Genomic DNA, 576,716 nt, shown 5'->3' on the forward strand with positions numbered 1-576,716 from the left:
GTTATAACACAAGGAACTGTTACACCCAATACCTATAAAAAGTATTACATGTAGCTACTTTCCCTATAACCGAGACTAGTTAACCGCTTGCCGACCAGCCGCCATCATACTGCGGCAGGTTGGCACGGCTGCGCAAATCGCCGCAGGTGTACATTGGCCGCTTTAAGAGCAATAGCCGGCGCGCCTGCCGCGTGACACCAGAGCCGATGCACGTGACCCGCGATGTCTGCAGGACACCCGCGATCGCTCCACAGAGAACCAGAACGGGATCTGTCAATGTAAACAAACAAATCCCTGTTCTGACAGCAGTAGAGAGATTGTGTCTGTTCCTAGTGATCAGGAACAGTGATCTCTCTCCTCCTCCAGTCAGTACACTCCCCCCACAGTTAGAAACACCTCCCTAGGGAACGCTTAACCCCTTGATCGCCCCCTAGTGTTAACCCCTTCCCTGCCATTGACATTTATACAGTATTCAGTGGATATTTTTTTTAGCTCTGATCGCTGTAGAAATGTCACTGGTCCCAAAAAAAGTGTCCGATCTGTCCGCCGCAGTCCCGCTAAAAATCGCTGATCACCGCTATTACTAGTGAAAAAAAAAAAAAATTAATAATAAAAATGCCATAAATATATCCCTTATTTTGTAGACGCTATAACTTTTGCGCAAACCAATCACTATACGCTTATTGCGTTTTTTTTTTTGTTTTTTGTTTTTTACCTAAACTGATAAAGAATTTTAAAAATTTTGGGGAATATTTATTACAGCAAAAGTAAAAAATATTGTTTTTTTTTTTTCAAAATTGTTGGTCTTTTTTTGTTTTTAGCGCAAAAAATAAAAACCGCAGAGGTGATCAAATACCACCAAACGAAAGCTCTATTTGTATGAAAAAAAGGACATCAATTTTGTTTCTGTACCGTCGCATGACCGCGCAAGTTAAAGGGACGCAGTGCCGTATTGCAATAAATGGCGCGGCCATTAAGGGGGTAAATCCTTCTGGGGCTGAAGTGGGTAAAAAAAAAAATTAAAGGTCAGCTACAAATACTGTAGCTGCTGACTTTTAATATAAGGATGCTTACCTGTCCAGGTATCCCGCAGTGTCGGCACCCCTAGCCGATTCGTCCATCGGCTGTGGGTGCAGGCGCCGACATCTTCACTAAGGTAAACAGGAAGTGAAGACTTCCAGCTTCACTAGCCGGTTTCCTACTGCGCATGTGTGAGTCGCGCTGCACTTTCTGAATGGTCCCGCTGTCTTCTGGGATCCATGTGTCTCCCAGAAGGCAGCAGAGGGGAAGGAGGAGCTGGACATTTCGTAGATCGCCGCGATTGTTGTGCGGCGATCTTACCCAGCAGTGGGAGCGGGTACCTGGTATGCGAACAAAGGTAGCTTCCCTTTTTGGGTGGTCCAGGGCTAGACACCATGAAAAATCCTTCTTCACATCGTTGGCTGACAGCAGAGATTATACAGAGAAGACTAGAGGCAGAGCCAATGTCATCATACAAATTAAGATCTGATGGCGGAGACCCGCTCAACAATGACATGCTACGGCAGAGTGACCACACGGGTACATACTTATACCGAGTGAAAGATGTGCAGCACAAGGAGCCAATCAAGTGTGCTGCAGTGCTCATGTGCCAATAAGGAACACGCTCATAGGATGGGAGAGCAGAGTGACAGAGAGAACTCATCAGTCTAATGCTTCTCCTTCACTGTCCATTTACAGGTGGGGGAAGGGACAAGACCCATAAGTGCAGGTTCACACAGGGGCAACTTGTCAGGCGACCTAGCCGCCTGACAAGTCACCTCCCGTTCTGTACAATGGAACCATTCTAATAGGAGCGACGCAAGTCGCTCCGACTTAGAAAAAGGTTCCTGTATTACTTTGGGGGCGACTTGCATAGACTTCTATACAGAAGTCGTTTTGCAAGTCGCCGTGGCAGTCGTGTGCAGGTCGCCTCGGTGAGCCGACCTGCAAGTCGTGCCTCCCTTGTGTGAACCGGGACTAAGTGTTACTGAACTGAGGTCACAGACAGGACTTTGCTGTGTGGCAGAGCTGTGTAAATCTGTGAACTAGATGGGCAGAAATACAAATCATTTGGCAGGTAAAACGGCTCCCATATACGCATTGCCTCTGTGTATTCAGCTGTTTGCCTGGAAATCAGTGCTAAATTGAATAAGCAGCGGACACTTGTATTGTGCCAAAGGAAGAAGATTTGATCCAGTTTCAAATTTTTTTCTAAACAGAATGGGCACAAAATCTGTGCTTCAGGGTGCCATAAAATGCCATTACCGAATGCCATCAGTTGAGATGCAGATAACCCTTATCTTTTGGGGGTTTTGATGTGACATATCTTTATTCATTAGGACTTGCAGATGTTCTGGGAACATCTGGGAACACCCAGGTGATGGGGGGATTGTGAGTCCCCTTGAGGAATTGCAGGTAAAAGGCTGGCAGTGGTCACAATCGGGTAAACTCTCTTCTCCATGGATGGTCTTACTGATGGCTCTGCCATCCTCCAGGATTTTATGGCTCCTTGGTCTTTAAGAACGCACGCCTGCTATGTGATTGAGAAGAAATAAATGATAAGATTATATGTCATTTAAGCTGATGAAACTCTGCCAAGCAAACAAACCTGAGCTGGCAAAAAGCTGGCAGAGCTCGGGCACTGCAGGGACGCCCTCCGGCACCAGGCACCTTGCCGAGAAAAGAAAACGCTTCTTATGTACATCAGACTATTTTAACCCTCCCACCTTCAAATAATCAGCCTGTGCCCACAGCAATCCCCACATACCTATCTACCTGCATTGTTATCTTCAGGCGCTGTGCCAGTCCTGCTGTCACTCCTTGGCATCTCCCATGCATTCCAGCATGAGAAAATACAATGCACGTTTTATGCCTTACAGGTCATAGCCATTCTTATTGGGAGCGGCAAGCCAAGAGCGATCATTACAGATAATCCCTAGAGTTTTACAGAAGAGGCCCACACCCTCTACTTGGAAAGAAATTCTTGGCTTGTGCCCATCCGCTGGGTAGAAAGTCATTAGTTGGTGATCTGCCGCCTCTATCCAACCGCAAGCTTGGTGCCACAAGTCGGACATCAACCATGAAGTAGTAAATAGGTGTCCACAAGCCACCAACCGTGAAATCTTGAGAAAAGAAGAAATGGCTGCACATCCAAAGGTTCCAAAACAAAATGCCTTTTATTGAACACGACCAGGATACACCAGGCACACCAGGTATTAGTCACAGAGACGCGTTTTACACATCTGACTTGTGCTTAATCATTACAAAGACTATACTGAATGCTAAAGCTTATATAGGACCGCCCTGACATCAACGGGTGCTCATTAGGCGGTCGAAATAAGCAGCAGCTACACAACATGATTGATAAATACATATAATGTTAAAAAAAAACTATCCTCCAAAACAACAACTGTGTGTAAAAAGTGTACAAAAATATTAGTGTGTGTGTATTTATATGTGTATATATATATACTGTACATACATGACTACATACACCAATATAACACACATACCTATAAGAAAAAATCAACACAGATACATGTATACACAATAAACATATTGATAAATAAAATGGAAATTGTATGTTGTTACTACTAATTGGTGCATAAATAAATAGAAAAATGAAATGGAATAAAATGAAATAAAGTAAAATAAATCTCACAGGGCGCACTATATTTATTATCCCATATCAAATGTAGACACCATGTCTCTCATTAAAGTGCATGTATCGATGAAGGTATTCGAACACCAAAAAGAGGGAGAACATATGAGAACAAAAGAAAACAAAATAGAATAAAAAAGGGGGCAGAGACGAAACCCTATATGTAAAAAGACTGCCATGAAAAAAGTGGGCACGATGCCCAAATATAAACATGGACTATATAATAAAAAGAAAATATGCAAAAAATGTATGTGAATATATATGTGTAATATAAATTACGTGTATGAATATAAAAATACATAAAATTAAAAAGCAAAGTGCATCAAAAATCTTAAAATTCTATATTTGTCTCAATTCAACATGGAAACACAAGCTGGTATCTCAACTCACACGTATCAATGTGTCTACAGTGACATGCCATATATGATATATACATTCATTAATATGGGCAGCCTAAATGAACACACAAAGACGTGTATACTTACAACCTTTCTAATGTCAAGAAAGGCACATGTGAATCACATGTGCCTAAAATAAACAAAATGAAAGGGTGGAATATATGCGTAAAAATGTCCAAAAATGGACAAATCAAAAATGCCAATGCCTAAATGTCTATATAGATAAATATAGACATAATATAACATCCAAATAAAGGCATAGAAAAATACAGTCATAGTCAATTCTCAAATTCCTGAGAAGAAAACACCAAAAAGACCCACGTCTTAGAGGCGATAAATCTATGGGGAACATGTCAAAACACATGTATAACCCCACACTGACCCCTCCATAAAGTGCTACCTCCATAAAAGGAGTAAGGGAAAAATAAAATACACATGCATATATAATACCTGTATATGGGAACTCGTGTCATGCATGTGTATTTTATTTTCATTTTATATATGTTTATATTCATACACGTATATTATATTACACATATTTATCCACATACATTATTTGCATATTTTCTTTTTATTATATAGTCCATGTTTATATTTGGGCATCTTTCATTGTGCCCACTTTTTTCCATGGCAGTCTTTTCACATAAAGGGTTTTGTCTCTCCCACCTTTTTTATTCTATTTTGTTTTCTTTTGTTCTCATATGTTCTCCCTCTTTTTTGGCGTTCCAATACCTTCATCGATACATGCACTTTAATGAGCGACATGGTGTCTAAATTTGATATGGGATAATAAATATAGTGCGCCCTATGAGCTTTATTTTAATTTTTTTTTCATTTTATTCCATTTGTTTTTTCAATTTATTTATTCACCAATTAGTAGTAACAACAACATACAATTTTCATTTTATTTATCAATATGTTTATTGTGTATACATGTATCTGTGTTGATTTTTTTTCTTATAGGTTGTGTGTTTATATTGGTGTATGTATTCATGTATGTACAGTCTTTATATATATATATATATATATATTCATATATTTGTGTACACTTTTTATACACAGTTGTTGTTTTGGAGGATAGAGTTGTTTTTTAACATACGTATTTATCAATCAGGTTGTGTAGCTGATGCCTCTTTCGACCGCCTAATGAGCACCCGTTGATGTCAGAGCGGTCCTATATAAGCTTTAGCATTCAGTATAGTCTTTGTAATGATTAAGCACAGGTCAGATGTGTGAAACGCGTATACGTGACTAATACCTGGTGTCCCTGGTGTATCCTGGTCGTGTTCAATAAAAGGCATTTTGTTTTAGAACCTTTGGATGTGCAGCCATTTCTTCTTTTCTTAAGTTTTCACTGTGGCGGGCTGGGGTTAGCACTCTTACCAGGTTCCAATTGAGGTATTGCACACACCTGGAGCAGCGGATTCCTTTTCTCTTAACCGTGAAATCTTGATCGTCTATGAAGTGAAGAGTGAGACGTGATATGCACTGCCATGACAGCAAATGATGTAAGAGAGCAAACGTGATGTACATAAATCTACCATATAAAGTGCCTTCCTCACATAAATACATTCCCAAATGTGGAAGGAGATCCAGGCTTAAAGAGGTTCAACATCCTATCACTAAATCTCATGTAACCTTTAACATGTTCATATCAATTTAAAAGTCATTCTTAAACTTTTTTTGTTAAAGTAATCTTTGGTATTTCTGCCAAAAAAGTCCTTGCTCAGGTACTCCCTCTTCCAGGTTGACAATGCTCTGTCCTTGTTTCCCAGTTGTGCTCCTGTGTTGTCACACTGGCTTTTGATGAAGACTGCAAGAGGTTGTTTCAACACATATAACGTAGGCATGGTAGGACTGTTGTCACCATCAAAAAACCCATTCTGAGCCATGCACCCACAGCTGGAATACATGTAGACAAGAAGTTGCCGCATAGAGGCTGCAGGAGATGGGGAAATAAAGATATGTTGTGGCGTGCTGCTGTGTTTGTGCATTGCACTCTATTGTACAGTGTCTTGGGGTACCTTTCACAATGAATGACACTGCAACACACAATACATAGGGGCAGTGTGATGCCATGCATTTTAGGCCCCTTTCATGTGGGGGCGGCATCGCCGGTAAAGCGCCGCTATTGTTAGCGGCGCTTTACCGTCGATATTCGTCCGCTAGCGGCCAAGAAAGGGTTAAAAACCACCACAAAGCGCCTCTGCAGAGGTGCTTTGCTGGCGGTATAGCCGCGCTGTCCCATTGATTTCAATGGGCAGGAGTGGGGAAGGAGTGCTGTATACACCGCTCCTTCCCCGCTCCAAACATGCTGCTGGCAGGACTTTTTTTCCCATCCTGCCAGCGCACCGCTCCAGTGTCAGTGTCAGACAAAGCAGCGGCACTTTCGAGTCGGTTTGCAGGCACTATTATTAGCGCAATAGCGCCTGCAAACCGCCCCAGTGTGAAGGAGCCCTTAGTGCACATTGCAGCAACACTGTTGTATTACTCGCAGGATCCCTGTTGGGTCTTCCAGGATTTCCAGGGTTCCTAGATTCCCCCCCGTATTCACAGGATCCATGTTGGATCTTCCAGGATTCCTAGGATCTCCACCACCTCCTGGACTTCCAGAGCTTTCACGTCACGTTGGGTGACTCTCTAACCAAGAAACTGCTGCCCGCTTACAGTAGATATAGGTGGCAGAGCCAGGCACTGCAACGTAGCCGTACTTCCTGGTTTGGCTGTGCACATACATGCAGACCCATGCTGTGATTGGACCCAGCATGTGTTTGGCTGTGGCCAATCACAGCACAGAGTTCTTTGTTGACAAACACACAGAACTCTGTACACAGACCGTGATCTGTCTGTTTCTTCTCCCTGAAATCAACTCTGAATTCAGGGCGAAAAGGCAGCCAGATCTGTTAGTAAAAGCAGCACACATTATGCCTGTTAGGCACACAGTTAACCCCTTGATTTCTCCTAAATGTTAACCCAATGTACAGTATTATCACTGTATTAGTGTCACTAGCGACATCAGTGTCAGTCCAATAGTGACCCAGCTAGTGTCTGTTAGCTCCATATTGCCCGCAACCCTATCACAGTCACACTATAAGTTGCTGATCACCGCCATTACTAATATGGTGTCTGTACTGATCAGTAGCTTAATCATGAACTATCGTCAGAACTATACTAGTGTTCATAATAGTATAGTGTATTTTTTTTTTTTAACAAAGACATGTAGCAGAATACATTTTGGCCTAAGTGTATGAAGAAATTTGATTTTATTGGATATGTATTTTAACAGAAATTAGAAAATCTATTTTTTGGGTTTTTTTTCACAATTTTCAGTCTTTTTTCGTTTATATAATAAAAAATCCAGTGGCGATCAAATACCACAAATAGAATGCTCTATTTGTGTGAAATAAGAATGATCTAAATTTCATTTGCGCACAGCTTTGAATGACCGCACAATTGCCAGTTAAAGTAGCACAGTGCAGAATAGCAAAAAAAAAAATGCCCTGATCCTGAAGGGGTAAAACCTTCTGAAGGTTAGGTGATTAAAGCAAATCTAAAGGCACAGATGTTTACCTTTGTCCCAAAGGTCCGACACCTGTAAGGTCCTTCTTCAGTGCCGGCATCTTCTCGGGTCCCTCCGGGTGCCAGGCTTTGACTGTTTTGATTGGCCAGCATGGAATGATGTATGTGCCAGAAAATGTAAACTGAACTGTGCATGTGCAACACAGTGTACATTCCCAGGGGGGACTGCAAACAGGCAGGTAATTTTATTTAGTTGCAGAAGAGACATTGCCTGTTGGAGAAAACAAAATAGAAACTGCATATAGTTCTGCTTTAGGCATCAACTTTTAAAGTGGCTGGTATTGTGTTTTACTACAAAATACCTGAGAACTGAAAGCTCTATACCTGCCAGTTTGCTGCTGACCCAGATTACTTTTTTTTTTTTTGCTTGATGCCTGCTTTGACCTGACTACTTTCTTGTCCGAAGGCCTGTTCACAGTCCCTGCACTAAAGATGATCTGTTTCAGCCACGACCTTGTCTGTTTCCAACAACGTAAACCAGGTCAACAAGGGTTTCTGGCCCATCTCCACCATCAGGCCCTCCGGTAAAGACCAACTACCAATTAGATTCCACACCTGAGGAGAGCTCAGAGCACCTGCAAGGGGGCACCGTAACAAATGTACCAGTGTAAATGGACCATACTTTTTTTTTTTTTTTTTTTATGGTGATTTGCAGTGATACATTTCCTTTAGAAACCTGGTTGGTCCTATTGATCATAGTCCTTGTGTTGAAATGTCAGCGGTTTGCACATTGCACTGTGTGTTATTGGGAGGTCTGGGTTTGCTCCATCTGCACTTAGGAAGTAGATTTATCACAGTCCTCGTGCCCATAAAACGATTATTCACTGGTTTGCAGCACTGAACTGTGCACAGTGTTGGGTTGCGGCCGAGCATCACCGACTTTGCACAGGGGAACGTATTGGCTTTGTAAAAAGCTGCACCTGCCTGACACTTGTAGCCTCCACATCTGTAGGAAAAGACTCCGACTTCAGCCAATAGCATCACCGTGCTTCTTCAGTGGAAATTTACACTCCGTTCCAAGCCACTTCCAGCATCAGTGGAAAATCTACAGAGATACGAATGGAAAATGCACATTTAATGGAAAAACGGTTCTCTATTCTTCTAAGGTTAATGCGGAACGTGTTCTGTTGACTTTGAAATGTAACTCCGGTGTGTGTGTATGGTGTAGTGGAGCGATAGTCCCGGGTCTCTGTGCCAGCACCACGCGTTGTCACACCTCAGTCTGGGAGAGTGAAAAATGAGCATGTGACAATATTTCCTGCCAGGAAGCTTCTCCCACCAAGCGGTGAAGCTGAATTTTCCTCATCGCACTGATGGACGCAGAAATGTGTAAGTGAAGTTTAGCTTTTCCCTTCAGTCTTGCACAGTTGTACCGGCTCCTCTCCTGGACTAAAATCGCTTACTCTGATTTCACTGCATACTGTGAGCTTCTTCCAATGTGCATTAGAAGCTGTAGCGAGATGGACAGTGCCCACCTCATTTTCTGGCTGGAGGACGCCCAGTATCATCTAGTTCTTTGTTTCCCAGCTTGACTGTCCCTGACTCTCCCCTTTCATTCTTTAAATTTTAGCTCTTTTAATCATGGATGTTCAGCATGACATATGGGCATTACCTAGGGCAGAATACAAAATCCCGGCAGACGAGTGGGGGGATTCTTCCATTCACCTTGTTTGTGTGGATGGAGGAATCTGATCATTTTATTTTCTATGACCAGCTTAAAGGAGAAGTACCACCAGATCCCTGGACTGACACCCGGCTCAAGCTCTCAGCGAGCCGCTGAGAGCCTGAGCCGGCCGCCCCCCCCCCATCCCCTCCACAGCCCAGCAACCCAATGAGCGAAGAAGGGGGCAGAGCAGAGAGCTCTGACTGACAGTCTGCTGCTCTCTGCACAGGGAGCTGTCAGAACCGAGCGATCGGCTGTGTTCAATCGCTCGGTTCTCAGTTTAGAGGCGTCGGGGGGACAGATGCAGCATCCATCTAGGTAAGTATAATTCTTAATAAAAAAAATTACAAAAAAAACATACTTCTCTTTTAAGACTTCATGCACAAAGGGAATTTGCTTTTCTCCTCTGAATGCCTCTGCATTTCCTGGCTGGAGAAAAGCTGCTTAAAAAAAACCTACCTAAAGCCATGTATTTCATTCAGACATGTTTAGGCACGTCAAGCTTTTGAGCGTTATCGGATTCCATTTGCCAGAATATAATTTATTCTGGTCATTCGAATGCACAAACGTTTGAACGCGTCTAGCGTTTTGTCTGCTCTTTAGCTCATCTCCCGAATGCGCGTTTTGATGTTTGTCTTTTTTTTTTCAGCCATGCAAATTCTCTTTTATTATGTCTATAAATGCCTATTCATACATGATCACATAGGCTAACATAGAGGTGCTTTTACAGGCTAGAAAAAAATGCCAAACGCCTGTAAAAGTGACATTTTTTAATCACAGCGTGCATGAGGCCTTAGGTGATCATTGTAATTTTTAAGGAGCCTTGGTTATCTGGCTCCTGTGATTTGTCCAGCTGTGCTTAAATGGGATTTTGGAATACTACAAATTTTGGTTTCTTTTATTAAAATGATCATACAGATACTCTAAGGCATTACTGAATGGTATCTTTCTAAAGACATCTCTTGTCTCTTAGTGCCTGTTTGTGTACCAACTGCTGTATAAATACTTATCCTTCTGCTCCCTTTAGTATCAGTGTGTATTACTGGGGTAAAGATATTAACACTCTTTATTAATACAGTGATGGCATAGGACTGGATATTTTCTTTTTAGTTTTATTCAAGGCTTGATAGCCATGTTTTTACATTTAACCAAAACCCTGAGAAATCAATCCTCAGATGTACCGAGAACCAGATACATTTATTCACCAGTGATGTCATGACCTTACGCATATTGTACTTATCAGTATTTGTCAGTTTTCTATCATTGGAAAGTTAATCCTCCAATAAGCTGCCTGTCCTCCCATGTACTAGTCTTTATATGAAGAAACTAGGACAGAATTTCTCAACTTTTTTTTTTGCCCGTGGCCCTTTATTTCCTGTTGCACTCCTGCCTGGGTCCCATTACTGGTTAAAACTGATCACTGCTTACATGCTTGGCTTGTAAATCATTTTCTTGTTTTTCTTTTTAACAATGATAATAATGCAGTTTACAAAACACAATTGCATACAAAATGTCTCTTAATTTATTAATTGGTTAAAATTGATCTTTTATCCACTTTATATTATTTCCCTTTTTTTTTCTTTTTTTTTTTTGTTAATACCTTTTGTTCTAACAAACTCCACTACCAAGTTTCTTGCCTAGGTGAAAATGATGTCCCTTGTCTGCTCTCAGCCTCCTGGGATACTTACATTGTGCATCCCAGGGGGCTTCGGGGCATTCTACAGCACATGAGCCATGGCGCCTCATCAGGGAGCCAGCTTTCGCTTCACGGTTTTTGCAGCCAGCTCCCTGATGTAGTTCTGTGGTGCATGCACGTCATCGGGGCTCCAGCTGAAAGAATCAGGAAGAGACAACCACTTTTCAGATAATACCAGAGAGGAAGGTCGCAATGTGGGACTAAGTGGGCAGTAGCAAAATGGCAAGTACTGCAGAGAAATGGTGGATTTAATGAATGTGTGAGTATATTTATGAAGGACGACCCAGCAAAAAGGGTAAGAGGGGATTTAAAAAAAAAAAATGATGGGGGGTAGAAGTTTTTTTCTTTTTAATTTGATCTTTTTTAACCTCCTCACGCCCACGCCATAGCCAAAAGACAGCAACAGCTTGGGCCTAAATTGCCAGGAGAGTGTCCATGTACGTCCTCACGTGCTTGAGCTTCCTGCACGCCCCCTGAGGGGGGGGGGAAACAACGCACTCTGATCAGCGAGTCAATGAGACTCAGCTGATCACAGATTGCAGTAAGGAGCCGATCCCAGCCCCTTACCACGTTATCAGCTGTCAGCCAATGACAGCTGATCACATGGTGCGAACAGAAGCCCATAAATCGGTAAAAACAATTACCAGCTTCTGTCAGAGGGACATCGGTTCCGCACACAGACACCCACTGCTGCTAAGCAATGCTCACCAGTGCCACCTACCAGTACATATCAGTTCTGCCTATCAGTGCCCACCAGCGCCAAAATCACCTGTTTGCTAAATTTTATGAAATTTTATTTATTTTCAAAATTTTTTTTTTAGCAAAATAAAAAAAAAAAAAAAACAGCAGTGATTAAATACCCCAAAAAGAAAGCTCTATTTGTGTGAAAAAATTATAAAAATTTCATTTGGGTACAGTGTTGCATGACCGCGCAATTATCATTCAAAGAGTGACAGCGCTGAAAGCTGAAAATTGGCATGGGCAGGAAAGGGTTGAAAGCGCCCAGTAAGCAAGTGGTTAAGTGACTTAGTAAACCAGTGTAAGATTTCGATCCAGTCCCATTGCAGTAAGTTACGGATGAAACGACATCGAAGTATGCAAGCCGTAATAATAATTTTATAATTTGGAACGGTCCAGTTGACTTACTACAGTAATACATCTCCAATATGAACTCAAACGACTTCGATCTGAAGGTTACCGTGACATTTGATTTTAACCAAATTACTTTTTTAGATGTTCAAATTTAAAGACACTTGAGGATTTCCTGGCTAGTGGGCCAAATCGCAAGCCCACAGCTGGGAACTCCCTCTTACATGCAATTCTATCCCCTTCAGTCAATACCTCATAATTTGCTGGAACTACTTAGATGATATGATATTGAAACAAGAGGCAGACAAACTGAGGACCAAACTACATTAGATCAGGGATATTCCAACAATTGTTTAAAGAAAGCCTACAGTAGAGTGAGGACTAGATCTATAAATGCTCTACTCAATGGCCCAAATAAACGTAATTTGGACGAGCAAATGAGAATTATTACACTATTCTCAAATCAACATGGAAAATTGAGGCGTATCCTTAACAAGTACTGGCATCTTTTACAGATAGACTTTTTAGTCGGTCAGTTTGTATCTGATTTACCACTACTGATGTATAGATGTGTTACATTGATTAGAGATATGATGGTACAAAGTGAGTACAGGGGCAAAAAAAGAGATGTAGATATAGGGGCACCTCTTCCTGTGGTTCCTGTTTGTATTGCAGATATTTGGATACAACCAAAGTTACTGATTGGGCAAATGTTCTACACCACACATTGTATCAACTGTAGGACGGTTGGTGTTGTGTATATGTTAACATGCCAATGTGTTTCGTTCTACATAGGGAAAAACCAAACAAGTACTGTGCAGGCACATCTATTGGGGAACCATTACTCTTACTGACATAAACAATGGGGCATGTTTCCTTCCACTGACACCAATGATGGAAAACTATTCCTCCCTTTAATACTAATGATTGGGTACTATTCCTCCTTCTATTGACTACAGGCACTATGTCATTGTTTTACTGACACTGGGGCATTTTCTACTTCCCCTTGCCACTCTGGCCCCCCTGTAGTCTGAAGGACAGTAAACCGGCCTTTTGTTTGGAAAGTTTGGAGACCCCTGATTTAGAGGATGAACACACCAAGTTTTTGGGATATATTTTATCTTTTATATGTTCCCCCTTTAGGTACTTTGTGTTCATTGTGAATCCAAGATCTTACATAGTTATATTAGGTGAGGTTGAAAAAAGACACAAGTCCATTAAGTCCAACCTATATGTGTGATTTTATGTCAGTATTACATTGTATATCTCTGTATGTTGCAGTCATTCAGGTGCTTATCTAATAGTTTCTTGAAACTATCAATGCCCCCCGCTGAGATCATTGCCTGTGGAAGGGAATTCCACATCCTTGCTGCTCTTGCAGTAAAGAACCCTCTACGTAGTTTAAGGTTAAACCTCTTTTCTTCTAATTTTAATGAATGGCCACGAGTCTTGTTAAACTCTCTTCTGCAGAAAAGTTTTATTCCTATTGTGAGGTCACCAGTACGGTATTTGTATATTGAAATCATATCCCCTCTCAAGTGTCTCTTCTCCAGAGAGAATAAGTTCAGTGCTCACAACCTTTCCTCATAACTAATATCCTCCAGACCCTTTATTAGCTTTGTTGTCCTTCTTTGTACTCGCTCCATTTCCAGTACATCCTTCCTGAGGACTGGTGCCCAGAACTGGACAGCATACTCCAGGTGCGGCCGAACCAGAGTCTTGTAGAGTGGGAGAATTATTGTTTTATCTCTGGAGTTGATCCCCTTTTTAATGCATGCCAATATTCTGTTTGCTTTGTTAGCAGCAGCTTGGCATTGCCTGCCATTGCTGAGCCTATCATCTACTAGGACCCCCAGATCCTTTTCCATCCTAGATTCCCCCAGAGGTTCTCCCCCCAGTGTATAGATTGCCTTCATATTTTTGCCACCCAAATGCATTATTTTACATTTTTCTACATTGAACCTCATTTGCCATGTAGTTGCCCACCCCATTAATTTGTTCAGATCTTTTTGCAAGGTTTCCACATCCTGCTGAGAAGTTATTGCCCTGCTTAACTTAGTATCATCTGCAAATACAGAGATTGAACTGTTTATCCCATCCTCCAGGTCGTTTATGAACAAATTAAACAGGATTGGTCTCAGCACAGAACCCTGGGGGACCCCACTACCCACCCCTGACCATTCTGAGTACTCCCAATTTGTCACCACCCTCTGAACTCGCCCTTGTAGCCAGTTTTCAATCCATGTACTCACCCTATGGTCCATGCCAACGGACCTTATTTTGTACAATAAACGTTTATGGGGAACTGTGTCAAATGCTTTTGCAAAATCCAGATACACCACGTCTACGGGTGTAATTGCGGCAAAATCACGCAACTTTGAAGTCGCAGTAGTGTGAAAGGGGCCTTAATCACTTTGTTGTATTTGATATTTTTGTTTTACACACAGAGATTGCATAAACAGTTTGGCAATAAAAAATGTGGTACTAGGATATTTCCTAATGGAAAAAACTTGGATGGTTTTTCCGACAGAATTCCGCTCAAGCTTGCCTTGCATACACACAGTTCTCTGAACTTTCGACCGCCAAGAACACGGTGATGTACAACACTACGAAGAGCCGAGAAAATGAAGTTCAATGCTTCAGAGCATGCGTCAAATTGTTTCCGAGCATGCGTAGGAATTTTGCGCGTCGGAATTTGTACAGACGATCGCATTTTTGGATAGGAACTTTTCCCGACCGAAAAATAGAGAACATGCTCCCAATCTTTTGCTGGCTGCAATCCTGCCAGCAAAAGACCAATGGAGCATACACACGGTCGCATTTTCCAACAAAAAGCTCTCATCGGAGTTTTGCTGGCGGAATTTCCGATCGTGTGTACGCGGCATTACAGTAGTGTTTACCTCTGCGGTGTCCGTGCTGAAGATGCATCTTTTATTGTTGCATTGGAAGTCAAAGTGTGGAATGGCAGGGGTTAAAGTGTTGAGGGTTAACTCAACACTTAATATTCCTGACATGTGCCTCTTTGTATTGCTTCTTTTGTGTGAAATCCCTTGTGTTCCTGCCATTCCCTCTGCTTTCCTATTAAAAAGTGACCACACTAGGTATGAGAGCACAGCGTGGTCAGTTCTTTATCTATACACTCATTGTTTGCCCTATTTCTATTTTAAACTGAATGGATTGTTTACAAAGTGTGGATTTACATACACTTTTTAATTACTCTTGTCAAATAGAAATGATCAGGTCACGTTCTGATGCTGTTACAGGAAGTCCCCGAGTTACGAACACAATAGGGACTGTAGGTTTGTTTGTAAGTTGAACTTGTTCGTGAGTTGCAACACTGCATTTGTAAGTGTAACTTCGGGTCGGAAACACTGCATTCGTAAGTGTAACGTCTGCCTGTGCATGGATGTGGGATATTGCGGGTATCCAGGACCAGCGTGGAGCACAAGTGGCCGGCATTTGAGGCCGTTCGTAAGTAGGAGTCGTTCGTAACTCGGGTGTTCGTAACTCGGGGACTGTCTGCATTACTGTAAAGCAGCTTTAATATAATAAGTAGAGGATTCACAACATATAGCATTGCTTGTCCACCTCCCACTGCAATGCGTTTTCAGCCCTTAAAGGGCTTAATCATGGTCTCCTTGATTGTGCTTCCTGTTAATTTCTGCTTGACAAGCGGAACAGTTGAGCGGCGATTAACTCCTGGGCGTGCACCTGATTAGAGCTGGAGGTACAGGGAAAGAAGCGGGAGCAGCAAAGCTTCTATTTATTCCACAAACGGGTTAATCAGTGTTTGGTTTGGCCAATTCTATTCATTTGCTACTGAGAAACGTAAATTATTTTTGCCTCTCAGTTGCAGCATATTAGTTTCAATCTGATTGTACAATCCTCTTTACCAAGAACTTCATGTACAAGGCTTAGGAAGTATTTTCATATAAGCGGGACAAGGTTTAACCACTTCGCCTCGGACACCTGTTCACCTCCTATGGACCAGAACAATCTTTACATTTCTGCTATGAACCTGTTTATTCTGCAAGAACCTTGTCTTTACTTAAAGAGGGGGTTCACTCTCAAAAATAACTAAAAGTCAGCAGCTACAAATCCTGTAGCTGCCGAATTTTAATAGGACACAAAGAAGTTTGTTTGAAATCTTTGCAAATTTATTAAAACAAAAAAAAAAAAAAAAAATCCCATGTACATAAGTATCACAGCCTTTGCTCAATACTTTGTTGAAGCCCCTTTAGCACCAATTACAGCCTCAAGTCTTTCTGAGTATTGATGCTACAAGTTTGGCACACCTATTTTTGGGCAGTTTCTCCCATTCTTCTTTGCAGGACCTCTCAAGCTTCATCAGGTCAGATGGGGAGCGTCGGTGCACAGCCATTTTCAGATCTTTCCAGAGATGTTCAATTGAGTTCAAGTCTGGGCTCTGGCTGGGTCTCTCAAGGACATTCACAGAGTTGTCCCATAGCCTCTCCGAACTGAAATGGGACCAGGTACCTGTCAAAACTAGGTACCCCCTCCCCCCCCCATGCCAAAAGAGGCAGGGGAGGAGGACTTAAAGCAGAACTTCCCCTTTTGGGTGGAGTTCTGCTGTAACCACTTCATTATAGGGCACTTTTTACCTCCTTCCTACCCAGGCCAATTATCAGCGCTCTCACATTTTGAATGACAATGGTGCGGTCATGCAACACTTTACTCAAACAAAATTTTTAATCATTTTGTTCACACATCTAGAGCTTTCTTTTGGTGGTATTTAATCCCCACTGGGTTTTTATTTTTTTTGCTAAATAAATGAAAGAAGACAACAAAGACATTTTGAAAAAAAACACGTTTTTCTTTGTTTCTGTAAAAAAATTTTGCAAATCCCCCTTTTTGGAATTTGGACAGTCCAAGGTATTTAGTAAGAGGCATGGTGAGTTTTTTGTCTTAATTTTTTGAAAACGTAAGAAATTTGATTTTTTTTTTTTTTCCTTACATACTGTCACCAGTGGAGTACAGCGTTGTCATATAACTGGTGTGGTAGTGATCAGGGACTGGTGACAGTATGAAAAAAGAAAAATGTAATATTTTTGTTTTACTTTGTATCTTTTTTTTAAAATACATAATATATAAAATCCTGAAGATTATCTTGTACCTCATCGAAATGAAACCTTCATTGTGCTCTTTCAAGACCCGTGAATGCCGCTCTCTTTTGGAAAATAAATAATATATATATATATTTTTTTCAACACTCTACCAGAGCAATATAATGTTACCATAGTAACATTGTACTACTCTGGGGAAGTGATAGGTATTTTATTTTTTTTTTATATATACACATTATCCTTGCTTATAGCAATGAATCTCGGATTGGCGAGAGTCCTGCCCAGCCGTCATCATGCTATAGGCTGTGCGTGAAATGTTTAAGACAACAAATATATTGTTTTTTTTAAGGACAAACAAGGCTTTCTTTTTATGAAACTGTCTTTTTTTTGCAAGCATTAGACAGTAGAACTAAACAAAACTCACTTTTTTTTTTTTTTTTGACCAGTGTCAGTTTAACCACTTCAGCAAGGAAGATTTGCCTGCTCAATGACCAGGTAATGTTTTACCTGTCGCTTTAACTGATAATTGCACGGTCGTGCAACGCTGTACCCAAACAAAATTGACGTCCTTTTTTTCCCACAAATAGAGCTTTCTTTTGGTTGTATTCAATCACCTCTGTGGTTTTTATTTTTTGCGCTATAAACAAAAAAGAGCAACAATTTTGAAAAAAACACAATATTTTGTACTTTTTGTTATAATAAATTTCCCAAGTTTATTTTTTAAAAGCAAATTTTATGTATTCTTCTACATATTTTTGGTAATAAAAATCGCAATAAGCGTATATTGATTGGTTTGCGCAAAAGTTATAGCATCTACAAAATAGGGGAAAGATTTTTGGATTTTTTATTATCTTTTTTTTTTTTTTTTTTTACTCGTAATGGCAGTGATCAGCGATTTTTATCGGGATTATGGCAGACAGATCAGACACTTTTGGCACATTTTTGGGACCCTTGGCATTTATACAGCGATCAGTGCTAAAAAAATGCACTGATTACTGTGTAAATGTCACTGGCAGGGAAGGGGTTAACACTAGGGGGCGATCAAGGGGTTAATTGTGTGTCCTAGGGAGTGATTCTAACGGGGGGGATGGGACTGCCTGAGTGAGGAGAGCGATCGTTGTTCATACTTAGTATGAACAACAGATTGCTCTCCTCACCCCTGACAGCACGGAGAGCTGTCTGTTTACATTGACACATCTCCGTTCTGTCTCTGTGTGGCACAATCGTGGGTGCCCGCCAGTCATCGCGACCGCTGGGCACGCGCATCAGCTCCGGCGTCACGGTGCGCACGCGCCCCCTAGTATCCAAAAGGCAAGCTGACTCAAGGTACGTAAGGGATAGTAGCCCTTGGTGGGCTACTATCCCTGTAAGAGGTGTATTGTTTGTCAACACAATTTACGTGGGAGATCTAAAACTACTGAATTTAAAATCAATGTTACTAACCGAGTTTACCCCATTAAACCTTTCTGTACATACACTACTAAATACGTTGTGTATATGATCACCTGTCCTTGTGGCAGGCAATATGTGGGTAGGACTATATGCACATTTGCCACTAGGGTTGGAGAACATATTGCTAAGATCAAAAGTGGTGATACTAAGCATAATGTACTGAGACATTACAGAAATCACCACAATTGTAACCCACAGGGTTCAGAGTTTATTATTATCAACAAATATATCCCCCCATAGAGAGGGGGTGCCATGACTAGAGGCGTCTCATGTCTGGAAATGTATTGAATATATGAATTAGTCCTACTTTCCGCGTGACTTGAACATCGAGTGGGACATTAACACCTTTATTAATAAGGGTTGTTTATTATTTTCTCATTGGAGTGCAATGGATGTTGAGTTCTCTCTAAATTATATTTTATAACATGTTTGTTTTTGTTTTGATTATTATGTATCTTTAGGGCTATATGTATATTTTATATGGAATATTGTATAGCCGGGTGACTCTGTGTCATGGATCCCACCTCATGGTGTCACCCTATGCATAATTTACAAATTTAAATTTATTTCACTTATCCCCGTTTAAGGATTTTGTCTGTCCTGAGATGGGGTAGTTTTTTAGTTTATTTTTGGGTTTAGTCAGATCATCCCTTTATCTTTATCTTCTTTGTTTATGCATTCATCCTTGAGATGTGATTGGTGTTATTTTGTGCCAATGTCATTTCAGGCCTTTAGAAACGAGGCTTGCTTCACACATGGTTGTGATCTTTGTGGTTAGGGTCATTTCCGGTTTTGCGGTCCATGTCATCATTTATTTCATTCCCTGTTTAACATATGGTTCCGTTTTACCTAGTGGCGCTGTTTTTGTTCCCAACCTCTTCATATTGAGGCTTGGAGAGCATGTGGCAGCGCTATTTTGCTTAATCCCAAAAGTGATGTCACTTCCGGCTCCAGCACCTTCAGAACGAGGCTTGGAGCGCACACGGTGACGCCATTTTGTTTGTTCCCGGAAGTGGATGTTAATCCACACAATTGACACCATGAGGCTGTGGCTCATTACCCAGGTACATTTTTATTTTTTAAGTACAGTGCCTACAGCAGATGAGCACCCCAGATGATGTCTTGTTAGACAAAACGCGTCGGAACGCTCTGCTGAAGTCACTGGTTTATTTTAAAGCGCTTTTTATCAACCAAAATGTGAGTGTATTTCCTCCTTTTTTATCAATACATTCTGATTCAAACGGGATTACACTATGTGCCTACTTCTTCTTCCTTTTCATAAACTTGTCCCATTGGAGCAACTATCCATGCGGTTCTCATTGAGGTCTATTGTTGGAGTTGGTCTTATGGTTGGAGGTTGTGTCCCTTGTGACAGTTCCCCTTGAGTGTATAGCCCTACAAGTCTGATTGACCCATTGGGTGTACACCCATTTGGGTTCAATAGTTCCAGTAAGCCTTTTTGACTCTCTGGTGGTGGATCACTTATCAAGCTTGGGCACGTTTTTCTATGTCACATCGTTATCCAGTTCAAGCGTCTGTTATTTTTAACCAAGTTTTGGATATTTATTATTTATTGTTTGGTTTACCTTTCCAAACATTAAGGGCTTGTATTTTTTCCTTGGATATTTTTCACATAAATTCCATTTTCACATTTGTGGTTGTGACCTTTAGTATATTAATTTCATTTTAGGTTTACTGCACACGTACATTTTAGTGTATACTTATACATCTATATGCTGTTTGTATTATTTTGAGTTTATTCTCAGATCATTTATGTGCACTTTTCTATATATATGTACACTATTTTTTCAGTTCATTCTGAGATTTATTTTGAGCGCTGCACTTATTTTCCACATGAACGGACGTGAGGTAACGTTGTTTCGTCCAGGGGAGCCAACCTGCCACAGTACAACTGCGGCGGCTGGTCGAGAAGGGGTTAAAGGTGATGTTTATTCCACTTATATTTTTGCCTTTTGTAGTTATTCCTTTTCCCCTCACTGCCATGCTAATTACATTTTTGAATAAAAACTTACTGTTTTCATGTCATACCTTATTTTGCACCCAGTGATGTCATCCCAGGAACTCTGTGCATTGCAGGCAGGCCATTTCTGGTGGGAGGGGCTGGCAGGGAGTTGCGATGTTTTTAGGAAGCTATGTACAGCACCCCGCCCGCCCCTCCCACCAGTGCCTCCGTACTCCTCTTCTCAAAGCGAAAACAGGGCCAGCTACTGGGTGGAAATATGCAAATATGAAAATGCCTTGATGGATGGGTGTCAGTCTAAAGAAGTGGGTGTTCTAGGCAGGCTGTATTTGCATGCAGAACACCCTAGTTAATGCCCACGTGGTGCTGATCCTCCTTAATTGAAAGAACTGAAATAATATGAATGAATGAGGCAGGCAAGGGAAATTTTCCATCTACTCTCTGTATAGTGAATTGAGCTATAAGGGAAAAAGCTCCTAAACCTGTGTTAGTAAAATGGATTAGTACACTCTTTATTGACACTTAATCAATGCTTTCAGTTGGGGGTATTCTAGGTCAGCGGTCGCCAACCAGTGGTCTGTGGATCACTTATGGTCCATGAGAAAATTTTGGTGGTCCCCGGGGGTTTCTACTGCAAATCAACATTGTGGTGGATGTATACGGCCCAAAATAGTTTCCATTGTTCTCAATGCCTGCTAACAGTCAATACTGTTAGCGCGCAGTGATACCTGATGCCCATTCTGTAGTTCCGGCTCCTGTGAACTCAGAGAGAGGCATGAGGAGTAGTGCAAAGAGTGAGAGGTGAAGGAGGAGACTTCCAATGACAGTGCTGATCAGACTGTAGGAGGAAGCATGGAACTAAAGCATATGGCTGGATAAGGAGGTGAAACCCAATGATGAGTCTGTGTAAGACAGCAGTGAGATGCCGAGGGGTATAGGGAGCCAGAGTATTGTGTGTATAAGACAGCAGTGTGACCCAGGGGTAGGGGGCCATAAGGCATGTAAAATTAATGTTAGTGGTCTGTGGGATTCAAAACTGTTAGCTTAGTGGTCTGTGAGTTCTGAAAGATTGGTGACCACTGTTCTAGGTTATTGCACCTCCTTGGATTGGTTTAGTAAATGATGACATTGTGGCAGATCACCTCTCGATCTGGCCCGCCTGAAGTAAGGTTCTGTCCTGCACAGATGATATCTTGTAATACACCAGGATTCAACCTGGATCACTGCTGACAGTCTAAGCCAAAATTGTACAACATATCATTTTTTATTATTACACAGAATTTGTATAGAACCAATAGATTGCAGAGCACTTTAAAAAATAAAGGTAGACATTATAGTTAAAATAAAAATCAATACTAGAGGGCCCAGCTCATAAGATCTTATCTTCTAAATGTAGAGGTAAGTGATGCAGAAGGTTATTGCTGTGATGGAAGAGCTAATGGAGAAAGTAAATGTTCAGTTTATTAGGTATAGATGGGATAGAATTTTCAAAAAAGACGAGTTTACAGGTATCGCCTAGAGAAGACAGAGTAGGAGAAAGCGATATAGACTGGGGTAGGGAGTTCCAGTAGATTGGAGAGGCTCTGGAGAAGTCCTGCAGACTTGCATGGGAGGATGTGACGAGGGAGCTAGAGAGCAGGAGGTCTTACGAAGAGCAAAGAGGACGGTTTGGTTGATATTTTGAAACAAGGTTGGGGTTGTAGCTCTGGGCAGAGTGGTGGATGGCTTTATATTTTGTTAGCATTTTGAGTTTTATTTGTGGGATGTCAGAAGCCTGTGGAGGAGTTGGCACAGAGGGGTGGCTGACAATGAGAGGTTGGTGAGGTGAGGTTTGGCAGCAGCATTCATGATGGGCTGAAGGAGGGATAGCCTGTATAGAGGTAAGCCAACAAGGAGGGGAGCTGTAGTAGGCTCAGCTTTTGGATTATCAGCGTCTTTTTCCTTAACTCCACGATTTTCCACTAAAGTACTTAATTAAAACAGAAGAGCCATCCAATCTGAAAGCGCGGAAAACCCCCCGCAGAGGGATCAGAGAGAGGCAGTGGGAATTAGGGATTCTGAATGAGCTAATTAGGCCCACTTGAGCCGATAGATATTAAGTAGAGCTACGGACAGGTTATGGGATCTTGGCACCTCATGGTACAGGCAGATAATCTTGAGAACAGCTCATACAGGGCATACAATGTATAAAATCCTATTTTCCTAAGGGGAAGCGGGCCTCTTTTGCAGTGTCTTCTGTGCCATTTGCAAGGACGCCACTTTAGATTCTTGGATTTATATCATCAAGGCAGCGGCGGTCCATTGGGTGAAGGTGGCTCCTTCCCAGGAACATGGAATTCTCATTGGCTTAATGGGGCTTAGTTTAACTTTTTCTGAATCAACAACACTGTTAAAATGTTTTCAGCCTGGCCCTATACAAGTTAAAAAAAAATTTGGAAGGACAAAGTTGACCAAATTCAGTTGTAATTTTTATAGGATGTTTTAGATAAGGCAAAGCCTTAGTGTGTTTTTTGTCAAGAAACTATTTAGCATTTCTGCCAGTGCCATTTGCTTAAATGAGTCAATGTGAGTTACCACACACTAGCTGAAAGTTAAAATTGGGCTTGTAATTGAAGTGGCTGCTTTATATGTTGAAGGACAGGAGTGGGAGACACTTGGGTGGGTTTTTACAGGAAGGAAAGGATGGGGCTTCCTCAATATGGTGATGCCACTAATAACCCAGAAGAAAGGAGGTAGGGCAGTGGCAAAGACTCTGTGCAAAAGGATTTCTTACCAGATGTAATGGTTCCTGTATATTCACTTAGAGCTAACCTGATTGTTTTAGTAATTTTTAGTATTACATATGTAACTAACTAACCAGCAGTTGTTTTCACAACTCTACACTGAAGTGGGATACAGAGGGTCTCGTTTAACAAAATGCCAGACGAAGGTTCAATCTCAGAAAGTTTCTGTAGTCCATTGAGAAATGTTATGTCAACCTTTTTTTCTACTAGAGCTGCATAATGGTGGTATGAAAGGAACAATCTAGTTAGTTGTTGTATAAGAAGTGAGCGTGCAGAACGTCTAAGTTACTCAGCGTCCTTTTGGGTTGGGCGACCATTTCTTATTTTCCCACAAATTATAGCTTTATTAAAATTCTCGAAATACATATCCAATATAGCCTGAAATAATAATAATAAAAAAAAATGATATCACTTGTGTCCTTGGTAGCTAGAGTGGAGAGAAAGTCGATGCTTGGCAGGTCCTGCTGTATACGTTGTGACTGTAAGCAATGGCCAGTTCCACCAAAGAAAAATAATAAACCGACAGGTATAGTTGAGGGGAAACCAATACCAAGAAGATTCATAATGGTAGGGCAGTTAGGTGATGGGAATATTAAATGATGGAGTTATTAAGAGGTGGCGGTATAAAGAGGTATTTGGTGGTGTAGGTATTGGGAGGTGGAAGTGAATAATAATAATGGGGTACTGGAAGGTGGAGGTATTAGGTGAGGTATTAGAGTGTTCAGTGGTGGGTGTATAAAATGATGGGGAAATAGGTAATGGAAGTATTTGGCAGTGAGGGTTGTAGGTGAAGAATGTATTATGTGATGGGGATATTAGGTGGTGGAAGTATTAGGTTACAAGAGTATAGGTGGTGGGGGTAACAGAAGGAGGGGATAGTATTGGGTGATGGGAGTGGTTGAGGTTTTAGATGATGGGGGTATTGGGGAGGTGGAAGTAATAAGGTATGGGGTAATTGCAGGTGGAGTTCTTAGGTGATGGGGTTATTGGAAGGTGGAGGTATTGGGTAATAAGTGTATTAGGTGGTGGGTGTATAAGATGACGAGGTAGTAGGTGATGGAAGTGTTAGGTGGTGAGGTGTTGAAAAGAGGGGATGGCATTAGGTAGTGGAGGTTTTGGGAGGTGGGAGTATTAGAAAGAGGGGATGGTATTATTAAGTACTGAGGGTATTAGGCAATGGTGGTATTAAGAAGAGGGGGTTGTATTGGGTGGAGGTTATTAGGAGGTGGGGATAATGCGATATTAGGTGATGGGGATTAGGTGATCCAGCCAGGAGCAAGTAGGCCTGGATCATATATTCACTTATCTTCATTTTTACCATCAGTCATGATGCAGCCAAGAAAAAGTTTATTTGGAATATGCATAGCATTCTAACAATGCAGTGTTGCGGATTGGCCAAATGTTGGTTCTGTGTGCTTCCATACGTTCCTCACTGGACACCAGTATTTGTATCTGCATCCCAATTAGCACAGTTAAAAATAAAGTCTACCCTAGCCTTTAAGACGTGTGTATTTTAGTATTAAAAATCTTGAAAAGTGTAATAACACATAACTCCCATCCCGAGCAGTGCACAATCATAAAACCTTCTGCCTTGTTGCGCTGAGAGGAGATGTTAGACACAAAACCTGCCATCTTTATGGTAAAATGTGAGAGTTCCTAATATTTGGGTATAGTTACATTGGTTTGGTTTTATGATGCATAAAGAATCAGTATTTAGTGTCTATGAATATCAGAAAAACAGCTGGGACCATTATTCTTTCTGGTGGATCAATAATTCATAACTGGACACAGTTACTGTATACATTTTTGAAGATTGTAAATGTATAAAATCCTACTTGTGCTAAATATCTGATCTGAAGTAATATTACAGGTCAGGTTTCTGCCTTGGCTGGCCTCTTTCAACACCCTCTGGCTGGTCACCCCCTGGTTTGTACTTTCCTACAAGGTGTTAGGTTGTTTCCCAAATGTAAACGTAGTTGACCTATTTGGACTTGAATTTGGTACTGTCAGCTCTTAAAAGCCATTTGAGTGGTCTTTTTGGTGGCTATCACTTTGGCATGCAGGATGGCCCGAGCTGTCAGTGCTGTCTTTTCAAGCAGCCTGTTTTGGTTCTATACAGAAGTAAGGTTGTATTCCATCCTTGCCTTCCTTCTTGCCAAAGGTGGTGTCATCCTTTTTACCTGAATGAGGACATTGTTCTGCCTTCTTTGTTCCAGTCCTTCTCGCGTGAAGTAGCTCATCATGGTCTGGATTTGGTTAGGGTTTACCTGAATGCTGTCGCTTCTATACGAAATAATGGCCTTTTTCTTCTTTTTTTTTTTTTTTTTTATTAGGGGAAGGCCACCTTGTCATCCATCATTTCCCAGTGAGTTTGTCTGAGGGTGATTCAGGCTTTTGCCAGTAAAGGTCAGGAAACCCCTTCCCCTGTTACTGTTAACTCTAGCAGGGATTTCAATGCTTCCTGGGTTTTTCATCACCATGCCTGTTTCTCAAGCTTGCAAGCCAGCTACCCGTTTGTAGAATCTAGTAAAGGTGTGAACAGATAAAGTGTGTGTGTGTGTGGGGTGGGGGTTATGGGTGCCCCTAGACCTCTGAAGCTATGCTGTGGTTTCTGGCACCAAGCTGTTAGTAGCAGATCCTTTAAGTCCTGTAAGTTGCTAGGTGGACCTCCATGGATCAGCCTTGTTTTGCCAGCACTTGATTTTAGTTTGTTGCTTGCACAAGGGCAATGTTTGTTTGTAATTTGGGCATGCTGTTTGAAGCCCTCCTGCATTACAAATGTGTTTACTGTCTTGCTATATAAGTGCAGGACAAACCTGCTTGGACTGTTTCTGGTGTCTGTCTCATGTGTAACTTGGACTGTGCTAACTGCTACGGAACATCTTCCTTTGTTGCTGTTGCATTATCCTTCTGTAGTGTGGACAGGGTTAAACTGAATATGCAGAAGTGCAGTAGCCATCTTTAAGGAGACCACTATGCTTGGCCTAATAAATTCTTTAAAATATATTAGGGCGTGTGAGTGAGGTGTGTCATCTTCAGTTGAGCAGAGAGATCACAAAAGAATGGGGTCTCCAATTATTTTTTTTTGGCCTGCAGCTTTATTTTGCACCTGCCAGTGTGACTTCTAGTGTATTTTTTGGTTAAGGCACTGATTGACAAGAAGAACGACAAGTCTCAGCATAGTTGGTTAGTCTGGGAGCAAGCACTTGTTGGGGATTTAGTTCCCTCTTAGTACTCAATATTGTGGAAATATATAGAAGCTATGTGGAGGTATCAAGGAGACCGATATTTATATATCAAAATACAAAGCTACTGACCGTTAAGGCTGGTACACACAGGCCAAAATATCAGCCGGTTCAACAAACCAGCTGCCGTTCGGCCCATGTGTACAGTAGCCTGTCCGACAGAAGCCAGTCAAATGGCCGGCTTTTATAGAAAGCGCATGCTGGAAAATTAGCATATGATCAGCGATTGCAGCCAGTGGTTATGAGCGCTGATCAGTGTATTCTGTACCTTATTCTGATCAGTGTATTAGTACATAGCAACCTCTGTTTGTTTTTTTCCTGTTTAGCCCACTGGGTTGAACAAAAAAAATAACCTCCCCATGTGTACCGCACATTAGTCCTTTTAATTGTATTATTTTTCATGGCCTGCCGAGTAGAGCCAGACAAATGCCATGGGTGAGGTCACCAGCATGGTTGTCTATGTATACTGACTGTTCCTTGTAATATGCTGCTGGCTCTAAATTCTACCTAAAGATACTTTTTATTTATAATTGATCTTGCTGAGAGAAATAAGAAATATGACCAAGTACTTTTTTTTTTAGGGAACTGTAGAAATCACAAATGTGTAAGCATTAATTTGTAAATGGGCTTTACATAGCAATGATCGCCGGAAGCATCACCCCAGTCTCCAGCAGCTCCTATAACGTGTTTACAGTCTCTGACCATTTTTTGGAGCATGCCGTTGTCTTTGTCCATCTTCGGTTGCATATCTGCTGTCTCTGATTCGTTTTCTGTAGCATTACAATCACTGAATATTATATGTAGCTCATTGTTCATGTCAGGGGATGCACTCAAGGCTCCCTGCACCAAGAACATTGACCATCACTGGTGTAGCTCCTCAACTTAATAGCAGGAGCAACTGAGTTGCTATGAAATTTCAGTCAGCACCTATCATCCTGCTCCCAGTGGGGCAGGAATCAGATCACATACAGATATTGGTGCCTTTGTGACATCTGGGAACATGCAATGTCCCTTCATCCCTGAAGCACAATGCCCGCAAAGGCAGTCACAAGCCAACTGTCCATCATCTCAAAAACAAACTTCTGTTTTACAAGGTCCAGTCCTGCCACAGTGATTGAACAAGGCATTCTTTCCCCTGATGCCAGCAGTGGCAGGATCTCTGTGGGTGATCTTCCCGGCATACTCCTGTGCAGGGGTGGAAGTAGGCAGCTTTATAAAGATTGAGACAACTATTGGCCTTCATTGCACTGCTCTGGCTCCTAGGGTTGGTCAAACCAATTCATTTTGATTGTAATAAAGAATGGTTATCCCTTTAAGTGTGTTGGTGCACCTCTGCGTGTTTTTAAGTACAATTTATTACAAATTCTAATAAAAAAATGTCCAATATGTTTGTATGGGGATGAAAAAGGAACACACAGAGATTTACAATTTAGAAAACAAATTGATTTAATTTAAAAAAAAAAAAAAAGCAGCATGGCAGATAGAGATATTAAAAAGACAAGCGGAACGGTAAGGAAATAAACAGCTGAAATCCTCTGAAAATAAAATCTAGCAATTGTATTAAACGGCTGAGATTACAGGTGAGTCAGTCAGTTTGCTGCAAATCCCCCCCCCCCTTCAATCATCTGCAAGATATTCAGAAGACAGTATATGTTTTGGCACTTAACACATGCATAATGTGGGGGTACACACTAGGTTTTTATTATTATTTTTTTTTTTTCATTTAACCTAGCAGGCTTAACCAAAAAAAAAACAACACACCATACAGATCGCTGTTCTAACATATCCGTCATTAGTGCGGCAATCTCCCCACTAAGCTATTGTGGTCTGTAAGGGGGCCTCCCCCCCCCCCCCCCCCCAAGACAGTGATTAGTGCTCGCAGCAAGCGCTAATTGGATGCAGCCAGTCAGTAGACCGGCTTCTGTCACACAAAGCTGTACGCATGGGCCGAAAGTCAGCCGATTCCTGCCAAACCAACCGTTTGCAGCCCTTGCGTACTCCGCTTAAGACTGGAATTTAGTGGTGAGGGTTCACCTCAACTTGGGGAGAAGTCAAAGCCCAACATTCCCGGAACCCCCAAAAGATCAATTTAAAGCTTAGCACTTGCAGGATTACTCTAAAGTGTACCTATCAATGTAAAGGTTGAAGCCACCTATCAGGAGCCACTCCATTTTAGATGCCAGGTTCCACATTTCCTGATAGTGGCAAAGGCCATTCTATCCTATTATGTATGAATCTATTGGCCAGTAAATTGACCTATTCAATAAGAACAACTTTGTGATGTTCAGCCAGCTTCCACATCCACTAGGAAGGCACCTTACAAGGGCCAGGGGCAGCACTCTTACCCACAATCTACTGCTAAATTAGTATCTGTATTGTAACATTGTGATCAATGGAAAACCTTACTATATACATTCCTGTAATTATCTAGGCCCTGACACTTGTTTTGTAGACAGGTTCTCATGCAGCCCTTGCTGAGTAGTCCATTCTATTCCAGCTTTTTTGTTGGCTTGAATATTAATCATTTTTTTGACAGTGTCATCTGATCCTGGTGCCTACACATCTTGCAGTGCCTTAAAATGGATGTAAACCCTCTCCTATACCCAGTGAAATGAACAACCTCAGATGATACACAGAGATGAAACAAATCTCCCTACGTACGTTTTACATGTATATCTGATGTCTTTCCCTTTCTATATTCTTTAGAAAGTGAACATCATGTTAGAATTTTAACTTCCTCTTTCAGCTGTGGAAGGGGATTCTTGGCATACACTGTGTGACAGCTGATTGGAGGAAAGCCCCCCCCCCCCCCCCCCCCACATAGGCAGGGGAAGAAAGAAACTTGCAGAGCTGTACTGTGAATAGATCAGCTCTCTAATAGATTTATAGAACTGGGCACAGTTCCCTTGTGGTCTGCTTTGCTGCAGTGTGAATGCAAACTACTGTATGCTGGAGTATAGTTCTCTCTGTAATAAAACAGGGATCATTGGTCCAGTTAGCAGAGGATTGTGCATGGGAACACTTCTTTGCAAACCAGTGGGGGAGGGTGGAGAATCGGACTTGGGTGCAGTTCAGTTTAACTGGCTCAAGTGTGAGTACATCCTAAGCACAGCTCACCCTCTTGGTTCTGTTGATTTGTGTAGGGCGAGTGCTCTGATCTGTGCTTTTGGGAACAGTTAAGTGTACTGTGCCTGGGACCTACCTCTTGGAATAGGTAGTCCTGAGCACAGTTCACTTGTGGTCCATAACAGTTTGCTTCAGTGGCAGTGCAAACCATGCTTTGGCACAAAACTTTCCCTAGATCACTGAGCACAGAAGCACGGATGACACAAGTGTGCCAGAGAACACTTATTTTAAAGCACAGTGTGATTGATGACCAGCAGGGTGTGGAGGAACAATCAAACTAGGGCATGGTTCAGTTCAACCATGCCCAGTGTGAACACCCCCAAGCTGTATGTAGCCGCCATTCAACTTCAGATGCGTGTTGTGTGTCCCATAGGGCATGCTTTTTTTGTGCAATGAGCCATGTTGTGACAGCCCTTTTATTTTTGAATGGGCTGGCATATGGTATGTGAGCATTGGGTGCCATTCTATGTGTACAGGACGGGTTTATCATGCACATTTAACTGCCAGCCTGTAATCAACGCAGGCTCATTTATAAAGATCAACAGAATATCCAACTTGAAGCCAGTATCACCAACCATATATGATGATTGCCCTGTGAGTGGGAACTTATTTCTACTGTATGATGGAACAGTGGGGTCATTTAAGATTACAGGGGGAGAGGTCTTCAAACTTTATATTCCGTACTTTAAAAATGGCCTGCATTGTTTTCCTCTAGTCCTGAAACTCTGTAGCAGGTCACTTATACTGTTCTACCAAAACTGAGCCACAGGGAGGACATTCCTCCTAGTACATAGGATTAGGCAGGAGGGAAAACATTCCTGGTTTGAATGCAGTTTTTTTTTTTTTTTTTTTTTTTTTTTTGTAGTCAGGAGGGAAGACATTGAGTGTACAGCAGATTAGGGAGGAGGGAAGATGTTTCACTGTGTGTACAGGATTAGTGAAGAGGGAAGAAGTTCTTTGATGTACATAGGATTAGTCAGGAGGGAAGGCACGTCTAGATATACACAGGAGTTGAAAAATGTTCTTTGATGTACACAAGGGTGGAAGGACTTCGTGTAGGTTTTTCGGCATTGCAGATTGATGCTAAACGTTTTGTGGATTTTTAGAACCTCCAAGAAGTTAGGACAATGTAAAAGTCTCTGCTGGGAGATTTTAACTTCATTGAAGTCCTTCCTTTTACAGTGCGGGACTTCTAGGCAATGGTGTTTTGGACGCAAGTTGTTTAATTAATTAGGTGTTGATACCGTTATGGATGATGAATAAATCACGTTGCCTGACCCACATTGCTGGTTGTATGAATCACACATGCATTGACAGAACTATGCGGAGCCGTGTGAAGGAGGACAGATTCTTTTCATTAACGTTTGTCATTTTTACAACATACTTTATTGAGGCCATTAATAAAGATTCATGATTTTAATATATGTACACTAGACTCCAAGACCATCGTAATAATTTGTGAGATATTTGACCTCCCTGTTGAGCCACCTTGTAGCATGTTTTGGCTTCATTGTTTTAGATAATAATTTGGTGAAGTCGTTTCTCTCTACATGAAACCTGCCGGAGAGAGTGCCGGCCGAAGTTTAGTTGGGAAATTTCTCTCTAGTGTGAGTGCTCCCTGTTCACTGCAGGGTTATGGTGAAATTCTTCAGGGGTTGCACTTCCTGCTCCTCTGGAGGGTGATTGAGATATTCTCTAATGTGAGTGCTCCCAGTCTGATTGCAAGATGAGTTTAGAAGAAGTTTTGGCACCTGGTGCAGGTGAGAAGGATGGGGCAGCTGAATGTACATATATTTAGGTGATGGCAGCCAGTGCAGCATTATTCAAGATTTATGACATATTGGCACATTTTGTGTAATTCCACAATCTGGTTACCATGGAGAGTCACAGGATATGGTGGGTATATATATATATATATATATATCTATATATCTATATATGGGTATATATAGATATATATATATATATAAATAAATAAAACATCCTGTTCCTAAACCATGTCCATTAGCATAGTTAGTTACTCCCTTCTTTGGGGGGGTGTAACATTATTCACAATTTTAGGAAGGCTTTCCACAAAATTTTGGAGTGTTTCTGTGGGAATATGTGGTCATTTGTGAGGGCAGGTGCTAATGTTGGCTTAGAAGACCTGGCTCACACTCAGCATTCCAGTTCATCCCAATGGTTGGGTTGAGGTTCAAGGCTTTGTGCAGGACATTCAAGTTCTTCCATGCCTAAATGGTCAAACCATGTCTTTACGGAGCTAATTTTGTACACAGAGGCATATTGGGGGGGAGGGGGTGGTTGTTTATTTACTAAAACTGGAGAGTGCAAAATCTGGTGCACCTCTGCATAGAAACCAATCAGCTTCCAGGTTTTAGTACCAAAGCTTAGTTGAACAAGCTGCAATTAGAATCCAATGTGGCTATGCATGGTAGCCAATCCGCTTCTGAGTGCTCTTGTTTTAGTAAATCAACCCCGCAGTCATATTGGAGCAGCAGAGGGCCTTCCCCAAGCTGTTACTGCAAGGTTGGTAGAGCACAAATTTCTAATATGTATTGTTATGTTGTAATTTTGACCGTACACTTCACTGGATACACCTGAATGCTTTCATTTGTAGGGGGGTCCACATACTTTTAGCCATAGAGAGTAGCTGTACACCAGGGGCTGTCAGCATTTAGAATATTCATACGTCTGCCTTATTATCCAGAACAGAGACCTCCGTAACCATCGGAACACTTTGGCTAGATAGGTGATCTTTGGAGGATACTTGCATCAGTTAAAAAAAAAACCAAACATTTGTACTGATTTACAGTATCTGAAATATTAAAAAAAAACACTTTGAAAAATTAGGTTACTTATAAATGATTTACAATAAAATATTATTATATAAAATCCATATATATACATAAATAGATTTCAGTGGTTATTCTCACACAGGGACAAGACTGGATCCAGCAGTCAGGGATGTGCCTAATATTGCTGTATATCACCATTTTTTTAGGACGTCGCTCCATTCAGGTTGAGGCTCCTAGTGGAATCTTTGAGGCCCTCAGAATAAGGCGGAGTTCCTCTCTTTATTGGCGCTGAAATAAACATCAAGAAGGTGAGTGCCTGGTGCTTGTCAAAATACAAATTGTAATCTTTCCTTCTCTTACTATTTGCGGCATTGGAAATCTTTGAAATTGTATTATTCATTTTTTTTATTTTCTTTTTCTTAGTCCATTCACACTTCTATGCTTATACCATTAAACCATGTACTCAGGCAGGTTTGCTATTGCTTTATATGGTGCATCTGTATGAGACACATTTAAGAGTCTAGTGATGACAATGTAAGCACACAGAAAGGTGTGAATCCAGCCTTAAACATGAAGTTTAATTGGTATATAATTTTACCTTCCCTTGTTTCCCCTCTCCCCCTTTGTCAATATGCTCATAAACTTTAACTACTTGCTGACTGGACAACAGTAATTTTACTGCTGGCCGGCGGCGGCGGCTTCCCCAAAAACAGTGATATACCAGTACATTGTGGCGCACATGCATCAACGCGATCTGCAACCAGATTGCGGTGCTCAGTATCGGGCCGCTGTGAGCAGCCCAGATACCATGTAGTCACCTGAAACCTAGTAAACAAGCGTAATAAATGGAATCCATTCATGACATCATAGTATACTACTTCGTGTGTGTTCTGATCACCAGTCATCACATGGTACCTGAGCCAATAACAGCACCCTGTACTCTGTAATAGCTGTGGGCCAATCAAAGCATCAAAATAGTAAACAATGAGTCATGAATCAAAGTCATTAATGACTGTTAAAACGATTGCCATTACAGTATTTAATACTGTAACAAGCAATTTTACCACCCCCCCAAAAGTGTGTGTGTAAAATATATATACATACACACACACACAGCTGTGCTCATAAGTTTACATACACTGGCAGAATTTAGGATTTCTTGGCAATTTTTCAGAGAATATAAATGATGACACAAAAACCGGTTAGTGTTTGGTTGAAGCCATTTATTATCAATCAACTGTGTTTACTCTTTTTAAATCATAATGACAAAAGAAACTACCCAAATGACACTGATCAAAAGTTTACATACTCCAGTTCTTAATACCGTGTATTGCCCCCTTTAACATTGACAGCTTGAAGTCTTTTGTGGTATTTGTGGATGAGGCTCTTTATCTTCTCAGATGGTAAAGCTGCCCATTCCTCTTGGCAAAAAGCCTCCAGTTCCTGTAAATTCTTGGACTGTCTTGCATGAACTGCACGTTTGAGATCTCCCCAAAGTGGCCCAATGATATTGAGGTCAGGAGACTGAGATGGCCACTCCAGAACCTTCACTTTATTCTTCTGCTGCCAACAACAGGTCGACTTGGCCTTGTGTATTGGATCATTGTCATGTTGGAATGTCCAAGTACATCCCATGCGCAGCTTCCTGGCTGATGAAAGCAAATGTTCCTCCAGTATTTTTTGATAACATACTGCATTCATCTTGCCATCAATGTTGACCAAATTTCCTGTGCCTTTGTAGCTCACATGTCCCCAAAACATCAGCGATCCACCTCCGTGTTTCACAGTAGGAATGGTGTACCTTTCATCATAGGCCTTGTTGACTCCTCTCCAAATGTAGCGTTTATGGTTGTGGTTAAAAAGCTCAATTTTGGTCTCATCACTCCAAATGACTTTGTGCCAGAAGGTTTGATGCTTATCGCTGTGCTGTTTGGCGTATTGTAAGCGGGATACTTTGTGGCATTTGGTAGTAATGGCTTTCTTCTGGCAACTCGACCATGCAGTCCATCTTTCTTCAAGTGCCTCTTTATTGTGCATCTTGAAACAGCCACACCACATGTTTTCAGAGAGTCCTGTATTTCACCTGAAGTTATTTGTGGGTTTTTCTTTGCATGACAAACAGTATTCCTGGCAGTTGTGGCTGAAATTTTAGTTGGTCTACCTGACTGTGGTTTGGTTTCAGCAGAATCCCTCATTTTCCACTTTTTGATTAGAGCTTGGCATTCTCAATTCCTTGGATATCCTTTTACATCCCTTTTCTGTTTTATACAGTACAACTACTTTTTCCCGCAGATCCTTTTGACAATTCTTTTGCTTTCCCCATGACTCAGAAACGTCAGTGCAGCACCGGATGAAAGATGCAACGGTCTGTCAGGAGTCCAAAACTCATTGACCTTTTATACAAAGGACACTAATTACAAGCAAACAGATCACAGGTGAGGATTGTTACCTTTTAATAGACATTCAAACCCCTTTGACACTGGGGCATTGGAGGCGTCGGTGGTAAAGCACCTCTATTTTTAGCGGCACTTTACCGTTGTTTTTGCGACCCTTTTCACCCCCGCTAACGGCCGAAAAAGGGTTAAAAGCGCTTTGCTGGCACTTCGGCAGCGCTGCCCATTGATTTCAATGAGCAGGGGCACTGTATACACTGCTCCTACAGAACCTCAAGGATGCGGCTTTCGGGGCTTTTTTGTCATCCTGCCAGCGCACCCCTCCAGTGTGAAAGCACTCGAGCTTTCACACTGGAGTGAGAGGAGATGCTCTTTACAGGCGCTATAGCGCCTGTAAAGCGCCTCAGTGTGAAAGCAGCCTTTATGTCAACTTGTCTGCATGTTATCAGGCCCAAATCACCAGAGTATGTAAACTTTTCATCAGGGTAATTTGGGTAGTTTCTGTTGTGATTATGATTTAAAAATAGGATTACCTATAAAATCCTTTTCTTTTGAAGTACATCACGGGACACAGAGCCATAGTAATTACTATGTTGGTTATAGTCCACCTTCATGTGCTGGACACTGGCACACCCTAAACCTGAAGTTGCCTCCCTATATATCCCCTCCTATACCGGGAGCATCTCAGTTTTGTAGCAAAGCAATACACGTGTATACTAGAAAGAGGGGGGTGGGACCTCTGTGTCCCGTGATGTACTTTAAAAGAAAAGGATTTTCAGGTAAGCTGTTATAAAAATCCTATTTTCTTTAATTGTACATCATGGGACACGGTGCCATAGTAATTACTATGAGGGATGCCAACTGAGGGGAGGGAGACACAACAAAAGTAGGGCACTATGAAATCAGAGGACCTATACTGCTGCCTGCAGTACACTGCGCCCAAAGGCGACATCCTCATGTCTTTTACATCCACCTGATAGAATCTGGTAAATGTATGGATCGAAGACCAAGTTGCGGCCTTGCAGATTTGAGCCATGGAAGCTTGGTGATGCACCGCTCAAGAAGCACTAACAGCCCTAGAGGAGTGCGTTTTGATTTGAGAGGCTAGAAACTACCTCTTTAAACCATAAGCTAGAACGATTACTTGTCGAATGTATTTAGAATAGCAGATTTCCATGCTGCCTGTCTTCTTTTAGGACCTTCAGGCAATATGAACAAAACATCAGTTTTCCGAATCTGAGCCGTCGTCTTTAAGTAGACTGCTCTCATCACATCAAGAGAATGTAGTGATTTTTCTTCCACAGAAAAGGGTTCTGGAAAAAATGAAGATAGAACAATATCCTGGTTTAGATAAAAACCTGATACTACCTTCGGTAAAAAGTTAGGATGAGGACGCAATACTACCTTATCCTTGAACAATAATAATATGGCTCTTTACAAAAAAAAGCAGCCAATTCTGATACCCTGCTGGGGGCCACAAGAATCACAGGCTTCCCTTCCTGCATGATCCTGCGAAGAAGTCGTGGACACAGGTAGAATAGGAGGGAATGCATAAATCAGTGAGAACCGATTCCACGGGAATAGCAAGGCATCTGTTTTTGACACAAAGTTGTCGATTTCTTTGTTGAACCTGGACGTAAACAGATCTATATCTGGGATCCCCCATCTTTGACATATTGACAGGAAGATATCAGGGTAAAGGAACCATTCTCCCGGGAACAGCTGCTGGCGACTCAAGTAGTCTGCCTGCCAATTTTCTATTCCTCGAATGAAGACCGCAGATAGGCAAAGTACATTGTTTTCTGCCCAAGATAGGATATGATTCACCTTTCTCTGGGCTGCACAACTCCTTGTGCCCCCTTGGTGATTAATATAGTCCATTGCTGTGGCATAGTCAGATTGAATCCTGGCAGGACAATACTGTAAACTGAACATTCAGGCCCTCAGAACCAAGTGCTCTGCCTGAATTTCTAGAATGATAATGGGCAAGGTCATTTCTGATCTGGGCCACTTCCGTAGTAACTGAAGGATTTTCCCCTTGCAAATTTTTGGATATTAACCGGTTCCCGACCAGCTCCTGTAGATATGTCGGCAGAATGGCACGGCTGCGCAAAGTAACGTACCTGTTACCCGATCTCCGTGAGTCGGGTCCCGCGGACTCGATCGCCTCACGGAGAGGACGAGTGACAAGTGTCACTCGATCTCAGCTCCCTGTCATCGGAGCAGAGATCAGTGACGTCACATACACTGCCCATCCCCCTGACAGTTAGAATCACTCCCCTAGGACATACTTAACCCCTCCCCGCCCCCTAGTGGTTAACCCCTTCACTGCCAGTGTCATTTACACAGGAATCAGTGCATTTTTATAGCACTGATTGCTGTATAAATGACAATGGTCCCAAAAATGTCCGATGTGTCCGCCATAATGTCGCAGTCAAAAAAAAAAAAAAAAAAAATCGCTGATCACCGCCAAAACTAGTAAAAAAAAAATTATTAATAAAAATGCCATAAAACTAGCCCCTATTTTGTAAACACTATAACTTTTGCGCAAACCAATCAATAAATGCTTATTGTGATTTTTTTTTTTTTTTACCAAAAATATATAGAATACGTATTGGCCTAAACTGAGGAAAAAAAATGTTTTTTAATATATTTTTTGGGGATATTTATTATAACAAAAAGTAAAAAATAATGCGTTTTTTTCAAAATTGTCGCTCTTATTTTGTTTATAGCGCAAAAAATAAAAATCGCAGAGGTGATCAAATACCACCAAAAGAAAGCTCTATTTGTGGGGAAAAAAATGACGTCAATTTTGTTTCGGCGCCACGTTGCATGACCGCGCAATTGTCAGTTAAAACGACGCAGTGCCGAATCGCAAAAAGTGCTCTGGTCAGGAAGGGGGTAAATCTTTCCGGGGCTGAAGTGGTTAACCATAAACTGAGGCTCCGGCGTACCCAGCCTACAGTACCTGGTATTTCCAGGTGGTCCATCCGGGTACTAAATCAGGCCCGACCCTGCTTAGCCTCCAAGATCAGACAAGATCGGGTGCTTTCAGGGTGATATGGCCGTAGGCTTTGGAGTCAGACACATTGGGAAGCTAGAGCTTGAACCCTTTGTTCCAAACCGATAGGATAATGTTTTGCAGCAGTCTCGAATGAAACGGAGCATAAGGAACGGCCTTGATTGAAGCCACCATCTTTCCCAACAACCTCATGCCAAGTTGAATAGAAGAATTCATCTTGCTTCGACCACCTAAATCAGTTCCTTTATGGCACTCATCTTTGCCTGGGGCAAGAATACCCTTTTCTGGGTGTACCTATGATCAGACCCAAGTATCTTAGCCCTTTTCATGGTTTTAAAGAAGATTTCTCCTAGGCTGAGAATCCGACCTAGATATTCCAGGTAGTTGAATGTGGTGACCATACTTTGGTCTAAGCGGGCTACCGACTGGACTATCAAGAACAGATCGTCCAGGTAAACCATAATCGTTATACCTTGGGCCCTTAATCTGGCTAGAAGAGGGGCCAGAACCTTTGTAAACACTCAAGGTGCAGTAGCTAGACCAGAAAGCAGAGCTACACACTGAAAATGAAGATTAGTCGTGAGCGAGGAAATAGGCATATGGAGCTAAGCATCTTTGAGGGCAGAAGTTCTTCTACTTGTAGGATGGCGATAACGGATTAGATTGACTCCATGCGAAAAAAGTGGCTATATTCAGAAATTGAATTTAGATTTTTGAGATCCAGAATGTCCATTTGGATTTAACCAAACCCCAACTTTTGCTCTTACATGGGGGCCACCATGATCACTTTTTGCCAAAAGATGGTCCAGTGCCTGAGAGAAAGACTTCTTTTTCTCTGGATCCTTAGGAACGTTTGATCTGAGAAAACGAGGAGACGGGAACTTTTAGGACTCAACTCCAGTTGTACCTTGGAGCTATTGAAGAAGTCCAACATTCGTCTTGACACTCTTCCTGCCAGATCCTTGAGAACTGCAGAAGAATTCCCTCTATTGAGCGAGCAGGGGCACCTCCTCATAAGAAAGCTTCAGTATCTTGTAGATTTCTTTCCCCCAAGACCTCTTTTGTCCCTGAGGTTAACCCTGAGGATTACCTTTTGAATCCGACGGCGGAAGCCGTCGTGACTGCCTGGAGGCTGATGCCCCTGGCACAGAAGAAGGAGCTTTAAAACGAAAATACATTTACTCCTTTCCTTAAACGGCAAAAGGGGTACTTTTTCCACTAAAATTTCTTTGGATGTGTTATCAAAAAAATCCCCAAATAGCTGTTTCACCGCAAAAAGGAAGACTAGCCAGGAGCTTCTGCATGGTGCATAGCGAAGGGCGCAAGGCCTGAAGGATAGAATCTCGCATAGCAACTATTGCAAACAAAGCTGCCAGATCCTGGGCCTGCTGAGCAGGATAACCTTGAACACCTGTTTAAATTGGTCTCTCAACGATTAAGCAATTACTGTCAGCGCAGGCTGAGACACTCAATCTGCCAGAGAAAAAAAGTGTTTTTTTTTTTTTTAATAGGAATTCCAACTTGTTATCCGTTGGATCCCTAAGCATTTGAGCATTTTCTGCCGGACAAGTCAAACTCTTATTCACAGAGGATATAGCAGCGTTAATTGCTGGTATACCCTACTTAATGAATTTTCTCCACCATAGGATAAAGTGTAAAAACTTTTCAGGAGGGAAAATAATGCTTATCTGGGTGATCCTCTCAGATACAAAAAAGCTTTTCCATTAAGGAAAAGGCATGCACAGCTTAGGGAGACTTTAGCGAACCCAAACACTCAGGGTACATAAATGTGGAGCGGACCATTCAGCAAGAAATTGCACCATCAATCTTAAGATTGAAACAGCTGATTCTCCCACATTTGACACCACAGAAGAGGAGTCATCAGCCTCACCACAGTCCCCTGAACCTGTCACATTTTGACCCACACTGGGATGCGATTAAAGTCCTTAGGTTTAAAAAAAAAAAAGTTATGGCTGAGGAAAAAAGATATTTTTAGTAAAATAAACAGGGGCTCTGCAGTGTTGAAAACAGTTGCAAACGTTTCATGGCCCCGATGCTCACTCTGACCAGCCACCCCCTCTCAGGGGAGGATGCCATTTGTAGAGATGAGTAGGCTTTCCAGAGCTTGAGGGAGACCCTTTTAGCTATTTTTTGGGGGTGTTTCAACCCCCCCTTCTGACCTTAGCCTCATGCACAAAGCAGAGGTACTACCAGAAGAAATCACTTGAGCAATAGTCCAGCCACTGCCATTACTGCTCAGCCTGATGCAAATAGTAAATGTTTCAAATAGGAAATGCCTGTGTCACCAAAACCTCATTCATGCTCCTCTTTGCGCTTATGTCTCTCCGACAATTTTGCAGCCAGCACAAATGTAGGTTTTTTTTTTTTTTTTTTAAACACACACCTGTGGAGGACGCCAGCGCCACGCTAAGCCCCGCCCCCACCTCACATCACGCCCCCCCCCCCCCCTCCTTTCTTTCAAGAAAAAAAAAGTTTTCTCGCGCAAGTACGGGCCTCCGATCCGACGGGATCAGCTTGTGAGGGAGGGATGGCGTGGAGGAGACCTGGAAGCCACCGCCGAGTAGGGGCGGTGAAAGAAAACGGCATGATTGTTTTTAGTTCTCCCTTATACTCAGCCTCATAAAGAGGGGAAGAGTTCAGCCCAGGTGGGGGTGTCTGGAAGAAGCAAAACCCCCCAAACTTACCGGAGGTCTGCCTGCTAGCTGGAGGAAAAAAAAAGTCTGCTGCTTCTGTGACACAGCGTGATCTCTGAGCAAAGCATGAGAAGGTACCATTCAATTAGGCCTAAAAGAGACACTTTGAATGGATCCAACTACATAGCTAGCCCCAGCAAGGATTGCTCCAGTGGAGCTCAGCACAGCACATCTTCACTCGTGACCAACACTTTAGACACTGGGGAAACAACTGAGATACTCCTGGTATGGGAGGGGTTATATAGGGAGGCAACTTCCTGTTTAGGGTGTGCCAGTGTCCAGCACCTGAAGGTGGACTATAACCCACATAGTAATTACTATGGCTCTTTGTCCCGTGATGTACAATTAAAGAAAAGAGTAAATACAGTTGATTGATAATAAATGGCTTCAGCCAAACACCAACCATGAGTGAAAGAAAAGTTTTTGTGTCATTCATATTCTCTTAAAAATGGCCAAGAAATCATAAATTCTGCCAGGGTATGTAAACCTATGAGCACAACCATGTGTGTGTGTATATATGTCACCAGTCAGGACCCCAGATCACTGCCACACCAGCCATATGACGACGTTTTACTGCAGTGGTGACAGTATGTAAAAAAACGGGGAAAAAAATTGTAATTTAAACTTGTCATTTTTTTTTTGTCACAATTTTTTGGAAAATGAAAAAAATGAAGCAACTTCACAAAAACTTGCCATTCCTCTTACTAAATAAACCCAGACTCTCTACTTTCAACAAAAAGGGGTCATTTGGTGGGTATATGTACTGTCCTGGTATTTTAGGGACTCAAGAAATGAGATTGGTGCTCGGTACATCAGGATTAATGGATTTTCAAATCTATATATCATAGTTTGTAGACTCTCTATAACTTTCACACAGACTAATAATATACACTGATTCGGGTTGCTTTTTTAACAAAGAAATGTAGCAGTATATACATTTTGGCCAAAATTTATGAAAAAAGATTATTTCAGTGAAAACATTTTTTGACAGAAATAAGAAAAATGTGTGTTCTTTTTATACATTTTTTTCGTTTATATAGCAAAAAACAAAAATGATGGTGAGCAAATACCAGCAAAAGAAAGCTCTATTTGTGTGCAAAAAAATAATGGTTTAACCACTTGCCTATAGGGCACTTTGCCCCCCTTCCTGCCCAGGCCAATTTTCAGTTTTCAGCACTGTCGCACTTTGAATAACAATTGCGTGGTCATGCAACACTGTACCCAAATGAAATTTTTATAAATTTTTCACACAAATAGCTTTCTTTTGCTGGTATTTAATCACCTTTGGGTTTATTTTTTGCAAAACAAATAAAGAAAAAAAAAAAAGGTTTTCATAGTTTGTTAATAATGTTTGCAAAAAAGGTAATTTTTCTCCTTCACTGATGTGCGCCTACAGGTGACACTGATAGGTAGCATCAATAATCCGTGCCATTATTATCAGAGTAGATGTGTCTCTCACGCTTTCAGTGTGAGGAAAGGAATTCAGATAACCGGCTTGTGTTTAACATCGTGATCATCGGTCATTGGACACAGCTGATCACATGATTGGCCCTTTTCCCCCAGATCTGTGATCAGCTGTGTCCTAAGGATGCAGCGATCACAGAGCAAACCCCCGGGAATGGGGGCGCAGGCAGCGTGATGATGGGAGGACGTCCATGGACGCCCTCCTGGCAATGTAAGCCTGTGCTGTACATGAAAGTGAAAGTAAAATGTATAACACCTTCATGACCATGTAACACATCTATGCAGCTCCCAGTATTAAAGCCCAGTTCCTGGACACTGCATATATGTGTTACACTGTTTGTGCTGAAAGTGCACCTCCAGCACCGAGACCAGACTGTCTGACAGCTCCGGGTCTCCTACTAACTATTGGGACCTGGGGGAACTGGATCCCGACCACAGGCTTGCCTCTGATTTGCTATCACAGTGATCATTTATTCTGTAGCTTACCAAAGTTGTTCCTCCTCTGCGAAGAGGTGAAACAGACTGCTCTGCTAGGAAAGAGTAAAAGATGCATTATGGGAGATTTACTAAAACTGGAGCACAGAAAATCTTATGCAGCCGTTCATGGTAACCAATCAGCTTCTAGCTTCAGCTTGTTCAATGAAGCTTAGACTAAAAAACCTAGCAGCTGACTGGCTACTAAGCACAGCTGCACCAGTTTTAGTAAATCTTCCCCAGAGTATCTAATTGTCCTCCTCCCTGGACAAGATGTCTCCAACAGCCTTTGTTTTATTTTTGTTTTTTTGTTACAAAAAACAAAACTAGTTAGGTGCCTGACCTAGTTTAGGAGTGTTTAGCATCATCAGGAGCAGGCAAACTTATTTTGCAGGTTGTTCTCTGGTGGTGGGTCATGGTAGCAGCATGAAAATATAAAGCCCCATACACACTATTAGATTTTCTGCAGATTTTTGTCTTCAGATTTACCAAAACCATATAATATGAGGTCAAACCTTCAGAGTTTCAATTTGTATGCAGTCAGGCAGGCCCTTGCACTACATGGTTTTGGTAAATCTGAAGACAAAAATCTGCAGAAAATCTAATAGTGTGTATGAGGCTTAAGGCTAAATTTAAATTTTATTCATTTTTTTACCATTCTGGGCCAGTTTTCCTCGCAGAATAAAAAAAAAAAAAAAAAAAAATCAGGAGATCTCCATTACCAAATGAAAGCCCAATTTGTCCTGAAAAAAAATACTGTATAATTCACCTGGATACACTAAGTAGTTATATAATGATATGTAGTAGTCATATGATGATATGTACAGTTATACTAACACGTTAAAGTGGTTGTACATCCTGTACAACCACTTTTACCTACAGGTAAGTTTATATTATGGCTTACCTGTAGGTGCTGGAAATCTCTCCTAAACCTCCACAGTTTAGGAGATATTTACGAAAAAGCCGAGCGCCCATGACTACGGCGCATGCGCACTTTAGAAAGGGCATGCTGTGCCGTTTCTAATAGGGGTGGTGCTGTGACTGGCGGCTCCCACGCGCATGCGTGGGAGTGACGTCCATCGACTCCGGCCAGTCACAGAGCCCGAGTTTGCGGCTCCGGAAGGAAGAGGGGCGAAGATGGACGCTCCCTGGTAGTGGGGACAACCGTGACATTGCGGGCTTCGGTTTCAGGTAAGTGACACATAATGGGCTTCTATGCGATGCATAGTAGTAGCCCATTATGCTTTACCTTTGCAGGGAAATAAAGAGGAAGTAAAACCCACCAGGGTTTACTTCCTCTTTAAGGTTTGTTTTGACCTGGGGTCATGAAGGGGTTAAGCTTCCCAGTGGCATAAGGAACCTCATGTAAGATACACTTGGCCGGACACCTGAATCTTCCCCACAACTGGCTACCAAAGAAACAATTTTATTCAGGGTGAAGGCTCGCACCCTCATTTCCTCCTAAGCCCCTCCCTTTTTCCCACTGCATCATGGCTGCTGCCTTTCCACATTGAACAGTGGAAGGGGGACCAACAGTCCATACATACCACTGACAATGGCTTTGGACAGATCAAGTGACCACTGGTGTGTCTAGGGTTTCTTTGTCTCAGGGAATGCATTGGCTGTTTTTTCTAGAGACGAGGACCAATGTGAGCATTTACATCTATGGAGAAATCCTTAAAAAAGGAGGTTAAATGGTCAAAAATTGTACGCTCCCTCTGATGAACTGAAGGTAAGAAATAACATCCAGGCCTGTATTTTTACATGAAGATCAGAAGAAGATAATAATATTGACATCCTGAACCATAGTGGAGATTGGATCTGTAGTCTGCCCTTGCTCTTGGCATGATCGTCAGAGCCCCCCATGTATCAGCCTCCATCCTGATCTGCTTTCCACTTTTGTTTAAGAAGATTAAAGCTGACACGGCATATTTAATCTGCCAAACGGTACATGACAGGATATAAAGTGAGGAATGTCCTAACTCCTTACAATGTAATGTGTATCTGCGAGACCTCAGGGTCCACCGAGAGCCAAGGAACACAGCCCACCTAGAGCGGCTAACGCATACAATACTACTACTGGGCGAAGAGCCAGGAATGTGGCCTGGACCGATTATCTGTGCTCAGATGAATGTACTTCCCCGGCTCAAATGAACCACTTCACCAAGTTCCCGGGGTCACCTCACTGTTGAGTAAAAAGGAAATGGTTGTGTGTGTGCCCCAGTCACCTTCTGTGTGCAACACCGAGAGCCGCAAACAATTTGAGGACAATAGACAAGTTTTTACACACAGAGCGAGAGCTGCCCCCAAACACGACAATTATCCAGCGCACTCCAAATCCATCTTACTGTACACAGAGCCGTCCTGGCATTCACACCGCGCTGGAGCGCTTTTGACATAAGCTCCGTACAAAGTAATCAGAGCACTGCGCTTCATGCTTCAACACTTGTTGGAAATGTGGAATGTTGTCGGTTTTCATGAGGAAAACATTTGGTGGGTCTTTTTTTCATGCTATGTCTATCTTTTTTTTTTTTTTTTTTTTGGAGTTCCTGCTGGGAGCTAGAATGAAGCCCCCTCCATCCATCCTACACTTCACAGCTTCAGGTGTAAACTCCTAAGTCATTATTGACATGTGAATAGGATTTAGGATAAGATTCTATGTGATCAGCTTATAATATAAGGCAGCCTCTTTCAATCTTATTAACACGGAGAAACACTTGAAATACCTTTTATGTCTCAGGGCACCCTTGCTAATTTTTATTATCTGCAGCTCGTGGTACATTGGACTGAACGGTAAGTTAAGATAAAAGAATAAATAAAAGTATAAGGATATTGGTATTTAAGTGGTTGACACCCGGGACTACTCTATATAATATGGAAACAGAACAAATAATGGTCAGAAAAGCATAGAGTGAAAATTTCAGTGTTCCCTCACAGAGGTGGCCCATGCTGTTCCCAGCATTGGGGGTCAGTGAAGACCTCCATATACTAGTGGGCAAAGGGATGAATGCGGCTTATATTGTTGGTCAGTTGGATGAATTCCCCACTTACAGATAGCCAAAAAGGATTAATGGTGTCAGTGGTTACTTATATGAGAGGCTGAAATTGCTAAATTCTCAAGAAACCTCTGGCAGAATTCTAAAGCTCCATGGAACGCTGATTAAGAAAGGCTGACCTAAGGAGTAGAGGTCACTCTTGGATGTAACTAGAAACAGATTAAGGACACTGACCACATCACCAGTTAATAAAAAGGTAGGCAGGGGTGAGCACGGTAGAGCATTGGCAGGAAGTGTCAAAGCTTTGCTTGTCAGAACTTCCCAAGAAGGGTTAGGAGGTGCTACGTTATACCTGCAGCAGTCCTACTGTAACTTTTCGCCTATAATAGTACATACTGTTGTGGACAAGAGGCACTTTCTGCCATTGAGCAACACTGGTTTTTAATCAGCCACATCATTGGAGAGGAGGATGTGCCACTTCAAACACAAGCAAACTAGACCAAGCAGCATAAAGTGCTGTGTGAGTTCCACAAGACTGCAGATCAAAAGCCATTTCCCATCTATGTCAGTGCAGGATGGAGATCCAAACCACTTCCACACATCTCAATGTCAACCCAGGATGAAGGCCCACCACTTTCACACAGCTGTATGTCCGATAAGGATGGAGACCCCCCCCACATCTGTATGTCAACCCTGGATGAAAACCCACCACCTCCATATATATATGTATGTCAGTGCAGGATGGAGACCCAAGCCACTTCCACACATCTGTATGTCAGCTCAGGATGAAGACCTACCACTTTCACACATCTGCTCAAGTGTCATGTCTGAGGGAAAAATCTTCCCAGCCGGCCTGTATTGCCCAATGCCAATCAATCAGATTAATGCCATGATGCCATGGCTGTGCTGACCAATGAGTGCTTGTCATTGCAAGCATTATGGTGGATACTCTCTCTGAGACTGTATGGTCCACTACACTGGCAGCACAAGTGCAGTGGGGTCCGGAGGGGTGGCCAGGATAATTGGTTTTAGGTTACCTTTTCATTTTTCGTTAAAAGCTGCGCTTAAAGTGTATGTTAATCTTTTAATAAATTAAATAAGAACTTGGAAAGATTAGCTTTTTAATATTACATCCTAAGAAGATATTTACAATTAAAACTTACAGGTAACATCTGAACGCAGAGAGCTGGACAGGAAGCCGCTGTTTGCGCGCAGTGATGAGGACATCGCTAATAAGCGAGCGTTCTGGATGTCTGCTTTGAATTTTTCTTCCTGTAAAGAGAGAAATGTTTTTTGTTGACTAGAAAAAAAATAATTTATTTCACACCTAACTGTGCCAGTGATGCTCAATTTTTGCAGCACATGAACAAGTGCCAACCAGAAGTATTATATATTTTATATATATATATATATATATATATATATATATATATATATATATATATATATATATATGAGAGAGAGTGTTATGCTTTGTTCATATTTCATGTTTGATGTGTACAACCATTATTTTAAGGCATTTTCTGCATCAAAAACCCTCCATGATCAGTTCCCCCAAGCCCCTCTTATTTATTTACCTGGTTCCTCTTTCAATCCAGTGGTGTGCCCATCTACAGCAACACTTGTCTTCTCTCTCTTAGCACAGAGACCCCAAACAAAACCCATTAAGCTCCAGCCGCTGTCAGTTAAACACCGAGGAGGTTTCCTTGCCTCTAGCTGCGCCACACTGTTGAGTCACTAACCCAAAATCACACTCTCCAGAGAACCCTCACAGGCTGAGAATCCCTCTGTAAATCTTCAGTGACCACTAAAGGTGCACCATCCCTAATTTACATGTCCGTTTGAGGCCATGCAGTCTTACTGTACCCATAGAGAACGGGACCCTTCTAGAAGATTGGGCATCGATTTGGCAAGCCATTTAATAATTCTCTTGCAATTTCCACACCCTTGAAGACTCTTATAAAGTCCTCTCCAGATGGTATTTTACACAGGCACATATTGCTAAATATGTTCCTACCTATAAGCCCTTTTGTTTTCGCAGTTGTGGTGTTGATGGCAACATGCTCCACATATGGTGGTCCTGCCCAGTGGAGCGTCGCCTATGGATTAGGGTTGATAATATGGTATTGTTGCTTACGCAAATCAATATTAAGGAAAACCCCTGGGAAGCCTTTGCGGACCAATAAAAGACGTGCCATGGCAGTCTCACATCTTGATGTTCTTAATTTTTATAGAAAACTGAAGCCCACATGTGGAAGCTCCCTTCCTTTAGCTTTGAGGAGGTTAAATCTAGAATACAAAACATCTTAATTAACGAAAAGTTTACTGCAATTTTGGAGGACAAGCACTTTCCTAAAGGACTCCCCCCCACCCCACCTACATTTTGTCAGTGGTTTCCTCATAACATATGATTTGTTTTTATTTACTTATAATGTGTCTGTGTTGCACCATTTTTTAGCATGCACATATTGTTTTGGTTTATAATATTTTAAGCACTGCATTGTCACATTTTATATTTTGGATGCAAGGTTGGTTTTGTGCTAGCTGCTGGTTTTTAATAGCGAACGCTCACTCATACCGTTTTTGAATTGTTGATTACCAACCAGTCTCCCGTTTTACTATGTGGTTACTCCACTTGTGATCGGAGAGCTTATGCTTGTAGTCCCCCTATTTTTGCTTGCGTTTGGGAACAAAGGTTGTTGTCCCCCATGGCAAAGTCCCTCCCCTCTCTTCCCCCTGTCCTTTTTCTCTTGGCTCTAGGTGTCCCTTCCCCACTTTCCCCCTCTCGCTTGAGGGGCACTATTTTCCCCTTTTGCTTTTTTCTTACTGCAAATTTTGAGCCACCGGCCCCCTTACCCTTTTTACAATACCTCTTTGTCAACTGCCTGCTGGGCCTGTTAATGAAAGTTTCTTGTCTACCGCCTTTGATCGACCACAATGGGACATTGCCATAGATTTTTCTACATTATCCTTATTTTTCTGTTGATCAAGTCCCCCCCCCCCCCCCCCACATTGTATATGTTCATATTCTTATTCACTCCTGCATGGGTGTGTTATGCCTGTCTTTTGATCATCCAATTACATCATTGGTACGCTATGCGTATGGCTTTAGTCATGTACATGCCATGTTGGTAGAGACACACTGAGAATGGAGCAGCGGGCGGGGCAGAGCCAGGCTGTGTCCACAGACACACACAGCTTGGCTCAGGAGCGAGTCCGCATGAGTGCTCCCATAGCCAGCAGCTTACTATGAGGGTACTCAGAGAAGAGGAAGAGCAAACAGCGCCGGGGGGGGTTTATTGTTTTAATTTTAAAAATATATGGTACCTTTTTTTAACCAGCATAAAATGTATGTTACCCTAAATATTTTTTTTTTCCGCGTGTGTTCGCATACTTGTATTTTCTAATACACATCTATGGTGTCCTGCTGCAATGAATGGAATGACAACCTCAACCTGGACTCCGACCAGGACAGGACCCCACTGCATTTCACTCCGCCTCCGGAGCTTAGTATTGATCCCCATGACTAAGCTCTGGGGGGGCGGAGTGAAACAAGTTGGGGTCATTACCTGGTCGGAGTCCAGGCTGAGGTTGCCACTCCATTCATTGCAGCAGGACACCATAGCTGTGCGACTTCCAGGGGTCACCCTTCCTTTCTTGAACTTTTGCAGGAGTAAGGACAGGCTCCATCCCCTGTCAGCACTCTAGCAGCAGCTGCAGATGCGCGGTGTACATCCCCCCCTCCCTATTGAGCCTGAGCAGCACACACATTTTTCTCAGGTCACAGAGGTACAGGACACTGTGCAGACACACAGAATGCCTTGTGTAGTTTGTTCAGCCACCACACCCCCTTACCAATCACAGCCAAGGCCAAACATTCCAGAAGATGGAAACTTTTGATTAGGGTGATTTCTGTTATTCAGATTTTAAAAGGAGCCAAACTACTATGAGATAATAATTTAATATGATCACTATCCTTAAATAGAGGATCAGTCATATTTTCAATATCAATGGCAAAGTTTCATGATTTCTGCCAAGGGGATGCAACCTTTTGAGCACAACTTTATCCATTACTATTTGCCACCAAAAGAAAGCCCAATTTGTCCTGAAAAAAAGATACAATTTACCTGGATACACAAAGTCATTGCAATGATATATACAGTTATACTAGCACATGTCAAAGTTGCAAAATTGGGCTTGGGCGTTACAACTTGTTTTTTTATGTGTCCTTCGCTTTCAGAAAAAAATGTTTGAGATTAAGCACGTTTTAATATGTGTGTGTATATTTATGTAAAATGAAGGGGGAAAAAAGTTGGCGCTGGCAGTGGAAGGGTTAAAAGGGGGCCTGCATTGGTCATAGAACTGTTTGTGCGAAGGAGGTCACAGTGCCCTTGGTTTGGGGGGGTGGTCACACACTGGTTGATCTCAGTTTTGACGGCTTTGGAAAAATTTATTACCAAGCAGAATTTCCCTGCCTTGTTGACGTACAGGTGAGTGTGAAATGTATAGGACCAGGCCTCAACATTTCTGTGTACTATTCACCTCCCTACGCTGGCCACATGCATCAGGCTAGAGCACCACGGGTGAACTTAGGTCACGCAATCAAAATCTCATCATTGATCACGGGTAATTAACTCCATAGAAGTGAATGGGGCCCACCCACTGAGCAGATTGTTAGTGGCTGGGACACACATTACATGCTACGGCATTCCAGGAAGTCTCCATAGTTACACAGCGCGGGTGAGGAAAAAAAAAATAAGACATCCTACAGGTCTACATGGCTAACCTTGAAAGACGAACACCTTCAGGACCCTTCATTGATACAGGCAAATAACCCGCAATACCTTATCTGATTTCTCTATAATGGCACATCCACAATGAATCACTTCTACCTGGCGATGGGTAGCCAATAGTTCAAAAATCCCTCAGTAGTCTATGGAGGATTCTGATGGTGCAGCTTTGGGGTACACACACACACAGGCAATTCTTGATAGAGAGATTATTGCCCAATTAGCGACCAAGCAGTACGCATAGGAAACAGTGGACTGTAGTGATCAATTGCTAGTGGTGGCACGGTGCTCTAAATGTGTGCAATGGAGTGATACTACACGCACATGTAGCAATCGCTAGCTATTAATCACAGGATTGAATGGGCAACTTTAATAGTGTAATCGTTCTAGCAAAAAATCACCCCGTCTGTGCCCAATGTTAAGATGACCCTAGAAATAAGGTGATTGTTGTACAGTCTTGGAACTATAATGGATGACATGATTAATGTACACTCTGCACCTTTGTAGACATTTCTGACTAATTGATCCCAGAAGAACAGTCAAAGGACTGGCCTGAATTTCTGGCCAATTGTTATCCCCCCCCCCCCCCCCCACGTTAAGCCGAGGCAAGGAGTGTGTGCTATGCTTATACAAGATTTTAGGTTTATTTTATATTACTTATCCGGGGTGGTGCTATAGAACTAAAGCCGTTGTGAACAAAAAAACATGCATGTGAAACACACACTAAAAAGTGCACTTAAGGGGGGTGTGCCTTATCCGCCCCCCGAAGGGGTCGGACCTCTCCCTAATGCCCCAGGGCGCAAGGCTCCTGACAGGGACATAGGGTTTGACATGGTCTGGCTAGCCAGAAAGCTTGGTGGACCACTCTCCTTGTGGCCAGCCAAAGCCAACCACTGAGTACCAAGGTCAGAGGAGGAAGGAGCTTGAAGGTCAGACATCCTCCCCCTAGACATCAGGGCAAACCTGAGGCCTCAACCTCTATCCTGAGAAAAAAAAAAAACACACACACACAAAACAATGGAGAAAAATAAATATAAGTGACCATGCAATGTGCAGTGGCTAGGCCCTGAGGCCCGGTAACAAAAATTGCCCCAGACTTAGCTAAAAGGCGCAGTGCATAAAAAAGTACCATATTTATCAGCGTATAACACACATTTTTCCCCTGAAAACAGAGGGTAAACAGTGCCTGCGTGTTATACACCGATAATATGTTTTACCAAGAGGGGGCGGTCCGCCCTGGAAGACACCCATTGGGGGGGGGGGATGTCAGGCTGGCTGCCCCGTCTCTCCTGGCCCTAGGACAGCACTGCCTGCATAGTCTAGAGTTGAGAAAAAAAATCACTTGCCAGCCCCTTCTCATACACTGCTCCTCTGTCTGCCATTGTAAAACGAAGCTTCTAAATACCTCAATAGCTCTGTTTTTTTTTTCTGGTTGCTCTCCTCCTCCCAGTGTAACTTTAGATTGGAGGAGGAGAGCAGTCACATGAACATCTATGTAACTTTAGAGGAGAGCAGTCATGTGACCAGGTCTGTGAAAAAAAACTGAGCTATTGAGGTATATGGAAGCTTTGTTTTACAATATGAGTGACAGTTTTCTTAACTGTAGAGTATGCTGGCAGTGCTGTCCCACGAGACTGGGAGTCTCCTGGGAGTGTAGGGGGGCTCTATACTGTGCAGGGGGCTGTATACTGGACAAGGGGGGCTGTGTACTGTAAAGGGGGCAGTGAAAACTTTTTTCTTTAAACTTCCCTCTTAAAATTGGGGTGTGTGTTAAATACAGTATTTGGTGCTGTGACTGTGGGGTCCTACACCCAAGCTTTACTAAGAGCACCTCTATGGCGACCACTCCCAGGGGTCACAGATACCACAGACTCTCTTGCCTTCCCAGCCCATGGCCAGACAAAATAGATCCACTCAAATCCGGAGGAACTGGGCCTATCCAGTTTTTCCAAGGGAATTACTCCTGTGCCTCAACTGCCTGTGGGCATCCTGGTTTCTGTTCCAGCAAGTACTAGCCTTCAGAGCCCCCATCATTCCAGCAGGGATACTACCTAGCCAGAAAGACAGCATAGCACCCCTATTGGACACTGAAAAGAACAGATACTACCACTTGATCTTAGCCAAAAGTCAAGTTTTTACGTTTATACTCAAGTTGTTCTAATAGGGCACCGCTGTGATAATCTCACCCTGCCTCTCCCAAGGAGCGCTGTTATATTCTCACCCTGCCTCTCTCATGGAGCCCCACTGGGTTGTCTTACCCAACCTCCCCTGTGGAGCACTCATCCTTGATTTATCTCATCACATATCATTGACCATAGTTTCTTTCATCTCTTTAAAAATGCCAACCCCTGCTCCATAGAGTCTTCCGTTTTGAGTGGACTTACAATGTTTGCTATGTAGGTGTAATGAATAGATCACTTAAGATAGGCAGTGTGCAGACTCATCTGTAGTCTGAGAAACCAAAATGGGTAGCCCAGTGACCTAGATGTGGATAGGTCGGTTAAGACCTCTGTGAGGTTACCTGTAAGGAAGAATGGCATACCCTGTAATCCTGGATTCGTCGCTTTGAGTCTTCCAGCTGTTGCTGCAAGGAGCCGATGATCTCCCGATACTGCGCATACCTTTCCTCCATTACTTCACGCTGGAGGTGAGAGTCCTACACAGAACACAGATTATCGGATCAATACAGCTACAGGTATAAAAGTAGTCCAATGTCATTCTGTGTGATCTGCTATATACGGACAGCTCCGTGACCTTTGCCTTTTTTTTAAGCAAATTGGATTCATTAAAACATATATGGCATTTACAGAACTTGCTGAACCCCACTCAAACCACTAAATACACGCCAAATGCAGTACATACACTGGAGCGGTTTTATATACCAAAGACTTTGCATTCCTATCCACCCAGACCTGAGATTAAAGTATAACAAAATGGATTTTAGTTTTGGATAGAGTGGAGGGGGGATTAGAACACCTGTTAGGTTTTTATTGCTGTGTCCCCGTTAGGGAGATTCACCCTCTCTAGTTGACCAGTTTACTGTTATCGCCAAAACAGAAAAAAAATTTGGGTTGTCCCCAGCACCAGAATAGAGGGGAAATCTTCCAATGAGGACACTAGTTCTATTTTAACACAACTCTCCACAAGGGAGGAGGCAGGAGACCCAATTTTTCTCGCTGCACTTCAGTAACACTTACAGGTCTTGTGTGTCCCCCCCCCCCATCCTATGATTGGACAGTGAACGAAAAGCAGTAAACTCCCTCTGTCACACCCATTTCTTCCCCCATCACCCTGACCCTTGCACAGCAGAACAATTGACTGAATCTGTGTGCTTCTCCTACCTCTCATAACCTCAGCTTTACTGAGAACAGATTCAGGTGAAAAAAAAAAAAAAAACATTCAATGATGTATTGATGAATATGGAACTGTGTATTTGTTTATTACCTGCCTGGAGTTCAGCTTTAAACTGTACATATAGAAAAAAAATCTGACACTTCTTTCAAAACAACAAAAAAAAAAGTGTTCTGGCTACACAAAAACGTTCATGTACAATACTATAAATATATATTTTTTATTAAATGCACAAATTGCCCCACCAAAAAGCAGAATTTATTGGGAGGATATTCATTCCTGGGCATGCAACTGCAATGATGAATGTCCATATATTGGCCCCTGGCTCTCGTACAGTGACTGCATGCCAAGCCACGATCTGCTTGTAGTCGCAGTTAAATCTGTAGAAAGCGGCTTCGTTTCTGGCGATACACATGCGGTAACCATGACACCACACCTGTTTCCTATTTTCACCCCTCCACACACATACCAACATATGGGACAAACTTCTCTCTATTGTGCCGATAAAACAAATCCTCATAGAGTGATATTTCAGCTATATAGAAGCCGGAATAAAACTAAATCGGGCCCATCGCTCCCCCTTCCTTAGAAAAAAAAAAGCTAAAATCCATATATATAGTCGCAAAATCCCTGACCAGCCCGACATGAATGTGCAATCTGCCCATTCTGTGTGGACAGAAAACTTCCAAATCAGATCCAAGTCTCTGAACTCAATGTAAAGGGAACCCATCTCAAAGCAAAATACCTGTCTCAGTAGAGTCTGCTGGGATGATATTCCTAGAGTTATGACCACCAGTCCCTAAGATAGTAAAGTTGAACCTATGGACCTTCTCTGCCCCAAAACTAGGATAAAAGAGGCCTGTGTAGGCTTAAGTCTACAGACCCATACCTGAGCCACAAACCTGCAACCTTTTCACCAAGCAAGGCTCCATATAGAGAGATGGATCTAGACTGGCAACCAACAGTGTCACACAGGATGAAGCCCTGTGGGGAAGGGTAGTGCAGGCGTAGTGACAGACCTGTGTGTGGCATAGAGGACCCCCAGTTTAGCCCTCGACATCACCAAGGGTTTGCGGTCTAAAATTCAGCATGTACAGGGATGGTCTGAGGCTACAGATGAGGTTGTTCGATGTTCCTATTGTCACTAATTACTGCTTGGGTCTGAGGGCTGCACAAGAAGTATCAAAAGGGGTGAAGATTGAGCACCAGGGACATAGTAATCTTACCTATGTGGCTAAAGCTTAGCATGCTGCTCTCCAAAATCCAACCAGAGTGGGTTCAGTGGTTAATAGCAAACCTGCTCCATATGTTGGGTATCCGATAGGTACCCAAGCAATGACATGTTTTGCAACATAATCTGGACACAGACAGAGTAGATTAGGATGATCTCACAATGTCTGCTGTGCCAGATTCAGCCTGAAGAAAGAATACTAAGGTGGTTCAATGTTCCTGCTAAGGGCCTAATGAAAGGAGGAGGGGGGCTCACTTCCTATGGACAGTCATGATAGCACGGAGTCTGTCCTCAGTCCCCCTTTAGAGCACAGTTCCCCCCCCCCCCCCTTTATATCTGTGTCCTCAGCTCCCCTTTACATTACTGTGCAGTCCCTTTTACATTAATGGACAAGGGGTGGGAGGAGCTCTCCATTCCGATCTCCAGCTCCTCCCACCCCCTACCCTGCAGATTGGATGACATCGTTAGCCAGGAGGATGGAGGACCGGGAAGAGTACACACAGCAGGAGGTGAGCGGCAACCGCAGTCCATAATAGGCCTGTGTGGACCACAGTCACCACTCATCTCCTACTGTGCGGCTCGGTCATCAACAGGCCATGGCCCGGTGGTTGGGGACCCCTGCTCTAAACAGTTCTCCTCTAATACAACTGTAAACCTCTATGCATGCATGGCCACATAGGCTAACAAAGGTGTTCAGAGGCTGAAGAAAAAAAAAAGTAAAACGTGTGACCGCATGGAAATCACATGGAGCTTTTGAACCTTGCTTTCTGCACGTTGTAAACCGCACTGTGTTTTTCAGTGTGTGGGAGTGCCGTTAGGAGTTAATGGCACCCTTGTGCATTTTTTCTAAAGCACCGCGTTTTGAGTGTGGCTGCGGGATGCGTGCAATTTACACGCATTCCTGCACCCGCATAGATGTGAACCTTGCCTTTCCTTTTAATAAGAGAGCTGAGGGCTCTGTGAAATTTGAGCTCTTATCTGAAATCGGCTTTGTGCTTCCATAGTTACCTCTTTAGTTGTGTAAGGATGGCAATGCCAGGCTGCCCATGTCAGCAGCTGATTTCAGACCTCAGTACATGACCGTCCTGGGGGAAGCTAATAAGTTGAAGGCTGTAAATCACGAACAGCGTCCTCTGTAAGCTGAAGGTGTTCAACCCGTTTCAGGGGAAACCTTTAACTCTGAGCTATATTCTGCCAAACAATGGAAATACAGATGTGATTCATACGGTTTCCTGCAGAGCTTCCACAATGCCCTGATCACCCCCATGGCATCTGGGGATCCTGCTGTCTCCATGTCCCTCATTGTCTACGCGACCTGCAATGACCACAACACCAGAATACTAATCGGCTCCTACACTGTACATTATATCCAGCCACTGAGCAAGCATTGGTGGATCTTTCACTGTACAGGACTCTTTCTCCTTGAAAATAATTGTATGATTTGTTTGTTAAAAGTTTATGAAGAGCGGTGATGGTTATTTTAGATTTGGATAGAGTGGTGAGAGGTTAGAACATCAGTAATTTTTTTATTGCCGTTTTGTGTCCCCCTCCCCAATATGTGTTCTGATCACCAATCACAGGGGCTGAAGGTGAGGGCAAGTCCAAAACGATGTTGCTACCAACAGAACAAGCTGGGAAATCTTCAAATGGGGAACACTTGTTCTTGTGACAACTGTCTAAGATGGAATTTCTTTCATACTGGAAAGAGATCCTCTTGCTTCCTGTTGAGTCTACAAGACAGGATGTGAAGAGAAATCTCCCTAATCGGGCACAGATGACGAAAAAAAAAAGAATGCTTTTAATAATAGTCACAGGTGTCGTATATGGAGATAAGCAATGAGCATGTGGGGTTGGAGGAGTAACTGTAATGAGGTTTGGGGTGTATGAAAGGCCGAAAGCCATTGAGTTGCATGTGTGTGTGGTAATTGGGATTCACTTTTATGCTCTGGGCCATTTCTGTGCTTGCTTTTGCCATATTTCGTAAAATAAAATGATCTAGGAGTCTCTGCATCTGTTTCCTCAAAAACATACATGACCCTGGCCTGGGAGCCATGGAAAACTAAGTAGCCTGTGGTGTATATTGTGTATAATAAAAGTCTGACTCCTCTGTTCCATTGGTGTGATCCTTCCCGTCCTGCCCCTATAGATCTGTATATGGATGGCATCCTGTGTGTATCGGGTCCTCGGCCTCTCCCACAGCCATGGGCTTGAGGCTATTCAGCATTGACCAGGCCGTTGTTTTCCTCCTGTATATTATGGAGAATCGTGTACAATGATAATAAGCAAAGTCCTATAATGCGGCAGGTCTAATCCCAGTGAATAGAACAATAGCTTTCTCACAGCTGTGCGTTCCCATCAGCCTCCACAGGACCCGATTGTATCTGTAGGTCTGAGTGCTACTATAGCAGAGCACTGACACTGCAAGCTAAAGAATGGCTCTCATTCATGGCAGCCCCATTCAGATCATTTTCTCAAGGTCGTCCCATACTCGATTTCCCCCCTTTGTTCCCTCACACCGGAATACGAATGTCCTAGGGGCCCTATTCATTACAAATGAACATTGTGAGAATTGCTTGTGGTTTCTCAGCTCTCGGGGCGCAGAGATTAGAGGTAAGACCCCCACCACATTCCTGTGTCCCCCTTCTGGCTGCTGGAAGGGAGGCGGCCTGTCCTGGGAACGCACTCTGTGCACATGCAAGTTATTGTCTCGTACGGTGCTGGAGAGAAATGGAAGGGAGCAAACATTGCGCTGTCTGTGTCACCAACTCTCAACGTCACATCTATTATAAATCTTTCATCTCTCTGCAGGGAGCGCAATAATCAAGTGTCTCTCTAGGACCAGATTTGTGAGGGCACCTTTACTTCCTGTAGATATGTATGATGCAGCGCTCTGCGGACATGGATGACATTAGAAGTCTGTAATGCTCCAGCACTGTGCAGTGCAGCTTCGCCGAACATTACTTCTCTCACAGTCTGCAGTTATTGAACGCCAAGCTCCAGCCTTATCTCCAGTCTTGATAAGTTGTACAGACAGCAAAAAACAGCCAACAGAGGGTCTAATTCTTCTCTACTTCATGCAAAACTAAAAAAACAGTTTGTCATTTTGATGTCAGGTAGTGACTATATTAGGGCCAGGGAACTGTACTCCTGGTACTGGTCTAGCAGAGGGCTGTCACTGTGCTCATTGTGTTGTCAGGTTATGGTCATTATAGTCCTCTGTGCACTCCTGTACTAGTCGTGACAGAGGGCTGTCACTGATGAGATACTGGTCATGATGAAGGGGTGTCACTGTGGTCATTGTGTGTTCAGGTAGTGGTTATTAGAGGGCCGAGGGTTGTCACTGTGATCATTATATAGTCATGTAGTGGTCATTGTATGACCACGGTCACTGTGCACTCCTGTACTTGTCATGGTGGAGGTATGGTCATTGAGTGGTCATTATAGGACTGTGATCACTGTGCACTCCTGTACTAGCCATGGCGGAGGGCTGGTCATTGTGTGACTGGTTCATGGTCATTATAGAGCCACAACCACTATGCACTCCTGTACTAGTCATGGCGGAGGGCTGGTCATTGTGTGGCCACGGTCACTGTATACTCCTGTACAAGCCATGACGGAGGGCTGGTCATTGTGTGACTGGTTCATGGTCATTATAGGGCCACAACCACTATGCACTCCTTTTACTAGCCATGGTGGAGGGCTGGTCATTGTGTGACTGGTTCACAGTCATTATAGGGCCACAACCACTATGCACTCCTGTACTAGTCATGGCGGAGGGCTGGTCATTGTGTGACCACGGTCACTGTATACTCCTGTACTAGTCATGGCGGAGGGTTGGTCATTGTGTGACTGGTTCATGGTCATTATAGGGCCACAACCACTATGCACTCCTTTTACTAGCCATGGTGGAGGGCTGGTCATTGTGTGACTGGTTCACAGTCATTATAGGGCCACAACCACTATGCACTCCTGTACTAGTCATGGCGGAGGGCTGGTCATTGTGTGACCACGGTCACTGTATACTCCTGTACTAGTCATGGCGGAGGGCTGGTCATTGTGTGACTGGTTCATGGTCATTATAGGGCCACAACCACTATGCACTCCTGTACTAGCCATGGCAGAGGCCTGGTCATTGTGTGACCAGTTCGTAGTCATAGGGCCACGGTCACTATGCACTTCCATACTATTCACGGCAAAGGTCTGACCATAGAATGCATGGTCATATAGATGGACATAAAATCCAGTCAGTGTAGCTGGCAAGGAAGACACACAGGGAGGGAGGGAGATGTGGTTTGAGCTTTCCTTCCCAGACTGAGTGCTTTGCAGCATCACCCGTAAAACATTGTACAGGAATTCTACATGGTATCGGGAGCAATCATTAGCCATAGCGACGAGGAGAGGGTTAAGGTCTCTAAAGATGGACATCAAACCCTTTTTTGTCAGCAGACTAGAATGAGCCTCTGCTCACAAGGGACAAGGAAGTGTGAGAATTCACAATAACATTCGTTTTCTCAACCTAACACTTAAGCAGCTCCACCCATACCTGAAAATCAGTGAACGTTTGTGTAAATCTCCTGTACTCACATTTAGATCCTTCATGTCATCCAACAGACTGAGCTTCTCTGGGACAGACTCCAGGTGATCCAGAGCCATTCGTGTACTCTGAAATCACAAAGAGACAAGTCAGTACAAACTGGAATAAAAACACCGTCTACCTTTGTTACCTAAGATGTGGGTGTCTGCTCCGTACACAAGACATGGCCCGTGGCAGTCTATAGGTATACAGTTAACACTGTGCTTTGTGGAAATGTGCAATATTTGTATGAAATCATTTTAAGGTTTTCTCATATTGCCAGAACAAAGGCTGTATGTGGACTTTCAGGCCCCAGGATGAGGAAAAAAAATGTCTAAAAGCCAAACACAGATAATAGGTCACTATTGTTGTGGAAATTTTTATTAATGTATGTTGTCAGATGTCCCCCGGTATCAGTTTTGCTGTAATACGCTCATATGAGCGTATTCGCACATACAGACGTTGGTGGAAGACCATTGGCTGCAGAAACCTTCCCGAGGACACGGCAGATCTGTTTACTCTTTTAAGGATGTTTGTTTATGCCTCACCATGGGACTGGCCACTCCATGGCGACCACATCTAAGCTCCTAAGTAAGCAGAGCTGCGTATATGAGAACCATAGCATAACCATACAAAATAATGTCCCACTGAGCCTTGATAGAGTATGGCTCGCGTCATTGGTAGCAGTGGGAATGTGCACACGATCGCGTTCAGAGCCATGTAAGTAGTGTTCAAATTGTGAGACACTGTGTCTCACAAAGACGCTTGCCGCATGGCTCTGCACACGTCACTACTATATTTCTATTTGAATATATACATGTGTGTGATTGGTTCTTTTGAAAGAATACAAGTGTCGGATTAGCTAATTCTGAAGCCACCACCTTCCTTTGTTATTCATGTTTATAGTATAAATAAAAGGAGCTGGCTACTCTCTGAAGGATTCTGCTAAGCTCAAGGTGATACCAGTATCTGTGTTACTTGGAGACGTACAAGCGCTCTTTCCTGGCATTATATAAGAGAGCTGTTTTTTGTGCTTTTAAGCACAGAGAAATTATTTGCTTATAGGGAGAAGTTTAAAATTTCCCTAACACTATAACCCCTTCCAGCTGGACTTTTGAGATGATCTGAACGCCAGTTGTTTCCTGATCATGTGATTGGCCGTCACCGTAATGAAGTGATCAGGAATCTGTGCTACCACCTCCCAAGTATTGCTATGTGACTGGGAGCGGTTGGTCACAGTGCTGGGGGGGGGGGCACGCAATTAGGTATGTTCCCAGGACAAAACACATGGCAGAACTGCCACATACATGCGTACAACTGATGGGGAGGGAATTAAAAAAACTGCTAGCCAGCGATGAAGTCTGCTAGATGTTTCAAGAGCCAGCACTCCCATTATCATCTGTAATTAACCTCACCAAACTGGAGTTTTTACATAGCTGGCTGAAAGCTTCAACAATGTCATGTATGTAAAGGCTGCTTCACACACTTCCCTGTACTGAACCCTTTATGTACAAGGCCTAAGTGCTTTCCTGAGCAGGTACAAAAAAAACCTGCAGGTTTTTCCGGGTCCCACAGTACTTGGTTACAACTAGGGCAGGACATACACAATATTTTTTCTTTTGTTCAACCAGTGAATGAAAGAAAATGAATTGATTTCCCTATCCACACATTCAAGATTGATGGGGGAATTGATCTCATGGAGCTATTGTATGCTGACAGTAGGGAGGTTTCCCTGCTGTCAGAATACAGTCACCAGCACCGGCTTTAGCTGGCAGCACTTCTAGACAACTAGCCTGCCCATAGATGGATTGAAATCTGTCTGGTCCCTCCTGAACCAGCCGAATTTCAATCCATCTGTGGCCAGCATAACCACTTCCATACCGCAGGCCGTCATATGACGTCCTGGGCTTTCAGTGGTGATATCTGAATGATGGGTGCAGCTACAGGCATCATTCAGATACTGTTTTTATTCAGCTGTGATTCCCTTCACTGTAAAAACAATCATAGCGGCTATTCAGCCGCTTGATCATTCTTATAGACAGCGGGAAGGAACGCCCGCCGCCCTTCGGTGCGTCTCCCAGCTCGCCCGTGCAATTGGCGAATCGGAGAAGGAATCCACTGCCGACGGAAATTAACCATAGAGTTTTCTGAGAGACAGCTGGTCCCTGGCAGTCTCTATGACTCTCAGAGGCCTGGGCTTATAGACCCCACATCTCTCCATAAAGAGGACCTGTCACGCACTATTCCTATTACAGGGGATGTTTACATTCCTTGTAATAGGAATAAAAGTGATCACATTTTTTTTCTAAAGGGAATCTGTAAAAATTAAAAAAGCAAAATAAACAATAAAAATCACCCCCAATGTTAGAGCGAGAACAATAATTCTAGTTCAAGACCTGAGATTTTTAAGTACCAAAGTTTGGCGTCATTCCATGGGTGTGCGCAATTTTAAAACGTGACATGTTAGGTATCTATTTACTCGGCGTAACATCATCTGTCACATTATACAAAAAAATTGGGCAAACTTTTTTTTTTTTTTATTCAGGAAAGCGTTTTTTTTTCAAAATTTGAAAAATTGCTGCGCAAATACCGTGTGACATTAAAAGATGCAATGACCACCGTGTTATTCCCTAGGGACTCTGCTAAAAAAATATATATATTTATTTATTTATTTTATTTATTTCAGGTACTTATATAGCGCCGTCAATTTGCGCTTTACATATACATTGTACATTCACATCAGTCCCTACCCTCAAGGAGCTTACAATATATATATATATATATATATATATATATATATATATATATATATATATATATATAAATATAAAATATTTGGGGGTTCTTAGTAATTTTCTCGCAAAAAATGATGATTTTTACATGTAGGAGAGAAGTGCTGGAATTTGTGCAGTATGGAAGTGGTTAAGACTGCCTTTAAGGCTCCATTCACACTGGCGCGACTTGTCATGCGACTTTGAACACTAAAGTTGCATGACAAGACGCACCCCAATGTTTTTCAATGACAGCTGTTCAAATATGTGCGACTTAAAGTTGCAGCGGCTTTAAAAAGGTTCCTGCACTACTTTGGTCTGACTTGAGTGCCATGTAAACTGCAATGTAAACCCTCAAAAGTCAAATGAAAGTCACACTTGAATGTTATACATACGAAGTTGTGCAACAGTCATCCATTATCACCTATTTGGTCAAAGCCAAAGTCGCACCCATCCAAAGTTGCACTTGTACAAATGTGACCGAAGCTAAAATTTAGTTAAAGTATTTAAGAATTCTACTTTAACAAATCTTAAAAATGCTCCCTCTCCCCTTCTAACACCTATGCTGACACTAACCTGTGTCACAAAAAAATGATATATTTACCTATTTTCAGCCCACTCCAGTTCAGTAATGGGATTTCTTGTGACTGCCAGCACTGTCTGCAGGGGAAAGGAGAGCACTCAACAACGGCTGGTTATGCCTGGGAGCAGTGACATCATCCATAGGCTTCCTATGGCCCATTCGTTTATGGCGCTCCCTCATCTCCCCTGCAGCCACCGCTGACTGACACAGGTAAGCTGGACCGTGTGACCGGAGTGGTCTGAAAATAGTGAGCATAGGTGTTTTCTGATTAGTTTTGGCTTTGCCTGGAATTCTGCTTTAAGCCTGATAGCAGAATATGGGACACCACTGTTCTGCTCCAAAGTGAGATGGGAGAGGAAAATTTCCATTCTCGGGACCTGCAATGAGTGACAGGAAACACCAGGCAGTGTTGATGTATTGCAGAGACTGAGATGAAGACCATCTGCTCCGGCATTGCTCTATAATGCCAATTACGGCAGGTTTACAGTGCCGCATTTCACCCGAAATCCAATTTATCCCAAATTGCTGCAATTCAGGTACAGCTTCTCTATGATTCTACACTAATGTCTCTGAAATGCAATGCCAGCTAAGGAGAAGAATCTACTAAAATGAAGGATACATTATACAAGGTGATCTTATGTGCGTCACCATATGTAAAAACTGAGGGTGCGGGGAGTTCGTGGTCGCTGTTTTATGTGGGCTGGGCCTACACACTTTTCTCCAGTATATTTCTAGAAAGTGCTGCATGCAGCAGTTCATGCACACTGACTTCCACTAGGTTGAATGGCAATGGCTTAGTGGTCAGCACTTCTGTCTTGCAGCACTGGGGTCCTCAGTTCTGATCCCAGCCAAGACATAAGCTGCATGGAATGTGCATATTTTCCCCGTGCGTTCATGCTTTCCAGGACACTATCTGCATGGAGTCTGCATATTCTCCCTGTGCTTAAAAAGGTTCCAGGACACTATCTGCATATTCTCCCTGTGCTTACATGGGTTTCCAAGACACTACCTGTATGGAGTCTGCATATTCTCCCTGTGCTCGCACGAATTCTAGGACAATATCGGCATGGATTCTGCATATTCTCCCTGTGCTTACATGGGTTTCCAATACACTATATCTGCATGGAGTCTGCATATTCTTCCTGTGCTCGCATGAATTCCAGGACACTATCTGCATGGAGTCTGCATATTCTCCCCTGTGCTTGCATGGGTTTCTAAGACCATCTGCATGGAGTCTGCATATTCTCCCTGAGCTTGTGTGGGTTTCCTTTCGGTATTACAGTTTCCTCCCACCCCCCAATGAAATGCTGGTAGGCCAATTGGCCCTAGTATGTGTCGGAGAATGTGAAATAAGGATTGTAGAAGGGACAAAAGGGACTGATGTTTATGTGCAGTATGTAAAGCACTGTGTAAATAGTCGGCCCCATATAAGTATCTGTAAAACATACATAAATCGGTACTCTTGTAATGGAAATCTGGAGCCCAGAATGGTTGCACAGATTTTATTGGCTCTAGCTTGAACAAGGGCTTCTTGAGTCCCCCTGCTGGATTCCGATGGATGCTGCATCTTGTAGTGTGCACGCTGCTGAACACAGCGGAATGACATAACCTGGAGATGCTGCCGCTCAGGTGCTTTCCACTGACCTGAGGAAAACAGTGCAGTGCAGGCGTACGTATAATACATAGGAGGCTTCTTGTGCTGCCTTCTATCACATTGCTATGACAGGTTTACTTCAATGAATTAATTATGTTCTGTTTATTAGGCCTTTGGTGGACGGTTTTTGGTGCACGCGATCTTAGTATACCAGTCAGAGGTAAACAATTCCTTTCCACTAACCACCATAGATTAGGACTGACCTGTTACACCCTTGTATTTCAGGAATTTACATAAGACGGTGATGCGTTTTGGGGGTGTGATTGCTGCACACGCCCTGACCCCGCAGGGACTTTCTGTTTTACAGAGGATTGTGTAATAATGCAGATAAAGACAAGATTGACTTGTCCAATCTAGACTAAACTGGCATTCAGTGTTTTATCAATTCATTGCTTTTGGCAGGGCCTCCCCTGGAGGTCAGTCACTGCACAGTCTGTGGCCCCTGATCTAGCTGCATGAGAAGGCGGCTTGTGCCTCCCACCTCACCAGACTGCGGCCTCTCATCAGTGAAATAATATGACAACGCAGGCCGGCTCCAGACAGCCTCACCATCCACAAAAAGTACAATCCTCTTAGGAAACTGAGCCGAGATGGGAGATAAAGCACCCAATCAGAGAGCTGTCACTGCGGCGCACAGAGACTTTAATAATTCCCCGCCGCTCGTGTCCTTCCTGTAGATCAGATTTTTGTCAAGCAGTTTGTTACCAGAGATACACAGTGCCAAAACAATTTAACACTTAATCTGTCAGCTGCTTCCTGTTTGCCAATAAACCCGCAACAAAGTGGCCAAATAAAGGATGTTTTATTTAGGGGAAATAAAAGGATTGTTATTGCTTTATTCAGGTGCTTAACCCCAAGCACGTGATGATGTTTATGCTGGCACCCATTGCCATTAGCTGTGATTGACAGCCCACTAGGCTGTCAGTTACAAAGCCTAACCCCCCCCCCCCCCCGATATCACTGACAGACAGCCAGTGACTAAGGACAACAACCTGCTGTGCAGAAGAAGACCACCTCCACACCTATAGCAGTACCTGGAAGGTGCATGTATTGGGGCTGGTCAGAGGTTTAAAGTTCGTACATAAGGTCCAAAGCAAATGCATTGGGGGGGCTGATCTGAGGTCCAAAGCAAATGCATTGGGGGGCTGATCTGAGGTCCAAAGCAAATGCATTGCGGGGGCTGATCTGAGGTCCAAAGCAAATGCATTCGGGGGGGGGGCCTCATCTGAGGTCCAAAGCAAATGCATGGGAGGGGCTCATCTTAAGGTCCAGAGCAAATGCATTGGGGGGGGGGGGGGGTGCTCAGCTAAGGTCCAAAGAAAATGTATTGGGGGCTGATGTGAGAACTAAAATGCATACATTGGGACTGATCTAAGGGCCAAAGCAAATGCACTGGGGGTCTAATCTGAGGTCCAAAGCGAATGCATTGTGTGTGTGTGTGTGTGTGTGTGTGTGTGTGTGTGTGTGTGTGGGGGGGGGGGGGCCTCTTCTGAGGTCCAAAGAGAATGTATCGGGGGCTGATGTGAGAGATAAAATGCATGCATTGGGGGCTGATCTGTAATCTAAATTCCATACAGTCAAGTTGGTCTGAAGCACATGCGTTTGGGCTACGCTTTGTGTGTGCACCAGTATATCCATTTTTGCACACTTTGTACTGCAAATGGTAAGTTAAACTGACTAACCACTTTCTGCCAGCCATACGCATATATGCGGCTTCTCGGCAGGTGGGCTCTAATGCAGAGCGGAGATAGATATATACACACACACACACACACAGTATCTCACAAATGTGAGTACACCCCTCACATTTTTGTGAGTATTTTATTATATCTTTTCTTGTGACAACACTGAAGAAATTACACTTTGCTACAATGTAAAGTAGTGAGTGTACAGCTTGTATAACAGTGTAAATTTGCTGTCCCCTCAAAATAATTCAACACACAGCCAATATTATCTAAACCTCTGGCAACAAAAGTGAGTACACCCCTAAGTGAAAATGTCCAAATTGGTCACAATTAGCCATTTTCCCTCCCCGATTTCATGTGACTCATTAGTGTTACAAGGTCTCAGGTGTGAATGGGGAGCAGGTGTGTTAAATTTGGTGTCATTGCTCTCACTCTCTCATACTGGTCACTGGAAGTTCAACATGGCACCTCATAGTGAAGAACGCTCTGAGGATCTGAAAAAAAGAATTGTTGCTCTACATAAAGATGGCCTAGGCCAGTGATGGCGAACCTTGGCACCCCAGATGTTTTGGAACTACATTTCCCATGATGCTCAACTACACTGCAGAGTGCAGGAGCATCATGGGAAATGTAGTTCCTAAACATCTGGGGTGCCAAGATTCTCCATCACTGACCTAGGCTATAAGAAGATTGCAAAGACCCTGAAACTGAGCTGCAACATGGTGGCCAAGACCATACAGCGGTTTAACAGGAAAGGTTCTACTTGGAACAGGCCTTGCCATGGTCGACCACAGAAGATGAGTGCACGTGCTCGGCGTCATATCTAGATCTTGTCTTTTGGAAATAGACGTATTAGTGCTGCCAGCATTGCTACAGCGATTAAAGGGGTGGTGGAGGGGTCAGCCTGTCAGTGTTCAGACCATACACCGCACACTGCATCAAATTGGTCTGCATGGCTGTCGTCCCAGAAGTATGCCCCTTCTAAAGATGAGGCACAAGAAAACCCACAAACAGTTTGCTGAAGACAAGCAGACTAAGGACATGGATTACAGGAACTATGTCCTGTGGTCTGAGACCAAGATAAACTTATTTGGTTCAGATGGTGTCAAGCGTGTGTGGCAACAACCAGGTCAAGAGTACAAAGACAACTGTGTCTTACCTACAGTCAAGCATGGTGGTGGGAGTGTCATGGTCTGGGGCTGCATGAGTGCTGCCGACACTGAAGAGCTACAGTTCATTGAGGGAACCATGAATGGCAACATTGACTGTGACATACTAAAGCAGAGCATGAACCCCTCCCTTCGGAGACTGGGCCGCATGGCAGTATTCCAACATGATAACCCCAAACACACCTCCAAGACTACCACTGCCTTGCTAAAGAAGCTGAGGGTAAAGGTGATGGACTGGCCGAGCATGTCTCCAGACCTAAAAACTATTGAGCATCTGTGGGGCATCCTCAAAAGGAAGGTGGAGAAGTGCAAGGTCTCTAACATCCACCAGCCCCATGTTGTCGACATGGAGGAGTGGAAGAGGACAGTATTCCAACATGATAACGACCCCAAACACACTGGCCAAGCATGTCTCCAGACATAAACCCTATTGAGCATCTGTGGGGCATCCTCAAATGGAAGGTGGAAGAGCGCACGGTCTCTAACATCCATGGAGGTGTGGAAGAGGACTGCAGTGGCAACCTGTGAAGCTCTAGTGAACTCCATGCCAAAGAGGGTTAAGACATTGCTGGAAAATAATGGTGGCCACACAAAATATTAACACTTTGGGCCCAATTTGGACATTTCGACTTATGGGTGTACTCACTTTTGTTGCCAGCAGTTTAGACATGAATGGCTGTGTGGTGAGTTATTTTGAGGGGACAGCTAATTTATACTGTTATACAATCTGTACACTCACTACTTTACATTGTAGCAAAGTGTAATTTCTTCAGTGTTGTCACATGGAAAGATATAATAAAATATTTACAAAAATGTGAGGGGTGTACTCACTTTTGTGAAATACTATATATGTATATATATAGTATTTCACAAAAGTGTGTATGTATGTATATATATATATATATATATATATATATACACATACACACACATTGGTCTGACTTTCATGCAACTTGAGGTCCATAGACTTCAATGTTGACCCTCAGAATTTGCATGAAAGTCGTACCTGAATGTGCTACATTATATATATATATATATATATATATAAACACACGTTCCTATGTAAACACTTTATTGTGCTGGGAGCGCGCTCCCATCATGGGTACCAGAAAGCTCCCAATGCATACTTGCAATCGGGAGCTTTCTGATCATGTGACTGCCAATCACATGATCTGAATGCCTGCTTCCTGGCATTTAGAACCTTTTAAAGAGCGTGGAAGTGGTGGCAGGGGAAGGGGGTTAATGAATATAATATTTTGCCATTAGCTGTAAAACTGAGTGTAAAAACAAAACTAAGCCAACCACACTGGTGTTTATACTTGAAAAACATGAAAAGTAACCCCCTTGTCTACTGGGGCAATTTATTTTTTTAGAAATTACTGTGATTGGTAACCTGCAATATATTACATTTTTGGGTCAAAGCTGGGTCCAGGGTCCAATATGTGAAATGGATGCGGTTAACCACATCCAATTCGCATAACATGAATGGCTTTCATTGAAGCCGGTTCACGCTTGTCCAGGGAGGCTGCGGTGCGGTTTGAAAAAGAGTCCTGTGGGTTTGTGGGTCTGGTGCAGGTGCGACTTCAGGGAGAAATGTGTACCTGAGTCGCACCTGAACCGGTGAACAGAAACGCACAGGACGCCGTACTGCAAACGGTAGCCGGACATGTGTAAACTCAGGCTCCATGCACACTTGTACAACTCCAAAGTTGCATGACTTTTAAGTGCAATTTTGATGCAACTTTGGATGGGTGTAACTTTGATACGACTTTGGCTTTGACAAGTGGTAATGGACAACAGTTGCATTGTAGCACATTCAGGTACGACTTTCATGCAAATTCTGAGGGTTAACATTGAAGTCTATGGACCTCAAGTTGCATGAAAGTCAGACCAAAGTAGTGCATGAACTATTTTGAAGTTGTTGCAACTTTAATTTGCACATATATGAATGGTTATCATTGGAAAACATGTGGAACGACTCGTCATGTGACTTTGATGTCCAAAGTTGCATGACAAGTCGCCCAAGTGTGAATGGAGCCTTAATGCGAAAAAGGCTGCTGACCCCAGAAATGTACTGATTATAGAGGACAAATACAGAGATTGCACAGCTATAGGGCCACACGGGGTCAAAAATTAAGAGCAAAGACTTTGGCGAAGATACAGAGAGCCACCAACCACATGACAATGTGCTACTGGCCATATGGGAAATATCAGGGTTCCACTAACTGCAGAGCAAATTACAATTCATGAGAAAAACTGGGCTAAATGCTATAGAAGGATTGAAGAATTATGGAGACGAGATTGCCGTGCTACATTCTGAGCTTTGGGGTTTACGTGCTTTAGGACTAAACTACACAATGGCCTCAATTCACAAAACTAAAAACAAGAGGATAAGTAAACTTAATTTCAAATTAGTGACAGATATTTTTAGCAAAATCCAATAAGATTTGAAAATTACAGTCACATGACTAAACGAGAGAGCCTTATCCTTGTTTTAGAGTACAACTAAAAGGCAAACTTTTTATTTTTTTTTTTTTTTGTTTTGGCTAGAGTGGAGAGGGATTAGAACACCTGGCAGTTTGTATTGCTGTCTGTGCCCCCCATTAGGGAGATTCACCCTCTCTATTTGTCCCGTTTACCGTTACCACTGAGTGTGAAAGAAAATCCCAAATTTTGGGTTGTCACCAGACTAGGAGTAGAGGGGAAATGTTTACAATTGGCACACTAGTTCTGGTGACTTTGAAGGGACTAACTCCCATTTCATGTTTTGTCTGTGGGACAGAAATGTAAGATGAATCTCCTCAATGGGCAACAGAAAAAACTGACAGGGGTTATAACCCCCCCTTACTATATCCAAATTGAAAAAAAAGAAGTTTTGCCTTTAGTTCTACTTTAAACCTTAGCCAATTGAGCCTAATTCCAGTCTTGTGTTGCTGAGCAGATTAACCCCTTGCTGATTTTCTTATTTGCAGGAAATAGTCTTTACAAAGGTAAAGGCTCAAATTTAAACTTGTCAAAATAGTTTTGCTTAGCTAGAATAAAATGTTTAAAGCGATTGTAATGTCTCGTTTTTTGTTTTTTTTCCTAAAAAAGTAACAAGTATGTTATACTTACCTGCTCTGTTGTAGTGGATTTGCACAGAGCAGCCCAGATCCTCCTCTTCTCAGGTCCCTCGTCTGTGATCCTGGCACTTCCCTCCTGTTCAGCGCCCGCCCAGCAAGCAGCTTGCTATGGGGGTACCCGAGCCGAGTCACAGCTCCCTGTGTCCATTCAGACATTGAGCCCTGACCCGGCCCCACTCCCTCTCTCCCTTGATTGGTTAGCTGACTTTGATTGACAGCAGTGGGAGCCAATGGCACCGCTGCTGCGTCTCAGCCAATCAGGATGGAGAAATTGGGGCGGCTGAGACACCCGTGGACAGAGGGCGACCTCAGGTAGGTGTTAGGGGGGCTGAGGAGGGCTGCTGCACATAGAGAGCTTTTTAACTTAATGCACAGACTGCATTAAGATAAAAAGACCTTCTGCCTTTACAAACCCCTTTAAAGTGAACCTGATCAATCACAGGAACTGTCATCAATCAGATACAGCTGAGAGGTGAAACAAGGGATCTGGTCGGAAGACCAATGAAAAGGACAGCATAGGGAGGGTTTCTTTACAGTAAAAGTGTTGAAGATACAGTTCAGTCATGTAAATTGAAATATTTAGGCTGGGTTCACACTGAAGGCCGCCTATTCATTTTAAATGGGCTGCTAATGCACTTCAGAGCAACCAAAATCTGCACCTGGTCCTTATAAAAGGTATGCAATGGATGGTAGTATACCGCAGCACAGATGCGTTGCCTTGGTGTGTTTGGATGTTATTCAAAATTAAAGTCACTGCAACGCACTACGAGTATATAGTGCCATACCGCAAATTATCCAACCGCAATAGCTTGATCTCAGTTTTAAAGTGTTTGTACACCTTTTACAGAAAAAAAGGTAAATTAACACCCTCCCCACCCCAAGTCTCCACTGTATTTACCTCTGTTAATGCTGAGCGGTCAGTGCCCACACAACCCGTATGGTGGTCCAGGGATTTCAAACCTCCCCTCTTCTCCATGCAATGCTTCTGGGATGGATCAGAGGGAGTCTGATTGGTCAGCGCCTGTACAGTGAATCGTTCTGGTCTGTCCTGGAACCCCTGCACAGAGAAGAGGGAGAAGAGCAGGGATTTCAAATCACTGGACAGACTGCGTGGGCACTGACAGCTCAGCATCCCTGGAGGTAAGTACAGAAGGGGCGAGTGGTAGTGGAGGGCGTTTAGAGTGTACGGGGCTAGATCACCTTTTTATTTTATTTTTTTTATAAAAAAGGTGAACTAACGCTTTAAACACTCTTCACACCGGGCTGTTAAATGCAGCTAAGGCAGACTGTTCATTTAGAATGGGCAACAAAAGCAAAACTGCAAATCTGCACACTCGCAGGGGATACTAGAACCCATCGTAGTGCATGGGAATGCATGGGAATTTCTAGCGTGTGTAAAAATAGCGGTGTGGGAGAGAAGCCACGGGACAAGAACATCACAGCAGTGGAGTTTCTCTTTAAAGGCTTAGGGCCAGTTCACACCACATGCAGTCCAGTGCGTATTTTGTTTCTGCATCAAAAACGCATTGATAGTTGGTTATCTGGTTTTCAATGGCATAGTTCAGATCAGTGCGGTCAGGTCCAATGCGTTCCAGAAAAAAAAAAAAAAAAAAAAGTATAAAATGCTGCATTTTTTTCTGTACTGAAACGTGGTAAAACACACTGGAATGCACCAAAACCACACTGGGACCTGTCCTTATTTAAAGGTTTAAAAAAAAAAAAAAAGGGGGAAAAAATGCACTGGACTTCATCAAAAATGCGCATGCATAAAAGCATCCGGACTGCTTTTCTCACAGAAAACACACTCCAGAACCGTTGTGGATGCATTTTTGCATGCACTTTTTAAACATGTTTTTGGTGTGTTCCAGTGCAATTTTGATGCGTTTCTGGATGCATGCCAGATGCTTTCTCTTTTTTCCCTGTTTTTTTTTCCACTGTACTGGGGTCTGGTGCGTTTTTGATGCATTTCGGTGCCTTTTTGATGTGTTTTACTGCATTCCAGTGCAGGAAAAATGCAGAATGTTCTACTTTTTTTTGCCCTGGAACTGACTGCATTGGTGTGAACTATGCTATTGGAAACCATATAACCTACTTTCCACTGAATTGCATGTGGTGTGAACTGGCCCCAAGTCCACTTTTTGTACTACTTTTGAAAATTTAGTAAATGCAGCAGCAGCAGCATTGATCTCATGATCACTGTGCACGGTTACTAAAGCCTGGTACAGATGAGCCAAATATCGGTCCCCCTATCAGAACACAATAGCTCAGTAGGGGGATTGCTGTACATTAATACAGCAGCTCCTCATTTTTTTTTTCCATTCAGCCCGCTGGGTTGAACAAAAAATAAAAACCGGTTAGTGTGTACCGGGCTTAATTGTTTGCAGTGAAGTTGTTTGCACTTGTTAACACAAAAGTGTAGCTGAACAACAGAATGGTGAGGGAGAAAGCTCCTCTGCACATGTTATATTTGCTACAATGGCAACTGGGACATGTAAGAGTTGACAACAGACCTGAATGTTGCGGCTGTGTGGGCGGGGCCATGCACAGCTGCGCTAAGTTGAAACAATCGCAGGATTCCTCTGGAAGATGCGCGCCAACATTCAGGTAAAGAGGGGTGCAGTGTGGTTTTTGGGGATTGTGTATGCAACCACCGTATGTTGATATTATACCCTAAATATGAGTGTAACATTAAACAGTGGACTTGGCCTTTAAAGCAGAACTAAACCCTCCTATCGTTTTCAAGGAAGCTGCCATCTTGACCTCTGATCTTCAACTGCCATGATGCTGCACATGTGATCAGTTATGACAACAGCCATTTGATGTCCAGTTGAGAGTACATTTCGGGAATGTAACTGTTTTTTGAAACTGTTAAATTGATGGGTTTAGTTCTGCTATAAAGTAGGGCTGGGAGATTTTCTTAAAAAAAAAAAAAAAAAAAAAAAAAATCTTAATTCACGATTCGAATCGAGTTTTTTTTTTCCTTTGGAAACCGCGCCGGTCCTAAAGCGCTGCGGGCATGAGCTTTTAGGCAAGGCCGCGGCTTCGGCCTAGTCCGCAGCGTCCGGCCTCGCGGACTAGGCCGAAGTCGCGGCCTCGCCTAAAAACTCCTTGCCCGCAGCTCCTCAGGACCGGCGCGGTGTCAGCGCCGGTCCTGAGGCGCTGCGGGCATGAGTTTTTAGGCGAGGCAGCGGCTTCGGCCTAGTCCGCGGCGTCCGGTTGAAGCCGCGGCCTCGCCTAAAAAATCATGCCCGCAGCTCCTCAGGACGGGCGCGGTTAAAAAAAAAAAAAAATCTAAAAAAATCGATTTGCTTAGATTTTGAATCGACTTGACCTCTCAACTCGATTCAAGATTTAAATCGATTTTTTTCCCAGCCCTACTATAAAGTGATTGTTACCCCCCAAAAAAAAATCATGCTCCTGTCCATTTAAGGCACAAGTTATAGCATAGTGCTTTTGCCTAGTCAATTGCCTCTTTGTATCGCCTACAGTACCTGGTTGATTCTACCTGGTCCCCCCCCCCCCCCCAGTTAGCGGACCACATTTATCATGGCTGCTGAGCCATGAGATCGTGGTCAGGATAGGTGTCTCAGTCATTTAGCTTCTCTCCTGTGAGTCTCTGCAGCTCCCCACTCCCCTGTCAGCTCCGTAGTGTGTAGTGAGAACACAATCTCATGGCCCCTCCCCTATCCTCACAGCCCTGCCCCTATCCTCTTACAGCCCAGACCCTATCCTCTCCTCACAGCTCCGCCCCTCCCCACTCCTCCAGCCTTCATTTACTGATTATACTGTTTATCCAAAACAGGAGGGGAATCTCGGCCCCTCCCATTTGGTTCTTCTAGTTCGGGATACAGAGCAGAGAGAGGAGGTGACCACAAATGAACATATAGAAAAAAAAGGTATTTAGAAGTGATTAAAAAAAAAAAACAACAACAACACTGCACTGCCTAATGAACAAAACACATGGAGGCTAGTGTTTACAACCACTTTAAGTGCCACCTGTTACTGCAAAGCGGAGGTGAGAAGTCAAACGCTTGCTTTCATAGTTGCACATGCAAGAAAAAGTGAGAATTTTCAGCCAGGAATTACTCAAGACTGGCCTTGCGGGTTCAAAAATAACTTTTTTCACCCCCTGACACATAATTGGCCAGAGCTGCCCAGGGGAAGGGGCCAAAACTGGTGGCATGAAAAGAGCCCCCATAGACCACTTTCCTTTACTCCACAGTACTTTGTATTTGACGATACTGCTGTCCTCATTACACCTGCCGATTACGGTATTCACATAGTAGAGGCTCAGTGACCTGTTGCCTCCTCACCAATTAACACAATCATTTTTTGTATAGACTGAGCCCATACAGAGGCAGGCCTGGTCACTGGGACTACACAGCATTACATAATATAGAAATATGTCTCCATCCAGTTATGTAATCCATACAGTGACTAGCAGGCGGGCCCCGATGCGATCGTTACACCACAGAATGTAGATTTGGCCTGCGTTGTGTTTAACACACCAATCGGCACTTGTGTGAATAAACATTCTGGCTTCCTCCCAACGCTGAGCGCACCAATAGATTGATGTTTTAGGTTGGTGAATTGCAGGGTATCGGTTACACATCCCGCTCTCGGCACAGCGGTATAACGTTTCAGCCTTTACAGAAATGTTTTTCTTTTCACCCACTGACAAATCGAACGTTCTGCTTTGATACATTTTTCTGGCTCTACAGCAGACTTTTTTCACACATCAAATACCCTGGAGCCAAATAAAATCTTATTATAAATAAGACTCACCCGTTCCAGATCCATGATTCGGTCCTGCGAAAACAGAACACAAAGAGATTCACAAAGAGAAGGTGTTCGGATTTTACCAACATAGAAACAGCAACAGGCAGGTTCATTTATTACCATCCTGACATGGAATGATGAGACCGGTGTCTGGTGGGAACTCCGTGCTCCACATTTTCTTTTAAGGTGTGAAAATGCATGTGAAATGTGTTGGTGTGATGTGGTCATTGTGCCTGCTAACAAACGCATATCCATCTTTTTTTGGCAGTGCACTGCAACACGTTAGGCAGGTGAGTTGGGGTGCCATTTATCGCAGCAACACATTTAACATGCATTAATGCTGCACATTTACTGGTCTGTGCATGTACAACGTATTTCCCAAGTGAACACATTTCACACTAAGGAAATGCATTGTATGCGTATATACGGGTAAACGCCAATACACAGAAGTATTGGCTATTACATGATAATGGCTGCAAATATCCATTCTCTTGTATGGCAGGCACCTGCGGAATTTTATGCTGGACATTTGCAGTGTCTACCCATCTGTGGGCTGATTTTAGGAAAGGCACACCCCCTCCCCCTCCCCCCCCCCCCCCCCCCGATAGGTAGAGACTTTGAGCCGATTGTTGAATAGTTCAGCACGCTGCTAATCTATTACAACATTTTTTCATCGCTTCCCTGTAAAATAACCACACTCCTGGATCCATCATCACAATGGAATGATCTTTATTCCATGCAGTTGTTAATTGGTTATGTACAGTAGTTGTACTTTACCTTACATTTTATTTATGAATGTGGATTTTAAAATAAAGATCTTCAAGGTTTACAATAAAAATATATTTTTGTATAAACATTGTTTGGTTGTGCCTAAAAAGTCCAAACCGCTCTTCCAATTTTTTCTTCTCAATCTATTTATAGCATCCTCCCCAACACAAATCTCAGGCTGCTTTTATCTCAGTTGACAGAGAACTTGTCAGAAGTTATCAGACTGATAACAGAAGAAGGAGCAGGAGAAAGCCACAGGACTTAGTGCTTTGAAGAGAGATAAGGAAACATTGTAGGTATATGTGCCCAGCTCAAATTTCATGAATCGGGTTTACATCCACTTTAAGTAGTTCTAAAGGCAGGAGTTTCTTTACCTTAATGCATTCTATTCATTAGGGTAAAAACTCTGCATGCAGCTCTCTCAAGCCCCCCTCTACTTACCTGAGCCTGATCTCGATCTAGAGATGTGCATGAAAGCAGAGGATCCATCTGCTCTCTCCCTCCTCATTGGCTCAGAGACAGCAACTGGAACCATTGGCTCCTGCTGCTGTCAATCACAGCCAGTGACTAGGGGGCAGAGCCAAGTCTCGCGGTCTGTGTCAACAGATGCAGACAGCGAGGCTTAGGAGCGAGCATGCATGAGTGCTCCCATAGCAAGCAGCTTGCTATGGGGGCACTCAGCAGGGAGAGTCATGAGCGCCACCAGGGAAACCAAGAAGAGGATCAGGGCTGCGCTGTGCAAAACTATCTATTCTTTTGCCACGGGCAGCAGTATTTTGTGTGTACAAGGACTGCAGCATATGTGTGCAATGTTTATAGCAAAAAAGGCACAGGTTCTGTTTATCATCCATCCCCTTTATGTCAGTGCCACTTTTATGCACAATCTTGTCATACCATTTTCCATAGCGTGCCAAAGAGCTTTTATTTCTGAATTTTATCCCAGGGTGCCCCAGGCATTTTTAATTTTTTTTTACACCGTAATCATGCTCACATTTTGGCACATGGTTTTGCCTTCTGAGCTGTGAAGCCAAGGCAGATTATCCTTATGGGTATTGTTAACATTTACATATTTTTTTATGAAACAGTTTGATGAATATTCTTCAAAAGGAGTCTGAACATGGGAAGGTGGTTCTGCTTGCACACAAGACTACTCCATTTAGAAAATGCTCCTGCAGGAGACCGTTTTAACCCTTTGACATACACCTAAGTATGAGGGATAAACAATTTGGCAGTCAAAGAGTTAAAGGAATCGGCGTGTAGGAGGTGACACATTATGGTGGAGCAATGTCACTGTGCCCCCTCTGCTCTTCACACATGGACAGGAAGGACGGAGGTAATAAAAGGTGGTTCTAATGTCTGCCGTCTACAACATTTATAAAATGTAACATTCCGCCTCCTGTAATTTGCCTCCTAACTTCTCATTTTCTTCATTCTTTCCCGGGGTCACCACAACCCAGAAAATGGTCTGTGGGACACTCTGATCTCTGAGGAAGAAAGTGCGGAATCTTCTTCTGAGCAGAAGAAATACAATTATGTAAACATTCCAAATTACCATAGACCACAAAGACTTCAATATCCTGCTCTGCTGAATAGATTTCAGCATTTAACCATCTAGTTTTTTATTCTGTCTCTCAGGAACTCTATTGATAAGAACCCCTGTGCTGAGTTCCCGGGTCTGTACATCTGATGTGTCCATTATGGGGGGTTCCCACCATCCTTATGCTGAACTCCTGGGTCTCTACATCGGATATGCCCGTTATTTATTTATAGTAGTCACATAGCGCAGCCTTAAATAACTGTTACTAAACCCACAACGGTAAAATCAGTCTGTATATGCAGTAAAGCATGCTGGTTATACTTACCGTGGAACCTAATCCTGTATGCACAGATCTCACTGTCCCCTGCTAATTTCCTGATAACACAGAACCTATGGAGTCAGGCTACACATGCTCAGTTTGTTGTGTATTGCTAGAGAGGTTTTTTCTTGGGAGGGTGCATGTGATCAGCACAGGGCCAATCAGCCCTGTCCAGGCAGAGGGTCAGGGTACTTGCAGTTTCATAGGGCAGTCAGAAAAATCCTACAAGCTTAACCTGTGCTTGGCTGGACACTGATAGAAGTCACAAGACTGCTCTAACCGCTGATGAGAAAAGGGTATTTAGCAGTTTATATTTACTAAAATAATTGCATTTCCATGTTCTGTGTACTGTGTCAAACCAGATATAGTGCATGCAGGCTCCTGGGTTTAGTAACACTTTAAAGTAAAACTGTGCCCAGGCTGTGAACATTGTCATATTCCTAGCTAGTAGTAAAGGAGCTGAAAAGCAAGCCCTAAATAACCCCTGTAGCTGCAGGCATGTGAAGCAATTCATCCTCAAAATTCAAAGCAGCAGCTTCTTAGTTTTACTTTCACTTTCTCTCAACTGACTATCTCCCTCTTCTCCACCCTGTCAGCAGTGACGCAGCAGCTCAGGTCAATCTACCAGCGGGGACTTAGAGGCAAGAGGTTATACAAGGGAATAACCGTACACACAGGTAAGGATACATTACTATAACAGGTGGAGGGGTGGAGACTCTTACAGATTCCCACTTTAAAGTGGTTTTATAGAAAATAAAATTTGTTGTATGGAAACCTCTAGAGATTTACAAATCCTACTGGTAAAAACCCACTACTCTCCATCTGTAACTGAAATATCAAAATGATAAGAAAAAAAAAATCATCACCTGTAAAAGCCACATCTCATCGTCTCGTCTGCGCCCCTTTTCCATAAAGTCTACAAACAGAAGAGAGTCAAATAAAGTATTTCAACTGAATAATAATGCAAAACAAAAAACAAAAACTAATTCCTGCAACAGGTAAGGTGGAAGATTAACCACAGAGCCAGTGAACAGAGGATACTGTATTACAGTATCTGAAGTGTACATTTGATGGATTCTACTAATTTGTTTTTATTGCTCCATAAAAATGGCTCTACCTATAAAGAAATAGATACTATGCCCAATGCATGCACAAAAAACACCAGTCCGGTGTACAGCGCCCATCTCCAAACCATAACATTCCAGATGTAATATGCAGTATACGTGGCTTTGCTCTAATAAGTACAACTTATTTGATTCTTTTCAATCTCAGTCCGGCTTTCAAACAGTGACAAGAATGCTGTGATGGACTACAGGAGTCTTCTACTGACAGAAAACCATTCGGTACAATGTTGTTAGATGTGGATAATTGCAGATTGCCCTCTGCCTGTCAGACTGCAGAAAGGCTTTCTGTTGTGTACACAGATCAGGTCTACACAGCTTGATTTTTCCCTTGTAAAGCCGTTGGGCTGAATGACAGGAGATCAGTCAATTAATTCCTCATACACGCTAAACAGTGGAATTTCCACTGCCAGCTATTATTTTTAGGCAGCCGCAGTAGCTGCAGCAGCCTGAATACAATTCCACTACCGAACAGTGACAGCATCGGACTAGATGTAGTTCCTGTTCGGCTGAACATTTTCCACTGGCTTTGATTATTTGTAAATCATCTTTGAGCAATCTATGAGTGCCTTAAAACAGAACTGTACTCGTTCTTTCTCCAGTGCTGCAGCATCTCAGAGCTCCCCGCTGTCATCTTCGGCTAGATCAGCTTCTGGGTAATGATTGCCGTGATGACATCACTCCCAAGCATTATCAGGCAGCCTAGCTAGATCAGTGACCTCACTTTGCTTTGTTGCAGTTAACTAGTACAGCTTAGTCTAGGACCAGCCTTTCCAGTTGGGTAGCGAGGAGCAGCAGCACCTCTTCCAGACTGAGCTCTGCTATGCAAAAGACCACAGGAAGGTTTAAACACAGATCCAGGTACTTCTTTAAAGATGCATTTTTACATGAATATATAATGACAGAAAGGTATTTTATATGTGCTTGGATTCAGCTTTAAAGGGATATTAAAGGGTCACTTAAAAACAAAAGATAAACAAACAGTTTATACATACCTGCTTCCTACAGACCAAACAATAAACACTGATTTGGGTTATTTTCACCAAAGAAAATGTAGCAGAATACATTTTGAACTGATTTTATGAGGTATGGATTTAGTTTTGCATAGTTACGTTGGTCCAGATTGGACTGATGTAAGTATGCATATTACATACCTGGCTGATCTCTGTGGAAGTAGAGAATCACAGTAGTAGCCAATGCGGTCTTTCAGGTCCTGTGCTACACCATTCAGAGAACAATTTTTTCTCAGTGGATGCAAAGCATTCTCCGATTGAAAGAGGTGGAGAGATAGGATAGGTAAAATCAGGATCTCCATCTTCTCCAATCAGAGAATGCCTTGAGAAAAATGCCGTGTTTTCTGAATGGTGCCTGTGCCGAGCAAGCGACCCCTTGTGTTCACTATGCAGTAGGGCAACTGCTCAGCACAGGACCCAGAAGACAGCGAGAATCACTGTGGCAGCAGTGGCTCATATAGTGATTCTCCTCTTCCACAGGTATGTAACATGCATACTTATTATATTGGTCTAAGGTAGACCAATTTAACTTTGCACAAAAAGAAAACCTACATAGAGTTCAGCTTTTTAAACATAAACGTCCCCCTGGCAATATTTGTCTCCTGCACCGGCGTCTTTAAACATCCCATATGTGCCGTATATCTCTGCCAGGTATTCATGACCTGGTGGAGACCTGTGGCATGTCTGTGCACTGAAAGAGGCCAGACAAGGCTTGCAGAGACCTCTGTGTGCATGTGTGGGAAGTCTCATGGCACACCTGTGCCTCTGAGTAAATTTACCCGTCTTCCTGAGATGTGACTTGGCAATTCCAGGAGGCATCAGGACGTCCCTATGTAATTCTCACCTAGGTGGGGAAATCAGAAAGTGCTACGTTGCTGGTACTATTCTGTTCAAAAGTAATAAAATGTTTTCCCAATTCTGTAGGAGAGAAGAGGGAGGAAACGTAGATTCCAAATTATATTTTGAGTATAAAAACATTTTTGAACCCATTCAAGTTTGGTAAAGGTGCAAACTGAACTTTTTGTACACAATGTTGTGTTGTGAGGCTCTGCTGAAAGCTAGGTGATAATAATACCTATTTAGGGTTCCTTTGGACTCAGAAGCGCATCAAAAAATGTTTAAAACCCGCAATGTTGTGTTGTGATACTCAATAAAACACTCGCAATCAGAATGCATAGGTGCGACTTCCAGCTTGGTTTGTGTGAGAGCTATTTCAAGGAAACCCCCTGTGACTGTCTGTTGGCATACTTGCTCCCTACCTGTGCTGACTGTGGAGAAACTTGAGAGGTGGTGGGGTAATGGGACAGCCAATCTGAAAATTCTTCCCAAGTACTCCTTATATGCAATCTATGCTGCCAGATTAGAGTACACAGCTGTATATGTGTGAATATGATGAGATATTGTCAAATAAAAATGGGAGGACAGGAGTTCTAGACACAAAGCGGTGGTTCCTTTATACCATTGCAATGGTGATAGTTACAAGGAGACACGACCGTTTTTTAATTTTTTTTAAACAAGGTGCATGCAACTATAATACTGTGCATACAATCATAAGGTGGCCTGAGTGGTTGCGTATGCGGAGCAAATCAGCTCAGGTTCATACATTGCCAGAAGTGCAAAACATCCAACCACACAGCATAATCTATCCTGGAGCTCTCCAGCTGTTAAGAAACAAATCCCAGCATGTTCTTATAGGTCTATGGCAGCCTGAGAGCAGTGGGTGTAAAAAGACTCATGCAGAATACTATAGACATTCCAGCGGAGGACGTCTGAGTGTAAGATCGCTCTAAACTCCTGTGGCCCAAAGGCCACATTCTGCCCTTTGCAGGCCCCAGTAGTCGGTTGTGGGAGTGCTATCAATATTGATCTGTCATGAGGCTGTAATAGCAGTGATCTCCAGAAGTCTTGCGTAACATGTCCTCGGTCTCGATCTCTTACAGGATTTATACAGCCTGTGACCAACTCTTGTAGTAAGCAAACAGTCTCTGGCCATCTTCTCTAACATTACATATGTGGCCTCTTGATGTCGGGCCACAGTCAAAGCCCTCTCTAGACCTTGTGGGAGTGCTATTAATATTGATCTGTCATGAGGCTGTAATAGCAGTGATCTCCAGAAGTCTTGTGTAACATGTCCCCGGTCTCGATCTCTTACAGGATTTATACAGCCTGTGACCAACCCTTGTAGTAAGTAAACAGTCTCTGGCCATCTTCTCTAACATTACATATGTGGCCTCTTGATGTCAGGCCACAGTCGAAGCCCTCTCTAGACCTTGTAAGTTTATAACTACAGTGCCATGAAAAAGTATTCATACCCCTTGAAATTTTCCACATTTTGTCATGTTGCAACAGAAACATAAATGTATTTTATGTGGTAGGTAGACCAACACAAAGTGGCACATAATTGGAAAGTGGAAGGAAAATGATAAATGGTTTTCAAAATGTTTTACAAATAAATATGTCAAAAGTGTGGGGTACATTTGTATTCAGCCCCCCTGAGTCAATACTTTGTAGAACCACCTTCCGCTGAAATTATAGCTGCAAGTCTTTTTGGAGATGTCTCTACCAGCTTTGCACATCTAGAGAGTGACATTTTTTGCCCATTCTTCTTTGTAAAATAGCTCAAGCTCTGTCAGATTGGATGGAGAGCATCTGTGAACAGCAATTTTCAAGTCTTGCCACAGATTCTCGATTGAATTTAGGTCTGGACTTTGACAGGTTTTCTTCTAAGATTGCCCTGAATTTGGCTACATTCATCTTCCCATCAACTCTGACCAGCTTCCCTGTCCCTGCTGAAGAAAAGCATCCCCACAACATGATGCTGCCACCCCCATGTTTAATGGTGGGGATGGTGTGTTCAGAGTGATGTGCAGTGTTAGTTTTCCACCACAAATAGAGTTTTGCTTTTTGGCCAAAAAGTTCAATTTTGGTCTCATCTCACCAGAGCACCTTCTTCCACATGTTTACTGTGTCCCCCATATGGGTTCTCACAAACGGGACTTCTCATGGCTTTATTTAAAAAATTCCACTCTTCCATAAAGGCCAGATTTCTGGAGTGCACGATTAATAGTTGTCCTGTGGACAGATTCTCTCACCTGAGCTGTGGATCTCTGCAGCTTCTCCAGAGTTACCATGGGTCGCTTGGCTGCTTCTCTGATTAATGCTCTCCTTGCCCGGCCTGTCAGTTTTGTTGGACAGCCATGTCTTGGTAGGTTGGCAGTTGCCATACTCTTTGCATTTTCGGGTGATGTATTGAACACAGTGCTCTGTGGGATGTTCAAAGGTTGGGATATTTTTTTTTATAACTTGACCCTACCTTAAACTTCCCCACAACTTTATCCCTGACCTGTCTGATGTGTTCCTTGGCCTTCATGATGTCGTTTGTTCACTAATGTTCTCTAACAAACCTCTGAGGGCTTCACAAAACAGCTGTATTTATACGGAGATTAAATTACACACAGGTGGATCTATTTACTAATTTGTTGACTTCTGAAGGCAATTGGTTCCTCCAGATTTTAGTTAGGGGTATCAGCGTAAAGGGGCTGAATACAAATGCACACCACACTTTTCAGATATTTGTAAAAAAAAAAAAAAAAATGAAAACCATTTATCATTTTCCTTCCACTTCACAATTATATTCCACTTTGTGTTGGTCTATCACATAAAATCCCAATAATATACATTTACGTTTTTGGTTGTAACATGACAAAATGTGGAAAATTTCAAGGGGTGTGAATACTTTTTCAAGGCACTATACTGCGGTAGATAGTGGGGAGAGGTTGGACAAGCAAGGACAATCTGATTGCTATAAGGCACCAATGTCTGAAACCCCACATAAGAATTGTTAATTGGCCAAGGTTTGGAACGTTTCCAATTGCTATCCCCCCTAAGATAAGGGACTGAACTGGTGGTATTGGCGGATACTTTAAAGGCACAATGCAGTGAGAAAACACTGATTGTTGGGAGACACCACCAATCACAGGCCTGGCAAAATTCTCTTTTCAAATGCAAAAGCAATTGCGAGAAGTTACCTTTAAAGGCGTTAATTAAAATAAAGATTATTATTAACTGAAATGGGAAACCTTATGACTGGATTGTAACCTTGGGCACCACTTTAAATAAACTCAAATCTGATTATATGGGCAATATTACACCATCAGTATTTCACAGCACAGAATGTTTCAGTACAGGAGTTCATGCCTTGTATTGTGATATTATTAGTGTGGTGCGATTGTTCCCGCTTCAAAAACACACGGTGTTAATACACATTATGCTGCAGGCGGCATGGCTGTAAATGACCACCAAGGGGAATTAAAAGATTTTTTTTCCTCTGCAGAATTTAAACTGTACAATAAATCTATGGAAGGCCCCTTCGCTCCGTGACTTCCATCCAGGTCTAATCTGAGTCGGTGCGGGGACATTCTGCCTCCGATTTATCTGCATTAAATTGGCTCCAGTAAAATGAGTTTGTGCAGCCTTTGCTGGGAGCGCAGCACGCGGCCAGATATGGAAAGGAAATAATAAGCGCACAAACTGCAAGGCTTGGCACAAGTGTCACAGCAAGATATGGAGCAGGCGAAGGTTTATCTGCAAGTAAGGAAGGCTTGGCACACACTTTCACATCACCTACCAACCGGCTGCTTTGGAGCTGCGTGCTGCCATCATTTTGCCTTATGCAAAGGAATGTTCATTTGATTGCAAAATTGTCAAACAGGCAGTGGCAGAACCACTTGATGTTATTTACAAGACGAACGATTCCAAGCATCAGGCTAAAAGAAAAATCACAAATCTGTTACAATTCTGTCTCATGTCTGCAGACAATTTCCTATGAAAACCTGATTTTCCAATGCCAGTGAAACATTAATGAGCAAAACAGAGTTTATCCACAGAGATTAACGTGACACAATCCTGAAGGTTAATTATCTGATAAGGAAGCAGAACAGAGTATCAGGACCACAGGAATCACCATACTGATTCTCTCTGCCCCCATTTATCAACAAGCTGCCTTCACTAGCCCACAGCAAAATATGCAAACCTTCACCATCGAGCTGTCAACGCTTAGGAAAGCCTTGAGGACACATGGTGGCCAAGTGTCACATACAGCTCAGTGGATGAGTGGTGGCCAAGTGTCCTTATAGGTGGGTCAGATGATTAGTAGTGGCCATGTGTAGAGATGTAAAATTTCCGGAAATTTTGAAGCTCGGAAAAAAAACCTGTTTTTTTCTGTTTTTGGGGGGGAAAAACTGAGATTTTCGGAAAAATTGGAAAAAAATGCCACATTAGCACTTTTTTGTCTTTTTAAGATTGAAACTCATTCTGTTACTTTAGGAATATAAAATATGACTATGGACAATTTGACTTGGCATTAAATTATCACAACTAGCATATTAAAAATATAGTGCAGCCAAACAATTATCACAAACAGAATTTCCTTTTTATAATATTTATTTGTAACAAAGGGAGCAACAATCTCCTGAACTGCTTCCTAGTTTATGTGGAACAGCCAAAAAGCCTCCACAAAACAATTTTCAAAACCAAAAGTAACAATTTTTCATATTTCCTCTCCACAGTATTGAATAAAAATAAAAACCCCATTCTCATAAAAAGAATTGAAGATGGGGGAAGTGTTAAGAGAGTGGGACTAATTTTAAATGGACATTTAATCAGAATCATTTTCTGAGCTGAAATTGTCAGTATCCGTCTCTGCTTCTACAGCTACTCTTTTTTGTCCGTCATCACAATTAGGAACTTCTAAAAACGTAAGGTTTGACAAGACCGGTTCTTGTTACAATAGCAGCACAGCACTTCCTAAAGGAAGAAATGCATACTGTTCTTGCATTGGAGGGTTCAGTTTGTTACCTAGGACTTGCTTGTCCTCACTCAGTGCACAGAAATTAGAATAATCTGATATCATACATTTTTTTAGAAATGATTTGGAAAATATTTAATTCACCATGTTAAAATAAAATATTCCACAATTTTTTTTTCTTTTTTAAATTTTTCCAATTTTTTGGAAAAAAAAAACAAAAAAGCCTTCAGGGAAAAAAAACGTTTTTTTGTCCCGAATGTTTCCGTTTTTTTTTTCGGGCCTTCACATCTCTAGCCATGTGTCAGTAAAGACAGATAAGGAGTTTAAATGGTGAGTGGTGGCTGTGTCTGGAGATCTTAGGGGAGGAGTGGGGTCCATATGTTGATATAGATGGCACAGTAGATGGTCGCTTATTATTGGAGGGAGCTCAGAGCATGGATGAGCGTTGGCTGTATGTCATAAGGAGCTGCGAGGATGAGCGATGGCCATGTGTCACTTTTAGATGGCTTACAGAAGTGTTGGTGGCTGCATGTCATTATATACAGCTCAGAGTAGGAGTGATGGTCTATTGTCTTTATAGATGGCTCAGAAGAGGAGTAGCGGTCACTTGTCATCTTAAGGGAGCTCAGAGGAGTAGTAGTGACCGCTTGTCACTAAAAGGAAGCTCAAAGAATTAGAGTAGTGACCTCAAGTTTTTATTGACAGCTAAAAAGGAGCAATGGTGGTTGTGTGTCTTTATAGACAGCTCAGAAGTGGAGGGGTGGTCACGTGTCCTAGACAAGACACGTGGAGCCAGCATGTCATTAAAGGGGGGTGCTCAGAGAAGTGGTGGCCGCATGACATAGGGTGCTCAGAGGAGTGGTGGCCGCATGTCATTAAAGGGTGCTCAGAGGAGGAGTTGTGACTGCATGTCATTATGGGGTGCTCAGAGGAGGAGTGGTGACCACATTATAGGGTGCTCAGAAGAGTGGTGGCCACATTTTTAGACAGCTCCTATTCACAAGGACATCCATTCCTTTTCACCACAGAAAAGAAAAGTGCTGTGCTTCGGGGTAACAGGATCTTCATTTGAGATCACAGGCCTCGTACACATGAATAATTTACTTTTCAAGGTCTGAACAAATATTTTTAGATAAATATCACACTTTTCAGTGGAGGAGGATACAGCCGCAGGTATGTGGAAATTTCCATATATGTACTGAAGTTTGTGAAGGATTTAGAGCGCAAATATCAGATGGCAGAGGAGGAAACCTCTAACTCGACGGGGAGACCAGAGGTAGAAACTCAGGGAGGAGAGACTTGTTATCACAAATAAAGACATTTTTATATACAGCTCACTGTATGCTACCAGAGACCAAGTTATATCATATCAATAGGTACTGTGCTGCCAAGTGAAGATTAGGCAGTCATGTATGGTGGGGAGAGACAGGCTGTGGTGTGAAATAAGATACCCAATAAAGAACTTTATCTTAGACATTTTCTGTATACAAGTTCATTACAATGTGACCCGGAATCTCACTATTCTCCACCGCTCTCCTCAATGACTCCCACTCATCAACTCCTCTGATCCCCCATAATTCTTACATATTGTTGACCTCCAGCTCACTTTCTCCACACCTCCCAGACTTTGCTGCATTTTATCGATTTGTATCTCTCCTCATCTCTTTTCCAAAGAACAGAAAAACATGGAAAGGGGAGCAGTTTGCAAAATACCACCAGAAATAGTAGGATAATATATTTTATAAGAATACTTCTAAAACAAAATGAAAAAACACTGCTTGTTCAAATGGAAGAAGGACTAACTTCTGAGCTGCTGCAGAAGACAGCAATAGGATTCAGCTTAAACTGGCCACAATAGTAGCGAAACTGACAATAGCATAACCAGCTAGACTTTCTATCAGCCCATTCCAAGTCATTGTAGAACTCACAGACCAAAAGCTGCAGTGCCAGCCAAGCTTGGGATTCAGCAAATATCAGAACACAGACAGTATAGACGGAATGTAGCTAGAAGTAGTAGTCTTTAGTACTACCGAGTCCATGACCCTGAAAAAGCACGTAGCACATAAAAGCCAAGGTAAATTCAGATCTACTTTTTTGGGGGAGTTAATCAAAGTACTGAAAGCAAAGATCACCTAGGCAACTAGCATTCTCAGAAGAGGTGATCACTGGCAGCCTCCATATACCTTTCGTGACCAGCACACTTTATATGCCTGCATTCGTGTCCATCTCCCCAGGGCCAAAACATTAAAGCGGTCTTCATCCCCCAGGTCATCTACGGCTCTTCATGGCCGTTGCCCTCCACAGTATGAAACCACACTGTTTTTTTTTTACACTTTGGGTTTGGCTCCACCCGTCGCCATTCTCATCTGGACAAGAATGACATATCCCTGCTGCCTCAGCCCACTGGGATTCCACATCATATATCCCAGAAGGCTGCAGGAGTAGGGAATAAAGCTGGCCACAGGCTGTTTGAATCATGTATGGTTCAGGCTGAATGTACCCAAGTTGATAGATTGATCAACTTAGGTACAGGCAGCCTGCCAGATTTTACAAGCAATTATTGCTAACAGCTGTCATAGCTGCTAGCAATAAACACTGTGTTCTCCTGGCAGGGACAGTTTCTTCCACCCCCGGCTGCGAGAAAACAATGGCTCGGCGGGAGGGATTCCAACCATCAACACTGTGGTTGCAGGAAAGAAGTTTGCTCCATCTATGGCCGGCCTAACTTTAGGCAGAGCTGTGGTAGTCATCAGAGGCTGGCTGCCTGAAAACTGAAGAGGCAACTGGGTTCCTATAACTGAACAGGACCAAGATGGTGGTGCGGGACCCAGGCTGCTACTCCAAATCAGTGTTGGCAGCAGGACAATGCTGGATCCGCTGGGCAGGTGAGTATCTGACTCCAGGACAATGCAACATGACAGGTAAGTGGAGCCAAAAAAAAAAAAACAAAGGACCGATTGAATCTGCAAATCTGCAATAGACTTTTTGATAGGAAAACTGATAACAAATATACAGGTTGAAGTAGTATAAGTATACCTAAAGCTGGTCATAGATGGATAGAATTTTGAACAAAAATTCTGTGCAAAAGTCTTATAAAAATTCGTACAAACATTCTCAGAACATTTAAATGTCGTGTGAAAGATTTTGCTTGCTTTTAACATTTGATTTTGGAACGAATGCACTTTTTACCAAAGGAAAACTAAATACACTCTTCGAAATTTGTTCAAGAAAAAAATTTCCATCCTGTTCCTTTTCTCATTACTACAGTCAAAACGAACATTAATTTGACCCACTAATGACTAAAAAACTAATTTTCTTTGAACATTCTTTTCCTAAGAATTTTTGTTCAAAATTCTACACATCTATGGCCAGCTAAAGGCATCTCAAACACATAAATGGTAATGCTTACCCATTGCCACAGGCCATTTATCTGAAAATGTGAACGTATACAAATATGTTTTTAGTCACTTTGAGCAGTCACGTGACTGCTCTTGTATCCCTGCCTCTGAGGGCTGTGGGCACAGTCACATAACAATGCACAGCGCAAGGCACCAACATCACATTTCTGGAGCTCTTTAGTTCCATGGGGACAAAAACAACTGCCCCCAGGCTGTAGGCAGGGATACAGGGTAGATTGACATCCCTCGACACTCCTTGCCTACAGCCCTGTGCAATGTCCATAACAGAAGCCACTCAGTCCCCAGATAGGGGCAGGTTGGGAGGTGAGGCAGACTACTAGAACGTATAGGATGCTGTATGCACATACGACGGGGGGGGTGGCTTGACAACAATAGACCAGGAACTACCATGGGTCTAACGTTGTCATCATCAGGGAGCAAGTAGAAGCTGTTGGCAGGATCACCAGGTAACTGGGAAATAAGACAAGTTCATTAGAATAATAGGGATTCATTATTGCTAAAAAGTATCTATATTGGTAAAAATTTAACACTAAACTACAGAAAAAGTTAAAACTCCCTCCTTGTGGTGTTGAACTGCAAGTGTCGACTGCCCGTTTATGTCTAGGGAATTTTTCAAAAGCATTTCTTCCCCCACCTGATGCAGGCTTCTCCGTGTCATTGGAATTTACTCTGCAGCCTCTTCTGCCTTCTTCTAAGGTCCTCTACCGCCATCAAGACCAGTGCAGGGTTCATAGCTCAGGACTGAATGTGAACCCATCAGGGAACAGCCCACTGCTGGCAGCATAGGGGAGCGCCGTCTACCAGGGTAAGCTGAGAATTGGGTAAGTGAAATGCTTTTACCATCTACTAGACAGAAACAAGCATTTAACCCTTACAGTGCATGGGAGGACTTGTAGTTTTACTGGGGTTAGGCTTTAACCACATGCGGACTGCTCTGCGCCGGATCACGTACCTAGTACGTGATTCGACAGGTACCGCGGGCTCCATGTCCACCGGCACCCGCTGATCATTAGACAGAGAGTCAGAACAGCGATCTGCCTATGTAAACAAGGCAGATTGCCATTCTGTTAGAGAAGGCATTAACCCCGTGTTCCTGCAAAGCAGAGACATGGATCATCCATGCCTTCCCCTAGTAAAAGCACCCCCCACACAGTGCACAAACACCAGCTAGGCACACAGTTAACCCTCTGATTGCCCCTGATGTTTAACCCCTTCCCAGCCATTAGTACAGTGACCATGGATATTTTTAGCATTGATCACTGTATTAGCGTCAGTGGCTCGACTATGCGCCACAATATCGCATTCCCACTATAAGTCGCTGATCGCCATTAATAGTAAAAAAAAAATATCCCATAGTTTGTAGACGCTAGAACGTTTGCACAAACCAGTCGATATACACTTATTGGGATTTTTTTTTTACCAAAAATATGTAGCAGAATACATTTTGGCCTAAATTGATAAAGAAATTTGATTTTTTTAAATTTTTTTATTGTATATGTTTTATAGCAGAAAGTTTGTTTGTTTATAGCGCAAAAAATAAAAACCGCGGTGGTGATCAAATACTACCAAAAGAAAGCTCTATTTGTGGGGAAAAAAGGATATGCATCTTGTTTGGATACAGCATCGCACGATCACGCAATTGTGAGTTAAAGTAACGCAGTGCCGTATCGCAAAAAATGGCCTGGTCATGAAGGGGGTAAAATCTTCCGGAGGTCAAGTGGTTAATATGGGTTTACTAACACTTTAAGCGGAGATAAAATATACAAGGTCAACAAAGACAAAATCTGCTGATGCTCAGCACTGTGTGCAATGAAAAATAGGATTTTTTCCTCATAATTACCTGTAAAATCCTTTTCTTTGAGTACATCACGGGACACAGAGTGAGGCTATTTATTACTATACACCATCTCCAGGTGAATGGACACTGATAGACCAAAGGTCTTTAGACAGGAAGTGATCCCCTATATAAAACACCTCTTACAGGAAGTACTTCAGTTTTGTAGCAAGCACTGAATCCCACAAAAAGAGGGGAGGGACCTCTGTGTCCCGTGATGTACAAAAAAAAAAAAAAATTTTGCAGATAAGTATGACGAAAAAATCCTATTTTCTTTTTCATACATCATGGGACACAGAGTGAGGCTATTATTCATTATGTACTGGGACATCCCAGAGCAATAGCCTTGAGGGGAGGGAGGCACCCTGCCAAACAATAGCCATCAGACCTTATACGGCAGAAGGCAGTACATTGCGGTCGAAAGCAGAATCCTCAGCTGCTCGAACATACACTTGATAAAATTTTGTAAACGTATGCACTGAAGACCAGGTAGCAGTCTTACAAATCTGAGCCACAGATAACTGATGACGAAAAGCCCAGGCGGTTCCTAAACCCCTGGCAGAATGAGCTCTCATCCTGAAGGGAGGAGCTTTACGTTATAGATTGTAGGCCTGAATGACCAACTGACGGACCCAATGGGCAATGGAAGTCTTGGAAGCTGCCTGGCCTTTCTTGGGTCCTTCTGGTAAAACAAAAAAGGAGTCTGATCCCCAGATCTCCGCAGATCTAGACAAATAAACTGACTGCTCGCACTACATCTAAGGAGTGCAGTCGTCGCTCTTCCGCCAAACTAGGCTGAGAGAAAAAAGAAGGCAAAACAATGTCCTGATTCAAAATGAAAGGCTGACACCACTTTTGGCAAAAAGGATGGAACAGGTCGTAACACAACCCTGTCGTGGTGAAGGATCAAGTATGGTTCCCTGCATAAAAGGGCCGCCAACTTCGAAACCCTTCTAGCCAAGGTGATGGCCATCAGGAAGGCTAGCCTACGTGACAGCAAGACTAATGGAATTTCCTTGATAGGCTCAATCGGTTGTTTCTGTAACACAGACAGTACCAAGTTTAAGTTCCAAGGATACATAGGTGACCTAATGGGGGGAAGCCAATGAATTACCCCCTGCATAAAGGTTTGGATCAGTGAATGGGAGGTTAAGGGCCTTTGGAAGAATACTGACAAGGCCGAAATCTGACCCCTGATTGTACTCAAAGCCAATCTGATTTTCACAGCCGACTGTAGAAAAGAGAATTCTCCCAAACACTTATTTCCGAGGATGCCATTTTCTGGCTTCACACCAAGCAATATAGGCTTTCCAGATCCTATAATAGATCTTCCTAGTGACTGCTTTTCTGGCATTCACTAGGGTAGACACCACCAGTTCTGCGATGCCACAATCCTTTAACGCCCTGGCTTCAATAGCCATGCTGTCAAATTTAGAGACTGTAAATTGGGGTGAAATTTAGGACCTTGAGACAGTAGATCGGGGTGGCGTGGAAGCGTCCATGGCCCATCTATTGCCAATCTCATGATCTCTAGGAACTAGGGCCTCCTGGGCCAAGCTGGTGCCACCAAGGTGGCTGGAACCTCCTCTCTCCGAATCCTGTGCAACAAATGTGGAAGGAGAGTGATCGAGGGGGAAAGCATAGACCAGGGAGAACTGGTTCAATGGAACTACCAGAGCATCTGCTCAGATTGCCAGGGGATCCCTTGTTCAGGACACAAACTGCTGTAGCTTGTTGTTGAACCTGGATGCCAATAGATCGACCTCTGGCCATCCCCAATGCTGGTAGATTTCCGAAACATGTTCGGTGTATGAACCGTTCACCCCGGCAGATCTGCTGGTGGCTGAGATAATCTGCCCTCAAGTTCTCTACTCCCGGGATATAAACCTCTGATAAAACCGGCACATATCCTTCTGCCCAGGTTAATATGTGGTTCACCTCCTCCTGAGTTGAACTGCTCTTGGTACCACCCTGGTGGTCTATATAGGCCACTGCAGTGGCATTGTTGAACTGAACCCTGATGGGGCAGTCCTGAAGCTCCACCGTCCAGGACCGTAGGGCTTGACGTACAGCCTGTAACTCTAGGATGTTGATGGGCAGGCTCTGCCCCTGATCATCTCCCCTGAGCCCCTCTAGGGTCGCTCCCCAGCCCAAGAGACTGTCATCTGTGATCAGTACTCTCCAATACACCGGGAGGCAGGATCTTCCTATTTGCAGGATCCCATCCTGCAACCACCAGCTTAGGCTTAAGCGTGCCCAGGGAGATAAGGACATGGAGTAATCCAGGGCTTGTGCTCTCCTGTTCCAAGCCGACAAGATGTTTTGTTGTATAGGCCTGGAATGGAATTGAGCATAGGGAACTGCCTCGAAGGAGGACACCATTCTTCCCAGAAGACTCATACAGAGCCGAATGGAGGGTTGCCTGGTGCCCCTTACCTGACGCACCTGATTCTTTAGGGCACAGATCTTTACGGGTGGCAGAAACACTTTTGCCTGGACCGTATCCAGGATCAGACCTAGATACTTGAGACTGAGCTGGTCTCACGGCTGACTTATGACCCAGCTCGGGTTTTCTAAATACCACACTGTGCAGGCTACACTATGTTCCAGGGCCTGTAGTGAGTGATCTCTGAGCAGGAGGTCATTCAAGTATCCTAGCACCAAGATCCCCTGGGCCCTTAAAAGACCCAATACAGGTGCTAGGATCTTTATAAACAACTGAGATGCTGTGGCAAGCCCGAAGGGCAGTGCCACAAACTTGAAATGACGTTCCTCTACCGTAAATCGTAGGAACCTCTGATGAGGCTGAAAAATACGCGTCCTTGATAGCAATGGAGGATAAGAACTCTCCCATCTGGAGCGAGGCTACTACCGAGCAGACTGACTCCATCCTGAAGGATTGGATTAACAGATGTTGGTTCAGGGATCTTAGGTCTAAGATGGGCCTGATGTCCCCATTTGGTTTTAGAACTGTGAACAGGTTTGAATAAACCCCTGTGCCTCTTTGGGACACTGGAACCTGTATGATCACTCCCTGATGCACCAACTGCTCTAGTGGTTGAAACAATAGGTTTCTTTTTGGAGGATCCGCAGGAATGTTAGATCTTAGAAACCCCCGAGGAGGAAACCTTATTCCAGCTTGTAACCACAGGATACTGTTGAGGTGACCCACTTGTCCTGCACCACTGTTTTCCAAATGTCCGCAAATTGGAACAACCTTCCCCCCCACCCGCTAGAGTGGGGGCGCCCCCCCAAAAGGAGGGGTTGGTGCCAGGCTTAGAAGAGTTCTGGACCCAGTGTTTTTTCTGGCCCTGGGGCTTGCCCCTGGCTGTAGTGCCATGTTGGCGGGGGCACTGCCTTGGTGCTGAAATACCTGAGGAAGTCCCCAAGGTTTTAAAGGAGGGACGTCTGGTCCTTCTCTTTACGGAAATCTTTTAGATGTATTTGTTCAGATCATCACCAAACAAATGTTCCCCTTCCATGGGGAACCTGCCAATAACCTCTTACAGGGAAGCTCGACTGACCAGTTCTTAAGCCACACAAGTCTGCGCATGTGTACAGACAGGAGAGCCAACCGAGACACTTGCTGTATAGAATCCTTTAAGGCATCTACAGCAAAACACAGCACTCAAGGAATATCTGCCCTATTTTCAGCAAGACCATCTTTCTGGTTAGGCCTGTAAGGCCATCTGACCTGATCCTTTAAGGACTGGCAGACTCCAATTGCTGCAACAGGTGGCTGAATAGCTGAACTGGCCAAAGAAAAGGAAGCCCTTCATAATGACTCCAGTTTCTTGTCAACAACGTATTTCAAGCCCTGTGCGTTATCCACTGGACAAGTTAAGTTCTTGTTTAAGGAAGAGACTATGGATCTACGGCTGGCATGCTCCATTTCTAAACAAACTTTTCCTCCATGGGATATAAAATAGAAAACCTTTTAAGAGGAACAAAAATCCTGTCAGGATGTTCACAATCAGCATACACCGCCTGTTCCAACAGTGGTTGCAAGGGGAAAGCCTGTGCAGCCTGAGGAGGCTTCAGGGACCCCAAACTGTGATACCAACTGGACATCTTCTGGTCCAGATTCCTCAGAAGCAGGCGCATCTGCCGGGCCATCTCCTAAGTCCTTAGCCCTTTCTCTTTCTCAACCCATTCCTGCTCTAAATTAGGAGGCTCAGGGAGGGGGATCTGTCACGCTTCTTGCCACCGGCAACCACTGATCATTAGGCAGAGAGCCAGACCGGCGATCTGCCTATGTAAACAAGGCAGATTGCCATTCTGTCAGAGAAGGCATTGACCCTGTGTTCCTGCAAAACAGAGACATGGATCCATGCCTTCCCCTAGTAAAAGCACCTCCCAAGATTGCTGGCAATCATGCCAGCAATCTTGTGCTCTAACCCAGCTAGGGCTGAAGACAGTTCATCCCTGGTGATAAAGGGTGAAGCAGCAGCGTTGACTGTAGGCACAATACCAGACAGGCGAAGCGGCTCAGATTGCCCGGAAGCCTCTGGTCTCTCAGGGGATACACTGGGGTTTTGACTAGGCTCCTCGGGAGCGCCTGACAACATAGGTGTGCCTTTCCCTGTAGTGTTAACCCCACTCCTCTTTTTTGAAGACATTGCAAGCCACAAAAAAGGGAGTACCTGGGTTTAGTATTTGACCCCAGAAGGGAGACCCTTTATTAGGGTTCACCAAGCCCCTATGCAACAATCCTGCCAACACCTAGTGACTCACGTGACCCAGGTAAGGAGGAATAAGTTGCTTTAAAGTGAATGGTACAGAGCATACTCTGTGTCCCACAGCTGTCCCCTGGAAGTGCTGCACGTCAGCCATTAACTGTTTAAATAAGATGGCTCTGCGTATGCGCGCTCATGTGCGCGGTCACACGCGGCTGTATATGTGCAGGAAGTGAATCCTCGTGCGCCATCTTAAAGCTACAGCGCATGCGCAGTTCGGTGTACACACAACGTACTGCGTGGCAAGCTGTGTGTGCCATGGCCGCCCAGTAGCCATGAAGCGAACGCATGTGAGTCATGGTAAACCAGGCTGCGCAATGGCGCACCTCTGTGCGTGGACATAAGGTAACACAGCAAAAGACAACAGGAAGGGAGGTGTTATATAGGGGATCACTTCCTGTCTAAAGACCTTTGGTCTACCAGTGTGCATTCACCTGGAGATGGAGTATAACCCAGTAAGTAAAGAATAACTACTTCACTCTGTGTCCCGTGATGTATGAAAAAGAAAATGACAATCTCTGTACAGATATTTACGTACTTTTCATGGATGCCTTTCATGACATCACAGACACACTGCAGAAAATAAATACAAATATAAATAATGACTACGTAAAGCTGGACACAAAGTTGGACACAAGACTGAAAAGGACACGATAGTTTCTGTAATCCGCCTTCCTCCGAATGGAGGACTGTTAACGCTGTGAGTTTAATGGTGCAGAAAAGATAAACCCAGGAATCAATTTCCCTCTGTCTACATTTAGCGTGTGCATCCACAGGACCGCCGCATATAGAAATACCGCACACCCCTGGAGCCTCACAGCCTCCCACATTGGAAAGCTATGAAAATAAGCAGAACGTATCCCGATAATACAGATCCTCATTCCACGCTGTGTAAAATGAAATCAAAGTCACTCAGTTGTGCACAGTACAACACACACCTGATTGTTTACTGGTCCCAGCATTTCAATCTATTTTTTAAAAGCCTCTACTCCATTTAAGAGTGCAAAATACCAAACAAGTCTCTGAAATTAAAGAACCACTCCTCCCAGATTCGATATTTAGGTTTTGCATGGTTAACTTCTTACATGTCTCCATTGGAGAGATCTCCTCACCAAAATTTATGAGGATATCTAACCCAAATTATTGCCTCCCCCTACCACTATATGTTACCCATAATAGAGAGCCAACAAATAATTAAAGATTCACACCTTGTGAGAATTAAGTACATTCCTTTTACAGATCTTCAAACCCAGAGACAGACATCTGGACACAGTCATCATGTGAGAATTTCACCACTGTAACCATCCATGTCCCCCAACACTTACCTTCACTTTCACAGTAAACCCCATCCTATCCTCGCACCTCATTACTTGCCATCCCCCTAACACTAATCTGACCCTACCTTTCTCTAAAAATTAATCCTAAACCCCCCACACTCAGACTGAAACTATTGCATGAACCATCCAGGCCAATATTCACCTTACCCACTCCACTTCGTACTACATTCTGTGCTGAGTCTTTCTGACACCTAAGGCTCCTGTTCTGGAGGGCATGGCACCTTCATTATGGAACTGTCACCATTATGGGAGGAGCAGAGACAAGTTACTGCTGAGAAATCTCACCAATGGAATCTCCAAGGTTTTGCAACAAGTTGGTGGACAATTCAAACACTGTTGCTCGTCCGTAGCAGATATATCTGAATAATTTAAATTCTGTCTTTGGTGCTCACTGCTCACCAACCCCAACCACTTGGATGCCAAAAACAGAGGTTGATGGAGAAGGCTTGGAACATTATGGGTAATGCTGTGCTGCATGTTACTGGGACAGGTGTCCTTTGAATATATCACAGTTCAATGGAACGTCAGTTGAAATGAACTGACCCTTTAAACATTGTGAAAAAGCAAGCTTAGTAACAACTACCGGTATGGTGGATTTTGACACGATTTTGTTCATTCATTACCTTCTCTACAAATTTCTAACCACTGAAGATGACCAGCCAAGTCAAGGTATAAAACTTTCATCCGTACAGTCGGAGAACGTCACCTCGTTGTACAGATAAACAGACTGTAAAGGCAATGAATATTTAAATGTGGGACGAGGCATTCTCGAAAGGCTTCATTATGAGTTATTGCAATGACCCATCCAAATGTTTTTCTCAGGCCAGCATTGGGCAGGAGCTCTGTCAAGGGTTGTGAGTTGGAGACCGTCCCTCTGTCTGGGAATCCGACTTCTTTTTCCCACATGTGACCGGCTCTGATATTATTCTCACACAGCTCGATTCTGTTGGCAGCCAAGGGAATGTAAATCCTGTCTTAGCTGCTGAGGCCCCTTCAGATGGAGGAAGCTGCAACTTCAAGGGGAACGCTGAAAGTCTTTTGGATTAACCGCGGGAAAGTTTATACAGGTGGTGAGAGTAGCAGGAAATTAAAGCAAAGCGTAGCTTCTGTTTGGTTTTACATCTTTGCCAGCGCTCACCTCCCTGTACAGCCCCCAAACTTCACACTAAAAGAATCCAAATGGTATATTGTCAGCACAATATCTGCCCACTGAGGCTACTGGGATGGAATGATTGTGTTTGGGTTGGAAAGGTCAGTTTTTGTGGGGCCATTATTTATTGCCCTTGCAACCATTAAATTGCCCTTTGTGCACCGTGATTTATTCTGTGCGACACCGGGGCTGTGCGTTTTAGTGGGCACACTACGTGCATGCCAAGTGGAGGGGCCAATACAAGGCAGCTAGCAGGAGAGGGTCTTGCTTGCTATTCTCCTGGTGCAAAAATGAATGGGATGGCTAATATAAACTGCCTGACTAAACAGTTTTCTCTACGTCAAATGCCAACCCATTGAGAATCAGGTGCCATCGCTCATCTTTTCTATTGTCCTCATTCAACCTCCGCCAAGTGCACAGAGTGATCTGGTTGACCATTTGTTCCCTTGCTCCAGAGCAGGCTGCAGTGGCTGGAAGGTGACCCCAGCTATAACCCTGTGTCCCAATACTCGGTCAAATCTACCTTTTGTGTGGAAAGAACAACGCTAGAAGGCAGAACACAACATAACAAGCAAAACACAGCTGTTATTACTGGAGGAAGCAAGATCTGATCAGAGGAAAAGGCTTTTTCAGGTCACCCTGACTGAGCGAGTCAAGTCCAAGATTAGCAAACTGAGCAACTAAAGAAGCACATGAGAATTTGTAAAAGGAAAAAAAAAATGTTAGTAAGAGATTCATCTCCTCAGCACGCATCGTTTTTGTTTTATGAATCTGACACAAAGCAGACCTTGCTCATATGACCCGGAGTCCTGTGCACTGTTTCCAACACCCAGAAATAACAGCACGCTGTGGCCAAAAGAGAGACTGACTGCCATAATATGGCAATACATCCATCCATACTCACTGATGTCCACTACAACCCATACAGTTAACCTCTTCATGACAAAATACATAAACAGACAACAACCCCCACGCTAGTGATAGTACAAAAGCCTATGGCAGCCAGGCTTCCCTAAATGGGAGACATTATGGCAGGCGGCCAGGGAAGAGACTGATCTGGCGACTCATCAACTCCGTAGAAACGCGAGGTCAGGAACTTGTAAAGCAGCACATGTAAGTGTGTCTGTAGCCGTCAAAACTTAAACTCGAGTCACACTGACCGCTGCCGGCTTTTCATGATGTCTATTTATAGCTCCTCTTCCCAGAACAAAATAAGGAGAACAAAGTGTTTGAGCCATTTTCTACTCACAAAATGTGCAGCTAGGAGACCGAAAGGAAAATAGCAGGTTTATTGGCTCCCTGACCTTGTCTAGACTGGAAGCCATTGAGACCTCTTCAGGTCAAGTACTTAACAAATACTGAAATAAAATCAACGCAATAAATTGTTCCATCAGCAGGACATCTGCCATAACTATTCAGACCACATGCAACACCACCCATAATGCTCTATGCGTCTTTCAACAGTCACTGTACGTGGCCATCAGCCCTTTTGGTGACCATTTAGGCTATATCATACTCCACCTTAAATGCTTTGTACTCTTATAACGGCATATAAAAATAAGGAAAAGAGTTAAATTGTGATTTACGCTCAAATGTATGAAAAGCATAGAGGAAGAGTTAATGGACCACTCTGTGCCATGTTATGGCACAGAGCAGGTGAGTATAACATCATCTTTATTTTAAAAAGGAAAAAATAGCCTTTACAATCACTAATCAGTTGATCTCCAGAAGATTTATCTCCCGTTATGACCGGGCCATTTTTTTTTGTGCTATAAGCAAAAAAAAAAAAAAAGACAATTTTGGAAAAAATATTTTTTTTTTTACTTTCTGCTAGAAAGCATATCCAATAAAAACATCTAAAAAAAAAAAACAAATTTCTTTATAAATTTAGGCCAATATGAATCCTGCTACATATTTTTGGAAAAAAAATTGCCAATAAGCGTATATAGATTGATTTGTGCAAAATTTCTAGCGTCTACAAACTATGAGATATATACTGGAATTTTTTTTTTTTTTTATACTAGTAGTGCCAGCAATCAGCGGGACTGCTATATTGCGACAGACATTCTGACACTGAGGGAACCAGTGACACCAATACAGTGATCAGTGCTAAAAATATGCACTGTCACTGTACTAATGACACTGGCTGGAAAGGTGTTAAACATCTAGGGTGATTAAAGGGTCAACGGTGTTCCTTGCCAGCGTTTTTGTGTAAACTGTGTGCTGCTTTTATTCAGAGAAGTATTGGATTTTATTTCCTGATGAGTAATCATAGCAGAATCGGGCCGCCGCTGGCGCGTGCCTTCTAGGTGGAAGTGCATAATCACACACATTATATATATATATATATATATATATATATATATATATGTGTGTGTGTGTGTGTGTGTGTGTGTATGTGTAATTCTGCAAAGGAAGGCCACCCTGTAGCCATAAATGTTCTACGGGGGCTGTCCTTAAGCGGTTAATACAGAAGTAAAGTCAAATATGAAAAGCTTATAAAGCAGGCAGGCTATTTATTGCAAAAGGGACACGCAATTAAAATAAAATAACTACCTGCTCGCAGTGTTCTGTGAAATGTACACTGAGCTGCACATGCTCAGTTTTCATTTTCGACTCCTGCATGGCAGTGATTTCATCCTGCACTAGCCAATCAACCACCTGGAAGAAGCTGGGGAGGGGATTCTAATGCTGGTGAGAGACATTGCAGACATCAAACTGTTAGGAAAGAGGCAAACATTGTGGACTTTAGTACCGATTTAAGGAATAGGTCATGCTTTCTCTCCTGAGCTGACACCTCAGACTAAAGCTGGCTGTACATGTGCCAGTTTGATCGCGAAAGGAAACTGTTGGTTAAATGTTTTTGTGAAACATTCAAAGCAATCAAAAAACAAAAATAGTGGTTTTGATTGACTTTAAGGAGATGGGATTGTAATTGCCCTGATCAAACTGGACAAAAAAAGTCAGATACGTTCAACATAATTAACATTTTTTTCCCCATTTTTGACATGTTCTTTCAATAAACAGTACTGAAGCTTTCATTGTATTGCCCTGGTTCAACTTCACAAACAACCAAATGCTGTTGGTCAGTTGAACCCGTTGTTGGTAGACACACACTAACTTTAATGGCATCCCAGTCTTAGTCCGTAGGGTTCAATATCGAGTTGGCCCATACTTTGTAGCTACAACAGCTTCAACTCTTCTGGGAAGGCTGTCCACAAGATTTAGGAGTGTGTCTATGGGAACATTTGACCATTCTTCCAGAAAAGCATTTGTGAGGCCAGGCACTGATGTTGGACGAGAAGGGCTGGCTCGCAGTCCCAAAGGTGTTCTATTGGGTTGAGGTCAGGACTCTGTGCAGGCCAGTCAAGTTCCTCCACCCCAAACTCGATCATCCATATCTTTATGGACCTTGGTTTGTGCACTGGTCCAAATCATTTGGAGGAGGGGGGATTATGGCGTGGGGTTGTTTTTCAGGGGTTGGCTTGGCCCCTTAGTTCCAGTGAAGGGAACTCTTAAGGCGTCAGCATACCAAGACATATTGGACAATTTAATGCTTCCAACTGTGTGGGAACAGTTTGGGGATGGCCCCTTCCTGTTCCAACATGACTGCGCACCAGTGCACAAAGCAAGGTCCATAAAGACATGGATGAGCGAGTTTGGGTTGGAGGAACTTGACTGGCCTCCAGTCCTGACCTCAACCCGATAGAACAACTTTGGGATGAATTAGAGCAGAGACTGCGAGCCAGGTAATTCTTCCACAGGTATGGCCAGCTTTAAGGCTTCCTTTATGTCTTAAGTGGTTGCTGGCCAAACAGCTCCAGCAGGAAACATGCAGCGAACACAGAATCTGTCTTGCATATCTCTGTGCTACTGTACAGCGTGGTACAAAACCGGAGGTCTGTGTGAATTTTACTGCATCAACCAGCTCTTGTGGGGCCCATAGAAATAAAAGAAAGTGCAGTAATATACACATATGGTGTGCTTAAATCACATTTTAACACAATGCACTGTTCCACCAGAGAGCTTTATTTCTCTAGGAAAAGACATACAAAAATTATATAGGAAAAATATATTTATGGCCAAAAAAATAAAATGCCCCAATGTGTTAAAGAGCAAAACTGCTCCATATTTCCAAAGCAATGGCAAAATACAGCCAGATTCCATGACAGTGTTATGAGCAACATCAATCTTTTTGACCCAACTTGTCGGTGTCCCAGCACCTCTACAGGGCCCAGAACCAAATTCATCCAACTCAGTGGTGTCCTTTGACCTCTACAGCTCCAAAAATCAAATTCACCCAACATGACCTAAGTCACCCAACCTGGTGTTGTCCCTAGACCTCTACAGCCCCCAGAATCGAATTCACCTAACTTGGTGGTGCCCCTAAATCTCTACTCCCCCCAGGACCCAATTCATCCAACTTGGTGGTATCTCTGGACCTCTACAGGCCCAAGAACCTAATTCACCCAACTTGGTGGTGTCCCTGGACCTCTACAGGTCCCAGAACATGATTTATCCAACTTGTTTGTGTCCCTGGACCTCTACAGCCCCAGAATCTATTCACCAAACTTGGTAGTGACCCTGAACCTCTACAGCCCCTGAACCCAATTCATCCAACTTGGTGGTATTCCTGGACCTCTACAGAACCAGAACCTAATTCATCCAATTTGGTGGTGTCCCTGGACCTCTACAGCCCCGGGAAGCTAATTTACCCAACTTGGTAGTATCTCTAGACCTCTACAGGCTCCAGAACCCAATTCATCAATCTTGGTAGCTTAGGACCTCTACAGGCCCCATAACCCAATTCATCCAACTTGGGGTGTCCATGGACCTCTACAGCCCCAGAACCTATTTACCAAACTTGGTGGTATTCCTGAACCTCTACAGCTCCCCGCACCTAATTTACCCAACTTGGTGGTGTCCCTGGACCTCTACAGGCCTCAGAGCCAAATTCACCCAACTTGCTGGTGTCCTTAGATCTCTACTCCCTCCAGAACCAAATAACTATATGAAAAAAAATAAAATAAAATAAATAATAAAAAAAAAAAAACGGCTTCCACAGCAAATTCACATGACTGGGTCTGTAACTGTTTAGCTGTAAGGCAACTTTTGGGGGAATTCCCCCCTATAAATTTGCGGTGCCTGTGATGTGGATTAACAAGCAGGTATGTCTGAAATGCATTTTAGCTTAATAAATAACATGACAGCACAGCATTCACTGCAAAACACAAAACAAGAATGGAGATCACTGCGGCTGAAAGAAGAACAAACCGCTGAGGGAAAACCGTTCAGATAATCGTGTATTGATGTTTCATTCTTGATGTTATGAAACATTTTCTGGCGTTCCACATTTTTCTATCACCCTGCGGATAAACCGTCACGTGTTCAGTCAATATTTAGTTTTTATGTTACAGGCACAGCGGCCCTTTGTAACCCTTTCTTTATCACAGGAAAAAGTTTGGAGATATTTACGTAGCTTTAAATTACAGAACTGCACAGTATTTACTCTATAAAGATTGGTTTGTATAAAAGCTGCCTTTTAAAAACATTTAATACTTTTTCTTATCTTAAGAGCCGGTTCACACGGGGGCGACTTGTCAGGCGACCTAGCCGCCTGACAAGTCGCCTCCCGTTCTGTACAATGGAACCGTTCTAATCGGAGCAACGCAAGTCGCTCCGACTTAGAAGAAAGGTTCCTGTACTACTTTGGGGGCGACTTGCATAGACTTCTATACAGAAGTCGTCTTGCAAGTCGCCGCGGCAGTCGTGTGCAGGTTGCCTCGGTGATGCGACCTGCAAGTCGTGCCGCTTCTAATGTGAACCGGCGCTAAGAATGCAGACAAATAAAAGGTTAACACATTGAGGACCTATTTGCATTTTTGCAGTGCAAAAGGTAAAGCAGTCTATTGAAAATAATGGGCTACCAATGGACCAATATATCCCAAAAATGAGAGATGTTTGAAAATGTGAAATGCAGCATACGCTATAGTGCATTACAGTGTGTTGCAGCTGTGTTTGGTTGCCAATCAAAATGAATAGCGTAGCAACACATGCAGCGTTCTTTGTCACATTACCTCAGTGCAAAGATGTAAATGGCTCCTAAAGAAAAGCTGTAAACGCTCAACAAAAGTCAGATTTGAGATGCCACCAATGCATATCATCATTCTGCTGCCCCCCAATTAGTTGAGCTAAGTTTGCGTATGGTGGTATTCAGCCCCAGTGTACAGCTTCCAGGAGAAGTCTATGGGGCACTTATGGGCAGGCACGGCCAAGATTGTGAAGACTTATGGTGCTGGATGTAGACAAACAGTGGTATATCTGCAATCGAAACGAGGCAAGTATGCATCTGTGGAGGGGGGAGGGTAGATTAGGTAAGGTCAGGAGAACAGGGCAAAAAGCATAACTGCAATAGGAAACATAAGGGGAAAACAAAGACCCTGAATTTCAAAAGAGCCAACTTCCCTAAACTACGAACCTTGCTAGAAGATATTATTTGGGATAAAATCTTAGGAACAAAGAACACAGAGAACAGATGGGTTTGTGTTAAGAGCATATTAAATAAGGTCATTAGCCAGTGCATCCCATTGGGAAATAAACTTAAAAGAGCAAACAGAAGTCCTGGATGGCTTAACTCCAATGAAAAAATACATACAAAAGGAGAAGGCCTTCAAAAAATACAAGGCTGAGGGATCATCATCAGCATTCAGACTTTACAAAGAATGCAGCAAGAAATGTAACGGTGCAATTAGAGCGACTAAGATAGAACACGAAAGACACAGCGGAGAAGAGCAAAAAAAAAAAAAAAAAAACAAGAAATTCTTTAAGTATATAAACAGTAAAAGAGGGAGGACAGACCATATTGGCCCCATAAAGAATTAGGAAGGGACTCTTGTCACAAAGGATGGGGAGATGGCTAAGGTTTTGAATTTATTCTTCTCCTCAGTCTTCATGAGAGAATCGGGGGGGCTTCAGTAACCAAAACCGCAGTGTTGAACTTCATGACACATCACAGAAAGCACCCTCATGGCTAACAGAGGACAGAATTAGAAATAGACTTGAAAAACTTTAACATTAATAAGTCACCAGGACCAGATGGCTTGCACCCAAGGGTTCTTTGGGAACTCAGTCAAGTAATTGCCAGACCATTGTTCCTAATTTTTACTGACAGTCTACTGACTGGAATGGTACCAGCTGATTGGAGAAAAGCCAATGTAGAACCAATATTTATAAAAGGGCCAAAATACATACATTGAGAATTACAGACCAGTTAACCTAACATCAATAGTATGCAAGCTCTTGGGGGGGATGATAAGGAACTATATACAAGATTTTAGTAATAAGAACGATATCATTAGCAGTAATCAGCATGGATTCATGAAGAATCGTTCTTGCCAAACCAATCTATTAAACTTCTATGAGGAGGTGAGCTACCATCTAGATAAAGGAAGGCCGGTAGACGTGGTGTATCTGGATTCTGCAAAAGCATTTGACACAGTTCCCCATAAATGTTTGCTGAACAAAGTAAGGTCAGTTGGCATGGACTATGGGGTGAGTACATGGATTGAAAACTGGCTACAAGGGAGAGTTCAGGGGGTAGTGCTGTAGTACTCGGAATGGTCAGGGGTGGAAAGTGGGGTCCCCCAGGGTTCTGTCCTGGGACCAATCCTATTTATTTTATTCATAAAATGACCTGGAGGATGGGGTGAACAGCTCAATCTCTGAATTTGTGAACGATACTAAGCTAAGCAGGACAATAACTTCTCTGCAGGATGTGGAAACCTTGCAAGTAAATCTGAACAAATTAATTGGGTGGGCAACTACATGGTAAATGTGGTTTAATGTGGAAAAATGTAAAATAATGCATTTGGGTGGCAAAAATATGAATGCCATCTACTCACTGGGGGGGAGAACCTCTGGGGAAATCAAGGATGGAAAAGGACCTGGGGGGTCCTAGTAGATGATAGGCTCTACAAGCATGTGGTCTGGCTGCACCTGGAGAATGCTGTCTAGTTCTGGGCACCAGTCCTCAGAAAGGATGTGCTGCAAATGGAGCGAGTACAGAGAAGGGCAACAAAACTAATAAAGGAACTCGAGCATATTTGTTATGTAGAAAAGTTACGAGCACTGAACTTATTCTCTCTGGAGAAGAGACGCTTGAGAGGGGATATGATTTAAATTTACAAATACCATACTGGTGAACCCACAATAGGGATAAAACATTTCAGCGGAAGGGAGTTTAATAAGATACGTGGCCACTCGTTAAAATTAGAAGAAGAGAAGTTTAACCTTAAACTGCGTAGAGGGTTCTTTACTGTAAGAGCAGCAAGGATGTGGATTTCCCTTCCACGGCGGTGGTTTCAGCAGGAAAGGGGGGGGGATTTCGGACTTTGAATGGGGCACATATGTGGTGAACCTCCATCCCTGGTTCAAAGAATGCAGCGGGAAACTGGGACTTTAAACAAGGTCATAGACATTGTGGAGGTGGATTGAAAGGAATTACATATTTATTAATCATTAAAAATTGTATAAAACATATCAATAACAGAAAGAAACCACACAAAGAAAAAACATTGTAATAAATTATCATTTCATACGTATTCATACATATGTATGTGCGCATGCAACATGGGCATCAAGGGTACATGAATGTATAGTAGCCAGGAGCCACATAGTGGTCTGAATTGATGATAAATACATTTCAGAAAGTTGATATATGTACATGTATAATTGAACAGCACTTGCAAATATAAAAGTATCAAAGACAGTAAGACCATGATTGGTTGGAAAATAATATTCAAAATTGATGGTTTGGTAGAGGCATGAGTCTGCATCCCCAATGCCCAAAATTGATGGTTTAGTAAGGGCATGTATCTGCATCCCACAGATGCCCGATGCGTTTTGTGTATAAGACACTCATCAGGGGCGGATGCTCAAAGATTTCTATAAGGTATAATGAAATATAATCAATCGGTATGGTTGTAGTTGGGCACATAAAGGAAGGGGCAACTAAGCCTACCCTAAGTACTTACATGTAAACAAAGCGATATATGGTAAGTATGGAGCCAGGGCCAAAGAAGTCTGTCCCAGGATCTGAGGTAATAATGAAGCCGCTTGCTAGCAGGGCGCACCTACAGAACCTACCCAAGAAGCTGGTATTCGTAGTGAGACAGGGTGGTGAACCAATGGTGACTACCAGAGGGAGTCTAAAAAATATACAATATCCTTATGTCAACATTCACCAAGGAATAACAATTGAACAAAGGTAAGTAACTATCAAGGTAATGGGTAAATAACCCTGTAGTGGCTTACTTTTATTCCAGAGAAAAGACGGAATAATGTGGTGAAAAGTAGCGTCTATGGTTCACGGCAACACGACTGCGTCAGGGGAGGCCAAATATAGCTGCCCCGCACATGTGCACGCTGACTCCTACCAGCGTCATGCCGGAACGGCATAAGCGGGTAGGGGCTCCAACGCAGATGGTGAAACCGCACGTAATACCCAGCTACACCGGCTAAGATGGATGAACTCGTGCTTCACGTCATGACGCCAGGGCGTGACGTCACACATGAAGCAGGATGCGTGGCGCTGTGGGCACCCTCCACACATCCCCCTGACCTAAAGGGGCAGGTGGAAGGGCGATGGGGAGGGGGCATGCAGGGCGCATCGCAGCTCCCGGGTACCAGAAATGGGAAAGGCCCTGGATATACAAAAAAACACAGCTAAATCCCAGAGTTAAAACACTGAGCATATGTGCTGGATGATCTCGTGGACACAGAAAGGATTGTGTCCAGAGCATAAAAAAGCCCGGACATGGTACATTACCATGTAAAGCTTATAAACCTCACACATGGGTGGCAGGGGAGCACTGCCAACCCAGTCTATAGGCCTCCATCCCTAATGCGAAAAGAGGGGGGGGGAGATTTGGGACTTTGAATGAGGCACATATGTGGTGTGCCTCCATCCCTGGTTCAAAGAATGCAGCAAGAAATTGGGACTTTAAATGATTAATAAATATGTACTTCCTTTCAATCCACCTCCACAATGTCTATGACCTCATTTAAAGTCCCAATTTCCCGCTGCATTCTGTGGTTTCAGCAGGGAGCATTGATAGTTTCAAGAAACTATTAGATAAGCACCAGAACGACCACAATATACAATGTAATACTGACATAAAATCACACACATAGGTTGGACTTGTGTCTTTTTTCAACCTCACCTACTATGTAACTATGCACTTTGTTTAAAGTTCGTTTATGGGGCTGTGTCCCCTGAGGCTGGAGACAATCAGAGATGGTCTCATAGAAATCTATGGGGCACAAAGCCGCAGACGTGGCCAGGGCATTGAAGATGTGTGGTGCTGAATGTAAACAAAAAGCGGAACTGCATCCATCAGATCTATATAACGTAAGCATCTGTGGAGGAGGGAGGGTGGGTTAGGTAAGGTCAGGGGAAGGGGGCATAAAAGGATAAGTACACTTCGTTTTAAAAGTGTATTTATCCTTTAAGTAGGATTTATAAAAGCAGCATTCTATAAAGAACTGTACAACCCAAAACCAGTGGAGGGAAGGGCAGGCTGGGGCTCATTGTAAGCTGCTGTAATGGATGTATTACATATACTGCACAGAAGATGCTGGCTTTAGACTACCCTCAATATGCACACGTCAATTAGTTGCCAGAAGTCTGATGAATGCAGCTGCAAGCCAGTTGTGGGGCATCAGCTTTAGATACTGAATTGTGAATCATCCCACTAAATTACTAGCAGCATCGGCACATAACCAGAGAGGAAGGAAGCACTCCACACTGTTCCACAACATGTTCAAAGCATCCACATGGCCACATTCCACAGCCCCAGCTTATCAGGGGGAGGCGGAGGACTCTGTCCTTTTAATAACAATCAGAACCCATGTCAAGAGATTGAAGCAGTACAGAACAAGAAGGGATCATGTGTCCCCCATCCTTCACTCAGGTACACCTGGGCTGCCCTCCGTGCAGTTGGACTGAATCCAGTATTTGCACAATAGTATTAGAAGTGTTTTGGCACACAATGTTCGGCACACACTTCTACCCGCTGGAAGAAAAATGTTCATTTTTATCATTTTAAGATGTTTGAGAGGAGAAAGGTAAAACCAGGTTCCTTTGTCTTCAGATAATACAAAGACAAATCTAGGATTATGAAGCAGCTTTGTAATGGATCTAAACTGTATGGAGCTGTCAGTGGATACAGAGCATCTTCTGGACCCAATACACTCCAATATAAAAGTTAGGCAATGTGTAATCTGAACTGCTTTTTGGTTGGGGTTTGATCACACCAGAACACGAGTTGTGTCCACATGCAGTTTAGATGCACTGCACTGTCAAGATCTAATTTTGAAATTAAATGGCAATGGCACAGGTGTTGGTCTTTACTGCAGAGGAGCCTGGCACCAGTGCAGGAAGACCAACAAAAGCTTAAGGTCATATTAGAGAGCTTAGTATGAGGAGCATTCAATCTGGCATTATTCCCTTCCACAAAACCTACCAGATTGAGCTCCCAGAGCTGAAAGATAAGGTATCACCAAAATGCAGCTTGTGGGACTTTTCAAGAAAGCACGCGGATGGGGACAGGGCCTCCAAAGAATGTATTATCTCACGTCCGTGCATGGTGCCTTCAAAACAAAGCATCTGGTGTGAAAATTCTTGGTGAATGAAAAGCCAACATGAAGCAGCATAAATAACCTTTGTGGTCAAAGCAGCCTATAATGTCCCCTTCAACAGTGAAAGAATCAGTTTGAGGGATGCATTTTACCAATTTAACCTGTACACTTCTATAAGGCCCCTTTCACACTGGGGCGTCGGGGGTAAATCGCTGCTATTTTTAGCGGCGCTTTACCGTTGTTTTTGTGGGGGTTTTCGGCCACTAGTGGGGTGATTTTAAAACCCCACTAGTAGCCGAAAAAGAGTTAAAACGACCCGCGAAGTGCCACTGCAGCAGCACTTTGCCGGCGGTTCGGCAGCGGTGCCCATTCAGTTCAATGGGCAGGAGCGCTCCACAGATGCTTCTTGCAGGAGTTTTTTTTAATGTCCTGCCAGCTCATCGCCTCAGTGTGAATGCCCTCCAGCTTTCACACTGAGACTGCAGGGGAGCCATTTTTCAGGCGCTTTACAGGTGCTAATTTTAGCCCAAAAGCACCTGAAAAACATCTTAGTGTGAAAGGGGTCTAAATGTACACACATACACATGGTTTTCAACATTTTTTACAAATAAAGATCTGAAAAGTATGATGTGCTTTTGTATTCAGCCCCCTTTATGCGGATACCCCCAAATAAAATCTAGTGGAACCAATTGCCTTCAGAAGTCACTTAATTAGTAAATAGAGTCCACCTGTGTGTAATTTAATCTCTATATATACAGCTTTCCCATGAAGCCCTCAGAGGTTTTTTAGTGAACAAACAGCATCATGAAGGCCAAGGAACATGCCAGACAGGTCAGGGATAAAGTTGTGGAGAAGTTTAAAGCAGGGTTAGATTATGAGAAAACATTCCAAGCTTTGAACATCTCACGGAGCACTGTTCAATCCATCAAGCACAACTGCAAACCTACCAAGACATGGCCGTCAACCTAAACTGACAGGCTGGGCAAGGTGAGCATTAATCAGAGAAGCAGCCAAGAGGCCCATGGTAACTCTGCAGGAGCTGCAGAGATCCACATCTCAGGTGGGAGAATCTGTCCACAGGACAACTATTAGTCGTGCACTCCACAAATCTGGCCTTTATGGAAGAGTGGCAAGAAGAAAGACATTGGTGAAAGAAAGCCATAAGAAGCCCAGTTTGCAGGAAGCCATGTGGGGGACACAGCAAACATGTGAAAGAAGGTGCTCTGGTCAGATGAGACCAAAATTGAACTTTTTGATCTAAAAGAAAATGCTTTGTGTGGCAGAAAACTAGCACTGCACATCACCCTGAACACACCATCCCCACCGTGAAACGTGGTGGCAGCAACATGTTGTGGGGATGCTTTTCTTCAGCGGGGAAAGGGAAGCTGGTCAGAGTTGATTGAGTAGATTGATTGAGCCAAATATAGGGCAGTCCTAGAAGAAAACCTGTTAAGAGTCTGCAAAAGACTTGAGGACTGGGGCAGAGGTTCACCTTCCAGCAAGACAACAACCCTAAACATACAGCCAGAGCTACAATAAAATGGTTTAGATCAAAAGCATATTCATGTGTTAGAATGGCCCAATCTAAGTCCAGACCTAAATCCAATTGAGAATCTGTGGCAAGACTTGAAAATTGCTGATCAGACGCTCTTCATCCGATCTGACAGAGCTTGAGCAATTTTGCAAAGAAGAATGGGCAAAAGTTTCACTCTCTAGATGTGCAAAGCTGGTAGAGACAACCCCAAAAAGACTTGCAGCTGTTATTGCAGTGAAAGGTGATGCAGTTGAAAACCATTTATCATTTTCCTTCCACTGTATGTCTCTGCTGGCCTACTACATGTGCAATGCCATCTCTGACCAGTCCCTTCACCAGCTACAGGTAACAAAATACTTCATGTAGTACTTTACATACACACCATGGGCACCAATGCCAACCTTACCAGCCAGAGAAATGCTACAAACCAGGTCTAAGCAGTGGACTGTGGATCACAACTTGAACCAAGACTTTATGGTCATTATACAGAGCGTGAATATCCAGAAAAATGGCCATAACTGTGCTGTATACAGACATCTTCTCTATAGGTCATAAATATAACTTTCTTGGAGTTAGATGTTCCTAGCAGCTCCTGACATTGACCCTTCATTCTGGCCTGATGTATTGAGCAAAACATTGTGTTATCCTCTTCTACACAGAAGGTGAAGGATTGGCCCGCACAGATAGTTTCTAGAAAAGTGGAGCATCTGGGTGAGAGATTAGGCACTCCAATCCATCGACCTCTAATGTGCCAACTTTCAGTTAATTTCAACCATTTTACTGTTCACCGAGAAGTGCACATAACCAACAAAAAGGAAACTTCGACCCACGGACTTGATCGATAACCAGAATTGGGTAGTCTGAACGAAACTGTGGAAAAATTGAGAGCTTCAATACAATTTATAGAAAAAACGAATCATAAATGGAAAAACCAAAGGCAAGGTCTTCAGAAGCGATCCAATTTTTTGCACTGGGTTTGAACAATGCAATTTCAATTTTATGTCCTTGGGGGCCAATCAAACACACCATTTTTATGTCTTCTATTGCTATGCAATCTACACAACACCTGTATAAGGCCAGCCTACTAGATCAGAAACTTCAAAATGATCAAAAGAAAATTCTGGAAAATGGAAGCATCAATTGGCATGACTGAGCCATTTCTGGCCTGTCATCAAAAGATTAAAGCTGAACTCTGGGCAATTTTTTTCCCCCCATGCAGTGGGGCTGTGCCCGCACTGCACAGGTTAACTACTCATTTATGCCTAGGGCAGGGGTGTCAAACGCAATTTTACCGCGGGCCGCATCAGCATTATGGTTGGGCCGGTTGTATCTGTAATACTATATGCCCAGAGCACACCCCCTTCTTATATCAGATTCCAAGAGCCCCCAACCTTCAGAAGTCAGGAATCCCCCACCCTCCCAGCTGGGAAGCAGAAAGTGCAAGGTCTAGAGAAGGACCAGAGTACTGCTGGGGGGGGGGGGGGGGGTTGCTGCACAGAAAGGAGCAGGATCTGTAGGAAGGGTTCTGTCCTCTCTGCTGGGACACAAGGTGGGAGCAGAGATGAGAGGGGCGCCACAGCTGCAGGAGAGGTGCGAGGGCCACATGAAATGGCCTGGCAGGCCAGATTTGGCCCCCAGCCTTGTGTTTGACACATTCGGTCTAGGGGATTGTAAAGCGAAGATCTACTTACCTAATCCTCCAAAGCTCTCTGCACCTCTTGCCCTCTTTCCCTTGTGGTCTTGTGAGGTGGACTGTCTCTGATGTCATGATGCCCATAGGTCCACTCATGCCAGAACATTCCACTGTTGGATGGTGGAGGAGAGCCGTTTGCCGATAGAGCGGAGAATCGGATGAGTATACAGCTTTCTGGTCACTCCTTGACAAAACGAGCAGATAACCCATACAGTGCGGGCATAGCCCTACTGAATGGAGGAAAAAAATTGCCTGGAGTTCAGCTTTAAGAAAATGTATGAAAAAAAAAAAAAATAAACTAGGCGTTTGCTACAGACTGAAACTTAAATTGGAATACGAAGTGATAGGTGAAGTAATGTCAGTAATTTGTGTGGGGATTGCTGCCTTAGAAATAAATACAAAACTACTTCTGTGTAACACGTCGGACTTCTTCTCATTGTGTTTGTATTCCGTGTACGGAGTGTAAAACCCTTTATTTGACTTTCCTAGGGGCACCTGATTGATTTGGTTATCATCTAATGTGCCCTTTGGGGAAGTGTAAATCATTCTCGCACCTTTATTTTTGTGCCGCACAGTAAAAACATTTACCCTCCAGGGACTGAAATCTTATCGCACAGATAAACACACTCGCTGGAGACTCTGCGCTATCATCAGCATGACTCCAGACTGAGGGGCTCCGATCAGACCGCGCTGTGACTTGTTTACTAGCTAATAAAGACATAAGCTATTTATTCATCTTGTACAGTGTCACCATATTGTTATCAGTAAAAATGTACTAGTGGGGGCCTTAGGTCAGACGCTCTACAAAATATTAAGCATATGCAAAAGTAAGAGCCGTGACATTTTAAATCTAAATTGTTCTCATAGTTTGCAGCCGGCAATAAAGAAGTGTGCATACTGGAAGGTGTTTAATAAAAGGGAAAGGATGAGCTCCCCTAACATCAGCCACATGTGCCATCAAGACATCAGCAGTATGCAGCCTGGAAGTCTAGATTGGGAAGGGGGATGAGCTGGCGAACAGAAAAACAGACTAAAGTGGTCATAGACATTTGATGACAAATCTTCCAACCCAGCCGACAATCTACAGTATGTAAATTCTAGTATTGAAGGTATGTATTCCTTAAAACCAAGCCATGGCTTTTTTTTTTTTTGAACTGATAAACAGGTGAGAAAATCTTTATAGCCGTATACAGCCTAAATGTAAAACCATTTATCCATTCAAAGTTGCTGGTTTTTCAGACCAGATACAACCTAAATATAGAGATGTTTATCCGACTGTACATCCAGAGCTTCTGATTTATACACCAGATACATCCTAAATATGGAGCCATTTATCCAACTGTCCACCCAGTACCACTCGTTTATAGACCAGATACATCCTAAATATGGAGACATTTATCCGAATGTCCATCCAGGCTCCTGGTTTAGAGACTAGATACATCTTAAATATGGAGCCATTTATCCAACTGTCCATCCAGAGCCCCTGGTTTATAGCCCAGATACAGACTAAATATAGAGCCATTTATCCAACTGTCCACCCAGAACACCTCGTTTTTAAAGTAATTTATCCAACTGTCCATGCATAGCTTATGGTGTATAGCCCAGACACAGCCTAAATATAGAGCCATTTATTCAACTGTCCATCCAGGCTACTGGATTAGAGACTAGATACATCCTAAATATGGAGCCATTTATCCAACTGTGCATCAAGAACCTCTGGTTTATAGACCAGATACATCTTAAATATGGAGCCATTTATCCAACTGTCCACCCAGAACATCTGCTTTATAAAGTAATTTATCCAACTGTCAATCCAGAGCCTATGGTGTATAGCCCAGATACAGCCTAAATATAGAGCCATTTATCCAACTGTCCATACAGAGCCCCTGTTTTATAGCCCAGATAGAACCTAAATTTAGAGTAATTTATCCAACAATGTTTATAGCAGCCAAATTATTTAAGTGGCTAGGGCTTGGGGATATGGAAAGATCAGCATATCTAGTCACTTGCGCCAAAGGAAAGCACAGTGCACACCTTTAGATATACCACACCTTCTCTTTTATGGAACACATATTCACATATTGCTCATTCCATCATAAAGTAAAACATGGGATTTGTTGGTCAGGGGGATAGGGTACAGATTGTTCATCCTTTTTGCCCATGCTGTAGGTGCACAGGTAGCCACAAGGGGTAAGGAATGATTGGCATGTCCCTGGCCATATCCCAACTGGTTGAGGGTAACTCCTTGTTATTAGATTAGTAAAGGAGTCCATAACATAGTAAAACATCTCCTGCTGAAAGACAAATGTGCTTCACAGTGTCTACAGTGGATTACTGAACTGCCAAAAGGATGGTATGGAGTCACTTGGCACTAAATTAAATAACAATCCCCTCCCATCTCAGACTGACTTTATGGCACTTCCACATATCTGTAAGTAATAGAAAGATATAGCCAAAGGTTAAAATGGGAATCGGCTCTCATTACATTAGAAACATCTTTATTCTAAATATACAGATTAAAAGCACCTAAAACTCCAGACACGCACAAATTCAGAGGAGCAATCTGCAACCACTGAGAGACTAAATATACAGTTCCATAGCTATAAAAAAAATTACCATCTTTAGATATAGCCTGGTCCCTTACTGCTTCTCTAAATATGGGTGTGTTAGCAGTGATTGTAGTTGCTTTTAATCTTTATAGGCTTAGAATACAAAGATGTTTACAACGCAAAGAATGCAGTTTTCCCATACTAATAGGGTTATGTCATTTGCCAGGCATGTCAAATTTGCTGCCTGTAGGAAGCCGATATGTGGCAGACTGAAGACAATCAAGTCAACACTGAAAGAACTGGACAGGTGGGAGACGAAAATGGTCTGTGGCTCCATGCAGGTGGTAGGTAGACAAGACGCACTGCGATCTGGTCTCCAGAAGACACTAGAGTGGGCCAAAGCACTGAGAAGCAAGGAGGCTCTCTGAATGCATATACAAAGATTGTGTGAAGGTGGCAGGGGGATAGGGAGGGGATACAAGGCTGTCTGAAAGTGACAGGCATAAAATTTTTGCTCAGACTGAAGAAGATGGTGGGCAGCCTCAGCAGATTAGGCTGCACTGGAGCTCTCTAAGCTGCTCTCTTGGGCCTTTATAACCAGTTATTTTCCACCAATACGGACTGTCAAAGTGAAAAGGAAAGATGATCATAGACAGAGTTCCAGGATAAATGAAGCTGCAGTATTTTTACTCGCTAGTATTAAAAAAATCCAGTTTAATATCCAGTAACTGTGTAGCAATACCAGAATTTTAAGTGCAGCCCATAGGTGAAAGTATGACTGCCTTTGCAGCCTGTCCTTGGAGCCGAGTTTGCCATTCCCATGATATACAATAGATTATATTGTATAAGTACAGGTGTAGGAGAGTCCCAAAGGTCTGTGGAAATACTGGTGTAGCACCCTCTACCATAGGTAGGTGCTAGAGTGAGGATTTTGTAAAGGGAAAAGGTTGGTTCAGGTAAATTTGGGCAGGCCTATGCTTCAGGCTAGACCTGCTTGTTTGATCTGGGGGCAGGGAGTGGTTAGTGCAGCAGTGGGTGTGACCACCTGTGCTTTAGTTCTGAGGTGCCTCCCCTGCTTCCAGGGAGAATGTTCTGGAAGAGAGGCAGGGCCTAGGACTGGAGAGGCAAGCAGCTTATGTCAGGAGCCCTGACCAATCCCCGACTGGAATTGGCAGGGGGAAGGCTTCCCATATAAGCAGAGGTAACAGCCCGCTGGGGAGAAGCAGTCAGCCATGGAGAATGGAATATTAGGCAGCAGCAGGGGCCCCATCCCCATCTGGGGGGGTGCGAGGCCTAGCGGAGGAGCTGGGAAGGAGTTTCACCCTTAACACGGTCATAGATGAAGTATTCTGGAACAGAGAAGCAGGAGAAGCTGTCGGAAAGTACGTCCAGTTAAAGTTCTCCATCATGGGCTCGGGGCAGGAGAAGGTCGGTGTGTGGACCACAGTAGAGTTCTGGATGAGGCATGCCAGGGGAGCGGGGTGCGAGGCCAGAGGAAAGACTGGGGAAAGTGTCAAATCGCTTTGGCCGGAGGGCACAGGATTTGCAGGCCGGACTAGCTGGGAGCATAGTCCACCAATCAACACATGCTACTAAATTACTAGGCCGCCGGGGAGAGGTACTGCAGACCTCTGGTCTAGTAACAGTGCAACCAATTCTAGCCAGCAATTAAGACTGTTCAGAGTGGCCTCTTTTGTCAAGAGAGAATGATGTGACAGGAAGAGTAATGATCTACAGTGGAAGTTTGTGCAGGAGGGTGGAAGTCCTGGGAGCAAAAGTCTGCAGGAGATACGCAGAGGAGGAGAAATAGTCTGCATGGTGTTATGCAGGGGAAGTGACTGTAGATATTATGTGTACATCAGTACCTTAAGGCTCAATCTTCGTTCTAATTCTTAAATATGATGGCAAAGCAATTGTTCTATGGGCATCCCATATTTCCTTTCCCCCAACCAAGTTATATCCCTCAATAAACAAAACAAAACACAAATGACTGTTCATTGTCTCAGAAGTGATATATGGAGGTCTGTCAGAATGGTGACATGGTGGATGTTAGTTACTAGTAGCAACCAAGCGCTACACTGGATTGATCTGCAGTTAGTGCCTTCGGCCCAACACAGCATATTGTTAAAGTGGTTGTAAACCTCTAAAATAAAAAACAAAGCATATCCTTCTATAGTGTGTTTACTTGCTTTAATCCTAAGCACTAAATGTGAATTCTATCTGCGGTTTTCTTCCTTTGCTAGAGTCACTTCTAACAGGTTATATCGACACCAGACAATCTCAGGAGACGTTCCCCCCCAGCTGTCTCTATGTGTGTATGGGAGGTGTGTGTCCATTCCCTCAACTCAGGACTGATTACACCAAGCTCTCCTCTCTATCCTGTGCAGTGTGACATCAAAGCCCTGCCTTCTGGAGCTGAGAAAATGTTTTGTGTTTTTAAAGTGGAATTCCACCCAAAAGTGGAACCTCCGCTTAACTGACTGTTTTTCACAGGTACCTGTCCCCACTTCCGGAAGACGGCGCCGTCCCTCAGGAGTTCTGCCCCCCTCCTCCTTCCTTTGCCGTTGGGCCAATTAGAAGGGGCAGCGCACATGTGCAGCAGAGAACCGGCTGTAAAGTTGAAAGGCTTCACTGCCAGGTTCCCATACTACGAATGGTGGCAGCAGCACCTGAGAGCCGATCCGAAAATCGGCTAGGGGTGCCGACATCGCGGGAACACTGGACAGGTAAGCGTCCTAATATTTAAAGTCAGAAGCTACAGTATTTGTAGCTGCTGACTTATTTTTTTTTCATGGAGGCCCAGAACTCCTCTTTAAGGAGGCTGTAGAGGAGAGAGTGCAGCAGATAAATTGGAACAACTTATGTAGGAGGATGTTTCATCTCTGGGTATACGTAAGGGTTTACAGCCACTTTAATGGTCAGTCTATGCAGCATTTGTTGATTATTTTCTAATCAATCTGAAGAATAAAAATATCTAAAAAGAAGAGGGGAAAGGCAGGGAATTATCTGGAGCCCATGAACATGAAAAACCTTTTGGCAGTGTGTGAGTCAGGCAGCTTGTAATCCAGATCCCGTGACGAGAGTTGAATATGTGCCCATCACTACAGTTGGCAGTGCCTGGCAAGCACTGGGAGTTCCCTTCAGCTATAGAAACACAAGATAACAAAATGAAGATATGGCTCATGACTCTACTTGTGGAATTAGTCACAGAGAAGGTTGGAGGAGTGTGGAAACCTGCAGATTAACCCCCATTCAGCATAATATATCTTTAATAGGGGGATTCATTGTAAAGACACTCCATGTATGAATCCCCAACTTCAGGAAATAACGCTTTTCAAACAGGCATTTCTTCACAGTAAGGACTACATATGCTTACCAAGACTTGGAGTCAAAATCCCCTGATCACTATAAAACCACATGTAGATCTGTGTCCAGCAAGGACACCCTTTACAGCCAAAATGGGCTGAAATTCGCTATTATCACAAACTTCCAGAAAAAAAAAAAAATCACATTGGATGAAGACTAATGCCGTGTACACACGGGTGGCCTTTTCGGCATCAAAGGTCCGACGGTCTTTCCGATGGACTTTTGAATGAACGGACTTGCCTACACACGATCACACCAAAGTCCGACGGATTCGTACGCGATGATGTACAACCGGACTAAAATAAGGAAGTTGATAGCCGGTAGCCAATAGCTGCCCTAGCATCGTTTTTCGTCCGTCGGACTAGCATACAGACGAGCAGGTTTTTCGACCAGAATCGAGTCCGTCGGAAAGATTTGAAACATGTTTCAAATCTAAAATCCCTCTGATTTTCGCCCGAAAAAGTCTGCTGCAGGTCCAATGAAGCGTACACACGGTCAGATTGTCCGACCGATTCATCCCGTCGGACCAATCCGGACGAAAAGTCCGCCCGTGTGTACATGGCATTAGTCACTAACATCTCAAACAAGCATGATAATATAATTTAAAAAGTTGTCAAAAATTGGGGAACTAACAGGGAATTATTCTCTTATTTTAGCTAGAGGGAGCAATCCAAGCATATATAGTATAATGTGAAAAAAGATATATTAAAAAATAGATCCCAGGTAAATGCTTCAGTAACTGAAAGGCGTACTTCCTAAAAGCCTACTATATCCTCAATTTAAAGTGGAATTTAGGAGATAGCGAACGTGGGTGCAAATATCAAGCTGGTCAGGGACATAAAGGGCCTCACTAGGAGGGACAAAGAATACAACAGTGCTGGATCCATGGTTAGTTTAGTGCAGACCAAGTCCGTGCAGTAGACGGATCTCTACTACAACCAGCTGCTGCAGCTTGCTAATAGAGCAGAGGTCTCCAAACTTTTCAGTACGAGGGCCACATTGCATATTTTCCACATATTTGTGGGCTGGAAAAAAATCAGTTATTTGTAAATTTAAATAACTTCATTTGTTTTACATGGATTCGTTTTTTTGGATTCTGCATGATATGATTGAGAACAAGAGAAAGAACTTTAGTAAGACAAAGCAAAGACATTAATAATAAGCCCCTTATGTCAGAGTCCTCATCATAGTCCCTCTTACATCTGTCTCTTCCGCAAATTCCCCCTTTACATCTGTGCCCCCTAAGAGTCTCTCCATACTGCATCAGATTCTCCCTTATACCTGTGTCTCCTTTAGGATTTCATGGTACATCTGTGTCCCCCTTAGACCCCATGCACACTGAGTGTGTAGCCCCGATGCATGGGGCTCTGGCATTTAGGTTCAGGTGATGAATTTCTGGAATGCAGACCTCTTGCTTAGCGGGCACTTTTCCTCAAGTACATATGACCCTAAACTTAAGAACCACAGCAGCTCTTAGTCTTTTTTAGAATTTGACAGGATGCCTGCACCTGAACGCCAGAGCCTCCTCATTCATACACCAGGGCTGAACTTCCATGGTGCACGGGGCCTTACATCCGCGTCTCCGTCAGAGTCTCACCCACATCAGTGTCCCCATCAGAGTTTCCCCGCACATTATATGTCCAGTAGAGCTGCACGATTAATCGTTAAAGAATCAAGATCGCGCTTCAACTCTCCTCACGATCTTAAAATAGCTTTTTCCTCGATTCTATGTAACAAGTGCAGAGAGTTCTCTGCTCTCTTCTGACAAAAAAAAAAAAAATCCAGGCAGCCTGCCAGGGTTTTATCCCAACATCGCTTAGGCGGAGATAAAGAGAAACATCTAAGGTAGTTCTTTTAGATCAAAGGAATGAACTTCGGTATGTAAATGAGGTCAGTTTAACTACTTAAAGACTAAACCTTTTTCTGACACTTGTTGCTTAAAATCAGTATTTTTTGCTAGAAAATGACTTGGAACCGCCAAATATATATATATATATATATATATATATATATATATATATATATATATATTTTATTTTTTTATTTTTTTTAGCAGAGACCCTAGAGAATAAAATGGTAGTTGTTGCAATATTTTATGACACACTGTATTTGCTCAGCAGTCTTTCAAAACACATTTTTTGGGGGGGAAAAATACAAAAAAAACAGTAAAGTTAGCCCAATTTTTTTGTATAATGTGAAAGATGACGCTACGTCACGAGAATCATGAGAGAATCTTGATCTTTATTCTAAGCAAAAGAAATTGCGATTCTAATTTTAGCCAGAATCGTGCAGCTCTAATGTCCAGCATACATTTATCTCTTACGTTCGTGTCCGTCTACTGTACAGTGTACCTCTGTAACAGCATGGTACAGATCTGCTGCACCTCCTTGCTTCCACCTGGCTGTTACAAAAGCACGCTATATGCGGAAGGGACACCAATTTAAACAGTGGGTGGTGCAGCACTGAAGCATTTCATTGGTTGCTAGGATGCCAGCGGTCTTAGCAACCAACTCTACAATGAGGGGAGTTATGCAGGGACTTTCCCTGAAAACAGCCAGCCGGTGGTGAGTTAGCAGAAGTGCAGTGGCAAGTGGAGATTAGCAGTACAGTGAGTTAGGAGACTCTAGCTGCGGCCAGATAAGATGTGCTAACAGGCTGGATAAGACAAAGTCGGGTCAGTCACATTGTTTGCTTGTACCGACCCATGCTTGGGTAACCCTAAGCACCGACTGTTCTGTTCTTGGGTTGTTGACATTTAATTATGTCCACATTATCCGATCAGCTAATCATCTGCAGTCTAATGTTTGTGTCGGAGACACCAGTAGGGAGATTCACTCAACTGATAACAGCTGTTGACATCAAGATTGACTTCTTCAAGTTAAATACATCAACAAACGTACTTAGTATAAAAAGAACATTATGCACCCTCAGATGACCAATGCGGACATGGATACTGCTGCCAAACCCCAATCTATCCACCAGGATAAGTAATTGGGGGATCTCGGAGACAGGAGTAGCCTATATCTATATACACAGCATTCAGATGACTTCAGATGTCTGCTATGCAAAGAAAATAAAGTACAATGTGCTGCACAACTGCCTAAACACAAACTATGCAATCTGCCCAGACACAGATTTAAACTGCTCAATAAAAACATCCCCGACACCTTTAATACTAACACTTCTCTGGCAGCGAATGCTGTGGAAGGGTCAAGTAAATAGCTTGTGCAAGCTCCAATTATTTTTATATGTTGTAAAAATTATGAGTCAGTATCAGTCATTGAGGTTTTCCCCTTCGCCGAGCCTAGTCTTATTAAAAGCAGAGCTCTCTATACCTGGAAGAGGCGCAGCGCCGACATTTCACCTACTTCAAGGAAATGGCTTCCCATCCAATTGCTGGTGTTGAAGTTCGTGCGGTAGATTGGCAGCATTCACGCAAGGGAAAACAAGAATTGTGTGGTTCCTCTGACTAAAACCTCAACCAAACAGCATTCAGGGAATATGCATCAAACCCCTTTAAAGAGGACCTGTACTGTTGAAATTATGTACAAAAAGCAGCAGAAGTTTAATGACTAGTCATAATTATTGCCTTAGGTCTTCCTGCAGATGATGTTTCCACCCATTACTATTTTGCCATGCCTTATTCTGCACTGTGTCTCTGAGTGTAGGCAGCCATCTTGGTAGAGGCAAGGCATTGCATCCTCTTGTTCGAGAAGAGTGGGTAGCACAGGAGTGACATAAAAATTAGAGACTAGCAGTCAGTGGCAGCAGTGCCTTAGACAAGTGTTTCTGAATTGGCAGGCAGCGGCTTCCTATCTACTATAGTCTACAACCAGAATAACCCCCGAGTACTGCACAACATGCATGCGGCAGTCCAGTACAGGTGCTTCTTCACCTAAAACCTCTCTTCCAAGTGAACCTAACATTGGGGGTGCACACTCAGGAGATCTGAGCTGGGTGTCTTGTCAGGAGGTGCCAGTTTCTACCTGCAACGCCACAGAGACCCCTTGCCAATCACACACTACCCAAAAGATCTGTACAATTAAATGTACAAAATACATATTTTGCTTTCCCATACTTTATATTAACCACTTTCCAACCGCCCACGGTATATCTACTGCAGGTGGCCGGAACGGGCAAGCTGGATCATATGCATGTACATCATCCAGCCTGTTCCAAGTTAGGGGTGTGCAGCAGGTGGGTTGCAGAGCCCATCCCAGTACCCAGCTGCTTTTAGCCGCGGATCATGTGATCGCAATGTCAACAAAGCTGTTATGAATGAATTTCATTCATAACAGCTGTGCTTCCTATAGAGTGATGCTGTGATTGGTCCACAGCTATAACATGGTACCTGGGCCAATTACAGCACCCTGTACCATGTGATTAGCTGTATCCAATCACAGCTATTATTAATGTACCCATTAATGACAGATGAAAAGATTGTTGCTACAAGCGATTATCACTGTAACAGTAATCAAAGTGTAAAAAAAAAATCCTGATCACCCCTCAGAGTAGTACAGTGTTACTAAACTACTCTAAAAAAAAGTATGCAAAAAAAAAAAAAAAGTAGAAAAAGAAGGTTTAAAAATAGTTTTTTTTTTTTTTTTAAACATACTACTGTCACCAGTGTGTCTGATCACATGTAGTCATATGATGACGCTGTACTGCACTAGTAAGTAAAAAAAATAAAACGTGAAACAAATTATTTAATTTTCTTCATTTTCCAAAAAAATTGCAACTTCAACAACTCATCATGCCTCTTACTAAATAGCTCAGGCTAATTTCCAAAAAGGGGTCATTTGGGAGATATTTGTACTGCCCTGGCATTTTAAGGGCCTCAAGAAATGATAGGCCTGTCAGTACATTAGGATTTATCAGTTTTCAAATACATAAACCAGCAGTCATTAAATGGCGGCCCACGGACCGAGCGACGCTCTTGCCCGGACCGCCAGTGTAGTAGCAGTCACTGGTTTGCTGGGACTGCGGGTTTCTCAGCAACCAGTGAGTGTGTGCGCCCCGCCTCATGACCGCGGCTCTCGCTCCCAGTCTTCTGTCACAAGAGCACACAGCAAGGGCGTGACGTCGTGTGCATGCTCCGCCCCACTCACTGCTACTCGTGGTTCCCGGTGTTCTGCCATATAGTGTCCTCCTATCGGATAGTGTCCGCTCCGTACTGCGCAGGCGCAGCACGGAGCAGAAGGAGATGCCGAAAATGTCCGAAGTTGATCAGCTGACCATCAGCTGTACACGGCGCTTCGGCAGTTCTTAGCGATGGCAGTGTAAGAGGGCCCCTCGCGGGCTCGCTTCGCTCGCCACGCTTCGGGCACGGCCTCGCTGCGCTCGGCAACTATATATTCTCACTCTATGTCCACTTGGATAGTAGGGAATGATCGTGGACATAGGGTGAGAATAAAAGCGCAGGCGCCGTGTACAGCTGATGATCAGCTGTTAAACTTCGGAGACTTTCGGCGTCTCGTTTGTCCTCCGTACTGCGCCTGCGCAGTACAGGGAGGACACTATATGATAGGGGACTGTATTTGACAAGACACCGGTCTTCTGTCACAAGAGCGCCCGGCCAGGCGTGATCTCACGTGCGTGCTCCGCCCCGCCCCCCTTCTACTCGCGGCTTCTGGCTCCTGACTCTCACTTGCGAGATATATCTCGCAGCTTGTGCTGACTACTCCTGAGCTTAAGGTATGTGGGGCACATTTTTCCTAAGGTGCACACCGATGGCCATAATTTTTTAAGGGGCACTCTGATGGCCATATTTTGTTAGGGGGCACACTTATGGGCATAATTTGTTGTGCCCATCAGAGGGCCCCTTAACATAAAATGTGCTCATCAGCATTCTACTTATTTTATGTTAAGGGGGCTCTGATGGCCACATTCTATTTTAAGAGCAACACTGATAGGCACATTTTATGTAAGGGGCACGCAGATGGGCATATTTTGGTGTGCCCCTTAACATAAAATGTGCCCATCAGCATGCAAGCTTAGCTTATGTTAAGGGTCACGTTGATGGGCATATTTTATGTTAAGGGTCATGCTGATGGGCATACTTTATGTTAAGGGGGCTCTGATGGGTACAACTAAATATGGCCATCTGCGTGCCCCTTAACATAAAATATTCCCATCAGCATGACCCTTAACATAAAATAAGTAGCATGTTGATGGGCACATTTTATGTTAAGGGGCACTCTGATGGCCATATTTTATTTTAAGAGCAACACTGATGAGCACAATTTATGTTAAGGGGGAAACATATGGGGACATCTGATGTAAGGGGACACTGACATGAATGCCTGATGTAAGGGGACACTGACATGAATGCCTGATGTAAGGTGGCACTGTGATAGGGACAACTGATGGGCACACCTAATCTAAAGGGCACTCTGAAGGGCACACCTGATGTAAGAAGGCACACTTATGGTGAAAACTACTCTAAGGGGATACTCTGACGAGGACACCCTATGTAAGGAGGCACTGTGATTGGGACAAATGATTTGAGATTTGGACCTCGGCCCAAAGAAAATTTTAGCGACCGGACCTCCTTGAATTTTAATTCAAGACCCCTGAACTATACCATAGTTTGCAGGATGCTATAACTTTCACATAAACCAATATATACTCATTGGATTTTTGTTACTAAAGACATGCGGCAGAATACGTTTGCCCAAATTTTATGAAGAAATGTAATTTTATATGTTTTATAACAAAGTAGAAAATATTTTTTTTCTCAAATTTTCTATTTTCAAGTAAATAATAAAAAACCCAGTGGTGATCAAATACAACCAAAAGAAAGCTTGATTTCTGTGAAAAATGATAGAACTGTAATTTGCCTGCAGTGTTGCATGACGGCACAATTGGCAGTTACTAAAAAGTATAATAAAGGTGTGCTTGTCCGATGTGTAAGTGTATACGGTGTGTAAGTCACCAATAGTGGTCCACTTAGAGCATAAAACCCAAAAGCACCTAATGCTTCTACCTATCCATAATTCATCTCATCTATACAGTGGTGCTAAAGAAACTGAATAGCATACAATATGTGAACATACACAAAAAAATGAATAAATAAAAATGCAGCGGTGAAATCTTAAAAAGTCTAAATAATAAACATTTGATTTGAGCGGGTGTTCCTACTCAGGAGACCTGCTCTGACCCATTCCCGAATAGTGATAAAATATCCTCCACCAACCACCTCCAAGTAGATTGGCCGCTCACCTTAGAAGAAGGTGCCTTAGGTCTAATCATGCCTTGTGTACATATATAGATCCTCAACTACCAAGAGAAGAATGCTTTTTGTAGTCTGGAACGCCCGCAGTCCTGCCAGTTAAAGTAGCGCAGTGCTGAATAGCAAAAAAATGCCCTGGTCATGAAGGGGGTAAAACCTTCTGGAGCAGAGGTGATTAAACAAGTATAAGCTTTTTTTTTTAGAGACGGATTCAAATCTGTGCATTGGGGCATCTTTCATTTTAAATAGCACTTCAATGCACAAAGGTAACACACCTGCACTGCAGCATGCCCCAAAACATGGTAGTGCATTGCCGTGCGCTGCATTACAAAAAAAGCGTCATGTGCGATTTTAGGCACATTAGGGTGCATTAGCAGCCCATTAATTTTGATTGTGTGCCCTTAATGCAACACACATTAGCACACAACATAACATGAGTTAACAAAAGAATAAATGGCCTCTTAGTGTTGGGGCATGGAAGGTTGTGAAAGGATTTACCAGGCACTGGTCTCACTAAGGTTGACAACAAGTGCCTTAGATGATCTTACAGATCTACAGCTATAAGTCTACAGAACAGGAGTGCCTAGATGTAGGAAAGGTTCTCAGGATAAATTTAAGATAAAAAAAGGTAGCTTTTTCAGTTCATTACTTAAGAACAATTAGCATTCAAGATTCTGTTGTGTGCGGGGAAACCCATGAGCAGATGTGCTACAGGTCTCTACCAGGTTCCCAAAGACCCAGCAGAGGCCTTAGGCCAGCCATACGTGGAGCACATTTCTTTGCTGCAACCACGGGTTACAGGAAAGAAATTTGCTTGATTCCCCCATCAACACAAACTGTGTTGACAGGGGCATCCCTCCTGCTGGGCCATCGTCTTCTCTTGGCGGGAAAGCCGTCACCGCTGGGAGAAGACAGTGATTATCGCTAGCAGCTATAGCAGTCCCTAGCGATAATCGCAAGATAATCCGGTAGGCTGGTTGTACCCTAGTTGCGTGATCAACTTCATACATTGAGCCTGCCCATTAACGATTCGAATCTTGGTCAGTTCCTGCTGAACTGGCTGAGATTCGAACCGTGTATGGCCAGCCTTTGGCACATTTGTACATACGTGGAACACTCAAAGATGGCTGCATTGAGAGAGAAAGAACGAGGCAGAAGTAACAGGAACTTAAGTTCCTCTTTAAAGTATTGTAGAAGACAGAAAAGTATCTATTCTGGTTATCTGGTTGAAAGAAAAGAAAAAATGGTTTAATTTCCATTTGGGAAATGTTTCTATGCTGTAATAGTTGTGAGGAGCTATTGTTGGGCTGGGCTTTTTCCTAGAGGAAAAAAAAAAAAAAATATATATATATATATATATATATATATATATATATATATATATATATATATATATATATATATATATATATATATATATATATATATATATATATATATATATACATATATACACACACACATATATATATATATATATACATACACACACACAATAAATGTCATACAGTGCTGATCTGAGGTTTAACGATTGCCACTGGGGAGGCGAGTTCGATTTTCTTCAGATTTTGTGGAGTGCGACCTAGATGGGCATGTGTACACAACTAAGGGGGTTAACCAATTACACTGCCAAACCAGTTTACAACATGCCCAGAAACCTCACATCACAAATCATTGTTTAAGTGACAGAAGACTCCGGGCCCTGCTAGTAAAGTTCATGTCATACTTGTTTTATGGATAAAGTGCGCCACTCTATACAGCTTCATATTCTAGCCCATGTGCATGCCACATGCTGTGCCACAGAAAGGCAGAAGTTCGGGATTTGCTTCTTTCATCCTTACATAAGAAAATCATGTTATTTCTGCTCCTCTACAGGATGCAGACTTTCATGGAATCGAGGAGACGGGTAAAGAGCAATGTTTCCTGGGATTTACAGGCTCATGAACAGTGTGTGTACACAGCAAACATCAGCCATGCCAAGACACCGAGCAACAAGCAAAGGCCACGGCACAGCTAGAGCGACTACACTGTGAACTTCATTCACACCGGTGGAAAGGTCAATTGTCTCCAGCCCGACCAATCACAGCACAGCCTCCACCTGGAATAAGCCTGGAGACGCAGAAATAAATTTTAGCATAGTTACATCGGGGTAAACCTTAGGTAAAATCAGACTGCCCCTCAAAATGCAAATAAAACTGCCAACCACTACAACAACCCATACCAGTCCTATTACTAAACACAATATCATGTCAGATAATATTCTTCCAGCCCAATTGCTAACTTGACGGTTTGCATTTTAATGTAGTGGGAAGGCCTCCTCCAGGTTTCTGTATTACTTGAACATATAACATCTTTTAATCCCGTCAAAGCTTAAATGGCCATTACTGCACTGCACCCTGCTCCCTTCTGTCCGTAATCGGGGAACCCCCAACTTCTGCAGGCTCTCTTTCAGATGTAAACCGTCCAAGGCCCCTTACACATGGGGAGGGCTCCGTTGGAGTCCACCTGCTCAGTGGGAATCTGTTCACTAATCCCTGCTGAGCAGGCGGATGGCTGGTCCATGTCTGCTCCAATTATGCAGAGCAGATACAGACACAGCCTCGCTCTCCTCTATGGGCAGTCGGATGGAAACAAACCACCTGTCCATTTACATCCGACTGTCGAACGAATGGGAAACGGATCCCCATCCATTTGTTTTTAGCAAGCAGGATCGTGTGTCAATAAACACATGTTGACACTTGCCACCTCATAGGGGAGGGTCCACCTTAAAAACTGACAGGACAGATGGGTCCGCCCATATGAAAGGGTCTAAATGGTCAAGTTAATTTCATCCATCAATCAGACACCTGCCTTGGAGGTGTAAATCTGATTCACAATACATAAGAGAGAGACTTCCTTAAAGCCGAGTTCCACCCAAAAGTGGAAGTGCTTATCCGCTTCCTGTTTGTGACAGGTACCTTTCCCCACTTCCGGGAGACTGCGGCGTGGTCCCTCAGTTCGGCCCCCTCTCCCTTCCTCTGCCGCCAGGCCAGTTTAAAAAAAAAAAGCAGCACGCTTTGCGCACGCGCCGTAGGGAGCCAGCTGTGAAAGCTTCACTGCCGGTTCCCCTTATGAAGAATGGCGGCGGCAGCACCCGATCCAAAAATCGTCTGGGGTGTCAACATCACGGGCTCCCTGGACAGGTAAGTGTTCATATATTAAAAGTCAGCAGCTACATTATTTGTAGATGCTGACTTAATTTTTCTCCCTCCTCAGGCAGAACTCCTCTTTAACCGCTTCAGCCCGGAAGATTTTGCCCCCTTCCTGACCAGAGCACTTTTTGCGATTCGGCACTGCTTCGCTTTAACTGACAATTGCGCGTTTGTGCAAAGTTGCATCCAAACAAAACTGACGTCCTTTTTTCCCCACAAATAGAGCTTTCTTTTGGTGGTATTTGATCACCTCTGCGGTTTTTATTTTTTTTTTTGTGCTATAAACAAAAAAAGAGCGACAATTTTGAAAAAAACAAAAAACAATATTTTTTACATTTTGCTATAATAAATATCCCCAAAAACATAAAAAAAACTATTTTTTCCTCAGTTTAGGCCGATATGTATTCTTCTACATATTTTTGGTAAAAAAAAAAAAATCGCAATAAGCATATAATGACTGGTTTGCGCAAAAGTTATAGCATCTACAAAATAGGAGATATCTTTATGACATTTTTAATATTTTTTTTTTTCACTAGTAATAGCGGCGATCTGCGATTTTTATCAGGACTGTGACATTATGGCGGACACAGACAATTTTGACACATTTTTGGGACCATTGGTATTTTTACAGCGATTGGTGCTATAAAAATGCACTGATTACTGTAAAAATGTCACTGGGAGTGAAGGGGTTAACCACCAGGGGGCGATCAAGGGGTTAATGTGTTCCCTATTGTGTGTTTTAACTGAAGGGGAGAGGGGACTGTGTAGGGGAGATGACAGATCGCTGTTCATACGCTTTATGAACAGACGATCTGTCTGTTCCCTCCCCTCAGAGAACCGGGATCTGTGTGTTTACACACACAGATCTTGGTTCTCCGTGTGCCCCGAGCGATCGCGGGAGCCCGGCGGTGATCGCGACCGCCGGGCACTCGTGTCAGCTCCGTGGGCGAGCAGCCCTAGTGGCCAAATCTAGAAGCGACCTAACATGACGATGATTCGCGCAGCTGGGCCATGTTGCCGCGGTACAATTGCGGTGGCTGGTCGGCAAGCGGTTAAACACCTTAATGCAGCACCCCCCCCCCCCTTTTTCTTACCTGAACCCAATCGTTCCAGCGACGGGGAGGAGCACAGCAGCTCCAGCCGCTGTCTTGGGTCCTCATTGGATAGATTGATAGCAGCAGGAGCCAGTTACCCGGGGGTGGTGGGCAGGACACAGGAGCGCGCCCGCACGAGGTCCCAATGGAAAGCAGCTCTCCTTGGGAGCACTCAAGAAGAGGAGCGCCGCGGGGGCACCCCAAAAAAGGAGGATTGGGGCCACTCTGCTAATCCTTTGCACAAAGAAGGTATGTATAACATATTTGTTATTTAAAAAAAAAAAAAAAAAAATGAAGCTTTACAATCACTTTAACCACTTGACCTCTGGAAGATTTCCCTCCATCATGAGCATTTTTTGCAATTCAGCACTACGCTACGTTAACTGGCAATTGCACAGTCATGCAACACTGTACCCAAATGAAATTTATATAGTTTTTTTTCACAAAAATAGAGCTTTATTTTGGTGATATTCGATCACCACTGGGTTATTCTTTGCTATATAAACTAAAAAAAAATACCGAACATTTTGAAAAAAAATCTACATTTTTTTCTTAGTTACAATGATAAAATATTGTAAACAAATAACCTTTTAGGCCAAAATGTAGTATGCTACTTCCAGTCAAATCAGTGTATATGATTTAGGCCCCTTTCACACTTATACGACTTGTCCCACGATTTTGTACAGCAAAATCGTATGACAAGTCATTCTCCATGATTTTCAATGACTACCATTCAAAGTAGTCCCTGCACTACTTTGGTCCAACTTCCATACGATTTGTACTCCATAGACCTCAATGTTAAACCCTCAAGTAGCATGCAAATCGTACCTGAATAATATAGACACGATTTCAGCACTACTTTGTAAGCACAAGCTGAGAATGGTTAATGCCAAAGTTGTGGCAAAGTCGTACAAAGTAGTACTGCTCCAAATCGCGACAAAATTGCGGCTGCGAAATCGTGGTAAAATTGCGCGACTTTGAAGTGGTATAAGTGTGAAAGGGGCCTTAGTCAGTGTGCAAGTTATAAAGTCTGGTATACAGTATATATTTTAAAATGTATCGATCCTAATGTACTGATGGCCTCTCATTTCTTGAGGCCCTAAAATGCCAAGACAGTACAGTATACCCCCCAATAACAATAAACGGTTTTACACTATGGAAGCCTCCCATTGTATTTTTGCATGACATACCCACGGCTTGGATACCTTTTGGCTATGGAGAGCTGATCCATCCAGCGGCTGAGGAGCAGGTCAACCCTAAGAAAGTAATCACAGGCTATACTGATTATTGCCTCTGGTAAGCACATTTACTAAGGGGGTTCTCACGTGGTGATTCGGTGAAGGTATAGCGGCCCCCGTCTAGTGCACTTGGTCTGATTAGAAGCCCATCTTCACATCGCTGCCAGCTCCATACATGCAACTATCTATTGAAGGACTTTACTGATTTAGTTATGTCTTATGCATTCTATTGACTAAGTGTTTTATTTATTAATTTTGTCTGCTTTTGAGCGCTGGGATCAGAGCTCTATATTACCACTGATATTTATTTCAACTTTAACGGTAGGCCGTATAAGTATTTATTATATTAAGCGCTGTTAATATCTCCTTCTCCTAAAGAATATATTTATTGTTACATATACCCCCCCCCAAATGACCCCTTTTTGGAAAGTAAACAGTCCAAGGTACTTAGTAAGAGGCATGGCCGTTTTTTTGAAGTTGTAATTTTATGTCACAATTGTTTCGAAAATGGAGAATCTAAATAAAATTTGTATTTCACATTTTTTTTTACTTTGTCACAAGTGCAGTACAGCGTTATCATATGACTGGCATAGCGGTGATCAGGGATACTGATTGGTGAGAGTATGTAATAAAAGAAAACCATTTAAAATAATTTTTGTGCGTTTTGTATCTGAAGTATAATATACAATTGTGATTGTACCATCAGCCCTGGGAGCACCAAAAGTCTTGCTCTGTTATGAACCAGTCCACATTTATCATCAGCCCCCATATTCCGCGTTGCCTGCCCACATGTATTAAATGGTCTGGAAACCATGACATAAATGCTCTGTTTAAAATGCGTCTTTATGCATTGACATATCTCCTTAGACCCAGTCTGTCTGTGTCCGGACAGACTGCTGACTTGCACAGGTTAACTCTTCAATAAGACACAAGTTGAATCCAATGCCATCTTACTTCAGGTAACTGCAGTACAAATTATGTTTTTGTACTGCAGTCTTTTGAAGTGTAAGAAGACAATGACTTTCCTAAGCCCTCTGTGGAGGGAATATGGAAGAAATGGGAAGGGTCTAGGTAGGACTTACAGAGGAAGTAAACCCTGATGGGTTTTAATTCCCACCTTTGCCCCTGAAAAGTAAAAATATAATGTGCTAGTATGCATATAGCTAGTATATCATTATGTGACACTTGCCTACAAACGAAGCCCACGCGGTCCCCGCGGAAGGCCGCATCCATGTTTGCCCCTCTTCCTTCCTGGGCCATGGACTCCGGCTCTGTGACTGGCCGGAGCCACGCGACGTCACTCCTGCGCATGTGCATGGGAGCTGCTAGTCACAGTACTCGTTCGTGAAGAAATGGCGCAGGGGGAGCGCTTCTTCACAGCGCATACGCCAATGACATAATCGGTGCAAAACGCAGTAAATATCTCCTAAACGGCACACGTTTAGGAGATATTTACAATACCTATAGGTAATCCTTATTCTAGGCTTACCTATAGGTACAACAGAGAGGTTTACAGCCTCTTTAATTAATTAGCACTAAACAGGAGGGGAGGACAGAGGAAGAAACAAGTTGTAGTGGCTCAAAACCACCACAAGATGTCAACATTACTACAAAAAAACTTTAATAACTTGATGCAGTTCATTACAACACAGAAAACGTACACAAAAGTGGGACAGAATGATACATCCCCACTAAGTAAGGCTGCATTGGTACCTCTTTGAATGATCAGTCACCAATTTACAGTTCCCTTCCAGCTTCCACCCTCGCTGTCATCATTAAGCCTGCGGTTTCTTGCTTGTGAAATTCTTTCCTCCTTGCTCCAGTGGTTCTACTCACATGTGTTGCTGGCTTCTGTGGTCACCTAAGAGTGGAGCCTGATCTACTGTGGATTTATATCCCTTTCCCTTCCATCACATCCTGGTCCGCCTCTACATATGGTCTGCTTCTCTATATACAGACAAGCTCAGTGCATCTCACATTGCCTGAGCAACTTCTTAGCTTCTCTATTCTACTTTCCTGCTCATTACTTGTGTTCTGGGTCTGTACTAACCACAACTTCAGCTACCATGTTTGCCCACCTGCCACGTTCTCTGACCTGTCTGGCTCATTTCCTGGATCCTTCATTCCCAGATTGGTCTCCGCATCTTTAGCTAGGTCTACCTGGGAGCCCCTGACCTGGTTCCAGTCTGCTGTAAGCCCATCCCCACATCAGGGGCCCTGATGAAGAAGCAGGCTGGGGATTAGACTCGGAGTCCTAGGCAACCCCAAGTTGGCCTTCTACAAGGGCTCACTACCATAGGAACCTGGAACCCACCTTGCCTCACTGAGCAAGTTCCATTCTAAAGGTAGCCATGCAGCATGGATGGACAAACCTCCACTGCTGGTTACTGTATTAAGACAATAATGCAGCACCCGTGACGGTCTGAGAACCTGAACAATGACTGCATCTGACAGGATGCAGTGTATGTTTGCCCATCAATTTTCCACCAAGCTTAATTTTTGTTTCGGTTGGTGGTGCTAAAAGGGCCACCCACAACTCGAATTTCAGCCAATATAACAGTAATCGGTTAAAAATCAAGCTGTGTATGGTCAGCTTAACTGATCCATGTCCCCAATTTACAGTTTCCTGGCAATAACAGAGAAGATGATGGAAGAACCCATTCATAAAACTGGAGGATAGTCATTGTGTTGGGCGAGTGGCAAGTTTTAATTTGACTTCTGAACAGATGAGAGATCAGCTGTAAAAAGTAACATAGAAATTCAACCAAAAAGGAAATTTTATGACTTTTGAAGGAATACACAAGAGCTGCTTTTTATATAACTGGCTGGAATTTTCCTTCATGTTGCGGACGCCAAGTGACTGAGGCCCAATGCCAGAGGTTTTCCCTGGAAAGAGGCAGAGCGAGGAGGTTGATGTTGGCCATACACAGCGATTTTCAGCCAATTCCAACCAGCGGTCAGTCACAAATGACAGAAACAAAATCAACCAAAACCCAGCGATTTAGTTTCAATAGAAAAATAGCATTAGGTTTAATTTATTCTTTGGTCATTTTGGCATTTAAAAGGTGCTCGAATTTGGCTGAAAACGGACTTAGCCTTAATGATTACTGCTAAAGTCTGCTCCTCCAATGTCCGTACAATCCAGAATAGGCTAATGGAAAAAAACAGTTTTGTTTTTTTTTTTACTTGATCAAAAAAAAAAAAAAAAAAAAACTGCATGTGATTTGGAAGGCATGGGTGAGACTGAAAATAAAAAGCACATATAGGATTGTGCACAGTATCGTTGCCAGCTGTGGGAGCAGTGCCATCCCAGGGCTTGCATGGTCACACAGGATGCCAAGTAACCCAATTGGAAGTGCCGATGTCTGATGCTGGCTGGTACAGCTTACTGCCAAAGCCACTGACTCATCACCAACTGGATTATCAACCCGGTAAGCAAACACAAGATTAGCTGCCAGGCTGTACAAGCCAGACTACACTAATCAGGCTTGTCGGGGGCACAACCATAGATTTTACAGTACAACACAAATCATTGCACGACTAGAACTCTAAAAACACAATGGGCTGATGAATAAAAACCATATCGACCAACAAGATTACATCTCAATATCACATATCACTCCCCTATAACATAACTTACAACCCCAATTCCAAAAAAGTTGGGACACCGTGTAAAATCTACATAAAAACAGAATGCAATGATTTGCAAAGCTCATAAATCCATATTTTATACACAATATAAAATAGAAAACATATCAAATGTTTAAACTGAGAAAAAGTAGCATTTTAAGAAAAAAATAGTCCTTTTGAAATTGATGGCAGCAACCGGTCTCAAAAATGTTGGGACGGGGCAACAAAAAAGCTGGCATAGTAAGTGGTACTAACAAGGAAGAGCTGGAAGAACATTTTGCATATAATTAGGTTAATTGGCAACAGGTCAGTAACAGATTGGGTATAAAAAGAGCATCTAAAGCTGGATACACACTATACATCTTTTGTTGTTAGATTTCCTTTAGATTTACCTTCAACTATGTAGCGCAAAAGGCAGGCCTGATTACATACAAATTGAAAGTGTTTAGATTTACCAAAACCATATAATATGAGGTCAAACCCAAGAAAATAAATCTAAAGAAAATTGTATGGTGTGTATCCAGCTTAAGCCCTGGTTCACATTTGAGCGATTTTACATGTCGGCGCCGCACCGGTTTCACAAAGTAGTTTCTTACCTTTTGCGATTTCGGGGTGCGATTTCCATTGACATCTGTGCAAAACCCTGCACAGATGTCCGAAATCGGGACTGACATGCGGGAGTGAAATCGTGCATGTTCAGCTGAACTCGCGCGGCTTCATTCCCGCAGCTCAGTGTGAACCCGGGCTTAGAGAGTCAAAGCGTCTCAGAAGTAAAGCTGGGCAGTGGTTCACCAATCTGTGAAAAGCTGCATCTTAAAATTTCAGAATAACCTTCAACGTAAAATTGCAAAGAATTTACATATATAATCACCTACAGTGCATGTCATGAAAAAATTCTGAGAATCTGGAGAAATCTCTGTGCACAATGGACAAGGCTAAAACGTGATATTGGATGGCGGTGATCCTCGGGCCCTCAGACGGCACTGCATTAATAGCAGGCATGATTCTGTGATGGACGTCACTGCATGGGCTTATGAATACTTCCAAAAATCACTGTGAACACAGTTCGCCGTGCCGTTCAAAAATGAAAGGTAAGGCTCTATCATGCAAAGAAGAAGCCATGTCTGAACATGATCCATAAACACCACCGTCTTCTCTGGGCCAAAGATCATTTAAAAAGAGGAAGTAAATGCGGCCTTTTTTTTTTTTTTTTTTTTTTTTGCTGACATGCAAAGTAAAGGCATAATGTGCTAATATGCATAGTAAAGTAGCACATTATGTGAAACTTACCTGCAAACAAAGCCCTCGTTGTCACCTGGAGGCCACATCCATCTTTGCCCGTCTTCCTTCCGGTTCCGCAGACTTTGGCTGTGTGATTGGCCAGAGCCGCGTGACGTCACTCCCACGTATGCACGCCGGAGCTACCGGTCATGACACAGGGCTCTGAAGAAACGGCACAGGTGGCCATTTGTTCAGAGCACATGCGCCGATGACATCATCGGCGGCGTATACAGTAAATATCTCCTAAACGGTACACGTTTAGGAGATATTTACAGTACCAATAGGTAAGCCTTATTATAGGCCTACCTATAGATACAGACAATACAGCGAAGTTTATTTCTTTCTTCTTTAAAATGGTCTGTTGCAAAGTGGAAAACTGTTCTGCGGTCAGACAAATCAAAATATTACACTCTTTTCGACAACCATGGATGCCGCTTCCTCCGGACTAAAGGGGAGATGGACCTTCTGATTTATCAATGCTCAGTCAGAAACCGGCATCTCTGATGGTATGGGGGGGCATTAGTGTGTTTGGAATGGACAGCTTGCACATCTGGAAAGGCACCGTCAATGCTGAAAGATATATGCACGTTTTAGAGAAGCATATGCTCCCATCCAGACGACAGCTTTTTAATGGAAGACCTTGCATATTTCAGCTGGACAATGCTAAAGCGCATACTGCATCTATGACAACAGCATGAAGAGTAGAAGAGTCCGGGGTGCTTACCTGGCCTGTCTGCAGTCTAGACCTTCACCAATTGAAAATATTTGGCACATCTTGAAGCAAAAAAATTCAACAAAGATGACCCAGGACTGTTGAGCATTTGAAATCTTATATCAGGTAAGAATGGGACAACATTCCTCCTCCAAAGGGAAGGGAATGCTACACCATGTTAAACATGGCCCTGTCCCAACCTTTCTGAGACGTGTTGCTGCCATCAATTTTACAATTATTTTTTTCTTAAAGTGGTATATTTTCTCAGTTTAAACATTTTATATGTTTTCCATTGTGAATAAAATATGGGTTTATGAGATTTGCAAATCATTGCATTCTGTTTTCATGTAGATTTTACACAGCGTCCTGACTTTTTTGGAATTGGGGTTGTACAGTATATCCGGAGTGGTGATGTCACCCTTCTTCTATCCAGGGAGCAGTGATGTCACTCTTGTATAGTAGATCTGGAGAGATCTGGACTCCTGTGAATTATACCTAGGGTTTCCACCTGGGTTTTGAATCATGTGTCCAGGTTTCAGCACCCCCCCCCTCCTCCTCTTGCTGGCTGCGCTGCAGGGGAATTGATTGGGTCTGCAATCAGAGCCTCTGAACCTCTCTCCCCGCTTCTCTAATTTTCAGCCCTGTGTGTGTCCCCCCAAGCAAATGCGGCTTGCCTACTCTCAAGCCCCATTGGCAGCTGCTGCAGGCACACAGGGGGATCGGTTTCAGGATCAAGAGCAGTTGGTCGGTAAATATGTCGTATTTACTGGCCCTTCTTTTCCTGAATAAACATAGTGAGTGATCAGTGCTGATCGTTTTCGTGTCCATTCATCAATGAGGCATAGTAAACTGTTTACTATGCTTCAGTTTGTAAATAAACAGGAAGCTGCTCAGCACAGAGCACTTCCCATTCATTCACATTCACTGTCCAGTGCAGCTAAGACTACAGAGAGGGACTGGGGTCTCGAAAAAGTGAGACATCAGAGGTCTGTTTAGACCCCAGATATTTCACCAAAGCCCCCCAATAGGACTGTAAAAAAAAAATGTAAAATACATAATAAAACTAAAAAAAAATATTTAAAAAAAAAATAGAAAAACATTAAGGGCTCGTTAACATGTGCATTGCTCTCTGAAGAGCGGTCAGTAATTGGATCACTCTTCAGAGAGCATTTGACAGGAGGTGAGAAGGTGCTGTATATTGCCTCTTCACCGCCTGCTTACCACAACATGGCCGCAGGGCACTTGCAGAGCAGTGCTGAATGGGTCTTGTTCGACGGGGGCATAAATTCTGCCATGGCTGCAAAGCATAGCATCACAGCCTTGGCATGTGTACACCCCTAGCCACTGCCTTGTTTGCTAAAGGGGTTAGCGGTTGGTGATAAAAGTGCAACTCAACCATGGGGTTTTACACCCCCCCCCCCCCCCCGTGTTATTTTGGCTGTATGAATGAATGGATTGTTCATGAGGCTGAAGCTGCCTGCTACTAAGGGGACACAGTGGCTGTACGAACAAAGCTGCAGGTCCTAATTTGACAGGTGTGGGTGAGTGGCCCACTGTTTGTGTTCAGGGCCACACACCTGTGACTACACACCTGTCAAATTATGAGCTGCAGCTGTGTTTGTACAGCTGCTGTGTCCCCATAATGTAACATAGGCTGACTGCACACAGAGCTGATACATTGCGGATGAAAGGTGGCGGTGCCTGATCCTCCATCCTGGGGTGAGTGAGCTCAGCATCCACTGTCTGTAACTGAAGTCTCCTCCCTCCCTTCTCTCTCCTGCCTCCGAGTACACTAAGGAAAGGGGTTTTGGGAAACCTGATTTTAAGGGGGAATGCTGGGAACTCTGATGTAAGTGGGGGCTTTGGTAAGTACAAACCCCCTTACATCAGAGTTCCCCTTTATACTAGAGTCCACAGCTTTCCCCCTTTATAAAAATAAATAAACGTCCGCTGCTAAAGTGTTCAGGTTTGGCTTGAAGAAAAGGTGGCAACCCTAATTATAACATATCTACTTTCCATTGCCAAAGGACAGCACATACGTAATACCTGGCTTCTTATAGTAGCTAATGACTCTGATAGGGATGACGGAACCCCTGAATTCATTCGCCAATGTTTTAGGACTTGGGATGTGGGACTGGGAGAGGACACAGATAGCTGGAGAGCTCAGCTTTGTAAGACAAGTCTAATATTTATCGCCACATCTGCACAGGGTGTGATGGAGTATAACACTTCATACTCCCATCCTCTGGAGTACCATCACCTCATCTCACCCCTTCCATTCCTAGGGCTTTCCTTCTCCCCAAGCCAGGCAAGGGATACAGAGAGGGGACCTGCTATTTGCCGCTGTGTAGTTCACACTGGAGAGCCTCCTCTATTAGTGGAAGGCAGAGGAATGTAAGTGTTGTTATGAAGTCCGATTGAGAGGGAGCCAGGAGGCAATGTACAGCTTTGTATCACAGATGCACTGCTGAGATGAGGAGTGTGTAAATGGAACATTTATATATATATCTAGGATTCACAGTTAGTGCACTCCAGATAATTGACCTACATTGTCAGAGGCTGGAGGAGAGCGATCCACACAGCTGGGTAGAGGAAATGCCACTTGTTACCAGCAGGGGACAGTAGTGCACATTATTGACTGCAGACACAGCAGCAGGTACCCAGGATGGTATGGGATACTCTATCAGGTATGTTTAGCAATAAAAATAAACACCTTCAGTCTGCTATAAAGTAACCCGTGTTATAAAAACAGCTCAAAGCGACACTAAACTTAGGTTAAAAAGGTTTTTATTTAAATTATGCATTCTTAAAAAGGAGAAGCTTAGCCAAAGCTTTTTGGCAGTACTTCTCCAACAGATTACAGGAGTGCAGTTCGTTCTGATGTCACTGAGCCAGTCCAGGCTTTGGAAAGATCCTGATTTTATAGTCGGGATTCACCCAGATGCCTAGACTGGCAGCTTGCTCAGCCTTTCAGCAAGCTGTTGAGAGCCTGAACAAGTCACTCCCGCCCCCTCCACAGCCCAGCGCTCTAGTGAGCGCTGGAGGGGCAGAGCAGAGAGACTGTTAATGACAGTCAGCACTCATTGCTCAGAGTGGAGGGGAGAACTGAGTGATCAGTGATGTTTGATCGCTCAGTTCTTGGGATAGAGCCAGCAGGGGAAAGCTGCAACTGGGATCGGTGCTGCAGCCATCTAGGGGAGTACAATTTTTTTTTCTGCATTCCTGAACTTAACTCAAAAAGTTTCTTCTATTGCAGACAACCTTACCCACGTCTCCAAATTCCTAATGGCTACAAGTGCAGCGGGCCGGCAGACAAATGAGCGAGCCAGTGGGTGGGGCAGCAGAGAGATTACATAATCTCTCACTGCCCGTCCTCACTCTGACTAGCAACCAGTTTGAATGACCAAATCTTCCAGGAGTAGGGGTACATCCTGTACTCTTCTTCTTCCTTGCACATACTTGGGTCCACCATCATGTAGATATGTCTGCTTCTCTTCTCTTATTATATACTTTGTCTAGCATATCTATGTACTTTGTCTAGCATATCTCAGGTAAAAAAAAAAGTCAACCTGTACTTTGCCCATGTAAGTTGAAGTAGCAGGTTCACCCCCAACCCGACCCCTCCAATAAATGATCAAGTATCGTTTAAAAAAAAAATATTAAAACAAAACACATCTTTGGCTGCAAAACGCACATGCTCTCCAAGCGATGTCCCCTCAGCAGCGATTTCCAACCTTTTTGGCACCAGGGCGACGTGGAAAATGACAATCTGCATCTGGTGGTAGCCTATTTTGGTTCTCTCAGTACTTAAAGTGATTGTAAAGTCTCGTTTTAAAAAAAAAATACCAAACATGTTATACTTACCTGTTCTGAGCAGTTGGTTCTGCACAGAGCAGCCCAGATCCTCCTCTTCTTGGGTCCCTCTTTGCTGCTCCTGGCCCCTCTCTCTCCTATCGAGTGTCCCCACAATCAGCAGCTTCCTATGGGGGCACCCAAGCCGAGTCACAGCTCCAACGTGTCCATTCAGACACGGAGACCCGGCGCCGCCACCTCTCTCCCCTGACTGGCTGACTAACTTTGCTTGACAGCCGGGGGAGCCAATGGCACAGCTACTGTGTCTCAGCCAATCTGGAGTGTCTCGGACGGCTTAGAGATTCGTGGACATAGCTGGAGAGAGATGGGGCTCAAGTATTAGGGGGGCTGCTACATACTAAAGGTTTTTTTTATCTTAATGCATAGAATGCATTAAGATAAAAAAACCTTCTCCTTTACAACTCCTTTAACTCTGCTTAATACCAATGTATTTTATTTGATTAAATGTATTCGCCATTTGTATAGCAACCACTAGATGGAGTAATCTTATGTGGAGCACCTTTTGGTGTGTTCCCAGGTTTAGCCTCCTTTAGCATATTTACATATGGTTACTGGCTCTATCCAATCACCGCAGACTGTGCAAGACTATTTATTCTGATGATGCGTGATGCCCAACGTTCAGCCAGCCTTGGGAAGACGCCACTGATGAGACGCATCACGATTGGCCTGTTCTGACAACATCACTCCTGCTAAGCCGGAACTCACAGCTTTTCCTCTATACAAGCCGGCAGTCTGCTGGAATCCTACATGCTATTTGCTTGTTTGCAAATGTTTTAGGTACCTTTTTAAACTATAATAAAAAGGAATTCACATCCATACGGGCTTCACTAGGTTTGCTTATTCTTTTTATTCCTGATCCATTTGGAGCTGCTGCTGAGCAGCCATCGCCCACTACAGATGCCGGGTTAACACATGCCTATATGACTATTATAATTTGTGGTCCGAGCAATCTGGTAAGAGGCCGTATGCCAAGTGTTGGTGGTTAGTGGTGGAGTTCGTCAGTCAACTTTATCTACACCCTTTTTCACTATATGGACACTTGTATTTACCACTGAAAGGACTTTTTGCTTTTTTATTTTTGCACAGTCTTTTCAATAATCACATTGTATTTTTGATGGTTTCATATTTTCTGAATTCCGGCAATTCACTGTCTGGTCCACTTTTATTGCACAATCAATTTGCGATAATCACACAGCAACAGTATATGTATATATTTTTATATGGTTTACAGCTGGTATCTTAGCTTGTTGAGTGGCTGCTTATTTTATTACTTTTTTGATCCAGTGCGGATTCATTTTGATTTTTTTTAAAGCGACACGCTGCATCTGGTGGCAGGTGACGGTGGCAAGTGACATGCTCAGGGCTCCCAGAAATTCTGCATTATTTCATTTTATATTACAATGTAATAATAGAAATAATGCGCTTCAATCATCCTGACACCGTATCAACCATGGTGCCAAGTCGATTGAAGCGCTAACATCAGCCATTGCCAGAAAACAAATTGCCCACGAGAAACCGCATCACCCCCCACCCCTGTAAGTAGGAACATTGCCATTCTCTCTTGCTCACTTCTGAAATGGACTAGAACTATGGGATTGTGTAGTGTGCATAGAGCAGTGCACATAACCGCAAACGAATGTTCACTGCTTGTCCCAAACAGACAGAAGGGGGGAAAAAGAAGAGGTTTTGGAGCTCACTGAGGACATTACAAGGGGCCAGAAAAACACAGTAAGAAAATATTTCATGAAAAAGATTACAGGACCATTAAGTAGGATTAATGTGGGATGTGTATGGATTATTTTTGGAGAATAAGGATATCATTTAGAGTCTCTTTAAGACAGGATGGTCCCTAACTTCACTGCATGCCACCCCAATCCGTATGAGGCATGGATGTACACTCACTCCTTCCTTCCACAGTGCAGTGCTTGATGGCTATGCTATTCATCACGCACATTGTATTCAATTATCTCCACAATAGTACACCTGGTCAGATGATCAATAAACATTGGTCATGTGGTGGATGCCAATGCAGAGGATCATGGGATATTAATATTAGGAGACTGAGCCTCAATGGTAGTCAGCCAAGAATCTTCAGCAAAGCCATGACAAATTAAAAGTCTTTGCAGTGGTGGCTTATTTTGCCTCTACTAAAGAAATATATGAACTTGGAAATGGGGGGGGGGGGGGTTATATATTCTATTTCAAGAATAAAAACAAATATTGTCTTTTGAATATATTGCAAACATTTGTACTCTGCACAATCCCCTTCCATACTCTTCAATGCAGCACTTATCACCAGCTACAACCAAAGTGGAAAATGCAACAATGATTATTTCAGTTCATGGCCAACTTTTTTCATACTTGACGGTCAGGCACTAAATTCCGGAATTATTGGTAATCAACGTGTAATCAGTATATGCCCATTTGGGACAATCCTAGCTACCTAGCATTAGCTAAACAATGGAATGGAATGCATCAGTGGAAGAGAGCAGGCATAATATTTTTGCATCAACTGTATGATCGAGACACACTGCTGTCTTTCCAAACCCCATGTTCATCAATATCGGCTCGTACATAAATCGTTTTTTTCAATACATACAACTTCAACACGCATTGCACAATCATGTTCAGCCCTGATGGTTTACAATCCTTGCACAATTCTCGAAATGGTGGCTCCTCAGGGTATTATCAAGAGCGATCTGATAGGATGATAGGAGATATATACTCCTCTTTCTTAGTAGCCATGAGTTCTAAGGTTCTTCTGCGATGTGAAGGAGGCAGGATGTAGGTGACATAGTTAAGGACCAATGGACAGCAGCACTGGGAGCAGTACAAGACATACCTCTGCCTGCATCGCAGAGATTGACATAGCTATTTATCCTTCAAAAACTTTACTCATGGGGTAGGATTGACTTGCCATGTTGCCCCAGGTGCTTCAGCACCAATAGTACTTTCATTTCTATGCTCTGGCAATACCGCAAAATATTTAGATACTGATCATCCATTTATCAAATTGTTCAAGACCTGTGCTATACTGCATTGTGATTTGATCTCAAAATAGCACTCCTGAGTATTATTCCTGAAGACAAAGTCTCACCGTCATCCAAATTGTTATTGGTACCTTTCTTTTTCCTTGCTCGCAAACTCATAACAGAGATGTTCCAGAGATTTTTTTTTTTTTACACTCATTCTTGACATTACCTGTTTGAGTACCTTGATGTATACATGTCTCTGTACTTAAATTTACTTTTTGGGCTATCATCCAGTACTACAAATTGTGCTATGCAAGCTCTTATTTTCATGATTGTAAATTGTGCATAAAAAATAAATAAGATAATAAAAAAAAATTATTAAAATAAACACTAGTTGATTACAAAATTAAAAAGAATCAGTCACTTTTTTGGTTAAATTACATTTCTGAGGATGTAGAACATTTAATGATAAAAGATCAGAAATCTCCAATTAAACTTTCAAGCGGACTATCTCTTTTTATAGCTGTAATAATTACAATGACTCATTTCTGTTAAAATGTATTAACTTCACGTTATTGAAAGGTAATTTGGACCTGGGTTAAAGTGGACCTGAACTCAAAAAGTAAAGATCTGCTATCTTTTGGTGAATATCTGGAAATGTTAATTGATATCCTGAAAAAGTCTACCTTTGGAGTCTGGCGCACCTCCTGAAAAGTAGCAGTGCACTTCCTGCTCCTAGATCGGGGGTCTCAAACTGGCAACCCTCCAGCTCTTGCAAAACTACAAGTCCCATGAGGCACTGCAAGGCTGACAGTTACAAGCATGACTCCCACAGGCAGAGGCATGATGGGAGATGGGACTTGTAGCTTCGCAATAGCTGGAGGGCCGCCAGTTGAGACCCCTGCCCTAGATGCTCCTGTTCTGCAACCACCTAGCTGTAGATCTGCAGTGTGTGGTTATAAGGCAATGTTTCTCTACAACCAAGTTGTGGCACGCTGCTGAACCTGCAGTCAGCTAAGACCACCTAACCTTACATAGTGGACTGCAGGGGAAAGGATCTGCTGCAGTCAAACCACAGGCAAATACCAGGGACTAAACCTTCGTCCTCCACTTGCATTGATTAGGCACAGCTTCCACAGCACAGGTTTCCTTTAAGTCATAGATGCTGAATAACACAATTACATTTTTATTTTAGGTCTATTTCAAGGTCATAAAATGCAGAACAACTTTACAGAGCACACATCTGTTTGGATCATTTAAATTCCATCAACTGGCACAATTTTGTATTACATTAGTTCTGAAGGACAGTGCTTCTAAATACTAATTCCAGAGACATTTTACAGGCCCGATGGTAGATTTCTGGTTGGTGCTGAAGATGTTTAGTGACTTCTCAGGCGTGTATCAGAGGTACATTCATTTTTACACAGCTGTTTAGCCATTTTAGTTAATTTTTTAGTTCAGCCAACCTATCTCCCAGAAATCTGCCACTCAAAAGGCTTGCAGAGGAACTGGCTAGTCATAGTTTCATATTTGGTAAGGTTGAAAAAAGACTCCTATGCATCTAGGTGCATGCATCGCGTGTCACTTCCCATATCCCTGTATATTGTGTTCAGTAAGAAGCCCATCTAAAGACAGGCGTTAAAGTAAACTCCAAGTAGGGACATATTTAGTGACTCTACTAAGTTTTGGGAAGGTACTGACATAAGCAGGAAGGAGAGAGCTTAGTAATGGTATCACTACTGATGCCCAACCTATCATTCTCCAAAAAATGCAGGAAGTGGGACATTAATGCAGGAATTGTCACACACCTATGGGCAGCTACATAGAACAGGGGGTGGGGGACCACAGGAGTATGCACATTACCTTACAAATCTAGATATGTCCCTACCAGGAGTTTACTTTAACATCCAGGTATGGGAGTTTCAACATCCAGTTACCAAAGTCAATTTCGGAAATACGGATTGACGACCAAGCACACACACACACACTATATTATAGGATCTAGAATGATTATCTAAATAAATTACCAAAAGGCATTTAAATTCAGATATTTTTGGGGAAGTGATGCACAGATTACTGTCAGAAACTCAATAACCTAATTTGTCAGGAAGATCAAGCCAACCTGCACTGCCAGACTCCAGCACAGGCACCTGCACATAGTTCTGTTCACATCGGCACATCACGCCTTTGCATCTGTGCAAAGGCGTGGGTGCATTAGTGTGTGGGATTTACATGCATGTTCCTTGTATAGAGCTAGGTGGGCTATTTAAAGCTGAGACTTGCAAGACTCCAGTGCTGAGAGATCTGATTTGAGTCAAATCTGTCACAGATGTGATTCTGCATCCAATCTTTTTGTTACCAAACTGTCTTGCTTCCCAATTAATCTGTGGTTCTTCTTTCTCTATTGATGTGCTCTTATATTGACCTCTGCTTGCTACCAAACTATGATTTATGCCTGCTAGTGTGGCAATTTGTTGCCAACAAGCTGCTGATCCAGCCTGTTCCCAACTCAGTACCTGCCTGCTATATGGGTACCATCTTACTCAGGTGATGCTGATCCTGGCTTGCTCCTGTAATCTTCTCAACAGTGACCCTCATCTCCCATCACCTCCAGTCTTTTAAAGACAGCGATAATGAGTAACAATTGACATCACTATCTGCTGGAACTCTTGCCACTTCTTTCACCCCTTCTCTCATTGCCCCTTTACCCAGGGCTGCCTGGACTGAAACAATAAAAGAAGCCGTCCTCAATCTCAGGTTTTGGGATTTTCCAGGTTTGTCTGCAAAGTGCTCAAATCTGCAGAACAGGTCAAATTCCTTTCCTCTAGGCAGGGATTTCGAAACTACAGCCCTCCAGCTGTTTCGGAACACATCCCATGAGGCACTGTAAAACTGACAATCACAAACATGACTAGGCATAATGGGAATTGTAGTTCCTGAACAACTGGAGGGCCATAGTTTGGAGATTAAGGCAAGGCAGCGTGTCTTAGCTTTCTGGAGTCAGACACAGTTGAAATATACTCGTCAATCACTTCTCTTCATTATTTGCCTAAAGAATCAACTCTTAAGCTGGCTACACATTATACAATTATCTTGTACAATTTTCATTCCGATTTACAAAACCATATAATATGAAGTCAAACCTAAACACTTTCAACTTGTATAAGGTGTAGCCAGCCTAAGACAACATTGGTTTCAACCGGACAAAGACTGGGATGTCATATTGGATGTTCCAGCTCTGGTTTTACAAGTCAAAGATAATGTTTCAGCACATGTTAGAATGAAGCTTCTGCAGAACAATGTCAGACTAGTACAGTGAATACAGTGACTTTGTACAATAAATGTGTTGCGCTAATAACCTAGAAGAAAAAAACGTGCAAAAAAACAGTTCAAGTGTCACTAGCCTCTAGGGTAGACCACAAATTCCAAATGTGTCATAAGAAGTGAAAAATCTTGCATTCAAGATAAATTAGAATCCTTCCACCCGGTGAATTCGCTGACACCACAATTATAGATGGACTCTTACCAAAGAGCCTGGACCCTCTATTATGGAAGGTCATACAGGCTAAGAAGTTGAATTTCCTCCCCAGCCCTAGTCACAGATGGAAGACAGGGGGAAGTGATCCCAGACCTGCCACAGGGTGTTTCCAATCTTCTTTCCTCAGGCCGTTACTGGTAGTAATATCACCAATAAAATAGATAGTGTAAAACCTCTCACGGGTTAAATTTATTAAACAATATTGCACTTACATGTTTCCAAACAATCGGCATTAAACCTTAAAAAAATGGTGGCCACTAGAACATCCAGTTTACGCAATGACAGGAATGTGTAACTATCCCTGACCGGTTTCGTCACCAAAGGACTTCCTTCCAGGGGGCAGTGCCTGTCTCCCATCTGTGACTAGTGTTGGAAAGGAAATTCAACTTCTTAGCCTGTATGACCTTCCATATTAGAGGGTCCAGGCTCTTTGGTAAGTGGCCATCTATAATTGTGGTGTCTGTGAATTCACCTGGTGGTGGGATTCCAATTTATCTTGAATGCAAGATTTTTCACTTCATATGACACATTTGGATTTCATGGTGTACCCTAGAGACCATTGACTCTTTGACTGTTTTTTGCACATGATGTTTTTTTCTTATACAGTGGAACCTCGGTTTGCGAGTAACGCGGTTAACAAGCGTTTCGCAAACCGAGCACTGTATTTCTAAACATCCTAACTCGGTTTGCGAGTGTTGTCTCGCAAAACGAGCAGGATTCAGGCCAAAAGCTGTGTGCAGTACCGCTTTTGGCCTGAGGTGGGGGCGTCGGAGCCGAAAGTCGCCGATCGGCGCCGTTCGGAAATGCACGGAAAGGCCCAAGGACAGTTCGGGTGACCTCGGCAAACCTCGGAAAGGCTCCTAAACGGAGTCTTTCCAAGGTTTGCCGAGGTCAGCCAAAGTGTCCCTCGGGCCTTTTCGGCCGTTTCCGAGGCCCTCCGGCGCCCCCCGCCTCTGGCCGCATGCGGTATTGCATCCCATTGAAGTCAATGCGGAACGAATTACTTTCGTTTCCATTAACTTCAATGGGAAAACTCGCTTTGATATGCGAGTACATTGCATTACGAGCATACTCCTGGAACGGATTATGCTCGTAATGTTATTAGTACAACACATTTATTGTACATTATCTACTGTGAAAATATCTCACGTTAGTGGTGCACCTTTAAAAACACATTTTTTTTTTTTGTCTGTTGTTTTGTATCACAAGCATGATATTTTGTTAAGACCCCTTTCACACTGGAGTGCTTTTCAGGCGTTTTAGCTCTAAAAATAGCACCTGAAAGTTCCTCTCAAGCCACCCCAGTGTGAAAGCCCAAGTGCTTTCACACTGGGGTGGTGCGCTTGCAGGACAGGAAAAAAAAGTCCTCCAAGCAGCATCTTTTTGGGCGATGAGGGACTGGTGTATACACCGCTCCCAAAATGCCCTGCCCATTGAAATGAATGGGCAGCGCGGGTGAAGCGCCTGCAAAGCGATTCGGCAAGGCCGCAACACAGGCGCTTTAAACCTTTCTTTGGCCGCTAGTGGGGGTTAAAAAGCGCCACTAAAACTAGCGGCGCTTTACCGCCAACCTTGGCACTGTTCCAGTGAGAAAGGAGTCTTAGTGTTTTAGTTCAGTGACTTCAATACGCAAGTTCTGGGAACGCAGAGCTATACAGTACTGGTCTTCATGACCCAGAATGGATTACATTCATCAACCACATACTGACACTTAATCGCACTGAAGTTAAAACCGTCTGGTGAAATCTAAAAAAATAAAGCCCCCTGGACTATGAAGCCTATCCCCTAAACACCCCACCATGAACTGAATTGTTTACTTTGGCCTAATCTTCTGCATCCATGCATTATAAAAGAGCTTAAACGTGTGTGCTGGACAGGGGTCCCATAGGTTTCATCTTTAAACGTCTGCTTCCTCCTTCTCAAGCTGGTTAATGTGCCACTTCAACAAGATAATGTTAGAAATGTGCAATTGTTGTATATTCCGAATTCAATAAAATGTACCCGTTAAAGAGTAAAAAAAAAAAAGGGCATGAATTGTATCTAAAGTGATGGGTGGTTTGTTAGGGTGTAGATAGATACACCAAAATCGCGCTGCCCAATTCCCCCCGCTAAGCTTCGCTCAGCCGTAAAGCTGAGTTGATTGATTAGCCGAGGTGTCCTGCGTGCTTATTGTTCACAAACCACTGGCTCCCTTATTGCATTATCTATACTGCTATCGCAAGGTCTGGCCGTGCAGGAAGAATGCAGCAAATGATACTCACATATCACCAGTGACAGGTGCTGCAGATTGTGCGTCCTCCCAGAGAGAGCGCACACACCTCACCACCACACTGTAATATGGCCCAAATAAAGACAGACCTTGAGGAACGAAAAACCCTGGATACATAAATCACCGGCGCCCGTGTCACATATATCTGCCAAAATGTTAATTACAATGTACAGGACCATCTAAGCGAGTTTACAGTGTTAACCCCTTCCTTGCCATGGAGATTTTCAAAGTACATGTTGTCAGATGGGGCTGATGGAAAAGTACACGACGATGTAAAGAAAACCATTCCTGATAACAGTTTAAAGTGGACTGATGGTCTAATAATCATGCCAGCTTTTTTCCTTGTCGACTTTGCTGCTCTATAGCCTAAGTGGCTCACAAACGTTCTTTCCTGCTCGTCAATTCTCTGTAGGCTGCCTATAAGATCTGAAAACCCATCTTACTGGATCGGGTCTCCCGGTTGGATCTCTGCTCTGACATGGATTGGATGGGGGTTCTGCCTGAATGTCGCTCTTTGGACAGAAGTTACAGGACCCACCTCTGCGCAGCAACTGACAGGTAAGAAATAAAAGTTTTTGTAAGCAGCTTACACCACATGAATGAAAGGAAGCATACAGAGCTCTGAAAAAGTATTCATACCCCTTGAAATTTTCCACATTTTGTCATGTTACATCCAAAAACATAAATGTATTTTATTGGGATTTTATGTGATAGACCAACACAAAGTGGTACACAATTGTGAAGTGGAAGGAAAATGATAAATGCTTTTTCAAATTTTTTAACAATAAATATGTGAAAAGTGTGGCGTGTATTCAGCCCCCCTGAGTCACTACTTTGTAGAACCTCCTTTCGCTGCAATTACAGCTGCAAGTCTTTGGGGATGTCTCTACCAGCTTTGCACATCTAGAGAGTGACATTTTTGCTCATTCTTCTTTGCAAAATACAGTTGTGCTCATAAGTTTACATACTCTGGCAGACTTAAGGATTTCTTGGCCATTTTTCAGAGAATTTGAATAAATAACACAAAAAAACATTTTTCACCTGTGGTTAGTGTTTGGCTAAAGCCATTTATTATCAATCAACTGTGTTTACTCTTTAATTCATAAGGAAAACAGAAACTACCCAAATGACCCTGATCAAAAGTTTACATACCCTGATGATTTTGGCTTGATAACATGCACACAAGCTGACATAAAGGGGTTTGATTGGCTATTAAAAGGTAACCATCCTCACCTGTGATCTTTTTGCTTGTAATTAGTGTGTGTGTATAAAAGGTCAATGAGTTTCTGGACTCCTGACAGACCATTGCATCTTTCATCCAGTGCTGCACTGACATTTCTGGATTCTGAGTCATGGGGAAAGAAAAAGAATTGTCAAAAGGATCTGTGGGAAAAGGTAGTGGAACTGTATAAAACAGGAAAGGGATATAAAAAGATATCCAAGGAATTAAGAATGACAATCAGCAGTGTTCGAACTCTAATCAAGAAATGGAAAATGAGGGGCTCTGTTGAAACCAAACTTTCAGCTACAACTGCCAGGAAAATTGTTTGGGTTGCAAAGAAATACTCACAAATAACTTCAGGTGAAATACAGGACTCTCTACAATACGCCAAACAGCACAGTGACAAGCCTCAAACCTTCTGGGACAAAGTCATTTGGAGTGATGGGGCACAACCATAAACACTACATTTGGAGATGAGTCAACAAGGCCTATGATGAAAGGTACACCATTCCTACTGTGAAACATGGAGGTGGATCGTTAATGTTTTGGGGATGTGTGAGCTACAAAGGCAGAGGAAATTTGGTCAAAATTGATGGCAAGGTGAATGCAGTATGTTACCAAAAAATACTGGAGGAACATTTGCATTCATCAGCCAGGAAGCTGCGCATGGGACGTACTTGGACATTTCAACATGACAATGATCCAAAACACAAGGCCAAGTCGACCTGTCATTGGCTACAGCAGTATAAAGTGAAGATTCTGGAGTGGCCACCTCAGTCTCCCGACCTTAATATCATTGAGCCACTCTGGGGAGATCTCAAACGTGCAGTTCATGCAAGACAACCCAAGAATTTACAGGAAATGGAGGCTTTTTGCCAACAGGAATCGGCAGCTTTACTATCTGAGAAGATAAAGAGAGACTCATCCACAAATACCAAAAAGACTTCAAGCTGTCATTGATGTTAAAGGGGGCAATACACGGTATTAAGAATTGGGTTATGTAAACTTTTGATCAGGGTCATTTGGGTAGTTTCTGTTGCGATTATGATTTAAAAAGAGTAAACACAATTGATTAATAAATGGCTTCAGCCAAACACTAACCAAGAGTGAAAGAAAAGTTTTTGTGTCATCATTCATATTCTCGGAAAAATGGCCAGGAAATCATCAATTCTGCCAGGGTATGTAAACTTATGAGCACAACTGTAGCTCAAGCTCTGTCAGATTGGATGGAGAGCATCTGAACAGCAATTTTCAAGTCTTGCCACAGATTCTCAATTGGATTTAGGTCTGGACTTTGACTGGGCCATTCTAACACATGGATACGCTTTGATCTAAACCATTCCATTGTAGCTCTGGCTGTATGTTTAGGGCCACTGTCCTGCTGGAAGGTCAACCTCCACCCAGTCTCAAGTCTTTTGCAGACTCCAACAGGTTTTCTTCTAAGCTTGCTCTGTATTTGGTTTCATCCATCTTCTCATCAACTCTGACCAGCTTCCCTGTCCCTGCTGATGAAAAGCATTCTGACAACATGATGCTGCCACCACCATGTTTCACAGTGGGGATGGTGCGTTCAGGGTGATGTGCAGTGTTAGTTTTTCGCCACACATAGTGTTTTGCTTTTAGGCCAGAAAGTTACATTTTTGTGTCAGCTGACCAGAGCACCTTCTTCCACGTGTTTGCTGTGTCCCCCACATGGCTTCTCGCAAACTGCAAACGGGACTTCTTATAGCTTTCTTTTAACAATGCCTTTCTTCTTGCCACTTCCATTAAGGGCGGATTTGTAGAGTGCACAAATAGTTCTCCTGTGGACAGATTCTCCCACCTAAGCTGTGGATCTCTGCAGCTCCTCCAGAGTTGGCATGGGCCTCTTGGCTGCCTCTCTGATTAATGCTCTCCCCCCCGGCCTGTCAGTTTAGGTTGACAGCCATGTCTTGGTAGGTTTGCAGTTGCGCCATACTCTTTCTATTGGATTGAACAGTACTCCATGTTTAAAGGTTGGGATTTTTTTTATAACCTAACCCTGCTTCTACTGCTCCACAAATTTATCCATGACCTGTCTGGTGTGTTCCTTGGCCTTCATGAGGTAGTTTGTTCACAAAGGGCCTCTAACAAATCTATGAGAGCTTCACAGAACACACAGGTGGACTCTATTTACTAATTAGGTGACTTCTGAAGGCAATTGGTTCCACTAGACTTTAGTTAGAGGTATCGGAGTAAAGGGGGCTGAATACAAATGCACGCCACATGCGTTGAAAACCCATTTATCATTTTCCTTCCATTTTTATGTGCCACTTTGTGTTGGTCTATCACCTAAAATCCCAGTAAAATAAATTTACGTTTCTGGTTGTAATATGACAAATGTGGAAAATGTTAAGGGGTAGGAATATTTTTTCTAGGCACTGTAGGTTAGGATTACGTTTACATGGACAGGTCCACTTTAGGATCATTTACAGTGGAACTCTAGGATTCAGAAAGATTTCTGTGACCGATATGTAAATTAATGTCCCCTCTCCTGAGGAATAGAAGTGATCCTGACATTTATTGCAAGACCATAAAATCAATACTTTTGTTGCTTCCAGATAGTAAAGCTTCCGCTGTACTTCCAGCTCAGAATGGTTCACAGAATACACTGCATTCTGTGAATGGTCAAGGGAAGACAAGGGATGGTAAAACAACACTAGTGCTTCCATCTAAGACCCATGCTCTCATATTTAAGGCAGGATGGAAGTGAAGCGGGAGCTTTACTATCCAACAGAAACAAAACATATTGATTTTATGTACTGTAATAAATGGCCAGATGCTTCACAACTCAGGTGAGATTTTTCTAAATCCTGGAGTTCCGCTTTAAAGAAGAATGAAGAAGGAAGAAGATACTACTGCACTAAAGTAGTGAATCTGAATAGCAAAAATAATTTCACAGAGGCCCCACAGCCCCCAACATGGCCTAGTAGATAGATTATAAAATACTGAACTATTGAACTTTAAATTCTCCTATTATTGTATTTGTAATTAAGACTACTTGAATAATATTTAAAAACAAATAAAAAGACGCAGAAATGTAATTACAATAAAAAAATAAATAAATAAAATTCAATATCAGAAATATTTCAAAGTACGAAACCTTCCAGGACAAATCTCACACAGTCATGAAAACTCAAAGTGGATTTAGGAAAGTCTTCTAAACATAGCAGCTAATCAGATACCCCACATTTTCTACTCTACAATGCAGGAGACCCTTAAATGCGAATTGTTTAATAGAACAAGAACATTTTGCTGTTTGTAGGCTTTTCTTCAAAGAGGTATGGATTCCAGAAAGGGTGGCATCATTTTACCCCTGTACAAATCATAAGTAAGACCATAAGTAAGACCTCATCTGGATAATGAAGTTCAGTTTTGGGCACCAGTTCACAAAAAGGATATCGGAGAACTGGAGAAAGTGCAGAGGAAGGCAACGAAACTGATAAGAGGCATGGAGGAACTCTTTACATCTGGAGGAAAAGAGATTTAATCTCCAAATATGGAAAGGCTTCTTTAAAGTAAGAGCTGTAAGAACGTGGAATAGATTTCCCTCAATACCTGGTTCTGGCCAGCTCAGAAGATTTTTTTTTTTTTTTAAAGGCCTCCATGGTTTCCTAAATGCACAAAATATGACTGGATAATGTGTATAAGTAAGGTTGATTCAGGGAATATCCGATTGCCTCTTGGGGGAGGAATCTTTTTTTCCCCTGCTGGAGGAATTTGAATTATGCGTTGTTTTTGGCTTTTTTTGCCTTCCTCTGAATCAACTATGGGTAAAAGATTGTGTATATGGAGGTTTATGTGTTTTTTTTCCTTCTCTCGCTGTGGGTTGAACTGAATGCACTTGTGTCTTTTTCAACCAGACTATGTAACATCAACCGCTAAGTGTGGCAAATGGAAATAAAACGATAAGCATTCTCATCTGAAGTGGGATAGCAGCACTCAAAGACAAACATTGCAAAAAACTGAACAACCCAGAAATCAGTAATAAAAAGATTTCCCATATTTTCAACTCTGTATTGCAGAATACGGATGGATGTGAATTGGTTAATAGGAGCAACAAAATCCATTTGCTGTTCGCATTATTTTCTTACATGAACTGCTAAGTGTGGCCAATGGATAGAGAGAGACAAGAAGAAGCATCTGAAGTGGGAGAGCAGCACTCAAATGCAAACAATGCAAAAATCTGAACAACCCTTCAGAAAATTCCTGCTCTTAACTGATGCTAGTTGCACTTTCTATATTGAATAAGACTGTTGGTGTCACCAGTCTATACAAAGAGCAATGCAATGGGTCTGGGTTTCCAGACAATGGAAGTACAACTACAGAAGAGCCACAATCACCTCACAGACCTTCCCTGATTTGAATTCTACATAAAGAAGCACAGTGGGTGCCAAAGAACACGAGACCCCACTTCATGAAGTCAAAAGAAAAGCAGTCATAGTCTGGCAGGACAGAGGACCCCTGGCAGGAGTTTGTAACTTTTTAGGGTCACATACAGAGCAGATCAAAAATGGGAAACATTAAAAAAACAGACCACATAGAAAACAGAGAGACGTCAATAGGCTACACACGAAGGCTGTATTGTAAAATAGGATTTTTTACTTACTGTAAAATCAGTTTCTCCGAGTTCATTGACAGACACAGCCGTTTTTATTTAGAACGGTAGGGTTATATCATCTCCACAGGAGTAAGACTAGGCAGAACAAAAAAACAACCCCTGGCTATGCCAATGGGCTGTCCTCCATCATTATATAACCCTCTCCCTGCTCTAGGTATTCAGTTTAGTAGCAAGCAGTAATAGAAGTATCAAAAAACTCCATAGAGGGATGGGTGCTGCGTCTGTCAATGAACTCAGAGAAACTGATTTTACAGTAAGTAAAAAATCCTATTTTCTCATTTGTTCATTGACAGACACAGCCTTCTTTATTCAGAACGGTAGGGCCGTCCCAAAGCAGTGCTGAACATTAGGGGTGGGACAGCGAAAAATCCCAAAGCTAACAGGAGCTTCATACAGGACAAACTGAAACCCAACCTGAATGATACCCCTTCAAGAGGGATTAGACCCTCTTAAAAGCAGCCTGCAAAAAGCTTGCAGCCAAAAAAGGCACCCACAGATGCCAACCCATCCACTTCGTAGAACTTGTGAAAAATGTGCCACGAACGCCTGAAGACAGAAGGCCCAAGACGCACTAGGCGCCCGAGAAGAATGTGCCATAACAGGGAAAGCAGGAACCCAATTCCTGACAGAATAGCCCAGAGTCATCTGTCTGATCCATCCAGAAGAAGGTCGCAGAACAAGCAGACAGCCCCTTTCTTGGCCTGTCCATGAGTACAGAGAGCCTGACCTTGAAAAGACTCAGTGGCTGGCAAATACAACCGAATCCCCTAAACCACATCCCGGGCAGATAAGGCAAATTCCTTGGGATGTGTTGCCAGGGACACAAGAAAGGAAATACAATGTCCTTGTTCAAATGGAAACCCAGGGACGGAACTATAGAAAAGGGCAAAGCACAGCCTATACCTGGGTAAGGTGAACAAGAAGATAACGCCACCCTTTTCAACACCTCGTGAGCAGAGGTGAAAGCCACCAAGAGGCCACCTTCCGAGGCAGAGTAAGCAGTGGAATTTCCCGATATTTTGAGAGATATTTTGAGAGAGGGAGAGAGGGAGAGAGAGAGAGGGAGAGGTAGAGAGAGAGAGAGAGAGGAGAGAGAGGAGAGAGAGGAGAGAGAGAGAGAGAGAGAGAGAGAGAGAGAGAGAGAGGGGCTCCTGGAGAACTGAAAACACCAAGCTCAGATCCCACGGCGGTAGAAAAAAACGCACCAGTGGAAACAGACGTCTAACCCCATGAATAAAAGGTAGGCACCAGGGAGCTGCTGAAGACGACCACCCAGGCCGGCACATGGTACTCGAGGCACATTCCTGCTAAACCACCCGTAAATGGTGGTTGGAATTGGAGCCACCTAGAAAGAACAAGGATGAATGCCCGGTGCTTCACACCAGGATATATGCGCTCTCCACACCTGGAGGTTAAAACCTCCTAAAAGAAGGACTCCCTAGCCATCAACAGTGTTGGAACTGCCGCACCTGGCTCAACACAGCCAGGCCGTTAAAACCAGTGACTCTAAGGCAGGCTGGAGGAACGGCCCTGGGACCATAGATCTTTCCTGAGAGGCAATTGGCAAGGAACGCCGGCGCACCCAGACCTACTGGACCCATCCGGGGATAATAGAATGAACCCCCGCAGCCGTGATCCTGTGTAAAAGCCACAAACCCGAAGAAAAACGGCCCGATGAAGGGCCCATCTGTGGTCCAACCCTCGCCAACTGAGGTATCCGCCTGCTAGCATTCCACTCCTGGAATGCATACACCGGAAAAGGGCCGGACAAAACGTTCTGCCCACCGGGGAATACTGGCAACAACCAGGGCTGCCACAGCCTATTTGACCTGCCCTGGCGAAGGGCATAAGCCATCATGGTTGCCTTGTCCAACTAGAACTGTACCGGGAGCCCCCGAAGTCGATCCGTCCATGATCCATGACTTGGCATGATCGCTCGTAGTTCCAGGATATTACCTGGTAGTCTGGATTCCACCAGCGTACAATGACCCTGAGCAGAGCTCAGTCCCAGGACATCCTACCCAGAACGAGTGGCATTGGTGGTCACCCTGTTTAATACAAGGGGAGAAAGGATTTATCCCACCAAAGAACTGGAGAGCGAGCCACCAGACCAGGGAACCCTGGTTTCCTAAATCAGCCGAATCGAATTGTCCTGAGACCTCAGGCATTTGTCTCATGCCAGGATCTCCCCGAAGAGAGCTTGTATGGAACTGCGCAAATGGAATTGTTTCAAAAAGGTAGAAACTCTCAGACCCAACTCCCACATGCAAGTCTGCAGAGAGCCTACCTGCTGGACAGAAATATAAAAAAAATGCAGCATGCAACTTCAGGAGTTTGTCCAAGAGAAGAAAACACGCTGGACAGAGCTGAAGCTCGGGCTTAGATAATCCGACGTTCTGGAAGGGCCCAAGCAGACTTCAGATAGTATAGATGCCTACTGAAATCAATCAAGGTCTTTATAGAAACTACATTGCCCCTCGGGGAAGCCGAGAAGTGGCAGAAGAAGATCGTCCAGGCAGCCAGGACCGCAAACCCCCACAGATGCAATCACGCCCCATCCAGGGCCAACACCTCGCGAATACCCGAGAAGTGGTGACCAGACTGTGCTGATCATGCACCGCACCCACAGCAAAACAGAGGAAGTGCTGGAGTCGGGCACATAACAGAATGCGTAAACAAGCATTCATGATGTCGATAGAAACCAGAAGGTCCCCATGATGAAGGGGTGCTACCGCCGTGCTAACGGACTCCATCCTAACCTTCTGTACCCACACAAGACAGGTCAGGGCCTTAAACTGTCCCTGACACGGGAACCATGACAACCACACTCTGCAGCAACGAAGCTTGCACATCCTCCCCTGCGGAGAACAGCAAGCGGTCCGGCAGTAGACACCCACTGGAAGTATTGACATCCAGGGTAGCCCCCAAAATACCTGTCTAAGCATCACTGAGGAAACATTAGAAGCTCAGCAACCAGGGGGAACTACGGCCAAGAGGCGTAGCTGACATACTGCAGTGCCTAGACCATAGATCCGGCAACGCAGCAAAGGCAGGGGAATTCCCAAATGGGTACCTCACAACAAGTGTTTTTTTTTTTTTTTTTTTTTTTTTTAGAAACACAAATGCACTCTAGATCCTCCCAGTCTTCAAGGACAATATTGTCAAGATAAGAGGGAAAAGGGAACGCTTTTGCCGCGTATCGGCTCTCCGCCACAGCCACCACTGCATTCCCCATCTTGAAGGGTTCCTGCACAGATGTAATAAGTGCGATAACCAGTGCTTTTTCGTGCCCTACTGCAGTTATCCTCACACCCTGACAAGATAGGGAGCGTGGTCACCACCCCGCAAGGTGGGCCACGTCCTCAGAGCCAGATAGGAGACAGAGGGGGGAGGGCAGGGGTGCCATGGACAAGGCTATATGCCTAAGCGCTACCCCAAAAAACACAGGGGGAGGGGGGCCACCAACTGGAACAGACCATGGGGCACAGACCAAGGCCCCTTTACAGGGGGCACAAAACAGAGCCCCTAACAGGGGGCGCAGACTGGGGGCCCCTCACAGGGGGCTAATACCGGGGGCCCCTCACAGGGGGCGCAGACCGGGGGCCCCTCACAAGGGGCAAATACCGGGGGCCCTCACAGGGAGCAAATACCGGGGGCCCCCACACGGGGGGAAATACCGGGGCCCCTCACAGGGGGCAAATGTCGGGGCCCCTCACAGGGGGCAAATGTCGGGGCCCCTCACAGGGGGCAAATGTCGGGGCCCCTCACAGGAGGCAAATGTCGGGGGCCCTCACAGGGGGAAAATACCGGGGCCCCTCACAGGGGGAAAATACCGAGGCCCCTCACAGGGGGCACAGACCAGGGCTCCTCACTGAGGGCACATTCTGGGGCACCTGCCGGGGCCCCACACGAGGGCACAGTCCGGGGCCCCACACGAGGGCACAGTCCGGGGCCCCTCACAGGGGCACCAATCCAGGAGGCCACAGAAGCTGTGGCCCAATAGGTACAAAAACGAGGCCCAGTAGGCTGCAAATGGGCTACATTTTGGCCGCGAGCACGAGGCCCACGGTGGGACCAGACCACCCGACCAGACAGCCGGTCGGTAGGCCGCAGCCTAAACTTTCAGACCTCCAAGCAGGTAGGCCGAAAAGCCACGGCTTAAATTTTCGGCCGCCAGCTGCGAGTGCGGTAGGTCACAAAGCCTCGGCCTAAGTTTTTGACCGCGAGTGCGGTAGGCCGCAAAGCCGCAGCCTAAATCTTCGGTCGCGAGTGCGGTAGGCTGCAAAGCCACGGAGTAAATTTTCAGCCACTGGCCGCGAGAGCGGCCCCATAGCTGGTAGGCCACAAAGCCGCGTCCTAAATTACAGCAGCCACTCACCTCCCAGGCCCAACCCTAGATGCCCCCCCCCCAGTAACAACCCGAAGGTGGAAAAGGGGAACCATGTCCCAAAGCCCCTAGGCTGGGAGCCTGGGCCTCACCCGGGACAGGGGGGGAAGGAAGGGGGGAGGCGGAGAACCCTGGAGGGACCAACCACCCCAGGGAGTACACGCGCCCCACACCACTCTGGGGAAGGAGAGGAGGGGACCCCTTACGTACCTCTCCAGCGAAAAGCGCAGGTAACGCTCCCAGATAGATCCTTCTCGCCACCGAAGTGGGGGGGCTGTCGGCCATGAGAAACACTGCGACACAGGCCGAGACCTGGTCGTATGCGACCTCGTGAGACGTTTAACTCGTAGGGCCAGCCCCTGTCCAGTGGGGCTATGTCGTGGCCGACCTAGCGCCTAGCTGTGGTCTGTGCGCGCTAGCTGGCCAGACTGGGGTGACCGCTGGATCAAGCGTCCAGCCCGGCAGTTGATTGTAGATCTCACCAGAAGAAATCCAGGAAAAAAGAGAAAATAACAAACAAAAAAATTCCCAGAACTAGAGATCCTAGCAGGGAACTAGGTCCTTACTCCTGACTAGGCAGAAAAAACTGAATACCTAGAGAGCAGGAAGGGGGTTATATACTGACGGAGGACAGCCCATGGGTGTAGCCAGGGGTTGTTTTTTTTGTTCTGTCTAGTCCTACTCCTGCAGAGATGATATAACCCTACCGTTCTGAATAAAGAAGGTCGTGTCTGTCAATGAACGAATAAGAAAACAAGTTTAAAAAAAAAAGGAGTTTTCCTATAAATCTACAGGCGCTTTAAAAAGATTTTATACTGCTGTTCCTATCCTTCCTTTTATAGTTGAACTCAAGGAACAACAACTTTAGTTTAAAGGATAAGTTCAGTTTAAAAAAAAAAAAATGCACATTTTTTTTGCAGGTAATAAAAATCAGATCGCTGGTGCCATGCAGGTCTCCGGCAAACCTGTCAGTGTATCTGTGTGCCCGTACATCCTGTACAAGCAAGCAGATACACTGACAGGAAGAATCAATGACCTGCCACAGCAGTTCATTGAGAACTACAAGCCGACAGCTGCAAAAGGATGTTGGGGCTTGTAGTTCATTCACACAAAGAGTTATGTAAATCAATGAAGCGGCCGTGTGGGCGGAGCCCCGCACAGCCACACGGTTTTCAAAAAGTGACAGCTAGTACGGAGAACGTCTCCCCAGTACTGCTGTCATAGGGAGAGGAGGGAGCGGCGATCGGCTGCAGCATTGGGAACAAAGGTGAACTTATCCTGTAGGCTTGGTTCACATTGGTGAGATGTGAGAAACCTGCGAATCCACTGCGGGTTCCCACATTGCACCCAACTCTCAGGCAGTTCACACTGCCATATGTGAACTGCTGCGAGTGTCAAAGTCAATGACGCCCCCAAATCAGTTTGCATATCTCAGTGCGAACCATCAATTCAGACAGGAATCCGTTCGCATGGGTGTGAACACCCATGCAATCAGACTCTGGTGCGGACAAAAATAAGGGTCCTGTGCGAGCTTGGTCCGAATACGATGCAAATTCAGCCATACAATCTGTATGGCTGCGTTCGCATCGCACAGACGTCGCATGTGATCTGCAGTGCGGTGCGAATCACATCCGATGTCGGACAGCGCACTGATGTGAACCGAGCCTTAAACCTATTCCTGAATAGCCACAAAGAATATAAATCCACTTTGTGTGCACTAAACACAGATATTACCTTGTAAAAGTAGCAATGACATCATCGGTGTGCAGAACATAGCCTATGTAGGGAACAGAGCTGTGGGAGGGGCTCAACAGGCCCCACCCACTACAGATTGCCTGCAGAAAACTACAGGAGGGGCGGAGACAAGACCGGTCATCCCGCACAAAGAGAGAGAGCAGCAGAGAGCTGTCTAAAGTACACCGAGGTTCCAGGGGCAAGACACACGACAAATGTATTTAGTCATTATCATGGAAGTTCAGACTCAAAGTAGGTATATATAGGCAAACTTTTTTTCCCTATTTTGGATAGAGTAAGAGAGGGTCATGTTTGTTTATTTTTTGCGATTTGTGTCCCATTGGGGAGATTTCCCTTCCCTTCCTATCCCATAGCCGAACAGGAGGTCAGAGGAAATCCCTGCAAAAGAGAATCTCTTGGGGACCTCCCAGTCACCAGAACTAGTGTCCTCACTGGAAGATTTTCACTCTATTACTTTTTTGTGAACAACCCAAAATGTGGGCTTTTCTTTTATTTTCACTTTCAATTATAGAGTAAACAGGACAAATTGAGAGGGTGAATCTCCCTAAGGGGTGCACGGACAACCAATAATATCTGACAGGGGTTCTAATCGCTCTCCACTCTATCCAAAACTAAAAATAAAAAAAAAATAAAGTTTTGCCTTTAGTGGTAGTCGAACACCTGTTCATTAGCTTAGGTCTTACCAAGTAAGTTCTCTGACATTATATCTATTACTACCCAGTGAAATGTATATCAAGCTAAAGAAAGAAGACCTGGACCATTTACTGCTGAAAGTACACTATTTTTACGAGAAGTGTCACTTCTACCTGCTGCTGATATAGAGCTGTCCCTACATCTGCAGCCATGATGGAATAGCTCACGTATTCAATCCCTAAACCTACCTTTTAAAGCAACAACAGAAGTCGGTCTATTCCGGCATCTGTCACTTCTGCTCCTTTCAAAAGATCTCCTGTCTGCTTCTCAGTCCCCTCCTGCTGGTCCCATCATCTGGGAATACCCTTCAGATGCAATCATTCACTAACCCTCCAGATCGGTAGACATACTTTTTTTTGTATGAAAGGCATATAACCTTTTATATGCATAGTGGGGTTGCCAGTTGCAAGTTATAGCACCTTAACAAGAGTAAGCCATGTCTCTTGATTCAGTTTAAATGCAGACATCTTTTCTTAGACTGAAAGCAGTGGCAATAAAAAAAAAAAAAAAAAATGGTGAAAAAAGCACAAGGTATGTTATAAATGATTTGCAACTTCAAAATGTTTTCAGACAAACCCAGTCAGAATCCTTTGAAAGCATACTGATCTGCTCTTTGTAAATCACCTCTATGAGGCTTCATTTGGGTTAAAAATTGCACTAATTACACACCAGCAGTAGGCACCACAGAGCCTTCGGTAAACAAAAATTCTGCATTTGAGAAATACGCAACGGTTTCTTTCGTTACAGTTTTACCTGCAGATGCAGGCAGGATGGGAATATTTTCCGTCCGTTATCACTCCTCTCCCGGCAGCATAGAAAACCATCAACACCCTTCTTAGCAGCTCCGAGTCCCTCCGTGTCTTCCAGCTTCTCTGTAACCTGACAGTACCCCGTGGTTGTGACATCACTATAGCAGCTCTGGAGAGGATTGTGATGCTGGTAGAGGTAAAGTAAGGTCATGGATTTTACAAGAAAGTCCAAAACTAAACTGGAAACTAGGGAGAAGCAGCATGGAGACACAAGCAGGTCTCAACTGCAAGGGTGTGAAACAGCCACTACCGAAAAGATGAGACATGTGTGAAGTGTATGGAAGTGGAGGCCCTACTATGTAGACTTCAAATAATGTACAGAAGTGGAGGACCTCAATAATAGACTGTCTGAAGTGTCCATGCAGTGTACAAAATAGACGATCTTCCGTAATTGACTGTGGACTCCATGCAGTGTACAGGAGTGGAAGACCATAAGAGTCTGTCTGTGGACTCCATGCAGTGTATAGGAATGGGGTACCTCCATAATAGAATGCTTGTGGATTCCATGCAGTGTACAGGAGTAAAGGAACTTTATAACATTCTGCATTTGTAGACTTTATGCATTGGTCGGGAGTGTATGACCTCTATAAAGTACTGGGCCTCTATAATGGACTATGTCTGTGGACTCCATGTAGTGTAGGGGAGTGGGGAACCTCCATAAGGGACTATATGTCTGTGTACTCCATTAAGTTTAGGGGAGTGGGGGACCTTCATACTAAAATGTCTGTGGACTCCATGCAGTATAGGGAAGTGGAGGACCTCTATAATGTACTATGTTTGTCTGTGGACTTCATGCAGTGTAGGGGGGTGGGGGCCTCCCTAATAAACTATGTCTGTGGATTCCATGCAGTGTAGGGGAGCAGGGAACCTCCATAATGGACTTTGTGTTTGCACTTTATGCAATGTAGTGGAGGACCTCCATAATAGACTATGTCTGTGGAATCCATTAAGTGTGGGGGACCTTCATAATAAAATGTCTGTGGACTCCATGCAGTATAGGGGAGCAGGGGACCTCCATAATAGACTATGTCTGTGGACTCCATACAGTGCACAGGATTAGAAGACCTCCACACAAGCACTGGTGGATTCACGGTTCACTATGAAATGGGGCCAATACCACTCAAACCTATGTTTTAGGCTCTGTTCACACCTAGGTGTTTTATCTTCAGGCAGAAAGTTGTGCGGTTTTTGCCACGATTTTGTACAGGTCAAAAGGTCACCAATGTAAAAAAGCAGAAAACGCCTGTAATCTGCCAAAAAGAAGCTCCTGTACTTTTTGAGCTTCAGGCGTTTTGCTTCCGATAAAAAAATGCTCAGATGTGAACAGGGGCTTTTGAAATGAATGGGATTTGTCCTGTTGGGCGTGTTTTAGCAATGAGGCTTACAGCAGAAAAACGCCCAAAAACACCTAGGTGTGAACAGAGCCTAATTTACAACATTTCTACTGGATCAGGAGGCACAACTTATATGCTGAGCTTTATTATATGAAAACATGCATTTTTTTTTTTTTTTATGAATTCATTATATGCTTTACTTCACCAAGTAAACCATAGGCAAAACATAAGATATATATATATATATATATATATATAGATATATATATATATATATATATATATATATATATATATATATATATATATTTATATTTATATTCCTTTAATCCTTGCGTTATTAGCAGCAGTGCTGATCTTTCACACACACTGCCCTCATCGCTGATATATTAAATCATTGCTCCTCATGAGGACTATGGAAAAACATGTCTGTGTGTATGACATTACTACACAGATGAAATTATGTACATTATCCCTGTCCAACCTTCTGCATTTCATAAAATACTGGCTAATTTAGAGAAGCTGGACTTGTTTTAGGTAGCCAACACATAATACTAAATTGGTGTCTGACTTTCTATTGTTGTCAGGGGAGCTTGTATCCTCTAGGTCAGCCATTCTCTATTCCAGGATTCCACGGAACCTTGGGGTTCCTTCAGAGATTGCAAGGGGTTCCTTGATCAGTGGCAAACTTACCCTCTGATTTGATGGTGCCTCCATGGTTCTGGCGCCAACAAAACTTTGCAAAGGTGATTACCCTTACTATTTTTGGGAACTTTTTTAATGCCACTAAATACTACTCTAAAATATAAATCTAAATGTTACAATTTGCATGAACACATTGGCTAATATAGAGCTGAACTCTAAAAAAAATTCTTCTAAAATCAGTGTTTTTTTTTTCTTTATACCATGTGCATTGTATTCTTTCTACTGCCTTAAATTTTTCACATTGACCCCCAATGAATTGGTTTTATTAAGACCCGAGACCTCCAAAAATTAGTCTAGCTCAGGGGTAGGCAACTTTAAAGAGGTGGATATCTACCTGAACAACATGGGAGTTGTCAAAGATCACCAGGCACAGTGTTGCTTCCTCACACCTCTTTAAACCTCTAATTGCCATACTACTAGGTTTAAATCAAGTGGTGAGGAGGCAACACATCTCCTCCTCACCACCTGTCAAACACACTCAGATCGCTTTTTAAAGGAGCAGCAGTACTTGTGAATGAGCCCTTAGTGGCACTCTTAGGGCTTGTTCACACATGAAACCCTGTGGTTGAGTTGCAGTTTTACCACCCCGAACCCTGCACCCTTTAAGCTGCTGAGGCAGCAGCCAAAGGTGTACACATGCTGCAGCAGGCATTAAGCCCCCTGTTGCTTTTGGTGCGGCTCTTGCTCCCTACTACAGCTCCAACTTTACAAGTCGTCCCTCTGAATTGCATTATGTTTGATGCTCTGGAATGGCGGGTTAGCAAGGCCAGACCTCGATTTACCAGTCGCCTGTCTGCAATCTACAGGTTGCTGACCCCCCAGTCTAGCTGTTCCTCTGGGGGGGGGCAAAGGTTGACTACTAGCCCAGGCTGATTGGCTCCTGAATTCTGTCTTTCCCTGTAGGCAGGATCCTCAATCATTTTTGCAGTCAGCTCCATTGAAGGCTGACTTTTTGTAAACCAAATATTATTGTATAATAAAGCTGTTGCTTGAACACCTGAAGTGAATTGGAAAACATTTGTGTGACATTTACATTGAAATCAGATTAATAAGGAAACTTATGAACCTTATATCATATGCATTCATCAGTGTAACAAGGCTGACATCCCAGGATGCGCCCACACTGTTTACACTTCTATCCTTTCTCTTTATAGGGAAGGAATGGATTACTGGCTGTGTTGCACATATCAGTTAATTACCATTTAATGTACCTGGTGCCTTGTGGGATCATGAAACTATTGGATACAAGGAGAAAACAGCTGTCTTTTTTCCATTAGGCGAATATGGGTCTCCCTTGATGACAGATAATCAATTTACATTTTCTTCTTTCTTTGGCCCGGATGTCCCCATTCAGAGGGACAATGTGGAAATGAGGAGGCAGGCACACAGAAACCAGGCACAACACACCCGTTTAACCTTATACCATATGCATTCATCTGTGTAACATGGCTGACCTCCCAGGTGGTACTCACAGGGTTCACACCTCTATTCTGTCTTTGTGGGCAAGGAATGGATTAGAACCGCCCAAAGATCAGATAAAAATCTGTATCCAATAATGTGCACTTGTAATGTTAAGAAGAGTTTATGATTGCCCCATTGGCAGTGCTACAAAACCCAATGTTTACCAGATTATGACCGAAGAGGTTTGGTTTGTGCTGGAATTGGTCTGGGCATGAACACCTTGATTCACAACACTATATTATCCAGATACAGTTTGTATGTGGGGAGACAGACCAAGGATCCTGAATGATATAAATAGGGTATAGCAGGTATCTAGAAATTCATGGCACATTGCAGAACATGGCGTAACCCCAAGAACAGAACATCAAGTGCTATGAAAAGGGAAAGGTAGCACTATAGAAGGCAATAATAAGTTGTCAGAGAGAATGGATAATACCAGAATCTGGGATGTACTCTCACTCCAGAACCTGTGAGGACCGAACTAAGGTCATGCCCTAGCCTCAGTGGCAGGGATCATGGCAGGACACATAGGCCAAGTCAGGCCAGGATCCAGAGTGGCCTTTTTTCCAAGTTTACAAACTCTGCACGTCCGTCCCCAGCTTCCATGCGCCGGGGAGGCTGCTGGGGGATTCGGTTCACTGAGTCATTTCAGAAACCGCAGCGCTCTCCACAACAGAATGCCATTAACCCTCTCTTCACCACAGAAGCTGGGAATAGGTTCCAGCAACTGCAGCTCGGCCCCTCCAGGCACTCAACGGGTTCGGCTTAACGGCGATACGAAATAGCAGGGATCAGATGTACTTAGAGTGTTTAATGCAAGACAGACATGCCCTGGCATCGAGGGCTCTGGGCCATGCCCTTCCCAAAATTTAAACACCCCAGAAAGAGCAGCTGGGTCCAAAACCTCCTCATTACTCCAGTGGAAAACAGAACAGGAGGGTGTAGTGAGGGAAGAAGCACAAAGAACATTGTTAATGAGTTTAAGAATTTCCAATGTAGCCAGCTGGGAAGTGGAGAGACGGCAAATTGCAGATTGTCATGAACAGAGTTCATAAAGCCCTGAGGCTACAATTTCAAATCATTGTTATTTTTTTCCTTTCCAAACATACTAAACACAACCGTGCACACATTAATATTCCAGAACCACAAGTTTAATGCTGCAGGCCTCTGAATGTGACAGCAAAGAAATAATGCAGTAAACAACGGACTGGTCTGTATAACATTATCTCTACAAGATGGCAACTACCTGTCCCAAGTCTGAGCGACAAATACGGCAGCTAATAACAGACTTGATGAAACTCAATACGGCCAGTCCGCTATTGTCATGTATAATCGCATCTGATGGATAGATCAAAGCATTGAATTCAAAAGCTCCTAGACAGTGCCTGGGAAACCTCCAGTTCTGATGGGTGACAGAGCGCGGGGGGGGGGGGGTGCCACGGCGTGTGAAGAGGTGGCCGAGGGAGATTAGTAAGAAAGTTTGTGAGAAACGCACAAATCCTCAAAGGAATTTCACAAACCGTCGCCCTTTCAATCAAGTAACCGATAACATGGAATGGAACACAATGGAAACTGGCCCTGCGTTCTTGATGGTGTGGGGCGATTAAATTACTTCGGATTAAAGCAAAATTTATCACATTTCCATAGACCAGAAACATTAAAATTCTGAACCATGGCCGTTAATTCTCTTTACATGTATGCAGCGTTCACAAACATGGGTGCGGTGGATGTGTCGCCCCCTTACCTGCTAAACAAGAGCGCCTCCAGCAGTGCCCAATCCTGACAATGCAGATTCTTGGCCATTTTGGCACCAATTTATTCAACAAAATTTGTTTGACATACTGCACACTGTTTCATTGGATCTGAGGCTGTCAACCAACTCCTATCTGGAGATGCAAAACTTTGCTTTGGGAATGACGCGCCTTGTGGCAGACCGGGCCAGTCAGGTTCTAGAATGCTCATGGACAGCAGAGCGCAAGGAGATAAAGAGGCAGGCAGATATCTCACAGAGAACAAGGCAATTCATTGATATTCATCCTTAAACCAGATGCACTTGTCATTGTGACTTGGCCAACATCCCATCTGGCATTCACACAGGCCACACTTCTGTCTAGTCTCTTAGGGAATGGATGGATCAGAACCACAAAAAAAATTGTAAACAAGCTAGTATATACGATAGAGATATAGATTTTATAGATATAGATATATATATATATATCTAGATATAGAGATATAGATAGATATAATAGTTTGCTCTTGGTCCAGAAAGTTTGTTATTGCCCCCAAGGACAGACCTAAACAACCCAATATTTACAAGAAAAAGGAAAGAGATATTCAGCTTGGTCTGAGATTGGGCTGTAGGTGACCAGTCTAATGACAAACTCTATACCAGGAGTTCCATGGAACCCCAGGGTTCCCCCAGAGGTTGCTAGGGGTTCCTTAAGCAAGGAGCAATTCCTGCCTCTCAGATAAATTCCCACTGACACCACTGATCTTTAGCAATCTGTAAGGGGGTAATTCCCCCCCATTGACCACAAGTGTAAGGAGCATTCTTCCCACTTACCATCACACTAATGTATCATGAGTTACAGATATAGTAATTATCAGAGGTTCCCTGAGTACAGAAATTTATTTGAGAAAGGCTGCTCTATGCTATCCAAAGAGACTGTGTGTAGCCAAATAGGTAAATGGGGCACTGTAGGCAAACACTGAGGAATTCTAGGAAGGTGAACTGAAAAAAAAAAAAAAAAACAGCCATGCAGAACATGCCGTAATTCAGAGCTATGAAAGGCAAAGGAAGATTAAAATTGTTGTCTTGTAGAATGCTCATAAACAATAGACAAGGAGAGGTCTTATCTAGCACCAGGCTAAGTTACAAATGCAGCAACACATTCTCAGGTGGCCCCCTGTACCTCTAAACTAACTTTGCAGGTTACATGAATAAACATGATTTCTGCTGAGCCAAAAGTTCAAGACTCTGCTTCCCGGTGTGCCCAACAAAGTACTATTATAAAAAGGATATGGAACAGGCCAGTTGGGTGTTTTGCTTAGAACATGGCTTAAAGGGTTAGTTAACCTTTGTAACAAAATAGCCCATGCAGTCCTAAAGTAATAGGATTAATGCAGTTGCCATACTTGTCAGCCATTTGCACCCCCACTGAAGCTTACCCCAAAAAAAAAAACATTCTTTAGCGCGCATCTTGTTCTCTAGCCATGATGAACCAGGCATTGGACATTTGTCCACAGCATCATAGAAGTGAGTGCCATCCTTGTTCCAATCTCCACACATGCAAAAATGCACTCTCGTCACTCTCAGAGCCACTGAGCTTTTTATCTCAAAATGTAAACTACTGGGGCTTATAGACTACATAGGCTGTTTGGCTACAAAGGTGAACCAACTCTTTAGGGAGCCATACACATATTGTTTTGGAATCCATTTAGTTATAAGTGATCGCAACCATGTGATTCATCATCGAACAATGCAATATATACAACATCAACTAAGAGTACAATCTATCTTATAAGATTAATTCAAAATTATAATTTTTTCAATTTGTAGTAAGGGCCATTGTCCAACGCAGATATTCAAAGTGATCAATAAAATTCCACCCTGGCCAATGAACTTGCCAGCACCAAAAGCTCACTAAATTAACTGATTCTTACTCGGTTTGATAATTTTAGATGCATCATATCGATAGGCGTGTGGCCACGCTAAATCCACAGACTAGAAATTATAGCCAACTCCAGCCAAAGCTTTTTAGTTAGTTTTCAGAAAAACAGGTAAGGCTTAGACCCCCTGTGAGGTTTTTAATGCTGCCTGTATTTCCATTGAAGAGACTCATTTTTGGTCAGGACAGGAAATGATGAGGAACCGCTTTAAGACTGTAATGCCCCGTACACACGGTCAGACTTTGTTCGGACATTCCGACAACAAAATCCTAGGATTTTTTCCGATGGATGTTGCGTCAAACTTGTCTTGCATACACACGGTCACACAAAGTTGTCGGAAAATCCGATCGTTCTAAACGCGGTGACGTAAAACGCGTACGTCGGGACTATAAACGGGGCAGTGGCCAATAGCTTTCATCTCTTTATTTATTCTGAGCATGCGTGGCACAAATCTGTCGGATTTGTGTACACACGATCGGAAATTCCGACAACGGATTTTGTTGTCGGAAAATTTTATATCCTGCTCTCAAACTTTGTGTGTCGGAAAATCCGATGGAAAATGTGTGATGGAGCCCACACACGGTCGGAATTTCCAACAACAAGGTCCTATCACACATTTTCCGTCAGAAAATCCGACCGTGTGTACGGGGCATAAACCATTTAGTAGAGCTAAAAAGGATTTACATTTCATAAAATATTTAATTGCCGTCAGCACCCCCAATTCTTACAGGAGTCACATGGCCAGGGAGTGAGGAATAGACTCCCCAATAGAGTCACGGAAAAGTTAAAAAAACTGACAGAAAAAGTAAGGGTAGATTTAGACGTGTGTCTTAATTTCCCTTACCTTTGACTCCCGATCTGCGCTCGGATCACGCTGCAAGGGCTACCGACAGGCAGTGAAGAAGGGATGCGATACCAACTCACTGCCTGTTTTAACTCCATTTTTGCTGACAAACGTGGCACAACTGCATGCATTGCAAGCGGTTGCAGGGCAATTGTGGCTCTTTCCCATTGGCTTGATTATGTAGCATTCAGCATGCTTGCTGCCCGCCATCTGCTACAAGTCAAGTCAACTTTGCCTTGGGCATGTAAACACCCCCGTCCGCTACCTACTGCTGCTTAAGGAGGAGCGGTTGGCGCGCAACAAAAACTCACCTCCAATGCGCATTTGTGCCGCCCTCCAACCACAAGGCTAAATGAGGCATGACTCTTCTCCACTAAATCAAAAACTAGGTTTCTCCACAAAAATTAAAACAAAAAACAATGATTTAAAGGTGAAATATGGGGTTATGACCAAAAAAAAAAAAAAAAAAAACACACAAGTATCCATACTCACCTGTATGCTGCAGCATTGGCGTCAGCAGCGACTCAGACTGAGAATTGAGTGATCACATTACTCCTGCTCTCAGCTGGCTCGGAGTAGACAGCAGACTGTCAGACCCCAGGGCTGAGGATGGTGCAAGAGCAGCTGTCGATCAGGCAAGCCAGGTGGGTCCCAACAATATTGTCAGGATCCTTCCACAGCCTTGAGCGGCTGTGCCTCATTAGCTGATAGTGGGAAATAGCCTGCTATTAGCTGGGTCACAGGAAAACAAAGATTAGTGTACTCCTGTGACCCACAAGAGATGTATGACCAAAAAAACGCCTTTGGCCAAACTTCTCTTTTAAGATTACAAAAAGAAACTGAAGAAAACTTGTGCAGGACACACCCATGATCTGTCATGTGCATCCATTCCAGCGGTCATGCTGGCAGACCTCTGAGGATATGAAACACAGACCCTAAAATGGCCCATTTTCAAACTTTTTGCAAGAATTTTCCTTTGTATAGCTTTTTTACAGAAACCCTGAAGTGAAGGTAGAGCCAGAACTTTGTTCCAATAAATCTGAATATTCATGTATTACAAGTATCTTCTAAACACAGTACAGAATTTGGCTCAGTGAAGGACAGCTCACTGTTTGTAATCTGTGGCTCAGAAGAGAACAATCTGTGTATAAACATGTAAAGGGGTTAAAGAACAATACATTACTGATATAAATTACACTGGTGCATAAACAGCCTTCCACTCTCCGGTCAGGATTTTTTTTTAATTTTTTTATAGGAAGCAAAGCTGGTTTTAATAAATAATGAGGCAAAAGGACAAAAATCAATTACCAGGGCATAAAAGTTCTCTAGGAGGGATTGAAGTGAAGCTGCTTCAGCTGAAGAAAAGATAAGATACCTGATAATGTCATATATATCAGCCCAAAACTGCCATGAGCCTGGAAAAATTATGGGGGGGGGGGGGGGGGGGGTCTGGATGAACAGACCTTATGTACTGAGTCATGTAATAACCCGTAGCGGGATCTACATCCCATCCAAACATCTGCCCTCATCTGGTAGAAGCATGAGAGCGTGACATAACAGTGAGGAATTACCAGTAATGGTTGCTTGTGCTGATCATCAGATTATCCCTATAACCTGGCCAGGGGTCACCTAAGCTGAACATAGAGTCCCTCTAATGCAAAAGAGAATGTACAGAGTACAATACGTACAATGTCTTCTTGGCTCTCCACCATGTCGCACTGTACACTTAATATGCGTGTTTAGGAATCACAATGAGCAGATGTTGTTCTGGCTCTACGCCTTTCATATTAATGGTTTCATTTTATCTCGACCTGGCAAAGCTCCTTCTCACAGCCGCGGATGGCTCTTAACCAGGGAGTCTGTTGAGGAAATATGAAATAGATTCTATTCCTTATACAAACAGTCAATGGGAACATTATAAATGACACGAAACTGGCATCTGTTCCAAACCATGTCCCCACCAACTGCCCAGCAATGTCTCCAATGAATGAAGGCCATATTGTGCGAAAGGAACAAGCCAACGTTTCCCATTCAACGATGGAGAAAGGGGGGGCCATCCGAAGGCCTTTGCTCCCACTCTGACATAACATGGATTGCTGCAGCTACGCACTGACCAGGCAAGATGAAGCTAGAGGCTTTGTCAGATGGTTAACACCATCGTCAGTGCTGACATCAGCTCACAGCCAGCCATTGAGAGTTTGAGCACCCCACTGGGCTCCAGTGCACAACACCGTGGGGAACGGATGACCCCATTACAATCTATGTACACAATGATATATTCACACAGGGAGGGGGAAAAAAATAAACCTCTACCTTTAAAGAGGCTCTACAACCCATCTGTGGAGGATCTGCTATAGGAGATCAAGCTGTGAAGTCCATCCTGATCATACTGAAAAAATGAAAATGACGGCTATTACAGCACTGGACACACAGCGTACACAAGATTATCTGATGACAGTGTGTTAAAAAAAAAAAAAAAAAAAAGCAATGTCTTGCATTATTCTACCGACACTAAAACAGCAGGTGACTGCTGATAGCAAGGTGAACAATCTGAGCATAGCAAGCAATAACTGTAGGGGACACAAAGAACCGGGCCCATCTGTGTTATGGTCCTTATTGGCAGAAACTTGCTACTGGAGGATACACAATGGGGTTAATTTGCTAACGGCAAATAGGATGTTCACTATGTAAGGGAATTTCCACTTTGAATGATAAACATTTTTTTTGCATCATTCAATCATGTACAAGCAAAGATACATTTCCTCCCCCCCAAATGATTAAGTATTCTTTGCAAAATTTCACCACAGTAAAGCAACCCAATGACTTGGTTCCTAATTGGCTAATTAAAGCTAGTGCACACAACTGTTCTATGCATGTAAAAAGATACTCTAAGGCTGGCCATACATTATACAATTTTCTTGTAAAACTATCCTTTAGAATGATTTACCAAAACCATATAATATGAGGTCACACCTAAACACTTAAAATTTGTATACAATCACGTAGGTCCTTGCATTACAAAATTGAAGGTAAATGTAAAGAAAATTGTATAATGTATGGCCAGCTTAGAGAGGAGGTCCGCCCACCCCTGCAAAAATTAAAAGCCAGCAGCTACACATACTGCAGCTTCTGACTTTTAATAATAGGACACTTGCCTGTCCTGGAGTCCAGCGATGTCGGCACCACTGCTGATGTTGCCATCAGCTGTTGGGTGCTGCCGCTGTCATTGCGGGTAAGGGAACCCGGCAGTGTAGCACTACAGCTTCACGCTGGGTCTTTACTGCGCAAGCCAAGGCACTGTTGCGCTCTCCTACTGGCCCGGCAGCTGGGGAAGGAGGAGGAGGGAGCCAAGCTGTGACGTAATGCGCCGCGGACCAGACTCCCAGAAGTGGGGACAGGATACCCGTCAAAGACAGGTATCCCCGCCTGAAAGGTGCTAAATGTGGCACCGGGGGGGGGGGGGGGGAGACAAATGAGCAGAAGTTCCACTTTTGGGTGGAACTCCGCATTAAGGCTCCATTCACAACAGCTTTTTTTTTTTGCAGCTTTTTTTTTTTTTTAAAGCATTTTAGAAGAAGTGTATTACAAGCATTTTACAGCTTCAGGCATTTTTGTTTAGCCAACAGAAAGCACTAGGGGCAGGAGAGGGAGAGGAAATTATAGGTGGAGAGCTGCTATGAGTGTTTTACAATCGTTTTTCAGCTCAAGTCAGGCATTTCTATTGAAGTCTACGGGACCAAAAACATTTGTAATCTGCCAAAAAGAAGCTCATGTACTTACGAGCTTCAGGAGCTTTGCTTCAGGCGACAAAACACTCATTTGTGAACAGGGGTCATCAAAATAAATGGGATTTTGCTTGTTAGGCGTTTTGGAGCTTCAGAGCTGAGCGTTTTACAAGCTGAAAAATGCTCAGGTGTGAACAGGGCCTAAAGCGAATAGGTTAACAAAAACTCTGTCTATGCATGAATAACACCCCCAAAGTAAGACTAAATAAATGAACCTCATAGTGAGCTGCAGAAAACACACAGGGAGGTTGATTTACTAAAGGCAAATATACAGTTGCGTGAGATCTAAGGGGAAGCTCTGAAATGAGGGAAAGCTCTGCTGATTTCTATAATCCAATCATATGGAAGCAAAAATGTGTTTTATTTTCCTTGCATGTTCCCCTCAGACCTAGAGCAACTGCATTTGCAGTACACAGACTATTTGCCTTTAGCAAATCAACCTCCATGTGTTCCCACAGCAATAGCAACATAACATATAAATTGTGCTCTGCTACTCAATATTGTGAATATATCAACCTCCCAAACATGGAAAAAAATATATATATCAAATGACTTAATAACAAACAATAGTTTGTGTCATTCAATGTGAATCAAATTAAATTATTAACAAGTATCAACCAAAAAAGTCCCAATGGTATATACGCTGATCTATTGGATCAAAAAAAATAGTCCACTGTCATAAAAAACATTCAATAATTGACGTGAAGATCAGAATTCCTAAATGAAATAAATTAATAGATTACTCCATTCATAAAAGAGGGAGGTGGGTGGAGGAATGCCACCATCTTCACCACCCGCCAATAATCCACTTGAAGATCAAAATTCCTTCCCCAACATAAACAGAAGTGTTCCACCACCATTGGGAATGCCCGCTCATCTGAATCCTGTATCTATAAAAATTAATATATGGGTCACAAAGTACTCTTACAGATGATCTGTTGGTACATCCATCCACAAGCTCCCCAGGCCACTGGTGTAAAATGTAACAGCAGCAGGTCCCCTTTAAATGAACGGCATCAATCCACCCACCATTCAACAGCATTAGAAGCACAGACTTCTGGTTTTTGGCTCCAGACCGGAAGTGATGTCACTTGGCTCAATCCTACGCGTCACACCACTAACCCACATGGCTTCCTCAGGGTAGCTACCTGTTGAATGGGTGGAATGATGCCGTTTATTTCAAGGGGAACTGCTGCTGTTATTCAAGAATACCTTTTTCACCAGTGTTCTGGGGAGCTTGTGGATGGATGAATGTACCAACAGATCATCTGTGAGAGTGCTTTGTGACCTGTATATTAAATTTATATAGGTCCAGGATTCAGGTGAGTGGGTTTCCTAATGCTGGTGGAGCACTTCTGTTTATGGTGGAGAAGGAATTCTGATCTTCAAGTGGATTATTGGCGGGTGGTGAAGACAGGGGCATTCCTCCATCCACCTCTCTTGTATGAATGGAGTAACCTGTTAATTTATTTAATTTAGGCTGGCTGAATAAAAAAAACAAAAAAAGAGCACCACGCCCATGTATGGCCAATTTATCTCTGATAAAGCCATTCTTGTCTAGAGCCCACACACAGACCAATTGTTTGACGGTAGTGATATCAGATAATGAGAACAAGAAGTGCAGATTATTCTTATGATTTCAACACACACGCAAAATGGATAAGGCCAGTGTATGAAGAGTATAGACTGCTAAATCGTTTAGTATCCATCTGTTGCACATACTAATCATTCCGGCAGTGTAGGGGTTAACCTAAGAATTGCACCCCAGCTGAGCCTTTTTCCGTTCGTTCATTAGGCCGGTTATCTTTTTATGTTTTCTTTATTTGGCTAATACGCATTTTCATTACTTGGACTCCCCGGGGTAGGAACTAAATTGAGTGTTATGAGGCTGCATTTGCTGCATCGGCGGGATAATGCTTTATAATTAAAGGATCTGACAGGTTTTACAGCTAATGCAGATAGCCAAGATCGCTGACAGGAAAAGAGGACAGGAGGACAGACATAAATAATTGAAGTAACACGGGGACAGTCCTGTATAGAATTTTACAGATGCCCATACATTATCTGCCCCTAGCCATCACTGCTCACGTGGGGGGCAGAATCCTGGCTTTAGAAAGAAGGCAGAAGTAGACAAAGTACAAAGCAAAGCTCTGCCTGCCACTTTTCTTTCATCTTCTTTAAGTACAGAGAAGAGGAAAAGATTGTAGAGTGCAAGCACCACACAGGTCAGAGGGCAGCAACCTCCCACACTGCACATTTCACTACTCATAGCACATATCGCCGCCCACAGCCGATGAAAACCTCTATACAATTGTTTCACTCATGGACAACTTCTTTCTCAGTAGATGGTCAGGGTCTAACTTCCAGAATTCCTGCCAACGGGGTTTGTAATCTAGAATAAGTAACTTATTTGAAAATAAATGACATCTGACGACTTCTAATAATTAAAAATACAGTATCATGAATTCTCCAATTAAAAAAAAAAAACTTTTAAACTGAACTTATCTCTTAACCACTTCAGCCCCGGAAGATTTTACCCCCTTCCTGATAAGAGCACTTTTTACAATTTGGCATTACGTTGTTTAACTGATAATTGCACGGTCATGTGACGCTGTACCCAAACGAAATTTGCGGCCTTTTTTTCCCACAAATAGAGCTTTCTTTTGGTGGTATTTAATCACCTCTGCTGTTTTCATTTTTGGCGCTATAAACAAAAAAATTGTGGAAAAAAAAAAAAAAAAAACAATATTTTTTACATTTTGCTATGCTAAATAGCCTCAAATGAAAAAAAAATAATAATTTCTTTATCAGTTTAAGCCGTTATGTATTCTTCTACATATTTTTGGTAAATTAAAAAAATGTCAATAAGTGTATATTGATTGGTTTGTGCAAAAGTTATAGCGCCTACAAACTATGGGAAATAATTTTTGGCATTTTTATTATTTTTTACTAGTAATGACGGTAGTACTGCGGACAGACAGATCGGACACTTTTGACACATTTTTGGGACCATTGACATTTAGTGATCAGTGCTATAAATATGCACCGATTACTGTATAAATGCCACTGGCAGGGAAGGGGTTGAGACTATGGGGCGATCGAGTGGTTAAATGTGTGTTCCCTCAGTGTGTGCTAGCTGTATGAGGATAGGACTGAATGGGGGAGGAGACATATCGTCGTTCCTCCTTATTAGGAACAAACAATATGTCTCCTCTGCCCTGACAGCACAGGGATTTGTGTGTTTACACACACAAATCCCCCTGCTGGCTCTCGTGCATGCAATCGCGTGTGGACAGTGGGCAATCCTGACCTCTGTCCCCGCGCATCGGGTCGCCCGCTGCACTCTGGCCGCCCTCTGGTGGCTCTTAAGGGAACCCCCTACGGGGTTTTGCGCAGGGGTGCCATTCTGCCCCCGTAAAAAGACATGAGCCAGTCAGGAACTGGTTAATAGCAGTAACATTAAGGCCTGTTTCACATGGGTTTCAGCTTGTATAGGAGCAAGCTTTGACAAAACATTTGCACAGCTTCTACCATGCTTTGTTGAAGCTTTTAAAAGTACCATTCAACTTCAGTTTGTTAATGTTGAACACAGATTTAAATGGGAATGCGGATTTCCACTTTAAGCAAGCTGCTAGTAGGCTTTAGAAACTCTTGAAACGTGTTAAAAGCCTGCTAGCAGCTTGCTTAAAGCGGGGTTCCACCCAAATTTTGAACAATATCTGTATGTATTCTCTTCCTTGCCTAGATGCTGACGTGCCGTTTAAAAAAAATTTAAAATCGCCGTAATTACCTTTTATTTTTCTATTCTTCTTTGCACTTCCTGGTTCTTCTCCCGTGGGAGTAGGCGTGTTTCTAGCCTCTCCCAGACTCCTGGGAGCTAGTTTCTGGCTTCCCAGGATGCCACTGAGCATGTGCGGGAACGAGCAGTGAATGCTGGGAGCACAGCATTCACCACATCCAGGAAATAAATGCTTGTGGGCTTCAAATGCCCACAATGAAGATGGAAACCGCCTGCAGTGAATAATATAAGTTATTCTTTCCGACGAAATCTGACACAGGCGGACATATTACACACAATATGCGAGTATGTAATGCTGAGAAGAAAAGTTTGTGAATGAACTCAAAAAAAAAAAAAAACGATAGATAGGTGGACCCCCGCTTTAAAGTAGCAATTAGCACTACCTTTAGGATCTGTGTTTAACATTTGCAAACTGGGGATGAATGGTACTTTAACCACTTACCAACCGGCCCATAGCCGAATGACGGCTGCAGGGCGGTTGGATAACTCTGGGAGGACGTACTATGACGTCCTCCCAGAATTCCCCCCTCGCGCGCCCTCTGGGGCGCGCACCCGAACACATCCGTGACCGCCGGGTCCTCAGGACCCGGCGCATCATGGATCCCGGTAAATGGCCGCTGATCGCGGCCGTTTACCATGTGATCGCGCCATCAAATGACGGCGCGATCACATGTAAACAGACCGGCGTCATCTGATGACGCCGGTTCCTCCCCTCCCCTCCTGTGTACCGATCGGTACACTGTGAGCGGAGAGGGAGATGGATGGATGGCTGCAGCGCTGTGGGCTGGATGTGTAGTGCCCACAGCGCTGCACAGAGACATCCAGCCATCCATCCATGCTCAGCCATCCCTAACGCTCTGCAATGCTGTGCAATACTCTGCAATGCCCCACATTACTCTGCAATGCTGTGCACTACTCTGCAATGCCCCACATTACTCTGCAATACCCCCACATTACTCTGCAATGCCGTGCACTACTCTGCAATGCTGTGCACTACTCTGCAATACCCCCGCAGTACTCTGCCATACCCCCGCAGTACTCTGCCATACCCAACAGTACTCTGCCATACCCAACAGTACTCTGCCATACCCAACAGTACTCTGCCATACCCAACAGTACTCTGCCATACCCAACAGTACTCTGCCATACTTGGTGATACCCAGTCATACTCTGCAATACCCCGCCATACTCTGCAATACCCCGCCATACTCTGCAATACCCCGCCATACTCTGCAATACCCCGCCATACTCTGCAATACCCCGCCATACTCTGCAATACCCCGCCATACTCTGCAATACCCCGCCATACTCTGCAATACCCCGCCATACTCTGCAATACCCCGCCATACTCTGCAATACCCCGCCATACCCTGCCATGCTGAGCCATACTCGGCTGTACTCGGCCTCTCTATGTGGCCAGGCTGTGGAAGTCTCACACATGTGGTATCGCCGTACTCAGGAGGAGTAGGAGAATCTATTTTGGGGTGTAATTTTTGGTATGTACATGTTATGTGGTAGAAATATTGTATAAATGGATAACTTTGTGTTAAAAAAAAATAATGTGTTTTAACCACTTCCCGCCCACCGGCCGTCATACAACGTCCTTGACTTTGTGCAGTGATATCTGAATGATGCCTGCAGCTACAGGCATCATTCAGATATCAGCTTTTTCAGCCGGCGATTCCCTACACCATAAGAATGATCATAGCGGCTGTTCCACTGCTTGATCGTTCTTACGGGAGGCGAGAGGGGATGTCCCCCCCTCCCGCCGCCCTCCGGTGCTTCTACCGACTCACCGCTACGATTGAAGCCAGGATCGTTTTTTTTTTTTTTTTTAATTTCAGGCTTCCCAGCCTAGAGGTGAGATGTGGGGTCTTATTGACCCCATATCTCGCTGTAAAGAGGACCTGTCATGCCATATTCCTATTACAAGGGATGTTTACATTCCCTGTAATAGGAAAAAAAGTGGTCAAAAAAAATTTTTTGGGGAAAAAAGCATCAAACTAAAATAAATAAAGTAAAATGAACAATAAAAAAAAAAAAAAAAATTTTAAAGCGCCCCTGTCCCTGTGTGCTCGCATGCAGAAGCGAACGCATACGTAAGTCCCGCCCACATATGAAAACGGTGTTCAAACCACACATGTGAGGTATCGCTGCGATCGGTAGAGTGAGAGCAATAATTTTGGCCCTAGACCTCCTCTGTAACTCAAAACATGTAACCAGTAAAAAATTTTAAAGCGTCGCCTATGGGGATTTTTGAGTAGCAAAGTTTGGCGCCATTCCACAAGCGCGTGCAGTTTTGAAAGGTGACATGTTGGGTATCTATTTACTTGGCGTAACTACATCTTTCACATTATGCAAAAACATTGGGCTAACTTTACTGTTTTGGTTTTTGTAAAGCACAAAACTGTTTTTTTTTCCAAAAAAAACGCGTTAAAAAAATTGCTGCGCAAATACCGTGCGAGATAAAAAGTTGCAACGACCGCCATTGTATTCTCTAGGGTCTTTGCTAAAAAAACATATATAATGTTTTGGGGTTCTATGTAATTTTCTAGCTAATAAATGATATTTACATGTAGGAGAGAAATGTCAGAATTGGCCTGGGCACTCCAGAACGCCTGAAGGTGCTCCCCTGCATGTTGGGCCTCTGTATGTGGCCACGCTGTGTAAAAGTCTCACACATGTGGTATCGCCGTACTCGGGAGTAATAGCAAAATGTGTTTTGGGGTGTAATTTGTGGTATGCATATGCGGTGTGTGAGAAATAACCTGCTAATATGACAATTTTGTGAAAAAAAAAAAAAAAGTAAGAAAAAAAACTTGATTTTGCAAAGAATTGTGGGAAAAAATGACAACTTCATCACAAACTCATCATGCATCTTTCTAAATACCTTGGAATGTCTTCTTTCCAAAAAGGGGTAATTTGGGGGGTATTTGTACTTTTCTGGCATGTTAGGGTCTCAAGAAATTAGATAGGCCGTCAGTACTTCAGGTGTGATCAATTTTCAGATATTCGCACCATAGCTTTTGGACTCTATAACTTTCACAATGACCAAATAATATCCACCAATTTGGGTTATTTTTACCAAAGATATGTAGCGGTATAAATTTTGGCCAAAATATATGAAGAAAAATTAATAATTTGCAAAATTTTATAACAGAAATGAAGAAAAATGTATTTTTTTTACAGATTTTTCGGTCTTTTTTCTTTTATAGCGCAAAAAATAAAGAACCCAGCGGTGATTAAATACCACCAAAAGAAAGCTCTATTTGTGTGAAAAAAAGGACAAAAATTTCATATATATACAGTGTTGCATGACTGAGTAATTGTCATTCAAAATGTTAGAGCACCAAAAGCTGAAAATTGGTCTGGTTAGGAAGGGGGTTTAAGTGCCCAGTTGTCAAGTGGTTAAAAGCTTCAACAAAGCTTGCCGTTTGCTCTGCTGTTATGCAAGCTGAAGCTTGTGTGAAACAGGCTTTAATATATCCTATTTTCTGAAATAAATCTTCTCATCAACATAAAGTTATTCAAAAGTAAACTGGACCTGGGTCAAAGTGGACCTGAACTCAAAAACTAAGTATTTGTACAGTGCATCCGGAAAGTATTCACAGCGTTTCACTTTTTCCACATTTTACAGCCTTATTCCAAAATGGATTAAATTTATTACTTTCCTGAAAATTCTACAAACAATACCCCATAATGACAACGTGAAAAGTTTTTTTGAAATCTTTGCAAATTTATTAAAAATGAAAAAAATCCCATGTACCAAATTTGCCATGACACTCCAAACTGAGTTTAGGTGCTCAGGTGTTTCCACTGATCAGCCTTGAGATGTTTCTACAATTTAATTGGGGTCCACCTGTGGCAAATTCAGTTGGTTGGACAGGATTTGGAAAGGCACACACCTGTCTATATAAGCTGCCACAGTTACCAGTGCATGTTAGAGCACAAACCAAGCCATGAAGTCCAAGGAATTGTCTGTAGACCTCCAAGACAAGAGATTGTATCTAGGCACAGAAAAATGTCTGCAGCATTGAAGTTCCCAATGAGCACAGTGGCCTCTATCCTCTGTAAACGGAAGAAGTTTGGAACCTTCAGGACTCTTCCTAGAGCGGGCTGCCCAGACCAAACAGAGTGACGGTGGGAGAAGGGCCTTAGTCGGGGAGGTGACCAAGAACCCGATGGTCACTGACAGAGCTCCAGTGGAGAGAGGAGAACCTTCCAGAAGAACAATAATCTCTGCAGCATGCCACCAATCAGGCCTGTATGGTAGAGTGGCCAGACAAAAGCCACTCCTCAGGAAAAGGCACACAACAGTCCGCCTGGAGTTTGTTGAAAGGCACCTGAAGAACTCTCAGACCATGAGAAACAAAATTCTCTTCTCTGAGGAAACAAAGATTGAACTCTTTGGCCTGAATGGCAAGCATCATATCTGGAGGAAACCAGGCACCGCTCATCACCGGACAATACCATCCCTACAGTGAAGAATGGTGGTGTGAGGATGTTTTACAGCGGCAGGAACTAGGAGACTAGACAGGATCGAGGGAAAGATGAATGCAGCAATGTACAGAGACATCTTTGATGAAAACCTGCTCCAGAGTGCTCTGGACCTCAGGCTGGGGCAAAGGTTCATCTTCCAACAGGACAACGACCCTAAGCACACAGCCAAGATAACAAAAGAAGTGGCTACGGGACAACTCTGTGAATGTCCTTGAATGGCCCAGCCAGAGCTCAGACTTGAACCTGATTGAACATCTCTGGAGAAATCTGAAAATGGCTAGGCACCAACGCTCTCTATTCCATCTGATGGAGCTTGAGAGGTCCTGCAAAGAGGAATGTGAGAAACTGCCCAACAATATGTGTGCCAAGCTTGTAGCATCATACTCAAAAAGACTTGGGGCTGTAATTGGTGCCAAAGGTGCTTCAACAAAGTAATGAGCAAAGGCTGTAAATACTTATGTACGTGGGATTTTTTTTTCATTTTTTATTTTTAATAAATTTGCAAAGATTTCACATAAACTTCTTTCAATCATTATGGGGTATTGTTTGTAGAATTTTGAGTAAAATAATGAATTTAATCCATTTTGGAATAAGGCTATAACATAACAAAATGTGGAAAAAGTAAAGCGCTGTGAATACTTTCTGGATGCAATGTATCTTACATCTAGAATGTTAATTGTGCCTAAACAATACCCTGAAAATTATACCTTTTGTCTTGAATTCCTCCTAAAAAATAGCAGAGCACTTTCGGTGCCCAGACATTCCTGAGCTGTATATCTGCAGTGTAACATAATTTAAAGGGGTTGTAAAGGTTTTTTTTTTTTTTTAAATAACAAACATGTTATACTTACCTCCTCTGTGCAAGGGTTTTGCACAGAGTGGCCCTGACCCTCCTCTTCTGGGGTCCTGACTCCTCCCCTCATCAAAATCCCCCCTCGGAGACCCGCACTCCAAGGGGGCACTCTCTGAGTCCTGCAATCGGCCCCGCCCCCCGGCTCCTGTGTCACTGGATTTGATTGACAGCAGAAGGAGCCAATGGCTGCTATCAATCTATCCAATCAGGACCCGAGACAGCGGCTGGAGCTGCTGGGCGTGCTCTCATCGCTGGAAAGAAACCCCTTTAAGGCAATGCTGCCCGAGTGCTAGTTTCACCAGATTTGATGTGAGATTTGGTGATCTCACAACTTTGCTGATCAATGTTCTTGCTGGAGAAGAAGCTGTACCCAAGGACCTGCAATACAAAAATCTCCCTGCTTCTGCTTTTTCTATTCTGTGTATAAATCATTAAAGTGGTTCTAAAGGCAGAAGGTTTTTTTTTTACCTTAATACATAATGCATTTGGGTAAAAAAAACCTAGGTGACTGACTCACTGGTTGGGGCAAATGATTTTGATTCACAGAAACGCAGCTTGGGTGCTGGGGCACTCAGCTGGGAGGAGGAGCCAGGACCACCGGTGGGGGACCCAAAAAGAAGAGGATCCCGTTGTCGTTAATCGAAGTCAGTGAGCCAATGAGGAGAGAGAGGGGGCAGGGCCAGGCCAAGGCTCCATGTCTGAATGGACACGCTGAGCAACAGCTCGGGTGTCCCCATAGTAAGCGGCTTGTTGTGGGGGCAGGAGGGAGGGGCCAGAAACACCAGCGAGGGACCCAAGGAGGAGGATCTGGGCTGCTCTGGGAAACACCATAACACAGAGCAAGTAAGTATAACATGTTTCGTTTTAATGACAACCTTTTCAATCACTTTAAGCAGCCAGCTCTGTAAGGAGGAAGCAAAGTCCTGTCCCTACAAAGATGGGAGCCTTCACACAGAGGCATAGTGCAGAACACAAGCATAGTAAGTCAATAGAGGAAGAAGCAGGGAGACCAAAGACAATACTGGCAACTAGTCCTATGTCCACTGCTTGCCTCTTTTTGAACACAGCTTTATTTAGAAACAAACAATTAACATCCTGAAGTAATTTCCCATAAAACTGGCTATATCTTGGAAAAACACAGTACTATGCAAAAGTGTTCAGCTATACAAATGCTGGTAAAATGCTTAAAAAAAATTGCCAAACTTGGTTATCAAAAAACATCCTATAAAAACTGAAAAAAATAAATAAAAACAAAATAGGTAAAAAGAATATTTGGTTAGACCACCTGTAGCCTTTGACAGAGCAGCAATTCTCTCAAAGCTCAACTCTGGGAACATTTTTTAAAAATCCACCCTTGCAGTGCAGCTTCCACCATTCCCCTGCAGCTGCCCTATAGGAGCAGTGACTAGTGTTAGTTTTTACGTCAAATGTCGATTTAGTTTTAGTCATAGTCTTTTAACTAAAATGCCATTTTAGTTTTTGTCATATTTTAGTTACCTGAATTGTTTTAGCTTTAGTCGTATTTTAGTTGACTAAAATAGTGTTAATTTCATCAATAAAATTAACATTGGCTGTGACTACCTCCGGTCGCACTCCACCATGTTCAGCATACCATACAAGGTTAATGTTCCTGCATGGTACGTGTTGATATCAAGGCTCCACCCACAGGTCAGAAGTTCAATCACAGAAGGCGAGCACTTGAACGAGGAATCGGGTAAGTGAAACAGCTTCTTCATCTCTTCCCTAGACATAACAAGCAAATAATCTTTGCAATACGAAGGGCTCAATGCAAGGGGGGGGGTTATTTCTGGAATTGGGCTTTAAGTAGACTTCCATGCAGTTCCTGAAGGCCCTCACTGGGTCGGCTGTTTGAGCATTCTAAGCAACTTTCCTGCAGGTCTATGGCAGATTGTCTTAATTCCTTTTGTTGCTGCAAGTGATTCCAAAATGTCTTGATGTGAGATTTAGGCTCTGTGAGGGGTCTTGCCATCTGTTGCAGGATTTTCTGGTAATCTTTTCATTGCAGATAGTTCATTATGATTTTAGCTGTGTATTCATGGTTGCTGTTATGCTGTACAATAAAGCTGGGTCCATAAGGCACCTCCTTGATGGTACTACATGACAGATAAGGGTCTGCCTGTATTCCTCAGTAGTGAGGAAGCCAGCAATCCTGACCAAATTAGCAACTCCATTTGTAGAAATGCAACTCTAAACTAGCGTTGGGCTCGGGCGTGTTTGGATCGAGCCCGCCAGGAAGCCGGCACTGCACACCGCCAATCATAGGCAGCATGTGTATGTGCAGCTGCCGGTCAGGAAATGCCTCACTGCCTATGATTGGCGGTGTGCAGTGACAGCTTCCTGGCAGGTTTGATCCGAACACGCCCAAGCCCATCACTACTCCAAACCCTTTTGGAGCTTCCACCATGCTTTACTATTCCCAGCAGACAATCAAACTATAGTTTTCTTCAAGCCCTTCGGCCAACCAACTTCCTTGTTTTTCTGCACCATGAGCAGAGCCTTGTGAAACCATGCTGGTGCTACACAAATATGGGAAATATTGTATAGAGCCATGGGCTTCAGGGTATCATGCCTAGCCTAGGTGGTAGGAGGTGCTAAAAAGGCAAGAAGGCCACACACATGAAGAGATTTGGCACCAATATAGGGGGAATGGACCAGGAGTTCGTCAAAAAAAGTCCATAACTGCTAGAGATAGCCCTAGGAAGGGGGAATAAAAAAAAAAAAAACACCACCTAAAAAAATCTCTATGTGAGCACTTAGAACTCTGATATGTATCCGCGCACTGATTATTGAATTGCATTTCTAGTTGCGTGTCAATTTAGAATCCACTGGAGTCTGAATGTTATAAACAGCAAAAATGTATTGAATCATGAAAGCCATATTGGTCACAATAGGCAAGAAGACTTCAACTGGCCTCCATATAAAAAGACACCATGTTGTGTGAATATACATAGATTTCTGGTGCTGTCAAAAAAAATGGATGCACTAAAGCAGACATTAGGGCCCACTAATACTGCAAGCAGTTGACCTGGTTGTCTTGTAGTACTAGAGTCCTTGACACAATTCTCACCAGGAGAACTATCTCTTTGGTGTTTAAATGGTTCATTAGCATTAGCGTGTGTATGCTTGCATGCCTGCGGAAGATATCAGAGACTGTAACCTTAGAGCAGAGCCTCGTGATATTTTCTTGCAAAGCAAGAAAATGCTGGTGCTACACAAATATGGGAAATATTGTATAAAGCTGTGGGCTTCAGGGTATCATCCTGGGCCCAGGTGGTAGGAGGTGCTGAAAAACGCAAGAACTACCACCAAGTGGCCCGTTCTGATTTTCTTGTATACAGGTTCATGGACAGCTAGTAACAGAATGGTAATTTCAAACAGGCTGGACTTTAAATTCCAGCAATGTACATGGAAGTTTAATACATACCCATTACTAGGCTACATTACAAAATCTGGAATTTAGGCGTTTACAGGGTTCCCTTTAAAACAAATTTGAAATTAAAAAAAAATAATTATAATTAGGATATTTTTCCCAGACAATCTAATCTGTTTCTAATTATAGCTGTAAAATCTCTATGCTGAACATTGCCATAAATGTAAAATAAAAGTGTTTATACTATTAATAAAAATCAAAATCTGGAAAGGTTACAAAAAGGAGAAAAGAAAAAAACATTAAAAATGTTATTTTGTCCACTTAGCAATGTCTAGAAGCTGTGGTGTTGCAGCTCGAACACACGTGTTTGTTAGATCATATAGCAAAAATCTGCTGACCAGGAAAATATCATTGGTGTAATAATAGAGAAAACAGGTCACCATCTTCCACAGACACAGCCTGCCCACAGCTAGAAATGATTTGTATAGACCGTATACTCAGCAGTGTAGAAGTTGGACTGACAGTGAGGGTGGCGGAGCTCAGGAGTGCCTTGTTGCACATGGATGTATTCTCCAGAAAAAACATTCAAGAGGTGCCGGGACTTCAAAATGTATTTGTTTAAACAAAGAAAAATCAAACAAATTTCAATAAACTCACTGGCTCACATACAGCAAGGCTCTCTTTGGTGGGTACCAGGTACCAATTTAAAGCATAGAAATACAGGAAGGAGCGCCAAACCAAAATGATGAAAGAGTCCAAGTTTCTTTTAATTGTTTGTAATATGATCACGTACGCCAGAATGAAATAAGTGATCAAATGGACTTAATCTGTATTAAATCTGATTTGTTCTTATTGTATCAATATTACTAGTGCTTTCTGCTGGGAACACTGGTAGATCAATATTCCATGATAACAGCATAGCAGATTTAATACAGATCTGATTTTAAAATGTTTTCCTTGAGTCCATTCAAGCCCTCATTTCATTCTTAGGCCCCTTTCACACTGGGGCGGTGGGGGCGTCGGCGGTACAACAGCGCTATTTTTAGCGCTGCTGTACCGTCGTTCTTGCAGCGGTATTCGGCCGCTAGCGGTGCGGTTTTAACCCCCGCTGGCGGCCGAAAAAGGGTTAAAATCCCTCGTACAGCGCGGCTATAGCCGCGGTATAGCCGCGCTGTCCCATTGATTTCAATGGGCAGGAGCGGTGAAGGAGCGGTGAATACACCGCTCCTTCACCGCTCCAAAAAAGCGGTTTGCAGGACTTTTTTCACCGCCCTGCCTGCGCACCGCTTCAGTGTGAAAGCCCTCGGGCTTTCACACTGAACAGCGGAGGCTGTTTAGGGGCGGTTTTCAGGCGGTATTTTTAGCGCAATACCGCCTGAAAACCGCTCCAGTGTGAAAGGGGCCTAAAAGCAGAACTTCACTTTAAGTCTGTCACCCTGGCTCCATACCCCCACCACAATCTGAAAAACACCCCCCTCCCCCCATTCACTTTTTTTGTATGGTCCTTCCAAACCCCTTCCCCCAGCTGCCATTCATGTCTAGATGGCTTTTCCGGGAGGCTGCCTGAGTAGGACTAACCGCTCCGGTGGAGCTACCGTGTGTCATGGTGGGCCAGCTGATTGGACACGGAAGAGGCAAAAAGATGGACCCTGCCTAACTTCCTTCCAAACCCTTTCCCCCCAGCTGCCATTCACACCTACATGGCTATGCCAGGAGGCAGCAGGAGTAGGGCAAACAGCGGATGCCAGTGGGTGGAGCTGCCGCGTGTCATCGTGGGCTAGCGGCCTGAACCCGGAAGAGGCAGTCGGCTCACAATAACAAAGGTGGGCCAAGATGAGGGCATGGAATCTGGACTGTTACACCCAAGTAGCTCATATCAGCTAGGCAGAGATGTGAACTCGATGACAATGAGGGAGTACAAAAAAAAAAAAAAAATATGTGAAGTTCCTCTTTAAGCCCTGATAGGAGAGGGGATTGGGGGGTGTATTGGCATCCAAAACACATTGGCTGCTTTATGTGATCATATTACAAAAAATTAACAGCCATTTGGACTCTCTCATCATTTGGTTTGGCGCTCCTTTCTGAATATCTATGCTATGGATGTATTCTGACATGTTGGAAAGCAGGGAGCGGAATGTTTATTATCTATTCTTTGTGTGGAAACCGTGCTTTCAAATAGTGTGAGCAATTTATTGGCCAAATTATGAAAAAAAAAAAAAAAAAAAGACTATGACATGTCCTGGCAGACTGCAGACCCAGTAAGTATGGTCAGATGTGTCTTACTACCTCCTTGTACATGAGGGTCAGTAATTGAAAGAGCAGCCAGCTTTTACCATTTTTGGAAACATTTTAGCAAACTTCAAGTGTCTTTGCAGAAAGCTTCAAAAACTTGACTTTCAGTATGGGGAAGTTATACATAGAAAATAATGGAAGAGTTGACTCGCTGTTATTTTAACCACTTTACCTCTGGAAGGTTTTTCCCCCTTCATGACCGGAGCATTTGTTTTGCTATTCAGCACTGCACTGCTTTAACTGACAATTGCCTGGTCATGCAACAATGAAATGTACCGCATTTCACACAAAAAGAGCTTTCTTTTGGTGAGGTTTGATCACAACTGAGCTTTTTCATTATATAAATGGAAACAAAACATTTTGAAAATTAAATAAAACAGATCCAATAAAAAAAAAATTAATAAATACATTTCTCCATAAATTTAGTCCAAAATGTATTCTGCTAAAAGCCCTTGGTAAAAAAAAAAAAATCCCAACAAGTGTATATTAATTGGTTTGTGTGAAAGTTATACCGTCTACAAACTATGGTGTTTATATACACACTGGAATTTACGCAGCTATAGACACTTTACTGTAATAGCGGTAATCAGCGACACAGTGCGACTGATAGGGTGGCTAACAAACACACTGGCTGGAAGGCTCACTAACTGACACTCTTGTCACTAGTGACACTTTTACAATGATCATACTGTACTAATGACACTGGCTGGGAAGGGGTTAACTTCTAGGACAGCACCCTGGGAAAAGGTCTAAAAATTGCCCAAAAATTGTATACAAGCCAGCAAGTGGGTCAAGCCTGCCTTCGTTACACAAAGCTACGGGTTTTCATTGTGCACCATTACAACCTTCTAGCCACTAGTGTCCTAACAACCGATAAGGAAGACGTCGGCCACCTGCACAGCCTCCTTGTTTGCCCCTCTCCATCAGCAATGAGATCACACTAGCTCAATGGAAAAGAGGAATACGAGTCAGTACCAGTGTGCCAAGGTGTGTTTGCTTCGAAAGAATAAATCGCCTCGAATGTTGGGTGCCTACATGTGTGTATGTTGCTGCCTTATGTAAAACAGTTTTTACATTATAGAATGAGTTGCCTCAAGATTGTGCAGGATTTTAAAGGGTGACTCGACTTAAAAAAAAGGTTTAAAAACACTAATCTAGGGCAATCAAGGGATTAACTGTGTGCCTAACAAGTGTAATGAGTGCGGCTTTTACTTACTAAACTGACAGTTTTTTCTCCTTGCTTTTCAAGGAGAAGAAACGGTCAGATTGCTGTTCACTGCACACAGAGATCCCATGTGTTTGTAAACACAGACCGGTGTGTGTGATTGGACACAGCCCATCAGAAGGTATTAGCCGAAAGTACTGGCTGAAATATGCTGGCAAACTCGTGTTGCGTCTAATCACAGCATGGGTCGGCAGGGGGCATGCACATGCACGCCCCAAAACCGGAAGCAAGCTGGTAACATACATGTACGTTGCCGTGCCTGCCACTGCCGCCAGCAGTATACTTAGTGTGAGCAGTCGGCATGAGGTTAAGCAAGCTTCTAGCAGAAGTCAGCTAGTTTCCAACAAGCCTGAAACAGTGCTGGTTTACTAAAGCCTGCTACAAGCTTGTTTAAAGTGACAGATCCATTAAGATCTGTGTTTAAAATCCCCAAAGTAGAAATTGAGTTTTCTTTATATGTTTCGGCAAAGCTCTTTGAACCTGGCTTAGGGCATTGCAAATTCTTTGTAAAATCTTGCTGTACACACAGTTCTTATACAAGCTGAAGCCTATACCCAAGGCCTGCTCACTGGTATGCAGGTATCACAGAAGTGTTAGAGTAAAAACTGTACATTATGATTTTTGTACTGCTGATCCTTTGAATTTGCATAACCTGCAATATACCAGTATATTAGGGAGGCATAGAGTGCTTGACAAACCTGGCTGTCCATCAGCTTCTGCCGTCACTGATAGGCAGGACAGACTGGAAAATTGTGCAGCCAGGGCCCTCCTGCAATAAGTGGCAATGTATGTCATCGCTCATAAAAGAAAACTAAAGAGGGCACCATGGGGAAGAAGGGGCATAATGGCAATTGTTCTCCTAAAACAGAAATAGGGGATGATGTGCCCACATTCAGTAGGATTCATTGTGGAATTTTACAGTGGCTGGTTAATTTTATTGAAAAACACAGAAAGATTTCTTGGGAGATAAGAAATTACCTATCCAAAAGTGATTAAAAAAAATGTCTCCCCTGAGGTCAGCTTTAAAGTGTTAGTTCACCCTTGCAGAAAAAGTAAAAAAGTGAACTCCATTCGCCTTCTCCACCCCCCAATCCCCACAGCACATGCTTCCGGGGATGCTGAGCTGTCAGTGCGCATGCAGCTAATCCAGTGGTCCAGGGATCTCTTCTCCCTCTTCTCTGTGCAACATTTCTGATTGGTCAATGCCATCACATGGAGTTGCTCTGGTCTGTCCCAGATGCGCTGCACAGAAAAGAAGGAGAACAGTGAGGATCCCAACTCCTCAGATTGCTGCATCGGTTGCATGAGCACTGACAGCTCACCATCCCTGGAGGCAAGTACAATGGGGACTGGGGGACGAGAAGGGTGTATGGCAGGGGTGCTCAACCTGTGGCCCACGGGCTACATGTGGCCCTAAGAGCCCTCTCATGTGGCCCTCAAGCCAGGGAAGCGATGGCACGGGGTCAGCATCCTGTTGATCACGATCTGGACTTGCCACCTGCCATCCCAGAACATCAGAGTGCATCGAGCCTCCTCTGCAATTCCTGTCCCAGGAGGTAGCAAGTGCACGTCGCTCGGGTCCTTTCTAACAGCCTGGAGAGCAATGCCAGCAGAAGCTGGAAGAGGAAAAGAGCAGCATATTAAACAACATACACTGCACTTTTGTAATGGGCATATTAGCACTTTTATAAAAGAGTTAACAAATATTGGGCTGCTTTCACACTGATCCACAGGTGCAGCTCAGTGCACCTGTGGTTTTCCTGTGGGTTAGCTGTGCTTTGCCATGGACTTCTAATATATCTTTCTGAAAGTGCACCACACCTGGGTAAACTGCAACACATCAGTGTGAAAGCAGCTTTATAGGGGGCTCAGAACAGTAATAGCTCGTTAACATGTGGAGTTTGGGGGGGGGGGGGGAGGCAGTAAAACCCCATAGTTGAGATGTGTTTTACCACACACCCCCCCAACCACTGGTGTTGAGTCAGAGGTTACAATGGCGACCCCACCCCATGCTCCAGGGGGCCGGTGCGGCTTCTCTGTCACATTATATTTTACACTTGGACAGGAGAGGCAGCATATACAGGAACCAATCCTCTCCATTTTCCTTCTCCAACCACTGAAAGCCGGCAGCTTCACCTCCTTTTCCTCCAGTCGGCATTCAGCAGCTGCAGGAGGAAAATGTTCATTATGCCCTTTTGAACAGAAAGTTAGAAATTATTTTCATTACAACGTGGCTTGTGACTGGAAACCAAATCACTTAAGTGGCCCTCGCTATTCAAAAGGTTAAGACCCCGATGTACAGTGTTTATTCATCTTTTCATTTTTTTGGAAAGGTGAACACAACTAATATATAAAGTCAGGGCTCAAAATTTAAAGTCCTGAGCTACTAGCCAGGCCTCAAGGGTTACTCGCCACCGGTTGCCCCACCCAACCCCTACCCTGCGCCTAATCCCGCCCCTAATTCCACCCCTAAACACGCCCTAATAAATTATCTCATGAATTTCAGGGCAGAACAGTGGTGTAGTGGTTAGCACTTTCACCTAGCAGCAATAGGGTCGCTGGTTCAAATCCCAACCAGGACACCATCTGCCTGGAGTTTGCATGTTCTCCCTGTGCCTGCGTGGGTTTCCTCTGGGTACTCTGGTTTCCTCCCACACTCCAAAGACATGCTGGTAAGTAAATTAGATCCTGTCGAAACAATTGGCCAAATATGCGTATGTTACATGTGTATGTGTTTGTAAGCACGTCGGGACCCCATGGGGCAAAGGACCACGCTATACCGCAGATGGACACCGGCGACAAAAAGTGCTCTGAGGCGATTCAGTTTGCATAGGTAATGTTATACAAGTCATTCATTCATTCAAATGACACTTAAATGTTTTATGCAGAATTAATTTACAAAAATAAATATTAACAACAATTTTATCAGTGCCCAACAATGCAGCCTCACCTATGCCCATATCAATGCGGCCTACCAGTGCCCATATCAATGCAGCCTACCTGTGCCCATATCAATGCGGCTCCCATTCAACCCTGCATGCCAGCAGTGCCCCCCCCCCTGTTCTGAGGCAGCCTACGCTTGCCAGCCATCATTTTCCACTCACAAAATGAAAGTAGAAAATGAGGGCTGCAAAAGTCACAATCCCAACCCAACCCAACCTGTTAGAAATAAAAGAGGACACCCAAAGCCTCTTACTGCAGGTATTTCAGGCACGAGTTAGCTATTTATCTAGCCCAGTCCCTGTACTATGGGTGATTAGGCACCAGGATAAGATGAAATTACGGTCTCATCATTATGCAGTTATAACAGCAATATAATCTGTGGAATGCAGGAATAGATGCGCTATCAGAGAATTCTGTGGATTCAGGTGCTTTCCAGTTATTCAAAAATAATGGGGGGGGGCAGAGTTTAGTCAATTCCAATTAAAAAAAAAAAAAAGAAACAAACAACTGCCATAGCTCTGTATCCTTGTAGCATGTAGCCAGTTTTGCACTTTTTTGTTGTGCAAGAAAAACGCAGAAAGAATTCATGTGCATGAGTTTTTGATGCAATTCCATTGAAGCCTATGGAAAACTTGTACTGGGTGCAAAAAAAAAAAAAAAAAGTCCCTACACTTTTCCAAAAAAGACACTGCAGGAAACTTGCATAGACATGGTGTTAATTCTGACAATAAAGTTCGATTTAATTCTAGTCATAGTATTTTGACTGAAATGCCATTTTATTTTTAGTTGTATTTATACATCTGAATTTGTTTTAGTCATATTTTAGTCGACTAAAATGTAATGGGTTTAAATTGTAATGCATTATTTAACCCCTTCACGCCTAAGGGTAAAACAAATCTTAATGCCCAAGCACAATTTTTTCAATTTGACATGTGTTAATAAAACCGTACATATCACAACTCGCATCACGCATCCAGGTGCCTTATACACGTTTTTCAGGACAAATAGGGCCTTCATTTGGTGGTAAATGGTAATGGATATCTCCTACCTTTTTTTTTTTTTTCCATTATCAAAAGGAAAACTCCTCCCAAAAAGTAAAAAAATATTGTTTTTAAAATGTAGTTCTATATATTTCTTGTTACTACCATAACCTATCCCCGAAGAACAACCCAAAATAAATTCTTCTGCACCTGATACATATGTGTATGTTAGTAGTTGTTTGTAGTTATAGTACAGTCCAGAAACAGTAGTGTGCATTTTTTCTTTTTTGTCCTACCTATTAATGTACACGGGACATTTTACAACCTCCCCTGAGCGATTTAACTTGACAGATAGTAAACGACATTTTGCCACGTTTACATGCCATGTTTACGTTTAGGAGCGTTTTTAAAAAAAAAATTTTTTTTTTTTTCAAATAGTTCAAAAATGTATCTCCTTTAACCACTTCAGCCCCGGAAGGATTTACCCCCTTCCTGACCAGAGCACTTTTTACAATTCGGCACTGCGTCGCTTTAACTGCTAATTGCGCGGTCATGCAATGCTGTACCCAAACGAAATTTGCGTCCTTTTCTTCCCACAAATAGAGCTTTCTTTTGATAGTATTTGATCACCTCTGCCGTTTTTATTTTTTGCGCTATACACGGAAAAAGACCGAAAATTTTGAAAAAAAATGATATTTTCTACTTTTTGTTCTAAAAAAAATCCAATAAACTCAATTTTAGTCATACATTTAGGCCAAAATGTATTCGGCCACATGTCTTTGGTAAAAAAAATGTCAATAAGTGTATATTTATTGGTTTGCGCAAAAGTTATAGCGTCTACAAACTAGGGTACATTTTCTGGAATTTACACAGCCTTTAATTTATGACTGCCTATGTCGTTTCTTGAGGTGCTAAAATGGCAGGGCAGTACAAAACCCCCACAAATGACCCCATTTTGGAAAGTAGACACCCCAAGGAATTTGCTGAGAGGCATGTTGAGCCCATTGAATATTCATTTTTTTTGTCCCAAGTGATTGAACAATGACAAAAAAAAAAAAAAAATTACAAAAAGTTGTCACTAAATGATATATTGCTCACACAGGCCATGGGCATATGTGGAATTGCACCCCAAAATACATTTAGCTGCTTCTCCTGAGTATGGGGATACCACATGTGTGGGACTTTTTGGGAGCCTAGCCGCGTACGGGGCCCCGAAAACCAATCACTGCCTTCAGGATTTCTAAGGGCGTACATTTTTGATTTTACTCCTCACTACCTATCACAGTTTTGAAGGCCATAAAATGCCCAGATGACATAAAACCCCCCCAAATGACCCCATTTTGGAAAGTAGACACCCCAAGCTATTTGCTTTGAGGCATGTTGAGTCCATGGAATATTTTATATTTTGACACAAGTTGCGGGAAAGTGACAAATTTTTTTTTTTTTTTTTTTTTTTTGCACAAAGTTGTCACTAAATGATATATTGCTCACACAGGCCATGGGCATATGTGGAATTGCACCCCAAAATACATTTAGCTGCTTCTCCTGAGTACGGGGATACCACATGTGTGGGACTTTTTGGGAGCCTAGCCGCGTACGGGGCCCCGAAAACCAATCACTGCCTTCAGGATTTCTAAGGGCGTACATTTTTAATTTTACTCCTCACTGCCTATCACAGTTTCGGAGGCCATGGAATGCCCAGGTGGCACAAACCCCCCCCAAATGACCCCATTTTGGAAAGTAGACACCCCAAGCTATTTGCTGAGAGGCATGGTGAGTATTTTGCAGCTCTCATTTGTTTTTGAAAATAAAGAAAGACGAGAAAAAACATTTTTTTTTTTTCTTTTTTCAATTTTCAAAACTTTGTGACAAAAAGTGAGGTCTGCAAAATACTCACTATACCTCTCATCAAATAGCTTGGGGTGTCTACTTTCCAAAATGGGGTCATTTGGGGGTTTTTTTTGCCACCTGGGCATTCCATGGCCTCCGAAACTGTGATAGGCAGTGAAGAGTGAAATCAAAAATTTACGGCCTTAGAAAGCCTGAAGGCAGTGATTGGTTTTCGGGGTCCCGTACGCGGCTAGGCTCCCAAAAAGTCTCACACATGTGGTATCCCCGTACTCAGGAGAAGCAGCAGAATGTATTTTGGGGTGTAATTTCACATATTCCCATGGCATGTTTGAGCAATATATCATTTAGTGACAACTTTGCGCAAAAAAAAATTAAAAAAATAAAAAATTGTCTCTTTCCCGCAACTTGTGTCACAATATAAATTATTCCATGGACTCAACATGACTCTCAGCAAATAGCTTGGGGTGTCTACTTTCCAAAATGGGGTCATTTGGGGGGGTTTTGAACTGTCCTGGCATTTTATGCACAACATCTAGAAGCTTATGTCACACATCACCCACTCTTCTAACCACTTGAAGACAAAGCCCTTTCTGACACTTATTGTTTACATAAAAAAATAATTTTTTTTTGCAAGAAAATTACTTTGAACCCCCAAACATTATATATTTTTTTTAAAGCAAATGCCCTACAGATTAAAATGGTGGGTGTTTCATTTTTTTTTTTCACACAGTATTTGCGCAGCGATTTTTCAAACGCATTTTTTGGGGAAAAAACACACTTTTTTACATTTTAATGCACTAAAACACACTATATTGCCCAAATGTTTGATGGAATAAAAAAGATGATCTTAGGCCGAGTACATGGATACCAAACATGACATGCTTTAAAATTGCGCACAAACGTGCAGTGGCGACAAACTAAATACATTTTTAAAAGCCTTTAAAAGCCTTTACAGGTTACCACTTTAGATTTACAGAGGAGGTCTACTGCTAAAAATACTGCCCTCGATCTGACCTTCGCGGCGATACCTCACATGCATGGTGCAATTGCTGTTTACATTTGACGCCAGACCGACGCTTGCGTTCGCCTTAGCGCGAGAGCAGGGGGGACAGGGGTGCTTTTTTTTTTTTTTTTTTTTTTTCCTTTATTATTATTATTTTTTTATCTTATTTTTAAACTGTTCCTTTCATTTTTTTTTTTTTAATCATTTTTATTGTTATCTCAGGGAATGTAAATATCCCCTATCATAGCAATAGGTAGTGACAGGTACTCTTTTTTGCAAAAATTGGGGTCTATTAGACCCTAGATTTCTCCTCTGCCCTCAAAGCATCTGACCACACCAAGATCGGTGTGATAAAATGCTTTCCCAATTTCCCAATGGCGCTGTTTACATCCGGCGAAATCTAAGTCATAAAATGCTCGTAGCTTCCGGTTTCTTAGGCCATAGAGATGTTTGGAGCCACTCTGGTCTCTGATCAGCTCTATGGTCAGCTGGCTGAATCACCGGCTGCATTTTCAGGTTCCCTGTTGAGACAGGAGAGCCAGAGAAAAACACGGAAGACGTTGGGGGGGGAGGGGCATTCCCTCCCACTGCTTGTAAAAGCAGTCTAGAGGCTAATTAGCCGCTAGGATTGCTTTTACATGAAAGCCGACCGCTGGCTGAAAAGAATGATACCAAGATGATACCTAAACCTGCAGGCATCATTCTGGTATAACCACTCAAAGTCGTGAATGGCGTACCTGAAGACAAAAAAATGGTTAACAATAAAGCACAGTAAACGGTAAGGTATAAAAAATTGCATACCTGAAAAGCAAACATGATAAAACATAACAACAATAAAACATTGCAGAATAGAATACAGTAAAAAAGAACAGAACAATAGAGAGAGAGAAAGAACAATAAAACGACAACTATTTTTTTTTTTATTTTATATTTTTGTATGTGTTTTTTTTTTTTTTTTACACTTTTTTTTGTAACTAACTTTTATAACTGTAACCGGTTCCAGGTTCGGGTCTCTCAAAATGCGATGGCATCTTGGGAGACCCTGTGAAAGTGTGTCTAGTCTGTGCAATGCTGTACCCTACGCTAATACTCAACTAGTGAATGGTAGTGTTCAAAACATTCACCAATGCAAAGACCAGGATTGTCAGGACAGGAGGGACAATAATAGCGGGTGTCACGCCTATATCTGCGCTTGCTGCAGACACGACATCTTTTTTGGGGGGGTTCGTTGGGTAGGGGTACTCGGGAGGACATAAAGAAAATGCCTCTCATGCAGCCGACTGCATTTGGTTGGGGATGTGAATGGGGGAAGTACGGGCGCTGCAGAAGTGGTGGGTTCCCAATTAGGATTGGCGAATGCAGCAGGAAGGGCACTATGGACACGACGGGCCTGTGTTTGTCTTCTTGGTGGCAGCGGGACACTACTTGTGCTTGTCACCTCACCAGCTTGAACTGCACTTATGGGACTCGCCACGTCACCAAGTGTTACTGCAGTGCTGGTTTGACTACAACCGGGGTGTACTAGGCCGCTGGGGCTTGCCAGTTCACCAAAACGCTACCAAAAAAACTGTTAGCGATCGCAAGGATCAGGCCTGACTCTGCGAACGCTGCAGTTATGCGTTTAGTGTTTTGTAAGTGTCAGTGATCGATCGATACTGCACTTGGGTGGGCTGGGCTGGGCCGGGTGGAGGGGCAAAACGCAGGTGCTAGCAGGTATCTGGGCTGATCCCGCTAACACTGCGTTTGTGGGAACCCTAAACTGCTGGGGACGCTAGTATAGATCTGATCAGATCAGATATTGATCCGATCAGATACTATACCACTAAGGGAGGCGTATGCTGCGTGCGTGGGTGTTAGCGGTACTGGCGCTAATCTGACGCTGCCTGGGGCTGGTGCTTGCCAGTTCACCAAAACGCTACCAAAAAAACTGTTAGCGATCGCAGGGATCAGGCCTGACTATGCGAACGCTGCAGTTATGCGTTTAGTGTTTTGTAAGTGACAGTGATCGATCGATACTGCACTTGGGTGGGCCGGGCAGAGGGGCAAAACGCAGGTGCTAGCGGGTATCTGGGCTGATCCCGCTAACACTGCGTTTTCGGGAACCCTAAACTGCTGGGGACGCTAGTATAGATCTGATTGGATCAGATATTGATCCGTACAGATACTATACCACTAAGGGAGGCGTATGCTGCGTGCGTGGGTGTTAGCGGTACTGGCGCTAATCTGACGCTGCCTGGGGCGACGCATATCACCGCCGGGCGACCGGGGGGCTAAACCTTTATTCGGTAATAAACGGCGGGTGCCCTGACACTATAAAAAATAAACAAACTAACCAGCGTCACCGTAACAGTTATACGGTGATCAGTGGTGAAAGGGTTAACTAGGGGGCAATCAAGGGGTTAAAACATTTATTAGGTAGTATATGGGGGTCCCTGTCGCTATAAAACGCTGACGGCGAACCTAAATATTTACGTTCCTAACTAGCGTCACCAGCGACACTAATACAGCGATCAGAAAAATGATCGCTTAGTGACACTGGTGACAGGGGGTGATCAAGGGGTTAAAACTTTATTGGGGGGGTTAGGGGGGTATCCTAGACCTAAAGGGGGGTAATACTACCTGCCCTAACACTGTAACTGTCACAAACTGACACTATGCAGTAATCAGAAAAAAAAAAAAAAAAATACTGCTAATGTCAGTTTGTGACAGGGGGGGGGGGGGTGATTGGGGGGGGATCGGGGGGCGATCGGGGGTGTAAGGTATGCCTGGCATGTTCTACTGTGTGTGTGTGTGTGTTGTGTGCACTTACATGTCTTCTCTCCTCGGCGCTGGACGGAAACTGCCGAGCCGAGGAGAGATGACATCACATCCTCTGCCTGTGTGAAACTACACACAGGCAGGGGAGGATTCCTATTGGCTGGGAGCGATCGCGAGGGGGGGGCCACGATCGGATGGTCTCCCCCTCGCCTCCCGACGCTCCCAGTCAGATGCCGACCGCCGATGGCACCGGGGGGGGGTCCGATCGGACCCCCCGCCCGCGGGAGGCAGATCACGTATATATACGTGATTCTGCCTGCCCGTGCCATTCTGCCGACGTATATCTACGTTAGGCGGTCGGCAAGTGGTTAAAAATGCCTGTAAAGAAAACATGGCTAAATGTGAGTTACCGCGTTTACAAGCTGTTACAGACATTTGGCGTTTCAAATGCCTCTGAACATCCATCCTGAATGCATTTTTTTGCTTTCCAAAAAATGCTTCTAAACTTAACTGCCTAGAAATGACTATAAATGACCCTGTGTACATGTACTGATAAGATAACAGAGGAGAGCTCAAGGTCAACTGAAAAAAACACCCAACTGGTCCTAAACTTCCGTTTACCAGCAGCAGTGTACATGAAGCCTCAAACACACCGACACAAATATACTGACACTGAGCTTGACCTTTGACCCAAACACTAACTCTGGCACTGACCTAGATCAAACTTTGAGCTAGGTATTACGTCTTTATTTTTTATTACATTTTTTACACACTTTTTTACTCTGCAGAGAGAGAGAGAGAGAAACACAGCAGAGGGCTTCACAGTGACTGATCACTGTGGTAGCCAATCAGAGGCTACCACATCGATCAGGTGACCCGAAATCGGGAGTTCTGGGTCCCGGTCTTGGTGAGATCCTGGCCTCTGTGCTGGAAGCATGCTGTGTGTGCGCTCCAAACACAAAGGGAGATGCGCAAAAAGCCCACTGCAGTGGGGCCGCATATATGTGCTACCTCAACATCAAGGAGTTAAGCACTTCTCTAGAGTTTCCAAACTTGTTATATACTCCTGGAATAAAAATCTAATAAGATGTTGTGGGAATGGGGAAGTAAATGGGAGTGAGGAAGTGCACAGGGCAGAGAACTGGTCTGGGGAGGCTGTTCTATTACACATTGCTAAGTACTGCTACCTTTGCTGGGAGGGAAAACAAACACTCACATCACATCCAGACACGAATTTGACAGAGGAGTTCCTCTTCTGGTGATTTTCAGTGCATTGTTCCAGAATTCCCAGGCAGCCAGTCTGACAATACAGCTTTTTCAGCGGGCTGGGGCTTTAACAGACAGGCGGAGTTCTTTAGAAAGCGGAAGTTCAGGTGGGTCAACGTCCCTCCCTCACATTTTATTTTTTCCATCTTCATTCATTGATGAAAATCAGAATGGATTTTCAGCAATTGGACTTAAAGTGGAGTTCCACCCACTTTTACAACTCTTCAGCATCCCTCACTAAACTGCGCACTGTAAACGAATTGGATATTTTTAAAAAAATTTTCTCAGCACCTACTGTATATTTGCTGTATTCATTTTTCACTTCCTCCTCCCTGGCCGCGGCCCATCGCATCATTTCCTGTTTGCAATGCCTTCTGGGAAGGGGCGGCAACTTCCTCTGACACTGCCGTTGATATGGAAACCTGACCTGAAACCTATTACACTGCTTGTGCTGCACTGAGTATGTGCAGGATCTGCAAGGTTGAGATCCAGGAAGAAATACAGTCTGGCTTCAGATGCCCACACTTAAGATGGCCACGGCCTGCTGTAAGTTTATAAAATAACAAACTACTGCTATAAACTAACAAAGCAGACCTTAGTTTACAGACTAACTTTACTAGAATACATTAGGCTTGTGTATTATAGGGGTATTTTTACTTAAAAAGTATAATTTCGGCCGGAACACCACTTTAGTTCAAATTTTATTTTCGTTTAGTTTTCGTCACTGAAAGCATGCAGCGGAGGAAAATTATGACAAATATTTTCATTGAAAAAATTAACACTGCTGGGTGTAATAGGACCCAGAGGAAATACGGTTAAATGGATTGTAATGCATTTTTGGGGATGTGCAAACCCACGACAAAGTTCATAGATGCGAACCTAGCCTTTAACACAGATAAAAATGATACATAGAAATCCGATAGTTTGAGATTAGTGCTATCCACAATGGACAGCTGCCATAGCACTGTGTCCTCCTAGCATGGAGCCATGGAGCCAGTTATACAAAATGTACCAATTCAGTAAATACTCTATTCAGCAACAAAAAACAGCAGGTACACAGAGATTCTTGTCTTCTGTATTGGTTAGAGTTATATATGGCATTTGAAATCGCAGTTTCTTGCAAGTGGAGGTGTTGTTGCACATTTTATTCCCATTTTATTGCCAGAACGCACACATTCTTCAGTTTGCTCCGGGATACTATGCACTTTATAAAGATCACAGTCTCTTAAGGTAGCTGTACATCGATCAAAGTAAGTGAGCAAAGCCGCAGGCAACTGCCATCCAAATAGCTACAAACTGAAGGCAGACTAGAATTAGCACTGTGGACGCAATCACAGGTATGAGAAACCATGCTAGCAACCGTTAAGCAGTCCGTGGCTGCCAGCTGTTCATCTGTATACACTCACTCCATCTGCTCCCAAAAGGTAATGGTTACCCAGCAGTTACTGGGCAGTTTTCAAGAGCTAAGAACATAATTCATATTTATTTCTTTATTATTACTCAATTCCAGAGCACTTCTTCAGCATTTAAAGATCTTCTCTGTGTTTCATGTCACTTTAAATAGTTCCTTTGGACCAAGCTGGTGCAAATGAACTATTTACTTCACTAACAGTTGCAGCGCCTGTGTGCACTGTATACAACTACACTATGTTACCTAAAGTATTGGGACGCCTGCCTTTACATGAACTTTAATGGCATCCCAGTCTTAGTCCGTAGGGTTCAATATTGAGTTGGCCCACTCTTTGCAGCTATAACAGCTTCACCTCTTCTGGGAAGGCCGTCCACAAGGTTTAGTAGTGTGTCTATGGGAAAGTTTGATCGTTCTTCCAGCAGCGCATTTGTGAGGTCAGGCACTGATGTTGGATGAGAAGGCCTGGCTCCACTCTAATTCATCCCAAAGGTGTTCCATCGGGTTGAGGTCAGGACTCTGTGCAGGCCATCCACGTCTTTTTTTGGACCTTGCTTTGTGCACTGGTCCAAATCATTTGGTGGAGGGGGGAATTATGGTGTGGCTTTGTTTTTCCGGATGTTGGGCTTGGCCCCCTATTTCCAGTGAAGGAAACTTTTAAGGTGTCAGCATACCAAGACATTTTGGACAATTTCATGTTCCCAACTTTGCGGAAACAGTTTGGGGATGGTCCCTTCCTGTTCCAACATGACTGCGCACCAGTGTAAAAAAGCACTAAATATGAGATCTTAGCATGGTCAGGTCTCTAGCTATGCTGGGAATTCAGCCTGCTCTCCTCCAGTGATCAGACTTGACCTGACCCCCCCCCCCCCTCAGCCATTTACTGGGAGATCAGAGTGCTGCCGTTTCTCTTCCCCCAGCTCCCATGCAGCTGAGGACAGAGATAATGTGATCAATTAAAGGGGAAAAAAAGTTATTCATAATGGGTTTTTTTAATCGATACAAATGTTTTGCCTTTCATTTCTATTTTAAAGTGAATGGGTTGTTTTTCACTGTGATCAATTACAAACACTTTAAATTGAGTATGGAGATCATCTTAAAAAGGCAGAGACTCCTCTGCTGTCAGAATACACTGATCAGTGGCTGCAGCCGCTGTTCGACAAAGGTTTTCCCATTCAACAGAAGTTGATTATCATCAATAGAGGATGCAATCTCTATCAGTTTGACAAAGAAGCGCATGCTCCAAAATGAGTTATTGTCCACTGCCGTGTGACGTCATCATGCTGCCGCTTTGTTCCACGCTGGTTCCAGAGACCAGAAGCCACCTTTTCCACATTGCTGCAGGACAGTGTGGACCCCAAGAAGCGTGCTAGCAATGGGCAGATGCAATTCACACAGTGCAGCATACTTATGATGAGCCCTATATTCATGTGGCTCCTGCAAGTCTTAATAATCTTTTTGCATTAATAAAACTTATGGTATTGCACTTAGAGAAGCTTTATTTTTCTTCTTATAGTTATTAGATTGACTTCTGGTGAATGGGAATTGCCATAGTTAGATCAAAATTTGACCGGTCCATGCTGAACCGTCTAAATTTCAATCCATCTCCAGCCAGCTTTAGGGTAACATGTAACATGGTGCAAATGGGACCAACTCCAAATCAAAATCGACGCAGATGTGCAAGGCTCTGTCTGTACAGTCTTTATTGACAGAGTTTTGTGAATTAATGAACTACAAGTTCCCATCTGCCACCACAGTAGACAGACCTGTAGTTCTCACCTTACTTGTAGTCCATTCATACTCCCCCCCCCCCCCCCCCCCCCCCCCTAACTGAAAGTCCTCTGTACGGATGTAGATCTGGAAGAAACGGCAGGAGTCTGTGCATTGCACTCATGATCCATTGATCACAAGAGCAGAGCTTTGCAGTCTCCTGTTCAAAACAATAGAAAATATGTATATCTGTAGAAGAAAAAAATGTGCCATGTATTATTTTTCTGTAAAGGGTGGACTTAGCCTTAAGATGCCAAGCATGCACCATCTGACTGTTTACCAAACCTCACTGGATTTATAGGAAAACAATTATTACATTGCAATGCTATGAAGAGGATCAGGCTTGAGTACTGGCCTGTCCTGGATGAGTTAGGATTGAGCTGGCTATACACAGAGCGAATTCAAGCCACGGGTGGCCTTGTCATCACCCTCCCGCTACATTCTTTGACCCAAAAATCAAAGAAGCCAGGCATTAAATTGTCAGACAGTGTCTGAATCAATTAGATGCAGTCACTGTTCAGGTGTTCTAACAGCCACTGGTTCCAGCTATCAGAATACAAATCGCTGGAAGGAGTTATTCATCCATCGACATACTTTAGCATGGATGGAGGAATTAATAGATTTTTCTCATTCAGCCCCATGTATGGCCAGCATTAGAGAGCAAAGGGACTAGGGTTAGGAGATTAAAAGAGAGTCAGGGGACCAGGTCATATAGTGCAATATCCCAGAAATATGCACGTGTGTAGCGAACCTCGGAAGACGCAGCTCCTTTTTTATGAGGCATTGTGAGAATGTCAGGGACAGCTAAGATTTTAGTCGCAATGCACTTCAAAAGCTTTAACAAGCAGTTAGGGGTTCTGTAACAAAACCAACTTTGGATCAGACTATACTGGGATAATTAGATGATAGAATTGTATTGGTCACGGAGGAAAAACCACCAGCACCCACCTTTCCTGTCACGGTGAGCTTCCTCCAGCTGCTGTTCCAATTTGGCAATTTGCTGACTAAGAAGCTCTTTCTCCGAGTCATGGTTTAGCTTTAGATCCTTCAGCTGCTCCTGACATTGCTGGTACTGAATCTTGCGAACCTTGCGTTCCTTCTCCTCTCGCTCCCTCACCTCCTCACACAGCCACTGCAGCTTGGTCTGATGGGAAACGTAGAACGAGTGATACACTTCTATTAACATATGCAGGTTTAGATGATGATGAGGTTAGCTGATGTTATTTTGGTTCGTTTTTGCCTTCCCTGGTTTATCCCCCTTGTCAACATGCGAATGACATTTTTAGACCCAGTCCCATAATCATGGTGTCTCTGTAATGCCCTATGTAACACCAACATATCATGGCTGGTGGGAGGAGCCAACGGGCTGCTGTAAATGGTTTACAGCATCCTGCCTTGGTACTCCTTTCAAGAGTCCTCAGCCCTGATGCAAGAGGTGGGCAAAGGTTAAAAACGTACTGATGCGCTGTCAGTAACCCATGGGTTATAAGATCTGAACGGGGGGGGGGGCTGTGGGAGGAGCAAGGATCAAATGGGGAGCTGCACCATTGCCCACCCTAATATATAGGTCCTGAGTAACCTATGTGTAGAATGAGAAAAGATACAAAGGCGGCGCGCCCATCTAGATACAAGCTATTTAATGAAGAAAAGTAATAAGATCGTATTAAATGCACTCACTGCATGAAAGGGATAAAGGCACGTCAGCGGAAAGAAGAGCACCATTCATGCAGTGAGTGCATTTTATATGATCTTATTGCTTTTCTTCATTGAACAGTTTGCATTTATATGGATGTGCCCCCTGTCTTTTCTCAAGCAGTGAGCTGCCTCTTGGGAAGAGCTATGCTTGATGGAGAGTGTCAGTCTGAAGGAGTAGGCAATCCTAGGCTTTGTGGTAGGCACTTTTTAACTCACAGCTGCAGCAGTCCCCAGTCCTCTCTACTATTCTATTTACAAAAGACAAGGTCCTTTTTTTTTATGTCCACATCATTGTCTGTGTAATGTGGACACTTCCTGTTCGCTGTCAAGCAGTGGGGTGCTTTTAAGATCCAAGAAGGAGAATCGGTTAGGGATGGGCTAGTGTCAGCACATCTGCATTGCTGGGTTAGCGTTCCCTCAAACACAGAAACAGTGCTGGTGAGGGACCTAGATGGCAGATTACTACGGTGGAAGAAAAAAAAAAAAAAATCGCTTGATTCCCCAATCAACACAGTTGGTGTTAATGGGGGAAATACCTTCCGCTGCTCTATTGTATTCCACCAGCAGGGGGCGTGGGAAGCATCTGTGACCAGCAGAATACAATGGATACTGCTAGTGGTTATAACCGCTGACAGTAACCGTATGTGCAAAAATCCAACATGCTGGTTCTACCAAAGTTAAATGATCAATTAACTTGGGTACAATCAGCCCACACATAAATGGATCGTAAGGCTTTCTGCTTCTGCTCTTATTGCAGACTCACTCACCTTGCTTTATTTCTCCACAATTAAAAGTAATTTAGCAATCTGGCAGCAACAGCCAGACTCCGCCATAACGGCTGCAACAGGTAAGAAGTGCCAGGTACATAAATTTAACTGCCTGAGCCCCGATGGGCAGATAAATCAATCTGTCAGGCTCCATCCTAATGGCAGATAGAAATTCTAGGAACAACTGAGCTTTCAATACAGAAAGTGCTCTTTGGGTTCAGCTCAGGCTTGTCTGGCTTCGTCCATCTCCCAGTACCTGATATACGACTCCAGTTATAGGCAGCACATTACTGGCTACAGCACTTGCTCCTCTGCACACATCTGCCTGGATTTCCCATCAATTGTAAAAGAATTATGGAGAAAAAAAAAAGTAGACTTTCACTGCCAGGGACAAGTGTGCTGCAATCCAGGAGCCTGGAAGGTGGCACTCTTCCACCACTACAGCCGGCAGGTGTCCTTGGACCTAACTCTGGGAAACCATGCACATCTGTGCTCCTGGCTGCTTATGACTTAGGCTGTGCTAACTGGTCAGTAAAGGCTGCCAAGCTTAAAGTGGAACTCCCAACAAATATAAAAAGTATTTATGAACTTATTTAAAAACCATGTGTATTCTTAAAAAGAAAATGGAATAGCTCTTATTTTTAAAACAGAATGGAAGGGTTGGAACCTGTTTCAGGATTGCATTGCTTTTTGAGTCCCCGCCAAGGAAACATGATGTCCGACAGGGGAGCTGTCTGTGCTGCCCACATCAACCAGATTTTTCCTTAAAGTGGAACTTTAGTCAGAAAATTAGTTTCTGCTAGATGACTTCAGGCTGGCCTTTTTTGCAGGTATAGCTATGTAAAACATTAAAAAATATACCTATACTTATCTTTAGCCGGTTCATAATCCAGTAATACACTGTCTCACCCTGCTCTGCACATGCTCAGCTGCTTGTCCATTATGCCAAAAATCAGAGCCTCTAGAGCCCCATCTGCTGATAGCCTAAAGATTTCTTGCTGCTCAGGGGCTGTGGGCTTCAGAAAAATGGCAGCCTCCAGCAAGAAGAAATGGAAGCAATACTGGAGGCAAGTTACATCACACACTAATTTCCGTAGCAGAATTATTAATGTGGAATGTATGTTCCTAGCTAAAGAACATTATTTTTTATCAAGTTGTTATGGGTAAAGTTCCTCTTTAAGCTTCAGCATGTAAAACAATAAAAATCAGCCCAAACTCGCAGTATATTTCACTTGATCGGATATAAATGTGCAATGTAAATGCAATGCAGCTTTAAGAAACCCCGTCAGTCCCTAATAAAATCCTATCTGAAGCTCCCTGCAACAGAAGTGGTATTATACTTGCCTCTCGGGAAACCTGTGTCACTTACCTCCTCTTTGTTCCAGTGCTGTTGCTCTAATTGTCTCCTCTCCCCCCAACCCAACTTTTTGGCATTTACCACTCCCGGTATTGTTGGGTGCCTGTGTCACTATGGTTCTATCCCTTAACCCCACTGCGGAGTCCTATAATGATGTACGGTTTTTAAGAAGGAATCACAGCGCTCAACGGGGGATACAGGTATTCAACACTTGCATGAAGTGTTGAATGCCAAAAGGTCTTACAGAGGCTACAGTGCTGGAATGGAGGGAAGAAAAGAGATATGGGCCATTAGAGCGGGAAGAGTAGTAATGCTTCTACTTTGGTGGTGGGGGGGGGGGCAGGTACTGGTAATGAGGCAACAGTTGCTTGTAGAGGGTACAATAGGAGCAGGTGGAGGGAAGTATAGTTAGCAGTGCAAGAGGAGCTGAAGGAGCAGCTGTCAGGGGGTACAAGAGAAGGGAAGAAAAGCTGGCAGAGGGTAAATCAGACAGATGGAAGGGTACCTGTCAGAGGGTACAAAAGGAAGTAAGAGTAGCTAGCCGAGGGTACAGGAAGAGACAACTGAGTGAAGGGTAGCTGGCAGAGGGTACAAAGGGAGCAGGTGGAGAAAAGTGTAACTAGCAGGGGATATAACAGTAGCAGAGGGTACAAGAGGAGCCAATATAGGGAGAGTAGCTGGCAGAGGGTACAGAAAGAGCAGTTGGAAGAAAGTGCAACTGGCAGGGGGTATAATCATAGCAGAGGGTACAAGAGAAGCAAATCTAGGGAGAGTAGCTGGCAGAGGGTACAAGAGGAGGGAAGAGTAGGTGACAGAGTATAAGAGGAGCAGGAAGAAGGAAGAATAGTTGGCAGGGGGGACAGAAGTAGCCACTAGAGTGAGGATTAACTGGCACTGGGTAAAAAAGGAGCAGTTATAGGGTATGAGAGGAATAAATATGGATAGGGCAGCTGGCAGAGGGTACAAGAGGAAGTTTAGATAGAGAGAAAAGTAACTTATGGAGGGTACAGGAGGAGCGAATAGAGGGAAGAATAGCTGATAGAGAGTATAAGAGGAGTGGATAAAAAGAAGAGTAGCTGACGGATGGTATAAGAGGAGTGGACAGAGTAATGAATAGCTGGCAGAGGGTACAAGAGGAGCGGACAGAGGGATGAGTAGCCGGCAGAGGGTACAGGAGAAACGTATACAGGGAAGAGTAGCTGGCAGAGGGTAGAAGAGAAGCGGATAAAAAGAAGAGTAGCTGACGGAGGGTACAAAAGGAACGGACAGAGAGATGAGTAGCTGGCAGAGGGTATAAGAGGAGAGAGTAAAGAGAAGAGTAGCTGGTAGAGGGAACAGGAGGAGCCAGCAGAGTGAAGATTAGCTGGCAGAGTACAGGAGGCGCAGACAGCGGGAAGAGTAGCTGGCAGTGGGTACAAAAGGAGTGGATAAAGGGAAAGAGACAGTAAAGGTTAATACAGGCTGACAAAAGAGAGGAGTGTGCAGTATATTTGTGCGAGCTCCTCCAGCTGCTGCTGTCTGTGTGGCCTCTCCTGCACACAGCTGCTCACTCCAGGCGCTCACATCTTAGAGCAGGGACATCTCCCCATCACATGCCGGGGCCCAGAGAGACTTTATAACAAGGGAGAAAGCATTCCAGAGCAGCTGAGTAGGCCTCCCACTGCCAAAAGTCTCAGCCCTTCTATATGTTCTTATACTATAGAGGAAGAAAAGTGCCAAGCAGTCACAGTAGTCTTACCTTGGTCTCTGCCAGCCAGTAGTGGGGATCATTCCTCAGGTGATTTTCTGCAGACTCAGCCTTTATCAGATGACAGAAAATGGTTTCAGAATACCGTAAATCGGCACAATACTATTCATTCTGAGTGGTTATTACTCACATTACACATTTTCTTTTGACTGACCCTAACAGAACGGAATAGAAGAAAAGAGGTTACTGGGGCTTGAGGGGAAGGAGATTATGAAAGGCTGAAGAAGGTTAATGGCCTTCCGAGAGTTAATGAGGATGTGAGCACAAAAGGGTGAGGTGTGAGCAGTGGGTTGGTGAAAAAAACACAATCAAAAGAATGTTACTATGGGGAGCCAGTGATGGTCAGAAGTGGGAATTAGGCTCCAGCTAGACACTGGAGGTCAGTGATCATCCGTATAGGAGGCTGGGAGTTATTGGCCATAAACAGTTGTAAAATACAAGGACTGGGGTTCACAAAAGAGGTGAAGGCAGGTAATGGGGCAGGGCAGTAATACAGGAGGCCTGAGAGAAGATGCTAGGGCAGGGCAGTAATACATGAGGACCAAGCTTAGTTGGCTGGGCACAGCAGTAAAATAGGAGGACTCAGTGCCCTGGCCCTCCTTGAGCCTTCTGTCCTAACCTAATACAGGAGGTCTGAGAGCAGTTGCTGGGGTAGGGCAGTAATCCAGGAGGGACTGAGGGTAAATGGCTGGGCAAATCAGAAAGGTAACAGGACTGGGGTTAGCAGAGGAGGACTGAGAGCAGGTGCTACAACAGGGTAATAATACAGGCGGAATGTGGACAAGTGGTAAGGCGCAATACTAAGGCCCCTTCCTCTAGGGGCGGGCTCCATTGGAGTCTGCCTGCTCCTTGTCTGCTCGGCCTATGCAGAGCGGACACAAACACAGCCCGTTCTCCTATATGGGCGGTCAGATGTAAAAGGTCTGCCTGACCATTTAGACCTAACTGCCATCGGATCTGCGAGACAAATGTGGAACTGATCCCCATCCGTCTGTTTTTAGCGGACATGATCGGACGTTGGCAGGGTCTAATCAGTTCTGAATGAAAAACTGAGCGGTCCGCTAGTGTGAAAGGGCCCTAAGATGCAAGGTATGGGTTTAGGACAGGGGGATGAAGAAGGACAGTAATACAGGACAGCACAAGTTCTGTAGGAGGCTGGTAGGCAGTGGAGATCAGAATGGGGAATTACCTTGAATCTATCTATGGAATTTCTGGACAGCAGCTGACAAGCCAAGTTGATTTCGGCCTCTAGATTACTCAAGATGGTTTCCTGTTCCGTCTGCAGAAATTCTAGCCTCTCCCCCAGACTCTGGTTGTCCTCCTCGAGCTTCCTCATGTTCTGTCCTACAGTGCTTAGCTGCTGAGCCTGTGGAAGCAGAGACCACTGTGTCCAGATTACAGTGAGACAGAAAATTACACTACACCAGTATCACCCTTCTTCATACAGACTGTATGCAGCTTCAACATTAGGCATGACAGACAGGCCAAACTCTACATAAGGTACCATATGACTAAAACATTAATATTCCCCAATGTTAATGTGAAAAAAGGCTTGGAGCACTCTTGACACACCACCATGACAGCATCATTCTGCATATAGTTACATAGTTGGTGAGGTTATAAAAAGACACAAGTCCATCAAGTCCAACCCATGTGTGTGATTATATGTCAGTATTACATTGTATATCCCTGTATGTTGCGGTTGTTCAGGAGCGTATCTAATAGTTTCTTGAAACTATCAATGCCCCCCCTCTGAGACCACCGCCTGTGGAAGGGAGTTTCACATCCTTTACAGTAAAGAACCCTCTACGTAGTTTAAGGTTAAACCTCTTTTCTTCTAATTTTCAATGAGTGGCCACGAGTCTTGTTAAACACCCTTCTGCAAAAAAGTTTTATCCCTATTGTGAGGTCACCAGTACGGTATTTGTATATTGAAATCATATCCCCTCTCAAGCGCCTCTTCTCCAGAGAGAATAAGTTCAGTGCTCGCAACCTTTCCTCATAACTAAGATCCTCCACACCCTTTATTAGCTTTGTTGCCCTTCTTTGTACTCGCTCCATTTCCAGTACTGTACATCCTTCCTGAGGACTGGTGCCCAGAACTAGACAGCATACTCAGGGTGCGGCCGGACCAGAGTCTTGTAGAGCGGGAGAATTAGCATTTTATCTCTGAAGTTGATCCCCTTTTTAATGCATGCCAATATTCTGTTTGCTTTGTTAGCAGCAGCTTGGCATTGCATGCCATTGCTGAGCCTATCATCTACTAGGACCTCCAGGTCCTTTTCCATCCTAGATTCCCCCAGAGGTTCTCCCCCCCAGTGTATAGATTGCATTCATATTTTTGCCACCCAAATGCATTATTTTACATTTTTCTACATTGAACCTCATTTGCCATGTAGTCGCCCACCCCATTAATTTGTTCAGATCTTTTTGCAAGGTTTCCACATCCTGCGGAGAAGTTATTGCCCTGCTTAGCTTAGTATCATCTGCAAATACAGAGATTGAACTGTTTACCAAATCCTCCAGGACGTTTATGAACAAATTAAATAGGATTGGTCCCAGCACAGAACCCTGAGGGACCCCACTACCCACCCCTGACCATTCCGCGTACTTCCCATTTATCACCACCCTCTGAACTCGCCCTTGTTTTTTTTTTTTTTTTTTAATCTTAATCTTCACTATTTATTAAAGCTTTCAAACATTACAGCCGATCAACAAGACAAATTGCATTATCTGCAGATTATACACCTTACTACTTTACAATGCCTCTCTCTAATTTCAGATAATCTCCAGGATACCAATTCAACATTCCTAACAAAACAAACAAATGAACAAATCAAGCAACAAACAGACAACACACAAAAAGGTAAACAAAAATAAATAATAATAATTAGAAAAAAAAAAAAAGGGACCCCCCCCCACTCACTCCCCTCCGCCCCTCCCCACCATCACTATCAGTCTTCCCTTAAACTATAAGGCATCCTGTCTATCCCGTTTCTGCCCACGAATTATAACTTAGATCATTACTATGATATTCTGGGGGGGGGGGGGGGGGGAGAAAAGGCCAATCCTGGAGCTTTTACGCAGGGTCCCCATAGCTTGGCTAGTATATCTATTCTACCCCTGTTCTTATACATTTGTTGTTCCATTAATATGGTTACTGGTCTATTGGAAGACATCCATTTTCTAGCAATTATCTTACGAGCTATGAATAATAATCTGCCAATTGGTATTAACTTATCCCATGGATATAGCTCTTCATTAACATAGCCCAGTAGATAAGTCTTTGGTAACATTTCTATATTGGTAGTATAAGCCTCATTAATTGTGGGCACCACTTCTTGCCAATATCTAACCAGCTTGGGGCAGTTCCACAACATATGGATCAAATCAGCCGGGGCCTGCTTATACTTCGGACAATCCGGGGTTTCCCTCCTCCTCCACTTATATAGTTTTTCCTATATGTCCTATATACTGTATAATAAACAATTGATATAGGTATTGTGTATGTGATATGGATACCAATCGGGTCCTCTTCAAAATATTTTGCCATTCATCCTCTGTTATACCCCCCAGGTCTGTCTCCCACCCCTTTCTACCTGGAGTATTGTTAAAATCTTGATATTTCATCATAAGTTGGTTATAAGCTAATGTAATTAGACCTTTCTTTTCTCCTTAGCCCCCGCCAATAAAGACATCAATGGCATAGATCTTGTATTAATCCCGACACCCTTAAACTGTGAGTTAGCTGCATGACGCAGTTGTAAATATTTATAGAAGTTATTATGATGTAGTTGGTATTATGATGTAGTTGGTTCTATGCATGAAGGTAAAAAACCTGTGTGCAGCCCCCCCCCCGCCCCCAATACTCACCTGAGCTCCCTCTCGATCCAGCGATGTGCACAAGAGCTGAGCTTCTCCCTGGTCTCTCATTCCTCATTTCCTGAGATGGCAGCTGTCAATTATAGCCAGTAAGCCAAAAAAGAGAAAGTGGGGGGGGCCGGGCTTTATGAATGCATAGAGCGGACATGTAGCTAAAAGAAAACCTGCAGCTCGAACTTTTTGCAATAAATAAATTCATCGAGGTGTGGTACAAAATACAGGGATTTTGCGTTTCAGCTAGGAGTGCTAGGAGGACACTACAAGCCAGTACTAGCTAGCTATGGCTTTCTTCTGGCGACTCGATCATGCAGCCCATCTTTCTTCAAGTGCCTCCTTATTGTGCTTCTTGAAACAGCCACAACACGTTTTCAGAGAGTCCTGTATTTCATCTGAAGTTATTTGTGGGTTTTTCTTTGCATCCCGAACAAATTTCCTGGCAGTTGTGGCTAAAATTTTAGTTGGTCTACCTGACCGTGGTTTGGTTTCAACAGAACCCCTCATTTTCCACTTCTTGATTAGAGTTTGAACACTGCTGATTGTCATTCTCAATTCCTCGGATATCTTTTTATATCCCTTTCTTGTTTTATACAGTTTAACTACATTTGCTTGCAGATTCTTTGACAATTATTTTGCTTTCCCCATGACTCAGAATCCAGAAATGTCAGTGCAGCACTGGATGAAAGATGCAAGGGTCTGTCAGGAGTCCAGAAACTCATTGACCTTTTATACACACACACTACTTACAAGCAAACAGATCACAGGTGAGGATGGTTACCTTTAATAGCCATTCAAACCCCTTTGTGTCAACTTGTGTGCATTTTATCAGGCCAAAATGTAAACTTTTGATCAGGGTCATTTGGGTAGTTTCTGTATTTATTATGATTTAAAAAGAGTAAAACACAGTTGATCGATAATAAATGGCTTCAGCCAAACACTAACCATGAGTGAAAGAAAAGTTTTTGTGTTATTCATATTCTCTGAAAAATGGCCAAAAAAATCATACAATTCTGCCAGGGTATGTAAACTTATGAGCACAACTGTATAGCACCATGCATAAGATAACAGTACAGTATACATAGGTTTAGGGATTACCAATAAACACATCATACAGAGGTAAAAATAGCAGCCCCAAGTACCAAATAGGAGTATTTAGCAGCAAAGAGTCGCTTAGATTACAGTTTTATTGGCATCTACAGCCACCCTAGGGCTGTGGCTGCTCTCTGGGCACTCTGCTCTCACCATCCTATGACTATGGCTGCACTCCGGGCACTCTGCTCTCACCATCCTATGACTATGGCTGTACTCCGGGCACTCTGCTCTCACCATCCTATAACTATGGCTGTACTCCGGGCATTCAGCTCTCGTCATCCTATGACTGCACTCTTGGCATTCGGCTATCTCCATCCTATGAATATGGCTGCACTCTGCTTTTGCCATCCTAGGACTATGGTTTCACTCCAGGCACTCTGCTCTTGCCATACTATGACTAGGGCTGCACTCTGGGCACTGTTTCCTCCCTATCCTTTGACAAAGGCTACACTCCGGACACTCTGCTTTTGCCATCTTATGAATATGGCTGCACTCAAGGCACTCTGCTTGCCATCCTATTCCCTACTCTATCCCAATACAGCTTCTTAGTCAGAAGCCGGCTGTCACATAAGAAGAGGATTAGCAGTGTTTGTAGGGGAAGCTCCCACTGATAAGGACCATGGAAGCAGATATTGCTGGTCATGTGGAGCCTATATGGACTAATCCAGTCACACATCAAAGCAACCCATTTGCTGCCTTCCACATGTTTCATATGTGAATTGTGTCAGCCGGATCCCTGGGGTGACATGTGCTGAGCGCACACTTCCCCGCTGTCAAAACCACCCTCAATGCCTGATCACAGGCACACTCTGCACAATACCATCTCGATACAACACATGCAGACACAAAGAACATGTGGCTACTCTAGAACAGACTTTGACAGAACTGAGACTAGAGAATCGACTAGAGAATCGCCTCTCTTACCTCCATGACTGCAAGTATTCAGTGAGACTGAAGCTCCCCCAGCTGACTGATTGGAGAAGTACACCTTCGCTGTGTATCTCCACAAAGCAAAAGTAAAAACAATAAAAAAAAAAAAAAAGAAAAGTCAGGCAGGCCATACACAGCTTTGTGATATGTCCAGTAGCAACCAACCATGTTTCATGGTTGAGAAAATTAAACCAAGAATTCGATTGGTTGCTATGAACATGTTCAACTTTTGTGGAGATGATTTTTTGGGATGCTGTCAGCAGTCGGAAAGTGTAATCATATCCTGCTGTGTGTATATATATATATATAAAAATATTTTTAAAAAATCCTTTTTTTTGTGTTTATTAACCCATTGCTACCAGGTTCGTATGTCATACGAACCTGGCGGGGGGGGGGGGGGGGGTAGTTGGAGTGGTACACATGCGATTGTGTGTAAATCTCACAAGCAGACTTTTTCCTGTCAGATGGAAGCATTCAGGCGGCTGTGCTTGATAGCAAGGATAACTTGCCACAAATTTGTGGCAGTCTTGAATTGTAAGTCTGTGAACTTGCTGCACATTTTCACTGGCAAGTTGTACACTTGCAGGCGGGCCTGGGACCAACATAGTGTGGGATACCGGGTAGAGGGGAGGGAGGAGAGCAGACGCACATCCGCTCTCCTCTCCCCCATTTTGCTGACCCAGAAAGCGACATGTTTGACTTCACTTTTGGGTCAGCCCATCGGTGTTCCCGGCCAGGATGACCAGAAAAGAATGCAATGCAATGTGATTTGCATTGCATTACATTCAGTGGAGCACAAGGGAGACATTGAGGGTCTTTTAGAACCTGGATGTCTCATTAAAGAGAACCTTTCACCAAAAAATCATCACATGATGAAAAAAACAAGAAAAAAAAAAAAAAACACGTGGCTACTCTAGAACACAGACTTTGACGGGACTAAGACTAGAGATCATTACTGCCCACACCTACTTGATTTGGCCACACACCCTTAACATGCTTTGTGATCTTTGGTTTCTATAGTAGATCTCCACCACTCTTGGGTTGCCTACCCCTGATCTATACCAAGGCAGCATAACCCAACTAATAGACTCCCTCCACTGCTGTGTCCTTGAATGAATGAAAAGGAACGTTAAAAATTGATTGGCTGACTACAGCACACAGGCAGATAATATCTTAACCCACATCTGTGGACCACTCACATCGCCTGCTCTCACCTTCTCCTCTGCATCCTGTGCAGCCAGCTGGTACTTGCACCTCAAGGTGGCAAATTCTTCTCTACCCCGCAACACTTCCTCTGAAAGTTTGTCGCATTCCACTTTCATCTTCTCCACTCGCTGCCGTTCCGATCTCACCAAAGACTTGCAGTCGATAAGTTCAGCCTAGAAAAAAAAAATTTCAATTCACATATTCAGGATCAACTCAAAAATCCAAGTTCCCTCCTTTCCAGCCTGGCTGGTTACAGAATAAATTTGTGTCAATCTACTCCTGACTGGCTTGTGATGTGATCACCGACACTCATGCTCTGCAAATGACTGCACAAAACTGCAATTATGTGCCCGCAGCTGCAGAGAATTGTGGGAATATGCACTTGTCTGCAAACAAAATGCAAGACTACAGGGAGGAGAGTTGAACACAGGAATCAAGAACAACGCACACGATGTTTGGAAGTGTGGCCTATATCACACCACTTCCTAAAACTCAATCTTTCCAAAACTGAGCTAATCTATTGTAAAACCGATCTTGGGGTGTGCCTTTGTAACCTCCTTTTAAAAATGCTAGTGGGCAAGACGATCATACGGTCAATAAGTAAAGGTGCATTGATGTCACAATTCCTGAAAGCTTGTTCAGGGTACTGAAGTCAACAGACAACCTACACATTTTTTTTTAGTTTAATAAATACAGTTAATATATAACAGGCAACCAATAATATAAAAGACTTCCAAGGCGGTTATAAAGATACTTGGATAGAGAGAGGAGCGCCGGGTGTCTGGAATGATGCCACACAGAAGTAAACCCATCCATAAAACAGTTTCATTTCTGGCACGTTGTTTGCTTGCAACCAAACTGTCAAACCATTCAATGGCTGGTGTCTAAACTGATCACATGTGCAGCATCATGGCAGTTGTAGATTAAACAGAGGCAAAGATGGCAGCTTCCTTGGCTGAAAACAATAGGAGGGTTTACTTACACTTTAAAAGGAAGGATTACAATTGTTTATTACAAATAATCAATTAATTAGGGATGCGCCGATATATTGGCCGCTGAAAATAAAAGGCTGGAAATAGGGTTATCAGCGCTTCGCCAATGAAAAAAAAAAAAAAAAAAGTGCTAATACTGGCATGCTGCGCCCACTGACTCCAACGCGAAATCAGTTTTTAAACTGTCCGCTTCAATTTTCACCCAAGTGCAATTTTCGGGTTTCGGCACCAGAATTTTTATTTCAGTGCACAACTAATTGTAAGTAACCTATATACAATATGATCATGTACAGCAGGGATCTCCAAACTTTCTAAACAAAGGGCCAGTTTACTGTCCTTTATAGCTTAGGAGGGCCGGACTGTGGCCAGTGGGAGTAGAAAATGCCCCAGCCTCAGATTCCCCATCAATGCCCCACCATTGGTTTTAGTGGGAGCAATAGTGCCCTATTGTTGGTATCAGTGGGAGGAATAGTGCCCCATCATTGGTGTCAATGGGAGGAACGGTGCCCCATCATTGGTATCAGTGGGAGGAACGGTGCCCCATCATTGGTATCAGTGGGAGGAACGGTGCCCCATCATTGGTATCAGTGGGAGGAACGGTGCCCCATCATTGGTATCAGTGGGAGGAATGGTGTGCCATCATTGGTGTCAGTTGTGGATGGAATAGACCCCGAAGGGCCAGATAGAGGCAAGCAAAGGGCCACATCCGGCCCCAGGGCCGCAGTTTGGAGACCACTGATGTACAGTATATGTAAACATATTTTTGAACATGATGTATGATATTATTCAATTGTATTATAGAGATGTGATATCCTTCACACCCTTTAAGAAAGAGTTGGAAATCTCTGAAATGTGTCGTATTAATGGAAACACATCATATGAATCTATATCACTCAAGACAGTTTTGTAGTTTGTGACATTCTCTCTTTTAGGCCCCTTTCACACTTGTCCAAAGTCACAAATCAGAGTCGCATGACAAGTCGTACCCCATGATTCTCAATGGTAACCATATTTATGCGACAAGTTGCACCGACTTCAAAGTAGTCCCTGTACTACTTTGATCCAACTTTGATGCAAGTTGAGGTCAACAAACCTCAAGTTTACACTGCCATTCCCTGAAATCGTGGCAAAATCGTGCAACTTTCAAGTTGTGGCAGCGTGAAAGGGACCCAAGCCGTATTCTGGTTTTAATTCAAGATGGTTTTGTATGACAATAAAATTGTGTAAAATTTGTATAACTAGTTGTGTCTTTAGTGCCCTTAAAGTCCCATTAGGGGTCCACAAATCTGTCCAATTTAAAATAACGTGTACAAATCGAGCCAACGCGTTTTCGGGGGATAAGCCTTCCTCTTCTTCAGGGCTAGCGTACAAACATAAGCAAAAAAACAATGTACAGCCAGTGTTTGTTATAGAGGTATAGAGCTAAAACAATAATATACAATAGTAGTCTGTGCTAGGTTATATACCACACATAAAAAAGCTGCAGGCACGTTAATACTGAACACAAGAAAAACTTTTATGTCATAGGTGCAGCGCTAAAAAAAAAAAATAGCCCAATGCACGATGATGTCACGCATCCTGACTCCTCCCAAGGAAGAAGTTGTGACATGGTGGCCATTTTCTTGGTTAGAAACTTTGGTTTCATTTTATATTGCTTGTTTCCGATTATAACTAAGTGAGTGCCTTACCGTTTTACTATTAAATTTCACCTCAAAAATACTACACTATGTTACACTCCTATTCTTCCTCACATGTCCGTGAGTAATTAAGGAAACTGTGGGCACCGAAAGAGCATTCCAGCAGGAAGAGCATGGCGATTCATTTCCGGGGACACGGGTTCAGAATTGCTTTGGAAAATGCATGCCTGACCCTTCTAGGTGGAGGTCCATACTGAGGGGTGTGAACAGGTGTGGGTGACGTCTTCTCCTTGGATACAACTTGTCTCTATCCGTGCTGATTGTTATTTCAACTCATTTTGATGCAGAATCAAGAAAAATTTTTTAAAGGCCTGATAAGTTATATGTGAATCGGACTTTACAATCTGATTTTGCTTTTTAGCACTGCACCTATGATATGAGTTAAAATAGAAGAGATATCTCGCACATACTCAGGGTCAGATTATACATATTTGATATGCACAGATCGTGAATTCTGATTAAAAAAGTTACAAAAAAATAAAATGAACTCTATGTCAAAAAAGATTTGATTGGATGTCAAAATTGTTAAAATAAAACATTGATATTTTTCAACGCACTAACTCAGAAGTTGATATATGAATTTCAATGAGAGATCAGATCTAAAATAATCGAAATAAAGCAGCATATATGAAGAAATATAAAAATAATGATAATAATCATGATAAAAGGAATAATTACATAAATGAATAATAGTAGTAGTAATAAATAAATATAGATCTATGGGCACATACAAATCTTTCCATCAGGTGTGGCATCACTCCAGACACAAAGCGCTCCTCTCTCCAGATCCAAATATCCCTCCCACTGATGTCACATCGCAGTCGTACCAATAAGGTAGCAGCCCATACCTCCAATAAGAGTTTAACACTACCATCCATCCACGGAGCCACCTAATATCAATGAAGAATACAGTGAGGGGAAAAAAGTATCTGATCTCCTGCTGATTTTGTACGTTTGCCCACTGACAAAGAAATGATCAGTTTATAATTTTATTGGTAGGTTTATTTTAACAGTCAGAGACAGAATAACAAACAAATCCAGAAAAACGCATTTCAAAAAAGTTACAAATTGATTTACATTTTAATGAGTGAAATAAGTATTTGACCCCTTCGCGAAACAAGACTTAGTACTTGGTGGCAAAACCCTTGTTGGCAATCACAGGTTTCTTGTACAACCCGTGGCAAAAATTATGTAATCACCACTCTTGAAAAATGTTCATTCAATTGTTTAATTGTGTAGAGAAAAAAAAAAAAACACGAAATAGACAGGTCTCAAAACAATTTTCATTCAACAGTCCAACCTTCTGGCTTTAAGAAACACTTAAAAAAAAAAAAAAAGAAAAGGAAACTGTAGTCAATTGCAACTGTTTTTGCAGATCAAGCAGAGGATAAAAATATGGAATCACTCAATTCTGAAGAAAATATTATGGAATCACCATATACTTTGCAGTTCTAAAACAAACATCTACATCAGATTAAATCCTGAAAAAAATGATGCCATCATCACCGAACATCCTTTCAATTGATGGAATAGGAAGAGTGTCCAAAATCTCAATATAAACTTGTGCATTTATTGAAGATATAAAGTGGTGTTCCGGCTGAAATTATACTTTTTAAATAAAAATACCCCTATAATACACAAGCTTAATGTATTCTAGTAAAGTTAGTCTGTAAACTAAGGTCCGTTTTGTTAGTTTATAGCAGTCGTTTGTTATTTTATAAACTTATAGCAGGCCGTGGCCATCTTAAGTATGGGCATCTGAAGCCAGACTGTATTTCTTCCTGGATCTCATCCTTGCAGATCTCGCACATGCTCAGTGCAGCACAAGCAGTGTAATAGGTTTCAGGTCAGGTCTCCATAGCAACGGCAGAGTCAGAGGAAGTTGCCGCCCCTTCCCAGAAGGCATTGCAAACAGGAAATGATGCAATGAGCCACGGCCAGGGAGGAGGAAGTGAAAAATGAATACACCAGATATACAGTAGGTGCTGAGAAAATAGGATTTTTAAAACAGCTTACCTGTAAAATCCTTTTCTTTCGAAGGACATCACGGGACACAGAGCTACAGTAATTACTGATGGGTTATATAGGTATCACTGGTGATTGGACACTGGCACACCCTATCAGGAAGTTCAACCCCCTATATAATCCCTCCCCCTTGCAGGGATACCTCAGTTTTGTAGCCAAGCAATATAGTGTATTAGAAGAGGGGCGGGACCTCTGTGTCCCGTGATGTCCTTCGAAAGAAAAGGATTTTACAGGTAAGCTGTTTTAAAAATCCTATTTTCTTTCTCGAACATCACGGGACACAGAGCCACAGTAATTACTGATGGGATGTCCCAGAGCAATGCTATCTGAGGGGGGGGAACCATAACCAGGTAGGGTGCAAACAGACCTGAGGACCCTGTACCGCTGCCTGCAGCACACTACGCCCAAAGGCGATATCCTCATGCCTTCTCACATCCACCTGATAGAATCTGGTGAATGTATGAACTGAAGACCAGGTTGCGGCCTTGCAGATTTGAGCCATAGAGGCCCGGTGATGCACTGCCCAAGAAGCACCAATAGCCCTTGTGGAATGTGCCCTGATCTGAAACGGAGGAATCTTCTGTTTCAAACCGTAAGCTTGAATGATCAACTGTCGAATCCATTTAGAAATGGTAGCTTTTGACGCTGCCTGTCCTCTATTGGGACCCTCTGGCAGCACAAACAAAACATCCGTCTTGCGGATCTGAGTAGTTGCCCCTAGATAGGCCTTAACTGCTCTTACTACATCCAACGAATGTAGAGATCTCTCTTCTGGAGAACAGGGATCTGGAAAAAAGGAAGGTAGAACAATGTCTTGGTTTAAATGAAAATCAGAAACCACCTTCAGTAAAAAACTAGGATGAGGGAGTAGTACCACTCTATCCTTGTGTATAATCAAATAAGGCTCCTTACAGGAAAGAGCTGCTAATTCTGATACTCTTCTAGCAGAAGAGATGGCCACCAGAAAAATTAATTTCCTTGTCAACAAGACCAAAGGAATCTGACTTATTGGTTCAAAAGGCTGTTTCTGTAACACAGCCAGGACCAAATTCAAGTCCCAGGGGTTTAGGGGCGCTTTAACCAGAGGATTAAGACGCATCACCCCCTGCATAAAGTTTCGGACCAAAGAATGCGAAGCAAGTGGCCGCTGCAATAATACTGATAAAGCAGAAACCTGGCCCTTGATGGTACTCAAGGCCAGCTTCATCTCTAATCCCATCTGTAGAAAATCAAGGATTCTACCTATGACATATTTCCTGGGATGCCAACCTCTGGATTCACACCAGGTTATATAAGCCTTCCAGACTCTATGATAAATCATCCTGGAAGCTGGCTTCCTTGCATTAATCAAGGTAGATATGACAGGACCTGAGAGCCCACAACTCTTCAGAACGTGGGTCTCAACAGCCAAACCGTAAAATTTAGCGTTTGTAAGGCAGGATGGAACACTGGACCCTGAGATAACAGGTCTGGGCGTACCGGTAGGGTCCACGGGGAACCCACCGTCATCCTTACTATTTCTGCATACCAAGTCCTTCTGGGCCAAGTGGGGGCCACCAGAAGTACCGACTTCCTTTCCTGCCTGATCCTGGGAAGGAGTCGTGGTAGTAGCAGAATAGGCGGGAATGCGTAAATCAGTGAGAACCGATGCCACGGAATCACCAACGCATCCGTCCCGCATGCAAGAGGATCTTTTGTCCTTGCCACAAATCTGTCTATCTTTTTGTTGAATCGGGATGCAAAGAGATCTACATCTGGAACCCCCCATCTTTGGCATATGGCCCAAAAGACGTCGGGATGCAGAGACCATTCCCCTGGAAGTAACTGCTGGTGACTTAGATAGTCCGCCTGCCAATTCTCTATTCCCAGGATGAAAACTGCCGATATGCATGGCACATGCATCTCTGCCCAGACTAAGATCTGGTTCACCTCTTTTTGAGCAGCTCGGCTCTGGGTGCCTCCCTGATGATTGACATAAGCCACTGCTGTGGCATTGTCGGACTGGATCCTGACCGGACAACCCTGTAGCCTGATAGTCCAGGCTTTTAGAGCTAGATGTATCGCCCGGATCTCCAGAATGTTGATGGGTAAGGTCCTCTCTGTCTTGGACCATACCCCTTGGACCGCAGCCTGTTCCAGAACTGCTCCCCAACCTGACAGACTGGCATCTGTTGTTACCACCATCCAGGTAACCGGTAGAAAGGATTTCCCCTTCTGCAGGTTTTCGGGTATGAGCCACCAATTGAGGCTCTGACGCACCGCATGCGACAGGTGCATCGGAAAGTCTAATGCCTGAACCTTCTTGTTCCAGGTCGACAGAATACTGTGTTGCAGCATTCTTGAGTGCAACTGAGCATAGGGAACTGCTTCGAATGAAGACACCATCTTCTCTAGTAGCCTCATACAAAGGCGGACTGAGGGACCCTTCTTGGTCCTTACTGTCAGAATCAGCTCTCTCAAAGCAGTGATCTTTGCCTGGGGTAGAAATATTTTCTCCTGGCTTGTATCTATAATCAGACCTAAATACTCCAGTCTTCTTATTGGTTTTAGGAAAGACTTTTCTAAGTTGAGGATCCAACCCAGGTGTTCTAGATACCTGACCGTGGTCCTCAAGTTTCCATTCAAAGAGGCTACCGACCGGTCTATCAAGAGCAGGTCGTCTAGGTATGCTATGACAGCTATATCCTGAGCCCTTAATCTGGCCAGAGGAGGAGCCAAGATCTTTGTGAACACTCGAGGTGCAGTGGCTATCCCAAAAGGCAGAGCCACAAACTGGAAATGGCGCCCTCCTACCTCGAAGCGCAGAAACTTCTGATGAGCAGGAAAAATGGGCACATGCAGATATGCATCTCTGATGTCTATTGATGCCAGAAATTCTCCTCCCTGCAGGGTGGGAACTACTGTTCGAATTGATTCCATGCGGAAGGATTGAATCCTTAGGAATCGGTTCAGATCCCTTAAGTCCAAAATGGGCCTGACATCCCCATTTGGCTTTTGGACCGTAAAAAGGTTGGAATAGAAGCCCAATCCCTGGTCCTTTGCGGGAACTATCATAATAACCTCCTGCGACAAAAGTCGCTCTAACGCTAGAAGGAGCGACTGCTTCTTCTCTGAGTCTCTGGGAACATTTGATCTGAGGAACCGAGGAGAAGGGAATTCCTGAAACTCCAGCTTGTACCCTAAGGTTACCGTGGAGACTACCCATCTGTCCTGGAAGTCCTCATGCCAGAGCTCTGAGAACTGTCGCAGTCTTCCCCCCACTCGAGTGAGCGGGGGCGCCCCCTCATGCAGAGGTCTTAGTGTTTTGCCTAGTAGGCTTCTTTCCCCAGGACTTCTTTTGTCCCTGGGGTTGACTCTTGTCTCTGGACCCTGATGGAGGTGGCCGTCGAGACTGCCTGGAGGCTGAAGCCCCCAGCGCTGGGGAAAGAGTCCGTTTGAAAGAGGGACGCTTACTCTTCTTCTTGACAGGTAAGAGAGTGCTTTTCCCACAAGAGATTCTCTTGATATAGTTATCCATGTCCTCTCCAAACAACCTTGCACCACGAAATGGAAACCCAGCCAGTAGCTTCTTACATGGTGCTTCGGCTGACCAATTTTTCAACCATAGGATTCTACGTATATGCACCAACCCCAGTGAAAGACGGGAGGTTTGCACGATAGAATCTCTAATGGCGTCAACCACAAAGCATAAGGCCGCTGGAAGGTTAGCAAACCCCTGGGCCTGCTGTTCAGGTAATACTTTGATGACCTGCTTAACATGGTCTCTTAAGTATTGACAGACTCCAATCGCTGCTACTGCAGGTTGGGCCACTGACCCTGCTAAGGAGAAAACATCCTTCAATAGGGATTCCATCCTTTTATCTACAGGATCCCTGAGCGTCTGAGCATTGTCTACAGGACAAGTCAGGCTATTATTTACGGAGGAAATGGCGGCATCAATAGCCGGTATTCCCCACATTTTAATAAACTTTTCTTCCATCGGATAAAGTGTTGAAAACTTTCTCGGCGGAAAAAAACGTTTGTCTGGGTGATCCCACTCAGAATAAATATGCTTTTCAAGTAAAGTATGAACAGGAAAAGCATGTGCTGCTTGGAAAGGTTTCAGTGACCCCAAAGCAGAAGAGGATTCTTTAGCAGTTTCAGGTATGGGCAACTTAAATGTGGAGCGGACCAATCCAGTGAGGATCTGCACTAAGACTTTCTCCTCTTGGGAAATCGCAGAGGGTCCCTCTCCACCTGAATCCTCCCAAGAGGAATCATCCATCCCATCCCGATCCTCTGAAAGGGATTCATCTCCTTTATCCCAGAGCTCCTCTGTCTGAGGGTCTTGGGGAACAGAGGAAAGCCTAGTGCGTTTTCTTCCACTGAGTGAAGACGTAATCACGGCCATTAATCGTTCCTCTAGACCATTAATGGTTGAGGAAAAAACCTCTTGTGTAATATATACAGGGGCTGAAGTGCCAGAAGCAGGTGTAGCCCCTGACCCCGATGGCTCTCCCTGGCTAGCCATCCCTGGCCCATCTTTAGGGGGGGAGGATGCTGCCGACAGGGGGCCCTCAGAACCTGAACGAGATCCCCTAGTGTCTCTGGTTCCTGGGGTGCTTGAACCTCTTCTACCCATAGTGCAAAGCAACAAGGTGTGAGGTATACAAATGAACACTGCCCGCTGAGCGATGTAGTCTGGCTAAAAGCCTTGCTACCCAATGCTCAGTCTGGTGTTACTTCAGTAAATGCTGCCTAGGAGAATGCCTGTGTCCCACCTTACATGCGACCGTCAGCTCTGTGTCTCTCAGAAGGCTGAGTGCACCTGTACAGAGTGCCTTTAATAGCCTGCAGCTGGTCTGAGTGGGAGTCTAAACACTCTGTGCTGACATCCCGCCCCCTCCTCTACCGCCCCCCCCCCCCCCTCGAGTTTTGAAAAAAACGAGCGCTTCCCGCACTGCCGACTCTCCTGTCATGCTTCTGGAGAAAAGGCTGGGGATGGGGGGGGGGGGAAGGAGGGAGACTGGTAACAAGATCTGCCTGAACGGCTATCTTCAGAGATGGTGGCCATTAGGCCGCAGAGCCCGGGTGGTATAATCACTTTCTAGACCCCTGTGGCCCCTCTCTAGCCTGGGGGGGAACATTCAAACATGAGAAATCCCCTTTTCCACCTTACCTGCTTGCAGCCTGCTTTGAGATGCTGGGACATAATCAGCACTGAACACCTGAGACAGTCAGTCAGCATGTGTAGGTTTGTGCTCTTGGCAGCCCCCGGTGGTCACAATAGGCATAGCATGCATTTACCTTAAAGGAGAAAAGCCACTAGAACTCAAAAATTCTGTGGAATCTCTTCTTACCTTATCCAGCCGCAGGGTGCTGTTTACACAGACCCAATCTTCACCTCTCATGGTGGGCTCCGTTTGAAAAAACCGTCAGAGACTGGGGCCCCCATCAGTAGGGGGATCCAACAGTTCTGGGACCGTAAAGCACCTCGCCAGAAATTAGGAAGTTTAAAGCCATTTTCTGATCTGCGGGGTCCAGCTCTCTAAAAAGAGAAGCATTACGGGTAAAACCTAGTTTCTTCGGACACGAGGCCCGGGTACCATTCAATTCGGCCATGAAAAGACACTTTGAATGGATCCGGTTCGCCTGGCTTGCCCCAGTATAGGATATCAGGATATTCCCTTTGGAGCTCAGCACAGGACATCTTTACACGTCCATCACCTAAGACACTGGCGTAAAAACTGAGGTATCCCTGCAAGGGGGAGGGATTATATAGGGGGTTGAACTTCCTGATAGGGTGTGCCAGTGTCCAATCACCAGTGATACCTATATAACCCATCAGTAATTACTGTGGCTCTGTGTCCCGTGATGTTTGAGAAAGAAAAAAAATTTAAAAATATCCAATTCGTTTACAGTGCACAGTTTAGTGAGGGATGCTGAAGAGTTATAAAAGTGGGTGGAACTCCACTTTAAGGACTCATCTCCCTGTACCTTGACATGCAACCCCATATCATCAATGATTGTGGAAATTTGCATGTTTTCTTCAGGCAGTCATCTTCATACATTTCATTGGAACGGCACCAAACAAAAGTTCCAGCATCATCACCTTGCTCAATGCAGATTGGTGATAAATGCACAAGTTTAAATTGAGGTTTTGGACACAGTTTTCTTATTCCATCAAATGAAAGAATGTTAAGTGATGATGGCATCATTTTTCAGGATGCAATCTGATGCAGGGTTTGTTTTAGAACTGCAAAGTACATGGTGATTCTATTTTTTCCTCGAAATTTAGTGGTTCCATATTTTTTTCCTATCCTTGATCTGCAAAAATAGATGCAATTGACTACAGTTTCCATTCTTTTTTTAATTTATTTTTTTTAAGTGTTACTTAAAGCCAGAAGGTTGGAATATTAAATGAAAATAGTTTTGAGGCATGTCCGCTTAATTTTGTGTCTACACAATTAAATAATTGAATGAACATTTTCCAAGAATACTTTTTGCCAGGGGTTGTAGTTGGCCACCAGGTTTGCACACATCTCAGGAGGGATTTTGTCCCACTCCTCTTTGCAGATCCTCTCCATGTTATTAATGTTTTGAGGCTGACATTTGGTAACTAAAACCTTCAGCTCCCTCAACCTATTTTCTATGGGATTAAGGTCTTAAGACTGGCTAGGCCACTCCAGGACCTTAATGTGCATCTTCTTGAGTCACTCCTTTGTTGCCTTGGCCGTGTGTTTTGGGTCATTGTCATGCTGGAATACACATCCGCGACCCATTTTCAATGCCCTGGCACCCAATATTTGACGGTACATGGCTCCGTCCATCATCCCTTTGATGTGGTGAAGTTGTCCTGTCCCCTTAGCAGAAAAACACCCACAAAGCATATTGTTTCCACCTCCATGTTTAACGGTGGGGACGGTGTTCTTGGGGTCATAGACGAGTTGAGTTGATGCCAAAGAGCTCGATTTTGGTCTCATCTGACCACAACCCTTTTACCCAGTTCTCCTCTGAATCATTCAGATGTTCATTAGCAAACTTAAGAGGGGCCTGTACATGTGCTTTCTTGAGCAGGGGAACCTTGCGGGCGCTGCAGGATTTCAGTCCTTCACAGCGTAGTGTATTACCAATTGTTTTCTTGGTGACTATGGTCCCAGCTGCCTTGAGATCATTGACAAGATTCTCCCATGTAGTTCTGGGCTGATTCCTCACCATTCTCATGATCATTGAAACTCCACAAGGTGAGATCTTGCATGGAGCCCCAGACCGAACGAGATTGACAGTTATTTTGGGTTTCTTCCATTTGCAATTATTCACACAAACTGTTGTCACCATCTCACCAAGCTGCTTGGCGATGGTCTTGTAGCCCATTTCAGCCTTGTGTAGGTCTACAATCTTGACCCTGACATCCTTGGACAGCTCTTTGGTCTTGGCCATGTGGAGAGATTGGAATCTGATTGGTTCTGCAGACAGATGTCTTTTAAACAGGTAACAAGCCGAGATTAGAAGCACTCCCTTTAAGAGAGTGCTCCTAATCTCAGCTTGTTGCCTATATAGAAGAAACCTGGGAATCAGAAATCTTGTTGATTCATAGGGAATCAAATACTTATTTTACTAATTAAAATGCAGACCAATTTATAACTTTTTTGAAATGCCTTTTTTAATATGTTTGTTGTTATTCTGTCTCTCACTTTTAAATAAACTTACCATTAAAATTATAGACTGATCATTTCTTTGACAGTGGGCAAAGGTACAAAATCAGCAGGGGATCAAATACTTTTTCCCTCACTGTAAACCTCACATCCAGGAAAAGACAACCGGAAGTAAGCGGTGGACACGGTCTTCCTTGTGTTTGTGAGTCTCCTGTCCATCCTGCACTGTGGGTAACGCTGCTGACTGATGATGATATAAGAACTATTTTACTGTCAGATTTTATGGAGTTTGTCAAGAACATTAATAAAGGATAAAAACTGAATTATACTATTTGGAGTCTTTCTTTATCCGAGCATCTATTGGAGAGGATATACAGCTCTGACACCCTCCATGATATGGATGATGGCCATTTGAAAAATCTTAAGGCTTGATGTTTTTTACTTTCTGGTGAGTGAGAACCCCTAAGGTGAGTTTGACGCACGACTTCAGGATTTTGGTGTGAGGTGCACTTCTACAATACTATACTAGGATCACCACCTGTGTCTTTTGGACTTCTGGTCACCTTCTGTCATTCACTCTTCTCATATGCTATCATCGTATTACTATTTTGTGTGTACATTAAAATTATAGACTGATCATTTCTTTGTCAGTGGACAAATGGACAAAATCAGCACACATAATCATCACATTATTTTCCCCTCACTGTAACTCAATTAGTCCAATGTGGTCTCTAGCTCAAACTAATCAAGACAGTTGTAAAAGAATTTCAGCAATGGGCAATATTTCTGCACACTTATCTGTCAGCTTCCATCACCTTGAGGCTGCGGATGTGACTTTCCAGCTGTTCTGTGTCTTGCCTGAAGCGTTCCAGCATTTCCTGGATGTTGCGATCATGTTTGCTCTTAGCAGTCTGGGCTGCGGACCGCAGATCTGTCAGTTCCCTCTGATGTACCTCCCGTTCCATCTTTAGCTGTCTGCCTGCTGAATTCAGCTCTTCCCGAGCAAACTCAGCCTGTTTCTGGGCTTCACATAGGTTTCGCCGGAGCTCTTTGCCACTCTTCTCCTCCTGTGCCAGTTTACTGCTTAGCTCCGCCCTCTCGCCGCTCAGATCTCGGACAGCTTCCTGAAGTTCTAGTATTTTGTTGTTGCTCTTCTCCTGAGCCCGACCAGCGGACAACAACTCTTCTTGCAGCTTCTCACGGTCCTCCTGAAGCTGTTGCTGGACTTCCACCTGTCTTTGGAGCTCCCCTTTAATTTAAGCAAAGAAGAAGGTTAAGTGTATGCAGGATACAAAACAATTGCTGTGTTCACCCCCTACCTTAAATACAATCTCATCTCTTAAGGAGTCCTGCACCACCTATTAAGAATCAAAGTGATCTCATGCATAAATGGTAATAAAAATAAAAATTAGAACAATTCATGTGAATAAATGGATAAACAAATATCACTGTGTGCACTTTTTTGCACCACCTTTTGCTTGGTGTACTAATGTGCTTATTCTAGGCACCTATAATATCCACAAAGCGTTGAATTATATGTTGCATAAGTTTCTCTAGCTTACACGCATCACATTCCACCGAAAATGCATGGTGTTTATTTGTTGCACTAATATAAATATTGCATAGTCACATGTTCAACAAACAGTCTTTGGAATAGAGATTAAAACTAAATAAAATCAATAAACCGTTTTAAATGGTCATACAAATATATTCTTGATATTAAATCTTTATTATTTTGTGGGCAATAACATGGTGTGGGCAGGTTTCTGCCAGTCACGCCCAGTCCAGCCTGTGTCTTAGAATAAGAGGGTGGTAATATCCTGCCCCCATTGTGTTTAGCTGGCTAGTGGGCTTGGAGGAGGGAGGGAGTGGGCTGTCATTTACCACTGTGTATACACCCACCTGTGTGACTCTATAGTCACATGGGCTGCTCAGATGTGATAGAGAGAAAATTCTCAGCACAAAAGCTCACTGAAAACTGAGCATGTGCAGAGCTGCCACCACAGCTGCAAAATCCCTAACTGAATTGGGGAGATAGAGAGCTGCAGGATCAACCAGGTTTTTTTGTAGAATACAGAAAACAAATCTCAGTGAATGAGTGAGTATGAACAGCATGTAATACACCCTTTACTGATTTTTTTTATGATGTAGCTTTAGAGACACTTTAAGTTGGCCATAATTTATGTCATTTTCTTTCCTTCAACGACGGGTTGAAGGAAATAAAATCGTTCTATTCTCCTGACGGCAAGAAAACCTCAGAATACAAAGGCGCAGCGGAAGGCATTCACCCATCACGGTCAATGTTGATGGGGGAATCTTTCCCTCTGCACGTTTTGTCATGAGGTTCCTTTGCAGTCAGAACACAAATGATCACTGCTGCCAGCTATAGCCAGTGGCAGTAATCGAATGAAGAAAATCCGATAGATTGGTTGTACTGAAGTTGATTTATCCATCGTCTGACTTCAGTACAACCAGCCTGGCCTGTTGATGGATCAAAATTCATCCTGTTCCTGCAGAACCTGCTGAATTTTGATCAGTCTCTGGCCAGCTTTAATGTGTGAACAGAAGGGGCACATGCATAAAAAAGCTGAAATGGATAGGTTTCCATTTAATTTTCATGGTTAATATGGAATCTGTCAGTTTCATCTTTTTAAAATCCTGCTATAGGCACTTCTAAACTCTTTTCCAAAATATCAGCTAAATCAATTCTCTTAATAAAATTTATCAAGTTTCTAAAAGCGTTCCAGACATTTTTTTGCCGTAACTTTTGCTGATAATTTACACCAAAACTAAACTAAGATAATCCATCTTTTTTATTATGCTGCTTTCCTTAGACTGAACTGCAATAGCTTCATAGACTGGGGGAAAAAAAAAAAAAAAAGATTCAAAGGTTAAAAGGGAAGGGCAAAGAATTATAAATCGTTATAAACAGCCTCCCGGGTCTTGATTCTAGATTATCTTCTCTGACCCAACATCCATCTTTGTTGTAGAGTAGCAGAATACTGGCCACACACACACTACAATCATTATTCAATTTAATTGTCATTTCAGAATCTTTTTGTTCCCTTGTGATACTCTCACTTTTCTGATGTAAAGGATAAGTTCACCTTTAGGAACATGTTACATGTTCCACCCTAAAAACGTTTGGAACATGTAACATGTTCCCAATGCTGCAGCTGCTGTGCAATTACATAAAGAAGCATTGTGACTGATATATGCTTGCATGGATATATATATATATATATCTATATATATATATATATATATATATAGATATATATATATATATATATATCTATATATATATATATATTTATTATACACACATATATACATATGGGTATGCATTTGAGTGACCTAGTAACTCTTACTGTGACTCATTACAGCATGTTACACCTATAGGGTTCTAAGACCAACAGGAACCAATAGACGGCCCTACATCTACACACCATGCGGGTTTGCACATGTGCGCATCCCCCTATTCATGCAGTGTATTACACAAAAGAAGGCAACTGTAGCTTTTCATCATCAGTAGTCCATGTTTAAAATACACATGGTACCTGTCAACAGTATATATATATATATATATATATATATATATATATATATATATATATATATATATATATATATATATATATATTATTCCATACACATATCTTCAGATAAAAACCATACATGAGATCATCAATACTATTATTATTACTTTATGAGAGAGAGAGAGAGAGAGAGAGAGAGAGGTATACTTTTTAAAGATATAATATATATTTAATGTATGATTTACCATCTGCATTAGCGTCTGCAATTCCACCTCTATCTATATCTGTCTGGTGTTTATTTTACTCTATTTAGAGTACTGAGATGTGGAACGATACCCCTTACAGCGAAAGATAATTCCCCCGCAACACTACACCACCCATGTAGTGGTATACTACCCATCCAGCTTCCTATATCTACTTCAATACATGCAAACACAGACCATCAGAGCCTTAAAGGGCCAAATATAAAGAGGATGACCCTCGAAACGCGTTTGCTGACCATTTGAATATCCCTTGTGTGGACAACATATATCAATCCATTAAATGTTTAACATCGCTTTTACCTATATGTACAAATACGTAGTATTTCCTTGTATATATCCTTTGTGTTTACAATAAATTCTTTGTTTCAACGATTCATGCAACAGGCCACTCACCTTTACTTTTTCTTTTCACATTATCTTTCGGACTTCCCCTAGTCGGCATAGGCAGCGAGGCTTGCATGATCTTTCCATATACACAACACTAAGAAATACTACCACCCCTACTAAGGCCCTCTGCACCAGTGCAGGAGAATATATTTTCTGTTAATCCTTTGCGGCTGTCGGCTTGTAATTCTAAATGATTCTTCCTGTCAGATTGTATCTGCTGGGATGTACGGGCACACAGATACTCTGACAGATCTGGAGGAGACCTGCACGGCACCATAGATCAGTAATGCCTTACAGGCTCCAAAAAAAATAAAATAACAGATGCGCATTTTTCATCTGCACTGAAAAGTGAACTTATCCTTTAATCCTCCAAAAAGGTGGCCCTAAAATCTCAATTTAAAGCAGATCTTTAACCTCAGGAAGCAAAGTCTGCATATTCAAGTTGTCCTCCTTCCTCCCTGAAATGCTGCATAAAGAACCTGTGGGATGAAAAATAGTTAATATACTCACCTTTTCCCCGGCTTCCTCCTGCAGCGCCAAGGAGAGGGTAACATCTTATTGCGTCAAGCCAGATCTCAGAGAATGCGGTGTATCCCAAATTTTGCAAATGTGCAAGATTTTGTCAGCTGAAGGAGGATGATGTCACCCTCTGCACTATGGAAGCCAGGGAAAGGGGAGTATATTATCTATTTATCTCCCCACAGGCTCTGTTATGTAGTATTTTAGGGAGAGGATAGAGGCACTTTGAATAAGCAAACTTTGCCACTGAGGTGAAAGGTCTGACTTAAGCCCCGTACACACAAGCCGAATTTTGGGAGACAACGGCCAGTTCAAAAAAAAAAAAAAAACCTTCGGACCGTGTATGTCAGTCTATCAGACAGTCATTCAGCCGGCTTCTGTTGGTCGTGCATGCTGGAAAACCAGCATCTGACCGATAGTGGGGGGGCATCCCACTATCAGAACACAGCAGCTCAGCAGGGGAGATCGCTGAACTAACCTTGCATGGTTAGTACAGTGTCTCCGACTGGAGCTGACAGTGGAATACAATTTTTTTTACATATACACACACACACATATATATATATATATATACACATACACACATACACATATATATATATATATATATATATATATATATATATATATATATATATATATATAATTTTTATTTTTTTGTAGCTTGTGCGAGTCATTTGAGAGAGCGTGTTTAGGTTCTTTTTTACGCTTGATATTTTTTCTTTCTTTTTGCTCGCTCAAAGTATTCAGACCACCCTTCACTTTTTTAATTCTGTTATGTTGCATCCTGATAATACAGTACCGGGCAGTTTCACCCCCTTCCTGCCCAAACCAATTTTCAGCTTTCAGCACTGTCGCACTTTGAAATGACAATTGCGTGGTCATGCAACACTGTACCCAAATTACTATATCATTTTTTTTGACAGATAGGAGCTTTTTTATGGTATTTAATCACCACTGTAGTTTTTTTTTTATTTTTTGCTAAAAAAAAAAAAAAAAAAATTATTATTAAAACAGAAAGTTTTATTTCTGCTAGAAAGTTTTGCAAATAAGTAATTCTTCTCCACTGATGTGGGATGAGGCTGCACTGATGAGGTGGCACTAATATGCAGCACTGATGGGCACTGATAGGCGTCACTGATGAGCAGGCAGCAGATGGTCACTCTGACTGAGTTCCAGAGATCCTATATGGACATGGGACAAAGTTCCAGAAGGGCAACACTCATTGTAGCCCTCCACCAATCTGGGCTTATAGCAGAGTGCCTAGACTGAAGCCTCTCCTCAGTGCAAAACACGTGAAAGCCTGCTTGTGGTTTGCAAAAAAGCACCCGAAGGACTCTCAGACTGAGGAACAAGATTCTTTGGTCTGATGAAACCAGGGCTGAATTTCCCAACAGGCACTGTAGGCATGTGTCTACGGGCACCCTTCTTAGAGGGGTGCTCGACTGCAGTGGAAATTAGTCCCATGCCTTCCCGAGTGTGTATGCTGGTATTGATGGTGAAAAACAGACACACGCTCTCTCTCCGTCGATGACTTCCAGCCCAGACTGACGATTTGTATCCCTCATGGCTTGCAGTGTTCGGTCTTGTGGTGGGAAGTACTACTCGCACACTGCAATGTAGGGGGGATTATGCCGGTGCGGTCCCCCAGGCGGCTGTGTTTGTGTTTTATGTAGAAAAAGTAGAGGAGAAGGGTGAAGGGGTGTGGGGTACCCCCAGTTGGTGGCGCAGTGCGTTGTCCCGGTGAGGGGGGGGGGGGGTCTGGCAGTACAGCTGGCGATCATGCAGAATCACCGCCTGGGTCAGGCCTGGGGGAGGGTGGATCACACTGAACAGGTCACCGTGTACACAATAAAACATCATCTCTTCCAAAGAGATGTGAGGGGGAGCTGTGGTGACCACAGCTCCCCCCCCCCCCTTCAAAGTGCAAGGCGACCTCTGCGGACCCTGTTGTAAAGGGGAACTCTGATGTAAGAGGGAACAATGCGGACCCTGATGTAAAGGGGAATGCTGCTGACCGTGATGTAAGGGGTGAGCTTTGGTGACCAGAGACCCACCTTATATTAGAGTTCCCCTTTACATCACAGTCCACAGTGTCCCCCTTACATCAGAGTTCCCCTTTAAATTAGGGTCTGCAGAGGCCCTCCCTGCATTGTAAGGGGGACCTTGCAGTTTCTGATGTAAAGGGGAACTCTGGGGACTGTTGTGTAAGGGGGGCTCTGGTGAGACCCTCTTACATCAGATTTCCCCAATACATCACAATCCACAAAGTTCCCCTTTACATCTTTACATCAAATTCCACAGCATTCCCCTATAGGCATATAAAAATATTTTATAAAAAAAAAATTTAAAAAGAAAAAGGGTCAGGTTTCCGGCGGTGGGGCGCTTAAGAGCTCTCTGCCTATAAGCTCCCGAGAAAGATCTGATTGGAAGTTCTATAAGCTCCCGAACTGTTTGGCCTCAATTCTAAACGCTATGCCTGGAGGAAACCAGGCATCACTCATTACCTGCCCAATACCATGCCTACAGTAAAGTATGGTGGTGGCAGCATCATGCTGTGGGGGTGTTTTTCAGCAGCAAGCACTTGGAGACTCGTCAGGGTTGAGGGAAAGCTGCATGGAGCAAAGTACAGAAATATCCTTAGTGAAAACTTGTTCTACAGCGCTCAGGACCTCAGACTGGGCCACAGCCAAGACAACACAGGAGTGGCTTCGGGACAACTCTGAATGTCCTAAAGTGGCTCAGCCAGAGCTCTAACTTGAACCCTATTGAGCATCTCTGGAGAGGCCTGAAAATGGCTGTCCACTCACGGTCCTCATCCAACCTGACTGAGCTTGGGTGGATTTGCAAAGAAGAATGGCAGATATTCCCTCAATCCAGGTGTGCAATGCTTGTTGCTCCATATCCAAAAAGACTTGGGGCTGTAATTGCTGCAGAAGGTGCTTCAACAAAATACTGAGTAAGGGGATACTTCAGTACATGTGATATTTCAGCTTATTCTTTTTAATAAATTCACAGACATTTCTAAAATTCAGTTTTCACTTTGTCATTGGTGGGTATTGAGTGTATATTAATGATTTAAAAAAATGAATTTAAATAACTGCAATATCAGTCTGCAACATAACAAAATTAAAAAATTAATAGGACTATATATGAATAGCAGCATATATACTACACACACATATCTAAAAAACACAGTGTATACTGTATATACCCCCCCACACACACAGTATACATCTGACTACCCCTACACACCATCAAAAATTTAAATAAAACGAGTAGGACAGTAAATGTTACAATGCCTATACACTACAGAGGTATTACCTTGAAGCCGTTCTGCCAGATCTTGGGATTCCCGCAATTCCCTCTCCAGTTCCATTTGCTGTTCCTGGCCCTCGGTCATCCGTACTTGCTTCAGATGCAATTCCTCCTCCTGCTGCGCCCGTCTGGCCAGCACCTCTGCCAGCTCCTTACGGAGACTTTCTCCTTGCTGTATGGTGGCCTGTAGCTGACACTTCAGGTCTTCTTTCTCCTTCCTCTCCTAAAAGGACAGGCCATGAGTTGTTAGTTATGTTACAATATGAAAATTTTATAATTACTGTACATCAAAGACATATGCAGTAATTTTAGTGAGTACATATTTGAAGTTGTTAATGTAAAGCCGAATTCCAGGCACAACATTTTTTTTATCTAAATGTAGCTCTCATTATCCACAAAGAATATAAATCCACTTTATGCACACTAAATGCCTCTGAAAATTCAGTTTTTATCGTATAAACATAGAAATGACATCACCACTGTAGTCCAAAAAGCCTGTGCAAAGAGTAGAGCTATGAGAGGGGTCCCACCCACTACAAGCTGTCTGCAGAAAATACAGGAAGGACGGATATAAGGCCAACCACCTCACACAAGCAGAGAAATCAGCATCGTTACATTGTAAAGTTTAAGTGTTTCTCCAGGAATGAAATGACCTTTGTACGGTTCCATAACATATGCACATTAACATTATGCTTCTTTTTCAAGACCTTAGATCAGGGGGCAGCAACCCCTAGGATTGCGGGCGGAGGACAGGTAGGTCGCATCTCTTCCATGCCAACACCCGGAACCTAGAAAGGAGCAGTGGTGGCATTTACTAGAACCGATCCCCTTTCCCTCCTCCAGCCCCTGAAAGCCACCACTCCTCTCTCTACCACCATCTTTCAGCTGCTGCAGGAGGAAATTGGATCAGTTCCAGTAAATGCCACCCCCACCACCCCTCATGTCCAGGTAACGCTTCCTTATGCTGCCCAGTCCCCCCGCCACCCCCACATCGTTGCCAGCTTCCTTCCTCTCCCATCGGCTGATGTAGGGGATCATTTCAGAATACGAGCGGAGGAAGGGGCTGGTAAAAATAAAAAATTTCGGGCCCCTTTTTTTCTGAACGAACACAGCAAGTGATCAGTGCTGATCACTCACTGTGTTCATTCATAACTGAAGCATAGTAACCATGGTTTGCTATGCTTCGGTTTGTGAACGAACCGGAAGCTCTGTAGAGAGCTATATCTGTTCATTCATTTTGCGCAGCTGAGGCTGCAAAGATACAGACTGAGGAATTTGTCCTCAATCTCTGTGTCTCAAAAGGCTATGTTTACATTCTTACAGTGACATTTGCTTTGTTATATTTTCCTTATGATTTAGTTAGGCTTTGCTAGTTAATTTCTTCAAAAACGAATAAGCAAAAAAAAAAAAAAAAAGGAGCACTAAACCCTGGTGATCTTTGATTTCTTTCATGTTGTTCAGGTAGATCTTCACCTTTCAAAGTTTGCCTACCCCTGCCTTAGATTATATAAGAGATTACCTAGTGATCCTGTCCACCATTCACCAGCAGCAAGGGATAGCGATCACATGACCACATACAACAGGTGAATAAAGGTAAATAAAATGTTGAATTTACATAAATAAAATAAGAGGTAGAGCTTGGGCTTTGGGTTTTATGCTGCCTTTACTTCTCCTGTAGGCTGGGTTCACTTCACACATGTGCAGTGTGGGACACGGCATGTGATTCGGATAGGGATTGCACCGCATTCCTATTCAAATCACGTGTCACTTTTTGTAGTGTTGAGCCCATTCATTTTATATGAGCTCCATTCGCACCACACAGCACAAAAAAAAAGGTGCCAACACTTTTTTTGCCGCACTGGAATCAGATCGCATGGGTGTTCACACCCATGTGATCTGATTCTTGCAATGACAGTGCTTTGTGGCCTTTTTTGGGGTGTCATTAAATTTAACATTGACACTGGTGGCAGACCACATAAACAGAATGCGATTTCAGAGCGGTTAACGCTCTGGATTCGCTGCGTTTCCCGCACCACATATATATGTGAACTAGGGCTTAGGATACAAAAGTTGTTTCCCAAAATCAAACCTCAGGAGTCACAAACAGATCTTGTTCTTCACTTTTCTTCCTACTGCCTTAGGTAAAATATTGAGCTGCTACGTGGAAAAAGAGTATCACCCATTACCAATTATTGTATCTGTGCTGCTCTATGAAGATTGGAGAACATCACTTGTGCCATCTGGGAGCCTGGAAAGTCATGACCTGTCAGAGGCTCCTGAGGGCCAGGGTCATAAAGCATATAGCATAGTACTGTGCATGTTATGAAAGAGCAGTCTTTGCATCTGACCTGTGTACAACGCTCGCTCGTCACTCTTGTGGTCTCCTCTTTCTTCTCCAGTTCACGCTCTAACTTTTTACACTTCAGCTTCCAATGTCTGAGACTCTCCTGCGCTTTGGACTTCAGATCTTCTTTCTTCTTCTCGGCCTCCAGGCGCTGGGCATCTACCTGCTGTAGTTCAGCCAGACAGCGCTCAGCCTCCTGGGTCACCTCCTCCAGCTGCTGGCCTAATTGAGAATTGTTGCTCTCGGTCTGACTCCTCTCCCTCTCGCATATCTCGTAACGGCTTTGGATGTCCTTTAGCTGCTCCAACATACGCAACTGCTGCCGCTCTCTCTTCTCCATGTCTGCTGTCAGAAGCTATGAGACGACACAACATCATACATGATGAAAAATAAAAATTTTGTTAAGTCTTGTGATAAGGAAACTTTCTTCCTCAGAGACCACCAATCCTTTCTTATCTAAAATGAACATATGAAGACAGATATGAGAAGGGCCATTTCCATCTTGTTTTTAAATGGAACAGTGCCTTGGAGACAGATGCAGAGGGATATGCAGCTGGCCTGGCTTGCTAATTTAGCTGCTAAATATTTGTATGTCCCTCAAGCCCTGATGAAGGTATGCAGCCCCCCCCCCCCATCTCTGCACCACTTTTTCTGCCTATCCTGATGTCATGATCTTGCAAGTCACAGACCTGGAACAAGCATGCTGCCAATGAAGTATGAAACATCTGAAATCCAGCCCTGTTTTTTCCTAGGCCAGCAACACTACTGAAACCAGGATCAGGAGAAAAGCTTTAAATCTAAACTCCAGGCAAAAAAAAAAACCCAAAAAACTTTCAATTAAAATTTTCCTTAAAAGCCACAGGGGATTATAAATTCACTTTGTGCTCAAATTCCTTTGCAAACCCAGATATTGCCTTGTAAAAATAGTGACATAATCACTGCACTGTACATAGCCTGTGCAAAGAGCAGAGCTGTGGGAGTGGCCCAGCAAGCTTCAACCACTAAAGGCTGCCTGCAGAAAACTACAGGGAGGGGCGGAAACAAGGCCAGTCACCCTGGACAAGGACAGAGAGCAGGAGTGAGCAGTCAGTATAACAGGAAGTTCCAGCACAGAGGGAAAGTCTCATATTGGAATTACTGCAGATGACTTGGAAGAAAAACAAAGCACACCAAGATTCGAGGAAGAATACACATTGACAAATCTACTGGGCTTCTGGAGCGCTTTGGTTTCACTGCCAGCTTCACACTGCGCATGCGCGAGCCACGCTGCGCTTTGCTAAGGATCATGCAGTCACATAACAGGTCCAGAAAGCTTCAGGCAAAGTGGGGGGTGGGGGGTAGTATATGGTTGAACTTCCAATCAGATCTTTATGGCAATCTAAGCAGAAGTGGGAGCAAGTACCTGTCAAAACCAGGTACCCATCCTCCCTCTCATTTTTGTGCTCTAAACACAAGTGAACAATGGCAGTTCATAGGAGGTTGTTTGCATAATGCTAGCCAGGAAATTTGGGACAGTATATTTGGTATATCTGGTTATGCACAAGTATCCCACTTGAAAAATCTGCTTTTAAATCTAATTGTCTTTTTCTGAGCAGAGGGGGGAAAGGTAAAAGGGATTGTAAAGTCTTTTTTTTTTTAGTTAAAAATAACAAACAGTATACTTATCTGCCCTGTTACAGTGGATTTGCACAGAGCAGGCCGATCCTCCTCTTCTCGGGTCCCTCTTTTCTCTCTTCATTGGCTGACTGACTTTGATTGACAGCAGCGGGAGCCAATGGCGTCGTGCTGCTGGCTCAGCCAATGAGGAGGGGAGTCCCTGGCAACCGAGACACTCCTGAAACATTGCTGGATCTAGAGGGAACTCAGGTAAGTATTATAGGAGCTGCGAGGGGGTTTTTATCTTACTGCATAGAATGCATTAATATAAGAAACCTCCTGCCTTTACAATGACTTTAAATCTGTGTGGGATTCTAATTACCCCATATTAGGGAACTATCCCCTCGCTTCCTGTCCTGGTGGCTGCCTATGAATCTAGGAGTCACCTGAGCAGAAGCGAGAGGAACCTCAGTATGGACTATTCCCGACTCTAGGAGTAGCTGTTGATAGTAGAAAAATCTTCAGTTAAAGTAAGTTATAAATGCAGCAGAAGGGAAAAAAACATCCATTCTCCTAAGGGAAACTAAGGGAGTGTCCATTTCTCTTGCAAGCAGCAGTAGAACCCTACATTGTTTATTTTCATCAAGCCGAGTCCCTCAATGGATGATAGAGAAAATACTCTTTAGAAGATATTATGACTTTATGCAACACAACAAATTTAGAGACGTATACTGACTAGTGATGCGATACAATGCAATTGAAGCATTAAGTAGGCTCTTCCTGCAGGTCACAAACGTGACTTCCTACAGAAGTGTGCAGTCTGTAGACCTACAGCTTTGCCGGCACGCTCAGAGATTAAGAGGATAATCTGAGCCAGACTCGATTGATTGGAATAATGGCGGGGGCAAGTTGTTTTTGTTCTAGCACACGCTAAGAGCGGCAGTTCAGCGGTGATGTATTAATGCTGCTACTCTCTGCAAGCCTTAAGCAAGGTTTAATAATAAACTCTTTTCTACAGACACCATGGCAAGCCTACATTTCAGAGATTTATAGCCTCCTTAAGTGATGTCTAATTGCTTTGTAGAGTGTGTGGAAAACTGCGAGACGCTCCCAGACACAGATCGGAGCAGCGTTTATATGGACGCAGGTGACAAGCCACAGGCCCTACCGATATGAAGACATCTCAGTGCTTATTACATCATGTACTGCATTAGCATGCACTTAGTGCAAGTGAGGGTGGATGGTGTGGCTCAGAGGGAGCAGAAGACAAAACAGTACAAAAGTGGGAGAATTTGATAATGAAACACAAATATAATAATAATGACTGTTAAAGAAATCCACACAGCGAAATATGTAGTGTTCCCTCACACTGGTGGTCAGAGAAGTGCCCCTTAGATTTGTAGTCCAATTAATTAGATGTTTGTCACCGCAGGGACATCTCTCTATTACTTGCATGTGGCAGGTTTATTGCACTCCCAGGAGGATACACTCTGGCTGTGAGAGAGGAGAGAAGCACACAGAGCAGCTAAGTCCATCCTTCTCCTCTGCTGCCCATTCACAGAAGTCTTTGTATTTTCTGAATGAGTTCACATAACACAAAGGCTTCTGTGAATGGGCAGAAAGAGGGGAGGGTCGAGCATAACAGCCCAGCGACTCTGCTCTGCTGAAAGAGCTCAGACCACAGCAAGCAGCATCAGAGTTCCAGAAGTTATCTTACTGGAGCAGAATAAAAATGTCAGATGAGGCAAGCACCTCGTTGGACTGAACTCATGGCATGTCTGCCGTTTTTACTAAGTAGCTGAGTTACTGGAATTCAGCTTTATGGAACCCAAAGGTTCCACAGAAGCCTGGTTGAGAAAGGCTCAACCTGAACTCCAGGCAAGCAACTTCTATCCCCAATTCCAAAAAAGTGTAAAATCTACATAAAAATAGAATGCAATGATTTCTAAATCTCAAACCCATATTTTATTCACAATAGAAAACATACTAAATGTTTAAACTGAGAAAGCGTACCATTTAAATAATAAAAATGAGGTCATTGTGAAATTGATGGCCGCAACAGGTCTCAAAAAAGTTGAGACACGGCAACAAAAAGCTGGCAAAGTAGGTGCCACTAACAAGGAAGAGCTGGAAGAATGTTCAGCTAATTAGGTTAATTGGCCACAGGTCACTAACATGATTGGGCTATAACAAGAGCATCTTAGAGAGTCAGAATCAGAGTCAGAATATTGTTACGCAACTTAAATTGCAGACTTTGAATATACCATCATCTATTATAGAACATAATATCAAATGATTCTGAGAATCTGGAGAAAGCTCTGTGCACAAGAGACAAGGCTGAAATGCAATATTAGATGCCTGTGATCTTCAGGACTTCAGACAGCACTGCTTTAAGTACAGGCATGATTCTGTGATGGACATCACTGCAAGGGCTCAGGAATACTTCCAAAAATCACTGTCTGAGAACACAGTTCACTGTGCCTTTCAAAAAAATGCAAGGTAAAGCTCTATCTTGCAAAGAAGCCATATCTGAACATGATTCAGAAACACCGGCATCTTCTCTAGGCCAAAGTTCATTTAAAATGGTCTGTTGCAAAGTGGAAAACAGTTCTGTGGTCTGGCAAATCGAAATTTGACATTCTTTTTGTCAACCAACGGAGCTGTGTCCTCCAGACTAAAAAGAGGAAAGGGATCTTTCGGCTCGTTATCAGCCCTCCATTCAAAATCCAGCATTTCTCATGGTATGGGAGTGCATATAGAATGGGCAGCTTACACATCTGGAAAGTTTTAGACCCCTTTCACACTGAGGCGGTTTTCAGGTATTTTAGCGCTTAGAAATAGAGCCTGTAAAGCCCCTGAAAACCGCCTCCCATTCATTTGTGTGACTTTTCACACTGGGGCGGTGCGCTTGCGGGACGTTAGGAAACATCCTGCAAGCAGCATCTTTGGGGCGGTTTGGGAGTGTTGTATTTAGCGCTCCCAAAAATGCCCTGCCCATTGAAATTAATGGGCAGTGCTTCCAAAGCACCTGAAAAGTGCTTCAAAAGAGCCGCAACACGGGAGTTAAAGCGGGGTTCCACTCAAATGTTTAACTTAATCTTACCCCCTTCAGTTAATTGCACAGATGTTCAAATGCCGCACAAATTTTTTATTTACCGCTGTAATTACCTTTATATTGTACTTTATTGTGGCACTACCTGTCTCTCCTCCCATGGGAGTAAGCATGTTTATTGCCTTTCCCCGGCGCCGCACTGTCTCCTGGGAGCTTAGTGTCAGGCTTCCCAAGATTCAGTGTGGAAACAATGATCATGCGTGTGAACAAGCTGTGAATGAACAGCATTCACCCCCTCCAGGAAATCAATGCTTGTGGGCTTCATATGCCCACAAGCAAGATGGAAACAGCCAGCATTAGCAAAGTGTCTCAATGACCCAAAAAAAAAAAAAAAAAAAAAAAAAAAAAAAGATTGGTCGCCGGACTCCCACTTTAAAAGCACCCCGCTAAAAGCGTTGCTAAACAGCAGTAAAGCACCGCTAAAACAAGCAGCGCTTTAGCACTGACGCGGCCCCAGTGTAAAAGGGGGCCTTAGAGCAGCATATGCTCCCATCCAGATGACTGATTTTTTAGGGAAGGCCTTACATATTTGAGCAGGAGAATGCTAAACCACATACTGCTTCTATTAAAAAAGACATGGCTTTGTAATAGAAGAGTCTGGGTGCTTAACTGGCCTGTCTGCAGTCCAGACCATTCACCAATTGAAAATATTTGGATCTTGAAACAAAAAATGCGACAAAGAAAACCCAGGACTGTTGAGCAGTTAGAATCCTATATCAGGCAAGAACGGGACAATCTTTCTCTCCCAACTTTTTTGAGACGTGTTGCTGTCATCAATTTCAAAATAATCATATTTTTTTCTTGTAATGGTGCATTTTCTCAGTTGAAACATTTGCTAGGTTTTCTATTTCCTAGTGTAAAGTATAGGATTATGAGATTTGCAAATCATCATATTGTGTTTTTATGTAGATTTTATACCGCGTTCCAACTTTTTTGGAATTGTGGTTGTAATACACAGATTAAGCCCTGGTTCACACTGGAGCATTTTGACATGGGATTTGACATGTCAAATCGGCAGCAATTGCCATCAATGGCACCGTCCTAATCGGCGCAACTCCACATCTGCGGCGCTGCACCGATTTCAAAAAGTAGTTTCTGTACTACTATTTGTGATTTCAGGCTGCGATTTACATTGACATCTGCACAGATGTCTCTGAAATCATTTTATGTCTCTACAGCGTTTCTGCACAGATGTCTCTGAAATCGCGGCCGAAATCAGGACTGACATGCTGGAGTGAAATTGTGCGAGTTCAGCCGAACTCGCACGGCTTCATTCCCACAGCTCAGTGTGAACCTGGATTAAATAGGGGATCTTTTTCACCTTCCAAAACATTTGTGTTTTAGTGCATCCAGTCCTAAGATTTACACAGCTCTATCTGCCAGGGCATGATACATTATATTATCTTCTGCAAATCAGTTACACTTCCATGTATTGTCTTTTCCCCAACATGTAACTGGCCAGTATCATTCTGGTCTCTCCTCCTTACAGAATGCTTCTTGTTAGCACATGCGCACTGCAGCACACCTGATAGGGTCTCTGACCTGCTTTTTGCTATACCAGTCTGAGTTTTGCTGTATTTTGACCGGAAGAGGCCAAAAACAATCCTCCATCATAGGGTTAAAGTGGTTGTAAAGGCACAGTGAGCCAATCAGAAAAGAGGTGGATCCAGGCTGCTCTGTGCAAAACCATTGCACAGAGCAGGTAACTATAACGTGTTTGTTATTTAAAAAAAAAAAAAACCTAGATGTTAACATCCCTTTAAATAGGAACCAGGGAACACATTGACTGCATTTTACAAAGTCAGATTCAGGGCCATCTAGAAGAGGGGAAGAGCAGACACTAAGGATTTTAGGGTTCAAGAGTTAGAGTGACCTGCTGAAGATTTCATTTGCTGAAATCTGGGCAATATGAGCAATAAGATAAACACAAGCATATTTTGCAATCTGTGTCTGATGGTTGCACTATTATTTACAGAAGGGGTACTAAACAGCAAGGGTCAAGTCAGTGGCTGCATTGAAATTTCCTCTAATAAAAAAACAAACACTCAGTTTTGCTCTAAACTGTACATCAAGACTGCAAATTTTAGTCTTCTTCTGAAAATGCAGTTTACCTGGCTGTCAGGCTAAACCACTGGCAACAAACTTTGAGATTCACTAACCCAGATCAAGCATGCCAATCAAGAAGGTAAAATAAAGATGAGAAGTCCCAATCTGTATACTTGTTCTGGGCCAGACACTCAAAATAATAAAAGAAGTTGAGCAAGCATTACAGCCAGGCAGAAAGCATTGTCGGACAAAAATAAACAATAGAAAGCTCAATGTTTTTCCTCTCATGACAGGATTCCTATAACCACTTCAGCCCCGGAAAGATTTACACACTTCCTGACCAGGCCATTTTTTGCGATACGGCACTGCGTCGTGTTTACTGACAATTGCGCAGTCGGGCGATGTTGTACACAAATGAAATTGTGAAATCGATCCCCCCCCCACAAATAGAGCTTTCTTTTGGTGGTATTTGATCACCTCTGCAGTTTTTATTTTTTGCACTATAAACAAAAGAAGGAGCAACAGTTTTGAAAAACACCCAATATTTTTTGTTAGAGTATGCAAAAAAAAAAAAAAATTCTTCATCAGTTTAGGCCAATATGTATTCTGCTACATATTTTTGGGAAAGAATAATAAAAATAAAGTGTATATTGATTTGTTTGCGCAAAAGTTATAGAGTCTACAAAATAGGGGATATATTTATGTTATTTTTTATTAATTTTTTTTTTTACTAGTAATGGCGATGATCAGTGATTTATAGCAGGACTACGACATTGTGTCGGACAGATCGCACACTTTTTTGGGACCATTGACATTTATGCAGTGATCAGAGCTAAAAATAGCCACTAATTACTGTATAAATGTCACTGGCAGGGAAGGGGTTAACACTAGGGGGTGATCACGGGGTTAGGTGTTCCCTAGGGAGGTGTTTATAACTGTGGGGGGAGGGGACTGACTGGGAGTAGAGAGAGATCGCTGTTCCTAATCACTAGGAACAGCAGATCTCTCTCTACTTTCCAGACAGAGCAGTGATCTGTCGGTTTACATTGACAGATCCCTGTTCTGGCCCTAAGGAGCAATCGCGGGTCACCGGCGGACATTGTGGCTGCGTTCATCGGCTCTGGCGGCGTTTGCGCGCCCCCTATAGCTCTTAAAGCGGCCAACGTACACCTACGGCGATTCGCGCCAACCTGCCGGAGTATAATGATAGCGGCTGGTCGTCAGGCAGTTAAAAAAGGCTTTTCAATGCAGGCTTTACATAAACAGAATGGAATAGGACATTAAAGTGTACCTGTACACACATACATACATAGATACACCATACACACCTCCATCTGTTCTGCCATCTGAATCTTCTCTCTCTCCTTTTGGTTGAGGTTGCGTTTCAGTTCTTCCATCTCAGACAGGATAGCATTTCTGTTGAGCTGAGTGCGTAGCTCAGAGATCTGACACTCCAGTTCCTGCTTCTCCCGTTCAGACCGTTCCACCACTACTGGCAGAAAGACAAACCAAAATATCAATATTGGGTGTACAATGTTGGCCAGAATGCGAGATAAAAAAAAATAAAAAATTGGGGGTGCTTATTTCAGGTGACTGCAAAAGGACAAAACAGTGTGGTCAAGCAGTGGGAAAAGTGGATAGATTCATAGGGTGGATCACTAAAGGGATCGCCAGCAGGAGTAAGGAGGTCCTAGCTTCTCTATATAGATCTTTATATCACTAGGAAGAATCACCAGCAACAGGAAGGAGGTCCCGATTCCTCTATATAGATCTTGATATCACTAGATGGATCGCCAGCAAAAGGAAGGAGGTCCAGATTCCTCTATATAGATCTTTATATCACTAGAGTGATCATCAGCAGGAGGAAGGAGGTCCTGATTACTCTATATAGATCTTTAGTGAGACCTCATTTAGATTATGGTATCCAGTTCTGGAGACCTCACTTACAAAAAGATATTTATAAGATAACCATTTTGTCCAGGAGACAAGCAACAAAAATGGTGAAAGGTCCGATGGATAAAACATGTTTCTATGTCAGCTCAGACAAGGTAGAAATCCCTTATTAGCATAAACTGTGTGTGAAGCAACACATAACATTTAGGCTGGGTTTACACATGTCCAGCTGCAGTTGCAGTCAGTTAATAAAAGGAATCTGGTGCAGTTTTGTTCACCTGTTCAGGTGCAAATTTTTACTTGAATTTGGACCTGGCCTGGACCTAAAATCGCATAGGACTCTTCAGACAGTGGCTGCCCTGGACATGTGCGAACCAGCTCCCTTGCAAGCTGGTTCACATGTTATGTGAATCGGATGCAGTTCAAAGCACATCGGATCGGCATATATGTGAACCAAGCCTTAATCTTTTTGCTTTTCATTGCTCCTATTCTACACATTCCTAGTGCTTCAATATTCTTTGTCTTAAATTCTTACAACAATTACCTCTTAATAATTTTGTATTTTCGGATTTATTCTCAGTAGAGATGTCACTATATTTCAGGGGACTCATGGGCCCATATACAAAATGAGAGTGGCTACCACTCTTTACTGGATACCTCAGTGTTTATGCCACACTGTGTCGGCAATTTTTCTGTTCATATAATGAAAGGCACAACGTGGAGGCTGCAGTGTCCTACAGAATGTTTTCTGTAGAATGCTGCAGTAAAACAGTCCAGGAAATGAGAAGAGGTCAGTCACATGATATGGAAAGACCCTCCTCCGATTATGAGCCGATGGGTACCCCTTCTCATGTTGCCCCCCTAAACCTATTTTGCCTCATCAAATGTCTGCTTCACACTGACAGATCCTTATGGTTGTGGCTGGCATGGTGCTGTACACAGCATCCTGCCTTTGTACTCCTCTTAAGAATCCTGATCCCTAGTGCAAGCAGGTAGCTGGCTCTTGAGAGGGGCTATGCAAATTTTAAAATGCCTTGATGGACGGGTGTCAGTCTGAAGAAGTGGGCAGGTTTTTTTTTTTTAAATCAAAAAGGTGTTTATTGAACAAATTTCCATACATAGCTTCCATTGTACATACATCATGCAACAACATATCATTATTTACTATTACATTCCAATCATCATTTATCACCAAAAATCCTGAAATATTTCAATGCTCTATTACTTTATGGTCACTAACCATCAATAAAACCTCATGGGCCCCCCCCCGAGACATTGCATTAGTCTGGACATTACCAGCTCCCTAGGACTCAGTCCAGGGGTGTCTAACCATGGTGCCCAGATCCTTTCGAATCTATTGGAGCTGCCTCTGTGTTGGTAAATGTGTTTTTCCATAATTAAGGTGTTGCCCATATGAGTAATCCATGATTTCACTGATGGTGGCGAGGTCGATTTCCAGCCAAGCAGTATAAGTTTGCGTGCCTGGAATAGTGCCCTAGTGAGTGCTATTCTAGTCATCTCTTCCGGGACAATATCCTCTAGGACTCCTAGGATGCAGTGAATTGGGTCAAGGGGAATGGTGGTCTGGAACACTCGGTTAAGTGTTTCCATAACCTCACTCCAGTACCTATGGAGTTTTGGACATCTCCACAGTAGGTGAATGAGGTCCCCCCGGTGCCGCTCACATCTGCTACATAAAGGATCAGTCCTCCTGCCCATATTGTATAGTTTAAGTGGGGTGTAATGCACTCTAAGTATTATATACAGTTGGGATACCTTTTGGGCCACGTTGAGAGAGCATATATTAACAGATTGTAAAATTTCTTCCCATTGATCTCCCGTAATTGGGCCTACGTCCTGCTCCCATAGGGACGGTGCCCTGGGCGGGTGTGTTTTCAAAAGTTGCATCAGTAGCATTTGATAGCAATATGAAATAAAACCTTTAGTTTCTGTGCTGGACTGTATCAGATGAAAGATAGGGGTGGTGGACAATGTCCAGGGAGTAGCACTTCCTTGTGTGTCCACCGCGTGTTTGAGTTGGATATATGAATAATACATGGTATTTGGGAGGTTGTATTTATTTTGTAGCTCTGAGAACGTCAGCAGCTTGCCATTGCTAAATATGTGGGATAGAAGGATAATACCAAATGAGCGCCATCTGGGACCCTGTTGCAGCTTTGCTAGCTCTACATATGAAAGATTCCCCCATATTGGGCTGTATTCTGTGAAGCCTGTTACCTCCTGCAGCTGCCTTCCCTTGTTCCAGACTTTCTGTATTAAAGTAAGAGTAGGCGTTAGTTTATTGGATTTGTGAAACAATTGGGCCTCAAGGCCTAGCGGGATTGTTTCCGCTCCTGTCCCAATCAGCATTAACTGCGCCGATGAGCTAGGAGGGTCCCGGTTCATGGAGCCCACCAACTGCTGCAACTGAGCTGCTATGTAGTACAGCCAAGGGTTGGGTACTGCCAGCCCTCCGCTGTCCTTAGGGTGTTGCAGCTGTTCCAGCTTAATTCTTGGTGTGCCTGAATTCCACAGCAATTTGCGGAAGAGAGTGTTAACCACCCTAAAAATCTTTAAGTGTATTATTATTGGGGAGTTGTGTAAAAAGTAAAGTAATTGCGGCATTAAAATCATTTTTATTAAATTTGCTTTGCCCGCTAGTGACAGTTTGAGCCTGTTCCATGTGTTGATTTTGTCTCTAAATCTGGATAGCAAGGGGTGTATGTTTAGGGGGCAGTATTCCGCTATTTTAGGTGAAATTTGTATGCCTAGGTATTTGAATGATGACGTTACCGGAACCGAGCAGGAGTCCGGTAGATTCACCTCACCCCCCTCGTCCAGCAACATCAAAGCTGACTTAGACCAATTAATTGTCAGGCCAGAAAAATAACCGAACCCAGTGATGATTCTTGTCACCTCCGCTAAGGACGCTGTGGTATCCCCCAGGAAAAGCATCATGTCGTCAGCATATAGCATAATCTTTTCGTGGAGGTTCCCATATTTAAAGCCCGTAATCTGCTGACTAGCTCTTACCGCAGCCGCCAACGGCTCGATGGCGATGGCAAAGAGCAGGGGAGACAGGGGGCATCCCTGCCTTGTGCCCCTGCCCAGAGCAAACGCATGTGACATCCTGCCTGACATTCTGATAGTCGCCTTTGGGGAAGCATATAACAGTTTGACCCATGCTATAAAGCGACTTCCAAACCCAAGCTTTGATAGTACCGCCCATAGGTATCTCCAACCTACACTGTCAAACGCCTTATTGGCGTCCAGGGAGAGCAGAGCCCTGCTTCCTTCATTATCTGGCTGCAGCTGCATATTTAAAAATAGGCGTCTGAGGTTGGTGGCAGTGGACTTTTGGGCAGGTTTAAACCAAAGCTCATCAGTATTATTATTTTTTGTTTCAGGGCCCCCTCTGGGGTTAACGAAGAGGGACAGACACCAGATGTCCTCAATTGGTCTCCCCTCGCCATTCCTTCTCTTAGGCTAGGTTTCCACTAGTGCGTCCCCAAAGTCGCGCGATTTTGCCGCGATTTTTTACCGCGATTTTACCGCGACTTTTTACCGCGATTTGAAGCAATGCCTGTATCTATAGACCTCAAGTCGCATCAAAGTGGGACCAAAGTAGTGCAGGGACTACTTTGAAGTCGCTGCGACTTGAAGTCGCACAGATATGAACGGTACTCATTGGAAATCATGGGAAACAATTTGTCATGCGACTTTTCAGTCCCAAGTCGCATGAAAAGTCGCACTAGTGGAAACAGAGCCTAAGGCTCTGTTTCCACTAGTGCGACTTTTCATGCGACTTGGGACTGAAAAGTCGCATGACAAATTGTATCCCATGATTTCCAATGAGTACCGTTCATATCTGTGCGACTTCAAGTCGCAGCGACTTCAAAGTAGTCCCTGCACTACTTTGGTCCCACTTTGATGCGACTTGAGGTCCATAGATACAGGCATTGCTTCAAATCGCGGTAAAAAGTCGCGGTAAAATCGCGGTAAAAAATTGCGGCAAAATCGCGCGACTTTGGGGACGCAATAGTGGAAACATAGCCTCAGGCTATGTTTCCACTAGTGCGTCCCCAAAGTCGCGCGATTTTGCCGCGATTTTTTACCGCGATTTTACCGCGACTTTTTACCGCGATTTGAAGCAATGCCTGTATCTACGGACCTCAAGTCGCATCAAAGTGGGACCAAAGTAGTGCAGGGACTACTTTGAAGTCGCTGCGACTTGAAGTCGCACAGATATGAACGGTACTCATTGGAAATCATGGGATACAATTTGTCATGCGACTTTTCAGTCCCAAGTCGCATGAAAAGTCGCACTAGTGGAAACATAGCCTCAATGTCCACGTCAAATCCCCCTTTTCCTCCTTCTTTCACTCCTAGCTAATTTCCTCTCTTTTAAAAAGGTGTCATCTTTGCCAAATATGTACACCCTTCACGTTGGTACTGTTTGTACTCTATTATTGGATGACACCAATAAAATATATTTGGAAAAAAAAAACAAAAAACAAAAAAAAAAACCAAAGCTCAACTACCTATTTTTTACCCCCCCACCCACCCAACCGCAAGTGCAAACAAGCCCTAAAGCCACTTGGCTTAATCAGCAAACACAATGTGGGAGATGTGTAATTTACATGCATAGTGATTTTAATATACAAGATTGAGGCCCACCTGCCCGAACCCTTCTGTCCTCTTCATGGTCCTCACGCTGAATATGAGACATCTGGGAGAGCTGGAGCTGCAGGTGATTGCGATCTTCTTCCACTTTTATTAGCTGACTCCGAAGATCTTCCACCTAAAGGGCACAAATAAGAGAAAAAGGACATATAGTGGACATGGTGCCTGGAAATGAACACTCCATGCTTCTGCCGCAATCCTGTTCATGCCAAAAATTGGCCATACACAATCAGATCCAACCATTAACAGCTGGGCAAGGATCAGGGTATATACAGCTCATAAAAAGTGGGATAAGACCAGGTTCACACCGGTACGACAAACACTCCGACATTGGGAGCTCATGTCGCATGACGTGTGAAAATCAATGTTTCCCTATGGGAGCAGTCTTAACTGGTCCGACACAAGTCGGTCCGACTTTGAAAATGCTCCCTGCACTACTTTGGTCCGACTTTGATCCTACTTCAACCCATTAAATATCACTGAAGTCAGATCGCCGCCTTGGCTGATCCGACTTTGGCATGCGACTTGTACTCAGATGCTCTTGAAGGCGAACTCCACGCCAAATTAAAAGAAAAAAAAAAAAAAACCACAGCATGGGTTCCCCTCCAAGAGCATACCAGGCCCTTCGGTCTGGTATGGATCTTAAGGGGAGCCCCACGCCGAAAAAACAGCGTAGGGGTCCCCCCCAGAATCCATACCAGACCCTTATCTGAGCACACAGCCTGGCAGGTCAGGAAAGGGGGTGGAGATGAGCGAGCGCCCCCCCAAACCGTACCAGGCCGCATGCCTTCTACATGGGGGGTGGGTGCTTTGGGGCATTCACCTGAAAAAAAAAGTTTAAAAAAAACACAGCACACAGGGTAAGGCAGCTCCGGCGTCTCTTCCGACTTCTGCTCCGCTGATGTCTTCTAGCCCTCTCTGGGTCTTCACCACTCTCTCTCCGGTTCTTCTCCCTCTATCCCCTGTCTTTCGCCTCTGCTGGGTCTTCTCTGCTACCTTCTCGCTCTTTTGCTGGGTCTTCTCCCTCTGTTCTTTTTCCGATGTTGACACGATGCTCTCTCCCGCTCTAATGCGGGGTGCGCGGTGTGCCACTACTTATATTGGCATGGGGCTGGGTCACCGTGTGAAGTCATCCGGAGGTCCCGCCCCTTATGATGTCACCGCCCGGGACATGATAAGTAGTGGCACACCGCATTAGAGCGGGAGAGAGCGTTGAGTCAACATCGGAAGAAGAACAGGGGAAGAAGACAGCGGAGAAGACCCAGCAAAATAGCGAGAAGATAGCGGAGAAGACCCAGCAGAGGCAGAAGACAGCGGACAGAGGGAGAAAAACCGGAGAGAGAGCGGAGAAGAACCGGAGAGAGCTAGAAGAGATCAGCGGAGAAGACCCGAAGAGGGGAGAAGAAGTCGGAAGAGACGCTGGAGCTGCCTTAATAAATTCCTTTAACACCCTGTGTGCTGTGTTTTATTTTTGAAACTTTTTTTCAGGTGAATGGGTAGGTGTACAATGTACCCCATACTCATTCACATAGCGTGGGGGGCCGGGATCTGGGGACCCCCTTGTTAAAGGGGGCTTCCAGATTCCGATAAGCCCCCTGCCTGCAGACCCCGGCAACCAACTGCCAGGGTTGTCGGGAAGAGGCCCTTGTCCTCATCAACATAGGGACAAGGTGCCTTGGGATCGCCCCCCCATCCCAAAGCACCTACCCCCCCATTTTGGAGGGTATGCGGCCAGGTACGCCATTTTTTTGGCGTGAAGGGTTCCCCTTAAAATCCATACCAGACCGAAGGGCCTGGTATGCTCTTGGAGGGGGAACCCATACCTTTTTTTTTTATTAAAATTTGGCGTGGAGTTAACCCTAAAGATTCATACCAGACACAGTGCCTGGTATTGTCAAGGATCAAAGTGGGATCCCTGTTCACTGAAGTCAGGCGCATGTCGGACTTCAAGTCGCAGGGCAAAGTCGGATACAAAGTGGTACGACTGTCGTGTTGTACCAGTGTGAACCCGGCCTAACTTTGCACTTGCTTCTCTGGGAAATCTCTGCAAGTTGTTCCGGATTTTTCCATAGAAGAAGAAAAGGATAAAATAGTAAATATCACATAACAGGCTCCGGCAATCATGCAGAGGGCCCCATTAGTTTTAAGGATAGGCTGATCTCTCCCCACCCATCCCACTAGCTCAGACTTGATTACAACAGATAAGAATTCATATACATATTTTAGGGGCCTTTTTAGGTGTCACAAGGAATCTCTCATGTCATCAGTAGGCACTGGCTTGTGCTTCGCGATACGGTCACCTGCTGCCAGGACATTGAGGCAAAGGAGGAGATACATAAATGCAGGCAGCGGTTGCCCTGGATCATTCCCTTTGGGCAAGAGTAACTCCGCTTTTGTTGAGAAAAAAAAAAAAAAAAGCATGCCCCTCTGGGTGATCTATGTACATCACAAGGATTTTAATAAACTTTGTTGCAGATTCCTACCTTTTGTTATACTGAAATAGCAGTTTGTTTGTCTGTGTCCATGTTCAGAATGAATCTAATGGGACTGATTTTATTATCAATAAGCTGCTGCACCTGCAGGGTTCTAATGAGTAAAGTGTCAGGGTCTGCATCCCTTTAGATGTGATTTCCCTTTGGGAGTATCTCATCAAAAATGCAACTTTTGTTGCAGGGGATGCCCAAAATTTGACTTGTATTTTACTGCAGACTTCTGGGAAAATTAGTGAGCCAATCACACAACCGGAAATTACATATCTGGGGGCGAGTTCTATACACCAACTGTCTATAAAACCTCCCAGTTGCAATATTGCATTTTTCTGAAAATCACAGTGATATAGATTGAAAAAGAAAGGTAATTTCCCTGTAATATTTTTATTTACAATATGACATGTCGCAATTCTATTGTATTTGCTATTTTTTCCCTCACAAAAGTGGAGTTACCCTTTAATGAACAGTTTGCTCGATTGCATCCAGTCTCATCATTATTGTAACTGATTTAGTGTGGATACATCTCCTTTGGACAGGAGATTTTATAAGGTAGGACCACGCTGGCACAGGGCATCTTCCCTCACAAATATAGAAATTTTACTCAAGCTTGACTGCTAAATCTTGCATCCAGGAGCTGGAGACCGGTGCTCTGGCTGGGACATTCAAATCACAACATGATAGGTACTCATCAGATGAAAGCCAGCACCTCGGAGCGCTCTTGCAAAGAAAGTCTTTTAATGGCTACATATATAGAAAGCACAATACAGTAGATCGTTTGTATTGTACTTTTACACATGTAGCCAATAAAGGACTTTCTTTGTAAGAGCACTCCGAGGTGCTGGCTTTCATCTGATTAGTACCTTCTTCCCTCACACTGTAAAAATTTCTGAGAGCTTGAAGTATCTGGAATATCACGTTATAAAGGTACCTTGATGATAATTTTATTGGAATGTTTGGAAGCTTGGAAAGATCCTGCCTCTGGACATGCTTGTTTCATACATATACAGTGAGGAAAATTATTATCTGACCCCCTGCAGATTTTGTAAATTTGCCCACTTACAAAGAAATGAAGGGTCCATCATTTTTGGTGTATTTTAAATGACAGAGACAGAATGTCAATCAAAACTCCAGAAAAAAACACATGATATAAAATGTTATAAATTAAGTTGCAATTCAGTGAGTACCCTGCACAAGGCTGGAATGGGCTAAAAGACCATCACCAAGGAGCTTGGTGAGAAGGAGACAACTGTTGGAGTGATTATTCGCAAATGGAAGAAATACAAAATAATCAATCACCCTCGGGCTAGAGCTCCATGCAAGATTTTGCCTCATGGGGTAGGGATGATCATGAGAAAAGTGAGGGATCAGCCCAAAACTACACAGGAGAAGCTTGTGAATGATCTCAAGGCAGTTGGGACCACAGTCCCCAAACAAATCAATGATTTGAAAACACAATATGCCGCCATTGATTGAAATCCTGCAGCGCCCGCAAGGTCCCCCTTCTCAAGAAGGCACATGTACAGGTCTGTCTGAAGTTTGCCAATGAACATATAAATGATTCAGAGAAGGATTGGGAGAAAGTGCTGTGGTCAGATGAGACCAAAATTGAGCTCTTTGCCATTAACTCGACTCGCCGTGTTTGGAGGAAGAAAAATGCTGACTATGACCCTAAGAACACCATCCAGTCATGCACGGAGGTGGAAATATTATTCTTTGGGGTAGTTTCTCAGCTAGAAGGTACAGGCCCACTTTGCCGCATTGAGGGGCCAATGGACAGGGCCATGTATTGTAAAATGTTAAATGAGAACCTCCTTCCACCAGCCACAACAACAAAGGCAACAATTCTATTACCCACTGTATGATTGAGGTGTGCTTTTATTTTAGTTACAGATATGCAGAACTTATTCTTTCTTCAGATGTGACAGTTATCCCTTCACAATATGGATCCATCCTAAATTCCTTGTATTAATAGACATAATACAGATTTCTTTCTGGGTTTTAAACAATATTCTTATAGATATAGCGTTGCACTTCTGGATATTTAGAGTACTATCAACTTTGTGGTACAGAGAACCATCATCATCATCTTGTGGCCTTTATTATATATATATCGCCTGTTGTCTTCCCAGATTATGATAGATAGATAGATAGATAGATAGATAGATAGATAGATAGATAGATAGATAGATAGAATATTATAGCTATCTCTTTGTTGCTTTCAGGTGGCGTTATTTGAAAGTAGGGATGAACTCAGGGGTGTTCGGGCCACTTGTGTACGTGCAGCTGCAGAGCAAGGAAAGCCTCTGCTGCCTATGACCGACTGTTGACTTTGACAGGTTCCTGGTGGAATAGCTCAGGCGGGCTCAGACTCATATCTGGACGTGCCTGAGCTCATCCCTATTTGTAACCATCACTATTTGTAAATAGAAGTGAAATGATTACTGGCTTCATTAGGTTTGATTCATGTATTTTGTAATGTTTTTTTTTTAAACATCCTTTCCACAGGACTTCTGAAGAAGCAGATGTAAGCACCTCTGCCGGGTTAGCCCCCCCATATCAAAATGTTTGAAAAAATCTCATGCAGTTTGTTAGATCAGGTTAGATCAACCGTTGTTTGCGTTAGATCTCACACAGAAGAAGCAATATCAGTTATTTGCTGGGGGGGCTAACCCGTCATCAGCGCCCCCTTATCAAAAAATTGACCAAACAGTTAGCTATTTTGGAAGCAATTTGTTAGATCCAGTAAGATCAAGTGGTTTTAACGTTAGATCTCAGATAATCAGCTTATTAAGTGATTAATGAGGGGGGGCTGGCCCCCCCTTATCAAATTTTCTGGTCAAAAATCATTCAGGCTAATAGATATTCGTTAGATCCGGTAAGATCAAGTGGTTTTTGATGTGGAATATCTCTGAAATGATGTGAGATCTAACGTTAAAAACACTTGATCTTACCGGATCTAACGAATATCTATTAGCCTGAATGATTTTTGGCCAGAAAATTTTATAAGGGGGGCCAGCCCCCCCTCATTAATCACTTAATAAGTCTCTAATTATCTGAGATCTAACGTTAAAAACACTTGATCTTACCGGATCTAACAAATTGCTTCCAAAATAGCTAACTGTTTGCTCAATTTTTTGATAAGGGGGGCTGATGATGGGTTAGCCCCCCCAGCAAATAACTGTTAATATTGCTTCTTCTGTGTGAGATCTAACGCAAACAACGGTTGATCTAACCTGATCTAACAAACTGCATAAGATTTTTTCAAAAATTTTGATATGGGGGGTTAACCCGGCAGAGGTCTTTTTGAATGCAATTAGGCCGCTTTCACACCGAGGCGTCGGTGGTAAAGCGCCGCTATTTTTAGCGGTGCTTTACTGTCATTTTTGCGGAGGTATTCGGACGCTAGTGGGGCAGTTTTAACCCTTTTTCGTCCGCTGGCAGCGGTTTGGCCGCGCTGCCCATTCATTTCAATGGGCAGGAGCGGTGTACACACTGCTCCAAAGATGCTGCTTGCAGGAGTTTTTTTAATGTCCTGCCAGTGCATCGCCTCAGTGGGAAAGCCCTCGGGCTTTCCCACTGAGACTGCAGTGGGAGCCGTTTTTCGGGCACTTTACAGGCGCTATTTTTAGCCCAAAAGCGCCTGAAAAACGCCCCAGTGTGAAAGGGGTCTTACTGAAATAAATTAACTTTTTGATTATATTCTAATTTTATGAGATACACTTTATTGATTACAGGTTCATCTCTGGTCAAAACTTTTTTTCTTTTTGTTAGGCCCCTTTCACACTGAGGCGCTTGTAAACTGCCAGTAAAACACTGTGCACTTTTGAAGAGCTTTTCAAGCGCTTTTGAAGAGCTTTCCATTCATTTCAATGGAGAGGAGCGTTTTTTCACCACACCTGCCAGCGCACTACCCCAGTGTGAAAGCATTCATTGATTTTAATGAAAATAGGTTTTCGTGAGCCTTTCAGGCGCTTGTTTTAGCGTGAAAGCACCTTAAAAGCGCCTCAGTGTGAAAGTGGTCTTAAAGTTCATGTTAACCACTTCCCAACCACCTGCCAACCATATACTGCGGCAAGAGCCTCTAGTGCGTAAATTCACGTACTTGTACGTGATTTTGACAATAGCCACTAGGGGGCATGCGTGCGTCACCGGAGCCGCGATCGCACGCTGATTGGCCACAGAGGGAGCCAATCAGCGGGCCCGGCGGATGTGATGTCCGCCGGGCCCCCTGATTCTGTCCAGAGACAGGACGGCGGTCTGCCGATGTAAACAAGCAGACAGGCATGGACACTCTGACCTACTGAGGGAACACAGTTAACCCTTTGATTGCCCCTGATGTTAACCCCTTCCCTGCCAGTGTCATTTGTACGGTGACAGCGCATGTTTTTAGCAAAAAAAAGTGTCAGGTGTCCGATCTGTCCGCCGCAATGTCACAGTCCAGCTAAAAATCACTTATCTTTGCTATTACAAATATATATATATATATATATATATATATATATATATATATATATATATATATATATATATATATATATAAAAGCCATATATCTATCCCCTATTTTGTAGATGCTATAACTTTTGCTCAAACCAATCAATATACGCTTTCTGGGATTTTTTTTTTCCACCAAAAATATGTAGCAGAATACATATTGTCCTAAATTGATGAAGAAATTAGATTATTTAACCACTTGCCGACCAGCTGCCGTCATTTTTCTTCAGTTTGTGTAATAGACACAATGGGCATGTGTGTGCCCACGGCGCCAGAGCCGATGCGCGTGATCAGCGGCTGCGATGTCTGCCAGCCATCCGCAATCGCTCCACAGAGAGCCAGAACGGGGATCTGTCAATGTAAACAAACAGATCCCCGTTCTGACAGGGGAGTAGAGAGAGATCATCTGTTACTAGTGATCAGGAACAGCGATCTCTCTCCTCTCCCAGTCAGTACACTCCCCCCACAGTTAGAAACAACTCCCAGGGAACAAATTTAACCCCTTGATCACCACTAGTGTTAACTCCTTTCCTGCCAGTGTCATTTATACAGTAATCAGTGAATTTTTATAGCACTGATCGCTGTATAAATGTCACTGGTCCCAAAAAAGTGTCAAAAGTGTCCGATCTGTCCGTCGCAATGTCACAGTCCTGTCTAAAAAAATCACTGATCACCACCATTACTAGTAAAAAAAAAAAATAATAATAACAAAAAGGTCATAAATCTATCCCCTATTTTGTAGATGCTATAACTTTTGCACAAACCAATCAATATACGCTTTTTTGTGATTTTTTTTTTTTTACCAAAAATATGTAGAAGAATACATATCGGCCTAAACTGAGGAAGAAATTTGTCTTTTTTATATCTTTTTTTGGGGATATTTATTATAGCAAAAAGTAAAAAATTTTGCTTTTTATTTTTCAAAATTGCCACTCTTTTTTTGTTTATAACGCAAAAAATAAATACCGCAGAGGTGATCAAATACCACCAAAAGAAAGCTCTATTTGTGGGAAAAAAAGGATGTCAATTTTGTTTGGGTACAACATCGCACGACCGCGCAAGTGTCAGTTAAAGCAACGCAGTGCCGAATCGCAAAAAAATGGCCTGGTCATTAACCACTTCCCTACCCAGCCATAGTAATAGGACGTCCACAGATGGGATCTCCCATCCTGGGTGGACGTCATATGACAGCCTCGGGTTCCCGGCCGCCTAGGGGCGCACGCGCGGCCGCGTTGCTCGGAACCCGGTGCATGTGCCCGGCGGCCGCGATCTCCGCCGGGCACCCGCGATTGCCCGTTAACCGGGCCGGACCGTGGATCTCTGTGTGTAAACACAGAGATCCACGTCCTGTCAGCTCAGAGGAGAGCAATCTGTGTTCCCAGAATGGAGGAACACTGATCGGTCTCCTCCCCTTGTGCGTCCCCTCCCCCTACAGTTAGAAGCATTCCCTAGGAAACACATTTAACCCCTCCCCGCCCCCTAGTGGTTAACCCCTTCACTGCCTGTCACATTTACACAGTAATCAATGCAATTTTATAGCATTGATCGCTGTGAATGTGAATGGTCCCAAAAATGTGTCAAAAGTGTCCGATGTGTCCGCCATAATGTCGCAGTCACGAAAAAAAATTGCGATCGCCGCTATTACTAGTAAAAAAAATAAATAAATAATTTTTTTTTTAAAAATGCCATAAATCTATCCCGTATTTTATAGACGCTATAACTTTTGCGCAAACCAATCAATATACGCTTATTGCGATTTTTTTTACCAAAAATATGTAGAAGAATACATATCGGCCGAAACTGAGGAAAAAATTTGTTTTTTTTTTTAAAAATTGGGATATTTATTATAGCAAAAAGTAAAAAATATTGTGGTTTTTTCAAAATTGTCGCTCTTATTTTGTTTATAGCGCAAAAAATAAAAACCGCAGAGGTGATCAAATACCACCAAAAGAAAGCTCTATTTGTGGGGGAAAAAAGGACGTCAATTTTGTTTGGGTACAACGTCGCATGACCGCGCAATTGTCGTTTAAAGTGCAACAGCGCTGAAAACTAAAAATTGGTCTGGGAAGGAAGGGGGTGAAAATGCCCGGTATTGAACCGGTTAAGGGGGTAAATCCTTCCGGGGCTAAAGTGGTTAAAGTGTACTTTTTCCAAAAAAATGGCAGCTAAAAAAACGCTGCGCAAATACTGTGTGACATAAAAAATTGCATTGAATGCCATTTTATTATCTAGGGTCTTTGCTAACAAAAAATATATAATGTTGGGAGGTTCTAAGTAATTTTCTAGCAAAAATTGCTGATTTTTGCTGAATTTACTGATTTTAACTTGTAAACAAAAAGTGTCAGAAGTGGGGGGTGGGCTTCCTCCAGGCACACCTGTCCTTAAAGGGGTTGTAAACCCTGGCGGTTTTTCACCTTAATGCGTTCTATGCATTAAGGTGAAAAACCTTCTGTAGTGCTGCAGCCCCCCAGTGCCTCCCTTTTACTTACCTGAACCCGGTTTTCTTCTCCCCGGGGACGAGCACACCAGCTCTAGCTGGTGTCTCATGTCCTGATTGGATAGATTGATAGCAGCGCAGCCATTGGCTTGCGCTGCTGTCAATCTAATCCAATGCGCAGGGGGGGGGGGGGGGGGTCCTGCTTTCTGTGCCAATAGAGGCAGAAGCAGGACTCGGGAGCACGCCCACACGTGTGTCCCATAGGAGAGCGATTCACTGAGCGCTATGCCGGCGGTATAGCCGCGCTGCCCCATTGATTTCAATAGGCAGGAGCGGTTTAGGAGTTTGTGCGGCAAAAGGGACATTTTTTAAATGTCGGTTACTATCTGTCAAGGTTTTCAAACATCCCGTGTACATTAGGGGCCGGTTCACACTAGAGAAACGCAGTCCGGATGAGTTCCAGGTGCTTTTCTGCGTGCATGTTTTTGATGTGTTTTTGATGCAGTCCAGTGCATTTTTTTCTCCCTTTTTATACTTAACCTTAACCCTTTCATGACTAAGCCTATTTTTGACATTTGGTGTTTACAAGATAAAATCCGTATTTTTTGCTAGAAAATTACTTAGAGCCCCCAAACATTATATATATTTTTTAGCAGAGAATCTAGAGAATAAAATGGTGATTGTTGCAATATTTTATATCACACGGTATTTGTGCAGCGGTGTTTTAAATGCAATTTTTTGGGAAAAGGGACACTTTCATGAATTTAAAAAAAAAATCAAACAGTAAAGTTAGCCCAATTTTTTTGTATAATGTGAAAGATGATGTTGCGCCGAGTAAATAGATACCAAACAAACATGTCACGCTTTATAATTGCACGCACTTGTGGAATGGCGACAAACTACGGTACCTAAAAATCTCCACGGGTGATGCTTTAAATTTTTTTTACAGTTACCAGGTTAGAGTTACAGAGGAGGTCTAGTACTAGAATTATTGCTCTTGCTCTGACAATCGCGGTGATACCTCACATGTGTGATTTGAACACCGTTTACATATGCGGGTGCGACTTCCGTATGCGTTTTCTTAGCTGCGTGAGCTCGCGGGGATGGGGTCGCTTTTAAAAAAAAAAAACATTTTCTTATTTATTTTTATATTAATAAATTGTGTTTTAAAAAAAAAAATTTTGATCACCTTTATTGCTGTCACAAGGAATGTAAACATCCCTTGTGACAGTAATAGGTGGTGACAGGTACTCTTTATGGAGGGATCGGGGGTCTAAAAGACCCCCGATCCCTCCTTTGCACTTCAAAGTATTCAGATCGCCGTTTTCGGCGATTCTGAATACTGTATATTTTTTTTTAAACCGGCACCATTGGCAGCCGAGTAAACGGGAAGTGACGTCATGACGTCGGTTCCGTGTTTATAATTAGGAGGCTGGAACGAAGCTGCTCACGGCTTCGTTCCAGACTGTCACTAGCCACCGGAGGCAGCGGATTGGTAATCAGGCCTCCCGATGGAACGGAAGGCCCGGTAAGAGCGGTGGGAGGGGGGACATCCCCTCCTGCTCCTCCGGTATAACAGCCGAGAGGCTTTTAGCCGCATCGGTTGTTATACCTGGATAGCAGATCACCGGCTCTAAAAAACAGTACCGGGATGATGCCTGCATCATCCCGGTATAACCCCCGAAAGCCAAGTACGCACATCTGCGTACACTCGGCGGGAAGGGGTTAAATAAGGACAACTTTTTTATGCAATTATTGCCAGCCAGTGGGTCAGGATGACTGGCAGGCAACAAGCATTTTTATATGAAGGCCAACAAGAGTCATCCTTGTGTCTCTGTCATGTCGAGTTTATTCATTGTCTCTGGCACAAGAGTTTTGAACTTTTCTCTCTATAATTTCATGTTGTACAAAGAAAAATATATGAAATGTAGTTGAAGGTGCTAAATCTAAATTCCTCTCTTTTTTTTTTTTTTTTAAGATGTTTGCAGTATTTACTGCAGACAAGGCTCACACGGCAGGCCTGTTGATCATCACATTGGGACGCCGCCAAAAAGTGACATTCAAATTGAGACTCCACCAGAGTGCGACCGGGACATGGCCACTCCACCAGAGTGCGACCTCGACATGGCCACTCCACCAGAGTGCGACCTCGACATGGCCACTCCACCAGAGTGCGACCTCGACATGGGCACTCCACCAGAGTGCGACCTCGACATGGCCACTCCACCAGAGTGCGACCTCGACATGGCCACTCCACCAGAGTGCGACCTCGACATGGCCACTCCACCAGAGTGCGACCTCGACATGGCCACTCCACCAGAGTGCGACTTCCACACGGAGAATCCACCAGCATGCAACGTTCACGTTGATACTCCACCAAAATTCCAGGGGAAAGTCTCCAGTGAAGATGGGGGCAAGGTTACAAGAAAAGATAGGCAGATATTAGTGGTAGGGGATTCAGTTATTGGAAGGATACAGAGGGCGATCTGTCACAAAGACCGGTATCGCCGAACAGTATGTTGTTTACCGGGCGCTCGGGTTCGGAACATTGTAGATTGCATGGACAAATTGTTGGATGGGGCTGGAGTGGACCCAGCTGTCATGGTATATATCGGTACTAATGACAAAGTTCGAGAAAGATGGAGCGCCCTACAAAATGATTTCAGGGACTTAGGGGCTATATTGAAGAAAAGGTCCCCCAAGGCAATATTTTCAGAAATACTGCCTGTACCTCGAGCCACACCAGAGAGGCAGCAGGAGCTTATGGTACTTAACAAATGGCTGAGGAACTGGTGCAGGGAGGAGGGGTTTGGGTTCATGGAGAACTGGACTGACTTTTCGGTAAATTACCGGCTCTATAGCAGGGACGGACTGCACTTAAATGAGCAGGGTGCCGCTCTATTGGGAGAGAAGGTGACCAAAAAGCTGGAAGAAATTCAGGTTGATGCTCCACCAGAATGTGAAGCTCATATTGAGAACCCACCAGAATGTGAGACTCCACCAAAATGCCAGAGGAACATTGGGAACATCTCCTCCAGTGAAGATGAGTGCAAAGTTACAGCAAAGAACAGGAAGATACTGGTGGTAGGGGACTCAATAATTAGAGGGACAGAGAGGGGAAATCTGTCACAAAGACTATTGTTACCGAACAGTATGCTGTTTACCGGGTGCTTGTGTTCGGGACATTGCACATCAGATGGACAAATTGTTGGATGGGGCTGGGGAAAACCCAGCTGTCATGATACATATTGGAACCAACGACAAAGTTAGAGGAAGATGGGGCGCCCTAAAAAATGATTTCAGGGACTTAGGGACTATATTGAAGAAAAGGACCTCCAAGGCAGTATTTTCAGAAATACTGCCTGTACCTCGAGCCACACCAGAGAGGCAGCAGGAGCTTAGGGAGCTTAACATGTGGCTAAGGAACTATTGCAGGGAGGAGGGGTTTGGCTTCATGGCGAACTGGGCTGACTTTTTAGTCGGTTACCATCTTTATAGCATTGATAGATTGCACCTAAATAGGAGAGGTGCAGCTTATTTGGGAATGAAGATGGCCAAAACGTTGAAAGAAATTTTAAACTAGGAGATGAGGAGGAGGGATCAGAAGATGATTTGCTAGTAAACATGGAGGGAGAAGATCTTCAAGTCAAGCCATCATCACCGGAATCCACTACGTCATCACTCTCTTGAAAGATTCTCATCAGCTCCTTTCTTCAGGAGAGCAATACCACCAGCTATCTTTACCAACAAGAGTGCCACATTATCTCTTCTGCATAGTTCAAGTTTTGTGTGTGGGGATAGTGTTAGAAGACTCAGTGGAAAGTCTGAGGAACCCTTCCAGGGACCAGGTACGGCTTTACCAACACAGGTTCCTACACTGGTGGCGGCTGCCACTCCAGTAACCAGAGGGGATTCCCATCAGCCCTCTATTTCCCTTTCTGCAGCTTCTGAATCAAGAAGACTCAACAAAAAGTCTAAGGAACCCTCCCAGGGACCAGGCACGGCTGTACCAATACAGGTTCCTACACTGGTGGCGGCTGCCACTCCAACAACCGAAGAATCTTCCCATCAGCCCTCCCAGGAACCCAGTACCTCTGTAACAACACAGGTCCCCACACTGGTGGCGCCTGCCTATCCAGTAAACAGAAGGTCTTCCCATCAACCCTCCCAAGGACCAGGTACAGCTGTACCTACACAGGTCCCCACACCAGTGGCAGCTGCCACTTCAGTAAACAGAGGATCTTCCCATCATCCCTCCCAGGGACCAGGTGCGGCTCGAAGAAACATCCATGACCTTTTGGCATCTGCCATCTCAGCTATCTTGAGGAAATGGTAATCGGCCCTCCCAGGGACCAGGTACGACTGTACCAAGAGAGATCTCTGCACCAACGCTTCCACTGAGATCACTTAAAAGGTATTTCCAATTTTTAAGCCACATTTTTTACACCTACTTTATATTTTTTACTTGTTCCCATTCACATAGCATAACTTTAAGAACATTGTAAAAATTGCTGATCACAATTAAAGCCGGAACCCCATGGAAAAAAAAAAAAAAAAAAAAAGCATGGCCTCCCAAAATCCAGACCCCCTCCTAAGCACACATCCTGACAGGCCAGGAAAGGGGGGGGGGGTGAGCATACGCCGCGCCCTCCTCTCCTCGCCCATACCAGGCCACATGACCTCAAAATAAAGAGGTGCCTTATCAGGGGGGAGGGGGGTCCCCCTTTTCAAGGTCCACTTCCCATGTTGAGGGCACGTGGCCTGGTATGGCTCAGGAGTAGAGGGGGTGCACGCTCATCCCCCCCTTTCCTGACCTGCCAGGCTGCATGCTCGGCTGGGGTTCTGGTATCAGATTTGTAGGAGCCATGTTTTGTTTGTCATTTTTCACACGTGATTCCCTCTTTAAAGGTGAGCAGCAAACTTTACAATTTTTATTAAGTTTTATTCTGTGAATGAGAACATGTAACATATATAAAAGTAGGTATTATCCCAATATGGCTGCAAAAGTGGAAATACCTTTTAGGTAAGCGTCAAAGAAGTAGCGCTGGTGCCCCATTCAAATGGTCACCATTCAGACGCCCATAAAAACAGCAGAGGCCGGCCAGCAGACCTGGGCACAGTAGGTGGAGCTACTAGTGGTAGCAGCTCCACAGACAGACAATCATAGACAATGATGATGGACTATCAGGGCATCCTTGTTGCCCAATCCACCGTACTGGGAATGGACTCTCTACCATCTATGAAGAGCCAGGCTTCCACATTCAAGTGAGTTGTCCTGTCCCTGCCTGTCTACATTTCAGGTTACACTCATGGCTAGCTCATGTCCTCTTATATAAGATAGAGCTTATCCATGGAGTAGAGACACTATACAGACCAGAGGACATGTATTTGTCCCATTCCACACGAAGGACATCACCAATATTGGAGAAGTGACCACTGAGGCCTACAACAGCTGAAGGACTCTGTAGCTCTAGGTCACTCTACAAAATGGATCTGCATCTCTAGGTCACTTAAAGCGGAGTTCCGCCAAAATATTTTTTTAAAAGTCAGCAGCTACAAATACTGCAGCTGCTGAATTTTAAAATATGGACACTTACCTGTCCAAGGCACCCACGATGTCGGCACCCGAAGCCAATCTGTCGCTCGGCTCTTCGCCGCCATCTTCGGTAAGGGAATCAGGAAGTGAAGCCTTGCTTCCCGGTTCCCTACTGCGCATGCGCGGGTTGCGCTGCGCAATCAGGATGGTCCCTGCTGTCTCTGGGACCCGTGCGTTTCCCAGCAGACAGCGGGGGGGGAGAGGCGTAGACTCCCGCGGGAGTCTATGCCCGGAAGTGGGAGCAAATACCTGTATTATAAAGGTATCTGTACCCCCCTCCCCCCTGAAAGGTGCCAAATGTGACACCGGAGGGGGGGGGGGGTTCCGAAAAGCGGAGGTTCCATTTTTGTGTGACCCTCCTCCTTAAGAATATCATAACCCAAGGGGAAATATGAACGGCTCAATGGGTAGGGTGGATGGAATGAGAACCATTCAGAGTCCCTCCCTACAGGACAGAATATGAAAGATTCATAACACTACAATATGGACCTGTATCTCCAGTTCCTTTAGGAAATTTAAAGCCGAATGAGGAAGAGGATGAAAAGTGGAATTTCCCTTTATAGGTGAAGTTCTGCTTTAAGATTGGGCAGCACAGAGGCTTAGCAGTTAGTACTTCTGCCTTGCAGCACTGGGGTGTTTGGTTCATATCCTGACCAGGACACTGTCTGCATGGAGTCTGCATGTTCTCCCTGTGTTTGCGTGGGTTTCCTCCGGTTTCCTCCCACACTCACTCCCACACATGCTACCTCGCGTTGGTGATGCAGTGGTAAGCATAGCTGCTTTCTAAGCAGCTGACCCGGGTTTGAATCCCGGCCAACGCAATCTCACAAGATGACTGCCTCACCTGGTAAGTGTTACCCCCCTAATAATAGCTGTATATACAATGTTCCCTCTACAGTACTGTGAAAAAGTTTTAGCCAGGTGTGAACAAATGCTGTAACCAAAGGGGCCATGTGATCCCTTCCTGGCTATGTCCTGGTTGGAGATCACTATGAACCTACCATAGGGGCCATGTGATCCTTTCCTGTCTATGCCCTGGCCGGAGATCACTAAGAACTTATCATAGGGGCCATGTGATCCCTTCCTGGCTATGTCCTGGTTGTAGATTACTATGAACCTACTATAGGGGCCATATGGTCCCTGCATGGTTATGTCCTGGTCAAAGATCACTATGAACCTATCATAGGAACCATGTGATTCCCTTCCTGGCTATGTGGGGGATCCATAGCAGAGAAGGATTTGGAGGTTTTGGTAGATCATAAGCTTGATACATTGCATTGAAAAGTATTCATACCCCATTACATTTTCCACATTTTGTCATGTTACAACCAAAAACATAAATGCATTTTATTGGGATTTTATGTGATAGACTTCTCATCTGCCCCAGCACTGTACCTCCTGCACATCTGTCCCACCTCTGTTCCCCCTGCTCTTCTGCCCCACTACTGCAACCCCCTGTTCATCTGTCCCACCAATTTACCTCCTTTCTCCTTTGCCCTTTCACTGTTCCCCCTGTACATCTGCCCCACCTCTGTACCCCCTGCTCATCTGCCCCACCACTGTAACCCCCTTTCTCATCTGCCCCAACACTGTACCTCCTGCACATCTGTCCCACCTCTGTTCCCCCTGCTCTTCTGCCCCACTACTGTAACCCCCTGCTCATCTGTCCCACCAATGCACTTCCTTTCACATTTGCCCCACCGCTGTACCCCCCTGCTCTTCTGTCCCATCCCTGAACCCCCTTCTCATCTGTCTCAACACTGAACACCCCTGCTCATCATTCCCACCACTGTAACCCTCTTAACATCTGGCCCAACACTGAACCCCCCCACTCATCTCTCACTGGTCCCGGAAGAAGAGATCGCTCCTCCTTGCTGAGCCATGATTGGATGTCTGCTCACAGCCCCGCCTCCATTCCTCTCCCTTCACTTCCTTGTTTACAACTTAGAGCAGTGTTTCTCAACTCCAGTACTCAAAGCACCCCAACAGGTCATGTTTTCAAGATTTCCCTCAGATGAAACGGCTGTGGTAATTACTATAGCAGTGAAACTGATCAAATCACCTGTGGAAAATAATGGGAAGCCTGAAAACATGACCTGTTGGGGCGCCTTGAGGACTAGAGTTTAGAAACACTAACTTCGATTCCTGGAAAGGAAGTGATGTCATCGTTCTTCCGGCGCCATCTTTGTTGAAGGCAATAGCCAGTGTTTAGTCAGAATCGGTGACCCGTCAGAATGTGTAACGGAAGTGATGTTCCGTCGCCGCCATCTAGCTACACCCCACACTCGGCCACAGTAAACATACAGCGAGAAGGCGGGAAGCGGACATCTTGTTACACCTAACAGAGTTATACATTTCACTGTTATTTTTTGACAGTAAACTCAGCTTATATAGTAAAATACAGTATTTACAATTCTGTCTGACTGTTTAGATGTTGATTTTTTAAAGCACCGGCATGCCTGCTGATCTCACAGGTTTTATAATCTGACAGAACACTGCTGCTTTCAAAACTCAACATCTACACAGTCTGACAGAATTGTAAATACTGTATTTCACGATATAAGTTGAGTTTACTGTTAAAAATAACAGTGAAATGTATAACTCCATTGGGTGTAACAAGATGTTCCCTTCCCGCCTTTTCACTGTATGTGTACTGTGGCCGAGTGTGGGGTGTAGCAAGATGGCGGCGATGGAACATCACTTCCGTTACACATTCTGATGAAACACCGGTCTATCGCCTATACTTCTCATATAAAGTAATCAGAAGTCAGTTTCTGGGGTCAGCAGTGTGTGTAATACAGAGACCCCGCCAGGGAGACTACGAGGAGAGCTGGCATGCTGGGACTTGTAGTTCATACACAGAGAATCCTCCATAGAGGTCTATAGGGGCATGCTGGGACTTGTTGCTCACACACTGAGAATCCTCCATAGAGGTCTATGGGGACATGTTGGGACTTGTAGTTCATACAGAGAGACCTCCGTAGAGAACTATGGGGGCATGCTGGGACTTGTAGTTCATACACAGAGAATCCTCCATAGAGGTCTATTGGGACATGCTGGGACTTGTTCATACACAGAGAATCCTCCATAGAGGTCTATGGGGACATGCTGGGACTTGCAGTTCATACATAGAGAATCCTCCATAGAGGTCTATGGACCTCTGCCGGGTTAGCCCCCCCCCCCCCCCCCTATCAAAATTTTTGAAAAAATCGTATGCAGTTTGTTAGATCTTTGTTAGATCAGGTTAGATCAACCGTTGTTTGCGTTAGATCTCACACAGAAGAAACAATATTAACAGTTATTTGCTGGGGGGGCTAACCCGTCATCAGCCCCCCCTTATCAAAAAAATTGACCAAACAGTTAGCTATTTTGGAAGCAATCTGTTAGATCCGGTAAGATCAAGTGTTTTTAACGTTAGATCTCACATAATTAGAGACTTAAGTGATTAATGAGGGGGGGCTGGCCCCCCCTTATCAAATTTTCTGGTCAAAAATCATTCAGGCTAATAGATATTCATTAGATCCGGTAAGATCAAGTGGTTTTAACGTTAGATCTCACATCATTTCAGAAATATTCCACATCAAAATAGAGATATTAGGTGGTACATGTGGAAGGGTTAGCCCCCCCAAATGCAATTTTCATTTCATTTTCATTGGTAGTACACAAGGATGAGATTAGATCTCACATAATTAGAGACTTATTAAGTGATTAATGAGGGGGGCTGGCCCCCACTTATCAAATTTTCTGGCCAAAAAAATCACCCCAGCTAATTGATATTCATTAGATCCGGTAAGATCAAGTGATTTTAATGTTTAATTATCCATATTTACAGGGATATTATGGATATTTGAAGGAGCCAACCGGGTGCCCATCTACAGTAGCTGGCTCAAAACCAATGACACGAAGAGACAGCAGCGAAAGTCCAAACCCTTGCAGAGGGCCCCCCGTTGTTGCCTCCAAGCAATCCAGTGTCCTGCTTCTTTTGACAAATGCTGCCTGGTGTTGGAGAGTCAATGCACACCAGACTCCCAGAACTTAGCGCAGACTTAAGCCCAATCAGAACCTCGCAGAGAGGAGTGCGGATACAAACCACTGAACAGGCCAGGGCCACCACTTCCTCCATGCTCCCTGACAAGCTGGTGGGACCTTCTCCTGTTGTTCCCATCCAGTAAAGGGAGTCTACACCAAGGCCCTTCTGGAAATTGGAGCTTAAGTGACCCTTCTCTACAGAGACTTCTATGACAGGCACCTCAAGCACCTGCCTTTGCAGAAGTTGGAAGAGTTGCAGATACGCGGCATTGTGACTCAGAACTTCCCCTATGATGGCAATCTACCGGTCAAGCTGACCTTCAATCCCTCCATGGCTGGGAAAGCCGAGACTTTTGAAAGTCAGGCAGTGGTCTGTCCTCGCCCACCAGGGGACAGTAAGAGTTCTGTCATCATAGGGACCAATACTGATCTTGTCAGAAGGCTGTTGACACCTCTTGTTCTGGAGCCGGGCACTTCAACTACAAGTTTGCACCCCATGCTGAGACAAGCCTACCAGCACCTGGTACAAAAACAGAAGGGAAAGATCTGGCGCTTGGACAAGTTTGAGAAGGTGTTACAGCCTGGTAAAGTTGCCTAGTTACGAGCATCTGTCAAGCTAAACTGGAAGCGAACAGGCCCTTTCATTGTCCTTCAATCAGACGGACAGAGAGAAGACATGGGAGTGGAGATAATTCCCGAAGTGGTTTCAACCAAAGGGTTGCTAAGAAGTCACGGGAAGATCTTGGTTAGTGACCGCAACATAACAGCCTCACCAGTGAAGATGCTGGCTCAGATGTTGCTGGGACAAGTGAATCTGGCCATCCCAGTCCCGCCGTCTGATTTGGTGGGGGGAGCAAAGGATGGGATATCTGTGGAGGAGCTCTATCCAAAAAATACTCCCCTTTAGCCTGAATGGTAGGAAAGGGCCAAGACTCAGCTCCTGAGATGGCAGGCTGCATTCTCCAAGAGTGAATTTGATGTGGGGTGTACAAAAAGTGCCCAATACCAGATCCATCTCTTCGAGTGCATAAGCCGTTCAGGGAATAAGTTTGATGGATTCCTTTAGGTTACTTGGAGGATCTGTATGAACAACTGGCTGAGTTGAAGAGGGCAGGTATAATCCAAGAGTCCCAGAGTCTATAGGCTTCCCCAATAGTGGTGGTACGGAAGAAGAATAGGTCACTGAGGCTGGGTATTGACTACCGGACGCTGAACTGAAGGACCATTCCCGACCAATATACCACCCCAAGGATATAAGATGCCTTGCAGAGCCTGTCAGGAGCGAAGTGGTTCAGCATGCTGGATTTGAAGAGTGGGTATTACCAAATCCCCATGCACCCTGAGGATCGGGAGAAGACCATTTTCATTACCCCGCAGGGGATGTTTGTATTTGACCGTATGCATCAAGGCCTGTCTGGTGCCTCAGCCACCTTCCAAAGGCTAATGGAGAAGACCATGGGTGACATGAAACTGATCGAGGTGTTGGTGTACTTAGACGACATCATCGTTTTCAGCTAGACCCTGGAAGAGCACAAAGAGTTTCTGTAGAAGGTCCTTAAGAGACTCCATGGTGAGGGGGTTGAAGCTGTCTCTGGAAAAGTGCCAGTTTTATCAACCCTCAGTCAACTACCTTGGTCACATTGTGTCTGCTGATGAAGTGTCCACTGACCTCCTGGCCGAGGCCTACCAACGTGACTGAGCTTAGGTCATTTCTGGGATTCTGGTCTTATTGCAGAAGATTTGTCAAGGGATTTGCTAAGACGCTGACCCTGATTTGGCGAAGCCTGTCAGACCAGCTGGAGGGCCCAGAAAACCCAGAGAGTTCATTCAGGAACAATTGACTCTGAAGTATGAAGAGGTTTTAGGCAGCTGAAGTGAAGCCTATCAACCGCTCCAGTCGTGGCCTACGAAGATCCAACCAAGCCATACGAGCTACACTTTGACGCCAGTCAAGATGGGTTAGGTGGGGTGCTATATCAAGAGCATGACTGCCATCTACGGCCTGTTGCCTACGTGAGTCGGAACTTGGCCCCCGCTGAGAAGAACTATCCCATGCACAAACTTGAGTTCCTAGCCTTGAAGTGGGTGGATAAGCTGAGGGATTAACTGTATGGAGCGGAGTTCATGATCAAGACCGACAACAATGCTCTCACCTACATCCTCACTTCCACCAAGTTGGACGCCACGGGTCACAGATGGTTGGCTGCTCTATCAGAGTTTATTTTCAGCCTGAAGTATCGACTGGGGTCAGGAAACAAGACGCTGATGCTTTGTCAAGAAGGCCCCATTGTTCCAGAGACCCTCCAGAAGAATAGGCCCAACTGACACCTGAAGGGTACGAGCCTTATGTCAAGGAGCAGAACATCAACCTGGAGTAGGATCCAGGACCGAAGAGGTTGGAGTGTCAGCCGTTGGTGTCCCCAGATGTTATTGCAATGTCGCCCAAGTCGGGGATGAAGGTCTGTCCAAGCTGTCAAAGACCTGCGGAAGGACCAGTTGGAGGACCCTCCCTGTAGCTTGGCATTGAAGGCCTTGGAGAGCCAATGCCCTGACTTGCTCCTCACTGACTCCCCAAAGGAAACCCATCTGCTGCACTGAGAGTGGGATCGGTTTCAGGTGCACAGAGGGTTGGTCTACCGAAGGGGCCCCTTTGACGATTCCGAAGAAAAATGGCAGCTATTCCTAGCTTAAAAACATACGGAGACAGTATTAACTGCCCTACTGTCAGGAACCATGAATCAGACCGAGACAGAAGTATAGTTAAATAACACTTGTTTAATAATAATAATAATAATAATAATAATAATAAGTAAGCGTAATAACAGAGTAAGCGTAGTCAAAACAAGGCAGCGTTCAGTAACCGGATCGGGGAGTCAGCCAAGCAAATGTCAGAGAGCCAGAGATAAACGTAGTAGTACAGCAAGCAGGATCAGGAGCCAGAAGGAACGTCAGCCTAGCAAGTCTTCAACAGGAACGCAGGAGAAAGACTCTGACGTTGACAAAGTTGAAGGCAGAGATCAAGTGAGCTGGACGACTTGCTGGGTAACTGTGGAGAGAAATGGGAGCTGGCAATTAGCTGACAGCTGAGCGGCCAGCTCAGAGAAGGAAGGGCTGAGCCCAGCCCTGACACCTACATGACAACCATGGCCACCTAGGGCCCAAGAGGACTTTTCTCCTGGTGAGGGACCGGTTCTACTGGCCCTGCATGCAGGCTGAAGTTGAGGACTATTGCCGCTCCTGCATCAGATATATCCAAAGGAAGACTTTGCCTCACGAGCTCCTCCAATGGACCATCTTCAGAGTCAAGGACCCATGGAGCTGGTGTGCACTGACATTCTGTGCTTGGAGCCTGATCTGAGCGGGCAGGGTAATATCCTGATAGTGACTGACCATGTCACTCGGTATGCCCAGGCGTTTTCCACGAGGGACCAACAAGCATCCATGGTGGCCAAGATCTTCACGGAGAAATTCTTTGTGCACTATGGTCTGTCCCAACACATCCACTCTGATCAAGGGAGAGATTTCAAGAGTAGTCTCATCAAGAGACTTTCAGACCTGTTGGGCATCAGGAAGTCTAAAACCACCCCGTATCATCCTCAAGGAGATCCTCAACCAGAGAGATTCAACTGAACCCTCCTGGATATACTTGAAACTCTAAGTTCAGAACAAAGACACAGACATCAATCACCTCGAGGGCTGGCAAGTATATTGATAATTTTCTCCAGCCTCTTGTTCGATCGCTACCTGCCTATATTAAAGATAGTAGACATGCCATCAACCTGCTTAAAGACTGTGGTTATAAAAATGGATATTGGCTCGTCACCGCTGATGTCACGTCTTTATATACGGCGATTCCCCATGCTTGGGGTATATCTTCTGTAAAATACTACTTATATAAAGACTTGACAATACCAAGAAAACAAAAGAGGTTCATTATGGACCTACTGGAGTATACCACTACTCACAATTTTTTTTGGCACCAGAATCTCTTCTTCCTTCAGAAGAAGGGGGTAGCCATGGGGGCTAAGTTTGCCCCCAGCCTGGCTAATTTATTCATGGGCAAATGGGAGGAGGACATCATCTATGCTCAACGCAGGCCCGAATTAGTTCTGTGGGCAAGGTATATTGACGACGTCCTCCTCCTATGGAATGGTACCCATGAATCTTTATGTAGATTCATGGAGGATTTGAATGAAAATGATAGAGGAATTCATTTTAACTACGAGGCCAGTTTAAGTACTGTGAATTTCCTGGATCTTAAAATATGGGGGGAAGGTGATTTAATAATGACCTCCACCTATTTTAAAACCACGGACCAAAATGCTTTTATACCGCGAGATAGTTGCCATCACAAGGCTTGGCTTGACTCAGTCCCTAAAAGCCAATACGTCAGGATTAGACGCAACTGTTCTTCTATTAGTGACTTTAGAATCCAGTCTCAAGTCCTCACTGACCGTTTTATTGAAAAAGGCTATGATGGCGTGAAGAAGTAGAGAAATTGGACAGAGAATCCTTATTAATAGATCAAACCAGAATAAAGACAAATACGAATAAAGATTTCACCTGTCCGTTCGTAACTCGATATTCTTATCAACATACTTTAATTAGAAAGTTGATACATAAACATTGGCATGTTGTGAAAAATGACAGCATACTGGGCCCCTTACTCCCTGAGAGGCCTCAGATCGTGTTTAAAGGGGTGTCGTCTATTAGAACATCTGTGGCCCCTAGTGGGTGCGATCCCCCGATAAAGAAAAAGATGTTTTTTCAGAACCTCGTAGGATTCTATAGATGTAGAAAATGTGCGGTTTGCACCACCAATGCTGTTAAAGATCGGAAGGTGACCCATTTTCACTCTACTAGTACTTCACAGATATTCCCACTCAAATCGTTTATCACATGTTCCACCCCTCATGTAGTGTACCTTTTAACCTGTCCACGCGGGTTCCAATATGTGGGACGTACGGTACGTCCCCTTCAAGTCAGGTTAAATGAGCACATTGGTAATATTCGGAGAGGCTTTACAGGCCACCCGGTGTCCAAACATTATCTTAATGTGCATGGTAAAGATCCCAAGGGCACCCAGTTTATAGGTATAGACAGACTAAAGGTACCCTGGAGGCGAGGGCCCAAAAGACGAGCTATATCCAAACTAGAAATGGAATGGATATACAAAATCAGAAGTCTTAAACCACGAGGGCTCAATGTCGATATCGAAATCAATGCGTTTATTGATAACGCATGATAGAAATATCCGACATGGTAATCAATGTGTCTATGGATATGGTATAGTGGTAAAAAAATTCTTTATCAAATACGGGTGACTGTATTTATGTATAAAGAATAGGGAGTATTTAGAACCTTAGATATGGATGTTGATCTTAAGTTTTGTTTTTTGTTCTTTGCTTTCTGTGGGTTTTTTATGTCCAATACACTACTGTCTATCTCTCATGTCAATGATTGTAAAGGGGGATACTGTGGCTGGACATGGCTGTCACGCTTATATTTAAATAATACATGCCCAGATTTCATATAAATATTTTTTAATTTTTCCTTTTTTTTCAATATTTTTTCATTTTTATTCTTTTGTCATTTTTATTACATTTTTTATATATTTTTTTTATTATTATATTGTTTTTTTCACTAGTATCATTATTTTTATTTTTGGAGCTTTTCAGGTCCTCATTAGAATTGATTGGGCCAATATTACATATTTATTCATTTACGTTTTCTTTTTTATTCGCTGCAATAAATCGCAGTGTATTACAGTGGCTTAACTATATAATTTTTATATTTTTATATACTACACATGTTATAGAGTGCATGCTTTTTGGCGTAATGACGGCCTTTTAACATGATAATTTCGTATGCAGGATACCGGACGTTCATGTCTGTTGGGTCCCGTTTTTTCTGTATTTGGAGACATGCGTCTGTGTATTTCCTGTTTTTAGCTACGATCCGCCTCTATAGGAGTCTTTTAATGATAGCCAAGTCGAGGCTTAGTATCCCTCTGCGCATGTCCAGTCGTGTGACTGGTTTATGCGAAAATGAGGCTTGGTTGTATTTTATTTTATAAAAGGTGATGGTTCATTGCGTCGCCTGTGCCCCGTAGAAGAGGTCACGTATGACGAAACATGTAGGGCATGGCCTCGCAGTGCTTGCCATCACGCATCCTATCTCTGCACCTTTGTTTTATGCCGGCTTTTTTCATCTCTATTTTTTAAACGTTGTAATTTGTACAAGACCTATGGTCAATTAAGGTAATAAACTCCTATGATTATTATTACTACACTATCGGAGTTTTCCTTCCCCCTTTTTTCTCCTATCCATGGATCATTTGTGTAAGGAGTCTCCCCCCCGATGCTGAAACGGAGATAATTTCTGGAAGCGGGTGACGCTTGTGAGCAGGTCCAGGACATCGTCTCCCACTTGTCCCTGCAGAGGGCTGTAACTGCAAGCTCGTACGACCTCGCTACACAGGAGGTCCAACAAGTTTGGTAAGAGTACAGCCATTACTACTCTCCCGCAACTATCGGTGGCTTGGAAGTGTTCTTATACCTCTTACCTTTTCCCACCTTGATGTGATACATTAAAGGAACGGTTCATCTTCTTCACCCACGTTTTTTTCTTGTAATTCCGTTTCTCACGAACTGAATGTGGCGCTTTTCAAGCGTTTTTTTTGTTTTCAATCACATTTTTTGAACTTTTTACTTTCTTCTGTTTTTTATATATTTTCTTTCACTGAGATGTGTTATATTTTGTAATTTGTCATTTTGCAGCACTGTGGTTTATTTTAAGGTATATACTACAGTTTTGGGTGGCCTTTCAGGAAACCTTGTTTGTTGCAGATTTAATTTTAATTTTATTTATGCCAGTGCACATTTTAAGTTTATTTACAGAACAAAAGCAGCACTGGAGCAAACATATAGTGGCTATTGTGCATGCTTATAACAGCACCGCCAATGATGCCACAGGTTACTCTCCCTGTAGTTTGATGTTCGGACCGTAGGCCCGGCTGCCAGTAGACTTGACCCTCGACCATACCTTAGCAACTTTCCACAGAGGGTATGTGAATCGCCTGCAGAGACGTCTGAAAACCACCTTTGATAAGGCTCCAGCTGCCTCATATGCCTGAGGACAGAGAAACAAAATAAACTTTGACCTTAGGGTACGAGTGCAGGACCTACAGCCGGATGACAAGGTACTGCTCAGAAACCTGGGTGTCCTGGAAAGCACAAGTTGGCTAACCTGTGTCGTTTGCAAGCATCTGCCCAGACACCCAGTATATCAAATCCGGTCAGAGGGAAGCACAGGTCTGCTGAAGACTTAGCATCACAATCATCTGTTGCCTCTGTCAGAAGCAGTTCATGTGCCACCACAGCCAGATTTACAGTCCACACCCACGGCCTCTCAAAGATCCCGGCCAGTGACTAGATCTCACTCTGTACCCCTTGCTGAAGATGAAAACAGCGATGGTTGAAGAGAAAGATTGTCTGTGGCCATCTCAAATGCCAGGGCCTGCCACCCACCCCCTTTCTTCTCCTCCCAAGGTGACTGAGGTGACTCTCAGGCCAGAGGCTCCTGAGTTTGTACCTCAAAGTCCACCTTTTGAAGAGTTGGAAGACCCTCAATCTTCCCTGCTGACAAGAGACCCCTAAGACTTTCCATCCTTCATTGAGGAAGCTGAAGCTGATATGCAGGAAGAAGAAGAGACCAGTGTGCCTGTAACCCCAGTACCTAAAGAACAGCGAGAGCGAAGGGTTATTCACCCGCCCAAAAGACTAACATATGATACTTTGGGTGAAAGCTCTGAGGAGGTCGTTCTCATTGCAAAAAGGACTCTTGAAGAAACTGACCCTTTCACCGCAGATTTGGTGGTGGACAATCCCAACTCACTGTCAAGGCTGGGCTCAGCCCTTCCTTCTCTGAGTTGGCCACTCAGCTGTCGGATAATTGCCAGCTCCTATCTCTCCACAGTTACTCAGCTGTTAATGATATCCTGCTCGTCAGTCCTGCCTACTTAAGCCGTCCAGCCCAGAGGATCTCTGCCTTTCGCCTTGGTCAACATCACAGAAACAATCTCCTGCGATCCTGTTCAAGACTTGCTTTGCTGACATCCCTTCTGGCTCCAGATCTTGCTTGCTGTTCCACTACATTGATCCCTGACTTCTGGCTTGGCTGACTATCCGTTCCGGTTACTGAACTTTGGCTATGTTTTGACTACGTTTGTTCTTTTTACTTTTATTATTAAACAAGTGTGATTTAACTGTACTTCTGTCTTGGCCTGATTTCTTTGTTTCTGACACATCTAGCTGGGCCATTCCAGTTAACCTCCCCTCCTATGCTAATTGGTGGGATGTTCCTCTGCCAGGGTTTTATGCAGATGTAAATTGTATGGTTTCCTGTGCACACTAACCTGTTTTTTTTTCCGTGTGTATATCAAAAGCATGTAACAGGTCATAGACTCTTTACCTTCTTTGGCGGAGCAAAGGTTCTTTGGTGGGGGGAGTGTGTAGCGGGGGCTACTCTATCACCCATGGTCCCGCACCTCCCGCCATTCCTGCCAGCGACCGCCAGACTGAATAGACATTGACATAGGCACTCACTGAGGGAGAGCACGCCTGTCGGTCCCTGTGGGGGATTTCTCCCCCTCCCTCTCCTCTTCATGTGTCCCTATTGGCAGGGAGAGGGAGCCAATCTATCAGCAGCAGAGGACCACGGCCCACAATACAGCCCCGTTGATTTCTACAGGGGGTGGAACTACCAAGCCCAGCCTGCTTTGCAAGAAGGGGGGCTAGCTAAAGACTTAAGCTTGTTGGTCTGAGGAGAGATCACCATGAAGCAGGGAGGTGAACGGAGGTGTGAGGAGAGACTACAGGCACCCACTAAAGAACCATGCAAAGAAGGTTCCAGAGACCATCCAGGGACGGTTGAAGATGGATGTACCTTCTGTACCACCTAATATCTCTATTCTTTATGGAATATCTCTGAAATTATGTGAGATCTAAAGTTAAAACCACTTGATCTTACCATATCTAACAAATATCTATTAGCCTGAATGATTTTTGGTCAGAAAATTGCATGTGGGGGGGCCAACCCGTCCTTATGTACCACCTAATATCTCTATTATGATGTGGAATATCTCTGAAATTATGTGAGATCTAACATTAAAACCACTTGATTTTACTGGATCTAATGAATATCTATGAGCCTGAATGATTTTTGGCCAGAAAATTTGATAAGGGGGGCCAACCCGTCCTTATTTACCACCTACTAGCTCTATTTTGATGTGGAATATCTCTGAAATGATTTGAGATCTAATGTTAAAACCACTTGATCTTACTGGATCTAACAAATATCTATTAGCCTGAATGATTTTTGGCCATAAAATTGCATGTGGGAAGGGGGGGGGGGGTGTTACCCGTCCATATGTGCCACCTAATATCTCTATTTTGATGTGGAATATCTCTGAAATTATGTGAGATCTAACGTTAAAACCCCTTGATCTTACTGGATCTAACGAATATCTATTAGCCTGAATGATTTTTGACCAGAAAATTTGATAAGGGGGGGCCAGCCCGTCCATATGTACCACCTAATAGCTCTATTTTGATGTGGAATATCTCTGAAATGATGTGAGATCTAACATTAAAACCACTTGATCTTACCGGATCTAACGAAAATCTATTAGCCTGAATGATTTTTGGCCCGAAAATTTGATAAGGGGGGGGCTAACCCATCCATATGTACCACCTAATATCTCTATTTTGATGTGAAATATCTCTGAAATGATGTGAGATCTAACGTTAAAACCACTTGATCTTACCGGATCTAACAAATATCTATTAGCCTGAATAATTTTTGGCCAGAAAATTTGATAAGGGGGGGCCAACCCCCCTCATTAATCACTTAATAAGTCTCTAATTATGTGAGATCTAACATTAAAACCACTTGATCTTACCGGATCTAACGAAAATCTATTAGCCTGAATGATTTTTGGCTAGAAAATTTGATAAGTGGGGGCTAACGCGTCCATATGTACCACCTAATATCTCTATTTTGATGTGGAATATCTCTGAAATGATGTGATATCTAACGTTAAAACCACTTGATCTTACCGGATCTAACGGGTTAGCCCCCCCAGCAAATAACTGTTAATAATGCTTCTTCTGCGTGAGATCTAACGCAAACAACGGTTGATCTAACCTGATCTAACAAAGATCTAACAAACTGCATAAGATTTTTTCAAAAATTTTGATATGGGGGGGCTAACACAGCAGAGGTGATGTAAGCTTATGTGTGAAACACATCAAGAATCTACCAACCACATGTGCTGAAACTGTGCTAAGTTAGAAAGTCCACTCAATTTACATGGACCTGCATTTTATAAAATCCAGTAAGAAATCTCCAACACATTTACAGGAATATACAAGTAAAAAGCTTAGATGAGAAAAAGTTATTTATGCTCACGTTCTATAAAAATATCTGCTCTGGCTGCAATACTAACCTTCTCCCTGATTCTGTCCTGCAGGGGTTCAACACCCCTTGCTTTCAGGTTTGAATGACATTTAGGATTATTCAGCCCACATCTTGTGAGCCCAGGTTGTCGCGGAGTCACCTCATAGAGAGGTGTGTCATCATGTTATGGGCCCACAGTAGAATCCTTCACAGAGCGACCTCAAGTTTTGACTTGACTTGGGCGTTGGTCTTTTTAGAAATTTGGAGCAATGTAAGAGAAGAGAGGGGCCATGGGGGGTAGATTCATACTGGAGCACACAGACTCTGGTGCAGCTGTGCATGATAGCCAATCAGCTTCTAACGTCAGCTTGTTCAATTAAGCTTTGACAATAAGACCTTGACGCTGACTGTTTACTATGCACAGCTGCAGCAGATTCTGTGTGCACCAGTTTTTGTAAATCTCCCCTGTGATGTTTTGTTACTGGACTATTGCACACATACATATATGCTGGACGTGATCACTGCAATCATACGCTGGCTGTACAGAGAACCGTGTATAGCTGCGGCCACTGGTGACCTGCCATAATGAATGGGGCCAGTGGCTTCACCTAGCCACAGCAAGATTCCTGCTGCAACAATTCACGCCAGCCCAAATCATCACTGTGAATGTAGCCTTAAGCCTCGTACACACAATGCAATTGTTGGCAGGGGATTGTATGTTGACAGACTGTTGTCCTAAAATCTGACCATTAGTACGCTCCTTTTGACAATTGTTGTCCAACTTTCGGCCAACAAAAGTTGGATGGCAGGCTAGTAAATTTTCAGCGGACAACAGACTGTTGTCTGATTTTTGTATGGTCAGTACACAAGTCCGTCACACAAAAGTCAAAAGTACAAACACGCATGCTCGGAATCAATGCTCACCAAACACGAAATTAGCAGATGGGGGAACCAAAGGGTTTCACTCAATAGCTAAAAATGTCTCGTAGTACGTCACTACATTCGTGTTTGTTGCACGACAATTGTGTACCGTTAGTATGCAAGACAAGGTCCTGGCACACGCCCTTTTGACAAAACTCAAGATGCTCGGTTGGCCAACAATCGTACCATGTGTACGAGGCTTAATACAACAGAAAAAAGAAAAAAAAATGTCCAGCCTCCTAGGACGTTAGGCGTGTTGATAGATGAGGGGGATTATCCTGGCTAGTCTACATTTTTGGGTTTGCCAGTGTTTAGCACTCCTGTAGGCAGCAGTCCAACCAACAAAAAGTTTGGGACTTCCGGTGTTCCTCAATGGAAGAGAAAAATATCACATCATATGGACCTATATGTTTAATGAGCGTGTCTAAGTGAAAGGACTAGAACTGAGATAACCATCAAAGGCTTCTCTCTTGAGCACACATTTTACCTGGCAGAGCAGAGTTTCCCGACCTCCCTCCGTCTGATCCAACCGCCTCCGATATCTCTCCAACTCCGCCTCCAGCTGCAAGTAGAAGAAAACACCTCTTACTATTTTACAGGGCCATGCACTATGGAAAGGAAGTGCCAGCTATAGTCAGAGCAAACTATCCATGTCAAAACTGCCAAAGAAGAAAAGAAGAAAAAAAGAAAAATTTCAAAAGACTTGAGGTCTACTCCTAGTATTTGTGACTTGGCGGCTGCTGCTTTAAACTTTTGTGTGCATTTGCCCACCTTATCTAAATAAACAACCCTTTAGTGCAGTGGTTCTCAACTCCAGTCCTCGGGACCCACCAACAGGCCAGATTTTAAGTATTACCTTGGGGAGATGCAGACTAGAATACGGCAATCACTGAGCAGCAAATGATATCACCTGTGATGTATTTCAGTTATCTTGCAAACCTGGCCTGTTAGTGGGTCCTGAGGACAGGAGTTGAGAACCACTGCTTTAGTGTCTGCAATAATGAATTACTAGCATTAGATGGATGACCATTTGGACCTGCTACGTCTGGCTGGATTGCAATAGCTTTTCGGACAGAACAAATTAATTTTTCTGATGACCAAGAAACTCAGTGACCTTGTAACTACATCATGTGTTTTTTTTTTTTTTTTTTTTTTTTTTTTTTTTAGAATTCTTCCTACTCCTCTCAAATCAGTGCCATTGCTGCTGAACAGTACATATACAGCGGGGACGGGAAGTATTCAGACCCCCTTAAATTTTTCACTCTTTGTTATATTGCAGCCATTTGCTAAAATCATTTCAGTTCATTTTTTTCCTCAGTAATGTACACACAGCTCCCCATAATGACAGAAAAACAGAATTGTTGACATTTTTGCAGATTTATTAAAAAAGAAAAATTGAAATATCACATGGTCCTAAGTATTCAGACCCTTTGCTGTGACACTCATATTTAACTCAGGTGCTGTCCATTTCTTCTGATCATCCTTGAGATGGTTCTACACCTTCATTTGAGTCCAGCTGTGTTTGAATATACTGATTGGACTTGATTAGGAAAGCCACACACCTGTCTATATAAGACCTTACAGCTCACAGTGCATGTCAGAGCAAATGAGAATCATGAGGTCAAAAGGAACTGCCTGAAGAGCTCAGAGACAGAATTGTGGCAAGGCACAGATCTGGCCAAGGTTACAAAAAAAAATTCTGCTGCACTTAAGGTTCCTAAGAGCACAGTGGCCTCCATAATTCTTAAATGGAAGATGTTTGGGACGACCAGAACCCTTTCCTAGAGCTGGCCGTCTGGCCAAACTGTGCTATCGGAGGAGAAGAGCCTTGGTGAGAGAGGGAAAGAAGAACCCAAAGATCACTGTGGCTGAGCTCCAGAGATGTAGTAGGGAGATGGGAGAAAGTTGTAGAAAGTCAACCATCACTGCAGCCCTCCACAAGTCAGGGCTTTATGGCAGAGTGGCCCGACGGAAGCCTCTCCTCAGTGCAAGACACATGAAAGCCCGCATGGAGTTTGCTAAAAAACACCTGAAGGACTCCAAGATGGTGAGAAATAAGATTCTCTGGTCTGATGACACCAAGATAGAACTTTTTGGCCGTAATTCTAAGCGGTATGTGTGGAGAAAACCAGGCAATGCTCATCACCTGTCCAATACAGTCCCAACAGTGAAGCATGGTGGTGGCAGCATCATGCTGTGGGGGTGTTTTTCAGCTACAGGGACAGGACGACTGGTTGCACTCGAGGAAAAGATGAATGCGGCCAAGTACAGGGATATCCTGGACGAAAACCTTCTCCAGAGTGCTCAGGACCTCAGACTGGGCCAAAGGTTTACCTTCCAACAAGACAATGACCCTAAGCAAGGATGATCGAAACAGACAGCACCTGCATTAAATATATGAGTGTCACAGCAAAGGGTCTGAATACTTAGGACCATGTGATATTTCACTTTTTCTTTTTTAATAAATCTGCAAGAATGTTTTTCTGTCAATATGGGATGCTGTGTGTACATTAATGAGGAAAAAAAATTAACTTTAATGATTTTAGCAAATGGCTGCAATATAACAAAGAGTGAAAAATGTAAGGGGGTCTGAATACTTTCCGTCCCCACTGTATATTCCTGTATCAAGTTCAAATATCGGTATTTAGTGTTATTCTAAAGCCAAGACCAAAATGTTCGATTTGATGGCTGCACTCATTTTCTTTTTTTTTCCGGCTTCTTTATTTATACTTGATGATCTTGTCAGTAACACACTCTTTCTTGCCTCCAGCACTCGGTGCACTCAACTCCCACACATATAGGTGACATGCAATGGAGTGACAAATACATAATGCTTTACATTTTTAACTTTATTCTTATGACCCCATTAAAATACACTTACAAGATAAAAACATAAAAAGTGCTTAGCAATATACATCAGCCAGCTCACCACTGTCAGACAACAGAGGCAGCTGGGTGAGGTCACAGGCTCGGCTCTTCCCTCCTAGATGCTTGGCACCCAACAATAGGCCTCCTCAGTAGGCCTACTGAGGAGGTCATAAATCAAGTACTAAAGTGACTCAAAATCAGACAGTCTCTGTGGCCAATGGTTTAAAAGCTGCTTAGGCCATGTGTAAATCAGACATAGAATGTGACATAGAACGCGCTGGAGCACATGCAGCTGGGAAACCTGGGTCATAAAATCTTCTATGACAATGGTAAAAACCTTTGTCGAGAAGGCACAGGACACAGCCATCATACAATGGACCCAAAGTGGACTTCAAAGAGGGGAGAAACTCTGACACCAAGAACAACATCACTCCAGGCTGCAGACAGACATTGGCACCAATGGTAGGTACACTGCAAGTAGCCCCCAACAGTCTTCACACAGGGGACTGTCTCCCCACCCCTTGTTAAGAATCAGATCTGTTGTGGCCACAGCATGGGTAAACAACATATACGCTCAAGAGTAAGAGGCAAGGCCTCCAGTACTCCAAAAACCAGAAGAGCTGGTAGCAGGTGTGGGTCAATGACCATGGGCTTGGATGACTACAGGTAACCAAAGTCACTAGCAGCAGAAACAGATGAAAAATTGAAGCTCCAAATGACTCCTTGCAAGCAGGAACAACAGTGAGAGATGCTTCCTTGGTGCTGTATGGCAGGAAAGCACAGATCATGCAAGAATGGCACTCCATCCAGCGGATGACACCAGAGCTTAGTCACACAGCATTAAACCCTTCCACAACATAGCAAAAGGAAAATAAGGAATAATGACACCCAGCGACCGATCAAATTGAAGGAGCTCTCAGTGTTCTCTAGACTGGCCTACTCAGCAAGTGAGACCTCGGAGACAAGTCAGGCGCCAAGGCAAAAGCAGCAGCTCCGGACCTAAAAAGAAACAATCCATGGTGCAGTTTTCAGACTCCGGTTAAATTGGCCAAGCAGAAACCCAATGCCTGAGAGTCACTTGCAGGCAATTCCTGCAACATTCAGTCCAGTGGGGCCTGAATGTTGTACGGTCTAAGACCCAGGCTGAGGAAGATGCTGAATAGCTGCCACATGGAGGGGAAGCCTCCAGCAGCATTGCAGAGAAGAGTCTTGACTGAAAAAAAAATGCTAGTAAAATAATAATAAGTTTAATTTTAACAGCTTGCCGACCATATCACTATATATATATATATATATATATATATATATATATATATATATATATATATACACGGTGGCAAGGTGGCTCTTCTGCTGAGCCAGATCACATGCTAGGTACATGATCCAGGACTTCCAGGTAGGGGGCGTAGGCATGCTGCCGGTGACCCAGCCATGCTGTGATTAAACACAGCAGATGCCGACCAGCAGGTGCCAGCCAATGGATGACCACCGGCACCCGCTGATCGTCCAGAAGACACACAGGACAGAGCCCTGCCTATGTAAACAAGGCAATGCTCTGTCCTGTCAGCGCATAAAAAAAAAAATGCAGTGGTGATCAAATACCACAAAAAAAAAGCTGCTTTATTTGCGGAGGGAGGGGGGGGGGGTACAGCATTGCATGACGTGCAATTGCAGGTTAAGATAACGCAGTGCCATATCGCAAAAAATGGCCTGGTCATAAATGGGGATAAATCTTCCGGAGGTCAAGTAGTTAAATGCAGTGGGACTAAAGAAAGATGTCAATCCTCTTAGGACACTAGCAAAAACTGAGACCTCCTGGTAGGAGGAGGGGTTATCCTGGACTGTCTTACAGTTTTTTTTTGTATGACAGTGTCCAATGCTCTTGCAGGCAGGAGTGTAACACGATTTATGACTTATTGGGCCCCTCAATAGCCAAGAAAGGAAATATTTGCCTGTCTAATCCTCTGGCTTTAATAATTTAACAACGGACACCGTGCATGGAGACTGGGAGTGCTGGGATTATCTGGTCATTCCGATCTGCAAGGTCACCATCACAGAACACTGATGTCAGAAGATCATCATAACAACTAGAAAACCAAGCCTCTTAAGGATATTGGAAATGGCAACTTCCATATTTCTCTCATGAAAGGAAATTAGATATCTCAACCAAGTGAAGGGTATTTCCCTCTTAGATATTTGTCACCTAAAAACAGATGTCCCTATTAAATAATTTCCCATCAACTCTTGTCCTTGTAAAATTTTGAAGTTCTCATCATTTTAAGACAAGTAGAGAGGCTGGAATCTTCCTGGTGGGGTCATAGACACCAATAAAAACCATGACAGGAGTTCTAATCCTTTCACACTCTATGCAAAGCTTAAAAAAATAAAAAAGTTTTGACTACCTATACACTTAACCAGCTGCCCATGGATAATTCGGGGAATCATAACTGATCAAAACAAAAACTTCCTCACCTGGATTTTTTCACTCTCTGTCCTCCCGAGCTTGCTTTTCAGTGATGTTTCCACCTCGTTTGAATTAAAGTCCCGTTTTTTAAGGGCCTGTAGAGATACAAGCAACAATAATCTTCACTCACATCCATATACGCAACAAGGTTGCAATGCATCTACATATAAAGACAGATATCTGATCATATTTGCAAAACCGGCGCAAAGGTGTGTTGTAAATATATGGCTGATGATCAATTGATATAATTATTAGTGTTACTATGGAAACAGAAGTACGCCAATGCAACAAAGTGGAGAAGTTGTATACTGGAAACAAATCTGACTTCATATATCAAACTCAGCGAGAGATTTGACTGGTTTGGCCCTGTTTAGACAGGGTGGACTCCGTCAAGAGGATCCGACTGCTCAGCGGGGGATCCCTCTGCTGATCCCCGCTGAGGAGGCCAATGACAGGTCCATGTCCGCTCTGCTATGCAGAGCAGACACAAACCGCTGTTCTCTATGGAGCGGTTGGATGAAAACGGGCCGCCTGTCCATTTCCATCCGACTGTCAGCCAATCCTCCAGTCGGATGGGGAACAGATCTGTTTTTAGCGAACTAGATTGGATGCCAGCGGACATGTGTCCGCTGACATCCGCTGCTCCATAGAGAGCTATGGAAGGTCCGATCAGGTCCACCTAAGAAAAATGGACAGGCAGACCCGATCGGTCCATCAGTGTGAAAGAGGCCTTATAAGCCACAGCTCTATATTTTGTAAATAAAGTCTTAAGCATAAAGAAGCTAAACGAATGTATAGGTGAATGCTAGGTTCCTTTACCTTTCCCAGTACCAAAGAAGTGACTGAGTGGCGCATAATTTAGTTTGATTTTAAACAGGACAATATATACTTATTAGGCCCCTTTCACAGTAGCGGATCAATTGGGTCTACCTGTCCGTTTTTTAGGCAGACCCATTCGGACCCTCCAGTCTCCTCTATGGAGCGGCAGGTGTAAATGGACAGGACTTCAAATGGAGCCCGCCCTGTGTATAAGGGGCCTTACTAATGGTAACAATAAAAAAAAAAAACTTACACTGATTAAAGTAGGAAAAAGGGACTATGGACTGCGTAAAAAAATAATTATTGCAAGACAATATCACCAAAGACAGTCTTGTTTTCCCCCTCCAAAAGGTGATCTATTAAAGTGGTTCTAAAACCCATTTTTTTTCCTTTAATGCATTCCCTGCATTAAGGTAAAAAATGTTTATGCATCAGTACCCCTCCCCCCCCCCCATACTTACCTGAGCCCTTATTCGATCCAGTGCTGCCATGTCTCACTGGGGCACCAGGAGCCATTGTCAAGTGACAAGGGAGCGGGGCCGAGTCCAGCTGTCTGTGTCAATGGACGCAGAAGAGGGGCTCGGGAGTGAGCACGCACAAGTACCCCCATGGACAGAGGAGGATCAGGGCGGCACTGTGCAATACAGAGCAGGTAAGTATAGACATGTTTGTTATTTTTATTTTTCCTTTATAATCACTTTAATTGCTTTATTATCTTAAGCAATGATAGTTATTGCCAATGAAACAAGCCCATAGTCTCAATGTAGAAGTTGCTCCAGTCATAGGAGGTGTACAGATATGAGAAGAACTGAATACAGAACACAAATATAAAAAATACACACAAACACAAAAAGATTTTTTAAGTAGTACTTCATCATTCACCCCCTGCAGAATGAGCATCACCAGCTAAGAAAATATTTGCAGGCTGTTAATAAACTCCTCAGTTCAGTATATTAAACGTGTGTACAGCTGAGGTCCTGCGATGTACAGAAGCCTAACACAGAGCAAAGCATGATTGCCGGAAGAATAATAATGCTTGCTCTTTTATCAAGATCCCTTACAAGCCGACTCTGAGATCCCGATTGTCTTTAACGGTTTGAAATCTCAGGGAACGGTAATGGAGTGTCCCAGAGGCATCTTTAAACCTTTAACAATTGCTTTCTTTCACTTCTCATATTTCCATCAGAGAAGCCGGGCTGTGGATCTGAATATTAACATACGCGAGATGAGAGAGAGAGAGGGAGCGAACATTGTGAGAATCTGACAAAAGAAGATGTGACAGAATAAAATACAATTACTGCTGCATGAAAGCATAGCCCTCCTGAAGCTGCACTTTGTAGTGTGCTAAGCCTCTTTTCCTGCTTTACGCTGGCTGATCAGAATGAATGTGGCAACCCATGAGGGGGTGACAAACTGGCGACCTTAATACAAGAGAGGGTCACGCCAGGAAACAGAATACATAGTTCCACATATAGAATAGCCTCCAGCCACACTACATAGAAACTTTGTATATGAAAAAAATAACATCTGCTAGGAAAAGGAGAGGCCAGTATGTCAGGAATAGCAGGAGAGAGGTCAGATTATTAGAAAGAGAATAGGGAGGGTAGGGGTGTCCTGATGTCAGTTTGTCCCGATATCACTTTTTCTCTGTCATCCATAAATAAGCAACCTAGGGTTATACTGTACTGCTGCCGACAGAAGAAAGGGACACTAGGGACACTAGGCACATAAAGGCACATAGAAAACTTAAGACCAACCCCCTTGAGGCTATAACTCCACCCATCTCACACCTACTCAGTTACATTTAAAGCGGTGTTCCGCCTGCGGGGGGAAAAAAAAAAAAATTTAGAAGTCAGCTGCTGACTTTTAATATATAGACATTTTCCTGTCCAGGGAGCCCACGATGTCGGCACCCCAGACGATTTTTGGATCGGCTGTCGGGTGCTGCCGCCATCATTCTTTTTAAGGGAAACCGGCAGTGAAGCCTTTTGGCCGGTTCCCTACCGTGGATGCGTGAAGCGCGCTGCGCTTTCTAATTGGCCCGGTGGTGGGTGAAGGAGGAGGTGGAGGAAGCAGATCAGTGGAAGCTCCACTTTTGGGTGGAACTCAGCTTAAAGCAGCCCATACATGCTGATCGCATGCAAAATCTGGCAGGCTGGTTGTACCCAAGTTGATCGATCACCTTGGTACATTCAGCCAGCCCATACATGGTTCAAATCTCAGCTGGTTTCTGCTGAACTAGGTGAGACACGAACAGTCAATGGCCAGCCTTAGTGTTCTCAGAAGAAAAGAAAAAGACAGCCCTCCACATGTGTTACGTACACCCCGAGTGAATGAACCCTAAAGTGTATGTATAAGCAGATTTTTCTAGTTTTGGATACAGTAGAAGAGTTAAAACCCCTATCAGGTTATTTATTTGCTGTCTGTTATCCACAAGAGAAACTTCCCTTAAAGTAGAACTAAAGCTAAAAGTTTTTTTTTTTAATCACTTCCCTTAAAGTAGAACTAAAGCTAAAAGTTTTTTTTTTTTAATCACTTGCCTATGGGGCACTTAAACCCCCTTCCTGCCCAGGCCAATTTTCAGCTTTCAGCGCTGTCACACTTTGAATGACAATTGCGCGTTCATGCATCACCGTACCCAAATTACATTTTTTCACACAAATAGAGATTTCTTTTGGTGTTATTTAATCACTACTGTGTTTTTTTTTATTTTTTGCTAAAACAAACAAAATAAGACCAAAAACAATAAACACACGTTTTCATATTTTGTTATAAAATTTTGCAAACAGGTAATTTTCCTCCATCATTGATATGCACGGATGAAGCTTCACTAATAGGCACTGATGGGCTGCACTGATGAGGTGGCACTGAAAGGGACCAATACTGGAGGTGGCACTGGTGGGCACAGATGAGGCGGCAGTGGCTCTAGCTGTTCAGGACTTATGTCCCCCTAACAGAAGCCAGGAGAGGCTTTTTTTTCTCCTCATGCTGTCAGCGTGAGAAAAAAAATAGCCCATTACCGGCTCTGTTTACATCACATGATCAGCTGTCATTGGCTGACAGCTGAACACATGGTAAGGGGTCAGGATTGGCCCCTTACTCTGAGGGGGGGAGATACCAACTTTTGGATATGGGGGGGCACCGGAGATACCAAGTTTATGAATGGCGCAAGAGCAGGAGATACCAGGTTTACATATGGGATGTGGTGGGAGATACGTTTGTGTATACGTGTAGGAGATACCATGTGGGAGGAAGATGCCATTTGTGATTATGTGGGTAGCAGGAGATACCAAGTTAATGTATGGAAACCAAGTTTGGAAATGGGTGGGGCGGCAGATACAAAGTTTGGGTATGGGGGGAGAGAATACCAAGTTAACGAATGGAGCGGGAGATACCAAGTTTGGATATGGCTGGGGTTGAAGATACGGAGTTTGGATATGGCTGGGACGGGGAGATACAGAGTTTGGAATTTGGGGGGCCAGGAGATACCAAGTTTGGATATGGCGGGGGCGGGAGATACAAAGTTTGGATATGGGTGAGGCGAGAGATACAAAGTTTGGATATGGGGGGGATATGGTATATACCACGTTTAGATACAGGTGGGGCGGGAGATACCAAATTTGGATATTGGGGGAGACGGGAGATACCAAGTTTGGATATTGGGGGGACACAGGAAATACCAGGTAAGGATATGGGGGCGGGAGATACCAAGTATGGATATGGGGGGGCCGGGAGATACCAAGTATGGATATGGGAGGGCCGGGAGATACCAAGTATGGATATGGGGGGGCCGGGAGATACCAAGTATGGATATGGGGGGGCCGGGAGATACCAAGTATGGATATGGGGGGGCCGGGAGATACCAAGTATGGATATGGGGGGAGCGGGCGATACCAAGTATGGATATGGGGGGGGCCGGGAGATACCAAGTATGGATATGGGGCGGCACAGGAGATACCAAGCTTGGATATTTTTTTTGGGGGGGGGGGGATACCAAGTTTGTATATGGGGGGGGGGGGGGATACCAATTTGACGTGTGGAACAGGGCGGAGGATGCCAAGTTTGAAATTTGGTGGGGCGGTAGATACAAAGTTTGGATATGGGTGAGGCAAGAGATACAAAGTTTGGATATGGGTGAGGCGAGAGATACAAAGTTTGGATATGGGTGAGGCGAGAGATACAAAGTTTGGATATGGGTGAGGCGAGAGATACAAAGTTTGGATATGGGTGAGGCGAGAGATACAAAGTTTGGATATGGGTGAGGCGAGAGATACAAAGTTTGGATATGGGTGGGGCGAGAGATACCAAGGTTGGGAATGGAGCGAGAGCGGAAGATACCAGGTTTATGTATGGGATGTGGTGGGAAATACCATGTTTGTTTATACGTGTAGGAGATACCATGTTGTAGGCAGATACCAAGTGTGATTATGTGGGTAACAGGAGATACCAAGTTCGTGTATGGGGGACACGGGAGTTACCAAGTTTGGAAAGGGGTGGGGCGGCAAATACAACGTTTGGATATATGGGGGGGGGGGGACGGAAGATACAAAGTTTGGATATGGGGGGGTGATACCAAGTTTTCATATTAGGGAGGAAGACACCAAGTTAACGAATGGAGTGAGAGATACCAAGTTTGGATACGGGGGGGCGGGAGATACCAAAAGTCTGGATACGGGGGGCGGAGATACCAGGTTCGGATATGGGGGGGGGGGGGGATGCCAAGTTTGGATATGGGGTGGGGATGCCAAGTTTGGACATGGTTTGACGGGAGATACAAAGTTTGGATACGGGGGTGGGAGATACCAAGTTTGGATACGGCTTGGCAGAAGATACAAAGTTTGGATACGGCTTGGCAGAAGATACAAAGTTTGGATACGGCTTGGCAGAAGATACAAAGTTTGGATACGGCTTGGCAGAAGATACAAAGTTTGGATACGGCTTGGCAGAAGATACAAAGTTTGGATACGGCTTGGCAGAAGATACAAAGTTTGGATACGGCTTGGCAGAAGATACAAAGTTGGGATACGGGGGGCGGGAGATACCAAGTTGGGATACGGGGGGCGAGAGATACCAAGTTGGGATACGGGGGGCGAGAGATACCAAGTTGGGATACGGGGGGCGGGAGATACCAAGTTGGGATACGGGGGGGCGGGAGATACCAAGTTGGGATACGGGGGGGCGGGAGATACCAAGTTGGGATACGGGGGGGGCGGGAGATACCAAGTTGGGATACGGGGGGCGGGAGATACCAAGTTGGGATACGGGGGGGCGGGAGATACCAAGTTGGGATACGGGGGGCAGGAGATACCAAGTTGGGATACGGGGGGCGGGAGATACCAAGTTGGGGGGGGTGGGAGATGCCAAGTTTGGATATGGGTGAGGCGAGAGATACAAAGTTTGGATATGGGTGGGGCGAGAGATACCAAGGTTGGGAATGGAGCAAAAGCGTAAGATACCTGGTTTACGTATGGCATGTGGTGGGAAATACCATGTTTGTTTATACGTGTAGGAGATACCATGTTGGAGACAGATATCAAGTGTAATTATGTGGGTAACAGGAGATACCAAGTTCGTGTGTGGGGGACACGGGAGTTACCAAGTTTGGAAAGGGGAGGGGCGGCAAATACAAAGTTTGGATATGGGGGGGTGATACCAAGTTTTCATATTAGGGAGGAAGACACCAAGTTAACGAATGGAGCGAGAGATACCAAGTTTGGATACAGGGGGCAGGAGATACCAAGTTTGGATACAGGGGGCAGGAGATACCAGGTTCGGATATGGGGGAGGGAGATACCAAGTTTGGATATGGGGGGGGCAAAGTATAGGCATGGTTTGACAGGAGATACAAAGTTTGGATACAGGGGTTGGGAGATGCCAAGTGTTTGGACATTGGGGGGAGGCGGGAGATACCAAGTGTTTGGACATTGGGGGAGGCGGGAGATACCAAGTGTTTGGACATTGGGGGGAGGCGGGAGATACCAAGTGTTTGGACATTGGGGGGAGGCGGGAGATACCAAGTGTTTGGACACGGGGGTCGGGAGATACAAAGTTTGGATACGGGGGGGGGGGGCAGGAGATACAAAGTTTGGATACGGAGAGCGGGCGGGAGATACCAAGTTTGGATGTTGGGGACGGGCGGGAGATACCAAGTTTGGATACTGGGGGAGGCGGGAGATACCAAGTGTTTGGATATTGGGGGGAAGTGGGAGATACCAAGTTTGGATATGGGTTGGCCGGAAGATACCAAGTTTGGATATTGGGGGGACGGGAGATACCAAGTTTGGATACAGGGGGAGCGAGAGATACCAAGTTTGGATACGGGGGGAGATACCAAGTTTGGATACGGGGGGAGATACCAAGTTTGGATACGGGGGGAGATACCAAGTTTGGATACGGGGGGAGGCGGGAGATACCAAGTAAGGATATGGGGGGCAGGAAATACCAGATTCGGATATTGGGGGAGAGAGGCAGAAGATACCAAGTTTGGATACGGGGGGGCGGGAGATGCCAAGTTTGGATACGGGGGGGTGGGAGATACCAAGTTCAGATACTGGGGGGGTGGAGGAAGATACCATGTTTGGATACGGAGGGCAGGAGATAAAGTTTGAATATGATGGGGGGGGGCAGAGATACCATTAGTGCCTATGGGGGGGGGGGGGGGAGATACAAAGTTTGGATATGGGGGGAGGGGTTGCGGGATACCACGAGTGCCTATGGTGGAACGGAAAATACCAAGTTTACGAATAGAGAGGGGGCTGGAGATACCAGTTTTATGTATGGAAAGGGGTGGGAGTTACCATGAATGTTTATAAGGGGTACGAGATTTAATGTTTGCAGAAGATAGCAAGTGTGTGTATGGGGGACGCAGAAATGCCACGCTTGGATATGGGTGGGGCAGTAGATTACAAGTTTGGATATGGGGGGGGGGGGTTTACGGGAAATACTAAGTTTGTCTATGGGAGCAGTAAAAGATATAAAGTTTGGGTATGGGGTGCGGCGAGTGAAACCATCTTTGTGTATAGGGGGGAGGACAAACCATGTGTGCGGAACATACCAAGTGTGATCATGGGGGTGGGGCGGAATATACCAAGTTTGCATATGGGGGGGCACGAGATACCAAGTTTGCACATGGGGGGAGCAGTAGATACCATGTGTGTGAATGAGGGGGCGGGAGATAACAATATATAATGTATAGAGAGGCAGGAGATGGCAAGTTTATATATGGGGGGGTGGGTGATACCAAAGTTGCATATGGAGAGGCCAGAGATACAAACTTTACATATTATGGGGAGCGGAAGATACCAAGTTTGTGTATAGAGGGGTGGGAGATATCAAGTTTGCAAGTTTGTGTATGGGGCAATAAAAGATACCAGGTTTGGGTATGGGGTGGAGAGAGAGATACCATGTTTGTGTATAGGGGCAGGAAATACCATGTGTGCGGAAGATACCAAGTGTGATTATGGGGGGATAGATCAAGTTTATATATGGGGGGCAGGAGATACTAAGTTTGGATATGGTGAGGAGTAGTAGATATCATGTTCGCCTATAAGTAGGAGATTCCAAGTTTGCATCTGAAAGGAGGAGATGCATTAAAATAAAGGGAAAGGTCCTGAAGTCTATGTATTAGGAGGAGGGGAATATCTGGGAGATATGTGGATTTTTACCTCTTGAAGCTGAGTGGACACCTGACCCAGCTGCTCCTGTCGGCTCTCTACCTGCTGCCTCTCCATCCTCATCTCCTTCTCCAACTGCTGCAGCCGCCTCTCCACCCGCTCAGACACCTGTAAACACCAATGGGATAGGAGCTCAAAGGCCTCTCTGTACATCAGTTTTACACAAGGAATTTGATTCACGAAGTTAAACTTATATAATTTTGCCCCTGTACAAATCATTAGTAAGACCTCATCTGGAATATGCAGTTCAGATTTGGGTACTCAAAAAGGATATCGGGGAACTGGAGAAAGTGCAGAGAAGGGCAACCAAACTGATAAGAGGCATGGAGGAGCTCAGCTATGAGGAAAGATTAGAGGAACTGAATTTATTCTCTCTTGAGAAGAGGAGATTAAGGGGGATATGATCACCATGTACAAATATATAAGGGGTCCATATAGTGAACTTGGTGTTGAGTTATTCACTTTACGCTCAACACTGAGGACAAAGGGGCACTCTTTACATCTGGAGTAAAAGAGATTTCATCTCCAAATACAGAAAGGTTTCTTCACAGTAAGAGCTGTGAAAATGTGGAATAAACTCCCTCAAGAGCTGGTTCTGTTTAACTCAGTAGATTGCTTAAAAAAAAGGCCTGGATTCTTTCATAGTTACACATAATATAACTGGGTACTAACATTTATAGGTAAAGCTGATCCATTGAATATCCGATTGCCTCTTGGGGGATGGAGAAGGATTTTTTTCTCCTGCTGTAGCAAATTGGATCATACATTGCTGGGTTTTTATGCCTTCCTCTGGATCAGTTGTGGGTAAATGGGATTGTATGATAACATTTTAATATATATATATTTATTTATTTTTTATGGTTGAACTAGATGGACTTGTGTCTTTTTTCAACCTAACTATGTTAGACCCCTTTCACACTTGTGCAACTTCAAAGTCGCGCAATTTTACCACGATTTCGCGGCCGCGATTTTGCTGCGATTTGGGATCAGTACTACTTTGTACGACTTTACAGGGTTGGGGTTTACAAATGTTTTGACCCTCAGCTTGTGCTTCCAAAGTCATACTGAAATCTTGTCTATATTATTCAGGTACGATTTGCATGCTACTTGAGGGTTTAACATTGAGGTCTATGGACTTCAACTCGCATGGAAGTTGGACCAAAGTAGTGCAGGGACTACTTTGATGTCGGCACGACTTAAAGTCATGCCAATATGAATGGTAGTCATTGAAAATCATGGAGAATGACTTGTCATGCGATTTTGCTGTACAAAATCGTGGGACAAGTCGTATAAGTGTGAAAGGGGCCTAAAACTTTCAAAGAGAAAAGAAAGGGCTATTAAAGGCTACAATAAGAGCAATTGTCTCATCTGGTCATCAGTCTCATTTTGTATTTTTTTTTTAGGTTGTGTTTATTGTTTGCTGTTAACATTACAAGTAAATAACAGGACAGTAATACTACTACTAAACTATTGCCACACTGGGTACTGTAATTAAATATTTGGCAAAGCCACATAAGTTCCACTGACAGTTCTACTCTGATTTCAGGACAGCCCACTGCAGTGACAGTCATACACTGATCTCTGAATGTGGCAGGAGTGCAGCCATCTTGCCAGACATATGACATTTTGTATTTGAGGGAGTTGTGAACAGACAGCCCCGACAACTGGAGCAGATGACTAGATTATCCAGTAATGGCTGCAACAAGTTTTCCGTACATCAGCCTGTGACAAGAAGCTCATGGAGTGAAAAGCAATAACGTGTGGAGAACATGAACAGACAACACTGCTGGTTGTCAGGTGCTCAATCAATCCACAATGCTGGAAGTGACAGGCTGCCCACACACAGGAGCCGTACAGAAATTGTAGATAAATGTCAGTAATGAGAACGCCTCTCCTGTCACATCATAAAATAAAAAAACTCTATAGCCTGAAAGCAGGCTCTCCTACGCTGCGACACTCACCGTCTCCTGGCGTTGGCTCTCGTTCAAGCGGGCAGATATTTCTTCTAGGGTTCTCTTTGTCTCAGCATCAGTCCTAGCAGAAAAATTAGAAAAATGTATCACAATGCAGCCTTTATCAAATACCAGAATTCAGCCATCTCCATGTGGATGTCATCTTCCTAAAACTAATCTTATGATAGAAGTACACGGCAGCACAGCTGTCATTGTTCCTGTCACACCATCCTCTGAAGAGGAGATCACTGACTGCTTTCACAATAAGATAAAAGGTCACAACCATCATGCACCATATTGAAGTTGATCAAGTCTGAATTAAGCAGCCTTTCCTCCTCGAAACCCGATCTTCTTGCCACACTATACCACTGAGATCACATGACCAGACCCTTGGCATTATGCCATGTTGAGCAGTACCAGATTAGGGTGGTGGCTTCATCATGCCAACAGGTTGGAGGTAGAGTTTTTAACCACTTGTCTACCAGAGCACTTTAAAACAGCATCTACTTTCTCACTTCATGCGCTCCCTTCCGGCTGCTCCCTTGTTTAGACGCCCCTCTTACAGCAATCGAGCAGGAATGCCAGGACGAGGGTCACTTTCATTATGCGCCTTCATTCACCTAAAAATTCCTTCTGTTGGGGGTCTCTCAAAACACTCCTCTGTTCCTAGACCAGTGGGAGTCTGATCTGTGAACCAAAATCCAGACTCAAGCCAGATCCAAGATCATCTTTTTGTCACCCTACTCTTCAACAAATAAGAAACATCAGAAAGTGGGATATAAGCTGGTTTCTGGATAGTACTGCACCCCTAATCTCCCCTACGTGTGCCTGGGGAAGACTTGTTACACATACACTATATTGCCAAAACTATTGGGACGCCTGCCTTTACACGCTCATAAACTGTAATGGCATCCCAGTCTTATGCCTGGTACACACAATGAGATTATCGGACGATTGATCACCCATTTTTTTTGCATGCTAATTTCAGATCGATCCTGAAAGAGTTTACTAAAGTCATGAAAATTTTCATACGACAGAATAAAAAGTCGGAAGTGATGTAATGTGTTGTAGCGTATTTGTATTGCATTTTTAAATGACAACTGTACTGAAAAAATGTTTTCGTGCATGTCCGATCGGATAATATGAGATGAACTGTCACGATCAGCACTCGAAAGCTGTGTACTAAGGATCAGATTATCATACGATCGTTTTGAAAGCGGTATTTTTCGTACGATGTTCTGATCGTGTGTATGGGGCTTTAGTGCATAGGGTTCAATACTGAGTTGGCCCACCCTTTGCAGCTTTAACAGCCTCAACTCTTCTGGGAAGGCTGTCCACAAGGTTTAGGAGTGTGTCTATGTGAATGTTTGACCATTCTTCCAGAAGAGCATTTGTGAGGTCAGGCACTGATGTTGGACAAGAAGACCTGGCTCACAGTCTCTGCTCTAATTCATCCCAAAGGTGTTCTATCAGGTTGAGGTCAGGACTCTCCAGGCCAGTCAAGTTCCTCCACCCCAAACTCTCTCATCCATGTCTTTATGGACCTTTCTTCGTGCACTGATCCGAATCATTTGGTGGAGGGGTGATTATGGTGTGGGGTTGTTTTTCAGGGGCTGGGCTTGACCCCTTAGTTCCAGTGAAGGGAGCTCATAAGGCATCATCATACCAAGACATTTTGGACAATTTCATGCTCCCAAATTTGTGGGAACAGTTTGGGGATGACTTCTTCCTGTTCCAACAAGACTGCACACCAGTGCACAAAGCAAGGTCCATAAAGACATGGATGAGAGAGTTTGGGGTGGAGGAACTTGACTGACCTGCACAGAGTCCTGACCTTAACCTGATAGTCCACCTTTAGGATGAATTACAGCGGAGACTGCGAGCCAGGCCTTCTCATCCAACATCAGTGCCTGACCTTACAAATGCACTTCTGGATGTATGGTCAAACAGACACACTCCTAAACCTTGCGGACAGCCTTACCAGAAGAGTTGAAGCTGTTATAGCTGAAAAGAGTGGGCCAACCCTACAGACTAGGACTGGGATGCTATTATAGTTCACATGCGTGTAAAGGCAGATGTCCCAATACTTTTTGTAATATGGTGTATTTTGGCCCTGCCTCCAACTACACTGTTTCTGGACTCAAGTAGAGAACATCACCTGAAAATTCACCAACTGCACTATCCCTAAAGACCCAAGCCTTTTTCTACTTCACCATAATGACTTCCCCTTCAAAGTCTACAAGTACTCGGTCATTATCCACATGGTCAATGCAGCCCGTTTATGTGTTCCGGCCCTATGGAAATCCTCTTCGCCGCCCACAATTCCACAGTTGTTCCTCCGCATAGACGATATACAACAAATGGAAGACTTGACCAGCTCTCATAACCACTTCATCTCCTGAAGATTTCACCCCCTGCATAATCAGGCCATTTTGTTTGCTGTTCGCCACTGCGCTATGCAGTAGCTATGCAATGCTGTACCCAAGCATTTTGCACGCAAATAGAGCTTTCGTTTGGTGACATTTGATTATCACTGGATTTTTTTTATTTTTTGCAATATAAACAAAAAAAGACCCCCAAATTTTGAAAAAAAAAAATGTATATATATATATATATATATATATATATATATATATATAGATAGATAGATATAGATCTATATCTATATCTATCTATCTATATATATATAGATAGATAGATAGATAGATAGATATATATCTATATCTATATCTATATCTATATCTATATATATCTATATCTATATCTATATATATATAGATAGATAGATAGATATCTTTAGGCTATAAAACATATCCAATAAAAATTAGAAAGATAAAAATAAAAAAATGTCTTCATCAATTTAGAGCAAAATTTGTATTCTGCTACATCTTTGGAAAAAAAAAAAAAAACACAATAAATGTATGATGATTGGCTTGCGTGAAACTTATAGAGCATACAACTATGGTATATATAAACTGGAATTTTTTTATTTTTATTTATACCTCTAATGGAGGAATCTGACACTAACTGATGCTGGGGGGAACTGACCAACTGAACTGACATTAATACAGCGATCAGTGATAATATAATACACGGTCACTGTACTAATGACACTGGCTGGGAAGGGGTTAACATCTAGGGGCGATCAAGGGGTTAAATATGTGCCTAACTATGTGTAATGTGTGTAAAGTTTGATGCTTTTACTAACTGATCTCCAAGTTTCTCAGCCCAGTTTTGCAGGGATGAGAGACACAGAGAATGTCAACACAGAGCTCTGCGCTGTGAACGGATGGCAGAAGATTCCAACTGATATCATACCTATTGGGTTCTAGTTTATGTACAGTATTCTAACGTTTGTCTCAGTTTGTTCTTTTGACACGCTCCTCATTATGTAATGTATGCTTTCACCTGGCTTGGTTGGGCGTCTAGGATACTCCCTGGACGACATTACTAGTGGGGCTTGAAATTACAATGACATCACTGGTCTTATTCATAAGCATTATTTAAAATGTTGTACCGTGTACTGCAGGGGTATTCAACCTGGGGCCCTCCAGCTGTTGTGGAACTACATTTCCCAGGAGGCATTGCAAAGGCTGGCGGTTACAATTACTCCCAGAGACATGATGGCACTTGTAGTTCTGCAACAGATGGAGGGCCACAGGTTGCCTACCCCTGATGTACTACATGGACAACTCTTGCAGTATTGTCTTTGCTTCACAATTCTATTTTTGCCCTATTTAGTTCAAACTTCTTCCCCAGATGACGACCGCCCCACGCACATTTACTGCGGCAGGGCGGCCGCTCTGGGCAGAATGACGTACCTGTACGCGATTCTGCACTCCTGGGTCTGGGACGTGCACGCGTGCCACCAGCGGCCCACTCCCGCTGTGATTGGACATAGCGGAAGCCAATTAGCGGGTCCGACGGACATAATGTCCTCTGGGACCCGACGATTGATCGCCATTCTGTGACAAGGGAAGGCAGTGATCGTGTTCCCACAGTACAAGCACCTCCCCCACAGTTAGTAAGCACTCTCTATGAACACATTTAACCCTTTCATCGCCCCTGATGTTAACCCCTTCTCTGCCAGTGTGATTAGTACAGTGACAGTGCATATTTTTTAGCACTGACCACTGTATTGGTGACACTGGTCCCCAAAAAAAGTGTCAAAAGTGTCAGTTAGGGGTTTGATTTGTCCACCGCAATATCGCAGTCCCACTATAAGTCGTTGATCGCTGCCATTACTACAGTTACATAGTAGGTGAGGTTGAAAAAAAGTCCAACCTATGTGTGTGATATGTCAGTAGTAAAAAAGTACAAAAATAAAAAAATAAATAACAATATCCTATAGTTTGTAGACGCTATAATTTGTGCGCAAACCAATATATTCTTATTGGAATTTTTTTTTCCAAAAACATGTAGCAGAATACATATTGGTCCAAATTGATGAAGAAATTAGATTTACATTTTTTTATTGGGTATGTTTTATAGCAGAAAGTAAAAAGTATTGTTATTTTTTTCCAAGATTGTTTTTTTTTTTTTTGTTTATAGCACAAAAAATAAAACCGCAGAAAACTCTATTCTGGGGGGGGAAAAAAGGACATACATTTTATTTGGGTACAGCGTTGCACGACCGTGCAATTGTCAGTTAAAGCGGAGTTCTGCCCATATAAAAGTCAGCATCTACAAAAAAAAGTGTAGCTGCTGACTTTTAGTAAATCGGACACTCCCATGGTCCAGCGATGCGGGCGAACAAAGCCCCACTCTTCTCCCCCCTCCTCTCCTCCCCCTCCTCGGCACTGGCATCGTGACTGTGGGTGCCCGGCTGTGGCTTTACAGCCGGGCACGCACTGCACATGCGCGAGCTGTGCTGCGATTGGCCAGGCAATCTTCTGGGACCTGTGATGTGTTCTAGAAGATTGCAAGGGGGGGGGGGGAGAAGTAAACTTTCTTTCGGCTCCCCGGAGCACCGGGAGGAAGTGGGAGCTGGATGGCCCTGCAAGGGCATGCAAGGGGGTCACCACCACTTAAAGCGGAAGTTCCATTTTTAGGTGTAAAGTATCTCAGTGCCATATTGCAAAAATGGGGGGGTAAACCTTCCGGAGCTGAATGCAGAACAAAAACAAAAAAAACAGCAGGCTTAGACAGGGATATCAAACACAGTTGTGGCTACAATAGTCAGGACTGTTTAAATTTGATGGGCTTTCATGTGGAGGTGATTTGGGCCCATTCGCCTCCCACATTTTTAGGAAATACTTTACTTTACTTTCAAGTTTTGTTTTTTTAAACCAGAACAGGCAACTTAAAAATCATTCCTAAACCTCCCATAAAGTGCCATTTCTTCAAATAAAGCTTATGTTTCTAGTGCTTCTAGTGCACGCAGCTAATCAGCAGTGTCCTCTAGCTCAGATTAGGAGCTGATGGATTCAAACTGACCATGCTGGTGCTTCTGTACTTGGCGTGGTCATAATGAGTAAAGATTAGGGACTGGCAGGACCACCAGTTAATGAAGATTTGAATAAAACACAGGCTACACTTACAACATACATGAAAGGTACACATATGTGTAATATGAATTTTCAGGCTAACACTTTAATATTTACAGCAAGCAAATACAATTTAGGGAAAAAAAATGGTGGCCAGACACTTTGAGGGCCAACAGACAAAACTGACAGGTATGATGGGATTTGTAGTTTTATAGAAGGAGAACTAATATTTTGGTCTGCACTAAAGAAAAAAAAAACAGGTACCTGTTTCTCCGAGAAAGCTCGCGGCCCAGGTCATCATTCAAACGTAGCTGGTCGCTGCTGAGATCACGAAGGGACTGATGCAGGGAATGAAGCTGAAACACAGGAAAACCAAAAGCATCCTAAACAAAACCTCATTATCAATATAACATATATGGGATCTGTCGGTATTGGCCCACACATGTACAGAAATAGTGGTCACAGAGTTTAATGTATTACAGTTATGAGGTTCCATTGAGAAATTTGCTGAGCAAGAGGAAGGGGAAGGGGGGAGGGAGTTCAGTGTAGGTAGACTGTTAAAATCCACCTATTCTTCAAAGTGGTCCTACAATCAAGTAGGTTAACTATATAAGAAACATATCAAAATCAGCACACAAAAAAATAAAAAAATAAAAAAAGGGAAGGACCTTCACATTGCACAGTTACTGGTAAATCTAAAGGAAATTGTACAAATCAGATTGTACTCTATATGCTTTACCATTTGCTTATATTTCACTCCCCTGTATCAATTACCGCTCCCAGGTTCTGCTCTCCTCTCCAGCTAATTCCATCATCCCCACTCCTGACATACTGTGCATAGAAACGTTTCAATTTATACAGTAAAACTTTATTTTTCATACCATGACAGGCACTCCACCCATTTCATTCCTCTGACACATTGCGTGTGCTATTGCTCTAAGATTTAGGCCTCATGCACACAGGATGCTTAAAAAATGCCAGCACTGCTGCCAGGAAACCGCAGCGTTAACGCACCGTTTATGGATGTTTTTTCAAGTTTTTGTTTGGTATTAGCGTTTTTGGCTTTTTTTCAGTAAAAACACTCCCTATATTGTAAAAACGCCAAACAAGGCTAAACGCGGCTAACAGCCTGTTACAGCGTTTAGGGGCGTTTTTCCTTTTTACAGCTCAACAGCCTCTGCTCCTGGATGCACAGACTGTCGTTTTTTTCTACTGCCCCTAAACGCTTAATGTCTCCAAACGCCTTTGACAGTTTATGTGTGCATGGACACAGACAAACATGGAGGGGCGCTCAGAGGCAGTTAAAGAAAAAAAAAAAAAAAAAAAGACAGACGCCCCCCAACAGCAGCTGTAAAAACGTCCTGTGTGCATAAGTCCTAAGCTCCAGAGGGGGATAAAACATGTCAAAGTAAAGACCTGTGTGGATTGTGTCTGTCACTGCTTGAACAATAAAGTTCTGCCAGCTGAAAAGAAAGCTGTATGCAGCTTTACACTCAGTTTACCATCTATTTGTTGAATATGAGTCTGATCTAGATTTGCTTAAATGGTTTTGGGTTTCATTTATACAAGTTCTGTGCAGTAACACACACTATACATACAACCTGATAAAAAAAAAAAATAAAAAATAAAAGTTGCAGGTGACATTTGGCAGGTAAAGACCTGGATCCTTTTGATGGCTGTGAAAGTTTCAATGAGACATTTTATTATTCATCTTTTCAGATTGCCTCACCTGCTCAGTGTTCCCCACTTCATCTAAAAACCGCACTGCTGATCGAGAACGGCGGCGTTGTTGAACTCCCACATCTGTGTAGTCCTTAAGCGGGGAGGTTGGCTGAAAGCGTCGGTTTCTGGATCCTGAGACAGAAGATAAAAGGGACAGTTTAATGAACGAACACAGACAGTAGAGAAAGTCCAAAATCTGGTGCAGCTCTGCATACAAACCAATCAGCTTCCAGGTTTGTATGTTAATTGAACAATCTGAAGGTAGAAGCTGATAGGTTTCTATGCAATGCTACACCAGATTTAGCACTCTCCAGTTTTAGTAAACCAACCCAACTACAATGAGAACATTCAGACACAATGGGAAAGGTTTTCTAAAACTGGTGCAAACAGAATCTGGTGCAGCTGTGCGTAGTAACCAACCAGCTTCAAACTTCCGCTTGTTCAATTAAAGCAGTTGTAAACTGCTGGGTGCATTTTTTTTTTCAGAACTTCAAGGGAAGCCATAATGTGCTAGTATGCATCGCATATTAAACACATTAATGTTGTTTTTATAGGTAAGCCTAGAATAAGGCTTACCTATAATTACTGTAAATATCTCATAAACGTGCACTGTTTAGGAGAAATTTACTATATATGCAGCTGATGAAGTCAGCAGAGCATGCGCTCTGAAGGAATGGTCACACGGGCTGCTCCTTCAGAATCTTGTGCCGTAAATGGTGGCTCCCCCGCATATGCGCGGGAGTGATGTCATCGCGGTACCGGCCAGTCACACAGTCGGAGTCCACGGACCCGGAAGGCAGATGGGTGAAAATGGAAGTGGCCTCAAGAGATGGCATTGCTGGAATGCTTCGTTTTCAGGTAAGTTTTACATAATGTGCATTTAAGCTTTGACAATAAAACCTGAAAGCTGATTGGTTACTATGCAAAGCTGCACCAAATTCTGTGTGCACCAGTTTTAGTAAATTTCCCTCAATATGTGCTGGGAGCACTAGACCCCAGAATATCCAAGATCTAGCTTTTGGAGGCAGCTCTCTGTCATGTGGGCATCACAGAGGGTCCCTGGAGTGGTCTGAAGGGCATTCGGAGGGAGAAAACACCAAAAGACTTGAATAAAGTGCAGTATACATTAAATTATTCACAAAAGGACAGTAAGGCTATATTCACACTGCAATTAGCCCTGGTGCAAATGACAATAGCAGGAATCTTCTGATTCCTGCAGCTGTTTCTGCCACATGTGAGCAGAACCGCAACTATCCATGGCTATCCACACAGCCAGCCAGCGGCAGCCCGAGCATTCTGGGCGCACGGCGCTGTCCCCCCTATCCATCCCCTTTCAGGACGCTGGATGCATGGACTCCTATGGCGGGGGCAGGAGGGGGATGTATTTTTTGAAGCACCCGATTAGAGCCAGAGGCTCTAGGGAGGATCACATTTTTTGGTTGGCATATTCAGCAGAGATCCTGAACCACATGCTAAATGACTGGCACAAGAGGGAGCCCGGAGCAGCATTTTTCCTAGAAAATAAATTATTGAATTATTGTTAATCCCAGCAAGACTGTTTACATAGCTTTAGGCTTTAGGTTATCTTTTCGTGTCCACTTTAAAGCTGGTCATAGATTAATCCAAATCTATGGTCGTTTCCAATTTAAGAGTCGACCTAGTGACCCATCTATGGCCATATGGCTATTCCAGTTTAAGAGGAGTCAAACCAGTGATGGACTCCCCTTGAAAAATTTGTGTTTGATTAGCGCATGGGGGGAGGGGGGGATGGAGGGGGGGTGGAATGACAAAAACATTAGAATCCAGAAAGACCTGTAGGGGCCTCCAAATCACTGGCACACAGGCTGGACAGAGAGGCACTCCTTCCTCCAGACAGACGGGACAGTCGCTGACTTCTAAGATGGTCGATGGACTGCTCCAGATTTTCCTTCAGCTGTATGGGAAGAGAAAGTTTGTACAGTTATAGAAGTTTAATATATACAGGATTCTGAGCTTAGAAAACTAAAGACCGAATTAAAGTGGAACTTTAGTCGGAAAATTAAATCCCGCTGGATCACTTCAGGCTGGCCCCTTTTGCAGGTACAGTATTAGCTATGTAAAACATTAAAAATAAGTGCTTATACTGTTTAACCACTTCAATATGGGGCACTTTTACCCCTTCCTGCTCAGGCCAACTTGCTGTCACATTTTGAATGACAACTACATTTTTATCATTTTGTTCACACAAATAGAGCTCTCTTTTGGTGGTATTAGCACTGGGGTTTTTTTTGTTTTTTTTGTTTATTTAACAAAAAAAGACTGAAAATTTTGAAAAAGTCCACAAAATATGCTATACATCTGAAAATTGATAAATCCTGATGTACTGACAGACTCATTTCTAAAATGCCAGGACAATAGAAATAACCCCCAAATGACCCCTTTTTTGGAGAGTAGATAGTCAAAGGTATTTAGTAAGCGGAATGGCGGGTTTTTTGAAGTTGCAATTTTTTGTAATAATTTGGAAAATGAAGAAAAAACAAAAACACACAAACAAAATCCACATATTTTTTTCTTTTTTTACATATCGTTACCAGTGCAGTACAGTATCATCATAGAACTGGTGTGGCGGTGATCAGGGACACTGACTGGTGACTGTACCAATCTTTTTTTTAAACACACTGTGACCAGTGCAATATAATGTTACCATAGAGACATTGTACCATTCTGGAGAAGTGATTAGGATTTTTGTTTATTAGACATTATGTTTACTTATAGCAGAGAATTACATTGCTATAAGCAAGCAGTTTACTGAATGAAACTAAATCATTCAGTTTGTTTTGATGTACAGTAATTAGCTGTGATTGGTTAAAGCTAATCACATGATACAGACGGCTGTAATTGGCCCATCTGTACCATGTGATCCAAATTGAACAATCACAGCTAGCAAAATACTTGTACACAATGGATGACATGAAAGGAACCCATCCATTGTGTACAACTGTCATGTGACCTGCTGCAATTCGTCACAGCTGTCACATGGTACCAGCAGCGAGCCAGTACTCTGATCAGTCATCAGCAGTGTCCCGTGATCGCCACTCAGAATAAGAAAGCCACTGCCCAGCCGTCACTTGTCTATAGGCCAGGCAGTAGGGTTGCCACATCATCCCTTTAATCCAGGACACACATTAATTGCACAGGTTCTGTGGCTGATTAAGGTGGTAATTAAACTCACTTGGTGCCTTATCTGCATTAAATCAGCCTCAGAACCTGTGTAATTAATATGCGTCCTGGATTGAAGGGATGATGTGGCAACCCTACCGGGCAGGAAGTGGTTTAATCCAGTAGCACACTGTCTCACCCTGCTCTGCACATGCTCAGTTGCTCTGTATTTTTAGGCACTGTCGAATTTGTAAAGGCCGATCTTCTGACAGTCTTAAAGCAGAATTAAACCCTCCTATCCTTTACAACCAAGGAAGCTGCTTCTGTTTGATCTGCAACTGCCATAGTGCTGCACATGTGATCAGTTATGACACCAGTTATTTGATGGTTTGACAGTCTGGTTGAGGACAAAAGCAAATCTGACAGTTACATTCCTGGAATATCAGGATGGCCAACTGTTTTTTGAAAACATAAATTTACGGGTTTAGTTCTACTTTATCATTTACTGCTGTTCAGGTGCTTTGGGCTTCAGCAAAATGGCAGCAAGAACAAACAGGAGCAATGCTGGAGGCAATTTACAGCACACACGAATTTTGGTAGCATAATGTTTAAAGTGGAGCGTATGTTCCTTGCTAAAGAACATTCTTTTGTATCAAGTTGTTATGGGTAAAGTTCTGCTTGAAGGCTCGGTTCACACTGGTGCAAAGCAGGAAACCCTGCAGTGCAGGTTCCCACATCGCACCTGACGTGCAGACAGTTTACACGGCCCTCTGCAAACCGCTGCGGGTGTCAATACAAAGTTAATGACACCCCCAGATCGGTTCGCAGATCACAGTGCGAACTATGAATTCGGTCAGGAATCGGATCGCATGGGTGTTCACAAAAAAGGAAATAAAAGAAGAGTCCTGCATGAATTTGGTCCGAATGCGATGCAGATTCAGACAGTTTGTATGGCTGTACAGTATTTGCATCGCACAGACATTGCATGTGATTTGCACAGCAGTGCGGTGTGCATCACATGCGATGTTTAGCATTGCACCAGTGTGAACCGAGCCGAAGTATTGTAATAGCAGCAGTGAAGATCTCAGGTCAGGATACCCTTTTTATCATACACCAATATATTTTACAAAGATGACTTCTGTGATTGCTTGTGTATAATGAATAAATGATCAATCAAAAGAGCAACGGTTGTGGAATTCATCCAGTGTACCTCACTTGAGGGGAAAATTGTACCACATACAGAAAATAAAATGTCTATATACTGTATCCAAAGTAATTATGTAAACCTAACCATTACCGTAAGCACTTTAAAGTAGAACTATAGGCAAAACTTTCCCCCCCACATTTTGGATAGAGTAAGGGAGGGTTATACCCCTGTCCAACTTTTTTTCTCGCCATCTGTTTCCCATTACAGAGATTTCCCTTCACTTCCTGTCCCATAGCCAAACAGGAAATGAGTGGAAATCTGTGAAAATTAAGGAAATTCATTGGGCTCCTAAGGTCACCAGAACTAGTGTCCCAATTGGAAGATATTTCCCCAAATTCTTTTCTGGGGACAACCCAAAGTTTGGGATTTTCCTTTACTTTCAATGATCATGGAAACACAGGATAAATAAAGCTGGCGAATCTCCCCAACGGGGGAACAGACAACAATTAAAACTGACAGGGCTTCTAATCCCTCCCCCACTCTATACTTTAAAGTGGAACTTTACCTATAACAACTTAATAAAAATAATGTTCTTTAGTAAGGAACATACATTCTACATTAATAATTATGCTACCAAATCAGCGTGTGTTGTAAATTGCCTCCAGCATTGCTCCTGTTTCTTCTTGCTGGAGGCTGCCAATTTGCTGAAGCCCAGAGCTCCTGAGCAGCAGTAAATCTTTAGATTGTCAGCAGATCGGCCTCTACAAATTCGGCACAGTGCCTAAAAATAGAGAGCAACTGAACATGCGCAGGGCAGGGTGCGACAGTGTATTACTGGATTTTAAACAGTATAGGTACTTATGTTGAATGTTTTATGCAGCTATACCTGCAAAAGGGGCCAGCCTGAAGCGATCTAGCAGGACATAATTTTCTGACTAAAGTTTCACTTTAACCATTAAGCCTTGTGCATACAGGATCCATTATTTTACCTAGGGTCTTGCCACAGCAACATCCCACGTAAAATCCTGCCCGTACACTTTATGCATGCAACCTTTGCAACAACGTTTAAATTCAGCGTACAGCGCAAATTATCTTTATTGGCCACCGCTGCCCACGGCCGACATATATAGGTTAAGAATGTGTAATCAGTGGCGCTAGCACAAACTGATCAGCAGATCTTGCTGCCAGCGAAAGCCTACATAAATTCACATACACTGTATGCATAAGGCCTAACCGGTACAGTGGTTATGGTAACAGTTTACTATTCCCTGGACAATATTGCCTTAGATCTGGATAATTTATACTCTGCACAGGGCACAGTTTGCTCTACAAGTGAAATTAGTTGTATTCATCGCTACTGTTTTGATTTAGGTTTATGTTCACTATTCATGCAAGTTCCTTAGAGGTCTCATTTGGACTATATATTGTTGTGTATAAGTTGTAGGCCCTGATGCTGCAAAGATCAGTCAGTGATCTGTAAGCAACTAGCATGAAATCACAAATTTTTTTGCAGTTTAAACATTTAACTTCTACAGAAAGCAAATTATTTGTTACATCTTGGCGTGTGTAGGCAGGTGCAGTCTATATTCTCCACTGCAGGTGGCACTCCACAGCAGCAACAATGCATATGGTGATGGTTTCCTTGGTCACAAGGAGGCAGCTATCCGATTGAATGCTGGCTCCCCATGTTACTTTGGTGGCTATATTGGGTCAGGAAGAGTCTACTTAAGACCCTGGCTCCTGGGCTTGGCGCACTTGATGCGAGTGGACAAGTTAGGGACAGGTTCCCCGTCTGTCCGGTACAGAGGAAGTGACAGGGAAAGGGTCTGGTGGAGGAGGGAGAGAGCAGGGTCTACATCTACCTCCTTAAAGTGGGGTTCCACCCAAAAAAACAAAAATACTTGAAAAATCCTAAAAAACAAAAACAAAAAAACATTTGGATATTTTTTTTTTTTTAAACTTACCTCTAAATGCCTGTTGCTAGGGGGTCCCTCGTAGTCTGCCCCTTCCAGTGCCTGGGCTGGTGACATCACTTCCCCCTCTGAACAGGAAGGGCTCCGCTCTGCTCCCTCGCCGCTGTCAATCATCTGGGACCCATTACAGGTCCCAGGTGACTGAGCGGCCAATCACAGCGCCGTGGGTGCCAGGGTGTGAAGCCACAGCCCGGCGCCCACAGTTGCAATGCCGGCGCACTTCGCTCATTGTGGCAGATGCTGTCGGCATCCCTGAGTCTTCTGTCCGCTGCAAAGTTGTAAATGGCACCGGACGGATGAGCTTCCCGTTGAGACTATTTATACTATTAAATTGCTGTTGCGCTGTACTGGTCTCCTTTTTTTCCCCTATGTTTTATAGTAGCTAATAATACTTAATGTATGAAAATGTAAAACTCAGTGACACCTTTCTTGTCACTATGCTATGACTTTGTATTTTGTTTCTTTGACAATAAAATCTTTTGAAAAAAAAAATTGCTGTTGCAATACAACATTCTTTGCAAAACGGGACTGAGTGTTTTCTGCCTACCACATCACACTGCACCTACTCAACAAGTGCAACCAGCACCAAATGAATGTTTTAAAACTGCACGTGTTATCTTACACCAATGATCTGTGTTGTGTACACTTTTGGGCACGCTGATCCTATAAAGGGAAGAGAAATGTGGGTGCTGCCATTGCTGAGCTCCTCCTAAAAAGCCGCTTGCCTGGTTCTCTACATTCAATATAGAGAAAATGAAGAACACAAGTTTGTCACTGTTGAAAAGGATTCTAATAAATTAATTTCAGCTTTAAAAAAAAACAAAAACAAAAAGTATTCTATGTCATTTACAGAGGTGAGTCTGATGGAAGCTGTGCTCCCAGGATGGTAAATCGTGTTACTGTATGCCCGGTGGAACGTCATCTGCCCCCACACTCTGCCTCCTGTGACAGCGAGCGCACTTCCTACGCAGTTCATTATCACAGCTAATTACAGACTGCAGCTCATTTCCCCTCCGTTATCTGGTCCCTTTAATTACCCGCAGGAGGTCAGCCCCATGAAAGCTGTCCAAACAGCATTGACAAGACTGGGCTACGGAGAGTGCGCTGGTGGTATAAAGGGAGCCAGGGACCTGCCGTAATAATGCGCAGGAGTGACGCTCATCGGAGGTGACATCAGGACAAGTAATGCAATTAAAGATCTTTCCAGAAAGTGACACAGGAACAGGAGATGACTGCACTGCAATCTACAGAGACCTAACACAAACTGTCCGCAATCAGAAGAAGGTTAAAAAGGGGTACGCAGTGTCTTAGCCATAATTCATTGAATATCGCCTACATCCCTGCAGGTCTGGGGCCTGAGCAGGCAGTGTTTTCTTTGCCTACGTGCTTACTCAGACCCAGAGAAGGAGACATTTTCAGCAAATTTCGGCTTCTGCTGGGAGCTCAATGAGAAAGCACTCTTGCAATGGGCTGGAGTGAAGTCACCTATGCCTCTTAAAAGCATCAGAGGCTGGAGCTGATTATTTTTTTTTCCGCGTTTCCATTTAAAAGTTTCTCTTTTAGCCTTCCTTACTATTTCTGAGCGGTCCATTCATTTGTTTTACGGTTGCGCCGATACCAGGTATTTGCACAAATATCGGTACTCGTGCAAATGCACCGATACCTGAAACCAATACTTTCAGGTTCGGCTCTTTGAGCTGTCAGTGGGTCTCCCCAGTGTTAAAGAAGTCCAGTAATTGGAGCGGTCAAGGAAAAATGAATAGCTGGATAGCCGCACTCCAAAAAATTCACCTTTAATGTATAAAGATGGATATCAAAGCATTACAAATGGGTACAGACTAACTGTACAGCTTCTGACGCGTTTCACACCAGGCACTGCATTTAGTCATAGCAGCTGTATAGTTAGTCTGTACCCATTTGTGATGCTTTCATATCCATTTTTACACAATAAAAAGGTGAATTTTTTGGAATGCGGCTATCCAGCTATTCATTTTTCCTATCACTCCTGTTGCAAACAGAGCCTGCACCCTGCTTGATTGTGGAGACAGCTAAATCTAAGAGAGGTAATTACCAGTGAGCGGTGAACTTCCTCAATTGGAGCTGTCAAAAAAAAAGCAGCCGGCAATGTTTATTACCAACATTGCTCTAAAACACTAAAATAAAATGAAACATGGTTTCTTTTTTTTTATATATATCTGTTTCTTCATCCGCTGATCAAAGGGATGAACAAATGTTCCTGTTTAACCCCTTAATAACCTTTAATTTACTCTAATCAGCCTTGATTAACTCCCTATTCTCCTCCATTTAATTATTCATTTTCCTGCTTTTTTTCTTTTGTTCACGTCTATTTTATAAACGATAAACAATTAAAACTTTTTTTTGTTTGCTTTGTTAGTGAATATTTTTACACCTATATATTAACATATAATTACAAATTTCACATTGAAAAAGTGCTAAATTAAAACAAAAAATCATTTTATTTTATTTGTAAATAACTTTTCAATGGTTTGTACCATTGCTGACAGCTGAAGTTAAAACAAAACAGTTGCGGTAGGTATCAGTAATTGGTATCGGCAAGTACTAAGAAAAAAAAAAAAAAAAGTATCGGTACTCGTACTCATTATGAAAACAATGGTATTGGTGCATCCCTAATTTGTATATATGTTATTTTGTCTTAAATTTTAAGGGGAATGTAGGAATCAGTAAAGGTAAAAGGATCTATCATGACAATTCTGTTTACCAAGTCCACAAATTCTGGGCACATTTTGGAATGTGCTGTAATTATGTAGAGAAGAAGGTGATATCAGGGTGCAGTGGAGAGAAGGGGAGTGTGATGTCATGATGGAGTGGCGACAAGAGGAAGACAAGAGTGTAGTGGGAATGACAGTATGGAGTGGAAGGATATGGATGCTAGGGTGATGATGGGATGCAGTGGAGAGAAGGGAAGATGTATGAGAGGTGTGGAGAAAAAAAATTAAAAAAAATTTAAAAATGGGGAATGAAGTCTGTATGAGGGAAAATAGGCAGGGGTGGAAGGTTTGTGTGGAATGGAGGGATCGGAACACTAGGGTGATGTCATGGTCAGGTGGAGAAAAAAGGGGAGGGTTATGTCAGGGTGCAGGGGAGAGAGATGTAAGGGGTGGAGTGGAGGAATGGTAAGGGATCAGTATAGATAATCCTGCCTTGAGTTATGACCTGTGCATATGTGACAATCAAACTCACCAGTACCTGATTTGCATCTCTCCACAACTTACCGATGTGATGGCTTCTGTCTGGTCAGAGGTATATTCCCTGTACTGCCCGAGCATCTCGTCCACTTGCTTCAGATTACGACTAGTGTCCTTAGAAGGAAAGACAATATATTTTAATGGCAAAGATAATTGTGCTGTAAATGAGATGATTAGAGGTGAGGAAATATAACAGGGCGTGCTGTAATTAGTAGGATGAGAGGATTAAGGTGGATATGAGGAAATATAACGGGATGTGCTGTAATTAGGGAAAGAATTAAGATGGAGGTGAGGAAATGTAAATGAATGTGCTGTAATTAGAGTGAGCGAAGATTCAGGTAGATGTAGGCTTTTATCTTCTTTCCATTATATTAGTACATTTATTGGCATTTCATCCTCCTTCCTATGGATCTAGTACGTGACTGCAACATGCGGAGAGAAAACATTTAAGTATAAGACATTCATTTTATCATAGGAGGGGGCACATCTCAATTGAGGGGCAGGTGTGGAGAGAGAAAGGGGGCAAATGTATGTACAATGGAGAGATAGGGACCCTAGGGTGATATCAGGGGGATGTGGAGAGAAGGGAAAAGCAAGAATGGAGTGAAGATTGTGTCAAGGTGGAGCAGATAGAAGAAGAAGAGGGTGATGTCAAGGTAAAGTAGATGGATTGAGAGGGAAAGATGATGTAAGTTTGGAGTGGAGGGATGCAGAGGTGAGGATGATGTCAGGGTGGAGTAGAGGGATGCAGAGGTGAGGATGATGTCAGGGTGGAGTGGAGAGATGCAGAGGTGAGGATGATGTCAGGGTGGAGTAGAGGGATGCAGAGGTGAGGATGATGTCAGGGTGGAGTAGAGGGATGCAGAGGTGAGGATGATGTCAGGGTGGAGTGGAGAGATGCAGAGGTGAGGATGATGTCAGGGTGGAGTAGAGGGATGCAGAGGTGAGGATGATGTCAGGGTGGAGTAGAGGGATGCAGAGGTGAGGATGATGTCAGGGTGGAGTGGAGAGATGCAGAGGTGAGGATGATGTCAGGGTGGAGTAGAGGGATGCAGAGGTGAGGATGATGTCAGGGTGGAGTGGAGGGATGCAGAGGGAAGGATGATGTCAGGGTGGAGTGGAGAGAAAGTGAGGGTGACCTGCAGAGAAGATGAGGGCAATGTCAGACTGGAGTGATAGGGAGTAGAGGATGATGTTAAGAGTGGAGTGGAGAGAAGGGGGGGGGGGGGGTCATGTCAGTGTGGAGTGGAGGGATGCAGAGGAGAGGAAGATGTCAGAGTGCAGAGGTGAGGATGATGTCAGGGTGGAGTGGAGGGATTCAGAGGAAAGGATGATATCAGTGTGGAAAGAAAGATGCAGAGGTGAAGATGATGTCAGGGTGGAGGAATGCAGAGGTGAGGATGATGTCAGTGTTGAGTGGAGGGATGCGGAGGTGAGGTTGATGTCAGGGTGGAGTGGAGGGATGCAGAGGTGAGGATGATGTCAGGGTGCAGTGGAGGGATGCGGAGGTGAGCATGATGTCAGGGTGGAGTGGAGGGATGCAGAGGAGAGGATGATGTCAGGGTGCAGTGGAGGGATGCAGAGGAGAGGATGATGTCAGGGTGCAGTGGAGGGATGTAGAGGAGAGGATGATGTCAGGGTGGAGTGGAGGGATGCAGAGGTGAGGGTGATGTCAGGGTGCAGTGAAGGGATGCAGAGGTGAGGATGATGAAAGGGTGGAGTGGAGGGATGCAGAGGTGAGGATTATGTCAGTGTGCAGTGGAGGGATGCAGAGGTGAGGATTATGTCAGTGTGCAGTGGAAGTATGCAGAGGTGAGAATGATGTCAGGGTGGAGGAATGCAGAGGTGAGGATGATGTCAGGGTGGAGTGGAGGGATGTAGAGGAGAGGATGATGTCAGTGTGGAAAGAAAGATGCAGAGGTGAGGATGATGTCAGCGTTGAGTGGAGGGATGTGGAGGGGAGAATGATGTCAGTGTTGAGTGGAGGGATGCAGAGGTGAGGATGATGTCAGTGTTGAGTGGAGGGATGCAGAGGTAAGGATGATGTCAGGGTGCAGTGGAGGGATGCAGAGGTGAGGATGATGTCAGGGTGCAGTGGAGGGATGCAGAGGTGAGGATGACGTCAGGGTGGAGTGGAGGGATGTAGAGGAGAGGATGATGTCAGTGTGGAAAGAGGGATGCAGAGGTGAGGATGATGTCAGGGTGGAGTGGAGAGATGCAGAGGAGAGGATGATGTCAGGGTGCAGTGGAGGGATGCAGAGGGAAGGATGATGTCAGGGTGTAGTGCAGAGGTGAGGATGATGTCAGGGTGGAGTAGAGGGATGCAGAGGTGAGGATGATGTCAGGGTGGAGTGGAGGGATGCAGAGGGAAGGATGATATCAGGGTGGAGTAGAGGGATGCAGAGGTGAGGATGATGTCAGGGTGGAGTAGAGGGATGCAGAGGTGAGGATGATGTCAGGGTGGAGTGGAGGGATGCAGAGGTGAGGATGATGTCAGGGTGGAGTGGAGGGATGCAGAGGTGAGGATGATGTCAGGGTGGAGTGGAGGGATGCAGAGGTGAGGATGATGTCAGGGTGGAGTGGAGAGAAAGGGAGGGTGACCTGCAGAGAAGATGAGGGCAATGTCAGAGTGGAGTGATAGGGAGTAGAGGATGATGTTAAGAGTGGAGTGAAGAGAAAGGGGGGGGGGGGGGTCATGTCAGTGTGGAGTGGAGGGATGCAGAGGAGAGGAAGATGTCAGAGTGCAGAGGTGAGGATGATGTCAGGGTGTAGTGGAGGGAGGCAGAGGTGAGGATGATGTCAGGGTGGAGTGGAGGGATTCAGAGGAAAGGATGATGTCAGGATGGAGTGGAGGAATGCAGAGGTGAGGATGATGTCAGTGTTGAGTGGAGGGATGCAGAGGAGAGGATGAGGTCAGGGTGCAGTGGAGGGATGCAGAGGTGAGGATGAGGTCAGGGTGCAGTGGAGGGATGCAGAGGTGAGGATGAGGTCAAGGTGCAGTGGAGGGATGCAGAGGTGAGGATGATGTCAGGGTGGAGTGGAGGGATGCAGAGGTGAGGATGATGTCAGGGTGGAGTAGAGGGATGCAGAGGTGAGGATGATGTCAGGGTGGAGTAGAGGGATGCAGAGGTGAGGATGATGTCAGGGTGGAGTGGAGAGAAAGGAAGGGTGACCTGCAGAGAAGATGAGGGCAATGTCAGAGTGGAGTGATAGGGAGTAGAGGATGATGTTAAGAGTGGAGTGGAGAGAAAGGGGGGGGGGGGTCATGTCAGTGTGGAGTGGAGGGATGCAGAGGAGAGGAAGATGTCAGGGTGCAGAGGAGAGGATGATGTCAGGGTGGAGTGGAGGGAGGCAGAGGTGAGGATGATGTCAGGGTGGAGTGGAGGGATTCAGAGGAAAGGATGATGTCAGGATGGAGTGGAGGGATGTAGAGGAGAGGATGATGTCAGTGTGGAAAGAAAGATGCAGAGGTGAGGATGATGTCAGGGTGGAGGAATGCAGAGGTGAGGATGATGTCAGTGTTGAGTGGAGGGATGCGGAGGTGAGGATGATGTCAGGGTGGAGTGGAGGGATGCAGAGGTGAGGATGATGTCAGGGTGCAGTGGAGGGATGCAGAGGTGAGGATGATGTCAGGGTGGAGTGGAGAGATGCAGAGGAGAGGATGATGTCAGGGTGCAGTGGAGGGATGTAGAGGAGAGGATGATGTCAGGGTGGAGTGGAGGGATGCAGAGGTGAGCATGATGTCAGGGTGGAGTAGAGGGATGCAGAGGTGAGGATGATGTCAGGGTGGAGTGGAGGGATGCAGAGGTGAGGATGATGTTAGGGTGCAGTGGAGGGATGCAGAGGTGAGGATGATGTCAGGGTGGAGTGGAGAGATGCAGAGGAGAGGATGATGTCAGGGTGCAGTGGAGGGATGTAGAGGAGAGGATGATGTCAGGGTGGAGTGGAGGGATGCAGAGGTGAGCATGATGTCAGGGTGGAGTAGAGGGATGCAGAGGTGAGGATGATGTCAGGGTGGAGTAGAGGGATGCAGAGGTGAGGATGATGTCAGGGTGGAGTGGAGGGATGCAGAGGTGAGGATGATGTCAGGGTGGAGTGGAGAGAAAGGAAGGGTGACCTGCAGAGAAGATGAGGGCAATGTCAGAGTGGAGTGATAGGGAGTAGAGGATGATGTTAAGAGTGGAGTGGAGAGAAGGGGGGGGGGGGGTCATGTCAGTGTGGAGTGGAGGGATGCAGAGGAGAGGAAGATGTCAGGGTGCAGAGGAGAGGATGATGTCAGGGTGGAGTGGAGGGAGGCAGAGGTGAGGATGATGTCAGGGTGGAGTGGAGGGATTCAGAGGAAAGGATGATGTCAGGATGGAGTGGAGGGATGTAGAGGAGAGGATGATGTCAGTGTGGAAAGAAAGATGCAGAGGTGAGGATGATGTCAGGGTGGAGAGATGCAGAGGTGAGGATGATGTCAGTGTTGAGTGGAGGGATGCGGAGGTGAGGATGATGTCAGGGTGGAGTGGAGGGATGCAGAGGTGAGGATGATGTCAGGGTGCAGTGGAGGGATGCAGAGGTGAGGATGATGTCAGGGTGGAGTGGAGGGATGCAGAGGTGAGCATGATGTCAGGGTGGAGTAGAGGGATGCAGAGGTGAGGATGATGTCAGGGTGCAGTGGAGGATGCAGAGGTGAGGATGATGTCAGGGTGGAGTGGAGAGAAAGGGAGGGTGACCTGCAGAGAAGATGAGGGCAATGTCAGAGTGGAGTGATAGGGAGTAGAGGATGATGTTAAGAGTGGAGTGGAGAGAAGGGGGGGGGGGGTCATGTCAGTGTGGAGTGGAGGGATGCAGAGGAGAGGAAGATGTCAGGGTGCAGAGGAGAGGATGATGTCAGGGTGGAGTGGAGGGAGGCAGAGGTGAGGATGATGTCAGGGTGGAGTGGAGGGATTCAGAGGAAAGGATGATGTCAGGATGGAGTGGAGGGATGTAGAGGAGAGGATGATGTCAGCGTGGAAAGAAAGATGCAGAGGTGAGGATGATGTCAGGGTGGAGGAATGCAGAGGTGAGGATGATGTCAGTGTTGAGTGGAGGGATGCGGAGGTGAGGTTGATGTCAGGGTGGAGTGGAGGGATGCAGAGGTGAGGATGATGTCAGGGTGGAGTGGAGAGATGCAGAGGAGAGGATGTCGTCAGGGTGCAGTGGAGGGATGTAGAGGAGAGGATGATGTCAGGGTGGAGTGGAGGGATGCGGAGGTGAGCATGATGTCAGGGTGGAGTAGAGGGATGCAGAGGAGAGGATGATGTCAGGGTGCAGTGGAGGGATGTAGAGGAGAGGATGATGTCAGGGTGGAGTGGAGGGATGCAGAAGTGAGGATGATGTCAGGGTGGAGTGGAGGGATGCAGAGGTGAGGATTATGTCAGTGTGCAGTGGAGGGATGCAGAGGTGAGGATGATGTCAGGATGGAGTGGAGGGATGCAGAGGAGAGGATGATGTCAGTGTGGAAAGAGGGATGCAGAGGTGAGGATGATGTCAGGGTGGAGTGGAGAGATGCAGAGGAGAGGATGATGTCAGTGTGGAAAGAGGGATGCAGAGGTGAGGATGATGTCAGGGTGGAGTGGAGGGATGCAGAGGTGAGGATGATGTCAGGGTGCAGTGGAGGGATGTAGAGGTGAAGATGCTGTCAGGGTGCAGTGGGGGGATGCAGAGGCGAGGATGATGTCAGGGTGGAGGGACGCAGGTGAGGATAACGTCATAGTGGAGTGGAAAGAAAGGGGAGGGGGAAGAGCAGAGTAGAGTGTTATATCAAGGTGGAGAAAAGGGATGGTGAAGGGTGATGGCTGGGTGGAGTGTACAAATGGGAAGGTGAGGGCAATATCAGAGTGGAGTGGAGGGAAAAGGCCAGGAGTGGAGTGAAGGGGCGAATGTCAATGTGGAGTGAAGCGATATAGATATTTAAAGGTAATGCCTGCATAAAGTGGAGAGAAGGGAAGGGGAAGAGTGGCGTTGTAAGGATTGAGCGGATGGATTGGGAAGTGAGGTTGAGGTCAGTAAGGAATGGAGAAAAGGAGAGTGAAGTAGTGGAGTGGAAGGTCATGTAAGTGTGGAGTAGAGAAATGGGGACAGTAGGACTTTGTCAGGGTGATGTGGATAGAAAATAAAACAGGCAAAAGGAGGGTAATGTCAGGGTGGGTGGAGTGAAGGAAAGGGAAGGTGGGTGATGCCAGTGTAGGGTGGGGTGCAGTGAGGTGGAGAGAAGGAGGGGAAGAGTGGAGGGTTATATTAGGATGTAGAAATGGAAGATGTCAAGGTGAGGTGTAGGGATGGAGAAAGAATAAAAAAAAAAAAAAAATCAGGGTACAGGAGAAGGTGCAGACATGATTTGAATGTCAGGGTGGAGTGTAGTGTTATATCAGAGGAAGGATTTGGATGTCAGGGTGGAGTGTAGTATTATATCAGAGGAAGGATTTGCATGTCAGGGTGGAGTACAGCATCAAGCACCTGCAGCGTATTGGCCAACTTATGAATCTTATCCGATACTTCCGCTGCTGCTCCGGTCCTGGAATGTGAGTGGTTGGCACGAAGGGGGCCGCGTCTGCTGGCTCGACTGCGCAGATAGGTGTCAGAGTCGCTGGATGATTCTGCCATGGCTGGCTTTAGTTACTGCGGAGTGAAGAAGCGTAACTATTAAAGCTGACCACCAGGCACAAAAAACTTTGACATAAATATATTCTTCAATAGCAACAAAGGGTATAAATCTATATTGTGTGTACCAAATGTCTTTACAAACCTAGATATTACATTTTAAAAGTAATAGGGACATCATTGTGATGTACATAGCCTGTGTCTTCACCCATTATAGACTGCCTGTTGAAAACTACAGGAGGGGGAAGAGAGAAGACCAATCACTCTGCACAAGAGAGCATCAGTGACTGGTCTATATTACAGGAAGCTGGGATTATTGCACAGACCTAGAAGAAATGCTCAAAGAACACCAAGGCTCAAGAAAGAATACACATGCCGAATGTATCTAGACTATATTTGCTTATGCCAGAGTTCAGTGATCTCAAGCACAAAAGCAATAAAAAAGTGCAAAAACTGCCACTAGCAGGGAAATAACATTGTTGTCCATAGCAGCCAGCTTTTATTTTCTAATTTACACTAGAAAACTATGACAGATAAAAATTGATGATTGGCTGCCGCTTGCAGCCAATTACCAGATTACTGAGAAAAATTAGTAAGGAGGGATTTTCCAGCACTACAAATAGATATATTCCAGGACCATTAGAGGAAATTGAGTGAGGTATATTGGAGTGAAACACCCTGCCATTAAGAGTGTTTCAGTATTACTAGAATACAGGGAAAATTGAATGGGATTTACTAGCGTGTAGAGACCTAAAATTTCTGGAAATTTTGAATCCATGGAGGGAAAAATAATAAATAATAAATAAATAAAAATAAATAAATAACTGCCCCTGTTTTTTTACATTTTCTGGAAAATTGAAAAAAAAAAATATTAAGCGTAGAGTAGTTTTACAAATTGAAAAAGTAATTTAAAATTACACTGGGAAGGTGAAATTCAGTGTATGTAAAATAATTATTCTTGAAAATAAAAGTGCAGCTTAGTCAGTAAATTATTTTTTTTTTTTATTGCATTTTTTTTTTTTTTTTAATTACAAATGGAACAAGGACTGTGTATGTTAAGAAAATGTCAACTATACATGAGAACAGGCATTTAACCCCCACCCCCCAAGCACCAAAAGCAAATGAAAAGGTAAGTAACCAGTGGCGGCCCGTCCATAGAGGTCATATGGGCACCGCCGTCCCTATCCATGCGTCCGGCCCCCTGATCTACACATCAGCGGCGCTGAACCATGGATTCCAATGCACAGGTTTGGTATCCATTTACTTGGCATAACAATTTTTTACAAAAAATTAGGCAATCCATTTTGCATTAACCACTTAAGCCCCAGACCATTTGGCTGCCTAAAGACCAGAGGACTTTTTACAATTTTGCACTGCGCTGCTTTAATTGGTAATTGCGCGGTCATGCAATGTTGTACCCAAACAAAATTTGCGTCTTTTTTCCCACAAATAGAGCTTTCTTTTGATGGTATTTGATTGCCTCTATTTTCATTTTTTGCGATATAAATGGAAAAAGAACGAAAAATTTTGAAAAAAAAAATTATATTTTCTACTTTTTGTTAGAAGAAAAATGCAATAAACTCAATTTTAGTCATACATTTAGGCCAAAATGTATTCAGCCACATGTCTTTGGTAAAAAAAAAAAAAAAGTCAATAAAGCGTATATTTATTGGTTTGCGCAAAAGTTATAGCGTCTACAAACTAGGGTACATTTTCTGGAATTTACACAGCTTTTAGTTTATGACTGCCTATCTCATTTCTTGGGGTGCTAAAATGGCAGGGCAGTACAACCCCCCCCCCCCCCCCAAATTACCCCATTTTGGAAAGTAGACACCCCAAGGAAATTTCTGAGAGGCATGTTGACCCCATTGAATATTTAATTTTTTTGTCCCAAGTGATTGAATGACAAAAATAAATAAATAAATAGTCACTAAATGATATATTGCTCACACATGCCATGGTTATATGTGGAATTGCACCCCAAAATACATTTTGCTGCTTCTCCTGAGTACGGGGATACCACCTGTGGGACTTTTTGGGAGCTTAGCTGCGTACGGGGCCCCGAAAACAAATCACCGCCTTCAGACTTTCTAAGGGTGTAAATTTTTGAATTCACTCCTCACTACCTATCACAGTTTTGAAGGCCATAAAATGCCAAGATAGCACAAAACCCCCCCAAATTACCCTATTTTGGAAAGTAGACACCCCAAGCTATTTGCTGAGAGGCATGGTGAGGGAGGGGCAGGAAGGACAAAAATAGCGGGTGTCACGCCTATATCCGCGCTTTCTACAGACACGATATTTTCTTTGGGGGGCTCGTTGGGTAGGGGTACTAGGGAGGACATACGGAAAATGCCTCTCATGTAGCCAGCTTACTGTATTTAGATTGGGAAGGTGAGGTGAAGCACCATCTGGAAACAAAAGGGCTCTGACAATCTCTTCCTGGAAATTAAGGAAGGATCCAGTCCATCCTGAAGCTCTGTATAGCACATGAGCGTTCAGCAAAGCCAATTGAAATAAGTATACAGACACTTTTTTGTACCAGCGTCTGGCCTTACGGGCAATTAGGTCTGGCGCCAACAACTGGTCGTTGAGGTCCACTCCTCCCATATTAAGGTTATATTCGTGGACACAGAGGGGTTTCTCCACAACACCAGTCGCCATAGGAATTTGGACCGTTGTGTCTGCGTGAAGGGAGGACAGAACGAAAACATTTTTATTATCCCTCCACTTCACAGCAAGCAAATTATTACACTTGAAGCAGGCTCTCTCCCCCAGCCTAAGACGGAAATCTACAAGCCTCTGGGGTAAGCCCTGGCGATTAGGTCGCACGGTGCCACATGCGCCAATCTGATGATCAAACAAGTGACTAAGTGGCACGCTCGTGTAATAATTGTCGACATACAAATGGTACCCCTTTCCGAATAAGGGTGACACCAAGTCCCACACAATCTTGCCAGCACTCCCTATGTAATCTAGGCAGTTCTCCAGCTCTACACGATTATCTCTTCCCTTGTAAACCTTAAAACTATATGTACACTGAATGCACTTAATGTACACACAGCACCCCATATTGACAGAAAAACACAGAATTGTTGACATTTTTGCAGATTTATTAAAAAAGAAAAACTGAAATATCACATGGTCCTAAGTATTCAGATCCTTTGCTGTGACACTCATATATTTAACTCAGGTGCTGTCCATTTCTTCTTATCATCCTTGAAATGGTTCTACGCCTTCATTTGAGTCCAGCTGTGTTTGATTATACTGATTGGACTTTATTATGAATGCCACACACCTGTCTATATAAGACCTTACAGCTCATAGTGCATGTCAGAGCAAATGAGAATCATGAGGTCAAAAGGAACTGCCTGAAGAGCTCAGAGACAGAATTGTGGCAAGGCACAGATCTGGCCAAGGTTACAAAAAAAATTTCTGCTGCACTTAAAGTGGTGTTCCAGCCGAAATTATACTTTTTAAATAAAAATACCCCTATAATACACAAGCTTAATGTATTCTAGTAAAGTTAGTCTGTAAACTAAGGTCTGTTTTGTTAGTTTATAGCAGTAGTTTGTTATTTTATAAACTTACATCAGGCCCTGGCCATCTTAAGTGTGGGCATCTGAAGCCAGACTGTATTTCTTCCTGAAGGACTCCAAGATGGTGAGAAATAAGATTCACTGGTTTGATGAGACCAAGATGGAACTTTTTGGCCTTAATTCTAAGTGGTATGTGTGGAGAAAACCAGGCACTGCTCATCACCTGTCCAATACAGTCCCAACAGTGAAGCATGGTGGTGGCAGCATCATGCTGTGGGGTTATTTTTTAGCTGCAGGGACAGGATGACTGGTTGCAATCGAGGGAAAGATGAATGCGGCCAAGTACAGGGATATCCTGGATGAAAACCTTCTCCAGAATGCTCAGGACCTCAGACTGGGCCGAAGGTTTACCTTCCAACAAGACAATGACCCTAAGCACACAGCTAAAATAACGAAGGAGTGGCTTCACAACAACTCCGTGACTGTTCTTGAATGGCCCAGCCAGAGCCCTGACTTAAATCCAATTGAGCATCTCTGGAGAGACCTAAAAATGGCTGTCCATCAACGTTTACCATCCAACCTGACAGAACTGGAGAGGATCTGCAAGGAGGAATGGCAGAGGATCCCCAAATCCAGGTGTGAAAAACTTGTTGCATCTTTCCCAAAAAGACTCATGGCTGTATTAGATCAAAAGGGTGCTTCTACTAAATACTGAGCAAAGGGTCTGAATACTTAGGACCATGTGATATTTCAGCTTTTCTTTTTTAATAAATCTGCAAAAATGTCAACAATTCTGTGTTTTTCTGTCAATATGGGGTGCTGTGTGTACATTAATGAGGAAAAAAAAAATGAACTTAAAATGATTTTAGTAAATGGCTGCAATATAAAAAAAGAGTGAAAAATTTAAAAGGGGTCTGAATACTTTCCGTCCCCACTGTATAGCCTGTGGCCCTGTCACAGTGCTTATACATCTTATCCCCTAATCTGGCACACTTGCTGGGAAGATACTGTTTGAAAGACAAGCAGCCAGAAAATTTAATCAGGGACTCATCAACACAGACAACTTGATCGGGAGTAAACAAGGCTGCAAAACGTTCGTAGAAGTGGTTTACGAGGGGCCGAATTTTGTAGAGCTGATCGTATCCAGGGTCTCCACAAGGACGACAGAGTTCATTGTCGTTGAAGTGCATGAACCGCAAGATCTGTTCGTATCATGCCCTGGCCATGGAGGCAGAAAACAGGGGCATATGGTAAATTGGGTCATGGACCAATATGATCGCAATGTACTCATTTTAACTATGCCCATGTCGAGGGATAGGCCCAGAAAGGTCTTAAATTCGGAAACCGTAATTGGTTTCCAATCTCTGGCAAGGGACAACTGGGGATTAGCGGCGATGAATTAACCAGCATACAATTTACTTTGGTCCACACTAGATCTATAGACATCTTCCGTGAAAAACAGCGAATAAAAATCAAGTGACGTAAAATCAACTGTTTCCACCTGAATTCCAGGTTGGCCAGTGAATGGGGGAAGTACGGGTGCTGCAGAAGTGGTGGGCTCCCAATTAGGATTGGCAAATTCTGCAGGAAGGACACTATGGGCACGACGGGCCGCCCGTCCGCTGGGAGGCAGGGACGTACAGGTACGCCCATATGCCTGCCTGTGCCATTGTGTCGACATATATCGTCGTGCGGCAGTCGGCAAGTGGTTAAAGTTTTTTTTTTTTTAAATGTATTTTTCCCAAAAAATTGTGTTTTAAAAACGCTGCGCAAAGATCGGGCGACATAAAAAAATAAAATAAATTGAGACACCCACTCATTTATTCTCTAGGGCCTCTGCTTTAAAAAAAATGTATATATATATATTTATATATATATATTTATACATACATACATATACACACACACACACACACACACACACACACACACAATGCTTGGGGGTTCTAACTAATATTCTAGCAAAAAAATACAGATTTTTACATGTAAACAAAAAATTAAAAAAAAAAATTTGAAAAAAGGCCTGGAGCTGAAGTGGATATATGTATTCGGTGTTGTGTTTTCTGCGAGCGACACTCAGGAACTCCAGGACTTGTGAAAAACACAGAACTAATTATTTTCATAAGCGGTGATAGAGGGACACTTATGCGACAACAAAATGGGTACATTACATCTTCACGTCCCTGTAATTTATCATTTGTAGGTGAGGCAGGAGATATGAAAGCTGCGGCCACAGTCTCAGCTGATCATTTTACTACAAAAAAGATGAGCCCGACTCTGCTTTATGATGCAGATAATAAATGGTGGGCAGAGGCGGCCCTTCGACTCCCAGCGCTAATGTGTGCAGAGATTACTCGCCAATTAAGAAATATTTCAGCTCTGCTCGTTGGGGTGATGAGCGTTTAACAAGGAGTTGTTTAGGAAAGGAATAGCCATTACATGGACATTTTCACAGGTTTTTTTATATTGCTCCGGGCAGATGCTGTGCTCTGAAATTTCCCTCTGATTGGACTGAGAAGAAGCACCTTATTGCTGCCAGCCGGAGGGAGCAGCCCTACTCTCTGTGCAGAGATGCCCACATGAAAAGCTCTAATTGTGGAACTAATTGCAGCCGTGTCAGTGTAAAGCTGCCGAGGGTTTGGATAATTACTGTTTAGCAGAAACAGCAATAAAGTGACCGTGTGAGCGCTCACCCCACAAATACCCCACTTGGCCAATTGTCTTCCGGCTCACATGGCCGGTGTGCATTCTGTTCTAAGATTAGAGGCGGCAATTACAGCGCCAATTTGTGTGTTTACACGATAACCCCAATGCACAAGCAATCCCTTTACCTGCTCTCTGTTTAAGCCCATGTCAAATAAAACACTCCAGAATGTGAAGGGAGGGACTACACCAGCACTAATGTCACATTAAGTCAAACATTTCTTTTTTTTTTTGTTTAAGGCTCCCTGCACACTGGCTTAAAAAAAAAAAATCACAGCTTCTACCGGAGTGTTGTGTTTTGCCTGTAGAAGCAGCTCGAAGTTATCCTGTGTGTCCATGCACATAAGGACGATTAGAGGCATATTTTGAGCTTAATGTTTAGAGGGAGGAAAAAAAAACAGGGTGGATAAAAATCTAGGTTTTAAAAAAAGAAAAATAAAATAGATAATAAAATCATATTTTTTTATTTAACCACTTACAGATCAGAAGATTTTCCCCCTTAATGACCAGGCCGTTTTTTGCGATACGGTCCTGCGTCGCTTTAACTGACAATTGCGCGGTCGTGCAATGCTGTACCCAAACAAAATTGACGTCCTTTTTCTCCCACAAATACAGCTTCCTTTTGGTGGTATTTGATCACCTCTGCCTTTTTATTTTTTTTGCGTATATATATATATATTTTCAAAATTGTCACTCTTTTTGTATGTATATATATATATATATATATATATATATATATATATATATATATATATATATATATATATATATATATATAATTTTTTTTTTTTTTTTTTTACTGCTATAATAGATATCCAAAAAAAAATAAATACATTTCTTCATCGGTTTAGACTGATATATATTCTTCTACATATTTTTGGCAAAAAATAAAAGTTATAGCGTCTACAAAATAGGGGATAGAGTTATGGCATTTTTATTATTATTTTTTTTTTTTTTTTTTACTAGTAATGGCGGCGATCTGCGATTTTTAGTGAGACAACGACAATGCGGCAGACAGATCTGACACTTTTTTGGACCATTGACATTTATACAACGATCAGTGCTATAAAAATGCACCGATTGCTGTGTAAATGTCACTGGCAGGCAACAGGTTAACACTAGAAGGCGATCAAGGTGTTAAATGTGTTCCCTGGGAGGCGTTTCTAACTGTGAGGGGATGGGACTGACTGGAGGAGGAGAGAGATCGTGGTTCCTAATCACTAGGAACAGCAGATCTCTCTCTACTCCCGTCAGAATGGGGGTCTGCCTGTTCACATTGACAGATCCCCATTCTGGCTCTCTTTCCCGAGATCGCGGGTGGTCGGCAGACATCGCGACCGCCAGGCCATGCGTTTCAGGTCCTCAGCCATGCAGCGGGCGAGCGCACCTGCTATGGCTCTTAAAGGAGCTGACGTACAGGTACGGCAATTCGGGGGACCGTGCCAACCTGCCGCAGTATAATGACAGCGGATGGTCAGCAAGTGGTTAAAGTCAGATTTTGATCAAATTTGTTTTAATAAGATGCTTTTGGAGTAAAAAAAAAAATCTAAAAATAGTTTTCTATTTAAGATACATTAATAATTTAGTTTAGCATGAAATGGAGCTTAGTTATGTAGCATGAGGCTGTGTATTCTAAAATATTTACATTTTTGGTAAACTCATTTAAGAAATCCAAGCTCTGCAAGCTAAGAACATGCACCGCATTGATGTATTCAAACATTTTCACAGTAAGCATGAGATAAAACAAAGTTCAGGAATATTCCTTTATCCCATTGTTTTGCAAATCTGCTCTATATGAGTGTTTGTTTCTGCCAAGGGAACTGGCATTTTTTTAAGCCCAGTGTGCATGGAGCCTTACTGGAACTGAAGACATTTTCATAACACTTGCAAGCAAGCAGGCCATTAAATACAGAAGAGACATGCAATGCAATGATATACACCTACCTGTCTGCTCACAGTGTTCTGCAGCATGCGCAGCTCAGAGTACATCGCTGGCACAGTCCGCGCATGCTGGGATGATTGACTCCTGCGTATGAGCAGGAGTTACATAATCGCATGCCAGCCAATGAAGAGGCCTGAAGAACAGCACTCGGGAAGAAGATGCCAGCAAGAGACTTCACACGTTACAGAGGAAATATACTGAATTTAGTTCCACTTTATTCACATGACCTCTGGAAGGTTTACGCCCCTTTGTGACCAGACTTTTTTGCTATATGGCACTGCATTATTTTAACCAACAATTCCACGGTCGTGCGATGTTGTACCCAAAAAAAAAAAAATTATGTCAAATTTTTCCCACAAATAGAGCTTTTTGGTAGTATTTAAATAACCTCTGCAGGTTTTATTTTTTTTTACTATAAGCCGACCGACAATTTTTGAAAAAAAAAAAAAAAAAAACAACACAATATTTTTTACTTTCTGCTATAAAACCTATTCCACAAAAAATTGGCTGTGAGAAGCAGTTGCACAATCCATTTGTTCCAATGGCTCACCCTGGCTTGCTATAACTGGTAATTCAGGCAAGGATGACAGCATGAAAAATGCGACTCGGGATCCTAGCGCCTGGGGGTGAAACCTTTACTTTTTTGGTTTTTGTGGTCTTTTTTGGTAGGCATAGTCCTAAGTACAAAAACAGAGGCACTATACAAATTGCACTTAATCGCTGAAAATAGTCATGACATTTAAAGCCGCTATAAAATTCAGCCTATTGCTGGAAAAAAAAGGTGTGTTCCTATATAAGGAATGCCAGTTTGCAACCCCCACATGTCCCACAGCTTTTGTTTCCTTGTGTTGCAGGCTGCTTGTTTTCTCCTCGCCAGCCGAGGAGAGACGATCACAGCTGTGTTTGTTTTTAGCCTGCTGTGTGTCCTCGTGGACGTTCACGGCATTGCGCTTAGGCCCCGCCCCCTCCAAGAAAAAATTATGCCCCTTTTTACTTATAAAATGTTCCCGCGCTGATGCACGGCGTTTTCGGGTCCACCGACCCAACACGAGGAAGGGGGAGGGGAGCAGGGACCCATCCAGCAGCAGGCACAAACAACAGTGAAATCAGCCACAGTAAAAACAATTAGCGGTATTAGCGAGACCTCCGACGACCCCCCCCCCCCTGCGCTGCTTAGGTAATGTAACAAGACTTAAGCCCTGGGTTTCTGGGGTCCAGCCCTACCAAAAGAGGCGTTACAGGCAAAACCTCATGCTTCGTATACGAGGCCCCAGGTACCATCCCTTTAGGCCTCAATGGCACTTTGGATGGATCTGGTCTATGGAGGCTATTTAAATCCAGCATGGATCCCTCCTGGAGCTCCTCAGAGCACATCTTCACTCGTGACCAACACCTTTAGACACTGGCGAAAAAACTGATGAGCTCCTGAAAGGAGGAGGGGTTATATAGGGAGTAAGCTTCCTTGATTGGGTTTACCAGTTTCAACACCTGAAGGTAGCCTATAACCCATTAGGTAATTACTTAAGGCTCTGTGTCCCATGATGTACGATAAAGAAATCTATCAGATCCTGTGAGAACAAAGGTCTGCCTTGTTTACAGGCAGAGCTCCGTCGAGCAATTGACTAATCACAGGAGAAGAAGCGGCGCGCGCCCCCTGGGCAGAAATATAAGATATAGATATACAGTATCTCACAAAAGTGAGTACACCCCTCACATTTATGTAAATATTTTATTCTATCTTTTCATGTGAAAACACTGAAGAAATGACACTTTGCTACAATGTAAAGTAGTGAGTGTACATCTTGTATAACAGTGTAAATTTGCTGTCCCCTCAAAATAACTCAACACACAGCCATTAAATGTCTAAACCGTTGGCAACAAAAGTGAGTACACCCCTAAGTGAAAATGTCCAAATTGGGTCCAAAGTGTCAATATTTTGTGTGGCCACCAATTTTTTCCAGCATTGCCTTGGCACTCTTGGGCATGGAGTTCACCAGAGCTTCACAGGTTGCCACTGGAGTCCTCTTCCACTCCTCCATGACGACATCACGGAGCTGGTGGATGTTAGAGATCTTGCGCTCCTCGACCTTCAATTTGAGGATGTCCCACAGATGCTCAATGGGGTTTAGGTCTGGAGACATGCTTGGCCAGTCCATCACCTTTACACTCAGCTTCTTCAGCAAGGCAGTGCTGGTCTTGGAGGTGTGTTTGGGGTCGTTATCATGTTGGAATACTGCCCTGCGGCACAGTCTCCGAAGGGAGGGGATCATGCTCTGCTTCAGTATGTCACAGTACATGTTGGCATTCATGGTTCCCTCAATGAACTGTAACTCCCCAGTGCCGGTAGCACTCATGCCGCCCCAGACCATGACACTCCCACCACCATGCGTGACTGTAGGCAAGACACACTTGTCTTTGTACTCCTCACCTGGTTGCCGCCACACACGCTTGACACCATCTGAACCAAATAAGTTTATCTTGGTCTCATCAGACCACAGGACATGGTTCCGGTAATCCATGTCCTTAGTCTGCTTGTCTTCAGCAAACTGTTTGCGGGCTTTGTGTATCATCTTTAGAAGAGGCTTCCTTCTGGGACGACAGTCATGCAGACCAATTTGATGCAGTGTGTGGCGTATGGTCTGAGCACTGACAGGCTGACCCCCCAACCCCTTCATCCTCTGCAGCAATGCTGGCAGCACTCATACGTCTATTTCCCGAAGACAACCTCTGGATATGACGCTGAGCACATGCACTCAACTTCTTTGGTCGACCATAGTGAGGCCTGTTCTGAGTGGAACCTGTGCTGTTAAACCGCTGTATGGTCTTGGCCACCGTGCTGCAGCTCAGTTTCAGGGTCTTGGCAATCGTCTTATAGCCTAGGCCATCTTTATGTAGAGCAACAATTCTTTTTTTCAGATCCTCAAAGAGTTCTTTGCTATGAGGTGCCATGTTGAACTTCCAGTGACCAGTATGAGAGAGTGAGAGCGATAACACCAAACACCTGAGACCTTGTAACACTAACAAGTCACATGACACCTGGGAGGGAAAATGGCTAATTAGGCCCAATTTGGACATTTTCACTTAGGGGTGTACTCACTTTTGTTGCCAGGGGTTTAGACATTAATGGCTGTGTTTTAAGTTATTTTGAGGGGACAGCAAATTTACACTGTTATACAAGCTGTACACTCACTACTTTACATTGTAGCAAAGTGTAATTTCTTCAGTGTTGTCACATGAAAAGATATAATAAAATAATAACAAAAATGTGAGAGGTGAACTCACTTTTGAGAAATACTGTAATATATCATACATACATATACATATACACACACACACACACACACACACACACACACACACACACACACACTCTCTCTCAATGTTAATTCGGTTGATAAAATTATACCTTTTAAAAAAAAGTGGTTGTAAAGTCTCTTTTTTTTTTTTTTTTTTTTTTAATAACATGTTAAAAACTTACCTGCTGTGTGCAGTGGTTTTGCACAGGGCAGCCCTGATCCTTCTCTTCCCGGGTCCCACTTAATAATAATAATTTAGCATATAAAATTGTTATATTGTAATTGAATGTTATTAAAAAATTACATTTCATTTCCTTTCCAATCTGCAGCTCTGTAATTTGTGAAATGCAATATTGCTACCTGGAGGCTTTCTGTATACTGAATGTGTACACTAAGATACAAGTCAGATTTCAGGCATTCCCTGCAACAAAAATGTAATTTTTGGTAAGATAAATCCAATAGGAAATCACATCTAAAAAGGAAGCAGGCCCTGCAAATTTCCTCATTAGAGCCCTACAGGTACAGCAGCTAGTTGATAAGAAACCACTCCCATTAGACTCACTTGTGCACATGGACTCAGACAAACACACAGGGATTTCTTCAGAATAACAAAAAGGTAGGAATCTGCAACAAAGTATGTCAAAATCCTTGAAATGTACATGAGATCACCCAAAGGGGAAATAGCAAGAGGCTTGCTATTTAGGGGCCCTCAGTTGGGGGGGGTGGGGGGTAGCTGGGACCGCCGGCTGGGGACCCAAAAAGAAGAGATGAGGATCAGGGCTCCCCTGTGAAAAAACATTGCATATAGCAGATTTTTTTATTTTTTATTTCAAGTGGGAAAGCGTTCAGAGCCTGCGAAGTGGCTCTTTGGACATTATCCACACTAACAAAATGGCGTCCTTTCTCATGTTCAAATCCGGAGTCATGATTTCATGAACAATTGACTCAGTAATTCTCGTTTCCTCTGCAATCATTCTGATAGTGAGCCGTTGGTAAAAAAATGGAACAGAATGTGGATGCAGTGAGGTCTGTTTTCAACCGTGATCGATGGCTCACTATCGGAATGATTGCAGAAGAAATGGTAATTACCGAGTCAATTGTTCATGAAATCATGACTCAGGATTTGAACATGAGAAAGGATTCCATTTTGGTAGTGTGGATAATCTCCAAAGAGCCACTACACAGGATCTGAACGCCATCCCACTTGAAGACTTCCAAGGATGCTATGAAGAATGGAAAAAAAAAAAAAAAAAAATCGCCGGGAGCGTTGTGTACATTCACAAGGCGTACTTTGAAGAACACAAATATTGTAAAATATTTCAATAAAATCATTAAAAAAAAAAATTTAAAAAATGATATAATATATATATATATATATATATATGTATGTATGTATGTATGTATGTGTGTGTGTGTGTGTGTGTGTGTGTGTGTGTGTGTGTATATATATATATACACACACACACACATACATACTTATATACACACATACACAGCAAGCTCTCACAGAGCTCCTATATCCCGTACTCAAGGTGAGCATTTACAAAGTATTACAAAGTATTTTCTTTTGATGGAGTCTAGATTAGTACATCACTCATGATTGTCTAAATGTTTATCGCTACACTTATCGCATTTTTTTTTGAAGGTCTTTTTATTGTCAATTAAAAGCTTACAAATACACTAGCGCCCACGGAGGGGCAAACCTTGGCATACCTAAATCATTTGCAAATACAAAAAATTTGCTTACAGAAAAAACCTGCCATCGCTCGTGTGAGTGCTGGGACAAGGTCACTTGCACTAAAACTCATGGAACTTTGGTATTATGCAAGTTAATGAGTGCAAAACCAAGGTGTGCCATTAAAGTGGAGTTCCACCCAAAAATGGAACTTCCACTTTTTGGATTCCTCCCCCCCTCTGGTGTCACATTTGGCACCTTTCAGGGGGGAGGAGGGAGCAGATACCTGTCTAATACAGGTATTTGCTCCCACTTCCTGGCATAGATCACTGCGGAGCTTGCGGTGACCTACGCCACTTCCGCCGCCTACCCCGCCCTCCCCCACTGTGAGACACAGAATACAGCAGGGACCTGTGAGGGCTCGCGCATGCACAGTAGGGAACCAGGAAGTGAAGCCACATGGCTTCATTTTCTTATTCCCATACCGAGGATGGCAGCGGCAGCAGCCGAGAGACGAAGGACGGATCGGCTTCGGCTGCCGACACCGCGGGCTCCCTGGACAGGTAAAAGCCGGTTCACACGGGGGCGACTTGTCAGGCGACCTAGCCGCCTGACAAGTCGCCTCCCGTTCTGTACAATGGAACCGTTCTAATCGGAGCGACGCAAGTCGCTCCGACTTAGAAGAAAGGTTCCTGTACTACTTTGGGGGCGACTTGCATAGACTTCTATACAGAAGTCGTCTTGCAAGTCGCCGCGGCAGTCGTGTGCAGGTTGCCTCGGTGAGGCGACCTGCAAGTCGTGCCGCTTCTAGTGTGAACCGGCACTAAGTGTCCATATATTAAAAGTCAGCAGCTGCAGTATTTGTAGCTGCTGGCTTTTAATATTTTTTTTTCAGCAAACCTCCGCTTTAAGGCCTGGTTCACACGGGTACAACGCGACTGTCATCCAACTTTGCACAGCGACATCGTTCCTACCTCCATCTGACTTGAATGAACAGGATACAATTTTGCACCGACTTTGATAGTGATAGTGATAGTGACTTGTCCTTTGACCAATCAAAAAATCCCAGTGTGACATAAAAATTCCTTTTACTGCTGCTGCAATCACCATATCGGATGTCACAAGTCGTATGGTTAGGATGAGGATCCGACTTCAATGATGATATTGAATGGGCTGAAAATGGACCAAAGTAGAGCAGGAAACTTTTCTAAAGTCAGACCGACTTGTGTCGGACCAGTTAAGTCGGCTCTCATAAGTAAACAGTGGAGTTAATTTACTAAAACTGGAGCATCTGGTGCAGCTCTGCATAGAAACCTGTAAAAGGACTGTGTGCGTTAATTTATTGCAGGAATGCATGCAATTTTGCACACATTCCTGCAATGCACAAATGTCTACCTAGGAGAAGGGGGAATGAATTAAAATTCAAAGTGTTCTGGTTGCTAAAATTTGTTCCAAATGTCTCTCTAATAAAAAAAAAAATAATAAAAAAAAACAACAATTAACATAAGGAGGAGTTCTCCTCAGAGTCCTCATTTACATCAGGTGTCCCAGTCAGAGGCTTCTCTTCCATAAGTTCTCACCTCCCCCCCCCCCACTCACAGCTCTCCTGGAATGAAGGTATCCTCTCCTTCCTCTCTCCAGTCATGTGATAAGGGGAGAGGGGAAGGAAAGTCTGATGGCTGTCTGTCGCCCCCTGCTGACTGGAGGGAGGAAAAGCCTAATCCTCCCTCCAGCCAGTGTCGGCAGCTGCTCCTAGTGACAGGAGTAAAAAATCACGATGCCAGTGTCCGGGCAGGACCAAAAATTGTGAGTAAAGTCTCCCATGGGGTGGTTGCAGTGCCAGCAATTTGGAGGAGAGGGAAAAGCTATTTTGTGAACTCTGTAGGGAGTGAAGCAAGCTCTTTGTACCATCTTGAATTGGATGAGTCTGTCTCTTAGTGAAACAAGATGTTTAAATGCAAAATCCCATATGTCCGACCAATCATCTCCATCTAGGTCTGGGAGATCTATTAACCACCAGATCAGACACTGTGGAATGGGAGAATTGGCTGCCGAAGGCATGAGATAGCTGCCAGTCTCGAAAAACAAAAAGGTGTCAGGAAAGTTAAATTTTGTACAGAGAATAAGAAAATAAATCAGATTGCCATGATCAATCAGATGTGATAACAGTTTAATGTTAGATTTAGCCCAGGCTTGGGGGTCTAGGAGGGAGTTAAAATGAGGTAGAGTGGGATTTTGCCAGAGAGCGGTATTCAGAGATAACTGTTGTGAAGAGCGGGATTCGAAACTAAAGCTCACACTCCAAGCCTTAATGGTGGCGAGCATGGAAGGCATCAGTGGATAAGGGGCTTTGGCTCCTCTATAGAGACGAGACTGTAAAGCACCAAGGAAGATGGTACTGCTGCATCTAAAATTTATAGCCACATTGGTAGCATCCAGGCATAGAATAATAGCTAAAAACCTTGCGAGCCACTTACGGACAAATGCCTATAGAGTAATAAGTGAACAGTGGAGTCCAGCTGCAAACACTCAATCACGTTCCATATTCGTGTATAGTATTAAAATTAAAAAATAATGTGTCTGCGCTAGAAAAAAATCACTACACTCAAAGTGCAGTATTAATAAACATAAGCAACCTGAGTGTTGAAATAAAATATAAAGTGCACAATACTATATAAACAGAGAATGTGAATGATCAAACAAAGTGACATATCAATTAAAATAACAAATAAATACTGGAGGGTATAGCAAATGGTGAATAAATAAAGTCCAAAAACGTGAATATCCAATGATGTAAAAGTCCCCGAATAAATTAGTCCCAAAATTAGGTGATTTTCACATATTCTATCTTCCAAAATGTGCCACCAAGAAACATGCTGTAGTGTCTTCCAGCCGCCCCCACAGGTGTATATGCTCACCTTCCTGTGTGTGACACAGCGATTAAACTATGTCAAACAAAGCCTTGGAGCCACTCCTGTGCTCATTAGGAACCAGCTGTGTAAACTTCCAATGTTCTCAAATGGAGATGGTTTATGCAAGAGAAAAAAACTCCATAGCGCAATATGTAGGTATAAAGCATTTAATAAAATAATTAGCTCCCCTGTCTGGGGTACTCACATATTGTGGGTGCGTGAGTGCACCAACCATATCAAGCATAAAACGGATAATCTCCCGGTGTGGCGTGCGGTGTAGCGTGTGTAACGAAAAGACTCCTTCTCTCTCTCTGCTGACAGCTCCGTCCAGGCCCCTCCCCTACGCGTGTTCGGCACCGGGACCACGTGCCTTCTTCAGGGGGATCTGATTGGACGAGAGCTTCAGAGTGAATATATATATAGCTCCGGCGGCCATTTTGCCTGAGACCGCAGACATATTTGTGTCTATGGCGGCCATTTTCCCTTAGGCCTTAAATCAGGTTGACGTACGCCGTGTCAATCATGGCAGCCATTTTGCCTAAGATTACAAAACTAAACTCTAATGGGCAGTAAAGGTAAGCACAGCGGCCATTTTCCCTAAGACTACACTTCTGTTAATTAACCAGAAGTGTACTATTAATAACAGGATCTCACAATAAATGATCCAATGGGATGTTGAGTATTAACTTCAATGTAAATCCTATATTGATATAATTCAGGACGGAGCGGTCTGGCAAAGAGAGTATCACTACACACCACACACGTATAGATCGCCACAAACGATATCACATAATGCCCTAACTGGTAAATAACCTACAGCATTCTATACAAGGGTTGACCAAAGATAAAATTAAAATATTACTAAAATATTAAAAACAAACATAACATACTTTATTCTAAACATTATTGATCGCATAAAAAATCATAAACATCCTATAAAATATTGACTAAAAGGATCTATTCTAAAAAATCATTCAAAATGAATAAATTATTCTTAGAGTCACTGTGGGGAGGTAATAGAACTATCAAGGGGAAAGAACATCAATGTGTACAATCTATATTGGATGCCCCTGCTGAGCCCAATAGATAGGGCATCCCTTATAACTCAAAAACAAGAGAGAACAAAAATAGAAAATGTACCGCCAAAGTAAACCGTATCAGTAATTACTAAGGAAACATCTCAAATCGAAATCTCTATTTAATCCTCCAGGAATCAAAGACCCAAGCTGGTGTATCCACCAGGATTCTCTTTTACTTATCTCTCTAACGAAATTAGAACCCCTCCAGTGGCGTTTGGGCGCCTCAATCCCCCAAAACTTCATGCCTGCGGTACTTTGGTTATGTACCCTCTTAAAGTGCACATACAGACCATGTTTATCGGACCCATTGCATATGTGCCTCACATGTTCTTCCATGCGGTCTCTGAGAGCCCTGGTGGTCCGCCCCACATACAACAGGTTACATGGGCACTTTAAGGCATAGACCACCCCTACTGTATCACAGGATATAAAATCCCTAATCTTATACGAAAAATTGTTTCTAGGGTTCAAGAACTCCTTTAACCTCCTAGTGTTGCCCGGGATCCTCCTACAACTGTAACACCTGCCACAGCTGTGGAATCCTTCTAGGTCCAGGAACATTTTAGGTTTTAGAGGGGGAGGATCTACCACATTGTGTATCAGCCTGTCCCGCAAGCTGGGAGCTCTCTTAAAAACAAATTTCGGTTTATCCGGGAGAACATCCTTGAGTTGGGTGTCCTGTTTCAACACACTCCAATATTTGCATATAATCCTCCTTACTTCGTGGCTTTGTGCTGAATAATCAAGTACTACACTAATGCCCTCATGAACATCATTACCGGTTACCGGTTAAGCCACGAAGTAAGGAGGATTATATGCAAATATTGGAGTGTGTTGAAACAGGACACCCAACTCAAGGATGTTCTCCCGGATAAACCGAAATTTGTTTTTAAGAGAGCTCCCAGCTTGCGGGACAGGCTGATACACAATGTGGTAGATCCTCCCCCTCTAAAACCTAAAATGTTCCTGGACCTAGAAGGATTCCACAGCTGTGGCAGGTGTTACAGTTGTAGGAGGATCCCGGGCAACACTAGGAGGTTAAAGGAGTTCTTGAACCCTAGAAACAATTTTTCGTATAAGATTAGGGATTTTATATCCTGTGATACAGTAGGGGTGGTCTATGCCTTAAAGTGCCCATGTAACCTGTTGTATGTGGGGCGGACCACCAGGGCTCTCAGAGACCGCATGGAAGAACATGTGAGGCACATATGCAATGGGTCCGATAAACATGGTCTGTATGTGCACTTTAAGAGGGTACATAACCAAAGTACCGCAGGCATGAAGTTTTGGGGGATTGAGGCGCCCAAACGCCACTGGAGGGGTTCTAATTTCGTTAGAGAGATAAGTAAAAGAGAATCCTGGTGGATACACCAGCTTGGGTCTTTGATTCCTGGAGGATTAAATAGAGATTTCGATTTGAGATGTTTCCTTAGTAATTACTGATACGGTTTACTTTGGCGGTACATTTTCTATTTTTGTTCTCTCTTGTTTTTGAGTTATAAGGGATGCCCTATCTATTGGGCTCAGCAGGGGCATCCAATATAGATTGTACACATTGATGTTCTTTCCCCTTGATAGTTCTATTACCTCCCCACAGTGACTCTAAGAATAATTTATTCATTTTGAATGATTTTTTAGAATAGATCCTTTTAGTCAATATTTTATAGGATGTTTATGATTTTTTATGCGATCAATAATGTTTAGAATAAAGTATGTTATGTTTGTTTTTAATATTTTAGTAATATTTTAATTTTATCTTTGGTCAACCCTTGTATAGAATGCTGTAGGTTATTTACCAGTTAGGGCATTATGTGATATCGTTTGTGGCGATCTATACGTGTGTGGTGTGTAGTGATACTCTCTTTGCCAGACCGCTCCATCCTGAATTATATCAATATAGGATTTACATTGAAGTTAATACTCAACATCCCATTGGATCATTTATTGTGAGATCCTGTTATTAATAGTACACTTCTGGTTAATTAACAGAAGTGTAGTCTTAGGGAAAATGGCCGCTGTGCTTACCTTTACTGCCCATTAGAGTTTAGTTTTGTAATCTTAGGCAAAATGGCTGCCATGATTGACACGGCGTACGTCAACCTGATTTAAGGCCTAAGGGAAAATGGCCGCCATAGACACAAATATGTCTGCGGTCTCAGGCAAAATGGCCGCCGGAGCTATATATATATTCACTCTGAAGCTCTCGTCCAATCAGATCCCCCTGAAGAAGGCACGTGGTCCCGGTGCCGAACACGCGTAGGGGAGGGGCCTGGACGGAGCTGTCAGCAGAGAGAGAGAAGGAGTCTTTTCGTTACACACGCTACACCGCACGCCACACCGGGAGATCATCCGTTTTATGCTTGATATGGTTGGTGCACTCACGCACCCACAATATGTGAGTACCCCAGACAGGGGAGCTAATTATTTTATTAAATGCTTTATACCTACATATTGCGCTATGGAGTTTTTTTCTCTTGCATAAACCATCTCCATTTGAGAACATTGGAAGTTTACACAGCTGGTTCCTAATGAGCACAGGAGTGGCTCCAAGGCTTTGTTTGACATAGTTTAATCGCTGTGTCACACACAAGAAGGTGAGCATATACACCTGTGGGGGCGGCTGGAAGACACTACAGCATGTTTCTTGGTGGCACATTTTGGAAGATAGAATATGTGAAAATCACCTAATTTTGGGACTAATTTATTCGGGCACTTTTACATCATTGGATATTCACGTTTTTGGACTTTATTTATTCACCATTTGCTATACCCTCCAGTATTTATTTGTTATTTTAATTGATATGTCACTTTGTTTGATCATTCACATTCTCTGTTTATATAGTATTGTGCACTTTATATTTTATTTCAACACTCAGGTTGCTTATGTTTATTAATACTGCACTTTGAGTGTAGTGATTTTTTTCTAGCGCAGACACATTATTTTTTAATTTTAGCATCCAGGCATAGCCCCCAATGGGCAGTGACCATTTGGGCAGCCAGGTAATATATTTGAAGCAGTCAGGAAGTGTCAAACCTCCTTGAGAGGAAGGTTTCATTAGGGTGGACAATTTGCAGCGGGGCGGATGGGGGCCCCATAAAAAAGGAGGGAAAAAAAGTTGGTTCAATTTAGTAAAAAAAAAAAAAAAAAAAAAAAACACCACAAACATTTAGGTATCCAGTAAGGGGAGTTTCTAAATAGGTGAATTTGGACAGAATTTTCTTTTTGATGAGATTTATGCTACCAACGACAGTGGCAGATTCTCCCATGCCTTAAGTTTTGCCTTCACAGAGGACGGGCAAGAAATTCAATTCAAGACATCCAGAGGCAATGCAGGAAACAAACATCCAGATATTTGAACCTCTCCACCCATTGTAAGGTCATATCAAGGGAAGGCAGGGCTTTCGCTTCAGGGTCAATTTGGAACAGTTGTGACTGGGTCCAGTTATCGCAAAGACCCGTTATTGCAGATAATTCATTCAGCATCCGAAGAGCGCCCTTGTAGGGATGAACTCGGATCATTCAGGAAGGGAAGCAGATCATCTGCATACAGGGCCACCTGCTCCTCCAGCCAGCCAGTGCAGAGACCTTTGATTTCCAAAGAGGTGCGAAGGGCTTCAGCTATTGGTTCCATTGCAATGGCAAAAAGTAATTGAGAGAGGGGGGGGGGGGGGGCATCCCTGCCGCATGCCCCTACGCAGTGAAAAGGACCCAAACAGACAACCCCCCCACCCCCCCAGTATAATGAAGGCAGTTGAATTTTTGTAAAGCGTGCGTAACCACTTAATGAAGTATGGAGGAAAACCCATCCGCCCAAGGGCCTCCCAACCTATCGCATTCTTTTTTGTCGATTTGAGTGTGAATCACTTTTATTAATGTTAGCTGTCTGTTTATCATCTCTGGTTGTAGTTGCGCATATAGTTGTTATATTTTAATACGCAGATTTCGCCTAACTCAATTGCTCGTCCTATTAAATAATAATCCAGCTAATTTCACAATAAGTAAACTCCCAAGCGAACCCGCGGGGGCTGTAAACTTCTATGGCTTTTATTATCCTCCTTGAATAGAAACAGACTAGTGTTCCCGCAATAATAGGCAGAAAATTGTTGGCCATAAAAAAAACAAATCTTACACTCAAAAGTTATCGTTATTAAAAAACAAAATAAACTGTAAACAAATCCGGGAAAAATGACATGAAGAAACGATAACAATGGAAGCTGTAAACTGCCAAGACAGCTACAGAATGGAAGACTTTACGGTTTGTGATAAAGTGTGCAGGATAGTACAATGAGATAGAATGGATTTGTAACTATAACATTATCATGTGTATAAAAAGAAGATTTTTTTTAACATTACAAAATGATGGTTTTGTTTTCTCTCATTCAGCCAGTCGGTGCCAACAGGCTGCCTATGGACAGCTTAAGCCTCCATTACGCTTAATAACCCGCCACCCCGTTCTTCTCTTACCTCTCAGAAATAATCTCCCTTTCCAATCAGTAAGCCTTCTGTACACTCAGTAACCTCCCTTAAGCTGGCCATACATGGTTCAAAATTCATCTGGTTCAGCAGGGACCAGTTGAATTTCAATCCACTGGCAGGGGTGCCTAGCGCCCACTGTCAGCTGACATCACAGAGCCTCTCCAGTCCCTAGATGTATCCAAACAATAATGTCGTGATCCACACACATACCTAATCAGCAGCTGGCTCAGCCTCTCAGCGCAGCGCGAGTGCCTGAGTCAGCCTCACCCACCCCCTCCACAGCCAGGCACTGCAGAGTACAGGCAAATGATCTCTCGCTCCTTTTTTGGACGTAATGTCAGGTGTTTGTTTTGCGCGTATTTATGTGCATATTTACACACACACTACATGCCTAGGGAAAATTAACTAATATTTATGCACATATTTGCATGTACCGGTGCATAATAATTATGAGGGAACGCAGATTTTTTTTTTATTATTATTCAAAAATATGCAGTGATTGTTTACGCATTTGTGCGTACAGGCACATTGTAAACAATGGACTCCATTTTAGCTCAGGGGGAAAAAAAAAAAAACACAGGCTGTACTGAGCTTTTTCGAAGTTCCAGTGTACAAGATGCCTTAACCACTTGACCTCAGCAACATTTACCCTCCCCTTCATGACCAGGCCATTTTTTTTGCGATATGGAACTGCGTTACGTTAACTGACAACTGCGCAGTTGTGCGAGGCTGTACCAAAACAAAATTGACGTCCTTTTTTTTCCCACAAATAGAGCTTTCTTTTGGTGGTATTTTATCACTTCTGCGGTTTTTATTTTTTGTGCTATAAAAAAAAAAACACACTACACAAATCAAGATTTTAACTTTTGGCTATAAAACTTGAAAAAAAAATAAAAGTAAAAAAAAAAAAAATAAAATCTAAAAATGTCTTCAAATTTAGGCCAATATGTATTCTGCTACATGCTTTGGGGAAAAAAAAATCCCAATGAGCGTATATTGATTGGTTTGTGCAAAAGTTATAGCGTCTACAAACTATGGGGTATTTTTATTTATACTAGTAATGGCGGCGACCGGCGACTTCTAGCAGGACTGCGATATTGCGGTGGACAGTCCGGACACTAAATGACACGTTTGACACTTTCTGGGGACCAGCGACACTAATACAGTGATAAAAAAAATATGCAATGTCACTGGCAGGGAAGGAGTTAACATCATGGGCGATTAAAGGGTTAAATGCGTGCCTGACCAGTGCTTTACTACTGCGGGGGAGGTGCTTGTACTAGAACATGAATCGTGCCCCTGCTTAGCGGAGACACAGGATCCATGTTTTCTGTAGTGACAGAATGGGGGACCTGCCTTGTTTACATATGGAGACCGCCTTTCTGCCTGTATACCAAAGCATCGGCGGGTGCAGGTGGACATGAAGTCCACCATACCCCCCGATCATCTCCCGCTGTGTCTAATCACCCCAGGGCCGGAAGTGCAGGATCACGCACTAGGTATGAGATCCTGCGCTGCAGATCCACGTTGCCTCCGTATATATACAGCATCTGGTCAGCAAGCAATACTAAAGGCTGAAGCTTTTTTGCATGGATATAATAATTTTGAACCCAATGCAAAATACTGTAAGCGTTTACGTTAAAAAAAAAAAATTGTAATGCTTTATCTTAGCCCCAATCTATCAGCCTCAAGCTTCTCTGAGTTCAGATGCTGATCTTCCATGCACAGAGCCCTTAAAGCGATTGTAAACATTGTAGTATTATTTATTTTTTTTTTTTAAACAAATATGTCATGTCATACTTACCTGTACTCTGCAATGGTATTGCACAAAGCAGCCTCAATCCTCCTCTTCTGGGAACCCCCACAAGCACTTCTGGCCCCAACTGCTCCCTCCTCACAGGCACAGCGCTAGACCAAGATCAGGATCAGGCAAGTATACAGGGGGGGGGGGGGCTGTGTTAGTCGCTGGTCACAGAAGGTTTTGCATTAGGGTACTTCTGCCTTTAGAATCACTTTAAATCACTTCCTTCAATTTGCCCAGAACATGTCCCATAAGTCATTGCTCTTCACACACATTCACAAGTTCTCAGGCCCTTACTGGCATATATGAATGGTGTACTTAGCTGTATGTGAGCTGCACTGTATTTCCTAATATGTAACCAAATAATGCATTCTGTATGCAGGCCAACTAATCAGCTGACCAACTAAATGAGAATGAAAATAGTTGAAAACTATTTCAGTTCCATATACTTTTTTAGGAACACATTTGCATATTTTTATAATCGATTATGTTGATGAGTTGTTTCAGCCCTAATAAGTAGTATCTTATTATTTGCTAGGTGAGAGCGGTGTTTAACCACTTGCCGACCAGCCACTGTATATACATGGCGGCAGGTTGGCTCTCCTGTGCAAACCCAGGGAACACAGTTAAACTCCTTGATCCACTAGTGTTAACCTCTTCCCTGCCAGTGTCACTTTATATTGATCAGTGCATTTTTATAACACTGATCAATGTAATAATGTCACTGGTCCCCACAAAGTGTCACTTGGGGTCAGATTTATCCGCCACAATGTTGCAGTCTAGCTAAAAATCATAGACCACCATTACACATAAAAAAAAGCCCCAAAACCTATCAATTTTGTAGATGCTATAACTTTTGCGCAAACCAATTAATATACGCCTATTGTGATTTATTTTATTTTATTTTTTTTTTTTATAAAAAAATGTGAAGCAGGATATATATTGGCCTAAACTGATGGATACTTTTTTTTTATATGTATTATAGCAGAAAGTAAAAAAATAAAAATAATTTTTTCCAAAATTTACATTTTTTTTTGTCTATAGCGCAAAAAATAAAAACCGCAGAGGTGATCAAATACCACCAAAAGAAAGCTCTATTTGTGGGAAAAAAAGGATATCGATTTTGTTTGGGTACAAAGTCGCACAACTGCACAATTGTCAGTTAAAGCGATGCAATGCCGTATCACAAAAAATGTCCTGGACATCAAGAGGGTAAATCCTTCTGGGGCTGAAGTGGTTAATCAGGTACTAGAAGTTATTATGGCCAATCTAGCTACTCCCTTATTTCTCACACAACAATAATCACAGTACTGCCACTGGACAATATTTACAGGTTTAGAGGGGCTCATTCTGAGAGAGTAGCTGCACAGACGCAAGGGTTCAGCCAAGAAAAACAAACAGGTGCCATATACATCATAAAAAAGATGCATTATGCACTTATACTGTTGTAACAAATGGCACACTGTTAGTAGTACATACATGTAAGGATAATTGCACTTTAAAACAAGGGGAATTTATCTTTTTGACCCCCTGACTTAAACCTAACCCACCCTTCCTCTCCAAAGATGGATACTTACCTCAATCCAAAAGCCGCGGTTCACCTGTTTTACATCCAGCACCGCAATTCCTCACTGACCTGGCCATATGTGAACATTAGTGTCCTACACACTTCCATAGGACAGAATACAATAGGAGATGGTCCATTAAAAGGCAAAACCTGGCTGTAATGTGGCCAGGACAGTTTGTTGTGCTGGATGTAAACAAACAGGGGAACCACAGTTGTCAGGTCAAGCCAAGTATGCACTTTTTTTTGAAGTTCACCTTTCCTAAAAAAAAAAAAAAAAAAAAAAAAGGCCTCAGATGACGTCTTATGACGAAACACGTAAGGCAGGACTTGCTACGCACTACGTCATTTCTGGTACTTCTGGTTTCTCATGGCGCAGTCTGTGGAACGCACGCCGCTCCGACCCCGAGAGTGTCTTACTTATCCAGTGTATGGTATTTGGTGCAATTGGAGCTCCCCACCTTTTTTAATCGGGCTATATTGCCTTTATATTTTTATAATAAAAAAACGTATTTTTATGGTGGTATGCTATGAGAGTCCGTTTTTTTCTGCTAACATTACATGTGGATGCCCGAATACTCCCAGCTCACAGTGGAGAGGAGAACATCTTTCTGTCCATACCCCATGATACATCACTCACCCCAGGAGGGACCAAGATTCCAGGTGGAGATCCAATATTTTTAATCTGGGAGCGGAGGAGGATACACCCTGGGATCAGGCCACCAGGGGTAGGAGTACATCCCAAATATACGCCTTTCACCCCTACTGGGGTAAGGCGCTCTGGTGAGTGCATATACGAGAGGGGAGCACGGAAAAGTCACCCATATATTTCTGGCACTGGAATTGAAAATAGAATGTCACTAATATTTTTTAATATACTTTTTGAGTTCGCACCAGTCACTTTGGGAATTTATCCTTTATTTTTATTCATTTTTTGATATATGGACATTATTGCACATTTATTGGACTTGCTGTTTTATATTCATTTGTATTGTAAATACGCTCTTTGCACGTTAATTGGGTTTTGCACTTACACAGCTCCCCTTTTTCACCATATATACCTTGCTATATATAAATTAATTTAACAATTTTTTTACTGTTTTTTGCTGGATACACTATATTAGCCCTCACACGGCTTTCTTATACAGTTTACACAGCTTCTCACCTGTGTTTGGGAAATCATTCTCTTGCATCACATTTTTATTTTTATCACCCTCTATTCATCACTCATGAGAGTTTTACATTCATGATAATTTGGCTTCATAGAACAGCACCATTTCCCTTCTTTTGATTTTGATAAATTTTTTAGATTTCACTTTGTGAAGTTTGTTTTAGGGGGGCAGCAGTTCTCATTACTCCTAAACACGGAATTCTTGTTTATTTTGATTTTCTTTGAAACCAAATTTAGAATTTCCTTGGCTTTGTGTTTGGGATCATTGTCTTGCTGAAATGTCCACCTTTGTTTCATCTTCATCATCCTGGTAGATGGCAGAAGATTTTTTATCACCATTCATCCTTCCTTCAATGATATGAAGTTTGCCAGTACTGTATGCTGAAAAACAGCCCCGCCCACATCATGATATTCACACCTCCAAACTTCACATTGGGGTGTTTTTGGAGTGATATGACATTTGACCTCCAAACATGGTATGTATTATGGCATCCAAAGAGTTCCATTTTGGTCTCATCTGACCAGACTATATTCTCCCAGAATTTCACAGCCTTGTCCAAATGTTGTGCAGCCAACTATAAACGAGCTTCAACATGCTTTTTCTTCAGCAATGAAGTCTTGCGTGGTGAGCGTGCATACAGGCCATGGCGGTTGAGTGCATTACTTATTTTCTTTGAAACAATTGTACCTGCCAATTCCAGGTCTTTCTGAAGCTCTCCATAAGTGGTCCTTGGCTCTGGGACAACTCTTCTGATAATTCTTTTCACTCCTCTGTCAGAAATCTTGTGACAAACACCTGGTTGTGGCCGGTTTATGATGAAATGATGTTCTTTCCATTTCCAGATTATGGCCCCAACAGTGCTCACTGGAACATTCAGAAGTTTAGAAATCCTTCTGTAACCAATGCCATCAGTATGTTTTGCAGCAATAAGGTTGTGAAGGTCGAGAGAGCTCCTTGCTTTTAACTAGGGTTGTCCCGATACCACTTTTTCAGGACCGAGTACAAGTACCGATACTTTTTTTCAAGTACTCGCCGATACCGAATACCGATACTTTTTTTTATGTCACGTGACAGTGTTTTTTTGTTTTTTGTTTTTTTTGGGGGGGGGGGGTGAACGGTGTGTGTGTGTGTGTGTGTTTTGTTTTTTTTAATTTACAATTTTTATTTTTTACAATAATTTTTTTTTTATTCTTTATTGCAATATGTGTTTTTTTTGTTTTTTTTTTAATCAGCCCTGTTGGGGGGCTTTGGTGAGATATCAGGGGTCTTAACAGACCTCTGATATCTCCCCCTTGAGACAGAGAAAGAGACAGAGGATAGAGATTCCCCAGTCCCTTTCTCTGCAGCCTCAGCTGCACTGAGAATGAATGGAGAGAAGACAGCGGCTCCTCTCCATTCATAAACTGACACATAGTAATCACAAGAGATTACAATGTTTCAGTTATGTGAATGGACAGAGTCAGCTGACTCTGTCTATTCACAAAGGAAGGAGGAGGAGACGGCGGAACGGAGGGGGAGAACGGAGGGGGAGAACGGAGGGGGACAGAGAAGGAGGGGGGAACGGAGGGGACAGCGGAGAGGCACAGGGAAGGAAAGAGGAACGGAGGGGGACAGCGGAGAGGCACAGAGGAGGAAAGAGGAACGGAGGGGGACAGCGGAGAGGCACAGAGGAGGAAAGAGGAACGGAGGGGGACAGCGGAGAGGCACAGAGGAGGAAAGAGGAACGGAGGGGGACAGCGGAGAGGCACAGAGGAGGAAAGAGGAACGGAGGGGGACAGCGGAGAGGCACAGAGGAGGAAAGAGGAACGGAGGGGACAGCGGAGGGGGACAGAAAAGGAGAGAAGAACGGAGGGGGACAGCGGAGAGGCACAGAGGAAAGGAGGGGGCATGGAGGATAATGCAGTGACAGTCAGCGGTGAGCGATCACCGCTGTGTCACTAAAGCAGCTGAAGGCCGCTGGGGGAGAAGCTTGTATCTCCCCCATGCGCCGATCACAGCTGACTTTTAGGTATCGGGGAAGCACCGGGAGCATTTGCCCGAGTACAAGTACTTGGGCAAATGCTCGGTATCGGTACCGATACCGATACTAGTATCGGTATCGGGACAACCCTACTTTTAACCCATCATGAGAGATTTCTTGTGCGACACCTTAGTAATGAGACACCTTTCAATAGGCCATTAGTTAAGACTGAACCAGCTGATATTAATTTGCACTGACAAGGGGCAGGATTGCTTTCTAATTACTGATAGATTTCAGCTGGTGTCTTAGCTTTCCATGCCTTTTTGCACCTCTCTTTCTTCATGTGTTCAATACCTTTTCCCTGTGTCATTCCATTTTATTACACAGAACTTCATTTCTGAACGTATTTGTTTTGGTGTCTTTGTTTGTATGGATCTCTAATTAGTGTTTTTAGCACAGTGCACTTTTGTGTTGGATTGACACTCTAAAGACACAATGCATTTAGACCTGGTTAATAGGTTATTTTATTTATTATTTATTTCAGGTACTTCTATAGCGCCGTCAATTTACGCAGCGCTTTACATATACATTGTACATTCATATCAGTCCCTACCCTCAAGGAGCTTACAACCTAAGGTCCCTTAACCCACATTCATACATACAGTGGGGACGGAAAGCATTCAGACCCCCTTAAATTTTTCACTCTTTGTTCTATTGCAGGCATTTGCTAAAATCATTTAAGTTAATTTTTTTCCTCATTAATGTACACACAGCACCCCATATTGACAGAAAAACACAGAATTGTTGACATTTTTGCAGATTTATTAAAAAAGAAAAACTGAAATAATGACACGGTTCTAAGTATTCAGACCCTTTGCTCGTTATTTAGTAGAAGCACCCTTTTGATCTAATACAGCCATGAGTCTTTTTGGGAAAGATGCAACAAGTTTTTCACACTTGGATTTGGGGATCCTCTGCCATTCCTCCTTACAGATCCTCTCCAGTTCTGTCAGGTTGGATGGTAAACGTTGGTGGACAGCCATTTTTAGGTTTAAGTCATGGCTCTGGCTGGGCCATTCAAGAACAGTCACGGAGTCATTGTGAAGCCACTCCTTCCTTATTTTAGCTGCGTGCTTAGGGTCATTGTCTTGTTGGAAGGTAAACTATCGGCCCAGTCTGAGGTCCTGAGCGCTCTGGAGAAGGTTGTCGTCCAGGATATCCCTGTACTTGGCCGCATTCATCTTTCCCTCGATTGCAACCAGTCGTCCTGTCCCTGCAGCTGAAAAAAACCCCCACAGCATGATGCTGCCACCACCATGCTTCACTGTTGGGACTGTATTGGACAGGTGATGAGCAGTGCCTGGTTTTCTCCACACATACCGCTTAGAATTAAGGCCAAAAAGTTCTATCTTGGTCTCATCAGACCAGAGAACCTTATTTCTCACCATCTTGGAGTCCTTCAGGTGTTTTTTTTTTTAGCAAACTCCATGCGGGCTTTCATGTGTCTTGCACTGAGGAGAGGCTTCCGTCGGGCCACTCTGCCATAAAGCCCCAACTGGCGGAGGGCTGCAGTGATGGTTGACTTTCTACAACTTTCTCCCATCTCCCGACTTCATCTCTGGAGCTCAGCCACAGTGATCTTTGGGTTATTCTTTACCTCTCTCACCAAGTCTCTTCTCCCCCGATAGCTCAGTTTGGCCGGACGGCCAGCTCTAGGAAGGGTTCTGGTTGTCCCAAACGTCTTCCATTTAAGGATTATGGAGGCCACTGTGCTCTTAGGAACCTTAAGTGCAGCAGAAATTTTTTTGTAACCTTGGCCAGATCTGTGCCTTGCCACAGTTCTGTCTCTGAGCTCTTCAAAAGTTCCTTTGACCTCATGATTCTCATTTGCTCTGACGTGCACTGTGAGCTGTAAGGTCTTGTATAGACAGGTGTGTGGCTTTCCTAATTAAGTCCAATCAGTATAATCAAACACAGCTGGACTCAAATGAAGGTGTAGAACCATTTCAAGGCTGATCAGAAGAAATGGACAGCACCTGAGTAAAATATACGAGTGTCACAGCAAAGGGTCTGAATACTTAGGGCCATGTGATATTTAAGTTTTTGTTTTTTAATAAATCTGCAAAAATGTCAACAATTCTGTGTTTTTCTGTCAATATGGGGTGCTGTGTGTACATTAATGAGGAATAAAAAATTAACAAATTATGCCGCGTACACACGAGCGGACTTTACGGCGGACTTTGCCCGGCGGACTGGATTTCGTCGGACAATTCGATGTGTGTGGGCTCCAGCGGACTTTGTTTTCTCAAAAGTTGGACGGACTTAGATTTTAAACTTGTTTAAAATTTATCCGACGGACTCTTCTTTCTAGCGGACAAACCGATCGTCTGTGTGCTAGTCCGACGAACTCAAACTGACGCATGCTCTGAAGCAATTACAAGACGGAAGCGCTCGGTCTGGTAAAACTAGCCTTCGTCTTGAAGCTAGCACATTCCTCTTCTGTCGTCTTTTAATACAGCCTTTTTTTAGGATTGATAATGCGAGAGGAATGAAGTTGTTTTTCTGCTTTATATTCACACAGAGTTCTCACAAACTTCTTTCTTCATGATTTATCCTCCTGCCATGACTAATATAATATTTTGTAACAGCTAGATCTCCATAACTTTGAAATTTTAAAATAGATATTTTATTTTTTTTTTTTTATTTCGGCACTTTAGCTATTTTACAATGTGTGTTAAATGCTAACCACATTTTTGGTGTGTATTTTCAAGTTACCACAATTAACATTCATATTTTGTGTTGTTTTAAAGAACCTTAATGAGGTTGTTGTCCCTTGTTCATTAGACATAGGGGGGTGTATTTAACAAAGGCAAAATCATTTTTCACTCCAATTGTTAATTATACATATAATTCCACATAAAGAGCATTTTGAAGTGTGTTCGCTGTGGATCCGAGGGGCACATGCAAGGAAGCCCAAACCAAAACAATTAATTTTTATTTGACATGATTTTCTGAAAAAATCAGCAGAGCTTCCCCCGAGCTTGTTTTTGACAAAAGGCTTAAATCATTTAAGAATATCAAGTGAAACGTTCACTTGAGAAATTGCACACCAAGTGCACTTGTTGGAAGTGCAGTCGCTGAAAAACTGAGGGGAAGAGCTTAAATTCGGGGAAGCTCTGCTGATTTATTCCTAAAATCATGTAAAATCAAAATAAATTCTTTTTCTTTGACAAAAACACACATAGGGGTTGATTTCCTAAAGGTAAAAAGCCTGTGCATTTTGGAAATTGCATTTGCCCTCTGCAAGAGCAGTTGCTCCAAAGCTTTATTAAATGTGAAGCAGCTCTGCTGACTTCCATCATCCAATCATGTGCAAGCAAAAATCTTTTTTTTTTTCTTTTACTTGCACAGGATTGGGTACTCTTTGCAAAGTCAAGCTTTTAAATAATTTCTGATGCTCTGGAGCAATTGCACTTGCAGAGGGCAACTGCCCTCTGCAAAGTGCACAGACTATTTGCTTTTCTCAAATCAACCCCATAGTCTTTTTGACCTGTACCTGCCGACTCCCAAACAAAATGGCGTTTTTTAATCAAAAGACATAGGCAAGAATGTAAGGTAAACCAAAAAGTATTTATTTTCTAAACAAAAAAATTAGGAAGGCAACACTGGACACACTTTTAGAATCTGGGAAGCCTTTCGTCCCCCAGGACACACATCAAGTTTGAGGACAAGAAAATAGGTATCTTGCGACTATAGGGAGCACAGGGAGCACAGTCAGAGCAGACAGAAACCAGGCAATCACTTTCGACTCTTCCGTGTAGCCTTCCCTCCACGCTTCTCTGCAGCCTTCCCTCCACGCTTCTCTGCAGCCTTCCTCGGAGGTTGTGCCTCTGGTGGTGTACTTGGGGCAGGAGGAGGAGGAGGAGGAGGAGTAGGAGTGGCTTCATCTGCCAGATATGTGGTAGCAGTAAGCTCCCCTCTCAAGCCCTTCTGGTAAGCCTGGAAAAATAGACCCTCACAGAGGAGGCGTTGGCCCTTTTCCAACTCCTGTAATCTGCAGGCTATATAGGTGCCATACGCCTCCTCTGCATTGGGAGGTTTACTCAGGATCCGGCTTGCTTCCCGTATGAGCTCTAGGGATTCCTGCTCTGTTGCAGTCATCCTCCTGGGCCTTTTGTGTAGAATGCGGAGGGGAGGTACCTGGCACTCCGTGCGGCTTCTACTTGGCCCAGCCACAGCCTCCTCCTCTCTCCCACTGGGCAAGGCCTCCTCCTCTCTCCCACTGGGCAAGGCCTCCTCCTCTCTCCCACTGGGCAAGGCCTCCTCCTGGCTGAGGTCATCCTGTGTAAAAAAAAAGGGACATAGTTGTAATTTTCTGTTATGCAATCACACACAATTTTCAGCTCCTAACTTTAAAATATAATTACACAAAATAGTAAAGGCTATCTATTTGACCACACCATTATTTCAGATGATCAACAAGATCTGAAGTTACGTATATATTTGGCCACTACTGTCTAGTGATATGTCTACATATTACTCTTTGTGCAGAAGTGATTTTTGATGAAGCACTTTCAAAATGAACACCTTAACATCATTAATAACATTTACACAATCCCAAAATCTTCAAAAAAAGTATACCTGGCTGAAGCTGGCCGCATCCACTTCATCTATGGTGAAAAGGCCCAGTTCATCCTGGGACTCCTCAGCTGGGGTGGAGGTGGATGGAAGGCTGGAGGGAAGAGTGGATGGAAGGCTGGAGGGAAGGCTGGAGGGAAGGGTGGGGGGAAGGGTGGAAAGGGATTGCCTGGCTTCGGTCTGCTCATCCAGGAATCGCAATTTGTGGTAATACCACAACTTGGGTACATATACTTGGTCAGCTGCTGCCCCGGATCTCAGCGACTCCTGGATTTTCCTGTGTTCCCGCTTATACATATTACGCAAGATACCTATTTTCCTGTCCACAAACTTGAGGTCTGCCTGGGGGAGTCGAGTCTTCACAAACTCTAAAAGTGTGCCCAGTGTTGCCTTCCTAACATCACGATTATAATATTGGGGGTGTTTGACCTCCCAGAGGTTTTTCTTCTGCTCATAGAGATCAATGAAATGGATCAAAAACTCTTCCTCTTTAAAGGGATTCATTATTTCTGCAAGACAAGACACAAGATCAAAACTTAAATATCAGTCCCAAATCTCAGGATTAGTTTGTGTTGTAATCTAGGGGACACACACACACACTTACCTTCGTTTGTGACGCTCGCTACTTCCGCACGGACATACGTAGGCCATCGTACTAGCTTTATATACACTGCGCATGTGTCATGCTCCGCCTGCGTCGCCCGCCCCTGACGTTCGTGAGTACGATTTGGCCCCGCCCCTTCACTCTTCGTTGCGCAGTGGGAGTAGATAGCAAAAGATGGCGGAGCGATTAAGTGGAAGTAGCGCGGAGGAAAGCCCGGAGCCCCAAACATCCACATCCCGGAGGAGATATAAGGCCACCAACATGGCTTTTGAAGAGATGGTGGAGATGGTGTCCATATTAAGAAGGGAGGACTACGATGGGAAAAAAGGACCGTACACACGACCCAATCTGAGAAAGGACAAAATAATGTCCTCAGTTGTCACCGCTCTGGAAGATAAATTTGGTACAAAACGTTCGAAAGAACAATTGCGGAAGCGGTGGTCTGACATCAAAAGTCGGGAGCCAGAACAATATTGGCGAATAAAGAAGCTGCTGAAAAAAAGTAAGTACTTGTGTTTTACTATTGAGATACAGAACTTGCATGCTGATCCTTATTTTTGGCGGTTTTTCTGCATCGTTCGTAAATACCGTTCTTTGGAATAGATCGGATACTTTATAAAGTGACGTTATTTTTTTCGCCAAATACGATGGGACAGGGTTGGACATACATTTATGGCTTGATAATTTGGCGAATTCCCACAATGAGTTGATGTGGTGTAGATGTGTTTGAAAATATAATGCTTCATCAAAAATGATTCAGTGTAATGTAGGGACAGGACACAGCAGCTGTTTCCACATCTGGACTCACGAGCACTATAGTTAGTGGGAATGATTTAGCAGTCCCACTATTGTTCTTCGATTTTATTTTTTGAAATATTGAATTGGAATATTATTACGTACGTTTTTTGGCTCTGCGTAACTTCTGCATACTTTCAGCTATTAAAACCATTCAACTATTAAAATGTTCGTCTCTTTTAGCTGATGTGTGGTCATTTTCAACTTTTTTACTACCATTTATACTTTATTAAATAATCTTTTTTTTTTCACTTTTTTTAACATTGAATTCAATGGGAGCATGCTTGAAATCCTCAAATTCTTCTTCCGCTCCCCAAAGTTTCAGCTCCTTCATACTTTCACCTAGAGACACCAAACAAACTTTACAATGTTCACTAAATATTCAGCTATCTGGCTATATCTTTTCAGTTTGATCTTTTTATAATTTTTGGAGAAAAAGCTTTTGGTTTAGAGGTCATTTCGTGTAATTTTAGACATTAATCAGAGTGTACTGTGTTTGTTTTGTTGCCATGGTTACCAAAGCTTCTGTTATACACAGGGGGGGAGGTGGCCAGAGCATCTCAGCTCTGATTACAGAGCCCGGGGGGAGGGGACAGACACACCATGTACTGATTTATAATATAGGAATATGATGGGGCAGTTTTGATGGCGGCCATTTTAGCCATTTAGCTATTCAGCATTCCCCCGCATTTTGCTAAGGAAATGCATTTTCGAGTGTACTATGTGACCATAACTAAATGTTTGAGGGGTAATACACATAGGAGATCATTGAGGTGTCAGCATCTGTGAAACTTGCCCAAAAATATGCATTCTTTCTAATTGTTGTTCAGAGGTAATGTTCATCCTGTCTTCAACATTTATTATGATGCAAAATTGGCAAAAAAATCATAAACAACATTTTACTTTCTTTATTAAAACCTAAAAGATCATTGTGTTTTAACTATACCTTTTTTTCTAATCTCATAGGGGAGAAAAGACTCAGACAACAGTCCAAGGATCTCAGGACCCCCCCAAGTCACCAGCCTGAGGCCCAAGATACCCCAAGCCCCAGCCCAAGACCACGCCCACCCGACGACCTTGAGGAAGGAGAGGTGGAGGAAGTGTGCGAGGTTTCAAGCCCACCAAGTGAGTGACTGACACCCCAGCTTGAGTTACTGTATTTTGGCGTGCATATTGTAAACCTTGTTTTTATTCACTCGTTTTAGGTGAGTTTCTGGTTGTGGAAGGCCAAGCGGCAGAGCACTTCACCACAGACAGTGCGCAAAGACTAATAGGCCAGATTATGCTGTGGAATGGCCACATAGATCAAATGCGTGAACAAATTCACAGCATGAAACTTCGCCTGGACTCCATGCAACAGGAAATGAAGAACATGATTGATGTTTTGGGCCGAATATAATCACGTTTGGCCTAAAAACATCAATCATGTTCTTCATTTCCTTGGGAAGTTATTTCGTTAAAAACAAGTTTTTTTTAAGTTTTGGGGTATACCCAAATTTTCATTGTGTGATGCACACGGTGTGTCATCATGTGCTATCTTCCATCATGGGTTAGCAATGTACTTGTTTTGTGTTTGCAAACCCTTCATCCTGAAAATTCTTTGGTGGTGAGAGGAACCAAAAATGGGATTGCACACACAAAACACGTACATTGCTCTCCCATGATAGGAGATAGCACATGTTGACTTGACCCTTTAGTAAAGCTCAATTTTGAGCATCTTCTAAATGACAAATTTCTGCAAGGGTGACATTACATGCACCGTTCTCAAAATATTGAACTTTGTAAGTTTTAATGTATTGTAAGTTTTGTTTATAAAAACACTGTTGTGTATGTAAATGTTTGGAGATAAAGGTCTATATATTTTCTAAAAAATGGCTTGACTAATTTAGTAAAAGCTAATTTTTTGACACAACGTAAAATATTTTTTTACAAAATAAAAAGAACCAAAAATTTACAAAAATATGATACAAAATGCACCTTTCAATGTGCACCAAGTAAAATTTTTTTCCCTATACAATGTGTGTGGCTGTTTCTTGAAGTCAACATTTGGGGTTTGTTTTTGTGGGCCTGATTAACTAAAGCTAAATGCACTTGACACTACTACAAGTGCACTAGGAGACAGACATAACTTAAAGGTAAACAACAATAAAAACAAGATATTTAGATAAACAAATTTTCGTTTTTATTTTTTAAATAAAATTAGAGCTGTTGCTGAATAGCAATGGCCCCCCGACCATTAAAATAATTGACATAACGGTCACGCACTTGACGTGCGGTTCGGGGGGCCAAGCGAATACGGCCAATTTCTAGGCCTGTCAAAGTGCTAGCCTCTTCCAGTCTGGCCTCAGGCCCAACAGAGGATAGATAGGTAGCTGAATGTCTCCTTAAAAAGTTATGCAAGATGCAGCAAGCAAGGATGACGTGGTTGATTTTATAGTCCGCCAAATTAATAGCCGTAAGAAAGATACGGAACCGGCTGGCCAGAATACCAAAGGCATTCTCCACAACCCTTCTTGCTCTGGCCAGCCGATAATTAAATACCCTCCTCTCAGGGGTGAGTGTCCTTTGTGGGAACGGCCTCATCAAGTTCTCACAGAGAGCAAATGCTTCATCAGCAATAAAAACTGAGGGGAGTCCATCCACATTCTCGTCATCAGGTGGCAATTCCAGGCCACCGGTCTGGAGACGATGGCACAGCTCGGTCTGTGCAAAGACTCCTCCATCAGACATCCGGCCGTTCTTCCCCACATCCACAAACATAAACTCCAAATGTGCCGAGACCACCGCCATCAAAACTACACTATGGAACCCCTTGTAGTTAAAGAAATAAGACCCCGAATGCGGTGGTGGCACAATCCGGACGTGCTTCCCGTCAATCGCCCCGACACAGTTGGGAAAGTCCCAACGGTCAGCGAACTGGGAGGCCACAGTCTGCCATTCCTGTGGACTTGAAGGAAACTGTGGAGTGTAAAAAAAATAAGATAAGGACGTGAATAAAAAAATTGTAGATCAGATTACACCAAAACATTACTAAACAACAGCAGTCAAATATTATGAATATGTGTGTTTGTAATTGAAATGTTGAAAAACATAAGGCACACTTATAAGATTACTCACCCCCTATGATGGCCCATTGATACATTTGAATGTGGGGGGAGGGGTTCTAATTAGGTTAACAAACACACCTGACTGGCTGAAACATTTGTGGGGTGGGGGAGGGGTTCTAATTAGGTTAACAAACACACCTGACTGGCTGAAACATTTGTGGGGTGGGGGAGGGGTTCTAATTAGGTTAACAAACACACCTGACTGGCTGAAACATTTGTGGGGTGGGGGAGGGGTTCTAATTAGGTTAACAAACACACCTGACTGGCTGAAACATTTGTGGGGTGGGGGAGGGGTTCTAATTAGGTTACCAAACACACCTGACTGGCTGAAACATTTGTGGGGTGGGGGAGGGGTTCTAATTAGGTTACCAAACACACCTGACTGGCTGAAACATTTGTGGGGTGGGGGAGGGGTTCTAATTAGGTTAACAAACACACCTGACTGGCTGAAACATTTGTGGGGTGGGGGAGGGGTTCTAATTAGGTTAACAAACACACCTGACTGGCTGAAACATTTGTGGGGTGGGGGAGGGGTTCTAATTAGGTTAACAAACACACCTGACTGGCTGAAACATTTGTGGGGTGGGGGAGGGGTTCTAATTAGGTTAACAAACACACCTGACTGGCTGAAACATTTGTGGGGTGGGGGAGGGGTTCTAATTAGGTTAACAAACACACCTGACTGGCTGAAACATTTGTGGGGTGGGGGAGGGGTTCTAATTAGGTTAACAAACACACCTGACTGGCTGAAACATTTGTGGGGTGGGGGAGGGGTTCTAATTAGGTTAACAAACACACCTGACTGGCTGAAACATTTGTGGGGTGGGGGAGGGGTTCTAATTAGGTTAACAAACACACCTGACTGGCTGAAACATTTGTGGGGTGGGGGAGGGGTTCTAATTAGGTTAACAAACACACCTGACTGGCTGAAACATTTGTGGGGTGGGGGAGGGGTTCTAATTAGGTTAACAAACACACCTGACTGGCTGAAACATTTGTGGGGTGGGGGAGGGACAAACAAGACAATGGAGCAGACAATATACATTGTTCAATGGACTATAGGCTAGAGATAAAAATGGACCCAGCATTGCATGGTGGGGAGGTTAATGAAAGAAATTATGCATGTAGGGCAATAAATGATTAAAATAGGCATGCACAAAGATAAAGGGGACATTCACAGCAGATTGAAAGCATGGCAATTAGGTAAAGAGGACAGTTCTACAATACATCAAAAAACAGTTAATACATATCATGTAATGTTAAAGGATAAAACTTACCTTCATATATTCCTTCTGCAGGACCTGAATAATAGCAGAACAGGTCTCTGGGATTATGATCCCCAGAGCCTGGGGGGAGATGCCTGTCGAGAACTTTAAGTCCTGAAGACTTCTCCCTGTCGCCAAGTAACGTAACGTGGCAACTAGCCTCTGCTCCGCACTGATGGCTTGCCTCATGCAGGTATCCTGCCTGCTGATATAGGGGGTCAGCATAGCCAAAAGATGCTCAAAGATGGGGTCCGTCATCCTGAGAAAATTCCTGAAATCCTCAGGATTATTCTCACGGAGCTCACGGAGCAAAGGCATATGACAGAACTGGTCACGCTGGCGCAACCAATTCTTGGTCCATGAACTCCTCCTCACCCTGTTCATGGACTGGACTCGGGTCAAAGTATTAACCCCAACACCAAGTCCCCACACAGCACGAACTCGAGAACGAGAACGTCCACTCGACATGGCTTCAAAACGGTCGGCTGCTCAAACTAACAAACTTATAACAAACGCACTGAAGAACAGCAAGGCCTATGAAGAACGACCTGAAAATCAGGAACGAGCGGAGCAGAACGGCCTGCAAGGCAGGTTACGAACTGACCAACACGCACTGAAAAGCAGATACAAACCTCACAAGCACAAACTGAACCGCAGAAAACGAACGAAATAAGCTGAAGTGTGAAAAGCGCGAATCGTCTCTAACCAAACTTCTACTAACACGAGATAAACACGAGATTAGCAGAAGGAGCCCAAAGGGTGCAGGAGTGGGGCTTGGACTTCCTTTTTCTAGTCCCGTCGTACGTGCTATACGTCACCGCGTTCAAAACCAGCGGACTTTTGCAGTGACCGTGTGTGGCCAAGTCCGTCCGTTTTTAAGTCCGGCGCAAGGAGCAAACAAAGTCCGACGAAAAGTCCGCCGGGCAAAGTCCGCCGTAAAGTCCGCTCGTGTGTACGCGGCATTATTTTATCAAATGGCTGCAATATAACAAAGAATGAAAAATTTAAGGAGGTCTGAATACTTTCAGTCCCCACTGTATACTATGGCCAATTTAGACAGGAACAGATTAACCTACCAGTATGTCTTTAGAGTGTGGAAACTGGAGAACCCGGAGGAAACTCACGCAGGCACAGGGAAAACATTCAAACTCCAGGCAGATTTGTCTTTGTGTCGCTGCCATGTTATATTATACTTAGAGAAAAGTTATTAGCACAGAACAAATGTGAGCTTATCAGTTCTTAAAGAACATATAGTGTAACGTTACAGCCCAACAATAATCATAGCAGGAAAAAAAAAAAAAGGGTCACCCTACCCCCAAACCCCTGACCCTGCAATGGCCATAATCCAAATAAAGATAGTACGTGCATCACATTCATGGGCAAAACTAGGAAGTCTAAAAATGCACCACAGGGCTTATTGATGGATACCAGTGACCCAAAATTTATCCCGCACACAAGACTAACCAATGTGACAGGCCTATACAGTGATGCAAAGCAAGAACATACAGACTAGCATTGTCTGCAGAAGAATAGAGCATGGTGAGCGGAGGATGAAAAGCGCCATATCCCTTGTCAGATCATATATTACACACCGCTGGCTACACACTGTGACATCTCTATTAAACTGTCACCTGTAATGCCGTTACTGTTGTGCGCACTGATGTCCCCGCTCTCCCACGCTGCTGTCTCTTGAACAAGAGAACAGAAGATTACTTTCCAACCGAGTGGCAGAGAGGAAACGATCGCTCACTATAATAAACACTTTGATAATACAATAAATATCATTAGACTGAGCCCTGAGAATTCCCCGCAGCTCCTGTCTATCGCAGAGATGAACTGTCAATAACAAATAGGCAGGGCATGGCTAGCCGGCTGCATTGTGACCCCGTATCGCAGACAGATGCTGGGCACACCTAGCACTGAGAGTAACGTACAAAAAGTCACTTGGGGGGGTACACTGAAATGCTTGTTTGTTTCCCGGTGCTGAGGAATGGCGCTCATTAATAGCCTCATAACTATCAGTCAGCAGCTGGGGAGCTGGCGGCACCCTGCAGAGAGGACGGCTGTCAGCCAATAAAATACTGCTTAATAGAAAAATCAGCAAGCGCGGAAGATGCATCCCCACCAAACTTTATCACAGCAGGTATAGACACAGAATAGTCCTGCACTGCCCCCTAGGCAGCAGATGAGGAACTGCAGGATCTGCAAGACCTAGGCAGCAAATTTTTTTTTAAAAAACACAATCGGTTTTCAGAACATTTGATAAACTTTCTAAATGGTAATGGGATCAAAATGACAATAGTTTTCATAGGAAAATCAAAGAGGCACAGAATTATTTTTTTTACCCTTATGTCAGTGTAGTACCGTTTTTGCTTTTAATGTCATAACAATTTAACAATTTCAGTTGGTACATGTATTTATGCTTAGCTAACAGTTTTTTACAGACGTCCGCAGTGGTTATTTACCGTTTTTGTGCAATAAATTAGCTTTTATTTAGTTGATCTACATGTACTTTCTCACTGTACCCATAGAGCGCTGCCTTTTGTGTTTGTCTCCTCCTCCGGTCCCCCTCTCTTAGTTCTCCCCCCCCCCCCCCAGTCCTGGATCTGTCAGGATGGTGATCGGAGGAAGGAGCTGGTAAATCTCATTTACCGGCCCCTTCCTTTTCTGAATGCACAGAGTCAGGTGATTACTGACTCTCTCCATTTATAACCGCGTTTACGATGTCTCCATTTATTAATGGAGAGGAGCCACTGTCTCCTGTCTATTCATCTTCAGTGCAGCTGAGGCTGCAGAGAAAAGGGACTGGGGAATCTGTGTCCTCATTCCATTTCCCTAACTCAAAGGGGAGATGTCAGGGGTCTGTTTAAACCCCCGATTTTTCCCCAAAGGGCCCCCCCAACAGGGCTGATATAGAGAAATATAGAGTGATATAGAGACATGTCATACATATTACACACACATATAGTTGTGCTCATAAGTTTACATACCCTGGGGCAGAATTTATGATTTCTTGGCCATTTTTAAGAGAATATGAATGATAAACACAAGAACTTTTCTTTCACTTGTGGTTAGTGTTTGTCTGAAGCCATTTATTATCAATCAACTGTGTTTACTCTTTTTAAATAAAGAAAAAAAAAAAAAAAACAGAATCTACCCAAATGACCCTGAGCAAAAGTTTACATACCCCAGTTTTTAATACCGTGTATTGCCCCCTTTAACATCAATGACAGCTTGAAGTCTTTTGTGGCATTTGTGGATGAGACTCTTTATCTTCTCAGATGGTAAAGCTGCCCATTCCTGTTGGCAAAAAGGCTCCAGTTCCTGTAAATTCTTGGGCTGTCTTGCATGAACTGCACTTTTGAGATCTCCCCAGAGTGGCTCAATGATATTGAGGTCAGGAGACTGAGATGGACACTCCAGAACCTTCACTTTATTCTGTTGTAGCCAATGACAGGTCGACTTGGCCTTGTGTTTTGGATTATTGTCATGTTGGAATGTCCAAGTACGTCCCATGCGCAGCTTCCTGGCTGATGAATGCAAAAGCTCTGCGGTAAATAAATTTGGGCCTGCTTGGTAGGATTTGATTCAGTGTGGGGTCTTTCTGTCGAATTGGCCAGTATTTTTAATACTTTTTTCCAGATATTTATAAACACAGACAACTTTCAGGTCGCACCAAACACAGAAACAATACCTTTTGCCACTAGGTGGCCACAGGATCTACTCCCTATTCCTGTGGAGTTAGCTCTTAACCACTTCAGCCCCGGAAGGTTTTACCCCCTTCCTGACCAGAGCACTTTACAATTCGGCACTGCGTCGCTTTAACTGCTAATTGCGCGGTCATGCAATGCTATACCCAAACGAAATTTGCGTCCTTTTCTTCCCACAAATAGAGCTTTCTTTTGATGGTATTTGATCACCTCTGCCGTTTTTATTTTTTGCGCTATAAACGGAAAAAGACCGAAAATTTTGAAAAAAAATGATATTTTCTACTTTTTGTTCTTAAAAAAAATCCAATAAACTCAATTTTAGTCATACATTTAGGCCAAAATGTATTCGGCCACATGTCTTTGGTAAAAAAAATGTCAATAAGCGTATATTTATTGGTTTGCGCAAAAGTTATAGCGTCTACAAACTAGGGTACATTTTCTGGAATTTACACAGCTTTTAGTTTATGACTGCCTATGTCATTTCTTGAGGTGCTAAAATGGCAGGGCAGTACAAAACCCCCCCAAATGACCCCATTTTGGAAAGTAGACACCCCAAGGAAATTGCTGAGAGGCATGTTGAGCCCATTGAATATTTATTTTTTTTGTCCCAAGTGATTGAATAATGACAAAAAAAAAAAAAAATTTACAAAAAGTTGTCACTAAATGATATATTGCTTACACAGGCCATGGGCATATGTGGAATTGCACCCCAAAATACATTCAGCTGCTTCTCCTGAGTACGGGGATACCACATGTGTGGGACTTTTTGGGAGCCTAGCCGCGTACGGGGCCCCAAAAACCAAGCACCGCCTTCAGGATTTCTAAGGGCATAAATTTTTGATTTCATTTCTCGCTGCCTATCACAGTTTTGAAGGCCATAAAATGCCATGATGGCACAAACCCCCCCCCAAATGACCCCATTTTGGAAAGTAGACACCCCAAGCTATTTGCTAAGAGGCATGGTGAGTATTTTGCAGCTCTCATTTGTTTTTGAAAATGAAGAAAGACCAGAAAAAAATTTTTTTTTTTTCTTTTTTCAATTTTTAAAACTGTGACAAAAAGTGAGGTCTGCAAAATACTCACTATTCCTCTCAGCAAATAGCTTGGGGTGTCTACTTTCCAAAATGGGGTCATTTGGGGGGGGTTTTGTGCCACCTGGGCATTCCATGGCCTCCAAAACTGTGATAGGCAGTGAAGAGTGAATTCAAAAATTTACGCCCTTAGAAAGCCTGAAGGCGGTGCTTGGTTTTCGGGGTCCCGTGCGCGGCTAGGCTCCCAAAAAGTCCCACACCTGTGGTATCCCCATACTCAGGAGAAGCAACAGAATTTATTTTGGGGTGTAATTTCACATATTCCCATGGCATGTTTGAGCAATATATCATTTAGTGACAACTTTGTGCAAAAAAAAAAAAAAAAATTTGTCTCTTTCCTGCAACTTGTGTCACAATATAAAATATTCCATGGACTCGACATGCCTCTCAGCAAATAGCTTGGGGTGTCTACTTTCCAAAATGGGGTCATTTGGGGGGGTTTTGAACTGTCTTGGCATTTTATGCACAACATTTAGAAGCTTATGTCACACATCACCAACTCTTCTAACCACTTGAAGACAAAGCCCTTTCTGACACTTTTTGATTACATGAAAAAATTATTTTTTTTTGCAAGAAAATTACTTTGAACCCCCAAACATTATATATTTTTTTAAAGCAAATGCCCTACAGATTAAAATGGTGGGTGTTTCATTTTTTTTTTCACACAGTATTTGCGCAGCAATTTTTCAAACGCATTTTTTGTGGAAAAAACACACTTTTTTAAATTTTAATGCACTAAAAACACACTATATTGCCCAAATGTTTGATGAAATAAAAAAGATGATCTTAGGCCGAGTACATGGATACCAAACATGACATGCTTTAAAATTGCGCACAAACGTACAGTGGCAACAAAATTAATACATTTTTAAAAGCCTTTAAAAGCCTTTACAGGTTACCACTTTAGATTTACAGAGGAGGTCTACTGCTAAAATTACTGCCCTCGATCTGACGTTCGCGGTGACACCTCACATGCATGGTGCAATTGCTGTTTACATTTGACGCCAGACTGACGCTTGCGTTCGCCTTAGCGCGAGAGCAGGGGGGACAGGGGTGCTTTTTTTATTTTTTTTTTTTTCTTTATTATTTTTTTGCTTTTTTATCTTATTTTTAAACTGTTCCTTTCATTTTTTTTTTTTTATCATTTTTATTGTTATCTCAGGGAATGTAAATATCCCCTATGATAGCAATAGGTAGTGACAGGTACTCTTTTTTGAAAAAATTGGGGTCTATTAGACCCTAGATCTCTCCTCTGCCCTCAAAGCATCTGACCACACCAAGATCGGTGTGAAAAAATGCTTCCCCAATTTCCCAATGGCGCTGTTTACATCCGGCGAAATCTAAGTCATAAAATGCTCGTAGCTTCCGGTTTCTTAGGCCATAGAGATGTTTGGAGCCACTCTGGTCTCTGATCAGCTCTATGGTCAGCTGGCTGAATCACCGGCTGCATTCTCAGGTTCCCTGTTGAGACAGGAGAGCCAGAGAAAAACACGGAAGACGGTGGGGGGGGGGGGCATTCCCTCCCACTGCTTGTAAAAGCAGTCTAGAGGCTAATTAGCCGCTAGGATTGCTTTTACATGAAAGCCGACTGCTGACTGAAAAGAATGATACCAAGATGATACCTAAACCTGCAGGCATCATTCTGGTATAACCACTCAAAGTCGTGAATGGCGTACCTGAAGACAAAAAAATGGTTAACAATAAAGCACAGTGAACAGTAAAGTATAAAAAATTGCATACCTGAAAAGCAAACATGGTAAAAACTTAATAACAATAAAACATTGCAGAATAGAGTACAGTAAAAAAAGAGCAGAACAATAGAGAGAGAGAATAGAGAGAGAACAATAAAACGACAACTATTTATTTTTTTTTATTTTTGTTTGTGTTTTTTTTTTTTTTTTACACTTTTTTTTGTAACTGTAACTTTTATAACTGTAACCGGTTCCAGGTTCGGGTCTCTCAAAATGCGATGGCATCTTGGGAGACCCTGTGAAAGTGCGCCTAGTCTGTGCAATGCTGTACCCTACGCTAATACTCAACTAGTGAATGGTAGCGTTCAAAACATTCACCAATGCAAAGACCAGGATTGTCAGGACAGGAGGGACAATAATAGCGGGTGTCACGCCTATATCCGCGCTTGCTGTAGACACGACATCTTTTTTGGGGGGGTTCGTTGGGTAGGGGTACTCGGGAGGACATAAAGAAAATGCTTCTCATGCAGCCGACTGCATTTGGTTGGGGATGTGAATGGGGGAAGTACGGGCGCTGCAGAAGTGGTGGGTTCCCAATTAGGATTGGCGAATGCAGCAGGAAGGGCACTATGGGCACGACGGGCCTGTGTTTGTCTTCTTGGTGGCAGCGGGACACTACTTGTGCTTGCCACCTCACCAGCTTGAACTGCACTTATGGGACTCGCCACGTCACCAAGTGTTACTGCAGTGCTGGTTTGACTACGAACGGGGTGTACTAGGCCGCTGGCGCTTGCCAGTTCACCAAAACGCTACAAAAAAAAAAACTGTTAGCGATCGCAGGGATCAGGCCTGACTCTGCGAACGCTGCAGTTATGCGTTTAGTGTTTTGTAAGTGACAGTGATCGATCGGTACTGCACTTGGGTGGGCTGGGCTGGGCCGGGCGGAGGGGCAAAACGCAGGTGCTAGCAGGTATCTGGGCTGATCCCGCTAACACTGCGTTTTTGGAAATCCTAAACTGCTGGGGACGCTAGTATAGATCTGATCGGATCAGATATTGATGCGTTCAGATACTATACCACTAAGGGAGGTGTACGGTGTGTGGGTGTTAGCGCTACTGGCACTATCCTGACGCTGCCTGGGGCTGGTGCTTGCCATTTCACCAAAACGCTACCAAAAAAACTGTTAGCGATCGCAGGGATCAGGCCTGACTCTGCGAATGCTGCAGTTATGCGTTTAGTGTTTTGTAAGTGACAGTGATCGATCGATACTGCACTTGGGTGGGCTGGGCTGGGCCGGGCGGAGGGGCACAACGCAGGTGCTAGCAGGTATCTGGGCTGATCCAGCTAACACTGCGTTTTTGGGAATCCTAAACTGCTGGGGACGCTAGTATAGATCTGATCGGATCAGATATTGATGCGTTCAGATACTATACCACTAAGAGGTGTACGGTGCGTGGGTGTTAGCGCTACTGGCACTAACCTGACGCTGCCTGGGGCTGGTGCTTGCCATTTCACCAAAACGCTACCAAAAAAACTGTTAGCGATCGCAGGGATCAGGCCTGACTCTGCGAACGCTGCAGTTATGCGTTTAGTGTTTTGTAAGTGACAGTGATCGATCGATACTGCACTTGGGTGGGCTGGGCCGAGCCGGGCAGAGGGGCAAAACGCAGGTGCTAGCAGGTATCTGGGCTGATCCCGCTAACACTGCGTTTTTGGGAACCCTAAACTGCTGGGGACGCTAGTATAGATCTGATCGGATCAGATATTGATCCGTTCAGATACTATACCACTAAGGGAGGCGTATGCTGCGTGCGTGGGTGTTAGCGGTACTGGCGCTAATCTGACGCTGCCTGGGGCGACGCATATCACCGCCGGGCGGGTGCCCTGACACTATAAAAAATAAACAAACTAACCAGCGTCACCCGTAACGGTTATACAGTGATCAGTGGTGAAAGGGTTAACTAGGGGGCAATCAAGGGGTTAAAACATTTATTAGGTAGTATATGGGGGTCCCTGTCGCTATAAAACGCTGACGGCGAACCTCAATATTTACCTCCCTAACTAGCGTCACCAGTGACACTAATACAGCGATCAGAAAAATGATCGCTTAGCGACACTGGTGACGGGGGGTGATCAAGGGGTTAAAACTTTATTAGGGGGGGTTAGGGGGGTACCCTAGACCTACAGGGGGCTAATACTCACTGCCCTACAACTTCTAACTGTCACAAACTGACACCAATCAGTAATCAGGAAAAAAAAAACAGCTTGGTGTCAGTTTGTGACAGGGGGGGGGGAGTGATTGGGGGGGATCGGGGGGGATCGGGGGTGTTTAGTGTGCCTGGCATGTTACCAGGTACGTGATTTTGCCTGCCCGTGCCGCTCTGTTCACGTATATATGCGTGAGGCGGTCGGCAAGTGGTTAACCACTTCAGCCCCGGAAGGATTTACCCCCTTCCTGACCAAGCCCTTTTTTGTAATACGGCACTGCGTCGCTTTAACTGACAATTGCCTGGTCGTGCGACGTTGTACCCAAACAAAATTGATGTCCTTTTTTTTCCCACAAATAGAGCTTTCTTTTGGTGGTATTTGATCACCTCAGCGGTTTTTATTTTTTGCGCTATAACCAAAAAAAAAACACAAAAAAAGGAGCGACAATTTTGAAGAAAAAAAGCAATTTTTTTTACTATAATAAACCCCCTGCCCCGCCCCCCCCCCCAAAAAAAAAAAAAGGTCCAGTTTAGGGCAATATGTATTCTACATATTTTTGGTAGAAAGTTTATATATATATATAATTGATAGAGAGAGAGCTTTGTGCGAAAGTTATCGCATCTACAAAATAGGGGACAGGACAGATTTATGGCATTTTTATTATTATTTTATTTATTTTTTTAGTAATGGCAGCGATCTGCGATTTTTATCGTGACTGCGACATTGCAGTGGACAGATCGGACACTTTTGACACTATTTTCCATTGCTATAAAAATGCACTGATTACTGTGTAAATGTCACTGGCAGGGAAGGGGTTAAACACTAGGGAGCAATCAAGGGGTTAACTGTGTTCCCTCTGCATATTCTAACTGTAGGGGGATGGGCTCACAAAAACATGACAGAGATCATTGCTCCCGATCACTGGCAGCCGTAGATCCCGGTCATGTTGCTAGGCAGAACAGGGAAATGCCTTGTTTACATAGGCATCTCCCTGTTCTGCTTCTCCGTGCCACCGGCGGACATAGAGTCCTCTGGAGCCGCGGGCATGCCGGCGTGTGAGTGCCTGCTAGCTGCAGATGTCGCAGCAACATACTAGTACGTCGTTTTACGCACCCGTGCCACTTTGCCGACGTATATCGGCCTGAGCCGGTCGCCAAGTGGTTAATAAAGTTCAAACTAAGACTTTGTTCTGCCATTTCATCTTTGACCACTAGATGGCCTTAAGACCTTTTACTAACATTAACAACTGCAATATTTTGACTAAAGTTCTATCAAAGGTCACATTTTTTTCAGTTAACTGTTCTTATATAAGATTTGTAATATGCTTATGGCTGTTAAACAACACATTGTGAGCACCCCCGACTAAATAGGTAAAAAAAAAAAAAATCACTATTGGATAGATCTAGTCATGTGATCTATGGTAAGGGTATAAATGCCCTTAACCAAGATGGCAGAATTAGAGCTTCCTGATGATGGCCCATTGATTGGCTGAAACGCGTTGAGACTTGATCATGTCATCGCGACACACTTCTTCCCATTTGCTTCCTGGGATTCGAGCAAGAACTGTGGCAGTGGCCCACCATTGTTTATGGGCCGATTTCCCCAACAAATCACCTGCTATTCACACTGGGTGCCAGGCCACAGGCACAATTACATGTGAGTTCATCTATTTTGAATAAACCTTTTTAAAACGGTATTGCAAAATGAAGTCCCTTATTTCATATTTACTTGTATGAGGCATATCCACTCCAGGAACTGTCAGCATAAGAAAATCTTCAGGGGTCTCCCCACACGCTTATCTGACCATACTAGATAGTTGGTCCATATTGAGGGGTGAGTTTACATCCATGTGGGGGCACCACGTCTGAGCACAAGAAGCACAGGATTTTGTTACTTCTGAGCACGAGCACCAACTATCACTTCATAGGGATTGTTATTAATGTAACTACAGTGCTGTCATACAATGTTATGTCATCTGTTTATTCATTAATATTTAGCGCGGTGTATTGATTTATGTTTATTGGTACTTGTACTCGGTCTTAAAAAAGCGGTAGCAGTGCAACCCAGAGGATACCTGTCAAAACCAGGTATCCGCTCCCACTTCCATGGGAGATCGCTGCACAACGATGCAACGCATACGGCCCCTCCTCCTTCCCCACCTCCCAGCTGCCTTCTGACACACAGGTCCCAGAAGACAGCGGGACCATTCAGAAAGCGGAACAAAAAACAGGCCTGTTCACTTCCTGTTTCCCTTAGTAAGGATGCCGGCGCCCGCACCCGGAGCCGATGGATGGGTCGACTTCAGGTGCTGACATTGCGGGCTCCCTGGACAGGCAAGTGTCCTTATATTAAAAGTCAGCAGCTACAGTATTTGTAGCTGCTGACTTATTTTATTTAACCAGGCTGGAACTCCGCTTTAAGGTGGAAAATTTACTTTACATTAGATCTTTAGTCACAGCATGCACTTTTATTTTATAACATCAGCATTAGAATAGCAATACAGACAATTGTTATAACTTACAATACAAGCAGTATCTCTTAGGCTCAGTTCACACTGCTGCGATGCGGGAACCCTGCGAATCCACTGCGGGTTCCCGCATCGCATGTCTCCCTGTGGCAGTGCACACTGCCCTATGCGAACTGTTGAGAGTGTCAGTTAAAAAGTAATGACACCCCCAAATCAGTTTGCACATCGCAGTGCGATCTACAAATTCGGACAGGAATCTGATCGCATGGGTGTGAACACCCATGCGATCCGATTCTGTTGCGCACCAAAAATAGGATCCTGTGTGGTTTGCAAATTCATGCCATATGATCTGTATGGCTGAAGTCACATCGCACAGAGATCGCATGTGATTTACACTACAAATCACATCCGATCTCGGACATTGCAGCAGTGTGAACCGGCCCCTAAAGTAGGAGTATAGCCAAAGCTTTGTTGGCCATACTTCTATGGATCACAGGAGTGCAGTTCATTCTGCTAAAGCCTGCTGTTGGCTGAGATCACTGAGCCTGTCCAGGCTCTGAAAAGTTCCAAACCATGTGCCACTTGACTCAGACTCTTAGCAATCTGCCGAGAACCTGAGCCAGCCCCTCCCGCCCCTCCACAGCCCAGCATGCTGGTAAGCACTAGAGGAGCAGTGCAGAGAGCTGGAGGATGACAGTCACCAGCTCTCTGATCAGCGGTGTTTGATCACTCAGTTATCACTGCAGAGCTGGTGGAGGGAGAGATGCAAGAATCGGATCAATGCTGCATTAACCTGGGTGAAAATAAATGTTTTTGCTTTTTACAAAGTCCATACTTGTCTTTTAAGGATTATTAGTGACTAAAGCTGAAGTTATTATTAATTCTACAGACATTTATAGAGTCGACAATTTATGCAGTGCTTTACATACTGTACAATCTCATCAGTCTCTTCCCTGGAGGAGCTTACAATCTAGGGTTCCCATCTCATAAGTTTACTTGCACATACTAGGGCCAATTTAGAACAGGAGTCATCTAACTTAGCAGCATGTCTTTGAAGTGTGGGAGGAAATAACATGAAGACTCCATGCAAATAGTGTCCCGGCAAGGATTCAAACTGAATACCCCAATGCTTTAGGTCCCCCTTCAAGAGGGAAATTAGATCGGGTCTGCCTGTCAGGTTTCAAGCAGACCTGATCAGATGGGCCATGTATCCCTATAGAGCGGTGGGTGTAAACCAGGGATATGCAATTAGCGGACCTCCAGCTGTTGCAAAACTACCAGTCCCATCATGCCTCTGGGTGTCATGCTTGTGGCTGTCAGAGTCTTGCTATGTCTCATGGGGCTTGTAGTCTTGCAACAGCTGGAGGTCCGTCAATTGCATATCCCTGATGTAAAAAGACTTTTCCACCTGTCTACCGCCAATCTGATCCACTAAAAAAAGATCCAAGGTGGATTGGATCAGAGGGCAGTCGGGTGTAAACAGACAGCTAGTCCATTCACTCGGACGACCATCCGCAGAGAGGTCCCCTGCTGGACAAATCAGATTTTGCCCCGTGTGAAAGGGGCCTTAGGCAGGTCATAGACGGTGCCAATTTCTTTCCTGCAATTTTGCACATTTCCCCCATCAACACACAGTACTGACAGGGGAATCCCTCCTGCCGAGCTATTGTCTGCTCCCAGCACGGGGGAGGCCGGGGGCAGGGGGGAGAAGAAATTATTGCTAGCAGTTATAGCAGCCACTAGCAATAATCACAAGGGAATCCGGCAGGTTGGTTGCACCAAGTTGATTGAACATTCAACTTGGTACATTCAGCCTGCCCATACATGGTTTGAATTTCGTCTGGTTTCTGCTGAACCGGCTGAGATGTGAACAGTGTATGGCTGGTCTTACTCCAACACTGCAGATTTAGCATTGGGTGTTAGCTGCTCTCTAATATACCCAGCAGGCTGCCACTTACTTCTAGGGCTGCAGAACAGATCCTCAAGCTGCGGGTGTAGCACCGTCCTGTCAGCCTTTATAGCGGTGACCTCATCATTCATTGCAGTCAATCAATCGAGAACCTGCAGAATTCACCAAAAATAAACTTTTAGAAACACATTTACCAGTATTAAGAACTTTTCTTACATTCTCTATAGTTTGGAACCAAAAATAACATCCATTCAGCTGCAGAGCATTCAGAGCCCAGAGGTCAGGCAGTTCTAAAGCTGGCCATACACCTGTAGAATTTTGCTTTAAAAATTTTTGTTTTCTGAACGTTCACTCGATTTTCAAGTGGTTAGCGGAGTCAAAAAATTGATGTTCATTTTTAAACAAAACAAGGAGAAAACTCAGAGGTAGGATGGAAAATTTGTGAATGTGGTTTTCATTTGGGAAAAACAATGCAGACTTAACGAGAGCGCTTATTTATTTTCGAGATACCATTCAGGTAACAGGTCTGGATGAAATTTTAAGGGCTCTTGAATGAAACTAGTTGAATCAATGATGGCATGAAAGAAAGTTCTGACAACCGTTTTTTTTAGAATTTCTGTACGAACGTTCAAATGAAAATCCAGCCATACATGACCAGCTTAAGGTAGAATAGGCAAACTTTTTTTCCGCACTTTGGATAGAGTAAGGGAGGGTTATAACCCCTGAGTCCCTTTGCAGAGATTTTCCTTCACTTCCTGTCCTCTAACCAAAACAGGAAGTGAGAGGAAATACCAGCAAATTAAGGTAATTCCTTGGGGACCACCAGGTCACCAGAACTAGTGTCCCCATTGGAAGATTACCCCTCTATTACTTTCCTGGGGAAAATAAAAAATTTGGGATTTTCTTTTACTTTTGGCCCCCATTCACATCGGCGCGATTTGACATGTCAAATCACATGCCAAATCACAGCCTATTGCCGGCAACGGCACTGTCCCAATTGACTTTGTGGCACCGCACTAAATTCCCGCACTACTTTTGGCGACTTTGGGGGCAATTTTAATTAGGGGTGCAATGGATCGTCATTGATCTGTGATCCGTACGGATCAACCTCTGCGGATCGGGACACCCGCGATCCGCGGAGCGCTCTGTGGCCTCGGCCATAGAAAAGACCGCAGCTTCGGCCTAGCTCCGGAGCAGCGGCCATCTTGGTACACCCGGCGGCCGTTTACCACGTGATCGCTCCGTCAAATGACGGAGCGATCACTTGTAACAAACCAGCATCATGTCATGACGCCGGTTCCTCTCTCCCCTCTGTGTACTGATCTGTACAGTGGAGGGGAGGGTTCGGATGGCAGCAGTGCCAATACTCTGCAAAGCCCTGCCAATACTCTGCCATGCCCTGCCAATATATTATTACAGATTTTTTTTTTGTTGATCCGAAAATGATCCGAACCGTGACTCCTGATCCGAGGAACGATCTGAACCTTGAGTTTTTTGATCCTTTGCACCCCTAATTTTAAAAGACATCTGTGCATGAACCCGCACAGATGTCTTTCAAATTGCCCCCAAACTAGCACTGAAATGTGGGTTTAAAATCGTGCAAGTTCAGCTGAATGCACACAATTTCATACCCGCCTTCAGTGCGAATGAGGGCTTAATGATAATGGTAAACACGACAAAGAGGGTAAATCTTAAAATGGGGCACAGACAGCAATACAAACCCTGGTCTGTTTACTTTTTGCCATCTGCATCCCCTTGGGGAGATTTAACTTTATTTCCTGTCCCACAGCAAAAAACAGGACGTAAGAGGAAGAGGAAATCTTTGAAAATTAAGGGAATCCCTGGGGGAACCCCCTGGTCACCATAACCATTGTCCCCATTGTAAGATTTCATCTCTATTACTTTTCTGGGGACAACCCAAAATTTGGGATTTTCTTTTACTTCTCTTCTGGGAAGGCTGTCCACAAGGTTTAGGAGTGTGTCTATGGAAATGTTTGACCAAATCTTTTAGTGGAGGGGGGATTATGGTGAGGGGAGGGGGGATTATGGTGAGGGGAGGGGGGTTATGGTGAGGGGTGGGGGGGTTATGGTGAGGGGTGGGGGGTTATGGTGAGGGGTGGGGGGTTCTCAGGAGTTGGGCTCGGCCCCTTAGTTCCAGTGAAGGAAACTCCGCTTTAAGGCGTCAGCATACTAAGATATTTTGGACAATTTCATGCTCCCAACTTTGTGGCAACAGTTTGGGGATGGGCCCTTCCTTTTCCAATATGACTGCACACCAGTGCACAAAGCAAGGTCCATAAAGACATGGATGAGCAAGTTTGGGGTGGAGGAACTTGACTGGCCTGCACAGAATCCAGACCTCGACCCCATAGAACACCTTTGCACTGAATTAGGAGAGGAAACTGTGAGCCAGGCCTTCTCGTCCAACATCAGTGCCTGACCTCACAAATGCACTTCTGGAAGAATGGTCAAACATTGCCATAGACACACTCTTAAACCTTGTGGACAGCCTTCCCAGAAGAGTTGAAGCTGTTATAGCTGTAAAGGGTGGGCCAACTCAATATTGAACCCTACAGACTAAGACTGGGATTTCATTAAAGTTAATGTGCATGTAAAGGCAGGTGTCCCAAAACTTAATTTGTAGAAGGGCTTTTTGTCTGATGTCTCCACTGACTATTTTAATTTATTTTTTTCCTTTCTCTATCACAGGAGATCGCCTCTATTTCATAAAAGCCACAAACAGCTCAGCTCCGGCTTCTAATACACATGCAGGCCTGTCATGGTTTCCAGGAGCATTGTGCTAGTAAGATAGTTGCCAGGGACCGGACGCTCCCAGGAACACAGAGGGCCCGTCCCCAGGGCTGTGCTCCCAGCTACATCACAGGCGGCTAACACACCCAAAGACAGGATTAGGTCACACAGCCCTCACACAACCAGATTCTTTCATAGACAGATTGGACAATGGCCAACAACAATCATAAGATCTATAGATCTGCTAAGAGGCAAAATAAACAATTTAGGACCTAGAAACAGCATTCTGAAAATGTATCTAAAGAGGGAGTATATTGAGGGCTCATTCCCATATCTTAAATGGTAATCAGTGTACAGAATATGTATTTTAAAAATCAAAGCTTTTCTACAGGCTGTGTGTTAAAGGCATGCGTGATACACAGGCTGCCTTTAACTATATTTACACATATTAAAGTGGTTGTAAACTTTAATGCTGTACTTGCAACTATAGGTAAGCATATAATAAGGTTTACCTATAGGTACTGTAAATATCTCCAAAACTTGCACCGGATATGCAATTAGCGGACCTCCAGCTGTTGCAGAACTACAAGTCCCATGAGGCATAGCAAGACTGACAGCCTCAAGCATGACACCCAGAGTAATGATGGGACTTGTAGTTTTGCAACAGCTGGAGGTCCGCTAATTGCATATCCCTGGTTAGGAGATATTTACTGTGGATGCAGCCGATGACGTCATTGGCGCATTCGCTCTGAAGAAACGGCCACCCGGCCATTTCTTCAGAATCCTGTGCTGTAAATACCGGCTCCCCCACAAATGCCAGAGTCCGGAAGACCGGGTTTAGATGGAAGCGGCCTCCAGCAATGACATTGCATCGCTGCAATGCTTCGTTTTCAGGTAAGTTCACATAATGTGCTAGTATGCAGGGGGGGGGGGGGGGGGGAGGAGGAGCACCCAGCTGTTTACATTCCATAAAAAAGCTCTGAATGGGACACTTACAAAAGCAATAAAGTGGTTGTTAAGCCACTCTAACCTGTATACACCATCAGCACTGCCTCCTATTGTAGTATCCCCCTCTGTGTGCAATTTATAAAAATAAATGCTGCAAATACCTAATTTGACTGCCGAGATTACGATCACATGACTGGACAGCTTTCTCCTCCTCTGAGAGATGCAGCGGGCGGGGCTGAGATTTCTCTGCTAATGTCAGTCTGGAGGGGAGGAGGAGAGAGCTGGCTGGTCATTTGATCGCAATCTCGGCTCTTAAATGAGGTATTTACAGCATTTATATTTATAAATCATTCACAGAGGGGGATACTACAATAGGAGGCAGTGCTGATGGTGTATACAGGTTAGTGTTATGAGAGCAGCAGGCGGGGGGGGGCGGCTCACACACAGACAGAGAGGGAAGTGGGGAGGAGGACACAGGAGCAGAGAGGAGAGCAGATAGCAGGCTGCTGATGAGGGAGGCACTTAAACTGGCCACAGTGGCAGGGCTCAGACGCCATGATACACCGTGGTCAGTTTACAGAGGAGTGGGGAGAAACTGGCAGGATCAGCCAGGTTTTTTAGGTTTTACAGGGGGCCAAATGACACAGGATAAGCACTGTGTCATATAACATGCTTTAAACGAGCAGGATCCATTTTTTTTTTCTTACTTGGGTTAACAAACGCTTTAAAGAGGAACTTCACTTAAAAAGTGAAGTCCCGCTTTTTTTTTTGGTGGAGCAATTTTTATCAGTATCTGCTCCAACTTTCCGCAATCCTCACATAGGCAATGATTACATATCCTCCCCTCCCATCCTGCAACACATCACATGTTCCAGGGGGCTCCAGACTATTTACAAAGTGCTGCATGAGCACCCACATGTGCAGTGGAGATCCAGCTGTGGTTCCTCAGGAAGCCACAGCCGGCTCCCACATCCAAAATAGAGGTGGGACTTGCAGGAGGTAAGAACCAGCTGTAGGGAGACAGCTCTGGACCCCAGGCAGTACGTACCTGAGTACTTTAATAAGTCAGCAGCTATTAGTATTTGCAGCCGCTGAATAGAACCACTTGTCGGTCGCCCCATAGCAGATTTACTGCTACAGGGCAGCCACGCTATGCAGAATCACAGGATTCTGCACTTCCGGGTAGGGGGTGTGCCGCTTCTACTGTGATTTGTCCCAGCAAAAGCTGATCAGCGGGCGCCAGCCAATAAGACGTCTGCCAGCTTTCCCTGCAAAGCAGAGGATAAAATCCAACACTTCCCTTAGTAAAAGCAGCTCACACACATTAGACACGCATTTAACCCTTTTATCACCCTGCATGTTTAACCCCTTCCCAACCAGTGTCATTAGTACAGTGACAGTGCATATTGTTAGCCCCAATCACTCTGTTAGAGTAACTGGTTCCCACAAAGTGTCAGTTAGTGTCTGACTTTCCGCCGCAATAGCACAGTCCTGCTATAAGTCGCTGAACGCCGCCATTACTAGTATAAAAAGAAATAAAAATTCAAGTATATATCACCATATTTTGTAGATACTATAACTCGTGAAAATCAATATGCGCTTATTGGGATTTTTTACCAAAAATATATAGCAGAATACAGATTGGCCTAAATTTATGCAGAAATTGTCATTTTTTTTGTTTTTTTTTGTTTACTCTTTATAGCATAAAAAGAAAAAAAAAAACAACACAACATGCAGTGGTGATCAAAAACCACCAAAAGAAATCTCTATTTGTGGGGAAAAAAAAAAAAAAAATTACATAAATGTAATTTATGCACAGCGATGCATGACCACGCAATTGTCCTTTAAAATAACAGTCCCATATCGCAGAAATTGGCTTGGTCATGAAGAGGGGTAAATCTTCTGGCGGGCAAGCGGTTAAACAAAAAAACAAAACTGAAGTTTCCCTTTAAGTTGGTCAAACAGGGGTTTATTTATTTATTTTGCGTTAAGCCATGCTAGCATTTTGTCCCATCTCTCTACCCGTTGTAGAAACAGAGATTCAATGGCTAACAGCTCCTCCCCTCTCCCCCTTTTTGACCAAGCAGTATGAAGGAGACAAAGATCACAAGACGCTTCAGAGGGGATATGATTTCAATATACAAATACTGTACTGGTGACACCACAATAGGGATAAAATAGGGAGTTTAACAAGACTCGTGGCCACTCATTAAAATTAGAAGAAAAGGAGGTTTAACCTTAAACTACATAGAGGGTTCTTTACTGTAAGAGCGGCAAGGATGTGGAATTCCCTTCCACAGGCGGTGGTATCAGCGGTAGGCATCGATAGTTTCAATAAACTATTAGATAAGCACCTGAACGACCACAACATACAGGGATATACAATGTAATACTGACATATAATCACACACATAGGTTGGACTTGATGGATTGGTGTCTTTTTTCAACCTCACCTACTATGTAACTATGAAGCACGATTGACAGCGCTCAGCTCTGCCTCTGTACGCTTGTCTGAAACAAGCAGCAGAAGGAAAAAAAAAAAAAAAAGGAAAAAAAAAAATGATTTTAGTTTATGGAATGAACAAGTCAAGGTATTTGCACATGCATTTATGAGCAAATATTTTCTTTTTAAATGATCATGAGAGAACTTTAAACCAGCTTCATGCATGCTCAGTCTCAGTCAGCGACTATGGAGTGAAGACAGGATAACGTTGGACCCAAAGTTGGTGCCTTCAAAAACAAGGAAATGATGGAAGCTTCCACATTTCTTCAACCAGAGTACTGTTTACTTATTGGATAGCCTGGCCCCTAAATTACACGTTCGCCTGTCCCATTTCTGGTCTGAAACCTGAGGTCTGTATTGTGCCAGTCATCAGTCAGATTAAATACAGCCCTAAAAAACAGGAAATGACACTGAGGAAAGAAAGAGATTCAGTTATTGCTTAAAGTTAACCCTCAGCTTTTTTTTAAGTTTTGGATAGATGGGGGAGGACTTTTATGTCATGTAGGTTAAGGAGATGTTTCTTGCACCTACAGGTAAGCCTTAATCTAGGCTTATCTGTAAGTTAAAGTTGTCTGTAAGGGCTTACAAGCACTTTAACTTGACAGATAGTAACCCAGGTTTAAAACGTCAGTTTTGCCATGTTTGCGTTAAAAAAAAAAAAAAAAAAGTTTTTTTTCAAAATAGCAAAAAAAAAAAAAAAAAAAAAAGAGCCTGTAAACGAAAAGCGGCTAAACACGAGTTACCGCATTTAGAAGCGTTTGGCGCTTGAAATGCCTCAAAACTCAGCGTCTGAATTCATGTTTTTGCTTTCCAAAAAAGGCCTCTAAAAACTCAACTGCCTAGAAACGACTATAAATTACCCTGTGTACATGTACTGATAAGATAATATAGGGGAGTTCAGGAGCAGTTGAAAAAAATGCCCAACTGCTCCTAAGCGTCCGTTTACCAGCAGCGGCGTACATGAGGCCTAGTGTGCGACATCTCAATGAGAATGACAGGCAGCCAGATATCCATCTGTTATAAAACTTACCAAGACCAGTCATTAGCTTTTCAATGACTCAGTTGATGATGATGATGATAACAATCTCTCCTCTTTCATCTTGCAAAGATACTGTATTTTCCAAGAGGTTGTTGCTAGGACACACAGATGGCTATTGCCGCCTAGTGTCGTTTGTTGCTAGGACATGGGGAGTTTATTGCTGCCTAGCATCCTCCATTGATAGGATGCAGTGGCCATTGTACTCTAATAGAAAACATTGGTGCTGTAGGCATGTAGACATTATCACAATGATAGGACCTCAGGTGTGGACTTTATAAACTTTTATAAATCTGAATGCAGCACAGGTTTGTTGATCTTCGCCCAGCTGTGTGCATGGGTCCATAGAAGAAATAAATCTGCATTCAGATTCATATAAAAAGTTATGCTGATAAAACAAGCTGCATAAGGCCCCAAGTGCATGACGTTCTAGGGTGTAGCTGCAGCTGAAGGCACAGGTGCAATGTCCAGCCCCGCTGCCAGCAGCCTGTCAAACTAAAGCCTCATACACACGATCGGACTTCATACAAACTTTTCCGTGGAGTGGATTTCTGTCCAAAGGGCGTTGGCCGTGAACGTGGTATGCATACACACGGCAGGACTTTTCAAGCCAACTTTCACCAAATCACGTGGTTTTTCAGCTCTTTACTGCCACCCTTTGGTCAACTTCTGTATTGTGGTCTGATCTTTTGCATTGGTTCTGAGCATGTGTTTGTACTTTGGACTAAAGTACTATGGACTTGTGTACACACAATAGGATTTTGCACCATAGGACTTTTGTTGCCGGAAAGTTTGTCTGTTTGCACAGCCAACATTTGTCCGATGAAAACCGAAAACGTTTGTCCGATGGAGTGTACACACGGTCGGATGTTGCCTTAAAACAGGTAATTTTCATGTTTGTTGTCAAAAAGTCTGATCGTGTGTATGGGCCTTAAAGTGGATGTAGACCCGAAATTTTTTTTTTTTTTTTTTATCATACTGTAGAGTATAAGATTTCCTATCACTTGAGCCCGGTCTTGCCACACAGAGTTAATCCATCTCTGAGCAATCCTCATTTATTGTTCAGTGAGAGAAATCTTGACAAATAGAGAAAAACTTTGTCAAATCCTCCCCCTTGCTGTGAGTGGCAGCCTAAGACACAGGCATTGTTTTTTAATTCCCACCCCCACTCCTTTCTTCAGCAGCTCTGCAAGGATTGGCTGTTCCACACCTCACCATGATTTGGCATGCTGAAGTCACGTGGTTAATTTCCTGTCTTTTCACTGGACGTTAGAGATCATAGCAGAAGTTCAGTTAGAAATATACAGGAGAAAATGCATATTGACAAGGGGAGTGTAGAGGTGGGCGGGGAGTGTAGAGGTGGGCGGGGAGTGTAGAGGTGGGCGGGGAGTGTAGAGGTGGGCGGGGAGTGTACTGACATCACGACTCCACCCACCGAGCTCCAGACAACAGACCCGCCCACATAATATGCCGTTTTTCGGCTCTCATAACAGACAAGAGAGACATTTGACAGGTAAAGATACATGCAGGAGGCATGTATATCCTCATAGATAACCCCTATGGCAGTAGTTTAGAAAGGATGACATTGGGTTTACATCCACTTTAAGGCTCAGTTCATACTTATGCGCTTTTCGCAGAAATGCACTACAGTCCATTTAACATGGTTTCCTATGAGACACGTTTACTATCTGTGCTTTTTTTCAGCCACTACGTTTTTGGAAAGGGAAAAAGAAAAAAGGAGAGATGGCACAAGAATCAGAACATGCACAGCATAACTAATAGCAAATAAAATGGATATAAGACACAATATAGCAATTATTAAAATGTAAGAATGTGATTGGTGAACAACAAGTCCCAGTAAATGATGATGAGGGTTGGTAATAAGCACCAGCGGCAGCTCCCTTGGGAGTTGAAGCAAACTCTGGAAAATGGGGTAAAAAAAGGGAAACAAGGTGCGCTAGACGAAGTGCAGTATATTGGAAACAATTTATTTAACCACTAGACCACTGGGCACTTAAACCCCCTTCCTAGCCAGATCAATTTTCAGCTTTCGGTGCTCTCACATTTTGAATGACAATTACTCAGTCGTGCGACACTGTACCCATATGGAATTTTTGCCCTTTTTTCATACAAATAGAGCTTTCTTTTGGTGGTATTTAATCACCGCTGGGTTTTTTATTTTTTGCACTATAAATCAAAAAAGACTGAAAATTTGGTAAAAAAAAAAAAAATCTTTGTTTCTGTTAAAATTTATTGCAGAGTATTGACAGAGTATTGGCAGAGTATTGCACATTATTACAGAGTACTGCACATTATTGCAGAGTATGGGCACAGAGCAGCGCTGTGGGCACTACAGATCCAGCCCATACCGCTGCTAAAAACGATGTGTGTGATTGCCGACAATGGAGCACAACTTGGAACTGTCAAATCACATGACGAGTAGCACCGGTATGAATTGGGGCTTTAATGGAGAAGCTTACGTTTTTACCGTAATTTGCTTTTTTTAATCTGTCCAACAACAAATTTTCCAAAATAAAAAAAATAATATCATAATGCAAAACGCATTGAAAAACAGGTGTGAAAAAAAAAAAAATACACACTGCAGAAACAGATCAAAAGCAAAACTGCATAGGTGTAAACCAAGCCTAAAACACTGGAGCCTCATGCATTGGGGCTAAACTCCCAGTGTGTATGAGCCCTAATAATCTGCCGCAAGCACAGAATAGTGTAACTGGCCTAATCACAGGGCAGCTGATAAACCTCCACAGGTGGATGACTGATAACATAGAATGCATTTATAATTACCAGCATTTTTTTTTTTTTTTTTTTAACTTGTTTGAAAGTTCAGATAAGAAAATTGTTAGATAAAATGACAATTTACAGACATGAATATCCTAAAGGTGTTCCATCCATATTCGTTCTCATGAAACAGATTAGGTGTAGCAAGATTTTTTATCTCGTACAATAACGTTTCCTGAAGGAGAAAAAAAAAAAAAAAAGGAAGATTCAAGATCTCCCTACCAGGAAACCCGGGATGTCTTCATTTTCTGCTCATAGAAACCTCACAATGACACTGGTGTAACTTTGAAATTGTGCTATTTCAGTGCGATTTCAAAGGCCGCAGATCAGTGCAATTTGCACCTCCGATTTAATTGCGGGTTGCAATTTCATTTAACAGAAGTCTATGCAAGTCGCAAAGAAAATCTGGAAAAAAAGTAGTGTAGGAGCCTTTTTCAAAGTCACAGCAATTTGAACGGTTTCATTGCCGGCTATGGGGTACGATTTATCATGCAACTTGGAAGTGTCAAATCGCATGACAAATGGCGCCGGTGTGAACGAGGGCTTAGTGGAGGAAAAAAAACAAAGAATCATTGTTCTACACACCAGAGACTTCCAGGATATTCAGGGCTCATTCACTTTCCTCCACATCCATTGTGAGGCTTCATTCACACTTTGAGGACTTAGGAGTACAACCGTGATGCTACTTTAGATTTGTGTGGCTTTGGCTTTGACCAATGATAATGGACAACTGTTGCATGTATACCATTCAGGTGCGACTTTCATGCAACATTTGAGGGTTTGCATTACAGTCTATGGCACTCAAGTCGCATTAAAGTCAGACCAAAAGTAGTGCAGGAACCTCTTTAAAAGAGGAGGGACAGATAAGCAGAAGTTCCACTTTTGAGTGGAACTCCGCTTTAAGTCTCAAGTACTTGAATAGTTGGCACTGAAAAACATGGGGGCTGAGTTGTCTTGAGACTTTAATGTCCAAAGTCACATGGCAAATTGCACAAGTGTGATGAGCCTAATGCTGCGTACACACGAGCGGACTTTACGGCAGACTTTGTCCGGCGGACTTTTCGAACGAACGGACTTGCCTACACACGATCAACCAAAGTCCGACGGATTCGTACGTGATGATGTACGACCGGACTAAAACAAGGAAGTTCATAGCCAGTAGCCAATAGCTGCCCTAGCGTCGGTTTTTGTCCGTCGGACTAGCATACAGATGAGCGGACTTTTCGACCGGACTCGAGTCCGTCGGAAAGATTTGAAACATGTTTCATTTCTAGGCCCGTCGAACTTTTCGGGAAAAAAAGCCAGCTGGAGCCCACACACGATCGAATTGTCCGCCGGACTCCGGTCCGCCGGACCAGGTCTGCCCTAAAGTCCGGTCGTGTGTACGCGGCATAATGAGTTTTTAAACTCTATTTCTGGTCACAAACGTATATATGTTTAAAATCGATGGCTACACAACCACACATCACTTTAAAGTTCACAATTATTAAAACTGAAATTTTTGTACTAAAATGCTCATCACTGCAGTATAACCAATCTCCACTGGTGTGAATGAGAACTAAGATGCCAAAAACGGCAGAATTTCTGAAGACCGCATTAAATCTGACACATGAATCCTCTATGACCGGTGTATATGGTGTCTTGTGCAATATATAGGACATCTTATCCATTACTGGGGTGTCACATCACAGCTGCAGATCACAACTTCTCTCTGCCATTTCCTGTCACACAAGAAACCTCCACTTCCTCTCCATCTGTAGTAACATCATGACAGACCTTCCACCTCCTGACCGCACAGAGAGACAGTCTGTATTATCCTATAGAATGACCGCACAGAGACAGTCTATTATCCTATAGAATGACTGCACTGTAGTCTGTATTACCCTATAGAATGAATACACAGCCAGGAGCCCCTTTGGTGACCCCACAACACCCATCATGCAGTCACTTTCCCTATTTCCAGGCTGAGTTTCCTAAGGAGCCTCTCTTATCCCCCACAGTTCCCTTTCTTGTATCTGTAACCCAAAATTCTTCAGGCCCCCCCCAGCAAGTCTCCAAGGTCCCCAGTCTGCCCTCCCCCCCGGTGTCCTTGTGCCCATCAGTTTCCCCCCTCTTCCAGTTAGCACTCCCCCCCGCCCCTCGTGTCCCCCTCTTCCAGTCATAGCTCCCCCTCCCTCATGTCCCCTTCTTCCAGTCAGCACTCCCCCTCCCGCGCTCCCCTCTTCCAGTCAGCGCTCCCCTCTTCCAGTCAGCGCTCCTCCTCGTGTCCCCTTTTTCCATTCAGCGCTGAGCGCTCCCCCTCTTCCAGTCAGCACTCCCCCTCGTGTCCCCCTCTTCCAGTCAGCGCTCCCCCCTCGTGTCCCCCTCTTCCAGTCAGCGCTCCCCCCTCGTGTCCCCCTCTTCCAGTCAGCGCTCCTCCTCTTCCGGTCAGCGCTCCCCCCGTGTCCCCCTCTTCCAGTCAGCGCTCCCCCCCCTCGTGTCCCCCTCTTTCAGTCAGCGCTCCCCCCCTCGTGTCCCCCCCTCCCAGTCAGCGCTCCCCCCCTCGTGTCCCCCCCTCCCAGTCAGCGCTCCCCCCCTCGTGTCCCCCCCTTCCAGTCAGCGCTCCCCCCCCTCGTGTCCCCCCCTTCCAGTCAGCGCTCCCCCCCCTCGTGTCCCCCCCTTCCAGTCAGCGCTCCCCCCCCCTCGTGTCCCCCCCTTCCAGTCAGCGCTCCCCCCCCTCGTGTCCCCCCCTTCCAGTCAGCGCTCCCCCCCCTCGTGTCCCCCCCTTCCAGTCAGCGCTCCCCCCTCGTGTCCCCCCCTTCCAGTCAGCGCTCCCCCCTCATGTCCCCCTCTTTCAGTCAGCGGTCCCCCCCTCGTGTCCCCCCTTCCAGTCAGCGCTCCCCCCCTCGTGTCCCCCTCTCCCAGTCAGCGCTCCCCCCCTCGTGTCCCCCCTTCCAGTCAGCGCTCCCCCCCTCGTGTCCCCCCCTTCCAGTCAGCGCTCCCCCCCTCGTGTCCCCCCCTTCCAGTCAGCGCTCCCCCCCTCGTGTCCCCCCCTTCCAGTCAGCGCTCCCCCCTCGTGTCCCCCCCTTCCAGTCAGCGCTCCCCCCTCATGTCCCCCTCTTTCAGTCAGCGCTCCCCCCCTCGTGTCCCCCCTTCCAGTCAGCGCTCCCCCCCTCGTGTCCCCCTCTCCCAGTCAGCACTCCCCCCCCTCGTGTCCCCCCTTCCAGTCAGCGCTCCCCCCCTCGTGTCCCCCTCTCCCAGTCAGCGCTCCCCCCCTCGTGTCCCCCTCTCCCAGTCAGCGCTCCCCCCTCGTGTCCCCCTCTTCCAGTCAGCGCTCCCCCCCTCGTGTTTCCCTCTCCCAGTCAGCGCTCCTTCCTCGTGTCCCCCTCTTCCAGTCAGCGCTCCCCCCCTCGTGTCCCCCTCTTCCAGTCAGCGCTCCCCTCCCTCATGTCCCCCTCTTCCAGTCAGCGCTCCCCTCCCTCATGTCCCCCTCTCCCAGTCAGCGCTCCCCTCCCTCATGTCCCCCTCTTCCAGTCAGCGCTCCCTCCCTTGTGTCCTCCTCTTCCAGTCAGCGCTCCCCCCTCGTGTCCCCTCTCCCAGTCAGCGCTCCCCCCCTCGTGTCCCCCTCTCCCAGTCAACGCTCCCCCCGGTGTCCCCCTCTAGCAGTCAGCGCTCCCCCCCTCGTGTCCCCCTCTCCCAGTCAGCGCTCCCCCCTCGTGTCCCCCTCTTCCAGTCAGCGCTCCCCCCTCGTGTCCCCCTCTTCCAGTCAGCGCTCCTCCTCTTCCGGTCAGCGCTCCCCCCGTGTCCCCCTCTTCCAGTCAGCGCTCCCCCCGGTGTCCCCCTCTAGCAGTCAGCGCTCCCCCCCTGGTGTCCCCCTCTTCCAGTCAGCGCTCCCCCCCTCCTGTCCCCCTCTTCCAGTCAGCGCTCCCCTCCCTCGTGTCCCCCTTCTTCCACTCAGCGCTCCCCTCCCTCGTGTCCCCCTTCTTCCACTCAGCGCTCCCCTCCCTCGTGTCCCCCTTCTTCCACTCAGCGCTCCCCTCCCTCGTGTCCCCCCTCTTCCAGTCAGCGCTCCCCTCCCTCGTGTCCCCCTCTTCCAGTCAGCGCTCCCCTCCCTCGTGTCCCCCTCTTCAAGTCAGCGCTCCCCTCCCTCGTGTCCCCCTCTTCCAGTCAGCGCTCCCCTCCCTCGTGTCCCCCTCTTCCAGTCAGCGCTCCCCTCCCTCGTGTCCCCCTCTTCCAGTCAGCGCTCCCCTCCCTCGTGTCCCCCTCTTCCAGTCAGCGCTCCCCTCCCTCGTGTCCCCCTCTTCCAGTCAGCGCTCCCCTCCCTCGTGTCCCCCTCTTCCAGTCAGCGCTCCCCTCCCTCGTGTCCCCCTCTTCCAGTCAGCGCTCCCCCTCTTCCAGTCAGTGCTCCCCCCCTCGTGTCCCCCTCTTCCAGTCAGCGCTCCCCCTCTTCCAGTCAGTGCTCCCCCCCTCGTGTCCCCCTCTTCCAGTCAGCGCTCCCCCTCTTCCAGTCAGTGCTCCCCCCCTCGTGTCCCCCTCTTCCAGTCAGCGCTCCCCCTCTTCCAGTCAGTGCTCCCCCCCTCGTGTCCCCCTCTTCCAGTCAGCGCTCCCCCTCTTCCAGTCAGTGCTCCCCCCCTCGTGTCCCCCTCTTCCAGTCAGCGCTCCCCCTCTTCCAGTCAGTGCTCCCCCCCTCGTGTCCCCCTCTTCCAGTCAGCGCTCCCCCCCTCGTGTCCCCCTCTTCCAGTCAGCGCTCCCCCCCTCGTGTCCCCCTCTTCCAGTCAGCGCTCCTCCTCTTCCAGTCAGCGCTCCCCCTCTTCCAGTCAGTGCTCCCCCCCTCGTGTCCCCCTCTTCCAGTCAGCGCTCCCCCTCTTCCAGTCAGCGCTCCCCCCCTCGTGTCCCCCTCTTCCAGTCAGCGCTCCCCCCCTCGTGTCCCCCTCTTCCAGTCAGCGCTCCCCCCCTCGTGTCCCCCTCTTCCAGTCAGCGCTCCCCCCCTCGTGTCCCCCTCTTCCAGTCAGCGCTCCCCTCCCTCATGTCCCCCTCTTCCAGTCAGCGCTCCCCCCCTCGTGTCCCCCTCTTCCAGTCAGCGCTCCCCTCCCTCATGTCCCCCTCTTCCAGTCAGCGCTCCCCTCCCTCATGTCCCCCTCTCCCAGTCAGCGCTCCCCTCCCTCATGTCCCCCTCTTCCAGTCAGCGCTCCCTCCCTTGTGTCCTCCTCTTCCAGTCAGCGCTCCCCCCTCGTGTCCCCTCTTCCAGTCAGCGCTCCTGGGCCCCCCCATTAGTCCCCGGCTCTCCTATCTCCCAGGCTATATTTCCTCAGGAGCCCCTCTTGCCTCCAGGCCCCCCGTTATTAGTCAGGGCCCCTCTCCCAGTCGGTGTCCCCCGGTGCTCACTCACCTCCATCCTGCAATAACTGTCAATAACGACTCTATGGCAACTCAAAGCTGCCGCCGCCCAGCTGAGGAAGAGGCTCGGTAGCGCGGAGAGTGCCGGGAAACGTAGTGCGGGGGGCGGGAATCTGACCTGACGGAGGCGGAGCGATGACTACAACTCCCGACATGCCCCGTAAGCAGCAGGAGGGGCGGAGCTAGGAGGCAGGATTGGTTAGGCGGCAGGAGGAGCTTCACTCTTTAGCAGTGATAGCGGTTTGAGCAAAGTCACCATGACGACCATGACGACCAATCATCGCACTGCTGTTACCAATAGCAACCAGAATGAGCGTACTGCAGTCTCCCATAGCAAGCAGAAGTAGCTAACTGCTGTCAGTCATAGCAACCAAAAGCAGCTGACCCTGCTAAAAGATGAAACTCCTCCCATCTGGTGTGTCTCCTTGTATATGACCCCATCATTTCCGCCCCCTTACCTCTTGGCTCCGCTTCTTCTGGTGCCAGGAAAACTCACAGCAGTTATGAATAGCAACCAGGTGGATTCTAGCGCAGTTACCAATAGCAACCCAGAGTTACCTTACTACAGTCGCCCATAAACAGGAGTGACCCCTCACTGTAGTCACCCATAGTAACCAAACACCTAACTGCGGTCACTTTACTGCCATCAGTCATAGCAACCTGTCAATTTACTGCCATGATATCACCCATAGCAACCAGTCACTTTACTACAGTCATCCATAGCAACCAGACACTTCACTTCATTGCAGTTACCCATAGCAATTGATCACCTCACTGAAGTTACCCGTAGCAACCAGTTACCCCACTGCAGTTACATATAGCAACTAGTGACCTTACTGCAGTTCCCCATAGCAACTGGTAACTTTACTGCAGTCACCCATGGCAACCAGTCACCTATAGCAACTAGTCACTTCACTGCAGATAACCATATAAACTTGTCGCCTCCTTGCAGTTACCCATAGCAAACAATTTCCTTACTGCAGTTACCCATAGCAACCAGTCACCTCACTGCAGTCACCCATAGCAACCAGGCACCTCAATACAGCTACCTGTAGCAACAAATCACTTTACTGCAGTCACCCATAGCATCCAGTCACCCCACTGCAGTTACCCATACATACCTCCCAACTTTTTGAGATGGGAATGAGAGACAACTATCAGCCCCCTTAAAGGACAATTGTTACAAAAAAACAAGATTGGTTAAACCCACAAGTGCTTTTTTTTACCACTACTATTCCTTTATATTGGCTTTTGGAATTTACAAATGCAGCAATTTAATAATTGGATGAAAGGTTTAGACCTAGAAAATACTCTTTGATAGATAAAAAAGTGCATTTTATATACAACTATATAGATCAGACCAAAATGAGGGACAAATGAGGAGGAAGGAGGGACAGAGGGACATTGCTCCAAATCAGGGACAGACCCTCGAAATCAGGGACAGTTGGGAGCTATGCCCATAGCAACCAGTCACCTCAATACAGCAAACACTTGACACACCTGAATGTGTCTAAATGCTCCTAAACGCGTTTGAAAAGCGCATCTTTAGGTGCACTTTTAATACTTCTCGTGTCATGAGATAAATGTTCAGAAAAGGTTAAGTGTGCATGAGGCCCAAGAAGAATCCATTCCTAGGATTGCTCCTGAAATACAAGTCACACAAATGAAGAAAAAGCCTCTATATGATTCAGCTATGCTCATACCAGGTGGGAATAGGGGGTGGAGATTGATTTACACCACAGTACATGTGGTGACAGTCATTACAGCGGTGCGCAATAATGCGCTGTTTATGTGTTATTCCTAATGGCATCCAAACACACATATACAATGTACTACATCGCACCGCACGTAGGGATGAGATTTGGGCTCGACCTTGTGGAAGTATGTTAGGGTCCCTTTCACAGCGAAAATCAACTGAACAGAACATGTCAAGTAACACACATGGTTACCATGGTTACCAGTCGTGCCATGCCTTCAATGGAACTGCTTTTAGCAACAGTTATGCCGTGTACATACGAGCGGAATGTCCGACAGAAAAAGTCAGACGGGAGCTTTTCATCGTCTATTCCGATTGTGTGTATGCCCCATCAGACTTTATAAGTCGAAAATTCTGACGGACCTAGATAGAGAACATGTTCTAAATTTTTCAGACGGAACCAATTCCTATCGGGAATCGCTCGTCTGTATGCTGTTCCGACGGACCAAAAATGACGCATGCTCTGACGCAAGTACGAGACAGAAGGTATTGGCTACTGGCTATTGAACTTCCGTTTTCTAGTCCCGTCGTACGTGTTGTAGGTCACCGCGTCCTGGACGGTCGGAATTTGGTGTGACCGTGTGTATGCAAGACAGCTTGAGTGGAATTCCGTCGGAAAAACCTTTAGAGTTTATTCCGACGGGAAAACCGGTCGTGTGTACGGGGCATTAGGCCACATTCACACCTGCGCGTTTCCTCAACGTGTGACAAAACACACTACATGTGTTATGGAAAGGCACTGCAATCCCAGGTCACACATGTGGTGCCAGTAATTGTTAATGGTACCCTAAGTGGGGGTAGCAGATGCATGTTTATCGGCAAAACGCGTCACCAACACACCTAAACACGCACTCAAAATACGCCCACGAACAAAAAGGTTCTGGAGCTAGTTTGGGGTGTTTGTAGCAAGTAGGGCAGCCCATTCACTTGAGTGACACAACGGGAATTAACACGTTCCGCTACACGCAGGTGGGAATGGGGCCTTAAAGCGGAGTTCCACCCAAAAGTGGAACTTACGCTTTTCGGAATCCCCCCCCCCCTCCGGTGTCACATTTGGCACCTTTCAGGGGGGAGCAGATACCTGTCTAATACAGGTATTTTGCTCCCACTTCCGGGCATAGATAGCCGAGCCACCCACGGGTATCTACGGCACTTCCGGCACCTTCTCCACCCCCCCTGCTGTCTTCTGAGAGACACACGGGTCCCAGAAGACAGCAGGGACCAGTGGGATCGCGCAGCGTGAGTCACGCATGCACAGTAGGGAACCAGGAAGTGAAGCCGCGAGGCTTCACTTCCTGATTCCCTTACTGAAGATGGTGGCGCCTCCACCCAAGAGCCGAGGGACCGGTCAGCTTCGGGTGCCGACATCGCGGGCGCCCTGGACAGGTAAGTGCCCTTATTTTAAAAGTCAGCAGCTGCAGTATTTGTAGCTGCTGACTTAAAAAAAAAAAAATAGGCGGTACTCCTCTTTAAAGAGGAACTAAATCTTCCTATCCTTTACAGCCAAGGAAGCCACCATCTTAGCCTCCTTCTGATCTGCAGTTGCCATGATGCTGCACATGTGATCAGTTATGACACCAGCCATTTGATGGTTTATCAGCGCAGTTCATTACACAAGCAACTGTGACAGCTATCGATCACAGTATAGTTGGAATGGAACTGTTTTTGGAAACCGTTAAATCGATGGGTTTAGTTCCCCTTGAACTGTTTCCTAAAATTGTGCCATACTGCAGCGCATCAGAAATTCTGAAATGTTACACATGGAGCATTCTTTAGGGATTGCTCAAATTGTCAGCACGCCAAACGTCCTATTTTTGGCTGCAGTGAGCCGTGGTGAGGGGTCAGTGTGACGAGCATTTCATTGCGTCATACCATTTACTTTTTATTTGTAACTTTATTTGAAGTGTACAAAGTGACACTTCATTTATGTCTCCGCAAACACACAATGGGGGTTATTTACAAAAGGCAAATCCACTTTGCACTGCAAGTGCACTTGAAAGTGCAGTCGCTCTAAATCTAAGGGGTAGATCTGAAACGAGTGGAAGCTCTGATGATTTTATCATCCAATCATGTGCAAGCTAAAATGCTGTTTTTTTATTTTCCTTGCATGTCCCCCTTGGATCTATAGCGACTTTACTTCCAAGTGTACTTTCAGTGCACTTTCAAGTGCACTTGCAGTGCAAAGTGGATTTTCCTTTAGTAAATAACCCCCAATGTGCGTTATGAAAAGGCACTGGAAATGCGTTGCAATCCCAGGTCACGCATGCGGTGTGATTGATTGTTAATGGCACCCGAAGTGTGGGTAGTAGACGCACATTTATCGGCAAAACGTGTTAAAAACGCACCAAACCACGCACTGAAAATACGCCACGAACAAAAAGGTTCTGGAGCTAGGTTGGGGTGTTTGTAACGCGTAGGGCAGCCCATTCACTTGAGTGGCATGACAGGAATTAACATGTTCCCGCTACACTCAGATGTGAAAGGGGCCTTAAAGTGGAAGTAAACCTTCCTATCCTTTACAGCCGAGGAAGCTGCCATCTTAGCCTCCTTCTGATGTGCAGTTGCCATGATGCTGCACATGTGATCAGTTATGACGCCAGCCATTTGATGGTTTATCAGCGCAGTTCATTACACAAGCAACTGTGATAGCTAACGATCACAGCATGTCCAGAATGGAACTTTTTTGGGAAACCATAAAATCGATAGGTTTAGTACCGCTTGAACTGTTTCCTAAAATTGTGCCGTAGCACAATTACTAGTGTAACTAGTAACTATTGTAGCACCCTCTACTTAGGTAAGTGCTAGAGTTGAGATTTTTTTCAGTGCAGGTAAATTTAGGCAGGCCTAGCTAGGCCTGTTTGTTTTGATCTGTGGGGCTGGGAGTAGCTTAGAGTAGGCTAGTGACTCACAGCTAGCTTCATCTTTTGGTTACCTCCCTTCTGTTTCTAGAGGCTTCTGGGAAGGAAGGAGTGGAAGAAAGGTGGAGCTGTCTGGGGTGTTCTGAGGAGCCCTGACCAATCTTAAACCTGGATTGGCAGGGAGCAGGACTCCTTAAATACTTGGTGTCAGCCCAGCTGGGGAGGAGTTGTTTGGATGGAAGAACTGGAGATGGAGTATAAGGCTGTCTGGGTCTTTGAGGAAGCACACCGGGGGGGGGGGTGACTTTGGACCAGGAACAGGAACCCCACGAGACAAGAACCCCGCACAACCCAAGGGGTGTCCTGAACAGGAGAGGACAGCGGGGAATACTGCCGGGCAAGTCTCCAGGAGGGATTCACCAGGTGTCGGTAAGTGACAGGCACAGTCGGGAGAGCTGGGAGAGGCATGCCGGAGAGGACTGGGAGTGTGCAGTCAGAGATGGATGTAAAGCCAGCTGGAGAGACTGATGTTACTGGCAGTGAAGTTGGGCCATTGCAGTCAGGAGGGCTGGCAGAGCCTGCAAAGGGCTAACTGGGATCAGTAGTCCACCAAAGAGGGCAGCTAGCACCAGAACTTTATTTTCTACACCATAGGGGCTAGGGGTGCAACGAATCAAAAAACTCATGGTTCGGATCGTTCCTCGGATCAGGAGTCACGGTTCGGAACATTTTCGGATCAACAAAAAAAAATCTCCCCCCCTGTAATATCCACAATCTCCCTATTGGCAGAGTATGGCAGGGTATTGGCGGGTATATTGGCAGGTATATTGGCAGGGTATTGGCAGAGTATTGGCAGGGTATGGCAGTATTGGCAGGGTATGGCAGTATTGGCAGGGCATTGCAGAGTATTGGCAGGGCATTGCAGAGTATTGGCAGGGCATTGCAGCAGAGCATTGCAGAGTATTGGCAGGGCATTGCAGAGTATTGGCACTGCTGCCATCCGATCTCTCCCCTCCACTGTACAGATCAGTACACAGAGGGGAGAGAGGAACTGGCGTCATGACATGACGCCGGTTTGTTACAAGTGATCGCTCCGTCATTTGACGGAGCGATCACGTGCTAAACGGCCGCCTGGTGTACCAAGATGGCCGCCGCTCCGGAGCTAGGCCGAAGCCGCGGTCTTTCCTATGGCTGAGGCCACAGAGCGCTCCGCGGATTGCGGGTGTCCCGTACGGATCAACCTCCGCGGATCGGATCACGGATCGATGAAGATCCGTTGCACCCCTAATAGGGACCCGCGGTCCCTGCCTGTAATAAGGTACTCTCTGCTAAGGCCTGGCTGGAACCAGTGCTAGCTGAGCCTAAAGAATTGTGCTGGAGGGAGAAGGAGAAATAGTCTGCAGCAAGTGTTGTGCAGGAGGAGAATATCTGAATTGTCCCAAACCACACAAAAAATAAATTTCTGGGCATCCCATGAATTCCTTAACCCCAGCCAAGTTCTAATCCCTCAATAAAAATACAAAAACAAAACTGATGGACTGATTCATTGTCTTGGAGTGTCTGGAAGTGAATGCCGGGCTGGGCAGGGTGACAGGTGGGCCACATTCCTAAGCAGCCCCTACGGGGTACCGCTACACTAATAAACAATAAAAACTTCAAAAATAGTCCATATGTGAAAAAGTGCTCAGTATGCAGCAGGAACTTTAAAGTGCTGAAGTGATCCAAAGTGCTCCTTAAAAAGATGGTGGCTTACTAAACGGTGTGGATCCCGAATTAAAGGGATCAACAAAGCATGTTATCCATCCAGCAATACGTGACACCCAGATCAGATTTGCATCCTAGAAATTACTCCATGCCTTATCAAATCTAATGGGGTCGGCTTTATACCGTTCTTGGATCGCTCACCAGACAATCACATATGAAAAGCAGCTCATATACAGCATAAAAAGGTTTATTGAAAACGGGTAAATCTACTTACATTTATGCAGTGAATAAGAGACTTCACATTAAAAAACACGCCGGTCACTTTATTTTACACTCCGCCGTCTCACACACACTCACCTTCTGACGCGTTTGGCACCCCAAGTGCCAAACTTGGGGTGCCCTAACCCTAAGGAGAGTGTGTGTGATTCCATCAGGAACTACAGAGTATAAAAGAGAAGAGAGGCGCCTTTAAGTGCAGCAATATGTTGCTAAGACCCCTTTCACACTGGGGCGTTTTTCAGGCGCTTTAGCGTTAAAAAAAGCACCTGTAAAGCGCCTGAAAGAAGCCTCATCTATAATCCCAATGTGAAAGCCCGAGCCCTTTCACACTGCCAGTGCCCAAAAAACGATGCTAAAGCGCCGCTTGAGACCCTTTTCACACTGGGGCGTTTTTCAGGCGTATTTCAGGCGCTGGCAGTGTGAAAGAGCTCGGGCCATCGGCACACCCAGCCCAATTGCAAAAACAGGAAAGCGCTGCAAAGAAGCTGCTTGCAGGACTTTTTTTGACGCCCCGCCAGCGCAGCGCCCCAGTGTGAAAGCACTCGGGCTTTCACATTGGGATTGCAGATGAGGCTTCTTTCAGGGGCTTTACGCTTTTTTTAACGCTAAAGCGTCTGAAAAACGCCCCAGTGTGAAAGGGGTCTAAATGTTGTACATTCATTAAATGTAACCATATTGCTACGCTTAAAAGCGCCTCTCTTCTCTTTTATACTCAGTTGTGACATGAGGCTACTTGTATATCAAGACATCGCTTGTATATCAAGTCAAAATGTATTTAAAAATTTTGCTTGTCTTGCAAAACGCTCTCAAACCAAGTTATTCTCAAACCAAGGTTTTATTGTATATTATTAGCACACCATGTGCACAATCTTTTATATTCATGTGTTGATTGTTATTTGAGATTTATTTAAAGGGACAGCGCACTACTTTTTGTAGATTTGTTGAATTTGCCCGGTGTCGGTAATATATAGATTGCAGCAGTTAATTATATCTCATTATTGGGTGCACTGAGCGCAAGAATCTGTTTTATATTATTGGAGCAGGGACAAGACCTGTTACGGATACTGTTACTTTTGTTACTTAACTGCGACAGAGAAAGGTCTGCTGTCCTGCCTTGTCAAACAGGGCTGTGATGCGTGGCGGAGCTTTGTAAATCTCAGGACCGGATGGACACAAATACACATTTTTTAGCAGGTTAAACAGTATTTTATGTATTGTAAGTTGTATGTATCTTGGCCATGTAGGTAGCTGTTTTCCTGGAGCTCAGCTTCAAGAGTGTTTTCTTGAGCATTGGATATCATTACATTTTTCCATTTCTTTTTACAGGTACCTGGTGTGTCCAGAAGAGGGCGCTGCTGTCCTTTTGGTTGTGACCCACGCAGTCCTTGAGGTTTCAGTGAGGCAGACTTGGCTGCCCGGGGACCCCCTCCCTTCTCCCTGCAGACAGGCAAAGGGGGACGAAGAGTGTTTGTGTGGAAAACGCAACTTGAGTTTTTAAGCAGCACTTGAATTGCTGCAATGAAACCTAAAGTACCTGCAGTGAAGCGGAGGCATCCCAAGAGCCAGGAGCTCCCACCACATCCAGCCATCTCCCCCGGAACCTGAGTGGAGCTGACCCCCCCACAACACGACCACACTGGGCATCACCGAAAGTCAAAGTCACATCTTCTGCAATCAGGTAATTCAGCACAATGTGTTCTTCTCCAGCTTCTGAGGAACTACAAGTCCAAGAATATCCCAAGTACAATCTTCCAGAATTGGGCAGTTTTAGCTTACATGTAAAGAACACCAGTAACTTGCGGCTATCCGGGTGTTATGGAACTACAAACATAGGTAGAGCTGTCCTGTAGAGCAGGGTATGGAACTTCAAGCCTGGATATAAAGAGGTGGATGTGTCCTGTAGAGCAGGCTTTGAAACTACAAGCCTGGATATAAAGAAGTGGAGGTGTCCTGTAGAGCAGGGTATGGAACTACGAGGTAGAGGTGTCCTGTAGAGCAGGGTATGGAACTACAAGCCTGGATATAAAGAGGTGGAGGTGTCCTGTAGAGCAGGGTATGGAACTACAAGCCTGGATATAAAGACGTGGAGGTGTCCTGTAGAGTAGGGTATGGAACTACAAACCTGGATATAAAGAGGTAGAGTTGTCCTGTAGAGCAGGTGTAGAACTACAAGTTGAGCAGGAGTTGGAGATATCTTAAAGAGGGGGGTATGAAATGACAAATGCTGGTATGAAGAGCTGGAGATGTCTTGTGGAGCAGAGCATAGAACTACCGGTCCTGCTCTGAGGAGAGGTGTCTTATAGAGCAAGGAATAGAACTACAGGTCCTGGTATGAAGAGATGGAAATGTCCTATAGGGCAGGGTATGAAACTACAAGTCCTGGTATGAGGAGGTGGAGGTGTCTTATAGGGCAGGAGGGTATGAAACTACAAGTCATGGTATGAGGAGGTGGGGATCTCTTATAGAGCAGGGTATGGAACTACAATTCCTGGTATGAAGAGGTGAAGGTGTCTTATAGAGAAGGGTATGGAACTGTATATCCTGGTATGAAGAGGTGAAGGTTTTTTATATAGCTTGGTGTGAAAAAGGTGGTGGTGTTCTACAGAGAAGAGTAGGAAATGACAAGTCCTGGTATGAGAAGGTGGAGGTGTCTTAAAGAACAGGGTATGGAAATACAAGTCCTGGTATGAAGATGTAAAGGTGTCTCATAGAGAAGGATATGGAACTACAAGTCCTGGTATGATGGGGTGGAGATGTCTTATGGAGCAGGATATTGAAAATGGTGAAGGTGTCTTATGAAGCGGGGTATGTAAGAAATGGAGGTGTCTTATAGAATAGGGTATGAAACTACAAGTCCTATATGCATAGGTAGAGGTGTCTTATAAGAAGAGATGGAGGTGTCCTCCAAAGAAGGATATGGGACTGCAAACCCTGATATGAGGGGGTGGAGGAGTCTTATAGAGCAGGGTATTAAGCTACAAGCTCTGGTATGAAAAAGTGGAGGTGTCATATAGAGCAGCGTATGGAAATACAAGTTTTGGTATGAGAGGATAGAGGTGTCATATTGGGTAATGTATTGGACTACAAGTCCTAGTATGAAAAGGTGGGGGTGTCTTAAACAGCAGGGTATTGAACTACAGGTCCTGATATGAAGAGGTGTAGGCGTCTTATGGAGCAGGGTATGGAAATGCAAGTTTTGGTATGAGGAGGTAGAGGCATCATATTGGGTAAGGTATTGGAGACTACAAGTCTTCGTATGAAGAGGTGGAGGTGTCTTAAACAGATGGGTATTGAACTACGGGTCCTGGTACCAAGGTAACGAACAACAAGTCTTGATATGAAGAGCTGGAGGTGTCTTATTGAGATGAGTATTAAACTACAAGTTTTGGTATGAAGGGGTAGAAGTGTCCTTGAGAGCAACATATGGGACTACAAGTCCTGGTATGAAGAAGCGGAGGTGTTTTATAGAGCAAGACATGAAACTACAAGTCTTGGTATGAAGAGCTGGAGATGTCTAAAGCCTCGTGCACACGATCAGATTTTTTGTTAATCTGTTTTTTGTTGCATGCTAGTCTCATGTCGAAAGTGGAGAGCTTACTCACCATACAAAAAATCTCGTAAGACAGAATACAACTTCAGAAGTGACGTAATGTGTTGACCAGTTTTGTATGTGTTCTTTCGTTTCTGAGCATGCATAGTCTTGCTCTTACGATTTTTTTTCGTAAGAAAACCGTGCTGATTAAACGAAAATCAGACGTTGAGTTCCCCTACGACAAAAGTTTTATAGTCTGCACATCCAGCTTTTGTCGGACGAAAAACCGGAATCGGCTGTCGAAAGCACCATACTAATGCTGGCCATACACTATACAGAAAATCGGCCGAACCCATTTTCGAAAAACGAACGTTCGACCGTGACCGCAAACGATCGTGCCATCATATAGTGACCGATAAATTGTTCAGTGGACATGAATAAATAATTTTTTGTTCGTTTTTTTACATATACCTAGTGCAGACAGTTCGGACGGGAAACACATTAACCTTGCAATTTATCGTACCTTCGGCAGAAATTTACCAAACTTCCCGTTCGTTTTTTTCCCACAAAAACGTCACAAACGATTATCGATTTGTGCCCATTAACTTGCCGAAAACGAACGAAGTGTCTATACGAACGATTTTTTGGCCGATTTTTCGTATAGTGTATGGCCAGCATAACGATCCGAAAATCAATCAGAAGATCGTTCGTCAGACAAATTTTTTCTTCCGATTATCGTATCGTGTGTAGGGGCCTTTATTGGGATGAGTGTTGAAATACAAATTTTGATATGAAGAGGTAGAAGCGTCCTTGAGAGCAAGGTAGGGGACTACAAATCCTGGTATGAAGAGGTCGAGGTGTCTTGTAGAGTTCTAACTAGGTTCTGATATAAAAAAAAAAAAAAATAGCATTTTTAGCCCTCACACAGGCTCTTTTTCCAGCATGGAGAACAAAAAATGAATACCTGATCCATACTCGACAACCCATTCCATAGAACACAGACAGAGAAGTGGATTTTGATTGACGGTTGAAAGATGCTGTCGGAAGTTATCAATTGCTCTGTGTTTGAGTGTTCATGTGTTTGTCTACAATGTAGCATTTCTAAAGAATCTGATTTGGTGTCATTCCCCAATCTAACTAGTTTCGGAAGAATTTCAGCATCTTTTTTAATAGTGGCTTTTATTTTATTATATGATCAACGTGCAAGTCGATTAAAACAATCAAATCCACAAACAATCTAATAGCCATAACATCCCTTCCAGTCGATTTAGACTAGAGTTAGATCGGATTTAATCAAACTAAAGCTGGAAATATAAGCTAATTTTTTTTCCATTCCACTAGCAGACAGATGCGTGCATCAATACGTGCAATGCTGATGCAGGGATCTCTTTCGATGTTCTATTATATTCTGACAGCGGAGAATCCCACACACCCCCCCCACCCCACCCCCAAAACCAGAATAGACAGATCAAGCTGCAGCTATTGGCTGCAAACACTGATGGAATGCTGGTTTTCCAGCATGGCCATACGACAGACACCATTTTGTTAGACAGTAGTATGCATGGACCGACATTCAACTGGTTTCTGCTGAACCACCCAATTTTCAGTCTGTGTATGCCCTGCTTAAGTTGATCGGCCAGGGTGGATAATTATTGATTTTGGCTTTGCATTGATCGGCAGCATTGATGTACTTTTTAGGCTGATCTGCATCTATATCTGTGAGTTCATTCCATGTCATCACATTAAACTGAATAGAAGGATAAGGCTCCAAAATGCATCTAAAATGAGCATGTGATCCATTAAGACAAATGAAATTGTATTACATGTACATGAAGGCACCATATAGAAACGTCACTGAAACTTATAAATGTAAATATTGTACGTTTAAATACTATATATATATCTCCACATCTTAGGCATGATTTCATGTTTTATAAGTAAAGCTGGCCATATACAGAGCAAATTTCAGACAGTTCCTGATGAAATTCAAGCCGTGGGTGGCAATGTTGGCCAATTCTTCAGTTGAAAAATGAAAGGAGTCGGGCAGAAGATTGTTGACCAAACAGTGGCTGCATCCAATCAGCCACAGTCATTGTTTGAGTATTCTGACAGCCGCAGGTTGCCGGCTCTCAGGATACAATAGCTGGTATGGGGATATTCTTCCATTCACACTGTTTAGTGTGGATGGGGAAATTGATAGAGAAAAATCTGACAGTGTATGGTCTGCTTAACCTGTTTCCATGCGTTTTTAAACAAGCTCTATACACTTTTAAATAACCAATCCAATTTGTTTTTATACAAAATTTGGGTTGTTTATTATAGGAGCGGAGAATGTTCAATGCAAAGTGAATGTTAGTTGCCTGTTCAATAGAAGCACTTGCTGCATTGTCCACAATATTTTAATTCTTCTTCGCTGAGAATAACTTTGTTTAATAATGTTACAATTGGAGCTTTGCTGCTAAGGTAGATTCACACTAATAGCCCTTGCACACTGGGGCGGGGGGCGGCGTCGGCGGTAAAACGCCTCTATTGTTAGCGGCGTTTTACCGTCGGTATGCGGCCGCTAGCGGGGCGGTTTTACCCCCCGCTAGCGGCCGAGAAAGGGTTAAATACCACCGCAAAGCGCCTCTGCAGAGGCACTTTGCCGGCGGTATAGCCGCGCCGTCCCATTGATTTCAATGGGCAGGAGCGGTAAGGGAGCGGTATACACACCGCTCCTTCACCGCTCCGAAGATGCTGCTGGCAGGACTTTTTTTACCGTCCTGCCAGCGCATCGCTCCAGTGTGCAAGCCCTCGGGGCTTGCACACTGGATACACAGCAGCGGCACTTTCGGGGCGGTTTGCAGGCGCTATTATTAGCGCAATAGCGCCTGCAAACCGCCCCAGTGTGCAAGGGCTCATGATCCCCTCTCAAGCATCTCTTCTCCAGAGAGAATAAGTTCAGTGCTGACAACTTTTCCTCATAACTAATATCCTCCAGACCTTTTTATTAGCTTTGTTGCCCTTCTTTGTACTCGCTCCATTTCCAGTACATTCTTCCTGATGACTGGTGCCCAGAACTGGACAGCATACTCCAGGTGCGGCTGGACCAGAGTACATGGGAACGTGTAGCTATCAATAGATGCATTTTGGAGGGCACCTCACCAAAACACATTGATTAACAATTGGCCTCGACTAAGTGGTGCCTTACCATTGTGTATACTTGACATGAACCCACCCCAGCCCCAAAGCTCCAATTGAATTATTAAACAGAGGATTCCCATTGAGGAAGTATTCTGGACATAGGAACCATTGGGTGTGTTATTATTGGATATAAGAACCATTTGGTGTTCTACCATTAGATATCAGAACCATTAGGTGTTCTACCATTAGATATAGGAACCATTGGGTGTTCTACCATTGGATAAAGGAACTATTGGGTGTCTTACCAATGGATATAGGAAACATTGGGTGTCTTATCAAAGGATATAGGAACAACCGGGTGTCTTACCATTAGATATAGGAACCTTTGGGTGTTATACCATTGGATATAAGAACCACTGGGTGTCTGTACAATTTGCAGGAACCAGTCCTGCTGATAATGGACTTTACTGGCACCCACACGAGACAGAATCCAATTTGTTCAAAATATCAATCTTTATTTACAATACTTTAAAAATAATGCACAACGCGTTAGTAAATTGTAAAACCAGTAATATCACAATATGATACATATGTCCCACTTGGGGTCACTATACAGACACCTCCTACTATTATATTGGTACTCCAGACTTAGAGAGTGGAGGTGTGTGTAATTCATCCGCTGGTCTAATTTATTTGGTCTAACCATTGGGTGTCTTACCTTCGGATATAAAAACCATTGGGTGCCTTATGATTGGATATATGAACCATTGGGTGTCTTACCACTGGATATAGGAAACATTGGGTGTCTTATTAAATGATATAGGAACCACTGGATGCCTTTCTATTGGATAAAGGAACCACTAGGTGTTTTATTATTGGACAAAGGAACCATTGGGTTTCTTACCATTGGCTATAGGAATCGCTGGCTATCTTATCATTGGATGTTGGAACCATTAGGTGTTGAGCCATTGAACATTGGAACCATTGGGTGTCTTACCATTGAATATAGGAACAATTGTGTGTCTTACCATTAGATATATAGTAGGAACCATTGGGAATCTCACCATTATATACAGGAACCATTGGGTATCTTACCATTGGGTGTCTTACCATTAGATATAGGAACTATTGGGTGTCTTACCATTAGATAAAGGAAGCACTGGGTGTGTAACCATTAGATATAGGAACCATTATTGGGTGTCCTACCTTTGGTTATAGGAACCATTGACTATCTTACAATTAGATATAGGAAACATGGGGGCGTGGCCTGAGCAGGGCATGTGAGCGGTCGCACTACACGGAGCTCCCGCTGTTAATCCTCATCTGATCCTTCTCCCGCTACCAATTCGGACTCTCACCTACCCCATCTGCCGCCGGACACCCCCGTGATTCCCGTAGTGCTTACCCCGCGCTGCACGGTCCTCATGAAGCCCCGTATGGGGGATAAAGAAACCGAGAACGGGCACAGCATGGAGATCCAAGATGGCGCCGACACCCCTCAGGCGCAGAGGACGGCGAGAGGCTCCGCTAAACAGCATGACGGCGGCGGTAAGTCTCATACTGCCCAAAAGCACCAGGGGAAAGACCAGGGGAAAGACCAGGGGAAAGACCAGCCTAGAGACATGCTGTACTATGCACAGAAGTTGCAAGGGGCAGGCTGCTCAAGTCCTTCATCCATGCAGGCCCTTCCTTATGACACTAGCAGAGGCCGCAGCCCTCCAGCATTAGATGACACAGTGCCGCTGGAATCATCCCTGATCTCTACCCCTGATATGTTTGACATGCTGCAGGATGATTCACAACAACCCACACTGAATGATATATTGCGTGCTGTGCACCGCTGTACTGCCTCAGTGGATGGCTTAAAGGAGCAGTTTGGGGGTCTTGCAGAAACGGTCTCTCTATTAAGGCAAGACCTCCAGAAAATCAGGGAGAGAACCACAGCAGTGGAGGGCAGAATTAGCGATGTGGAGGACCAGATGCCCCCACTTACTAGAGACACCAGAACAGCACTACAGCAGGCGACGCAAGCTAACGCCAAAACTGACGACATTGAGAACCGTCTCAGACGGAATAATGTTCGCATTGTGGGACTTCCAGAAAAGGTGGAGGGCAGAGACCCAACGGCATTTGTGGAGCAATGGCTGCAGGACACTTTTGGCAAGGAGGCTTTACACCACTATTTGCAGTAGAGAGGGCACACCGCACACCGCCGCGACCCCACCCCCCAGGCAACCCGCCAAGATCCATGCTGGCGCGTCTACTGAATTAAAAAGACCGTGAGATCATACTTAAGCTAGCGAGGGAAAGAGGCTCCGTCCATTTTAATGGGACAAAAATCTCATTTTACCCAGACTTTTCTGCTGAGGTGCAGCGAAAAAGGGCCAAATTTGCAGAGGTGAAGAAACGCCTGCAAAAACTTCAAGTAACATATGCCATGCTGTTCCCAGCTAAGCTACGCATTACTGCCAGAGGTCAGGCTACTTTTTTCGAATCGGCAACGGAAGCGACATCATGGCTAGATCATAATGAACAAGACCTACGGAGACGCCGAGAGAATGAAAGGGGTGATTGATGGCTGGATAATAATCCTGATAAGGTCGGTAAGCTGTTGGCGGATGGTTACAATACATGGTTAACGGGACACTTCTCATTAAGCCAATTTCAGCGTTTTGAACGGGCTCAAACAAACCACTGAAATGAGCTCAATACCACAATGGGTGAGTCGCATCCACAAGATCTTGCAGATCACCAATAGGTCCCAGTTTCAGGGACAGGTTAACAGTTGCCCGGTTGGCACAAGTTCGATTGACTGTTATGAATCTAAAGAAGCAAGGGGACGGTCTACTTTCATCCCATATCGATGGGCCAAGGATGGCCATAATAACACCAGGGACTGTCTCCCCCGTTTCATTTCTGTTGCGCAGTTGCGCCTTGCTCTAAGTTACACTCTCTGCTGCATCATATCACTAAATCTAAATCTTGGTCAGTTTATGGCCATGGGCTATCACAAGGAACTGCCTACATTCTCACAGACATGGGACACTTCACCTTCCAGGTGCGAGGCCGGCTGGCTCTTGCTCCACCTGGATAAGAATTTAACTTACTGGATATGGCTACTACAATAATGGTGTCCTGGAATGTCCGAGGTGTACATGATCCACTAAAACGCACAATGATAAGTTCATGTTTAAAGAAGTTTCACCCTGCTATTGTGGGGTTGCAGGAGACTCACCTCACAAAGGATACAGTGGGACTCCTGCAGTACTCATGGGTGGGCAGGGCTTATCACTCCACACACTCTGCGTTTTCTCGTGGAGTGAGTGTGTTGGTTCATAAGTCCCTGGCCTACCAGGAATTAGACTCTGCTATTGATCCATTAGGTAGATATGTATTCATTCACTGCAAGCTGTTTACTTTGACCCTGATTATTGCTTTTGTTTACATTCCCCCCTGTTTTCTAGAGAGATATTGCAGCTCCTGCTGACGTACCTGGTTGACAAGCCTGATATACCCACTATAATTATGGGTGATTTTAACGGGTATCTTGACCCAAAACTTGACAGACATCCTCCGGTCCAAGCTCCACTGGGGGGAAGAGGCACTATTTTGAGCCGCCTGCTGGTGGAGGTTGGCTGGATAGATGTCTGGAGAGCAAAAAACCCAACATCCAAACAATTCTCATGTTTTTCTAAATCACATAGCTCGCTCTCACGCATTGACTTATGTGTGGGGTCCTCGCATGTTGTAAATCTAATTACCAAAGTTGAGTATTTTCCTAGAGGGGTGTCAGATCACTCCCCAATAGTAACACACCTGATAACGCGCCCTGAGGTCTCTTTGCCCAAAGCTCCTTGGAAACTTAATGCCTTTTGGCTAAAGCTTTTCACGTCCCAAGAAAGGGTAATGAAGCAAATTGAACAATACTTTTATGAGAACCGACTTCATCCGGATGGTGCAACTAAATTGGATGCTTTTAAGGCATGTCTTAGGGGCACATTCATAACAGAAATAGAAACCATTAAACATAATTCATCGGCCCTCGTGAAACAGGTTGAAGACCAGGTGCGGCGGCTTGAGTTATCCTATGTCACGGATCCTTCTGAATCTGCAAGGGAGGCGTGGATATCGGGACAGGATTCCCTGGACCGGTTGAGATCCTCCAATGCAGAGCAGAAACGATTTTTTAACTAAGCAAGCTTTTTACGAGGAAGGGGAAAAGACTGGTCGGTTACTGGCCAGAATTGCCAAGTCTCAGCAGTCGTCACCGGCTATAGGAGCTATCAGGTGCTCAAATGGGAGATTAGTAAATGACACTGAATCAATTATTAATGAACTAGCGTCCTTCTATCAAGATTTATATAAGCCATGTGAGAACTATACAGATGAGGCATTACAGGAGTACATAGACAAGATTTCCCTGCCTGTCCTGTCGTGTCAGGCGCGCATGGAACTGGAGGCCCCAATTATGCTGGACGAATTGAAGGAGGCGGCTGCCTCCTTTTCTACGTGCAAGGCGCCAGGGGATGATGGGCTCCCAATGGAGGTGTACACACAATACGGGGAGGCGATTTTACCGAAATTGCTGGAGGTATTCAACTCATCCTTTAAATCAGGAAAGCTACCAACATCCATGACAAGGGCCAATATTCCATTACTACTTAAACCCGGTAAGGACCCTGTAGATCCCAGTTCATACAGGCCTATCTCGCTACTGCAGAGTGACATGAAATTACTGGCCAAAATTCTGGCCCTAAGGGTTAATAGAGTTATCTCTTCCATCATACATCCTGACCAGGCAGGTTTTATGCCCAAGAAGTCAACCGCCACGACGACTCTTTCTGAACATGCAGACCCAAAGAGAGGTGACCGGCAGTAGGGCACTGTTGTCTCTTGACGCTAATAAAGCATTCAACAGTGTTAGCTGGCGATACCTGTGGGCTGTACTGTTCAGATTCGGGTTCGGTCCTAGGTTTATTACATGGGTACGGCTGCTGTATGCTTCACCGCAGGCAGCGGTGCGAGTAACGGACAGGATGTCACAGGTCTTCGCACTGGGTAGGGGGACCAGGCAGGGGTGCCCCTTGTCCCCCCTGCTATTTGCGTTGGCCATTGAACCACTTGCCGCACAGGTCAGAGAATGTCAGCAGATTAAGGGATTTAGATATGGTGAAGTGCATGAGAAGATAATGCTTTATGCGGATGATATGCTCCTCTTTTTGGAGGACGTGGACGCCTCATTGTCCCATGCAATGTCCCTGATTGCAGACTTTGGCCACTATTCAGGTCTTACGATTAACTGGTCCAAGTCTGCATTGATGTTTTTGGACGAGACTCCGGATTTGCGGGCGAGTCTCCCGTGTCCGGTCCCAGTTGTAACCTCCTTTAAGTATTTAGGCGTCTACATATCCCCCAATTTGAATGATTACTACAAACTAAACATATACCCCCTACTGACACGTTTTAGAGACAAAATAAATATATGGAACAGACTTAAAATATCCTTGGCGGGGAAGACGAATCTCATAAAGATGATTCTGATGCCCCAGCTCCTATACATGCTGCATAATACGCCGATAGTTATCCCCCTCAAAATATTTAGAGTTGTTAATACGCTATTCAGAACACTGCTGTGGCACAACAAGCCCCCTAGGATCAAGTTGGAGCAAGTGCAATATCCAAAGGAGGGAGGAGGTCTTGCACTCCCCAATCCTTGGATATACTATCTGGCGGCACAATTACAACATCTAATAGGGGCTATGGCTCCATCCCCTGCAGGCTCCTCGGCCAAACTTCTGCTGAGGGGAGCAGGGGTGGAATCCATACCAGAGGGACTAGAGGCTCAGAGATTCCAGAAACCCAATAAACAGATGCCAACTTACGCACTTCTCCAAAAAGTATGGAACAAGGTTAAACAGCTGCAGCATGTCACGGGATACACCGCCTACAGCCCAATATGGGAAAATAATTCCTATGAGGAACTGGCCAAAATTAGGCAGGGTTCTAGATGGCGCCCTCTGGGAATTACTCACCTAAAACACATATTTCAGAATGGGAAACTGCTATCTTTTGCAGACTTGCAGTCTGAATATGCATTACCATCTACTATGCTGTTTTATTACCTACAATTACAACATGCAATACAGGCGCAGGGTAGGGCAGTGGAGTGGGTACAGTCACCCACCCCTATTTTTCACATATTACAAGAGGCAACAGACACAAAGGGTATAATATCTCAATGCTACCTCATGCTTCTGTCCTCTTTTCTAGAGGGGCATCCCATGAAGGCGGTGTCACAATGGGAAGAAGACTTGGGACCCATTACAGGGGAGCAGTGGGAGGAGGCCCTTCAAGCTGTCAATACATGCTCCCTGAACGTTTCACAAAAAGTTTCCCAATTATATATTTTGCTGAGAGTGCATTATACACCAGTAAAACTACACAAAATGGGGAGGTTACAAGATCCACTGTGTAGCAGGTGCAGAAATGCGCCAGGTGATCTGATTCATCTCCTCTGGCGATGCCCCAAACTCCATAGATACTGGACAGGGGTTATGACCTTACTCAATAGTGTTTTTCAAACTAATGTTCCCCTTGACCCGTTGGGATGCCTTCTGGGAATACTGGAAGAGGCCATCCCGGAGAATATAACTAGAATGGCCTTTGCCAGAGCCCTATTTCAGGCGAGAAAAACAATACTTCTGCACTGGAAATCAGCCACACCACCGTTGGTTAAAATGTGGATCCAACAGATGGGTAGTACCCTGGTTATGGAAAAGTACATATATCAGCATAGGGGGAACCCAGGGAAATTTGATAAGCTATGGGATGCATGGCTGGATACCCCAGGTATAAGTCCGGTAGAACTGGTACAAATGAGATTACTTAGAGGTATATAGAGATGTTTGGGATTGTGAGCAGAGGAGATACTATGTGAATCCTGGAGCAATGTCATGGATGTCAAAGATATGAGACAGTGGTATAAGGGAGGGGGGAGGAGGAGAAGGACAACAGACATACTGGTTAAAAAGAAATTTATTAAAAATGTATCCGTTAATTTTCAGTTGTATATGTAAATGTGAACTTGTCAACAAGGGGAAAAAGGCCTAATTGAATGTACACATAACATATAACTGACTGTACAGAATGTGATAACCAAAATGTATAGTGATATTGTATGTTTTATGAGGAATAAAAACTTTGTTGATTTAAAAAAAAAAAAAAGATATAGGAAACATCGGGTGCCTTACAATTCCTCCATCTGTGGATGTCTTATTAAATGATATAGGAACCATTGGATGCTTTCTATTGGATAAAGGAGCCACTGGGTGTTTTATTATTGGACAAAGGAACCATTGGGTTTCTTACCATTGGCTATAGGAATCGCTGGCTATCTTATCATTGGATGTAGGAACCATTAGGTGTTGAACCATTGAACATAGGAACCATTGGGTGTCTTACCATTAGATATATATTAGAAACTATTGGGTCGCTTATCATTATATACAGGAACCATTGGGTATCTTATCATTGGGTGGGTGTCTTACCATTAGATATAGGAACTGTTGGGTGTCTTACCATTAGATAAAGGAAGCATTGGGTGTGTAACCATTAGATATAGGAACCATTATTGGGTGTGTAACCATTAGATATAGGAACCATTATTGGGTGTCTTACCTTTGGATATAGGAACCATTATTGGGTGTCTTACCTTTGGATATAGGAACCATTATTGGGTGTCTTACCTTTGGATATAGGAACCATTGACTATCTTACAATTAGATATAGGAAGCATCGGGTGCCTTACAATTCCTCCCTCTGTGGTAGAGCTGCACTGCCGACTATTGTAATTGAGCAGCCCCAGGACCCACAGCTGTCTGAATACCTGAACAGTGACTGCATCTGATAGGACACAATCACTGTTTGGCCAACAAGTTTCCACCCGGCTCATTCGATTTTAAATTGACTTTTGTTGAGCCGGACGAGGCCTGCATTGCCACCCGCAGCTTGAATTTCGGCCAATTCAGCAGGAATCTGATGAAATTTGAGTCGTCTAAGTCCAGCCTTCCTCATGCCTGACTGTTGAAAGCATGGAGACCCCATGGACAGTAAGTGACTTTCTTCTATGCTTTTACAGAACACTTCATTGTTTTTTTTTTTTCGATGTTGCCTAGGGGTTCTGTTACGCGTTCAGTGTAGATACATATAATTCTTAGTGTCGTTTTTCATTAATCTCGTTCTATTATTAGTTCTATTACTACAGCTGACAGGGCTGTGCGCCATTGCACATTGTCAGGAAGGGAGCGATTGTATCATCTTGGAGGTTGCACAAGATTCCATTCATCAGGTGTCATGTTGGACGTCGCGTTCTAGCGTCCAGATGATTTCTTCATCAGCCGGGAGACAGTCACTCCTCTCCAGAGCCCAATCACACATTAACGCTGTTCTGGACAGCGAGAATTGCATATAATGGAAAACTGAGAGAACAAACAACATATATACAGAAGTGGCTCACCAGCCACTTTATTAGGTACACCTTGCTAGTACTGGGTTGAACCCCTTCAGAACTGCCTTCATTCTTCATGGCATAGATACAAGGTGTTGGAAACATTCCTAAGGCATCACGCAGTTGCTGCAGATTTGTCGGCTGCACATCCTTGATGCCAATCTCCCGTTCCACCACATCCCAGAGGTGCTCTATTAAATTGAGATCTGGTGAGTGTGGAGGCCATTGGAGTACAGTGACCTCATTGTCATGTTCAAGAAACCAGTGGTGAGATGATTTGACATGCTTTTGGTGCATTATCCCGCTGGAAGGAGCCATCAGAAGATGGGTACACTGTAGTCATAAAGGGATGGACATGGTCAGCAATAATACTCAGGTAGGCCGTGGTGTTTAAACGATGCTCAATTAGCACTAAGGGGCCCAAAGCGTGCCAAGAAAATATCCCCCACATCATTACACCACCACCACCAGCCTGAACCATTGATACAAGGCAGGATGGATCCATGCGCCAGAATTCTGACCCCACCATCTGCATGTCGAAGCTGAAATCCTGACTGCTCAGACCAGGCAACGTTTTTCCAATCTTCTATTGTCCAATTTTGGTGATCCTGTGCGAATTGCAGCCTCTGTTTCCTGTTCTTAACTGACAGGAGGGGCACCCGGTGTGGTCTTCTGCTGCTGTAGTCCATCTGCTTCAAGGTTGGATGTTTTGTGTGTTCAGAGATGGTATTCTCCATACCTTGGTAGTAACAAGTGGTTATTTGAGTTACTGTTGCCTTTCTATCATCTGGAACCAGTCTGCCCATTCTCCTCTGACATTAACAAGGCATTTTCCTCCACACAAGTACCGCTCACTGGATATTTTCTCTTCTTCCCACCATTCTTTGTAAACCCGAGAGATGGTTGTGCGTGAAAATCCCAATAGATCAGCAGTTTTTTAAATACTCGGACCGGCCTGTCTGGCACCAGCAACCGTGCCACGTTCAAAGTCACTTAAATCCCCTTTTTTCCCCCATTCTGATGCTCGGTTTGAACTTCAGCAAGTCGTCTTCGCCATGTCTAGATGCCTAAGCCCCGGTTCACACAGGGGCGGCACGACTTGCAGGTCGCCTCACCGAGGCGACCTGCACACGACTTCCACGGCGACTTGCAAAACGACTTCTGTATAGAAGTCTATGCAAGTCGCCTCCAAAGTAGTACAGGAACCTTTTTCTAAGTCGGAGCGACTTGCGTCGCTCCTATTAGAACGGTTCCATTGTACAGAACGGGAGGCGACTTGTCAGGCGGCTAGGTCGCCTGACAAGTCGCTCCTGTGTGAACCGGCACTAAAAGCATTGAGTTGCTGCCATGTGATTGGCTGATTAGCAATTTGTGCTACCAAGCAATTGAACAGGTGTACCTAATAAAGTGGCCAGTGAGTGTACATAGCAACAATCTTATAGATTATATTATAAAAGGCAGCTCCCTGTTTCTTCTTTACATCCCACACATGTTCCAATCTGAACATGACTTCCTGTTTTGATAGGTTGTTTTTTTTTGTTTTTTTTTTTACAATCCTGACAGTTTAATGATTGCATTGTGTGTGTTGGTGTTTTTGGGATCCAATCATACAATGTGTAATAAGGACGGAGAACGTTTGTTTTATCTGTCTGTAACACGTGGCATGCTTCCAAGAATATTGCTGATCTGTAAGGATTATGTGAATGTGTCGCAAGGGCTTTTTCTGATAGTGGAATATATCATTATTAAACCCCTTAAAGCAGTATTAAACCTAAAAGCAAACATTTTATAATATTACAGCTTACCAATTCTTAGATGGGCCGGCTGCATTCGTTTTCTTTTTTTTTTTTTTTAGGCTTTCTTTTTTCTTTCTTCTTATTTCATCTGGTGATCCAGCCAGCAAGTCTGTTGTTTTTTTTAAAAGCTCAAGCTCTCCAGAAGAATGTATCAGTTTACATGGATGAGACAAACAGTTTAACACTGGCAGGGGTGCATACAATGATCAGCTTTTATTGATTTATGTAACACCTTTATCCCAAAAGGAAAATATTAATTGTTTGCTGTAACTGATTATAAAGTGTGAGCTGGAGTTTGGTTTCAATGAGTTATGCCGCATACACACGAGCGGAATGTCCGACAGAAAAAGTCCGACGGGAGCTTTTCATCGTATATTCCGATCGTGTGTAGGCCCCATCGGACTTTTTACGTCGAAAATTCTGACGGACCTAGAAATAGAACATGTTCTAAATTTTTCCGACTGAACCGATTCCTATTGGGAAAACCGATCGTCTGTATGCTGTTCTGACGGACCAAAAACTGCCCATGCTCTGAAGCAAGTACGAGATGGAAGGTATTGGCTACTGGCTAGTGAACTTCCGTTTTCTAGTCCCATCCTACGTGTTGTACGTCACCGCGTTCTGGACGGTCGGAATTTGGTGTGACCGTGTGTATGCAAGACAGCTTGAGCGGAATTCCATCAGGACTCCGTCGGAATAAACTCTGAAGGTTTTTCCGACAGACAACCGGCCATGTGTACAGGGCATTAGTGTATTTAAATCTGCTAATACATTGGGTTCACACTTGAGAATGCAGCGGCTCACAGCAGGAGTTGAGTCTCCATTCACCGTTTCAGGTCCGACTTGAGCCCGAATTTTGGGCTGAATTCGGACCTGAAACGGACCAAAAGACGCACAGGTCTCCTGTGCAATTCGCACCGGAGCCGCTCCGGAGATGTGTGAACCGGCTCCATAGAGAGCCGGTTACAATCTTCTGCTATGCGATTTGGAATGCGGGGAATCCCACATCCAATTTGCAGTAGTGTGATCCCAGCCTTAAGCTTCGTACACACGGTACGAAAATCAGAAGGGGATTGTCATTTGACAGGCTGTTGTCCGAAGTTCTTACCGTTAGTACGCTCCTTTCAACAACTGTTTTCCAATTTGTTGTTGGATGACAGGCTAGTAAATTTTTATCAAACGACAGCTCCACGTCAGATTTTCGGATGGTCAGTACACAAATCCGTCGCACAAAAGTCGAAAGTACAAACACGTATGCTCAGAATCAATGCTCACCAAACACAAAGGGGCCCATAGGGTGTCGCTCAAGAGCTGAAGAGCTGAAATTCCTCGTAGTACGTCACTACGTTCGTGTTTGTGGCACGACAATTTGCGTAACGTTAGTATGCAAGACAAGATCCTGGCACATGCCCTTTTGACAAAAATCAGACGCTCAGTTGTCCAACAATCGTACTGTGTGTACGAGGCTTAACACTCCTCTTCCCCCCCAGACTGACAATGCTGCTGTCCAAAGGTGCCCCCCTCTGTTCATTTATCCAGAGTGGGGGGCACTCTAATACAGGAGGTGTGTTACTGGCCAGATCACCAGGTGAGTGGAAAAAAAGCTTTAAAAAAGAAAACTAATGCAGCCACCACATCTAATGATTGGTAAGATGCAATGTATTACATTTTTGCTTTTGGGTTTAATTAAAACCGCTTCAATGCCGCTTTACAGTGGCCTGTTAAGTAGGCTTTAGGCCGCATTCACACTTAGGCTGGCCATACATGGTGCAATCCTGCAGCCAGTGGCAGACGGTAATGCAGGGTGCGCAGGGACGCCCCCCTCCTAATCCATGCGTGGATTCCAATGGGATTTTTTTGTTTTTTTTTTTTTGTTTTAGAAGCACGTGATTAGAGCCAGAGGCTATAATAGGCTTCGAAAAAGGGTGGGCTTGGGGTGCAGAGCAGGGACGTCTTAATTATTGATTGGACCCTGGGCAAAAATTTTCTTGGGGCCCCCCATGTAATTTCGCTCTCCACCTGCTCTGAGACATACAATAAATAGCAGCTAGACTCAAAATCAGTTTACTGTATCAGAACAGGCAGTGATTGCCAGAGGTTACAGCATATCATTACCGCATACTGACTGGTTGCTAGAGGTTACAGCACACATTATGGCTCACTGATTAGTTGCTAGAGATTACAGCACATGATTTCTGCTTGTTGATTGGTTGCCAGAGATTACTGTATAGTAATAATGCTCATTGATTGGTTGCTAGAGGTTACAGCACATGATCTCCTCACTGCCTGCACACCATGGGCTGGGGAGGTGAGCGGACCCATCAATAGACAGAAAACTCCTAGGGGTCCTAGAACTCCTGGGATCAGTGGCAGTGCTGGGGGGGAGGGGAGGGTGTGATCAATGGCAATGCTGATTTTTTTTACCGACTACCAATATAAAGGGGAGTTTCAACACATGGCCACCGATGTAATAGGGGTTTACACTGACCACTAATGTAATAGAAGCATTCACAGTCCACCAATGTAAGGAGTGATTTACATTGACCACCAATGTGAGGGGGACCTTCACACTGGCCACTAGTGTGAATGAAAGGATTCTAAACCAAGTCCCAATGTAATGAAGATTTACACGGACCACCAATGTAACTGAGACATTTAGCCTGCGTTCACATTTGTGTGTCAGGAACGCATGCAAAATCGCTTTCCTGACACCACAGAAATGTGCTGCCCTTTAGCAGATACACAGCAGTGCCATCAATTGTTAATGACACCCTCAAGCATCTGCTGAGATGTGCTGTGGCACTGTGTGATTTTGAAAAAGGGTTAGGGACTTTCTTCTGCATTTCTTTTTTTTGTTTGTTTACAAACTTTTTTATTAGGTGCAAAAAGTGGTACAAAACGGGTTATCAAAAATTTAGAGAAATACAGAGTAAAGAATTATCATTACAGTAAATCATGTTGATACATACAGTGGTTGAACATTTCCTGTTACATATAATTCAAGTGTTTTTGAATGAGTTATTGATACTGCTCGTGCAGAACATCTTATTAACTCTGAATGAATAATTTTCAGTTTCTTCTGCATTTCTAGCGCATAGAGCAGTCCATTGAAATTATTATTTTTATTATATACAGGATTTATGTAGCAAACCAACAGTTTACGTAGCGCTTTACAACTTGAGGGTAGACGGTACAAATACAATACACTTTAATACAGTAGGAATCAGAGGGTCCTGCTCCTTGGAGCTTACAATCTAAGAGGGAAGGTCAAGAGATACAAGAGGTAATAACTGTGGGTTATGTGCTGATTGAGAAGATAAATGTACAGTTGTTAGCTGGGGGCCAGATAGGCTTCTCTGAAGAGATGAGTTTTCAGGGATTGTCTGAAAGTGGATAAAGTAGGAGAAAATCAGACGGATTGGGGTAGAGCATTCCAGAGGATGGGAGAGGCTCTGAAGAAGTCCTGAAGGCGAGCATGGGATGAGGTGACAAGGGAGTTTGAGAGCAGGAGGTCTTGGAAGGAGCGAAGAGAATGATTAGGTTTGTATTTTGAGACTAGGTTAGAGATGTAGCTGGGGGCCAGGTTGTGGATGGCTTTGTAAGTTATGAATGGGCTGCCCTACACGCTACCTACATCTTTATCCACCCTGTCAGTACACATTTGCATCCTAAAATCCCTGCTGACCTCTGCACCCCCAAACCTCCCCCATCCTCTCCTCTCCAACCCTCCACCCCTTTGACTCTACCTGCCTCCTCTGCTCATCGTTGCACCCACCTTCTTTACCTCTATACATCCCCCTCCTTGCTCACCTGTGCACCTCAAACTGTAATTCCTTCTCTGCCTACTTCTGCACACCCCACACTACTCACTACTCCCCCCCCCCCCACACACAAATTTGCTTATCTTTGCAGAACAGGCATCTGATGTTAGGCTTAATGACCACAGTTACAGGCAGGACATTCAAGCATGCCTCTTTACCTCCCCAGTGGGCAGCATTCAGTATAGGTGATGGTGGATATGACCTCGGGGGGGGGGGCATGATATACATATGAATGCTGCTGCGATTTACATATAAATGCTTCCTCTATTTACATATGAATGCCACCGCTATATACATATGAATGTTGGTTGTTTACATGTAAACACAAGGTCTGCAGGTGAGTCATCTGTACACAACAATAGGGCAGACAGAGCTGGACAGCATTAGTAGGAAAATGTAAACAAGTAGGGTATATACCGCGCTAATGAAAAAGAAAAGAAAACTTGAACTAATAGTGAAAAAGAAGCAGCGACACAAAAATATGCGAGAAACTCATGTAGGCAAAGTGTGTAAAAAAAGAAAAAGTCGCACTACTATATAGGGTTAAAACCTGAAAGACCTTAAGTGAATATTGATAATATACATTGACACAAATTGATAAGTCAAAAAAATTTTTGAATCAATAACAAAATAGATACGTGCAAAAAGAGTCCATGTGAGGTAATCTAAATGAATAAAAATCGCATGATAAACATACATAAACATATATGTGTACAAAGTCCACATGGAGACATCTGTAAATCCAATCCAAAAATGAAAAGGGATTAGAAAAGAGATGGAAGGATGTTCAAGATGATCCACCACCACCGAAGGGAACTTGAGATAGCCCTTTCCTTGGAGTACACACCAGAAGAATTAAAAACTCCTACCAGATAGACAGGACCTCCTATTAGAAGCGAGTTCAGCAGCGCCTGCAGATATAGCCCTCTGCGGGGTCTAGGATGAGTCTGGAATGCCGATCCTGCCAAGATCCAGGCGTCCTCCTCATTCCAGGAAGGGGCCTTCCGTCCGCTGTGCTCAGAGACACGATCTCCAAAAAGGGAGCGTAGCGTATAGGAAAATAAAGAAGGCCTCCAATAGTGTGTTATAATTTAAACACAGTTCATTTATTTGTTCAAAGACGATTCCAATGTAGCATAAAGAGTTTAAAGTGGTGTTCCGGCCGAAATTATACTTTTTAAATAAAAATACCCCTATAATACACAAGCTTAATGTATTCTAGTAAAGTTAGTCTGTAAACTAAGGTCCGTTTTGTTAGTTTATAGCATTAGTTTGTTATTTTATAAACTTACAGCAGGCCGTGGCCATCTTAAGTGTGGGCATCTGAAGCCAGACTGTATTTCTTCCTGGATCTCATCCTTGCAGATCTCGCACATGCTCAGTGCAGCACAAGCAGTGTAATAGGTTTCAGGTCAGGTTTCCATAGCAACGGCAGTGTCAGAGGAAGTTGCCGCCCCTTCCCAGAAGACATTGCAAACAGGAAATGATGCGATGGGCCACGGCCAGGGAGGAGGAAGTGAAAAATGAATACAGCAGATATACTGTAGGTGCTGAGAAAAAAAAATTAAAAATATCCAATTCGTTTACAGTGTACAGTTTAGTGAGGGATGCTGAAGAGTTGTAAAAGTGGGTGGAACTCCACTTTGATGCCGCGTACACACGAGCGGACTTTACGGCAGACTTTGCCCGGCGGACGGGATTTCGTCGGACAATTCGATCGTGTGTGGGCTCCAGCAGACTTTGTTTGCTCAAAAGTTGGACGGACTTAGATTTGAAACATGTTTTAAGTCTATCCGTCGAACTCGAGTCCGGTCGAAAAGTCCGCTCATCTGTATGCTAGTTCGACGGACAAAAAGCCACGCTAGGGCAGCTATTGGCTACTGGCTATGAAATTCCTTATTTTAGTCCGGTCGTACGTCATCACGTACGAATTTGACAAACTTTGGTGGATTGTGTGTAGGCAAGTCCGTTCATTCAGAAAGTCCGTCGTAAAGTACGTCGAAAAGTCCGCCGGGCAAAGTCTGCCGTAAAGTCCGACCGTGTGTACGCGGCATAAGATTTAAAATTTGCCGGCAATAAAAATGCAAACAAATACCCGCACTTCCGGAGTCACGTGGGGCGTGATGACGTGTAGCTCCGCTTGACATGTTTCATCATACGTGACGTCTTCCAGAGGCACGGGCAACGCGCTGAGTCATCACCTTAAATACTCACATGAAGCAACCAAGCCTCACTCTCATATGGTGGCCATATTAGTGATAATGAACCAAGCCTCATTTTGGATTATCAATGGAAGAGATAGGGGCTAATATAGAAGGGCACTCACTATCAGGTTACTCTATCTCAAAAGGCTGAAAGCATTAGCAGCAGCATTTCATACTGACATAAGACGGCCCTGGTGCAGAGCACTGCGCCCCAAGCCCACCCAGTTGTGTGACAATAGTGTAGCGTTACCCTCGTGAGGGCTGCTGATAGAATCATAACCCCACTGGTTGCTACTCTGCAAATTCTCCATCAATTCTGACACCCTGAATTCAGTCATTTTTACCAACTGTCACCCATAATAAGAAACTTACATAATACCAGTGAGGCAGTTCAAGTTTGTTTACTGTGGTAAAAGGGACACATAAAAGTGTAAAACATAACACTGTAAATTGCAAAGGTATTTTTATCTGAACAATATAGCACTGGTTATAAACACCATTTGCAATTGGTAACCTTTTAGTAGCAGAGAGAAATGCAAATTATACAAAATGACCCAAATTGTGCTAAATCCTGTCTCCGTCACAGTAACCTATGTGAACAGGTCAGCAGAAGGGTAGGGAACTAACACTTGATTCACTATGTCAGGTTTACTCCCCTCTGCTTCCTCAACCCACAGGCCATTAACATCAGTACAACATGACAAACATTGTGCAAACTATTGTGTTTAAATTGGCTAGCTTCTTTAAATAGAGTTCCAGAGAAAGTGAGAGCAGACCCTTTGTGCTAAAAACCACTTTAGTCACTTTGGCGAATAAAGAGAGGATAAAAGGGGTTGAAATTTTAAACTTGGAATCCGGCAGATCTTCAGCTAGCCTTGACGTATTACTAATATGGTGGTCCTTGAGGGTATAGCAAATTTGGCTGATCTGTGGTGTATCCGTATTTTTCTTCACACTTTTCATATATAGCTGGGATATTATTGTATCCAATCAGATTGCTGATGGTAAAGATGTGAACAGGATATAGATTAGGGGCATCTTCACTGGTCTCACGATTCGATTACGATTATCCTGTCCATGATCCGATTCTGCGATGCATCACGATTACTGTGCAGATGTGCATGGGTAAAAACGTTTTATCCAAAAATTCAAGCAGTCAGAAAAACTCAATTTTTCTCCAGTGGCAGAGGGATGATTGAGATCATATATACAGTATATATACTCTGCATCCAGTGTAGCCTATATCTACAGTGCATTCCGTGGTGTACTGTTTCTAATACACTTCAGACGGTGTACACAGAATCTAATACAGTGTGTACAGTTTCTACTACACTTCTGGTGGTGTACACAGTACACAGTACACAATACAGTTATGGGGGATTTTACATCAACAACCAATAAAGGGGGATTTCTACACTGGCCACCAATGTAAGGTGGAATTTACACTCACCACCAATTTCAAGGGGGCTTCTACAGTGGCCACCAATGTAAGGGAGATTTACACTCACCACCAATTTAAAGGAGGCTTCTGCGTGGACCGCCAATGTAAGGGAGGATTCAAAACTGACCACAAATGCAAGTTTTTACATATTAAAGAGGAGTTTCTACTCTGGCCACCGATGTAATAGCAGCATTCACAGTAACCACCAATGTAAGGAGGGATTTAGACTGACTACCAATGTAAGGGGGACAGTCACACTGGCCACTAGTGTGAATGAAAGGATTGTACACCAAGTACCAATGTAATGAGAAGATTTACACTGACCACCAATGTAACTGAGAGATTTAGTCTGCGTTCACATTTGTGTGTGTTGGGAACGCATGCAAAATTGCTTTCCTGACACCACAGAAACGTGAGGTCCTTTAGCAGATACAAAGCAGTGCCACTAATTGTTAATGACACCCTCACTGAGAAATGTGTATTCCAAGCACCAAAATTCAAGGTGCTCTGGCACCATTTTATTTTGAAAAAGGGTTCCACCTCCAATTTGCTTACCTTTGCAGAACAGGCTGATGTTAGGCCTAATGATCACAGTTGTAGGCAGGACTTTCAAGCATGCCTGTTTACCTCCCCAGTGGGCAACATCTAGTAGAAGTGATGGTGGATATGATCTCAGGGGGCCACGATACACATATGAATGCCGCCTCTATTTACATATTAATGCCACTGCTATTTACATATCAATGCAGGTTGTTGTTTTGCAGGTTGATGTTTTAGTCCCGCGCTGTGTCCCGATATCCCAGTGTGAAGTTCTGTTACTAATGCTGCCCAGCTCTGCCCTATTACTGTGTACAGAAGACTCACCTGCAGACCCCTGTGTTTAGATGTAAATAACCTGCATTGGTATTTAAATAGCGGCGGCATTAATATGTAAATAGAGGCAGTCAGAAAAACTAAATTTTTCCCCAATGGCAGAGGGATGGCTGGGATCAGAGGCAGAGGGATGGCTGGGTTCAGAGGCAGAGGGATGGCTGGGTTCAGAGGCAGAGGGATGGCTGGGTTCAGAGGCAGAGGGATGGCTGGGTTCAGGGGCAGAGGGATGGCTGGGTTCAGGGGCAGAGGGATGGCTGGGTTCAGAGGCAGAGGGATGGCTGGGATCAGAGGGAGAGGGATTGCTGGGATCAGAGGCAGAGGGATTGCTGGGATCAGAGGCAGAGGGATTGCTGGGAGGTATTGCTGGGGGTCAGAGGGATGGATGGGATCAGGCAGAGGTGTGGTGGGATCAGTGGCAGAGGGATAGATGGAATCAGGCAGAGGGGTCTTGGGATCAGAGGCAGAAGGATGGCTGAGATCAGGCAGAGGGGTGGTGGGATCAGTGGCAGAGGGATAGATGGGATCAGGCAGAGGGGTGACGGGATCAGTGGCAGAGGGATAGATGGGATCAGGCAGAGGAGTGGTGGGATGAGTGGCAGAGGGATAGATGGGATTAGGCAGAGGGGTGGTGGAATCAGTGGCAGAGGGATAGATGGGATGGCTGAGATCATGCAGAGGGGTGGTGGGATCAGACGCAGAGGGATAGATGGGATTAGGCAGAGGGATGGTGGGATAGTGGAAGAGGGATGGATGGGATGGCTGAGATCAGGCAGAGGGGTGCTGGGATCAGAGGCAGAGGGGTGATGGGATCAGTGGCAGCGGGATAGATGGGATCAGGCAGAGGGGTGGTGGGATCAGCCGGAGGGGTGATGGGATCAGTGGCAAAGAGATGGTGGGATCAGAGGCAGAGGGATCAGGCAGAGGGATGGTGGGATCAGGCAGAGGGATGGTGGGATCAGAGGCAGAGTGACCAGGCAGACGGATGGTGACATCAGAGGCAGACGGATGGTGGAATAAGAGGCAGATGGATGGTGGGATCAGAGGCAGATGGATGGTGGGATCAGGCAGACAGGTGGTGGGATCAGAGGCAGACGGATAGTGGGATCAGAGGCAGAGGGATCAGGCAGAGGAATGGTGGGATCAGGCAGAGGGATGATGGGATCAGGCAGAGGGATGATGGGATCAGGCAGATGGATGATGGGATCAGGCAGATGGATGGTGAGATCAGAGGCAGAGGGATCAGAGGCAGACGGATGGTGGGATCAGAGGCAGACGGATGGTGGGATCAGAGGAAGACGGATGGTGGGATCAGAGGAAGACGGATGGTGGGATCAGAGGAAGACGGATGGTGGGATCAGAGGAAGACGGATGGTGGGATCAGAGGAAGACGGATGGTGGGATCAGAGGAAGACGGATGGTGGGATCAGAGGAAGACGGATGGTGGGATCAGAGGAAGACGGATGTTGGGATCAGAGGCAGACGGATGATGGGATCAGAGGCAGACGGATGATGGGATCAGAGGCAGACGGATGATGGGATCAGAGGCAGACGAATGATGGGATCAGAGGCAGACGGATGATGGGATCAGAGGCAGACGGATGGTGGGATCAGAGGCAGACGAATGATGGGATCAGAGGCAGACGGATGATGGGATCAGAGGCAGACGGATGGTGGGATCAGAGGCAGACGAATGGTGGGATCAGAGGCAGAGGGATCAGGCAGACGGATGGTGGGATCAGGCAGACGGATGGTGGGATCAGAGGCAGACGAATGGTGGGATCAGAGGCAGACGAATGGTGGGATCAGAGGCAGACGAATGGTGGGATCAGAGGCAGACGAATGGTGGGATCAGAGGCAGAGGGATCAGGCAGACGGATGGTGAGATCAGAGGCAGACGGCTGGTGGGATCAGAGGCAAAGGGATCAGGCAGACAGATTATGGGATCAGAGGCAGGGGGGTCAGGCAGACGGATTGTGGGATTCGGGGCGGAGGGATCAGGCAGACGGAAGGAGGGATCAGGCAGAGGGGTGATGGTAGTGGAGGCATGGGATCAGTGACACAGGCACTTAACTGCTCTCAGTATCAGTCGATTCCCCCTCCTCCATGCTGCTCAGTGTGTTTTCCCCCTTCTGGTGCCTCCAGTGAAGTGTCAGGTCACCTGAGGCCAGGTGACAGATGCACCCTGTTGGGGTCAGGAGTGCACTGCTGAGGTATTGGACCCTCCAGCTGACTGCTGCAGATGGAGCTCTGGGTGGTTCAGGAAAGCAGGTACTCTGGAGCACCAACACGGATCACACTGGGAGCTAGAGCATGAGATTTCCCCGGATGTGGAATTTAAGAGCCAGCGGGTGTTCACCAGGGCCCCTGATGGTGGGGATGGACTTCGCTGCAGGTCGCGGCCCCCAGGGTCTCCCAGCTCATGCTCACAGTAGACTACTGGAGGATAGAAAGGAAGCAGCAGCCTGGAATAACAAGGATAGTCAGGAGATAATCCAAAAGGTCAGGGCAACAAGCAGATAGGGATAGTCTAAGAACACGCCAAAGATTGGGATATAAAGCAGACGGGGACAGTCAAGAACAAGCCAAGGTCGGTAAACAGGAAGCCAAAACACACAATATTGATCACCAAGTCTTAGCTTGCAGTGCACAGGTAATATAGTGTTCCTAATTAGAGGCTGGGGTGGAGCCATGCTTGAGGGAAGATTACTTAAGCATACAGGTGAACAGCAACTGGCCTCTAAACTGAACACAACAGAAAAGTGAGCAAATAGACAAGACCACTACTGCAGAGTCATGACATTAAGCCTCTCCTGATGTCGGGTCTCCTCGAGCCCCTCCCCCTACACTGTACTGGCTGTCAGCTCATCAGCTGACTTTCTGGTTCAGTGAAGGGGAGGGGGCTTTAGCCACCATGAAGGCTCTGCCTCTGTGTTTCTCCCTGAGAGGCAGAGCACTGCATGGAGCGGAGACGAATGACGTCATCAGGGCCGTCTTTACTATTGATTGGGCCCTGGGCAAAAAAAATTCTTGGGGCCCCCCCCATGCAAATTGTCTCTCCACCCCAACATTCGAAAAAACAAAACAAACACGTAAACTTATGTATTGCATTGTATTCTGCTTGTACTGTTGTAAAGCGCTGCACAAACTGTTGGCGCTATATAAATCCTGTATAATAATGATGGGGGGAAGAGATAGAGAAGTCCAGGATGATTGGGGGGGGGGAGAGAGAGGGGGGAGTTCAAGATAATGGGGGAAGGGGGGAGATAGGAGTCCAGGATGACACACAGGGATTGGGGGTGTGTACTTTGAGGTGTTTGTATCATACAGGGCACAGAAAAAAATCAGCACAAGGGGCAGTACTTGCATATCCTCCTCCCTCCCGCAAGGTAACTATCTATTGGTCACCTCTGCACATCACTTTGCTTACTTCTGCTTCCTCATCCACAGCTCACTTCTGTATTCCCTGTCTATCTCTGTCCCCCCCCATACACAGCTCACCTCTGTACCCCTCTATCCACAGCTCACTTCTGTATCCCCTGTCTACCTCTGCCCCCCCCCCCATCCACAGCTCACTTCTGTATCCCCCATCCACCTCTGTACCCCCCCCCCCCATGTCCACCTCTATATCTTTCCGTCCACCTTTGTACCCCACATCCACCTCTGTGTTCTGCTCTTTACCCCCATCCACGTTCACTTCTATATCTTTCCGTCCACCTCTGTACCCCCCCATGTCCACCTTTGTACCCCCTATCCACCTCTGTAGTACCCCCCATCCATGTTCACCTCTGTACCCCCCCACCGCCTCTGTTCACCTCCGTACCCCCCATGTCCACCTCTGTACCCCCCATGTCCACCTCTGTACCCCCCCCATGTCCACCTCTGTACCCCCCCCATGTCCACCTCTGTACCCCCATGTCCACCTCTGTACCCCCCATGTCCACCTCTGTACCCCCCATGTCCACCTCTGTACCCCCCATGTCCATCTCTGTACCCCCCCCTATGTCCACCTCTGTACCCCCCCCATGTCCATCTCTGTACCCCCATGTCCATCTCTGTACCCCCCATGTCCACCTCTGTACCCCCCATGTCCACCTCTGTACCCCCCATGTCCACCTCTGTACCCCCATGTCCATCTCTGTACCCCCCATGTCCACCTCTGTACCCCCCTATGTCCACCTCTGTACCCCCCATGTCCACCTCTGTACCCCCCTATGTCCACCTCTGTACCCCCCATGTCCACCTCTGTACCCCCCTATGTCCACCTCTGTACCCCCCCCATGTCCACCTCCGTACCCCCCATGTCCATCTCTGTACCCCCCATGTCCATCTCTGTACCCCCCCATGTCCATCTCTGTACCCCCCCATGTCCATCTCTGTACCCCCCATGTCCACCTCTGTACCCCCAATGTCCATCTCTGTACCCCCCCATGTCCATCTCTGTAACCCCCATGTCCACCTCTGTACCCCCCATGTCTTCTCACTTCTGTACCCCCCATGTCCACCTCTGTACCCCCCCCATGTCCATCTCTGTACCCCCCCCCCATGTCCACCTCTGTACCTACCATGTCTTCTCACTTCTGTACCCCCCATGTCCACCCCTGTACCCCCCTATGTCCACCTCTGTACCCCCCATGTCCATCTCTGTACCCCCCCATGTCCATCTCTGTAACCCCCCCATGTCCACCTCTGTACCCCCCATGTCTTCTCACTTCTGTACCCCCCATGTCCACCTCTGTACCCCCCCATGTCCATCTCTGTACCCCCCCCCCCATGTCCACCTCTGTACCTACCATGTCTTCTCACTTCTGTACCCCCCATGTCCACCTCTGTACCAGCAATTCTCTGCAGTCTGCACAAATGAATCCTCTTCCCCTTCTCTTCACCTTGTTCTTTCTTACCTGATCACCCGGCGGTGCAACGAACACACACAGTCCCAGCCTATCAGACCCAGCACACAGCCAGAAAACTTCACTCGGCTGTGTGCTACACAGGTCTGCCAGGCGGGGGTGGGGGCGGGAGGAACACAGAGCGCTGCTCTCGCTCTGTCATTGACTAGGGTCCGCAGCTCCTGACAGAGGGAGAAGCGGGACAAGCGGGCTCAAACACATGAAGCCCGCAGCTGTCCCGCTCTCCTGTATAATGAATGTAGCCGCTTGGGAGAGCAGGGGGGATCGGCTTCCCCCCGCTACTCCGCAAAAACTGCGGGCAGCGCAGGGCTTAAGTGGCAGCTGCTTTGGGCCCCACAGCAATGACAGGGCCCAGGGCAGCTGCCCCTTTTGCCCTGCGTTAAAGACGGCCCTGGACGTCATCAACAATTAATTCAGCCAACTCAATACCCCTAATTGCCAGTGTAAATTCCCCCTTACATGGAGGTCATTGTATATTCCCCTTTACACCGGTGGTTGGTGTAAATGCTCCTATTACATTGGTGTCAGTGTAGAAATCCCTCTTTATATTGGTGGGTGGCGTAAAATCCCCCATTACATGGTGGTCAGTGCAAATTCCCCCTCACATTGGTGGTCAGTGTAAATCCCCCCTCACATTGGTGGTCATTGTAAATTCCCCATTACATTGGTGGTCAGTCCAGAATCCCCCACTATATACTTGCCAAAGATTTCCATCTTTGCTTTACATGATTCAGAATTTGCCACAGTGTATTGCCTCCTAACTAAACCCACCACTGCCACTGATCCCTTCAATCCCCCAGCATTGCCACTGATCACACACCCCCTCCCCCAGCAATGCCACTGATTCCAGGAGTCCTAGGATCCGTAGGAATTTTCTGTCTATTAATGGGTCCCCTCACCTCCCCAGTCCATGGTGTGCAGGCAGTGAGGAGATGATGTGCTGTAATCTTTAGCAACCAATCAGTGAGCAGTAATGATGTGCACTAACCTCTTGCAACCAATAATTGAGCGCTAAGGATATGCAGTAACCGCTAGCAACCAATCAGTGAGCAGTGATAATGTGCAATAACTTCTAGCAACCAATCATTGAGTGGTAAGGATATGCAGTAACCTCTAGCAACCAATCAGTGATCAGTAATAATGTGCAGTAACCTCTAGCAACCAATTGGTGAGCAGTGTTAATGTACAGTAATTGCTAGCAACCAATCAACAAGCAGAAGTCATGTGCTGTAACCTCTAGCAAATAATCAGTGAGCCGTAATGTGTACTGTAACCTCTAGCAGCCAGTTAGTGAGCGGTAATGATACACTGTAAACTCTGGCAACCAATCGCAATCGCTGCCTGATCTGATTCAGTAAACTGATTTTAAGTCTAGCTGCTATTTATTGTATGACTCAGAGCAAGTAGAAAGCAAAATTGCATGGAGGGGGGGAAAGAAAATATTTACCCAGGGTCCAATAGATATTAAAGATGACCTTGCCCACAACAATGATGGCTGCCCCTTTTGCCCTGCCTTAAAGATGGCTCTGGTCAGATCGTGTACTAGGTATGTGATCTGGCACAGAGCGGCTGCCCTGCTACAGGATATCTATGGTGGGCGTTCTGCAATCGGTTAAATGATCCCCTTAGTCTGACAGTGTTTTCAAAGCGTTCTATGCCCAGCCAGTAAAACTTCTGTAGGTGGTCCTGAAATTGGAATCTGCCCATTTCCCTTCTACAATATGAGTGTTTCCAGACATGGAAATTGCTGTAATATTTATGCTAATGTAATGCTGACGGCAGCGAATATCGATGACATACATTTAGCAGTGCCAGCGTCTAGTTGCTCTTATGGGATTCAGCCCCCACTCTTAAAGCTGACCCCCAGCCTTCCCTTCAATCTTGCACGGTTGTACCGGCTCCTCTCCTGGACTGTTCAAAATAGCTAAAGGACATTTGTTTTGCCCAATTCACACAGAATGATTGTACATACTGCACATTGATTCACTGGACAAATAGCTATTTCATTTTTGTATCAATGGTCCCCAATGTATGTATTGACAATTTTAGAAAGCCAGCTCATTTGTACAATAACTACTTCCCAAATAATACCTAAATAATCTGGTGCTGAAAAACCCCTGCACATAAAAACACTTAAAACATGGGCACACAAATTCAAATGTCCAGAATTTGTAAATAATCATGTATTAATAAATGACAGAAGGACAATGTAGATAATGCTTGGTATTATCAATCTGCAAAATAATCACACTCAGTTAAATCGTATTTTATCATAGGCAGTTCTTAGCTACATATTCCTTTCATGGAGATGAACTCCTCTCATTCCTTAACTCTTTTAACCACTTCAGCCCCAGGCCTTTTCTGGCACTTTTGGTACATGTAAAAATTTGTGCAAGTTCTCCCACTTAAAAAGATGAGAGAGGCCTGTAATTGTCATCATAGGTATACCTCAACTATAAGAGACAAAATGTGGAAACAAATCTAGACAATCACATTGTCCGATTTTTGAAATAATTTATTTGCAAATTATGGTGGAAAATAAGTATTTGGTCAATATCAAAAGTTAATCTCAATACTTTGTTATATATCCTTTGTTGGCAATGACAGAGGTCAAACGTTTTCTGTAAGTCTTCACAAGGTTGTCACACACTGTTGCTGTTATGTTGGCCCATTCCTCCATGCAGATATCCTCTAGAGCAATGATGTTTTGGGGCTGTCGCTGGGCAACACGGACTTTCAACTCCCTCCAAAGGTTTTCTATGGGGTTGAGATCTGGAGACTGGCTAGGCCACTCCAGGACCTTGAAATGTTTCTTACGAAGCCACTCCTTCATTGCCCGGGCAGTGTGTTTGGGATCATTGTCATGCTGAAAGACCCAGCCACGTTTCATCTTCTTGCTGATGGGAGGAGGTTTGCACTCAAAATCTCACGATACATGGCCCCATTCATTCTTTCATGTACACGGATCAGTCGTCCTGTTCCCTTTGCAGGGAAACAGCCCCAAAGCATGATGTTGCCACCCCCATGCTTCACAGTAGGTATGGTGTTCTTTGGTTGCAACTCAGCATTCTCTCTCCTCCAAACACGACGAGTTGAGTTTCTACCAAACAGTTCTACTTTGGTTTCATCTGACCATATGACATTCTCCCAATCTTCTTCTGGATCATCCAAATGCTCTCTAGCAAACCTCAGACGGGCCCGGACATGTACTGGCTTAAGCAGGGGGACACGTCAGGCACTGCCAAATCTGAATCCCTGGCGTCATAATGTGTTACTGATGGCAGCCTTTGTTACGTTGGTCCCAGCTCTCTGCAGGTCATTCACTTGGTCCCCTCGTGTGGTTCTGGGAGTTTTGCTCACCGTTCTTGTGATCATTTTGACCCCACGGGGTGAGTTCTTACCTAGAGCCCCAGATCGAGGGAGATTATCAGTGGTCTTGTATGTCTTCCATTTTCGAATTATTGCTCCCACAGTTGATCTCTTCACACTAAGCTGCTTGCCTATTGCAGTCTTCCCAGCCTGGTGCAGGTCTACAATTTTGTTTCTGGTGTCCTTCGACAGCTCTTTTGTCTTCACCATAGTGGAGTTTGGAGTGTGACTGCTTGAGGTTGTGGACAGGTGTCTTTTATACTGATAACAAGTTCAAACAGGTGCCATCAATACAGGTAATGAGTGGAGGATAGAGGAGCCTCTTAAAGAAGAAGATACAGGTCTGTGAGAACCAGAAATCTTGCTTGTTTGTAGGTGACCAAATACTTATTTTCCACCATAATTTGCAAATAATTTCTTTCAAAAATCAGACAATGTGATTGTCTGGATTTGTTTCCACATTTTGTCTCTCATAGTTGAGGTATACCTGTGATGACAATTACAGGCCTCTCTCATCTTTTTAAGTGGGAGAACTTGCACAATTGGTGGCTGACTAAATACTTTTTGGCCCACTGTAAGCAGAGGCTCTAGAAAATAAATTGGTGGGTGTTGCAATTTTTTTTTTAAACAGAATTTTTTGGGAAAAAAGACAATGCATTTTGATGCAAAAAAACACAATAGGTAACCCAATTTTAAAATATAAAGGATGATGTTACACCAGAGAAATAGATACCAAACATGTCACGCTTTAAAACTGCACATGCCCAGGCAATGACAACAAACAACGTAAATTTTACTATCAATAGGTGACTCTTGAAAAGCTTTTACAGGTTACCACTTTAGATTTACAGAGGATATCTAGTGCTAGATTTACTGCCCATGATTTGGCGTTCGCGGTGATACCTCACATGTGTGGGGCGATAGATATTTGCGTGTGTGGGACCGAAATGCGCTTTTGCCTTTGTAAGCTAGCAGGGGGGACAGGGGCACTTTAATTTTTTTTTTAATTATTCATTTATTTTATTTTTGTTATTTTTACACTGGTTCTTTAAATTTTCCCTTTGATCACTTTTATTGCTGTCACAAGGATTAGGAATGTAAACATCCTTTGTGAGAGAAATAGGCTTGCAACAGGTACTCTTTATGTATAGGTATAGGTCTATTAAACCCGGAATCCCTCCTCTGCCCTTAAAAGCATTGAAAACACCAAGATCAGTGTTTTTAACCTCTTCAGATCCGCGCTATTGCCGAATGACAGCAAAAAAAAAGCCGATTACCGGCGGCCGTGAGAGGGACATCAGTCCCGATCACGGCGATCATCTGTGCCCCCTGCCAGTGACACCTAGCAATAGGCAGCAGTGCCACCTACCAGTGCCCACCAGCGTCATCCATCAGTGCCCACGGTGCCACCCATCAGTGCCCACAGTGCCACCCATCAGTGCCCACATTGCCACCCATCAGCGCCCACAATCAGTGCTACAACAACAGTGCTGCACATCAGTGCCCATCAGTGTCACCTACCAGTGCCCATAAGTGCCCATCAGTGCCGTCCATCACTGCCCATCAGTGCCACCTATCCGTGCCACCTATCCGTGCCACCCATCCGTGCCACCCATCCGTGCCACCCATCAGTGGCCATCAGTACCGCCTTATCTGTGCCCATCAGTGCCGCCTTATCTGTGCCTATCAGTGCCGCCTTAACTGTGCCTATCAGTGCCACCTTAACTGTGCCTATCCGTGCCCATCAGTGCAGCCTATCAGTGCCCACCAGTGCCGCCTCATCAGCGCATATCAATGAAGGAGAAAAATTACCTGTTTGCAAAATTTTATAACAAACTATGAAACATGATTTTTTTTTTTCACAATTTTCAATTTTTTTGTTTGTTTAGAAAAAAATAAAAATCTTTATGTAAGCTATGATTAAATACCACCAAAAAAAAGCTCTATTTGTGGGGGAAAAAAAATGATAAAAATTTCATTTGGGTACAGTGTTGTATGACCGCGCAATTGTCATTCAAAGTGCGTCAGTGCTGAAAGCTGAAAATTGGTCTGGGCAGGAGGGGGGTTTAAGTGCCCAGTAAGCAAGTGGTTAAATGCTTTCAATTTTAAAAGTGGTGAAGCAAAGGATCACAGCCACGGCAGTTGTACACCCCCAGCCAGTGTCTCTGCAACTAAAAGGGGTAGCGGTTTTACCGACACCCAACCTCATGTATGAACGAGCCCACATAGTTACATAGTTACATAGTTACATAGTAGGTGAGGTTGAAAAAAGACACAAGTCCATCAAGTCCAACCTATGTGTGTGATTATGTGTCAGTATTACATTACATATCCCTGTATGTTGCGGCCATTCAGGTGATTATCTAATAGTTTCTTGAAGCTATCAATGCTCCCCGCTGAGACCACCGCCTGTGGAAGGGAATTCCACATCCTTGCCGCTCTTACAGTAAAGAACCCTCTACGTAGTTTAAGGTTAAACCTCTTTTCTTCTAATTGTAATGAGTAGCCACGAGTCTTATTAAACTCTCTTCTGCGAAAAAGTTTTATCCCTATTGTGGGGTCACCAGTACAGTATTTGTAAATTGAAATCATATCCCCTCTCAAGTGTCTCTTCTCCAGAGAGAATAAGTTCAGTGCTCACAACCTTTCCTCATAACTAAGATCCTCCAGACCCTTTATTAGCTTTGTTGCCCTTCTTTGTACTCGCTCCATTTCCAGTACGTCCCTCCTGAGGACTGGTGCCCAGAACTGGACAGCATACTCCAGGTGCGGCCGGACCAGAGTCTTGTAGAGCGGGAGAATTATCGTTTTATCTCTGGAGTTGATCCCCTTTTTAATGCATGCCAATATTCTGTTTGCTTTATTAGCAGCAGCTTGGCATTGCATGCCATTGCTGAGCCTATCATCTACTAGGACCCCCAGGTCCTTTTCCATCCTAGATTCCCCCAGAGGTTCTCCCCCCAGTGTATAGATTGCATTCATATTTTTGCCACCCAAATGCATTATTTTACATTTTTCTACATTGAATCTCATCATAGGTTCAGACATAGTGCAGACAGTTCTCCAATCATCACCACACCAGCCACAGTGTCACCAGACCAGTGTAGCTAGAATCAGTGTTCCCGATTTGTCTTTATTGACCGTGTTTCTGCCTGTTGCCTGAACCAATCCTTTGGCCGTATGCTGACCATGTCTCTGCCTGCGCCTGAACTGACCCATCTGCACGTCACACTGACCATGTTCCTTCAACACACCAGTCCCAGCCATCCCCTGTGGACAACTGCACTCCTGGAACCACAGGAACTCTTTTGTTCTTTCTTTCTGTAGCCTCCTTTAGGCCGGGTTCACATTTGAGAACGCATCGGCTCAGAGCAGGCGTACGGTGTGTCTCCATTCACAGTTTCAGGTCCGATTTTAGCCCAAATTTAGAGTTGAATTCAGACCTGAAATGGACCAAAAGAAGCCAGTCACAATCTTCTGCTATGCGAATTGGCTGTGGGGAAACCCTCATCCAATTCGCAATAGTGTGAACCCAGCTTTACTTCCTGGCCAATGAACATGGCATCCCTGGGGGCAGCCACACACCAGTAGGTTAGGCTTGCTTGGTTTATACGAACAGGGACTGCTACAGGTGACACTACACTAAGCTATATTCCCTGACCACTCGTATAGAGGTGACCATTATGGTACACTATTTTTGATACAATTGGTTGATTTGTGTGATACTAAAATACTATGTCGGGTACATAATAAGTCCAGACAGTGAAAAAATCTCACATATGTGGTATCGCCGTACTCGGAAGGGATAGCAAAATGTGTTTTGGGTTTTAATTTTAAGTACACTAAAGCCTTGGATTGCGGGCATAATTTGTTCCGGAAACATGCTTGTAATCCAAAGCACTTGTATATCAAAGCAAATTTCCCAATAAGAAATTATTCATAGGTCTTTCAGTTTATAGTCCATATAAAAAGATTATAGCAATGTGATAGGCTGTATAACCATAAAATGTCCATCCACAAATGGAAGCCTCCACAAGGGGATTAGAGGAAAAATCCAGCAGGAGCTACAGAGTATAAAAGAGAAGAGAGGCACCTCTTAGTGTAGCAATATGGTAACATTTAATGAAGGTAAAACATTGAGCAACTCACACTGTTGATGATTAAAATAGGCACATACATCTAAGTATGCAGGCATCCGAGGTTAAGCTGTACACATAGACCGTCCTCTGCACCGCCGGCTCTCACCGCTGTCAGTCGGCAATCGTGACCGGGAAGACTACCCTGCAGAAGAGCGACCTGAAAGCGAGGCTTGAAGCGCTCAAGGAGCGCAGCGTGGAAGGGATGTCATTGATGGTGGTGCAGAGTATGGTCTATGTGGACATCAACCATGTGAGTTGCTAAATGTTGTACCTTCATTAAATGTAGCCATATTGCTACACTTAGAGGCGCCTTTGTTCTCTTTTATACTCACTTGTGACTTGACGCTACTTGTAGATCAAGACATCGCTTGTATATCAAGTCAAAGTTTATGAAAACATTTTGCTTGTCTTGCAAAATGCTCTCAAACCAAGTTACTCTCAAACCAGGGTTTTACTGTATGCCTATACTGTATGTGAGAAATATCTTATTAAATTGGCAACTTTGTGTAAAAAGAAAAAAAAAAATTTGCATTTTCCAAAAACTTGTGACAAAAAAAATAAATATTCAAAAGACTTATCATGCCTCTTAGAAAATACCTTAGGGTGTTTGCTTTTCAAAATGTGGTTATTTTGTGGGGGTTTCCACTGTCTTGGTGCTCTAGGGCCTCCATAAATATGACAGGTAGTGAGGAAATTAGATGCATAATTTATACCCCTAGAAACAATGAAAGTGCTCCTTGGATTTTGGGCCCCTCTGTGTGGCTAGCCTGTAAAAAAGCCTCACACATGTGGTATCCCAATACTCAGGAGGAGTAGCAGAATGTGTTTTGGGGAGAAATTCGAAGTTTGCCTATAATGTATGTTAGTAATATCTTATTAATTGCCAACTTTGTGTAAATATATGTATTTTTATTTTCTTTCCTGCATTTTCCAAAAGCTTTTGGCAAAAAAAATGACATTTTCAAAAGACTCGCCCCTTAGAAAATACCTTGGAGTTTGTGGAGGGTGGTTCCACAGTCCTGCTGCTCCAGAGCCTCCAAAAATGTAATAGGTAGTCAGGAAATTAGATGTGTAATTTACCTTTTCTAATTTATGCTCCTTGAAAGCCCAAAGATGCTCCTTGGATGTTTGGGCCCCTCAATGCATCTAGGCTGTGAAAAAATCCCACACATGCGGTATCCCCATACTCAGGAGAAATAGCAGAATATGTTCTGGGGTATAATACTGAGAATGCCTATGCTGTGTGTGAAAAATAAATAGTTAGAATGACAACTTTGACAACTTCAAAAAAACTCACCATGCCTCTTACTAAATACCTTGGACTGTCTACTTTACAAAAAGGGGTTATTTGTGGGGTATTTGTACTGTCCTGGCATTTTAGGGCTTCAAGAAATGAGATGGGGGCAGTCAGTATATTGGGATTGATCAATTTTCAAATATACTGTGCACTGTACAAACCCATAGTTTGTAGACTCTATACTTTTCATGCAGGCTAAATAATATGCCCTGATTTTGGTTATGTTTACCAAAGAAATTTAGAAAAATACATTTTGGCCTACATTTATAAAGAAAACATAAACAGAAGAAAATGTGGGTTGTTTATTCAAAATGTTTGGTATTTTATCATTCATATAGCTAAACAAAAATAAAAAAAATAATACACCATAAGAAAGCTCTTAAAGCTAAAAGAAATCTTAAAAAAAATTGATAAAAATTTCATTTGGGTACAGTGTTGCATGACTGAGTAATTGTTATTCAAAGTGTGACAGTGCTGAACACTTAAAAATGACCTGGGCAGGAAGGTGAAAGCGTCCGGCATTGAAGTGGTTAAACTATTTGCTGGGGTGGACGTCATACATTCCTTTCATTGATGTTCTCTGGAACTAAGGAGTTCAGAACACTCAGTACTGCTAAACTCTCAAGTGGTGTTTTTCATTCGCGTTTGGATATTTTAGATATGATAAACACGCTGAATGATGCATAATATGTTTCATTAAAATAACAGTTACTATTGGGAATTATTAGTACTTTGACATAGGACACAATCTACTATCCACTAGTCTAAAGTTGGCCATACATGAGTAAAATTCATCCGGTTCAGCAAATTTCGATCCATGTATGGGCTGGCTGGTTGTATAAAATTTGATCTACCGATTGACTTCTGTACAACCAGCTTTGAGAATTTTTCCTGCTCGATTAGCACCGCAGGCTATAACCGGCAGCGCTGATCAGTGTATTCTAAATATGATAGTGTGTGGATGAGGGAATCAAGTCTTTTTTTTTTTTTCAACCCGCTGATTGGATGAAATAAAATGACTTACTTATGGGCTGCTTAATATATGAAATCATTACTATCCAGGAGGTTTCCATATATGATCTCCTAATGCCGGGTACATACGGGCAGACTTTTCAACCGTACTGGTCCGACGGACCGGATCCGGCAGACAATCCGACTGTGTGTGGGCTCCATCGGACCTGCAGCGGACATTTTCGGTCGAAAAGCTGACGGACTTTAGATTTGGAACATGTTTCAAATTTGTCCGATTGACTCAAGTCCGGACGAAAAATCCACTCGTCTGTATGCTAGTCCGACGGACGAAAACCGACCATAGGGCAGCTATTGGCTACTGGCTATCAACTTCCTTATTTTAATCCGGCCGTACGTCATCACGTACGAATCCGTCGGACTTTGGTGTGATCATGATTGTAGGCAAGTCCGTTCGTTCAAAAGTCCGTCAGACAGTACAGTTATAATACAATTCAATACAGGAGGAATCAGAGGGCTTTGCTTGTTAGAGCTTACATACTAACAGTGAAGGGTCAAGTGATACAAAAGGTAATAGGGAAGAAAATAAAAGTACAGTTGTTAGGTGGAGGCAGGATAGGCTTCTCTGAAGAGAAAAGTGTTCGGGGATCGCATAAAAGTGGATAAAGTTGGAGATATTCAGAAAGATTGGGGTAGGAAATTACAAGGAATGGGAGAGGCCCAAGGAAAGTCCTGGGAGCATGGGAGGAGGTGACAAGGGAGCTAGAGAGCAGGAGGACTTGGGAGGCAAGAAGAGAACGATTAGGTTGGTATTTTGAGACTAGGTTAGTGCTGTAGTTGGGGGCCGAGTTGTTGATAACTTTGTAAGTTGTTGTTCGTATTTTGAATTTAATTTGTTGGGTGAGCGAAAGCCAATGGAGGGATTGGCAGGGAGAGGAGTAGCAGTTACTGTGCGGTTTGTAAAGTGGATGAGTCTGGCAGCAGCATTCATGATGGACTGAAGGGGGGATAGCCTGTGTAAAGGTAATCCAATGAGAAGGGAGTTGCAGTAGTCGAGTTGAGAGTTGACCAGGGAGTGAATTAGAAGCTTTGTGGTGTCATTGGTTAAGAAGGGGCATATTCTGGAGATGTTGCTGAGGTTGAGGCGGCATGGATGTGGGGCTGAAAGGAGAGTCCAGGATAGCACCTAGCATTACATTTACCATGTTTACACCTTATTACCTTTACCTGCATGGTGACATTGGAGTAGGGTTGCACCGATACCAGTATCAGTGCAGATACTAAGCATCTGCACAAGTATTGATACTCGTGCAAATTAACCAATACCTGAAGCCGATACTTTCAGGCTCAGTTCTTTCAGCTGTCAGTGACAACAGATGACTCATTCAGCTGTCAGAGAGGTACCCCTGTTGAAGTGTTAAAGAAGTCCGGCAATTGGAGCTTTTAAAAAAAAAAAAAAAAAAACTGCAAAATAAAATGTACCCAATTCAGTATCACGCTGTATATTCTACATATGGTAGGTACAAGTATATTAATCTCTTCTAAATTACAGTTTTCCTGCAGGCAAGTGCTGCTGGATCCACAAGGTAGATACATTTTGCTAGTGTGTAAATTATTATCTGTAGAATTTATATTGGGATCTGTATATATCCCTCCACCATATAATGGTGAGGTAATTCGCCAGATAGGTGCATTCTTGATAGATAATCCAGGGATGCCTCTCTTGATTGTGGGAGATTTTAACAGTGTTTGTGATCCTAGCAGAGATAGATATCCAGCTGTCCCTCAAAGAGATACTCCTTTTCTTAGATATTGTAGAGAATGGGGTCTACAGGATATTTGGCATCTTAAAAATCAACTGTCCTATACCTACTCTTGTTGTTCTAGTACGTATCAGACTCTATCAAGAATAGATCTAACTTTGGGCACGGAACTAGCTTTACCATGGGTGTCTAATATACAATACTTGACTATGGGCCTATCAGATCATTCCCCCATTTTAGTCTCCCTAAATAAAATAAAGCCTAAGATGAAGCTTAATTGGCGGGTTCCTGCTTCTTGGTTAAAGGAAATGTCATAGGGAGATTCAACGAGTCGAGCTCTAGTGGAGTTTTTCTCCATTAATGAAAACTCTGCTTCAAGCCAGGTGGTTTGGGACACCATGAAGGCTTTTTTGAGGGGGGTCCTATTGAAGGCAATAAGTGTGCAAAAAAAAATTGAACTTAGAAAGTGAATCTTTATTAGCAGCAGAGGTTCGGCAAAAGGAAGCTCAATATATACAGGACCCTACCACCCCCAACCGCCGCACCTGGAGGGATACACAACAATCATATAGAAGATTGGTATTGGATAAGGCTGATAAGGCCTGTTTTCTCTCCAGATGTCGCGGCTGGGAGGAAGGGGAGAAACCAGGACATATGCTAGCTGCAGTAGTAAAATCTCAGGAGAAAATTAATTTTATTTCCCCCATTCGTAAAATAGGGGGTGAGATTACAAATGATCAAAATTAAATTAAAGACTCTTTTTTTCTCTTTTTATAGCGATTTGTATCAGAGCAAGGTTGAATATTCAATGGCACTTCTTAGAGATTTTTTGGACCCTTTAAAATTGCCTTCTCTCTCTAGTGTGGTTAGAGAGGAACTTAATGCCCCTCTGACTTTGGAGGAGTTAAGACGGGCAGTGTTAGAAGCCCCAAACAATAAAGCCCCAGGTTTAGATGGGTTACCGTCAGAAGTGTACAAATATTATGGGGATATTCTGTTACCAGAACTATTGAAGGTACTTAACCATGCATGGGAAACCTTTAAACTTCCAGATTCTATGAATGAAGCTTGTATTATAGTGCTACTAAAGCCAGATAAGGATCCTTTGGCTCCGGAATCTTATCGTCCGATATCGTTATTAAACTCGGATGCTAAGATTCTGGCCAGGATCCTGGCAGCTAGATTGGGTAGAGTCATGCAGGGATTGATCCATCCAGATCAATCTGGTTTCATACATACTAGGTCTACAGCGATCAACTTGAGGAGACTTTTCTTAAATATGAAGTTACCAGTAGACAACCTGGGGAGGAGGGCTATTCTGTCACTCGATGCTGCGAAAGCATTCAACAGCGTCAAGTGGACATACATGTGGGAGGTACTAGATAGGTTTGGCCTGGGACATAACTTTATACAATGGGTTAAGCTACTATACTCTGACCCAAGGGCTTGTATGCAAATTAATGGGGTAGTGACAGAGTTTTTTTCATTATCAAGAGGCACTAGACAAGGGTTCCCATTGTCCCCATTATTGTTTGCATTGGCTGTCAAGCCGCTAGCAGAAGCGGTTTGGCAATCGGAGGATATCTGTGGGTTTATTAGAGGGGCAAGGCACGAAAAGATATCATATGCGGACGACGCACTGCTGTTCCTTGGTGATACGGACAATTCCTTGATATCCTTAATGACCCTTATAAAAAAAATTTGGCTTATTCTAAGGCTTTACTATTAATGGGGACAAATCGGTCCTATTCCCACTTGATTAATTCAGTTTTGATATACCGAAGGAGGCCCAACAAATTAAAGTTGTGAAATTTTTTTAAATATTTAGAAATATGGATATACTCAAGATTGAAAGATTATTTGCAGTATAATTTAACTCCCATCCTGGAGAAATTTAAACAAAAGAGTATAGCATGGTCCAAATTACCCCTATCAGTTGTGGGTCGAGTAAACCTCATAAAAATGATGTGGGCCCCCCAATTATTATATGTTTACATAATTCACCTATATGGATCCCGTTAAAATTGTTTAAAAAAATAGATTTTTTGTTTCGTAAGCTATTATGGAAAGGTAAGAGCTCTAGGATTAGACTGTCTACCCTTCAGAGAACTAAAGAAGGAGGGTGTCTAGCAGTGCCACAGCCAAGAGTGTATTTCATAGCTTCCCAATTGCAGCATTTTGCGGGGTGGGGGACGATGGATTGGAGAGATCCAATACAGGCTATGTTATTAAGTCAATGTTCGAGCTATAACCTTATGGCCCAACTAGAATCAGGATCATTTGCCTGCACTCACTCTAGCCCAACATTGGTGCTAATGAATAAAGTATGGCAGGAAATGAGGAGTACAATGAAATATGAAGGGGTGTCAGAATTCTCTCCAATATGGGGGAATAGGTACTTTGGAGAACTCTGTAAACTAGAGGGGTTTGAATATTGGCAGTCTAAAAGAATACAATATATTCCTCAGCTTTATGCTCAAAGCGCTATACAGTCTTTTCAGGGGCTACAGGAATTATATAAATTGCAGCATAATAACTTTTATAAATATCTACAACTACGACATGCAGTCTATTCCCAGTTTAAAGGAGGAGGGATGAATATAAGACCAATGCCATTGATATCTTTATTAGCAGGTGCAGGGAGAAAAAAAGGTTTAACCTCTCTAGTATATAGTCAACTTATGGCGAATTATCAAGATATTTTGGATAGCCCAGGCAGAAAGGGTTGGGAGATGGATCTGGGGGTTATACTGGACGAGGAATGGCAAAATATTTTGAAGAGGGCACTGATGATTTCTTTATAAACTACACAATGCCTATCACAACTGTTCATTATCTATAGGACATACAGTATAGGACTCCAGTAAAATGATATAAGTGGAGGCGGAGGGAAACTTCGGATTGCCCAAGATGTAAGCAACCCCAGACAGATTTGCTTCATATGCTTTGGAAATGCTCTAAACTGGTTAGGTACTGGCGAGAAGTGGTGTCTACAATTAATGGGGCTTATAACAGCCAGATAGAATTGGACCCCAAAATATGTTTACTGGGTTATCTTAATGAAGAGCTATACCCGAGGGAAATGTCAATTTCAATTGGTAGACTATTATTTACAGCCCGTAAACTAATAGCTAGAAAATGGATGTCTTCCAGTGTACCAGTATTTGAGGAATGGCGCTCCAGGTAAATGAGGCAATATTAATGGAGCGACAGGTTTATCAGAAAAGGGGTACAATGGATATATTAGCTAAGTTGTGGGGTCCCTGGTTAATAACACCAGGTCTGGCCTCATTCTCTTGGATTCCAAATATAATAGTAAAGAATGTAAGAAGAGAGAGTAGACAGGAAAAGTATAGGCTGTATGGGAAATGTTGAGCAGTGCGGGAGGAGGAGGTGGAGGAGGGGAGGGAGAGGGGCTTGTTTTATTTATTTATTTATTTTCTCTTCTTCCCCTTTTTGTTTTCTTATTTGTTTTTTCTGTTTTTTTGTTTTGTTATGAATGGTTTTGTGTAGGTAATTCTACTTGTGGTATATAGTCACTGCTGGGGATCGATGGAAATAAGAAATTAGAATTTAAAAACATATACTTTGTAAAATCAGTGTTAAAATTGCTGTATGTATGGATATTGTAACACTGGTAAATAAGAAAATGTTGAATAAAGAAGTAATGTAGAAAAAAAAATAAAAAGCAGCTGGGCAAAGTTTATCAACAACATTGCTCAGACGGTGAAATGGAAAGGTAAAAAGAAGCCTTGTATATTTCTGTTTCATCTACAGATCAAAGGGATGAGCTTCATCTGCAGATGAAGTCAGTTTAAAGGAACCTGTCAAGTAAAAAATATTTTTTGTGTGTTTTTTTTTTTTTATTAAATGTTCCTCTGTTTAATCGCTTCAATACTGGGCACTTACACCCCCTTCCTAGCCAGACCAATTTTCAGCTTTCAGTGCTCTCACACTTTGAATGCCAATTACTCAGTCATGCAACACTGTACCCAAACAAAATTGTTATCATTTTTTTTCACACAATTAGAGCTTTCTTTTGGTAGTATTCAATCACCACTGTTTTTTTTTTTTTAATTTTTGCACTATAAGTAAAAAAAGAGCGAAATAATTTTTTAGTTTATATATAAAATTTAGCAAATAAGTCATTTTTGTTCATAAATTTGGGCCAAAATTTATACTGCTACATATCTTTGGTAAAAAATAACCCAAATTAGTGGATATTATTTAGTCTGCGTTAGGGTCGGTTCACACATGGGCAACACGACTTTAGCGCGACTTTGTACCGCGACTTCAACGCGGCTTCAGCGCGACTTTAGCGCGACTTCAACGCGACTTCGGCAAATTACGAGGCGACTTGAAGTCGCCTCCATGACAGGCGACTTCGCCTGTGGCCAATCACCTCTCTGGGAGGGAGGGGGGAGGGAGGGGTTTTCTCTGCAAAGTCGCTTGAGAGATCCGACTTGCAGGCGACTTACATTGAGTTGAATGGGTACAAGTCGCCTACAAGTCGGATAGAAGTAGTACAGGAACCTTTTCTGAAGTCGGAGCGACTTCAGTAGTGTCAATTAAGACGCTCCCATTGCCTACCATGATAATCTAAATGCAAAGCGACTTGGGGCGACTTGGGGCGACTTGAGGGCGTACAAGTCGGATCCCAAGTCGCCCCAGTGTGAACCGACCCTAAAAGTTACAGAGTCTACAAGCTATGGTGCAAATCATTAAAAATTGATCACACCTGATATACTGGTGGCCAATCTCATTTCTTGAGGTCCTGAAATATCAGGCCAGTACAAATACCCCCCAAATTACCCCTTTTTGGAAAGTAGACAGTCCAAGGTATTTAGTAAGAGGCTTGGTGAGTTTTTTGAAGTTGTAATTTCTTCCCACAATTCTTGGGAAAATTAAATTATTTTCTTTTTCTTTTTTACACAAAATTGTCATAATTAAAAGTTATTTCTCACACACAGTATATGGATACTTCCAATTACACCCCAAAATATATTCTGCTACTCGTCCCGAGTATGGCAATACCACATGTGTGAGACTTTTACACCACCTGGCCACATACAGAGGCTCAACATGCAGGGAGCACCATCAGGCGTTCTAGGAGCATAAATTGCACATCTCATTTTCTGATGACCTATCACACTTTTGAAGGTCCTGGAGCACCAGGACAGTGGAATTACCCACAAAGTGACACCATTTTGGAAAGCAAACACCCCAACGTATATTCTATGAGGCATTATGAGTCTTTTGAACATGCCATTTTTTTCCCAAAAGTTTTTGGAAAATGTGGAAAGAAAATGAAAACGTAATTTTTTTTACACAAAGGGGGTTATTTACGAAAGGCAAGTTAACTTTGCACTGCGAGTGCACTTTCAGTGCACTGAAAGTGCACTTGGAAGTGCAGTCGCTCTAAATCTAAGGGGTAGATCTGAAATGAGGGGAAGCTCTGCTGATTTTATCATCCAATCATGTGCAAGCTAAAATGCTGTTTTTTATTTTCCTTGCATGTCCTCCTCGGATCTACAGCGACTTTACTTCCATGTGCACTTTCAGTGCACTTGTAGTGCAAAGTGGATTTGCCTTTAGTAAATAACCCCCAAAGTTGTCAATTCATAAGATATTTCTAACACATAGCATGTACATAGCAAAAATGACACCCCAAAATATATTCTGCTATTCGTCCTGGGTATGGCGATACCACACGTGTCAGACTTTTACACCACCTGGCCACATACAGAGTCCCAACATGCAGGGAGCACCGTCAGGCGTTCTAGGAGCATAAGTTACACATCTCATTTCCTGATGACCTATCACACCCTTGAAGGCCCCGGAGCACCAGGACAGTGAAATTACCCACAAAATTACCCCATTTTGGAAAGCAAACACCCCAAAGTACATTTTATGAGGCATCGGCTGCAGATAGGTTCTTGGGTACTCTGATGGGCTGCAGATAGGTGCTCGGGTACTCTGATGGGCTGCAGCTAGGTATTCAGGTACTCTGGTGGGCTGCAGATAGGTATTCAGGTACTCTGGTGGGCTGCAGATAGGTACTCGGGTACTCTGATGGGCTGCAGATAGGTACTGAGGTACTCTGGACTGGAGACAGGTACTCGGGTACTCTGGGCTGGAGACAGGTACTCGGGTACTCTGATGGGCTGGAGATAGGTACTCGGTTACTCTGATGGGCTAGTGACAGGTATACTCAAGTACTCTGATGGGCTGGTGACAGGTACTCTGGTACTCAGATGGGCTGATGACAGGTACTCGAGTATTCTGATGAGCTGGTGACCGGTACTCTGATGAGCTGGTGACAGGTACTCGGGGTACTCTGATGAGCTAGTGATGGGTACTCTGATGGGCTGGTGACAGGTACTCAGGTGACCTGGAGATAGGTACCTGGGTACTCTGATGAGCTGGAGATAGGTACTCTGATGGGCTTGTGACAGGTAGTTGGGTACTTAGACGGGCCGGTGAAAGGTACTTGAGTACTCTGATGAGCTGGTGATGGGTACTCTGATGAGCTGGTAACAGGTACTCGGGTACTCTAAAGAGCTGGTGACAGGTACTCGGGAACTCAGGTGAGCTGGAGATAGTTATTCAGGTACTCTGATGGGCTGGTAACAGGTACTGTGATGGGCTGTGACAGGTACTCTGATGCTAGTGAAAGGTACTCTGATGGGCAGTGACAGGTACTCTGATTATGGTTGCACTTGCCACCTCATCCCTTTAAACCCGAACACATATTAATTACACAGGTTCTCTGGCTGATTAAGATGGTAATTAAACTCACTTGGTGCCTTATCTGCATTTAATTAGCCTCAGAACCTGTGTCATTCAAAGGTGTTCGGGTTTAAAGGGATGAGGTGGCAACTCTAACAGGCTATGACAGGTACTCTGATGGGCTGTGACAGGTACACTGATCGGCTGTGACAGGTACTCTGATGCTGGTGACAGGTACTCTGATGCTGGTGACAGGTACTCTGATGGGCTGTGACAGGTACTCTGATGGGCTGTGACAGGTACTCTGATGCTGGTGACAGGTACTCTGATGCTGGTGACAGGTACTCTGATGGGCTATGACAGGTCCTCTTTATTTGGGGGCAATCGGCACATCATTGTACATTTTTCTTCCAGGTCTCCTTCTCACACACTGAGGAGGAGAACCCAGAACCCTCTCACATGGTTTTTCTCTCCCCTGATGCAGCAGCTCTGAGCTCAGCGTTCGCTCCTGTGATGGTGGATGAGAATGGTAACAACTGGGAGTGTCTTAGCAACGTCCTAGCAACCAGGCAGAATGGGATGAGCTTGCCAACGCTGGGAGTTTTTCAGTCAGACTTCATCTATAGCAAGGGTATTATTCAACTTTGGTCAAAGCTGCGCAGTTTGCTTTTATCCCTTATCTGCATAGACAGTTTTTTGCTAAAGGTGAAATAACCCTTTAAGTACATCCGTGTGAATGATATCTGGGCCTCTGCATGATCTGCATGGTTGCCATGGTGCTGCGCATTTGATCACCCATGACACCAGCCATTTGATGGCTTGACAATTGGGTTGCGAGCCTACATAAGCACACTAGTAACTGTAACATTTATCATTCACTGTTTGTCTCAAATGTAGCTGATTTGGGAAGCCGTTATATATTGGTGGGTTTAATTCGGTCAGCTTTGAGTCATCTATCGGAGGTGTGAGTCAGTTCGATATCATCAGTGCAGGCGCAGGATCTACACAGCTCCAGCCTAAGGAGGTGATATCTGGGTGATTGGTGTTTGTCTTGCTGTCACTTTGTTTCTGGCCTGATGCAGGATCAGGATGACTCTGTTTGCATATTTTTGCATGTTGTTTGCATAACATATACACTATATTACCAAAAGTATTGGGACGCCTGCCTTTACACGCACATGAACTTTAAAGGCATCCCAGTCTTAGTCTGTAGGGTTCAATATTGAGTTGGCCCACCCTTTGCAGCTATAACAGCTTCAACTCTTCTGGGAAGGCTGTCCACAAGGTTTAGGAGTGTGTCTATGGGAATGTTTGACCATTCTTCCAGAAGCGCATTTGTGAGGTCAGGCACTGATGTTGGACGAGAACTGGCTCGCAGTCTCTGCTCTAATTCATCCCAAAGGTGTTCTATGGGGTTGAGGTCAGGACCATGTGCAGGCCAGTAAAGTTCCTCCACCCCAAACACATCCATGTCTTTATGGATCTTGCTTTGTGCACTGGTCCAAATCATTTGGTGGAGGGGGGATTATGGTGTGGGGTTGTTTGTCAAGGGTTGGGGCAAAACATAGGCGGCTGAGGCATTCTCTGCCCCACAGCCGATCGTATGCAAAGGGTGTTCTGCCTTGGGGGGGGGATTCCTCCACCACCTATGATTGGCTGTCAACTTTGGCAGATTCCCGGTGGGATAGCTCAGACGGGTTCCAGCTCCTGAGCTCATAATTTCTGTCGCTCCAGGCTACTGATCGAGGCTGCAGTGGTGACGTAACTGAACAGGCCTTCCTACAACCCCGGGTGTGAAGACCCTGTTAAAGGGACACCGGGGCTGGGTGACAAGGGGTTAAGTTCTCCATGTAGTGTTAAAATATTGTAGCCATATATTTGATCTAATGGTGACCCTACATGCTTCAATAAGCCTAGGGTCACACTGATGCGATGCGAGCCACATTGAAATCGCTCATGCAATCTCCTGTGGGTGTCAATGTTAAATTAAAGACAAAACAGCTCGCAAAACGCAGTGCTGTTGCCAGAATATGAACACCCATGAAATATGATTCCGGTACGGCAAAACCAAAGGGTCCTGCACCGCTTTGGTGCAAATGCGATGCGATTAAAGCCATACAAAATGAATGTCTCAAATCATACCACACAGACATTGTATGTGATTTGCACAGGAATGTGGTGCGATTCCTGTGCGAATCACATGCGGTGTCCCAGCACCGCACAAGTCTGAACCCAGGTTAAATGATTGATTTATTTTCTAATTGATCTCTCCTGATACGAATAATCAATCTGTAGAAGACAACCTAATCAATCAGTATGCCACGCAGGACAGTTGATTGTATTGAAAGATATGATTGGAAGTTATTGATTGCATCTCTATTTCCACTATGTAATCTCATAATTTGATCAATCGTCATTTGATTGAATTCATAACCAAAGCATCTCAGTGCTGCAGATCGAGCCAAAACTATTTTTTAAGCGATCCACTTAGTTTGATCGAATCCAATCTACATTGACTCTAAATCGATCATAAGGGAAGTATGTCTATTTAATTCCTTGCTAATTTGATTGTTTTAATCAAATTTCACATCAATAATATAATAATAAATTTGAAACGTTTATGGCCACCATTGGATGTTCGCTTGTATAATAAGAAATGAGCTGCTAATAAGTATAACTGAAAGGCTTACTAGTGATTATGGATGATGTGAACTGAAGAACTAACATTCCACTGTACCCCACAGAATTGAACCTCAGCATATCGTGTCTTCTACCTGCTGGTACCGTGTACTGACCCATGTGAGGTCCGGGATAGCCATGTCCTCTGGGATACCCAGTCTGTCCTGCTGTCTGCTGCCCCTTCTTCTCCTTTTACCCCGGGCCGGGGCTACCTGTCCAGACAACTGTAAATGTGAACAGGAGATCAGCTACAGCATCACCTGCAGGAATCGCTCCAGCGTGCCTGAACTGCCAGGAAACACGGAGATATTGTGAGTACCTGTCCTGTATTACCAAATGTGTGTGCTTTATCACAAATCCAAAAAAAGCATAAATAGAAGCCACTTAGATCATATACATACAGTATATATACATAGGTGTGCACAGCCTATTGCATTAGGGTGTGCACCTCAAAGCTCAAAAACACGTGCGTGTGCATGTGTATATATACTGATGGTGTCAGTAGAGGCAGAGCAGAGATTGGTGTCAGTAGGACAGTGGATGGTGTCAGTTTTTACTTTTATTATATTATTATTTTATTTTTTGTTTTTTACAATTTTATTTTTTTATTATTCTTTTACAATTTTTTTTAGGAGCCCAGTTAGGAGCTTTGGTGAAATATCAGGGGTTTAAACAGGGGGAATCTGCACCATATAGGGTGTGCCCAGGCACGTATATGTATGTGTGTATATACAGTGGGGCAAAAAAGTATTTAGTCAGCCACCAATTGTGCAAGTTCTCCCACTTAAAAAGATGAGAGAGGCCTGTAATTGTCATCATAGGTATACCTCAACTATGAGAGACAAAATGTGGAAATAAATCCAGAAAATCACATTGTCTGATTTGGAAATAATTTTTTTTGCAAATTATGGTGGAAAATAAGTATTTTGTCAATATCAAAAGTTCATCTCAATACTTTGTTATATATCCTTTGTTGGCAATGACAGAGGTCAAATGTTTTCTGTAAGTCTTCACAAGGTTGTCACACACTGTTGCTGGTATGTTGGCCCATTCCTCCATGCAGATCTCCTCTAGAGCAGTGATGTTTTGGGGCTGTCGCTGGGCAACACGGACTTTCAACTCCCTCCAAAAGTTTTCTATGGGGTTGAGATCTGGAGACTGGCTAGGCCACTCCAGGACCTTGAAATGCTTCTTACGAAGCCACTCCTTCATTGCCATGCTGAAAGACCCAGCCACGTTTCATCTTCAATGCCCTTGCTGATGGGAGGAGGTTTGCACTCAAAATCTCATGATACATGGCCCCATTCATTCTTTCATGTACACGGATCAGTCGTCCTGTTCCCTTTGCAGAGAAACAGCCCCAAAGCATGATGTTGCCACCCCCATGCTTCACAGTAGGTATGGTGTTCTTTGGTTGCAACTCAGCATTCTCTCTCCTCCAAACATGAGTTGTGTTTCTACCAAACAGTTCTACTTTGGTTTCATCTGACCATATGACATTCTCCCAATCCTCTTCTGGATCATCCAAATGCTCTCAGACGGGCCTGGACATGTACTGGCTTAAGCAGGGGGACACGTCTGGCACTGCAGGATCTGAGTCCCTGGCGGCGTAGTGCGTTACTGATGGTAGCCTTTGTTACGTTGGTCCCAGCTCTCTGCAAGTCATTCACTAGGTCCCCCCGTGTGGTTCTGGGATTTTTGCTCACCGTTCTTGTGATCATCTTGACCCCACGGGGTGAAATCTTGCGTGGAGCCCCAGATCGAGGGAGATTATCAGTGGTCTTGTATGTCTTTCATTTTCTAATTATTGCTCCCACAGTTGATTTCTTCACACCAAGCTGCTTGCCAATTGCAGATTTAGGCTATGTTTCCACTATTGCTTCCCCCAAAGTCGCGCGATTTACACTGCGACTTTACAATGCGATTTGATGCAACTTTAAAAACAACTTTGATGTTCTGTGATTTAGCCACAGTGATGTAATTCCTTATCCTGCTTAGTTACTTCCCCTTCCTGTCTTCCACACTCACATACATCAATATGGGAAGTGATGTATTTGGGAGGAGCAGAGATCATGTGCTTCCGTAGACTTCCGTGGAAGTCGCAACAAAGTCGCGGTGTCAGACATGTACATGCGACTGCATTGCGACTTAATACCTTTCTATGGAGAAAAAGTCGCACCGAAGATGGAACAAAGTAGTGCAAGAACCTTTTTTGGAGACGCTGTGACTTGAGTCGCACTAATTAGAACGGGGACCATTGAAATACATGGGTTTTGACTTGACATGTGTCAAGTCGCAAAACAAGTCGCAGTAGTGGAAACAGAGCCTTAGTCTTCCCAGCCTGGTGCAGGTCTACAATTTTGTTTCTGGTGTCCTTTGGCAGCTCTTTGGTCTTCACCATAGTGGACTTTGGAGTGTGACTGCTTGAGGTTGTGGACAGGTGTCTTTTATACTGATAACAAGTTCAAACAGGTGCCATTAATACAGGTAATGATTGGAGGGCAGAGGAGCCTCTTAAAGGAGAAGATACAGGTCTGTGAGAGCCAGAAATCTTGCTTGTTTGTAGGTGACCAAATACTTATTTTCCACCATAATTTGCAAATAAATTCTTTCAAAAATCAGACAATGTGATTGTCTGGATTTGTTTCCACATTTTGCCTCTCATAGTTGAGGTATACCTATGATGACAATCACAGGCCTCTCTCATCTTTTTAAGTGGGAGAACTTGAACAATTAGTGGCTGACTAAATACTTTTTTGCCCCACTGTAAATATATACACACATAGATAGATAGATAGATAGATAGATAGATAGATAGATAGATAGATCTGCACCAGGCTTTGCTACAATGTAAAATAGTGAGTGTACAGCTTGTATAACAGTGTCAATTTGTTGTACTCACTTTTGTTGCCAGCGGTTTAGACATGAATGGCTGTGTGTTGAGTTATTTTGAGGGGACAGCAAATTTACACTGTTATACAAGCTGTACACTCACTACTTTACATTGTAGCAAAGTGTCATTTCTTCAGTGTTGTCACATGAAAAGATATAATAAAATATTTACAAAAATGTGAGGGGTGCACTCACTTTTGTGAGAAACTGTATATACAATGCAGGCATGGAATAGCCATCTTCCAACTTAAAGCCAGGGCTGGGCTGTAGAGGTAGACAGGACAAGCGTCCGCCTTGGACATGTCAACAGGAGATCTATATGTTCAATCTAATAAATCAATCAATCAATCAATCAATCAATCTATAATGTTGAGCTAGTTAACACCTCATTGAGGTGGGGGGAGCATTTTGGCCTTTTTGCCTTGGGTGCTAAAGAAACATGTCCTAACACTGTTAAGCAACATACATCCCTATATATTCAGGACAATTTAATAAAGAGACAGGGCTCATTCACACATGAGGTTGATAGGCAGTAAAACCCCACAGTTGAGCCACGCTTTTTCCACCCTTCAGCCGCTACCTGCTTTAGCTGCAGAGGCAGCGCCCAGGGGTGTACACATGCCACGGCCATGATGTTTGTTTCATGGTCGCGGCAGGAATAATACCCCCTGTTGCATGCAGTTGCTAGTGCTGGGTCCAAGGGATTAAAGTAGGCATTGAGGAGGTGATACAACTCTCCTCAGCGCCTGTCATATGCCCTCTAAAGAGTGATCTGAATGTGCATCGCTCTTCAAAGAGCAAAGCATGTGTGAACGAGCCTTATGGAAAACTTCAGGATTTACATTTGTCCTTGGTGTGAAGAATAGCACCGAGAACCATTACTCGGTGCCTGAGGGATCTGTCACCAGGCCAGGACATTGCCACTTTGAAGGTGGAGGATGAGCCTATGCAAGGCTGCTGTTCGAAACCACGGGGCCCCATACAGACCACCTGACACGGGGGCCCCATACTGCCAATGCTTCAATTCTGACTGAACATAGTGAGTGATCTGTACCGATCACTCATTGGGTTCATTCAGGAAAGAAAGGGGCTGGTAAATATGACATATTAACCTAACCCTTCCCCCACTCTCAATCTTGAAGGCTCCTACTGTGTGCTTGCAGCTGCCAGCGGGAAGAAGAGGAGGGACGTCAGCAGCGCTGCGGTGGCAGAGGGGGACACACAAGGGGGCCTGGGCAGCAGGGGAAATGTATGGTGCACAGGGGGGCCGATTGGTGTGACGAGGAGGGGGCAATTACAAGAACCGATCCCTTGCTGCTGCAGAGAGAGCCATACAGGGGATTGGTTCCAGTAACTGCGATCCTGCCATACCGATCAACCTGTTGCCTGGGTCCCCCTACTGGCCCAGGCCCCTGTATGGGGGACTGGTGGTACCCCCCTATCCACGGCCCTGAGCCTATGCAACTATCAACCATCACAAAGGAACATTTTGTGGGGGTGGGGTTTGCTCCAGTGGCACTTTGGGGATCAAGCATGATCCATCACCTTAGGGTACCTGCTCCCCAGTTCTAGATCATATTGTTTACTCACACTATGGGATGTATTTGTTAAAAAAAAAAATTTGCATAGCTGTTCGTTCATCCGCATGCAAATTCATTCTGTGCAAATGGGGCAAAATCGAATGTTCTGGAGCTATATCAAACTCTGTAGTTTGAATGTGTGATTGGGGAAAATACCGCATTATGGCCAACAGATGGAGCATTTTGAGCATGCATATTTCCTATAATACTCAGCTCCATCTGATTTTGAATTGGCACATTTTGAATGCTCTCAGTTATTATTTAGAACTGACAAGAGAGAGGTTTATATGAGTTTGACGTTGGTAAATTAGCATGTTTGTTTTAAGCTTGGTACGCACTACAAGTTTTTTTTCGTACAACCCCGCGGGTTGAACAAAAATGAACTGTGAGCTACAGTCGGAGCCTCCATACAAATGTCCCGTACACACGGTCGGACTTTGTTCGGACATTCCGACAACAAAATCCTAGGATTTTTTCCGACGGATGTTGGCTCAAACTTGTCTTGCATACACACGGTCACACAAAGTTGTCGGAAAATCCGATTGTTCTGAACGCGGTGACGTAAAACACGTACATCGGGACTATAAACGGGGCAGTGGCCAATAGCTTTCATCTCTTTATTTATGTCGGAAAATTTTATATCCTGCTCTCAAACTTTGTGTGTCGGAAAATCCGATGTAAAATGTGTGATGGAGCCTACACACGGTCGGAATTTCCGACAACAAGGTCCTATCACACATTTTCCGTCGGAAAATCCGATCGTGTGTACGGGGCATAACCATGCGACATTAGTACAGTGATCTTCCCTGCTGAGCTGTTGTGTTCTCGTGGGGGGGCGCCCCCCCAAAAAAACACTCCGGTTGCGCTCTCTGCCATTGGCTGAGAGCACCAGTGGCAGCTGGTGGTTTTTTTTTGTTGGGGGCGGGACAATGCACCCGCAACCCAGCACTCAGGGCGCTGCACTCTGTGCCCCGAGCCCACCCTTTTTTGAAGCCTAATAGAGCCCCTGGCTCTAATCACGTGTTTTTTAAAAAAAATGCGTCCGGCGCCCCGCATGTAGATTAAGGGGTCAAACGCGGATAGGGAGGGGCGGCACCCCTAATGGATGGGCTGCCACTGGAGAGTGCTGATCGGGAGTCAACCAACTGCTGGTTATCCAGCATGCATGTCAGACAAGCCGGCTGAATGGCTTCTGACATTTAACCGCCTGTCTCCTGACATTTGGCCTGTGTGTACCCGGCTTTATCCTGGGAATTTCAGTGGCACAAATTTCCCGCATGAGGCGTTGTTATCACATGTGCCTTATAATTATCATACGCAAAAAAATCACATTTACTGTCTCTTACTCATAGGTGTGCGCACAGGGTATGCCGAGCGTGCCTGGGCACATCCCAATCATCCTGTGTGGCACCGATTCCCCCTGTTTAAACCCTGATATTTCCGATAAGCTCTCTAATTTGTAAAAAAATAATAAAAGAAATAAGCTTCCGACACCATCTACTGCTCTACTGACACCAATCTTTGCCGTACTGACATCACCCACTGCTCTACTGACACTGTCAGTATATATACACATGCATGTGTTTGAGCATTAAGATGCACACCCTAAGACCCCATTCACACAGGGGCAACACGACTTGCAGGTCGCCTCAGCGAGGCGACCTGCACACGACTGCCCGGGCAACTTGCAAAATGACTTCTGTATAGAAGTCTATGCAAGTCGCCCCAAGTCGCCCCCGAAGTCGTACAGGAACCTTTTTCTAAGTCGGAGCGACTTGCGTCGCTCCCCTTAGAACGGTTCCATAGCACAGAACGGGAGGCGACTTGTCAGGTCGACTAGGTCGCCTGACAAGTCGTCCCTGTGTGAATGGGCTCTTATGCAATAGGCTGTACACACCTATGCTCTTACTGGCAGCTTAACCCCTTACCTAACCCTAACTGTAACCTAACCCCCTAACACTATTCCTGAATCTCAGACAAAATGTTACAACCCGCAAAAATGTCACATGAGAAAGTGTGCTTCAACAGAGACACAAAATGCATCATCACACTGAAAGCACATTTACAGATCTTATCACCCAAGATAGGGTGATAGGTCTACATTGTCTTTTTTTTTTTTTTTTTGTCATCTGTGTCCCACTTAGGAAATTCCCTTCACTTTCTGTCCCATAACTAAAACAGGAAGTGAGAGAAAATCCCTGCAAATTAAGGGAATCCCTTGGGACCCCCCAGGTCACCAGAACTAGTGTCCCCTGTATTACTTTTTTGGGGACAAACCCAAATTTGGGATTTTCTTTTACATAATGGTAATCAGGACAAATCTAATGGGTGAGTCTCCCTAACCTGAGCACAGGCAATAGGTGTTCTAATTAATCTCCACTCTCTCCAAAAACTAAGAAAAAATATTTGCATTTAGTTATAATAATAATATAATATAATTATTATTAATATAATATATTATATATATTATAATATAATTTAATTTCAAGCAAGATTTCACTATTGTTTTCTGCTTTTGTTCATATATGGATATTTATGAATGGAGTCATGCAGAGCTATTAGAATTAAACAAAAATTCCGCACTTAGGAGTGATGCGAACTGCTGCCTCACTAAAACAAATTTCACACAGTGAAATATATAAGTGACTTTTCCGTGCTCCCCTCTCGTATTTGCACTCACCAGAGCGCCTTACCCCTGCAGGGGTGAAAGGCGTGTGTTTGAAATATACTCCTTTTCCTGATGGCCCAATCCCAGTATATCCTCCACGACTTCCTGATGCAAACGATCGGATCGCCACCTGGAAGCTTGGTCCTTCCCGGGGTGAGTGCCGTAAAGTGGGGTATGGATAGACTCTTAGTGATCCACTATTAGTATTCTCCTCCCTCCACTGTAAACTGGGGGCGTTCGGGCATCCACATAGCGTACCACCGTAAAAATAAGTAGTATTTATTTTAAAATTAAAAGGGCTTAAAAGCCTAGTATAAAAGGTGGGGAGCTACAGATACTCCAAATGCCAAAAAGCAAAGTGAAAAAAACACTCTCGGGGTCTGGACGGCATGCATTCCACAGACCGCACTGAGAGAAACATGACGTAGTGCGTACCAAGTCCCAGCTTACGTGTTTCGTCATAAGATGTTGTCTGAGGTGCGAGGCAGAGCTATTAATTTGTACAAAGGAGATGGTCACTATCTTCGTAAGATATACTTTTTGACCTACCAATGGCATGGTGATTATTTATGTTTGGTGAACGATTTTCCATTTAGTTGTGGCAGGAGCGCCGAATGTATGGATTTCAATGTCTTTTTCTTTTTTTGAAACACGTGATTGGAGCCTAATTGGTTTAAAAAAAGGATGGGCTCAGGGCGCAGAACACTGTGCCCCAAATCCACCCACTTGTGTGACATTAGCGAGTTAATATTCACTAATGTCTTCCTGCTTCTCCTCCGGGCCAATCGGGAAGCAGGTCCTGAGGCCCGATTGGTCAGGAGTCATTGGACTCCTGGCCAATCAGGTCTCAGGACCCATGGTCTGTTTGGCCAGGAGGAGAAGCAACGGCCCCGGCTCCTCCCTCGGCAAGCTGGAGCGAGGAGCAGCATCGACCTCCTAAGTTAAGGCCACTGATCGCCGTCAACCTTCTCCCGCGGGGGAGGGGGGTCACTGATCGCCACCGTCCGTCTCCCACAGGTAGGGGGGCAGGTTTATTTGCCGAAACCCCCCTCCCCAACATATTGAGCACCAGCCGCCACTGCTGTTGACGCTATATAAATCCTGTATAATAATAATACAATAATAATATCTGTCTGTCTATTTGGAGGGACTCTAACTTAAATTTAGTGCTGCTGAGCTTAGTCAGCCTGAGCTCTGGAGGGACTCAGAGCTTAGTCATCCTGAGCTCTAGTTGATGGTTCTGCCTTTCACAGGCTTCCCCTGAGCTCAAAGGTATTGTTTGCTTCTGCCTGCTGTTGGGGAGTGTCCCTGGCAATAATGTAAAGGCCCGCGCTTGCGATCAGAAAAATCGTACAAAAATTACCGCTTTCAAAACGATCGTATGATAATCTGATCGTTAGTATACAGCATTCGTCTGTAATTTTCCAAAGGGACAAACACGAGAATGTTTTCGAAGGGACAAACACGAAATTTTTTCTCGTATGATACCAGACCAGATTTTTGTTTAATCAGTACAGTTTTTGTCTGAAAATAGAATACAAATACAATACATTACATAACGTCCGAATTTATATTCTGTTGTACGAGAGTTTTCGTACTTTAGTAACCTCTTCATTTTCGATATGGAGACTAGTATGCAAAAAAAAAAAAAAACAGACGGTCATTCGTCCGATAATCTCATTGTGTGTAGGCTTAACACAGGGGTCTCCATACTTTATAAACAATGGGCCGGTTTACTGTCCTTCAGACTTTGGAGGGGCATTACTGTGACCCATCGTAGGGTTGCCACCTCATCCCATTAAAACCGAACACGTGTTTTTTTTATCCCATAAAAAGGTTTTTATTAATGGGAACACAAGGCACTACATGGTATATTTGCATAGGTATACAATCCTTGAACAACAGGATTCTTAATATTCACAACAATATATAAGTGGTGGTGAATGTATAACCATCTTATTTATCATGCGCCTGAGAAGCATTGTGTAATACCCTGAATTCCCTGGACTCATAACAAAGGGAAGTGCAACATTCATACAAAATAATCAAAAAAGGAGGTACAAATAAAATTCAATTATAAGGAGAACTCTAGTCCAACTGGTAGTGTAAAGGTAATTATGTTCTAAAGAACTAGCAAATCACTTTTGGCGGGTCACCTATTCTTCCATATAAGACTCTGAAATTAGCTCATGAAACCAACTAACCCATCAGTAATCTGTCTAAAGCCATCTGTGGGGGTGCCGCCTCTGGGGAATTCAACCAGCTCTGCCATATGCTTATACATTTTTTTGGGCGATTTTCTATGATGGTAAGTATTTTTTTCTTGGATAAGGATAGTGTTGACACAGATGCGACAACTGCTCTGACTTTGGAGCTTTTGTCGCATTAGAAGTCCGACCCCAGTCGGACCCCATTCTGTGCAATGGAACCATTCTAATCGGTGCGACTTGAGTCGCTCCAACTTAGAAAAAGGTTTCTGCAGTACTTTTGGTCCGACTTTGGTACGACTTGCATTGACTTCTGTTAAAGAAGTCACATTCAAGTCGTGCTTAAGTCACACTGGGGTCCGACTTCAAAGTCACCAACAGTGTGAATGAACCATGGCTTAAAGCGGGGTTCCACCCAAATTTTGAACAATATCTGTATGTATTCTCTTCCTTGCCTAGATGCTGACATGCCGTTTAAAAAAATTGAAATCGCCATAATTACCTTTTATTTTTCTATTCTTCTTTGCACTTCCTGGTTCTCCTCCCGTGGGAGTAGGCGTGTTTCTAGCCTCTCCCAGACTCCTGGGAGCTAGTCTCAGGCTTCCCAGGATGCCACTGAGCATGTGCGGGAATGAGCGGTGAATGCTGGGAGCACAGCATTCACCACATCCAGGAAATAAATGCTTGTGGGCTTCAAATGCCCACAATGAAGATGGAAACCGCCTGCAGTGAATAATATAAGTTATTCTTTCCGACGAAATCTGACACAGGCGGACATATTACACACAATATGTGAGTATGTAATGCTGAGAAGAAAAGTTTGTGAATTAACTCAAAAAAAAAAAAAAACGATAGATAGGTGGACCCCCGCTTTAAGCCCTAAGTTCACTAAGTTCACTGTTTTCAGAGCATTAAAATGTAAGTTCACTTTTCAGGAAGATTTTTAGAAAATCCCCTCCCATGATTCTACATCCAATGAATTGTACATACCATAGCTCCTCCTGTTTATAATCGTGAAAAGTTCTCTCATTACAGCTGTTGGGGGTCCTCTGCAGAAAAAGCGCTTGCCCCTCGTTCCTCTCCATCCTGCCATTTGAAAGACAGGCTGAATTACACAATATTGCGCCCTCTAGAGGCCGCCCCGGTCCTTTCAAATTGAATGCATGCACAGTGTGTCCTCACCAGCACCAGCAAAAAGCGAAACTTCACCTCTAAAAGGAAGTTTTCTGCTTTTCTGCCCCCCTCTTCAACTTTCAAATACTTTTTTGGGGGGAGTAGGTACCTGGTTTTGACAGGTATCCGCTCCCACTTCCGCCTCAGTTCGCCTTGGCGATCCTAGTGGAACTTTGTCCCCCCCCCCCTTTTCCCGCAGCCTCTTGGGACACGTCACATGTCCCAGGAGGCTGTAGGTCCATTCACAGGGCACAGCACCATTTGCACATCTGCAGTGGGGAGCCAGCTGTGAAGCTGCAAAGAGTCGCAACCGGCTTCCCATAGTTAGCATGGTGGTGCCGGGGACCCAAAGACCCGACTCGGGTGATGACAGCACTGGATCTCTGGACAGGTAAGTGTGCTTTTATTAAAAGTCAGCAGCTACAGTATTTGTACTTGCTGACTTTTATTTTTATTTCTTGGGGGGGGGGGGGGGGGGGGGGGGACTGAAGAACCTCTTTAACTTAGTGGCTGCACTGAGCCAAGTTTGGGAGTTTGCTCGGACGGAAGCAGATGCTACTAAGCTAAGCTGGATCTGGGAGAGGACACACTGCACACATGCAGTCTGAATGAACCAGACCAGCCGCTAGGGGGCGCATGATTGTGAAAATCAGGACAGTGAGGAATGAGGGGTAAGAACTATTTCTGAAGAGGACCCCCAACACCTGCATTTGTATTGGTAGGACCTTATCTTATACTACCATGGCTACAGGAGGAGCTATGGTATGTACTATTTTTTAGATGTAGAATGGCATAGGGGGATTATTTCTAAATCTTCCTGAAAGGTGAACTTACATTTTAAAATGAATGCAAAGATTTATTTATTTTTATTTGCTGTCTGTATCCCCGCGCTGGGGAGATTCACCCTCTCTAGTTGTCCTGATGTCACCATTTAACCAGGGCCGCTCATAGAAATAATGGGGCCCCATACAGCCTACCTGACAGGGCCCCCTTTAGCCCCACCCTCAACCCCACCCCTGGCCCCTCCCAACCCCGCCTTGAAAAAAGGGACAGTTAAGGCTGGACGGTGTCAGTAGAGCAGTGTACAGTGTCAGTAGTTTAAAAAAAAAATTCTTACGTTTTTTACAAATGTCATTTTTTTTTTCAATTTAATTTCTTCTTTTTTATTTTTTAAATTTTTTTGCACAATTATTTTTTTGGGGGAGGAGGTTGGCAGTGAATCAGATAAGTAGGGCAGTGTATGGTGTCAGTAGAGAAGTTGGCGGTGTCAGTAGTTTTTTATTTTTTTTTTTACAATTACATTTTTTTCAGTTAATTATTTTTCAAATAATTTTTTATTATTTTTACAATTATTATGTTTTTGTTATTCTTTTTTACAATGCTTTCTTTCTGGAGGGGGGGGGAGCGGACGGTGTCAGTGTTTTTTTTATTTTATTTTTTATTATTTTTACAATTTCATTTTTAAATATTTATTTATTAAAATTCTTTTACAGATTCCCCAGTCCCTTTCTCAGCAGCCTCAGCAGCACTGAAGATGAATGGACAGGAGACAGGGGCTCCTGTTCACTCTTAAACTGAAGCATAGTAAACACAGTTTACGGTGTTCAGTTATGAATGGACAGTCATTGATCACTGAATAAATAATAACAAAAAAAAAGAAATAAAAGCTGATGGAAAAGCTAAAAAAGCTGAAAAACCTGGCAAAAATTATTCAACATTCTCTATTGGCTAATAAAAAAAATGCCAAAGTCAAAAATGCTGCATAAAAATTTGCAAATCACGTATAAAAATGTGCCAAAGTTGCGCATAAACAATGCACAAAAAAAGCCTGAAAAATGCAATGCAATGTGAATGCAGTCTAATACTTACCCAAGCCCCAATCCCAATCTAGCGATGTGCACGAGAGCCGGGGCTCTCCTGGGTCTCTCCCTCCTTATTGGCTGAGACACTGCCAATGGCTGCCACTGCTGTCAATCACAGCCAGTGAGGAGGGAGCAGGGGGCGGGATTGAGCTACACTCTGTGTGTCCCATAGACACACAAAGGTGGCTCAGGAGCGAGCACGCACGAGTTCCCCGAATGCAAGCAGCTTGCTCTGGGGTCACTCGGCAAGGGGGAGGAGCCAGAAGCCCCAGGACCCGAGAAGAGGAGGAACGGGGCTGCTCTGTGCAAAACCAATACACAGAGCAGGTAAGTGTAACGTGTTTGTTATATTAAAGAAAAAAAAAGAACCTTTGGCACCACTTTAAGGTACACTGACACTGCTGCCGCATATATGTGTTATAAGGGGGGTCAGCAGATCGGCCTCTACAAACTCAGCAGTGCCTATAAAAAGCTATACCTGAAAAATGACCGGCCTGAAGTCATCCAACAGAACTTACTTTTCTGACTAAAGTTCCACTTTAAGTAGTAACCAGAACAGGCAGTGATACCAGGAAAGAAAGTGATAGGAAATCCAAAATGTTACAGTTGTCACCAGAGCAAGAGGTGAAGGAAAACCTACCAATGGGGACACCTGTTCCTGTGACAACTCCTCTCTGAGCTTGGAATTCTGTTCATTTTGGAGAGATTTCCTCTCATTTCCTGTCGCATCTCCAGTACAGGAAGTGAAGAGAAATCTCCCATTGGGACAAAGGCAGCAAAAAAAAAAAAAAAAGGAGATTTTAACCCTTTCCTACTCTAAAACTAAATAAAACTCATCAACTAGATTTTTACATTTAAAGCAAAACCCCAGGCAAAAATAACAAGATAAAATTGAATAGCTCATTAAATGATGAAATAAAAAAAATAGTTTTTATTGCGATACTCATGGGCTTTCCCCTGCAGTACCTCTCTTCTGCCACAGGATGTCCTCAGTCTGATGGCCAGCTGCATTCGCCCCATGTATTCTGAGCTCAGGTGACTTTGGACATGCTCCCAGCCTGTGATTGAACAGTGAAAGCAGAAGCAGCAGTATGATGATGAGCTCATCTCTCTGTCACTCTGATCCCTCCTCCTATCAGCATGCTTTCCCCTTTCCCAGTCTGCTGTAAAGGGACTGCAAGAGGCTGATACCAGGTCAGATTCAGGTACTTAAATGGCTTGCATCCATTTAGTGGTGTGATAATGATTGCAGAGCGGCATTCATTTGTGCCTTTTACACCAAAATCTTCCTGTGTGAGAAGCATCAGATGAGAGTTCAGATTTCCTGACTTCAACGCTGCCTGGTAGTTTTGCAACAGAAAAACGTGAATTTACTCAGGATCACCACGAGTGCCGTCACTTCCCAAGGAGTCAGAGGAATGCAGCTTCCATCTGAGGCTTCTCACACTGACATCTTGCTGTGTGACAGGTTCAACTTAAAAAAGAATGGGTTTCACATTACTTCCGTGCATACAAAATAATGGATGATTCTTTAACATTCTCCTGGAGTGTACTGTGGATAAAGGGCCTTTTGTTGATAAATTGTTATATCCTAAAAAAAGGAAATGGCTTTGGATGGTTTCCCCCCCGGCGTAGCGCGACGGTGACGGGCTGCCGCTAATTGCAGTTTATTTGAAGAGCAGACCAATTCTACCTGTTGTCATTATTGGAAACGTGGGAAATATCTGTGGCTGCGGGGGCCTTGCCTTCTCCCGGCAGAGTCTCGTTTAATCTCCGGGGTGTTTATTTAAGTCTGTCAGGGGGCCCCCTGATTTGGCTGGATGAGCGGTGTGCCTGCGCCGGCCCCAGCGCTCAATGCGTCCTTTGTGAGACCGCCGCGTGTTTGCACAGATTTCCTTCTCCCGGTGACGGCTCAATCACTGGCTCTTTCCATCGGCTCTGTCAGTGATGATCCGCTCTGACATAGGAATCTCATTTCACATTCTCTAATTCTACATGAAGATTGTTATCCCCCTCGATGTCTACCATAGACCCCGGATCTGTTACATTGTTATCCCCCTCCATGTCTACCATAGACCCAGGATCTGTTACATTGTTATCCCCCTCGATGTCTACCATAGACCAGGATCTGTTACATTGTTATCCCCCTCGATGTCTACCATAGACCCAGGATCTGTTACATTGTTATCCCCCTCGATGTCTACCATAGACCAGGATCTGTTACATTGTTATCCCCCTCGATGTCTACCATAGACCAGGATCTGTTACATTGTTATCCCCCTCGATGTCTACCATAGACCCAGGATCTGTTACATTGTTATCCCCCTCCATGTCTACCATAGACCAGGATCTGTTACATTGTTATCCCCCTCCATGTCTACCACAGACCCCGGATCTGTTACATTGTTATTCCCCCTCCATGTCTACCATAGACCCCGGATCTGTTACATTGTTATCCCCCTCGATGTCTACCACAGACCCAGGATCTGTTACATTGTTATCCCCCTCCATGTCTACCATAGACCCAGGATCTGTTACATTGTTATCCCCCTCCATGTCTACCACAGACCCCGGATCTGTTACATTGTTATTCCCCCTCCATGTCTACCATAGACCCCGGATCTGTTACATTGTTATCCCCCCTCCATGTCTACCATAGACCCAGGATCTGTTACATTGTTATCCCCCTCCATGTCTACCATAGACCCAGGTCTGTTACATTGTTATCCCCCTCCATGTCTACCATAGACCCAGGTCTGTTACATTGTTATCCCCCTCCATGTCTACCATAGACCCAGGATCTGTTACATTGTTATCCCACCTCCATTTTCTTCACAACGCTCTTCTGGAAGAATGGTCAAACATTCCCATAGACACACTCCTAAACCTTGTGGACGGCCTTCCCAAAAGAGTTTAAGCTGGTATAGCTGCAAAGGGTGGGCCAACCCAATATTGAACCCTACACCCTACATGCCGCGTACACACGATCGGAATTTTCGGCCCGCAAAAGACCGATGAGAGTTTTTCGTCGGAAAATGCGACCGTGTGTATGCTCCATCTGACTTTTGCTGGCCGAATTCCAGCCAGCCAAAAGATTGAGAGCATGTTCTTAATTTTTTCGGTTGGGAAAAGTTCCTATCCGAAAATGCGATCGTCTGCGGCAATTCCGACGTGCAAAATTCCTACGCATGCTCGGAAACAATTTGACACATGCTCGGAAGCATTGAACTTCATTTTCTCGGCTCGTCGTAGTGTTGTACGTCACCGCGTTCTTGATGGTCGTAAGTTCAGCGAACTTTTGCGTGACCGTGTGTATGCAAGGCAAGCTTGAGCGGAATCCCGTCGGAAAAGCCGTCATATCTTTTTCTGACGAGAAGTCCGATCGTGTGTACGCGGCATAAGACTGGGATGCCAATACTTTTGACCAAATAGGGTACAGTATTTCAGTGAAAATTTTTGTGCTTGGAGTTTAGCTTTAAACTTGTGCTTCCCTTTACTTTCCCTGCAGCTACACAGTTGCTGGTTATTTTCTAAAGCGTGCAGTTCTTCTTTGTGCTCGCACTTAGCGCACGTACTGGCTGCTTTTCTGCATATTATACCTGGAGTCGGCACTCTATTTTTCTAGCTGGAGAGCTGGCAGCAGCAACAAAAGAGAACATACAAGGGCTTTTCTTCCCTCTGCACAACAAAATCTGTGTTTTTTTCATCCCTGGCAAGAATGCGATCTATGGCTATTATTGGACTTTTTATTTTCCAGAGCTTCACCCGATTGAGTTAACTCCTCAGGCCCTGTGACTCTGGAGATCTCCGGCTTTTCTAGCCCTTTTTCCGCAGCTGAATACTGCCAGACAAAATCTCTCTCGGGGTTGCCAGCACTGGAAGGCACAAGCATACTAAGGTTGAGGAAGGTCCTCAACCTTGGTGAGATCAGGGCCAGGTAAGTTCTTCCAAAACTTTCCATGCCCCAGCAGTAAGAAAAAGTTTACAATCATAAAGTACAGGAATTCTAAATATGTAAAAGAGTAAGCAATGTGATTGTAGCCCCCAGGGGAGAATAGCCCCCCCCCAAAACATTGATCTCATTGGAATTGTGGCCACCGGTGGTAGGATAAGCCCCCAAATGTGTGTGGTGTCACTTGTATCATGGCCCTCAGGGAAGAATAACCCCTGAATTCATCAGTGTCTGAGGGATTGTGGCCCCCTGGGGAGACTATCCCTTTAATTTATTGGTGCCAATGGGACTGTGGCCCCTAGGGAAGAATAGCTCTTCAAGTAATTAATGTCAGTGAGATCATGGCTCCTAGGGGAGAATAGCCCCTTGATTAATTGGTGTCAATGTGATAGTGGCCCCCCAGGGAGGAATAGCTCCAAAATAATTGGTGTCAGTGTCAAATTGCATGCCAAATCGGCAGCTATTACCGGCAATGGCACCATCCGAATCGGTGCAACGCTGACATTGCAGCGCCGCACCGATTCCCAAAAGTAGTTTCTGTACTACTTTTGGCGAATTCTAGGTGCGCTTTTCATAGACATCTGCGCAGAAACCCACACAGATGTCTCTGAAATCGCCCTCGAAGTCAGACTGACATGAATGAAATGGTGTGAGTTCAGCTGAACTCGCACCATTTCATTCCCGCTGTCAGTGTGAACCAAGGCTAAGGTGCATTCACACTTGCAAATGCAAGCTGGCTGCAATTATAAGTGAGAACCCCATCCAGCAGGGGGTTCCCACGATTAGCTGCAAGAGACAGCATCCTCCCATTGCTTGTAATGTAGCTGCCGCTCGCATGCTAAACCCGGCCATAAAGATTGGAACCATGCATGGACAGGCTAAGAGCCCTTGCACACTGGGGCGGGGGGCGGCGTCGGCGGTAAAACGCCGCTATTATTAGTGGCGTTTTACCGTCGGTATGCGGCCGCTAGCGGGGCGGTTTTACCCCCCGCTAGCGGCCGAGAAAGGGTTAAATACCACCGCAAAGCGCCTCTGCAGAGGCGCTTTGCCGGCGGTATAGCCGCGCCGTCCCATTGATTTCAATGGGCAGGAGCGGTAAGGGAGCGGTATACACACCGCTCCTTCACCGCTCCGAAGATGCTGCTGGCAGGACTTTTTTTACCGTCCTGCCAGCGCATCGCTCCAGTGTGCAAGCCCTCGGGGCTTGCACACTGGAATGAAAGCAGCGGCACTTTCGGGGCGGTTTGCAGGCGCTATTATTAGCGCAATAGCGCCTGCAAACCACCCCAGTGTGCAAGGGCTCTAATAGTACCCAAGTCGATCGATCAACTTGGCTACAACCAGCTTGTCAGATTTTACTATTATAGCCACTAGCAGTAATTACTCTGTTCGCCCAGTGTGGACGGCTCCCCCCACCGGGAGGTTGGTTGCAGGAAAGAGAATCACTCCGTATATGGCAGGCTTAATCACAGGAACCCCAGCTCGCATACAGTCACATCCAGGGTGCATTTGCAAGTGTAAATGCACCCTTATGGTCCATGATACCGCATCGGTGGTACAGAGAGCCAAGACACGGGATTGTCTCTGCAAATCCTGGACTGCTGGTATCTATCAATTTTTTTTGCACTTTTTGTACAGATAAAAAAAAAAAAACAACAACACTTTCAGTGCCCTGCTTGCATATAAACCAGAATGCATTAGTGTGCAGGAAGCTGTCTATTTTGGCTGCATTGAGCCACGGTGAGTGGGCAGTGTGACAGTTCCCCTTTTTTCTTTTTGTTATCAACTTTATTTAAAGTGCACAAAGTGACACTTTATTCATGTCACTGCTGTGATGCAGTGTGAACAGGGCAAGTAGAAAACAATTGTAGTAATAATAATAATATCCTACATAACATTCATAAAGGTTCGGTAAACGTCACAATCCAAGAATCTGTCAGGGCTGGGCTCAGCCTTTCCTTCTCTGAGCTGGCTGCTCAGCTGTCGGCTAATTGCCAGCTCCCATCTCTCTCCACAGTTACTCAGCTGTTGATGATATCCTGCTCGTCAGTCCTGCCTACTTAAGCCGTCCAGTCCAGAGGAGTTCTGCCTTCACCTTGGTCAACATCACATAAACTATCTCCTGCGATCCTGTTCAAGACTTGCTTTGCTGACATCCCTTCTGGCTCCAGATCCTGCTTGCTGTTCCACTACATTGATAACTGACTTCTGGCTTGGCTGACTATACGTTCTGGTTATTGAACTTTGGCTACGTTTTGACTGCTTTTGTTCTTTTTACTTTTATTATTAAACAAGTGTGATTTAACTGTACTTCTGTCTCGGCCTGATTTCATGGTTTCTGACAGAATCAGGATACAAACTACTGTCAAGCTGGTACCTTACACCCATCCAATTAAGTAAATTCTCCCACACATCATCCACACCTCTCTGCTGGAGATGTGGAACGGAACGCCGTAACCTATTACATATCTGGTGGTCATGCTCGAAAATACAACTCTTTTGGAAAGAGATACACGAAATTATAATAAAGATCACCACATACACACTAGACTTTACGCCCACACCATACCTTCTACACCACTCCTCCCTTCCACACTTCATACTGCAAATCCCTAACCTTGCATCTTGTTAACGCGGCTAAAAGATGCATCCCACTGAAATGGAACTCGTCTACCCCACCAACAATAACAGATTGGATGCGCTAAGTACACCAAACAGCTGAAATGGAAGAGCTGATACATATAATGAAAGACAACCCTACCAAATTTAGTAAAACCTGGGCATGCTGGATCCACTACTCAAATTCTCTACACGGAGATCCCCCTAATAAGCCGACCAAACATTCTTTACGAGATACACCAACAAACCAATCCTTCTTCAAACATCCAAGTTATTCTCCTTCCCATAACCTCTTTTTTACTTCAATAATAAAACTTTTACACCCCTTTGATACAACTTCGCTAATACAATTAGATCCACCAACTTTGAAACCTATCTCAAAGGAAAGATGGCTTAAGCGTTAATATTCATTATTGTAAATTCTAAATGCATTACTAATAAGTATTAAGTTAATACAGTCTTTAAAAATAAGCAAAAATCGTACACAGTGTGATGATTGACCATGCTCCCCCGCGGACATAGTATGCATCCATAGGGGTGTCCGGAAGTACTGGTAACATGACCAATATCACCAATATGTTATGGAATTAACTGATAAATTCTATTTGTTCAATTTTGAAACACTCCTCTTGTTATTATACACATTGTTTATGTCCAGTTTAACCACATGCCAACCAGCGCACGACGATGTACGTTTGCACAATGGCACGGCTGGGCAAATGGGCCTACAGGTACGTCCCCTTTAAATCGCGGCATTGTGGGCACGCGCCGCATACTCTGTGTCCCGCAGACTCGATGTCCGCCGGGGGCGCGCGAACATGTCACAGAGCGGCAGAAAGGGGAGATCCCTCTGTAAACAAGGCATTTCCCTGTTCTGCCTAGTGACATGGCAGAGATCTACTGCTCCCTGTCATCGGGAGCAGTGATCGCTGCCATGTCAGTGGTAGCCCATCCCCCCCCCCACAATTAGAATCACTCCCTAGGAAACACTTAACCCCTTGGTCGCCCCCTAGTGTTTAACCCCTTCCCTGCCAGTGTCATTTACACAGTAATTAGTGCATTTTTATAGTACTGATCGCTGTATAAATGTGTCTGCCATAATGTCCCAGTCATGATAAAAATTGCAGATCGCCGCCATTACGAATAAAAAAAAAATTAATAATAAAAATGCCATAAATCTATGCCCTATTTTGTGGAGGCTATAACTTTTGTGCAAACCAATACACGTTTTTGGGTTTTTTTTTTTTACCAAAAATATGTAGAAGAATACATATCGGCCTAAACTGAGAAAGAAATTAGTGTTTTTATATATTTTTTGGGGATATTTATTATAGCAAAAAGTAAAAAATATTGCTTTTTCTTCATTTTTTTGTTTATAGCGCAAAAAATAAAAAACACAGAGGTGATCAAATACCACCAAAAGAAAGCTCTATTTGTGGGGAAAAAGGGACGTCAATTTTGTTTGGGTGCAACGTCGCACGACCGTGCAATTGTCAGTTAAAACGACGCAGTGCCGTATCGCAAAAAGTGCTCTGGTCAGGAAGGGGGTAAATCTTTCCGGGGCTGAAGTGGTTAACATTTATACATGTATTCTATTACTGACGAAAGCGTGGAAATGCTGTATTAGACTGCTTGTAACTTCTATTTTCTATCTTGCTTTGAAAATTTCCAATAAAAACATGGAAAGAAAAGAAAACAATTGTTTTCTATGTGCCCAAGCAGTGACTGGTATATTTAATGAACCAAAAGGGAGCAAATTAGAATTATTTTTTGGGATTAAGTAGCCTTTGAGACTCTTATGTCAGACATATACAGATGAGTGTTTCCCAGCAAAAGTGCCCATTTCAGGGCTATCTGAATCTAGCTGCAAAGACATGCTTGAAATGCACAATAAAGCACAACGCACCGTTACATTGGTGTCCAACACACCCGCATGGTGTGCCATGTTATAAAAAAAGGGTGACATCCATTTCTTTGTGTGCATCAGGGTTCCTTGCCAGCCCATTCAAAATGAACGTGCAGTGACACGATATGGTCATGCAACACATTGGGGGTTATTTACAAAAGGCAAATCCGCTTTGCACTACAAGTGCACTTGGAAGTGCAGTCTCTCTAAATCTGAGGGGTAGATCTGAAATGAGGGGAAGCTCTGCTGATTTTATCATCCAATCATGTGCAAGCTAAAATGCTGTTTTTTATTTTCCTTGCATGTCCCCCTCAGATCTAAAGCGACTGTACTTCTCAGTGCACTTTCAAGTGCACTTGCAGTGCAAAGTGGATTTGCCTTTAGTAAATAACCCCCATTGCCCTGTAAAACTGCATGTACGTTTGTTCCATGCAAGCTCTGGCAACATTGAATGTTACTCGGCTATTTTCTCTCCAGAAGAAACTTGTCTCCGCCCCCTCCCATAGTTTTCTGCAGGCAGCCTGTAGTTGTTGGAGTTGTCAGGCCCCTCCCACAGCTCTGCTCTCTGCACAGGCTATGTACAACACAGTGATGATGTCGCTGCCACTTTTACAAGGTGATATCTGGGTTGGTATAGGCAGTTGGTGAACACAAAGTGGATATATATCCTTTGTGGCTATTGAGGAATATATTTGAATGAAAATTAGTGTGCCCAGAGTTCAGCTTTAAGGTTGCAGTACACTTTTTTTTTTTACTATAGACTTTCAGCGCAATCTAACACAATGTTTTGATCTTACAGGAGACTGGTGGAGACCAGAATTGCTGTTATTCCCAGAGGAGCCTTCTCCAGCATTCCCAACATCACTCGGATGTAAGTATCTCCTTGCAGACCGCCATTCAATGCCCAACCGCAAGTGTTAGCGAGCCCTTAGGCTGCATTTAAGGAGGCCTCCAACTCCCAGACAAGCCTAATCTCAATGTTACCACCAAAATCCAAAAGAATTTGGGGAGCAGAGAAAATGGACAAAGGACTGAATTTTCTCTTTAAAATAACAAAGTAAAACATATATTTTGTTTTTGTAAGGGCAAACAAGGCTTTCTTTTACTTCCAAAAATGATTTGAATTTTTATGAGCTATGAGTAAGCACTTAGTATAAGTGTGAAACGCGTCAGTCGTTGTTCTGTACCACTCAGCTGTGGTTGTACTGTGTACTTTGTGGTCCTGATCTACAATAAAAGTCATAAGAAATTTCCATCGGAGTGCAGCTGTCCAGAGTTCTTCCGCCCATTTCTATAAAAACAAACACACTTTTTTATTTTGATCTGTGGTAGTTTTAAAAAAAGTTGTTTCTGTAGGTAAAAAGTATCAGTGTTATTCTATAGATTGTTCTGATTGGGCCCCTTTCACACGATTGGACTGATCAAGTCCGCCTGTCCGTTTTTCAGGCAGACCCAATCGGGCCACCCATTGTCCTCTATTGGGAGGTGGATGTCCGCTGATATCCATTCCAACAAAATCCGCTGAAAGCAGACGTATGTGGATACATTCGCAATCCGTCCTGCGGGTCGGATCAGATGAAAACGGACAGGTCCATCTCTGCACAGTGAGCCTGCACTGTCATCCGTCTGCTCAGCGGGGATCAGCGGAGCAATCCCTGCTGAGCAAGCAGAGTCCATCAAAACAGATCCGCCCCATTTGAAAGGAGCCTTACATTTATGCTAAATGTGTGATTCTGGTACAACATAAAGTTATTTACAAATGGAATGCAGGCTTTTTTCATTGTTGTGTTTTTTAATGCAACACTAGAAAATGAATGAAACAAAACAAATTAAAAAAAAAAGTTAGGGTTGTAAAGGTTCAGGTATTAAAAGACAAAAAAAACCCAAACATGTCATACTTACCTCCTCTGTGCAGTTGGTTTTGCACAAAGTAGCCCCGATCCTCCTCTTCTGGGGTCCCTCAGCAGCACTCCTGGCTCCTGCTCTTCTTGAGTGCCCCATCAGGGAAGCCTTCTCCTTCGTGGACACCCATGCGGGCACGCTCCTGTGTCCTGCTTCTGCATCTATTGACACAGAAAGCAGGACTCAGCCCCTCCCCCCGGCGCCTGAGTCATTGGATTTGATTGACAGCAGCAGGAGCCAATGGCTACGCTGCTATCAATCCATCCAATCAGGACCCAAGACACCGGCTTTTGATAATGTGCTCGTCCCCGGCGTGAGATAGAGGGGGTACAGGTAAGTAAAACGGGGCTGGGGGGGGCTTCAGCATTACAGGAGGGTTTTCACCTCAATGCATAGAATGCATTGGGGTGAAAAACCTTGAGGGTTTACAACCCCTTTAAAGGAGAAGTACAGCCAAAGGTTGTTTGGTGCTCTGGTCAGATGAGTGTTTGGGCAGAAAAAACGCCCAATGCTCCTAAACATGTTTAAATATACCTAAAGGATAGTTGCATTTAGCACTTGAGCGTTCATTAATTTTAATGACCAGAATACTGTAAATTAAAGTGGTTCTAAAGTCTAATGCCGCGTACACATGGTCGGACTTTTCGTCTACAAAAGTCCGACGGACGCTGACGGACTAAAGCTGGCTGACAATCCGATCGTGTGTGGGCTTCCCCGGACTTTCAGCGGACTTTCAGCGGACTTTTCCAGCCGCAAATCTGACGGACTTTAGATTTGAAACATGCTTCAAATCTTTACGTCGTAACTACGCCGGACCCAGAAATCCGCTCGTCTGTGTGCTAGTCCGACGGGCAAAAACCCACGCTAGGGCAGCTATTGGCTACTGCCTATCAACTTCCTTATTTTAGTCCGGTGTACGTCATCACGTAGGAATCCGTCGGACTTTTGTGTGATCGTATGTAGGCAAATCCGTTCGTAAGGAAGTCCGCCAAAAGTCAGCCAAAAGTCCGACAAAAGTCCGTCGAAAGTCTGTCGGACAGGCTGTCGGACTTTTGTAGCCGAAAAGTCCGACCGTGTGTACGCGGCATAAGGCTTTGTTCAGACTATCTTCGCATGTGGCTCACTGCAGGGGTCTGGTGCGTCCCCGTTCCCCATTTCAGGTCCAATTTCAGCATGAATTTTTGGCTGAATTTGGACCTAAAAAGGAACTGAAAGACGCACAGGGCTCCTGTGCAAATTCGCACCAGAGACCTAGCGGAGATATATGAACCGGTTCCATAGAGAGCCAGTCAAAATCTCCTGCTATTGTGAATTGGATAAAGCGGACCCCAGCCTCAAGGTTTTTTTTTTACCTTAATGAATTCTATGAATTAGAGTAAAAAAACCTTCTATGTAACAGAATCCCCCTACCCCTTATACTTACCTGAGCCCATTCATGATCCAGTGCTGTGCATGAGAGTCAAGGCTCTCCCAGCTATGTCTCTCCCCTGTGGGCAGATTGATTTGGGAACCTTGGCTCCTGCTGCTGTCAATCAAATGCTGAGATGAGGAGCGGGGTGCCGAGCCGAGCCACCCAGTCTGTGTCAATAGACGCAGACAAGGCAGCTCAGGAGCAATCCCACATGAGCGCCTTCATAGCAAACGGCTTTAAATGGGGGGAACTCGCTGAAGAGGAGGAGCCAGAAGCTCCAGCTCGGAGCTGCTCTGTGCAAAACCATTGCACAGAGCAGGTATGTATAACATGTTTTCTATTTTATTAAAAAAAAAAAAAAGGAATTTATAATATCACTTTAATATTCTGGCCACTAAAATGAATCAACGCCCAAATGCTTGACGCATCTAAACGCACCTAAACACGGATTTAACGCTGCTTTTCTTCCCTGAAAAGTTGGGCAAATGCCCAGTGCACATGGGGCCTAAGACCCCTTTTCACTGCCGGAGTTTTTCAGGCGCTACAGAGCTAAAAATAGCGCCTGCATAGCGCTTGAAAAAAGCGGGTCCATTCATGTTGAATGCGTTGCGCTGGCAGGGTATCAAAAAAAGTCCTGCCAGCAGCTTCTTTGGAGTGGTGAAGGAGCGGTGAACTCACCGCTCCTCCACTGCTGCTCCCCATTGAAATCAATGGGGCAGCGCTGCGATACTTCCGGCAAAACGCCGCTCCGGCTGCATTTTGCGGGCGGATTTAACCCCTTTTCGGCCACTAGCGGGGGGTAAAAACCACCCTGCTAGCGGCCGAATAGCGCCGCTAAAACGACGGTAAAGCGGCGCTAAAATATCCCCGCTTTACCACCGACGCCAGTGGCAGCTCGGTGTGAAAGCACTCTAATGGTTACGAAAACAGAAATTAGTAAAAAAAATTTGCAGGAAAATAATCATTCTAGGGAGAAAGGGAGGGATGAGTTAATAAGACCTGATTAGGTACACTAAGGGGTAATAAGGGGTTAAATAGGACCAAACTTTGTTAAAAAAAAAAAAAAGACATTACTTGCAAATGAAAGCTCATCCCTTTGATCTGTAGATTAATGGATAGGAGTAGATACAAAAGAAGTAATGTTACTTTGTACTGTATAGTGTCTGAATAATGTCTATAGAACACTGTGTGCCTATGTCAGGCAGTGCATTAGTCATATATTTGTCTATAAATGCACATCTGAGCGGAAAACAGGAGAGACGGAGAGGTGGAACAGATAGATATGGTACACGGTGTCATTTAGGCTGCATTCACACCTAGGCATACTGAGAATGTGCGCAAAATTGCACTGCATCTGCGTGCGTTTTAAAGGGGTCTCCCACCAGCGCATAAGGCACATTTATTTCAATGGGCTGCCCTACCTGCAACAAACATGGCAAAGTAGCTCATGTAGCTCTTTGCACATTGAGCTTTACATGTTTTTAACTGCGCAGTTTGATGCACTTGTTGCATGTTTTTTCCATGCGAAAAAATGCACATCTGCTGCCAGTATCTGGGGTGCTGTTAACAATGAATGTCACTGTAATCTGACATGCGTTTTTTTGGGGGCAATTTGTAAAAAAGGCACAATTTTGTGTGCGTTTACAAAACGCTCAGGTGTGAATAGGGCCTTATAGTGATAATGACAGCAGGCCTTATAGACCTATATATTAACAATGTAACCCTTCTGTCCATTAGTTTCATTACTCTGGATACTGAGCTGAGGAAGCTGGAGGCTGGAGCTTTTCAGGGACTCTCCAAAATCAGCCAGATGTAAGTAAATGCTGATGTGCCAGAATGACATCACATAACACAGAATGACATCACACAGCACAAAGAATGACATCACACAGCACACAGAATGACATCACACAGCACACAGAATGGCATCACACAGTGCAAAATACAGCTCCTGGAATGAAATCCACACAGGACACAGAGTGACATCACACAGCACACAGAATGACATCACAAAGCACAGGATACGGCACACAGAATGACATCGCAATACCTAATGACATCACACAACGGCATCATACAGTTTTTTTTCCCTCTGACAAATGGGTCCCAGTAAAGATTGCAGGGTACAGCGGGTGACTGGCTTCCGCGCAGAGTTTTGTGTAACATTACATTTATTTAACAATAAGATTATAAAACAAGATAAAAATCCAGCCGGTACAAATATGAAATCTACAATATTTATTATTATTAAAAACCATCATTAAGACTGAACTCTGGACACTAAAGCTTTGATTTAAATATATTCTACTTACAGTGCCTTGAGAAAGTGTTCATACCCCTTGAAATTTTTCACATTTTGTCATTTTACAACCAAAAATGCAAATGCATTTTATTGTGACCTTATGTGATAAACCAACACAAAGTGGCACATAATTGTGAAGTAGAAGGAATATGATAAATGGTTTTCAACATTTTTTTTACAAATAAATATGTGAAAAGTGATGTGTGCATTTGTATTCAGCCCCCTTTACTCTGATACCTCTAACTAAAATCTAGTTTAATCAGTTGCCTTCAGAAGTCACCTGATTAGTAAATCGAGTCCACCTGTGTGTAATTTAATCTCAAGTATAAATACAGCTTTTCTGTGAAGCTCTGAGGTTTGTTATGCCGCGTACACACGGTCGGACTTTTCGTCTACAAAAGTCCAACGGACGCTGACGGACTAAAGCTGGCTGGTAATCCGATCGTGTGTGGGCTTCTCCGGACTTTCAACTGACTTTTTTAGCCTCAAATCCGACGGACTTTAGATTTGAAACATGCTTCAAATCTTTACGTCGTAAGTACGACGGACCCCGAAATCCGCTCGTCTGTGTGCTAGTCCGACGGACAAAAACCCATGCTAGGGCAGCTATTGGCTACTGGCTATGAACTTCCTTATTTTAGTCCGGTGTACGTCATCACGTACGAATCCGTCGGACTTTTGTGTGGTCGTGTGTAGGCAAGTCCGTTCGTAAGAAAGTCTGCCGCAAGTCCGCCGAAGGTACGTCGGAAGTCTGTCGGACAGGCTGTCGGACTTTTGTAGACGAAAAGTCCGACCGTGTGTACGCGGCATTAGAGAACCTTAGTGAACAAACAGCATCATGAAGGCCAAGGAACACACCAGACAGGTCAGGGATAAATTTGTGGAGAAATTTAAAGCACGGTTAGGTTATAAAAAATATCCCAAGCTCTGAACATCTCACAGAACACTGTTCAATCCATCATCTGAAAATGGAAAGAGTATGGCACAACTGCAAACCTACCAAGGCATAACTGACAGGCCGGGCAAGGAGAGCATTCATCAGAGAAGCAAACAAGAGGCCCATGGTAACTCTGGAGGAGCTGGAGAGATCCACAGCTCAGGTGGGAGAATCTGTCCACAGGACAACTTTTAGTCGGCACTCCACAAATCTGGCCTTTATGGAAGAGTGATAAGAAGAAAGCCATTTTTAAAAGAAAGCCATAAGAAGTCCCGTTTGCAGTTTGCGAGAAGCCATGTGGGGGACACAGCAAACATGTGGAAGAAGGTGCTCTGGTCAGATGAGACCAAAATTGAACTTTTTGGTCTAATAGCAAAATGCTATGTGTGGCGGAAAACTAACACTGCACATCACCCTGGATACACCATCCCCACCGTGAAACATGGTGGTGGCAGCATCATGTTATGGGGATGCTTTTCTTCAGCAGGGACAGGGAAGCTGGTCAGAGTTGATGGGAAGATGGGTGGAGCCAAATACACTGCAATCTTAGAAGAAAACCTGTTAGAGTCAGTAACAGACTCGAGACTGGGAGGAGTTTCACCTTCCACCAGGTCAACGTCCCTTAACATACAAGAGCTACTATGGAATGGTTTAGATCAAAGCATATTGATGTGTTAGAATGGCCCTGTCAAAGTCTAGACCTAAATCCAATTGAGAATCTGTGGCAAGACTTGAAAATTGCTGTAACAGACGCTTTCCATCCAGAGCTTGAGCTATTGTGCAAAGAAGAATGGGCAAAAATGTCACTCTCTAGATGTACAAAGCTGGTAGAGACATCCCCAAAAAGACTTGCAGCTGTAATTGCAGTGAAAGGCGGTTCTACAAAGTATTGACTCAGTGTGGCTGAATACAAATGTACACCACACTTTTCACATATTTATTTGTAAAAAAAATTTGAAAACCATTTATTGTTTTCCTTCCACGTCACAGTTATGTGCCACTTTGTGTTGGTCTATCACATAAAAGCCTAACAAAATACATTTACGTTTTTGGTTGTAACATGACAACATTTCAAGGGGTATGAATACTTTTTAAACGCACTGTAAATCCACTTTATGTTCACCAAATGCATTTGCAAATCCAGATATTAGCTTGTATAGGTAGCAGTGATACCATCACTGTACTGTGCATAGCCCTGGACTGGGACAAAAATTTGGCCCTGGACTTCATCCAGACCGGCCCACTTTAATTTTGCAAATGCGCACAAAAACAGTATATAAACTATACACAATTGCACAAAAAACATAAGTGAAATCCAATGTAAGTATCATTTTTTTTTTAAACTCTTTATTTAGAGAAAAAGATGCATTCCAACATTACAGACGCCTTTAGAATGACATGATTTGAATGAATGACTTACATCAGGGTCCCCAGAGAGCCCCCCCTTACATCAGGGTCCCTAGAAAGCCTCCCCCTTACATCAGGGTCCCCAGAGAGCCCCTCCTTATATTAGGGTCCCCAGAGAGCCCCCTTGCATCAGGGTCCCCAGAGAGCCCCTCCTTACATCAGGTTTTCCAGAGGGCCTCCCCCGTACATCAGGGTCCCCAGAGAGCCCCTCCTTACATCAGGGTCCCCAGAGAGCCCCCCTTGCATCAGGGTCCCCAGAGAGCCCCTCCTTACATCAGGTTCTCTAGAGGGCCTCCCCCTTACATCAGGGTCCCCAGAGAGCCCCCACCTTACATCAGAGTCCCCAGAGAGCCCCCTTACATCAGAGTCCCCATAGAGCCTCAGTCTTGCATCAGGGTCCCCAGAGAGCCCCCCCTTACATCAGGGTCCTCAGAAAGCCTCCCCCTTACATCAGAGTCCCCAGAGAGCCTCCCCCTTACATCAGGGTCCCCAGACAGCCTCCCCCTTACATCAGAGTCCCCAGAGAGCCTCCCCCTTACATCGGGGTCCACAGAGAGCCTCCCCCTTACATCAGGGTTCCCAGAAAGCCCCTCCACTTGCATAAGGGTCCCCAAACCCCCCCAACTTACATCAGAGTCCCCAGAGAGCCGCTCCTTACATCAGGGTCACCAGAGGGAGGGCAGACAGTGAAAGATGATGTAATCTCTTGGCTGTCCATGGCTGCACAGTGAGGATGGAACATTGGTGATGCAGGGCGGGTGGTAAGAGATGATGTAATCTCTCTGCTCTCTCACCCGCCTGGCTCTCCCACGCTGCCTGCCCGCACTCCGGCTCTCCTGTGCTGCTCGCTGCACGGCTGCAGAGAGGCCATGGCCTGGTAGTGGGCTGCGGCCCTGTGGTTGGGTACCTCTGGGACTCGGGGCTATAGCCCCAAAAGCCACCCCCTAGTGACGCCACTGGCTGTCACTGAAACCATCACACTGAACCATCGGCCCACCGGAAAACTTTTGGTATTCCCGAAGGCCAGTACATGGCTGACATGATCTGTGCAGAGAGCAGAGCTGTGGGTCGGGCCCTACTACAGAAAACGAGGAGGGGGCGGAGATGAGACCAGTCACCCTGCACAAGGAGAGAGAGCAGCATTGAGCGGTCTTTATTATGGGAAGCTCCTGCACAGAGGGAAAGTCTCACACTGGATTCCTGCACAAATCTTAGAGAAATACACAAAGCACACCAAGAATAGTACACATAACAGATGTATTTAGATGATATTTGCTAATCTCAGAGTTCAGCCTTAAATTAGTAGAAAACCTGTTAGAGTCAGTAACAGACTCGAGACTGGGAGGAGGTTCACCTTCCACCAGGACAACGCCCCTTAACATACAAGCAGAGCTACAATGGAATGGTTTAGATCAAAGCATATTGATGTGTTAGAATGGCCCTGTCAAAGTCTAGACCTAAATCCAATTGAGAATCTGTGGCAAGACTTGAAAATTGCTGTAACAGACGCTTTCCATCCAATCTGACAGAGCTTGAGCTATTGTGCAAAGAAGAATGGGCAAAAATGTCCCTCTCTAGATGTACAAAGCTGGTAGAGACATCCCCAAAAAGACTTGCAGCTGTAATTGCAGTGAAAGGCGGTTCTACAAAGTATTGACTCAGTGGGGCTGAATGCAAATGTACACCACACTTTTCACATATTTATTTGTAAAAAAATTTGAAAACCATTTATTGTTTTCCTTCCACGTCACAGTTATGTGCCACTTTGTGTTGGTCTATCACATAAAAGCCTAACAAAATACATTTACGTTTTTGGTTGTAACGTGACAAAATTTCAAGGGGTATGAATACTTTTTGAATGCACTGTAAATCCACTTTATGTTCACCAAATGCATTTGCAAATCCAGATATTAGCTTGTATAGGTAGCAGTGATACCATCACTGTACTGTGCATAGCCCTGGACTGGGACAAAAATTTGGCCCTGGACTTCATCCAGACCGGCCCACTTTAATTTTGCAAATGCGCACAAAAACAGTATATAAACTATACACAATTGCACAAAAAACATAAGTGAAATCCAATGTAAGTATCATTTTTTTTTTTTAACTCTTTATTTAGAGAAAAAGATGCATTCCAACATTACAGACGCCTTTAGAATGACATGATTTGAATGAATGACTTACATCAGGGTCCCCAGAGAGCCCCCCCTTACATCAGGGTCCCTAGAAAGCCTCCCCCTTACATCAGGGTCCCCAGAGAGCCCCTCCTTACATTAGGGTCCCCAAAGAGCCCCCCTTGCATCAGGGTCCCCAGAGAGCCCCTCCTTACATCAGGTTTTCCAGAGGGCCTCCCCCGTACATCAGGGTCCCCAGAGAGCCCCTCATTATATCAGGGTCCCCAGAGAGCCCCCCTTGCATCAGGGTCCCCAGAGAGCCCCTCCTTACATCAGGTTCTCTAGAGGGCCTCCCCCTTACATCACGGTCCCCAGAGAGCCCCCCCCCTTACATCAGAGTCCCCAGAGAGCCCCCTTACATCAGAGTCCCCAGAGAGCCTCAGTCTTGCATCAGGGTCCCCACAGAGCCCCCCTTTACATCAGGGTCCTCATAAAGCCTCCCCCTTACATCAGAGTCCCCAGAGAGCCTCCCCCTTACATCAGGGTCCCCAGACAGCCTCCCCCTTACATCAGAGTCCCCAGAGAGCCTCCCCCTTACATCGGGGTCCCCAGAGAGCCTTCCCCTTAGATCAGGGTTCCCAGAAAGCCCCCCCACTTGCATAAGGGTCCCCAAACCCCCCCAACTTACATCAGAGTCCCCAGAGAGCCCCTCCTTACCTCAGAGTCCCCAGAGAGCCGCTCCTTACATCAGGGTCACCAGAGGGAGGGCAGACAGTGAAAGATGATGTAATTTCTTGGCTGTCCATGGCTGCACAGTGAGGACGGAACATTGGTGATGCAGGGCGGGCGGTAAGAGATGATGTCATCTCTCTGCTCTCTCACCCGCCTGGCTCTCCCACGCTGCCTGCCCGCACTCCGGCTCTCCTGTGCTGCTCGCTGCATGGCTGCAGAGAGGCCATGGCCTGGTAGTGGGCTGCGGCCCTGTGGTTGGGTACCTCTGGGACTCGGGGCTATGGACCCCAGATTCGGGGCTATAGCCCCAAAAGCCACCCCCTAGTGATGCCACTGGCTGTCACTGAAACCAGCCCACTGAACCATCGGCCCACCGGAAAACTTTTGGTATTCCCGAAGGCCAGTACATGGCTGACATAATCTGTGCAGAGAGCAGAGCTGTGGGTCGGGCCCTACTACAGAAAACGAGGAGGGGGCGGAGATGAGACCAGTCACCCTGCACAAGGAGAGAGAGCAGCATTGAGCGGTCTTTATTATGGGAAGCTCCTGCACAGAGGGAAAGTCTCACACTGGATTCCTGCACAAATCTTAGAGAAATACACAAAGCACACCAAGAATAGTACACATAACAGATGTATTTAGATGATATTTGCTAATCTCAGAGTTCAGCCTTAAATTAGTAGAAAACCTGTTAGAGTCAGTAACAGACTCGAGACTGGGAGGAGGTTCACCTTCCACCAGGACAACGCCCCTTAACATACAAGCAGAGCTACAATGGAATGGTTTAGATCAAAGCATATTGATGTGTTAGAATGGCCCTGTCAAAGTCTAGACCTAAATCCAATTGAGAATCTGTGGCAAGACTTGAAAATTGCTGTAACAGACGCTTTCCATCCAATCTGACAGAGCTTGAGCTATTGTGCAAAGAAGAATGGGCAAAAATGTCCCTCTCTAGATGTACAAAGCTGGTAGAGACATCCCCAAAAAGACTTGCAGCTGTAATTGCAGTGAAAGGCGGTTCTACAAAGTATTGACTCAGTGGGGCTGAATGCAAATGTACACCACACTTTTCACATATTTATTTGTAAAAAAATTTGAAAACCATTTATTGTTTTCCTTCCACGTCACAGTTATGTGCCACTTTGTGTTGGTCTATCACATAAAAGCCTAACAAAATACATTTACGTTTTTGGTTGTAACGTGACAAAATTTCAAGGGGTATGAATACTTTTTTAATGCACTGTAAATCCACTTTATGTTCACCAAATGCATTTGCAAATCCAGATATTAGCTTGTATAGGTAGCAGTGATACCATCACTGTACTGTGCATAGCCCTGGACTGGGACAAAAATTTGGCCCTGGACTTCATCCAGACCGGCCCACTTTAATTTTGCAAATGCGCACAAAAACAGTATATAAACTACGAGACGAGACCAGTCACCCTGCACAAGGAGAGAGAGCAGCATTGAGTGGTCTTTATTATGGGAAGCTCCTGCACAGAGGGAAAGTCTCACACTGGATTCCTGCACAAATCTTAGAGAAATACACAAAGCACACCAAGAATAGTACACATAACAGATGTATTTAGATGATATTTGCTGATCTCAGAGTTCAGCCTGAAATTAGTAGTGTTTCTTATACTTATTATTGGTGTCGTTCTTGTTCCTGGGATTTTAGTAGAATTGAGACAATTAAACATTTGTTTCCATTAGAACATTATGGTTGGCACTTGGTTGGTTGCAGTGGCAGCACAGACAGTCCACTCGCCTGCATTCCCTCCAACAGCAGCAGACTGAGGTGAACTTAGGTCCAGATTGATGTCATTAGGAGGGCTCAGCGGTGATATAGGGAGCAAATAGATTGTGCTGATTAGTTTATAAGGAGGTAAAGATCTTCATTTGGTCCTCAAGAGCCCTTATGTGGAGGAGACACGGAAGCCTTGTGTCATCGCCTGTATCAGCTGCTACATCTTGTCACTGATGAAGGTTGGGGGGGGGGGGCAGCGAATATAATGGTGGTCGGCTCTTTGGATGCAGTGGGGAACATCTGCCAGAGTAGCAATGCTGAACACTGTGCATTGTCTGCGCTTTGTTAATATGCACAGATGTGCAAACAATTTTCCGTACAGAGCAATAACAGGCATGCAGCTGTGCACTAATTAACACACTTCACCAAAACATACACATAAATATATGACTGCCTTATTTTATTAACCCCCTTCCCATCTGCCACATGTATATTAATGAAGGAACACCACCCTTATCAGGTATCATTTTTTTTTTTAGTAATTGTTCCTAAATGTAAATTAAAAAATAGATATTTATTAGTCCGTGGAGTCCAGGGTTGTCCTGTTCCAGCCTAAAATTCTTCCTTGGTGCTCTGGTCTCATGCCACCATCATGGATTGATACCCCGCATATGTGCTGAGAGACGCTGGGTCTGTAGGACCTCACAGAGTGTGGGGATCCCTTTATGCTCCCCGCAGACAGTGGTATCAGAGTTGGTGGGGATCCCCTTTAAGCTCCCTGAAGAGAGTGGTAGCAAAGTTGGCAGGGCCTCCCTTTGCGCTTGGCAGTGAGTGGCAGTGGAGTCTGTGGGGGTCCGCTTTATGGTCCCAGCAAAGAGTGGTAGTGAAGTCTGCATGGGTAACCTTTAGGCTACCCACAGAAAGTGATTACAGAGTTGGTGGGAGCCCCCTTTACACATGCTGCAGAGAGAAGTAGCAGAGTTGGCAGGGGTCACCCTTTACACTTCCCGCAGAGAGTAGTAGAAGACTTGGCGGTGTCCCCCTTTTTTCTCCCCATAGAGAGTGGTTTTCCCGTAGGGGGTGGTAGAAGAGTTGGCGGGGGACCCCTTGGAGCTCACAGCAGGGAGTGGTAGCAGATTGTTGGGGTACCATAATACTCCACACAGTTAGTGGTAGCAGAGTTGGTGGGGTCCCCTTTACGCTCCCAGCAGAGAGTGGTAGTGGAGTCTGCAGGGGGTCCCCTTTACACTCCCTTTATATTGCTACACACAGTGTAGCAATATATCTGGCGGTGTCCCCCTTTTTGCTTCTCATGGAGAGTGGTAGCCTCCAGGGAGTGGTAGAAGATTTACCGGGGGTCCCATTGGGGCTTGCTGCAGGGAGCGGTAGCAGATTGTCGGGGTCCCATAATACTCTACGCAAGTAGTGGTATAAGAGTTGGTGGGGTCCCCTTTATGCTCCCAGCAAAGTGTGGTAGTAGAGTCTGCAAGGGGTCCCCTTTACACTCCCCGCAGAGAGTAGTAGAGTTGGTGGGGGCCCACTTTATGATCCCACAGAGAGTTGTACAGAGTTGGTGGGGCCCCACTTTAAGCTCCCCACAGAGAGGGAAAAAGAGTGTTGGGGTCTCTTTATACTCCTAACAGAGAATGGTAGCAGAGTTGGTGGGGGTTCCCTTTACCTTCCTGGCATAGAATGGTAGCAGTGTTGGTGGAGGTCCCCTTTACCCTCCTGGCAGAGGATGGTAGCAGAGATAGCAGGGGTTCCCTTTACCCTTCCAACAGAGAATGGTAGCAGAGTTAGTAGGGGTCCCCTTTACCCTCCCGACAGAAAATGTTAACAGAGTTAGTGGGCATCCCCTTTACCCTCCTGGCAGAGAATACTAGCAGAGTTAGTGGGGGTCCCCTTTAGCCTCCCGGCAGAGTATGTTAACAGAGTTAGTGGGTGTGACAGACTCACCCGGGATAGAGGCTTTTGGAGGGGACTGAATGTGAGCCTCTTGCCTACAGATTATGGACCCTGGCATTTGGGGTACCCTTGAGGTGTTGTTACTTTGGCTTTGGGTCCTTGTCCCCAGGACACACAGACTCTGGGGACCCTGTATTTGCCATAGTAGCAATAGTGACTGAGTCATACTGTTGGGACTCATACTGTGAGAAGATGCTAATGTCATCAACTCCACTCACCTGTCTGATGTCAGCTATAATGTGTTTAATGTAAATGAGTTTAGTCTGGCTTACCACAGGTTCTAAGGGTATTCAACTCATTGTTGTTTGTTCTAATTAACCCTGTGTTGATGTTTATGGTAATGTGTGTTGAATAGTCAATGAGCTAGGAGACGTAGTCACCTAGGCTGAATAAAGAATTAGATAATTAGCTCATGTTAATTAGGTTACAGTTGTATTGTTAGAGGAGGTTCCAACGGCATATAAAGTCTTGTAATTTTGATTAAAAAAAAAAACAGTTCATGTTAGCATCTAAGCAAGTGTCGCTGTGTTTTGTGCTTGGAAGCATTTGGAATATCTGATATCTGTATCCAGACTACAAGGAAGTGGTATAATGACGGAAGCACTCAAGCGGAGTGTGGGACATTCCGTGACATTGGTGGCAAGCAGCGGGAAGCTTCCGGCAGTCTGGGAAATCTGAACCTCCACCTGGATCCAAGATCAGGATAGCTGACTTCAGTCACCCCAGCGGAGATATGGACCTGACATCAGAGTTCCCGGGGCTGCTGCGGATCATCCTTTCAACATACAAGAGGACTGTGTCTGAGGATGAATATCTGGAGCTCAGGCAGCAGATTCGGGTGGAGCTCTGGATTGGAGCCCTCCAGCTTGCTGGTATAAAACAGGGCAAGTGCTTTCTGACCCAAGAGCAATGGGCCAGTGACCAAAGGGCATTGCGGATGGAATTCCTGGGAGAGCAGCCCCAGGAGCAATGGGTGACTGAGTTGGACAGGCTGGTCCAGCAGGAGATAGAGCTGGACAATCGTTATCAGACTCTGCATTGGCACACAGAGCAGGGATATTTAGGGAAGACAACAGAATGCTCTCCGGAGGGATATGACTTTGGCGGCCCTGGATTGCTGTGGGAGAGCCCTACAGATCGTTTTGTGTTTGGCGATGAAGGGGAACCTACCCTTGAGGACCTGCAAGATTATAGAGAGGCTATGCTCGGTCTTGTAGGGGTTTCAGAGCTTAAACCTGATCTGGACCATTTGCTAAGGAAGGAACAGCATCTGGAAAGGGCATACAGGAAACTGCTAGAACACGTTCAGCAGCATGCCAGAGAATCGGCAGTGGAAAATCTGGAGATTGCCGTCCCCAAACCTGAAGTGCTGACAACAGGGCAGAGCTCTGCAAACCTCTGCCCAGCACTGATAGCATCTTCTGGGTTCAATGGACAGGAGATGGTGAACCTCTATCCCCAGACATCAGTTGCAGAGACAGGGGATTTGATAGACTTTTCTGCTGAGGAAGAACAACCTGATGAGCCTCCAGCAGAAGAGCTGCTATCAGGGCCAAAGTTCACTGTGCTCTGCCCAGCACCAACAGTGGCTTCGGCCTTCTTGAGAGAAGAGGTAGTCGGCCTTTCTCCCACAACACTGACAGGGACATGTGATTTTCTGACAGCAGTATCCATGGAGTTACAACAAACTTCTTCAGCTGAAGATCTGGTAACGGAACAGAGGGTCTAAGACCTCTGTCCCACACTTTTAGCAATACCAGAGACTGGGGATTTAATAGACGTTTCTGTAGAGGAGGAACCACCTAGCAAACCCCCAGCAGAAGTGCTGGCAACCGGACAGAGGCTCAGGGTGAGAAGGTGGCAATCACTTCCCAGCAGCAGATACAGGGGGAGACGGGAGAGGAGGTGTGTGTTGTCCCTCCCCAACAGTTGGCCAGGGTGGAGGAAGCGGACTTTCCTCCCCAGCAAATATCTGTGCACCTGGGAGACAGTACCATAGACATGTCGTCCCAGCAGCCAGATGAGGGAATGGAAAAGGAAAAACCGGCTCACCTCCCCAATGGCAGCTACACAGTTTGGGAGTGGAGAAAGCCAGCCTCCTGCCCCAAAGGTTAGCCAGAGCGGAGGATGCGGAGTCCCCAGCAGAAGTGCTGGCAACAGGGCAGAGTGCTACCAACCTCTGCCCAGCACCGGCAACAACTGTGGAGATCCAGGGAGCCGGGGCAGTCAGCCCCTCTCTCCAGGGACAAGCTGATGTTGTGGAGATGCTACTCCCAGCTGAATCGCTGGCAACAGGGCAGAGCACTGCTGGCCTCTGCCTAGCACCTACAGTTTCTTCTCAGCTTCAGGGAACTGGGACAGTGGGCCCCTCTGCTCAGCAACAGGCCAAGCCATGAAATGGTAAACACCACCCAGATGAAGCGCTGACAGACGCTTCTCCCTCACACCTACTGAGGTCAACTATTCCTTGCAGCCAAGAAAGGAGATCATGCAGACAGACTTTGTGAGTTCACTCTGCCTGACTAACGCATGTCCAGACCAGGTGAAGGTCTGGGACCTAGTTAGTCAACTTTTGATGGGGGAGAAATATGACAGACTCACCCGGGATAGAGGCTTTTGGAGGGGACTGAATGTGAGCCTCTTGCCTACAGATTATGGGCCCTGGCATTTGGGGTACCCTTGAGGTGTTGTTACTTTGGCTTCGGGTCCTTGTCCCCCAGGACACACAGACTCTGGGGACCCTGTATTTGCCATAGTAGCAATAGTGACTGAGTCATACTGTTGGGACTCATACTGTGAGAAGATGCTAATGTCATCAACTCCACTCACCTGTCTGATGTCAGCTATAATGTGTTTAATGTAAATGAGTTTAGTCTGGCTTACCACAGGTTCTAAGGGTATTCAACTCATTGTTGTTTGTTTTAATTAACCCTGTGTTGATGTTTATGGTAATGTGTGTTGAATAGTCAATGAGCTAGGAGACGTAGTCACCTAGGCTGTATAAAGAATTAGATAATTAGCTCATGTTAATTAGGTTACAGTTGTATTGTTAGAGGAGGTTCCAACGGCATATAAAGTCTTGTAATTTTGATGAAAAAAAAAACAGTTCATGTTAGCATCTAAGCAAGTGTCACCTTGTTTTGTGCTTGGAAGCATTTGGAATATCTGATATCTGTATCCAAACTACAAGGAAGTGGTATACTGACGGAAGCACTCAAGCGGAGTGTGGGACGTTCTGTGACAGTGGGGGTCCCCTTTACCCTACCAGCAGAGAGTGGTAGCAGAGTTAGTGGGGGTCCCCGTTACGCTCCTGGCAGAGAATGGTAGCAGATTTAATGGGGGTCCCCTTTACCCTCCCAACAGATAATGCTAGCAGGGTTAGTGGGAGTCCCCTTTTCCCACCCCGCAGAGAATGGTAGCAGAGTTAGCTGGGGTCTCCTTTACCCTCTGGGCAGAGAATGGTGACAGAGTTGGTGGGGGTCCCCTTTACCCTTCCGGCAAAGAATGGTAGCAGAGTTGGTGGGGGTCCCTTTACCCTCCGGGCAGAGAATGGTAGCAGAGTTGGTGGGGGTCCCCTTTACCCTTCTGGCAGAGAATGGTAGCAGAGTTGGTGGGGGTCCCCTTTACTTTTCCGGCAGAAAATGGTAGCAGAGCTGGTGGGGGTCCCCTTTTCCCTTCCGGCAGAGAATAGTAACAGAGTTGGCGGAGTCCCCTTTATGCTTCGAGCAGAGAGTGGTGGTGGAGTTTATGGGGGCCCCCTTTACTCTCCCATCAATGAATGGTAGCAGAGTCTGCACTCACTCCGCCATCCTCTCTGTAATTGGCGGCCGTGTTATTCCAAGCTGCCGGCCTGTGAAAACTTTGTGTAAGAGGAGAAGATGAAAATAAACCTGCGGCTGGCGGGTTATGTTTGTCAGGCGCTAACCTGGAGGCTTGTGGGGCGATTATAGAAAACCAGAAATGTCTGACACTTTCCAGCCTCCTGCTTGAAGGAATGTGTGGAAAAAAAATAGACGGAGAATCTATTTTAATCCACTGGGTTGTACAGCGCCACCTCACTGCCAGCTCCATAGGCTGAACCATTGCATTTGTGGAACCCACCATGTGTCCAGGAATAGAAACATGAAAGGTGTGCAGACCCAGGAAGTCACCAATAGAGTCCCCGATAGACAGAAGAACCTGTCAGGGGGTTTATTCTCCAGCATCCACCAATAAGTGAAATCTTGTTTTTGAGGTGGACTGATCCTTTAAGTATCACATGTGCTGATGCAGTCATTAATGAATAACGGGGGATCGCGGCCTCTGTCAGGACCGTAGGTGATTTGTATCATGTGGAATAAGTAGACCCAGATGTCTCTGACCACGGCACAGGCTTTCATCTCGCATGTTGTGTGTTCAGCCCTAAATATATCGTCACTTTCAGACAGAGCGGAGGAGGGTCAGCCAAAATCTGCGCTGCTCTACGCCCACTGACATCATAGCGATCTGGATTATAGTGATAGTGATAATGCGATGTATAAACACATATGGAGTGCGTTATATATAGACGCATCGCACCGCCCTCATTATTAACCCTCTCACAGGGAACATCCATGGCCATGGCAGGCAAGGTTTACTAAATTACCCTTTCACTGCCAGAGCCATTTTTGTGTTTTTTTATTTTGCACACGTGTTTGAAAAGTAGTTTTAGGCCTGAAGATTACGTCAAACCCCCGAAACGTTACATAGTGTCTGAAAGCAGACACCATGAGCAATAAGGCAGCCCATAAATGAGTCAGTTACTGACCTGATTCCCTCATCCACACCTTTGCGGTGAATTGGGCAGTGGCGTCACTAGGGCTGGTGTCACCTGGTGCGGTAAAACATGGTGTCACCCCCCTCGTCCATTGTAAAACACGGTGTCCCTCCCCGCTGTAAAACTTGGTGTCACCCCCCTTGTCCATGGTAAAACATGGTGCCCCCCCTTCTTACTTGATGGCGTCACCCCTCTGGCGGGTGTCACCTGCAGTCCACACCCCCCTGCTGGACCAGACGAATTTTGATCCATATATGGCCAGCTATAGCCAATTTTCAACATATAACGTCCTCCCAAAATGTGCCTCACGCACGGCCACGGGGCTGCGCAGCCTGTCAGCAGCTGTTTCCACTGGACACAGCCAATGACTGATCACTATACTGGCCCGCTGCCAGTACCATGTGATCGCTGTAACCAATCACAGCAGATCACCTGACAATTGTAAAGAATGGGTGGCTTCCTTTTATGCCACCCATTGTATACAACTGTGTTGCTAGCTGTGATTGGTCACAATGATAACATGGTATAGACAGGGCCAATCACACCCCATGTGTACCATGTGATTAGCTTTGGCCAATCACAGCTAATCACAACAAAAGACACTGAATGAATCAGTTTCATTCAGTAGAAAAATTCACTGGTATCAGGAATCATAATGCGTGAAAAAAAAAATCCTGATCACTTCCCCAGAGTAGTACAGTATTACTATGGTAACACTGTATTGCTCTGGTCAGTGAGTTAAAAAAAAAACTTAAAACAAAAGAAAAGAGAAATAATAAAAAAAAAAAAAACATTGAAAAAATAAAATGTTTACATTCTATCACCAGTCAGAGTCTCTGCTCACCACCACACCAGTTATATGATGAGGCTGTACTGCACTGGTGACTTCAAAGATCTCGCCATGCCTCTTACTAAATACCTTGTACTGTCTACTTTCCAAAAAGGCATCATTTAGGGGTATTTGTACTGTCCTGATGTCAGTCACCCAGGCACATTTTTTACATTGCTTTTCTCCTACCGAGAGAAAGCTGGGCATGCGCCCCGTGTGTGCATGAGATCTAAAAATTGCATACCTCTGAAAAACAGGAACAAACTTTGGTTCTCCAAATTTTCCATAGGTGACACTGTAAAAGCACTTACAGGTCATCAGCTTAGAGTGAACGGTGATTATTTGGACTAGAATTATTGCTCTCACTCCGGCTTGCATGACGATATGTAACATATGTAATGCAATTAACGTTTTCACATGTAGGCGCTCCAACATGTGTTTACTTTCGTGTGCATGTATGTAGGGGGGAGAGTAAGTGATTTGGGTGTAACTTTATTTTTTAACTTTTTTTTTTTTCACCAAACTTTATTTTTATCACTTAGGGGACCAATTGTCCCCAAAACGTATCAGGGGTGAGTGGAAGCGATTGGACGGCAGTGCAGTCACTCAGTCACTTCCTTCTAATAGCTGACAGTCAGCCTGGCAGATTTACACACTTGTCTGCAGCAGCAGGTTGTTTTTGGCAAACAAACCACCCCCCACACCCATTCTTTAGCTCGGTCGGTCAATACCCAGCCACCCCCCCCCCCCCCCCCCCCATCGCTCAGTCGATCGGCAAACAAATCCCCCCCCCTTCGCTCGTCCTTCCACCTATCAGCCCCGCACTTACCCCATCCAGGTTGCTGGCAGCTTAGGCGGCTTCCCCCTGCATCTCCTCCTCAGCGCCTCCCCCCTGCTCCCGGCCAAAACTGACTCTTTCTGATTGTTTGGGAGGAGAAGCAGGAAGACAATAGCGAATTTTAATTTGCTATTGTCACACAACTGGGTGGGCTTAGGGCGCAGTGCAGCCCACCCTTTTTTTTTTTAAAGCCAATTAGAGCCTCAGGCTGTAATCGAGTGCTTCTAAAAAAAAAAAAAAAAAAAAAAAAAAAAAAGAAAAACCCCATTGAAATTCATCCCTCCGGTGCCGTGCATTTAGATTAGGGGCTGGGCGCATTGATTAGGGGGGCTGCACCCCTGCGCCCCTAATGGAGCGGCCGCCACTAGTCAGCCTTAAAAAACAGAGATGGAGGTATTACCATTACATACCTCCCAACTTTCTGAGATGAGAACGCGGGACACCTATTAGCAAAAGTATGTAGGTATAGGACACACCCCCTGCCACGTCCCCCTTTTAAAGGTGGATAGTATACAAAAAATGAGTGGTTAAACACACAAGTGCTTTTTTTCCCATTACTATTCCTTTATATTGGCTTTTGGGATTTACAAATGCTGCAATTTATAAATTGGATGAAAGGTTTAGCACTGGGAAACACTTTTTGACAGATAAGCAGTGCATTTTATATACAACTATATAGATCAGACCAAAAATGAGGGACTAATGAGGAGGAAAGAGGGACAGAGGGACTTTGTTCTGAATGAGGGGCAGTCCCTCGAAATCAGTGACAGTTGGAAGCTATACTGTAAGGCTCTGCATCCTATAGCTAGGTGGGGCTACTGACTATATTGACCATATCGCTAGTTCTTTCATATCTGCTACATTGCCCTGAACAGACTCTGCTAGGCAAATAGCAGCCTTAGCGTTACTCCTAAAGAGTATCTAAACCCAAGAACAAAAATGTAAAATGTTCAGGCTTTCAGTTCCGTAGATGTGATGGCTGCCTTTGTTTTCTTTATTTTCACCTAGTAATCCTGCTAGTAATACGCTTCCCATCCTAGGGTGTCACCACTCACTGACTGTACCTATGGAGGTGAGCAGGGTGGGATGGAAGGTGTTCTGCACACCTCACAGATAGCTGAGAACAATGTAACTAATAAGGGCGCAGTGCAGGAAGCTGTCAGCTAAATGTGGAAAGACAAATGTTGAAGTGTCAGACCCTCACAAAGATTGTTTGTTACAGAGAAATGAGGAGCCTGATGAATCTGAAATGTATAGAAGCTCGGGCATTCCAGAACCTTCCGCTTCTCAACTACTTGTGAGTATCAGTGGGTGTAATGCTTCAGCTTACCAAAAGTCATGCAGACCCAAGAACTCAGGATGGTGGGAATCCCGTATAATAGGTACAGAAAGTGTACAGACCCAGGAACTCAGCTCAGGGATGGCGGGAACCACTTCATAATGGGCACAACAGGTGTACAGACCCAAGAAATCTGCCCAGGGACAGTGGTAACTCCTTCATAATGAGCACAGCAGGTGTACAGACCCAGGAACTCAGCCCAGGGACAGTGGGAACCCCTTCATAATGAGCACAGCAGGTGTACAGACCCAGGAACTCAGCACAGGGATGGTGGTCACCCCTTATAATGGGCACAGCAGGTGTACAGACCCAGGAACTAAGCCCGGGGATGGTGGGAACCACTTATAAAGGGCACGGCAGGTGAGCAGACCCAGGATCAAGGGGGCCCCCAGATCCCACCCCCCTATGTGAATCAGTATGGGGTACTCTACCCATTCACAAAAAAAGTGTAAAAAGTGAATAATGACATAATGCATTATTTGACAAGTCCTTTATTTAAAAAATAAAAAACAATGTCCCCCAATATAAATCCATCCTCAATCAGTTTTTTTTTGTCTGGGTCCAGCAGTACGCAGGCATTGTGATTGACCTTGGATCTACATCGGGGGACATTGTTTTTTATTTTTTAATAAAGGACTTGTCAAAAACTTGTGTTGTGTCTTCAAGTTTCTGATATGTTCCTCGCCTGCAGACCGCCCAGGATTGTGGGGAAAAGGCCCTTGTCTCCATCAACATGGGCACAAGGTGCTTTGGGGTTGGGGGGAAGAGCCCACTCATTCCCCCCCTTTTCCTGGCCTGCCGGGCTGCATGCTCAGATAAGAGTCTGGTATGGATTCTGGAGGAGATCCCATGCCATTTAAAAAAAAAAAAATTGGTGTGGGGTTTCACAAAGGTCCTGGTATGCATGGGGGGGGGTTGCACGCTGTTTTTTTCCTGAATTTCCTATTGCCGGCATTCTTTTGTTTACATTTCAGCTCTGGCAGCTGATGAGTCACTGGTTGTTAAGGACGCGGCGGCCGGCTTCCTTAACAACCAGCTATTCTTCACACAGAATTCTAATTGGTTGATCATTTTTCAACTGATCAGAATTTGAATTGTTCTGAAAATTTGGAATTCGTTAGAGAACAAATAAACAAAACAAATTTAAACTAATTTCAACGAAATTTGTTACGATTTCATTCGGAGATTTGAGTACATCCAAATCTCTGAATAACCAAACATTTGTCAGAATTTACATTTGGAGCAAAACTAATTGGACATGTCTAATGGTGATGAAACTGTGAGGGGGTACTTTCCTTTGCCCCCTATTCTCTCTTTCTCAAATCTAAATTTACTTAGAATAAACTATTTTAGTAGGACCAAATACATTTTAAGATTGCAAAGGTGTCCTCCCAATCTACCCCAATCTCTCTCCCCCATCCACCTTCCTCACCCACCTCTCTTTCTCCTCTCTACCTCTCCCTAGATGTTTGAAAGGTAGTAATAGCAGACCTCAGGGAGGCTGGAGGTTGGGTCTTTCCATTGTCTGTAATGTCATTTAACCTTTTTTCTTTCTTATTTCAGAGTCATTTTAAATACCGGACTCTCCGACTTCCCAGATTTTTCCAGAATTCAGTCCTTGGCCATCACCCTGTTTGTGTTAGTAAAACCGGCCTTTTATTTTCTATGTATACATAAAAATAGTCTGATGGAAGAGGCACTAATGTCTTTTTTTTTTAAGCAACATAGATTTATTAGTCAAACTTTCAACAAAGTAGTGCTTGGCTTAAAGGCTTGAGAAAGATGGAAAGGTGGGCAATGCCTTGCCGAAACGTTGAACAATAAATCTTTCTATGTCGCTTCAGTACAAGCCTCTTCCACCAGTTCTATCTGTTCATCTTCAGTGCACCCGGCAGTCTTTGCTTTTATCTGAGTGCGGTACCTACAATTGGATGTACTGTATAAATTATATAATAATACACCAACTCCGATGCAGTAGAAAAGGCTTAGGTCCTTTGCTGAGTTTTTACTATTGTCTGTATTCCTGCTGGGGAGATTTCCCCTCACTTCCTGTATGAATTGCCGTGGCCACAATGACGTCACTCCCGCACATGTGCACAGGAGCCCCGAAGGTACGGCAAAGGTAAGCTGCACACTGAAGAATCCATCTTTATTCAATCATAAAAGCAACACCTACAGCAGCAAAAGGCTGTGGGGCCAAGTAAAGTTTGCGTGTTTCACGCTACATCAACGCTTAATCATGATTAAGCGCTGATGTAGCACGAAACGCTTAAAATTTCCTTATACCCCACAGTGGTTTGCTGTTTATCTTTTATGATCGAATAAAGATGGATTCTTCAGTGTGCAGCTGTCTGGACTCTTGTTAATACACATGCCCTTTTTTGGGGTATCACTGGATAGGTATTTAGACTTGAATGACTTTGTTGATATATTAGAAACAGTCTGTTAAAGTGGAAGTAAATATCACTTTTAAACTGAAAGTCGCACAACTTTGGCAAGACTTTGACGCGACTTGAAGCAATGCCTGTGTAATCTTGAGGTCTATGGACCTCAAGTCGCATCAAAGTTGGACCAAAGTAGTGCAGGGACTACTTTTAAGTCGCTGTGACTTGAAGTCACACAGATATGAACGGTACTCATAGTGCGACTGCATTCCCAAGTCACAGGACAAGTCACACAAGTGTGAATGGGGCCTTAGCCTACAGTATAATAAGGTTTGGCTGTAGGTACAGTGACTATCTCCTAAACTTGCTTAAACTGTTTAGGAGATATTCACAAGGGATGCAGCCTGTGCCCTCACTGGTGCATGCTTTCTGAAGAGACGGCATATGTCGCAGTCAAGCTATACAGACGTATGCAAAAGTTTAGGAACCCCTGACAATTTCCATGATTGTCGTTTATAAATATTTGGGTGTTTGGATCAGCAATTTAATTTTGATCTATCAAATAACTGAAGGACACAGTAATATTTCAGTAGTGAAATGAGGTTTATTGGATTAACAGAAAATGTGCAATATGCATCAAAACGAAATTAGACATGTGCATAAATTTGGGCACCCCAACAGAAAAATCACATCAATATTTAGTAGAGCCTCCTTTAGCAGAAATAACAGCCTCTAGACGCTTTCTATAGCTTGTAATGAGTGTCTGGATTCTGGATGAATGTATTTTGGACCATTCCTCCTTACAAAACATCTCCAGTTCAGTTAGGTTTGTTGGTTGCCGAGCATGGACAGCCCGCTTCAAATCACCCCACAGATGTTCAATGATATTCAGGTCTGGGGACTGGGATGGCCATTCCAGAACATTGTACTTGTTCCTCAGCATAAATGCCCGAGTAGATTTTGAGCAGTGTTTTGGGTCATTGTCTTGTTGAAATTTCCACCCCCGGCGTAACTTCAACTTTGTGACTGATTCCTCAACATTATTCTCAAGACTCTGCTGATATTGAGTGGAATCCATTCGACCCTCAACTTTAACCAGATTCCTAGTACCGGCACTGGCCACACAGCCTCAAAGCATGATGGAACCTCCACCAAATTTTACTGTGGGTAGCAAGTGTTTTTCTTGGAATGCTATGCCGCCATGCATAACGCCCCTTGTTATGACCAAATAACTCAATCTTTGTTTCATCAGTCCACAGCACCTTATTCCAAAATGAAGTTGGCTTGTCCAAATGTGCGTTTGCATACCTCAAGTGACTCCGTTTGTGGCGTGTGTGCAGAAAAGGCCTCTTTCGCATCACTCTCCCATACAGCTTCTCCCTGTGTAAAGTGCGCTGAATTGTTGAAGGATGCACAGTGACACCATCTGCAGCAAGTTGATGTTGTAGGCCTTTGGAGGTGGTCCGCGGGCTGTTTTTGACCATTCTCATCATCCTCCGCCTTTGCCTCTCCAATATTTTATGTGGCCTGCCACTTCTGGCCTTATCAAGAACTGTGCTTGTGGTCTTCCATTTCCTCGCTATGTTCTTCGCAGTGGACACTGACAGCTTATATCTCTGCGATAACTTTTTGTAGCCTTCCCCTAAACCATAATTTAGAACAATCTTTGTTTTCAGGTCATTTGAGAGTTGTTTTGAGCCCCCCATGTTGCCACTCTTCAGAGGAGAGTCAAAGAAAACAACAACTTGCAATTGGCCACCTTAAATACCTTTTCTCATGATTGGATGCACCTGTCTAAGTTCAAGGCTTAATGAGCTCACCAAACCAATTGTGTGTTCTAATTAATCAGTGCTAAGTAGTTACAGGTATTCAAATCAACAAAATGACAAGGGTGCCCAAATTTATGCACCTGTCTAATATGGTTTTGATGCATAGTGCGCATTTTCTGTTAATCCAATAAACCTCATTTCACTACTGAAATATTACTGTTTCCTTCAGTTATTTGATAGATCAAAATGAAATTGCTGATCCAAACACCCAAATATTTATAAATGACAATCATGGAAATTGTCAGGGGTTCCTAAACTTTTGCATACGCCTGTAAGTGGCTAATCGCCGTCATTACTAGTAAAAATAAATAAATAAATAAATAAATAAAAATTCCATAAAAATATCCCATAGTTTGTAGACGCTATAACTTTTGAGCAAACTAATCAACGCTTATTGGGATTTTTTTTTACCAAAAACATGTAGCAGAATACATATTGGCTCAAATTGATGAAGAAAATTGAAAATTTCCTATCAAATACTTATCGTAATTTTCCTTTCCTGATGGACAGCCTATGTAGGGGTTTACCCCACCTCCTCTCCAATGCTATAGGACCCCATTATCATAAATTTGAGCTCACGGCCAGAGACTGTGTTCCATAACTAGCCAACTCTTGATCCATGGGTGGGAACTCCGTCTGCCATCGAGTCCATCAGGAAAGGAAAATTACGGTAAGTATCTGATAGGAAATTTTCCGTTTTCCTGACAGACTCCATGGCAGCCTACGCGTGGGAAATAACTAGCTAAGAAACCACACAGGTAGGATTGCTGAACAAAGGAAGGTTTTCATTTGCCCCGTCAACTGACAGGATTCTTAAACCAAAATTCACAGAAGATAAGGATGCAGGTTCTACAAAATAATGCACCGTGAAAGTGTTGATAGAAGGCCATGAGGCCGCCCTGCAGATAACATCTGGAGCCACATGTTGGGCCACCAACCAGGAAGCTGAGATGCCTCTAATCGAGTGTGCTTTCACCACCTCCGGAGGAGCCAAGCCCTTCTCTGTATAGGCCTGCTGGATGGTCGAACGATCCAAGATGCGATTGTTCTAGATGTAGCACATTTTTCCAGGAAAAAAGGATAAAGAGGTGATCTGACCGTCTAAAAGAGGCCATAGCTTGAAGGTACTCCTTTAGTGTTTCACCCACATCTAGGGGATGAGCCTCAGTGGCTTCTGGTGCCTTGAAGATAGGAGGAACGATCTCTTGCTTTTCGTGGAACACCGATGTGACTTTGGGATTCGAGTCAAGTATGGTTATGAGTACTACCCAGTCTGGAAAGAAGGTTAGAAACGGTTCTTTTGCATCGAAGGCCCCGATCTCCGAAACTCTTTTGGTGGATGTGATGGCCGCAAGAAAGGCCGACTTGACAGAGAGATCCTTTATTGATGTCGGGCTGACTCCATTGGCTCCGAGCCCCGAGAGCAAGTTGAGGACAAGGGGAAGATCCCATTTGGGAAACCTTGTTTTCCCTGGGGCCTAAGTCTTGCTGCCCCCCTGAAGAACTGCTGGATGAGAGGGTGACTGGCCCACGAAACTCCAGAGAAGGCCGATAGGGCCAACTCTTGGACTCTAAGGGAGCCGACTAACAGAGACAGATCCAGGCCTGATTGTAGAAATTCCAGGATTTCTTGCACCCCCGAGACTCTGAATGATCTTTCTGTGGAGGATGTGAACTCCACAAGCTTGGCCCATATTCTTCCATAGACCTTGTTCATGCTGGCTCTTCTCAAACTCATGAGGGTGGAGATGACCCCTCATGCACAGCCGAGAGTTTCGAGCCTCTCCCTCTCGAGAACCAGACCATCAGCTGTAGACGTTCTGGGCACGGATGCAGAACTGCCCCTGGGACAGAAGGTCTGGTCTGAGTGAAAGGAGCATCAGGTCCCAAAAGTTGAGCTGTGTCAGCAGGGGAACCTGTTCGGCCAGTATGGTGCTATTGCCACTATCTCGATGGCTTCTGCACAGAGTCTCTGCAAGAACATGATGAGGACTGGAATTGGAGGAAAGGCATACACTCTGCTGAAGGTCCACTGCTTCGTTAGGGCATCTACCCTGAGGGCCTGGCCGCAGCGGCCCCAAGTGTAGTACTTTCCGAGTTTGAAGACGCAGGGGGATGCGAACAGGTCGACTTTGGGATCGACTCCCAAGGACAGCACCCACCTGAATGTCTCCACATGGAGGGACCATTCGTTGTTGTCCAGCTGGATGCAGGACAGTAAACCTGCCTGGGTGTTCTGGGCTCTGGGAACATAGACTGCCAAGATGTTGGCCAGGTTCTTCTGGGCCCACATCATGATCGGCTCCACTTCCTGAAGTAGGGGAAGACTGTGAGTCCCACCAGCATGGACTCTCCCTTTATCAGATGGCGGAAGGCCCGAAGGGAACAAAATGCTGCCCATAGTTCCAGGATATTTGACACTGGAGTGTGAAGATGGGTATCCCATCTTCCCTGGGCGATCTGTCACCTACAGTGGGCCCCCCATCCTGTGTTGCTGGCATCGGTCGTAATCATGACCCAGGAAATGGGGGTGATGGAGTGGCATCTGAGCAGGTTCCCGTGTTGCAGCCACCAGAAAAGGGCTATCCTCATGCCTGAGGTTATAAAAAAAAAAAGTGCTGATCTCTTCTGCCTGGGTCCCACTGCTGGACAAACCCTTTCTGGAAGGGGCGCAGCTGCCAAAGTGACCATTTGACCATGGGGCCATAGAGACCATTGTGCCTATGATTCTGAGGCATTGTGAAGCTTTCAGGTATGAGGAAGCTAGGGTCAGGCGAATTCTGTCCCGTACTACCGGGATATTCTCCAGAGGCAGAGAAATAGTGTTCTGGACAGTGTTGAACTGGGCCCTTAGGTAGACTAGGCGCTGTGTTGGTTCTAGATTCATTTTTTCTAGGTTCAGTAACAAGCCAAACTCCAGAAGAGTCGAAATGACTTGCGCCCTGTGAAGTAACAGCTGCTCTCTGTCTTGTGACAGCAGAAGAAGATCGTCAATATACTGATGTAGGCATACGCCTCTCGTCCTGATGAGGGCTACCATGGTCAGAAGAACTTTCGAAAACACCCAAGGTGAGGTTGAGAGTCCGAAAGGGGGGCAGGTGAATTGAAGATGTTCTTGCTCAACCATGAACTGGAGGTATTTGCAGAACTCTTCTGCAACGGGTACATTAAAGTATGCATCTTTTAAGTCTATGGAGACTAGCCAGTCGCCCAGCTGAGTGGCTTGTTGGATTGTAGACAGGGTCTCCATTTTAAACCTTTCATTCTTGACAAACTTGTTCAGATACGTGATATCTGTCACTGGGCGCCATGAGCCGTTCGTTTTCAGAACCAGAGGTGAAATTCTTCTCCTTTGGGGATAGGCACTGCAGCACCCTGAGCCACAAGCGAATGCACATAGGTCAGCAGCACCTGCTTCTTTTCCTATGAGCGAGGTAATAGCGTGGGGACGGCTCTGAGAAGAGGCGTGTGACGGGAGGGCCCGTGGAACTCAGAATACATCTTATGTCTAAGTCACCCTGTGCCATCCTGGCACAGGGTGAGTGAGAAAATATATCTTGGACTACTTAAAATGGGACAGTAATATTTGTCCACAATATCTCCCAGGATGTATGTAGAGACTATTATTGGTTTGGTTGATTCTGAACTCAACCTGTTAATTGAGTGAGCTGATCACATTAGCCTCCAGGACTGGCTAGGAGACGAACTGTTGATGAATAGGCTGAGGAGGGGGGGGGAGATTGTTGTTTGTATTGTTAATTGTAATTAGCTCATGTTAATTATGTTAATTAGGTTACAGTTGTATTGTTAGAGGAGGTTCCAACGGCATATAAAGTCTTGTCATTTTGATTCTAAATAAAACAGTTCATGTTAGCAACAAGCAAGTGTCGCCTTGTTTTGTGCTCAGAGAGGTTGGAATATCTGATATCTGTATACAGACTGGGAAGAAGTGGTATATGACGGAAGCACTCAAGCGGAGTGTGGGACGTTCCATGACAAGGCGTACTTGTGAAGGACCATGTGTGTCCCAAACGACTGTCTTGATGGTCCAGTAATCCGAGATTGGGGCCGCCCAGACACGTTGGAATTGGAGCAGGCATGCCCCCACCTGACATGCCTGATCGGGCCCGATCTCAGAAAGACTTGGAGGACTCAAGTCCACCAGAAGTTGAATTCTTGGCAGATCTCTGGAAGGATGTCTGTCCCCTCTTTCAGTTTTTCCTGAAGTCCCAAACTGCTCTATAGAAACGCACATCCCTTGCCTATTCTGTGCTCTGTCTTCTTGACTGGGGCCTCTTCTGGCCAAAGAGGCATTTGTCCTGGGGTAGGAACCTAGACTTCCCGCCAGTGGCCCAGGCTATGGCACTATCCAGCTTGTTGCCAAATAGTGAGGACCCCTTGAAGGGGATCCTACGCCAAGCTTTTTTGGAGGCTGGATCAGCGAGCCATGGATGCAGCCATAATGCTTGCTTGGCCATAACGGAAGAGAGCATAGTCCAGGCCAGCAGGCAGATAATGTCATCAGAGGCCTCCCCCTGGAAGACCAACGACAGTTTCAGATCCTGAACGGCTGACCCTCTGGTCACCTCTTCTGAGACGCTCCTGAGTACTGTATCAACGTTTTCCGTCCAAACTTCCATTGCCTTGGACATGGCTGCCAGGGCCAAGGCAGGTTTGCAGGCCATTCCCGCCATCACGTAGATCCTCTTTAGGTCTCCATCGATCCTTCTCTTGAGACCATCCATGAAGGACACGTTGTCTTCTAAGGGAAGAGTGACATGCTTTTCCATTCTCATAACTGCTGTGTCAACTAGAGGAGCGGTGTCCAGGTTTTTTACTTCATCATTTTTAAAGGGATCGAGCCTCATGGTTTTGCTCGACAGGGAGGTTCTCTTGTCAACCTTGCCCCATTCCTCTACGATGATATCCTTCAGTTTAGCCAGGAGCGGGTAGTTGGAGCTTTCCTTCCCCAAGTGTTTAAAGAATTTCTTTTATTTCACTGGAGGTGTCACTTGTTCTTCCCACTTCAAGCCCTTCTTGATTGCCTTAATTAAGGGTGACACTAGGGCGAAATCAAAGCCCCCCCGAGGAATTTATCTCCCTCTACCTCGCAATCCGAGGATCCTGCAGATGCATAGCTTGGCTGGGATGGATCCAGGTCCTCTTGAGCATCCCAAACAGGAGAGCCTGATATATTGGTGGTCTGGCTCAGCGTGCAGGTCGTATCTCATTCCTTTAGGGATTGTTGCACCACTTGTTCAACTAGAGACTCCGTTTGCTGGTTGCTCGTCTCTCTTTCCCCAACCGCCCGGGCATAATATGGTTTGCATAGCGACTTGCCCTCTGGGACCCAGCAGGCTCTTTGATCAGAGCGGTGTCTGCAGAACGACAGACAAAAGGGAGAAGAGAGAGTGGTGCTGTTAACACAGATGCGCTCTAAGTGGACCTCAGGTGCGCCCTGCCCACCAGATGCCCCCCCTACACATACCTTATGTGTGAGGGCTGGCCGCAGGGAGGCGGTGACTTGTCAATAATAAGTAGGAGGGGAGGAAGGCTGTACAGTCCCCCTGAACTGCAGGCTATAAGGGACGTGATTAAGAGAGAGAGAGGGGAAAAAAAGCACTTCCCCTTTAAGAGCCCCCCGGTACTATTGCCTGTGGGACAGGGGGTTACCTTTTGGAGGAACACACAGGGCCAGGGGCAGCTGCCGCACACTGCCCGCAGGACTTCCCAAGGAGGCAGGGGCTGACAGCTGTTTAAATCTCCTGCCCTAGTGACGTCAGCGCCGCCCCTCCATCGCGCATGCGCCGACCCCGCCAAACAATGGGCACCGGCCCGGCTGCCGGGTCCACAACGGACAGCACATATGCAGTACCAAGCCTCGATATAGTCCAAGGCTTCGGGCATGCGCGGGGGCACCCACGGCCGGCACTCAAAAGCACCACAGCAGTCTGGAACGCAAGAGCGCTCCAGCCACCATGAGAGGCCAAGAACTAGAGCCAGGGATACGGAAATAACAAATAAACAAAAACTACCACCATGGAGGCTCATCATCCTGAGGTGCTCCATCTTCCAGACCTTGCCAGCCTGCTGCACTGGGAGGACATCCATCATGGGCATATACAGGCCTCCCATTATCTCAGGGATTTACCACCTGAAGCGCCACTTGCCCACTCATGGCTGGGCCCTGGGCTTCTGCATCGCATTTATCCACCATGCCCAAATCCAGCCCGCTTGTGCCTGACGTCAGTCCACCGCTGTGCAGGTAAGCACATAGGGTCCATAGAGGAGGACAAAAAAGGAACGAAGTCTCTGGCCATGAGCTCAAATTTATGGGAATGGGGTCCCTTAGCATTGGAGAGGAGGTGGGGTATACCCACATGAAGGCTGCCATGGGGTCTGGCAGGAAATTTGATTTTTTACATTTTTTTATTGGGTTTTATAGCAGAAAGTAAAAAATCTTGTTGTTTTTTTTTTTTCAGCATTGTCGGTTTTTTTTTTGTATTTAAAAAAATAAAAACCGCAAAGGTGATCAAATTCCACCAAAAGAAAGCTCTATTTGTAGGAAAAAAGGACATAAATTTTATTTGGGTACAGCTTTGTAGAACATGCAATTGTCAGTTAAAGTAACACAGTGCCATATCGCAAAAAATGGCCTGGTCATGAAGGAGCTGAAGTGGTTAAAGTAATCATGTTAATCTTAAAATCCATTAGACTATTTCCAAACAAAATGAAAATAATTGGATTGACTGTTTTTGTACCGCCATACTTGCCTCAAACTTCAAGCATTTAGCTAACATCAATAGTGTAGACCAGCCTTTTTACCCAAGAGGAAACCCCAAAATAAATTTCTGGTTTTGGGGAACACCTGCTAAAAGGTTCAGGGCTCATTTGGAGAAATTTTCCTTACTTTGGTGGTCAGAATACCAACTTTATAGACAGGTAAAAAGATAGTTAGTGTCATGTTGCTGGCTTTGCCAGGTGTTGTTGGCCCCAAAACCATCAAAAAAGAAGGTTAATCAGCCACAAGTCAAGGAAACCCTACCAACCTCTGGAGCAATGCTGGCTAAGAATGGAGGAATCCTGGCTGGGAATGTAGACACTATATATGCCTATATGTTGTCTGTATACATTATGTTTCACAATAATGTACATTGTAATACTATAACACTGACGTACATTGTAATACTTTATTTCCTTGTACTAAATTACTCTAATAATTCAGTCAAATGACTTCTCTAGATATGAATTCTGTCCAGTATGTGGTTGAACTGATCTCTTAATTCTTTATAGCGAGATTGCAGATAATCCCAATATGGCATCCGTTCCAGCCAACGCGTTCCAGGGACTGGGCAATGGTTTCCTGACCTTGTAAGTACCAAGCGCTGCTGAATCACCAAGAGGTTTACAGGTGTAGGTGGCAGGAGGTTTCCGCCTGCAGGGAAAATCTGTAGGATACTTGATTTTGAGATCTGCCCCCACCCTGAAGCCAGTGGGTCACTCCACACTTTAATGAGCTTCTGGACAGGGAATTACTAAATAGACGGTGAGATGACCCACCTTCAGCCATGGCATCTCCATGGCCATGAAGCATCAAGCTGGTCACAGGTGTTACATGTCATAAGTATGCAGAAAGAGGGTTGGCAATGAGTAGAAAGTAAATGGGAAAGCCAGGGGAGGGTTGTAAACCATATATTGGTGGTTGTTAGGAAGAATGCTACTTACATCTGTGGTCAGTGGGAAGAATACTCCTTACATTGGTGGGCATTGGAAAGAATCCTCTTACATTTGTGGTCAGTGGGAAGAATTCTCCTTACATTGATGGGCATTGGGAATAATCCCCTTACATTTGTGGTCAGTGGGAAGAATGTTCCTTATATTGGTGGTCAGTGGGAAAAATGCTCCTTTTTGCATTGGGGGTCAGTGTGAAAAATCCCCTTATATTGGTGGCCAGTGGGGAAAATTCTCCTTACATTGGTGGTCAATGGGAAGAGTGCTCCTTACATTGGTAGTGGGTGGTAAGAATGTCCCTTACATTGGTGGACAGTGTGAAGAATGTTTCTTACATTGGTGGTCTTTGGAAAGAATCCCCCTGTACAAATCATTAGTAAGACCTCATCTGGAATATGTAGTTCAGTTCTGGGCACCAATTCACAAAGGGGATATTGGGGAACTGGAGAAAGTGCAGAGAAGGGCAACCAAACTGATGAGAGGCACAGAGGAGCTCAGCTATGAGGAAAGATTAGAGGAACTAAATGTATTCTCTGTTGAGAAGAGGACATTAAGGGGGGATATGATCACCATGTATAAATACATTTGTGGTCCATATAGTGAACTTGGTGATGAGTTATTCACTTTAAGGTCATCTTAGAGGACAGGGGGCACTCTTTACGTCTGGAGGAAAACCAGAAAATTTGATCAAATACTTAACGTCATTTTCGTTTCCTGACGCTAAACCAGGGGTCTTCAAACTATGGCCCTCCAGGTGTTCAGGAACTCCAATTCCCATCATGCCTAGTCAAGTCTGTGAATGTCAGAGTTTTACAATGCCTCATGGGATGTGTAGTTCCGCAACAGCTGGAGGGCCGTAGTTTGAGGATCCCTGCGCTAAACCATGGCAGCATATTAGTGATAGGCTCCGCCTCTCTTACACTCCCTCTGGACAAGTGAATAGCATAAATTAAAGGCCTAGTTAGGCCCCACCCCATTCTTTGTAATTAGCTACATACCGAAACGTACAAGGTTGGGTCCGTATGCTACCATGGTTTGGCATCAGGAAAGTAAAATTACGGTAAGTATTTGATACAATTTTCTGTTTTTCTGACGCCACCATGGCAGCATACTAGTGCTAAATAAGTAGCTAACAGGGTGGGTTCTACTTGTCGAATCAATTTTTAATTAGAATGGGACAGAAGACAGAACAGTCCTTCCTCCTCAGTCCACTAATGGCAAGACCCCCGGATCTACTCCGTACCGCTTGAAAAGGTATCCTGGGGTGACCATCATACTTCCCTGCAGATGGATTCCATAGACGCCTTCGAATGGGCAGCCCATGAGACTGAAACCACTCTGGGAGAGTATGTATCCACTGCTGAAGGAAGTTCACGACCCCTCGCCCTATATGCACTACCAAACCTATTAAGTCCAGTAGGTATCCTCTTATCCCTGACGAATTCCAGCTGGAAAGATGAAAGGCTTATTACATGATCTGAAAAGGGCAATTATGGATACGGACTTCAAGTTCTGTACATGTCCAATTTGGGTGACCCACCTGAGTGATCCTCTGGGAAGTTAGGCAATGCCCAGATCACTGTTAGATGGAGGGCTGTCGCTACTCCTGATACAAGATGATCTACCGGACACAAGTCTACTCCTTCTGGAAAGAAAACAATATCTCTTTCTGAAGCTCTCCGAACTTGAATCTCAGACATCCTTCTTCTTGAAGCTCTTGCAATAGATACTGCCTAGTAGGTAATGACACAAACTGAACACTGTTCTGTTGGAGCAAATGGTCGAACTGAGTTGAAATCCAGCAACACCGATAGATTCCACTGGGAAAGATCCTTCTTTGTGGTGGTTGAAACCTCCTGACTATCTTCAAAATTTGTGCAAACGAAAGGATTTCCAGCACATTTAAGCCTTGTTATTGCCAACCTAGTCGACACTCGCAATCTCAAGGATTATATAGGCTAAGGCTCATGTCTAATCTGATCTACAAGAAGTCCAGAACAGCTGTCACCTTAGTATCAATATCTTGCCCCCTGCTGAGAACTAGTGCAAACTTGTTCCAGATTTTGGCATAGATGTTGTTAGTAAAGTGCCTTCTCACACTCCACAAGGTAGAGATCCTCCTGGAGCAGGCTAGGTTCTCAAGCTTCCCCTATCAGTCATTGTGTTTGCAGCCACGGCCTACATATGTGCAAAGGGGAATTGGCTTCTGTCTCATGAGATGAATGGCCACAAAAACTCAAGGCCCTTATTGTCAAAATGGAAGAATGGATATGAGAATGGATATGACTATCATGTTTACTCTCGACAGCTTCAAGAGGAATCTCATTACGAGAAATGTTGTTGGAAAATATATAGGCTAGATTGCAGATCCATGGAGAAAATCAAGGCATTTGTCCCCTCTGCCTAGGGGGGCGGAACTGATTCAGACATCCTCCTCCAAGTTTGAAATTGCTTCTTGGTGATGAATATAGGCAACTGCTGCCATGTTGTTCAACTACAGAGAGACTGATCTTCCCATGATTCTGTGTAGTAAGTTGAAAGGTGCTAAAGAAGCTGCTTGGATTCCTAGGGTATTTAAGACTACCCCGCTTGGCTGGACTGAACCGACGGTTTCTCACAGTGTGCCTTCCAGGCTATCTTTGCCGACATGAATAGTAATTGTGATCTAGTCTTATGGTTCTAAAGGGGCGACTTCATCAGATTCTCCCTCTTCAGCCACCACCGTATACTCTTACTCATACTGAGTGACAGTTGATAACTTTGCCAGACTCTGTTTCCTCTATTTTGCTAAGAATCCCAGCTTAAACTGTCGAAGTCAGAGCGCCCAAGGGATTATTGTTATGACAATATTGTGCTCCAAAGATTGAGGCACTGAAAAATGGTCAAACAAGTGGAGATTACTGTCTTCAGCATTCCTTCTTTGACTACCACCGTTTTCTCTGGTAGAAGCCGAACAGAGGAGTTGGCAGAGTACCTCCCGGCATACTAACTGTTAAGTTAGAGAGAGTTAATAAACCAGCCATATCCCCGCAGGGTGTTTATGAGAATCTCTTGGTTCTTCAGCAAATGTTGCAGACCTCTGGATAGAAGAATAATGTTGTCCAGATAGCAGCGCACCCAGAGAACTTGTTCTCTGGGAGGAGCTAACACTGCACTGAGAACCCTTGTGAACAGTCTCGGAGACCTGCATAAGCCAAACAGTAGACTGTTAAACTGGAAATGCTTCTAGCTGATCGCAAGCTTACCAATTATGAAAGAAATAAATATTTTGGGATGTTTAGATAGTCATCGTGAAGATCCAAAAATAGCATTTTGCCATCTGGCTGCGCTGGTTTAATGGACTCCATTTTGAAGATCTCTAAGGGGATAAAAAAGAGTAACATCTTCAGATCTACAACCGGACGCTAGCCACCATCCCTTGCAAACTCTTTTTGTGAATGAAATCAGGAGGAAAACCCCCCTAGGTCAGATATGTATGTATTATAGCAGCCCATCTGCCTAGAAGAATGGAACCTTCTGAGAGGAGTAATATTCCCTATCCCTTTACTTCCCATCTTGCGGGAGCAGGACAGACTTCCTGTCACTCCTGGTATGGCTGTGTTAAGTTTCCTGAGAAAACAAACGCAGCCCAAAGTTTCAAACATCGTATCTACTGTAGGCAGGGATTAAAGCAATGCTATCCAATCTCTAACGAGGATAAAACCTGTATAGACAAATAAAGGAGATTTTCTCTCTGGACTTTGCCGTTCTGAAGAAAGGGTGAATATGACTTTACCCATACAATTGGCCTGCTTGACTGTCTGGATACATAGTTCAATGGAGGGAAAACTGAAGCCAAGCAGTTCCGGGCTTTCCTCTGATGAACAGGAGCTACTACTGTCCGCAGGCTGTCCACTCCCCAGAGTAGCGGAACTAAGTGGGTTAATGCCACCTGCCGAGGTGCCCTGATGCTCTTCTAGTGACAGGCAACTAGGAGGGGTCTGCCTGGCCGAGATAATTGAAATAAGTACAGCATAAAATCTCACCCCACCCTCTTCAATAACAATGATATTTGAGTGTTACCTGTCAACTGCAAACTCCTCCAGGCAGTCCCTACTCACCAGCCTATTGGGCATAGGCATTGAGCCACAGGCGCTGCAGGACGTTTGCTGGGATGTAGCGTTGCTCTAAGAAAATACAATAAGACATCATCCTTGGAACTTTCCCCTTGTATGGAAGCAGCCTCTAGGGCTACGTTCCTCCAAAGAACATCCGCCTTCCATGGCTCTTGAACTTAGAGAGCATGAGCATGCGGGGCTGAAAAAATTCAAAGCAATCCGCAAAGGGAGGCACTCTTTTCCTGAAACTTACCACATGATGGTCTCCCACCTTTAAATTTGAGGGTCTTTTGAAAAAATGGTGACTGACTCATGGTTTGAGGACAAATAGGATGGCCAGCTGAAAAAAACAAGGCTAGCTGAAAAGGAAAATAGCATCAGAGCGCGAAAGGTTTAGAGAGGAAAGAGAAAAATATACATTGGTAACAAAAAAATAAATGAAAAAGTGTTCCCCTTTTCTTTTCTTTTTTTTTCTTTTAAACAAAAGTCCTAAAGGAAATAAATAAATTATTGCCCCTACATACACATAGGAATATGTGCACACACACATATATACAAAACACGTTTTTTGTTTTTTTTGTGCCATAACTGAAAGAAACAGCAGGGGGCATTGAAAGAAAGCTTGCATGCCCCAGAAAGCAGAGGGAATAACAATCCAGAGCCATGCAAAGGAGGCTCTTCCTGACCAAACCCCCAGGACCATTTGAGCCCCTCTAATTATCCCTGGAGACCATCATTATTAACAAGAGGGCAGCTTTTCCAAAAAGAAAAATGGCGGTCGGTACTCCCGCTAGCCAGTGTGCATGTGCAGACCGGCACAGCCCAATAATGTCATCAAGAGCGCCTCCAGCACAGCGAAAACAGTCCAGCACAGGATAAAACAAGCAAAGGGGCAAACATAATCAAAAAATGCAGCCAAAGAAGGCACAGAAAGGGAAAAGATCGAGGTAAAAAAGGGGAAACATATAGGGAGACAGCAAAGAAAAACAAAAAGGGATAGGCAGCCCTGTGAGATACAAGGGACCAAAGGAGTGAAATGTATGAACTAGCGCGCCCCCCCCCCAGCCTCAACTCGCAGACATTTACTTACTGGCAGATTTCGTTCTTAAAGAAGAAACACTGCAGGACCCCATCAAGACCCACAGAAGGGGTTCCCAGGTTGTTTAGCGCAATTTAGCAGCCCGAGCCCTGGGACTTCTCACTGAGGGAGGCTTGAACCCAGCCGGATGCTGCACGGAGGCAGAGGTGGGGACATAGTGCTGCTTACTCTTCACTGGAGGTATGAGGAAAAAAAGAAGAATGGGGTGGGGTCTAACTAGGCCTTTATATTATGCTATTCACTGGTCCTGAGGGAGTGTCAGAGAGGCGGAGCCTATCACTAGTATGCTGCCATGGTGGCGTCAGGAAAGAGAATTAAACTTTCCAAATACGGAAAGGTTTCTTCACAGTAAGAGCTGTGAAAATGTGGAATAGACTCCCTCAAGAGCTGGTTCTGGCCAGCTCAGTAGATTGTTTTAAAAATGGCCTGGATTGCTTCCTAAATGTACAGAATATAACTGGATACTATAATTTATAGGTAACGTTGATCAAGGGAATATCCGATTGCCTCTTGGGGGATCAGGAATGATTTTTTTCCCCTGCTGGAGCAAATTGGATCAAGCTTTGCTAGGGTATTTGCCTTCCTCTGCATCAACTGTGGGTATAGGATTGTGTATATAAGATTGTATAATTTTTTTTTCCCTTTTTATTGGTGGAATGTAGGGTTGCCACCTCATCCCGTTAAACCCGAACACATATGGATTACACAGGTTCGGAGGCTAATTAAATGCAGATAAGGCAGCAAGTGAGTTTAATTACTACCTTAATCAGCCACAGAACCTGTGTAATTAATATGTGTTTGGTTTAAAGCGATGAGGTGGCAACTCTAGTGGAACTAGATGGACTTGTGTCTCCTTTCAACCAAACTAACTATGTAACTATGTAACATTGGTGATCAGTGGGAAGAATGTTCCTTACATTGGTGGTCAGTGGGAAGAATGTCTGTTACATTGGTGATCAGTGGGAAGAACACTCCTTAAATTGGTGGTCAGTGGGAAGAATGTCCGTTACATTGGTGGTCAGTGGGAAGAATTCTCCTTACATTGGTGGTCATTGGAAAGAATGCTCCTTACATTGGTGATCAGTGGGAAGAATGCTCCTTACATTGGTGATCAGTGGGAAGAATTCTCCTTACATTGGAGATCAGTGGGAAGAATTCTCCTTACATTAATGATCAGTGGGAAGAATGCTCCTTACATTGGTGATCGGTGGGAAGAATGCTCCTTACATTGGTGATCGGTGGGAAGAATGCTCCTTACATTGGTGGTCAGTGGAAAGAATGCTCCTTACATTGGTGATCTGTGGGAAGAATTCTCCTTACATTAATGATCAGTGGGAGAATGCTCCTTACATTGGTGATCGGTGGGAAGAATTCTCCTTACATTAATGATCAGTGGGAGAATGCTCCTTTACATTGGTGATCGGTGGGAAGAATGCTCCTTACATTAATGATCAGTGGGAGAATGCTCCTTACATTGGTGATCGGTGGGAAGAATGCTCCTTACACTGGTGATCAGAGGGAAGAATGCTCCTTACATTAGTGATCAGTGGCAAGATCGCTCCTAACACTGGTGGTCAATGGGAAGAATGATCCTTACATTGGTGATCAGTGGCAAGAACGTTCCTTACATTGGTGGTAAGTGAGAAGAATTTCCCTTACATTGGTGGTCAATGTGAAGAATGCTCTTTACAGTGGAAATCAATGGGAAGAATACTGCTTACATTGGTGGATTGTGGGAAGGGGCAGCCCACACTGACATTTTGCCCAGAGCACCATGCATCGTGATGATAGCCCTGATCCTAATCTTTCTTCTATTTCAGAAAACTCTACAACAACGGATTCACCGAGCTGAACAAATTTGCGTTCAATGGCACCAACCTAACAACTGTGTAAGTACGATCTTCACACTCAGTGCAGAAAGATGGGACAGGTAGAGGGGGCTCAATAACAGCAATCAGTGTGACACACTTGAGGATTGTAAAAGATTGACAGATCACATAAATCACAGCAGCAACCCTTATTGCAGATCTGTCATACAATACAGTGCCAATCCTTCCCTTCTCCATGGAGAAAAGCAAGGGAAGAGCCCCTCATTATGAGTTTTCCACCATGGCTTGGCATCGCAGTTGGGCGTTTTCTGCAACCTATGAGTAAATCCACTGCCCCCTGTCTGTCTTATTTAAAGATTTGCTACTAAAATTAGCTTTTTAGGTTAAGAAAATTTTTTTGCAAGTACAGAAATACCTGTTTATCCTGCTAGTCACTTCCTGTGAGCTGAACTGAAATCAGCCTTCCCAGCTATTTTCTGAGAAATACACAATCCCCCCCCCCCCCATGTAAGGGAGATGAGGAGAAGGGGAGGTGTTTGTAGTCCAAATCAGGAGAGCCGCCTTCTGTGACAACGCTGCCAGGCAAAAATAATTGAAGGAAAGTCTGAAAAATAAAAATGATTGAAGCCACCACATCTAAGGACTTATACCCCACAATATATGTATTTTGTTGGTCTGTTTATATATCTGACCAGTGGCGGCCCATCCATGCAGGGCACAAAGGGCGCCGCCCCCCTAATCCATGCGCACAGCCCCTAATCTACATGCAGGGTGCCGGCCGCATGGATTTCAATGGGGTTTTTAATTTTTTTAAGAACCGGATTAGAGCCTAAGGCACTGTTTTAAGAAAAGGGGTGGGCTCGGGGCGCAGAGCACCGTGCCCTGAGCCCACCCAGTTGTGTCAATAGCAAATTAATATTCGCTATTGTCTTCCTGATTCACCTACCGGGCAATCAGGAAGGGGGTCCTAAAACCGATTGGCCAGGGAGTCTCAGGACCCACTTCCTGTTCGGCTGGGAGGAGATGCATTGCAGTCCTAGCCCTTTCCGTACCTCTGCTGGAAGTGGGGGTTCTCCGCGATCTGCCTCCACAGTTCATTCCTCATCCCCCAGAAGTCTCCGTCCAGGAACCGGGACAGGGAAGTGGGTGTGATCGGTGGCCCCTCTGTCCATGGCGGTGAAGGAAGGAGGTGAGATGGAGACCGGACTCTTCTCTGGGAAACGTTACCTCCTCTGCACTGCTTTCAGATCTGTTCGGCCCCCGGCTCTTCCTTGCCCCTGCCTTCTAAGGTAAGGAGGACTCTGATTGCCGCCTTCCCGTCCGTCTTACGCAGGGGGAGAATTCTTCCTTCCTGTTCGTCTCCTGGGGGGGGGGAGGGCGGGGCTTGTCGATCACCGCCTTCCTGTCCATCTCCAGTAGGGGGGTGGCGTTAGTTTGCTGCCCCCCCCCAAAAAAAAATATTGAGCACCAGCCGCCACTGTATCTGACTTCATTGGTTCCCTCGTGCCACTCATCAACATGCTAATGACATTTTTGGGGGGGGATTTAACTGCTAATATAATCAATTAATCTGAATAGAAGATCTACAAATAAATATAGAAAAAGAAAAGAAAAGGAACAAAGAATGAAAACAGAAACAAAATAAAATAACGTAAAGAAAAATCCTTTATATTAGTAATAATATAAAGTAATAGTAACAGTTGTTCGTCGTTAGTACTGTGGTTCACTATGTTGACGATCCTTAGAATTTTCCGCAGAAACTTGGTGGAGAAAAATTGTTGATACTAGGAATTGCTAATGACATTTTTAAAGAAAATCTTTCCGTTCTCATCACATCAGGAGCGGCCGGTCCATAGGGGGTCTAGTTTGCATGCGGGGGATGCATGCGAGGCGCCGGACATAGGTTTCTATGATTATTTTTTTTTTTCAAGCCACGTGATTAGAGCCTGAGGCTCTAATTGGTTTGAAAAAGTTTGGGCTCAGAGCGCAGGAACCCACCCACTTGTGACACTAGCGAATCAATATTCCCTATTGTCTTCCGGCTTTTCCTCCTGGCCAATCAGGTCAGGAGGTGGATCAGGTTGGCCAGGAGGAGAAGCCGAGGCTGTATTTGCATAGAGACCACCCTAGGCAAAGCCCACAGGTGATGCTGAGCCTCCATTATTGAAAGAACTGAAATACTGTGAGTGAAAGGGGTGGGCCAGGGACATCAGACGGGGGAGGAAAGGGCTAGATGATGAACGTCATCCAGCCTGTAAATAAAGTGGGCAAAATCTTCTTCAGCTTCTAATGCACATTGTGAGAAGCTCTCAGTGTGCAGTGATACCAGAGGAAGTCATTTCAGTCCAGGAGGGGAACCAGTACAACTGTGCAAGACTGAAGGGAAGGCCAAAGGTCAGATTGAAATCTTTGGATGACACGGTCTGATCGGAACATCCAGCACATCAGCCTCAAAAAGTCAGGAAAAGCAAAGCCTATACAGCTCTGTGATGGAAACCTTGGCGGGCAGAATGTGGTAAATGTGGTTGGGTCGGTTGACATTTCTGCACAATTCACATGAGACGGTTGCCAGGACTTGCCACGATTTATTGTGTGAATTTATGTGAAAATGAAAAAAGGCAATAAAACTGGAAACTTCTATAAGTGGAGAAGCCTGGGAGTTTCCTCCATCCCACACCTCTAATATGGAGGGGATTAGACTTTTCTGTTATATAACGGCTGAGCTAAGTAGTCCAGAACTTGCATCATATAGACCCACCAGGCATTAAATACAAACTTCAGCCTCCCCTTCAGTCTTGCACAGTTGTATCGGCTCTTCCCCTGGAATGAAATGGCTTACTCTGATTTCACTGCACACTGTGAGCTTCTCACAATGTGCATTTGAAGCAAGTCAGGTAGGCCCCATCCTGTTTCCTGGCTGAAAGACTTTCAGCAATAATCTAACTCTTTCCTTCCCAGCCTGACTGTCCCTTTCATTCATTGGATTTCAGTTTTTTTCAAACATTAAGGCTCCGCATCACATGTGGGCGTTACCTTGGCAAATACAGCCTGCCAAGGAATGCCCACTCCTCCAGTCTGCCATCTACCCATCAAGGTATTTTAATTTTTGCATAACTCCTCCCAAGAGGCAGCCCACTTATAGGCTGGTGAAGGCTGCAGTATATGCACCGACCTGAAGGTGGCACTATGACATTTTTTCAAGATGACTGGCCCATTGAAGACGAATTTTCTCCTGCAATGGGCTCAAGGCAGCCATCTTGGGGAGGACGACAATCCTCTTGGTTACCCTATGAGCTTTTGGCAGCCAATAGGATTGCCATCCTCCTCATGATGATTGCCTGGATGCCAAAGCAGGAGACAATAAGGGCACTTTCACACTGGGGCGGGCGTCGTTTCTAACCCCCCGCTAACGGCTGAAAAAGGGTTCAAATCGCCGCTTCAGCGGTGCTGCCCATTGATTTCAATGGGCAGGGGCACTTTAGGAGTGATGTATACACCACTCCTACAGCGCCTCAAAGATGCTGCTTGCAGGACTTTTTTGAGTGTTCTGCCAGCGCACCACTCCAGTGTGAAAGCCCTCGGCTTTCACATTGGAGTGAAAGGAGAGGCGCTTTGCAAGCGATATTCTTAGCGCTATAGCGCCTGTAAAGCGCCTCAGTGTGAAAGTAGCCTTATGCCCTGTACACACGGTCGGACTTTGTTTGGACATTCCTAAAACAAAATCCTAGGATAATTTCCGACGGATGTTGGCTCAAACTTGTCTTGCATACACACGGTCACACAAAGTTGTCGGAAAATCCGATCGTTCTGAACGCGGTGACGTAAAACACGTACATCGGGACTATAAACGGGGCAGTAGCCAATAGCTTTCATTTCTTTATTTATTCTGAGCATGCGTGGCACTTTGTGCGTCGGATTTGTGTACACACGATCGGAAATTCCAACAACGGATTTTATTGTTGGAAAATTTTATAGCCTGCTCTCAAACTTTGTGTGTCGGAAAATCCGATGGAAAATGTGTGATGGAGCCCACACACGGTCGGAATTTCCGACAGCAAGGTCCTATGACACATTTTCCGTCGGAAAATCCAACCGTGTGTACGGGGCATAAGGCTGCATTCACACATGATCACAGGCGGAACAACCATGATTCCGTCCTACGATTTCAAATGGCTGCAAAACGGAGGACACATTTGCGATGCCATTACTTATAATGGCACTCCAATCGCACCTGCGATTGTTGTGCGGTAAATCGCGCTGCAATGCTTGCCGCTCAAAAAGGAACACGAGCTTCTTTTGGACGACAGCGTCACGCGTTGTGATTTGCCGTGATTGCAGCACAGTTTACCACGAAACAAAATCGCGGCAACATCACAACATGTTTGGAGTGCCATTAGAAATAATAGTATCGCAAACGCGCCCAGCGTTTTGCAGCCATTTGAAATTGCAGGGTGGAATGGCCGGTGTTCTGTCAAAATAGCCAACTTGTCAGAAACTCCGACTACTTAACTTCCGGTTTATTTAAACCATCAGTAATTGGAGATTTTGACAAACTGCTGTTTGGACGGCAGCCGAATAGAGTCCAGGGCACGATATTATAAGCGGAGATTGTTACTCAGCTCCGATATTAGCCAAGAAAATGGCCGCCTCTGAGGCGGCGACAACTTTGTCCTCGTTAGCCGCTGTGCTGTCAAAACAGCGAAATCTTCCTGTACTGGACTGTATTCAGTTGCCGGTGTTGTATCCAAACAGCAGTTCGTCAAAATCTACAATTACTGATGTTTTAACCACTTACAGACCGCCGCACGCCGATGTACGTCCTAAGTTTGAAGAGAAATATCGTTGTTATGTGAAAAAATGAAAATAATATACTGCGCTGTGAAAAATATATAACAAACTAGCAGCCAGCACAGCTGTAGACAAAAAGCGTTAATGTGGATATGGAAAAGTGCAGCGCTAATTATGCAAAACAAGTAAAAGTGTATTACTATACGTAAACACCTCTAAATCATGATAACTCAATCCATAAGTGTAAGACAGGTTAGGTTAGCTTAGCCAAACCCAATGGAGGCAGCTGGTATGTCTCAATTGATTGACACCAAAACATCAATGGGATATGGAATATGGACCATAAAAACTTCGTTGGAGAACAGAGGATTTGGAAGAACGTAAAAAGGCTTGTAAATGGATACAGGTACAAAGAGCAATGTGTGTAATGGTCCTCTTCTTCAGCCGGCGGTGCACTTTCCGATAAGAATGGTCTCTGCGGCAGATTCACCGCAAGATCACTTTTATCGGCGGCGGGAGAGGGTGCCCTCCACCGCTTACCGGAGCCGTTGGCAGCGGCGGAGGCGATCGGATCTTCACCCTTGCTGGGTATGGAGACAAGTGAGGGGAAGATGGCCTCCACCCGTCTCCATAACATTGCAGGGCGGAAGCGATGTCAAAATGTCACTTACGCCCACAGCTCTTAAAGGGCCATTTTTTAAAATGTTTTTTTAAATTAAACTATTTATTTATTTTTATTACATTTTAGTGTAAATATGAGATCTGAGGTCTTTTTGACCCCAGATCTCATATTTAAGAGGTACTGCCATGCTTTTTTCTATTACAAGGGATGTTTACATTTCTTGTAATAGGAATAAAAGTGACACAATTTTTTTTTTTTTAAAAACAGTGTAAAAATAAAAAATAAAAGGTAAAATAAATAATAAAAATTATTTTCTTTTTAAACGCGCCCCATTCCGCGGAGCTTGCATGCAGAAGCGAAAACATACGTGAGTAGCGCCCACATATAAAAACGGTGTTCAAATCACACATGTGAGGTATCGCCGCGATCGGTAGACTGAGAGCAATAATTCTAGTCCTAGACCTCCTCTGTAACTTAAAACATGCAACCTGTAGAATTTTTTAAACGTCGCCTATGGAGATCTTTAAGGGTAAAAGTTTGTCGCCATTCCACAAGCGGGCTAACTTCACTGTTGTCTTATTTTTTAATTTTAAAAAGTGTATTTTTTTCCAAAAAAGTGTGCTTGTAAGACCGCTGCGCAAATATGATGTGACAGAAAGTATTGCAACGACCGCCATTTTATTCTCTAAGGTGTTAGAAAAAAAATGTATCTAAGTAATTTTCTAGCAAAAAAAACAGTTTTTAACTTGTAAACAACACATCAAAAAAGAGGCTTAAAAAAGGCTTAAAGAAAAAAGAGAGTTAAAGAAACTGGAAGTGATGTGGTTGGAGTTTCTGACAAGTTGGCTAGGTTGACAGAACAGCGGCAGTTCCACCACACATCCTGTGTGAATGCAGCCTTATTGTCTCCTGCTTTAGCCTCCAGGCAATCATTATGGGGAGGACGGCAATTCTATTGGCTGCCAAAAGCTCATGGGATTTAGATAACCAATAGGATTGCTGTCCTTTCCAAGATGAATGCCTTGAGCCCATTGCAGGAGACAATTAGTCTTCAATGGACCAGCCAGCTTGAAAAAATATCATAGTGCCACCTTCAGTTTGGAGAATATACTGCACCTCCACTTGCCTACACATGGCTTGACATCAGGGTTGAGAGCCTTTGAGAGGAGTACTGAGGCAGGGTGTTGTGATGTTTTCAGGAAGCTATGTACAGCCCTCTGCCAGCCCATCCCACCAGCCATGATCAATTTCCTGCATTGCATAGAGAAGTACAAAGACCCAGCGATGATGGGTTCAAAATAGGGCATGTAATGAAAATGGAACGGTTCTATTTAAAAATGTCATTATCATGTTGATGAGTGGGGAAATGAGGAACCAGGGAAGGCAGAATATAAGCAAATTAATCTTCATCTTTAACTGTTTCCGGTCCATAGGACGTACCCGTATGCCCTTGGCTGGGAGGAGGGTGATATCTCAGTCATTGCTGCATCAATGATGAAATTATCATTTTTTTAGATCTGGCGATCCAAGTGGCTATAGAGCTGCAGGATCACTGTCCGATTGGAGAGCCCTGTAAGGAGGATTCGACCGACAGCATCCGCTTCTTGTAACAGATGTAGTTCCTCCCACTGTTTGATATCAGAAAGCAGAAGCAATGAGGATTTTGTCACTTCTGGTTTCAGTCTCATGTAAACAAGCCATTACCGCCTTGCAAAATCATCTGATCAAAACGATCTGGGTTTAATCAGATACAGTGCATCCCAAAATTAATCACAGTGCTTCACATTTTACAGCCTTATTCCAAAATGGATTAAAAAAATTATTTTCCTCAGAATTCTACAAATACCCCATAATGACAACGTGAAAGAAGTTGACACTCAAAATTGAGCTCAGGTGCATCCCATTTCCACTGATCATCCTTGAGATTTTTCTACAACTTGATTGGAGTCAACCTGTGGTAAATTCAGTTGTTTGGACATGCTTTGGAAAGGCATACACCTGTCTATATAAGGTCCCACAGTTAACAGTGCATGTCAGAGCACAAACCAAGCCAAGGAATTGTCTGTAGACATCCAAGACAGGATTGTTTTAAAAATGTCTGCAGCATAGAAGATCCCAGTGAGCACAGTGGCCTCCATCATCCATAAATGGAAGAAGTTTGGAACCACCAGGACTCTTTCTAGAACGGGCCGCCCGGCCAAACCAAGCGAACAGGGAAAAAGGGCTTTAGTCAGGGAGGTGACCAAGAACCCGATTTGTCACTCTGACAGAGCTCTAGTGTTTCTCTGTGGAGAGAGGAGAACCTTCCAGAAGAACAACCATCTCTGCAGCACTCCACCAATCAGGCCTGTATGGTAGAGTGGCCAGTCGGAAGCCATCTCTCAGTAAAAGGCACATGACAGCCCGCCTGGAGTTTGCCAAAAGGAAGGCACCTGAAGGACTCTCAGACCATGAGAAACAAAATTCTCTGGTCTGATGAACGAAAGATTGAACTCTTTGGCCTGAATGGCAAGTGTCATGTACAGTGAAGCATGGTTGTGGCAGCATAATGCTGTGGGGATTTTTTTAGTGGCAGGAACTGGGAAAATAGTCAGGATCAAGGGAAAGATGAATGCAGCAATGTACAGAGACATCCTTGCTACTGAGCTCTGCACCTCAGACTAGGGCGAAGGTTCACCTTTCAACAGGGCAACAACCTTAAGCACACAGCCAAGATAACAAAGGAGAACAAAGGAGTGGCTACGGGACAACTCTGTGAATGTCCTTGAGTGGTCCACCCAGAACCCAGACTTGAACCCAATTGAATATCTCTGGAGAGATCTGAAAATGGCTGTGCACTGACGCTCCCCATCCAACCTGATGGGGCTTGAGAGGTACTGCAAAGAAGAATTGGAGAAACTGCACAAAAATAGGTGTGCCAAGCTTGAAACATCATACTCAAAAAGACTTGAGGCTGTAATTGGTGCAAACGGTGCTTCAACAAAGTATTGAGCAAAGACTGTGAATACTTATGTACATGGGATTTTTTTCCTTTTTTTTTTTTTTTTTTTTTTTTTTATTATTTAACTTCTTCTTTACATTGTCATTATGGAGTATTGTTTGTAGAATTTTGAGGAAAATAATGAATTTAATCTATTTTGGAATAAGGCTGTAACAAAACACTATGTGGAAAAGTGAAACGCTGTGATTACTTGCCGGATGCACTGTACTTGGAAGCCAGAGGCAAGTTATGAGGTCTAAAAAACCTCAGATTTCTCCAAAAAGAGGACCTGTCATGGCCCATGCTATCAAAAGGGATGTTGTTCAACCCTTGTAATAGCAATAAAGTTAATAAAAAAAATAATTAAAGGGACAGTTTAAAAAATTAAATGAAAAAATTTAAAGTTTTCCACATTTTCTCATGCAACAACCAAAAACGTAAATGTATTTTATTGGGATTTTATGTGATAGACCAACACAAAGTGGCACATAATTGTGAAGTGGAAGGAAAATAATAAATGGTTTTCAATTTTTTTTACAAATACAGTGCCTTACAAAAGTATTCACCTCTCTTGGCTTTTTACCTATTTTGTTACAGCCTTTAGTTCAATGTTTTTTTAATCTGAATTATATGTGATGGATCAGAACACAATAGTCTAAGTTGGTGAAGTAAAATTAGAAAAATATATACATAAAATTATTTTGCAGAAATAAAAAAAATGATAATTGGCATGTGCGTATGTATTCACCCCCCTTTGTTATGAAGCCAATAAAAAGCTCTGGTGCAACCAATTACCTTCAGAAGTCACATAATTAGTGAAATTATGTCCAATGTGTGCAATCTAAGTGTCACATGATCTGTCATTACATATACACACCTTTTTGAAAGGCCCCGGAGGCTGCAACACATAAGCAAGAGACTCCACTAACCAAACACTGCCATGAAGACCAAGGAACTCTCCAAACAAATAAGGGACAATGTTGTTGAAGTACAAGTCAGGGTTAGGTTATAAAAAAATATCAAAATCTTTGATGATCCCTAGGAGCACCATCAAATCTATCATAACCGAATGGAAAGAACATGGCACAACAGCAAACCTGCCAAGAGACGGCCGCACACCAAAACTCATAGACCGGACAAGGAGGGCATTAATCAGAGAGGCAGCACAGAGACCTAAGGTAACCCTGGAGGAGCTGCAGAGTTCCACGGCAGAGAGTGAAGTATCTGTACATAGGACGACAATAAGCCATACGCTCCATAGAGTTGGGCTTTATAGCAGAGTGGCCAGAAATAGCCATTACTTTCAGCAAAAAACAAAATGCTATGTTTTGAGTTTGCGAAAAGACATGTGGGAGACTCCCAAAACGTATGGAGGAAGGTGCTCTGATCCGATGAGACTAAAATTGAACTTTTTTGGCCATCAAAGAAAACGCTATGTCTGGCGCAAACCCAACACATCACATCACCCGAAGAACACCATCCCCACAGTGAAACATGGTAGTGGAAGCATCATGCTGTGGGGATGTTTTTCAGCAGTCGGGACTGGGAAACTGGTTAAAGTTGAGGGAAAGATGGATGGTGCTAAATACAGGGATATTCTTGAGCAAAACCTGTACCACTCCCTGTGTGATTTGAGGCTAGGAAGGAGGTTCACCTTCTAGCAGGACAATGACCGAAAACACACTGCTAAAGCAACACTTGAGTGGTTTAAGGGGAAACATGTAAATGTGTTGGAATGACCTAGTCAAAGCCCAGCTCATAGAGATTTATCCAAATCAACTTGGAGCTGTGATGGCCGCAAAAGGTGGCTCTACAAAATATTGAATAGTTATGCACATGACTTTTCTGTTATTTTGTCCTATTTGTTGTTTGCTTCACAATAAAAAAAAATCTTCAAAGTTGTGGGCATGTTCTGTAAATTAAATGATGCAAATTCTCAAACAATCCATGTTAATTCCAGGTTGTGAGGCAACAAAACACGAAAAATGCCAAGGGGGGATGAATACTTTTGCAAGGCACTGTAAATATGTGAAAAGTGTGGTGGTAATTTGTATTCAGCCCTTTTACTCTGATACCCCATAACTAAAATCTAGTGGAACCAATTGCCTTCAGAAGTCACCTAATTAGTAAACAGGTGACTTCTGTGTGTAATTTAATCTTTGTATAAATACAGCTGTTTTGTGAAGCCCTCAGAGGTTTGTTATAAAGCTTTAGGGAACAAACAGCATCATGAAGGCTAAGGAACACACCAGACAGGTCAGGGATAAAGTTGTAGAGAAGTTTAAAGAAGGGTTAGGTTATAAAAAAAATATCCAAAGCTTTGAATATCCCAAGTTCACAGAGCACTGTTCAATCCATGATCTGAAAATGGAAAGAGTATGGCACAACTGCAAACCTACCAAGACATGGCCGTCCACCTAAACTGACAGGCCGGGCAAGGAGAGCATTCATCAGAGAAGCAGCCAAGAGGCCCATAGTAACTCTGGAGAAGCTGCAGAGATCCACAGCTCAGGTGGGAGAATCTGTCCACAGGACAACTATTAGGCCTCTTTCACACGAGCTAAATTGGTAGAGATCAGTATATTTCCAAAGATACTGGAAACATTTTTTATGTACCATCATCCCTAAAGTAGTAAAGCAAAAATATATGTGAGAAGTGGGATTTTAAAGGTACACCCAGTATAAGGAAGAGCACTATCAATTAAAAATTATACCAAATATTTATTAATACAATTTCACAAAAAAGAACAGTAAAATGTGAAAACCGTTTTACATTCATAGTCAAAGGTAAACATCCTCAACCTAATATTGACAAATGAAGGGAAAGAGCTGTAGTCACAAAGAATTCTGATCATAACCGCGTCCACACATTTCAACATGTTTCGCCAGGAAGGCTTCATCAGGAAAATGGACGAGGATTTTCAATTATTCAACAACAATATTCATGATAAAAGCAACCTTGGATGTTTAAAGAAGAAAACAAAAAATAAAAGTAAATACATGGAAATGATACATGAAACATTTGTATTTATACAACTTGAAAGCTCTTTAGCTTGTGCAACCATGACTCCACCAAAACCCCCTTTAAAAACAAAAATTGCACCAACCCCCCCCCCCCCCCACACACACACACACACACCCAACCCCAACCCAGGCTCTCACCCTCCCCCCTCCCAATGCTCCCAAACAACACAACCCCTATGTCAACTCCAAACCTCTGTAGAGAGTTCCGGGGAAGTCGCAGGACCCGAAATGTCAGGTGAGAGGAGAGAGGGGAGGAGGGGCACCCCCAGAGTTGACTCCCCCCTGAGGTCCAGAAAAATGCCTGATCACCCGTAGGGAGGGATGTGTATTCTTATAGATGAAGACCATCACAGGCAGAAGAAATGATTACAGTATCTGTAACATATATCATAGATAGTGAAAATACACGCATATTAGGGGTGAGGGGAGAAAGAGTCCACAGCAGTAACTAATCAGTGGACCATACTCATCGACACCCCGTGGGATAGAAAGATATTTATATTGGGAGCTCATGAGGACTGATGGCACAATATCAATTGTAAAAAGGCAGCTATGCGAGAGGGGACAGGGCTACTCCATAGTTTCTGAAAAAATATATATAAAGATGCATGTACTTATATTATAGTGTGCAGCGACGGACCTGTCATTTTCTTGCTCAGCGGGGATCGCAAGCGGATATTCACGGGGCGGATCATCACTGATCCGCCCCATGTGAAAGAGCCCTTAGTCGTGCACTCTACAAATCTGCCCTTTATGGAAGAGTGGCAAGACGAAAGCTATTGTTAAAAGAAAGCCATAAGAAGTCCTGTTTGCAGTTTGCAAGAAGCCATGTGGGGGACACAGCAAACATGTGGAAGAAGGTGCTCTGGTCAGATGAAACCAAAATTGAACTTTTTGGCCTAAAAGCAAAACGCTATGTGTGGTGGAAAACTAACACTGCAAATCACCCTGAACACACCATCCCCACTGTGAAACATGGTGGTGGCAGCATCATGTTGTGGGGATGCTTTTCTTCAGCAGGGACAGGGAAGCTTGTCAGAGTTTATGGGAAGATGAATGAAGCCAAATACAGGGCAATCTTAGAAGAAAACCTGTTAGAGTCTGCAAAAGTCTTGAGACTGGGGCGGAGGTTCACCTTCCAGCAGGAAAAAAGCTGTAAACAAGCAGCCAGAGCTACAATGGAATGGTTTAGATCAAAGCATATTCATGTGTTAGAATGGCCCAGTCAAAGTCCAGACCTAAATCCAATTGAGAATCTGTGGCAAGACTTGAAAATTGCTGTTCACAGATGCTCTCCATCCAATCTGACAGAGCTTGAGCTATATTGCAAAGAAGAATGGGCAAAAATATCACTCTCTAGATGTGCAAAGCTGGTAGAGACATCTCCAAAAAGACTTGCAGCTGTAATTTCAGTGAAAGGTGGTTCTACAACGTATTGACTCAGGGGGGCTGAATACAAATGTACATCACACTTTTCACATATTTATTTGTAAAAAATGTTGAAAACCATTTATCATTTTCCTTTTTACTTCACAATTATGTGCCACTTTGCGTTGGTCTATCACATAAAATCCCAATAAAACTTACGTTTTTGGTTGGAACATGACAAAATGTGGAAAATGTCAAGGGGTGTGAATACTTTTTCAAGGCACTGTACTTGATCTGCCACTTCTGGGTAGGGGGCATGCATGGGCGCCACTGGCGGCTCGCTTCTGCTGTGAGTATACACAGTGTAAGCCGATCGACAGGTGCCTGGTACCCGATGTCCTCCTGTACCCGCCGATCGTTGGGCAGAGAGACAGAACTCTATATGTATGTATGTAAACAAGGCAGATCGCCGTTCTGACAGAAGGGATGGGATGGAAATTGAATCTCTTCCCCTAGTAAAAGCATCTCATGCAGTATAGTAAAACACTGGTTAGGCACACAGTTAAAGTGGGAGTAAACTCCCATGAGTGAATTTTAACTATAGCTAAGCCTATAATAAGGCTTACCTATAGGTACTGTAAATATCGTACTATGTACCGTTTAGGAGATATTTACTGTGGATGCAGTCAGTTTTGACACCTGCGCATGCACTTTGAAGGAACAGCCGCCCGGGCCATTCCTTCTGAGTCTTCCCGCGCTCATGTGCAGAAGTAACATCACGGCTCCGGGCACTCACAAAGCCGTAGTCCGCAAACCTGGAAGGAAGACCGGATGAAAATGGGAGCACCTGTCAGCGCACTACTGGAAGGCTTCGTTTTCCGATAAGTTTCACATAATGTGCTAGTATGTGATGCATACTAGCAGTCAGTAAAAAAAAAAAGTTCAGCAGTTCAGTAAAAAAAAAAAACACCCAGCAGTTTACTAACGCTTTAACCCTTGATTTCCCCTGATGTTAACCCCTTCCCAGGCAGTGTCAGTGCATATTTTTAGCACTGATCGCTGTATTAGTGTCACTGATCCTAAAAAAGTGTCAGAATGTCTGCCTCAATATCACAGTCCCGCTATAAGTCCCTGATTGCCGCCATTACTAGTGAAAAAAAATTAAATAAATACAAATGAATAAAAATTTTCCATAGTTTATAACGCAAAATAAAAAACGCAGAGGTGATCTGCTTAGGGAGGGCCATTTCTTATAACCCCCCCCCTCAGAAGAGTGCTACAGAGGATTGTACAAAGATTGTACAATCAGATTGTATAGTGTATAGCCAACTTTAGATCTACAAACAATTATGTAGTGCAAGGGCATGCCAGATTGGATACAAATTCATTGGATCTAATAGGTAGGTCCTCATTTCATATAGTTTTGGTAGATCTTAAAGTGGTTTTAAGCCCACTCCACTAAAAAGAAAAACCTGCAAGACAAAGGCATAATGAGCTAGTATGCGTAGCATACTAGCTCATTATGAAATACTCACCTTAGATCCAAACCCCCGCAGCAGTTCCCGTACACTATTTCCGGGTATCGCAGGTTCTGGCACTGTGATTGGCTGGAGCCGCAATGACGTCACTCCCGCCCATGTGCACAGAAGCCGCTGGTAACGGCACGTCAGCTTAAGCAAGGGCACAAACGTGCACATGTGCCGATAACGTCGGCACATGCTGATACAGGGGATGTCTCCTAAACCGTGCAGGTTTAGGAGATATCCTGGGTAGCCACAGGTAAGCCTTATTATAGGCTTGCCTGTAGTAAAAAGTGGATTGCAAGAATTACAACCACTTTAAAGCAATTTTTGAATCAGAAAATGGATGCTCTTGAATAAAAGTCCTTTATTTGGTTACATGGGTATACAGGTACAGGCTACGCTGACGCGTTACGGCTAAGAAGCATTCCTCAAAGCACTTTAAAGCGATTTTAAATCCAAAAGCTTTTTTCTATTATTTTTATCTGGTAATTCAGCCAGCAAGTCTGTCTTTTTGCTGTGCCTCCTTGCCTCCTGTTCTCATTCCTCCAGAGGTGTGCCTTAGTAATACAGGAGGGGTGTAACTGGCCAGACCACTGGGTAAAAACAGAGGGAATACTGTAAAGCCAAAGAAAAGAAAAGAAATGCAACTACCACAGCTAATGATTGTTAAGGTGCAATATAATTCATTTTTGGTTTGGGGCTTAATACTGTTTTAAAGGGGTTGTAAACCTTCATGTTTTTTCACCTTAATGCATACATTAAGGTGAAAAAACATCTGTCAGTGACCGGCCCCCCAGCCCCCCCCCCCCCTGTTTTACTTAGCAGAACCCACGAACTTGACCCACGGGGACGCGCTGTCTCTCTGCCCGGGGTTCTTGGCTCTTGATTGGATAGATTGATAGCAGCGCCGCCATTGGCTCCCGCTGCTGTCAATCAAATCCAATGACGCGAGCGCCGGGGCTGAGTCCTGCATTCGGCCTCTATGGACGCCGAATGCTGGACTCGGGAGCGCGTCCACAAGGTAACCCCTTCGGGGAAGCGCTTCTCCAAGGGGGTTATCAGATGTGAGGAGGAGCCGCGAGAGCCACCGGGGGACCCCAGAAGAGCAGGTTCGGGGACCACTCTGTGCAAAACGAGCTGCACAGTGGAGGTAAGTATGATATGTTTGTTATCTTTTTTTTTTTTTTTTTTTAATTTTACCTTTACAATCACTTTAAGTTGGTTGTACAAAAATTGTATGGTCAGATTGTACAGATATGGTGAACCTGTAAAAGATGTGAGGTAATCATTTTCCAGTTGACTGGAATTTTTCTGCCATTTTTCTTTTGCACAATACATATATGTTTCTCCTGTAGACCGTAGATTCTTCTGATTTCATCATTCATTGTCACCACATGTTTTACACATTCGACTTTTCCCAGCAGAGAAGAGTGTTCCCATTTATGGAAGGATCATTTTTTAGGAATGTCATTCGCTCGTTGTCGTATGGACCGCCTACGTTGGATCCCTCTGGTGTTGTGGCTGGAATTCCAGGGTTGGCATTCGTGGCATCACCGGCCAGCCTGCGGAACGTAGACCATTTGGCAGCTGTGTTACGCTTCGCTGCCAGGCGATCTGTTCCAGCTCCTCTCTACAGATGTTATGTACTAACGTGTCAAAACAAGCTGAGTGTGAAAACCAGGCTGTGTAATTACGGAAACAGAAACCCGCATCTTGTACGCTGCGTAAAAACACGACTGTTATTTTGTCCCGACATAATTGCTGCTAAAAGCGCTGTGTGTACAGAAGTCCGCTCAGCTGGGCCGCTGCTCGTATTCTCGCTAATCTCTATGTGTGCGCGAGTGGTTGATGGAGAGATTATCCGGATAATAGCTGCTTCTCGTGTCTCGGTGTACAATATCAGCAGCTTAATACCTGCTTTGACCTCAGGTCCACCAAACAAAACAGCTGCTGATGTTGTAGGATGGAAACCCAGCGAGTGAAGTTCAGATGGGGCGAGGTAGGGAGGAGAGCAAGTTAGAATGACACCCGTAGAAGACCAGGACACGTTCTGGTAGAGCGGACAGATGAAGTATTAATACATTGGAACAACAGCTTTCAGCATTCAAGACCAAAACACAGTAGCAAAGGTGGCCATACCCGGGGAGACCTCACACCAATATTACATAGAACCAGTCTGTGTCCACTGCCCAATAAATAAAGTTTAAAATAATAGCAACAACATACAAAGCCATCCACAACTCTGTCCCCAGCTACATCACCAACATTATCTTAACCAAACCATCCTCTTGGATCCTTTCAAGACTACATGCTTTCTAGCTCCCTTGTCATCTCCTCCCAGGATTACCACAAAGGACTTCTCCAGTGCTTCTCCCATCCTCTTAAACTTCCTACTCCAATACCTGTCCCAAGACTCCCTGCTGTCTAGTTCCCTCATTACCTCCTCCTATGCTCACCTCTGGGACTTCTCCAGAGCCTATCCCATCATTTGGAAAACCCATTCTCAAACTCCCTCGTCACCTCCTCCTATACTCTTCTCCAGGACTTCTCCAGAGTTTCTTCCATCCTCTTAAACACCCTACTCCAATTTCTGCCCAAAGACTTCCTGCTATCTGGCTCCCTTGCTCACCTCAAAGACTTCTCCAGAACCTCTCCCACCCTCTGGAGAGGCTACTCCAGTTTCTGTCCCAAGATCTCCTGCTCTATAGCTCTCTTGTCATCTCCCCCATATTCACCTTCAGGTTTTCTCCAGAACCTCTTTCATCCTCTAGAACAGGGATATGCAATTAGTGGACCTCCAGCTGTTGCAGAACTACAAGTCCCATGAGGCATAGCAAGACTGACAGCCACTAGCATGACACCCAGAGGCAGAGGCATGATGGGACTTGTAGTTTTGCAACAGCTGGAGGTCCACTAATTGCATATCCCTGCTCTAGAACACCTTAGCTCCCTGGGAGATATCCCAGGGGTGTTGAGCCATGGAGACCACAATTTCTCAAATGTATTAAGCCCCTGTGTTGCTAAATATATCTCTCCAGGAAAAGTGCACCACCCATTTGGGTCACCCATGTTTTGACTGAGGGGGAGGACACAGACTTCCAGCCAAGGAGAATTACCTTTCTGGCCTGAAATAAGGCCCTAGAAAATGCATCTTATCTGGGATGACCTCTTCCAGAATACCTAGCAAACAATGGATAGGATTCAAGGGCACAGACACCGGGAAAATTCCATTCAGCATAGAAAGTACCTTGCTCCAGTAACAGATGGATGAGATCCTCTGACATTCGCCTGCATTTACCACATAGCGAGTCAGGTAGCCTGCCCATCCGATAAAGTTTTACTGGGGTATAGTGTACTCTAAGTAGAATGTACAGTTGTGATACCTTCTGAGATACATTGAGAGAGCATATATTGACCAACTGAAAGTCCTCATCCCACGGATAACCCATTAATGCGCCCACATCCTCCTCCCAATGAGATATCGCCCTAGTAGGGTGAGCCTTCAGGTATTCCATCATGAGCATGTTGTAACATTAGAAGATAAAACCCTTTGTTTCGGACACAGTCTAAAGTACCGTATATACTCAAGTATAAGCCGAGTTTTTCAGCACATTTTTTTGTGCTGAAAGTACCCCCCTCGGCTTATACTCGAGTCAAGCACTTTTCTGGTGCAAAGAATGAAATTTTTCCGAACTGACTTTGGGGTTCCTAGCATCAAGTGGCCCCGAGATATGGGGCCCCAAAGTCAGTTCAGAAAATGTCATTCTCTGCTGCGGAAAAGTGTTTGACATTTTCCGAACCGACTTTTGGGCTCCGTATCTCAGGGCCACTTGGTGCTAGGAACCCCAAATTTGATATACAAACCCAGTGGAACTAGCACTACAACAAAGCTGGGGTTCCTAGCACCAAGTGGCCCCGAGATATGGGGCCCCAAAATTGGTTCAGAAAATGTCATTCTCTGCTGCAGAAAAGTGCTTGACATTTTCTGAACCGACTTTGGGGGCCAGCTTTGGATATGTTGTAATGCTAGTTCCACTGGGTTTGCACACCAAATTTGGGGTTCCTAGCACCAAGTGGCCCCGAGATACGGGGACCCAAAGTCGGTCAACTGTGTCCATCTGCAGCAATGTCATTTCGGGACCAGAGACCCCAAATTTTGGCTGCAGCTAGGGGGCATCTAGGAACCCTTAACTACCGAGGTTGAAGTTCGGGGGACCTATGGATGCAAATGGGCACAATGAGGCTGCAAATGGGCATTGTTGACCCTCTTTTCCACTTACAGTAGCTGCTCATTTCTCACCCTAGGCCTATACTCGAGTCAATAAGTTTTCCTAGTTTTTTGTGGTGAAATTCGGTGCCTCGGCTTATATTTGGGTCAACTTATACTCGAGTATATATACGGTAGATGAAAAACTGTAGGTAATAATATTGCATGCATGAGGGTAGGTTAAATTTAATTTGGACATCTGGAAACGACAGTAACCTCCCATTCTGAAAGATCTGTGATATTAATTTTACCCCCGAGGCCCGCCATCTAGGCCCCTGCTGGATTTTAACCAGCTCAATATAGGTTCTATTGCACCATATCGGACTTTATATAGTATAGCCTGTCACCAGTTGCAGTTGTTTAGATTTGTTCCATATTTTCTGAAGTAGTACATACGTGGGCATTAGCTTATTGGGTTTCTGGAACAGCTGTGCCTCTAGGCCCTCCAGAATAGACTCTGCGCCAGTGCCAGTAAGCAAGAGGAGAGCAGAGGAGCTTTCAGGAATAGGGGACATGGAGCCTACTAAATGTTGAATTTGGGCGGCTACATAATAGGTCCAGGGGTTTGGAAGTGCCAGACACGCTCCATCTTTATGAAACTGCAGCTGCTCTAATTTGATCCTAGGGGAATGGGCACCCCATAATAGTAGCCTAAAAAGGGAATTAATCACCCAAAATATTTTCAGAGGGATAACCACTGGGAAGTTGCGAAGGACATATAGCTGGGGCATAAGTATAATTTTAATCAAGTTTGTTTTCCCGGCCAGGGACATTTAAAGTTTGTTCCAAATATTAATTTTGACTCGAAAACGTGTCATCAGGGGTTGCACATTAAGACAGGAGTAATCTCTGAGTATGGGGGAAACCAGAATGCCCAAATACTTAAACGGGATAGAGCCAGGTAGTGATACTGACTGTCCAGGCGCGTCATCCATCATTTGAGTGAGTCCAGAGTACTGTCCAAAATCCGAGCTCATTCACATAACCCTGGGTTATGGAGAGATGTGTCTCCCAGGAACAGTAACATGTCATCAGCGCAGAGCATGATTTTCTCATGCAGCTTGCTGTATTTAAACTCGGTGATGAGCGGATCAGCATGCGCCAAGCCAGCCAAAGGTTTGATTGCTATAGCGAGGAGCAGGGGTGACAAGGGGCAAACTTTCCTGGTTCCCCTGCCCAAAAAGCGAGCCCCAAAACCAAATTTAGACACTACAGCCCAAAGGTACTGCCAACTTACACTATCAAATGCTTTAATATCATCAAGTAAAAGGAGTGCCCTCTGCCCCACATTGCCTGCCTGCCTGCGTCTGCATATTCAGGAACAACCACTTAAGATTAGTGGCCGTGGACTTTTGCGGCATGAACCCCGCTTGGTCAGAGTGTACAATAGATAGGATAAATTAGTTCACCCACAGAGCCAATACCTTAGCTAGGATCTTCACATCGCACTGCAACAAGGAAATGGGTCTGCACGAGCTTGGATCTAGGGGGCCCTTTCCGGGTTTAAGTAGTAATATAACATCTGCCTGGGACATTAAGGCTGGCAAACAGCCCGTCTTTACGGAGGTATTAAAGACTTTAAGCAGCTTGGGCAAAATGGTCTCCCCATATGTGGTCTAAACCTCCATAGGGAGACCATCGTTCCCCAGAGCCTTACATATGGAGAAAGAACAGGCTGCCCTCTGAAGCTCGTCTAGGGTAATCAGAGCATCCAGGGCCAACTATGCCTCAGGAGACAGGAGAAAGCGGGCAGGGATATACCTTCAAGGTAGCTTGTCAATGCCTCAGTGGAGTAATTGTTTTGGGAGCTGTAAAATTCAGAATAAAAGGAAGCTAGTTCGGTGACAATTTGGTCCGGGGCACTAGCCACCCGTCCATTGGCGGAGCGAATGGCTCCAAAAGCCAGAGAGGATTGTTGTGATCTAGCAATTTTTGCCAATAGGCGGCCCGTTTTCTTCCCCTCTTCATAAAATGCCATTTTTGTAAAGAAACGTTTCCGATCTCAAAATGGTCAAGAGAGTCCTGTGCCGATCCATGCCTCCCTTGCGGAATCAGAAGGGTCCAGTACATATAATAACTCCAGCTGCCATTCCTGGCTCTCCACCTGTTCAATGAGAAGGGAAGATTTACATTTGGCAGCAGTAATTTCAGTTATAAAGGTGCCTCTGATGCATGCTTTAAAGGCCTCCCATCCTCGCATTGGCCATGTTGTACTAAAATACTGGTCAGTTTGTCTGGTTATACGCTCATGGGAAGGGAATAATTATGACTTCTTATGACTTTCTTTCAACAATAGCTTTCTTCTTGTCACTCTTCCATGAAGGCCAGATTTGCACGACTAATAGTTGTCCTGTAAACAGATTCTTCCACCTGATCTGTGGATCTTTGTAGCTCCTCCAGAGCTACCATGGGCCTCTTGGCTGCTTCTCTGATGTTCTCCTTGCCTGGCCTGTCAGTTTAGGTGGACGGCCATGTCTTGATAAGTTTGCAGTTGTGCCATACTTTTGGATGATGGATTGAACAGAGCTCCGTGAGATGTTCAAAGCTTGGGATTTTTTTTGTAACCTAACCCTGCTTTAAACTTCTCCACAACTTTATCCCTGACCTGTTTGGTGTGTTCCTTGGCCTTCATGATGCTGTTTGTTCACTAAGATTCTCTAAGGCTCCATTCACACGAAAGCGTTTTTTCCTGTCGCATCATGGCAGCATACACTTTGGGTTGTGACTCCGCCCCCACAACCTGATAGGACTACATAGCTATAAGTTGTAGAGATGGCCCCTGCCCAGTATTCTCTTATTTTTCCTCACCTGAAGGACTGAACATATCAGAAGCACCCCCTTACCGAATTCGCCCCAGCCAGGTTCTAGCCTCTCCTGGGTGGAAGTCCTTACCTGTACAGCCTCTAAACGAGCTAGATGGAAGGAGCCCCGCTCTGGTGATCTCGGGGGTATGTTGCGGTCTAGTATAAGCCTTAAACAGGCTTAGTTGTTGTGCAGCGGTCGCCATGCCTCCTTTTTTCACTTTGTGTCTTTCTCCCTCTTTGCTGGGCTCTGTGGTCCCTCTGTGCCTCCCTACAGGCTTCCCGGGCGTCTCGGCGCTTCCGCGCATGCGCGGTGCGCGCCGTCAGGGCGTCCTTTCGATTTTGCCAGTTTCCAAGATGGCGCCGGGCGCCTCGCGCCGCTACTGCGCATGCGCGAGCGGGTCGTGACCTCGGCGGCCATGGCGGCAAATTTAAAAGCCCTGTTTGTCATTTCTGAGCTCTCCTTGCTTCCTGGAAGACTTCTGACTGCTGTATTTTGAACTTCTGCATTCCTAAAGCTCCCTCTCTCTCTGGGTAAGTGTCTAATACTTATGCACTGTTTTGTGGGACCTGGTTGCATGTTCTTACCTTCCTATACCTTTCTCAGGTATTCACCTTCCTCTCCTATGGAGGCCGCTGCCCCAGCAGATCACCACCAGCCTAATAGGTAAGGGGGGGGGATTCCAGCGGTAAGTAGAGAAGATTGAAAAAGAGAGCAGGACCGTACTAATGCTACCTAATTGGTCAGCCCTGTCAGGTCCGCAAGATCATCTAAATCAGGACGAAGAGAATCTTCGCACAGGAGAAGCCGCTCCGGCCATAGACGCATCCGCTCACGCGGAAGAAGCCGCTCAGGCCGCAAGGGGAGTCGCAGACGGAGTCGATCCCACTCAAGGCATAGCCGTTCCTACCGCAGAAGATCCCCTGCACGAGGACACCAATCCTCTACGCACCCTTCCCGCCCAGCCGGGAACGCTTGCTGGGTATGTGGGGCCACGGCCCTCCCAGACAAACTAGCCTGCCGCAAGTGCATAGATGAAGCCACCAGGGAGAAAGAGCCGGATTCCATAGAACCCACTGGAGTCTCTACTCCCCAGGTCTCGACTCCTGATGTGGAGTTTACGGCCTATAGCACCTCACCCACCATTCCCAGTGCATCAAGAGAGCAAGAACTACCGTCGGATGATGAAGAGCCGGAAGCTTCAGCTGGCTTTGATTTTGCGCTCATAGAACCGTTCATCAGATCGGTTAAGGAAGCGATTAACTGGGAGGAGCTTGAGGAGACACAGCCCCTCAAGAAGGTTCCGGAGGCTTTCCCATTCATCGACGAGTTAGAGGAGCTCATTAAGGAGGAGTGGCAGAATCCGGAAAAGAAGTTCAGTCTGTCCAACAGACTTACCAAACTGTACCCTCTCAAGGAACCCAAAGTATCTCCTTTACTTTCTCCTCCAGTAGTGGATGCATCTTTGATGCGTCTAGCCAGGCACGTGACGCTCCCCATTGAAGATGCAGTAACGTTCAGAGACGTGCTTGACAGGAAGGTGGATACAGACCTTAAGAGAGCTTACCTGTTCGCAGGAGGCGCCTGCAGGCCAGCGGTGGCATTAGCGGCGGTTGGGAAAGCTATCTCCAGCTGGTCCTCAGCTACATCGAGGCTCGTCACTGAGGGCGCAGATCAAGAACAGATCACTAAGGCCTTACAAGAACTTAGCCTTGCGGGAGATTTCGTGGCGGAGGCTTCCGTAGATACTATCAGATCCACCTCAAGGTCTATGTTAGCCTCTGTAATGGTCGGCTGACCCCGCCTCGAAGTCAAACTGGTGCAGGATTCCGTATGATGGGGTGAACCTCTTTGGAGCAAAGCTGGATACCGCAATCTCTAAAGTAACAGGCGGGAAGTCGGGTCTCATACCATCGGACAGGAGGCCGAAACAACAAAGGCCACCTCCCTTTAAACGTAACCTTCCGGAAAGATATAGGGATGCGAAATCCTATAGACCCGGGAAGGAATACAGAAGGAGCTGGAAGAACCCCCAGACGTCCTTCCCTAAGTTCCAGAAACCCAAGACCCCTGCCTCCAATGACCAGAAGTCCTTTTGAAGGTTCGCCCGCCCAACCAGCGGTAGTGGGGGCCAGACTCACAAAGTTCAAGTTGGTCTGGGCGGGAATGATAAAAGACCCATGGACGGTGTCCACCATTCATTTCGGTCACAGGTGGGCATTCAGAGGTCGTCCTCCAAGAGACCAATTCTGCTCAACCAGACTTCCTCCTTCTCAAGAGAAAAGACTATCCCTAGTCCAGTATATCCAAGAGTTGCTCCAGAAACAAGCAATAGTGGAGGTTCCGCCATCCCAAAGAGGCAAAGGTTTCTACTCCCCACTTTTCTTAGTGAAAAAGAAATCAGGGGACCTTCGTCCAGTCTTGGACCTAAAAAACCTCAACCGGTCGATACGGTTAGAAACATTCAAGATGGAAAGCCTTCAATCAATCCTCCAAGCAATAAACTTGGGAGATTGGATGCTGTCAATCGACCTCCAGGACGCGTATTTGCATATCCCTATCCATTCCGAGTTCCAAAAATTTCTCCGGTTTACCCTAAATCATCGGCACTTCCAATTCCGAAGCCTTCCGTTCGGGATCTCTACCGCACCCAGGACGTTTACAAAAGTCCTATTACCTGTAATAGCCCACCTGAGAGAAAACGGGCTGAGGGTCCACCATTACCTGGACGACATCCTACTTCTCTCAGACAGCCAGGACTCTCTTGTCCTTCACAGGGAAATCCTGGTCTCCACATTACAGTCCCTAGGGTGGCTGATAAATTGGAAGAAGAGCAACATCCATCCCACACAGAGAATGGTCTTTCTGGGGGCCGAATTGGACACAAGGGAGAATACGGTGGAACTTCCGGGGGAAAAAATCCCTCCTCTAATTCAAAAGGTGAAAAGGGCAATCTCCACTACATTGCTCCCGGCCAGGACCTGTCTCAGTATCCTGGGCTCCCTAGCTTCCACCATTCCAATGGTCCAATGGGCGCAATGGAACTCGAGGCCTCTTCAGATCTCCTTCCTACGTCAGTGGAAGGGCACATCAATGTCCCAACCAATCCTCATCTCTCAGGAGGTAAAGCAATCGTTGATGTGGTGGGTACGTCCTCACAACTTGAGAAGATGCAGGCATATAGTCACTCCCTATCAAGAAACCGTGACCTCAGATGCCAGTCTACAGGGATGGGGAGCCCACTACCAGGACCTTGCGGCTCAGGGTCGTTGGCCTTTCAGGGCACAGGATACAGTGTCGAACGTTCTGGAGATGAGAGCAGCGTTCCAGGCTCTCCTGGCCTTCAGTTCTCACTTGAGGAGGAAGCACGTCCTCCTGAGGATGGACAACAAGGTGGCCGTTGCCTACATCAACAGGCAGGGGGGCACCAGAAGCAGGTCCATGTTACAGGAGGTCCGTCCTGTTCTGGAATGGGCGCAGCTGAATCTACTGGACCTAAGGGCGGTTTATGTCCCGGGAGTCCAGAACACCTTAGCCGACTCACTAAGCAGAAATTTCCACTCCAACAACGAATGGTCTCTGAGTCCACAAGCCTATGCTCTCATATCCCGAACCTGGGGTCCTCCAGAGATAGACCTAGCAGCAACTCCGGAGAACACAAAGTGTCAGAGATTCCTATCAAGGACACCGTTTCCTTCGGCAGAGGGGACGGACTGCCTCCAACACCCCTGGAACTTTCACCTGGGGTACATTTTCCCCCCGACGCCTCTCATAGCGAGATTCCTCCTGAGGCTCAAGAAGTCAACAGCATTGGTGGTAGCAGTGATCCCTTTCTGGCCGAGGAGGCCATGGTTTACTACCCTCATGCAGCTGAACACGGCAGAGCCTCTGCCTCTCCCATTGACGACAGACCTACTCTCCCAGGGACATCTTCTTCACCCGAACCCGGGGAAGCTACACTTGATGGCCTGGAGACTGAAAGGGCTAGGTACCTAGAGCAGGGCTGTTCCCAGAAGGTGGTGGATACCTTACTCCAGGCCAGAAAGCCTACTACCAACATCACGTACAGAAGAGTTTGGGAAAAATTTGTCTCCTTCTCCCACCAGCAAGGTTGGGACTCGTCCTCCCCGTCGGTGTCTCACATCTTGGAGTTCCTTCAATCAGGCCTAGAGAAAGGCCTTAGGTCAAGCACCCTGAAGGTCCAGGTATCGGCCCTGTCCGCCTTGACAGGAGTTAAATGGGCGCAAGAGCCTCTGGTGGTTCAGTTTCAGAGGGCCTGTCTAAAGCTGAGGCCCCCCAGAAAACCGTCATTCCCGGTCTGGGATCTCTCAATTGTTCTAGAGTCATTATCCAAGGAACCCTTTTTTCCAATGCAGAGCATATCCCTCTGGGATCTAACGCTGAAGGTTTCATTTTTAATAGCCATAACATCGGCGAAGCGAGTGTCAGAAATGCAAGCTCTAATGGTTAGCGAACCATACTTGGTTGTTCTTCCAGACAGGCTAGTCCTAAGGCCTTCGGATCGATTCATCCCCAAGGTGTCCTCATCCTTCCATTTTAACCAGGAGATTAATCTTCCAGCACTCAGCACGGATCAGGGAGACCCTCATCCACTAGATGTTAAGGGTACCGTTATAGAATACCTCTCAGCAACAAAATCCATCAGAAAGTCGGAAAACCTCCTAATTATCCCACATGGTTTCAGGAGAGGTCAAGCGGCATCCTCACGCACCATCGCTTCATGGCTAGTAAAGACCATCAAGAGATCTTACTCACTGAGTAACCATCAAGTACCTGAGGGCTTAAGGGCACACTCCACCAGGGCAGTGGCAACCTCCTGGGCGGCATATTGTAGAGTCTCGGCGGAGACGATTTGCAGAGCGGCTACCTGGTCCTCCAGGAACACCTTCATGTCTCATTACAAGGTGGATTCCGCCTGCTTATCCACAGTGGATTTCGGAAGATCCGTTATCCAGGCCAATTCCTCTATTATTTGATTAATAAACTTAGTTTGAATTCCCACCCAGTCTTTGCGAGTTACTCCCCAAAGTGTATGCTGCCATGATGCGACAGGGAAACGGAAAATTGTATACTCACCTTTCCGTAATTTTCCTTTCCTGTCGTATCTTCATGGCAGCATACAATCTCCCTCCCGTCTAAGGTGAGATATATATATACGGAGAATACTGGGCAGGGGCCATCTCTACAACTTATAGCTATGTAGTCCTATCAGGTTGTGGGGGCGGAGTCACAACCCAAAGTGTATGCTGCCATGAAGATACGACAGGAAAGGAAAATTATGGAAAGGTGAGTATACAATTTTCCGTTTTGATGCATTTTGCATTTTGCAGAAATGCATGGGAATTTTTTAACATGGGTTCCTATGAAACATGTTCACTTCAATGCATTTTTGTGCCTCTGCGTTTTTGGAAAGGGTCAGGGACTTTTCTTCATGCAAAATGCAGCGTTTTGCATGTAATAGAATTCAATGGACCAGCATCAAAAACGCAAGTACAGCGTTTTTACAGCGTTTTGTGTTTTTGGCTTTTTTTTTTTTTTTTTTTAAACTGTATACAGTATAAAAAAAACTGTAAAAAAAAAAAAAATGCAAAACGCTGCATAAACGCCGCAAAAACGCTGTAAAAACGCTGTTCAAAAACGCGGCAAGCACCACAAAAAACACTGCAGAAATGCTCAAAAGCAACATGCATAGATGTGAATCGAGCCTAACAAACCTCTGAGGGCTACACAGAACAGCTTTATTTATACAGAGATTAAAATATACACAGGTGGACTCAATTTACTAATTAGGTGACCTCTGAAGGCAATTGGTTCCACTAGCTTTTAGTTATGGGGTATCAGAGTAAAGGGGGCTGAATACAAAAGCACGCCACACTTTTCACATATTTATTTGTAAAAAATTATGAAAACTATTTATCATTTTCCTTCCACTTCACAATTATGGGCCACTTTGTGTTAGTCTATCACATGAAATCCCAATAAAAACGGAAAATTGTATACTCACCTTTCCGTAATTTTCCTTTCCTGTCGTATCTTCATGGCAGCATACACTTTGGGTTGTGACTCCGCCCCTCACAACCTGATAGGACCACATAGCTATAAGTTGTAAAGATAGCCCCCGCCCCAGTATTCTCCGTATATATATCACCTTAGACGGGTGGGAAATTGTATGCTGCCATGAAGATACGACAGGAAAGGAAAATTACGGAAAGGTGAATATACAATTTTCCGTTTTCCTGTCGCATCATGGCAGCATACACTTTGGGGAGTAACTCGCAAAGACTGGGTGAGGATTCAAACTAAGTTTATTAATCAGAGAACAGAAGAATTGGCCTGGATAACGGCTCTTCCGAAATCCACTGTGGATAAACAGGCGGAATCCACTTTGTAATGGGTCATAAAGGTGTTCCTGGAAGACCAGGTAGCCGCTCTGCAAATTGTCTCCACCGAGACTCTACAATGTGCCGCCCAGGAGGTTGCCACTGCCCTGGTGGAATGTGCCCTTAAGCCCTCAGGTACTTGCTGACTGCTCAATGAATAGGCCTTTTTTATGGTCTTCACCAGCCATGACGCAATGGTGCGTGAGGATGCCGCTTGACCTCTCCTGAATCCATGCGGAATAATTAGGAGACTTTCCGTTTTCCTGATGGATCTGGTAGCTGAGAGGTACTCCAGGACATTACCCTTGACGTCCAGTGGGTGAGGATCGCCCTGTTCCGTGGTGAGTGCCGGAAGGTTAATCTCTTGGTTGAAGTGAAAGGATGAGGATACCTTGGGTATGAACCGGTCTGAAGGTTTTAAGACTAATCTGTCTGGCAATACTACCAGATATGGATCACTAACCATTAAGGCCTGCATCTCTGACACCCGCTTAGCCGATGTTATGGCTATCAGGAATGAGACTTTTAGCGTCAGATCCCATACTGATATGTTCTCATTCGGAAAGAAGGGTTCCTTAGATAGAGCTTCCAGTACAACTGAGAGGTCCCAGACTGGGAAGGAAGGTTTCCTAGGAGGTCTCAGCTTTAGACAGGCCCGTTGGAACTGAACCACAAGGGGATCTTGTGCCCATCTGACTCCTGTCAGGGCGGACAAGGCCGAGACTTGGACCTTTAGAGTACTTGATCTAAGACCCTTCTCTAGGCCTAGTTGAAGGAACTCCAGGACCTGTGACACCGATGGTGAGGATGAGTCCCAACCTTGCTGTTGAGCGAAGGCGGTAAACTTCTCCCAGACTCGCCTGTAAGTAATATTCGTGGTAGGTCTCCTGGCCTGGAGTAGGGCATCCACCACTCTCTGGGAGCATCCTTGCTCTAGGTACCTAGCCCTTTCAGCCTCCAGGCCATCAAATGTAGCTTCTCCGGGTTTGGGTGAAGAAGATGACCCTGGGAGAGTAGGTCTGGTGACAACGGAAGGGGCAGGGGATCTGCCGTATTCAGCTGTATCAGAGTGGTAAACCATGGCCTCCTCGGCCAGAAGGGAATTACTGCCACCACCAGTGCCGATGACTCCTTGAGTCTCAGGAGAAACCTCGTTATGAGTGGAGTTGGAGGAAAGATGTATCCTAGATGGAAATTCCAGGGGTTCAGGAGACAATCCGTCCCCTCCGCCGAAGGGAATGGTATTCTCGATAGAAATCTCTGACATTTCGCATTCTCTGGGGTTGCCGCCAGGTCTATCTCTGGAGGACCCCAAGTCCTGGATATGAGGGCGTAGGCCTGTGGGTTCAGAGACCACTCGTGATTGGAGGTGAAATTCCTGCTCAGCGAGTCGGCCAGCACATTCTGGACTCCAGGAACATAGACTGCTCTTAAGCTTAACAGGTTCAGTTGTGCCCACTCTAGAACAGGACGGACCTCCTGCATCATGGACCTGCTTCTGGTGCCCCCCTGCCTGTTGATATAGGCAACCGCGACCTTGTTGTCCATTCTTAGAAGAACATGTTTCCCTCTCAAAAGCGAGCCGAAGGACAGGAGCGCTTGGAATGCTGCTCTCATTTCTAACACATTCGACACTGTGTCCTGTGCCCTGAATGGCCAGCGGCCTTGGGCTGCAAAGTGCTGATGGTGGGCTCCCCACCCCTGCAGACTGGCATCTGAGGTCACCGTCTCCTGGTAAGGGGTGATTATGTGCTTGCACCTTCCTAGGTTGCGAGGCCGTATCCACCACAGCAATGACTGCTTCACCTCTTGAGGGATGTGAATCGACTGCGACATCGAAACACCATTCCACTGGCGCCGGAAGGAAATCTGGAAAGGCCTCGAGTTCCATTGCGCCCACTGAACCATCGGAATGGTGGATGCCAAGGAGCCCAGGATACTGAGGCATGTTCTGGCTGGTAATCTCCTAGCCAAGATGGCCTTCTTCACTTTCTGAATCAGGGGGGAAATCTTCTCCTCTGGAAGTTCCACCTTGTTCTCTCTCGTGTCCAGCTCGGCCCCTAGAAAGACCATCCTCTGAGTGGGATGAATACTGCTCTTCTTCCGGTTTATCAGCCACCCTAGAGACTGTAAAGTGGAGACCAGGATTCCCCGATGCTGGATGAGAGACTCCTTGTTGTTCGAGAGAAGCAGGATGTCGTCCAGGTAATGGTGGACTCTCAATCTCCTCTCTCTCAAGTGGGCTATCACGGGCAATAGGACCTTCGTGAATGTCCTGGGTGCGGTGGAGATCCCCGAACGGAAGACTTCGGAATTGGAAGTGCCAGCTGTTTATCGTGAAGCGGAGGAATCTCTGGAACTCTGAGTGGATCGGGATATGTAAGTATGCGTCTTGCAGATCGATCGAGAGCATCCAGTCCCCCCGATTTATTGCTTGAAGGATCGACTGGAGGCTTTCCATCCTGAATGTTTCTACCCGGATTGACCGGTTGAGTTTCTTTAGGTCCATAACAGGACGGAAGTCCCCTGACTTTTTTCGTACTAGAAAGAGTGGGGAATAGAAACCCTGACCTCTTTGGGATGGGGCGACTTCCACTATTGCCTGTTTCCTTAACAGATCCTGGATGTACTGGACCAAAGACAACCTTTTCTCCCTGGAAGGAGGAAGCCTGGTTGCGCAGAAGTGACCCCTTGGGGGGCGGTTCTTGAACGACCACCTGTGTCCGACCCGGATGGTGGATACTGTCCATGGGTTCTTTATCAATTCCGCCCAAACCAACCCGAATCTTGTGAGCCTGGCACCCACTACCGCTGGTTTGGATGGACGTACCTTCAAAAAGGTTTCTGTTCATTGGAAGCAGGCGTTTTGGTTTTCTGAAATTTGAGGAAGGACGTCTGAGGGTTCTTCCAAGTTCTCCTGTACTCCTTCCCAGGCCTATAGGACTTTGCATCCCTGTATCTCTCCGGGAGATTGCGCTTGAAGGGAGGCGCTCTTTGTTGTTTTGGCCTTCTGTCTGAGGGAATAAGACCAGACTTCCCGCCTGTCACTTTGGATATTGCTGTATCCAGCTTTGCACCAAAGAGGTTAACTCCATCATATGGAATCCTGCACCAGTTGGACTTTGAGGCCGGGTCGGCCGACCAGGGCTTAAGCCATAACGCCCTCCTGGCCATTACCGTTGCTAGCATAGACCTTGAAGCGGACCTAATGGTGTCCACAGAGGCTTCCGCCACAAAGTCTCCTGCGAGACTGAGTTCCTGTAGGGCTTTAACGATCTGGTCCTGATCTGCGCCTTCAGCAACGAGCTTCGCGGTGTTCAAAGACCACCCGGAAATAGCTTTCCCGAATGCGGCCAAAGCCACTGCTGGTCTGCAGGCGCCTCCTGCAAAAACGTAAGCCCTTTTAAGGTCCGTGTCCACCTTCCTGTCCAGGCCGCCGGGGTCATGCACCAGCCGCACATGTGCAGTAGCACCGAGCCGCTCTCTGCGCCATCTTGGAACCTGGCAAATGTGCCAGGACGCCCTAAAAACGTTTACTGAGCATGTGCGGAAGCGCTGAGACATCCGAGGACACAGGGGAGAGACAGAGGAGAACCACAGAGCCCAGCAAGCTGCACCAAGAGATGGAAAGACAGATGGAGACCGCTGCACACAACTAAGCCTGTTTAAGGCTTATACTGGAGCCGCACATACCCCTGAGACCCCCAGAGTGGGGTTCCTTCCATCTAGCTCATTTAGAGGCTGTACAGGCAAGGACTTCCACCCAGGAGAGGCTAGAACCTGGCTGGGGCGAGTTCGGTAAGGGGGTGCTTCTGACATCTTCAGTCCTTCTCAGGTGAGGAAAAATAAGAGAATACTGGGGCGGGGGCCATCTTTACAACTTATAGCTATGTGGTCCTATCAGGTTGTGAGGGGCGGAGTCACAACCCAAAGTGTATGCTGCCATGATGCGACAGGAAATACATTTACCTTTTGGTTGTACCATGACAAAATGTGGAAAATTTCAAGGGGTATGAATACTTTTTCAAGGCACTGTATATATACAAAATCTCTTGCTATATTTTTTACATACGATTCTGTCAAGCTTTCACAAAATGTCAATAAAATTGTATTGAATAATAAGAAGGGGGGGAGGGTTCTTCTAAAAAAAATGATACTGTTGCTGTATATTGTGTCAGGAATTTATTTATCGAGGCCCTGTTCACACCTGAGCGATTTTTCTGCTTGAAGCTTTTAACTCTAAAATGCTCAACAAGTGAAATTCCATTCGTTTCAATAGCCCCTGTTCACATCTGCGCATTATGTTGCCTGAAGCAAAACGCTTGTTGCTCAAAAAAGTACATGAGCTTTCATTTTGGCAGATTGCAAGCGTTTTTGGCCCCATAGACTTCAAGTGGTTGTAAAGGCAGAAGGTGCATTTTATGCATTAAAGTGGAAGGCCACCCTAAAATAGAAAATAGCATGAAAAATCTTTAAAAAAAAAATAAAAAAAAACATTTGAAAAAAAAATGTTTTTAAACTTACCTGAACCCTTGTTGCTAGGCAGTCTTCCTAATCTGCCTCTTCCTATTCCGCGGCGTGTTCTGCTCCTAGCTGAGAGGCCCCATTGCCTTCTGGGAACTGTGTGTGTTCCCAGAAAACCACGGGGCCATTCACAGATTGCCGCGCCACTCGCGCGTGCGCAGTAGGAAACTGGCAGTGAAGCCGCAAGGCTCCACTGCCTGTTTCCCTTACTTAGGATGGCGGGGCCAGGACCCGGGAGCCGAGGGAGGGGTTGGCCTCGGGCGGCCGACATCACGGGCACCCAGGACAGGTAAGTCTACTTATTTAAAGTCAGCAGCTACAGTGTTTATAGCCGCTGACTTTTTTAAAAAAATTATAGTGGCTGGAATCCTACTTTAAGATTAAAAACCTTCAGTGTGCAGCAGCCCCCCTCAGCCCCTTACCTGCGCCCCATCTCTATCCAGCGATGTCCACGAGTGCCTCGGCCGTCCGGGACTCTCCTTCCTGATTGGCTCAGACACAGAAACGGCACCATTGGCTCCCGCTGCTGTCAATCAACGTCAGTTAGCCAATCAGGAGAGAGAGGGGGCGGGGTCTGAATGGACACACAGAGCCGCGGCTCTGGTGCCCAAATTGAAAGCTGCTTGCTGTGGGAGCACGCGACAGGAGGGAGGGGCCAAGAGAGTCGGCGAAGGAGTGGAGAAGAGGAGGATCTGGGCTGCTCTGTGCAAAACCACTGCACAGAGCAGGTAAGTATTACATGTTTGTTATTTTTAAAGGAAAAAAAAAGAGAGACTTTAGTATCACTTTAAATAGAATAGCCTGATTTGAGCTTTTTACAAGTGTTTTACGAGTATGTTTTCTGCTTAAACAGCAGCTCTCCACCCCTAATTTCCTCTCCCTTTCCTCCCCTAATGCTTTCTATTGGCTAAACAAAAACACCTTAAGCTGTAAAACGCTTGTAATACTCTTTTAAAAAATGCTCCAAAATTCTTAAAGGGATTGTAAAGGTAAAAATGTTTTCACCTTAATGCATTCTATGCATTAAGGTGAAAAAACATCTGACAATACCGCCGCCCCCAGCCCCCCCCGTTTTACTTACCTGAGCCCTCGAAAGTCCCGCGCTCGCTCCCGACATCCTCTTCGTTGATCAGCCTGACCGCTGATTGGCTAGAGTGGATGGATTGAAAGCAGCGCAGCCATTGGCTCGCGCTGCTGTCAATCACATCCAATGACACGGCGTGCCGGGGGGCGGGGCCGAGTGATACAGTGAGCGGCTATGGCCGCCGGCTGTATCACAGGAGCGTGCCCGCAAGAACTCACCACCATGCGAGGGAGCTCGCATGAAGGTGATTAGTTCTTGTGGGGAGAAGCTGAAACAGCCGCCGAGGGACCCCAGAAGACCAGGTTCGGGGCCACTCTGTGCAAAACGAGCTGCACAGTGGAGGTAAGTATAACATGTTTGTTATTTAAAAAAAAAAAAAAAAAATACCTTTAGTGTTCCTTTAAATAAAAACGCCAGTAAATTGATACGCTCAGGTGTGAATGCAGCCTGAGACTTGTAAGGCCACCCTATAAACTCTGGGATAGATATTGTAGCAGTAATGACATGTTAATAAAAATATGTGAAATGCAGGAAAACAAATAGCTCTGACTTTTTATAAATAGGCGAAAGGTGTAAAACAGAAACAAAAACAAAAACAAAAAAAGAGGAAATTTGTATTCCCCCCCATAAATAGATCGCTCTCTGCAGCACATGCAGTCAGTAACAGTGCGACGAACACAAGCCAATCAGAAGCCATTGTTAGGTTCTATAAAATTGGCCCCTGCATCTTATACTGGCTGAACCACAAGTCCCAGCACAGATCATCTTATTGCTGCTTTAGCATTGAACTCAGTGAACAGCAACAGGTCACAAGCAGCTGTGGAACTACATGTCTCAGCATGTCCCTTCTAAGTGCTGTCAGCGGTGTTTTATGCAGCATTCTCTCTGCCAGGCCTCCTCCTATTAGAAATCAGCCAGATCCTCTTTCCATCCTCCCCAGATTTTGTGTGATGTGCTGCCTAGAGAAAAGCGAAGCGCCCCACTGAGCTCGGCAGGAATATGAAATGTCATTGGATACCCTTGTAAGACGCAGGACCTCCGCCCTTCCAACAGAGACCAGAGGGCTGACCCCTCCATGTGGAGCTCTCTGTATTCCTGAGATAAAGATCCTTCTATTATCCTCATTACCTGCAATTCCCCGTATATCCGAGTAAAATAATGTCCCAGCTTTGTGCTCTGTGCCCTTCACTATTTACTATAGGAAAATCCATAACTGGGGCACATAATCCCTTGCATGTATGTATAGCTAAGCTCACAGTACACATGGTGGCACTTCGAATATCAGCATCATAGGAACCTTGTTCTTCCCTACCGTTTGATAAATGCTTTTTATACATTGCAAAGAATGAAGATGACCTTGAGAGCCTCTGAAACGGTTCCTGTGTTGCACATGTTTTCTGTGTAGCTACATACGGAGCACCAGAATTATATACAGTATACAGTGGCGGCTGGTGGTATATTTTTTGGGGGGCGGCAAACAGTCCACCCGTGGCCAATCCCCCCCCCCCCCCCCCTCGGTTGGTCGGGTCACCAGACAGCCCAACCTGCAAAAATAAATGCAGCCTGATCAGTGCCAAATAAATGCAGCTATACCAGTGTCAATTAAACACACAGTGCCAATTAAATTCAGCCTTACCAGTGCCAATTAAATGCAGCCTGATAAATGCCAATTAAATGCAGCTATACCAGTGCCCATGAAGTAAAGCCTTACCAGTGGCCATGGAATATAGCCCTACCAGTGCCCATGGAATACAGCCTTACCAGGGCCCATGGAATACAGCCTTACCAGTGCCCATGGAATACAGCCTTACCAGTGCTCATGGAATACAGCCTTACCAGGGCCCATGAAATACAGCCTTACCAGGGCCCATGAAATAAAGCCTGATTACACAGAGCTCTGAAAAGGATTTGAATATCCCGCCTCCTATGATAAGTCACACTGATTCAATGTATCATTGGATTGTTGTTCCATCTATCTAGGAGGCGGGACTTTGTTACAGTCCTCCACCTCGCACAGACGGGGACGTCATCACATCTGCCTGTCACTCAGCCACAGACAGAAGACAGAGTAGCCCTAGCGGCTGCCGCAGCCATACTCTATTCGGCCTCTCTGGCTGTTCTGTCTACTGGCTGTGGCTGAGTGACAGGCCCAGCCTGGAGATCGCCCGGCACTCGCGGGTGTCTGTGAACCAACAGCCAAATGCGGGAGACTTCCACGACTCGCGGGAGACTTGGGATGTCTGGGTCACAGGCTACCTCCCGGGCGGTAGGTCACCAGCCCTGCACTTACCCCATCTAGGTCGTGGGCAGTGCTTCCTCCGGGCGGCACCGCCTCCTCCTGTTGCTCCACGGTGGCTTCCCCTGCATCTCCTTCTCCTCGGCCACCAATAGGATAGCTTCTCCTCTTGGCTAATCGAATGACGGGTCTCAGGATCCACTTGCTGATTGGCTGGGAGGAGAATCAGGAAGACAATAGCGAATATTAATTTGCTATTGTCACACAACTGGGTGGACTTGGGGTGCATTGATCTACGCCCCGGGCCCGCCCTTTTATGAAGCCTATTAGAGCCTCAGGCTCTAATCACGTTCTTCTAAAAAAAACAAACAAACATTGGAATCCATGCGTCCAGTGCCCCACATATAGATTAGGGGGCTGGGCGCATGGATTAGGGGGGCAGAGCCCCTGCGCCCTGTATTATGGGCCGCCACTGACAGTATATAATATATATGCATACACCAATCAGCGATAAATTTATGGCCACTCACCAAATATTGAGTAGGTCCTCCTTTTGCTGCCAAAACTGCCCTGACCCATCAATGCATGGACTCCACTAGATCTCTGAAGGTGTGCTGCAGTATGTGGCACCAAGCTGTCAGTAGCAGATCCTTTAAGTCCTGCAAATTGGCAGATCTGACTTGCAGATCTGACTGGATCTGACTTGCTTTTCTAGTACATCCCACCCATGCTCGATTGGATTGGGATCTGGAGAACTTAATGCCAAGTCAACACCTCCAACTCATTGTTTTGTTCCTCAACCCATTCTTCAACCATCTTTTGCAGTGTGGCAGGCAGGGCAATGTGTCCGATATTTCAGTGTGAACTTCTGTTACTGATGCTGCCCAGCTTTGCCCTATTGCCGTGTACAGAGGACTCACCTTGATATGTAAATAGCATCAGCATTAATATGCAAATATTGACAAACAGGCGGCATTGATATGTAAATAGAGGCTTTCTTCACATGTATATCATGTCTCCCTAAGGTCATATCCACCATCACTTCTGCTGAATGCTGCCCACTGGAAAAGGGGCATGTTTGAAAAGCCTGCCTGCAACTGTGCTCATTAACCACTTCAGCTCCGAAAGGTTTTACCCCATTCCTGACATTTTTTGAGCTATGGCACTGCGTTGCTTTAACTGACAATTGCGCGGTCGTGCGACACTGTACACAAATAAAATTGATGTCCCTTTTTCCTACAAATAGAAATTTCTTTTGATGGTATTTGATCACTTCTGTGGTTTTTATTTTTTGTGCTAAAAACAAAAAGAGACCAACAATTTTGAAGAAAAAACATTTTTTACTTTCTGCTATAAAACATATCCAATTAAAAAAATGTAAAAAAAAAATCAAATTTCTTCATCAATTTGGGTTCTGCTGTATATTGATTGGTTTGCGCAAAAGGTATAGCGTTTACAAACTATGGGATAGATTTATGGACTTTTTATTATTTTAATTGTTTTTACTAGTAATGGCGGCAATCAGCGATTTTTAGCAGGACTGCGACATTGTGGAGGACAAATCTGACACTAAGTGACACTTTTTGGGAACCAGTTACAATAATACAGTGATCAGTGCCAAAAAAAATAAAAAGCACTGTCACTGTATAAATGACACTGACAGGGAAGGAGTTAACATCAGGGGCGATCAAAGGGTCGAATTTGTTCCCTGGGAGTGTTTTCTAACTGTGTGGGGGTAGCATAACTGAAAAAAGACAAAGATCCCTGTTCCTGCTTAGCAGAAACACAAGATCTCTGTCTTTCATACTAGCAGAACGGAGCACCCGCTCCCAAGACCCGGAAGAAGGAATCACATACAGGTACGTGATTTTGTGCTTGAGGGCCGCAGTAAATGTACATAGGGTGGTCCTTAAGTGGTTAAGGAATTACAGTTTGGGGTGCACAGGTGAGCAAGTAGGGGATGTATAGAGATAAGGAAGGCGGGTGCAAAGATGAGCAGAGGAGGCAGGTGGAGTTAAGGGGGGGGGGGTTGGAGTGGAGTATGGGGGAGGTTTGGGGTGCAGAGGTTAGTAGGGGTTTTAGAATGCAAAGGTGGACTGACAGGGTGGATAAAGATGTAGGTCACGTGTAGGGCAGCCCATTCATTTCAATGGGCTGCTCTATGCACTAGAAATGTGGAAAAAAAAGTCCCTAACCCTTTTTCAAAATCACATGGTGCCACAGCACCGTAAATTTTGGTGCATGTAAAAACGCACATATCAGCAGATGCGTGAGGGTGTTATTAACAATTAATGGCACAGCTGTGTATCTGCTAAAGGGCAGCACGTTTCTGTGGTGTCAGGAAAGCGATTTTACATGCGTTCCCAACACACACAAACATGAACGCAGGCTAAATGTCTCAGTTACATTGGTGGTCAGTGTAAAACTTCTCATTACATTGGTGGTTACTGTGAATGCTCCTATTACATTAGTGGTCAGTGTAAATCCCTCTTTATATTGGTAGTCAGTGAAAAAATCCTAACTTGCATTTGTGGTCAGTTTCAAATCCTCCCTTACATTGGTGGTCCATGTAGAAACCCCCTTTAAATTAATGCTCAGTGTAAATTACCAATTAGTGCAAATCTCCCCTTACGTGGGTGGCCAGTGTAGAAATTCCCCTGTATTGATTGTTGGTGTAAAATCCTCCATTACAATGGTTGTCAGTGTAAATTCTCCATTACATCGGTGATCAGTGTACATTTCCCTTTACATTGGTGGTAAGCGCAGAATTGCCCTTACACTGGTGGTCAGTGTAAATCCCCCTTTACATTGCTCGTCAGTGTAAATCCCCCCTAACATTGGTGGTCGGTGTAGAAGTGTCACCTTACATTGGTGGTCAGTAGAAATCTCCTCGATAATTTTTGCCAGTGTAAATTCCCCCTTACATTGAGGTCACTGTATATTCCCCCTTACACTGGTGGTGGCGTAAAGGCTCCTATTACGTTGGTGTCAGTGTAAAAATCCTTCTTTATATTGGTGGGTTATGTAAAATCCCCTGTTACATGGTGGTCAATGCAAATTCCCCCTTATATTGGTGGTCAGTGTAAATCCCCGCTCACATTGGTAGTCATTGTAAATTCTCCATTACATTGGTGGTCAGTGTAGAATACCCCACTACAGGCAGCCGCCGAGTTACGAACAAGCTAGGGACTGTAGGTTTGTTCTTAAGTCAAATTTGTTTGTAAGTCGGAACAGTACCTTTTTTAAGCGTAACTGCAGCCAGGCGCTTCTGGCTGTGCAATGTGGGGTGTTCCGGGCGCTTCTGGGCATGCAGTCCTGTATGTGGGGGCGTGCAGTACATGTAGTACTGCATGTAGTACTGCAGTGTGGGATGTCTCCCGTTCTGCAAGATGGCTACTCAGCGATTTCCGGGAGCAGCATGGAGTGCAAGCTGCCAGCAGTGACGTCACGCTGCCACCGTTCGTAGGTAGGAGTTGTTCGCAACTCGGATGTTCGTAACTCAGAGACCGCCTGTGTATACTTGGCAAAGATTTCCAGCTTTGCTCTACATGATTCAGAATTTGCCACAGTGTACTGCCTCCTAACTAATCCCACCCCCCCCCCCCACACTGCCACAATGATCAAACCCCACTCCCCCAGCATTGCCACTGTTCCAGGGAGACCTAGGATCCCTAGGAGTTTTCTGTCTATTGACGGGTCCCATCACCTCCCCAGTCAATGGTGTGCAGGCAGCGAGATGATGTGTTGTAACCTCTTGCAACCAATTAGTGAGCGGTAATAATGTGCAGTAACCTCTAGCAACCAATTAGTGAGTGGTAAGGATGTCCAGTAACCTCTATCAACCAATTAGTGAGCAGTATTGATGTACAGTAATCTCTAGCAACCAATCAACAAGAAGTCATGTGCTGTAACCTCTAGCAAATAATCAGTGAGTCGTAATGTGTGCTGTAACCTCTAGCAGCCAGTCAGAGAGTGGTAATGATACACTGTAACCTCTGGCAACCAATCGCAATAACTGCCTGACAGTGGTGGCCTGTCCATTAGGGGCACACGGGTGCCACCACCCCTATCTTCTTTACCCCCTATATGAATAATGGATAGATTCATGCATAGCATAAATCTATCCATGGCCGCCGCGGCCACCCCCTATTCAGGCATCTGGCCCCTTTCAGGATGCCAGGCGCCTGAATTACATCGGCGTGGGTGTTTTTTGAAGCACCTGATTAGAGCCATAGGCTCTAATAGGCTTCAAAATAGGGTGGATCGTGGTGCAGAGCATTGTGTCATGAGCCCACCCAAGTGTTACAACAGTGAATGAAAAATCACTGTTGTAATACTGATCTTTGAGACTTTGAGTCTGGCTGCTATTTATTGTATGTCTCAGAGCATGGGGAGAGCGAAATTGCATATGAGGGGGGGGGGTCCAATCACTATTAAAGACGGCCCTGGTGGCAGGGTGTATTATCCTACTGTTTCCATTAAAGGAGTGTACTTGGTCGGTAACAATGTTTAGCTAGGTGGTACATGTCAAGTAACATCCACATGGTTGTCAGGAGCCAAGATTTCCCAGCAGAACATTGCCCAAAGCATCACACTGTCTCATTTGTCTTCTTCCTTTACTGCATCCTGGTGCCATCCTTTCCCCAGGTAAACAACACACATGTACCCGGCCATCCACGTGATGTAAAGAAAAATGTGATTCATCAGACCAGACCACCTTCTTTTGCTCTGTGGTCCAGTTCTGATGCTCACATGCCCATACTAGGCACTTTTGCCTGTGGACACAGGTCAGCATGGGCACTCTAGGCAGTCTGCAGCTACACAGCCCTATACACAACAAACATTTTAAAAAAATGGCTTCATGTGATGACTATCCTTGAATAAAAGACAGTTATTTGGCATGATTAGTCATATTTTCAATATAAATGCCAAAATTTCACAATTACTGCCAGGGTATGCAAACTTTTGAGCACAACTGTGTGTGTGTGTGTGTGTGTGTATATATATATATATATATATATATATATATATATATACACATATACACATAATTTTTGTTCCCCTATTATTGGTTGAACTAGATGGATTTATGTATCTTGATGTATCTTTTTTCAGCCAAACTGATTATGTAATTATGTAAGAAGCCGGCCAATCGGCTGGTTTCTGTCAGACGGAGTGCCTTACACACGGGACAAATGTCAGCTGGTTTGTATTGAACCGGCCCATGTCGCCTTACATTTGGCCTGTGTGTTTCCGGGGCTTTAGGGTCAGAGCAGCAGCACTGCGAGAGTAAGCCAGGAGACTGAATAGTTTTTTTTATAGTCTGGTAGCATTGCAGAATGAATGTTAAAAACCCTTCAAGGGTAAACTTTTTGTGTTTGAGCCCACCTTTATTTTAACAAAAGTGAGAACGCTATTTTCAGGCTGTTCCTGTCTGGTCATGTGAGCACCCATGTGTCAGGCACCGGCTGCAGTGGAATGGAGAAAGTGCTCCCAAAACAATTGGTAATGCCTGGGAGCGGTGACATCACACATAAGCTTCAATGGCCCATCTGTTGTCGGTGCTCCCTCCTCTCCCCTGCAGCCACACTAGCTGATACTGGGGAACTGAGTCACATGACCGGACCAGAGTCGCCTGAAAATAGGTAAGTATACAGATCTTCCTTACACAGGTTAGTTACCATAGGTGGCTATGGGAGGGGGAGGGTGTACAGTTTTAAGGCTAATATTGGGTATGCATACCTCCCAACTTTCTGAGATAGGAAAGAGGGACATCTATTAGCAAAAGTATGTAGGCATAGGACACACACCCTGTCATGCCCCCTTAAAGGCGAATTATATTAAAAAAAGATTAGTTAAACCCACATGTGTTTTTTTTTTTTACCACTACTATACCTTTATACTGGCTTTTGAAATGTACAAATGCAGCAATTTAGAAATTGGATGAAAGGTTTAGCACTGAGAAACACTTTTTGAAAGATAAAAAGTGTATTTTATATACAACTATATAGATCAGACCAAAATGAGGGACACATGAGGAGGAAGGAGGGACAGACTGTTCCAAATCAGGGTCAGTCCCTCTAAATCAGGGACAGTTGGGAGCTATGGTTGCCTGGAATTTGACTTTAAAGCCAATTCTACCCTAAATACCACCAATGCCACTTTTATTTTGCCTTTCCTATTTTCAATTTAATTAACGGGGAAGCTGAAATTGCGGGGAAAGCTCTCGGTTTTGCTCATCCCTACTATGACTCACTTTGATCACTTTGATCTGCATTTATGCAGACGCTAAAGGCTCATACACACTGTAAGAAAATTGTGCGAACTTTTTTGTCCAAAGAATTTTCCTACGTTTTTTGTATAGTGTGTACGCAACTTTCGACAGCCGATTCCCAATTATCGTATGAAAAATTCCCAAAGGGACAAACTCCAAAATTTTTCTGGTATTGTAACAAAATGAACGATTTTTGTTTAATGTGTACCGTAAGAAAAATCAGAAAAAAAAGACTGTGCATGATTAGAAACAATAAACAACAAAGAAAGCCTTTGTCGTAGGAGAATATTCATAAGAATTTTCTTTCATTGTGTCCGATTTACTGTGAAACATCGCGAAAAATTGGACCGATTTTCTTATAGTGTGTACCCCTCTTTATTCATACCTGTCCCGCTGGATTCCTTTCACATCATTGCCACCACTTGTCTAACATAACAATATCTGACTTCAGCTAATAAGTATTTTCCCTCTGCAGACAGCAGGGATGTCAGTTGCCTCAAACAGTCCCTATCGGAATCCATTCTCCAAAAAATGAGACGGATGAAAGCTCTGAAATGTTTTGTTTATTTAGCCGGAGAACATTTGGAATTTTGCAGACTCTTGGAGAGTCAAAGCCAGGAAGCCGAAAGGGTGTAGGTGGCTTGTTAAAAATGTAGGAAAGGATCGAGGCCTCCACTTGCCAGGGTTCTGGGGTTTCTTTGTGTTTCCTCCCACGCTGCAGCAGTTCTGGGCTATGAGTCGGGTAACCCCTTCCATGCCAGGTAGATTTTGTTACGTTGTCTGTTGGGTTAGAAAGTCACACCAGGTTTCAAAGGTGATCACCATCTGAGGTTACATCTGATGACCAAACATGTGACCTGAGCCTGGTCCATGGCTAGAATGAGATGCTGCAAAGCTACTACATGCTTCCATGTGTTTGAACAAGTTCAGAGAGGCTGCAGCCAGGGGTAACACCCAGCCTGGTCCATGTCCCACTGACAGAGCCAGGCCGTTAACCACAACAATCCTTCAGCTCCAAGAAGTAATAGGTTTTTCTTCTCGCCATCTTTTAGGGACTTGCACAATAATCAACAGTTGGGAGGACTTCATGAAGAGGTCTTAACGGGTGTTCTGAGCGGCCCTACAACGTTGTAAGTAAAGGGATTCTGTAAATTCAATCTTCTGAATTTCTCAGATTTTGAGCCACTGTCATACTCACAAATGATTGCGTCTATTTATCACAATAAACAGTCCCTTCGTCTTTCTGTCTTAATCATTACTCTACCTGCTTCAATCTGTATAACCCTTCTTTGCCCTTTCTCCATGTCTCTCTTCCTGCCTTATAAAAGACATATTGGGGTTAATTTATGACAGATCCTAGAAAACTTTGGGGTCAGTCACAGACCACAGCGCCGCTCGCGCATGCACAGTGGGCACCACGGCTGTGAAGCTACAAGCTGTCACAGCTGGGTGCCCATAATAGAGATGCCGGCGCTGCCGAGAGAGGACACGGGGAGAACATGACTGGGGTGAGTACACCGCTGCACCGTGGGACAGGTGAGTGGCTATTTATTAAAAGTCAGCAGCTACACTTTTTATAAACAAACAAATGACTGGAACTCCGCTTTAAGAGTAAGGCCATTTCCACACGAGGCGGATCTGCTCACTGAGCAGGGAGGGACCTGTCAGAGCCCCGCTGATTTCTTTGGGGAGATCGGACGATAAAGGACAGCATGTCCGTTTTCATCAGATCTCAGCCGACCTGATCCGCCAAGACGGATGGCAGATGTATCGCCATACGTCTGTTCTGAGCGGATCCGATGGCAGGCGGGTGTCAGCGGACACATCTCCGCTGACATCCACCTGCCCATAGGAGTCAATGGATGGCCCACTGGGATCCACTTTAAAAGCGGACAGGTGGATCCGAGCGGGCTTATCCTGTGAAAGGAGCCGAAAGCCTTGTACAAATGTGTCGTTTTTTTTTTTTGCATGCTAGTCTCATACTGTATCAACATCGAGGAGGTTACTAAAGTTCCGAAAATTCTCATATGACAGAATACAACTTCGGAAGTGATGTATTGTATTGTCTTGTAATGTACTTTTTTGTTTCTGAGCATGCGTGGTCAGACTATCATACAATCATTTCAAAAGTGGTATTTGTACTATGCTTAACAGTGAAATTGGGCAATACCCTATGGACAGGGCAGCCTTAAAGTGGTAGTAAACTCCCATTGCACACATGTACCTACAGGTAAGCTTATAATAATGCTTACCTGTAGGTACAAAGAATATTTCCCAAACATGCACCGTTTAGGAGATATTCAGTGTCTCTGCAGCCAGTGATGTCACCGGAGCATGCGCTCTGAAGGAACAGCATACTCAAGCCGGTCCTTTAGGGCTCTGTGCCGCGGCTGAGACTCCCCACACACATGCGCAGGATTGATGTCATCGCAGCTCGGACATTTAAGTGGCCAGAGCCCGTGGACCCGGAAGGAAGACCAGGTGAAGATGGAAGCCTTGTCAGCGGTGACATCGTTAGTTTCAAGGTAAGTCTTTCATATTGTGCTAGTATGCAGTGCATAATAGCACATTATGACTTTGCCTTGTAGGGAGAAGATTTACATTATTTTTTTTGTTGTTGTTTACTACCGCTTTAAGTAGACATGTTGTTATAAATGGACTTTAAGTAAGAGACAAACAAGTTAAAGCCCAAAGGTAGCTAAAACTTTTAATGCAATTACAGCATTGGTTTTGTTGGATTGCAAATTATATGACTGAATCATAATAATCACTGTATACGCTGAACATTGCATCACACATCTGAACTTTTATATTGCTTAGGGACATCTCACGGACAGCTGTCTCTTCGCTCCCCTCCAAAGGTCTGGAGAACCTACGACACCTATTGGCCACAAATACCTGGTACCTGAAGAAACTCCCCCCACTGAACACCTTTGTCCACCTGGAGATAGCTGACCTGTTTTACCCCAGCCACTGCTGTGCCTTCACCAACTGGACCAAGAAGAAGAGGCGAGTGACCACCAGATAGCCCAGCAAGCTAACATGACTCTTCATATGTTTATAACCATTACCAGAGACATTTTACCTGCCTTGCAGTTAACAGTATAGCCTGATCACTGACTTTTCCCCAGCCTACCAAAGGAACATTCCCACATTACCGAGGTCATGGCTCTGCTCATTCTGCTCTCTCCTCTTGTCAGGAAGCTTTCAGTGTTAGACTGAGAATACTGTACGATTCCAAAAAGCCTGACTGGCTACCAGTACTACCGTTTCAGCAGTGCAGGAAACTACAGAAAGCTAAAGATAGAATCATATACTTATATTTACTGTATGTATATAATGCAGGGGTCTCCAGACTTATCAGCATGAGGCCCACACTGTATATTTTATATACTGATCAAAAGAAAATCTCAACCAGAGTCCCCATCTTATAGCAGGGTCCTCATTAAATCCTTTTTAATATCAGGGTCTCCATAAGACTCCCCTTTGCATTAGAATTTCCATCAGAGTCCTTACCCTAGAGTCCAACTGCTTACATTCGTGTCCCCTTAATTAAAGTCCTCCCTTACATCTGGATCCTCATTAGAATCCATCCTCCAGCAGGTCTCAGTTTGAGCACTTCTTTACATCAGGGTCCCCATCATAGTCCCCCTTACATCAGGGTGGGTCTCATCAGTGTCCCACTTTTACAGAGAGTCTGGGTGTAGGTTGGGGGGGGGTTGAAGTGGAAACCATAAGAAGCCTCTTGCAACAATATTCCTCAATCTGTGCACCACTGACTCTAAGTGCAGGCTGGATAAAATCTTGTAAAGAGGAAGGTGTAGCCTATGAGCTGTAGTTTGGAGACCCCTGATTTAAATCATATTTAACGGTAATTGAATGAATACTGTCCTGAATTAAATGATGATCTTAGACCGTAGCCATTTTCAACCACGGTTCTGTGGAACTCTAAAGTTCCCCCAGAGGAAGCTAGGGGTTCCTTGAGCTGTTGTCCATTGACCTCTCATTTGGTGGTGCATGCAGGTCATGTGGGGTCCCACAGGGAGCAGAAACAAAGGGCCAGCTGGTGTTCAACCACGCATTGACCCCCATGTCTCAACTCCTAGGTTCACCCTGCTCTAGCATGTGGAGACCAACCTGCCCTTGCAGAAGTGGTTGAGCGCAGAAGCATTCTTAGTGGCAGCAGCATAAACGGGAACTGTGCTATGAGAAGGGACTAGGACTGCAGAGTTCACTGGAGCAGGTCAGAACTCAGATCTGGAGCACACTAGAGGAAGAATGGTGAACAGTTCTGGGAAAAACTTCACTTGCCAGAGCCATCAGCAAGATACCATTAATTTTTTTGTCAGTAAGGGTGGCATTCTGAACACAACTGTAGCAGTTACATTCTTCCCATTAACTGCCAATGTAATGAGCATTCTTCCTAATGACCACAATTGTAAGACGCATTCTTCCCACTGATCACCAATATAAGGGGCATTCTTCCCATTGACTCCTGATAAATTTGATATAAGCAGGGATTCCTCAAGACTGGAAAATTATTTTAGGGGTTCCTCTGGGGTAAAAAGATTGAGAAAGGCTGATCTAAACATAGCTGTATGTATATGAAGTGCCAAGAATGCAGAGAAGTTTCAGCTAGACATCGGTCAGATGTGTGTCCGCAAAGTAGCCATTTCCAGGCCATGTACCATCTGTACTAGCACACTATCAGTGCTAGCATATACAGCTTGTGTTTCTACTAATTCAACACAGATTTAACTATACAGGATGTCACAGTCTTCACCATAGACAGGTCTACATATGCAGATTCCCTCTTAACCCCCTCCCCCCCCCCTTTTTCAAAGGTTTCTCACCTACTCTGTATTCCAGCTTCCCAGCCATATGCCTTCTGTGAGATTCTCTGTCTACTAAATACAATGACCTATACAAAATGGCCCAAAGTCCATATGAGCAGACAAATCCAGCTCCAGTGCCTGCTCCACATAGCCAACAATAAAGTGGGTAAAATCTGTCACCCGGCTGTCCTACACACATATCCCTATCAATAGTGTAGTGGCAGTGTTTCAGGTCCTACACTTTGGTAAACAGTGCTAGAGATGATCCTGGAGATAAGGTGTTAGACATCACGAGGCACATGGGAACTTGCTGGGACTTGGAGGCCTTGGACATTAGATGGAGGTTGTAGGGTTGGATAGCTATACAATAGTTCTGTGGAAAAGATATGACATTATTAATTCTTTTTGGACATGAATTCACTTTTAACTAAATCTGTCTGCAGAGATTGCTTGTATTGCCTGTGAACATTCAACAGTTTCCATATCTATACAAAATAAGACGGGTAAACATCCTGTGGATGTTCTGTTTCAAATGCCAATATACAGTATTTCACAAAAGTGAGTACACCCCTCACATTTTTGTAAATATTTTATTATATCTTTTCATGTGACAACACTGAAGAAATGAGACTTTGCTACAATGTAAAGTAGTGAGTGTACAGCTTGTAAAACAGTATAAATTTGCTGTCCCCTCAAAATAACCCAACACACAGCCATTAATGTCTAAACCGCTGGCAACAAAAGTGAGTACATCCCTTAGGCCCCTTTCCCACTGGGGCAGTGGGGGCGTCGGCGGTACAACAGCGCTATTTTTAGCGCTGCTGTACCGTCGTTCTTGCAGCGTTATTCGGCCGCTAGCGGTGCGGTTTTAACCCCCGCTGGCGGCCGAAAAAGGGTTAAAATCCCTCGTACAGCGCGGCTATAGCCGCAGTATTGCCGCGGTATAGCCGCGCTGTCCCATTGATTTCAATGGGCAGGAGCGGTGAAGGAGTGGTGAATACACCGCTCCTTCACCGCTCCAAAAAAGCGGTTTGCAGGACTTTTTTTACCGTCCTGCCTGCGCACCGCTTCAGTGTGAAAGCCCTCGGGCTTTCACACTGAACAAACAGCGGAGGCTGTTTAGGGGCGGTTTGCAGGCGGTATTTTTAGCGCCATACCGCCTGCAAACCGCCCCAGTGTGAAAGGGGCCTAAGTGTAAAAGTCCAAATTGGGCCCAAAGTGTCAATATTTTGTGTGGCCACCATTATTGTCCAGCACTGCCTTAACCCTCTTGGGCATGCAGTTCACCAGAGCTTCACAGTTAGCCACTGGAGTCCTCTTCCACACCTCCATGATGACATTACGGACCTGGTGGATGTTAGAGACCTTGCGCTCCTCCACCTTCCATTTGAGGATACCCCACAGATGCTCAATAGGGTTTAGGTCTGGAGACATGTTTGACCAGTCACTCACCTTTACCCTCAGCTTCTTTAGCAAGGCAATGGTTGTCTTGGAGGTGTGTTTGGGGTGGTTATCATGTTGGAATACTGCCATGCGGCCCAGTCTCTGAAGGGAGGGGATCATGCTCTGCTTCAGTACGTCACAGTACATGTTGACATTCATGGTTCCCTCAATGAACTGTAGCTCACCAGTGCTGGTGTCTTGCTGAAAAAGTTCCCCTGGCGGATAAGGAGCCCCCTGTACTGCGCAGGCACAGTGCTTGCGCAGTACGGTGTCTTGCCAAAAAAGTTCCCCCGGCAGATAATAACCCCCATGTACTGCGCAGGCACAGTGCCTGTACGAGCCAAAAATAGCCAAACATACACAACTGAGCGTCAGCTGTTCACCACGCCTGCGTACATTTAACACTACATTCTAACACTAACACTACATTCTACCGCACGCTCCCGATGCTCCCAGACAATGCTGCACGCTCCCGATGCTCGTGCTACTCTGCAAGGGGCTGATAATAAACACATTATCACAGTAATACACCCACCCCTTGCAGAGTAGCACGAGCATCAGGAGCGTGCGGCAGCGTCGGCCACAATGTCTTGCTCATTGCGCTGACGCCGTGAACAGCTCACTCACAGCTGTTCAGCTTCGGATATTTTCGGCGGCTCCCTTGTTGTTCGTACTGCGCAAGCGCTGCGCCTACGCAGTACAGGGGGGTCATTATCCACCGAGGGGAACTTTCTCGGCAGAACACCAGCAGCACTGATGCAGCCCTAGACCATGACACGGCCACCTCCAGACTTGACTGTAGGCAAGACACACTTGTCTTTGTACTCCTCACCTGGTTTCCGCCACACAGGCTTAACACCATCTAAACCAAATAAGTTTATCTTAATCTCATCAGACCACAGGACGAGGGTTCCAGTAATCCATGTCCTTAGTATGCTTGTCTTCAGCAAACTGTGGGCTTTCTTGTGCATCATCTTTAGAAGAGGCTTCCTTCTGGGACGACAGCCATGCAGACCAATTTGATGCAGTGTGTGGCATATGGTATGAGCACTGACAGGCTGAGATGCCATGAGTGAGATGCCATGTTGAACTTCCAGTGACCAGTATGAGAGAGAGTGAGAGCAATAACACCAAATTTAACACACCTGCTTCCCATTCACACCTGAGACCTTGTAATACCAAGGAGTCACATGACACCGGGGAGGGAAAATGGCTAATTGGGCCCAATTTGGACATTTTCACTTAGGGGTGTACTCACTTTTGTTGCCAGCGGTTTAGACATTAATGGCTGTGTGTTGTTATTTTGAGGGGACAACATATTTACACTGTTATACAAGCTGTACACTCACTACTTTACATTGTAGCAAAGTGTTATTTCTTCAGTGTTGTCACATGAAAAGATATAATAAAATATTTACAAAAGATGTGAGATGCTGTACATGCAATGCCATACCACCTTAGACCCAGTTTGTATGGTATGGCAACTTGCTGACCTCCTTAGACCTAGTCAGTGTGGTATGACCACTTGCTGACCTCCTTAGACACAGTCTGTGTGGTATGACCACTTGCTGACCTCCTTAGACCCAGTCTGTGTGGTATGGCCATTTGCTGATCTCCTTAGACCCAGACTGTGTGGTATGGCCACTTGCTGACCTCCTTAGACTCAGTCTGTGTGTTATGGCCACTTTCTGACCTCCTTAGACCCAGTCTGTGTGGTATGACCACTTGCTGACCTCCTTAGACCCAGTCTGTGTGGTATGGCCATTTGCTGATCTCCTTAGACCCAGTCTGTGTGGTATGGCCACTTGCTAACCTCCTTAGACTCAGTCTGTGTGGTATGGCCACTTTCTGACCTCCTTAGACTCAGTCTGTGTGGTATGGCCACTTGCTGACCTCCTTAAACCCAGTCTGTGTGTTATGGCCACTTGCTGACCTCCTTAGACCCAGTCTGTGTGTTATGGCCACTTGCTGACCTCCTTAGACCCCTCTGTGTGGTATGGCCACTTGCTAACTTGGCACCATCCACAGGCAACGTAACACCTAAAAAAGACACAGATGCTGAATCCAATGTCATTTTACTTCAGATAACTGCAATACAGATGATGCTTTTCTAGTCTTTTGAAATATAAGAAGACAATGACTTTCCTAAGCCCTGTCTCTACAATGAACTGAAAATAAATGAGGGAACATGAGAAATGTGGGGAGGGTCTAACTGGGATTATACTAACTAGTTCTAAAACAAGAGGGGGAACAAAGGAACATACCAGATACAACAAACAAGACAAAAGACTGGCTGATGTTGCAGTTTGGGAACACTCATCTAGATAAAGTTGTACCTCTGCTAGATAAAATGTTTTGATGTTCACACATTTCTCAGTAGCTGAATAATTTACTTTTGTACTTGGTTCCCACCTGCAGTGATCTGGAGGCTTTTCTATGCAACCGGACATTTGTGCAGAACAGCCACAAGAAGCGTTCTTTGAGGGCCTACACAGGCATCGGTCCATACTTCCAAGACTACATGGATGGAGATTCTGACCAGACTGAGAATAACAAGTTCACAGATCTTTACAGCAGCAGGCACTACTCTGTCTTCTATGAGGACCAGGGAGAAGAAGAGGTGGGCTTTGGGAAGGAGATAAAGAATGCCCAGGAGCATTATACACAGGCTTTCGAGAATCATTATGAGTATATTATCTGCGGAGGCAGTGAGAAGTTGGTGTGTACTCCGGAACCTGACGAGTTCAACCCATGTGAGGACATCATGGGATACAACTTCTTGCGGATAATAGTGTGGTTTGTAAATCTCTTGGCCATTTTGGGCAATGCGTTTGTCTTCTTCATTCTGGTCACAAGCCATTACAAGCTGACCGTGCCCCGCTTTCTGATGTGTAACTTGGCTTTTGCTGACTTAGTCATGGGCATCTACCTTCTCCTCATAGCCTCAGAAGACCTCCACACCCGCTCCGAATACTACAACTACGCCATTAACTGGCAGACAGGAGCAGGCTGTAACACAGCAGGGTTCTTTACTGTCTTTGCAAGTGAGCTCTCAGTTTACACCTTGACGGTGATAACTTTAGAGCGCTGGTATGCAATAACATTTGCCATGCGCCTGGATCGCAAGATTCGCCTCAGACACGCATCATTCATCATGCTGGGTGGGTGGGCATTCTGCCTTTTTCTGGCTTTTCTGCCACTGGTTGGGATTAGCAGCTATGTGAAGGTCAGCATCTGCTTACCGATGGACACAGAAACAGTGTTGTCCCAAGCCTACATCATCTTTGTTTTAATGCTCAACATCATAGCGTTCATTATAATCTGTGCTTGCTACATCAAGATCTATATCACCGTACGAAACCCCCACTACAAATCTGGAGACAAAGACACGAAAATTGCAAAGCGTATGGCGGTTCTCATCTTCACAGACTTCCTCTGCATGGCGCCAATTTCTTTCTATGCTTTGTCTGCCATAATGAACAAGCCGCTCATCACGGTATCCAACTCTAAGATACTTCTGGTGCTCTTCTACCCTCTTAACTCCTGTGCCAACCCTTTCCTGTATGCAATCTTTACCAAGGCCTTCCGAAGAGATGTCTTCATCCTTCTCAGCAAGTTCGGCATCTGTGAACACCAAGCCCAAGTGTATCGTGGACAGACTGTTTCGGCAAAAAACAGCAGTGGCTCTTATGGTCAAAAAAGCAGTGGCAGTACCGGACAGACTCTGGCCAATGTTCCTGACTTTCTTAGGAAAGAGCAGTCTTTACCAGGAACTCAGACGGCCCTACTCGAAGGCAGTTGCCAGACCGTGCTGTAAAGCGTTAAAAAAAGAAAAAAAACAGTTGCAGTAACCAGAACTAATTTTGAGTACTGGTTTAGGGTTTCAAGATGAGACGTTCTATGTGAGGACTAGGCATTATCAGAGAAATAGGTTTGAGTACAAATGGACATATGATAAGATGATGGATTGTAAGGTGTTCTGTTTAGGGGCATTCACAGTAATATACTTTATTGGAAGTACACTGTTTGGATTTGTGCTTTGGACTGGTTTAGTGGGCTTTACGACAATTTTTGAGAATGAATCAACAAGGGTCCAATTCCCAGATACCCTATGCAGAAAAACGAAATGTTATAACCTCAAATTATGCTGGGAGGTGGAAATTGAGGACACGATACTTTCTGTAAATATTCATTATAGCTTCACAGAAACCGTCTTACTAAAAATAAACCTTTTTCCATTTGTTTTACTGTCTTCAGAATGTTCTTTTTCCCATCTCAGACATCATCATATCATGAAAGGCCACTTTGATTGGACAGCATCCTGCTGAAGGATATGGATTATCCATATACAATTTTAGCTGCGCAAATGTATTTTTCTGTAAGAAAACTAAAGTCTAACACCCTCTTTTCCAAACATCTCACTGAGGTTATATTGCAGTCTTTCATCTCCTGAGCACAAATTTGTATCAGGTGGTGGAATGGTCTGCTCTCAGGAACAGGGTGATCTATAGAAGGTTCTTGGAAATGGAGGTTACAGAGGGGTGGCATTAAATCAGGACATCAACATTATAGCTTAACCACGGTTTCAGATTTGACAAGAAAAAATATATATTGATTTAAACTCGTTTCAACTGCCAGGTGAATATGGAACTTACTGTGGCCTGCTCGGCAGCTCACTGAAAAAGGCCAGATGTTGTCTATAGCCAAACAGTATATATTGGATTTGTACACAGTGAAGGTCATTTTCTGTACAAAATGCTTCTGATCTTGACACGAAAGGGTTGATTTACTAAAGGCAAATAGACGATGCACTTTGAAAGTGCAGTTGCACTCTGCGAGTGCAGTTGCTCCAGAGCTTAATAAATGAGGTAAAACTTCACTGCGAAAAGAATACCCAATCACGTGCAAGGAGAATTTAAAAAAAACAAAACGTATTTTTGCTTGCCCATGATTGGATGATGGAAGTCAGCAGAGCTTCTACTCATTTACTAAGCTCTGGAGCAACTGCACATTGTAAAGTGCACAGTGTATTTCCAATACTTCTAATCACCCAGAGTGCAACATGCAGAGTGGCATGTGATTGCCTGGCACTGGAACTCTCTGTGTTCCAGCAGCCAGCACAGAAAGTAGTAATGTAGTGTGACGCTCGACATGCAGAGTGGCAGCGGGAGCCCTCTCCGTGTACCAGCACCTGACAGAGGAAGGAATAGTACATTGTGGATGTCTGGGCTTTTTACCATCGGAAATTCTGCCACCTCCAGCGCTGGCCTCTAATGCACACACAAAATCCTCGTGGCTCTGCATATACAACAGAGGAGGGGGCAGGGCGTGGTATCCACACGGCCGCTCTAGCCTTACACCCGCAGCATCAACAGAAACCCACAGCAGCAGTCACAGTAAGTTGTAGATTCTGTTCTGTAGGGGAGAAGAGAACTGCTGTGGGTATAAGACAGGGAAGGTCTAAGAGCATTGTACTGGAGGAGAGGAGAGCTTTCTCTTGGGGACAAATTGTGGGGGAGAGGTCTGTAAACTAGCGCAGCACACTCTTGAACTCTGCACTCTGTACATAGCACACGCATGAACTCTGTACCCTATACATAGTGCATGCCTGAAGTCTGCACTCTGTGCATAGCGCACAGCTGAACTTTGAATTCTGTGCATATCGCACACATGAACTCTGCACACTGTGTTTGGCGCATTGCTGAACTCTGCAATCTACATAGCACACTTCTGAACTCTGTACCCTGCGTGTAGCGCATGCCTGAACTCTGTACACAGCACATGCATGAACTCTGCACCCTGTACCTAGCTTACTCCTGAACTCTGCACTCTGTACATAGCGCGTGCCCGAAGTCTGCACTCTGTTCTGGGGCACTCCTGATCAGTACACTCCGTACATAGCATGCCTCTGAGCCCTGCACTCTGTACAAACACACTCCTGAGCCCTGCACTCTGTACATACTGCACTCCAGAATCTTTTACTCTGTACATATCACACTTCTGAACTCTGCACCCTATGCATAGCGCACGTCTGCACCCTGTGCCTAGTGCATGTCTGAAGTCTGCACTCTGTGCTGGCGCACTCCTGAACAGTACACTCTATACGTAGCGTGCTTCTGAACCCTGCACTCTGTACAAAGCACACTCCTGAGCCTGAACTCTGCACGTAACGCAATTATGAACTCTGCGCCCTGTGTGTAGCGCACACCTGATGTTTGCACTGTGCTTAGTGCACACCTGAAGTGTGCACCCTGTGTGTAGTGCACGCCTGAAGTCTGCAGTCTATGATGGCGCACTCCTGAACAGTACACTCTGTACATAGCATGCTTCAGAACTCTGCACTCTGTACGTAGCACACTCCTAAACCCTGCACTCTGTACATAGCACACTTATCAGCTCTGCACTCTGTATGTAGTGCACTCCTGAACTCTGCACTCTCTGCATAGTGTACTCCTGAACCCTACACTCTATGCATAGCACACTCCACAAGCCCTGCACTCCTTATATAATGCACTCCTTAAACCTGCACTCTGTACATAGCACATTCTTTTACTCTGCACTCTGTATGTAGCACACCCCTGAACACTGCAATTTGCGTATTGCACTGCTGAGCTCTGCACTCTTTATGTAGTGCACTCCTCAACCCACTGCATAATGCACTCATGGTATTTAACAATGCCCCATTAAGACCCTCCCCCACAGTTGGTGCAGTTTGATTACACCTACAATTTGATGTGGCATGCTATCTTCCTGTGGGGAGGTGGTGTTGATGTTGATGGTGAATGGTGCAGTGGGGGGCATTGTTGTGTTCCTACACCTATTCTCTAAGAAAAAAAGCCCTGGTGTGCGGAGTTATCTCTGCCCCAGTACAAGCAAAGTCCCAACAGGAATAAGGGGCACGTTCATTGTAATTACCATGGATGCAGGAGTGGGGGATGGGGCATTAGCTTTCACTGCCATTACCACTAATGCAGAACTGGGGGATGGGGGTTAACTTTCACTGCCACTGACCCCCTCCCCCCTACCTGCATTAGTGGCCATGGTAGTGACATTTTAACCCATTATCTCCCCTTCTGCATTTGTGGTCATGACAGTAAAAGTTAACCCCCTCACCCTGCAACACACTTTTTGCAGCGGCGACCCATCCACATGGGGCGCAGGGTTATCGCCCCCCCCTAATCCATGCGCCTAGCCCCTAATTTACATGCAGGGTGCTGGATGCATGGATTCTAATAGGAGGTTTTTTTTTTTTTAGAAGCACGTGATTAGAGCGTGAGGCCTTCAAAAAAGGGTGGGCTCGGGGCGCAGAGCACTGCGGCCCAAGCCCACTCACTTGTGTGACAATAGCAAATTAATATTCGCTATTGTCTTCCTGCTTCTCCTCCCAGCCAATCCCAGCTCAGGAAGTGGGTCCTGAGACCCGATTGACCAAGAGGAGAAGCGATCCTATTGGCCACTGAGTAGGAGGAGGGAGGAGATGCAGGGGAAGCCACACCGGCGTGTAACCGAAGAAGAAGGAGACGCAGAGGCCCACCGCCCGGAGAAAGCCTGCGCGACTTAGATGGGGTAAGTGCGGGGACTGATCGATCGACCGGGGGGGGGACAAACCGCTCAGCGTCTGCTTTACCCCCCTGCCAATCCCCCCATTGGCTGCCACTCAGTCACCAAATTAAATTGAAGATACTAACTATAACTTACAAAGCCATCCACAACCTGGCCCCCAGCTACATCACTAACCTAGTCTCTAAATACCAACCTAATCATTCTCTTCGCTCCTCCCAAGACCTCCTGCTCTCAAACTCTCTTGTCACCTCATCCCATGCTCGCCTTCAGGAATTCTTCAGAGCCTCTCCCATCCTCTGGAATGCTTTACCCCAATCTGTCTGATTTTCTTCTACTTTATCCACTTTCAGACGATCCCTGAAAACTCATCTCTTCAGAGAAGCCTATCTGGCCCCCAGCTAACAACTGTACATTTATCTTCTCAATCAGCACATCGCCCACAGTTATTATCTTTTGTATCTCTTGACCTTCCCTCTTAGATTGTAAGCTCTAAGGAGCAGGGCCCTCTGATTCCTACTGTATTAAAGCGTATTGTATTTGTACTGTCTACCCTCAAGTTGTAAAGCGCTACGTAAACTGTTGGCGCTATATAAATCCTGTACAGTACTAACCGCCTTGGAGGCGGTTTTGGAGGCGGACTGATTGCCGCCCTCCCCCCAAAAAATATACCACCAGCCGCCACTGGTTGCCATCTCCCTGGCAGGGGCCCATGATGCTTTTAAAACCACCCTGGCTCTGTGTGTAGGCAGGGTAGATGGGAAAGATCTGATGGCTCTGCTTATAAGAGAAGTGTGGAAGCACGTGTGTATATGCGAGTGTTTGAGCTTTGGGGTGCGCACACCTATGGTGTATTTGCCTTTAGTAATTCAACTCCTAAGAGCTGATTTTTGACAGCTGGCTCTAAGGAGGAGGAGTTGTCCACACCAGCCAATCAAGTTTCATCTCCCAAATGAAAAAATACTCTGGCTGACCAATCATAGTCAGGGTTATAGCTCTGGATAGGAGGTGACACAGGAAGAGGTATTGTAGCCTATATAAATTCATATTTGGTTATCAGCAGTGGAAATTGGTGGTATTTTTGTTTGTTATTCAAATCCGCACATCCCAATTGTATGGCAGAAATAGCAGAAAAAGTAAGGTCAGGGAAACACGGTTTAGTGTAAATTTTTAAGGTGAAACACCAGTTTTGCTGGAGAAAAAAAACATTCCCTTCATGGGGAATTTTAGAAACATTTTTTCATAAGCAAGACAGGAATATTAGGTTCTAGCATTAGCCCAATTTTGATTGGTTCTCATTTAACAGTTTAAGGGTGCATTCATACATCTGTGTTTTAATGCATTACTGCTTTCTGCCTCGTTGGTGTAGTTAATATTAAAACGACCTTCCACAGAGAATAATTCTAACCCATGTAAAGCTTTCCTTACATTCAATATGTAAATGTAGCCTGAGATCCCAGACATACAAGGTACACCCAAAAAAAAAGTCACCTACAGACTTTGGCTGTCCCTTGAGCACCCAGAGCGTCCCCCCACCCCACTAATAAAACTGCCCAGTCTGTGTTTCAATAATTCTGAAAAGGGATTCTCTGCGAATTAAGCCCTTAAACAGGGGTTGTGTGCTCCAATTATACAGAGCACCTTGAAAAGTATTCACAGAGCTTCACTTTTTCCACATTTTGTTATGTTACAGCCTTATTCCAAAATGGATTAAGTTAATTATTTTCCTCAAAATTCTACAAACAATACCCCATAATGACCATGTAAAAGAAGTTTGTTTAAAAACTTTGCAAATGTATTAAAAATAAGAAACGAAAAAAACCACATGTACATACAGTAAGTATTCACAGCTTTTGCCATGACACTCAAAATTGAGCCCAGGTGCAACCTGTTTCCACTGATCATCCTTGAGATGTTTCTACAACTTGATTGGAGTCCACCTGTGGTAAATTCAGTTGATTGGACAAGATTTGGAAAGGCACACGTCTGTCTTTATAAGGCCCAGTTAACAGTAGATGTCAGAGCACAAACCAAGCCATGAAGTCCAAGGAATTGTCCATAGACCTCCGAGACATGATTGTATGGAGGCATAGATCTGAGGAAGGGTACAGAAAAACGTCTGCAGCATTGAAGGTTGCAGTGAGCACAGTGGTCTCCATCATCCGTAATTGGAAGAGGTTTGGAACCACCAGGAGTGGTAATAATAATAAACAATTATTTTTTTCAGATCCCCAGAGAGTTCTTTGCCATGAGGTGCCATGTTGAACTTCCAGTGACCAGTATGAGAGATTGAGAGAAATAACACCAAATTTAATACACCTGCTCCCCATTCACACCTGAGACCTTGTACACTAACGATTCACATGACACAGGGGAGGGAAAATGGCTAATTGGGCCCAATTTGGACAGTTTTACTTAGGGGTGTACTCACTTTTGTTGCCAACGGTTTAGACATTAATGGCTGTGTGTTGAGTTATTTTGAGGGAACAGTAAATTTACACTGTTATACAAGCTGTACACTCACTACATTACATTCTAGCAAAGTGTCATTTCTTTAGTGTTGTCACATGAAATGATATAATAAAATATTTACAAAAATGTGAGGGGTGTACTCACTTTTGTGAGATACTGTATTTGGTGAGGTTGAAAAAAGTACAACCTGTGTGTGCGCTTTTATGCTGATATTACATTGTATATCCCTGTATGTTGTGGTCGTTTAGGTGCCTATCTAATAGTTTTTTAAAATGATCTATGCTCCCTACTAAGGCCACTGCTTGTGGAAGAGAATTCCACATCCTTACTGCTCTCATGAGAAACTGAATAAAAGGTTGGGACTTTGAATGAAGCATGTACAATAAAATAAATAAATTATTCATATCCAATTTATTCCATAAAGATAAATATAAACAAGACACACAACACTGAGTCTTGTGATGCATTCCATATAAGCATATAAAATCAATACATATATATACACACATATACATGCAAGGCACAGTGTATCAAGATAGTTACATGTAAGTGACTTAAAAAACATGAAATATCAGGGTAAAAAGTAGAAATGTAGTCTGGCCATGGATAGGCAAATTGTTGCACATATCTGGATGTAACTGTGAGTAAAGGATGCATGGGTGTAGCATCCGTAGCTCGACGCATTTCGTGGTTAGTAACCACTCATCAGGAGCAATTGTGGCCAAAGCCTAAAACATAATGAATATTGGGTCAGACTGAGTATACGGATAGGCATATAAATTAAGTTGAGGGGAAGTAGTAGAACATCCACCCATACTTACAGAATCACCCATGGGACTCGGGTGTGGCAGGATCACCAATGGTGGGGCCAGGGTCAAACAGACAGCACGGGAGCTGAGGCGGCATATGAGGCATGGCAACCGGGAACAGAAAGGTGGAAAACTGATGCAATGGGGTTGGAACATGACCAAACCATCCATGATGTTGAGGGATAGATGGTCCCAAAAATCTAAATAGCATGAAAAAATTAATAATGAAAAAAAGGAAAAGGGATGAAAATGGAAAGCTATGCAAGAGTTAAAAAATGAAAAAATGGAGGGGGCAAAGGAGAGTGCCACCAACCAGGGGGGTTTACCTGAAATCCAAATGTGTGAGAGACTGACTGACGTGGTTGTGTTGGCCATGTAAACCCAAAGCAAATTCTGTTCCCAGGGTGGAGAATCTAATACTCCACTCCAGCCAATCATGTGCCGCCAACGTCACGCAGGCTGGTGGGAGGGGAAAAAAGGTACCAATAGCCGGGCAGGTTTCGCCCAATGCTTGGCGCTAAAGAACCTTCCAATCATACAGCCATCGATGGATATACGCAAGGCGTCTGCGTCGTGATGCCCAACTAGTGGACGCCCAGCGCGGGCGCCTGGTGCGTGGCGCCGATGCGTAGCGGGCTGTCAGCCCGGGCCCTCGGCCAAAACGGAGGAGGGAGGGGGCGGACCCCAGGTACGCATCGCAGCTCCCAAACTGCCAGCAGGACACAGCCCCACCAAAGCGATAGCGGCCACCTCCCAAGAGAATTTGCACCCAGCAGGGTTGTGTGGATGTAATAAAAATATCAAATACAGAATTGGCATAGATAGGAAACCTAACCTGAGCATGGACCCGCAATCGTGCAGGATTCTAAAACATGCAAAGGAAACCTGTCTGTCACAAACTAAGTGTGGCAGAGTGGACCATCTATGTGTGCATGCCTCCATCCCTATTTTAAACATAATACAAGAGAAATTGTGGGACTTTAAACAATGTCCATGACCGTAGGGTCAAGGTATCTCCATCCCTGCTTCAAATGAGAAACTGAATAAAAGGTTGGGACTTTGAATGACGCATGTACAATAAAATAAATAATTATAAATATCCAATTTATTCCATAAAGATAAATATAAACAAGACACACAACACTATGAGTCTTGTGATGCATTCCATATAAGCGTATAAAATCAATACATATATATACACACATATACATGCAAGGCACAGTGTATCAAGATAGTTACATGTAAGTGACTTAAAAAACATGAAATATCAGGGTAAAAAGTAGAAATGTAGTCTGGCCATGGATAGGCAAATTGTTGCACATATCTGGATGTAACTGTGAGTAAAGGATGCTTTTGCGGGAGAATTATCGTTTTATCTCTGGAGTTAATACCCTTTTTAATGCATACCAATATTCTGTTGGCTTTGCTTGCAGCAGCCTGGCATTGCATGCCATTGATGAGCTTATTATCTACTAGGACCCCCAGGTCCTTTTCCATCCTAGATTCCCCCAGAGGTTCTCCCCCCAGTGAGTAGATTGCATTCATATTTTTGGCACCCAAATGCATTATTTAAAATTTTTCTACATTAAACCTCATTTGCCATGTAGTTGCCCACCCCATTAATTTCTTCTGATCTTCTTGCAAGGTTTCTACATCCTGCAGAGAAATTATTGCCCTGTTTAGCTTAGTATCGTCCGCAAATACTGAGATTGAGCTGTTTATGAATAAATTAAATAGGATTGGTTCCAGGACAGAACCCCATTTTCCACACTGGACCATTCTGAATACTCCCCATTTATTTACACCACTACATCTATGGCCCTTCCTTTATCTAGATGGCAGCTCACCTCCTCATAGAAGGTTAATAGATTGGTTTGGTAAGAACGATTCTTCATGAATCCATGCTGATTACTGTTAGGCCCCTTTCACACGGGCGGCTGTTCTGCCGCTGTTAAAAGCATGTTTTGTTATTTTGAAATTCAGAGATGTCTGGCACAGCGTTCACTTGCAGTTGTACATTGCGATTAGCTGTGTTTACATGCGTTTAAATCCGGCTGTGTTTAGCTGCGTTGGAACATTCTTGCCATTTCTGATGTGCTTCCTGTTGTTTTTCTTTCCTTGTTGCCGCTGCTATCCGCAGGAGAAATAGTACACTGCGATTACCTGCAGTTATGTGCAGATAGCTGCAATAAATCGGTCCTGGACGCAGTCAAATTTATTTTTTCTAACCGCACCAAACCCCGAATTAAACTGTTGCTAAATGCAGTGTGTGAATGAGGCCATAGGAAAGCATTGTGTGAGTTTAGCTGCAGTAGATAACTTGCTTAGGCGTCATGAATACGGGACGTTTTTACAACCTCTCCTGAACGATTTAACTTAACAGATAGAAACTCACATTTAAAACGCCCGCTGGGTTTAGTAATACATAATACACAGAGCGCTGGGTACAGGACTGCATAAACACAGAGCGCTGGGTTTAGGAATACATAATACACAGAGCGCTGGGTTTAGGAATACATAATACACAGAGCGCTGGGCACAGGACTGCATTATACACAGAGTGCTGGGCACAGGAATACATAAAACACAGAGTGCTGGGCACAGGAATTCATAGTACACAGAGTGCTGGGTACAGGAATACATAATACACAGAGAGCTGGGTACAGGAATACATAATACACAGAGAGCTGGGTACAGGAATACATAATACACAGAGCGCTGAGCACAGGAATACATAATACACAGAGTGCTGGGCACAGGAATACATAATACACAGAGCGCTGGGTACAGGACTGCATAATACACAGAGCGCTGGGTACAGGACTGCATAATACACAGAGCGCTGGGTTTAGGAATACATAATACACAGAGCGCTGGGCACAGGACTGCATTATACACAGAGTGCTGGGCACAGGAATACATAAAACACAGAGTGCTGGGCACAGGAATTCATAGTACACAGAGTGCTGGGTACAGGAATACATAATACACAGAGCGCTGAGCACAGAAATACATAATACACAGAGCGCTGGGCACAGGAATACATAATACACAGAGTGCTGGGTACAGGAATACATAATACACAGAGCGCTGGGCACAGGAATACATAATAAACAGAGCGCTGGGCACAGGAATACATAATACACAGTGCGCTGGGCACAGGAATACATAATACACAGAGAGCTGGGTACAGGAATACATAATACACAGAGAGCTGGGTACAGGAATACATAATACACAGAGCGCTGGGCACAGGAATACATAATACACAGAGTGCTGGGTTTAGGAATACATAATACATGGAGTGCTGGGTTTAGGAATACATAATACACAGAGTGCTGGGTTTAGAGGTTTGCTATGCACAGAGGACACTCTGGGTTTAGGAATACATAATACACAGAGTGTTGTGCAATAGATTGTACCTGTCCTTCCATGAGGCTATGGAAATGGCTCTATTAATATGTTGGGGTCACCCCTGAGTGTGATATCTAGAAAATAAATCATGATCTTATTGCTCACATAAGAGAATTCAAGATTAAGGCTGTTATTGTTGAGGTATGAAACAAAAGAAGTTAAAGAGGAATCAGTGTGGTTCCAAATTAGGATCAGATCGTCTATGTATCGCCCATACCAATGGATGTGCGGTACATAGATATTGAGATGTGAAAAAAGAAAACATTCTTCCCACCATTCCATGTATAAATTAGCTAATGATGGAGAAAATTTTGCTCCCATGGAGGCTCCACAGCATTGTACTAGAAGGAATCGTGAAAGAAGAAGTAATTGTGTTGTAATAAAAAGGTAACAGCCATAATGATGCATTCTTTAAGCTGAGGATCATAAAAGCTATATTTGGACAAGTGATATTGTAGTGCATCTAGAGCAAGATGATGTGGTATGCATGAATAGAGAGACTTAACATCTAAAGTAACCCACAAAAAATGCTCTGCCCATTGTACTTCATTTATATACTTTAGGATTGATGCTGTGTCTTTTATATAGCCCAGCAGTCTAAGATTCTCAAGAGCAGCTGTTCATGGGTAGCCTGAGGACAGCAACCATTCTGGCTCTGGAACCCTCCTGGGTAGAAGGAACCCTGCACTCCAATGTCTCAAACTATTTATCTCTATTCCAGCCCCCTACTGGACACTTCCTCCCCAAGGATTTGCTGGAACCAAATAAATATTCAGGCTGGTTGTTTTGAATATCCCACATCTTCCAGAGACTGGGGGATGCAATCAAACTTCCAGTCTATGAGACCTTTGAGCAGGCCAAACCAAACAAATACTGCTATGTTGATTACAGAAAGAGCCAAGAACTAAATTACCGATGTACATTGATATTATATCTGTATCAATAACTACAATGCATTATCATTGACTTGCATGGTGAGAAAAGTAGTTCTGACATGAACAAAAGCCCACCGACCCTGATCCTTAGGGAGGCAAAGTTGGTGGCCGCGATTAGAGGTCGCGATATTTGGCGTTTTTTACTTAATCGGCACCCGCGATTGTGCTGATAAAAAAGGCCGATTATAACTTCAGGGTGTCAATGCAAGTTGCCTGAAGTTTTCTTCTCTCCTCCTCTGGGCAGCCTGCCAAATCTGATAAGAAGAAACATTGTATCTCTTCAGGTTCTTTCATCAATGAGCTGAACTCTGTGTGGAGGAGTTCTCAGTTTCACCATTTAAAGACTAAGGCCTCTTTCACACGGGGAGTCCGTATGTCCGTTTTTCATCCTTCCGTTTTCGGATGAAAAACGGACATACATGTATCCCTATGGAGCGTCGGATGTCAGCGGTGACATGTCCGCTGACATCCGACCTGCTCCGATCCGAAAAGTGTAACGGAGGAAAACCCTACTTTTCCATCCGTTATCGGATCGGATGACGACGGACACTACGGTCCGTCGTCATCCGATCCCCCGTAGGGGAGAGCGGCGCTCTGACAGGTGCGCCGCTGCACAGTGTGCAGCGATGGACCTGTCATCTTTCTGCTCAGCGGGGATCGGCGGAGCGATCCCCGCTGAGCAAGCGGATATTCACGGGGCGGATCATCACTGATCTGCCCCGTGTGAAAGAGCCCTTAATCTTTTCTGACATTTGTTGCTTACAAGTAAAAATCCTGTATTCTCTGCTAGAAAATCACTTAGAACCCCCAAACATTATATATATATATTTTTTTTTAGCAGAGACCCTAGGGAATAAAATAACGGTTGTTGCAATATTTTATGTCACACGGTATTTACGCAGCGGTCTTTCAAACGAAATTTTTTTTTTTAAAATACACTAATGAATTGAAAAAAAAAACCTAAGCAGTAAAGTTAACCCATTTTTTTTCGTCCAAAAGTTTTGATTACCTGTTTTTGTGTATTTAATATTTAAGATATAGTTTTGTTTTTTTTTTGTTATCTAAATTATACATACAAGTGAATTGATTGGAGATTTGTTTTGTTTAATAAATGTAAGAAATTTTCTGTATCACTTATTACTTAGGGCCCTTTCACACTGGGGCGGTTTGCAGGTGCTATTGCGCTAATAATAGCGCCTGCAAACCGACCCGAAAGTGCCACTGCTTTGTCTCCGAGGGCTTTCACACTGGAGCGGTGCACTAGCAGGACGAGAAAAAAAGTCCTGCTAGCTGCATCTTCGGAGCGGTGAAGGAGCGGAGTGTATATTTAAATCAATGGGACAGCGCGGTTATACCGTTGGCAAAGCGCCTCTGCAGAGGCGCTTTGCGGTGGTTTTTAACCCTTTCTCGGCCGCTAGCGGGGGGTAAAACCACCCCGCTAGTGGCCTAATAGCGACGGTAAAGCGCTGCTTACAATAGCAGCGCTTTACCGCCGACGCCGCCCCCGCCCCAGTGTGAACGGGCCCTTAAGGTTGCTTTCACACTGGAGCGGGCATGCGTTGATGGTAAAACGCTGCTAGTTTTAGCGGCGCTTTACCGTCATTTTAGCGGCGCTATTCGGCTGCTAGCGGGGCGCTTATAACCCAGCTAGCAGCCGAGGAAGGGGTTAAATGTGCCCCTGAAGCGCTGCTGCCAAATCGCTTTGCAGGCGCTTCGACAGCGGTGCGCATTTATTTCAATGGGCAGGAGTGGTGGAGCATCGGTATACACCGCTCCAAAGATGCCGCTTGCAGGACTTTTTTTTAACATCCTGCCAGCGCATCGCTGGCCCGAGTGACCGCAGGGGAGTCGTTTTGCAGGCACTTTACAGGTGCTATTTTTAGCCCAAAAGCGCCTGAAAAACGCCCCAGTGTGAAAGGGGTCTAACTGTTAGGTTTTATGAGATAAAGGGAAAAACAAAAAAAAGAAAAAAAAAAAAAGCGGCCAAATATATCGGCCCAAAAAAAACGGCATCATATATCGGCCATCGGCCACCGCGATTTCCAAATATCGGCATCGGCCAGAGAAAAACCCATATTGGTCGACCTCTAGCCGTGATGACTCAGCCTCTTTATCCTCCTGCAGGTGGGTCCAGACAGTGGCCCTTTCCTCTCCTGTTGAGAAACTTGTGAACTGATTGTTTACTTAGGTCGGTGAGCTCCTAAAATCACTTTATGCGTACCCTATACATTCTCTGTGTATGGCTGGACTGCCTTAATATGTGCAGCACTGAAGGAGGTCCCTCCAGGTTCAATTATAGCATATTGGGCTGTTGAGCTTTTTTTGGCTATAGTTTGGAGCAGAAATGTTGTACAATTGTGTCTTCCTGTTCTGATTCTATGTAGCACCCTCTGGTGTGTGCTAAAGTTAGTGTAGGGAAACCATACTCTGACTCAAATGTTAACCTGGTGAGTCTTAATTGGGTCAGGGTTCATTGGAGTTTAAAGCGGTGGAAAAAAAAAAAAAATTAAAAGCCAGCAGCTACACATGCAGCTGCTGGCTTTTAACAATAGGACACTTACCTGTCCTGGAGTCCAGCGATGTCGGCACCGCAGCTGATGTTTCCATCAGCTGTCGAGTGCTGCCATTGTGAGTGAGGGTACCTGGCAGTGTAGCCTAGAGGCTACGTAGGAAC

General features: G+C 44.3%; 2 protein-coding genes, 1 non-coding gene and 1 pseudogene across 9 annotated transcripts; 2 read left to right on the forward strand and 2 right to left on the reverse strand.

Annotated features, from left to right (window-relative positions):
- Positions 1-29,456: 29,456 nt before the first annotated feature.
- CEP128 (centrosomal protein 128) lies at positions 29,457-390,905 on the reverse strand. 7 transcript variants are annotated; one of them, XM_073610792.1, is made up of 27 exons: positions 390,783-390,905; positions 375,427-375,529; positions 323,629-323,790; positions 317,173-317,259; positions 309,473-309,593; positions 307,668-307,792; positions 306,203-306,294; positions 300,462-300,534; positions 298,492-298,608; positions 290,017-290,103; positions 285,164-285,238; positions 254,249-254,372; positions 249,007-249,167; positions 240,929-241,279; positions 238,587-238,803; positions 231,370-231,803; positions 218,215-218,379; positions 212,289-212,465; positions 211,091-211,150; positions 206,482-206,677; positions 78,835-78,884; positions 75,351-75,374; positions 71,464-71,622; positions 59,593-59,670; positions 52,948-53,082; positions 46,800-46,908; positions 29,457-32,861 (listed from the first exon to the last, which is right to left on the reverse strand). In XM_073610792.1, exons 3-27 carry the CDS (start codon positions 323,773-323,775, stop codon positions 32,776-32,778), a joined length of 3,450 nt encoding a protein of 1,149 aa, XP_073466893.1. In that variant the 5' UTR covers positions 323,776-323,790; positions 375,427-375,529; positions 390,783-390,905; the 3' UTR covers positions 29,457-32,775. The 7 variants fall into 7 exon arrangements, with proteins under 7 accessions (XP_073466893.1, XP_073466894.1, XP_073466891.1 ...); XM_073610793.1 differs by having other exon boundaries at positions 52,969-53,082; positions 249,007-249,170; XM_073610790.1 differs by having other exon boundaries at positions 249,007-249,170.
- On the reverse strand, positions 37,923-38,039 carry LOC141120672 (5S ribosomal RNA; annotated as a pseudogene).
- On the forward strand, positions 270,018-270,089 carry TRNAR-UCU (transfer RNA arginine (anticodon UCU)). Its single transcript has one exon. It is a non-coding gene; the product is annotated as a tRNA-Arg (tRNA).
- A 7,840-nt stretch (positions 390,906-398,745) lies between the features above and the next one.
- TSHR (thyroid stimulating hormone receptor) lies at positions 398,746-563,093 on the forward strand. Its single transcript, XM_073610320.1, has 11 exons — positions 398,746-399,065; positions 448,601-448,846; positions 470,194-470,265; positions 474,445-474,519; positions 491,596-491,670; positions 493,276-493,350; positions 503,219-503,296; positions 510,673-510,741; positions 553,627-553,704; positions 555,395-555,583; positions 561,271-563,093. Exons 2-11 carry the CDS (start codon positions 448,674-448,676, stop codon positions 562,667-562,669), a joined length of 2,283 nt encoding a protein of 760 aa, XP_073466421.1. The 5' UTR covers positions 398,746-399,065; positions 448,601-448,673; the 3' UTR covers positions 562,670-563,093.
- The last annotated feature ends 13,623 nt before the right edge of the window (positions 563,094-576,716 follow it).

This window comes from Aquarana catesbeiana, linkage group LG13 (genome assembly GCF_042186555.1).
Source record: "Aquarana catesbeiana isolate 2022-GZ linkage group LG13, ASM4218655v1, whole genome shotgun sequence".
Classification (NCBI taxonomy): domain Eukaryota; kingdom Metazoa; phylum Chordata; class Amphibia; order Anura; family Ranidae; genus Aquarana; species Aquarana catesbeiana.

Bases quoted from the DNA above. Each gene is read 5' to 3' on its own strand.
- CEP128 (XM_073610790.1), bottom strand. From the start codon at position 323,775: ATGGCAGAATCATCCAGCGACTCTGACACCTATCTGCGCAGTCGAGCC. The intron at 249,171-254,248 runs GTGGGCCTCAAT...TCTTTCTGCCAG, and splicing joins GGACAGAAGGGTTCGGGCAG to TAGTGGTGGAACGGTCTGAA. The intron at 71,623-75,350 runs GTGAGTCTTATT...TTCTCTGTGCAG, and splicing joins GAATCATGGATCTGGAACGG to GGGTTCCAGGACAGACCAGA.
- TSHR (XM_073610320.1), top strand. From the start codon at position 448,674: ATGTCCTCTGGGATACCCAGTCTGTCCTGCTGTCTGCTGCCCCTTCTT. The intron at 448,847-470,193 runs GTGAGTACCTGT...TTGATCTTACAG, and splicing joins CCAGGAAACACGGAGATATT to GAGACTGGTGGAGACCAGAA. The intron at 503,297-510,672 runs GTAAGTACCAAG...CTTCTATTTCAG, and splicing joins GGCAATGGTTTCCTGACCTT to AAAACTCTACAACAACGGAT.